Source organism: Ornithorhynchus anatinus, chromosome 12, assembly GCF_004115215.2.
Source record: "Ornithorhynchus anatinus isolate Pmale09 chromosome 12, mOrnAna1.pri.v4, whole genome shotgun sequence".
NCBI classification, from domain to species: domain Eukaryota; kingdom Metazoa; phylum Chordata; class Mammalia; order Monotremata; family Ornithorhynchidae; genus Ornithorhynchus; species Ornithorhynchus anatinus.
In genome coordinates this window covers 28,123,761-28,650,176 of record NC_041739.1, presented here as the reverse complement: position 1 = coordinate 28,650,176, position 526,416 = coordinate 28,123,761, and the positions used below count along the sequence as shown (strand labels likewise).

Genomic DNA, 526,416 nt, shown 5'->3' with positions numbered 1-526,416 from the left:
AAATTGGGGATTTAAAACTGTGAGCCCCACGTGGGACAACCTGATGACCCTGCATCTCCCCCAGCGCTTAGAACAGTGCTCTGCACCTAGTAAGCGCTTAACAAATCCCAACATAATTATTAATTTTAGCACAGTGCTCTGCACATAGTAAGCGCTTAACAAATACCAACATTATTATTATTATTAACAAATAACCATCATTGTTATTATGATTATTAGACTCCGCAGCAGGGGCGGGGCCAATAATAGTAATAATAGTAATGTTGGTATTTGTTGAGCACTTACTATGTGCCAAGCACTGTTCTAAGCGCTGGGGTAGACACAGGGGAATCAGGTTGTCCCACGTGGGGCTCACAGTCTTCATCCCCATTTGACAGATGAGGGAACTGAGGCCCCGAGAAGTGCAGTGACTCGCCCACAGTCACACAGCTGACAAGTGGCAGAGCTGGGATTCGAACTCATGAGCCCTGACTCCAAAGCCCGTGCTCTTTCCACCGAGCCACGCTGCTTCGTTAAGCGCTTCCTATGTGCCGAGCGCTGTCCTAAGCGCTGGGGGAGATACAAGGCAATCAGCTTGCCCCAGGTGGGGTTCACAGTCTTCATCCCCATTTTACAGATGAGGGAACTGAGGCACAGAGAAGTTAAGTGACTTGCCCAAAGTCATATAATAATGTAATAATAATGTTGGTATTTGTTAAGCGCTTACTATGTGCCGAGCACTGTCCTAAGCGCTGGGGGAGATACAAGGCAATCAGGTTGCCCCAGGTGGGGCTCACAGTCTTCATCCCCATTTTACAGATGAGGGAGCTGAGGCACAGAGAAGTTAACTGACTTGCCCAAAGTCATTTAATAATGTAATAATGTCGTTGGTATTTGTTAAGTGCTTACTATGTGCCAAGCACTGTCCTAAGCGCTGGGGTGGATACGGGTTGTCCCACGTGAGGCGCACAGTCTTAACCCCCATTTTACAGAAGAGGTGAATGAGGCGCGGAGGAGGGAAGTGACTTGCCCAAAGTCACACGGCTGATACGGGGCGGAGCGGAATTAGAACCCACAACCTCGGACTCCCAAGCCCGTGGTTTTTGCACTAATAATAATAATGACGTCGGTATTTGTTAAGCGCTTACTATGTGCCGAGCACTGTCCTAAGCGCTGGGGGAGATACAGGGTCGTCAGGTGGTCCCACGTGAGGCTCTCAGTTAATCCCCATTTTACAGAGGAGGTCCCCGAGGCCCAGAGAAGTGAAGCGACCTGCCCACAGTCACCCAGCTGACAAGTGGCAGAGCTGGGAGTCGAACCCACAACCTCGGACTCCCAAGGCCGTGGTTTTCGCACTAAGCCACGTTGCTTCTCTTGACCGTTGTTCCCCTCCCCACAGGCCGGAGCTGCTCCCCGGTCTTCACCCGCCAACACCAGATTGTCCTCCTTGGAGGGAGGCGGCCCCCCTCCAGCCTCCGGGCCCAGAGACGCTCCCGTTATCCGGCTCCAAAAGCCAGTTGGGAATAAGCAGTCACGATAACAGTGGTATTTGTTAAGCGCCTACTGTGTCCCAGCCACTGTACTGAGCGCTAGGGTGCACACAAGCGAAGCAGGTTGGACACAGGCCCTGTCTCACGTGGAGCTCCCAGTCTCCATCGCCATTGTACAGATGAGGTAACCGAGGCCCAGAGAAGTGAAGTGCTTTGGCCAAGGTCACAGAGCAGACAGGTGGCAGAGCCGGAATTAGAACCCAGGTCCCCGACCGGCGCTCTAGCCACTTTCCGCGCGGATTCCGATGAAATCCCCTCTTGGCCTCCTTTACCCCAATCGCTTTAGTCTTTTTTTTTTTTAAATAGTCGTTGGATCAGCGACTTTACCATGAAGCGGCGAAGTCGTCTGCTCCCCATCTCCCGTCGAACTGCTCAGGCCCCATAATTACGGTGCTGGGGATTACAGGTGGCATTCCGGGCAGCTGTAAATAGCTAGTTAAACGGGTGTAAATTTATACACTGTGCAGAGATAGTGTCTAGGAATTAGAGGCTGTCACTCTGGGCCCCTTCTAAGGCGCTCTTTGTTAGGGTGGGAGGAGTGAGCTGTTCCGTGTTTGAACGTCAGTAGATTTTGATTTAGAAAAACTCCAGGCACCCAAGTCACAACCCCGTCGACGGATACGGGAGGGTGGGTGACTCCGATCTCGGGGACTGAACCGCGGGGCCGGTCGGAAACGTTCACTTCCGTGATGCGAAAGGAAACGTGGTCTTGTGACTCCTCCATTTTATGCTTGTTGATCTGAGCGTCGTCCCCGTTATCCGAGCCCGAGAGTTCTACGCTTGCCCTGATAAAGTTCTCTTTCTCTTCCGAGTGCTTTCGTTCAATCAGATTTACTGAACACTTGCTGTGTGCAGAGCACTGTACGAAGCGCTTGGGAGAGCACAATATAACCCTAAACAGACCCATTCCCTTGCCTACAGTGAGTTTACAAGCTAGGGACTTTCTAAGGAAGGAAGCCCAACCCAGCCCTGCTTGATCTGTATGAAAACGCTGCTCAGGCAGTTCAGACACCCTTCTCGGAGGCCACGTAAGTGAATTCGGGAAACACTAGTTTAACAGTGTTCCTGGCAGAAAACTCACTGTGCCTCCTTATTACTTGTTAAGCCCTGAATAAAGAAAACATTGTTTACCGACGGCACCTCGCCTTGAGCTGGTTGCGAAAAAAATCAGTTGCCCGCAGACGATTCGGTAGCCCTTAGTTTTCATCTGCTTCCCTCTCCCACGGAGTCATAAATCTGGAAGGAATTTCCAGAGAACCAATTGGTTCAGTCTCTCCAGTAGGTAGACGATCCAGTATAGTTTCTTTTCAAAACTTTTCTCGTACACTGCTCTTCCGGACAGCCTGTTCCAGTGTCTTTTTGGGTTTTTTAATCAATAGGTGGAAAGTTTTTTCCTAGGACCCCTTGACCTTGCCCTCCTGCTAGCCCAGAATTCCCTCCACCTTCATATCTGGCAGACCACCACTCTCCCCACCTTCCAAGGCTTACTTAAATCACCTCTCTTCCAAGAGACTTTTCCTGGCTATGCCCTAATTTCTCCCATTCGCCCTCCCTTCTGGGTTGCCAAGCACTTGGATCCGTACCCCTTAAGCACTTGATTGGCACCCTCTACGACTCCACTGAGTTTCAAAGGTGACCCATTTTGACAAAGAGTTGGGCCGCGCTCTGCGAAAATCCGAGTTGGGTGTTCGTCTTTCTCATGAGCAGCATCTGTGGCCTATATTGGGACAAATGTGTGGGTTGTATGCTCGTGACTCTGACACTTGCCTGCCGGGTGACCTTAGGCAAGACACTTCACTTCTTTGGACCTCGGTTACCTTCGCTGTAAAATGAAAATTCATTCATTTATTTATTCGGTCGTATTTATTGGGTACTTACCGTGTGCAGAGCACTGTACTAAGCATTTGGGAAGTAAAATTCAGCAACAAAAGCAGACAATCCCTGCCCACAACGGGCTCACAGTCTAAGAGGGAGGAGACAGACATCAAAACAAGTAAACAGGCATCAGTAGCATCATTATAAATACATAGAATTATAGATACATACACATTAATAAAAATAATTATAAATTCACCCTGTTCTCTCTCCTGCTTAGACTGTGAGTCCCACGAGAGACAGTGTCTGGCCTGATTACCTCATATCTACTCCAGTTCTTGATACAGTGCTTGGCACACAGTAACCACTTAACAAACACCACAATTATTAGTATTATTTGAAGCTGCCAAACCTTTCTAGTTTGGTACCTTCTTAGTTGGAAGCAGTGTAGCCTGGTCAAAAGAGCACGGGACTAGGAGTCAGGAAACCTGGGTTCTCATCTCAGCCCTGCCACTTGCCTGCTCTAGGGCTTTGGGCAAATCACTTAACTTCTCCGTGCCTCATCTGTAAAATGGAGAAAAAAATACCTGTTCTCCCTCTCCCATAGACTGTGAGCCCCATCTGGGAGAAGGGCTGTTCCTATCTGATTTTCTTGTATCCATCCCAGCACTTGGCATATAGGAAGTGCTTAACGAGTGCCATCATTATTTTCATGTGATTTCCACTGCCCCCAACTATAATTTGTCTGGTTTTCCTCTTGAAGTTTTCCTTGTGGCTTCTTTTCCAGTTTGGTCCCCCATCCCTCCCCATCCATCTTGCTTTGACCCTCAACTTCGTTGCGGCGTCTTGGGAAATCAGCAGAATTCTGGATCACGAAAAAGGCCTGAGCTATCTTTTATGTCTCCTAAGCCAATCGAGCTTCATGTAACCAGATGGGGCACAACCAGCAAGAAAAATGAGAATCTGAGCCAACCGCATTCCGTTCAGCTAATGTAGGTCTTTCCTCCCGGACCCTGGCTGAGTCATTCCCATCGAGTTAAGTTAAGCCTTTTCTGCTTCAGCAGCCCCAGTAGCAACATGCACCATATATGTGCAGATCACCCTAGTAAACACGAAATAATGATGATAAAAGACCTCATCCCTGCCCTCAAGGAACCTCCATCCTAATGGGGAAGACAGGCGGGCCTAATATACAAAAATATAATAAAAATATGTAAAATCATTCAGAGGCATTTATTGAAAGCTTAGAGAGATAGCAGCTGGATAAAAAGGATAAAACCAAGAGTCGACAATGAAACAATCATAAACAGATGTGATAATGATGATAGCTATTAAGCGCAAACACTGTTTAAGGCTGGGGTGGATTCAAGATCATTAGAGAGGGGCTTACAGTCTAAGAGGGAGGGAAAATGAGTATTTTATCTCTATTTTACAGATGAGAATACTGAGGCACAGAGAAGTTAAGTGACTTGCCCAAGCTCACACGGCAGGCAGGTGGTGGAGTTGGGATGAGAACCCAGGAGTCCTGACTCCCAGTCCCATATCCTTTCCTCTAGGCCACACTGTCTCCCCAGATAGAAACCCGATGTTAAAGTGACTGATGAGATGACATGATTTCTTCTCATAGTCACTGGCATCATTCAGAGTAAGGCAAGAGGTAAAGAATGATGATTCTATTAATTTTACGCAGTTATGCAGTTGTAACTCCTGGAGGGGTTGGGAGGGAAGGGGAGAGGGTGCTGATCAATTTTTTTTTTGGCAGGGCTGGTGATGATGCTACTCAAAGGATGGGTTTGGGTTGGCTGTGTTATATCCTGGATTCAGGGGAAGGAGACTTCAGCTCCGTTTTTTTCAGTTAAGGAGCCAAGGATAGCAGGGAGGAAGCCACAAGGCTTAGCATTTGACCAGACTCTCAACTGCAAAATTGACTTGCTTGAATTTCTCCTCCTTTCATTTCCTTGGCTCTTCTCCCTAGACCGTCAGGGACTCTACACTGTTAGGGTCAGGGAGCGTATCTGCTAATTCTGTTGCACTATACTCTCCCTCTATACCACGCTACTATACTATACTCTGTGCTCTGCACACAGTAAGCGCTCAATAAATACAACTGAATGAATGAATGAATTGGAGATGAGAAGTGAAATTCCTGAAAGTCAGGGAGTAGGGAAGGAAGGAAAGGAGAGAAGGAAAATAGCCTGGGTAATTCACAGAGCCGCCCCAAGACTTTACTGGCTTGGATTGTGTCTCTCTAAGTCACTGCAGGGCTGGAACTCCAATGCCAGTTTTTCAATTAATGGAGACGCTACTGTATCTTCGGAGGGGAAAGAGACTTGTGTTTCTGGAGAACGAGATTCCACGGTGCCAACACTGGCACGCTGAATCTCTGATGATCCAGGTAACTCATTTCTGAATTGTCAGAAGGTGCAACCAGCAGAACCAGGGAAAAAAGAAATGGAGAAGACTGAGAGACAGGAGAGAGATCAAAAGAGATAATTAAAGGGCAATGAGTCTTGAGAGGAGCAAAGGAAGAACACAATGGGAACGGAATAAAGTATCAGAGGATCAGAAGAAAAAGATGGAGAAATCCATTCCCTGATAAATAGCCCTTCCTGTCGCTGGACTAGAGACATCATCTCAACGTGACCTGATTCAGACATCACAAAGTGCAGAAGGGAAAGGGCAGAATGACCCAACCCAAGGAAGTAAATTAAATCATAGAGAAGAAAAGAGGAAAAGATGCCACAGTTACCATGACATTAAGCTGCATTAAGCTTCCTTTTGCTTTCTGCTGAGATTTGATTCGTAAGCTACAAGTGCTGCGATGATAAAATACTGCAACTCAGACCCCATCCCCATGAGATGTGGTCACTCATCTGGTACTAATGGGACCTAACATAATCGCTAATCCTCCTCCAAGTTGACTGTCACCTGGCTTTTCTCCTTGGACAAGGTGTAACATAAGCCCCCTTCTCCATCTTGGGCCTGGGGAGACTGAGGCATATTGAAAAGACTTGGAAAAAACAATATAGTCTCTTAAGAGGAGGCAGCATAGCTTAGTAGAAAGAACATGGGATGGGGAATCGGAATACCTAGGTTCTACACCCAGCTGTGCAACTAACCTGCTGGGTGACCCTGGGCAAGTCACTTAACCTCTCTGGACTTCAGTTGCCTCACCTGTAAAATGGGAATGATACCCCTTCCTCTTATTTTGTGAGTCCCATGTGAGACAAGGGCTGCGTCTGACACGATTACCTAGCTTAGTAAGTACTTTTAATAAAAGAGTTTACGCATTTGAAGCTTCATTGTTTAACAAAAAATGTTAACAAAATTCCCATTTCTGGGTATCTAAAAGAAGCAAACTGCCCTTTGTCTCGGAGACCTATAAAGAAATAAATGTCACTGGGTTTCACCTTTACTACCTGAAGGCCCAGAAACTTAAAACAACTCAGTAACACCTGAATTAAACTGAAGCTGCCAGTTAAGAGTCCCGAGAGGGGAAGTATCAGGGAATCCTGAGGAGCAGGAGCGGGGAGATGGCTCCGCCATCTCTAGGAAATGTTGCTCAGGACCTCAAGAGAAGCAATGTGGCCTAGAAGAAAGAGCATGGGTCTGGAAGTCAGAGGACTCAGTACTTATGTACATACCTTTAAATTATATATTATAAAGTATTTGGTTAAAATGTTATTCATGTTAGCATCTGTCTCCCCCTCTAGACTGTAAGCTCATGATGGGTAGGGAATTGTCCGCTAATTCTGTTGTACTGTACTCTCCCACGTACTTAGTACTGTGCTGTGCACATAGTAAATGCTCAATAAATACCACTAATGGATTGATTCTAATTCAGACTCTGCCACATGCCTGCTGTGTGACCTTGAGCAAGTCACTTAACTTCTTTGTGCCTCAGTTTCCTTAACTATAAAATGAGGAATAAACACCTGTTCTCCTACCTGATTAAACTGTGGGTCCGGTGGGTCCGAGACGGGGATTGGGTCTATCATGTATCTACCCCAGTGCTTGGCACATAGTAAGTGCTTAATAGTCACCACAATTATTGAGTCTCTTTCCTCAGAGTCCAGGCCTAGACTGAATGCCCTCCTAGAGCCAGTCCAGTAGAGTGTAAGTTCCTTAAGGACAGGAAGGAGGTCTACTAATTTCTCCTGTACTCTCACAAGTGCTTTGTACAGTGTTCTGCACACATTAGACACTCAATAAATGTTATTGATTACCCATCTGCACTGGGCGGGGAGAAATAGATACTTGTGTGGTGCTCAGCCTATACAGTTAGCGGGCAGTCTCTCTCAGGACAGAGGTACTTCTTCCGGAGAACTGAATAGAATCAAGAGCAGACTCGGGGTAAAGTCTTGTAGTGTAGAAGCGAGAGGGGATTTGCTGTAATTTGGGGACCTCACTGGTAAGGCTGATTCTCCTCAAAACATCGATCCCTACTAGATGATAATAACGATAATGAAAATAATTTGTTAAAAAGTTTCTAAGTGCCAAGCACTATCTGGGGTAGATAGAAGGCAATTAGGTCAGAAACAGTCTCTGTTCCCCTTGGGGTTGACAGTCTAAGTTGGAGCGACAACATTTATAGATACCATCATTATTATTATTAACACCAGTAAACTTTTCTGAACCTCGTTTATGACATCTGACTGCGGAATTCACACACTGAGGGTTGGTCCTGGCTGGGGAGTGCTTCGTACGGTCTATCAGATGCGGCAGGAATCGTAATAATAATCATCATAATGATCGTATTTGTTAAGCGCTTACTATGTGGCAAGCACTGTTCTAAGTGCTGGGGTAGATACAAGGTAAGCAGGTTGTCCCACGTGGCGCTCAAAGATTTAATCCCCATTTTACAGGTGAGGGAACTGAGGCACAGAGAACCCAGGTGACTTGCCCAAAGTCACACAGCTGGCAAATGGAGGAGCCGGAATTAGAAGCCACGACCTCTAACTCCCAAGCCTGGGCTCTTGCCACTAGGCCATGCTGCTTCTCTCAGTCATCTTCAGAATCATCAGAACATGACATCTATACTTCGGGTCTTGGGCCACGTCACTGCCTGATTTGGCCACCAGCCAAGTTCCAAGCCACTGTCCTTTACCACGGGGTAGGTAGAGTGTTGGTTTATTCTTTGGCAGGGGGACATAGATTTTTAGAAAATCTCCACACACTGTGGCAGGATTGAAGGGAAGCAGGGCCCAAATCAAATCCCTGAGGTAGGGTCATCAGTCTGGGGGGAGGGGGATGGGACTTCAGGAGCCAAACTACTTGCCAATGCAATTCTTCCAACTTTAAATTGCTCCACTAAGGACAGAGTCCCTTTAGTCATTGTTTCCAGCTTGTTATGACCCTGGGCATGGGACTAAGTAATGGCCATGATCTGTCCTAACCTAGGGACCAAGCACACTGCAGGACAGGGAGAGGAAAAGGTCTGGGCTACGTTCCCAAAACAGTAGCAGCAGTGTTCAAACAAATTGCTTCCTGCCTGATTTTGGATTAGATGCCGGTTAGAGCATATCCAAAAAACCTGCTCTTATGTTCCTCTCGTCTCACGTCCTCACCCAAGGCCAATCTGAGAAAGTGCCTCCGGCTGGCAGCCTCCAGCTTGACAACCTGTCCTTCCCTTGACCCGCTGGGAGGCTCGGGGCCGGGACACTGCCGATGGCACTGAGCCCGCTGGGCCGCCGGTCTTTCCACGCTGCCATTCCGCTCTGCGCCCGTATTTTAGAGCCTTTGGATCCGAACCATCCACCCACAGCCTGCAACGTCCTCTCCGTCTTCCCCGCCAATCCTGAAAATCAATCTCAGTGAAACGATGCTCTTTCCAGTCTGTGGAGTTTGGTGAGCCTGGCCAGAGGCACTGTATTGTCTCTCAAACCCTCCTAAAGTTTGTTGTCTCTACCACAGTTCCACGCCATTTGGCACTGCTAGTGGAGTGAGCTCCTGTTGCTGGAGTCCCCTGCCAACCCAGGGTGACATGTGGGGGTCCCCATGGCCCAGTTTCTATGGGGTACCTTAGAACTTTGCCTAACCGGAGAGCAGGTGGGCTTCCTCTTGCGCTGTTCATAAGCAGCTACGTCGATGCTCAGCAGGCCCTCTATCTCTTCCTGGAAATGTAGCTCACAGTTGCTGAGGGGAGGCTTACTTCTGAGGAGCGGCCCCCTCCATCCCATTCATAGGAGGGTTCTTATTTTCTCTCAAGATTTAGGCAAAATTCAATCTGCTTTCTCAGAAACTGTATCTCTGGAATTGGTACAAGAGCACAGGGGCATTGCAAAGCACATGCTGGGTTATCTCATCATTGTTATTTCTCTTTCCCTCCATAGACGGCTCTTTTTTTTTAACAGACTTTTCCCTTTGATTATGTTTTTTAAAAGATCTGTATCTTGGTCCCTGAAAAAAACAATACACCAATGATGAATGTATTTCAGTGAAGATGTATTTCAGCAAAAATGACTTCTTGAGCATCCAAAAAAAAACCCCCAGCCTGCAAACTTTACAATACATACCGGTGCCTCTTTTTCTCCATCTTCTGGCTCGCTAAATCTAATTCTCTCTCCTTCTCCCTGCCTCTCTGTCTTTCTCATCTATTGGCCCTTCTCTCTGGAAGCCTATCTTCACTTCAAGGTCCTCAAACTAAGTCTGACTTCTTTGTGTTTAGGAAAATTCTGCATCTGGTAAAGCTAGAGCTGATTTAGCAACCAAGTGACAATGAGACACTCTCCAGTTCAAGGAAATGCCAGAGAGTCTCTCAAAACAGACTTGGTGCATTTGGTTGGGCTGTCTTAAAGGGGATAGATTTGATTTAAAAACAAATGGCATTTGTTAAGTGCTTACTATGTGCCAGACACTGTACTAAGCCCTGGAGCAGATACAGGATAATCAGGTTGGCCACAGTCCTTGTCCTGCCCCCAGCCTTAATCCTCATTTTGCAGATAAGGCAATGGAGGCACAGAGAAGTGCAGTGGCTTACCCACGGTCACACAGCAGACCAGTGGTAGAGTCAGGTTTAGAACCCAAGTTCACTGACTACCAGGCCTGAGCTCTTTCCACTAGGCCAAGCTGCTTCTCTAGCAGACTAAGAGTATTATCACTTACTGGGTGCTTCCTGGGTTTAGAGCCCTGTACTCGGTCCGGGAGAGAATACACATTTGGGAATTAGATCCAGTTCCCGTCCCTCGGCGAGGCAGGGCGGTGAGGCTCACAGTCTAACAAGGCAGCAAACCAGCTAACAATAGGTACTAAAGGCAGAAGCTGCAGGACCGTGTTTGCAGGTACTCCAGGTTCTCTGTGTGCGTGCAATTACTTACCAACCCGAGCCACTCTGTGCCTATCATCTAAAAGTCAGAGGCTCAGCAGGCTCAGCTTCACACTGGCAACTCGGGAGCCCAGAGTTCACCTCCTGATTCCTAACCTAATTTAACCCCGTTGATTTGGGCTTCTCGATGAAGTAGCTTCCTTTCTCTGAAATAGGGATTGGAACAGTGATCCCTCACCCAGGTTCGTAGGAATTATGCAGCAGGTTGTCCTTCAGTTTGAAGACGACCCTGCCAACTCGTGAGGCTGCATCCATGAGCGCTTCAGATAAAATGTGAAGCTTCTCTAGATTAAAAAAAAGGGTTCATAGAACAACGAAGCCTAGTGGGAAGAGCACCGGCCTGGAGTCAGGGGACCTGGGTTCTAATTCCACCTCTGCTGCTGGCTTGCGGGTGACCTTGGGCGAGTCATTTAACTTCTCTGTGCTTAAGTTTCCTTTTCAGTAAGTGGTAATTAAATATCTGTTCTCCCTCCCCCTTAGACTGTGAGCCCCATGTGGGATGGGAACTCTATCTGACCTAATTTTCTTGTATCTATCCCAGTGCTCAGTAGAGTGCTTGGTACACACTAGGTGCTTAATAAATACCACTACTATGATGATGATGATGGTGATGATGAGATGGAGACTATAAAAGTAGGGAGAAGCAGGGTGGTTTAGTGGAAAGAGCACAGGCCTGGGAGTCAAAGGTCATGGGCTCTAATTCTGATCCGCCACTTGTCAGCTTTGTGACTTTGGGCATGTCACTTAACTTCTCTGTGCCTCAGTTACTTCATCTGCAAAATGAGGATTAAGATTGTGAGCCCCATGTGGGACAACCTGATTACCTTGTATCTATCCCAGCACTTAGAACAGTGCTTGCCACATAGTAAACGCTTAACAACTACCATCATTATTATTATAATGTAACAGAGTTGGCACATACATAATCATTGTGTTCTCCCAGGGGTGGCTCAGCCAAGTCCCCAGTCCATGAAACAAGGGACTAATAATCCCGGGACTAATAGCTATGGATCTGAAATCCCCCACAAACATGCTCTCAACCCCAAGTTGGGCAGAATGAGTCAATATGAGTGTTTCTGAAGGGTTTTCAGAGCCTCCCTGGGCCTGCAGTCCCATGAGCCGACTCTCATAGAGTCACTGGAGACACATTTGTTTATGTTAACTGGGCCACATGAGGCTGGATTTTGTGCCAGGCAAACCGGAGTATCTGCAAGACACTTTCTAGATATTATCATGCTTCTCCTGTGTCCTATGTCTGTTCAGAAAATGTCTGTTGATATTAGGGGTATTGCTTCTTTCAGGTTGAAGGATTCCTGAAACCGACAGGGTGGGGAATTGTTCTTCAGTAACCTCTGTGCTTAGGCTTCACCTTTCTCCACAGACAAAATCCAATTAATACTCAGAAGATTGTTTTTTTTAACCAAAGGTATCTGCAGTAGAAATATAGGTACGATGAAAATAAGATTCTTTTTTTCATAGGCAAAGAAAGGAAATTTCAAAAAATAAAATACACCCAACTCCCCTACTCTCTTTCCCCTATCCCTAATCTATTTACATGTCTGTCTCGGCCTGTAGAATAGAAGATCCCTGTTGGCAGGGATCGCATTTGCCAACTCTGTTGTACTGTACTTTTCCAAGCACGTAGTGCTCTGCACACAGTAAATGCTCAATAAATACCTTTGATTGAGTCTCCTTTAATCCATCAGTGGCATTTAGTGAGCGCTTGCTATGTGCAGAGCACTATTCTAAGCAGTTGGTGAGTATAATACAACAGAATTAACAGACATTGTCCCTGCCCATAAAGAGCTTACAGTCTAGAATAGAAGGATTGTGTTCTTGCAGAATCTGGCATTGAGGGAACTCATTTTGAAGAACTGACGCTAGGCACCTGTGCACGAGCGGTTTTTTCCAATAACACCACAGACTGAGCGGAAACAGGCTCGCATTGCCGCGAGAACATTCCCTAATGTCCTACCAGCATTCTAGCCAAAACACGTAGTGAAAACCCAGGCTGTGGCAGAACTAAGGGTACTTGCTACTTATGTATTTCAAAAAGTATTTCTAAACTCGACCCAATATCCAAATGACTTTCTATTTAGTATATTTGCTCTGTCATCCTTCATATCCCTTCTAGATAAATTAAAATCGTAATATTTTTCCAACAGACTTAGTGGTTTCGTAGATCTCTTTGCTCCCCAGCACTTGACACATGGTAAGCGCTTAACAGATATCACAATTATCATTACTATTATTTTATTATTTACTCCATTCTTGATTAATTTGCATAATGCATCTATCTTATTAAGATTCTCAGCAGTCCTCCTGACCCCACCTTTAATGCTCATTTTCAGTCCTGCAAATATCAAATATTATTGTCTTCAGTTTTACTGTATCCATTTCTGTCCTACCAACTTCCTTCACCTCTTGGTCACCAAGCATTGATATTATGTGTGCTTTCCCAGGACAAGGCGAGGGTATTTTGCTAAAGGCATGTTTTATTTATCTCTTGAAACCATAAACTGTCTTTCTCAGTGTTCCTCTCTAGCCAGGAATATTACGTCTCTACACTCCCCTTCTCCCCTGCCATTTTGATTTATATTTTTTTAAATATCCCACTAATCTCTCTTCTTCATAAACCTCAAAATTTACTTTACATTCATTTTTTGTTCTTTAAAACTTCTTCACATTAATTTCTTTCTTTTTAAAAAATTCTAACCCTAAAGCGGCTTGCAGCGAATGATAGATGTCACTGGGTTTCCTACATGCAATCATAGTAAGCGCTCAATAAATACTATTGAATGAAAATCGTTTGTCCTCCTAGATATTTCTGATGCAATGAAAATATTCACGCAAAAAGAAGTGTACTGCTTTAGTGCTCTATGTATATGGTACATCTTGGGTTATGTAAAACTTCTAAAGAAGCACAGGGATGCCCAGCTATTACACTTTCCTTTCAGCACTCTCCCAATAGTCCTCTAAAATTCTAGTGCCTTCTCATTTTGTCATATCCTCCTAACCTCCAGCTCCACCCATCTCCTCCAAATGACCTTTCCCAACTAAGGCCTTTTTTCCTCGTCCTCCCTCTCCCTCCTGCATTGCCTGTGAACTTGGTTCTGTACCCTTTAAGCATTTGATATTCACCCCACCCTCAGCCACACAGCACACAGCTGTAATATATTTTAATGTCCGTCTCTCCCTCTATTCTCTAAGCTCCTTTTAAAAAAAGTGGTACTTGTTAAGTGCTTACTATGCGCCAAGCACTGTTCTAAGAACTGGGGTCGATACAAGTTAATCGGGTTGGACACAGTCCCTGTTCCACATGGGACTCACAGTCTAAGGAGGAGGAAGTAGGGTTTAAACCCCATTTTCCAGATAAAGTAACTGAGACACAGGGAAGTGAAGTGACTTGCCCGACGTCACACAGCAGACATGTGGCAGACACGTAAGTGCTCAACAAAAACTATTGATTGCCAGATGGATCCCAAAGGGCAGGAAAAGCCTATAACTCCCAGAGGCATCCGGAGAGAAGAGCTAAACAGAACTGGAAAACAAAGAAAGGGAGAGAAAGCTACAGGCTTGAGAGTTCAGGTAGGGTAGAGAGTATGTTATTTCGCAAGACAGTGTGAATACCTTGCCAGGCCCTAGCTGGATGGGGTTGATCTGCATTTCCAGGGTTGGAGATTGTCAAAAACATCAAAAACAATGGAAAGTCACCCATAAAAAAAAACTCCTGCCTATATAAAATTCTGGGGAAAAAAAAGTAGCATTCCGCCTCACAGTCCACTGGTGAAAAATGATATTAATTTGGTCTTCCTGTCTAGTCATGGTACTGGAGTAAGATATGAGATAGGCCTATTAAATCCCAGGCTACCCTCCAGCCAGGGCAGAAGACAATCGGTTTTAACCCAAGAGCCAAGAAAAAGCACTCAGGTCATTGAAATAATTTGGCATCGTCTGCTAATCTATGTCATGGGTTAGTGAAGTGAAATCTGTGTTTGACCTCCATGGGTCTTGGCAGCCTCAGACTCTGCCCTCTAAATCTCTGTGTGAGGCTTGAAGGAGGATGGAGACTCAAGGGAAAATCATCAGGAAGGATGGGGCAGCCAAGGACAGGGGCTAAGGAAAGGTTGCCTTTCCAGTACATGAAATTTAAAGTAGTTTTAGAAGGCTGATCTCCTATAGAACAGGTGCATAGTATAGGTTCCTGGGTGAATACGTCTGGAGTTGGTAGGATCTAGGAGAGACTGCACCACTCCGCTTCCATAACCCACTCTTCACACTCTTCACTTCCAGACGAGAAGTAGTGTGACCTCATGGAAAGGGCACAGGTCTTGTGGTCAGAGGACCTGGGTTTTAATTCTGGCTCCTCCACTTGCTTGCTGTGAGCCTTTGGGTGAATCATTTTACTTCTCTGTATCTCGTTTTCCTCATCTGTAAAATGGAGATCAAATGCCCGTTCTCTAATAATAATAATAATAAATAGTATTTTTTAAGTGCTTACTATGTGCCAAGCATTATACTAAACACCGGGATAGATACAAGATAGTCAGGTTGGTCACAGTCTCCATCTCACATGGGGTTTGCAGCTTAAATAAGAGTGAGAATGGGTATTAGCCCCTATTTTGGAGATGAAGAAACTGAGGCATAAAGAAGTTAATTTCTCCCTCCTAGTCAGTCAATTGTATTTATTGAGCACTTACTCTGAGTAGAGCACTGTACTAAGCATTTGGGAGAGTACAGTATAACAATATAACAGACACACTCTCTACTCATAATGAGCTTAGGGTCTAGAGGGGAAGCAGACATTGATAAAAATACATTGCAGATATATACATAAGTGTGGTGGGGCTGGAGGGGGGATGAATAAAGGGAGCAAGTCAAATGCAGAAGGGAGTGGAAGAAAAGGCAAAGAGGGCTTAGTCAGGGAAGGCTTTGAAGCGGGGGAGAGTAATTGTCTGCCACATATGAGGAGGGAGGGTGAGCCAGGCCGGAGGCTGGGTGTGAACAAGGGGTCGGCGGCACGGTAGACGAAGAACAGTGAAAAGGTTAGTATTAGAAGAGTGAAGTGTTTGGGCTGGGTTGTTGTATGAGAGTAGCGAGGTGTGATAGGAGGGGGCAAGGTGTTTGAGTGCTTTAAAACTGATGGTAAGGAGTTTCTGTTTGATGTGGAGGCGGATGGGCAACCCGTGGAGGTTCTTGAGGAGTGGGGAAACATGGCCTGAACATTTTTATAGAAAAATGATCTGGGCAGTAGAGTGAAGTATGGACTGAAGCGGAGACAGGAGGCAAGGAGGTTGATACAGTAATCAAGGTGGGATAGGATAAATGCTTGGATTAACAGTCTCAGTGTGGGACAGGGACTTTGTCATTAACTTGTATCTATCCCAGCTGCTTAATACAGTGTTTGGCACATAGTAAACACTTTCCAAATACCACGATTATACTTATCATTTTTTTCTCTCATCTGTTCCTCTTCTTGTGAGGCGGTCATCAGGGTGGGGGTGGGGAGAGCAAGAAGAGAAACAGTCCCGGCTTGCACTGGGGCCATAACATTGTCCTGCTAGTTACTATCCATGAGGTGATCCCCTTGTTATTCCTGGGATATATTCCGGCATCCCACAGGCATCACCGGTCATGCCCGATATACCACGAAGATACCATGAACATACCATGATACTGGAGGTTGGACCAGGCCGGTGGTCAGGTTGGGTTTACACTCCCACTCCTGGACTCGGCTTGGCTTGGATTAGGGCTCAGGCTTTTTGGCCAGTACAGGGTTCTATGGCAGTGTTTTCCTTTGATCAATCCATCAATCCATCGGTGGTATTTATTGAGTGCTTACTGTGTGCAGGGACTGTACTGAGTGCTTGGGATGAGTAACAGTAGAGTTGGTAGACACAATCACTGCCCACAAGGGGCTTACAGTCTAGATTTAGAGATGTTTCACAGTACACCCTGGTAGTTCTTGACTAAGCGTCTCAGTAAAACCACCTTCTGTGGATTTCCTCAGGAGGAGGCCCCGGTAGTCACCTGTTGCTTTAGCTCGTTACTGATCCGCTATGATATGAAAGGGTTGTTTGCTATTAAAGCTTGCTCTGTCCGAGGCATCAATTTAGTGGACAGCCCTGATCCATCCGCTGTTCTGAGGGTCTTTGAAGGAGCAGGTTGGGGGGCCTAGGTACTGTCACACACAAACACACACACACGTTAACAAGACCCACCGGTAGTAGCAGCGTGGCTCAGTGGAAAGAGCACGGGCTTGGGAGTCAGAGGTCATGGGTTCGAATCCAGGCTCTGACACGTCAGCTGTGTGACTGTGGGTAAGTCACTTAACTTCTCTGTGCCTCAGTTACCTCATCTGTAAAATGGGGATTAAGACTGTGAGCCTCATGTGGGGCGACTTGATTACCCTGTATCTACCCCAGCGCTTAGAACAGTGCTCTGCACATAGTAAGCATTTAACAAATACCAACATTATTATTATTATTATTATTATTATTATTATTATTAAATCCCAGAGAACAGATGAACTTGAACACCACTTGTGAAACAGTGTCACAGATAAAGAACCCTACTTCATTAACGTATGAGTGATTCAAGGTAACTTTATTTGAGCTGAACACTAGAGATTTATATGGTAGCAGCTGGAAGTTATATTTATGCTCCAATATATGATGAATAAATTGTGTAGGTGGGTGAATAGGCATTCGCCCACCTACACAGTTTATAAATATACACACATGTATGTATATGTGTAGATATATTCTCATACATAATAATTGTTTGTCTTTAAAATAGGTCATATATCTATATAGACATAAATTTTCTTCTTCTATTTTTCCTTTTCCTTCTTTTCTTCCTTCAGCCTTTTTTGTTTATTTTCTAATCACTATATTTTGGGGAGATAGAGAAGGAGGCAGCTCGCTGAGGGCAGGGAATGTATCTACCAACTCTGTTATTTTGTACTCTCCCGAGAGCTTAGTACAGTGCTCAGCACACAGTAAATGCTCAATAAATATGATTGATTGCCAGTAAACAAATCAGATGAGTCTGAAAGGGCCCTTTCCCTCCCCACTCCTATATCTGACTGCAGTTGGATTGTATGCAGGGATCTGGAAGCTTCCCCACTTTGAGAGAAGTCAGTGCACATCAGCATTAATTTAGAATAATGATTACTATGATTTTTATTCTGCTGAAAGGTTTTTTTCTAAAAGCAATAAAAAAGATCCCAGAGACCAAACCCCATTGTAGAATGGAAGGGATTTGTGGTGTTTGTGAGGTGGGATGTGTGTGTATGTGTGTGTGCGTGCGTGTGTGTGTGTGTGTTCCCTGCTCTTTTCTAGTTGTCTGGAAAAGCAGAGGGTTCTTTTTTTCTTTCATCCAAACTAATCTACCCATCCCTTCCAGGGGAAGACCAGCACCATTCTGAGTTGGTGGCATTGGTATTACTATTATTTTAATGGTATTTGTTAAGCGCTTACAATGAGCCAGGCATTGGACTAAACGCCGGGATGAGTTCAAGATAATCACCTCACTACTCTCTACAACCCAGCCTGCACACTTTGATCCTCTAATGTCAATCTTCTCACTGTACCTCGATCTCGTCTATCTCGCTGCCGACTTCTCGCCCACGTCCTGCCTCTAGCCTGGAATGCCCTTCCTCTTCATAATCCAACAGACTCTCCCCCCGCTTCAAAGCTTTACTGAAGGCACATCTCCTTCAAGATGCCTTCCCTGACTAAGCCCTCCTTTCCTCTTCTCCCATTCCCTTCTACATTGCCTTGATTTGCTCCTTTTATTGATCTTCCCTCTGAGTCCCACAGTCCTAATGCATATAATCTGTAACTTTATTTATTTATATTATTGTCTATCTCCCCCTCTAGACTGTAAGCTGGTTGTGGGCAGGGAACGTGTCTGTCATACTGTTATAGTCTACACTCCCAAGGGCTTAGAACAGTGCTCTGCACAAAATAAACACTCAATAAATATGATTGACGGATTGGCAGATTGGATACAGTCCATGTCTCATGACCGTGAGCCCTTTGTAGGACAGGGACTGTGTCCAATCTGATTGTCTCGTATCTATCCAAGTGCTTAGAAAGTTGCTTGGTGCACCGTTAAGTGCTTAACTAATACCACTATAAGCCCTACTGAGGGCAGTCCACTTAACGAAAGGCTTGGGGAAGTTCAGCAGACAGGTTTCTGCTAACAGAGGAATTTTACATCTCAAAGCGGGATTTAGAATTTAAGGGGGAGGTGTGCTGGCTCAGTGAGAGGTTCTCAGGGCTCCAGGTTAATGGAGCCCTAGTTACAATGAGCCAGGAATAAGAGCACCATTTGGAATGTCTCTGCACGGTCTCTTCACGGTCCGGAATGTCTCTTCCCAATCCCCTTCCCAATTCCCTTCCCGTATCACCTCCGAGGATGATGCTTTTCAAACCTGAGCTGGGGGTTGGGCAACAGTTTGAGGCCTGGCTAATGATTCTGGCTTTAAGAGAAAAATGAGCAAGCATTTCCTTTACCACTCATCAAAGGAGTGTAGGTGGTCAGAAGGGCAGATCTGTGATAAGTCACCAGTTTTCTGAAAAGGCAGCCATTTCCAAGAAATTAACCTTTACCGTGGTTTGATAGGCTAAAGGTGACCCATTTCAAAGAGACTGCTCATAGTTATTATTAATACTAACGATAATTATCACTAATTATTAATCATCACTACACATTTAACAAATACAACTATTATTATTAATTATTACTACTAATAATGATAATAACTGTGGTTTTGAGGTCTTTCTCCTTCCCTCTCTCTACCCTGTGCCTTGGGGATTTCAAAATTCCAAAGATCTCAGCAGTATTACCTGGAGTGTTTTAGCACCTGCTGTAGCACTAATGTACTTACCTTTAGATTCCATTACTTCCCCCTGTTCCTAATTTATTTTAGTCTCCGGTCTCTCCCTCTACACCGTAAGCTCCTTGAGGGCAGGTATCATGTCTACTGACATTCCCAAGTGTTGATTGATTTTTTAAATGGTATTATTAACTTTTAAGTTTTTAACTTTTAACTTACTATGTGCCAAACACTATACCAAGTTCAGGGTTAGATGCAGGCTAAGCAGGTTGGACACAACCCATTTCCCACCTGGGGCTCCCAGTCTTAGCCTCCCATTTTAGAGATGAGGTAACTGAGGCCCAGAGAAGTGAAGTGACTTGCCCAAGGTCACACAGCAGGTATGTGGTGGAACCGGGATTAGAAGCCGGGTCCCCTGACTCCCAGGACCATAATCTTTTAGGCCACGCTGCTTCTCCCTATTGATTGATAGGTGTGTCTACACCTCCATCCAGAAGAATTACTGAGTGCTGCCAGACAGAGGCATTCTGGAATCACCTGGCTGCCCTCTGGAAGAACACGTCTCCCAGGTTTGGATGACCATTTTTTTTAAAATGGTATCTACTCCAGGTCGATAGATGCTGGAGTGGAGACAAGTTTATCAGGTTGAACACAGAGGGGCTCACAGTCTTATTCCCCATTTTACAGATGAGGGAACCGAGGCACAGAGCAATTAAGTGACTTGCCCAAGGTCACACAGCAGCCAAGTGGCGGAAACCATTCTGGGAGGCAGAATCCAGTCTGTCAGAGGGAGATTTTGGTTATAAATCTCTCTACTTGGGTAAAAGGGCAGGGGGGTTTTTAAGGCTTGCCACCCCAAAAGTAGGCATGAGGCCCACCATCTGGAACCAATGAGAGGTTTACAAAGTGCTATGGTTTTCTTGGACAAAAAGGGCTTTCACAAATACCAGCAAATACCGGGTACACATTATTGCTATTAGTGCTACTATTCAACAAAGCACAAGGGAAAGGCATTACATCATCCAAGCAAGCTGTTATTGGCTGAGCATTCCCGGAGGGCAGAACCCTGCTTTTAATGACTTCACTTCGTTCACCGAAGGCAGGACAAAGGCACTCCCCTTAACCTCCAGTGTAGATCCCGGGTCTCTGATGTCACTCGGTTACAGTAAGGAACTGTGATAATGTTAGCGGGTGGGCCATGATGGTAAGGTTTAATAGACAGGAATGATTCACCTTAGAGAAAGGTAACTCTTAAGTAATATGGTTTTTTCTCCCTTTAGACTACAGTTTGGCTCATTGATTTATAATGCAATATGCATGAGGGCCCTGTGGATAATGAAACTGTGACACCAGCTTTTCTTGTTAGGATTTCACGAAACAGAATGCCAATGAATTGGTTCTGAATTCTCATTGCATATGAAGAAAAGTCTCAATTTACAGGTTTTGGAATGATTGCTATTCCTCAGCCTGAGAGCGCTCTTCTAATCTGAATCTCCATCACTTCTTCTTCATAACGTCTCACTTTTCAAAGGTAACTCAGTTATATAGAGTAAAAAAGTCTCCCTCCCCCAAAACCTGTGCTATGATGTTGCAGAAAAGGAACAAGTTATTTAAATTTCTTTTCTTCAAACTTGGGGGTTTGAATTTTTTTTGAACTGTTAAAGAACAGAGTGCACCAATTTGGGTTAACTAAAATGTAACACAATTTTAAAGGGATATTTCATCATACTTAGTCTTTCAAACAGTCTAGACCACTTAAGCAAAAAAAAAAAAATAAGAGAAGAATAAAATCCCAAAGGTATTTTATGAAAAATAGCTTCTAGGCATGTACAGTAATAAGATGATTTTAATGGCCATTTTATTTTTCATTTCTAACTTTATTTTAAGTGAAATTACTTGCTGGGGAACAGAAAGAGATTGACAGCCCAGGAGACTGAACCCCTCTGTTATGAAATAATAAAAAGCAATATCCTCTAGTGATAGCAAATCTTCCTTCCAGCTCTCTACAGACAATATCTCATTTCTTCAAAGTATTTCCAAGAGTCCAGGTTGTGGCAAGAATGATTATGTTATTTTCATTTGTTATCCTGGTTTATTCAAGTGGGAAACTGAGGCATAGAGAGACAAAGGAACTAAGTTTCTAAAGGGCTCCCTGCAACTGAAGAGGAAACAGGTTGACCTAACTGCCTAATTTATATCTTTGCTCATTTGGCTCAACTTGAAAGACAGAGGGAGAAAGACAAGGAGAGAGAGAGAAGAGAAACAGACAAAAAGAAAGAGAAACATACACAGTGAGAAGCAGATGAGGAGATAATAGGGGAAGACAGAGTCTAACTCGGAGGCTAGTTCTCCAGTTTGAGAGAAAGGCAAGGAGAGAAAGAGAGAGAGCGAGAGGAGAGAAACTGACAAGAAGACAGAGAAACATGAGAGCAAGAAACAGAAAAGGAGAGAGAGAAGGGAAAGACAAAGAAAGAGGCTAACTCCAAAGTTAGTTCTCAGCTGAGAAACTACGAATCACAAAATCCTTTAGCTCTTCAGAGAACAAGCTAATGTGGGCAGGAGAATTTAGAAGGGCAGTTTTGCTAGAGATGTTTTCATGATGAAAATACTTTTCAACATGGAAGTGGATTGAGACTAGATCATTGCTCACTTGGTTCAGTATTGTACTTATCTCGACTTGAGAGAAAAAAGCTGAGGGAGAAAGGCAAGTTGAGAGAGAGGAAGGAGAGAGAGAAGAAGAGAGCGGAAAGACAAGGAGAGAAACAGCCGGGAAGAGAAACCACCAAGGTGAGACAAGGAGAGAGAAAGGAAAGACTAAGTCTGAGGTTAGTTCTCTACTGAGAAGCTATGAGTCACCAAATCCTTCACCTTTCTGCAGAGAGCAAACTAGCGTGGGTGGGAAAATTTAGGAGGCCAGTTCTGCTAGGGATCTCATTTCCGTGATGAAAGCGCTCTCACCATAAAAAGGGATCGAGACAACCGCCTTACTTTCTGCTGGTTTACAATATTCACCTCATGATTTGGTTCTCATTCTGAAGTCTGAAGTATCCATACTAGGAATCAGGGACATTTACAGTTGAAGCAATTTGCTCTTTTAAAAATCATTTCAATGCATAGATATTTATAGACCACAGAAGCAATGTGAAAATACTTAAAACATAACTTCAACCATTCATGGGCATTTTCCAAACAAACTCAAAAGAAATGGAGTTTTTTTCCAGCCATCTTTTTACTTGAAGTTTGAAAATGGTCTCCCTGGAGTTCCTCTCTCACAATATGTCTGGAGTTTTACCTCAGGGATTGTTGCCCAGGGAAACTGCATGATTTAATGGTCTAAACAACGGTCTAGGTAGGACACAGGGAAGCAGAGCCTAGTTTGGACCCAGGCAATGAACTGATGGTATTTGTTGAGCATGTACCATGTGCAAAAAACTGTACTAAGTTCTTGGGAGAGTCCAATTGAGTTAACAGATATCACCCTGATGAGCTCATAATCCATATTGTTCATTGAGAGATTTAGTAATTACTCTCTCCTCCTTCAAAGCATATCTCCTCCAAGAGGCCTTCTCTGACTAAGCCCTCTTTTCCTCTTCTCCCTCCCCCTTGTGTCACCCTGACTTGCTCCCTTCATTCATCCCCCACTCCCAGCCCTACAGCATTTACACACATATCTGTGATTTATTTGTTTATATTAATGTCTGTCTCCCCTTCCAGACTGTAAGGTCGCTGTGGTCAGGGAGTGTCTGTATACTGTTATACTGTACTCTTCCAAGTGCTTAATGCTCTGCACACATTAAGCACTCAATTAGTATGATTGAAATGGACACTATCCCTACCCTCAAAGAGGTTACAATCAAGTGGACTCTGATCCTATGTAATGCCAGAAGCTTCCACATTTGTCAAAGGAAAAATAGCCACACTTCGCTGCCGTAGGGATTTGCTATTTAAAATGATTGCAAAACACTCTGCGGGAAGACTGTGGCACAGAAAGGGTTAACTCCTGATGATCGCGATGATGACAACAACCATACAGTACATGATGGATGCCCAGATTCGTCATCTTTCCTATATTTCAGGAGCAAAATTAGGAAGAGCTTCAAGCAGCTAGCTGACTCACAGGTTCAGGGAATTTCAGGACTCCTGACTTACAGCTGAAACCTAGTTTGAGAAGCTTAGTGGAAAGAGCAGGAGCCTGGGAGTCAGAGGATCAGGATTCTAATCCCAGCTCTCCCTCTTCTCTGCTGTGCGACCTTGGTCAGGTCGCTTCATTTCTCTGTGCCTCAGTTACCTCAGCTGAAAAATGGGGATTAAATCCTCCACCCTCTGACCTGGACTGTGAGCTCCACGTCGGGCAGGAATCGTGTCCAACCTGATTATCTCGTATCCACCCCAGTGCTTATAACAGTGCCCGGCACATAAAAAGTGACTTACAAGTACCACAGAACATGCACGCCAAAAACGTGAAGCCGCCTGTGATTAGCTCTCCACGCACAGAAGCAACCATCACGGGGCTCTAAGGGTGGACCCGAAACATCACACCACTTGTGAGTAGTGCTAAGAAAGAGGATGGGAAAAGGATGGACCAGGGTGGACAAAGAGGGCCAGAGGTGTCAGGGGGCACTTGCCCACTGGGACGTGGGCCCCAAAAATGGAGGTGGGAGGGGGTTGGGGCTGAAGGCCAAAATGGGAGGAGGGAGAGGTGTGGCCCCTGAACCTCTGGCCCTCTTTGCCCGTACTGGCCCACCCCTTCCCATTCCCTCTCTTAGCAGACTGCCTACTATCAGGCAAACAATGCTTCGTCACGCTTCTAAGAACAATGGCTGGTGACCTGTGTGGTGTCACCACTGTAAAATGAGCAGGCAGGCTAGGCGGCTCCTTGATTCCTATCACCAGAGGGCACCAGAGCTTAAATCGACTTGGAGATGTTAATCTCAAATAACAGAAAATAGTGAGTTGGACGGGAATTCGAAAGGTCATCAAATCACTCCCTCGTTTTCAACAGGGAACCTGAACCATCCCAGCCAGATGTGAATCTATCATATTATTTCAAAGCTTCCAGAGAAGGAGGATCCCACGGCCTTCCACCGTACTGTTTCTCGGTGCTTCAGTCGACGCCTCTGGGAAATTCTCAATCGTACTTATCCTTCTGTACTGTCCTTAGCCAAGATGCTGAACTGCTGTATAACAACCCTTCAAAAAAATGATTCATTACTCTACAGCCTTCTTTTTCATAGGTCGAATAATCCCAGTTTCTTTAGTCTTTCCTCCTAGGAGTGTGTTTTCCAACCCTCTAGTCATTTCATACTATTGCCACTAGACATGTAAGCTCCTAGAGGGCAGAGATCACGTCTACAAACTCTACTGTATCTTAATAGAATGCACCGCACACAGAAGGCCTTCAATAAATACTAGTGATTGGTTGCAATCATGAGTGGATTTGATAGAACTGAGGATTTGTTCTCGAGGAGAAATAGGCAAACACCGGAAACAGGTTATATTAATGAAAAAGAACGCCAGAACAGGAATTTTGAAGATGAACAGAAATCCAGCCACGAGTCCTGCCTTTCCTCCACCCAGGCCTTTGGTTCTGGGAATTTCACGTCACTGTTGCCTGTGAATGGACCGTAAGCCCGTCAGTGGGCAGGGACTGTATCTGTTGCCGATTTGTACATTCCAAGCGCTTAGTACAGTGCTCTGCACATAGTAAGCGCTCAATAAATACTATTGAATGGAGAGCTGCCTCGAGACATCTGGGCCTAACTGAGTGACCAAGCCCCATTAGCACTCCAAAATCCAGCGTAGTGCTTAATATAGTGCTCTGCATGCAGTAAGTGCTCGACTGATTGATTGACACCCCTCGGAGAGTCCGTGACAATCAGAATTGATACTTTTCCAGGCTGAAATCTGTCATTTTGAGCTCTGAAACCAGTAAGGTTCTGTTTTTTTCTGACAGTCCCCTAGGGGAGTCATGTTGGAGGATTCTCCCAAGGGGTTCTTCGGTCCAAAAAGCAGCTGTGGATGGCTACCAGTCAGCCCATCCTGCTCTGAGCTCAGGGGCCTCTGGATCCAAACAGCTCTGATGGTAGAATACTTCACTGAATTGATAAAAACTGGGGCTGGCAGTGGGGGAGGCTATTTTGGTGGTGGGGTATTTTGGTATATCTGTAATTTATTTAGTATACCTGTAATGCATTTATTATATCTATAATTTATTTATTTATTTATTTGTATTTTTGTCTGTCTCCCCCGCTAGACTTGAAGCTCACTGTGAGCAGGAAACATGTCCACTAAGTCTGTTGTAATGCAGTCTCCCAAGTGCTTAGTGCTCAGCACACAGTAAGCACTCAATAAATGTGATTGCTTGATAGATCGATTGGGCTAATTTGATGCTTCCCCTGCCACAATGAAGGAAGAAGAGGAGAGAGGTGAGAGAGCAGTTCTAGTTCCTTATGCTAGCCAAGGAAATATCTCTTAGCCTCTTCTTCCTGGCAACCCAAAATGGCCCCACAGCCTGGCAGCAAATTTAGTCCAGTGCATGGCACATAGTAAATGCTTAACAAATAACACAAGAATTATTATGTGTCATATGAACCAAATGAGTCACAAAAGCCCGTTGCCCTGCAGAGAGGCAGCTGTGAGCTACAATGCGTTATGGGTTTTTGGCTTTCAGCACATAGGGAGAAGCAAGGAAAGATCTGATACCTTTCTCAAGGTCACAACTAGCCCTGGTAGTATTCGGAGGAGAGCCGAAGTTTTTCCTTTTCCATTTCTAATCAACAGAGATTAGGATTGAGGCACTCGCTGTACTTCAATAAGGACTGAATTGTATATTTCATGTAGTTATCTTTTTCTAAATCACTGAATTTTGCAGTTTAAAAACAGCTCCATAAATTGGCTGCTAAGGGGGCTGTTTTAATTTAAGCATTAGAAATCAGAATACCAAGTCCGGTTTCTTGTATTTTTTTAAGTGGTGTTAAGCAGTTTCTGGACACTTGGTTCCTGTGCGTATAGATGTGACGTGACACGACACAAGCCTGGTTAGAAGATAATGGATCAAATATGTTTTTTTAAAATAAATGGTATTTAAACATTTACCATGTGGCAAGCATTGTACTAAACGCTAGAGTAGATACAAGATAATCAGGTTGGACACAATCTATGTCCCACACGGGGTTTACAGTCTTGATCCCTATTTTACAGATGAGGTAACTGAGGCAAAGGCAAGTTAAGTGACTTGCCCAACATCACACAGCAAATAAGTGGTAGAGCCTGAATTAGAACCTAGGTCCTCTCATTCCCAAGCCGTGTTTTTTCCCTCTAGGCTACACTGCTTCTCCAGGCCATACTTCTTCTGTAATACATTCTTTCAACATCTGCCCATTTTTTCCTCCTTGGATGTTTTATGTATTAATAAGGCAGAGCATCTGCCGAGAAGCAACTGAAGCAGAATATGTGCTGTAACTTTCAATTTTCTTGCTAATCTGTACATTGAAAGGGAAATTTTTGCTCTCGGACCAATTTACAATTACTGTAGATTGCATTTGTAATATACATCCTAAATGCATGTAGAATGTGTGTATGTGTATGTGTTCGGTTAGATCATGAAGCACATATCTCATAGGGAAGCAGCATGGTCTAGTGGGAAAAGCACAGGCCGGGTTATCAGAAGACCTGGTTTCTAATCCTGACTCTGCCATTTGCCTACTCTGTGACCATGAGCAAGTCACTTGTCTGTGCCTCAGTTTCCTCAACTGTAAAATGAGGATTCAGTACCCATTCTCCCTTCCACTTAGACTGTGAGCCTCATATGGGACAGGGATTGTGTCTGACCTGATTGATTTATACCTATCCCACCACTTAGAATAGTGCTTGACACCTAGTTAGGGCTTAACAAATACCATAAAAAAGTCATAAATCTGGTCACCTTTTCAAGATGAACAACTCAGAGAAGTGGAGAGGCTCTTAACTGTCTTACACAAGCAATTCTCCTTCAGCCCCTAGAAGCTATGAAGAGAAGCAGCAAGTGACTAAAGTAGGGAGATAGGTTAGAGGTGCAGCTTTTTCACCTTAGAAGGCTGGTGCCTTGAAAAAAAAATACTTCTAGCAATACTTCTGAGGAAGATTGAAGAGTTTCTGGAAAGAATCAAAAGTTAATCCCTAAAAATAATCCCCGTTTCTTCTCCTCTCTCCCAAGGCCGCCTCAGTGTTCAGTGTGCTGGAAGCGGTGTTTGGTTAGAGGAAAGAGGGATGAGAGAAAGCAGGATCTGGACAATGGCTTTCCTTACTTGCTGTAGACTAATTTGCCTATGGGCCAGGGATAATTACATAGGGCCATCTTGCTTAGCAGAAAGGACAGCAATCGTTCCGCTGCTTGACTAATAATAATAATGTTGGTATTTGTTAAGCGCTTACTATGTGCAGACCACTGTTCTAAGCGCTGGGGTAGATACAAGGTAATCAGGTTGTCCCACGTGAGGCTCACAGTTAATCCCCATTTTACAGATGAGGGAACTGAGGCACAGAGAAGTGAAGTGACTTGCCCACAGTCACACAGCTGACAAGTGGCAGATCCAGGATTTGAACCCATGACCTCTGACTCCCAAGCCTGGGCTCTTTCCACTGAGCCACGAAGTCAAAACCAAGTCATTTGAGGATTTGGATGAGTCATTTTAACCAAAACGAGGAATGAAATGAATCCTTCTGCATCTTTTTAATATTTGGTTTCATTTAATGCAGGGGCTCAAATCGAGTTATTCTTAAATCACTTAAGGGATGGATTTGATCATTGTTTATTGGATAGAAAGAGAATGCAAGAAATAGTCTTCATCTTGATCGAATGAAAAGTTTGGATGGGTAAACGGGATTCTCAGATCATGAGTTTCACTTAATTTAGCACACTTTCTGGAGAGCTGATTTAAGAAGGCAGAGTTTGGCATGTTACCGCTTTCCCCTTCTAGACTGTAAACTCACTGTGGGCAGGGCAATATCTGAAATATTACTCTCCCAAGCTCTTAGTACTGTCCTCTGCTGTGTGGGCTTGGGAAGTCACTTCTCTGTGCCTCAGTTACCTCATCTGGAAAATGGGGATTAAGACTGTGAGCCCAAGTGGGACAGGGACTGTGTCTAATCTGCCCATCTTTTATCTACCCCAGTGCTTAGTACAGTGTTTGGCACAGAGTAAACACTTAAATTCCATTATAAAAAACAAAAAACCCTCTCAATTCCCACTTACCAACTCAAGCTTCGATTAAGCTTAATCAATCAATGATATTTACTGAACACTTACCATGTGTGGAGCACTGTACTAAATGTTTGGGAGAGCATAATGCCATAGAGTTGGTAGACATGATCCTTACTCTTGAGGAACCTACAGTCTAGAGAAGCAGCGTGGCTCAGTGGAAAGAGCATGGGCTTGGGAATCAGATGATGTGGGTTCTAATTCTGGCTCCACCACTTGTCTGCTGTGTGACCTTGGGCAAGCCACTTTACTTCTCTGTGCCTCAGTGACCTCCTCCATAAAATGGGGATTAAGACTACAAGCCTCACGTGGGACAACCTGATTAATTTGTATATACCCCAACACAGTGCTTGGCAACTAGTAAGTGCTTAACGAATACCATTATTATTATTATTATTATTGTTAGAGGGGAAGCAGCAGACATTCAAATAAATTACAGAGAGGGGAAATGGGAGAGTATAAGGTCCAAGTGATCTGGGGCGGGGACGGAGTGAGTAGCAAGTGCGTAAGGGGTTCAGATCCAAGTGCACAGGCGACGCAGAAGGAAGAAGTGCAAACAGGAGAAATGAGGGCTTAGTCAGAGATGGCCTCTTGGAGAGGTGATTTAACTTAACTCCAGTTCTTGATTAACTCTAGTAGCAGTAGCATTTAAGCACTAACTGTGTGCGGAGCACCGCACTAAACGCTGGGAAAGACTATGCAGGTGGGAATTAGACATGGACTCTGTCCCTCAGGGAACTCTTCCTATTTCTCCCTAGGACCCAGCCTTCTTATCTGTCCTCTGCCAGCAGCTGTTGCCAAGGAAGACATCAGGAAACAAACAATCATGCCCCTGGGAGGGACAAAGTGATTTCCAGGAGGGAGGGTGGTGTGAGAGGGGAAGGGGGAAAGAAAAAGGACAAGGGGGAGAGATGGGAAAAGAAGGAGGGGTGTGTGGAGTGGAGAATTGAGAGGTAAGAAAAGTGAAGTCCAAACCACAGGTCTCTTTTGGAGAGAGAAGGAACTATGACTCTATCACTGTAAATGGCCACACCCTCCTTCTTGTCTCACAAGCCCATAACCTTGATGTGATCCCTGACTGCTCTTTCTCATTCAACCCACATATTCAACCCATCACTAAATCCTGTCAGTCCCATCTTCACACATCGCTAAAATCCGCCCTTTTCCATCCAAACTGCCACCACGCTAATACAGTCACTCATTCTATCCTGCCTGGATTATTACATCAGCCTCCTTGCTGACCTCCCAGCCTCCTGTCTCTCCCCACTCCAGTCCATACTTTATTGCCCAGATCATTTTTCTACAGAAACATTCAGGATATGTTTCCCCACTCCTCAAAAAACTCCAGTGGTTGCCCATCCACCTCCACATCAAACAAAAACTCACCTCTGGCTTTAAAGCATTCATCCACCTTGCCCCCTCCTTCCTCACCTCGTTACTTTTCTATTACAACCCAGCTCACACACTTTGCTCCTCTAATGCTAACCTTCTCACTGTGCCTCTGTCTCATCTATCTCACCGCTGACCCCTCGCCCACGTCCTGCCTCTGCTCTGCAATGCCCTCCCTCCTCAAATCTGACAATTACACTCCCTGCCTTCAAAGCCTTACTGAAGCCACATCTCCTCCAAGAGGCCTTCCCTAAGTACCCCTTTTCTCTTCTCCCACTCATTTTTGTGGCCAAATTGTACATTCCAAGCTCTTAGAACAGTGGTCTGCACATAGTAAGTACTCAATAAATACTACTGAATGAATGAATTTCTGCACTGCCCTGACTTGCTCCCTTTGTTCATCTCCCTTCCCAACCCCACAGCACTTATTCACATATCTGTAATTTATTTATATTAATGCCAGTCTCCCCATCTCTGGACTGTAAGCTTATTGTGGGTAAGGAACGTGTCTGTTTATTGTCTTATTGTACTCTCCCAAGAACTTAGTACAGTGCCCTAAACACAGTAAGTGCTCAATAAATGTGAATGAATAAATGAATCTCAGGGATTGAATTAGGGAATAGGGACTGGGGGAAAGGGAATGAAGTGGGAAGATGATAAGGGGGGTTATTTACAGTTATGTACTATCATGTCACAATAAAATAATGTGTAGCACCCTGTAGTTATACAACCAGTGCTTCAAGGAACAAACATTACTCCTTTAAACTGGAAAGGCAGGTGGAATACAGATTGGAGAAACTGCAGATGGCAAAGATGCTGCCTATATATAAAACCATCCAAGCTTTCCTGGATTCCAAAGTTTTAGATATTACTTTGTTGTTGTTTTCTATATCGGAGGGCCGGATTTGTTGCAGAACACTCAATGGACATTAGGATCGTTGAAAAGAAAAAGTCACTCACAAGTCACGGTGGGATTTTGAAGGGTGAATAATGGTGACTTGGATACTCCCTCTGCTGTGTGCTGCAGTTATCCTTTTGTATTAGGGCTCAAATCTAGAATGAGTGAGAGAAGTTTCTTGTTGAATTTGCATTGATAGCCTGTGTTTAGGAGTTACTAAATGTGATTTTGGTCGTGTCAGATGAACTACTGCATGCTACACTGTGCCAGTCTATGTTTTATGTTTACTGAGGCCATTCTACTTGAAGCTGAAATGTTGTAAAATTATATAGTGGGTTCAACAGCTACAATTAGTCTAACAGACAAGTCCATTTTTCCCAATTGAAAAGCTGCCAAGACTCGAACAATCAGATACAAGAAGGGTGCTGGAACACCATAAAATGCTGCTTCTTCAAAGACCTATCGAGAGGGTAATAGTTCCAGCTGATCGATACCCACCTTGACTGACCTTTTGCTGCTTATTACCATCCTCTGCATGGTTGAAAAAAGAACAGCTCTCCCAAGTGAATCAGTCTTGAAGCAGCATGGCCTAGCGGCTAGAATACGAGCCTGGGAGACAGAAGGGCCTGAGTTCTAATCCAAGCCTTACCAAATGCTTGCTGTATGACCTTGGGTGACTCACTTAACTTCTCTGTGCCTCAGTTCTCCTGTTCTCCCTCCTACTTAGACTGTGAGTCCATACAGGAAAGGGTCTGCGTCCAACCTAATTCACTGAGCACCCTGCAAGTTTTAGAGAACCAGCATGGTCTTGTGGCTAGAGCATGGACCTGGGAGTTAAAAAGACATGACTTTTATTCCTGGCTCTACCACTTGCCTGCTAAGTGACCTTGGGCAAATCACTTAACTTTTCTGTGCCTCAGTTACCTCATTTGTAAAATGGGGATTAAGGCTGGGAGCCCCACATGGGACAGGAACTGTGTCCAACCTGATTAGCTTAGCTTTGGAACACACTCTTTGAAGCCCTAATTTACTCCTAGGCATAGAATTAGGGACTATGGAAAATCTGACTCATTCGTGGATATTTGCAATTAAACTGACACCAGCTTCTTCCTAGTTCCTTCCCACAGCAAATGGAAGCTTCTATGCTTTACTAGGAATGGCAGTAATGTCAGTATTTATTGAGCACTTACTGAGTGCAATGCACTGAATGGTAGGAAAAGTACAAAAGAAGCCCAAGACAGGCTGCTGGCACGCAAGGAACTCACTATCAAATTGTCTCTAGACTGTAAGCTTGTTGTGGGCAGGGAATGTGTCTATTATGTTGTGCTCTCTCAAGCGCTTAGTACAGTGCTCTGCACACAGTAAGTGCTCAATAAATATGATTGAATGAATCAATCAACAAATGTAAAAATATTTTTAAAAAGTGAAAAGGGTAGAGAGAAGAAGGATCAGCTAGGGAATTGAACAAATATGAAGAAAAATCGGAAAAAAGGTGAAGGCACCGTTGAAAGTTCATACACTCACATACACACAATTTCTAAGGATAGTAGAAGAAATAATAATGACAGTAATTGTGGTATTTGTTAAGCACTTACTATGTGCCAAGGATTGTACTAAGCCCTGGGAGAGATAAAAGCTAATCAGGCTGGTTGCAGTCCCTGACCCACATGGACTTAATCCCCTTTTACAGATGAGGTAACTGAGGCACAGAGAAATAAAGTGACTTGCCCAAGGTCACACAGCAGAGAAGGGATAGAGTCCGGATTGGAACCTAGGACCTTCTGACTCTCAGGCCCATGCTCTATTCACTAGGCCATGCTGCTTCTCTTCTCTTATTTGCCAGGCTCCCAAGCCCAGCTGGCCTCCCAGCAAATCTGGTAGCCAGACCTCTTATCTCAGCCTTAGCCAGCTTCAGTCAGTCAGTCAGTCAGTCAATTTATTGAGCACTTACTGTGTGCAGGGCACTGTAGTAAGCACTAGGGAGACTGCAAAATAAGAAACAGACACATTCCCTGCCCACAACGAGCATACAGTCTAGAGGGGAAGACGGACATTAATATAAATAAATTACAGGTATTTACATAAGTGCTGTGGGGCTGGAATGGGGGGATGAGTAAAGGGAGAAGGCAGGGTGAAGCAGAAAGGAGTGGGAGAAGAGGAAAGGAGGACTTAGGGAAGGCCTCTTGGAGATGTGCCTCCACAATTCCTCAGTCAAGTGAACATTCAGAAACCTCACCTTGAATCAATCACTGGTATTTATTGAGCACTTACTATAGGCAAAGCGTTGTACCGGGCACTCGTGCGAGCACAACAGAATTAGCAAGCACATTCCTCCTCATTTTTCTCCTCAACCACCCCCTCTTTCAGAGACTGAGGTTGCAAAATGAATTATTTACCTAACCTGAGGAAGCTTTGTCTTGGAGCCAGGGGATCTGATCTTAGACATCTTTTGCTTCAGAAATCTCACAAAGAATCAAAGACAACACAAGACCTCTGAGGCAGAATCCTGCCTTCTTTGCAAGACTGGCCTTTCTCTGCTCGGGCCAGTGTTTCCATTTCAGATTTTGGGCCTGATTCTTCCCACTTTTACTAAAGGTTGATGTAAGAAACTGCCAAACCTCTGGACTCCAATCATCTGTTAGCATGAGTGTGTCATGGCTCCCCGTGACAGGAGAGAGGCCACACTCACACTTAGAGATTCACACACTCACTCTCTGCCTTACCCCCAAGTTGAGGTGCCTCCTAGTGAGATTTCTGTCTCCAAATAATGATGAGGAAGGCTTGACCACCCTCCCTACTCACTCCTGGGCACCAGTAGGGAAGATTCCTGTTGCGGGCAGGGAACGTGTCTACCAACTCTGTTTCATTGTACGCTCCCAAGCACTTAATACAGACCTCTGCGTGCAGTGAGCACTCAGTAAATATTCAGTAAATATGACCGATGGATTGATTGCTGAGCTCAGACCTGTGGAATGGGGAGAAGAGATGACCCTGGAGACTTCTCCCACAGTGGTCCTGCCCATCCCACCCCACTCTTAATCAGTGGCAGCTCTTTCAGAACACCACCAACGAGGCCAAAACCTGCCAAGCCCGGGACTGTAACTAAATACAGTTCAGTGAGTCAGATCTGGAGCGGGTGGGAATTCTCCAGGCACTTCTTGCCAAATTCTCTGGCAAAATGGGCTCAGCCAGAGCGGCCTCCTCCCAAGACTACTGTTGGAAAAAATGAACAATTTCAATACATTTACTTTTTTTAAATGGCTGATGTTGAGAGAAAAAAAATTGGTGTGGAATTTTAGGATTGTTTTGTTTTGGCGGTATAATACGAACAGGCCCAGAGATATTGGCATTAGACTACTGCTTTCCTCTCTTAATTCCACTCTCCACTCTTCTTCTTGCCCCTTTCTCCTCTCCTCTCCCAGGGTCCTTCAGAGGAGCCGCAGGATGGCTCTGGTGGTCTTGAGCCATTCCAGAAAAGCAGGCTCCTCTACCTAAAGGCTGGGTAGCCCATCCCATGGCCTAGTGGGAAGAGCACGTTCCCTGCCCATAGCGAGCTTACAGTCTAGAGGGCCTCCTGAGATTCTTTCCAGCTCTGGATTATGTGATGTGTTACTGCAGCCTTTCCCATCCCTTACAGCCAGCCTAATGAATTGACAGCCTTTTTCTCTCTCCTCTCTCCATTTTCCCCATCCAGACAGTCAGCCCCAAGAGTTCTATTCTTTTCCAACTTGCCTGGTCCTTTCTGCACTGCTCTTCCTTCCTTCATCTCCCACATCTCTTTCTGCTCACTCCTCTCCTTCCCCCTGTTCTCCTCTATCCAAATCCTATTGCCCCCCGGACAGTTCACAGCTCTATGGTTTTGAAGTCAAAATCCCACAGGCATACTCTCATCATTCCAGTGGGAGGGAAGAGGAGGTGGAGGAGAGGGTCGCTCCTCATGGCACACATTGTTGCCTAGCAACCAACATCTTTCCATCCTCACTGACAGGCCCCTGTCTCCAGGGCCGCTGGTGTGAAAACAAGAAAGGGAAAATGACACCCTGGGTCTACTTCTTGCAGGGGAAGAACTTCTTGTTCATAATCACTATTGTAGGAGCTCGCTGTGGTTCCCTTGTTGCTAGTTACTGGTTAAGCCCTATGTGCTGTTTCATTGTGGTGATGACTGGTTCTCACAACTGATACAAGCTTATCGCAATCCTGGGCCACTAGGCGTGTAATGGCATTTCTCATCTAATCTCTGATCATTTCCTACAGCCCTATCGCCTTTCTAACTGGAGGCACCAAAGGCTTTGCGTGCTAATCTCCAGCTTCTGTATGTGTTCAGCTCTAATGGAATTCAGACCTCTGTCTTACATTTCAATAGGCTTCTCCCTTTAAACAAAAATGAAGAGACAAAGGAATCCAGCAGATCAGGTCCTTTTCCCCTTCATGTTAGAAAGAGCTTCTTTAAGGTTGCCTTCTCTTCCTCTTTATAATAATAATAATAATAATAAAATGCTTACTATCTGCCAAAGGATTTTACTAAACCCTGGTGTAGATACAAGATAATCAAGTCAGATACCGTCCCTGTCCTCCAAGAAGTTCACAGTCTAAGTAGGAGGGAGTAGGGAGTAGGATTTTATCTCCTTGTTTGGTTGGAGTCCTTGCCTCCGCTCTGGACTCTAAGTCAGGGGAAGCCTGTGTTCCCTCTGCTTCTTCCTGGGACTCCTGGCAGAGCGACTCCTGGAGGATCAGATTCCTCAGCTTAGAGACGAGGCCGTTTCAGGTCATGCGAACAAAATCCACTGCAACACCAGTCTCTGAGAGAGAGGGAGGATGAGTCAGAAAGAAATTAGGGGAAATAGAGAGGAGGGAGAACGGTAGATGAATCCCACAGAAGAGCTGCCTCTGCCATTTATTCCTGCCAGGCAGTGGCCAAATAGAGTAATTCCAGGACAAGAGCCTGATTTCCTCTGGCTCCCTTTAGTTGCTGTTGGGCTTTTGTGTATATGCATCTTTGTGCTGGGGCAGGTAGCAGCGTGAAGGTGGTGTGTGTGTATGTGTATGTGTAATAATAATTGTGGTATTTGTTAAGCACTTACTCTGTGCCAAGCACTGCACTGCATGATGGGTAGATACAAGGTAATTGAGTTGGACAGAGTCCCTGTTCCACACAGGGCTAACGTTCTTAATCCCCATTTTACAGATGAGGTAACTAAGGAACAGAGAAGCGAAGTGACTTGCCCCGGTTCACTCAGCGGACAAGTGGAGCTGGGATTAGAACCCAGATCCTTCTGACTTCCAGACCCGTGCTGTATCCACTGGGGGGGAGGGGGGAGAGTGTGGGGTGCGGGGGGAATGTGTGAAGGCCCAGACCTCTTTTCTCTCTTCAGACTCGCTCCGAGCCACAGACACTCTGGGGTCCCTGAGCTGGTCTAGAAACCCTGGTCTGGAAGATGCCACTGCTTTTTTTTGTGAGGGTTTTTTTTTTTGGTACTTGTTAAGTGCTTACTCTGTGCCAGGCACTGTTCTAAGTGCTGGGGTAGATTCAAGATTATCAGATTAGACACAATACCTGTCCCATATGATAATAATAATAATGATGATGATGGCATTTGTTAAGCGCTTACTTTGTGCAGAGCAGTGTTCTAAGCGCTGGGGGGCAGGGATACAAAGTCATCAGGTTGTCCCACGTGGGGCTCACAGTTTTAATCCCCATTTTACAAATGAGATAAATGATGCACAGAGTAATGAAGTAATTTGCCCAAGGTCACACAGCAGACAAGTGAGAGATCTGGGACTAGAACCCAGGTCCTTCTGACTCCCAGGTTCATGCTCTAGCTATTAGACCACACCGCTTCTCCATCTTAGAATTTGGGGCCTACACTGAAAAGTCACCTTGGGTAACTGGGGGAGTCCTAGTGGAAGGGTGTTTTGTCTCATTTTCCCTGTAGAACAGGGCTTCCACAACTTTTTGCAGGGAGGGACACAGACCAATGGAGAGGGCTGGGGCAGATACTGTCTCCCTCCCTTCTTTCCCTTGCCAAAATCCCCTGGATTAGGAGAGGGACTCTGAGACCACCCTTCATATGTGGCAGAGTTGGTTTCAGTGAGCTGCCATCTTTGACAACTCTGTAGGAGAGGGTGCTCCAGCTCAGAGCTGTTGAAATAAAAGATGATGAGCTCCCAAATTCTCAGAGATCCCTGGGAGGACCCTACGGGACAGCATAGGGAAGAGTGCTGTGGGGTTGATGGAGAGTGAATATCAAGTGCTTAAAGGGTACAGATCCAAGTACATAAGAACACAGAAGGGAGAGGGAATAGAGGAAAAGAGGCCTTAATCGGGGAAGGCCTCTTGGAGGAGATGTGATTTTAATAAGGCTTTGAAGGTGGGGGCTTTGAAGCTGGGGAGAGTGGTGGTCTGTGGTGTACGAAGGAGTTGGCCAGAGGGAGGATGTGGGCGAGAGGTTGGCGACGAGTTAGATAAGAGTGAGGTACAGTGAGTAAGTTGGAGTTAGAGCAGTGAGGCAGGACCACTGGGTTGCATTAGGAAATCAGTGAGGTAAGGTAGGAGGGAGCGAGCTGATTGAGTGCTTTAAAGCCAATGGTAAGGTGTAAAAAGCCTTGTTCTACCCACCTGACGCTTTAGAAGGAGCAGAGCTAAGAACTGACCCAGTTCCCCCTTTCACCTAGTTCTTTTTGAGCCACCATTCTGTTTCACCTCTTTGGCCTCGGATCTGAGCTAGAGAGAGAAGGAGCCGTGTTTCTATTGAAGCTCTTAGAATTACACATAAAGGGTACTAGGGAGGCAGTCTTGAAGTGTTATAAGTACTTATTTTTATCCAATTTAATCAGAAGATGATACTAGCTAGGGAAGCAGACACAGTGACATTTTCGGCTGAAACGCGAACAATGAAGAGATCAGGAGAAATACCTTTACAATAAAAAAAGTTTTAAAAACGACTAAGCCAACATTTCGATGAGTCAGTATGATATGAGCAAGGTTACTAATCCTACCCAATTCCAAATAAATCATGGTTATCGCTCTCACCAAAATACTCAGAGGATAGCGCCCTTCTGAAACAGCACCAATAAAACCAAGGATTTCTGCTTCTCTGCTCGTGCTCTGTTCCTATTTTGAGTTTCCTGGTTTCAATTACCAGGATCAGGTAGGTACACGCATATTGGGCTGGATACAGTCCCTGCCCCACATGGGGCTCACATTTTTAATCGCCATTAGGTAACGAAGTGAAGTGACTTGCCCTAGGTCACATAGCTGACATGTGGCAGAGGCGGGATTAGAACCCAGGCCCTTCTGACTTCCAGACGTATAGTCTATCTGCTAGGCACACTGTTTCTCTGGATCAAAGGTGCTTTGTTTAGGAAGCAGTAGACCCTTTAGCCAAAGATACTGTGGCCTTTCTGAAGCCTCTTTGCTGTAAGTGAGCCCCATGTGGGACAGGGATTGTGCCTGCTCTGATTATTTTATATCTATCCAAGCACTTAGTACAGTGTTTGGCACACAAAAGCACCACAAATGGGATGTGCCCATCTGAATGGCCCACCTGCCCACTGGAATCAAAACCATTTTTTGTATGCGCGCGTGTGCCAAATTTAGGTGCGGCAAAACGTATATCGGAAAAGCTCATTTTCGCTACACAGGGACGACCTAAATGAAGTCGATTAACCATATTCTGCCAATGCGCTCATTCTCCAGCCAACTAATTATGGATGCTTGTAAACATTAGCATTGCAAAGTAGGTTTGAAAAATTGCCTTTGTTGAAACAAAAGCTCCTTCCAGAGGCTACCCTTGTCTTCCCACCCCTTGGCAGCAGCGATCTGTAGGAGATAAAAGCAGACACCCACGTGAGTCACTGCCTGATGAAAAGAACCCTTTGAGCTGAACCGTTTCACTAATGAATGCCGTTCTCCTCCTAAGGTTACAAATGAAAGGAATGGAAAGAAATTGTGAGTGATACACCTCTTTGAGTCTATTACATGCTTGCAAAGAGAGACGCAGGATTTACAAGCAGCACATAATTCTCCCCGTCTCTTGTCGAATCCTCCTTAATCCCGCGTATCCCAGGTTATCACAGCCAGGCGTGTCGGCTTCAGGATCTTGTGTTGGTTTCCGGATCTGTCTCCAATGGGTCGATAACAACGGGAAAGACTCTAAAGCTTCTTTTGATCCAGGCGTCAATCGGAAAGGATCCAAATCGCAAATGATGGACTTAGAGCTTTCTAAACCATGATATTTAAAACCAGGCAAGTCTACCGAGAGACGCTCAACTGATACAGGATTAGGAGGGAGCGCTCCCACCTCGGACACCTCTTGAGTTTTTATGACCAAAACAAAAGTGATGCTATGATAGGCTAGAGACACACGAGAAGGGTGTGTGAATTTTTTTTTGGGGGGGAGGGGGGTGATGAAGGGAGAGGAGTCCCCTTCTTCTCTCCTAATATGCTTTGTGACCTTCAACAGCCTGGATCTCCTATCATTTATGGTGGATCAGGAATTGAGGACGGAGTGGACACTGTCGGCACTCTAGAACACTGGACATTGAGCCGCACCTGCATTACTCTGGGCACGCAGTTTGATGCATCATATGCACCATTCTATGCAAATACACCAGGTTCGTCCAAACCAAGTGCTTCTCTGAGTGAACCCCCTAACCACTCCTTACTTGTTTCAAATCGCTGGGTTCCCTTCTCCATTCCGGGTGAACACGGGTGCCCCTTCTGGGCCTTGAAACTCAGCTGTAGGAACCCAGATGGAGGGAGACTTGAGTGTTGGAAATAAGAAGAGCAGACATAAAGGCATCTGGTGCTGCATCTGTATTGAACTGGGGAGAGAACTGCTGAAAATCAAGCTGTCTGGCGTAAAGCTGGGTGACCGGTCCCTTCATGAGAGCTATTGGAAGCAGCATCAAATGTTCCATGCCTTTGGATTGGCCCAACGGGCCTTGTGTGGCCAGAAAGTGGCCATTGCAACATTCATTCAATCACATTTCAATCGTACTTATCGAGAGCTTACTATGTGCAGAACATTGTACTAAATGCTTGGCAGAGTACAGTATAACAATAAATGACACATTCCTTGCCCACGACGAGCTCAAAGTCTAGGCTCATTCCTGCCCGGACATCAGACTGACCTCACTCCTTCTGGCCTGTCGCGGTCACTTCTGTCCAAATTCGTCTTTAATTTGCAAATCCTTCTGTTCCTTTTTACAACTTCTTTCCCCATCTTTGTTATTCCCACTCACTATAATCCCTCCACTCCCAGGTCACGAGTTTCACTTCTGTCCATTTTCGTGGTTTCTGGTGTCTCCAATTTCTTCCTAAGACTCGATGCCCTTTGAGGGAAGATCAGATGGACTGGGAAACTTGCACTCTGTTGACAGAGGAAGGAGCTGCCATTCTTTTAATAGCTGGACTAACCAAATCTAAGGAAAGAATAGAGAACAAAAAAGGAGCTAGGCTTCTAGGGAGAAGCGAGGCAGAATTTCAGCATCTCTGCCTTGAGTTTTTTGCTAAATTGGGACCAGGTATCTATCAGTCAGTCAGTTAATTTTATTCGTTGAGAACTTACTCTTTGCAGAGCACTTTACTAAGTGCTTGAGAGAGTACAATATTACAGAGTTGGTAGACACGTTCCCCGCCCACAACGAGCTTAAACTCTAGAGGGGGAGACAGACATTAATATATATAAATTACGGATATGGCTATAAGTGCTGTGAGGTCAGAAGACAGGATGAGGTGGACTTTCTTTTTGCCAAGGATGCCCAGCTCCCCTGTCTTCCCGGAATGAATCACCTCCTAGAGACTGCACACATCTCTGGCGATGGGGAAGGGAGGAAAAGAGGAACCTAGCAGCTTTATCTACGGGGGGAAGTTAGTCCACCGGGACAAGGGCAGAGAGAAGGTTTCTCATTCCTAAATAGAACTTTTGGATCCCGGACAAAGACAAAGGCAGAGTGAGGTTTCTCATCCCTAAATAAAATTCTGCTTTTGACCCCAGTGATGTCCCAGTTGTCCTCCACTTCGCAAGGAACCATGTGCGAAGAGGGAAAGGAGAGGGAAAACGGCCTCTGACAATGCCATCTCGTGGCATCCCGTGCAAAGTACAATCCTGCTCATTCAGGAAAAGCAGACGAGTCATAAACTCTTTAACAAGCCACTGCGTGGTTCACCCCTAAAACAGACTCAGGGTTGCTAGGGGTGAAGAAGCTAGGACCATACAATCCCCTTTAGTTGCAGGCTGATTGTGTGACTGAGACGCAGGAACTTTGGCCTTATCAACAAGAAGAGATTCAAGCAGTCGGGGTCACCCCAGTCTTTGGTCTTCGGTCAAATTTTCATCTGGGGGAGTGTTCTGCAGCCACTTCTCCCCCCAGGAAGGACTCTCGGGGCCACGGAGGAAGGCGACTAGGGGCGGAAGGAGAAGGAAGGTTTGGGAACCCCAAATTAAGTAGGAAAACCCTCACTCGCACTCCAGCCTGGGACCCTGTTCATTCACTCAGTTTTAATCGTATTTATTGAGTGCTTACTGTGGGCAGAACACTGTACCGAGAGCTTGGAAAAGTACAATACAATAATAGACACATTCCCTGCCCACAACGAGCTTACAGTTTAGGGATGTGGGGAGGAACAGGGACTCCTGCCACTTGATTGACTGCTGGGAAGAGGAAGGAAGGAAGGTCTGAGATGCCTGAAAGAGATAGGAATTTACGGCTTTGTCTTTACCCCTGTGAGCATAGCAAGTCTCCAGACTTCTAGGGGGGACAAGACTTTAGGTTTCCTCGTCCAGCTTGGCGATGCTGCGTTCATCGTGCCGGACACTTTGCCCTAAGCAGTTCCGAGGGTCTCCCCACTATGCATCAGTTCCATAATTCCCGTCCTCCGTTCAGTAGACCCAGCTCGTAAGGATACTTACACAGTGTCATTCAGGAGATACAATCCATGCAAGTGGGTCTGAGGAAGTAAAGTCTGGTGGAAATCTACGAGGAGTAGAAATTCAACTCCAACCCCTTCCCCTGGCTATGTCACCTAGACCTGACCGTCACTTAACCTTTCTCTTAGACTGTGAACCCCATAAGGGACAGGAACTGTGCCTAACCTGATTATCTCGTATTTACTCCGGGGTTTAGCATATAGTAACAGCTGAACGAGTCTTACTGTTATTATCGTTACCATCATAATCACTGCTATTGTAATTACTATCTCAGAGCTTGGTACAGTGCTTGCTTGGCACACGGTAAGCACACTACAAATACCACAGTCGTGATTACTGTTCTGGGCTCTCGCCCCGGGAAATGGGACTAGCTTGTCTCTGGGTATCTCACAAAGTTACTGGTGCTATTAAAGGAGGTAGGATTTCAGGCAGTCAGTAGTGTCTATGGAGTGCCTACCGTGTGCATAGCACTGAGCTAAGCACTTGGGAGAGTTCAATTAGTGGCCATTGAACGGTGAACGGAGGGTTCTTGCTCTGAAGGTCATTGCTGCCCCTTAGTGGCCAAACCGAAATAATAATCAAGAAAACTCCTGGGCCTCTGAATTCCGATTTTCTTCAGCTTGGCCAAAATGGGGCCCAGGGGAGAATCACCGGCCTACAGGATTGTCCTTCAGTCCAGCCAAAAAACAAGGCAGATAATCTAGAGATCCCCCTTCTTCCTGACATCTTTGATCCGCTCCTTTGCCCCCTCCCACCACCGGTTTTCCCAGGAGCGATAGCCAGGCTGGACTGGCCGGCACTGCGGTAACGATTGGCCGAGCCTGGGGACGGGACCAGATGCCCATCGAGCAAGTCGGAAATCGGTGCCAGTACAGACCCGTTCTAAAACTCGTTGTGGGGAGGGAATGTGTTTGATGTTAAACTGTACTCTCCCAAGCGCTTAGCACAGGGCTCTGCACCCAGTGAGCCTTCAAAAAATATGGTCAATAATGATAATATAAGCTCACTGTGGGCGGGGAACGTGTCTACCACCTCCGTTATATTGTACTCTCCCAAGCGCTTGGTACAGTGTTCTGCACACGGTAAGTACTCGATAAATATGATGTTGGTTGATTGATTGGCTGGAACACTTCCCCGTCGCACTGAGTTAATCGGTCAAATTTGGGCCCTGAGCAGCTCGCCGCTCCATGCTGTTTACTGACAAAGGCACATGATTTGGGAATGTTTATGTCATTTAGATGGCTCACATTTGGAGAGAAAAAAAGTGAGGAGGGATTTCTAAAACTTATTTGACTCGGCAATGCCTTATTTTGAGCCCAGAGACATCACCGCTGGAAAAAGTCACACTGAGACCACTGAGTAGACAAACTGGCAGAGGCTGCATGCTGAGATCAATCAATCACATTTACTGGGTGCTTATTATTTGCAGAGCACTGTACTAAGCACATGCGAAAGTGCAAGATCTCCGGAGAAGGGAGAGTCTGGTCCCATGAAAACACTTGTAGGAACAATGTTCCCTGTGGGCAGGGGTTACCACTGCAAGGGCTGATTGCTGACTCCAGAGGGTTCATGACGATTCTGCGAATCTAATAAACTACAAGTTTTGCATCTTGCCAAGCTTCCGGTTCTTCTTTGGCTTAAATTCTATCAGTTAAAAGTATTGCTCTCTGGGCCGTCCATTTCCTTCATGGGCCCACTGGAGGACAACTGCCATTAAAGAGGTTAGTGACCAGAACGTTCGGGCTGCCACCTCCTTTTTTATGGTATTTGTTAAGCTCTTACTCTGTGCCAGGCACCCTACTAAGTGCTGGGTTAGATACAAGCTAATCAGGCTGGACGCAGCCCCTGCCCCACATAGGGCTAACGATTTAATCCCCATTTTTACAGAAGAGGTAACGAAGGCACAGAGAAGTTATGCGATTCGTCCAAGATGACACAGCAGACGTATGGCAGAGCTGGGATTAGAGCCTAGGTCCTTCTGACTCCCAGGCCCTTCCTCCATCCACTAGGCCAAGCTACTTCTCAGAGAGAGCTTCTGCAGAGAGAACCTTCTTTCTTGGGACTGAGACTTGAGGGCGACTAATGAACTGTATGGGCTAGTAGCTAGAGAACGGCATGGTGCTCTGAGGTTCCCTGGGGGATTCCCAGGTCACCCTTTTTTTATAGTAAGACACTCTTTACCTCATGTAACGGAATCAGCTTCTCTGCTGAGGACTCGCCCTCTAGACTGCAAGCTCTTTATGGTCAGGAAACGTGGCTGCTTATTCCGTTGTATTGTAGTCTCCCAAGAGCTTAGTACAGTGCTCTGCACATAGTAAGTGCTCCATAAATACCATTGATCGATTGTTTATTGTTAGATTGTACCCTCCCGAGTACAGTGCTCTGTACACAGTAAGTGCTCAGTAAATACGACTGAATGAAAGAATGAATTGAGGGCTCACGGCACCTACAGGGTCCCAAGGTCCCTGGATGGCTCTTGAGTCAAGCATGCAAGAACTCTTAGGGAAGTGGACTGGTCCCTTCCTGCCAGAGAGGATCCATTTCTCTCCGCACAGGAGTCATTACTGTGGTATTTGTTAAGCTTTTACTCTGTGCCAGGCTCTGTACTAAGCACTGGGGTAAATACAAGCAAATGGGGTTGGACTCAGCCCCTGTCCCATGTGGGGCTCAAAGGCTCAATCCCCATTTTAAAGATGAGGTAACTGAGACCCAGAAAGGTGAAGCGACTTGCCCAAGGTCACACAGCAGACAAGTGGCGGAGCCGGAATTAGAACTCATGACCTTCTGACTCCCGGGCCCATGCTCTATCCACTATAACATGCCATAAATATAAGGCATTTTAATTTATAAAGGAAGATTAATCTTTCCACCGGCACTTTCATCATCACCAAACAACAACTGTGGAGATCCTTTTGGGTAGAGAGCACTGTATTAGACACTTGGGAGCATACAACAGAAGATACATGTTCCCTGCGCTCTGAGAACCTACCATCTAATGGAATCTATTTCCATAATCTCTTCAGGACAAGGTAATTTCTTCGGGGCAGCTGGGCCTTTCTTTTATTCTAGCGAGTTCTGGACAGAGACCAAGTGAAGCTTCTACGCTTTCTCTTTTTAAGTTGCCAAATCATCTACATCATCCTCAAGGGAATTTACCCACCACTTAGGTATTACCAGCCAAGGAACTAAAACAATAAAAGACAAAATAACAACAGATAAGCCTGAAAGACTGATTGAGTGATACTGATCAGTTTGACTCAGAGGAGTTGTTTTCTTTTTTTGGCGAGTGCAATCATGCTTACTGTATAATGTTGTAACAGTTCAATGCTCTAGGAGATACCAAGCCCCCCAAACCTCAAGTCAGAGGTGCCTAAGAAGCATTTGGTAACAGGAGAACTCAGTGACTCTTGAGAGTTTGGAATTGTTCTGAACTCCGGATCTTCACCTGATGCTTGATGCTTCAGAAATTTAAATAAAAATATCTTTCTATATCAAATCCAAATCAAATCCAGGGGAAGTTGGCTGAAACATCTTAAGCATCAAGAAGGGATTTTTTTTTTTAATATCTTTTCATTATTTTAGCCAATAGCCTCTTGGGAAATTTTTGTCACTATGGTAGTTGATTAACATTCTTTTAAAAAAATCCAAAATGCCAATGTTTTTTACCTTTCTTGAAGTGGATACTACCTGAGTTATCAGTCAAAATCCATTAAAGCAGATTACTTGAGCCAGTTTGATACTTTTCACTGGAAATATTTCATGTTCATTTGCATCTACCATATGACCTCTTGACACAGACCCTTGCCTACCTGAAGGAGATTCTAAGGAAGAGCAGTAGGCAGTTTGTAGATCTGGGAGGATGGCATAGGAGAAAGATGCTCCGAAAGGTTTCAGTTTGGAATAAAAGAAAATAACTTTGGGGAAATTATAATAATAATAATTTTTTGGATGGTATTTGTTAAGTGTATACTTTGTGCCAAGCACTGTTCTAAGTGTTGATTGTAAAGTGCTTACTATGTACTAAATGCTGGGGTAGATGCAAGATAATCAGGTCCCACATTGAGCTCATAGTCTAAGTACGAAGGAGAACAGGTGTTGAATTCCCATCTTTGCAAATGACCTGCAGAGAAGTTAAGTGACTTGCCCAAGTTACACAGCAGACTCGTGGCAAAGCTAGGGTTAGAACCCAGATCCTCTGGATTCCCAGGCTTGCACTCTTTCCACTAAGCCATGGTCCATGGGAAGATGTTCAACACTTCCTGATAGAGAGTAAATCATGATAAAAATAAACAATGATGCTGAACAAAATTTCTAAGGTCCGTCCCCTAAAACACTCTCCTCCCTGAATGCTGGAATGCTACTGGAGAGAAATGGGAGACAAAAAACCAGTAACCAGATCTCTCCTGGGACACACAAACTCTCTGTCTGCCTCTCTCTCCTCACTCCATTTCCACACTTCTCCAGTGACGAACTTGTATCCACATCTTTTTGCCTGTGACGGATTAACACTACTTGAATTAAGACCCTCTGGGGGACTCACAAAGGCACCAAGAAATAACCAAAATAATAAAAGAACAAAGAAAATGTCCAGGTTAAATAACAAATGGAACAAGGTTCAAATTATCTAAAGGGACCAATAGACCCAGAAGAGCTTGGTTTTAGCATGGGAATCAGGTACTTATGTTCCTGGGTCAGAGGGTGGTAGGAAAGTCACATCAATCGAAACACAGAGATAAGTGTGAATGATGGGGCTGTAAATCCCTCCACAGGAGAATTCTAGGAAGGAGAGGTAGAAGCCACTGAGATGGTTCTTCCCATCAGTCTGGCATGGTGCACTGAGGGAAAACAAAGATTCTGAGAGAAAGCTGAGAGAGAGCTTTTAAGAGCCTTACTGGTAGGAACCCATCTTTAGCTTCCTTTGAAATTTTTCACCTAGAGCTTGCTGCTTGGAAAAGTTACAAATATCTTGCCACAGAGAAATAATAATAATTGTGACATTTGTTAAGTGCTCACTACGTGCCAGGCACTGTGCTAAGCCCTGGGGTGGATACAAGCAAATCATGTTGGACACAGTCCCTGTCCCCTTTGGGGCTCACAGTCTCCATCCCCATTTTACAGATGAGGTAACTAAGGCACAGAGAAGTGAAGTGACTTGCCCAAGGCCACACAGCAGACAAGTGGCAGAAACAGGATTAGAACCCATGACCTTCTGACTCCCAGGCCCACTACACTATCCCCTACACCTTGGCCCCCAGAAATTCCACCTACTCCTTTGGGAGAATGTTGTTTTTCTATCTGCTTTCTATTTCTAGATCAATTCAGACCCACTTTGGGTCATTCTCACTGGTCTGGGGAGCTGATTATTGCTGCTGAACTTTCCCCACTTTTCAACCCATTCCTGTCCTGCTCATATGAACATCAGACCTGATCCTGGTTTGGAGAAGGAGAAGGTTGGCCCTTTTCTGGTCTTATGGAGCTATGGTTTCCTGCCGCCAGAGACGCCCCACCATCGGGAGCTGAAGAGAGCAAAGACAGAGAGCTGTGGTTACTGGAACTCCTTACTCATCAGGCCAGGACAGTCCGCTGTGTGACTTCGAGCAAGACTCTTCAGTGATTCTCAGTTAGCTCATCCGTAAAATAGAGATTAAGACTGTTAGTCCCACATGGGAGAGGGTCTGTGTCCAATCTGATTCGCTTGCATCTACCTCAGCGCGTAGTACAGTGCCTGATCTATAATAAGCATTTAACAAATACCACAGTCAAAGTGAAGTGACTTTCCCAAGCCACTCAACAGGCAAGTGGCAGAGCCAGGATTAGAATCCAAATCTCCTGATCTCAGTCCTGCACTCTTTCCACTAGACCATGTCGCTGGGGGCTGCAACGGAAGTCAATAACTGAAGGAAGCCAAGGAAGGCCAGGTTTCAGCTGCCATATATAAGCTGTTTTCTCAAGGGCAAGGGGTCACTTGCCACTTTCTGGGGCTATGTCCCCAGGGCCGGCTTTTTGCAAGCCTCTAGCGTTCCATTCTCCCCTTTCAGACCTGATTTCTGTTTCGTAACAATCTGACTACCTTGTCTTTTTTTTTTTTCACTTTGTTTTCCTTATAAGGAAGGCCAGTTTTGCAATGGCAAAATTGCTTTCTCTTCCTCCTCTCCACCCCTTGCCATAAGTAGCTCAGCAAGAAGGCACTGCTGGGGAAAGATGGCTGACGATTTGATCCTCCTTGCTGTGGTATCCGTCCTGTCCGCCTGCCAGCAAAGTAGGTGCTTTGGGGCGGTGAGCACAGACAGGCCTGCAGGGGGGATGGAAGTTGGAAGGGGAGGATGAAGTTGGGGGCGGCCACACAAAATTAATAATATCCTCTGAGTTTCACCATCAACTGTGGTGCTCTGTTGTACTGGGATCACAGGAGCCCCAGTCTGGGCTGTTAATGCTGTCATGTTCGCTCTCTTTGCTATTAATTAACTGGGATTCAGAACAGGGGAGCAGATTAGTTCTCACCGCTGGAGATTTGGTATGTTTCGTGCTGTCAGATCTCAGTGAGTTTTAGGCTGCAGCCCGCGATTAGAAATCAATTGCTGTCCATCATTCCTCTCTTTGGCTCTAGTTCAGATTAGAATTTTACCCAGTAAAATACAGTTCGTTCATTAGTAGTGTTCACTGAGCGCTTACTGTGTGCAGAGCACTGCATCATGCCCTTGGGTGAGTACAGTGCCACAGAGCTAGTAGACACTCTCCCTATCCACGAGGAGCTTACAGTCAGGAGGGGAGCACAGACATTAATATAAATAGATTACAGATATGAACCTAAATTGGGGCTAATGGTGGGGTGACTATCCAGTGCATAAAGGGCTCAGATCCAAGTGCCTAGGCAAGTTCATGTTTCTTGAATCCTAATTCTGTTAAGGCTCAATTCGGTAAATTTTCAATGTGCGTGTTCAAGCACGCTGCTTGATGATATTTATCATAAAGTCAAAAACCTCACCCAAATTCAAGCAGCAGGTTAAGGAACTGTCTTTATACTCTATAATTCCCAATACACAGATTCATTTGATTTAAGCAGGGAGATTTTTTTATCTTCACCCTGGTTCAATTAACCCACAAAGCTTTCCTGTCCCTTTGCCCCATGTATTATTGTTTTATGATGCCGTGGCCAGCTGATACTCTTAACAGGGCACTAGGGTTCCAAGCTCTGGAGCGGGCACATTGCCCAGACTGGAAAATAAACAACCAGAAAAACGACATAACTGAGGGCAGAAGTCAAAGCTCCAAGGTACTTAACCTCCTACAGCACCTGTTTTGTGCTCCTAAATGACTATATTTTCTGAAGCTCAAAGTGGGGCTAGGTTTGGAGCTCCTCAAAAGTGGGGCGGGGATGGGGGAGGGAGAAAGGCAAGGAAAGAAAGGCTAACAAATGCTGCTCCCTGACCAGCCTCTTGCCCTACACATACACACAGACACTCACACGCTTGCGCACATCCCTCCAGCCACATCCCCCACTCATCCACAGACACACATCTTTTCCCCCAGCCCACGCCCATCCCACACATCCCAAACAGAGAAGCAGCGTGGCCTAGTGGAAAGAGCACGGGCCTGGGAGTCAGAGGACGGGGGTTCTAATCATGGCTCTGCCACATGTCTGCTGTGTGACCTTGGGTAAATCACTTAACTTCTCTGTAACTCCATTACCTTATGTGTAAAGTGAGGATCAAGACTGTGAGTCCCAAGTGGGACAAGGACTGAGTCCAACATGATTACTTTATATCTACCCCAGCGCTTCGAACAAATAATCTCCCACCTATACCCCCATGTGTTCCCCAATTCTATACACTTATACACACATTATTCCCCCCAACACACTTCTCCCATCCACTTCCCCAACCCCCAACACTGCCATTATGCTTCCACATGCCCACCTACACACTCTTTCCTCCATACCCCAACCTTAATCCACTCATCCCTACACACCCGCTTCCTTCACACTTCCCACAATCTCCACCGCCTCATCCACATATAAGCATATTCCCCGACCAATACAGAGAAGAGACAGTTCTCGACTTAGATGAACCGTACTTACATTTCTAAATTTACACTGCTTCACTTTCATGAGGAGCAGCTCATCCTGGAAGTCAGAGGATCTGGGCTCTGATCCTGGCTCTGCCACTTATCTGCTGTGTGACCTTGAGCAGATCACTTCACTTCTTGGTGCTTCGGTTTCCACACCTATAAAATGGGGATTCAATACCTCTTCTTCCTACCCTATAGACTGATGAGCCCTCTGTGGGACAAGGACAGTGTCTGACCTGATTATCTATCCCAGTACTTAGAATAGTGCTTGATACAAAGTAAGGGTTTAACAAATACCACAGTAATAATGATGATAATGATACACATTTGGTTTTTTTTTAAAAAAAATGGCATTTGTTAAGCACTTACTGTGTGCCAAGCACTGTACTAAGCACTGGGGTAGTTACAAGCTAGTCAGGTTGGACACAGTCCCTGTCCCACATGGGGACTCATAATAGTAATAATAATATTGGTATTTCTTAAGCGCTTACTATGTGCAGAGCACCGTTCTAAGCGCCGGGATAGGTACAGGGTAATCAGGTTGTCCCATGTGAGGCTCACAGTTAATCCCCATTTTACAGATGAGGGAACTGAGGCACAGAGAAGTGAAGTGACTTGCCCACAGTCACACAGCTGCAGCGTGGCTCAGTGGAATGAGCCTGGGCTTCGGAGTCAGAGGTTATGGGTTCGACTCCCGGCTCTGCCACTTGTCAGCTGTGTGACTTTAGGCAAGTCACTTAACTTCTCTGTGCCTCAGTTACCTCATCTGTAAAATGGGGATTAACTGTGAGCCTCACGTGGGACAACCTGATTACCCTGTATCACCCCCAGCGCTTAGAACAGTGCTCTGCACATAGTAAGCGCTTAACAAATACCAACATTAACATTATTAAGTGGCAGAGCCGGGATTCGAACCCCTGACCTCTGACTCCCAAGCCCGGGCTCTTTCCACTGAGCCACACTGCTTCTCTAAATCTTAATCCTCATTTAAAAGATGAGGAAACTGAGGTACAGAGAAGTGAAATGACTTGCCCAAAGTCACCCAGCAGACAAGCGGTTGAGCCTAGAAAAAATCCAGGTCCTTCTGACTCCTAGACCTCCGCTCTATCCACTAGACCACACCGCTTTGTTCTGACTTGATAATATTTGACTCCTTTTTGGCAAGCTTCGGGGGCTTGGGAAGTTCTGGAGGCACATGGAAGGCACGGATTAGTGGGGAAACCACTTTCAAAGCTGTCATGGGGAGGGGAGAAAGGGAGGAAAAATGGAAGGAGGGGGTGGGGGATGGAGTGAGGGGGGTGGGGGTTCTCCTACTGTTTCTCCAGGTGAGTCTCCAGCAGGAGGCAGACAGGTCCAGTGTATCTCCAGGTGAGGAACCTCACTGACAATGTACAATCAATAAAGTCGCCATATTATTCACAGAGTCCTGCTGAAGTACATAATTTTGGTGAAAAGAGAGTATCTGATCAGGGCAGCAGAGCCATCCTTCACTTATAATAATGTTGGTATTTGTTAAGCACTTACTATGTGCAGAGCACTGTTCTAAGCGCTGGAGGAGATACAGGGTAATCAGGTTGTCCCACGTGAGGCTCACAGTCTTCATCCCCATTTTACAGATGAGGGAACTGAGGCACAGAGAAGCGAAGTGACTTGCCCACAGTCACACGGCTGCCAAGTGGCAGAGCCGGGATTCGAACCCCTGACCTCAGACTCCCAAGCCCGGGCTCTTTCCGCCGAGCCACTCTACGCTTATACCATTGTTCCTAAGAGAAAGTCCGTTCCTACTTAGAGTGGTTTAACTTGACACAGTTTTCAGAAAGAAGTGCGTCCTAAACCTAAGCACTGCCTGTCTTCTGTTCAGGTCAGCTAAGTGAGGTTACGCTTGCCCCGCTGTGGCTCTCCTGTGGCAGCCCTGCTCCTGGTCTTACTCCCCCTCCCTGCGAATTTCCAGCTCTGGGGCTGATCCGAACCAAAATAATAATAATGATGATGATGTTGGTATTTGTTAAGCGCTTACTACGTGCAGAGCACTGTTCTAAGCGCTGGGGGGAGATACAGGGGAATGAGGTTGTCCCACGTGAGGCTCACAGTCTTCATCCCCATTTTACAGATGAGGGAACTGAGGCTCAGAGAAGTGGAGTGACTTGCCCACGGTCACGCAGCTGACAAGGGGCAGAGTCTTCCATCCAGCAGATTGAAGAATAGGACGCCGGGGTGAAGCGAGGAAGCATCAGTGGAGTGTGCGTGTGTGTGTGTGTTTGTGTGTGTGTGACCTCCTCCTCTCGTCACTTCCCAGCCCACTGCTACCAAGGCCAGGGCAGCAGATGCCACCGTGACTGTTCCGATTGCAGGCGTGCTCGTTGCCTGCTGCTGCCATGCTCCCTGCCCGTCGGCTTCTGAAATCATTTCCGCCACGCTACAGGACTCCTCCTTGGAGGCCGCGAGGGAAGTCAGGGTAAACAGCGGGGAACACGACGAGGACAGCGGACCAGTGAGAAAGACCAAACGCACGAGAAGCAGAGTGGCCTTGTCGGTAGAGCAGGGGCTCGCGAGTCCAAAGCACCTGGGTTCTAAATCCGGCTCTGCCACTTGTCTGATGGACAACCTCGGGCGAGTCACTTGACTTCTCTGTGCCTCCGTTTCCTCATCTTCAAAGTGAGGATTAAGACTATGTGGCCAACTTGATTAGCTTGTACTACTTCAGTGCTTAGAACAGTGCCTTACATATAAATGCTTAACAAATACCATTTAAAATGAAAAAAACGCCGTCCCGTGGCTGCTGCCCCTATTCTATGCAAGGGAGGGAGGTGGGGTGAGATGGGACTCCATGTGGTCCCATTGGCTCTAGTTTAGTTGGCAAGATAGAACCAAAATTTGTAACCTTCCAGCCCAGATGGGCACATCTTATCACTTTAACTTAACACCATCCTCTAGACGGTAAACTCACTGTGGGCAGGGAATGTGTCTCCTTATTGTTATCCTGTACTCGCCCAAGCACTTGGTACACTGCTTTGCACATAGTAAGCACTCAATAAATACGACTGAATGAATGAATGAAAGGGGAAGCGCAAAATAGACACGATGTCTTTGCCGCTGTGATGTAAGATGGAGGATGTCATTCTCTAACCCCACATACCCATTCAAACTCAGTCAGTCGTATTTACTGAGCACTTGCCGTGTGCAGAGCACTGTACTAAGTACTTGAGAGAGTACAATACAACGTAACAGAATGAGTGAAGTCGGATGCTGCTCCCTTGACATAAGGTATCAGGAAATATGGAAGAAGTCAGGAGAGAGCTGATCTGGATGATGTCCTACATTTCCGCAGAGATAGTCTCCAACCAACTTGCCTCTCACTGGACCCACAGTCCCCTGGATTCTCTCTATTGAAGCCACTCAGAAAAACTGTGGTATCCGATTTAACCAGAAGCTTTCTTTAAGCCAATGGTGACCTCCCCCTACCTCAATTCACACCAAACAAATCCTCTCCTCACCCTCTCGGTCTTCATTAAATGTGACTGCCAGTCTAAGTCAGGAGGAACCAACCCAGGGCATTCACACTTCAACTGTTCGGCTTCAGCTTTTTAAGTACCGAACAACAGCTTGTTTGCAGCAGAGAGGATTAGGGGAAGAAGGAAGCCTGCTGTGAGAGCCTTTATACAATCTGTTTCAATATTTAATGTCTTCTTGCTGGAGAGATGACAATATCCTGCTCGAGGAGGAACTACATCATGGCTAACAGCACAATTAGTGATGAAACTGCCAAATTAATGCAACGATTAAAAAAAATGTGATTACAACTTCTATCCAGCTTTCTTCTCACTGTACTTCGACCTCATCTATCTCGCTGCCAAACTCTTGCCCACGCTTTGCCTCTGGCCCGAAACGACCTCCCTCCTCATTTCCGACCGACCATTACTCTCCCCACCTTCGAAGCCTTATTTTGGAGACGTGTCGTCTCCAAGAGGCTTTCCCTGACTAGACCCCCCTTTCCTCTTCTCCCTCTCCCTTCTGCCTCACCCTGACTTGCTCCCTTTATTCATCCCCCACAGCTCCACAACACTTATGTACATATCTGTAATTTATTTACATTAATGCCTGTCTTCCTTTTGAATCTCTAAGCTTGTTGTGGGCAGGGCATATGTCTGTTTGTTGTTATATTGTACTCTCCCAAGTGCTTAGTACAGTGCTCTGCACACAGTAAGTCATCAATAAATACAACTGACTGACATTTCTTATCTAATGCACTCTGAGAACTTATTTTATTTCAACCCTTCTCCTATCATCAATCAATGGTATTTACTGAACACTTATGGTGTCTGGGATGCGGCAAGGTGAATTTGAAGGTTTTTAGGTGAGTTGGCTGGATGTGTGTACCCCTGTGTCTTTGCACTGATATTGCAGATTTATGGTGCGTATTCCATGAGATACAACATTACTTTTAAGTGAAGGCATCTTAGAAATGGCACCTAGTCCATGCCTTCACTAGAATTGGGGATGGGCTTCATCGATGGTATGGACAGAAGATCCAATTTGGGGCTGGAGGACAGTGGAAGATGAAGTTAAGTGATTGTGGGAAGGGGCAAGGAAACTAGGTTAGAGCAGAGGTAAAGAGGGAAACTGGAAAAGACATCACTAAACTGGCAGAGTCTGGTGGGCCAATACAGGAGACAAGGAAATGCTTAGTTTGGTGTTTCGCACACAGTAAGCGTTCAATAATTGAATAAATTGAATGAATGAAGAAGGAGACAAGATGGGACAGGAGGGGAAATTTAGATGTCATGGAATTAAAAAATTTCAAAAAACATGGAAATAGAGAGATAAAAAGAAAGATTGGGGAACGCACTGTAGCTTAGTGGAAATAGTGTAGGCCTGGGAGTCTAACCCCAACTCCTTCACATACCTGCCGTGTGACCTTGGACAAGTCACTTCACTTCTCTGTGCCTCAGTTCCCTCATCAGCAAAATGGGGATTCAGTAGCTGGTCTCCCTCCTACTTAGACTATGAACCCCATGTAAGATACCTTGTATCTACCCCAGAACTTAGCACAATTCCTGGCACAAAATAAGAGTTTAATACCATTTTATTATTATTTTTATTCCACATTCAGGAAAGAAGAAATCAGTCTCCTCTCTATTTTACAAATGTTAATAGGATGAAGAGCAACAAGAAGGAAACTAAAGTCTTTCAGCTCAGGATTCTTTCAGACTGTGGCAGGAGTAGCAGGGGATAGGGATGGGGTCAAAAGGGGGCTGTCCCTAGGTCATATAGTCCTCATTCTAAATGATATATCCTTCCTTCATTACAGCCTACTTTGCTTGGCAAGTAGGAAAAGCAAGATTCAAGTACAAGATCATGCCCCCAGCGGTCTCGGGGTCTCCGGAGTTCGAGAGAATATATCGTGCCCAGTAAGTTCAAGCCATCAACATGAAGACACTCATTTCTTTAGCTGGTGTGTCTGTTGTGGGGTTTCAGGGTGGGCACTTACATATGGAGTTGTTATTTCCTGAGTGTTGTTGCATCTAGACCACCAGCCTCATTCAAGGTTTCCCCGCATCGCCCGTCTGGATCTGGGATTCCCAGTTCAGACAGGAATGGAGGAGGGAGCCAATCTGAAGCTCTCTGGTCAGGGTCAACTGAATCAAAGCACTGTCCACCACCCAGCAGGTGACCGGTCCTTGGCTCTGGTCATTTTTCAGTACCTTATCAGCCCACCCCCCGCTTCCAGCAAGTCGCCTTTCTTCGTCCCTGAACAATGTTGATCTGATTAAAGTCCGCGTTCCTCTATTAGCCGCTCCCCGGGTCGAGGATAGGCAGGATCGACTCGGCGGGTTCCTAGAAAGATTTCTGTGTGCCTCCCTCTTCTAGTTCAAAACACAATGTTCCTTCATGGGCCGCGTAATTTAAAAGTTCCGAAGATGCTTGGTATTTATGGCATCTTGCATCCAGGATGCTCAAAGACTTTATCTAAACTCCATTGGATTCTGTCTCCTGGTAGCTTCTGGAGGCAAGGTCAACAAGGCAGATATTGTCTCGCAGATGGGGAGTAAGGGGCACAGAGATCCCAGTTAAGTCAGTCATAGAGACTGAAATAGACTCCAGGGCTCTTCAACTCCAGTCCAGAGATCCATCTCCTAGACCCAGGACTACATTTTTAAACACAATTCTGACCCTTTCAGAGAGGGAAGGCTTCACATTACATTGATGCCATAATTATCATCATCATTAACAGTATTAATTAGCACTTATTGGGTGAAGACATATGATAGAAGTAAGAGTCACTCTCTGTCCCGGAAGAGTGTATAATCTAACGGAAGAGACAAGCAGAAACAAATTACCAAATGAGGAACAAAAAGAGCACAGATGTAAATGATATTAAACTAATTCAATCTATAAACAGATACAAAAAAAATCAAAAGATGTGTGCAAAATGACATGATGGGGGTGTCTCTAGGACAAGGTGGATTTTTTTTTTAGGGCTTTGAAGGTGGGGAGGGATGTGTTGTGGCAAATTTGAGAGAGGAAGGATTTTCTTTCAGGGGGAAAGCATCAGCAGTGGATTGGAGATAGGGCAGTCATGAGTGGATAGTCAACACAGCAGCTAAACTTAGCATCTTAGCATTTGTCTCAACGTACCTATCCTCAGCACTTCCAAGTATAGGGATAGTCGGTTCAATAGTCAATTATTTATTCAGTGATTTCATCCTGGCATACTCCTCCTCTTCTATCTGCCTCACCCAGACAGGCTCCTGAAGGCAAGAACCATGGTATACTTCCCCGGTGTTTAGTACAGTGCTCTCCATCCTGTAGACCCTTTTTTTTTTAAAAAAAAAAGGTATTTGTTAAGCTCTTATTATGTGGCAGGCACTGTACTAAGCACTGGGGTAGATACAGGTTAATCAGGTGGGACACAGTCCATGTCCCACATGGAGCTCACAGTCTTATCCCCATTTTACAAATCTTATTAATAATGATAATTATGGTATTTGTTAAGCGCTTACTATGTGCTCAGCACTGTTCTAAGATACAGGGTAATCAGATTGTCCCACGTGGGGCTCACATTTTTTGATCCCTATTTTTACAGATGAGGTAACGGAGGCACAGAGAACTTAAGTGACTTGCCCAAGGTCACACAACAGACAAGTGGTGGAGCCGGGATTAGAACCCACATCATCTGACTCCCAAGCCCATGCTCTTCCCACTGAGCCACGCTGCTTCTCTAATGAGGTAGCTGAGGCACAGAGAAGTGAAGTGACCTGCCCAAGATCAAACAGCGGACAAGTGGCAGAGAGTTATTAGAACCCAGGTCTTTCCGACTCCCAGGCTCGTGTTCGATCCACTAGGCTATGCTACTTCCCTACAAAATACCCTGGATAAATCCCCTTGATGATCGATCCTGGAAGGGGAATGGAAAATAGGAGACACCTAATTGCCCAGGGCTGGAGAAATCCCGCTTACTGAAATAGGGTTACTTAACTGGGCTTGCTGGCTTACTTTTGTCAAGTGCCCTAGAAATCAACAGTGCAGGGCTAACAGTCCCTCAGGTAAACCGGGAAGCCCGGAGCCAGCTGGAGATCAGATGAATTAGAAGCCTCACTTCCTCATCTAGCCATCTGGGCCCTTAACTTCTGAGGGAGATTGGCTAAGGTTAGATTCGTGCCAGACTGCTCTAAACCACAGCCTTCCTTTAAAGCCCCAGGAGGCGGCACTCCCGCCTTCAGTAACTCTTTGACGAAGGGCGGTTTAGATGACAATTTTGTCTAATTTAATGGCAGTTATATTGTTCCTTCTCTGCATCGCCTATGCCCTCCGATGGATACCCTTTAAGCACTTGATAGTCCTCCCACTCTTAGCCCTCTAGCACTTAGATACACATTCATTTATTCATTCATTCACTCAATCATATTTACTGAGCACTTACTGTGTGCAGAACACTGAATTAAGCACTTGGGAAAGTACAGTACAGCAAAAGAGAGAGACGATCCCTGCCCACAATGAGCTCACAGTCTGGGGGGCGGCGGGGGGGAGACAGGCATCAGTGCAAGTAAACAGGCATCAAGACATCAATACAAATAAAAAGGCATCAATATAGATAAAATTACAGGTATATACATAAGTGCTGGGGGCGGGGGAGAGCAAAGGGAGTGAGTCAGGGTGATGTGGAAGGGAGTGGGAGATGAAGAAAAGGATTTAGTCTGGGAAGGCATCTTGGAGGAGATGCACCTTCAGCAGGGCTTTGAAGTGGGGGAGAGTGATCGTCTGGCGGATTTGAGGTGGGAGGGCGTTCCAGGCCAGAAGTAGGGTGTAGGCCAGGGGTCGTCGACGAGACAGGTGAGATGGAGGCACAGTGAGAAGGTCAGCACCAGAGGAGCGTATTGCGAAGGTTGGGTTGTAGAAGGAAAGAAGGGAGGTGAGGTAGGAGGGGACAAGGTGATGGATAGCTTTAAAGCCAACAGTGAGGAGTTTGTTTGATACGGAGTGGTTAGGCAACCACTGGAGATTTTTGAGGAGGGGGTGACATGCCCTGAGCATTTCGGTAGGAAAGATATTTTGTTCAGCGGGGTGAAGTATGGACTGGAGAGGGGAAAGGCAGGAGGTTAGGAGCTAAGAAAAGAGGCTGATGCCCATCCTTCAACTCTGCTATTTCTCCTATCTATACTTTTTTAAAATGGTATTTGTTAAGTGCTTACTATGTGCCAGGCATAGTACTAAGCACTGGGATAGGTACAAGTTAATCAGGTTGGACACAGTCCTTGTCCCACATGGGGTTCGCAGTCTTAATCCCCATTTTTAATCTCCATCCCCATTGTGCAGGAACTGAGGCATAGAGAAGTGAAGTGACTTGCCCAAAGTCACACAACAGACAAGGGGCAGAACTGGAATTAGAACCCAAGTCCTTCTGACTACCAGACCCGTGCCCTATCCACCAGGGCATGAGTGTCTCCCATCTAGACTGTAAGCCCAGTGTGGGCAGGGATCACCTCTCTTTATTGCTAAATTGTACTTTCCAAGCACTTAGTATAGCGCCCTGCACTCAGTAAGTGCTCAATAAATACAGCTGAATAAATGAATCGTGTCTACCAACTCTGTTGCATTATACTTTCCCAAGAGCTTTGACCAGTGCTCTTTTAGCCAGTAAGCGCTCAACAAATACCACTGACATTGATTAAAAGCAGCTGACTGATCAGACCTCACAGGGTGAGGTGTCAGAACTCAGAGGACATGAGCTGGCAAGGTTCCTCTGGTTTGTGCGGGTTCTGGCCTAGCCCCAGGGATCCTGACTGGTGAGAATCCTTCACCTCAAATCTCAGACTGGGGAAAAGCAGCCAGAGAGAACTGGGCTTGAACTTTTATTCAGCAATTTTTTATTTTTTTTTTGCACAACAACTAAATGAGAGGATGCTACTCATTGAGACAAAAATTTAATTTTTCTGCGGCTGATTTTCTTTTCTCCTGGCAATCCAGTTACAATAAGATTCCAGGGGTGGTCAAAATAAAATCACTTTGAGGGATTGGAATTTTCCAAGACTAGAAACTTCTTTAAAAACATTAGCTTTTCCTAAACCTGCCAAAAGACATGCTGCCCTCCCCTGCCTGCCCTAGGCTGCCTCCAACCATGAGCCCACCTGGGCTGTGTTGGGGCAAAAAGGGGAGTTCTGGCAATGCCCTCTAGACTTTCTTTCTGGAAAGGAGGGAGTTGCGGCAGCTTCGGAAATTGTAGGGCTCAGTGGTCCTCTCCAGCCATCTCTGAGCCTTGATGAGGGAGCCATTTCAATGGGGAGATTTGGGTCTGAAGGGACCCAGAAAGCAGAATTCCTGTGAGGTTTCCATTCAACAGCACTGAGCATCTGAATGCCAAGAAAAAAAAACAAAAAACATCTGCAAAGCCCCACCATCAAGCTGTAGTACCTGAGTGCCTAACGTGTCTGGAGTACTGTACTGAGTGCTTGGGAGAGCCCACTAAAAGTAGTAGACATTCTCTGTCCTCAAGGAGCTTACAATCTAGAGTGAGGGAGATGGACACTAAAATAGGCTACAGGTCAGAGAAGTTAATAAAGTATAAAAATATATTGTAAGGGCTATGAGGGGGAGGAAGATGTGAGTACCCCAAGGGCTTAGGAAGTGCTGAAATAGCAGTTAAGGGGATGTAGGGTGTGAGATGAGAAATTAATTAAGGAAAGTCTCTTGGAGGGGATGAGATTTCAGATGGGCTACGACAGATAAAGTCCAGACTAGTGGGAATTTTGGGGGACGGGAAGGTCCTGAGTTATCACCGAGAGTGTGTATTGAGCATTTATTATTTGCAAAGCACCATTTAAGGCAATTAGGGGATTTTTAGAAGAAGCTTGAGACCCGATTTGGAAAACTGAGATGTATGAAAAATTAAGAATGCACAGACAGATGAAAATCGACCAACATGAGGGATTAAATACACAAATAACTGCATGCGTAAGGTACTAGATGAGATAGGGGAAGGAATAATCAGGAAAGAGTAAATGGAAGAGGTGGCTTCACAGAAGGAATATGATGAGGGGAGGGATGTGGTCTGTGAAACAGAGAGGAGGGGCAGGTTCAACTGTAATTTGGGAATTAAGTTACTTGGATAATTTAATAGTGGAGACCTTCCAGAAAGAATAGAGTCCATGAAAATATAGCAAGTTGCAATCTATTTGATGGTCTAGTGGAATAAACCCAGGTCGTCTAGGAGTCAGAACAACTGGTTTCTAGTCCCAACTCTGCCACTTATGTAAGTTTGTTGTGGGCAGGGAATGTGTCTCATACTGTTGTGTAGTACTCCTCCAAGTGCTTATCTTAAATAAAATAAATTGTGGTATTTGTTAAGCGCTTACTATGTGCAAAGCACTGTTCTAAGCAGTGGGGGATACAAGGTGATCAGGTTGTCCCACGTGGAGCTCACAGTTCTTTGTTGTTGTTTTTTTTTTAACCCCCATTTGAAAGATGAGGTAACTGAGGCACAGAGAAGTTAAGTGACTTGCCCAAGGTCACACAGCTGACTAGCGGCAGAGCAGGGATTAGAACCCGTGACCTCTGACTCCCAAGCCCGCACTCTTTCCCCTGAGCCCAGCTGCTTCTTGTGTACAATGCTGTATACACAGTAAGCACTCATTACGATTGACTGAATGTGTGACCACGGGCAAGTCACTTCACTTCTCCTTGCCTCAGCTTCCTCATCTGTAAAATGTGGATTCAATACTGGTTTTCCCTGCCTCCCTCTTAGACTGTGAATTCCAGGTGGTACAAGGACTGTGACTAACCAGATTATCTTGTACCTGCTACAGTGTTTAGCATAGTGCTCGGCACATAGTAAGCATTTAACAAATGCTACTGAATCACGATAGATCACGACTCTATCTTGTTTCCAAGCTTTCCAAACCATATCTGAGTTGCCACTTGTGTTTGAAATAGGCAGCTCGGAGTGAGAATGCTTTGAACATGGAAGGCTGGCTGGTGAGTAATTAAATGGGAAATGCAGAACTGGGAATCGTGCTGGGCTGAAGAAGTCCTCTGCCATACTAAGAAGGGCCCATCTGGGGAACACTTAAAAAGCCAATAAGAATTTTAGAAATTGGCCTGTTGATGCTCAAAATGTAATTAAACATATTTCCCAACACTATTGAAGGTCTATTGCTTTTCAGAAGTAAGACTATTAGGAAGTTATTCTTTTTTTTTTATAACTGATATTCAAAAAGTGCTCTCTTTAAACAGATTTAACTTAGTATATTTGTCTTCCATTTTGTAGCCTGGATGAAATTTAAGAGTAATAAAATGGACCATTTTGCATTTGCATGATTAAAAAAAATACATATTCAAGAATAAATTCTCCTCTTAATACAGAACTTTTTAAGGGTTTGCTTATCTAGATACATCTGATTGTGGATTCTGGTTACTTAATTAGGTTAGAAACCATAACTAGTAAAATTATAAAGAAATCATTAAGACCGTAGGAATTTTTTAATTTTGATTCAATGGACCTGGGATAGGAAAGATTTGAAATCACTTGGTTATTGTTAATATTTTGGGGAATACAAGTGATTTAAGTGAAAAGCTCTCTGACAGCTGCACTCCCCCAAATCCCCTTATGAGGGAAAAAAAATCATTAATTATTTTACAGTGTGTTGGCTAAGACACTTACTTTCAAATGTGGAAACACTGCTGGAAAACAAACACATTATACATTTGGAATGGAGAAAAGATGAGCTATAGTGCTAAGCGCTTAGTAGAGTGCTCCACACACACTAAATACCATAAATGCATTACAGATTCAAGAGGGGACTGAAGGAAACAGTCAGACACTGAAGTTTTCTATATTGGCTTCCCAGGACTGAAGGGACTAAGCGGAGGGGTGAAGTCTGCCCAGTTGCAGTGAAAGTTTCTTGTGGGCAAGGAATGTGTCATTTGGTTATTCTGTACTTCCCAAGCTCCTAATACAATATGCTGTACCTAGTAGGTGCTCAATAAATGCCAGTACTACTTATAAAGTGAGAAGACATGGTTTCAGTTTCCCATCCTCAGAACAGTTCATCACAAGTCCACCGACCTGGCGTCCACCTAAAGGATATTCCCTTAATGAGTGAGACTGTGAGCAGCATGGCTTAATGGGAAACAGCATGGCGTTAGTGGATAGCGCATGGGCCTGGGACTCAAAAGGACCTAGGTTCTAATCCCAGCTCCACCACGTCTGCTGTGTGACCTTAGGTAAGTCATTTAACTTCTCTGGGCCTCAGTACCTCATCTGTAAAATGAGGATCAAGAGCGTGAGCCCCATGTAGGACAGGGGCCGTGTCCAACCTGATTGCCTTGTACCTACCTTTCACTTAGGTACATGCTTGGCACATAGTAAGTGTTTAACAAGTACTATCATTATTATTATCGTTATTAAAGAGGCACCCTGCATTCTTTACGAACAGAGACACATTCCCATCCTTGCCCAGTTACACTCAGTTCTCTGATAATGGAAGGGGGTACTCTCTTGATCAATCTTATATTAAAGACTCTCTATATGCAGTTCAAAGTGTCATGCTTGTGTACAACCATTTCTCCGGACATTGCAAATCGTGTTCTATCCAGACAGGAATTCATTGTTAAAATTGAATGTTCCCTAATTCCCAGATGACCTTCTGTTCAAAGGCGTGGTGAAACACACATTACAAAAGAATTGAGTACCAAGTTTGGAGCTAAGGGTTAAGATGAAGGAAGAGATCATAAAGAAAAATTGGACAGAAACATGATGAAGAGCTTCACTGTGAGATAATGCATCTGGGGAAAAATAAACCAATCTAAAACTAGACTTGATTTTGTCACAATATGAGTACTTTAAAGAAGCGTTTTGACTATAATGCAACTGGTGAATGTTCTTTCAACAACTTGAACCTGTTTGGGCTGGGCATGTTGCATTATAGAATAATATACAGCATGGCTCAGTGGAAAGAGCCCGGGCTTGGGAGTCAGAGGTCATGGGTTCGAATCCCCGCTCTGCCACTTGTCAGCTGTGTGACTCTGGGCCAGTCACATCACCTCTCTGGGCCTCAGTTACCTCATCTGTAAAATGGGGATTAACTGTGAGCCTCACATGGGACAAGCTGATTACCCTGTATCTACCCTAGCACTTAGAACAGTGCTCTGCACATAGTAAGCGCTTAGTAAATACCAACATTATTATTATTATAAAGCAGGATGGCTTAGTGGATAAAGCACTTGCCTGGAAGCCAAAAAGGACCCCAAGCTCCACCACTTGCCTTCTATGTGACCTTGGGCAAATCACAACTTCCCTGGGTCTCAGTTTTCTCAGCTGCAAAATGGGGATGCAGTACATGTTCTCCCTCCTACTTAGACTGTGAGCCTCATGTGGGACAGAGACTGCCTCTGACCTAATTAACATATCTATCCAGTGCTCTGAACCGTGTTGATTACATAGTAAACATAATACAACAAAAAAACCCCAAAACTTCTTGTGTGCACATGTGGTGTTGGAATGGGTGAGTACTATGACTGGTTTTCCTTAATGTAAGTCTCATAAGTTTGCAATCCCTGTGCTATAAGAGAACTGTCTATGATGTAGGACTCTGAGCAATCAGTCAGGCTTCAGGAAAGAGATCTCGGATTTATTTTGTCTTGTTCCGTAAGAATGATTGGCCTACTGTGTGGCCGCAGTCGAAAAAATTACCAAAATTCTGGGCATGATCATCATCGTCATAATAATAACATTTTCTAAGTACTTACTCTAACCTAAACCATGCACTAAGTGCCAGGGTAAATTCAACATAATCAGTTCACACACAATCCCAGTTTCTTAGACGCCCCCCCAGTCTAAGAAAGAGGGAGAACAGGTATTTAATTGCCATTTTACAGATGGGGAAACTGAGATACCAAGAAGTTAAGTGACTTGTCCAAGGCCCCACAGCAGGAAGGTGGCAGAACTAGGTTTAGAACCCAGGTTCTCTGACTCCCGGGTCCATGCTCTTTCCACCAGGCATGCTGCTTTCTCAAAAAAGGAATAGGAAACCGAATAAAAGGGACAATTTTGTTCCTTTACCACCAAAACCATTGCACATCTGTTACTGAAATATTTCCTGTGGTTCTGGTTGCTGCATTTTGGGAAGGAAATAACTACAACTGGAAAAGTTTCTGAGAATGGCAGCTGAAATGATCAGGAGGATATGGAGGAGCCTCCATGGGAGAAGAGATTGAGCAGCTTCAGTTTGGAAACATGAAGAATCAATCAATGGTGTTAAATGAGCATGTACTAAGCATTTGGGAGAGTACAATACATCGGAGTTGGTAGGCAGTTTCCCTGCCCACAATGCGCAGGGAAAGGAAGTTCCTTCCTGCCTCTCTTCCATTAATCTTTTCTCTAACTCCAGTCTCTGAGCAAATCCCCATTCCACTGTTGATGGGATGTTTTTTACAACTTATAGTCCTCATCCCATCTGGGACTTAATCTGACTCGAGTATCTTACATCTATCTTAGCATTTAGTATGGTATTTGTTGCTAAACAAATAACCACTCTTATTATTGTATTTTTCAATAGGTCATTTCCATTGGTCCTGCATGCTTTCTTCACAAATAACACAGAGCTTTATTTTTTTCCTATATATAGCCAAAACTGTGTGGAGTGTTACCCAGTATTTCTGACTACGTTCTGGATAGCTGGATGGTACTTCAACCAAGGTAAATAGAATTACGTTAGTACTTTGACATGGTTTATGAGAGAGATCACGGGTCCGAGATTCAGGAGACCTGGATTCTAGACCTGGCTGTACCACTGGCCTTGTCACTTTGGGCAAATCACTTAACCTGTCTGTACCTCTGTTCCTTTTATCACCCTTGCACTTGACTTTGTACCCTTTATTCACCCCACCCTCAGTCCCACAGCAACTTATGTAAATTTGAGTCCTAAAATTTACTTAAATGTCTATCTCCCTCTCTAGGCTGTAAGGTTTTTTTCTTTTAAACTGGTATTTGTTCATCACTTACTGCCACCCACTGTACTGAGCACTAGGGTAGATACAAGATAATCTGCCACCCACTGTACTGAGCACTGGGGTAGAAACAAGATAATCAGGTAGGACACAGACCCCGTCCCACATAGGACTCACAGTCTTAATTTCCATTTTTTAGATGAGGTAATGGGCACAGAGAAGCGAATTGTCAAAGGTCACACAAAGTGGTGGATTAGAAGCCAGGTCTCTGACTCCCAGGACTCTGCTTTTTCTCCTAGACCATGCTGCTTCTTGCTCCTTGAGGGCAGGAACCTGTCTACTAACAATGTTATACGTACTCTCACAAGCGCTTAGTTTAGTGCTCTGCACACAGTAAGTGCCCAATAAATACCACTGATTGATTCCTTCCTATGTTCAATGGGGCTAAGATATCTGATCTCTCTTTCTCAGACTATGATCCCTATGTGGGACCGAGGAGCTCTCCAATCTGATCACCTTGTGCCTCTCCCAGGGCTTAGCACATAGTATGTGCTTAATAAATGCCATGATTAGAGAAGCAGCGTGGCTCAGTGGAAAGAGCACGGGCCCTGGAATCAGGACTCATGAGTTTGAATCCCAGATCTGCCACTTGTCGGCTGTGTGACTGTGGGCAAGTCACTTAACTTCTCGGTGCCTCAGTTCCCTCATCTGTAAAATGGGGATTAAGACTGTGAGCCCCACGTGGGACAACCTGATTCCCCTATGTCTACCCCAGCGCTTAGAACAGTGCTCGGCACATAGTAAGCGCTTAACAAATACCAACATTATTATTATTATTATTACACTGGTCTTAATGACAGTTATATTAACTCATGCAGTTTTTTTTGTTTTGTTTTAAAAATCAATCACTGGTTTGTTTTCTGCCCCAGAAAATTGCTAAAGTGGCCTCAGACAAAATTCTGCCAATAAGATGGGAATTCCTCACCTCCCTGTGCTACTGAACATGTCTGTGTTTGGGTGTGGCTCCGACCCAATTTGCTTTCCCTGCTAGCACAGCTGGCTGGGGCCCTGGACAGCAGTGCCATGATATCCCAAAAGCATATCGATCAGTTGTAATTTTTGAGAGCTTACTGTATGCAGAGCATTATATACCATTATAACAGACACATTCTCTGCTCACAATGAGCTTACAGTCTAGAGGGAGCTTGGAGAAAGGGTGAAATCTGACTCTCAGCTTTGGTCATCGCCACTGCTCCTGACCTGCTCCCTGCCTGAAGCTCCCTTAGATGGGCTCAGGAAGCTGGGAAATAGGGGAGGAAATCCTAACAGGGCCAGAGCCATAGGTGGGAGTGGCGTTAGTTGGGGATGGGCATGTCTCGGTCCAAGGCAGAATGGTCTGTGCCGGTGGAAGGGGTGACAGTTCTGCTCCGGGGCTGAGGATCCTCTGCCTCACTGTGGCCTCCTTATCTGGCCTGGAGCTGAACAGTTGTCCCCTTTCGCCTGCTTGCCCTGCAAGAGCCAAGCCTGGGTGTGCAGTGAAATGCAACAGTGTGGTCTAGTGGATAGAGCATGGGCCTGGAGTCAGAGGACCCGGGTTCTAATTCCCACTCCATCACTTGTCTGCTCTGTGACCTCGGGCAGGTCACTTCACTTCTCTGTGCCTCAGTTACCTCAACTGTAAAATGGGGATTAAGACCGGGAACCCCATGTGGGACATGAACTGTATCCAACTTGATTAGCTTGTATCTACCCCAGTGCTTAGTACAGTGCCTGGCACATAGTAAGCACTTAAATACCATATATATATATATATATATATATAAATATATACACATTTATATATACACACATGTGTACAAATATGTATAGCATATAAAAATTCCCTCAAAATTTCATTTAGAAAAAAGACAGGGTCCTCAGTACAAAGCAGAGACTGCTTCTTCCCCAAAATTCCCATCTCACCATTGGGTAGACAACCCAGCAAGAGAGATCAACTCTGCAGATCATCAGGTCCAGAGCCCAAATCATTAGCTGGGGTTCTGGGACCACAGCATCATCACCGATAGGGCAATAGGACAGCTTCAACTGTCTTGGGCAATCTATTAGTGGTATTTATTGAATGCTTTCTGTGTGTGCAGAGCACTGTACTAAGCACTTGGGAAAGTATAATGCAATACGGTTGGGAAACCACAATTCCTGTCCACAAATGACAGCAGTAACTTGCATCTTCAGATTCTGACCAGGTTTGCTTCCTCCTGAGGGAGCAATTTAAGGAAAAGAACTACTTGCTAGGACAGTAGTTCCACTCCTTAAGAGGTTTCCTTTATGACCTCTTATTTCTAGGGGTCCAACATCAGATTTTTCTCTGATTAGCAGCCCCAGATGGCCATCCATTTTTTCTGAAACAGGGTCTGGCCTCCTGGGGGTAGGAGGCCTAAGGGAGGGGGATAAAGGGAGGGAGCAGGGGCAGCTCATGGCCAAAAATTAATGCAACGGTCTCTTCCCTTACAACCCTTAGTCTCAGAACACCAGATTCTCTTAATATTCAATTGACTCATTTTTCCCCCTTTAGAATTAGTTGCCATCCTGGGATTGGGCTACATGTATGCCCGACATCAATACTTCTATGGCTATTCAGAAGCTGTTAAACGAAGGTAAGGGTGACTGAATGGAAAGTCCCAGGGTAAAAGTCTGAATTAGGAATCTGCTTACCTTCAACATTGCCAAATCCAATGACTTTTACTACATCCTAATCCTCCTCAACCTCTCAGCTGCCTTTGGCACAATGGAACACCCCCTTTCTATGGAATTTGTTAAGCACTTACTATGGCACTGTATTAAGTGCTGGGGTAGATACAAGCTTGTCTGGCTGGACACAGTCCGTGGCTCACAATCTTAATCCCCATTTTACAGATGAGATAACTCAAACCCAGAGAAGCTAAGTGACTTGCTCAAGGTCACACAGCAAATATATGGCAGAGCCAGGATTAGAACCTGTGACCTTTGACTCTAGGCCCATGCTCTTTCCACCAGGCTATGCTGCTTCCTTCTCCTGGAAATATTATCTAACCACAGCTTCAGTGACACTGTCCTCTCCTGGTTCTCCCCCTATCTCTTTGGCCACTCCTCCTGTCTCTTTCCCAGGCACCTCCTGTCTCCCACCCTTTAACCGTATGTAGGAGTCCCTCAAACCTTAGTTCTGGGTCTCTTTCTATTCTCCATGTACACCTATTCTCTCAGAGAACTCACTCGCCCCCACAACTTCAACTACCATTTCTACATGATCATTTCCCAAATCTACAATTTCCATGGATGTTCTGCTGACACCTCAAACTTAACATTTCCCAAACAGAACTCAATCTTCCCACCCAAACTCTGTACTCCCCCTATCTTTCCTATCACTGTAGGCAGCACCACCAACTAACCTATCTCACAAGTCTGTAACCTTATTCTCGACTCACCTCTCATTCAATCCACACAGTCAATCTGTCACCAAATCACATTGGTCATCCTACCTTCAAAACATCCATGAAATCTTCCCTTTCCTCTCCATCCAAACCGCTACTATGCCGATCCAAGCACATATTCTATCACACTGAACTAAACGCTCGGGAGAGTATAATATAACAATAAAGGGGCACATTCCTTGCCCACACTGAGCTTACAGTCTTTAGCTCTCCTGATTGGAGCCAGCCAATCACTCCTGTAGCCTACAACTGAATGAATGGCATCTTACCACCGCTGCCTCGACCCACAGCGTTTAGTTCAATGCTCTACACACAGTAATTGCTCAAAAAGTATGACTGAGTGAATGGACACACATTTTTGCTGGTCCAGGAGTTGCTCTCTCTACTTCAGATCTCTCACTATATTCTCATGCTTTGAAAACATTCAGCAATATACAGGTCACCCAAATGTGGATAAGATCATCTTGAATTTGAAAAGAACTTTGAATACCTAGATAAAAAAAAGCAGGTGTTGGGTAATCAGTGGTATTCATTGAGCACTTACTGCTTATAGAGCACAGTGCAATAGTTAGTAGACACGATCCCTGCCCATAAGGAACTGGTAACAATCTAGAGGGAAACAAATTCATCACTGCCTAACAGGAGTATCCAGGAAGTGATCTTAGATGACACCTAAGAAAAACTGCCCTTTTAAGTTGCTTTGAATGAGGCATTATCAACATTAAAACACCTCTCTCATGACTCAAAAGTGACCATTTAAACACAGGGATAAATCACCATTTCTAACTTCCACTGTCCACTTCTAACTTGTGAAAAGCCACCTCTTGGGCCAGTTAGTATTTATATCCACACAACCCCTTCTCAGGGAAATGCAGTGTTAGAATTCTTCCATTGTAGACTATTCTTACTATTCTCCTCTTAATCTTGCAAGGCTTACCATCATCACCGATCATGTTTCTTGAACACTTACTATGTGCAGAGCACTGAACTAAGCTGTAGGGAGAGCACAGTACATCAGATTTAGTACTATTTCCAGAGTTTAGTGAAACTCTTAAGAATTCCAGTCATATGGGGAGTAAGTTACTTGAGATAAGACTGCCCACTCCTGCAGTGTCCCCCACATGAAGAGTAAATTTAGACTAAGCCCGTCAATGGGCAGAGACTGTCTCTATCTGTTGCCAAATTGTACATTCCAAGCACTTAGTACAGTGCTCTGCACATAGTAAGCACTCAATAAATACTACTGAATGAATGAATAAATAAGTTTAGGAACTTACCTCCTGTTCTTCAGAGAACCTCTACCATTCCTTATAATGTCTCAGCTTTCCTTCACCTGCAGCTGAGAGTGACAGGCTTGGAGACTAATAGCCTCAGCCTCCCTGCAGGGTAGCACTGTCACTCACTTGAACATGATCTGCCTTTGATGAGCTGAGCATGAATACAATCCTGTGTTTGCAGGGTGAAGCCAGGTGCTCATCATCATCATCGATCAGTCATATTTATTGAGTGCTTATGACGTGCAGAGCACTGTATTAAGTCCTTGGGAGAGTTTGATGAAACAGAATTAGCAAACATGTTCCCTGCCCATAACGAGCTTACAGTATTGAGTGTTTATTATGAGCAGAGAACTGTAGGAAGAGCTTGGGAGAGAGTTTATAGTCAAGAGAGGTTTGTCCTTCACTGATCTTTGACATCTGCCCTTTAACCTCAGCAAAACACTCGGGCAGCTTCTGAAAGGGAACAAGAGGTGATGAGTATGATCCTTATCCCTGAATTTTCAAAATGTGGAAATTTGATGTGGGGCATAATTACCCCATGTATCTAAGCTTACACTTTCCTCAAAAGAATAGAAACATTAGATCAATCCTGCTTATGTCTTGCTAATCTTTACTGCTGAGAAGCATCATGGCCTAGTGGAATGAGCATGGGCCTGGGAGTTAGAAGGGCCTGCGTTCTAATCCCCGCTCCTCTGCTAGTAGGCCGTGTGACCTTGGGTAAGTCACTTAACTTCTCTGTGCCTCAGGTCCCACATCTGTAAAATGGGGATTAAGACTGTGAGCCCCATGTGGGACATGGACCTAATCGGCTTGTATCTACCCCAGCTCTTAGTAAAATACCTGGCACATGGTAAACACTTAAATACTATTTAAAAAACCCTCCTTCTATGGCCTAAACAATGAACTACCCTAAATTGGAATGGGCATCCTTGCCTCTGATTTGTTTGTGTTACCCTGAGACAGTGACAGAAGCCCAGGCGAGAATCAGGCTGGAAACCCTATTCAAACAGTGACTGAGCCATGTGTAATTTCTCTCTATTTCCTCCACATTTAGGATAAAGGGCTTCCGCTTGACTGTGGGGATTCTGACCTTGCTGGTGGTCCTGAGCGCAGTGGGCATTGCGAACCGCTTTCTGGATGAATATGTGGACTTCAGCCTATCTAAGAAAATACGCCGGTTATTCTAAAGATCTTTTTCCTTTTAATGAATACAGGCAGAATGAGATGCGTGACTGTTTTCTTACTGTGGTTACTGACACTTTCCTTTTATGACAATCTTTTCAGAAGCAAGCTTCAAAATTAAGCCTTTTGCTTAATTTTGCAGGATATAGCGTTTGTACTTTGCCAGGGACGTGGCCCAGTGATAAAAAATTCTCAGAAACATTCTCATGTTGAGTATTCATTTAGTAACACTTGCTGACGAGAACCAATAGTCTTTAATAACTTCGCTGTGCTCCTCTGGATAATCACCTTCACAGTTTCTCCTAGGTTCCTGGAACGGTCCGGAGAGGTAGTTCAGATGGTCACAAAGGAATGGAGCCCCTTTCATTAGCTGCAGGAAAGTGGTTGAGGTATAGGGGAGAATAAGCAAACACACCAGTGTAGGCAGAGCAGAAAGTCATCAACTAATAACACAAAACAAACATGGCTGAGGAGGAAGGAAGCGGAGAGGGTGGGAAGAAGCAGTTCTGCTCCGTAGAGCCTAGTAATACATGGAAAAGAAAGGGAAGTCAACACTTTCAGCAAGCTAGGAACTCAGCTATGCCTGGATAGTTATCAATCATCAATGGTATTTATTGATGGCTACTGTGTGCAGAGTACTCTGCTAAACACTTGGGAGAGTATACTACCTCAGAGTTGGTCGGCATGTTCCCCGTCCACAAGGAGTTTACAGTACAGAGGGGGAAACAGGAATGAAAATGAATGACAGTTATGAAAATAGCTAAACAGCTGAATGAAGGATACAAAGCAGTGTGGTCAGGTGGATAGAGCCCTGGCCCGGGAGTCAGAAGGACCTAGGTTCTAATCCCAGCTCCGCCACTTAATAATGTTGGTATTTGTTAAGCGCTTACTATGTGCCAAGCACTGTTCTAAGTGCTGGGGTAGACACAAGGGAATCAGGTTGTCCCACGTGGGGCTCACAGTCTTAATCCCCATTTTACAGATGAGGCAACTGAGGCACCGAGAAGTGAAGTGACTTGCCCACAGTCAGCTGACAAGTGGTGGAGCCGGGATTTGAACTCATGACCTCTGACTCCAAAGCCCGTGCTCTTTCCACTGAGCCACGCTGCTTCTCACTTGTCTGCTGTATGACCTTGGACAAGTCACTTCACTTCTCTGTGCCTCAGTTACCTCACCTGTAAAATGGGGATTAAGTCTGTGAGCCTCATGTGGGACATGGACTGCGTCCAACCTGATTAGCTTTTTTCTGCCCAGTGCTTAATAGAGTGTCTGCCACTTACATACCATAAAAAAATCCAAGTGCCAGAGTGATGCAGAAGGGAGAGGGAGTAGAGGAAATGACTCCTTCTCACCTATTCTCCCTGGCTGACACTTCCAGGAGTTTGAGGAACGTTCAGAAGAGGGGCTGTTTGAAAGCTCTTGGTGAGCCCCAGTTGAAGGATGCTCAAAGTTGGCCAGGCCCGAATGGAGTCCTTGTGAAATCTCCACTCCTAAATTTCCCACAAGCACTCGGAAACAACATGCCTCACCTGGCTCCCCGGTTTGACTTCCACCGCTGAGTTCAGGGGGTTCAGGCACCCTCCTGAGGGTGGAGGAGAAGCCAGATAAACGTGCTTTATCTTGGGAAAACTAAATAAACCGAACCGTTTAAACACCCAGTTACCCTTCCAGGTGGGCTGCAAGAGTGGTCTTGGTCAGCATTGTGTTTGCAGGGATCCTGGCAGAAGCATCGCACAGCCATTTAAAAGGGCCATGACCCACCGAAACAACAGACCCCCTGCAGGACAATATTTTCCTCCAAACCGTGGAGTTGGGCCGGGTGGAAGCTGAGACTTTCAATGCCAGTCAAGGTTTGGGCTGGGGAAGGCCTGATTATGAATAGGACTCCAAATTTTTGCCCCATGGGGAGCATTAACTTTTTTTATGGTATTTGCTAAGCACTTACTATGTGCCAGATGCTGGGGTAGACTGATGGTAATCAGGTTTGACAGTCCATATCCCACACGGGGCTCACAGATTAAGACTTAATATCCTTTTTTTCATAGATGAGGGAACTGAGGCACAAGGAAGTTAAGTGAGTGCCCAAGGTTACACAGCAGACAAGTGGCGGAGTCGGGAAGATAACCCAGATCCTTCTGACTCCCAGGCCCATGCTCTATCCACTACACCTTGCTGCTTAATTTTATCTGAGTGAAGCAGGTATAAACTTCCCCATGCAGTCTGCCCCGGAGGAAGTCAGAGACTTTCCTGAGGTTGAAACGGCTGCTCTGAAGCAATATTTGACTCCGCCTCTTCTTACAAATGGACGGTCAACTCCAGTAGGGCTCTGCCTCTTTTCTCTAGGGATAATTTCACCAACAACTGCGACTCTTGCATCTACAAATGAGATGATTCTACAGGACTGAATGCTTAAAGGATGTCCTGCTTGCTTGTGGCATCTTACGGACACTGGGTTAATTAAGGCCTTCCTTAACTTGCAGCTCTGGCTTTGTGATCCTGCCTCTTTGTCCCTTTTTACCAACAATCCCAGATTTAGTTTCTAACTAACATCATGGGAAAACAACATATGTGTGAGCAGAGGCTGGCCACTACAGGCTTACATTTGGTATCAGCGTGTCCTTCCAAGCTCTGAAGGTGTTCCTTAGCTCATTGTGAGCAGGGAATGTGTCTAACACTGTTGGATTGTACTCTTCTGAGCGCTTTGTACAGTGATCTGCACATAAATGCTCAATAAATACCATTGATTGGTAGATTGATTCCCTCAGCAGTAGAATAAGATTAGTTTGTCAGTTGCTGGGAAGCACAAATGAGGTGATTCTACAGGACCGAATGCTTAAAGGATTCATTCATTCAATCGAATTTATTGAGCACTTACTATGTGCAGGGCACTGTACTAAGCGCTTGGGATGTACAATTCGGCAACAGATAGAGACAATCCCTGTCCAACAACGGGCTCACGGTTTAAACGAGATGCCCTGCTTGCTTGTGGCATCTTAGGGACACTGGGATAATTAAGGTCTTAACTTACAGCTCTGGCTTTGTGATCCTGCCTCTCTGGCCCCTTTTACCAACAACCCCAAATTTAGTTTCTAACTAACATCATGGGAAAACAACATATGTATGAGCAGAAGCTGGCCACTACAATGTTCAGACTCCTATTGGAGGTTAGAATTGAGAGCAAGGAATTGAAGAGAACATAGGAACTTATTTTTATGGTACCTGCCGGGAACTACATTTCCCAGAACCATCAGAGTCAATTAGTAGGCTGGAGAGAACCTTTGAAATTCTTCCCCAGATCCCCAATATACCTTTTCCTCCTCCAGAGCCTTGATAATTTGGTTTTCTTGTCTCAGAACATAGTAAGTGCTTAATAAGTACCACAATTATATATAATTTTATGTATGAATCTAAAAAACCTTGCTTGTATATTTGTAATAGTGTGTATGTATATTTAAGCCTGTATATCTTGGCATGTGATAGCAATTGTACCTGACTTAGTTTCCCCCTTTTTCTAATAATAACAATAATAATTTTTAAACGTTATTGTGTGCCAAGCACTGGGGTAGCTACAAGATAATCACACTGGATCTAGTCCTTGACCCACATGGAGCTCACAACCTGGGAGTGGAACAACAAATATTTCACCCCCATTTTAGAGATAGTAATAATACCTGTGGTATGGGTTAAGTGCTTTCTATGTCAGGCACTGTATTAAGCACTGGGGTGGATATAAGCAAATTGGGTTGGGCACAGTCCCTGTCCCACGTGGGACTCACAATTTCAATCCCCATTTTACAAACGAGGTAACTGAGGCCCAGAGAAGTTAAGTGACTGCCAAGATCATATTAAGAACCGAGGCACCAATAAATTAAATAATGTGCCTAAAATCACCCAGAAGGAAAGTGGCAGGGTCTTTATTAGAACCCAGGCCCCCTGACTCTCAGATCCATGCTCTTTCTTCTATGTCATGCTGCTTCTCTTTTGGGTCAATCAATCAATTGTATTTAGTAAGTGCTTACTGTGTGCAGGGTACTGTACTAAGTGCTTGGGAAAATACAACACAGCAATCTAACAGATACGTTCCCTGCCCACATCGAGCTTAGTCTAGAGGGGGAAACAGGCATTAATATAAATAAATTATGGATATGTACATAAATGCTGTGGGGTTGTGGGGGAGGTGGTGAATAAAGGCAGCAAGTCAGGGCAAAGCAGAAGGGAGCGGGAAAAGTGGAAATGAAGGCTTAGTTAGGGAAGGCCTCTTGGAGGAGATGTACCTTCATTAAGGCTTTGAAGATGGGGAGAGTAGTAGTCTGTTGGATATGAAGGGAAAGGGAGTTGCATGACAGAGGGAGAATGTGGGCAAGGAGTTGGTGACAAGATAGACGAGATCGAGATACAGTGAACAGGTTGGCATTAGAGAAGCAAAGTGAGCATGCTAGGTTGTAGTAGGAGAGTAGCAACTTGAGGTAGGAGGGGGCAAGGTGATTGAGTGCTTTAAAGCCAATGGTGAGGAGTTTCTGTTTGATGCGGCGGTGGATGGGCAACCACTTGAGGTTCTTGAGGAGTGGGGAAACAGGGACTGAACAGTTTTGTATAAAAATGATCCAGCCAGCAGAGAGAAGTATGGACTGAAGTGGGGAGAGTTAGGAGGCAGGGAGGTCAGCAAGGAGGCTGATTCAGTAATTGAGACAGGATAGAATAAATGCTTGGTTTAACATGGTAGCCATTTGGGTGGAGAGGAAAGGACAAATTGTAGCAATGTTGTGAAGTTGAACCAACTTGATTTGGTGATAGCTTGAATATGTGGGTTGAATGAGACAGAGGTGTGAAGGATGACGCCACATTTATGGGCTTGTGAGACAGGAAGAATGGTGGTGCTGTCTACAGTGATGGGAAAGTCAGGGGAAGGGGAAAGGTTTAGGGAGGGAAGACAAGGAGTTTTGTTTTGAACCTGTGAAGTTTGAGGTGATGGCAGGACATCCGAGTAGAGATGTCTTTAAAGGCAGGAGGAAATGCATTCATTCATTCATTCAATAGTATTTATTGAACGCTTACTATGTGCAGAGCACTGTACTAAGCGCTTGGAATGAACAAGTCGGCAACAGATAGAGACAGTCCCTGCCGTTTGACGGGCTTACAGTCTAATCGACTGCAGAGAGGGAGAGAGAACAGGGATGGGCATGTAGACTTGGGCATCATCCGCACAGAGGTGATAGTTGAAGCCATGGGAGCAAATGGGTTCTCCAAGGGAGTGGGTGGTGTAGATGGAGAATAGAAGGGGACCCAGAACTGAACCTTGAGGGACACCCACAGTGAGGGGGTGGGAGGCAGAGGAGGAGTCTGCAAAAGACTGCTAAAGTGTTCTGATAAAGTGGTATGTCAACATCACTTCATTTCTAAATTCCATAGACTTTCTATACAGCTGAGAATGAGCTGCCAGAGAGATAGGAGGAGAACCAAGAGAGGACAGTGTCAGAGAAGCTAAGATTGGATGTTGTTTCCAGGCGAAGGGGGTGGTTGACGGTGTCGAAGGTATCTGAGAGGTTGAGGAGAATTAGAATGGATTAGAAGCCCTTGTATTTGGCAAGAAGGGGATCTTTTGTGACCTTTGAGACAGTGAAGGCAGATTGGAGGGGTTCAAGGAGAGAATTACAGGAGAGAACTTGAGAGAGCAGCTAAAGACAACTTGCTCAAGGAATTTGAAGAGTAATGGTAGGAATGGTAGGGTCTCTTCTGAGGGACCGACACCCATCAGTAGCTGACCTGGAGAGTCTAGACAGTCCTAGATCATTCCAGTCCTGAGATTCTGGAGAGACTGTTTCAATTCTAGAGCCTCTTCCCTTCTCCCCTTCATTCCAGTGCTCCCTTCTTCTGCCCAGCTTTCTTTAACCCCTTCCACATCCCTCTAGATCCCAGATCATGGTTCCATAGGTCCCAAACGTCACCTAGAAGACCCACATCCCTGACCTGAACCCCCAGGAGGGGAGGGATTTGGGGACTGACTGCCCTCTACAGCACAGTGGGCTTGGGACCAGCCTGGGCTGAACTGATGGGAGTAGGTATTTTTCTATGGCATTTGTCAAGTCCTTACTATGTGCCAGGCACTTTTATAAATGCTAGGGTAGATATGAGATAATCAGGTTGGACACAGTCCCTGTCCTGACAGTTTGGGTCAGAACTGATTATCCCAGAGAAGTGACTTGCCTAAGGTCATACAGCAGATAGGCGGCAGAGCTGGGATTAGAACCCAGGTCCTTCTGACTCCCAGGCCCAAGCTCTAGCCACTTGGCCATGCTGCTTCTCTGGGTTAATTGGTTCTGACCCACACTGTCACTGGGACAGAAAAGCTGGGAGCCATTTGGCTCACTATTTCCAGTCAGTCCTCTATCTGAAAATACCGTCCTCCCCAATTCCTTATCGTAATGTTTTCCAATACCAGGTGGTCTACTGCAGAGGATATGCAAATGTCTCTCCTTGAGAAGCACAAACCTCATTGGAACATTGGCAGACAAATGAGATGACATGTGCAACCACTTTGGAATTCTTAAAAGACACTCAACATATCCACGGTCTTGCTAATTGCATTATTTCACCAAAAATACGTCCACCTGGATAACAGGGCTCCCTAAAGTCAATAGTATTAGGAGCAAAGCAGACGAGAGCAGCATATTCATGTAAATCATCTGAGAAAGACTAAGGGCCTATTTCATCTAGGTTGACTGGGATATTACAAGGGAGAGATGCTAATTCAATAAGAAACACTGGGAAGATCTACATTCAGGAAGCAGAAGGGTTACCAGATGGAACTGCTTAGTAGTTCACTGGACTTGTACCATACCCAGTTTGATTTCCCACAGAATCAACTGAGAAGATTTAGGACATCCTGTTTCTCATGGGGAAACTCAATATTCCTAAACACTCCAGCCCTCAGTTTTGCGTTGTCAGCCATGTGTGCCCTGATGTTATTGTTCTTTCCATCCAGATTGCTGGTTTGTGCCTTGTCGCTCTCGCAGGCCAAAGACCATCTTCGATTTTATGTTTTTTATAGCTCCTGGCAGTTGCACAATAAATGCTAAAAATAATAAGGATACAGATGATGAGTTTAAAAGCACAAGCCTCTTCATTATTTTTGGTAATTCCTCAGCCAATCAAAAAAAAAAAAACCCTTACCCTTCATTAAACTAAGTCTCACTTTGAACAATAAAGATTAAGAGCCGAATAATTGGCTTTCCAGCTCTGGCTGGGGAAGCCCCAGAAATCAGACTTTGAATTGATTCAGGTAACAATGTTTTATTTGTTTTTTTTTTCTTTAAAAGTGGTATGTCAACATCACTTCATTTCTACATTTCATAGTTCTGTACAGTTCTTTAAAGGAAATAAGCAATGCTCAATGTACAAAGTAAAAAGAGAAAACTAGAAAAATCTGAATAAAATGGAGCAAGTTGCCATCAGGTAATACAGTACAAATTAGTAATTAGACATTGTCTGAAGTGCAATACCATTGCAGTGATGATGAGTTAAGGAATGAAATAAAAATACTCTATTTTAAACAACAGTATATATATATTTATATGTATATATTTTACAGGTAGTAGACCCAGTGATATCTGCAGTATTGTAAAAACATATTTACAAATAACTTTTTTTTTTAGACATTACATATACATCAGCACCGTAGTAAAAAAAACAAAACAACCCTATTAAAATCTATCTCCCTATTAGTTGGTCCCAGTACAGAGTATTTGGAGGAAGCTCTCCAGAGTCACTGGACTCTCCACTATCCACCTCTGGCTTCCTGTCATCATTTGCACATGTAGTTCCTGTACCTTTCAGATAGATGTGAATATGTAGTCTATTCTGTGTCCTTCCTTTTTTTTTTTTGGCTTTTTTTTTTTTAATGCTTGTTTCTCTGGTTGTATAGCTTTCTTAAACATACCTTTAGGGAAGCAGAGACCCAGTTCCCTCATCCCAGCCTGGACAGCCTCATTCTTGCCTCCCACCCCCCACTTAGAGAGAGTGAGGCAGTGGGATTCGGGAGGTGGTGGAGGGACGGCTATTTAAGAGCATGTCCCCTCCCCCTTACCCTCACTTTATCCCTCTTCCTCTGGGGAATGCCAAGTGATCCTTCAGGCAGGTTTGCTCCACTAAGGCGGTGGGGTACCTCTCCAGTTCTCCCGGACGCCTGTGGGTGCCATCCTCAACTTGGCCTTGATTATTAAGAGAGAATACACAGGAGTAAACCAGAAATGTCTGGGCATGGAGTCGATGGAAAAACAGGGTAGACCGTTTGCTTGACACCTTCTCTTTCTCTAACATACCCGACACCCATTCCCTTTCCCTGCCCTTCCAAATGAAGATATGGGCAGGAAATAAATGAGGACAAATCTATTGGTCATGGGTTCCTTTGGATACATTTTCAGCTATAGCAGATTTAAGGGGATCCCAGGCATAGGCTTAAATAGATTGAATGATTGTGTGGTTGCTTTTTCCTCTTTTTCAAAACAAGACATATCAGTTGACTTTGGCTCCCCAATCCTTCAGGCACCGGCTTCTATCTGCCAAGGGGATGGGTGTCACTAGCGGCTTGAGAGTCATGGTAGAGGATGATGCTTTATTGATGCTGACAAAGGAAATCACTTGTTCTCTCTAATTAGATTCCCTCTAATGAGCGAACACCATCCTTTCAGACTTCAGGGGTCCCTTAACAATTTTCACAGAGCAGACCAGGATCACCCCCATTTTAAATTCTTTTCTCTGTTCACTGATATAAGAATTACCCGCACGCATTGGCAAAATAGGAGTATGAGCCTCTCGTCCAGGTAAACGGTCCTCACTCAAATCTTATTTGTTTCAGAGAAGGGGAAATGGAGTCCCCGATCTAACCCTCAGCATCTCTTCTGGCTTCTGATGTAGTCTAGTGCTTTCATTCACCCTTTTTGGCTAAGCCGAAGCTTGGCTAAGGAAAGCAGTCTCATTTGGGAAAGTCTGTGAGGAAAAGCCGTGTGAATCAAGGGCAAGTTTCTGGCAGTGGACCGGGCCCCGAGCGACCTCCCCGGCGAAGCCGGTGGCTGCCCTATCGCCTCTCCTTCGGCCGTTACGCTGCCCAGATGAAGGAACTGCCTCGATGCTCAGCACTCAGCTGGGCCCAAAGGAAGCGTGAGAGGGTCTTGACTCCGACCCAGCTACCGAAACCGTGGCTGTCACCACTATCACCAGTGATAGACTTATCCTCAAATGGCCCTCTCTCTCTCAGCATCGCCTGATTTACGCTTCCCTGACTTGCCCGGCCATCCTGATCTGGCGGTGGGCAGGGCCGTCTCTACGGTTGCGATGGTGGGGGAGGGGATACCCGCTCCCTCCTCACTCCTCCCTCCCTTCCCTGCCCCCATCCTCCCCCCAACCCGTGAAGGCTCGGACCGACCCTCTTCCCCGTCCTTCAACTGTAGTAGGAGTACGTCTTCAAACCCGGCATTTGTTCCCACCCGGAGTTCAGCACGTTTCTGATCCACACTCCCGGCCTGTGCAAACACCAGCAGCTTCCGTAGGTTTCCTTCCCCAGCTTGAGCATCTGTCTTTGCGTTGGCCCCGAAAGCGGCGGCCGGCCGGTCTTGGGGCGGGAGGGCCCAGGGACCCCTCGCCGTTGGGCGGCAGCCCCCTTCTCACTTCACGGAGACCTCTGGCTCTCCCCGGAGGGAAGCGGGGGAGGGGGAGGGCTCACTTCCCCAGCCTGTCCCTCCGACTGTCTCTCTCATCCCTCACGGGTGTCTACCGCGGAATCAAGATGGCCACCCGGAAGTCTTGTGAACCACGGCCCACTGAGGTCGTCGGTGGCCACGGGGCTCTTTCACAATCGGCCGGCTGCCGTCCAGCTCAATTTGTGCGGGTTAAAAAAACAAAAAAAAAACAAGGATGGGGTAACATCCCGTTTTCTTTTTTTCTTTCACTTTCGCCCCTGGAGTTTCAGCTCTGAGGGTCACAACCGGCTTAGGGATTTCCAAACAACTCATCGAGCTCCTGCATCCAATCATCCCCTGGGCCACCCTTGATGATGGAGTCCACGAGGTCGGCCCCCTCCGCCAGGCTGGGGAAGGAGCCCCCGGCGCCCTCGCCGCCACCGTAACTGTAGGACATGTCCTGAGTGGGGGTCCGGTCATAGGTCTGGCCCTGGCCGCTCGCAGCAAAGGAGCCGCTCTGCATCTGTTGCTGGGTGGGAGCCTGGCTAAACCCAGGCAGGCCAGCCATCCCCTGGCTCATCCCGGGCATGACCATGGGCCGAGTCTGGCTGGGACCCGGCTGCCCGGGCAGCGACGGCATCATCTGCCGCCCCATGGCAGGATTGAGGGCTCGCACGGTGCCGGTGGTCGTGTCCACGACCGACTGACTAATCCCCTGCGCGAAGTGTTGTTTAGTCAGCCGAGGCTGGCCAGCCGACATGGGGTAAGTGGTGCCATTGTTGAACGGCCCCAGTTCCCCACTAGTCCTCCCGGGCATGCCCTGTAAGCCTCTCTGTGGCCAGCTTTGGGCTCCTTGGGGGACATTCCCCATCATGTTCTGAAGTCTTGGGGAGGCTTGGGGTCTGGGCAAAGCCTGAGCGACGGGCCCTTTCAGCTGCTGGTGCTGTTGGGGAATGGCAGGATTGACCATCATGCTCTGCCCAAAACCACTCACCAGTCCTACCCCCTGCCCGGAAGCAGGCTGCCTCGGGCCCTGGCCTTGATTGTGCGCCATACTCATGCCGCTTTGGTTTGGGTGCTGCAACATTTGGCTCATTCCTGGGCTCATATTGTACATTCCTGGTTGGCTGGTGGATGTGTTGCCGTAAGGGGGCATTCCCATCTCCGACTGAGCTGTGGCCGTTGAGGGCATCGTCCCCGGATTCTGGGAGGGTCCCAGGCCCATCATGCTTGCGTTCTGGGCCATCATTCGGGAGGTTCTCATGCTCTGCAGCGCCGCTTGGCTCCTCACTGCTGCTATGTCTTGAGGTGAACCTACAGGGAAAAGAATTAAACAGTCAATCCCACTCCATGGGCTAAGCAATGATAGTAATAATAATGATAATAATAATGATGGGTTATTAAGCATTTACTGTGTGCCAGCGCTGGGGTGGACACAAGCAAATCCAGTTGGATACAGGCCCTGTCCCATGTGGGGCTCACCATCTCAGTCCCCATTTTACAGATGAGGTTAACTGAGGCACAGAGAAATGAAGTGACTTGCCCCAGGTTATGTGGCATACAAGCGGCTAGCTGGGATTAGAACCCATGACCTTCACACCCAGGCCCGTGCTCTGTCCACTACACCACACTGCTTCTCGCCGCAGTGAAGCAGGTTGGAAAAAATAAAGCCACTTCTGTCCTTGAACGCCCCCTGTGCAGAGCAAACTCTTCAATTCTCCCAATTTTGGAGGGCCCATGCTTTCTTCCACACAAAGGATTGACACTCTAGTCCCTTCTTTATTCACTGGTCAGATGTAACGTGTTTTCCCTCAACTCTTCAGGGGGCGCCCATAACCCTCTCTTACCCCAGAGGGCAAAAAAATCCAGCTCCCAAGCTACTGCGCAAAGAAATTGCTGACCACATTTTATTTTCAATTTGTGGAGTGGAACATGGTTAAGTAGACAATAACATCGATAGAGACCATCAGACTGATTTCCCTTAAGATTTGTGCAGGACTTGCGAGGTTAAAGGGCATATTTTCACTAAGGAGCTATTCCGATCTGGGGGCCTTGGGGAGAAACACCCCACCAAGGTACACACAGGTGGTACTAAAAGATGGATGCTTGCGCCAACCCGAGCTATGCCTTTCTGGCAATAGGCTACACGGACAAATCAGGCTTCGTACAGTGTGTGGCACATAGTAAGCACTGAAATGCCACTAAAAAACAAAATGGGCACACATCATTGTTCAGAGGAACACAACTCTTTCATTAGCAGGGTGGTAAGGAGCAGGGATCTGCAACAAAGTTGAAGAAGAACTTTCACTCCCATGTCACTCCATTTAACCACCAGAGCATCAATTTGTATGTTCCAAAGAAGTTTCCACATAGGCTTAGGGAATGGAAATGTCAGTCTCAGAGGGTCAATCAATGTTTTCATAGACCAGGAGGTGCACACAAATGGATTTTCTATGTCCCTGTTCTTGATTAAGTCTAGGAGAAAAAGAAAAATACTTTTTCCTGGACATTTAAAGAAGATGCAGCATGTGAGTCAATCAATATTATAAGCAAATTTTAGCTCACCTTGTAATAGTGAAGAGAAACGAAATGAGAATAGCCTAACCTTGTAAAATTCAGGATCTTGGTGGATAACTAAAGAAGTTTTTTGTGTGTTTTTTTTTTTTGTCTCACTAATGTGGTTACTGATTTCTGAGCAGCAAATGTCTTATATTTACTATCTTTAAGAAAGAAAATTACAGTAATTTTGATTATGACTTAAGTTTATGTGGCTTTGGGTCAATAATACATCAAACAAATAAAAAAAAAATGATGACCACTCAGCCAGTCAGTCACTCTGCCTGAGTTCAGATACAAATGCTGAGACATATTTTCAAATTTAGGATCTTTGTGAAAAACGTAAAAAAAAGTTCTGGTTAAAACACTCGGCTGTTAACCTGTGAGGGCTTCTCTCTGAAATGTGGAACAAATTGTGTTTTTAAACATGCTTGTAACAGATCTCAGTGATGAAAGATGATTGCTCATGTTCAGTTATTTTAGAAAATTGTATGGAAAATACCAGTGTCTACTCGTAGAAGATGTGTAATTTATTTCTTAACATTAATGTCTGCCTTCCCCTCTAGACTGTAAGCTCATTCTGGATGGAGAATGTGTCTACCAGTTATGTTGTAGTGTATTCTCCTAAGCATTTAGTCAGTGCTCTGCACACAGAAAGTGCTCAAGGGTTACCACTGATTGACTGATTGGTTGATAAAGATAAACATGTTATTTTGGTCTGGTCATTAGCAACACCATGAACGACACTCACCTGGATTCTCTAGCACGTTAACTGCCATGATTGAAGTGCTACAAGAACGTTCTTCAGTGCACTACAAAATTCTAATAATTTGTTCCAAGATAGCAACGTTGCCATGGAGAAAAGACACTAAAGATGCAGGGTTACTCTTACTTGATTTTGTGTTTACTTATTTTATGTGATTAAAATCTACTTTTGCTGGAAGCACGATTGTTGTAACCGAATGTCTGCCTTACAGTCACCCTACCTCTAGTATCCAAATGCACTTGGTCTTCCATAGTTTGTGTTTTAACCCTGCATTTTGGCTAAAATGCTACTGGGGAATTAGGGAATGTTTTTCATGTGCCTACCTGGGTAGAATGCGACATGGCATTGGAAGAAAAGGATATGTGCATGCGTGAGTTGTCCATCAAGGTGGGTGAGCTGTATTGTTAGTTTTCCATTTGCCAGGAAAGTAACTCTTGCTTCACAGATGAACTTAGGGTACCCAGTGACACTTAGGGTATTTTATCTAGGCAAATTAGTTTCAGTTCTTTCAGGCAGCATTTATTACCAGAAGAAATAACTACTTTTAACATTAATTTAAATGTATTTTAAAATGCTCATTTCCAGTTGAAATGAATGAGAATTCTTCATTAACCAAGATCTACGCCTAGAGTCATTTGAAGTATTTGAAGGCGGCAATCTTCAGAAAGTCCCTCTAAAAAGTGAGCGTCATTCTGTGTCTGTGTCATACACTTAGCAACCGATCCCTTTTTAGACTAATGTTTAGGAAATACTGAGAATTATTGATGTAATATTATTATATTCTGGTTGATAATAATAGGTTTTGCATTAAAGCACAGGCCACAAGGTTTTCTTAAAGATCTGTGTGCTTCTTCACTCAGAGGGAACGCAGAAAGTATTTGTGAAACTAACCACTTCAGGCATAGAACAAAGCCCAAGGCAAGATGCTCATGGTCACTAGCTTTTTGGAAATGAAAAATATCCCATGGGTGGCACAGGAAGAGTCTCTAATTAATTTTTGTTAAGATATTGCTTAACGGACCACACTTCTAATTTTCGTTGTACTCTCCCAAGTTCTCAGTACAGTGCTTTGAACAAAGTAAGCACTCAAAAAATTACCAGTGATGGATTGAATTTGATGGTTTCAAAAGCATGCATTATTCAGATATGGCATTGGCTGAAAAATAGGAAAATTCTGGAGATATTAAATCATGAATCATACAATCCCAACTGAAGACGCTATGACTACCAGAAAATATTATACCCTAATATTTTGCCCTGTGTCTTGGTAAACTCGTAGCTCAACTTCAGGTGGCTGGGACCCCCTAGGTTGGAAAGGTCCTTTCAAACTTTGTGCCGTTTAAGGTATTTCTGCCTGGCACTGTAGTAAGCCCTGGGGTGATACAGCTAATCACATTGGACACAGTCCACGTACCTCATGAACTCACAGTTTTAAAGCCCATTTTTGCAGTTGAGAGAACTGAGGCACAGAGAAATTAAGTGGCTTGCCCAAGGTCATGCGGCAGACAAGAGGTGGAGCTAGGATTAGAACCCAAGTCCTCTGACTCCTGGGCCCATGCTCTATCATCTAATATGCTGCTTCTCTAGTATGTGAAAATGTATCATTTTCCGACTGAAAAATGGATGATCTTTGCTTCTGGGGATGGGGTGCAATCTAGTACTGAGGGGTGATAGGGGACGAGTGAGTTAAAACAAATGAAAGTCTGTTCAGCAGACTGGGCAGTTCTCGCCAGGGGTTTTCTATTTTATAAAGGATAAAAGAAGGAGGGAAACAAGTCTTAAATAAGAAGCACACAACAGTGATGTGCCCAGGAATGGCAAAATTTAAAAGTTATGCTTTCCCAAGGATCCTGGTCTGGATTTGGGCCTACTTCCTCACAGGCCACACTGATTGCATTCAGCCATCACAACTTTAATTTCCCAGGATCAGCTGATGGGACATTTCTATTAAAAAAGCCAGGAGGAAATAGGGCCAGGTGACTTTCTTCAGTAAGACACTTCATTTATTCAGAGGCCAAACAGAGAAAAGACATTAAATAAGTGAATGAGACTCTAGTGGCAACAATGTCCTACTTCCACCACCACGATAACCCCATCCCTCCAAGCAATGTGGTGAATATTTTTTGAATCTGCAGTGTTCAAAACTGGTTTCTCCACTGAGATGAGCAGCGGGTAGGTAAGGGAAGCCTATGGGGTCAGGGCCAGGGGCACATGGACTTATCTCTGTGGAGAGTCTTCCAGATTATGGAAGCAAAGGCACTAGAATTCCCCATACTTTCCCATTCTCTGAGCCCTTGGATACACAGCAGCCAACGTTGACAGTCCTAGGTAGGGGTCAGAGGGGTCCTGGGTCACCGTCTGTTGGTATGCTCACCCCAAGCTTTTGGGAGGAGCGGAGCTTATCCCCTGCTGAAACTTCCTAAAAATGCCCAGAGCTCCCAATGCATCTACTAAGGTTGCTAACGGGGCTCCAAACATTTTCAGGAGGGAACATATGGCCAATCCAGAAAGAATGATAATAATATTAATAATAATGACAATGTTGGTATTTGTTAAGTGCTTACTATGTGTGGAGCACTGTTCCAAGCACTGGGGTAGATACAGGGTAATCAGGTTGTTCCACATGAGGCTCACAGTTAATCCCCATTTTACAGATGAGGTAACTGAGGCACCGAGAAGTGAAGTGACTTGCCCACAGTCACACAGCTGACACGTGGCAGAGCCGGGATTCGAACCCATGACCTCTGACTCAAAGCCCGGGCTCTTTCCACTAAGCCATGCTGCTCCTCTAGGGAAGTCCTGCTTGTCCCCTAGATGTTGTAAGGTCTAGTACCTGTAATGTACATTGGTACTCTTCCTCCTGATATTTGCTCCACACCCCCAACTTCATCTCAAGGAGGCACAAAGAAGCTTCCAGGCCCAGAGGGTGCAACTACTTCTTTCATTCATTCACTCATTCAATCGTATTTATTGAGTGTTTACCATGTGCACAGCACAGTATTAAGCACTTGAGAGAGTACATTACAATGATAAACAGACACATTCTCTGCCCACAGTGAGCTTACAGTTGGGGGAGGGGGGAGGAGGAGTCACATCTCTGTGCCTCAGTTACCTCATCTGTCAAATGGAGACTAAGACTGTGAGTTTCTGGTTTGTTTGCCTGGCTATGTATCCCCTGGAGTGGACTCCTGGTAGTGGAGCAATGGCAGAATTTGTTCTCTTTCTTTTTTTATAACTGGAATTCATTATAACTTGGGCCAGGCACTGTACTAAGCGCTGGGGGAGATACAAGCTAAGTGGGTTGGTCACGGTAGGACGGGCCACGTGGGGCTCACATTCTTAACTCCCACTTCACAGATGAGGTAACTGAGGCACAGAGAAGTTAAGGGACTTGCCCAAAGTCACACAGGACACAAGTGACGGAGAAGGGATTAGAACCTAGGTCCTCTGACTCCCAGGCCCGTGTTCTTTCTAGTAGGACAAGCTGTTTCTCCTACTCAATGTGTTATGCTATGGGAAGGAAGTGGTGAAATGTGGTTTTTTATTATTCTCATTACTACTATTATTAATAAATAATTATCAATAAAAGCAACTAATAATTACTTCTAATAATAATGTTTTGAATTTGCATAGCACTTCATTTTTCCAGAGTTCTGTTCAAATTATTCATCTCAAACTGTCCTCACAACATCCTTATGAGGTCAGTGTACTTTTATCCCCATTTTATAGAAGAGGAAACTGAAAAACAGAGAGGGGAAGTGGCAGAATAATAATAATATTAATAATAATAATTATGCACTGTACGAAGCACTGTGGTAAATCCCACAGGGGGCTCACAGAATAAGTAGAAGGGAATACAGATACTAAATCTCCATTTTGCAGATTAGGGAACTGCGGCACAGAGAATTAGGCGACTTGCCCGAGATCACTTGCTGTGTGATTAGAACCCAGGCCCTCTGACTCCCCGGCCCATGCTCTTTTCACTCTTTCTACTCTGCTCCAAGTGGCATGGTCTAGTGGAAAGGGCACAAGCTGGGAAATCAGAGGATGTGGGTTCTAATCCTGGTCCCACCGGTTGCCAGCTTTGTGACCTTGGGCAAGTCACTTACCTTCTCCGTGCCTCAGTTTCTTCAACTGTAAACAGGGGATTCACTCATTCATTCAATCATATTTATTGAGCCCTTACTGTGTGCAGAGCACTGTACTGAGCGCTTGGAAAGTACAATTCAGAATTACTCGTCCTCCATTCCCCTTAGACTGTGAGTCCCACATGAGACAGGAACAGTATCTGACCTGGTTATCAGATATACATCCCAGTATTTAGAACTGTGCTTGGCACATAGTAAGTGCTTAACAAATACCGTTATTATTATTATTATCAGAGAAGTAGGGTGTCCTGGTGGATAGAGCATGGACCTGGGAGTCAGAAGGACTTGGGTTCTAAACCTGGCTCTGCCACACGTCTCCTGGTGACCTTGGCAAGTCACTTCCCTTCTCTGTGCCTCAGTTATCTCATCTGTAAAATGGAGATTAAGACTGTGAGCCCCATGTGGGACAGGCACTGTGTCCAACTTGACTAGCCTGTATTACCTGTAGTAAGTGATTGGTAAGTGTGTAACAAATACCATTATTATTCATATAATAACAATAATACTAAAAATAGTAAAATGATTGTTCTAGGTCACACACAGCAGGCCAGCGGCAGGGCTGGGACTGGAATCCAGGTCTCCCGATACTCACATTCTTTCCTAGTTCATGCTCCGCATGGGTTTACACACATTTCTGGTTGGGGAAAGAGTAAGAGAGTTGGCTACGTAGGCAAACATCCTGGATTTACCTTGAAACTGATTGACCTGCTGCACTGGGTAAGGGTTCCGCTGCTGTTGCTGCTGCTGCTGTTGTTGCTGCTGCTGCTGTTGCTGCTGGAGATGCTGCCGAGGTAAATGAGACTGTTGCAGCTGCTGGAATGGATGGTGGGTAACAGAAGGACGGGCAGGAAATAGATTGAGAGAGGGAAAAAGGGAAGGAGAGAGAGAAAAGGAGAACCAACAATGAAATATGTGAATGCTGGGTTTCTTCTCTCCCTAGCTTTGTGCAAGCAGGGTAGTGCTGGGGAGTCAGTCAGTCAGTCAATCAGATTTACTGAATGCTTGCTGTGTGCTGAGCACTGTACTAAGCACTTGGGAGAGTATAATATAACAATTAAAAGACACAGTCCCGGCCCACAACGAGCCTCCAGTCTAGAGGGACAGGCTTACAGTCTAGAGAGGAGGGCACAATCAGCAAGCAAGCCAAGTGTCCTGGATGAGCAATCTTGGGAAGTGCGGGCCCTGGGCAGTTAGAAGGATTGTGCAAACTGATCTCATCCCTTACTCAGCAACGCAGGTGGTTGCCTGGCTACTGACTCCCAGGCCTGCCACTTCCTGCTTCCCAGAACAGGATGGATTATCATTTCACCAAGTGACCTTATGAGGTTGCTCGCCCAGGTGGCAAGAAAGAGGGCACTCCACCTAAGCCCTGGGGACCTCTAAATGAGATAGGATAAATGCTAAAGACATACACCATGTCGGGCACCTGTTGCCTCTCGATTTCAGGTTCTCTCATGTGATTTCCAGGTCCACCAACTGTATCCTAAAAACCCGCTTGGCAACTCCTGGGATTTTCCTGACTTCCTCCGGGAGTCCTCCGGGAAATCCAATATATAAGGCACTCACTACCTAGCCAGCCAGCAAGACATGCTTTCCAACCCTGCTTGAGGTGGGCATCACACTTACAGCTCTGTTGAAACCTAGGACCAAGTTGTGCTCAATTTAGCAAGATAAAGAAAGCTCAATCTCCAGTGCATTTTTTGGTCCCCAACCCCACTCAGACTGTAAGCTCTTTGGAGGCAGGGATTGTGTCTATTTGTATCGTACTCTCCCAAGTGCTTAATACAATGCTCTGCACACAATAAGCACTCAATAAAAGCCACTGATTCATGGGGTCTGGAGTCCTTTCAGAGACACTGGTGATCTGATAATGTACCGCTCTTCTCACACATCACCTTTTCACCTGGCCCCAAATGGTAGCTGACACCACCACCATCATCATTAATAGTATTTATTGAGTACATACTGTGTGCAGAGCACTGTACTAAACACTTGGAAGAGTATAATACAACCGAGTTGGTAGACACGTTCCCTGCCCACAACGAACTTATAGTCTAGAGGGGGAGACAACAGCAATATGAATAAATACATAATTTACAATACATAATTTTAGATATTTACATAAATGCTGTGGGGTTGAGGGTAGGGTGAATATCAAATGCCCAGAGGTCACAGATCCATTCAGAAACTTTTCCATCTTTCTTCTCAGGAACAGGATCAAGATGGAGGGTTCACTTACTGGTTCAGATGAGCTATGGCTTTCTATGTAGATGGTGACAAGTCTCTTGGAGATGAGTTCTAAGAACTGAGCAAACGTTTCCCCCTCCTAACTCTCAAGGGAACCAAATTCTGTTTCTTATCTTTATGGAATTCTCTGAGGGCAGGGAGCGTGTCTACCAACTCTGTTACATTACACTCTTCCAACTGCTTAGTACAGTGATCTGCACATAGCAAGTGCTTAATAAATACCATTGACTGATTGGAACTTGAGAACCTGCCTTGTCCCCTGGTCAGATCTTCTACTCTCCTGGAATCATTTTAATCCATTTTCTCTCATTTTTCTCTCCTCCAGTGCTCAGCACGTGCCCTTTGGCTTCTGGTCTAAGGTAACTGATGGGATTTAGACCCTGCTTGTCAAATGTTACCTTAAGGGGCCTGAGTTGGCTCAACTAAACGTATCTTTTAGTTTCACTCTTGGACCCCTTTGTGCCTGGGTCACAGTATACATATCAAAAGCAATCATTCAGAACCACAGGAAAACCTGAAGTTCATTGAGATAGGCTAAGGAGAGGTTTTAAAAAGCTCAGCTTCCTCTCAGCAACATCATTTATCATCGTCTGAAAGACGTTAGCACGGTTCCCTGCCACACACAGTTACCAGGGAGTGAGAGGGGCAGAGTTCTGCCTTTTCTTCAGCTGCCAGGGGGTTGACTGAACTTACAAAAATGCACTGACTTCTCCATTCAGAAACAACCAAAAAGAAAGCGGAAAGCTAGCCATAGAACGTGATCGAAATTTGTGTCAGCCGATAAATATTCACTGCCCGCCCCCTCTGCCCCTTCCAGGGTGCCTAGCCTGTGTTAAGGGATTATGTTATTGTGGTATTGATATGGACTAAACAATGTAGGCTTTGGGGTTGAGCGGGGTGGGGTTCATGGTAATTTCAAATATAAACTCTTAGAGAGAAGGACTGGGGCCCTATGTTTGCTTCTCTCTGGTCCTAGAACATTACGGGTAGAAAATAAATATTAAATCACTTTGTGTTGTCAGGGAGGGAAAATTCAATAGGGAGGGAAAATTCAATCATGTAGGAAAGGACCCACTTTTTTAGCCCTTAAACCACCTTCTCCTGTTCATCCTAAACCTTCTTCCACAAAATGGCCTGTCCTGCGGGGGGGGGGGGGGGGGGTTCTGTTGGAACTAGCCTGATTTCTAGGGGCTCTGGCACTTGATGCCTGAATAAACACTGTAAGAGCTGTAATGGGGCAGCTATCTTTTAACCCCCAAGAGGATAGCAGAGGAAGCTAAAAGCTCTTGGGTGATCTAGGCTCTGGTTTAACACAAGACGTTATTGGTGGCTCTCAGGGCACCTGAAATTGCCTTAAGCTTGGGTCCTCCATGATATTCCCATGACCCGAGGTTCAGGTAGCAAGTGACTTTGCTTAGTGGACACTTCACTACGGTCTCTGGACTGGCCAATTTTACAGAAATCGCTATTTTCCTTACCTCTTCTTTTCCCACTCTCTCCCCTTCCCAGTCAACCCTTATGTCCTTTCCCCACAGAGAAAAAGAGTATTTTTGTTTTACCTTCAAAGTCCTTCCACAGGGGATAAAGCAAATAGGGCTCCACATGGGGACCGACATGTGCCTTTGCCTATTTCCTTAAAAAATATCCAATCACAAACTGAGTGGCGTTTCCCCTTTTCCCACTGTGTGAATGGGCCCAAGTTAGTGGAGTCAATGCGAGATGCGTCACCTGCTCAGCTAGGATCTGCTGCTGTTGCTGCTGCCTTTGCTCCCGGAGGAACTGCTGCTTCTGCTGCTCCATCGCGTGGAGCTGGACCCGCTGATCGATCAGCATCTGCTTCATGATGGCCGCCTGAGGCTGACTGGCCAGGAAACTGGGACCCCCAGGGCTGGCACCTGCGACGACACCGCCGGAGCCCGGAGGTACCGAGGCCTGCAGGGCACCCGCAGTCCGGGTGAGTCCTCCTGGGTGCTGCTCCTGAGGGAAGAGAGCGACAGAGGGAGAGGGGGACGGATGTGACTTTGGCACTGAGCAACCCTCCCATTCAGGAGGAAACAATGACACGAACTGGGGAACAAGGCGTAGCACCCCTGAGGCTCCAGAGAGCCTTTGGGGGCTAGGTCTTTAAGGGATACACTCACACAGTTAGACTTTAAAAAGCACCTCCTTCCCCAAGCCTTTCCAGAGTGTGAGTGTTTGTGTGTGTGTATGTGAGGGGATTGTGTGATTTTGTAAAACACACTACTTAAAAAGCCCACCACCTACTAAATTCATCCATACAAGTTGGAGTGAGTTGGAAAGCCTTAAGGTCTTTTCCAAAAAACCATTTCAGACTTTCCTCTTCCCTCACCCTCCTCTCTACCTTCCCCACCCATATACCTCTTGCTGAGGATGACAGTTTCTATTGAAGGGGTCTAAGGTATATCCTGAGGTTTGAACACAGGCTAAGTGACCTAAAGTGTCAGGACAATAGGCCATTAGCCAGTATCACACAACTCGATACCCCCTTTAACCCTTAATCCCCCTTGGCCTTTGGCCTAACTAAGTGGAGTTAACGAGAATCACTTTCCATAATTTTTCAAGATTTCAAGCCGCAGTGCTTATTGCTGGGTTGTGCATTTTGAGAAAATCAGGCTGAGCTCCTCACATGAAATGCAATGCCACGAGACCAGACGCTGCAGTATTTTTAGTTTAATTGTCGTCTCATTCTCTCCCACCTCCCCTCCTGACTTCCCTGCCTTCACGGAGGAATCTCATCACTCTCTCTCTCTTTCTCTCTACCCTGATCAGGAATCTGATTGGGCTAGGCACCCCACCTTAATCCTCACACTCCTCACCTCTCTCAGTCTCAGTAAGTTCAAGACAAAGATGCAAAGCCATCCCACAGAAACCAGGCAGATGTAGAGAGGGCTTCAGAGGTGTGTGTGTGTGTTTGCGTGTGCATGGGTGTGTTGTCTGTGCGTAGAAAGAACCCAGGATGAGACAGTTCGCATGTCTCCTAAAAACCAAAAAATCTCCGAGTACCAACAACTGTTTATTCACAAAGCTGAATGCAGTAGAGCCTTGATGCTCCGAAACGTTTTCGGGAACACGGATCGTGTTTGGGTGGAAAGGGGCTTGGGGGTTCAGGAGGGTCGGCTGGTGCCACGTGCCGGCTGGAGGGTAGTGAGAGGCAGCTGTGGAGTTGGCAAACATGGTGAGAGGGGAGTCCACGCAACCAGGGCGGTGGACGCTTTGGCTCATACGGATCTTCATGGTGGCTTTCTTGTCAGGAAGCCTAGTTTTCTTATCAGGGAAAAGCTGCTGTTCTTTCCCTGCCCCAGCAGATGGTGATGTCAGCCTGACTCTCTGCCATCCAGCTCAGCTCCTGCCACTGCTGTATCCCCCCAACGCCCCCACCCCAGCTCCCCCTTCACTCCCACCTCTGTCTCTGTCTGTCTCTCCCCCCCCCCGCTCCCCCCTCCCCAACCCTTGCAGATGGCTTAATCATGACTACCGTTCCTCCTCCTTCTCTCCCCCACCCCCTCTCTCCACACCCCCTCGGTACGTCTGGGATAATGCTGCTAACGTCGAGCTAGGCAGTCAAGTGTTACAGCGTAGAGCAGGTAGCCTGGCAACAGAGCATAATACTGAACAGATGGTGTTCGTACAGCATGATGGACATCACACACGACAGCCTGAGACAATCCAGGAATTCCCTGGTGATTTGAGGCCCTCTTTCCACAAAATGAGCTCTCTCTCCACGGCCGGGTATCTTAGGGCCTTTCTCCCCTTCAGGCCGATACTGAACCAGTACACTGGTTTCGGACTACAAACTTTCCCTCCCGGCCCTAAAGGTGGGTGATTTCGATTGTGGAGAGAAAGGAGGGCTAGGAAGAGAGGGAGGGAGGTTAGAGGGGAGACATGGCCGGCGGGGGCAGTGGAAGATGCTGCGGGGTTGCTTCTGTTCAGACAATGAGAACCGATACTGTACATGAAGAAGGGGGAGTGGGGCTGGCTGCACAAGGCCTTGTTTCATATCGTCTCTCCCTACGAAACGAAGCTTTCTTAGGTGGCTGAGCTTGCCTAGAGGGAGCCTGTGTGAGACCCAGGTTAACCTGCACCCTGTAACCTACACCCTGCTAACTCCAACCCACCACAATTTAGGAGCCCTCAATGTCTCATGGAGCCACCTAAATGCATTTTTAGGATTTTCTTCAAACCCCCCCTTCCCGGGGTCTAGTTTAGAATCTCTACTAAGCCTGCATCCTTAAGAGTCCTTCGGGGACTTCAATAAAGAAGTCGGGTATTGGGGGGCGTGTGTGGCCGAAAGTCCAAAAATCCCTCACCCCACCCGATCTCGTGAAACAAAGAAGCAAAGGGGCCTCTCTTCCGGAGAGAACTGCCTGCCGGCTAAGCTGCAGTGCCCTGGCTCCAGCTCCGAATTCAGCCTGGTGTTGCTGGCTGGCTGAGGGGGCTTCTCCTGACGTGCCTTCCACCACGGCACAGGCTGCTTGCTCTCTACTAATGAGCTCAGGAAACCGAGACAAGCCCGGCCTGTCAAATTTCCAAACACCCAACAACGTATAATATATGCCTGCGGTTGGGGAGGAAATGGGAGAGGAGAGAGACAAGGGGGAGTGAGGGGTTTATCTCCAGAAGGATTTTCGTGGCCAAAAGAAAAAAAAAAATCTCCTTCCCTCAAAATTTTGCCGTTGCCAGCCTCAACCATGGTTGTTAGCATGTTTATTGCAGGAAAACGGAAAACGATTGTGTGTCTGTCTCTCTTCCTCTTGCACATACTCTTACAGCATTAATGCCACCAATAGGGACCCAATTATTATTAATACTAATAATTTAAAAAAATTCTCAGAGTAAATGAGAGTACCTGACAACCCTCTAAACTAAGAAAATTATGAAGGTTGTCCGCTAAGTCCAACGAATGAAATCATATAACTACCTGCTTCATATTAACCTCATCAGTAAATTCAAGAGCAGCAAAATATAACACCTCAAATTCAACCCTCTCCTTCAGAGTGATATTCAACCACTCCTACAGGAAGAATCTACCTCAAAGTATATGTATATCCTTGGGGTGAAGGAGCATAAACACATGCAGAAGTATGAAGAGAAGGGAATGAGGCAAGAAGTTGGAGATGCCTAAATTTAACCCCAGTTCTCATACATGTACTAGCTTTCTAAATGTATCTAGGTAAGTCATCTGGCTGTTGGGCCTTAATCTCGCCACCGTAAAAAGAAAATCCTAGGACCTGGGTTCTAAGTGATGAATGAGTTAATATTTGTAAAGTGCTTTGAAGATGAAGAGCTCTAAGAAGACACTGAGTAGCTCTCTGGCTGCTCCCAAAGATGAGTGTGAAGGGCCAGCAAAATAAGCAGATCTGGCCTGTGAGCTCTGCTAGGTCACGCTTGCCAGGATCAAGGGCACAAGGAAGTATCTGAGGCCCTAGCTGCAGTCAGACGGCTGACTCTGCATTCTAGAAGCCATTTGCTGAGGGGTAAGGTTGCCAGGTTTTCTATTATTGTACCATTGGTTAGAAATTCTCAGAGTTCAGGTAAATTGGGCAAACCCTTTATTCCACCTATTTTGACAATATAGATCCAAGAATTCCCATTGAAAACAGAACTGTACAGAGCTCAAAGTGCTCAAAGTGGTAATGACTGTTCTCCCAGCAGCACTGCTTCGAGGAGGGCCTGAGGGGGTTTTTGCTAGTTTGGAAAAGGAAATGAATTCAGTACAGCTCTCCTCTACTAATCGGTCGTATTAATACAGGAAGACACTGATTGGTATCAGAAACTCCTGTCCAGGTATCAGGAGGTTTTGACTAAGCTCTGTAGACCATAAGCATGTTGTGGGCAGGGAATGGGTCGACCAACTCTGTTATATTGTACTGTCCCAAGCGCAAGGCACTTAACCTCTCTGTGCCTTGGTTACCTCATCTGTAAAATGGGGATTGAAACAATGAGCCTCATGTGGGACAGGAACTGTGTCCAACCCGATTTACTGGACTGTGAGCCCATCATTAGGCAGGATTGTATCTATCTGTTGCCAGATTGTACATTCCAAGCACTTAGGACAGTGCTCTGCACATAGTAAGTGCTCAATAAACATTATTGAATGAATGAATTAACTTGTATCCACCCCAGTGCTTAGTACAGTGCCTGGCACATAGTAACTCCTTTACAAACACCAGAGTAATAATAATTACTATTATTATTATTGTTACGGTGCTCTGCATACAGTAAGCACACAATAAATATGACTGAATGATAATCAACTTGCACTCCTGCACTCCTTAAGAAGTGGCAAGAAGAGAGAGAGCTTGGGGGGACGTGAAAGGAGGCAGGCGCCACTGGGAGAGCCTTGGTTAGGGAGTGAGGGGTGCAAGAGAGTGAGGGATGGGTCCCCAAAGATTCCCCAAGCTCAATTCACTACAACTCCTCCTCCCTCTTCCCCCACAACCTCTAGAATCATACCCATTATTCTGATTCTAAAACCAGGCAAATTTCTTAGGAGCAATCTGTGTGAGGAAAGTCAAAATCTCTCCTGGTTGGATAAGGCTGTAACAGTGATGAGAGAGAACTCTGACAGCAGTCCCTATCAGATGCTGACTACCTGGGAAGATACTAAAGAGAAATCTGGAATAAAAAGAGATTGGTGGTGGCTAGATATGCCTGGAATACTAAGGTAGAGAATGTATCTGAGATCAAAAGAAGTATCTGAAAGAGAACAAAAAGCACAATACTTTCTTATAAATTGTCTGATACCCTGAACACTGGAGGCTCCATGTTATCAAATTCAACATTTTAACAAAGGTCAAAGATTACACCATTCAACCATAGAAGGAAAGAAAAAACAAAAACCAAACCGACATTTCCCTTTCAAGTCTGATCAGGTGTCAGGGCAGAAGCTTGGTCTCAGGAAGGTGGCTTCCTGAGGGACTTTTCTTTTATTTTTCAAAACTAATTTAGACCTTGGTTGGTAAGAGCCACTGACAGTGAAATCCCAGCACCCAATTTCTTCCTTACCTAATAGTCTGAAGGAATAAAAGGCCATTTCAAATCAAGGCTTCTCTCTTCAAAAGTAGTTTACCCTTCTGGTCCATAAGACCACGTGTCTAATCCAGCAAACAGGCAGGTTAAGGAAAATGTAAGAAGGGGAGGAGGTGGATGAGGAGGTAGGGCAATGAACACCTGAAACCCCTTGGTGATTTGCAAGAACTCAAAATGTGATTCCTTATTTTGTCAGGTAACCTGACATAAGAAGCACTTTTAGAGTAGACGGCCTATCTGTCCCAATGCCCCAAGACAATTCATTCATAAAATGGCCACTTGCTATCACTTTGCCAAAGGCTAATCACACTTACATGTGACTGAAAGGGTCCAAGTCAGTCCTCATTGGGCTGCTTACTGATTTTTAAAAAAACGGTATTTGCTAAGTGCTTACTATGTGCCCCGTATGTACTAAAACACTGGGGTAGATACAGGCTAATCAGGTTGGACACAGTCCATATCCCACATGGGGCTCACAATCTTAATCCCCATTTTCCAGATGAATGATACTTTTCCCTCCCAAATCCTCCTTTGCCAAATAAGGAAAGGGTTAAAAGTGAGCCAGAAAGTGAGAACATCCTCTTAAGCTGTGCTCAGGTTTCCCAGTGCTCTTGTCAAAAAATAACAAGAAAATACCATTTGTTCTATGTTTGTCCTAGCTGTACTTTGAACCATCTCTGTTGGAAATAGGTCTCAGCATGATGTTCCCCACCCTTTGATGTAAATCACCTTTCTGTAACTGGCCCTTTGCTCTAGCTCCCCCAACCCACCCAACATAATGAAGAAACGCAGAGCAGTTAGAATGGGGTGGTTCTCTTAGATGAGATGGGGGGGTTGACCAACAGGGAAGTAGGGTCAGAGAGAGAAGGGAGGAGAGAAAGAGAATGGGGAGGAGGGAGTGGGAAAACGGGCGAGGGGAAACGAGAATGGGAAGTGAAGGGAAACAGAGGTAAGGTGGGAGATAGGGAGGAGGACATAACTTTCTAGCGCTGCCGTCCACTGCCATCCACCTCCACCTGAGGCGGGTCAGAGGGGAGCCCCGCTGTTGCCATCTGGCAGTGGAGACCCTGCCACCCTGGAGAGAGTACCATCCTCCTCTCCTCCCTCTCCCTGCTGCTGCTTTTGGATGGCAGCCACCCTGGCTGTTGGGCCTCCTCCCACCGCTCAGCCAAGGGAGACATCCTAATGGGTCCAGCTGGAGGCTTTTTGTGTGGCAGAACGGAGGCCTAAAATTCAAGGACATCGGTCACATTACGTGAGAAACGCAGTAAGAAGCAACTGTAGGAACTGCATGGAACAATACACAAAGCTGAAAGCAGGGTTTTGGACAGGGATTTCAGTGGAACTGCATCTGTGTCCAACCTGATAAACTTCTATTTACTCCAGTGCTTAGTACAGTGCTTGACACATAGTAAGCGCTTAACATATGCTGTAAAAAAACCCAAAAAATTTAGAGCAACATAGCCTAGTGGAAAGAACGCGGGCCTGGAAGTTAGAGGACCTGGGTTCTAATCCCAGCTCCTTGCCAGCTGTGTGACCTTGGGCAAGCTACAACTTCTTTTTGCCTCGGTTTCATGTTCTATAAAATAGGGATGAAATTTCCATTCTCCCTCCCTCTTGGACTATGAGACCCAAGTGGGACGAGGGCCTGTGTCTGACCTGACAATCTTGCATCAACCAGGTGCTTAGTATACAGTGCTTGCCTCATAGTAAGCGCTGAACAAATATCACAGTGGTTATTATTATTATTATTATTATTAGATTCAAATCTCTGAAGAAGCCTCAGAAGTGACCCAGACTCCTTGGTGCAGATATCCCATAATCAGTCCCGTCTCCCTGAATACAGCTAGAACCAGACTGGCCTCCAGAGACATGGGAAGAGAATCTGGGAGGGAAGGTTATGTCACCAGTATGCTGGGCAGACAGAAGAAACAAAGCCAGAGGGGCCAGAGGAGAACCGCTGTGTGATGGACATCTGCTAACTCCACGTCATTAAAATGTGGCACCTTAATGATCCATCATCTAGTCTATGACTCCTGACACGGGACTGCTTACTCTTTCTTTGATTTAAAAAGGAGTGGGAAAAAGTGTCAGCAGAATCTATTACAGCTGATTGGAAAAGGCTTTCTTCTTCAGGCCTTCTGCAGCCCCATCCCTGACAATACTTCCCTCATCCTACTATCCCCACCCCTCCTGATGAAGTCATCAAGCTCAAGATTGCATAACCGATACATAGGCCTATCTGTGTTATTCTGGGAGAGGGGCCAACCGGTTCCATTTATAGACAAATGCACTGCCAGGCTGCCAAAATGAGCCCTCTGCTGCAACAACTGACTACACTACAGGGCAAAAACCATCAGGAGCTTGAGGGCTTGCTGTGAAGTGACATCATCATGAGCTTCCTTCTCCAATTTCCAAGGCTCGAGGGGCCATGGGTGGGGTGGGGGGGGGGGGCGTATCCTGAGACCAAACTCAAGATGCTTGAAAAGAACTACCTCTGGATAGTTGCTTTCCTGCTTCCTTATTCAGGCAGTCTCACTTCCATGCTCTCACCCCCAACCCATTTTATCACAAAATATGTGGCTGGTTGTTTGTATTTCAGCAAGAATAAAGGACTGCATTAGGTATGTTTGAAATTCAAGCAAGATTCAAAATTAAAAAGCCAGAGCAAAAGGAGAAAAAAGGAAAATTTTATTTTTGGCATTTTCCTTTTTGGCTTCATCCAGTGCCCTGACTCATGTCCATTGGTTGAACAGCTTTCATGACCCTTTTACCTCCTCTCCAACACAACTGTGATAAAATGACCCAACAGTCACAGCAAAGGGAGTTCATTATAAAGGTGGCATTTGATAAAAGGGTTAACAATAATACCTTAAGCCAGTTGGACGGGTGCCCTCCCTTCAGGCGGTACATGAATGAGAAGTCACGGCAAATCTTGCTAAATCCTTATTTGCAATTGAAAATAAAAGACATTGCTTTGTCTTCACAATGTACAATTTGTACTGTGCTCTGACCATACACATTTTTAATATGAGCTAAAAGAAACCATATGATATAGGTAATGTAAAAGTTCCCAAATGACTTCATTGGAAAACTCCCCAAGATTTGAATCCCTGTTGTTGCCTTGGCTGTCCCAGGCATGAACATTCTTTACCCTGACATTCCAAAGACATTCAAATTGGGCAGCGCCGCCACGTAAAAGGCAAATTCCACCTTTAAAAGTCTTCCTGTCTCAATAGTACAACAAAGCAGAAGCAGATATGCTACTTTACAACCCACTGAAATCACCACCAGGCTCTGGAAAATGGATTGCTCACCTATTTGTTCTGTCTGCTAATCTCAGAGAGGGGTAACAAATCTCTCCCTGTCTGTCTCTCACTCTCGGGGCCCCTGGTTGCCATGGTCTTTCCTATAGTATCTGCAGGCACGAGATTCCACTGACGTTTGATACTGGACCTCTTCAGGCAGCCTATTTTGTTTCTTCCGTCTCATCTCCGGCCCCTCGAATATAGTACAGTCTATTCCGCCTGGGCAGCTTCCACACAAACTTCTCAAACTATTATCGTTATCACCATTATAACTGTTTTATCTTTTTTTCTAATAAGAGGAGAAGGATGGTTTTTCTTCTTTGACAGAGTCCTAGTTATAAGTTCCCTAAAGGAACTGGGGGATGGTCTAAGCCTGGGATGACAGTGTCAGGAGTTCATCTGAAGGAATGCAGGACCAAATGATTCCTAATTTTACCTAGCAGCCTTCAGTGCAAACATTCTACAACCTTCTCATACTATTTGTATTCTTTATCGACTTCTGTGTCAGCACACCGGGGGAGGCTGCTCGTGTTTTCAGAAAATGTGAGGTGGGGGAAGAGCCATCTTTAAATGATGCAAGGAAATAATGCATTTTTTTTATTGTTTTTCAGGAGGGCTGCAACCAAGGAATGCAGAAGGTTTAGAAACAGGGGGAAAATTACAATAACCCTGTTGTAACATGCTAGGATTAAAAACTACCACCACCTAAAGTTCATTTGTTATGTAGGCAGAAATGGAACTGTGAAGGCTGAACAACTTTTTTCTTTCTTATACTTGAGAAATTTTTCTTTAAAGGACCACAGTGTGATTTACAGAGCTTTTAGAATCAGACATCCTCCACAAATATATTTTTTCCATTGGAAGAAGTGATGGGGGGAAGGAAATGAGGAAGGGAGAAAATTCCAATTGCTTGGCTTTCATAACCTTTAGCCTCCCACACACGCTGTAATTATTGTTACATATTTTAGGTAATAACTACATAGTGTAGTGCACAGCACAAAGAGATATGGAATCTTTCAAACAGGGAGGGTGGGGGGAAGGGCAAAAAGAGGACAGCACACGTTTCACTGGCCTAACCCGTCTTCTTCCTCCTTCCATGGGGTCGTTATTAGTATGCCATCACCTACAGGCTACAATCACCTTCAATTTCCCAGGGGCTAGAGAATAGCAGCCAGTGGCTGAGGAGGAAGAGGAAGAGAAGGAGAAGCAGGAGGAGCAGGATGAGAAGGAGGAGGAGGAGAAGAAGAAGAATTTACTATGTGCCAAGCACTGTTCTCAGCACTGGTGTAGATATAAGTTAATCAGGTTGGATACAGGGGCTCACAGTCTAACTAAAAGGGACTGGAGTTAATCCCCACTAGGAACAGAAAAATTAAATAACTTGCCCAGAGTTTCACAGCAGACACATGACAAAGTCTGGATTAGAATCCAGGTCCTCTGACTCCCAGACCTGTGCTCTACATCTGGGAAGCCAGCTGTGGTGCAAGATACTTCCAGGAGAAGGCTTCTTAAGGCTAGGGGACAGCAGGAATTTTCAACCCTGAAGAAACCATCTCCTAAGGACTGTCAGCTCGTTGTGAGCAGGGAATGTGTCTGTTTATTGTTATATTGTACTCTCTCAAGTGCTTACTACAATGCTCTGCACACAGTAAGTGCTCAATAAATAGGATGGAATGAATGAATGGATTCTTAGTGTCTGTAAGCTCATTGTGGGCAGGGGATGTGTCTGCCAACTCTGTTGTTTGGCACTCTCCCAAGTGCTTAGTACAGTGCTCTGCACTTAGTAAGCAATCAACAAATACCATTTACAATGATATCGTTTCCAGCCACCAGGCCCCAGAGCAAAAGGCATGTTCCCCGCAAAATGGGAGGGAGGAATGGCAGTAATCAGCTGGGAATCAGGGAGGTGAGATGGGAAGGAACTTGACGTGACCTGGGGGAGTCACAAACTCCATTTTAAAAAAGGAAACAAGCAGAACCACGTGGAACCAAAAAGCGCTGGAAACATGAGCAACATGTAGCCAGAGGAAAAGACATAGTCTGGAAAGTGGGCACAGAAGGAGGTTGGCATTCAGCTTCCCTCAGCCTGAGTCCCATTGGCAGCGACAGGCTTGCAGTAACAGGAACTGCCATAACTGCACTGTGGCCTGTAATTGGTGCTGGCTTGCAGTAACTTTAGTAGTAACAGTAATAGCTGAAACCTCAGTGTTTAGAAGCATAAACATTTCTGGGGCCAGATACTCCTGGGGGCTAAAATGTTTTAATCTGCTCTCAGTCCAGAGGTGCCTATTTTTGGAAAGGAAGGATATTTTCATTTGGCTGCTTCTGAGTTCCTGGATTGGGGGAAAGGGGAAAAAAAAGTGCCTTTCACACCAAAGAGGCACTTTCAACCACTCCTTTTAAAGCCTGATAAATTCAAACTTGGTTTTTGTTCTTTTTTTTTGGAAAAGGGCCTTACTATGGTCTCCTTTTTTTTCTTAATGGTATTTGTTAAGTGCTTACTATGTGCCTGCCACTGCACTAAGTTCTGGGGTAGACACAAGCTAATCAGGTGGGATACAGTCCATGTCCCACATGGGGCTCAAGGTCTTTTTTAATTCATTCATTCAATAGTATTTATTGAGCGCTTACTATGTGCAGAGCACTGTACTAAGAGCTTGGAATGTACAAGTCGGCAACAGATAGAGACAGTCCCTGCCCTTTGACGGGCTTAATCCCCATTTTACGATGAGGTAACTGAGACCCAGGACGTTGAGTGACTTGACCAAGGCCACACAACACACAAGTGGTGGAGTCAGCACAAGAAACCAGGTCCTCTGACTCTCGGGCTCATGCTCTATCCACTAAGCCATGCTGCTTCTTTTGTTCAAGCCCAGGGCTTACTGTCATTAGCCAATGAAGTTTGGTGGATATTACTGGCTGCTTGTACGCTCAAGCTGGGGGAGAGGAAGAAAATGACATCTACCACTCTGACTGCAAAGATCCCCAATAAAGGGGTAGAATATACCAATCTGGAGTCCTAATTTCAGGAGAGGCCAACATTTTCAGCTTCCAGAAAAATTAGAGACTGCTCGAAGTTTCTCCCCAGATTCCTACTGGTTAAAAGTTATGCTATTAAAAATAGCCTAGGCATCCATATATGAGTAGATACGTGCCCTAGCTGTATGAAGTATTGGGAAAGTTAATGCTGACATAAAACTTTGCGTTTCATGGCTCTGGTGAGTTTAAATTTGCAACTGGACACTGCATTAATGTACGCCTTTTACATTTAGTATACATTATGGTAATGCTAAAAGCTCACCATGTACTCTGGGAAAAATACAAACATATACACCAGGGGACAAAGTTACAATTTTCAGCGTATTAACATAGATATTTGCATTTTCTTCAAGACTTCCCCTCATACACAGAGTAAAACTCATGAATGTCTTTTGTGGCAAAAAAGCCATTCCTAGGGGCAGCTCATGAGCCCCATCAAAGACACACTGAACTATTTCATGTATGGACTTAGCACAGGAGGTTGGGGGGGTGGGGGAGGGATGAGGAAAGAGGGGAAGGGAGAAGGGGGAGGGAATCTGCCCATCAGAGAAGCCCGAGAAGACATAAATCACAAAAGGGAAAGGACTTGATAAGGAAGGCACATTTTTGTTGCACAATTTGCATGAGCACTTCTGGACAAATTCTACTCTCACATGCAATTCCCAACCCGGCAGATGCGTTGCTATTTGGTGAAACTGACACTGAACTATGGCATCTACCATAGCCAACATGAACGGATATTAGAGTTTTGAGCAATGCAGTAAACATTTTACAGTTATTTTGCATTCACATCATTCTGCTATCTTCTTGGCTTTAAAAAGTTTCAATAGAAAATGCAACTCTCAAAAAAGGTACAATGAACACTATGAGAGTGTGCTTTTGGAAAATGAAATAGATGTAAAGAACAATGACTACTTTATTAATATGGAATGGAATAATGATGGTATTTGTTAAGTGCTTACTATGTGCCAAGGAATATCTATGTGCCCAAAAGTGAAGAGTGATTGATTGTGCCCTGAAGTGCCAATAGGATGCCAAACGGAAGTAACTCTGAATGGCAGAATACTCTAGACTAGATCTTAGAGAATGCCCATTCTTTAACTGGGATAGCTCTTTGCCTACAGTACGTTTAAATCCTGAGATTGGCTAGCAGGGTTAAAGTTAAACTATTTCTGCCCTTTTCTTGGTGACATTAAGAGCTTTAAAAATTTAACACTGGTAGGTCTCTTGTGTGCCACCCTTCATGCTCAATAAAAATTAATTTCTCCTGGGAAAATAAGAGGCCTTCCAGATTTCATTTGCTACTATTACGATGTAGGAAATTCAGGCAGCTTCCACCTCTCCACTTCATGAGGCTGGGTAGACTTTGAGAAAACAACCATTTGTGTTTGATTGGTATCACACTGATGCTTTAGACTTTAGGCCTCTACTATCCTGGGTTCCCACATCTACAAATCTGACTCATAACGGTAATAATAATAATAATGTTGGTATTTGTTAAGCGCTTACTATGTGCCGAGCACTGTTCTAAGCGCTGAGGTAGACACAGGGGAATCAGGTTGTCCCACGTGGGGCTCACTGTCCTATCCATTTTGTTTCACATGACAAAATTTGACATGATGGAATTCATCTTCTCCGTTTGTTTCATCAGTCCATCAATTAATAGTATTTACTGAGGACCTACTGTGTGTGAAGCTCTGTACAAAGTATTTGGAAGAATACAATAGAGTTGGTACATCCAATCCCTGCTCTCAGGGAGCTTACAATGAAGGGGAGGAGATACTCATGAAAACAAAGTACAGATAAGGGAAACGGCTGAAGGTATGTACATAAAGCACTAAGGGGACTGAGGCGAGGTGAGTGCCAAAATGCAGAGTGGGTATGGACTCAAGTGCAAAGTTGACACAGAAGAGAGGGAGAACAGGGCAGGGAGAACTAGTGTGGGAAGGCTTCCTGGAGAAGATATGACTTTAGTAGGGCTTTGAAGATGGGCAAAGGGGTGGTCTATCGGATATGGAGGAGAGAGTTCCAGGTAGCGGGGAGGGTGTGAGCATGGGGCCGTTGGAGAGTAAGCTTATAGTGGGTAGGGAATGTGTGTGTTTACTGTTGCACTGTACTCCCTCAAGCGTTTAGTACAGTTCTCTGCACACAGTAAGTGCTCAATAAATAGGATTGAATGAATGAATGAGAGACAAGATCGGGAGGCACAGTGAGTAGGTTGGTGCTAGAGGATTGAAGTAGGTTGGGTTGTGGGGGAAGAGGCTAGGTAGGAGCGAGAGCTGATCTGAAGTGTCTTAAAGCTGATAGTGAGGAATCTGTGCTTTTGGGAGGTCAGTGAGGAGCTGTAGTGGAGATGGGATATGGCAAGTGCTTGGCCCAGTGTGGTAGTAATTTGTATGGAGAGGAAGGGGTGGATTCTGGAGACGTTGTGAAGATAGAACAGACAGGATTTGGTGACTTGCTAAATTTGTGGATTGAAGGAGGGAGTTTTCTTTATGGTACTTGCTAAGTGCTTACTAGGTACCAAGCACTGTACTAAGTGCTGGGGTAGATGCAACCTATCAAGTTGGATATTGTCCATGTCCCACATGGGACTCACAATCTTAGTCCCTATTTTACAGATGAGGTAACTGAGGCACAGAGAAATTAAGTGACTTGCCCAAGTTACATAGCAGATAAGTGGTGGGACCGGAAGTAGAACCCAGATCTTTTTATTCCCAGGCCCGAACGCATCACAGATAATGCTAAGGTTATGGGCTTGGGAGACATTGGGGATAGTGTTGTCAATTGTGATGGTAAAACTGTAGAGAGAAGAGGGTTTGGGTGGGAAAATGAGGAGTTTCTACTTCTAGTTCTTTCCCAATCCCTGAGTTTCATCATTTTATTTCCCATTTCCTATTTTCATTTCCTTTCCTTTCTTTACAGTGGGTGTCAGGAGGAAGTGGGAGTAAGGGGAATGCTTGCTTGGGAATTCCCCAAGCAGCTCAAAGATTTCTCTCAGAGCCTCAAACTCAGAGAGTGAACCTGTGTTCCAGTTTGGGATCTGGATCTCCCATGCACTAGAACTTCACCAGTTCCTGCAGTAAATTCTCTCTGACGGTGGCCTACCCAGGTGGTAGCTTGGTTGGAAAACTCAAATTCTCTCTCATTGGAGTAGCTCCAGACACATAGTTGAGTGTCGCCATACACATCTCTACCCTTTTCTGGTAAAGTCAGTAAAAAAAACCCCATAGATGTTTATCAGACTAGTAAGCTAGATGCTGGTTACATATCTGCTACCATGTTGCTTACTCTGAGGATTTGTCAGCAGGTGACCTCAGAATTGAATGAATCAATCAATCAAACTCATTAAGTGCTTACTGTGTTCAGGGCACTCTACGAAGTGCTTGGGGTAGTACAACAGAACAATTTTAACAGTTACATTCCCTGCCCATAACAAGTTTACAGTCTAGAGGACAGGCTTTCCTCAGAAATTCTCAGAAATTCAAAATTTTTTGGTAATAATAACAATGATAATAATAAAGGTATTTATTAAGCGCTTACTATGTGCCAAGCACTGTTCTTGTTACTGTTATGGTACTACAGTTACCTCTAACATGTATTTGACTCTGCTTCCTCACCTGGGACATGTTAGGGATATAAATTCTGATCTCCTTCTCAGGGGATGAATTAAGACAGCTAATTGATGCATGTAAAATATGGTTTTGAAACTTTGGTCATCCAGACAAATAAGCACATCTTTGCCCTCCAAGGGAACTTAATTTCCTCCAGTACAGGATGACGGGGCCTCAAGAAGTTTGGCCCACCTCCTAGAGTGTTATCCTATTTTCACTAAACTAGAAAAGACGGGAAATTATTTTCTTAGCATTTACTCTCTAAGTCATAAATCATCCCTCCCTCTCCCTGATCTTTTGGAAAAGATCAGGGTCAGTCACGCACCTACCACCATACAGCAAAGAAGGAAAACTTACGTTACTGTCCTGGCCAGCCAATTAAACTACCTGATATTGGGGTGATCTTTGCCTCAAAGCTTTCGGCTGTAGAAACTGCCACTTGCAGAAAAGCAGAATTAGGTGGAAGGCACATTTGAGACAGGAGGCGATGACCTTGCCATTCAGGCCTCGCTGCTGGGTTGCTCTTTGAGTTAGTTAGCCTGACATTTGTAGGGCTCTTAGGACTATGTCTTCCTTCCTCCCAAGCCAACCTTCTATCAGTACTTCAATCTTGCTCTCTCTCACTTCCACACCTCGTTCATATTATTCCCCCAGCCTGGAACTCCCTCCCTCCCACCACAGGACATACCTCAGCTCTCCTGGCATTGTAAACCTTCCTAGAATCCCATCTCCTCCAACAAGTTTTTCCCAGATGATTTCCCATCACCCTGAGCTGTCCCCTCATCTGATTTTAGCACTTAGAAATTTTCTACTCCCTCCTTAGCAATGATGTGTTTATGTATACTCAATTATTTATTTTGACCTAAGTGGTAAATATTTTTATGTTTATATCTCCATTAGAGTAAGAGCCCCTTGTGGGAAGTAGGGAACATGCCGCTTCTTTCTTCTAAACTTCCCAAGTGCTTAGTGGAACTCAATCAATCAATCGTATTTATTGAGCACTGTACTAAGCAGTTGGGAGAGTACAATATAGCAGAGTTGGTAGACACGTTCTCTGCCCACAATGAGCTTACCATCTAGAGGGGAAACAGTGTTGCCTAGTGGACAGAGCACGGGCCTGGGAATCAGAGAACCTGGGTTCTAATCCTAGATCCACCACATGTCTGCTGTGTGACCTTGGTCAAGCTACTTGACTTCTCTGTGCCTCAGTTCTCTCAACTGCAAAAATGAGTGTGAGCCCCATGTGGGACATGGATTGTGCCCAACCTGATTAGACTGTGTGAACCCCAGCACTTAATACAGTCCCTGACATATAGTAAGCATTTAACAAGAAAACATTTAAAAAAATTAATACATAAATGCTACTACTCCCATCACTACTACTTGTACCTATATGAGGTATTACTGTAACATTTGCAAGAAATAGAATTTCTGCTGCAAAGTCTCTTAAAGGGGGTTATGTCCTTGGGCAAAACCAGTGTAGCTTTTAACTCAGTTTGGCTTTCTGCTAGTGAGGAAGAAGCTCTGCTTGACTTTCTTCCTATACCTTTTGCTCATTTCTGGGTATTTAATATCTCATAGCTTGCCATCTATGAGACACTTGTCACTTTAAATATTAACACACTCCATTCCGAAGAACAAATGTGGAGATACCTCCTTGGGGAAACAGTTCGGTTTTTCAATAGCTAGGGACTCTGGACCTCTTCCCTAAGGATTTTTTTTTTCCTCTTCAGAGACACACTCCACAGCAAAACAAGACCTGATATGAATTCACTCTGTTACTTTGGTCAGCAGGGTTCTCAATCAATCAATCATATTTACCGAGCTTACCGCATGCAGAACACTATCCTAAGTGCTTGGGAGAGTGTGATATGAGTTGATAGACACATTCCCTGCCCACAAGGAACTTCCAGCCTCGAGGCAGAGACAGACAATAAATAATGGGTATGCATATAAGTGCTGTGGGGCTGAGAGTGGGGTGAATCAAGGTACAAATCGAAGGGCAAAGACAACATATATGGGAGAAGGAAGTGAGGAAATGAAGGAGTGATGCCAATAATCAGATATAGGGCAAACCAGGTTTTCCTTTTACTTAGTCACACTAGAGCTACAGGGAGGAGTTGAGCTGGGGGAAAATTCCTGTACTTTTTTTGATTTTTTTTTTCCTCCTTCTGCTCGTCCACTGGCTTCCCTACCACTGGACAATTTATGTCTGGAGACTAACGCTTTTGAGTTGCCATAAGCAGAGGTATCCTGGCCAGCCACAGTCAAATGGTGGAGAACTCTGCCCTCCAAGGGGCTTAGGAGGGGGGAAGAAACACCCCAGTGCAAGTGCCTAACAAAACTAGAGCTTACTGAAGATGTGGCAGAGGAAGATTTGAGGCATGAAAAAATTTCACAGCAAGACAGTGCAGGAGAAAATTAGAGATCTTGATGTACTGTTCCTTGCAACTTTTCTTTCTCTCTCTCTTCCCAAGTTTCCTCTGCTAACGTTTTATTTTTTGAGATAACATCTCTACTCCCATGACCTCTGCGCAGTACATCTCACCTCTGCACTCTGTTGCTTTTTAGCTCATTTAGCCCTGCTACTATGAGTTCTTTCCCATCACTCCCCATGCCTGAAGCAATCTATCCTGCAACCTGGCCTCTCCTTTAGATCCCTTGATAAGGTTCGTTCCTTCCTCAAGCCACCTTGGACCACATTAGAATCTTTAGAAGATATCCTAGCTATCCTAGAACATATATTAAATCCTACTTCTCTTAACCCAATGTCAGTCACAGAATCTTAGAAAAATCTTAGAAAAGTCTCAGAAAACGCCACAAGTCTTTGTGTTTTTGTCTCACATGGTTGGGGAGGAAGTGATCCTGAGAGAATTGGAAGCTCCTTGTGGGCAGGGAACTTTTCTCTTCATTGGGTTGTACTGTGCCAAGTGTTTAGGGCAGTGTGCTGCATCTGGTGGGACTCAATAAATTCAATCTCTACTAATACTATTAATACTATAGGAGCTTCTAGTACTAACAGTCATGTCAGGGGAATGACTCATCATATGGAAAATCAGCCTAGACATACAAAGGCATGCACGTGATGCATGAACCTGGAAATCTGGTGATAGTACAGGAAGTCCTGTGATTTCCTCAATGAGACTGGAAATCCTGATCAAGTTATGGCCATCCCAGTTAAAATCCAAGGATCGTCTAGAGAGAACTCCCCAGACCAATGACACTCTACTGAAACACCGCTAGGGCAGGAGATCCTATTCCCTCTACAAATCACCTATTCCGATCTTGAGAGCTCTTTACTGTCAGGAAGTTCTAGCTCCTGCCTAAACTACAGCCCTCAATTTCTTTTTTGGATTTGGAGAAAAGCTGGCTTGACCTTCCTTACATTAACCTTTATGTCATTTGATATCACTGGTCACAGGGGAAATGACAGTGGGGAAAGGACAGTGCTTGACACATGGTAAGTATTTAATAAATACCATCATTATTATTATTATTGTTATTATTGTTGTAGGGGAAGAGGAGCGTGTAACAAGCAGCTTACTGCAGCTACTAGATCCCCACCACACACTTCAGTGACCCTGTCCCAAATTGTTACCCAAATCCAAATTCCAGAGAATGGAGGGGGCTATCCCTCTACATCCCCACTTGGCCCTTTCCTGCATCCCCACCTCCATCCCTTCCAGCATCCTGTTTCTCAGAGACCTTAGAGGCAAAACTAGTAATCTATCTATGTCCAGCAGCTGCTACCAGACAGACAGACAATAGCACACACTGTGGGTACAGGTTGTGAACTTCATAACTTCAGCTCTGGACTCATCTTGCCAAAGTTGAATAGAATTTTCTCGAGCATGAAAGTGCTCACTCAAGTGCTCCCCTCTTCCTGGAAGAACTCATACCCCTCTCCTGGGTGAATTTGGCTTTCTTCCCTTTAATAAGTTCAACACGAATGGGTTTCCTAATGATAAAACTACACTCGCATCCTATTCCCATCTCCACACCTTCACATGAAGGGCTGGAGGCAAGGTGGAAAATCAGTCACCGATCCGTGAGGTAGCGATGTTTGTTTGTGAGGTAATGGATCTCACAATGGGGTCTGTGGGACAAGGCCGGGGAGGTACAGTGGATGTCAAGTGTATATTCTGAAACTTCTGATCTTCCCTGGGACCTGGGACTAAAATACGTGTATCCTTCAGTGAAGAAAGCCGATTTTCCCTAGTTTCAATTGCCAAAATAAACCCAACAGCCTAATTTATCTAACTCCAAAACCTGTTTAACACTGGGAACAAAATTCATGTTGATGCTGCCCTTGTTTATTTGGCTTTGGGCTGGCCAGAGAGGATATATTTAGCTTCAGCGTGCTTGCAGGACTGCATCTTGCAGCTCAACAGGAAATATCTGGAGTCAAAGCTAAAGATATCCCGCATGTTCGGAAATTTACGAGCGGCTATAAAGGGGGAGCTTTGGTGGTCAGAGGGCTGGAACGGGTTCCCTTTCAAAATGAGAGAGGAGGATGAATTAAACACTTGAATGCACTGGGTCCATGGCAAGCAGGGTGCACCTGATGAACTAAAAATAGCAAAAGTGGAAGCTCTTCTATTGCTAAAATCACAACGAACTGATCGACTCCCCTTCCAAACACACACACACACACACACACACACACAAACACACGGGAGAGGCTGTGGGTATCAGGAGGGAGGGAAAGCTTGTGACTTGCTGAAGAAAACGTATGTCAGAGCCGACGGCGGGGGAAAGGAGTGATACCTCCCCCTCACCTCTGGCAGTCTCTTAAGGTAAAACAGCTCTCTAGGCTGTGTAAATGAAGACTGGGTTAGTCAATACTGGACTAAATAATGAGGACAGGGAAGAGGAGAGAGCCACAGTGAGGCTTCGGAGGTCTGTAGCATGAGCAGCGGCAACAGCAGAGAGCAGGCCTGGGAGAGGGGCAGGGAGAACGCAGGCTACTATATCAGGGAGCTGGTAGGAGGCTGTACTTGGCTCTGATGGGCCAGGGAAGGCTGAATCGACGCCTCCTACCCAACAGAAGGTGAGCCACAGAACCGGCTCGACCCTGGATGGAAAAAAAGTGCTCTGCCAAGAAGGCGAGCCTGCCGGTTCAGCTCGGAGCACTGCACAGTGCTCAGCTTCGTCTCCAAAGGCGGGGGAAAAACAGGGAGCCACTGGTGGCACCGAAGAATAATGAATCATGCTTTACCTGGGGAAATGGGGCAAGCCCCGGACTTGCTCCAGAGCTCCCCTGTCCATCTTCCAGGTCCCAGTAAACATGGGCTCCACTTCTGAGCCCCGGGTTTCAGCACAGGAATCCTGGCAGAGTGAGGCTGGACTTTCAGATGAAACACTCCGGACATAAAGGCACCTGGTGCCATACCAGTACCAGCCGGGGTACAGGTCGGCTGAAAACCAGACCGTTTGGACTCAAACCAGATAAATGACCACCCTAGGTAAGCAGAGGGGAAGGAGTTGGACTGATGGCCTGGCATAGGGTAGTAGATATGGGAAGCAGCACAGCACAGTAGAAGGAGTATGGGCCTGGGAGTCAGAAGGTCATGGGTTCTAATCCTTGCTCCACCACTTGTCTGCTGTGTGGCCTTAGGCAAGTCATTTCACTTCTCTGTGCCTCAGTTACCTCAGCTGTAAAATGGGGATTGAGACTGTGAGCCCCATGTGGGACAGGGTCTGTGTCTCACCCTATTTGCTTGTATCCACCCCAGCGCTTAGTACAGTGCCTGGTACATAGAAGTAAGCACTTAACAAATGCTCTAATACTATTACTATTGTTATTATTACAAATATCAAGGGCCCAGAGTAGCTCTGGGTCACTCTGCTGGTAACCACAACTCCTCCGCTCGAACCCCCATCAGCTCCTTCTCTGCCTGCCCCACGGGGCAGTGAGATCTCCTCACCGGATCTGTTCACTCCAACTGCCCGGGGGGACCGGTCCTGACTCTACCGGACAGATGGTCTCTACCGGACTGACTGGGCATCGAATCAAGGGAGCTGATTGCTGCTGGGTCCTTCTAAAAATTCCCACAGCGATGAGAAATCCGCTCCCAGGGCCTGGCTTAGCTCACAGTCTCGACCAGGACCACGGAGTCGGATTTAAATCTAGAAACCGGATCGAAACCGAATGAACCCAGATTGAACCCCAGGTGGATCTGGGGTGCTACCAACGATAAATACGATTGTTTGATTGATTGCTGCTGAGCTACCTGAAACTTGCCCTGAAAGGAAGGGATTCTGGGCGGCTTCCGAACCTGTTGCAAATTCAACTCTAACTGCCTGTGTGTGGGCCTGGCCTGACCCCAACCAAGCCTGCAGGCACCACAGGAGGTCTGACATACGCAAGACTCACCTCGACAGTTCTGATGCTGCCATAACCCTCCCGGGACTTTTAATAAGCAATCAATCATATTTATTGAGCGCTTACTGTGTGTAGTACTAAGCACCTGGGAGAGTACAATACAAAAGGTATTGTTCAGTCTTTGAGACCGTAAGCTCGTTGCGGGCAGGGAACATGTCTGTTTATTGTTGTATTGTACTCTCCCAAGAGCTTAGTACAGTTCTCTGCACATAATAAGTGCTCAATAAATATGACTGAATGAATGAATTGAATGAAAAGATTGGTAGACACGTTCCCTGCCCATTAGGAGCTTTACAAAATAGAGGGGGCACTGTAATAATGATCAGTCAATCAGTCAGTAATATTGAGCGCTTCCTGTATGCAGAGCACTGTACTAAGTGCTTGGGAGAGTACAATATAACATCATAATAGACACAATCGAGCTTCCAATCTAGATCTCCTGACTGACTCAACCCACCTCATCTAGAAGAAGAAATGGAGACACAGTTACTAGGCTTGACAAAGGATAAAGAAAGTAAAGAATAGGACCAAGAACAGACTCCAGATTTTCAAATCATTACCTTCCATAAATCCCTATCTCCACCACTTCCCACACTCGGATCAGGGAAAACTAATGAATGAATCAATCAGTCAATGGTATTTATTGAGTGCTTACTGAGTGAAGAGCACTGTGTTAAGTGCTCAGGAAAATACAACGGAGTTGGTAGATACGTTCCCTGCCCACAGCGAACTAAATAAGGAAATAAAAAATGATAGTTACAGTTACTATGACTAAGAATAATTATAAATTGTTTTTGATCACATTGATGTCTATGGATCACATATATGTTTCTGGGCCTGATGATCTTCTATATACCTACTCCAGCGCTTAGCACAGTGCTTTGGCACATAGCACTCACCAAAAATAATAATTACTAGCATCATTATTATTATTTTGATTATTACTAAGGCAACATAAAGTCAAAAAAGAACTATCTGAGCTTAGAGGATCAGAATTTCCAGCTCCTCCTGGCTCAGTGTCCACAGTCACATCCGGAGCCACCACATCCATTTATAAAAGTTCTGGAGCTGAGATTGTGCCCGATTTCGTCCTCCTCTCAGATCCGTAGCTACCTTCTGACTGGAAGGCAGTTTCAACTCGAAACAGAAATAACGCAAGTTCAGGAAGGAAATACACCATGTTCCTTCTAGCTTCCTCCTCCCTAGTACAGTACAGATTTGGAAAAATGGGACCGCCTGTTGAAGACAGCGAAGCCGAGGAAGTATTGGGCAAGAGTGCACCCTGTCCTGCTGAATTCTGACCCCAGCCTGTACCGACAGAGAGACCAGGCAGAGAAGCCGAGGACTAGCAGACTGAGGACTAGCCAAAACTGTGTAGGACTATCAATTAATCATTTATTGAGCACTTACTGTGTGCAGAGCACTGTACTAAGTGCTTTGGAGAGTTAAATACAACAAGAGTGGGTACACATGTTCCCTGCCCACAACAATCTTACAGTCTAGCGGTGTAATGTCTACAGACATTAATATAATTAAATAAATAACAATGATGTTACCCGTTAAGCACTTCATATGTGTCAAACACTGTTTTAAGCACTGGGGCAGATAAAAACTAATAAAGTTGGACACAGTCTGACCGACCGACTCACCCCACCCCATTGTTCCCCATTTTACAGATGAGGTAACCGAGGCACAGAGAAGTTGTCAGTCATCCGACTGACTCAACCCACCTCATCTAGAAGAAGAAATGGAGACACAGTTACTAGGCTTGACAAAGGATGAAGAAAGTAAAGGACCAAGAACAAACTCAAGATTTTCAAATCATTACCTTTCATAAATCCCTATCTCCACCACCTCCCACACTTGGATCAGGGAAAACTAATTAATCAATCAATCAATCAATGGCATTTACTGAGTGCTTACTGAGTGGAGTACTTCTGACTCCCAGACCTGTGCTCTATCCACTGGGCAATGATTTTTTTAATAAATAAATGAATGAATGAATAAATAACCCTGGAGAGACCCTGGAGAGAGGGTCATTCATAACCCCTGCTGTGCCCCCACTTGGTGCAAACAGAACCATCTCTCGGGAAACCAGGGAACCACTTCAGGAGACCTTCTTTCTATCCTTCCTTGATGCCAGCACCGGCAGCTGCAGAAGGGGCGGTGTGACAGGACGGAGGGGCTGGCTTGTGACGTCTGAACAAGGCTCATTTTCTGCTGAACTCACCACACGAATTCCAAGCCTCAGCACTAAAAGGAAGCCTTGCCAGAAGTGGATGGTGTTAGAAAGTACGGACAGTTTCCTTGGCGGGGAGAGGGGTGGGGTCAGGAGTCCTTCAGGATCGGGCCAGGAACCAGAAGCATGCTGCACCGACAGATGCAGTCAGAGATGGAGAAGCAGCTTGGAAACACAGAGCTCCAGAGCCCCACTTTCCCACTTGGTGGGGGCCCCGTGGCCCAGACGGGCATGGCACTGTTCTCTGATTCGTGACCTGACCGCTAGAATGTTTGCGGGGACTAAGACCAGGTTCTGCAGTACAACTCACTGGGCACTTAGAATGCAAAACTGCTGCTTCAGTTCACTAGTCTTCCCATTATGGGCTGTAATTTCAGTTACAAGCCTATGTTTAGTCTCAACATTTTAGAATATTACTGTCAGGAATGCTAAGGACACTGTCTGAACTAGGAGCATGAAAAGCAGAGAGGAAGAAAATGCACCAAAAACTTACCTCTCATCCTTATACTTGCTGGTGTCTAAAATGGGACATCTCTGAGCTGGAGCTATATAAAATTCTGGGGTGTGAAGAGGACTATTCCGACAGTGGGAGTGTTTCCAGTGGTGAAATGAAAAGACTAACACCTACATGAAAACCCCTCCCACCATGTGTATGTAAACGGTGTCTCCTGCTGTCCCCTGCTGTATGTTGTCTTTGATACCCGCATCACCTGGGGCCATTTTCAAATTTGCCAACTCATTTTTTTAAGGTATTTGTTAAGCGCTTATTATGTGTCAAACAGTGTTCTAAGCACTGGTGTAGGTAAAAGCTGATTAGGTTAAACACAGTCCCTGCCCCACATGGGTCCCCCAGTCTAAGTAGGAGGGAGAATAGGTGACCCTATTTTACTGTTGAGGAGTCAGGCACAGAAAAGTTAATGAGTTGACCTATGTCACAGAGCAAGCAATTGGCAGAGTGGGCATTAGAAACCAGGTCCTTCTGACTCCCAGGCCTGTGCTCTCTCCACTTGGCTACGCTGCTTCCTCACTTGGGCTTGAGATATTCTCGAATTCTCTGCTCTAAGACGGTCACCCCATTTCTAAGTGCAGCCTGGTCTCTCTTCTGCTACTCTACTCCAGCAGAGATGATGCAACACTTAAAACATTTCTTCAGTCCTTTTTTATGGTCCTCAGCGCTCCCTCTCTCTAGTTCACACTAGAACAGCCCTTTGGGTATTCTGTTCACAGGTCCCCTCACTCGTAAAGGTGAAGTGCAGTAAGCACTGTTTCTATGCTGTTGGACTGCGTGAATCCCTGGGACCTTATTATTTGTGATCTTGTTAGAGGGTTGAGTGTGGCCCATAGGTCTGATATAAAGTCTGTAGCAAGTTGAGATCCCAAAGTCACAGATGTCAATTCATAGAGTTCCAGCCTGCTTCCAAGTAGGAGTGGGTTTCTAGTGGTTTCCCATCCACTCATCTGGAAGTGTTCGAGATCAAGTAAGGTTGGACTCATCCAGGCCAGAGAGTTTGATGAATTCCATTTTCTCCCCCTCTAGACTCTAAGCGTCTTACGGGCAGGGATCATGTCTACCAACTTGACTGAAATGTACCCTCCTAGGCATTTAGTACAGTGGAGTACTCAATAAATACCATTCATTGGTTGATTGATAAATTGGATGGTCTATGGAAGTTTAGTTTGGTCTGAAGCTTGATTCTAAGTTGGCTAAACACTCTATCGGTCTCCCAAAGGACAGAGTGACTATCTTTTTTGACTTAATTTTCTATCACTTTGTAGAGCTGTGTATCATTACACAATATGCTGGCCTGTTAGGAAAATTCAATGACAGCATTCAAATCTGAATCTCCAGTGGAGGTCCATGAAGCCCCTCATGCCTGTAAGTTTGGCAGAACTGTAGTCAATCAATCCTATTTATTTTGTGCTTACTGTGTGCAGAGCACTGTACTAAGCGATTGGAAAGTACAATTCAGCAATAAAGAGAGACAATCCCTGCCCACACTGGACTTAAAGTCTAGAAGGAGGGAGATAGATATCAAAACAAACAGGCCTCAATATAAATAAATAGAATTATAGATATGTACATATATACAGAAGAGTTGTGGGGTGGGGAGAGGTGGGTAGGGCAAAGGGAGCAAGTCAGGGTGATGGGGAGGGAGCTGAGGAAAAGGGGGCTTAGTCTGGGAAGGCCTCTTGGAGGAGGTCAGCCTTCAGTAGGGCTTTAAACACTGCAGTAAGCACTTGGAAGAGTACAATAGGGCAAGAGCATGAGTTTAGGAGGATATGAGTTCTAATCCCGCCATTTGTCGGCTGTGTGACCTCGGGCAAGTCACTTCACTTCTCTGTGCCCCCGTTACCTCATCTGAAAAACGGGGATTAAGACCGTGAACCCCATGTGAGACACGGACTGTGTCCAACCTGATTAGCTTGTATCTATTCAAGCACTTAGAACAGTGCCTGGCACAGAGTGAGCCCTTAACAAATGCCATTATTACTATTATTATTATTATTAACAAGCTTACAGTCAAGAGGACTATAGTGAAAGTGACTCTGAGGGGGTTCCAATTACAGACCTTTCCCTCTATCAGTCACCAAAGGAGCAGATGAACTAACCTTAGTGGAGGAAAGTGGAGCTGTTGCTTCTACTCCCTTTCCCCCACACCCAACAAGGGCACTGCCACAGTTTCAGCCATCCCTCTACACTGTAAGTTCACTGTAGTAATAACGTACTCTCCCAAGCGCTTAGTACAGTGCTCTGCACACATAAGTGCTCAATAAATAAGATTGATTGATTGATATTCCCTCACTCAAATACACACCTACCCAGATGAACATTTTTGGTGCGGGGAGGAACAGCAGAGGTAAGAGATGGCACGTAAAATTACAGCTCGATGCAACCACCCCTGCTGTGGCCCCAGCTGCGGACTCCTTGGAATTCTCAGGGAAGCATCAGGACTCAGTGGAGGCATGAACTCTGGGTTGCTCATCAAAAGGGTCACTAAACTCTAGTTTCGCTCTTCTCCTGCTGCTGATTCTCCATTCTGCTTCACCCCAAGGATGAGTGTGTCAGTAACACACAGGACGTATGCATACGTTTGAGGGGTGTGGGTGCCCCAGCTTCTTTAAGTTTCACTCCTGTTTCTCAATCCCTCTGATTATCTCTGTTTCTTTCTGTGTTTCTTCTGACTGCTCCTTCAACGTAAGATTCTTTTCCTCTCTCATTCCCTAAGAATGAGTATTTCTACTAGTGTTTTGTATCATCATAAGTTTCACAATTAGAAATACGTACCTCCTCATGCCGCTTATCAAACATCAGCAAAATAATAGGGACGATTCAAGAGCCCTGAATGGCAACATCCCTTATTTTTTAAATCAGGAAAGGTTCATCCAAAGACAGCCTAGGAAACGACCCTATTAAATCCAGAAATGGACAAATTGATGAAGAGAAAGGCTAAGAAGGGGGTGTTTGTGGAAGTTCTATGGATAATGCTAGCTTGAAAGACCTTGATCTGACCTAGTTGAAAGTAGAATAAATTCCGACATGCATTCCTGGAAGCAAGGATGGAGTTGGGGGGAGGAGGTAATTAAACACCCTTGGTGAGTTTGTGTTTCTGTAAAAGGGTCTTTCTGCCTGGGCTGTCAGCGGTAGCCTTGGAACAGGAAGAAAGCTGGAAGATTTGTTGAGAGGATAAGAAGTGAAGTGGGGAGGAGGGAGGATGGATTAGAATATTGAACTCAGTGGAGAGGGCGGGTACAAAATGGGCAAATGGCCTTTTTCATTTCTAAAAATGAAACGTGGCGCCTTGCTTAGCAACTCTTTGGACACTTCACAGTAACCAAGTTAGTCAACTACTTTCCAGGACCAAGCAAAGATACCCATAAAGAAAATAAGACACAGAGTGAGGGGGGCAAGGGGTGAAGGTGGGTAAAGCAGGGCTTGAAAGGGCCTTCCAGACCAGCTGTGTTCCTTTCTGCTGCAAAGACTGTGTGGCAAGGAGAGGGAAGAGGTAAATAAGATTAGAGGCCGAATCAGGGAAGGAGAGATCAGGCAGGGAGGCCGCATCGGGGTGGAGGAATTCTAGGGCTCCTCCTCTAAGTGCCCTCCTGAGCTGGGAGCTGAAATGTGGCTCTGGTCCGGAGGTTTGGCCCACTCCCTGTTCCCCGGTTATTTGAATTTAAAGTGAGCCCCAAGAGTTCAGTGTCTGAGCAGCCACACAGGAGCACTATTCCCTTGGGTATCTGCTGAAAATGAGCCAGGAAGCAGGCGCTTCAGATGAATAAATGCATAAGAGGATGAACCGTCTCAGTAACAGAACAATTCCCCTGCCCCGAGAATATGAAAATGCCACTCTGGGCCACTTAGCTGTTTCTGGGCACAGATTTCCTCTCAGAACTTACCATCTGGGAAGGAAGTTCACAGAGGAAGCTGAAGACTGAATCCACCTTCCTTAGTGTAAGATCCGTTCGGGTTACTGATTCCCCTTCCCCAGGCCCACCTCCAGGAGGTAGGGCGATGTAGTTAATTTCTAGGGAGGAAAGAGAAGGAGTGGACCAGCTGCGAGGTGGCCAGGAAGGTCACACACAGAAACAGATAAGAAGAGAGCCTCCTGTGGCCTGATATTCTATGACCAAGTGGTCCTGGGCTTCAGCACTCTGGTGAATGACCTCCCCAGATAGTGACATAAATCAGAGAAGGGCTACCCATAGTTTAGAGGGCCCAGGGAGGGCACTGTGCCTGGATAAGGTGAGGAAAAGGGAAGGGAAGGCTGTTAGAGCAACAGTTTCACACGATAAAGCCAAACCGTTGCCCTCACTGACCATAACAACTCTGGCAAGCCAGACCCTGCTCTGACATCTACCAGTCAATCAATCAATGGTATTTACTGAGTGATTGCTGTGCATAGAGCACTGTCTTAAGCACTAGAGAGAGTACAATACAACAGAGTTGATAGAGATGATCCCTGTCTACAAGCTCTGGTGCTTGCTTGTCCTTGGGACGTCTCCGAATACCGAGTCCCATGTTCTACCCACTCAGGGGGTCTGCCTTTTAATCCTCCTCATAGCCTATGACAGGCATGCATGCACGAAGCAACCATCAAATAAAAACCTACTATGATTTCCATAAAATACTGTGGATCAAACGCTTCGGTCAAACCACAGGTTGCAAACTCACTGTGGGCAGGGAACGTATCTGTTTATTGTTATATCGTACTCTCCCAAGCACTTAGTACAGCACTCTGCACACAGTAAATAATAAATAAATATGATTGAATAATAACAATTATGGTACTTGTTAAACAGTGCCAGCACTGTTCTAAGCTCTGGGGTAGTACAAGTTAACCAGGTTTGACACAGTCCCTGTCCCACATAGAGCTCGCACTCTTAACCCCCATTTTTTACAGATGAGGTAACTGAGGCACAAAGAAGTGCAGTGACTTGTCCAAGGTCACACGGCAGACACGTGGCAGAGCTGGGATTAGAACCCATGACCTTCTGACTCCCAGGCACATGCTCTATCCTCTATGCCATGCTGCTTTGAAGAATGAATGAACGAATGCATGGATGAATTTGGTAGTGCTGGGTGTGTACACAGCATTAGAAAGGAAATGAACTTTTCCCTGTTTTCTGACTCTGTGTATCCCAGGTTCTTAGCTTTGGGTTAGAAATCAGGACTCGGGCTTCACCATTTTACCCTAACTAGACCATCGTGCAAGGGGAAGGGAACATGTTGCTCCCATCCCCCCCACGTCCAGCCTTATTAACTAGCTTGTACTGAACTATTACTTTTCAGGTTTCAAGAACTTTCCATTCTAAATGCATCTTTAAGAACCAGAAATCATTCAAGAGTTTACAAATGCTCACAGGTAATCACCCTCTTGTATTTGGGGTAAGGCTAGAGAGGTTAAGAATTATGCCCAGGGACCCAAAAGAGGCAGTGATGAAACTATGAATGGGATTCATTACAGGGAGGCAGCACGGCACAGTGGACAGAGCACGGGACTAGGAGTCATGGAACATGGGTTCTAATCCCAGCTCTGCTGCTTGTCTGCTGTGTGGCCTTGGGCAAATCGCTTCACTTCTCTGTGCCTCAGTTACCTCAGCGGTAAAATGGGGATTAAGACTGTGAGCCCCATGTGGGACAGGGTCTGTATCTACCTAATAACCCCAACACCTAGTACAGTTCCTGGCACCTAGTAAGTGCTTAACAAATATCACTATCATTATTATTATTATTATTCATCAGTTCTAATATCCAGTGGCATGTGCTTATTTCAAGGGCCAGTCCAAAGTTTTAAATAGAGGAAAGGTAAAGGGAGGAAGGGTTGCTGGGTAATGCAGGATAGGGGTGAGAGAAAATTCAAAATGGTGCCAAGGAAACCTTGAATTTGGCCTGCAGAACAGCACCTCTGCCTGACTTGCCCTGTTTAAACACCATTTTGAAACTCAGAATCAGGAGGAGGCTAAGGTGCAGTGTTCCAGTGAGGAAGAGAGAGGACTGAAGTTCTTTGGGACTCTCTTAATGATAAAGGGGACTGAATAACTCCACGGTGTCTTGGTGGAGCAGGGGTTGTGTCCGATCTGATCGTCTTGTACCGTCCCTGGCACATTGCGCAGTACTTGGTGAATAGAAAATGTTTTAAAAATATCGTTATCATCACAGGGGAGGATAACAGGAGGGAAAATCCTGTTTATCATGAACAAGATTTCCTGAGCACTTAGATGCAAAGCCCTGAACAAGGTTCTCAGGGATTTCACAAAGAATAAAGTAACAAGGCCCTCCTGCCCCGAGAAGCTTTTAGTCTGAGAATCAGGCGTGATGACACCAATTGTTTCCCCTTCAACGGTGCATTCTAATCCATAATCATCTAGTCTGAGCCCAGGGCACACGACTGGATTTGGACTGCTCAGAAGGTTACGGAAATCTATTGAACCTTTCCTGGAAGCTGGTGGAAAGTAAGTTCTGTTTGCAACTGTTTGACAGAAAAAAGCCAGAGGATGTTTGCAAAAGTTAATCAGTTTGATAGTGGTCTCAGGGGTTCAGAGAAACCCAGGGGTACATCTGGGGTACAAGTCATAATCTCATTCAGGACAGACTTGTGAAATCTCCCCAATTCCCAAATCTATAATGAGGCACTTCACAGGGTTGGGAACAAGAGGGAAAGCACCAGAAAGAGATTTTTCAAAGCTGTGTGGTCGCTGATTCTGTGGATTTTATATGGTTTCTTCTCCAACCCTCAATACTCTTAATCTTATTTTCATTGCCCTAGGTAAACTGGGAAATATTTTCTCTTCCCAGACTGCAGTTACTCACATAATAAACAGGTAATAAACATTTTACTGTCCTAAGCAACCTCCTGCCTGGCAGTTAGAACAGGAAAAGCTGAGAGGAGTACCACCCCTGTAGAACAGAACACTGGGGACTTAAGGGTGGCTGTATCCCAGTAAATTCCATTTATTGATTGATAGATTAGAGTTCCCCTTCTCCGGTCTAGAGAAAGGATAGAGGCTACAGTGGCAGTTGAGGTTAGAAAAGAAGGTTTGATTTCACCAGAAGGTGATTTGGTCCCCAGTGCAATGCTCTGCTTTACTGCAATGAGAATGAGGAATGAAGCTCAGAAGAAGCCACCAGCCCCTACCCTGGAAATTGGAGAAAGGGAGTTAAATACACGTGAGCCTCAAAGGCTGTGCTGTGAGGGCTCCATTTCCACATCAGTTAGGGGCTGGGTCACCTATGCATATTCCAATCCAGCTCGCTTTCAATCTTAACACTGGGTTTTTCCCAGGATGGTGTCTAAAGCCCAGCATGCTTACTTTTTCTCTCTTGCATCTTCTCATCTTCTAGCTCCTCCTTTTCTCCGCCTCTGGGGCTGGGGGTGCACTGTCAAAGTCCCCAGCACTGCTGTTCTGACAGCCTCTATCTATTTCAGCAATAACAGGGCCCCGGAACTGGGAGGAGCTCCCTGAGCTTTTCTCTTTTTTTAATGATATTTGTTAGGATTTTACTATGTGCCAGGCACTGTTCTAAGGGCTGGGGTAGAAACAAGCTAATCAGATTGGACATAGTCCCTGTTCCACTTGGGTCTCACAGTCTTGATTCCCACTTTACACATAAGGTAATGAGGCCCAGAGAAGTTTAGTGATTTGCCCAAGGTCAAACAGCAGACCTTGATGGAGTCAGGATAAGATCCCAGATCCTCTGACTCCCAGGCCTGTGTTCTTTCCAGTAGGCCATACTGCTGCTCGTACCTTTGCTTTCTCTGTGCACTTCTTGGGGTGGGTCAGTGTTTGTATGGTGAAATTAAAGATAGGGGTGGGGGTGGAGAGCGGGGAAATGGTGTGAGATAGGAAACTAAAGTACTGAGGGGTTATTTCTCAATTTCTCCCACTTCTAATATACAAACTGGAACTAATGAAATGCTCCCAGCCTTCTCCATTATTTACTCTCCGAAGTGCATGATAATAATAACAATAATAACAACAACAAGAATGATAATTGCTAAGCGCTTACTTTGTGCCAAGCACTGTTCTAAGTACTGGGGTATTTACAAGATAGGCAGGTCAGACACAGTCCCTGTCCCAGAGAGGACTCTCAATCCAAGTAGGAAGGTGAACAGTTATTGACTCCCCATTTTTCAGATTGTGAGCTCACTGTGGGCAGGGATCGTCACACTTTATTGTTGCATTGTACTTTCCCAAGTGCTGAGTACAGTGCTCTGAACATGGTAAGCGCTTAATAAATACGATTGAATGAAGATGAGAAAAATGAGGCACAGAGAAAATGACTTGCTCAAGGTCACACAGCAGGCAAGTGGCAGATCTGGGATTAGAACCCAGGTCCCCTGCCTCCCAGGCCTGTGTCCTTTCCACTAGGTCACACTACTTAACACAGTGCTCTGCACACAGTAAGCACTCATTACCTAACACCGATTAATCTCAGGATAACGGCTATAGTGCCAAATATAGCAGGTAAGATTCACCCTCGACCTTTCATACTAACTCATGTAGGAGAAGATTCTTCCTTCAATCAATAGAATTTATTGCGTGCCTACTATGTAGAGAGCACTGTACTGAGCACCTGAAAAAGTACAACCCAATAAGAGCCATGGAATGAGCAGCCTGAAATGTAGAAAACCAGAAAAGAACTCTGCCAGTAAAACCAAGACCAAGATTAGAATATCATTTCCTGGTAGACATCTTTCCAAGAACCATACCAGATCTTTTCCGTATTCACTCAGTACAAATGGCAAATCATTTCTCCCACACAATTTTCCACTTATTAACTGAAAAACACGAATTCACTGAACCAACCACAAGTGAGTCCCAATCAAAGTTAATTTAGGGCTTCTTATCCTAATTTTAGTTTTGTTGTTTTTATTTGGTAGAAGTGGGCAACAAAGGAGCACTCGAGGTAATTGGTTGGGTGGTCATGAATAGTAAAGGGAGGCTTTCTTCAACATTTTTACTTATCTGAAATCAGTCTCCCTGACTGAGGCACTGTCAAATGCACAGCCTTGGTCAAGCCATCCCAGACTCCGGCACCTTCTTTCCCCGACCAGTTAACTGGGTACAAGGAGAGAGCCGCCTGGTCCTACCTCACTGGGGTGCCGTGCAGATTAATAATAATAATAACAATAATTAATAATTAGGGTACTTACTGAGTGCTTACTATGTGCCTAGCACTGTTCTAAGCACTGGAGTAGATACGAGTTAATCAATTTGGACCCAATCCCTGCCCCACATGGGGCTCACACTCTTAATCTCCATTTGATAGACAAGGTAACTGAGGTGCGAAGAAGTGAAGTGACCTGCCCGAGGTCACACAGCAGACATGTGGCAGAGCTGGGATGAGAACCTAGGTCCATCTGACTCCCAGGCCTATGCTCTAACCACTAAGCCACAGCCTCAATCAGAAGAAGGAGAGGGGCTGCAGAAGGTGGACTAAGTCATTTTGGCAACCACTCAAGAAAACATACACATAATTCTTACTCTGAACAATCTCTGGACCACTTCTGACCTCTACTTCCCAAGGTGGCATCAGGACCACACAGCTGTTTTCACTTCTTCAATATGTCTCCAGAGCTGAACTGAAGGGTGAGGGGAGAGGGTGTTTCGGGAATAAGATGAGAGAGGCCTCTCTCTCTCCCCTGTAGAGAGAAAACTCTCAGAGAAAGGAGACCCTAAAGTGAGAACAGATTCCATTGCTCATCTGACTTTGGGTGGGTCACTTAAGCACTCACTCTGATCCCATCAGCACATATGAGTGTGCCCACATACTTGAAGAGAGAGGCAATCTAAGATACTCATCCTCTCTTAGGCTGCTCTGCTCCCTAATAATTTCTGCTCCAGAGCTCCTGCCAAGAAGCTGACACAGGGATTAGAAGAAAACATCTAAAATGAATGGTTGATATTAATTTTGGAAAAAAAATGACAAAATTGAAGTGTTTTGCTTATTAAATGTTAAAGTATGAAGGGATAATTAAAATATATTTGAGTAATAATTATATTCGTGGTATTTGTTAAGCACTTATGTGCTAAGCACTGGAGTAGATACAAGATAATCACACTGGACACAGTGCCTGTCCCACTTGCGGCTCACTTTTAGATTTACGTCTACAATTTTTTAGGGGGATCAGCAAGATGGCCCTAATGCTAAGGCCATGAGGAGTTCATCTGCTCTAAATTTTAATCAGCATTCTTAATCCAACTGGATATCCTAGCCTTAGTACCTTAGATATATGTGACAATGTGATATGGTGACAGACTGGGACACTTGTTTTATTCTTTATAAATCAATAATGGAGGGGGGAAAAATTGTTCGCTTTGGTGATTTCATTTTCAGCCACAGCCTGTCAGATTGCTTATTGGAAAATAAAAGTCATGGCAAATTGAGCTTGACAATAACCAGGCTTGACTGTGTATGCTCCTTCTCCCCCTCTGTAATTGGAAGGGGTGGGGGGAGGGGAGATGAAGAGAGACACACTTTTTATCCTTTTCTACCCCACACTGGCTTATTTTCCGGGGTAGGTGCCTACTCAATGCCCCACCCAACCACACTGCAAAGCCTACAGAGTCTGAATTGCTTTTAGTTCCTAGTGGCCGGTCTACTTTCATTTTCTAACTCCTATACACATTTTCTAACTCCTCCAGGGCAAGAGATCACATCTTATTAACTCTGTTGTACTGTACTTTCTCCAGCACTTAGTTCAGAGCTCTGCACATAGTAAGCACTTAATAAATACCACTGATTGAAATATCATTAACTGACTTCTTGAAAAGTCACTGTGTTTCCAAGCGATCTCTCTCTGGGCTCCCTGCTACTGTCCTAGGTGCCTTTTCTTGGGGCAGGAAAAGGCGAGCGAAGATGCACAGATTATGATTCAGAGGGCCAGGCTCGCCTCTTGGCCCTGTCTCAATGTCTCAGCTCTGTCACCCCTACCTGGAGGGAGATTAGCTCCCTACCAAAACAGAGTGGCCAACTGGTTAGAGAACGTGTCTGGGAGTCAGAAGGATCTGGGTTCTAACTCTGGCTCCTCCATTTGTCTGCTGTGTGACCTTGGGCAACTCATTTCACTTCTCTGGGCCTCAATTACCTCATCTGTAAAATTGGGATTAGGAATGTGAACTCCATGTGGGATATGGACTGTGTCAACCTGATTACCTTGTAACTACCCCAGCGCTTAGTACAGTGCCTGGCACATAGTAAGTGCTTAACAAAAACTATTTTTAAAAGGCTGAAAATGATAGGAGAACTTGATTTTGGACTACTACCTATTTCCCAGTTCAAGCCAAAGCTTTAAGAAATAGTACGTAAGTGTGGGACCATGGGGCTAGGGGGAATGGGGCAATAAACATTCAGCGCCTGTTCATAATTTGAAAGACGACTGAGAGAGAAGGTCATTCTCTTGTTTTTTGGCCTTTGCTCTTAGGTTTATTGCTGAAATCGTTATCATCCCACTAACCATTGTTCATATGTTCCTCAGCTCCCCTGTCCTCTCAACAGCTCATGTGGTCCAGCTACTTGCACAGAATGGTCAACTCTTGGTGATGATTAGTTTGTACTTTGTGAAGATTCTTTTTTTAAAATGGTAATTGTTATTCATTCATTCATTCATTCAATAGTATTTATTGAGCACTTACTATGTGCAGAGCACTGTACTAAGCGCTTGGAATGTACAAATCGGCAACAGATAGAGACAGTCCCTGCCCTTTGACGGGCTTACGGGCTAATCGGGGGAGACAGGCAGACAAGAACAATGGCAATAAATAGAGTCAAGGGGAAGAACATCTCATAAAAACAATGGCAACTAAATAGAATCAGGGTGATGTACATCTCATTAAACAAAATAAACAAAATAAATAGGGTGATGAAGATATATACAGTTGACAATTTCATGAACAACTGGTAATGAAAAGCAGCGTGGCCTAGTGGTTAGAGTACGGGTCTGAACGTCCTAAGGACCAGGGTACTAATCCCTGCTCCGCCACTTGTCTAAGCAAGTCATTTCACTTTTTTGTGCTTCTTTCTGTAAAACGGGGATTAAAACTCTGAGTAAGACTCATGTGGGACAGGGACTGTGTCCAACCTAAATAATTTGTATCTATCCCAGCACTTAGTACAGTACCTGACACATAGTAAGTGCTTCACGAAAACCAGAAAAAAAAGTGCTTTCAAAAAAAAAAAAAATCAGTCAATCGAGCAATGGTAATTCTTGAGCATTTACTGTGTGCAGAGCATTGTACTAGGTGCTTGGAAAGTACAATTCAGCAAATTGTGTTAGTTGCTGGCTGGGGCACAGAACACAGCGAATAAGTAGGTAGATCAGAGTGCAGCACACTGCACACAGTACATGGGAAGGGATCCGGCACATTGCCTAGTGTATGTGTAGTCGCTGCGGACGTTAGCCAGCTCCACTCAGAAGCGGGACAGGAATCCAGGTCTCTTGAATTCTCAGAGAGGTGCATCTTCCCCGGGACCAACAGTGGGATCAAAGTTATACAGCCAATCATTGGCGGAGCCAAGAAAACTCAAATTCCAGCCCAATGTTCAGACACGGCAGGGCACTGCTCTTGCCTGAACTCCAGCTCCTAATCAATGGGAGAGGGGAGAAGGGAGTCGGCCAGTTTTCTCCACTTAATCACTTTCCCTTCAGTCTCGAGGCCACTCGCAAAAGGTTTTCATCTCTATTCTACTTCAAGCCCCAACCCACATTCAATCAATCATATTTACTGAGCGCTTACTGTGTGCGGGGCACTGTACTAAGCGCTTGGAAGAGTACAACACGACGATATCACAAACACCTGCCCAAAGTGAGCTCACAGTCTGGACGCCTCCACTTCATCTCTACTTCAAGCATCAACCCACATTCACTCAATCATTTATTGAGTGCTTACTGTGTACACGACACTGTGCTAAACATTTGGAAGAGGACAACACAACAATAGAACAGACACATTCCCTGCTCACAATGAGCTTACAGTCTAAAGGACCACTCAGGTCTGCGCTGAAGAACCCGACCTGGATGTCACTGCTCCAGGTGGGCAGCTAGAGGGGAGGAGCTCACAAAACGGTCACGATTCCCATCACTGCCACCCGCTATTCCAGTCTCTTGGATATCAACTCTGTTGCTGCCTGGCACTCACCTGCCTGACGCTGGGGCTGTAGGTAAAGGCTGAGGCCTGAGCTGAGGTCAGAGACATGTACGGTGCGGGAAGAAAGAGGGAAGGGGAGTTGCCACACCTCAGCTGGAGAAGGAGGAGGCAGCGGAATTTAAACTTCTGATCATTTAGGTGGACAAGGTTTTCTCGGTCTGGCTGTCTCCCACTATGTCTGAGGGAGGCAGCATGTAGCATCTGGGGAGAGGGTCTTTTCACATTCCTTCTCCGGCATGGGCTTGTGGGAAAAGACAAACTGGCCGGAGGCACAAACGTAGCTCCCGGAGTTGAGCTGTGTGGGCTGAAAGCACTATCGGCTTTTCGCATGGTCGATCAAAAGCACTGCCAGCTTAGAACCTGGAGTCTCTGTGGGCCAAGCCTGTGCTTTCACAAGGAGGGCGGTGGCAGGCGATGCTGTTTTATGTACTTAAACGCAGCCCTGGGGCCGCTGGCAAACACCCAAGGCAGTCTTCAGCTGGGTTCAACTTGGGCATCTCCCCTTGATCCAACATATTTTCCTTCTCAGCCTTTCTACTGGGGATTTGGTGCGGGCAGGCGAGACGAGGCAGGGTGATTTTATTAGGCTGAGATCCTGTCCCCCATGTCCAGTTTTAGGGCATGTTCTAGTCAGCGTGGGGAATCCCAAGAAAGAAGGACCTGAGGACAACCTTCCGTTTCAATTTTGCCTCCTTCCCTAGGTCTTTGGGTCTTTGGGCTGCCATTCCCTCAAATGGGCCAAAAAAGAGCCCGTTGGAGCCGTTCTGAGTAATGGGTTCTTAAACAGAAGGGATCCCTGGAAGACTTTCTGTCCACGCAAATGGCTGGAGCAAAGGACAATGAAACTTGCAACGAGTTTCCCGTTGTTCACACATAAACGTTACCTTGAGGATATGGCCTCAACCAGGCAGATGGCTAATTTCTCTACTCTAACCTCATTTCTCCAGTGCTTCGTCGTTAGTGTGATGCCCTGCCCCTGGAGTCAGGACCTAATCGCTGTGAAATGTCCAGAGGCAAAAGTGGGGGGTCTATACATCATTCAGGCCAAGGTTGCTACCTGACCAGCAGGCAACGGCGGAGGCCACCCAACCCCACTGTGAGAACACCCGGGTGGTTGTCTAAGCTGGATTGTTCAAACCTGGCTTTTAGGTTTTCACGTGCTCAGCTTGACAATTCATTCCAGACCGCCTCCACGCCTCTTCTGCCCCAGCGTATTTATGCTTCGGACTTTCCGTCCAAGTACATTATACGTTCCCTCTTAGGTCCAGACCGGGCCCTCGAACGCAAGCCAGACAGTAAGGCTCCTGGCACAGCCGAGGAAGCCTGTTCCATTTGACTCGTTTGCATATTTGGGGGCCGGTTAACTTCTAGCCCCCCGGAAGCCCAGCTGCCACTGAACCGGCAGGTAATACTAGCTGCCAGGATGCTGCCAGTCAGCTCCTGGCCGTCTGATTGGATGCACATTTATCTTCAAATTATGTTGTGTGACAGCGCGGGCTGCTGAACACCGTTTTAACATGCAGATTGACTCCTCGGGAGGCTCTTCATTATGCATTTAGCGGTCTGTTTTCAGACTAACCAGCATGTCAGGGAGCCCAATGACGCTGCTTATCCCTTTTCCACCTGGGCAGAGGGAACAAGCTCACAATCTCTTCAGGGGATTCAGACACATTAAAATGCAAACGTTGACTCTCCGACCACACACGCATTACTGAACTCAACCCGCTTTCCCAGCATTTAAGCTCCCATTTTCAAGAAAAAACCCCAAAAAGATATTCAAAGCAAAATCACCGATTTATTGAAACAAGCAAGCTCGATTCGGTATGTTTAGGAGCCACCCCCACCCCTCAATGAGCAGGTACACATGTGTGTAAACCCCCTGCCCCCAACACACGTGTGTATTCTTCTTCTATACACACCGACTGCTTTCCATACACTCGCAGAGCTGACTGAGCATTTTAAGCAGCACACTTTGAATTTCCTGTTTCTAAAACTGACACTGAAGACATTTCTTTTGCCTCTCCAACACCATTCCAATCAACCCTGGAGAGTCAAGATGAACGGACTCAGAATTAGCATCGTATGTCTCCTCAGACCTCCTTTTCCTCCCCCTCTTCCCCTCCCCTGTCTGATTTACTTCCACTTGTTAGGAATACTTAGTCTCTGCCCTTTAACAAATTCCACTGGTGAGCTGAGTTGACGACTTCCTGTGTGCAGACTCACTCCCCAAATGCTTATTCCAAGGAATGGAACCAATCAGTATTCCTTTCCTGACCACCCATCATCTTCACCTTGCCCTGCCCAAAGGTCCGTCCGTACCAAAACAGAGGTGAACATGAACAGCTTTGATTTCCTGGTCCTCACCTTTGAACTTTGGCTACCTCAGGAGAAGCGGCAGCCCCAGCTGCACCATTTAAAGGCTTCTCATTTCAGGATGGAGGATAAAGGCAGGCAGCTCTACACTTGCACGCTATTAGACTGGAGGGCTTCTACTGTAGCAGAACAACTTGAACTTGAAAGATTTTGATTCAAGTGCACACGTCTGAACCTTGGGCTTCCGGCTACCAGAGCCTCGAGCAATCAATCAATGGTATTTATTGAGTGCTTACTATGTGCAGAACACTGGACTACGTGCTTGGGCGAGTACGCTATGACAGAGTGAGTAGACACTTTCCCTATCCACAAGGAGCTCATAATCTAGAGCGGGAGGCAGACACTAAAATAAACTATGGATATGTACATAAGTGCTGGAGAACAGAGAGCGGGGTGAATATCAAGTGCTTAGAGGGTACAGACCCAAGTGCGTAAGTGATGCCGAAGGGAGAGGGAGTAGGGGAAATGGGAGCTTAGTTGGGGAAGGGCTCTTGAAGGAGATGTGATTTTAGTAAGACTTTGAAGGTGGGGAGATTGGTGGTCTTTCATATACAAAGGGGGAGAAAAGTCCAAACCAGAGAGAGGACATGGGCAAAGGAAATAGTATTAAAGCTCAGTGAGTAGGTTGGCAGCAGAGAAGCAGAGTGTGCGCGCTGGGCTGTAGTAGGAAATCAGTGAAGACAGGGAGAGCTGATTGTTTTAAAGCCAATGGTAAGGTGTTTCTGTTTGATGCGGAGGTGGATGGGTAACCACTGGAAGATTTTTAAGAGTGGGGAGAGGTGGACGGAGCATTTGCTTAGAAAAATGATCAGGGCGGCAGAATGAAATATGGGCTGGAGTGGAGAGACACAGGGTGCAAGGAGGACGGTAAGGAGGCTGATGCAGTAGTCAATGCGGAATATCGTAAGTGCTTGTATCAGTGGAATAGTAGTTTGGATGGAGAGAAGAGGGTAGATTTTAGTGATGCTGAGAAGGTGGATTGGACAGGATTTGCTGACAGATTGAATATGTGGGTTGAATGAGAGATGAAATGAGGACTGTAAGTTCATTATGGGCAGGGATCGTGTCTGCCAATTATGCTGCATTGTACTCTCCCGAACGTGTAGTACCTAGTAAGTGCTCAATCAATATAATAGTAATGATAACAATTGTAGTATTTGTTAAGCAGTTACTGTGTGCCTGGCACTGTACTAAGCAGTGTGGTGGATAAAAGCAAGTTGGGTTGGACACAGTCCCTGTCCTGCATAGGGCTCACAGACTTAACCTCCATTTTACAGATGAGGTAACTGAGGCGCAGAGAAGTTAAGTGATTTGCTCAAGACCACACAGGAGACGAGTGGCGGAGCTGGGATCAGAATCCATGAACTTCTGATTCCAAGCCCGTGCTCTATCACACCATGCTGCTTTCCAGTAAATATGACTGATTGATTGATTGATATGGGAAAATGCCAAGGTTATGGGCTTGGGAGACAGAGAAGATAGTGGTGTTGTCAATTAGTGATGGAAAGTCAGTGAGAGGACAGGGTTTGGGTGGGAAGATGAGGAATTCTATTTAGTCCATGCTAAATTTAAGATGTTGGTGGGACATCCAAGTAGATATGTTCTGAAGGCGGGAGAAAATGCAAGACCGCTGAGTTGGAGAGAGGTCAGGGCTGGAGATGGTAGTTGAAGCCATGGGAGCAAATGAGTTCTCAAAGTTGAGCAGCTGGCAACATCACACAGCAAGAAGAATGTACCTCCCTCAGGGCAGGGGTTGGCAGGATTGCCTTCTCATTAAGAAGCAGGCCCATTTACCTCCATTAGAAATATCTACTCCACATTACATCTACATTAAAAATATGAGGATGATGATGGTATTTGTTAAGTGCTCACTATGTGCCAAGCACTGTTCTAAGCACTGGGGGGATACAAGGTGAAAAGGTTGTCCCACATGGGGCTCACAGTCTTAATCCCCATTTTACAGATGAGGAAACTGAGGCACAGAGAAATAAAGTGACTTGCCCAAAGTCACACAGCTGACAAGCGGCAGAGCCGGGATTAGAACCCATGACCTCTGACTCCCAAGCCCATTATCGTTCCACTGAGCCACGCTGCTTCTCCTACTCCCAGCTCCACCACTGACTCTCACTGAGGCCTCAGCAAAATCTCAACCTTCTAACACTTGTTCTGAGAGATGGAGCGTTGGCCTAGTGGAAAGAGCTCAGGCCTGGAAATCTGGAGACCTGGGTTCTAATCCTGGCTCTGTCACCTGCCTGCTGTGTGATCTAAGGAAAGCCACTTAACTTTTCTGGGCTTCAGTTTCCTCATTTGGAAAATAGAGATTAAATACCTATTATCCCTCCTTCTTGGACTGGGAGCCTCATATGGGACAAAGACTGTTTCTAATCTGATTGTACTGTGTCAGCCCCAGTGCTGAGCACAGTACTTGGTTCCCAATATGCAAAATGAAAAAAATACCAAAATTATGATTATAATTATTAAAAGCACTCACCTCCCTCAAAGGATTGATGGAAGGAGTAAAATCACAAATCAAAGGCAGTCTGTGACTCTCACATACTAAGCAAGAATATCGCTAAGAATGATGGAGACAAGTCTCATTCTGAGAGGTTTTTAATGCATTGTTAACACTCCCTGGCACTACATCTTGTTCTCTTGACCGAACTTGCAAAAACCAACCCGCCCTGCTTATAATGCAAAACTGACAGCTTGAGTGGCAAAGATGCTGAGAAGAGCTTAGATACTCCTTCAGAGAAATCTCCAGATTGGTATCTGAGCCCGGCTCCTCGGCTCTCCATGGGTCAGCTGGTAATGCACCCGGCTGCCAATACCGCAAGGACTCTAGTCACCAGGACAGGTGGTAGTCACAGCTGGAAGCGCAGCTCAGCAGTTGCTTCTATTTGGAAAAAGGATGAACCTGCATTATGGTTTCTGTGGATTTGGTGTTAAAGTGAGATCAAGGGCCAGGTCAATGAATAGGACTCTTTCCCCAGCTCAAAGCCTATTGATTGATGGCACATCTCCTCCAAGAGGCCTTCCCTAAGTCCTGTCTCCTTTTCTCCCACTCCCTTCTGCATCACCCTGACTTGCGCCATTTATTCAACCCCCCTCCCAGCCCCACAGCACTGATCTACATATATGTCATTTATTTATTTATAGTAATGTCTGTCTATATTAATGTCTGTCCCCCTCTAGGCTGTAACCTCGTCGTGGGCAGGAAATGCGCCTGTCTGTTGTTATACTGTACTCTCCCAAGCGTTTAGTACAGTGCTCTGCACAGAATAAGTGCTCAGTAGATATGGCTGACTGAGTGACCAGCTTCTATCAGAGGATGTGAGCACACTGCACTGACATCAGGGCAACCTAGTGACTTTTCAGCACCTTTGTCTGACTCGGCTTTTCAACTCTCGCAAGCGCTCAGTACACTGCTCTGCATAGAGTAAGTGCACAATAAATACCACTGATTGATTCAACCAGCCGATGGATGATCTGGTCCTGGGGCCCAAGGCCCAAGGATATGGCTGCTCCATATCAGGCACCATTCCTGCCGCTGGTTCCCATAGGAAATAGCTGATTTATTGCAATTGCTCTTGTCTGTCCGTCTCCCTCGATTAGACTGTAAGCCGTCAAAGGGCAGGGACTGTCTCTGTTACCGATCTGTACATTCCAAGCGCTTAGTACAGTGCTCTGCACATAGTAAGCGCTCAATAAATACTATTGAATGAAAGTAGGAAGCACCAGTTAGAGAGCAACAATTTCTTTATGTAGCGGGAATACAGAAATGGCCCTAATGAATTGGGTAATGATTCCTCTCTGGCTGTGAATGGCACTCAGCTGACCCCGAACACACTTCAGATGCAGCAGAATTTTGCCTGAAGACAAGCAGACATTCCTCCCTGAGTCCCATGGGAAGTTTTCCAAACTAGGGACCCTCCAGATTGAGAGTTCCTTGTGGGCAGGGATGTGACTACCAACTCTGTTATACAGTGCTTTAGTACAGTAAGTATTCAATGAATACCATGGATTGATCGAACAGATATATGTGCCGATATAATTCTGATGTCCTTTATCATCTACAACTCTGTCTTAAAACAGGGATATCCACAACACTGGTATATTGGTTTAAGACAAGTCTTATCCCTTCATTTTAAAAATTGCTCGCATCAGATTCACTAAGCATCTCCTTATAATATGGGCTTTGGGAATATAGAAGGCATATTATTTCTAAATTATTTGTTGTACTACATTATTATTCCCTTTGCCCCTCATCAAATCTTGCCATTTGGGCAAAATGTCATGCAAAACCCACCTTCCACCCTCTTCTTTTTAAGTAAGTTGTTGCAGTCCCTTTGTGATTTTTTCTAAAGTCTTGTATTCCTCCACAGGAGAAGCAACCAGAACTGGAACCAGGCCTTCACCAGTGTTTTATGTCCCCCTGCCTTTCTGAATGATCACCTTTCATTCTTCTAAATTTCTCCCAAGCATCCTATTGGCTTTTAAATTGCTATTCTAAACTGGACAAGTTATCCCGAAGTTATCAGCCATGACTTCTAAATCCATTTGCACAGAGGATCTATGAGTTCGGAGCCTCTCAGAGATTATGAGAAGTTTAGATTATTTTTCCCAGAGTGCATGACTTTATACTTAACTAAATTAAATTTCATCTGCTTTTGTGCTGCCCTATCCCCTAGCTTGTTTAGCTCTGCCTGAAATGGCTCTCAGCAATCCTTAATTTTTTATTAACTGTGCCAGTTCTTTAAATTCTTTTGTAACTTCTTCCTTCAGTGGCTCTGCCCTCCGCAAACTCCTTAACATACGGAATCACAGCGTGTGGAACAAATCCCCGTTTGGTTAAGTTTTCTTTAAGCAAATCTTGGGTAAACAGTGCCAGCAATTTTATGTCACTAACACGAATCTAAAGGCTGGTGGAGGAATGCCTGAAAAGAAAAAAAGTCAAGGAAAAAGAATACTCTTGTAAATATAGTATGGGCTATGTTTAACCTAAGGAGAAGCTTAATATTTGAAACAGAAGTGAGGGATCAGAGGCAAATTTGATCTTAAGAAGTATCTGGGTCACCGTAAAAGCAAATTTTCAAAATCTGATTCATGCTTTGTAGTTATGCTACTTGTGGACTCTCTAACAGTATTAACAATAATGGTAATGGTTGTATATGTTAAGTGCTCACTATGTGCCAAGCACTGGGTTTGAGACAAGACAATCAGGTTGGACACAGCCACTGTCCCACATAGGACTCACAGTCTGAGTAGAAGGGAGAACAGATATTGAATCCCCCATTTTACAGATGAGGAAACTGAGGCACTAAATAGTTAAGTAACTTACTCAAGGCCACCTAGCAGGCTAGAGGAGGATCTGGGATTAGAACCCAAGTCCTCTGACTTCCAGGCCCATGATCTTTCCACTAGGCCAGGCTGCTACTCAACTAGTTTCAAGTGGCCTACTGTGAGGACTCAGAAAAGTCTCCCTCCCCACGTTTTACCCATCCTCCCTGCCTCTCCTCTGCCACTTTTTCCTGCATCTTTAACCCTAAATTCCATATTGGGCCCTGAGCTATGGGCAGGAGCCAAAGCCCAAATGTTTTTGGCAACACATAGCGAAACCTGGATCCAAGGAAGTACAGAGTGAATCTTTCCGGAGCCATGGCAGCAGCTTCACTCTGAGGCGGCCGGAGGAACGTCACCAAGTTGGGGACAAGGGCATGAGCGAGTAGGTCTGGTGCTCTTTTATAAAGTGCTTTTTGCTGCCATTCAGAGAGTAAATTAGCTGCTCCTGGCTCTATTCTCAACTCTCCCAAGGACTTTCTAGATGCTTTCTCTCTCAGGTTCCCACAAGAGTTGTCAGGAGAACTTTTTGGAAGAGTAGAGCTCCTTAGCCATGAACGTTATATGGGAGGGGGATTGTGTCCGACTGATTAATTTGTGTCTATTTCAGCACTTAGTACAGTGCCTCGCACATAGTAAGCACTTAACAAATACCACAGTTATATTTCTATTATTACTATTAATTAATTCAGTTGTATTTATTGAGTGCTTATGTTGTTCAAAACACCATACAAAGTATTTTGGAGAGTGCACTATAACAATAAACAGTCACATTCCCTGTCCACAGTGAGCTTATTATTATTATTATCATCATCATCATCATTAAGCCCTCCAAAACCCAGCCTGGGTCCTAAACTAATATTACCTATTCCTCTTCACCTACAGTCACTCCCTTCGAGTGTCCTTTCACCAATTCAAGTTCCTGGGTAAAAAATGCAAAGACTCTCATCACTGTTATTGTGGAATGGTATCCCCACGGTCCCCACATAAGGTAGCTACTGTCGCTATTTCTAGAGGGTAGAGTGCACAACCAAATCTCTCACTGCTGCAGCTTTCTGAAGTTCTTTGGTCATTTGCTTGGCTTGCCTCAGGTCACGGGTTCTCAGCTCCTTGAAGGCAGGCATTATCTTATGGCATTTTTCTATTACTCAAGGGGCTGGCAAAACGTTCTGCATGTGCCTGGAACCAAATTGCATACTACCGCACGCTTTAGTGGATGAAGATGGTGACGGACAGGGCGCTTCATTACTGCTCTTGAGGAGCCCAGCAGCAACGTGGCTGAGCGCACGAGGCACTAAGTGTTGCCATAATCGGGTCAGATTGGTGGTTCAACCTGCCCAGTATCTTGTCTTCACCAGTGGCAACAGAATTCTGGGAGGAATAATAATAAAATAATAATAATAACAATGATGGTATTTGCTACGCACTTACAGTGCCCAGCACTGTACTAAGCGCTGAGGTAGATACAAGATAAGTGGACTGGACACAGTCCCTGTCCCATATAGGGCTGACAGTCTTAATTCCCACTTTTACAGATGAGGTAACCGAGGCACAGAGAAGTTAAATGACTTATCCAAGGTCACACAGCAGACAAGTGGCAGAGCCAGGATTAGAACCCAGGTCCTTCTGACTCCCAGGTCCATGCTCTATCTATTACCCCACATTGCTTCTCAAACTGAGTGATTGTTTGATGGCTGCCCTTCTGGTCAGAGATCCTACAATTTAGGGAAGAGGATGGAAGAGGTGGGAATCTGGGCTGGTGAACACAAAGGGCAAATACAAGATGTGGGATTCTGGACTTGTCCTTCAATTACCCCTTCTTCGCTATTTCTAGCACAGCTCCAGGAGCAACGAGACCGCTCTACGGTAATTGGAACAGATACCATTTTGAATATTATTGCAGTTTGGGCTGCAACGCTAAATGGGCTACATGGAAATGAGAAGACCCGTAAATCCTGTAGGAATGGAAAGGGATAGCAAAATACGACCTGCTTAATCATTTCTTCACCCCTAACTCTGCCTACTGGTAATACAGTTCCTTTGACTCTAAACTCCCAACAGGAACTCTGCCCCATCATCTGAAAATCTTTCTTGGTTCTTCCTCAACCCTCAGCTTTCAACATATCTTGCTGAGTAGGATATATCTCTACTACTACTCATTCATTCGATCATATTTATTCGTCTTTCGATCGTATTGAGTGCTTACTATGTGCAAAGCACTGTGTTATGCCCTTGGGAAAGTACAATACAACAATAGACATATTCTCTGTCTACAGTGAGCTTACAGTCTAGAGGGGGAGACAGACATTGATACAAATAAATAAATAAATAAATAAATTACAGATTACTACTACTAATGAAATTTGTTAAGCACTTACTATGTACTGAGTGGTGTTCTCTCCCCAACTCTACTGGGGTTGATACAAGACGATTAGGTTGGACAAGGTCTCTATCCTACATGGGTCTCATAGTCTACAAGGAAAAAGAACAGGCACTGAATGCCCAGTTCACAGATGACAAAACTGAGGCCCAGAGAAGTTGTGACTTGCCCAAGATCACACAGCAGACAAATGGCAGAGGCAGGATAAGAACCCAGTTCCACTGGCTCCCAGGCCTATGCTCTTTCCACTAGGCCACGCTGCTTCTCAGTAGACGGATCCATGGGAAAAGTGGTTCTGTGTAAGAACACATCTGTGGTCCACATTTGAAGACACATATTTGCTATTGGCACCTCCAACAGGGTGGGTTCTGAGGGGCCTGGCCAAAGTTATTTCAGCCATCACCCTGTTTCAGAGATACTGTTTAGGTACCTAAAGATTCCCTACTTCGGCACTTCCTTTACTAAAGGCAAGTGATGAAGGACTGAAGGTGCAAACACCCGAAACAGAGTGGGTGGGGAGAAAGACAAGCGCGTGAGCTTTAAGAAAACAATGCGTTACACACCACTGGCACAGTAGGCTCTGCTCAGTAACTACCATGAGGCTAAAATGATATTGCTTCTTCCCCTGGGTCCCCGGAAGGACAATCACTCAAAGTCAAGGCTGAGAGCACTTTTGGAGCAGTGGAGGCATTTGCATCATGCCCTGTCAGGCATGTCAATAACTCTACCTTAAATCCAGAAGAGCAGCAGATTCCAGCATCTTCCCAGACTTATTTCTAACTCGCAATTTGTGGATTTAAAAACAACAACTCAAATGTAACTCTGCACCCACAGAACACATTATGGAAGGAGAAGAGAAACAAGCCATTTTGGAAGCACGTTAAAAGTGCTTTTTTAAACAAAGGTTTCGACTACTTTGAATTCAATTTAAAGGTTGGCAGGTGCTATGTTGGCTCCATATTTGTGATATGTGTTTACATGTTTATGATGGGGGTGAAAGAGAAATGTTAAAAGTCAGAGGCAATTTCCTTAACTTCGAAAGCTGTTCCAGTTAGTGTAGCTTCTGGGGAGTTAAGATGCTACAGTCGCACGTTCATTTTACAGGAAATAAAACAAACGGTGGATAAAATGCTCAAGTCCTCTTTATCCAAAAAGGGGACGAGTATGCCATGCCTTTTTCCTCTCCAAGCATTTGGGTGTCTGGGTACTAAACGTGTCTGTCAGGGAAAACAAATCAACTCAACTTCTGAAGGCTTATCGCCTTCTAGCTCACTTCCCTCATCTTCTAGCTCACTTCCCTGGTCTGAAAGTCCTCTTTTTCCACCTTCACCTAGTTCTTATTTTATTGTAACATCACTATTAAATAAACTAAGTGAAAAGGACCTTCTTGCTGACTCTTAATTTGCTCCCAACAGAATGTAATCTACCCCAGAATAAGAACTTCCTTTTTTGTCAGTCATGGTGAGTTCACATCATCCACTGCTCTTTCTCAGGCAAGCAAGCAGCAGGGTAGGAGAGTCTGATGGGCTCAGTTACACTCACTGACAAACCATTCTGGGCTGGATGGGGAAGGTTAGAAATTCTGACGGGAATTAATTCCATAAGGACTAGGTATTCTGGGTATTCTGGTGAATTTTGCCAAACCCTGAAATTTAGGAATTTACTTTTGGTTTTATAGTGGAGTTTTTAGAAATGTATTTTTGATTTTATAATGGAGTTTTTACTAGGTTTTTCAGGGTCTTTTCTGAAGACAAAAGAAAAAAAAATCTTTCCCCGACACTGAATCAGACTCGTTATGCACTCGTAATCCTTGGATTACAGACATAATACACTATTCTGAGGCCTCAAGGGCCACTGCTCCCTATTTGGGCTTTAGAAAGGGGGAAAAAAAAAAACTTTTTTAAAAATATTTTTTTATGCTTCATGTGTCTGACAAGGGTGTGTGGGTCCAATTTACAGCAGGGGCTTAATATGTTTTTGATGAAAATTGCTGCAATGTGGCACACAGATTAAAGGGAAATAGCGATTTTGTAATGACAGCAGTAGATTCTGAAATGAAGCCCGGTTGGTCCAAAGATCCTGCCTGGATTTCAGGAAATACTACTCCATGTCCAGGCTTTAAATCAGCCTTCTTAAGGGCCCCTGAGCTGGCTGACATTCTTCTATGCTGCCTAAGGACGTAAACACCCCGGCCCCTCAGTCCTTGTGAAATCAGATGAAGAGTTAATAAACAGAGCTGATTTATTTGTATTTGAAATGCTATTGTGTTGAAGAAATTCTGGTTTTGTTATGGCAACTCAAAGGGAAAGAGAACACTGTCTAGCGATTACACCCAGACAACTTCTTTTCCTGTCTTCGTCATCAACCAATTGGATCTAGGCCTCAGGTGATTCTGGAATACCAGAGAAAATACAAACTGCTTCCTGAACTCTGCCAGGAGATGAAATGGCTTGTATTTACAAAAATGTGAGATATGATCATTTGTAAAGAGGCTGACAACAACCTTTTATTTGATATAACTTTATTCAATTACTGAAGTTCAGTTTGCCCAAGCCCTGATTTGAGCAAGACTGTGGGACAGGGACTGTGTCCAACCCGATTAGCTTGTATCTACCCCAGTACTTAGTACAGTGCCCGGCACATAGTAAGCGCTTAACGATTGCCATTTCAAAAAGGGCAGGTTCAGCAACTGTCTGAACACCGGGCATGTTAGCCTTGTTAAAATACTTGGAGGCCACCCGATGTATTCTGGGACATGAGTCACTCAAGCTGGAAGACACTAGACATCGCACATAGCTGGGGAGTTCCACAACCGTAATAGTACCAATTTTGAGGCAGCTTGACAGCACTCCCCAGGGCCTGGTGGAAACCACAGTGCTATTGTGTGGCCACTTCTCTCTTGACATCGCCTCTGACTGACAGAGCAGAATGACAATGAGGAAAGCAAAACTGGTATGCTGGACTCTCAGGGATATGTCCTACTTTGCCTCTGCCACTAAAAAAAATCTGCTCTGTTCTGCCACTTGGCTTTTGGTGGTGGCACCCCCAAACCCACGAGGGTCTGTCCCAGGGAGGGTGCAGTTCCTGACCCCCGCCAAAGCTCCTGCCCCGGTTATTTCTTCACCATCTGTCCTCCCCAATACTCCTCCCCTGCCCCTGGCTACTACCAGGAACGTCTCCTTGTTGTTCGGGTAAAAGGCCGTTTTTCCAATTCTGCGACTCTTACTATGTTATTTCCTGGGTTTGCAGCTCTTCTAGTCATGAGGCTTGGTCAACCCTTAAATACCATACCTACTCACATAATCACCCCGCTTTTTGCGATTTTTGCAACCCCCCCCAAAAAAATGAATCCCTCCTCTAGACTGTAAGCTCGTTGTGGACAGGGAACATGTCTATCAACTCTGTTATATTGTACTCTCCCAAGCGCTTAGTACAGTGCTCTGTACACACAAAAAAGAGGAAAAGCAGTAAAAATGAGGAGGGGAGGGGAGAAAGAAGAGAAAGATACAAGGACACTTGAGACTGTATCCTACTTCAATTGCACTGTCCCCAGACTGCACTCTTCCAAGTGTGTAAACTAGGCTCTAATGAATTATCGTAATCCTCCTTCCTTCTTATCCTCCTACCCTGGAGTTGGCATGTCTCAATGAAGAAACTCCCTAGTGCGAGTCTGAATCTGCAGCATTAGCGCTTTCTGACCTTCCGCTTTTTCCTACCCCAGCATGGGCTGCTATCGCTGCTTAAAAAAACAAAAAAACAGTCCTCTTATTTCCTTCTCAAAAATCAGAGGGGTCAGGCGGGAGAAATTTTGCAGTGGAGGCAGTTATGAGCATAAATACGGTACAGCATAACTCTTTACTCTCCACAAATGTTCAATGCCCTGATGTTTTGCAGCTGACACCTAACTGAGCTTGGTGAAGACCTCACCCATTGTAGAAACAATGCATGTTTTCCCCCTGTTGCCCACAGACCTCAAAAATGTTTTAATCACGTCTAGGGCCAACCCTATGAATACCGCTCGACACAGTAGAAAAACATTTCTGAGATTGAGCCAGCTTTTATATTTACTCACATCCTCCCCTCTCGGAACCCCTCAGTATTAAACAAAAGAAGAGCCTTTTCTGATTCTTTCTAGTAGCAGCATTGTCCATTTCCATAGGGATGACAATGCAAAACACCCCCCCTCAACGTTGGGCCTCTGCTCAACTTCAGATGGCTGAAAGCCACCAAAAGGGCCCAGGTTAAGTCTACCTCCCTGTTTAAGTGGGGAACAAAGGCTTCTGGGACCCGCAAGGGGCAGCAGTAGCCATTGATTCATGCTGCAATGGTAGACTAGAATAGCTGGGAACTGGGAGAGTATGGTGCCTGTCCAAGCAATGTTAAGAAGTGGCAGAGCTGAATCTGTGACTCTTGAGGCCTGAGTTGCCGGTAGTCACCAAACTTGCCACTTCCTGGCTGGTTCTCATCTTAAAATTCGAATCCCAAATCTTCTCTGTTCAAAGAGACCAGAATCAAGTTCTACTACAAACAGGTTGATGGTGGTGGTACCTGGGAATTTAAGACCAATACCATTCCCTCATATGCCCGGGACGGTGAACCCAAGTATATTTCATCAACTCCTTCAACTCTTCCCCGAATCACAGTTACACTCAGTACTGCTATAAAATATGTTTTCACACCATGCTTTGGACAGATCGTGATGGCACAATTAGGAGATGTCCTTCCAGCAATTTGCGTCTGCCTGGCTGTCAGCGTCAGTAAGTACTAAAATGAAAATTTTTCTTAGGGTGTGGTTCTGAAATAACATAATCCCCACGTTGTAGTAGAACTGGCGGTCCTTCTCTTTGGCTAGATGACTGTCATCTACTTTATTGTCCAGACCCTTCAAGAGTTCCCAAGAAGCATCTCCTCTATGCCCAGGCAGTGCTCCGGTGAGGTGGGACGACTGAAGGGGGCTGGGGGGCTCTGAGTGGATCAGGAGGAAAGTGTTATACTCTTGGGCAGGCAGGAATCAATCAAACCCCACTCTAAAATGTCTCATGACTCCCCAAGACTGTACCCCCTACCTGTCCAGGTTAAGAAACATAGGCCTCGAATTACCTATAATCAATCAATCAACTGTATTTACTGAGCACTTACTGGGTGCAGAGCACTGTACTAAATGCTTGGGAAAGTACAATACAACAATAAACAGTGATATTCCCTGCCCACAACAAGCTCACAGTCTAGAAGGGGGGAGACTGCAGAGCCCTTGATTTTAGCTAGCCTGGTTTTCAATGTAAGCAGTCAAGGGTATTTAATGAGGGCTTACCGTGTGCAGAACATTACTAAGTCTGCGAGAAAGTACAATACAACACAGTTGGTAGACTCGATCCCTGCCCAGAAAGAGCTTACGCTCCCCTGGGAAGAGCTTACAATCTACAGGAATCTATACAGGTTCAGTGTTCAGTTTGAGCACTCATTATATGCAAAGCACCGTTCTAAGCACTTGGGAGAGTCCGATATAACAGAGTTGGTAGACACAGTCCCTACCTACAAGAAGCTTACAGTCTAAAGGACTCTAGAGAGAGATGCTGAAAGTGGAATTCTGTGACCGAAGGTTTTACAAACCAAAATTATGGTCAGACTGTGGTGCGGATGGAGGGGTGGGAGAAGGACGGAGGAAAGGGGGGCTGTCTCCACTCTATACCTCCCAGAGCTATGATTTAAGCCATTCAAAAACAGTTTCAGAGAAACTAGAAAATGCACTACTGAGTCAACTTGATGCACTTGATTGCTGAGTGAATTAGGAGGACAGATCCATCAGGATTCAGGTGTACTATCATGTTTTACCCTTTATTTTTCTGGTGGGGTGGAGAGGGAGCTCATTTTTAAGTTCTGCAGCTCATATTAAACATTAGCAAGCACACTTCAATATTTACTCTCCCAAGAGTTAGGAGGAGAACAAAGAGATGCAAGGGAGAAAAGGAGAATAAATGAAAGTGAGATCAAATATTTATATTCACAGGAAAAGATGGTAATTCTTTGCTCAAAATGGAACTTCAAGAAATGATTAGAGTTGGTTATTTTAAAAAAGAAAGTATTTGTAACAATGTTCATTTCATAAATAAATGTAATCTGGGTAAAAAATGAGAGCACTAATGTTATTTCTCTAAAACTGATAACTTGTTCCTCCAAGTTTACTACATTGCACCTTCATCCCATAGGCATATACTACCTGTGTGTCAATAATGGTCATCGTAGTGATACTTTAGGACTCTAGGCTGAAATCACCTGGATCATCTATCAGAGCCTTATATCAATCAATCAAAAGTATTTATTGAGCACCTACTCTAAGCAGAGCCTTGTGCTAAAAGCTTGGGAGAACGCACTATGGTTAGAAGACAAAATCCCTTCTCCCAACAAGTTTACACTAAAATGGGGGAAGCACAGTACAATACATTACAGGTAGGATGAAGCAAAAAGTGTAAAAATATGTACATAAATGCAACAGAAGGGGAAAAGGGAGAGGGGCACTCCAAATACGCAAAATTGAAGTGCTGAAATGACCGCTGGGTATATACAGTGGGAAGATTAGAATCAATCAGGCTCCTCACGATGATGTGATTTCAGAAGAGCTTTGAAGTTGGAGAGAGCAGTGGTCTGTTGGCTCTGAAGGGAGGGAGAGTTCCAGGCAGAAGCTAAGGTGTGAGCAAGAGGCCACTGGCGGGAGAGATGAGAATGAGACACTGAATAGGTTTGCTTGAGAGGAATCAAGTGTACATGCTGAGGTAGAGTGAGAAGAGAGAGAGGATAAGTAAGTGGTGAGAGAACTCTTGCCTTAGGCGTTTCTGCTTGAGTGGATGGGTCCACTGGAGATTGGTGGGGAATGGAGATGTTTGCAGAACGATGTTTTAGAAAAATGACCCAGGCAGCAGAGTGAAGACGCACTGGAGAAAGGAGAGACTGAAGCCATGGAGACTGGCGAGGAGCCTGATGCAGTGGTCAAGTCAGGATATAATAATAATAATAGTAATAATGTTGGTATTTGTTAAGCACTTACTATGTGCCAAGCGCTGTTCTAAGCGCTGGGGTAGATACAAGGTAATCAGGTTGTCCCACGTAGAGCTCACAGCCTTCATCCCCATTTTACAGATGAGGTAACTGAGGCACAGAGAAGTTAAGTGATTTGACCAAGGTCACAGAGCTGTCAAGTGGCAGACATGTGTCTGGACCAGTGGCACTTATTTGGTTGGAGAGAAGGGATGGATATTGGAAATGCGGAGGAAGAACGGACAGGATTTGACTACATCCTGAATATGAGAGTTGAAAGAGGGGAAGAAGTCATGGATAATGCCAAGGTTACGGCCTTAAGAGATGGGGAGGACAATGGTGATGTGAGCTGTGATGGGAAAGTCTGGTGAAAGAAAGGATTTGGGAGTCATCTGTTTAGAGGTGATTGCAGCTGTAGGATAGGATGAGCTTCCTAAGGGAGTGAGTGTAAAGAAGAGAGGAGGACCCAAAACGGAGCCTTGAGGGACCCCTCCCCACCCCGCCCATCAGCAGAGGAGGGACTAGCAAAAAAAGATTGTGTCAGCCAGAGAGGTGAGAGGAGAACCAGGAGAGAACTGTGTCAGAAAAAACAAGGTTAGATATGTTTCCAGACAGGTGTGGTCCCCAATATTGAAGTCACGTGAGGGGTCACAGAGGATGAGGGTGAAGTAGAGTCCATTAGATTGGACCAGAAAGAAGTCACTGGTGATTTGGAAAGAGTGGCCTCAGTGGGTAAAGGGGGTGCAAACCGGATTGTATAGGCTCAGGCCAGGAGTTTGTAGGGAGGAAGTGGGAGTAATTTTTTTTATGGTACGTGCCAGGCATTGTACTAAGCACGTGGCGCAGTGGAAAGAGCACGGGCTTCGGAGTCAGGGCTCATGAGTTCGAATCCCAGCTCTGCCACTTGTCAGCTGTGTGACTGTGGGCAAGTCACTTAACTTCTCTGTGCCTCAGTTCCCTCATCTGTAAAATGGGGATTAAGACTGTGAGCCCCAGGTGGGACAACCTGATTCCCCTGTGTTTACCCCAGCGCTTAGAACAGTGCTCTGCACATAGTAAGGGCTTAACAAATACCAACATTATTGAGAAGCAGCGTGGCTCAGTGGAAAGAGCCTGGGCTTTGGAGTCAGAGCTCATGAGTTCGAATCCCAGCTCTGCCACCTGTCAGCTGTGTGACTGTGGGCAAGTCACTTAACTTCTCTGTGCCTCAATTACCGCATCTGTAAAATGAGGATGAAGACTGTGAGCCCCACGTGGGACAACCTGATTCCCCTGTGTCTACCCCAGCGCTTAGAACAGTGCTCTGCACATACTAAGCGCTTAACAAATACCAACATTATTATTATTATTACAAGTTAAGCAGGTTGGACAACTGGGGCTCATAATCTTAATCCCCATTTTACAGATGAGGTAATGGAGCCAAAGAAAACTGCAGTGACTTGCCCAAGGTCAAACAGCAAAGAAGCAGCAAAGCCAGGATGAGAACTCAGGTCCTTCTGACTCAGGTGGTTTATTCAACCTGCTCAAAGAGTTACACTCACTGCCTCCACAAAGTGGGTTTTCACTTTTTGTTTGGGTAGAAAGCTATTATGGAATTAGGGCTCATTTTTCTGAGCCCACTTAGATAAAATGTGATACAGTGCCAGAGGAAATGGTTTTGTGCATGCCCAAAGTTTTGGTTAAGGACAGTGTTCTATAATAGAAGTTTTCATTACTGGAGAGGTTTGTTGAGAATGTAGCCTTCACATTTATCTGTGAATTGAGTGCATTTGTTTTTATTTTTTAAGTGGGAGGTAAAGGTGCTTCCATGGGAGCATGAGTGTACATATCTGCCCCTACAGAATCATTCTAAGGTGCAAGTTAGGAGACAAGAAGAGAAAAACTGATTTTATAAAAATTTCATAGATGCAAGGTTGGGGGGGGAGGGGGGAGAAAAGAGACTGGGGGATACCATGGATGGGAAGAACCTCTGAGGGGAATGAGATTAGATTCCCCCACACCCCCTACCCAGGGAAATAAACTCAGCAGCCCATCTCCATGCTGGCTGCTGAAAGGAAATGAAATCATTCTCGCCCACATCGAACATGAGGAGTACTGAACGTTACAAGGTTCAAATATGGTGCAAGGCCCAAGGCTATCTACTGAACGGGGTTCTGAGGAGAAGGGCTGAAAACAAGTGATTAAAGCTTCCGGTGCCCGAGAAATACCTTCGTAATGCAGATTATTCATTTTATCCAGTCATTTTTCTATTACAGGTTATTTAACCACCAACTAATGACTCACAGCTTGTCAGCTTCTGCTGGGTTTGTTCACAGTTGGAGCTCAGGCCAGCCAACCCAGACCCCCTCTTTGGCAGGAATTCTAGTCACAGTAATAATTTAGGTGTTTAAATTCTTCGTCTCTGAAGTGAAATCTGCAGCTTCCACAAACAGATAATAAGAGGCTTTCGGGCTTAGGGGGCTCCTGTTTGGACAATTTCGCTGGGGACCACTCAGAGGCATCCCTTTTCATCTTTTTTCTAGGCACGGAGAAGTTGTAGAAGGTGGGAAGGGATGGAATGTTGGGCTGAGGATTGCAATTTTGGATTCTCTAACTTGAGCTGTTTTTATGTTCCTCACCTGAGTGCCTCCAATAACCTATTATAAATAATTCAAGCAAAAGAGACAAAAATACTTGTGTTCCTTTCAGAAGCCTCAATCTCACCTGTTGTCTCCCTCAACCTAAACCACCTGGCAGCAAAAATGTTAATTATTTCCCATTCCTGAGTTTTGGTTTTTCCATTTCCCCAGCTCATAACATACATATAAATAAATAAAATTAAATTTCGTCTTTGCCGGCCTTCTTTACTAGACTGGGACATGGACTGCATCCAAACATATTAGCTTGTATCTACTCCAGCGCTTAGGGCATTGCCTAGCAAATAGTAAGAGCTTAGGAAATACAATTTAAAAAAAAAAACAAAGCAGAGAAACCTGCAGAGACACCTTTTCGAAACCTCTTAGTCTCACAATGTTGAACTCCCTACCTGGAGACACCAATATTGGAGCAAAGTCAAGGGTTAGGAGAGGTATGGGATGTTATCTCAATTTCTGAGGAAGCCGTCAGTTTTCTTTTCTATCGACTCTACTGTAGACTTTGTAAGTTCCTCCTGTAGACTGTAAGCTCCCTGCACTCCATAAGTGCTCAATAAATGCCACCGCTTGATTGTCCACCAATTCATATTATTTTTCCTCCCACTACCCCACACCACCAGTGATGCCCCATTCCGACATCTCGGCCCAGTCTTCCCAAGCTCTGCAGGCATCATGCCCTGTCTGAGCCTTATCATTTGATGATCGCCGTCCATGAGAAGGGATATTGCAGGTCTGCGAGATTCCTGTGAATGGCAGTACTCAGTGCATCACTGTGGCCGAACAGCAGCAGATCCTGGACCACAGCATGGTCCATGGTCCTAACTGCCCTCCGAAAGAATTAACATTGACCCAATTACAAAGGGAAAGAAATGTGAGACTGATAATTTATTATAGGGTGGGCCCTGCTCTTGGTTCCTAAAGCCCAACGCTGAACTAGCATCCCCCACCCTCCTAGCCCTGAAGCAGAGAATAAAGCTTCCTGTTGAGTAGCTACCTAAGGTGGCACACGGTCAGAAGGGGTGGGGTGGGGGTGGAGAGGTTTGGGAAGGGTTTGTGCGTGTGTGAGTATGCACGTGCGCTTTCCCCTTCCCCTCTAGAGCCTGAGAGGCACTCCTCTCTCAGAGCAATTACTGAGAATGATTTATGTGGCCAGTCAAGAGGGCCTGCCAGGGTTCTTATTTCATCTCCAGAAAAAGGAACTCTGCTGGAATTTTATCAGGGAGCTTGGGATTAAATTGACAGCTGCCTTTTGTTTTCTCCCCAAAAAGATGTTTCCCGTTGGAGTTCTGCATTCTGTTTCCACATGGAAGACCAAACTACAAAATAAGCAAAAAAGCAATTAAAAATGACCCCAAAGAGAAGGGAAAAAATGAAAATATAAATAAATGAAGTGTTATTACCCTTCTAAATAATTTTAAATGGATAACTTTTAGCATTTGACAGTCAGGACAATCCTGGCACAGGACACCCGGAAATGTTTTTTGGTTGTTTTTTTTATGGCATTTGTTAAGCGCTTCTAAGCCCCAGCACTGTACTAAGCGGTGGAATAGACACAAGCTAATAGGGTTGGACACAACCCATGTCCCACATGGAGCTCACAGTCTTAATCCTTTTACAGCTGAGGTAACGGACGCACAGAGAAATTGAGTGATTTGCCCAAGGTCACACAGCAGACTAGCGGCAGAGCTGGGATTAGAACCCAGATCCTTCTGACTCCCAGGTCTATGCTCTATCCACTAGGCCACACTTAATTACACTCCCAGAAGCCATCAAGGCAATCAGTCAGAACAACCCTCCCCAGTGCCCATTTGTGGAGGAAACGCAACTCAAAACCCTTGTTGTCGCTTAAGTGAAGAATGTACGAGTGTAAAGATCCTATTTTTAAAAGCTTCTCCACTCACTGTCTGCTGAACTGGGCACCGTGCCCGCCTCTCATGTGTTAAGTCAGAAACACTGACACTGGCAGGGAGATGCACGGAGACACGCAAAGGCACATCAAATGTAGAGAAGCAGATTCGTATATGTGCACACACCTTCAGCTACATGGTACATTCCATACCAGATACAGGTTTACTAAAACCTCAGCTGTTTAATGTCATTTCTCAGTGGAATCTGAAGCCTTCAATCAGGTTGGCATGGAGGCAAGGAGACAGTCATCACAGACTGGCCCAGAAGCCTGCTCAGTACCCATCACCTAGGAAACATCTACAGCAAAAGGATGCTATTCGCCCCTTGGGGATCGGGAGAGGTTGGAGAAGAACCTGATGAGCAAATAGTTAGAACTATAAAGTGAAATCGCAATAAAAAAATCTCATCTGAAGGGAATTCGTCTTTGTACCATATCTACCATTTCTCCTTTATTCTACACTGAAAATAGGAAGAGCGAGATGAAGAGAAGGACTTAAACTTTTCACAGCAGTTCCCTCCCTTGTTTCAACTGTGTCTTCTCTTTGGCTCAACAACATAACTTCTCTCCCCTCATCGACTCTCATGCCCACTACCCACACCAACTAGTCCAGATCTCTAACTTTCTCAAAGTTGACAGTGACCCTACCTCCCCATCTCTTGCCCTGATTAATTTGCCAATTACTTTGTCGATGAAATTGAAACCATCAGGTGTGAGTTTCCCATTCTTCACACCTCCCCTCCACCTCTACATTTATTCTCTAATCCTTCTCACAAGAGAACTCCACTCCACTCCTCCACACCTCCACTCCACACCTCCTCCACTTTCACCTGATCCCTTCTCACCCTGTAAAAAACACTGGCTTCCACTCTTCTTCCCTCTCTGACCTCCATCGTCATCCCTTTCCCTCTGCCTTTAAACATGGCCATCTCTTCCCTTGACTAAAAAAACAACAACCTCTCTATGGATCCTTCTGTACTCTTCATCTCTCCACATGCATGCCCTCTCATATCCCTGTTCAACTTCCTATCCAAATTCCTCAGATGGGTTATACACCTCTGCCCCCACTTCTCTTCCAACTCCCTTCACCTTCACTTCACTTCCCTTAGACGGTAAGCTCGTTTTGGGCAGAGAATGTGACTGTTACATTCTTTTACTGTACTCTCCCAGGCTCTTAGTACAGCATTCTGCACACAGTAAGTACTCAAGAAATACAACTGACTGAGACCACATTCATTAGGGTCACTGATGACCTCCTCCTTACCAAAGTCAATGGACTCTCTCATACCCTAACCTAATTTTTCTTGATTATCAACTTATCAACTTAGATATTTATTTACTCATCCACAGACCCATCTTTCCAGTCCTCTCTTCCTCCTATCTGTACTTATTCCGTACCTCTCTCCCCTGATTGTAAACAGTAGGAATTGTGCCTTCTAACTCAATGGTACCCCCTCAAACACACTCAGTAAAATAGTTTATTCACTCATTCAATCGTATATATTGAGTACTTACTATGTGCAGAGTACTTTACTAAGCGCTTGGAATGTATAATTCGGCAAGAGACAATGCCTGCCCTCAGTAAAATAGGTCTTTGCAGACAGTAGGTACTCAACAAATATCACTGATTGATTGCTTTGGTGTAGAGGGCCAAGATCACAGGTGAGACCCAGCTGCAAACACTACTTTATTGAAATCCACAACGGAAGTTACTTAATGCAGATCAGTAGATTAACTTTCATACTTTCATGTGAACAGTAAAGACAGAGCTTGTGTTATATCAATCAATCAGCCAATAGTACTTATTGAATGCCTACTATGGGCAGAGTATTAAGCACTAGAGAAAATACAATGCTACACTTAAATCCTCTTAGCTCCCTGTGGACTAAGTTCTCCTTTACATACCTTGGTTCTCTTTGACCAGGAGGCTGTAGAATCTGTGGTTTCCTGCCTGCCTGAGGGAGGAAGCCTGCATTATATTTTAGGAATGGCTCTCACAGAAGAGGACACTGCATGCTCCAGGCCATGAAAAAATGGGCCTGCCATGAACCTGTGCTTCTTCTGGCCAGGGGAAGGGGTGGAGGGAAAACCTCCTTACAAGTCCCATGGTTGTGGGGATGCCCCATGTGGTAAACACATTTATGCTCATCCTTTTGTCTTCCAGGACTTCAAGGTCCATATTGTGAAATAGTGTGGTCTAGTGTAAAGAACACTGGTCTAGGAGTCAGGAGACCTTTTTGAAATCCAGCTCCTCCACAACCTGTCTGCTGTGTGACCTTGACTTTGTGTGACCACTTCTCTGGGCCTCAGTTTCCTCATCTGTAAATGGAGATTCAATATCCATTCTCCCTCCTACTTAGACTGTGAGCTTCATGTGGGACAGGGACCGTCCCCAACCTGATTATCTTACACCTACAGCAGTGCTTAGGACAGTGATTTGCACATAGTAACTAATATTATCACTTTATATTATCATCCTCATTATTATCATCATCTGGTTCAACCTTTGGGGGTTCAGTATCCCAAGTGCACATGTGGAATCTCATCTGTCAGTGTTCCCATTCTCTTGGTGAGAGTCTGAAGTGATTGTTTGGTAACCTCCTGGGGCTGACATGGACCAGAGCAAGTGTCTGGACCAATACCTGTGGTTAGTTGGAAGCTTCAGAGCTGCCTGGGGTTGGGGGGGGGGGGGGGACTGTGTATGTTTGTGTATGTGAGAGAGAGAGAGAGAGAGAGAGAGATAAATTGACTTTTAGGGCACCATAATCTGGAGAAGGTACAGATGTGAGTTCTTTGAAGAAAAAATTTCTTCCCCACAACTTGGCTTCCAAAATGGTTGAACACTCCTTTCCTCTGGTCTTCAGAGAGAGATGTTGAGAGCAATAGTGAGATTACATATTTGTGAGGCTTTGGAAGGCTATGAACACCCAAGCAATCATTTTTACTGCAACAGAGAAACCACAATGCCCAACATGCAGAAGTCAAGGCAGAAACAAACACTTAGATCCACTTTCTCATTTGCAACTTGTGGATACTGTATTAAAAAGGCATCACACTCTATTTGATTTTGGGTGAATGACATGGCAGCTTTGGGGATCTGGGCTCCCGGTGGGGAGCCAATGAGATTTTCAGTTGGGAGAATGTAGATGTCTCTGTCCGATAATGAAATTTTCTCCCCATAAGAGGCTCAGGACTGCATTTGCTCATTTCCCCACAATTCATCTCAGTCCTCAGGAAACAGGTGAGCAGCCGCAGTAACTCTAAGGATGATGATCATCAAAATATATGTTTTCAAAATCTTAGATCCTGGTGCCGCTGGAAAAAAATACCCCTTGGAGCAAATGGCGAGACATGTGTTTTCCCCTCTGAATAATTTTCACAAGGCTTCTGTGGCCTGTAATGGTGAGTCAGGCAGAAGAAAAACAAGTGGGGAGGGAAGGATAGGATGGGGGGAGCCAAAGATATAAATAGCGACATGTTGATTGCATTGTACTACTTCAATTAGGCTTAAAATGCACCAGTCTGATGAGTCAACAGCAATGACAAGAGGGCACAGAAAATAAGGAGGCTCTAATGCACAACCAGCCGGCCCGACAGAGTGAGGGGTGGCCAGACTCCAAATCAGCGCCATTATAGCTGTTGTGGGTTGAAAAGAAGGCCCCAGGGGTAAAATGGGATCGTATCAAAGAGGGTCAGTGTGTCAGACAATCCTATAAGAAACAGAGATTTGGAAAGAATCCTCTAATGATGGGGAAGGGGCCTACAGACTTTGGTGTTAGACACTGACTTAGCTCCCACGAAGCCACTGTTTTCTATTGAGAAGAAGGCAACTTGATTCATTCATTCAATCGTATTTAGTGAGCACTTACTAGGTACAATGGGATCAATCAATGGTATTTGTTGAGGACCTCCTGTGTGCAGAACACTGTAAGCTTGTTGTGGGGAGGGAACGTATCTGCTAATTCTTTGGTACTGAACTCTCCCAGGAACTTAGTACAGAGCTCTGCACATAGTAATCGCTCAATAATTATGATTGATTGATTGATTACTAAGTGTTTGGGAGAGGACAATAAAACAGAGTTGGTAGACACATGAGCTTACATTGTGATGATTCCTGACGTGACGTCATGGACACCAGAGGGTTGCGGGAAGAGGACGGAGGACAGGAGGAAAAATAGGTCCTATTTCGCATTTAAGAGATCCCTTCCTTCCTCCTAGCTCTCTCCCAGGGAATCCCCTCATCCATTCATAGCCGTGTTTCCCTTCCCCACAGCATAGAAAACTCAAATGCAGTGGGGATGAACTCTAAAACGTATTTACGAGGCATACTGCCTGTCCTCTAAGTACTTCTACTCTAACACACACAGGACTGGTGGTAACATATACAACAACGGCAAACGGACATGTGCACAACTATCAATAAGGAGCTCCAAGTGTTAATTTCATTCTAAGTTTCTAACTCCATTCTGCAGAGTGCCCAGCTTTTCTCAACTGCTTTTAGGGAATGACAGTTTAGAACTGATTGGGGAAAGAGCAGGGGTAGAGGGTGGGAAGGATGTTTACATGGCAATACAACTCAAACATTCATTACTCCCAGAAACTGGGATTCTGGACTTTTCTTCAAGCAGGTGGCTCATCAGCCATTTAATTGGAGAAAAAGCAGGAGGGGGCCCTAATCCTGGTATTTCTGTTATTTATTTATTTACTTATTTATTTACATTAATATCTGTCTCTCCCTCTAGACTATAGGCTTACTGTGGGCAGGGAATGTGTCAGTTTATTGTTATATTGTAATAATGATAATAACGTCATTTGTTAAGCGCTACGTGCCAGCAAGTGCTTAGTACAGTGCTTCTTCGCACATAAGTGCTCAATAAATACGATTGAATGGATGAATGAATGAATTTCAGTATCTACCCTGAATCCTTCAGTGGTTGGTGGTAAAAAAAATGACAACCAACCCTCAATCTGTTCTTGCTTTTGTGCGAAACATTTTATGTCACCGCCTGAAGGGCCCTTAGGGGAAGGCACAGTTACTTTATTTCTCAGAACTTCTCCACCCTTAAATATTGGAAAATCAGACAACCATCACTAAAGAGAGTCAGAAAAAGGCATGTTTGTCTGGAAAGAGTGATTTGCTTTTCTCAGAGGCATTATGAGTTTCCTCTGCTGTCTAAGCAATGGGACAGGGATTGTGACCCACCTGACTGTCCTGTATCTACCCCAGCATTTAGTGTACTGCTTGGCACATAGTAAGTATATAACAAATACCTCAAATAGTACCAGCGGAATTCCAGAACTCTACAAGGGCCCGGTACAATAATTAGAGAAATATTCACATTTGCAAATGAATAACTCGATGGGGTTATATAAACACCTCTTCCAAACAGGCGACCTCAGGAATGATCTGTGACCAGCCCAGACACAGCTCAAAATGGAATAAGGATTTACCATAGACCTCTCCCCTAGGCGGGATGAGGATGAAATTGCTGGCTTCTATTGCCATACCAAGTACCCTCTGTATGTGAATGATCTCAGGATCCAGAAGCCAAGAAGTCACCCCCACACCCTTCATCCAGAGGTGGTTAATTGTGGATGGGAAACAGATAGGAGACTCAGGGGACCAGACTTAGAAGAGAAGGTAGTGTTCATGGGGAGAGGGAACCCTACCAGCTTCGGGGAGGGGGTTAAAAGTAGTGTCAGAGCCCAGGGCCACAGAAAAAAGATTAATTATCAATTAATCAATCAATGGAATTTATTGAGTGCTTACTGTGCACAGAACACTGTATTAAGCGCTTGGGAGAGCATGGTACGACAGCGTTGGCCAGCATGTTTCCTACCCACAAGAGCCTACAGTCTAGATGGGGAGACAGACATTGATTTCAATGAATAAATTACAGATATGTGTATGATATGATATGAGTGCTGTGGGGCTGAGAGTGGGATGAATTTCAAGTGCTCAAAACGTACAGATCCAAATGTACAAGTGACGTGGAAGGGAGAGGGAGTGGGGGAAAAATGGCCTTGGGGAAGGCCTCTTGGAGATGTGACTTTATTAAGGCTTTGAAGGTGTGGAGGGGCTGGTGTATATGGAGGGGAAGGGAGTTCCAAGCCTAGAGGGAGGACGTGACAAGTTTTAGGTGAATGTGGGCCCCCTGTTAGCCTTGCTCTGCTCCTTTGACAGCAGGAGTCTGCATTAGATCTAATGCTTCCTGATTTCTGGCAACTCACTCTTGGCCTTGGGCATACGATCACTACATTTCTGCTGGGGATGCATACTTTTCACACTTAAATGCAGCATTGGTTCCCCCTTAAAAAGAGGTCCCTTCGATCAAGATTAAAGGAAAGAAACAAGTAGTAGAAATGCCTTTGGATACCAAGGCTTCATCAGGAAGGCTGCCTGGCTGGGCAGTGTGGGATTACTCCCAGCGTTGAAACTTCTGCTTGGCATCTTGAAATACCAGCTGGCAGTCTCTGTTGAGGAGGGCAAGGAAGAAAGAAACATGCTGGTGTTTGTTTGCTTGCTTTGCAACCTAAAAATACCTCCAACTGTTTGGGATGAATTGGAAGTTTGTGAAACATGGCAGAGTAGCCAACCTAGTTCCAGGAGTGTCATAAAGATACCCTGTATCCATCTAGCTTAGAAAGTAAATGGCATGCCAACAATACACGTGGATCCACACAAGTACCCCGGGAGTACAGCAGGAGTTTGGGTTAATTTTCCGAAGTCTTAGAGTGGGGGAAACAGCCCGAAGATGGGAATTATCTTGCCAAGGGTCCTGCGATGAGTGAATGGGAAGAAAATGTTAATTTTCCCAAGTCCTAGAGAGGAAAATAGCCCACAGATGGGAATTATCTTGCCGGGGATCATGCAACCAGTCAATGAAAAGAATTCTGTGAGAAGCAGTATGGCCCACGGGCCTAGGTATCAGAGGACCTGGGTTTTAATCCTGGCCTCACCATTTTTCTGCTATGTGAGCTTGGGCAAGTGACTAAACTTTTCTGTGCCTCACTTACCTCCTCTTAAAATGGGGATTAAGACTGGGAGTCCCCTTTAGGACATGGGCTGTGTCCAAACTGATTATCTTGTATCTACCCCAGTGCTTAGTTTAGTGCCCAACTCAAACTAAGTGCTAAACACATACCAATTAAAAAAAGGGGGCAAAGCTAGGATTGGTAATCAAACCTTCATAGCCCTGGTCCAGATCTAGTCTTGCTTCATCTAAAATGAGCAAAACCCGACTTGCAAATCAGGAATGGTTTACTAGTACCATTTAGCTGCCCTTCTGTAGCTACCCTGCCGCACTTGGCCTCTTCCCAACTCATGTTGATTTCAAGGTGATTAGGACAGAAGAGTCACTGGGTTTTTTTCAAAATGATGAAGGGAATCCCCTGGGAATCATCCAGTCAAACAATGATGGCAGAGAATCCTGAAGGGAATTCCCCCATCTCAAGCTCCAAAGCTGGGAAGGAATGATGGTAGCATGTGGACTTAATAATGTTGGTATTTGTTAAGCGCTTACTATGTGCCGAGCACTGTTCTAAGCGCTGGGGTAGACATAGGGGAATCAGGTTGTCCCACGTGGGGCTCACAGTCTTAATCCCCATTTTACAGATGAGGGAACTGAGGCACAGAGAAGTTAAGTGACTTGCCCATAGTCACACAGCCGACAAGTGGCAGAGCTGGGATTCGAACTCATGAGCCCTGACTCCAAAGCCCATGCTCTTTCCACTTAGCCACGCTGCTTCTCCATGGGACTTGTGGGTTCTCCACATGTGAGTGTGTTCATCTCTGTCTGCTTCTGTCTGCCTATGCCAGGTGTGCTTATATTACTCCCTCGTGTGTGTGTGGGGGGGGTATTCCACAACCTCCTGGTAGCCCGTTCCTGGGTTATCACCCTGCCAGTAAGAAGTTCTCCTTCATGTCCAACTAAAATATCTTCTGCTTTATTTTAAGTCATTTTCTTCAGGGGGCATAAAGACTATCTTCTCCATGAAAACCTGTCGTGTTTGAAGACATATATTAAGTCACTGCTTAGCCTTCTCTTTCTAGGCTAAACAGCCTTATTCCTCTATCTTTCTTCATATGACCAATTTCCCCTCCCTTTAATCGTTTTTGTTGTTCTTCCTTGGATCCTCTCCAGTTTCTCTACATCCTTTCCAGGGTCGCCAACCACCCATAAACCCACGCAGCTGTGTCCGCCTCACCTGCGACCAAAAGTACAGGAGCAATGGCATGAAGGATTGCCAAAGGTCGGTAAACTGATGGACATTCCATGTAGATGAGCTAAAATTGGAGATGTCCACAAAACCGGTAACAATTATTCGATATCCTTAAATAGTGTGGGACTGCGGGGCTTTGGTGTGCCACCTCTCCAAGTGTTTTTTCGGTGGCAGTTTGGGTGGGAAACAGCTATGTGAACGGACAGATGGTTGGCAGCTCTGATTCTTGATGAAGTGGGTGGACCAAAATGGGTCCTGACTCTAATCCGTGCCTTACCAGGCCAGAGATCAGGGAGGAATTCTTTGTTGACTTGTGCATGCCATTTCCCTGTTGATATATACCAGGATTATCATTATTATTTTAAACTATAATGTTAATTATTATTATTAATTATCATTATTATTTTTTGAACAATGTGACTCAACCTGTTGACTCACACTCAGTTCAGAGAAGCACCGTGGGCCTCGCAGTCAGAGGATCTGGGTTCTAATTCTGGCTCTGCCATTTAATAATAATAACAATAACAACATTTGTGGTATTTGTTTACTAAGCGCTGGGGTAGAAATGAGCAAATCAGGTTGGACACAGTCCCAGTCCCATATTGGGCTCACAATCTTAATCCCCATTTTACCGATGAGGTAACTGAGGCGTGGAGAAGCTATTTGCCTGCTGTGTGTGTGACCTTAGGCAAGTCACTTAACTTCTCTGGGCCTCAGTTACCTCATCGGTAAAATGGGGATTAAGACTGTGAGCCCCATGAGGAACAGTCCTGTGTCCAACCTGATTTACTTGTACCTACCCTAATGCTTAGCAAAGTGCCTGGCACATAGGTAAGTGCTTAATAAATACCATTAAAATAAAACAACAAAAAAACCCTCAGCTTGTGGTTGACCATGACACTCCCTGATCTTTTTCTGCTGGGTTTAGGCCAGCCAGTCCTTCCTTATTCTCTGCCTGTGTTTGTTTCTCATCCCCAGGAGCCCTTATCTCTCCTGAATCTCATCCTGTTTTGCAGGATCATTTTTCCACTTTGTCTAGGTCACTTTGAATTTTAGTCCTGTCTTCCAAAGTGGGGGCGCTCCTGCCCGAACCAGGTTCATCTAGTGGATGAATATGTTTTTGATTCCTACATCCAGTACATCGGTAATGACAACGAAAAGAGAGCGGGCCCCTGGAGCAAACCCTGTGTGGACAGGTTTGGAAATTTTGATCGACCATGAGCTATTACTTCTCTCCAAGCCACGTCTTCCCCTTCTAGACTCTGGTGTGCCTGAGTGTGTCACCCCTCCTTCCAGTCTGGCCACATCTTTGTGCCTTGAAGCAGTCAGTCACTCTGACAACAAGCATTTACCGAGCACCCACAGGAAGCGCGGAATACATGTTAAAGACCCATAATAGACCCTGCCCTTAAAAACCTTATCTTCTCATCGCAGAGATGACAGACAAATCTCAAATTCACAAACCTGTATACAGATAGCTACCAGTTCTGATTGACAGTCAGGCAGAAGTCTTAGATTTGCCAGAGTCACCAGGTCCAGCCCAGTATGGTGTTAGGGGAGGCGCTGGATGGGAGAATAATAACGTTGGTATTTGCTAAGGGCTTACTATGTGCCGAGCACTGTTCTAAGCGCTGGGGTAAATACAGGGTAATCAGGTTGGCCCACATGAGGCTCACAGTTAATCCCCATTTTACAGATGAGGTAACTGAGGCACAGAGAAGTTAAGTGACTTGCCCACAGTCACACAGCTGACAAGTGGCAGAGCCGGGATTCGAACTCATGACCTCTGACTCCCAAGCCCGTGCTCTTTCCCAGAGTTCCAGAAGATCTCACAAGCTGAATGATGCCAAATCAATGAATCAGACAATGGTACTGATTGAGCGCTTACTGTATGCAGATCACTGTACACTTGGGAGAGAAGCAGCGTGGTTTAGTGGACACAGGACAGGCCTGGGAGGCAGAAGGACCTGGGTTCTAACATCAGCTCTACCACTTGTCTGCTGTGTGACCTTCGGCAATTCACTTCACTTCTCTGGGCCTCAGCTACCTCATTTGTAAAACGGGGATTGAGACTATGAGCCCTGTAGTTCAGGGACTATGTCCAACACAATTATACCCCAGTGCTCCATATAGTGCCTGACATATTATTAATTATATAATACTAACAACATATTTGATAGACAAGATGCCCGTCCTCAAGGAGCTTATAGTCCAACAGTCCAAGCTCACATTAGGAAGGAAGGGCGACTAGCCCTACATGGACTGGAACATGACATAGCTCATTATGGGAAGGGAGCACATCTGTTAATTCTGTTGTATTGAACCCTTTCAAGCACTTACCAAAGTATTCTGCACATTGTAAGTGCTCAGTAAATACCACTGATTGATGGATGACCCAGGAATTTTAAAAATGGCAAACTGAATATTGTTGGAATCAACTAAAGAGCAGAAGAGACAAGCAGGAGAGAGAAGATAGCATGACTGCAAACAAAAGCTCAGTTGAGACACTGGTGGGATGGAGTGTGTGTGTGTGTGTGTCAGGGGGCAGGGAGAGAGAAGGGGCACCTGCCCTTCCGATTCCCAAGAGGCACAATCAGCTTCTGGAAGTAGCAGAAGTGGAAAGGGATTGGTGAAGAATTAGAGTTTGGTAGCCAAAGTTTGAAAGCCCAAGTGTTCACTCATATATGGGCCTGGACCCAAGGTCTAGGACTTTCTGGTAGCTATTCATCAAAACATTTACATTGCCAATTTGGACTAATTTCATTAAAATCTATGTTTAGTTTGCAAGTATCAGACAAGACTGTTCAAATAAATGACCTACCCTATTAATCTCTTTTCCTACTGTTACCTCCTGACTTTTTAGGAAGACAAAATGCCAGATAGCCTGCTAAAGAAAACCCAGGGGTGGGACTAAACCTATATATTCATCCCAATCCATGCCTGCTAACAACTCCCCCTCTTCTACCTAACCCCAACCTTGCTCTCTTCAATCTCAGAAGCACGACCAGAGTGAGCGAAAAAGACCCCCCAGTTTTCCTGGGGGACCAGTCAGTCAGAAAAGGTATGTCTTCAACATCATTAGCAGTTCATCTTCTTAAACCTCAGGGCAGGCCCTAGGCGGAACCCTTCTGCAATCCCCTCCACCCCCACCTCCCTCTTCTCACCCCCTCCTCATTTGGTGTCTGCTTATCAAACTAATGAAGCATAGCTAGTCGGAAGGAATTTGGGAGTAAAAGACAGCAGCTTGAGAATTGTTCCACACAATCTTCTCTCTTCCTTCCTCAAAGAAGACAATAAAAACAAAGAACTCTCCTTCATTTAAAATGGGGAAAAAAGGTAAAGAATTGGGGGTTCAAGGAGGGAGGGAGGGAGACAGAGACTGCCTTATAATTCCCTACAGGAAATGTCTATTTACTTTCTTTGACTGAGCATTTGCATATTAAAATGGTTCAGCTCCTTGCCGACAGGATTTATCAGGGTCCCATTTTCTACTTGTCAGAGCAGAGCACAGGGTAAGTGCTCCAGGTAGAGGTGAGAGCATCTTCCTCTCTCCTGCTTTTTTATTCGGAAGGTCCCTGCATCATATGGAATTTCAGGGAGGTTGGGGGGAGATTATCAAGGATCTGATGGGGTTTTGTGCATGTGAGAAGGGGCCAGAGTGGCAATCCTGGCTCTGATTCTATGAACTACCGGCAACAGGGCAGCGGCAGCTACAGCATCGGCGGGTTGCAACGGGAAGGGGGCACCAGATGACTCCATTAGTTTTTCCAAATCACCCATATTGGGAGAGGCAATTTACAGCTTTAGGTTAAAAAAAAATCCAAACAAAAAAAACCCCACCTATCACTGTCTCTCCTCGCCGCATGACCCTAAATATAGACAGTGACTTCAAGGAGGAGATTGGGGGCGGGGAGGACGGGGGCAGAAAACTTGCTCACTCCTTAGACCTGCAAAAAGCTGCAGAACTCATCAAACAGGCTACAGGGATGAGGAGCGATGGAAAACCGGTCAGCTCTGAAGGCAAGAGAAAGAAGACACAGAGAGAGGTGGGGGGAAGGGAGAGAGAAAAAGAGAGAGAGATGGGTTTCCCAGAATGATTGCCCTGATAAGACCATTACGGTTTCTCAGCCTAACATCAGTCCTCATTGGTCATTGTGTCAGGCAGGTGGGGCAGGTCGTCACCTTGCTATGTGGCTTCGATGTAGATTTCCTGGCTCCAGCAGCCTTTAGTCCAGAGTGTCCTTCCAGCTACACTGCTTGTCATATTGTACTCTCCCAAGTGCTCAGTACAGTATTCTGCACACAGTAAGCGCTCAATAAATTTGATTGAATGAATGAATAAATGCTTCCCTGCAACAGCAATCCCGCTGGGTGTGCCCGGATGCCTGAATCAGGACCCTCTTTGCAGCACAATATGTTTCCATATTCGGAAGAGTTGAGGCACCACTGTGCGTCAAGACTACATTGCTTTGAGCCCCAAAGTACAGTACAGCTGCAAGTTACAGTACTAGTAACTTGGTAGTTACTAGCAGTGTGGCCTAAAGGATGGATCAGGGGCCTGGGAGCCAGAAGCACTTGGGTTCTAATCCTAGCTCTGCTGTGACCTTTGGCAAGTCACTTCACTTCTCTGTGCCTCAGTTACCTCATCTGTAAAATGGAGATTAAGACTGGGAACCCTATGTGGGACATGACCTACGTGCGACCTGAGTAACTTGTATCTACCCCAATGCTTCGTTCAGTGTCTGGCATGTAGTGAGCGCTTAACAAATACCATTGAAACAAACAAAAAAAACTAGTGCCAACTCAGTGAATGCTCACCCACTCTAGTTGCATCACCTGGGCTGAGGTGAACTCTCTCTTGTCAGTGGTATTTATTGAGTGCTTAATGTGTGCAGAGCAATGTACTAAGCACTGGGAGTACACTCTAACAGAGCACGTTCCCTGCCCACAATGAGTTTATAGTCCTAGTCTAGGGGTGCCTCACCCCTGTGTGTACACTCTTTATACTGCCTATTCCCAGTGTAGAAATATCTTCATCAAAGTGGCTGATGCTTCACTGGTTTAACTATCCCCTTTGAGACAGGCTTCTCCCTTGAGCCCGCTGTTGGGTAGGGATTGTCTCTATTGCCGAATTGTACTTTCCCAGTGCTTAGTACAGTGCTCTACACACAGTAAGTGCTCAATAAAAACGATTGAAAATGGGAATGACTGAATGCTTGAGAGAGGAGGTGGGGGAAAGTTTCTTTCCCATTTCAATAGGACCCTGCGGAGGGTCCTATTTACAGTTAGTGTGGTCTAGAATCCAAGAGAGGGCCACCAGGGAGAGGCAGTGGCATTGCGGATTGGTTAATCATTGGTTGGGAAGCCTTATTAAAACCATACCATCCTCACTTTTGTCTAATGCACTCCACCGAATACTTCGTAAAATGCTCTGCCCTCAGTAAGTGCTCAGTAAATGAATATGAATGATTCATAAAACAATGATCTGCACACAAACAAACAAGCTGTACAAGTTACCTGAGTGAGACTAGTAGGGACTAGTCAATCCCTCTGACATAAAGCTGTCCTAAAACTCTTTCACCTGGGAGACTCCTGAAATTCACACTCCTTTGCGTAAGCAGGATTCTCCCAAATGCAACCATAATAACAGTAATAATAACTGTGGTATTTGTTAGGTTCTCACTCTCTGTCAAGCACTGTACTAAGCACTAGGGTAGATACAAGATAATGCGTTCCTATGTTGGGCTTATAGTTTCAGTAAGAGGGAGAACAGGTATTGAAACCCCATTTTGCAGAATAAGGGAAATAAGGCACAGAAGTCTAGTGGCTCACTCAAGGACACACAAAACAAGGACGTGGAGGAGCGGGATTAGAACCCAAGTCCTCTGACTCCCAGGCCCGTGCTCTTTCCATTAGGCCACCCTGCTTTCCATCAATCCGTCTTTCTGAGAAATTTATGAGCAATGTTTGGCAAAGCCTAGCGTCCTGTCTGGCAGCAAGCACCTGTCGGCCGGTTTTGCTCACTGGGGCTTCACAAAAAGTAGTCCCACCCCTTCAAAGGAAGGAGCAGACGGAAAACTGGATATTCACGACAAACAATAGCCAATGACATGTGCCCCTCAAAACAGAACACAGGCAAGGTGAGGGCTCCATTACAAGTCAAATAAAAATCAATGAAAGAGTTCCAACAGGTGCGAAGGATAAACAAATGGAAAACAAAAGCTCTAACTACACATCCAGGAAAGCTTTGGACCGAACGGCAGCTGTCACAGCTGCAAGAAAAAGGTTGGAGCCGCCTTTTTGGATGAACCAGTCTGAGTGTGACCACCAGGCACGGTCCCAGGCACAGAGAGCATCGGCTCCGCTGGCACGGCAATCAGTCAAATCAATCAGTGGTATTTATTGAGCACTTACTATGTGCAGAGCACTGTACCTTGCGCTTGGAAGAGAACAAGAGAATTAGCAGACACGTTCCCTGCCCATAATGAGCTTATAGTCTAGAGAGGGAGGCAGTCTTTAATAGGAATAAATAATTTATAATATATAATTTACACCACTGCCTTTCACCACTGCCCTTCTGAATAGGCAGTTAGATTGGGACCCAGATGTAGGCAGTGTGAATTCCTAGAGACACGGCTTTCTAAGTGGTGATTACAAAGAGAATCTTGGAGAAGCCTGAGGTTCCACTGAGACCGAGTGGGACCTAGATTTTGAATACCATTGAGTTCACAGATCCCAGCTAGGATGTAAACTTGGGTAGCCTGATTGATCAGATCACGAGTCTGTCTGATCACCGGCGGGCTGCGGCCTCACATCAAAGAAGCAAAGAGAGGAAACGGCCAAGGTCGCTGCAGGGTAGACAATGTGGTGCCCTTTTGTAAAGCAAGAGTTTACCGTGCAAGCGTCATATCAGCGGCTCCCAAAATGAGCCCTTAGGAATTTGTTCCATTAAAGACTACAACTAAAAGATACAGCAGTCTAAATATTAGGAGAAAATGATGTCCAACGAGATATGTATCTGTGGTAATTTTCTTCCAGCTTATCCTCTCTTTTATCACATCATTTACCAACGGGAAATGAAATTAATATTTCCTGCCTGTGATTAGTATGCAGTAGCAACCTAACGCTTCTCTAATACTAACTCGTTTAATCACGCGGTACCCTGAAGTAGCAGAAGAATAGTATTTCTGCTCTGCAGATGAAATCAGCGGACTTACTCAAGCCACTAAGAAACTCACTTTGGGAGTTGGGCTTAAGACAGAGGAGCTCTAAGTATTCATATTGATAGGTTTACCAGATGCTAGAGATAGACAGAATTGCCCCTTATTTCATTGCCTTGTCCAATATTCCCATAAGAGTCTGTTGGCAGAGAATGAATAATTGTCCTGTATTTGTGTGACACAAGCTCTGCTTCTTCACAGGAACAGAGGAGAGGCAAAGCAGGCTAGAGCATCCTGTATTTTCAAAAATGAAATCAGACATCTGACAGCAACAACGATGACAATAATTGTAATCGCAGTGACGACACTGATTATTGAGTACCCCAGAAGAATCAGGCACCCTTCGGCCAGGATTCCGGGCTCATACACGGCCTATTAACACCATTGGAAGCTTCTCCTCCTCCAAATCTGCCCCACTGACACCACCACTACCTGAATCCCAGAGAACCTGGGGGAGGTTTCAGCCTGGGGGAGGTTTCGGCTTTCACAAGATAGTGAGGTCATGATGGGATGGTATCACATTACCGCATGCTATATAAGCTCAGGTGTCAAATTCCACCTCTCATATTTCACCTGGCAACACTCGGTAGTCATGGTATGGGGTGGTGGTAGGGGAATGGGGGACAGGATGTAAAAAATGAAGAAAATCTCAGCTCTGAATATTGAAAAAAGGTACCAAATGGAAACCTTTGGTTCTACCGTGGGTCATTCTTAAAAAATTAGAATTCTTACCTAAACTGTCTGGGATTCCTAGACAACAGTAAGCTCACTGTGGGCAGGAAATGTGTGGGCAGGGAACTCTCCCAAGCACTTAGTACAGTGCTCTGCACACAGTAAGTGCTCAATAAATACAGTTGAATAAATGAACAATTGTTGTCAAACCTTTGTCAGAGCTAACCCTGAAACTCAATGGGGAAATAGGTCTTTGCTGCCCTAGGACCCAACCAACTGCTGCGAGACTTGGGAACTTTGCTCACATCAGCATATTGATGCACAGAAGCCTTACTTGGGAGCTGAGGTTGTAGCCCCGAGTCTCAGGAGAGTGTATGAAACCAGCTCATGAACACGTGGGAGGAGGAGAACAGAAAGTATCAAACCAAACCCAATCTCCTCAGGAACAAAGGCCACCATCATAACCAGACTGCCAGCTCTCCTTGCCTTCATTAAGAATGCTTTCCTCACATCATGTGGGAGGAACTGGGAAGGAGACAAATATTTTTGCTGCCTCACACCTCTTACTGGTTGGGTTGTTTTTTTTTGGGTTTTTTTTTTTAAAGGTGCAGAAGCTAAAGAATTTGAGAACTCAGCAACTTTCTTAAATGGCTTATAACAGAAAAAGCTTCATTTTATTCCACTGGATCATATGATTTCCCCCTTTGCTCCAATAGTATTTCTTCTCCCTGCATCAGAGGAGAGCTCAACAAACCCTGTACCTGCTACCTCAAAACAGGATCAAAACCAAAATCTAATAAACCACGGGAGTCAAGAAAGGGTACTTGAATGTTGTTTGGTTATAGGTGTAAATGCCGGAAAATTTCTATTTGGATAGTTATTCTCACACACAAACACACACACACACACACACACACCATTCATTCATTCGATCGTATTTATTGAGCACTTACTGTGTGAAAAGCATTGTACTAAGTGCAGGCCTATAGATGTATACATGCAAATACATATGTGTGCATATGTATAGACAGAGCTAGAAGTGAATATCTATCTACTGGTATATAGATCTTGGTTTAATATTCTTCCTAACAGTTAAAATTTAAATACTAATCTTAGAAGTTACTAATCTTAGAAGTAGAGATCCACAGCTCTTTCATTTCCAGTAAGGAAAATGACAACAGTCCAAGAAGCATAACAGTAATTTATGATTTTTCTGGTGTATTCTCACTCAGTAATAAGTGCAACTTGAAACTGCCAATTATCTCATAAGAGGGGTATCACCTTTTCTATCCTGACCGACTACATCGATAAATGCAGGTTCAGCTCGCACACACGCTCAGTCACGTAACCAGTGGCCTTAGAGCAGGCGAAAAGAACAAGGGACACAGAGGAAAAACAAAAACAGCCCACATGCTAACACTTTCATGGAATCAGTAGGAGACTAAGGGAGAGAGAGGGAGGGAAAGGGAGAGAGAGGGAGGGAGAGAGAAAAGTGATATGGAATAGCCTGGAGCAGTCTGCAGGTCACACACACAGAGTGTGCAGCAGCAAACTCAGTTTACAAAGAGACATCTGTTCCATTACTCCAATGCATTGTGGCTAATTACATCCTGGCCCGTCTGTGAAATGACAGCCACTTATTCTCCAGTGAACCGTAAAATCTGTACATGTTCGATTTGGGGAGCGGGAGAAGATTGGGAGCTAGAGTTCGGGCGGTGTGGGGGGGGGGGGGCGGCTGGGGGAAAGGAAAAGAAAAAGGGAAGTGCCAAGATAAAATAAATGTTTGGGGGAAGACGATTAGGGCCCCACCGATAGGAAGAGAGAGAGAAACCCAGAGCGGGGTAAACCCGAGTTTAGGAAAATAGAGTTTGAGGCAAACGGGTTGTCTCGTCCAGATGTTGCTCGCCTTTCTAGCTAGTAACGCGGAAGGCTTCCCACCATCAGTGGAGTTCATGCTTGAATTATCTACAGAGCTAATGGCTTGGTTCACACACCATCCACATTTTTTTTTTGCCTTTGTTGCACTGGTCTAGCAGCCTACTAAGAGAGGCAGGTGGCTGGGCTCAAAGTGCACCGGATGTCCACTGACGGCAACAGCTCTCTGAGTCTTCGATAATGGTGCACAGCTGGGACCTCCCCTTGCTTCCTGTGGTGCTGAGTGAGGCACTTCCATGCATCTTCGCAAATATGGGATTAGCAGTCAATCGTATTCAATCATACAGCACTGTACTAAACGTTTGAGAGAGTTCAATATAACAATAAGCAGATATAGGACACTGGTCGTTGGGAGAAACCCAGGTCCAAGGGAAAGGCTGAGGGTGGAGAGTCTGAGACAGGAGTCTAAGACACAGGCTCCTCCCTGTTTGCGTTGGGAACGGTCAAACACTTGATCCAAAAATCGGGGCGGTTTGGTGTGAGACACAAGAAGAAAGCAGAGAGAAACACACAGGATTACCATTTTGGGATTAGACGTGAAACAAGATGTGATTTGATTGGAAACATCTTCATTCCTGCACCTTTCCCCTCTTCCTGACCCCTCCAAAACACCTCCAAACCCATAAGTAACAAGACATATGGTTTCAGTGCTGTTTGGCTTTCACCTCTCTGCTTCCCACCACTGCACACTGCAGAGCTCCTGCCTCGATGGGGGAGAAGCCCTCCTGAAATCACATCTCCTCCAGGAGGCCTTTTCTATTTTACTTTCCTCATCTCAATCAATGGTATTTACCGAGCACTTACTGTGTGCAGAACATTATACTAAGCACTTGGGAGAGTACAATACAACAGAATTAGCAGGCTCGTTCCCTACCCACAAGGAGCTTACAGTCTAGAAGGGGGGAAATATATTAATATAAATATATTATGGTTATGTACAGAAGTGGAGTGGGCTGAGGGTGAGGTGAATATCAAGTGGTTAAAGGGTACAGATCCAAGTGCAGAGGTGACGCAGAAGGGAGAGGAAGTAGGGGAAAAGGTGGCTTAGTCGGGGAAGGCCTCTTGGAGGAGATGTGATTTTAATAAAGCTTTGAAGGTGGAGAGAGCTGGTCATTTCAGCTCATCTTCCCACCTGATATCCCTCCAAGAGCCATTTCAGAATGTCTGCATTTCCTAAGCACTTGGATATTCACACACACACACACACACACACACACACACAAACACACACACAATCCTGTAGAACTAATGTATGTATCTTTAAACTTCAGTAATTCCTCCTATCAGGAACTTATTTTAGAATATGTCTCCTCCACCTCGTTGCAAATTTCCCAAAGGCAGGGATCACATCTACTAATCCTGTTGTACTCTCTCAAGCGTTTAGTATAGTGCTGGACACAGAGTAGGCACTCAAGAAATACATCGGACTGACTGCTTATCTTTGAAGGTGATGGGGTCTTGGGGAGAAAACCTGGTCCAGGTTTTGGTGAAGTCCCTCACTCTAATTCCAAGTTGTAGCTACCTGGTTTAGGGCCATTCTAGCCCAAAACACTTAAAGGAGGGAAACTATGAAGAGTTTCATGAGACAAAGCAGCAGCAGGATTGGCAGGTGTGAAAACCTCTGTACACACAGCCAGCCATGTTCTCTTTAGGGCTGAGATAGCAACGAGGAGTGTCAAGTACAGCCATTTTGATTTTCACCCCCCACAACCCCGCCACCCCCCAAACCCACATCAGATTCTGTCCATAAACCTCATCACCCAGCTAGGGGAATTGAAAGGAAGATGTTAAAAGGATCCCAGAAAGCAGCTATGGTTTTCAGCCAATCAATCAGCTTGACTGTTTCACTATCGTTTTATCTGCAAATTCCCAAGAAGAGGAAAGAAGCCAGAAAGGAGAGTTGAGAGCTGAGAAAATAATATACATGCATTTGGCAACCGAACCTCCTGAATCGTTTTGTGTTATTACGCAGGCAAAAGTAAGCCTGGCACAGAAAGTCCCTAAAGGGGATTGTTGAGAGAGCTGGGTCGGGTAACGCAAAAGCCTCGATGGTAGTGCCCGCGTGCAGTAGTTAGAAATGCTGTTTTTTGAACTCAAGCAAGCAGGACTTGCGAGCCCAATGAGGTGCCATGAATTAGGGCCTTCCTGGCTCCGTGACACCCAAATGATCCTAAAAGGGCAACCGGTGGGTGAAATTCATGGCATTACATCTGGAAAATCATTAATCCCCACTGTATATGACAATATTAGTGAGTGGCCCCAATCAACTAATGGAGGAAGGGAGTTGTGGCTGGAGGAACCTCCAGAGAAGGCAGAGAAGGTTGGACAGCAACCCAATCTGCCCATTTTGCTTCTCTAATGCCAACCTACTCACTGGGCCTTGTCCTCTTTTCTCTCACCCTTGATCTCTTGCTCATGCTTTCCCTCCTTCCTGGAACTTCCCCCACTCTTGGCCCCCCTCCACTTAGCTCATAGCCAACAGACCAGCATTCTCCCCTTTCTCAAAGCCCTTCTAAAATCACCTCTCATCTAGGAAGCCTTCCTTGACTAACCTCTCATTTCCCCCACCATTCCTACCTTTCCCCATCCTCTCCCCACACTGTCACTTCCAACACTTTCAAATCACTTATGCACTTGAGTAGTGACTCCTACACATTTGGGTGCTCAGCTCCACCAGCTTCCCCCAACAGCACTTTGGTACATATTTTTTAAAAAAATCTGTTGCTTCCCCCTACCTGTAATTTATGTTAGTGTTTATCTTCCCAACTAGACTGTAAGCTCCTTGAGGACAGGGATTGTGTCCACTACCCCTATTATACTTTCCTGAAGGCTCAGTACAATGCTCAGAGTAGGCACCCAACAAATACTACCGACTGATTCAACAGCGAAGACTGGATGGAGATCGAGACTGTAAACTCTTGATGGGCAAGGAATATAACTGTTAATTCTGTTGTACTCTCCTAAACTCTTAGTAAAGTGCACTGCATATAGTAAGCTTTCAATAAATATCATGGATCGAGTGATTGATGGAAGTGGAGAGGAGCCCAAATGGCAGTGGAGGGAGTGATGGCGAATTGTTCCCTGTGGGTGAAAAAAACGGTAGGGTCAGAGGCAACTAGAGAAGGCAGGTAGACTCAGGGATGGAGCAGGAGTAGAAGAATCAGGGGCAATAGCTGGGTCAGAGAGATCTGGCCCAAAAGGTTTGGAGGGAAGAGGCAGGAGGGCGGCAGGCTAGTGAGAGATGGCTCTGCTGACATCTTCCTGAATCTCCCCACCCTTCCTCCAAAGTTCCCCCGGGGTCAGCTTTTGCCCTGGCCCTGAATGGCAAGGTGTTAATTAGTCCGTCAGAAACTCTGACACATGAACAGGAATGTCTGATACCTAACCAACAGTCTTACTGCACCAAGAGAGGTGATACTTAGAGAGTTGACCTTTGAATCTGAAAATAGCATCACAGGTTAGTGAATCCTCATCTAAGTGGACAAAATGGGTCTGTAATTTGAATGTCTTTTACCTAGAAATCCCAAAGGTTTTCCTAAACATAATCTCTTTTTTTCCCCTCCCGGTTTCCATGTGAAGTAAGAATGTGGTTATAGTCTCATTCTGTATGTGAAACCAGAAAGGTGAAATGGTATTTGTAAATAATAATTATGGTATTTATCAAGAGCTTTCTATGCGTTAAGCTCCGGGTAGGTACAAGGCTACGAGAGAGGACCCAGTTTTTTATATAATAATGATGGAATTGGTTAAGCACATATAGTGTACTAAGCACTATTCTAAGCACCGGGGTAGATACAAGGTAATCAGATTGTCCCACGTGGGGCTCACAGTCTTAACCCCCATTTTACAGATGAGGTAACTGAGGCACAGAGAAGTTAAGCGACTTGCCCAAGGTAACACAGCTGACAAATGGCGGAGATGGGATTAGAACCCACGACGTCTGACTCCCAAACCTGTGCTCTTTCCACTGAACCACTCCCAGTGGCTAAAAGGAAGAAGGCTAAAAGGTAGATATCAGTTGCTTACATGACTGTATCTTCAACCACTGGATCCCACTTCCCACTAGAACATAAATGCTTCTTTCTCTACCTCTTAGCGCTGTGGTCCCTACCTTGTCTCCTCTGTCTTCTGAGTTTGTGATACCTGCTTGAGAGACCCAGCCTGCAGATTACAGTCTGGGAGTCAGAAGACTTAGGTTCTAATCCTGGCTCCACCACTTGGGCAAAGTTACTCCACTGGGCCTTGGTTTTCTCACCTGAAAACTGGAGAGTCAATACCTGTTCTCCCTCCGCTTAGACTGCGAGCACCTCGGGAGACAGAGACTATGTCCAATTAGATTATCGTGAATATCCCAGCGCTTAACACAGTACTTGGCACACAGTAAGTGCTTACCAAATGCCACAATTATGATGATTTTTTATTATCCACAGGATGGTTAGGATTATGGAGTATTCTCATGACTTCAGAATTTTCCATGTTCATGTTCCTGTATCTTTCCAAATATGAACGTTCATTTAAAAAATAGGCACAGGCCTGCTCTTTTTCCCCTGCAGATGCCCATTAAACAAGCACCCCACTTCCTTCCCCAAAACCCCCAGTACCACCTAGCAAGTACTCTGAGTGGGATTCTTGTTAACCCCTCATTCCTAAGGACTGCTGCATGGGTTCCTTCATATACACATAGAGAGATACCCTCAGCATGTGTTCTGTTGTTCCCACACTACATTATTTGTTGAAATAAATATGGAAATAAGGCTGTGCAAGACAGCCAAGCCAGCCAGACTGAAATAAATTCATCACTCATGGGCTCTCAAGGGAAGGAAACCGTGCATTTTTTTCTAAATGATTATTTCTGAAGCACTGAAGGAATGGCTATATCACTAATGAGGCCAGGGCTCCATGACTGCTGATTATAAATGACCTAAAAAGAGACAAGGAGATAGTGTATGTGGAGGGGCTGGTGGGGTAGGGCAGGGGGAGGGGGGCGAGGAGATGTTGGTGCTGGTAAGAAGAAGAGATGAGATGCTTTTCTTGAGACCCCAGGATCATTTCTCCTTGATTTTCTAACCCATGAGCACATTATGTGGCTTCCCTCTGGAACGGAGGAGTCTGCGTGGTTTGTCCTGCTTGTGGGCAAGCACTAGGGGGTTTGGCCCTTTAGGGTGGAAACCTGCTATGGGAAGAACAACTCTTCTTTCCTAAAGTGAGCCAGGTCTCACCTCAACCATCACACTGTCACCCTTCAAGCCTTGAAATCAATCAGTCCACGGTATTTATTGAGAGCTTACTGTGTGCAAAGCAATGTAGTAAGCACTTAGGAAAGTACAATATAACAGACATATTCCCTGCCCACAGTGACCTTACAGACTGGGAGTCCTCAAAGAGAGTTCAGTGCATGGAGGAAGAGGTGACCCCTGGAAGAATCGGGGACCATTTGGCAGCCTGGAGACAGAAGCTGAACAGATCAGTCACTTGTGACGTCAGAGATGCCACTCCCAGGGGTATTGGTGAAGTGCTCACTATGTGTCAAACCTGTTCTGACTGTCGGCGTAGATCCAAGTTAATCAGGTCAGACATGGAGCTCACCAAGTAATCAGTGGGACATAGCATAATTTGGGGAACAGTTGAAATGGGGAACCCAGCTGACTGAGAATTTCATGAGTCAGAGAGGGGGCTGGGAGTAGGGGAGAGAGCAGACTGAATACGACGGGGTGTGAGCAGATGGAGCAGAGGTGAACCCGGCTCCTAGGGTGAGATTTGCAGAGAAATCAATCCTCTCTATTGAGTGCTTACTGAGGGAAGAGCACTGTACTAAGCGCTTGGAAGATACCATATAACAGAGTTGGTAGACACATTCCCTGCCCACAAGAGGCTTAGAATCTAGAGGAAGGCCCATTTCATTCCTCATTCCCAGGTGGGGGCTCAGGGGAGAGGAAGGGCTGCATTTAAGAGATAGGTGAGATCGGGCAAGCAAAAAGTGATCTTGATAGAACCCTTGAGCTTGGAGAGTCTCAGCAGTCCTATTTACATCATGCGCTTTACCACGATATTGCATTATCCGGTTGTTTCGTCCAACGAGACTCACTCAGACAGCGGAATGCAACTACACAAGGTTAACGACAGCAGTGGAGAGAAAAGGCTCGGGCTGTTTGCTCCAAATGAAACGATCCATCCCCTAGCGTAAGGACCTAACGATGAGGTAGTTGCATTTTTCAATGGGTGTCTTATTCCTACGGGCTAAATACGCTAACTCTCTCCTTAAGGAAGAGAGGGAGTGGAAAACGAGCTTCTGCAGAAGCTCAAACAAAGGAGCCGTGACAGGTTATGAGATGAATTATAGTCATGCACCAGTGCCAGAGGTTCTGTGACTTATTGAAGACAGCCACCCTCTCTGCCCTGCTGCAGCCAGTCATGTCCTCTCCAAACATCCTGATCGGGCTCCAGAGGCCGTCCGCCTCTGTCAGATGCATTCTACCGCACCCTGATTTATGAATTCAAAATGATACATTCACAGAGTGGATCTAGTTCCTAATGCAATTTGCGCTCTCTCCGGTCCAGGTTATGGGCTCAGCTGCACTAGTCGCCGTGATTGCAATCTCAGCCGAGGGTCTGGGGTGATTACTCCCGAACTAAACGTAAAAAGACATTCTGAACGGATACGTCCGTGATGTCACGTATGTTGCGCCGGTTATGCAGCGTGGAGTGATGATGTCATAAATTGGTCTGGATTAATGCTAGGGCCAAAAAAAAAAAAATTAAGAAAGAAGAGGCTCAGGAAGTCAAGGCTGGGTGTTGCAGGTTCTAGCTGGCTTCCCAATCATTGAGGAGAGAAGTACCTAGGAAGGGGTCCCTATCCCTATTCTGCAGCTTGATGGGGTGTGTGTGTGAGAGAGAGAGAAAGGAAGAGAGAGAGAGAGAGGAAGAGATAGAGAGAGAGCAGCCTCAATGTCCACTTTCAATGAAGTCAGAGCTGCAGCCTGGGTCCCCCTCAGGCCTGAATCTGGTTGCACAGACAGTAGGCACCAAGTGCTTGCCCAGAAGGTCTCCAGGTTGCTTCCTCCTCCTCCTCCCCTCCCCGCTGTCCCCCACCACCACAGGTTGCCCTGTTCCGAATTGGGTCCCCCAGAAGCAGCAGTGGGAAAGGGGAGGGAGAGTGGAGGGAGCGAGCAGACAGACTGCTGTTGCCTCTTTTGTTCCAGAAATGGCAAAAATGCCGGGCATGGGTCAGGGTGGGGCGGGCGGCGGGGAGAAGGAAAGGGCTGGGGACCTGAGTGGCTGAGCAGGCCGTGGTGGTGACGGACAGGAGGTCTGTGCACAACACCCACAGCACAGATTATGGCACCATTCTGCACTCCTCAGACAATATTAAGCCCCCAGAGTCCAGCCCACCTCCCCAGTCCTCCCTGCCGTGCCCTGCCTGAGCCCTTTCGGCCGGCTGTGGGAGAGGAGGCTCCACGGTGGCCCTTCGCCTGCCTGAAGCTGTGGGCCCGGGGCCGTGGTGGGGGAACAGTCTGCTCGCTCCAAAATCACAGCCCTGAGCACGCCGGGCTTCACACGGGGACAGCCACTCCGGCACCTAGCATCTTACCGGACCGTCCCACTTTCCTTCTGCCCCTCCTACCTTGCCGCCCCTCAGTGACCCATAACCTTCCCTCTTAACTGCTCCCCTCCAAAAAAGAGGCCAAGGCCTGAGGCCAGCAGGGGGAGAAGGGGCAGAGCTGGCCCACAAAGAACGATAAAGCAACGTTCATATAACAGACAGGTGGAAAGGGTGAAGGAAGGACAGAATATAAAGTTCAGTTAGGTTTACTTTCCCCTTCGAGCAATGTTTGCTGAAGCTGGAAAGGTGAATGTGTTTAACCTCTTTAGAGCTGCCCACAACTGAGCGATGCTGAACAGAGTGGCCCATCCCCAGCATCAAATGGAGTATCGAGGCCCAGGGGAAGCCTTGTTCTGCCCCACTGAGAAGGAGCATTGCCTAGTGGAAAGAGCCTGGTCAGAGGATCTGGGTTCTCTTTCCAGCTCTGCCACTTGTCTGCCGTGTGATCTTGGGCAAGTCACTGTTCCTCAGTTCCCTTACCTGTACAACGGGGATTAAGACCGTGAACCCCAGGTGGGACACAGACTGTGCCCAACCTGATTACCTTGTATCTACCCCAGTGCTTAGTTCCTGACACACAGTAAATTTTTAACAAATACCACTACAAAAATTTTTTTTTTTAAATACGGGGGTTAATGTCCAGGCTGCGTTTCAGTCTTTAGATTAAAATATGTGTGTGGTGGGGGGCAGGGGAGTGCTCCCAACTGCCCAACTATTCCTTTGCTTTTCATTCCAGCCATACGCTCCAAAACCAAACAAGCCACAAATAGGATCATCATAAAAGGGACAGATTCAAAGCTGCCCGGTCCAGGATGCCAGCCCTTCTCCCCTCTGTTTCCAACAGAGGAGCACAGAGAATCAGACCAGATGCTGCCCCAGTATCATTTCTGAAGCACTCTAATGAATCTGGCCCCAGGCTGTAGCTTTAAAAGGGTGCAGTGGCGTGTCAATGTAAACAACTAAACCTGGTGTCATGTCAAGTGGTAACAAGGCCACTGCCGCTTTTTACAAGCACTGTGCACTTAGCAGATAAAAATGAGCATCCTATCGCTGGTTGCCACAAGTCACACTTATCAACGGTGAAAAGAAACAATGCCCTGCTTGAGAGGTGTTGCTTGGTGCCCCCTGATAGGAAGTCAAATTTTTTACTGCTCATCCATTAGCATGATGAACAGGCTAATAACAGCTGCATATGTTTTTTTAAAAAAATCTTTTCTGTGTGTAAGCGTGTCCACTGGCAAAATGTCCCGAGCTTTCCGGCTTTCTTTTCAATAAAGAGGACTAATGACCCTATACATTGCCACCCAGGCTTGCAGATAACTGATGTCAGGGAGGGGTTGGACAAACAAGTCTATTTGCCCGGGACCAGATCCAGGAGCGGCCCATCTATTCTTCCCGGGAGCAAAGCGGTGCTGGATGCACAGGAGATCAATAAAGAGCACAGGGTTCACGGCAGGCGGACAAGGCATCCCGGGGAGGGCAGGGGCCACCAAAGAAACACAGAAGCAATTCACCATGGCCATTGGGCAGCTCCGCTGCGTGCTCTGCCTTAACACATGGCCGGAATTCTTGTTTAAAGAAAGGGGAGTGGTTGTGAGGGGGATGGGGTGGAGAAGACCCACAGGGATGGAAAAAAAGAGGAGGAAATGTCCAGGCTTTAACAATACTATGTGTCGATAAACTCTTCCACAGAGCCAAAAAGGCACACAATCAACATGCATTTGTTGATCTTCACAGCCTCCCTCTAGGCCAGCTGCTGTGAATAAACAATTTTATAAAAAAGGCTTTTGGGGGCAGAGCAGTTAAAAGACGTGCCCCAAATCTCACTGCTGGGCAGCGACTCTGAGGTCCATTTTCTCAAGCTTGCTATGTGTCTTTGGGTTCACTTGGGCATCTACTGGGCTACTGACCTTTAGGGAGCAGCAAAGCAAACCTGTTATTTATCTTGTCACAAGATGATTCTACTCTATATGAAAATCCAATTCTTTCTCCCTGCAAACACGTACACAGGGGTTTAACAGGTACAAAAGAGAACTGCATCCTCACATGGCAAATGCAAGAATCCTTCTTAGTTCCTTCTCCTCACATTCTCCAAAACAAAGGACCAGGCATTTTTGAGATCCTTTTGGATTCTAGCCTTTGTGAACCTCTGGACTGTAAGCTTGTTGTGGACGGGGAATGTGTCGCATATTGTTACATTATACTCTCCCAAGCACTTAGTACAGTGCTCTGCACCCAGTAAGCGCTCAATAAATACAACTGAATGACCTTTGCTCTTACTTGGAGCCCCCCGATGAACACCTAAAAGCCGAGTGCACACCCATCAGGTAAAGGAGTTCAGAAAGGATCCTCTTTTTTCTCATCCAACTCTCAAGCCACCATGTAAAACCTGGCTCAGAGAAGAATCAGTCAGAGGCCCTTATGTGGTTCACCCTGAGATGATAAAATTTACTCCTCTTTGGAGGGATTAGAGGTGCCGACATTTACTGAAAAAAGGACTCGGTTTTAGGCTTACCCACAAGTAGCAGTAGTGGCATTTATTGAGCACCTCCTGAAGGCAATGCACTATACTAAGTGCTTGGGAAAGAAAAACAGAAAGAGAGGGCATATCCCTTGCCCACTATCAATCAGCAAACCGCATTTATTGAACACTTACTCTGTACAAAGCACTGTACTAAGCACTAAAGAAGTAACATGGCTTAATGGAAAGATCACAGTCTTGGGAGCCAGAGGTCGAGGGTTCTAATCCTGCTTCTGCCACTTGTCAGCTGTGTGACTTTGGACAAGTCACTTCACTTCTCTGTGCCTCAGTTACCTCATCTGTAAAATGGGGATTAAGACTGTGAGCCCCACGTGGGATAACCTGATTACCTTATATCTACCCCAGCGCTTAGAACAGTGCTTGGTACATAGTAAATACCACCATCATCATCATCAACACTTGGCACAGTTGACTGTCCACAATGGGCTTACAATCTAGGAAATACTGAATCAGCATTTTCCTCTGTTTTCATTTCTGTGGCTTAATTTGCCCATGCCATTATAATCCATAATGGAAGTAATAGCAATGATGATATTTGTTAAGTGCTCACTTGGTGCAGAGCTCTGTACTAAATGCTAGGAAAGAGAATACAGGTGGGAATTAGACACAAGGGCCTTACACATGGAGACCACCCCTGAAGTGAAGACTTCTTTTCCTGCTCTGACTTCAGATGAGTGGACAGAGTGCAGAGAAGCTATCAGGATGACAGCATGTACTGCACACGTGTCCTTCGTGTTTGAAGATGACTTCACTGACTCACCCGCTATGAATCACTATCTAAGTGTGTGGGTGTGGTTGACCAATGATCACTCTGAATCTGCATTTGGGTAAAACCTGCCCGGTATCTTTTGTTGGTTTTGATTCCACCTCCTTGACCTGAGGTCTGTCTGGTCAACATCTTCACTTGATTCCCATCCTATTCCTGTCAGCAACGTAGTTCCATGAACCCACCTCAGTGAGGGGCCAGCTTCCTCAGTGCCTCACTAACAAGTAAAGGCCACCCTTGAGTATCAATCAATCAATCGATCAATCATATTTATTGAGTCCTTACTGTGTGGTGAGCTATGTACTGACTGCTTGGGAGAGACAGTATAAAAGATTTGGTAGACTTTTTCCTGCAAGGAGTTTATAGTCTAGAGGGAGACAGAGACATTAAAATATATTAGGTATATGCACTTAAGTGCCGTGGGGCAGAGTGTGGGGCGAATAAAGGGTACAAATCCAAGTGCAAGGGTGCCACAGAAGGAAGAGGGAGGAGGGGAAATGAAAGCTCAATCAGGGAAGGCCACTTGGAGAAAATGTGATTTTAAAAAGGCTTTGAAGGTGGAAGGAGTGGGGGTCTGTCGGATGTTAAGGGGCAGGGAGTTCCAGGCCGGCAGGAAAAAGTGGGCAAAGGGTGAGCAGCGAGATAGTTGAGAAAGAAGTACTGTGAGTAGGTTGGCATTAGAGTAGTGAAGTGAGTGTGCTGGGGATGTAGGAAATCATCAAGGAAGATAGGGAGGGGCAAGGTGATTGAGTGCTTTAAAGTCAGTGGTAAGAAGTTTCTGTTCGATGCGGAGGTGGATGGGCAACCACTGGAGGATCTTTAGCAGTGAGGAAACGTGGACTGAATATTTTTTTTTTTTTTAGAAAATGATCCAGGCAGCAGCATGAAGTGTGGACAGGAGAGGGGAAAGCAGGCCACTGATGCGGTAGTCAAAGTAGGATAGGATAAGCGCTCGGATCAACAAGGTAGCAGTTTGGATGGAGCGGAAAGGACAGATTTTAGCAACGCTGTAAAGGTAGAATCGACAGGATTTAGGGGCAGATTGAATATGTGGGTTGAATGAGAGATGAGTCAAGAATAATGGCAATGCTATGAGCTTGTGCGACAGGCAGGATGGTGGTATAGCCTACAGTGTTGGGAAAGTAATGGAGAGGCCAGGGTTTGGGTGGGAAGATGAGGAATTTTGTTTTGGACACGTTAAATTTGGGGTGTGAGTGGGACATCCAAGTAGAGGTGTTCTGAAGGCAAGACAAACGACGAGACTGCAGAGAAGGAGAAAGATCAGGGCTGGAGATGAAGATTTGGTAATCATCCGCCTAGTGATGGTAGTTAGCATCCAGAGTAATAGGGGATGGGACTAAAACAGGGAACTGAAATTCACAGCTTGTTTGTTCACTGATTCATTCACTGACTCATTGATTCATTCATTCAATAAATAACATTTATTGAATTCCTACTGTGAGCAGAACACTGAACTAAGCGTACAATAAAAGTTGGAGAAATGGTCACTGTCCTTAAGGAGATTACAAGAATTCAAAAATCTCACAAGAGTCATCTGTTTCCATCCCTTCTGCCACCCAGCTTTTAAAACAGAAGTTCCAAAGACACTAGCAAAGGAAGCATGCCATCTGGTCATCAGCAGGTGGGAAGGAGTATAATACTAGCAAAGCAGTGATAGTAATAGAGTACACTTAGTGGAGTCCAGCACACTGTGCTAAATCCTTGGGGAGTACATTCTAAACAAGTGGCACACTCCCTGCCCAAGAGGAGCTTACATGTTAATGTGAGACATAAAAAGAGGTACAACTAACATAGTCAAGATAAATAACCGAATAAACACATATAATCCCTCTAGACGGTAAGCTACTTGTGGGCAGGGATTGGGTCTACCAACTCTATTGTATTGCACTCTCTCCCAACCACTTAAGACAGTGCTCTGCATCCAGTAAGTGCTCAATAAATGCAACTGATGTATATATATTTATTTATCTACATACATATATATACGTATACATATATATGCACATACATGAGTGTTGATGATGGGATTAAAGAAATTCACAAGGGATAGAGTTGGCTGAGTGAACTCTGATTACTGGGATGCCTTAATTACTGTATCAGTCTCCTTGCTGATCTCCCAGCCACCTGTCTCTCCCCACTCCAGTCCATACTTCACTCAGCTGCCCAGATCATTTTTCTATAAAAACATTCAGTTCATGTTTTCTCTCTTTTCAGGAACCTCCAGTGGTTGCCCACCTACCTCTGTATCAAATAAAACACCTTACCATCAGCTTTAAAGCACTCAATCACCCTGCCCCCTCCTGCCTCATTGTGCTACTCTCCTTTTACAACCCAACCTGCACACTTCACTCCTCTAATTCCAACCTACTTGCTGTACCTCGATCTCGTCTTCCTCACCACCGACTTTTTGCCCATGACCTACTTCTGGCCTGGAACACCCTCCCTCTTTATACCTGACAAATACTCTCCCTCTCTTCAAAGCCTTATTGCAGGCACATATCCCGTGTCCTGGAGATGTCCCAGAGGAAGGAGGAGACTGGGGCTTCTCAGATAGAAGTCAAAACTAGAGAGACAGCTTTGGAGTCATCTGCAGGGAGGGGAAAACTGAAACACTGTAACACCAATGTCTGGTGGGGTGAGAAAAGAGAGAAGATAGAAAGGAGGACATCAGAGTTTACAGGGTGGGGTAAACTAGAACTTTTTTCTAATCTTAATTCTATGTCCCAGAAGATGTCATTTTGAGATCAGTGCACCTCCAAAGCTGTTTGCCACTGTGCTGAACCAGAGTAGTAAATACTGAAGCTAAAATGCCAACCTTGAGACTTGAAATTTGTAAGAATTAATACCTGGTCAAAGGGGCAGCAGTTCTCTTACTCATGGTGGATGAAGTCCATGCTGGGCTCTCAGAGAATCAATCAGTGGTATTTACTGAGTGCTGACTATGTGCAGAGCACTATTCTAAGCACTTGGGAGAGTACAATACAACAGAATTAGCAAATACATTCCCCGCCCATAATAAGCTTATAGTCGAGAGGGGAAGACAGAGAGTTTCTTAAAATCTGAAAACTCACAAAAGGAATATTCTATTCTCCTGAGCACTCAGGACACAGTAAGCGCTCAATAAATGTGACTGACTTAATGACTCCTCTACCGCCACTGTGAGCAATTTAAAAGGCCCCAGTGTTTCTGACTCCTCTCAGGGTCGCACCTGGAGAGTTCCCAGTACTCTACCAGTCTCGACTTTGGGAGGATGAGTCAAGCAGAGGCATACCCACTCCATTCCTAGCTTGGGCAGTGGCTAGCAAATGGAAGGCAATCTGCTTCAAGTCAAAATTCCCCTGTGCCGGGCAGCAGTGGCATGGGAGAAAGTCAAGGGTAGAGACTCAAGTCTACTGCCTGGAAGAAGGCAATGGTAAACCATTTCCGTATTTTTACCGAGAAAACTCTAGGGCTATGTTACCAGAATGATCTGGGAGAGATGTGTCCATGGCATCACTGACAAGTGTTTCTGAACCATCAAAGACAATACCATGTGGCCTGGATCCGGCGTATTTTTTTGGAGAGAATTTTCCAGTAGAACCCAACAATAAAGCTCTAACCTAATGTTCGAGGGAACTGCCCTGTGCATGAAGGGCCTATGGTTTTGGAGCTGCACACCTCTAGTCCTGCCTCTGAACTCTCCTCAGAAAATCAGCAAGTCCTTCAGACCTCCGAGAGGAATTTCTGGCTCTTGTCAGTCCTTTTCTTTTACCCCCTTGCCGTCTGGCAGGACTTAGGAGAGGACTGACAATGGGGAAGGGAAGTCAGGAGATCCAGAGGTGCCAGAACCCCCGAATGTTAACTGCCAGGGCTGGAGCTGACTCCTGGGCCAATCGGGGGCAACAGCAACAAGACAATCTCTCATGAAAAAACACCCAGGTTATATGACTGCAACATGCTTTTGGGGTCTTCCAAACCGAACTTCCACAAAAATATACTTGAATCCAACTTCTGTAGCATGAACTGGGCTAACTGGAAGGGCAGCTTTAACACCAGTAAATGTATGCAAATTCCATGCACTTTTTTCAAGCTTCCAAGATCTGCTCCCTGAAGAAATGGCCAGTGCGTCCACTGCCCAAGTAGCTGTCAGGCAGATTTTTTTAGCTAATGAGGGAACTCTCAGACTTTTCCAGGACTTCCTTTGCCAACTTTTATACCTGATTTCATTTAACATTAACTTAGAGCCCCCAGCCTGACAGGGACAGGGCCCATTGCACTCCCAGGCAGCTGTATTTTCATCAAAGATGGCCAACAACACATAGAGAAGCAGTGTGGCCTGGGAGCCAGAGGACCTGGGTTCTAATCCTGGATCAGCTACATGTCTGCTGTGCCCTTGGGCAAGTAACAACTTCTCTGTGCCTCAGTTACCTCATCTGTAAAATGGGGATTAAGACTGTGAAGCCCATGCAGGACAGAGGCTTTGTCCAACCTGATTAATTTGCATTTGCTATACTGTACTCTCCCAAGTGCTTATTACAGTGCTTTGCACCCAGTAGATGCTCACTAAATAAGATTGAATGAAATATGATTGAATGAATCTACCCCAGCACTTGGACCAGAGCTTGGCATGTTGTAAACACCTAATACCATAATTGTTAATTAGTATTGTTATGATGGCACATCCTCAAAAGGTCATATGTGAATAGCTTCAGTGGTTTGGGAGTGGGAGAAAGAGGAAGGGTCCAGGACTGCCATGGACCCAATGAAACTCAAGTCCAGGGACCATGGTGGAAACGACGAGTATGAGGGAGGCAGGAAGGAGAACGAAACAAGTGTTCTGGGGGGGGGAGGGGGAAGCAGCGAAAAATGCTCATGGGAAGGAGACTAAGATCAGTGGAGGGGAAGTGGAGACGCTGGATATAACTTCCCTGGGTAGGGATTTGTGTAATCTGCCTTTTTAAATGTCTCTAAATCCTTTCTGAACGGATAGACCGCTAGGATCTATTGTGCCAGTTTCCCTATTCCTTGCGTTTTTCCGGAGTCCAAGAGAAAGAGAAATAAAAATAAAGAAAATCGCATAATTCTTTAGTTGCTAACTCCCATCCTCTGCTCCAGTGATCCATTCATTCATTGTATTTATTAAGCACTTACTGTGTGCAGACCACTGTACTAAGCACTTGGAAGAGTACAATACAATAATAAACAGACACATTCCCTGCCCATAATGAGCTTACAGTCTGGGGGTGAGGGGTGGAGCGGCAGAGATAGACATCAATACAAATAAATAAAATTACAGATATGTACATAAGTGCTGTGGGGCTGGGAGGGGGAAGAGCAAAGGGAGCAAGTCAGGACGATGCAGAAGGGAGTGGGAAATGAGGAAAAGGGAGACTTGGGCTGGGAAGGCCTCTTGGAGGAGATGTGCCTTCAATAAGGCTTTGAAGGGGAGGAGAGTAATTGTCTCTCAGATTTGAGGAGGGAGGGCATTCCAGGTCACAGGCAGGATGTGGGCTAGGTGTCGGGGGTGAGATTGAGGCATAGTGAGAAGGTTAGCACTAGAGGAATGAGGAGTGCAGGATGGGTTGTAGAAGAAGAGAAGCAAGATGAGGTAGGAGGGGGCAAGGTGGTGGAGTGCTATAAAGCCAATGGTGAGGAGTTTTTCTTTGATGTGGAGGTGGGTGGGCAACCTCATAAGGGTCTGAGTATGATAGTAGCAACTGTTCCTGCTTGATCTGTGGTTTGAATAAAGTTTGTAGGGGCCAATCCTGCCCTCATCTGATTCATCTGTGGCCTCTTCAGTCATTGCTCTTCCAATGTTTGAAGCCCAGATTCCTAACATGGGAGAGGCTTTTCCGGTGTCGAGCTGCAAACACAGGATTTGTTCTCTACAACTGGCTGAGTCAATTCTCTCTGACCCTCTGGGGGAAGGAGGTTATTCAGCCCTTAAGTGGTTAAAAACTTCCCTCTCTCTGCAGTCTTCCTCCATTCCAGCTCACGTTCCAGAGGGCTGAGCCCAACCTGGGATCTCTCTTGACTCTGGCCCCACAGCTCCTCCAAACACACTCCAGGAGGAAAAACTGGTTGGCCCACAGGACTCTGGGGAGGTGCCATTTTTCTCCTCACCCGCGTGGCTCTGACATTTTTAAATTCTAATGACTTTATATCCCAAATGTGCTCAGAGAACATTTCAAGTCAGCCAATTAATATATCAATTGTTTTCCATGCCAGCATTTATCAAATTCCCAATGAATATGCAAGGTGGAGCTAGAAGGCATCACTCACTTTCCCTTTAATTTTTTTAAATAGTACTTGTTAAGTGCTTGCTATGCGCCTGGCACTGTATTAAGCATTGGGGCAGATACAAGCTAATCATGTTGGACACAGTCCATATCCCATGTGGGGCTCACAGTCTTAATCCTCATTTTACAAATGAGGTAACTGAAGCACAGAGAAGTGAGTGTAAGAAGAAAGTAAGAAATGAGTAAATAAACCCAAGGTCACACATCAGACAAATAGAAGAACCGCGATTAGAACCCATGGCCTTCTTATTCCTAGGCTCGTGCTCTCTCCAATACGTCACGCTGTAGAAGCGCAACAGACAGAAGTAGATGAACTTCCACTCTGCAAACCCTGACCGCCCACCTCCAGCATTCAAGCGTTCATGCTGGGATTTCCCAGTAATGACCTCTGAGCCAGTCTGGCCCAGGCCTGACTTGATTTCTGGGGAATGAAGGGGTAGCGGGGCCCCTGATGTGCGCAGGTGGGTTTTCCCAGTCGTCACTGTGGCTGTGGAACTGGTCACTTCGGTAGATACACCGTCATCACAGAGCCACAGCTGCTGCATTCGACGGTGGTCATAATCCTCTTCAGGACTAAACAGGGGTTTCCCAGGAGTAGTTCCGGCCCACACAGGCAGCACGACTCTTAGGAATGGCTGAAATGGGCAACTGCTCAGGGCACTGAAGGAAAGCGAGGAGGGGGAGAACAAATGACATTGTAATAATAATAATAATGATGATGATAATAATTGTGGTTTTTGTTAAATGTTTACTGTGTTCCAGGCACTGTACTAAGCGCTGGGACAGACACAAGGTAATCGGGTTGGACACAGTTCCTGTCCCACACTGGGCTCAGAGAAGTTAAGTGGCTTGTCCAAGGTCACACGGGGACAAGTGGTGGAGCCAGGATTAGAACCCAGGTCCTTCTGAATCCCAGGTCTACGCTCTATCCATCAGGCCACGCTGCATCCTCCTTCACCTCCTTGGAAATGACCTGCACACAGAACATACCCACAGGCCCTCAGTGTTGGGTTGGGCTTCTGGTGAGCCCAGGTGCCCAGAACACTTGGGGCAGACAAGTCCCCTCCTCGCTCCAATGCCTGACTTGCTCTTTGGTGAATCAGATGGAAGGGTGGGGCGGTGTGTGCTAATAGCTGCTTTTTGTCTAGCTGTCACTGTTAGTGATTCAGTCTCCCCACCAAGGTCTGCACGACCACCCTGCCTTTGCATACAAAACGCCCCCCCTGCCCCGTGCTGAGAGGGTTGATTCCCATCAGTCATTCCCCAGCTGTGCCCCACGGCAGGAGATCATCCTTTGTAGATCCATACAGTGTTTCTGTCCACTCTTGTGGTGGTCTTCCCTCTTCGGTTTTCCACAGAATAGCTGCTGAGACCTCTGATTCTCAATCATTTTCTACAGATATCCTTATCGGCACAATAATGTTGGTACCAGCCCCCACCTGACAAGCTTACACAGCAATCAATGATTCTGAGGTGAGTTTCTGCTGCCTGGGAGGCAGTGTGACCAAGTGGAAAGAGCACGGGCCTGGGAATCTCTGCTCTGCCATTTGTCTGCTCTACGACCTTGGACATGTCACTTAATTTTTCTGTGCCTCAGTTATCTGTAAAATGGGGTTTAAGACTTTGAGCCCCATATGGCACATGGACTGTGTCCAACCTGACATCTTTTATCTACCTTAGCACTTAGTATAGTGCCTGGCATATAAAAAAAATCATAAAAAGTTGACTCTGCCATTTGTCTGCAGTGTGACCATGGACACACTTAACTTCCCTGTGTCTCACTTTCCTGTTCTGAAAAATGAGGATTAAATACCCATTCTCCCTCCCATTTAGACTGGGAGCCCCATGTGGGCCAGGGACTGTTTAACTTTATTATTTTGTATCTGCTCCAGCTCTTAGTACAGTGCTTGGCACATAATAAGAACCTAACAAGTACCACATTATTATTGTTACTATTATTGTTATTATTATTGGAGCTTAATGCATCACTATGTTCAACTGAGGTAAAAGGTAACAGTATCAAGTTTTCTCATAGTGTGCAGGAAATCTGTCTATTATGTTGTTACATTGTACTCTCCCAAGCTCTTAGAATAGTGTTCTGCAAACAGTAAGAGCTCAATAAATAGAACTGACTGACTGAAATGGTACTGGGGTCAGTAAGTGGAAAATAGATTCCATGACAAATTTTCCCTGGTTCCAGTGCAGTTGTTGGGGCATTGGACATGAAAGGCATTTTAAGCCAGGAAAGGAACTGGTAAGCCATCAGAAGAACTAAAGGAAGGAGTGAAATAATATCATACTAGAAAGTGAGAGAATCTTATGATATTGAGGAAATGTTTAAAAAAAAGAAGTCAGTTCTGAACTTGGAAAACTTAGGAAACTTTCCCTCATGGCATTTTATTTATATATCACCCAGCATATCTGGGGATACCTGTCTGGAGACCAAGGCTAAGCAGGTACCTACTGTGCACTAAATTTTGTATCTTTAACTCCTTGTTCTCTTGGATTTGAAACAGATATTTATCTTAAAGCAAAGTTCCCATATAACATGATTTCTGAAATTTCCACTGGTGGTAAACCTCATAAAAACCTCTACGGGTGGTGTTGCTAACTAGTTTAATTGGCACTAATATTTCCTTCTGCCCCATACATGCTGAGCAAATACATAAGTAAAGACATTTTCAAAATGCTTCTTCACTCAAGAGATTGATTTAGTAAAGCAATAAAATTAGAGTTGACGCAGTAAAATCTTTTGGAGGAGGAAGGTCCAACTGACAATCAGACTGTCCAGGATTGAAACAGACAAAAGGCCACCCTAACTCCCCTTATCATTGTATTCTGGCTCCTACTTAAGGGGCCTCAGGGTGGCACAGATCCCTTTGACTGCTGTCAGGTTCTCCCCAACTTCCCCCTTCCGTTCCACCCTCAAACAAGGGGGCCTAAAATATATTACTTTTTCCCTGAAGGAACCTGCAAACCAGTCTTGCCCAGTTTCCGTGCGATGGTGGGAGCCCCAAAGGTGTGTGTGGGGTGGGTGGGAGAAGCGATATTAGCTCTCAAGGGATTTGCACTCTATGAACTGCTGCTTTTTTCCTAAATCAAGCTTCCATCAGAAATGTTCGGCCGGAACAAGGTTTGTTGATCTAGATGGAGAATAAAGATGAAGGCGTCAAGGGAAGGAATTATTTTATGCTGGCTAGACGGCTGAAATTAGGTTTTGTTTCTAGGGGGCTGACTATTACTAGATGTTAAGAGGAATATCCATCAGTTAATATGGCTGTTGCAAGTGGGAGGAGATTAAGTCTCCAAGGTGGCAGATTAGCAAACCTTCTAATCATAATCTTTGAGATTTATTCCATTTAATAATATGGAAACTGATCTTTTACTATTTTCTCAGAAATGCCCAATGGGTTGGGTCATTAATATATCTTGGGATTTCGAAAATAAAGATGATTAAGATGGACGCTTTTGAGAAAATAGGTAAGGCGTGTTTTCAGCATTAAGCTATTGACCTAAGTTGTGGCACCTATTTTAATAGTGTAAGGCTTCAGGGAAGGCCATAAAAGACTTGGATGGATCTCCTAATTTTGACACCAATGGTAGCATTCAACAGGATTTTCACTTCCACATTTAATAGGATTTCCTTTCCTCGATATGAATTCTTACTGAAACTATGAAAGTTGGAAGAAGGAGTGGGGAGGGAAAGCTTGAGACTTGAAAATAAGCACCCCAATTTGACTCACCCCATTTCCCAAGGAGCAGAAAAAAGGAAATCTCTATTTTTCACTCTTGGCCCCACAATAAACCATTACTGATTCCAGGCCAGTGGCTATCCTCAAGGCTGTTGTGGAATATGTTAGGAGCAACCCATTGAAAATGGTCCCTATCAAGCTCCACAGAAAGAAATGGGACTTATTTAAGCAGATCATCACACATAAGAGATCCTATATTTATCTCCCTGGTACTTTTGGCTGTGTAGCCCAGGCAAACTTAGCTGAAGGCAGAACACCTTCTTTAGATCTGAGTACAAAACCTTTTAATGTGATTTATGGCTTAGGTATCTGTTTGGGAAATGACGCTGCATCCACAAATAGGAAGTTCAGGGTCTTGTGAACCAACCAGTCAAAAGAGCTGGGAGAGACTTCTTTGATCCCCTTCAGTGGCCTCTTCTAGTTTTTGGTCCTCACCAAACCAAAGACGGCAGAAAAACGCATGGTGAATGTGATTACCGTCCTCGAGGAATACGTTGCTGCTTCATTGCGGCCAAAGGTCGAGCAACTATTGAAAATGGCTCTGGCAAAGGAACACAGTTTCTGGGCTGCTAAATTGAGGCTACAATTCACAAACAGCTGAGCCTTTTTTAAATGGAGACCTCTTTCCATTTAAGGGATAGGTAGCAAGAATAGCACTTAGTGGCTCATTCTGGGAGTTCGCTTCAACTAAGGGAAAGTTTCTGACAGCCCCAACCATATCTTTTTAATCTGTTTTTCTCTAAGTATGCGTGCTTAGTAAATTCCATATTGTACCCAATCCTGGGTTGTTCAATCCCTTCTCTTTTAAAACACTTTTACATTCTGACCAGGAGCTTCAGATGCCTGAAGAGCACTCCCCTCCCCCCTACCCAGTTTCCAAGTTTTTAAAACCATTAGTAGCTGATCAGTGGCAACAAATATGCTGCCACTGTTGCTGATCTTCTTAATGATTGAATTTTAAATATTCATGATGGATAGATGTCTGTGTGTATAGAAACGCCAGCTTCCACTGCTGCGGCTCCCCAGGATACCATCAGAGACGAGACAGGAGCAGCAAACGCCAGTTATTTCCTGGTTAAATATTCTAATCATTCAAAAGATTATTCCATCCTATAAACCTAGTTGATACAGGTAGAGACACAGCGATCTAAAACGATGTTGTGCACAAATTCAGTCATTAGGAAGCCGCATTTTCTTTGGAAATATATGAAATAAAGCAGTTGTCCATAAGCCCCAACCATTTTCCTGACCAACGGCCAGATAAAATTTATTTTTCAAAATATACCTTATTGTAATACACACTAAGACAAAGAGATATAATCAGGAAAGTTATTTTGGGTTCTTTTTGCAATGATTTAGAGAAAATGGAATTGGACATTTGGGGAAAATTTAGGAGATGAGGAGAATGTATGAGGAGAATGTCTATTTTGTTTATGCAAAACCAAATTTTTTTTGTGTTTATTATTTATGTTTGAGGTTACAAACCTATGGGATTGTGGGGGAAGGATGTTTCTAACAGAAACACAAACCCCCATCTTCACAAGGCTCATATGGATCCCAATCTCTGTCTCGTTTGTTCCCCTGCTATTACCAAGCTAAGCAATACCCATGCTGCCTCATTCCGGTAATGTTATTCTGGTCACATATATTTAGATACTATTAATTTTTATTGTTCTTTGAGCAGATAATGCAGGGTGCATTCAGACCTTTCTTGTCTCTAATGATCACAATTTTAATAGGAAAGGTTAGATCTATCCAATTTCGGTTGAAGAGCAGGGGAAAACAGAAAGGAGGAGTCTAAGACAAAGCAAAACTGGAGACTTATAATACAACATATTGGAGAGAGGGGCGGGGGGAGATGGAGAGAGGGATGGTGTGAGAGAGATGGAGAGAAGAGAGGGGGAGAGAGAGAGAGAGAGAGAGAGCATCTATACATACATTGGGAACACTAAAGCTCTTTAGGTTAGGAAGGAATTATGTCAATTCACCAAAACCAACGTCATTTTGGGCAAAAGAAACCCAAACTAGCCACTGAAGCTCCTTAAATGCCAAAAGAAGAATCTTTGAGTGGGAAGCTAAATTGGCCCGCTAAGCGGCTGGTGGTTCTGACTCTGATGAAACAGGTAAAAGATGGTGACTGTGGGCTGACCATATCCAAATCCCAGATCAATATCTGGAAGATGGCATCAGGCCCAGAGGAACGGAAGAATGGGGAGAAGAGGCAGGAGATGGTGGGAAGAGAGGAAGATCCTAAGTCAATTTTCACCAACCCCCTCTGATACTAAGCTGGGTCATAATAAAAATAATAGTGAACAGGGCGAGTCAGAAATCTAAATAGGTTCAGTCCTGGTATTGTGTTCATTTATTCTTCATTTTGATTTTAGTGAAGCAGCATGGCCTAATGGAAAAAGCACAGGCTTGGGAGCCAGAGGACTTGGGTTTTAACCCGAGCTCTGCCACTTGCTTGCCCTGTGATCTTGGATGAGTCACTTCAGTTCTCTGGGCTGCATTTACCCCATCTGTAAAATGGGAATTCAATACCTGTTATCCCTCCTACTCAGACTGTGAGTTTCATGTGGGAGAGGGACTATATTTAAACTGATGTTCTCATTTCCACTCCAGCACTTAGTATAGTGTTTGGCACATAGCACTTAACAAATACCACCATTCTTCATTTTCTTTTTTTAATGATATTTGTTAAGTGCCGACTATGTATCAAGTAATTTTCTAAGCACTGGGGTAGATACAAGTTTATCAGCTTGGATCCAGTTCTGTCCTATGTGGAGCTCACAGCCTAAGTTGGAGGGAGGATGATTTAACCCCCATTTTACAGATGAGGTAACTGATGTACGGAGAAGTTAGGTGACTCTGTCCAAGGTCAAAGAGCAAGGAATTAGCAGAGCTGGGATTAGAACCCATGTTCTCTAACTCCCAGACCCTCGTGCTTTCCACTACACCATGCGTCTTCTTTTTCTTATGAAAGTGTTTAGTCAATGGGGGAACCCTGGTTGGGTCAGATTCCTGGGGTCATCCTTGTATGCGCTGAGCCCCAGCTTCACACTGGGGAGGGGCACACAACTGTGAAATTTGTTAAGCGCTTACTACTTTATTCTAAGCACCGCAGTAGCCGCTGGGGAAGATACAAGATAATCAAGCCCCACTTGGGGCTCACGGTCTAAGCAGGAGGGAGAACAGGTTCTGAATCCCCAGTTTTGCAGATGAGGGAAGTTAGGCCTTGAGAGGTTAAGTGGGTTTGCCCAAGATCACACAGAAGGCAAGTGGCGGAGTCGAGATTAGAACCCAGGTCCTCCGACTACCGGGCTTAAGCTGTTTCCACTACGCCACGCCACTTCTCGTCCCAGGGTAGAGCTCCCCCGCCTCCATAGGAACAAAATTCATGGTGAGCAGTGGCACCCACCTCTTGGGTCTAGAACGAGGACCCATCTGTGTTACTGAGCCTGGACTCAGATCAACCCTGACTCACCAAGGCCCTAGTTGCCGAAGCCTCTTATAACTGCAACCTCTAAAGCTCCCTCTCAAATCTTTTTCTTTCCTTGGAATTTTTATGGAATTTGCTAAGCGCTTATTATATGTTTAGCACTATTCTAAATGCTGGCATTGATGCAAGTTAATCAGGGTAGACACAGTCCCTGGGTCTCACGGTCTAAATTGGGGGGAGAGGATTTAATCCCCATTTTACTGATGAGATAACTGAGAGAAGTGAAATGACTTGTCCAAGGTCACACAGCAGACAAGTGGTGGAGCTGGGGATAGAACCGAGGTTCTATCCTGCAAAGGACTTGCAGGCTGTACTCTTTCCACTGTGTCTGTTTATTGTTATCTTGTACTCTCCCAAGCGCTCAGTACAGTGCTCTGCTTACAGTAAGTGCTCAGTAAATATGATTGACTGACAAGGCCACACAGCTTCTCCCTTGACTCCCTTGTTCTGCTTGCTGCCCACAGCAATATCTTTTTTTATTAATGGTATTTGTTACGCGCTTACTTCATGCCAAGCACTGTACTAAGCGCTGGGGTAGATACAAGTTAATCCATCTTGGTAATGTTTGGGCATAAACATATGTTGAGAGTCCAGAATAGGGGATCCAAGGGAGAAGGGAGTGAAAAACCAGGTGAGACGAACAATGCCAGTATTTTACTAATAGCGGGAAAAGTCCTTCCAACAACAAAAAGCAACGGTGGTCTTTGGAAAGTCGAGGAGCCATGAGGCTTTCTAGCATAGCTGCTCTGGGCGGCTTTCGGTAGCAATCACCTCTCAGGACCTCTCCCCTAGCTCAGGATTTCAAAAAACCTAAAACCTTGCTGCTACCCCCACTGTGATTTCTCCACTTAGGGAATTGAATTATGGAGGTCCAGAAAGCCTCCCATACTAATTCCAAGCTAGCTTAATGCACATGCTCTGATTTCATAGCCCCATGATATGATCTAGTGGCCCTTCTGGATTATCACTGGCTCTCTATGCCCATTTCTACAGCAGGGTCAGTATCGTGTAACATGCCACCAGGATTCCTTTTCTTTCCTTCCTATGAATTATTTTTTAAATTTGCAATCTTCACTTAGAGAAGTTTGGATTCCCTTGACTTTTGAAATCCGCTTTGCATTGTTATGTTCAAAACTGAAGGTAGAGATGCGAGAGAAAGACACCCAGGCACGCAAACGCACACACACACAATATGTTAACATATAGACTGTCTCCAGGTTGCCTAGGTCCCTATTACTAACCAAAACTGCAACATTTACTTTACTTTTCCCAGTACTCAAATAGAGGGGACAAGTTCAACAGTGCAGGGGTTCAGGACTACCATAAAGTGGGACCTGATCAATCAATCAATCAATAAATGGTATTTATTGAGAACTTATTACGTGCAGGATGCTTCACGCGACCCTGGAGTCCAGGCCGACGAGAGCCGGATGAGGACGGCGGAGCTCCAGACCTCCTGATGGTGGCTACCAATGGAGTGGGCTCACTGCCCACCCAGGAGGAGAGCAGGAGCATGCCATCGCGTGGCTGAAAATCCACATCTGCCCGGAGAAACAGCATGGCGCAGTGGATACAGCACGGGCCTGGGAGTCTGAAGATCATGGGTTCTAATCCCAGCTCTGTCACTTGTCTGCTGGGTGACCTAGGGCAAGTCATTTCATTTCTCTGGGTCTCAGTTACCTTTTCTGTAAAATGGGGATTGAGACTGTGAGCCCCATGTGGGACAGCGACTGTGTCCAACCCGATTTGCTTGAATCCACCCCAGCGCTTAGAACAGTACCGGCACGCAGCAAGCGCTTAGGAAATACCACAATTATTATTACTAATATTATTATTGGCTGGGCCTCAGTACCCCTCCTCTGAAAACTGGGGATTAAGACTATTGGACATGGACTGTGTCCAACCTGACTAGCTTCTATCTTCCCCCTGTGCCTGCACATAGAAAGCACTTAACAAATACCATTAAAAAAAAGAATCACACAGGTACTTTCTGTCACACCTGGTTGTAAACTGGTTGCAAATCTCCCTTTTGCTTCCCATAAACATGGGTTAGTTCCAGACAGGCTCTGTCTCTGTATTGAGCTGCAGAGATCAGAACCACTACCTACCCAGGGGACTGGTCCCCTCCTCAATGGGAGAAAGGAACACAGTGAGCATAGTGGAGCATCCGGCCAATATGGCAGCTGATGATGAGGCTGCAGGGACAGGGATTAGTGTTCAACCTGATTAGCTTGGATCCACCCCAGCGTTTACTACAGAGCCTGGCACATAGTAAGCGCTTAACAAATAACACAAATACCGCTGGCCTACCCAGAGGAAGGGGTGGCACCCCTGAAAAAAAAGGTCTGGGGACCCTGCAGGTCACCTGGGTCTGGCCGGACTCTTCGAAGTGACTAAAGGGGTCTTGCTGTTCCACATCCACCAGCACCACTTGATTCTCTACTGCCATCTTGGCTCTCGGCCACTCTCCTCATCTGTTAGGGTGCTGCACAGGCCCAAGTTCTAGGACTGAACAAACCTGCTGAACCGGACTGGATGTGGGGCCCGATCCTGCCTCGGCCTGGCCTGGGGCATATGAGAGGGAAAGAGGAGTCACGTAAGTGCACTCGGTGCCTCATGCCCGATGGTCTGTGTGCTGTTGGAAGCTGTAATCCCAGCGGGTGTGCAGACTTCTACAACTGCGAGAGGCATCATGAACGCATGATTGCAGGGTGGAGCCTCAGGTTCTGCAGCGCTGAGATCAGACACCATGCTAAGGCTAGGCCAACCATGCAAAGGGATCTGGAGTCAGACGTCCACAACCTGAAGGGAGACAGGCTAGGATGAGTGAAACGTTTTAATAAAAACTCACACAAGGGTCCCAGCTGTGCACTTACATTATCCCTTTGCAGTTACCGCATGTCTGCTGTGTGACTAGGGCAAGTCACTTAATTTCTCTGGGCCTCAGTTACCTCTTCTGTAAAGTGGGAATTAAGGCTCTGAGCCCCATATGGGACAGGGATTGTCTCCATCCTGATTAACTTGTATCTACCCCAATGCTTAGAACAGTTCTCGGCACCTGGTAAGTGCTTAACAAGTACCAGAGTTATTATTTGCCACCTTTAAGTGGGGCAGAGCAAGTGAAAACTTTAGCCCTTCTAAAATATGCTTGGGCCTAAAGGCTTCCCAGATGGGCAAGGTTGGTCTGTGCCCTGGGCATGATCATATGGCACTACAAAGCATTCATGCCACTCTTGTTTCTGAATCCTTTGAAAGGTAGCTGGGTTTTGTTCCTGGGGCCGAAAATGTAGTGGCTGGAGCCCACGGGAACTATGACGATGCGCTGTTCGGTGACACACAGGAGTCATCATTTCCCTGGCATTTTACATGTACAAACTATGTTCTCCAACCGTTTTCATTAGCGATTCTGCACCTCATTCCGGCCGACGAGTCACTCTTATTTTCCCTGCCTTACGGAAGAGGAAATCGAGACGTAAGGATTAAGTAGTTCCCCTCAGGCCACACAGAATTTGGGTCAGACCAAGGAACCGAAGAGTCTCAGGACATTCCTCCGCCAACTGAGACAGGCCTCCTCCTACACATGGGAAAGCTAAGAATAGGTCGCAATATGCTTTCTTTCCAAGCCCCAACCTACATTCTAGTGTCACTATCAAACAACTGATCTTCTTGCAGTACACATCACATAATGAAAGAGAAGGGAATAGCATTCGCTACCACAGAATTGCGGAAAACTGCTGGCACGACCAAATGCCTTCCCATTCTTTCGGTCCTACGCAGGAACAGGGTCAGGGTTAGAGTGGGGCAGAGCTGAGAAGCAGTGTGGCCTAGTGGAAAGGGCATGGGCCTGGGACTCAAAAGACCTGGGTTCTAATCCCAGTCTTAATAATAATAATAATAATAATAATAATGGTATTTGTAAAGCGCTTACTACATGCCAAGCACTGTTCTAAGTGCTAGAGTAGATACAAGGAAATCAGGTTGTTCCAAATGGGGCTCACAGTCTCAATCCCCATTTTACAGATGAGGTAACTAAGGCACAGAGAAGTTAAGTGGCTTGCCCAAACTCATCCAGCAGACAAGTGGCAGAGCCAGGATTAGAACCCACATCCTCTGACTCCCAAGCCTGTGCTCTTTCCACTAAGTCACGCTGCTTCTGTGGGACTTGCCACTTCAGTACCTTGAGCCTCAGTTTCCTCATTTGGAAAATGGGGATTCAATGCCTGTCTTCTCTTCTCCTTAGACTGTGAGCCTTATGTGGGACAGGGACTGTGCCCATCCTGACTCTCTTGTATCTACCCCGTGTGCCAAGTACTTAACAAATACTACTGTTGTTATTATTCTTCCTATTAATGCTAGTAATAATAATGAGTGGCAAAAGTGGGCAGGACTAGGTAGGGAAAGGGCTGGGAAAACAATTGGGGGTGATGAGGAAAGAGATCTGCCACCTGATCTTTCGCCAGCTTCTCCAGAACTCTGGCGGCTGCTCTATTGGTTCAGCCCCAGAGGTGTTCGGGAGAGACAGAAGGTAAAGAATCAGCATGGCCTACTGGATAAAGCACCAATTATGAGAAGCAGCATGACTTGGTGGATAGAGCATGGGCCTGAGAGTCAAAAAGACCTGGGTTCTAATCCCTATTCTGCCACTTGTCTGTCGTGTGACCTTGGACAAGTCACTCAACTACTCTTGCCTCAGTGACCTCATTGGTAAAATAGGGATTAAGTCCGAGAGCCCCACGTGGGACAGGGACTATGTCCAACCGGATTATATTATATCTACCCGAGTACTTAGTACAATGGGTGGAACACAGTAAGTGCTTAACAAATACCATTTTTAAAAAAAGAAGAGGAAGGAACGAAGGCTGCTCAAGATGAAGAGAAGACGGCAGAAGAGAAGAGGGCAGAAGAGCAGGAAGAAAGTGGAAGACACACGTATCCAGGTTTTTGGGGGTTTAATGTCTTTCTCTCCCACCTAGTTTGTAAACTTCTTGTGGGTAAACTCTTCCAAATGCTTAGTAAAGTGCTCTGTATGCAGTTTGCTCTCAATAAACACCATTAATGGATTCATTAACTCAAATTTTAAAAATATTAATCCTGGAGGGGGGTAGAAACTGATGGAACCACTGAAATCTACATTATATATGTACATGTAACCATTGTGAAGTGCTGCTGCTGCTGCTGCCAATGGAGTGAACAATCATAAATAACAGACAGGCTTCCGTCCAGTCACGAAGACATTGGGCGCAATAACATGTGTGGAGGTATTGATTATCGTGCTAGTGTTTTGCGCAATGCCACTCATCCTCTCTCTTCTCTACTAATCACATTCCAGCTAGGGCAGTAGATGCAACAATCAATAATAATAATGATGGTATTTGTTAAGTGCTTACTAGGTGCCAGGGACCATTCTAAGCGCTGGGGCAGAAACAAGATAATCAGGCTATCCCATGTGGGACTCACAGTCTTAATCCCCATTTTACAGATGCGGTAACTGAGGCACAGAGAAGTTAAGCGACTTGCCCAAGGTCACCCAGCAGACAAATGGCAGAATCAGGATTAGAACCCACAACCTCTGACTCCCAAGCCCGTGATCTTTCCACTAAGCCGAGCTACTTCTCACAAGCAGGCAGTCAGCCGTGTAACATCCTGCGAAGTGACTACTATGTACCAAATCCACATCTGGCCAAAGAGTCGGCAGCATGGATTACTATTACTATTATTATGATGGAATTTGTTAAGCGCTTACCATGTGCCAGGCACAGTACTAAATGCTGTAGTGGATATAAGCTAATCGGGTTGCACGCAGTTCATATCCCACATGGGGTTCACAGTATCAATTCCCATTCTGTAGATGAGGGAACTGAGACCCAGAGAAGTTAAGTGACTTGCCCAAGATCACATGGCAGACAAGCGGCAGAATTGGAATTAAAACTCAGCTCCTTCTCACTATCAGGCCTGTATTCTATCCTCTACAGCTGCTTCTCATAATGCCACTACAATACTGTTGAAGCCAAGATCAGCAGGCCATTGCCAGGGTAGCTGCTGTGGTCTTCACCCCTCAACACTGCCTACTATTTTCACGGTTCCCACCTAGCTCGTCCACCATACGAGACACCCAAGGTAGTTCTTGGGTTGGAAATCTTCACGCCAGTTGCACCTCCCTAGCAGGCATTTCCCTAACCTATTCTGGCATTTCCCCTCTCACCCCCCTGCTCTGAGAAGGACCCCTTCTCTTGGGGATTTTATACCCCACCCACCATTCTGAAGGCACTTTGCACAATCTCACCTAATACCTCAGGGTTAGGAGACCCAGTGACCAGCTGCAACCCGAATTTGCTGGGAGACTGACTGACTGATCGACGGATATCTTGGATGACTCGTTTCAACTCCCCGTGCTTTAGTTCCCCCCTTTCGAAAGGGAGAGAATGAAACTCACTGCCCGCCTACCTGACGGTTGTGTTGCGAGACATAATCATTCATTAAAAAGAAAGAATCTCAGTAACACCGTCACTTCTCATCCCACTGAAGCGATAAGAGAAGTCTTTATTTATCCTTGATTACGAAAGAGGGTTTTGAGTCTCAGATGTAAAATACATCTGCAGCAGCAGACACAGTATTTATCGAGAGCCTATTTAGTGGGAAATGCCGAGGAGAATTATACAAAAAAAGAGCAGGATGTGGTTCCTCTCTGGATGCTAATCCCTCCCTGCCCCCATTCTACCTGAAAATGAACTTCATCTCATCAGCTGCCCATCCGGCGGATAATACATCATCGGCGTTGCCAATTCTCAGAGGTTTAGGAGAATAGAGAAGCTGCAGCAAGATAAAAAGCACGGCGTTGCAACCCAAAGTGACGAAGCACAGATGGGGGAAATGGCTCTCAGCATACCTCCAATTTATTGATTAAAAAAAACAAGGAGCCTATCCAAACAAAATGGCCTTATAGAAACCTTACAGCCATGTGTGACAAATAAATTTTCAAACCGACACATCTCTCTTCTTCCTTTATGACAGCCCTATTGATCATCACAATGGCATATCCACATGTATTACATAGAGCTCTGTGCATGGCTTTTCCAAATCGTCTCAAGTCTGCAGGCCTAAAATTGCTGGAGAACGGAAAAACAACAAAAAACTCATCCAAGAAAATAAAAAAAAGACTGTCAACAAAGTCAGTTTGTTTTGGGGTGAATCAATGGTGCCACTGCTTTTCAATGGATTTGATCTAATTTTGCAGGAGTGGGGACAAAATTCGAGGAAATGCAGAAATGACAGTGAACCTTGGTCCAAATTTTGGTTATCATGTGCTTGTGAGTGAATTTTATCTGAAAAAAACCAACAACAACAAACTTGTGTTTTGAAATAAGCAGCAAACTATAAAGTAGTCTCATCTCTCCTTTATTTAGGGGTCGACTAGTTGCAATGTTGAAAAATCACATTTGCGTTTTGCCCCCATTAGGGATTGGCTCATTCCGAACCACATTTCTGAAAGCCACCCAGTTCACCGAAACCTCAGCGAGAAGCAGCGTGGCCTAGTGGAAACAGCACAGGCCTGGGAGTCAGAAGGACCTGGGTTCTAATCCCGAGTCCGTTACTTGCCTGCTTGTATGGCCTTGAGCAAGTCTCTCAACTTCTCTGTGCTTCAGCTACCTCATCTGTAAAGTGGGGATTAAGACTGTGAGGCCCATGTGGGACAGAGATTGTGTCCAACCTGATTAGCTTGTATCAACTCCAGAGTTTAGTACAGTGCCTGGCACATAATAAGTGCTTAACAAATATCACAACTAGTAAGTGCTTAAGAAATTACCCCCCACAAAGAAACCCAAAAAACCAAAACCTCACAGGAAGGTTGCAAGAGAACTTCTGTTGGCTGTCTCGTTGTGGGCAGAGAATGTCACTGTTTATTGTTGTATTGTACTTTCCCAAGCGCTTAATACAATGGTCAGCACACAGTAAGCACTCAATAAATACGACTGAATGAATGTTAACACTGGAGGACGCTGGGCTGTTAGTTAGGAGCTGGTAGCCAGCTGAGAGATCTAATAATAATAATGATGATAATGTTGGTATTTGTTAAGCGCTTACTATGTGCAGAGCACTCTAAGCGCTGGGGTAGATACAGAGTAATCAGGTTGTCCCACATGAGGCTCACAGTCTTCATCCTCATTTTACAGATGAGGTAACTGAGGCACAGAAAAGTTAAGTGACTTGTCCACAGTCACACAGCTGGCAAGTGGCAGAGCCGGGATTCGAACCCATGACCTCTGACTCCCAAGTCCGGGCTTTTTCCACTGAGCCATGCTGCTTTCATCTAGTCCAGTCTGCTGATATCTTGGGGAAGCTTTAGAAGGCAGAAGGAAGGGAGGTAGTTTCAACCAGAGCTCCTGTGACCTTCTTGAGCCCATCAAAACTTTAAAACAGCTGGCTCATCCTTGGGGCAGTTCTGTGAGGCCCACGAGTGATATCTGGGCCTCGGGTTAGGAAGTGGTGCCAAGGTCCCCGGACAATACAAATAACGATGACTGTGGTATTTGCTAAGCATTTACCTTGCAACAAGCACTGCACTCAGCGCTGGGGTAGACACAAGATAATCATGTTGGACACATTCCCTGCCCCACATGGGGCTCATTCTCTAAGTAGGAGGGAGAACGGGTATTGAACCCCCATTTTGCAAATGAGGAAACTGAGATAGAGAGGTTAAATGACTTGTTCAAGGTCACCTAGGAGACAAGTGGCAAAGCGACAGGATTTGGCCACAGGTCTTCTGACTCCCAGGCCCGTGCTCTTTCCACTAGGCCACGTTGCCTCTCGTGTTGGCTGACAGAAGGGAGGAGAGAAGGGAGAGGGCATTTATACTAGACTCCAGGAAGTAACGAATGACATCCTTCTTTTGGGAAAACATAAGAAAGGACCCTTGAATTACTGAGACATTCAATACAGCAAGACATTCTGGTGGAGAAAACACAGGAGGGGAATCAAAAGACTCTAGTCCTTGCAATACTCAGATTGTATTTTAAGTTCATTGTGACCAAGGGGCATTTCTATCTTGTACTCTCCCAAGTGCTCAGTACAGTGTTCTGCACACAATAAGTGCTCAATAAATATGATTGATTGATTGACTCGTGCAATCTTCAGCAAGCCACTTTACCGCTTCTGCCTTGGGTTTTTCTGATCATTAAATGACAAGAATAGCAGCAATATCTCTACCTCATGGGGATGGTGGTAATGAATAAGACTATATATGAACTACTGAACCCTCGACTTCTCAGGAAAAAAAAGACCTTTGATAATTAAAGGTGTTATCATTCTTTTCAGCAGTTGCAATCTGGCACAATTGGTTGACCGGTCTGGAATTTTCCAAAATTATTTTCGATAACTATACATCAGAGGATGAGAGCTGCTATAATAAAAATTACCAAATAAAACTTAAAAATAGGAAAATACAGTCAGAGAAATTTCAGATTTAAAATGCACAATAACGAAATCCAAAAGAAAGAAAAAAGCTAGGGAAAGCATACACCCCAGGAAAAGGACTTATTTATTACAGCAGGAGTAATGAAGTCTTGTCATTTAAGACAAGAAAAAGAAGCCAAAGCAAACAGGTAACACAAATATCAGTGACATTAAGCGCCAAAGAAAGAGGTAGGTGGCGTTAGCTTAACCCACAAACCTGCTCTAATGGTGGCTGTGGAGGAGAAGGGAGTTTGAGCGACTCTCTAATGACAGGATTATGAAAAACAAACAATAAGAGGTCTGTGTTCACCTTCTTTTTATTGAACTACACCCATCCATTTGGAGCGAGAAGGGCTCTGGTAGAACAAACGAGTACATACACATCAGCATGGACGGTAGAGAATACATACACACACAGACACACACAGAGACACACACCGCCATCACCGATTATAAAGGACTGAGAGTGGAGGGTGGAGGGTGGGGGAAAGGGGATGTAAGGCTGAAGGACTAAATCTCCTCTACTTATAATAATATGTATTTGTTAAGCGCTTATTATGTGCCAGGCACTGAACTAAGCGCTGGGGTGGATACAAGCAAATTGGGTTGGACACAGTCCCTGTCCCACATGGGGCTCACAGTCTCGATCCCCATTTTACGAGGTGACTGAGTCACAGAGAAGCGAAGTGACTTGCTCAACGTCATACAGCAGACTAATGGCGGAGACTGGATTAGAACCCATGACCTTCTGACTCTCAGACCTGTGGTCTGTCCACTGCTTCCGTTTTGTCTCTCCTGACTGGTTTCAAGCAGCTCTCTGCTCACTCCAGTCAATTAGGGGAGTCATTTGGACTCAGACTCAATCCAGACCATCCCACTCGGGCATGGGTACACCAGGACACTGGTGCTCTTCTGGGTTGCAACCTCTGAGGGTGGTCATCTGTTGAACTCATCCCTCGTCGAAGCCCTGCACAAACACCTACACCCTCCCACTGAAAAAAGAAGCAGGAATGCTCTCCTCCTCTCTTGCTCCCCACATCTCTTTCTCTTACTTTAATTCCTCTTCCTTTCTCCCCCTCTCTTTTCCAAGGCTAATGACAACCTTTCCAGTGTCAAGTGTTTTTTCTCCTTCTCAGGGAACCCAGAATGTTGGTCTTCTTGAAGAGAACATGAGAAGTGACAAAAACATTCCCAAGGTCTGGTCTTTCCCCGTTAATAATTAATTCATTCAGTCACATTTATTGAGCACTTAGTGTGCAAAGTATCAATCAATCTTGGCATTTATTGAGCACTTACTGTGTGCAGAGCACTCTACTAAGTGCTTGGGAGGATCCAATACAAGAGAGTTGGGACACACGTTTCCTGCACATAAGGAGCTTACAAAGTCTAAAGGGGCAGACAGACATTAATATAAATAGATAATTTTTAATGGCTTTTGTTATGTTCTTATTATGCCCCACATATTGTTACAAGCACTGGGGAAGATACAAGTTAATCAAGTTGGATGCAGCCCCCGTCCAACAGAAGGCTCACAGTTGCAGTAGGAGGGAGAACATATATTAGATTCCCATTTTACAGATGAAGAAACTGAAGCATAGGGAAGTTAAATGACTTGCGCAGAGTCACAAAGCAGACAAGTGGCAGAGCCAGGATTAGAACCCAGGTTCACTGTCTCAGGCTCACGCTCTTTCCACTAAGCCATGATGCTCCTTGTTAGCCATAATGAGCCATTCCTCTTTAACCATAAAATCCTATTCACCCAAAGCAGTCACCAAGTCTACTCTTCCTAGCTCTGTTTACCCATTTAAACTGCATCGAGTCCAGGCGATTTGTCCCCTCTTTTGAAATGACACCTTTAATTTGTTGCTGTGATTGCATTAAAAGAAAAAAATATCACTCTTTGGAAATGGGAAGGGCTCCATAGAAAGGAGGAGGGTGGAATGGGTATGATACCCCCAAGACTGCGAGTGAAACGAAATATGCACCCAGGTTTTTATCACAGCCATAATCTTAACCAAAAGAAATCGAATCTACCCTCCCCTGTCTTGCCAGGAACATGCTGTTCCATCCTTGAACTCCTTTACACTGCCAAATAAAAGCAGTCCTAGTCAAAGGTTCTGTGCCAAAATCTGGTCGGCTAGCAGAAGCGGCAGACTTTCCCTCTTCTGAGTGTACAAGAAGAAAATAGGAAGGGAAATCTGATTGAGCTGAGACCACATCATCCATACAGAAAACTGGGCCTGCTGAGCTTGGAAGGGTGATGGCGGAGGAGGGGTGGTCCTGGCATGAAAAATCTCTTTAAAGATCATGGGCATGAGCTTCTAAGGCCACTTTTGGTGCCAGTGACTGCGAGGGAGGGGTGGGAAGAGGGGCAATTCCCACAGCTGTTGTGGAACTCCTGGTTCACACTTCCGGGCATATGCATTCAACTAACGTACCCTCTGCAACCAGATGGGGGAAGCCTGGGTATTTCCAGGCCACAGACGTTTTTGAACGATAAATGGGAGCCCGGATCCGCAGAGCAAGGGGTCTGGCACAAGTTTTATGTGGTTTTATGTGTATATGTGTCGATGGGTGTCAGTGTATAGATAGAAAGATCTACACATCTACATGTATATCTGAGTGCATGTGAGACAGAGACAAATTCACGGGGCACTCAAGAGTCCCAGGCATTTGTATTTATTTTCAAAAACTGTCCGGGGCACTGGACAGTTTGCAGAGGTCCAGGCCCACTCTGTTTAATTTGCTGAATGTTTAGCCCGCCCGGCTGCTGGCCCAGATTGCACAAGAACTACGTAGAGAAGCCGAGAATTTGAGTGTTCTGCCTCCCAGACGGGCTCAGCCTTGTCTTTTTCATTCTTCTCTATTTCCAGCTCAACTTCTTCATCTCTCTTCATTTCCTCATCCATCCAGCCTCTTTTCCTGCGCTGCTCAACCGACAACTGCGAGACACACACTTCCTCTATTTCCCGTCACATGTCAGAAATGCCGGGGTTGAACTGACTTGCTCGCTTAGGCCACCGTCTTCTCTAGATGCCTCCCGGGGTCAGCCTCGGGGACTTAGTCAATGAAGCTTCATCTCCAGGGGGAAGCCACGGCAGGGAGAGGGGGACAGCGGCCAAGCCATGCTCCCCTTTCAGACTGTTAGCTCCTTGCGGCCAGGGAACGTGTCTGTTACACTGTACTCTCCCAAGCGCGTAGTATAGTGCTCAGCACAGAGTAAGCGCTCTATAAATATGACTGACTGTACCAAGTGCTGGGGTAGATACGGGATAATTTCTTTCGTCTATCCTGTCGCCGGCCCCTTGCCCACATCCTCCCTCTGGCCTGGAACTCCCACCCCCTTCATATCTGACAGACCACTCTTCCCACCTTCGAAGCCTTCCTAAAAGCACATCTCTTCCAAAAGACTTTCCCTGCCTAAGTCTTCATTTCCTCTACCCGCTACCCCTTCTGCAATCAGACATCTACCATCACCCCTGACATGCTCAGGTCCATGACATGTAACGAGTCCTTACACTCTGCCATTTCCCCGTCTGTAATTTGTTTCAATATCTGTCTCCTCCTCTAGACTGCAAGTTCATTTTGGGCAGGGATTATTAATAATAATAATGATATATGTAAAGTACTTACTATGTGCCAAGCACTATTCTAAACGCTGGGGTAGATACAAGGTAATGAGGTTGTCTCACGTGGGGTTCACAGTCTTAATTCCCATTTTACAGATGAGGAAAGAGACACAGAGAAGTTAAGCGACTTTCCCAAAGTCACACAGCTGATAAGTGGCAGAGCTGGGATTAGAACCCATGACTTCTGACCCCCAAGGCCATGCTCTTTCCACTAAACCACGCTGCTTCTCATTTGTTAAGCACTTACTATGTGCCAGGCACTGTACTAAGCCCTGGGGTTGAGACAAATAAATTGGATTGGACACGGTTCCTTGTCCCATGTGGGACTCACAGTCTCAATCTCCATTTTACGGATGAGGTAACTGAGGCACAGAGAAGTGTAGTGACTTGCCCTAGGTCACAGAGCGGATGAGCGGCAGAGCCAGGATTAGAACCCATGGCCTTCTGACTTTCAGGCGTGTGCCCTATCCACTATGCCATGCTGCTTGTATTGGACTTTCCCAAGGGTTTAGTACAGCACTCTGCCCACAGTAAGTGCTCAGTAAATCCCACAGAGAGAGTGATTATCAGGTCCCACATGGGGTTGCCAGTGGAAGGGAGAGGGAGAACAGGTATTGAGTCCCCATTTTACAGATGAGGAAGATGAGGCACAGAGAGAGTAAGTGATTTGCCTAAGATCACACAGCAGGAAAGTAGTGGAGCCAGGATTAGAACTCAGGTCCCCCGACTCCCAGACCAAGGCTTGGGTTGTGATTATATGAAAGCGAAATACAGTTCATGAAACTTTCTTCTGCCCCCGAACATTGAGGGATGTTTTGGCCTTCGCCCTTTTCATTTCATTTCTCCCTCAGGTTGAGGGAAACAACTCTGGGTTTAAGTTTAGACCTTGCTCCCAAACTCAGTGATGAAGTGGAAATTGAAGGGGGACATCAAATCCTTGGCTCTCCAGAGAAAGTAGGTCAAGCTACAGTACACATCAATCCCTCCGCTTTGGTATGCTGAACATTTCTGTTTATTTAATCTCTGGGCTTCTACATTCTGTGCTAAAAAGACAGAACATACTTTTCTACGCTCAGCCCATCGTTCTGCTTGCACAGAGAGATGAAGGCAAAGTTGGATCCTGGGTAGACACCCTTATTCCTGGCTCCCTTTTCCTGTGGGTAATCTAGGAAGAAAAGATATGGAGAAATACACTTCAGAGATTACCTACAGATCAAAAATAATGTCTCATTTCTTGCCCTAAAACATGTAGAGTGTTCCGTAAACACAGAGACATGAAAATGGTAGACTTATTTGGAAAAGTTCACTTTTGCAGTCATTCAATCAATCAGTAGTATTTATTGAGCCCTTACTGTGAGCAGAGCACTGTACTAAGCACTTGGGAGAGTACAATACAAAAGAGTTGGTAATAATAAATGGTAATAAATGGCATTGTTCAGCGCTTAAGCAGATGTAAGGTAATCAGGTTGTCCCAAGTGGGGCTCACAGCCTCAATCCCCATTTTTCAGATGAGGTAACTGAGGCGCAGAGAAGGTAAGTGACTTGCCCAAAGTCACACAGCCGACAAGTGGCCGAGCCGGGATTAGAACCCACGACTTCCAACTCCCAAACCCGTGCCCTTTCCACTAAGCCACGCTGCTTCTCCAATGTTCCCTGACCACCAACAAATTTACAGCCTACAGGGGGAGACAGACAGTAATATAAAAAAAATATAAAATGTGAATAGTTTCCTCTGTTCGGTAATTAGCATTCCTATGAATGCCGATCTACTGATGACAGGTGCTCCCTCTGCTCTCTGGGGCTGGGGGTGTCACTAAGGCTGGTTTTTCCTGAACTCTAAGCCTTACGTTGCAAAGAGCAAGAAACTTCCCTCCCTCCCCAAAGAGAAAAATGAAACATATTTGTTCTTGGGGTACATGAAAATATCACTTTAACCTGGAAGGGAGGCAAGAGGCTTCACACTCATCAAAAGATGCCCTGAAAGGAAAATGCAAAAAGAGGAAGCAAGTAAAGCAGAGAGATGGCGAGGGGTTGTTCAGGAATAAACTCCCACTCCCTTGTGACAATCCTAGCCATGATTTCTGTTGTTTCCCATCCTGACTTCACTCCCAATTCCCTATTAACCAAAGGCTGCTAGTTAAGACTTTTACCACCTATCCTCGCCCCTCCCCCAGTGGGTCATCTATTCAAGGATCCAACTGCCATAAATCCAACAGTGGCCGGCTCTTGCAGCCACCTCCCTCCCCTCCAAACACCCCTCCTCTCTTGTTTGGCTCGTCCCAACCCACACTCTCCTTCTGCACTCAACAAAAAAGGAACTGTGTTAACTTAATGGCTGCTTGCTTCCTCTTTTCCCCTGTACTTTGGCCTGGCGCTTCTTTTCCTGTGCTAAATTTACAGGCCAGCTTGGCTGTGAATGTTTACCAAAGGGCAGGCCTGAAAAGGCACTAGGTTCTGTCTTGGGTCTCTTCCCCCTCCCCTAGCTTCCCCCTCGCCTGTGAGTTTAGCCCTAGTCAGAATATCCACCAATTAGTATGTAAACAGGAAAGAGGAGCTGTTGTGTGGTCCAACAAAGAGGGATTTCATGGAGCATGGGGTGCAGGTCCTCGCTTCGACACATGGACGCCTTTCAGAGCAGTAGACTGGGGCTCACTCGGGTGACCTCGGGTTACCTTGCCACATTTAGCTTTCTTTCCTCACATAGTACTCCTTTTCCTTTTGTTTTCTCTGTGAGTGTGTGTGTGTGTGTGTGTGTGTGTGTGTGTGTGTGTGTGTGTGTGTGAGAGAGACACAGAGAGAGAGAGAGAGAGAGAGAGAGAGAGAGAGAGATGGGCTGCCAAGAAAAAAGGAAAACAAGGGAAAGAAGAAAAAGCCCGATATTTCATGCCGTGATACTAACTACTTCTGCACTATCAATCAATCAAGAGTATATATTGAGCACTTAGTGCGTGCAGAGCACTGCACTAATAATAATGATGTTGGTATTTATTAAGTGCTTACTATGTGCAGAGCACTCTTCTGGGTGCTGGGGTAGACACAGGGTAATCAGGTTGTCCCACGTGAGGCTCACAGTCTTCATCCCCATTTTACAGATGAGGTAACTGAGGCACAGAGAAGTTAAGTGGCTTGCCCACAGTCACACAGCTAGCAGAAGCAGCGTAGCTTAGTAGAAAGAGCACGGGCTTGGGAGTCAGAGGTCGGGGGTTCTAATCCCAGCTTGGCCAATTTGTCAGCTGTGTGACTTTGGGCAAGTCACTTAAATTCTCTGGGCCTCAGTTACCTCATCTGTACCATGGGGATTAAGACTCTGAGCCCCATATGGGACAATCTGATTCCCCTGTATCTATCCCAGCTCTTAGAACAGTGCTTGGCATATAGTAAGTGCTTAACAAACACCATCATTACTATTATTAGTACAATACAACAGAATTGGTAGATGTGTTCCTTGTCCTTAAGGTCAAAGAATTGTGTAAGCGTGTGTGTGTGTGTGTGTGTGTGTGTGTGTGTACACACACATGCTCCAAGGTTTTCTCAGATTCTGTTGTTTTGGAAGGAAAGACCTTGGGTGAGTAAGACAGGGCACAGTCAAGTTTTCTGTTTCCAGGCCTGCCAGGGTTCTGATTTCATGGGATCTGTCCTGGCACCTTCTGCCAAGGACTCTGCCACGGTCATATCTGGCCTGCTGGCCTTGCCCTAGTCTAGGACAAAGAAAAATGTGTCAGATCCAGCATTATGGCCTCCATGTACCGATGGAGATGGAGGTGCAAAGGATCCTGGTAAAGGAATGTAAGATACATACAAAAGTGCTAATCAGATTGGACACAGTTCATGCCCCACATGGAGCCCCCAGGCTTAATCCCCATTTTACTGATGAGGGAGGAAGTGAGGTACAGAGAAATAAAGTGACTTGCCCAAGGTCACAGCGGACAAGTGGCAGCGCTGGGATTAGAACCAGAACCTTCTGATTCCCAGGCCCGTGCTCTACCCATTAGCTCACGCTGCTTCTCATAGAGGTTGTGCATACTCTAAGTGCTTAGGTGGTCCAGACATGCCAAACAGGCAGTAGGTGGGGAATAAGCAGGGAAGCTCAGAAATTCATCAAGGAAGACTTCCCGGAGGAGATATGAGGTCAAGAGGGCTTTGAAGATGGGGAAAGCTGTGGTCCGCTGGGTACGAAGGGGAAGTGAGTTCCACGCAGGGGTAAGGGCATGAGCAAGAGTTTGGCAGCAGAAGAGATCAGAACAGGGCTCAATGAGCAGGCTAACTTGAGAGGAAGGAAGAATGCCTTGTCATCCAAATCCTTCTGCATGCTACAAATATGCTGGAAGGCGGCATCATTTCAATGCCAATCAATCATATTTATGGAGTGCTTACTATGTGCAGGGTGCAGTACTAAGCACTTGGGAGAGCACAATACAACAGAATTACCAGACACTCCTTGCCCACAATGAGCTACAGTCTAATAGTGCTCTGCACATAGTAAGCGCTCAATAAATACGATTGAATGAATGAATGAATGAATAGGGGGAATCTTCAAGTAGTCTTCCCTGATTAAGCTCTCATTTCCTCTTCTCCCACTCCCTTCTGCGTCACCCTTGCACTGGCGCTCTGCATTGCCCCTCCCTCAGCCCCACAGCACTTATGTACATATCTGTAATTTATTTATTTATATTAATGTCTGTCTCACCCTCTAGATTGTAAGCTCAATGTGGGCAGAGAATGTGTCTATCAACTCTGCTACCATTATTGGCAGGAAACGTGACTGCTAATTCCGTGGTATTGCACTCTCCCTACTGCTTAGTATAGCGCTCTGCACATACTATCTGCTCAATAAATACTTTGATCGATTGCGGGTAGGGGAAATATGATGACAGAGTAAGAATTCTTGAGTGTGAAAAGATGGTGATCTTCACCATTCTCTAACCATTAGACCATGTTGCTCTCCTCCTGACAACCTTCAGACGGCCCGGGATGAATCCCCTCTGCCTTCATGCTACCCCCATTGTCCCTGAACAGTGGTGTGGGGGGGGGGTAAAGAGCTGCCCAGAGTGCTCGGCAGGAGAACCATCTGCTTGACAATGGGGCCTGGTGGATAGTGCCAGGCCCCGAAGTCAGAAGGACCTGGGCTCTATTCCTGGCTCCACCACTTGTCTGCTGTGTGACCTTGGGCAAGCCACTTCACGTCTCTGTGCCTCAGTTACCTCATCTGTAAAATTCTGATTAAGAATGTGAGCCCCTTGTGGGACATGGACTACGTCCAAACTTGTATCTATCCCCATGCTTAGTACAGTGTCTGGCACATGGTAAGGAGGGAGACAGTAGCATTAGCCTCCTTCCTCACCCTGCCTCTCCACCTGTGGCCTTGGGTTCTAAGAAAACTCAGCCTTTCAAGGAGCACGTCTCTGCATCCCTGCCTTGGGACGAATTGGCAGGCAGCAGGGTGAGGAGCAAGGGCACACCATGGAATTAGATGCAGCTGTGCTATGGTGCCCAACCTCTTGCTCCACCCGGGCAGTGGCAGAGGTCCAGGAGGGCCGGGGCCAAGGGTCGTTGTGGCTACTGTCCCTGCCCTAGGGATGGATGGCCCCGAGAGGGCTAGAGGCAGGCCATGAGCATTCAGAGCTACGGTGAAATGTACGAGGATAATCAGGGAGGGTAAACCAGTAAATAAGGTTCAATCAAACCCAGAAATTAAGGCACTGGGGGGAGGAGACGGGGGACGAGAAAAATTGAAAGGGGGAAGGAAAGAAAAAGGGGAAGGAAATGTAGGTCAACACTGCAGAATCAGTTGGGAAAAGAGAACCATTTAATCATCTAAATCAAGTGGGGGGAGGGGGGTATTACTTTGACCACGGGTCATTTGGAGACTTTTAACACATGCCATTGGGAGGGGGAGGAGGAGAGAGAGAAGGGGTTTCAACAACTTAAGTGTGTCCATTTCCACCCATGATGCCTCCTTCCTGATTCTGAGCCAGATGTGGATCGTCAGAAACCCCCTACACTGCTATTCTTAGGATTGCAGGGTGTTGGGAAGTTGCTACCTGAAGATGCCACTAACTCGCAATCAAGAAGGAGGAGGCCTATGGACCAGATTAAATCACATTTCTTCTCCTTCTGTGTTCATGTGACAGCATAAGTGGCTGGGCTGTTCAGATAAACAGCCATAGGACCCTTACAAATTAGTTGGGGGCATTAAGTTGGGAGCATTAATAATGATGGTATTAGTTAAGCGCTTACCATGTGCCAAGCACTGTTCTAAGCGCTGGGGTAGATACAGGGTAATCAGGTTATCCCACGTGGAGCTCACAGTCTTAATCTCCATTTTACAGATGAGATAACTGAGGCCCAGAGAAGTGAAGTGACTCGTCACACAGCTGACAAGTGGCAGAGCCGGGATTTAGAACCCACGACCTCTGACTCTCAAGCCCGTGCTCTTTCCACTAAACCATGCTGCTTCTCTGGGGGACAATAATCTGGGGGCATTAAGCTACCCCCAGTGATCACCTTGGAGAAGAAAAAGGGCACTTGAGACAGGCGAGCTCTTGGGTTCCCATCCTTCTCAATAACATCTCAGGAAGTAACAACAAAATAAAAGACAGGGCAAATATCAATATCAAATAACTATAATGTGGCTCACAGCAGGAAGCAGGTAGAACAAGGTGAGGCCAGGAATTAATGGCACCTGGTGGTGGAAAAGATAAGAGGTTGAGATCTTTGACAGCAGAAAAGATGTAGACATTAATGTCAGGTTCATATTAGGTGATAAACTATAATTCGACTCTCAACCCAGAAGTTCCTCTTTCCCCCGAACTACTGAAAGGTGATGAAAGGAGGAAAATGTCAGAGAAGCAGCAGAGTGGAGGGGATGGGAGCTGCAGGGTTAGAGAGGCAAAGAGGAAGAGGGGTGGGAAGGTGAAAGCAGAGAAATCCAACATAGGGGAGCTTGGGGAAAAAAGCAAGAGGGAGATGTGGTTCCCTTTGTCTGGGCCTTGTTGGAGAGCAGAGGAGAGAGCCTGCCGGTGGAATCTTTAGGAAGAATATCAAAAAGGTCAGAAAGAAAGAAAACTGCTCTTGGGTGTCTCTCTCTTCCTCTGGTTTCTTCTCCAGCAGCCTCTTTCTTCAGACCGTCTGCTGATGGATGCTAACTGGCCCCAAACACTTGATGCATGCATAGGTGTTTCCAATAATTGACTAACATCTATTCTTTATTCCGATAGCAGGTTAGGTATTTGCCACTTCCAATGTCTGATCAGGACTGAGAAAGCGGTGAAATAATTAATGGCTCCTGAATGGCCCCTGAAAGCTAGCAGGGCAACTCCAAATCTTCTCTTGGCACTCTGGCCCTACCCTTGCCCTTGTCCTTGCCCCTGCCTGCTCAACCTTTCCAGAACTGGCTGTCTCTGTGCCAATGTAGCCTGAACAATTCTTTGAGACGTCAGAGCTGTTCAGGGTTAGTCCCACTCTACAGCTGTTCTAAATTTCACAAGAGAAAATTTGGAAGTTTTTCCTAATGCCCGTATTAAGTTAAATAAACAAATAAACCCATTTGAAAAAACACACAAAAAATGGGATCAGAAAATAAAAACAGCTTTCATCATCCGGGGGTGTGCAGGGAGAGGGCAGAAGAGAAATATGTTTATTGTTTCAAACATTTATATGGTTAAATTTTTGTAATGTTCAGTGGAAACAAATTCATTCTCTCCACACCCCCTTCTCCCACGCCCTTTAATCTCTTTTCCCTGTCTCCCAACCCAGCCTCCTTCTCGCTCCAATTACTGAGGATAATATACATGTATTTCTGATTTTAAGTGAAAAATATCAAATGAATCTCAGAGGACCCTTGTGTTTGTTGCTGTTGTTTCACTTTACTACACACCTGTAATTTCAAATGTGAGCATTGGATTTCCAGGAGACGAGCTAACGGAAGCCCTCACAGCATTCTCAGAGTTTCATGGGGGTAAAAAACTATATTTCTCACACCCACAAAGAATTCTACTTTTCTGCTTGCCTTGCTTTGCCTTCCATTGCTCCACTATCTCATACTTTGGACTGCTCCTCCTGTTCGACAGGTTTGATTTTCTTAGTCAGACAAGATCTATTCTACTAAGTAGATTTTCCTTCTATAATTACACAGTGATGCTTAAGACTTTAAACTGCTTTCCTATTCTTTCTGCCAAGAAAAGGTAAATTTACAATTGTGCAGCACAAGTCTGACATAATTAACTCAATAAAACGGTTAGTAACTCACTTTCCAAAATGACTCAGGAAACACATTGGTACCAGGATGGCCTGCTTCCCACAGTGAGCAAGCGTTACACAGCGATGGCAGCCCATTACAAAGATGGTGGCCAGCCACCCATCTCACAGATGGCAGCCTCCCAGCCCCTCTCAAAGATGGCAGTGCTGCGGCCTTTCACCAAGATGGCAGCAGGGCAGAAGCGATCCGTTGGAGCTGGCAAGTACAATTTGGGGATTCAGAGCTGCGCTGCTTGGGGTCCTTGGCTGGGGGGGAGTAAGAAGAGAAGAGATACAGTGGCAGGGGAGAAACTCTCTTCTGCAAAATAGTGTGCATAGGGAACTGAAGCAGAGAGCTGTTTGTTCCTGTCTTGGGGTGGCCAAATTAGTCAAAAGGGCTGACAGCAACTTCGGGGGTCATCCTCACTGGACAATACAGACTAACGTTTTCAAAAGCAGCAAATTTGACTGAATATGAGGGGCTGGCCCGTTTTAATCAACTTGTCTATCCTCTCCTGCCATCATCAGGTAAACTCGTTACGGGCAGGGAACGTGTCTGCTAATTCTGTTGTATTGTATTCGTCCAAGCGCTTAGTACAATCCTCTGCACATAGTAAGCCCTCAATAAATACCACTGACTGACTGAGAAATTAACGGATAACACAAGTCCTTCTACCTCCTTCGCCTTTCCTTTTTCCCATTTAATCAATCAATCAATCGTATGCAGAGCACTTTACTAAGTGCTTGGGAGAGTACAATTCAACAATATTATAGAGACATTCCCTGCCCACAGAGACCTTACAGTCTAAAGGGGGAGACAGACATTAATATAATTAAATTACAGATATGAATTTAGGGCCTGGGGGGGTGGGGAAGTGGTGAATAAAGAAAGCAAGTCAGGATGATACAGAAGGGAGTGGAAGAAAAGAAAAGAGAGCTTAGTCAGGGAAGGCCTCTTAGAGGAGATGTGCCCTCCATAAGGCTATGAAAGTGGGGGGGGGGATAAGTGCCTGTTGGCTATGAAGAGGGAGGGTGTTCCAGGCCAGAGGGAGGACATGGGAGAGGACATTGATGAGATAGATAAGATCAAAGTACAGTAAGTAGTTTGGTATTAGAGGGGGTGGCCTGTAGGAGAGCAGTGAGGTGAAGTAGGAGGGGGCAAGGTGATTGAGTGCTTTAAAGCCGACGGAGGGAGTTTCTGTTTGATGCGGAGGTGGATGGGCAACCACGGGGCGGGGGGGGTTTCTTGAGTGGGGAAACATGGACTGAATGTTTTCTATGGAAAAATGATCCAGAAAGCACAGTTAAGTGCGGAGAGGCAAGAGGCAGGGAAGTCAGCAAGGAGGTTGATACAGTAACCAAGGCAGCATAGGATAAGTGCTTCTAAACTGTAAGCCCGGTGAGGGCAGGGATTGTCTCTATTGCTGAACTGTACTTTCCAAGTACTTAGTACAGTGATCTGCACACAGTAAGCACTCAGTAAATATGACTGAATAAGCGAATGCTTGGCTTAAAGTGGTAACAGTTTGGATGGAGAGGTAAGGATGGATTTTACTGATGCTGAAGAGGTTGAATGGACAGGATTTAGTGATAGACTGAATATGTAGGTTGAATGGAAGAGAGGAGTCACAGATAAGGCCAAGGTTATGGGTTTGTGAGACAGGAAGAATGGCGGTGCTGTCTACAGTGATAAAGTCAGAGGAAGGCCAGGGTTTGGTTGGGAAGATAGGGAGTTCTGTTTTGGGCATGTTAAGTTTGAGGGGAGTCCAGGACATTCAAGTAGAGATATCTTGAAGGCAGGAGGAAATGCAGGACTGCAGAGTGGGAGAGAGATCAGGGCTGGAGATGGAGATTTGGGAACCAATCGTATAAAGGTGGTAGTTGAAGCCATATGAGTGAATAATATCTCCAAGGGAGTTGGTGTAGATGGAAAAAAGAAGGGAATCCAGAACTAAACCTTGAGGGACACCCACAGTTAGGGGGTGGGAGGCAGAGGAAGTGCCATGACAGAAACAGAATAAGGGCCCAGTGAGAAAGGAGGAGATCCAGGCTCCTCACAACCTTTCTTAAAAATAAATCCCATCCTGTGATCCCTTTGTTTATTCAGCATTCCAAATGATGGTGCAAATCAAGGGAGGGGTCAGAAAAGAAAAGGATTAAATTCAATAAACGAAAGTGTAGGTTATGAAATTTATGAAAAAAACCCATCACAAATGCAGGATGGAAAATGCCTCAGATTGGTAGTAAAATATCTAGGGGGAAATTCACAGTAGATCAGCTAAACAAGGGTCAGCAGTGAAATATTGTTCTTTAAAAAGAGAGCGTGATCCTGGGAAATGTAGATACATGATCTGTAGGAACGGGGAGGTAACTTACCCACTTACTTTGCAGTTTCCTGAAATACAATGTCTGGTCTGGAGCGGACAGCTTACATGAGAACAAGGAATGACTGAAACTGCTAGGCCCTTCTGGGAAAACATGCTACAGCAATTAAGTAGGGGCATCTGGTAATACTTCCATAAGTGGCAACCTCTGCAAATGGTGGCTTCTAAGTAGGGCAGTGCTGGAATCGGAATTTTTAAGATACCTTGGATCATGGTTCCAAGCCACGGGAGAGCCATTACTATCCATGTGATATTTAGTGAGAACTGGTCTGTCTGGGTTATTGGATGTGGGAGGACCTCAGAATATGTCCAGCACCACTAGACATTTCCCAGTTTTCAGGAATATTGTCCAAAGCACAGGAGAGAAGAGGGAGAAGACATGATCCCTGTCCTTAAAGAGATCATAATCCCCAAAAGCCTACATACCCCTTAGGAGAGAGGCTCTGACATACATACCCAGAAGCTATTAGGTTTCTTGGATGCAAAAGCTCTGAGCATGTACACTCTTGAGAAGCCAATGTGACAGAACATTCAGCTCAGTTATCATTGGGGTTCAGGCAGGGAGAGCCAGACAGGGTTCTTTCACCTGAATTTAAAGGTTCCACCCGGCTTGCTGGTTGCCTCTCAATCCCACCTAATTCTGGGAAATGCAGGCCTCTGATTTGGGGGAAACCAAATCAGTTTCCTAATTCTCTTCTCCACCTCCGGCGTAACAGCTTGGTTCTACCCATAGGCGGTGACCCATTTTGAGTGACATTTCAAGGAGAGGATTCTAAGATGTTTCACTACAGGAGGAAGTAGTTAGAAACTGGAAGAAGGGAACCTTAAAATTCAGGGGTTAGTTGGTCCAGGACCGAGTGAGGACTAGTGGTGGAGGAAAGGAGAAGGATGGGTGAATTTCGGACAGTCCACGCTATAAGAAAACATGGTCTCGTACTACAGTTAAGTGGAATTCAGAGTACCATATTCATGATCAGGCTAGTTAGGGAAAGAGCTGAATAAATTTTTCAGAGTAGTTGGCCAGGTGTCTGGAGTTGTTTAGGGCAGTGGTTTAGACAGTAGAAATGACAGTCAAGTTCCAAGTTCAAACTCTGTTTTGTCCTTTGGAAAACCTCACAAAAGTTACAGGTTACACTGAAGTGGACTGAGAAGATTCTACCATTTTGGTTTTCTCTATAATGTTCCTCAAATTTGAAGGACTCTACAAATACACTACCTTCTCCTCAGTAATGAATGAAAAATGAGAGTTGAGGGGACTTCCACTTTAATACTAAGGGTAAACGCTGCCACTGGAATGGGAAAGATAAGGAGAACTCAAACAAGCTCAACAAACAAATGGATACACCAAAGGCAGAGAGTGGCCAAGAGCTTCCAACACAGAGTAACTGTATTTGATTAACAAATTGAGGCATCATTCACTTAACTCTGGACAATTAAAGGAAAACAACATTAAAGGATGTGGAATGATAGGGAGCCCTTGGAAGACGGCAAGCAGCACACAGACCAGCCATTAAAAATGGTGGCTCCGATGAAGCAGCAGCAACTTTGGGAAGACTGTGATACTAAGAGGAAGAATGGCAAATAGTGCCTGGCACTGGAAACAGCACATGCAAAAGTGAGGTAAAGGGCAATCTTTATGTGTGTTTGGTGCATAAGAGATGACATTATGCATTGGCCTATTCAGGCACATCCACAGAACCACCTTCGAACTAGAAGACAGAAGCACACACATAAAGATGGGGAACTTGAGGGGGAGGGAGCAGGTGTTTTTGCAAGTTGGTAACTGGAGAAGTAAGAAGACCAGTGGGAAAGGCAGCTACAAAGGGCTCTGCTCTCCCTAATCCTCCCGCTGCTTTTCTGGCAAGTGACTCTGAGCTGGTTCTAGACTGTAAGCTCATTGTGGGCAGGAAATGTGTCTGTTTATTGCTATATTGTACACTCCCAAGTGCTTAGTACAGTGCTTTGCACACAGTAAGCCCTCAATAAATGCGACTGATTGAATGAATGAAGGAATGGCTCCCTGGATCTTTCCAGGATGGAGGCTGATTTGGATGCTACTTAGAGTGAAATTCCTTTTGCATGTGCAAGAATATCTGGGAACCAACCAACATTCTTGTGATTCAACAGTAGGTAAATATAGGAGATATGTAGTGGACAGTTTGAAATTCAGAATTCCGGAGCCATTTATTAAACAGAAAATTCACTTGGGCAAAATAATGGATTTTCTATTTATTCCAGGTTAATCCTGCCAATTCTTCCACCTAATCGTTTCTGGGTCCTCCTCTTCCTCTCCACAGAAACAGCCACACCCTGCTTTAGGCACTTGGCAAAGTATGGTTAGATTACTATATCAGCCTCCTTACTGGTCTCCCTGCTTCCAGCCTCTCCCGTCCCCTGCCTTAAAGCATCTTCCTTAAAACATCGATCAACACAAATCCCTGTATGATACAAAAATCTCTCATCTGCCCATCTCCTTCTGTATCAAACAAGAATTCCACCCAGTTGGCTTCAAGATGCTTTGCTAGAGCCTTGAAGCCATCCTACATAGAGGCTCTTTTCATCTGCTACTCTCTAGCTGACAAGCTTCGCTTCTCCCAAGCCCAATTTCTAACTATTTCCTGGTCTGGACTCACCCACCTCTGACACTGGGCTCAAGCTGACTCCCCAGTTTGGAATCGTCCCCTTCTCCCTCAGTAAATCTGCTGCACTTTAGCCATCTTCATTTTCAAAGCCCTCTCCATTTTCAGATTCCTCCTGAAATCCCATTGCCTCCAGTACATCTTCTCTGATTGACTCCTAGAACCTGAATCATGTCAGCTCAACAGCCACCTCTCACTTGGCTACATGTGTATATTTAATTGTACATTCAATATTCTGATATTTCATCTTGGCATATTTGTTCTACTTCTTATCTGACCTTTTTTTTTTCCATACTCCCACTATTTGCAAATATTTGGTATGCCTGTCCTCACTAGATTGTACACACCTCATGGGCTGAGAACGTGTCTTTTGCTCACATTCTCACTCCCTTCTGCGTCACTCTGATTTGCACCCATTATTCACCCCTCCCTCAGCCCCACAGCACTTAGGTACATATCCATACTCTACTTTTTATATTAATGTCTGTCTCTGCCTCTAAACTGTGAGCTCATTGTGGGCAGGGAATGTGGCTACCAACTCTGTTGTACTCTCCTGAGTGCTTAGTTCAGTGCTCTGCACACAGTAAGTGCTCAATAAATATGACCGATTGATTTTGTTTTGACTGTACTATCTCAAGCATAATAACAACAATAGTAATGTTGGTATTTGTTAAGCGCTTACTATGTGCAGAACACTGTTCTAAGCGCTGGGGGAGATACAGGGTAATCAGGTTGTCCCACGTGAGGCTCACAGTTAATCCCCATTTTACAGATGAGGTAACTGAGGCACAGAGAAGTTAAGTGACTTGCCCACAGTCACACAGCTGACAAGTGGCAGAGCCGGGAGTCGAACTCATGACCTCTGACTCCGAAGCCCAGGCTCTTTCCACTGAGCCACGCTGCTTCCCCAATTTAATATGACGTGTGGCACTCAGTAGATGCTCAATAATTACTGCTACTATGACCTGATTTTAAACTCCAATCTTTCTACTGGCACACTTGGCTCTAATCACTTATTGAGTTCCTACACTGTGCAGAACACTGCACTAGGAGAGTACAACAGAATTTGATGTACACAATCCCTTCACTCATGAGAATCTAGAAGGATAGATGGACACTTAAATTACAGACAGGAGGAAGTAATAGAGTATATAATAATATGTACAGAAGTGCTGTCAGCTGTGTGACTTTGGGTAGGTCACTTCACTTCTCTGTGCCTCAGTTACCTCATCTGTAAAATAGGGATTAAAACTGTGAGCCCCTCATGGGACAACCTGATCACCTTGTATCCCCCCAGCGTTTAGAACAGTGCTTTGCACATAGTAAGCGCTTAACAAATACCACCATTATTATTATTATAAGTACTTAAATGGTTAACTGGAAACAGTATGGCCTAGTAGATGACTCATGGGCCTGCGAGTCAGAAGGACCTGGGTTTAATCCTGACTCCACCACATGTCTACTGTGCAACCCTGGGCAAGTCACTTCACTTATTTGTGCCTCAGTTACCTCATCTGTAAAATGAGGATTAAGACTGTGAGAACCTTGTAGGACGGGGACTGTGTGATTAGGTTTTATCTACCCCAGCACTTACTACAGTGCTTGACACATAGTAAGCGCTTAAAAAAAACACTGAAAAATGCTTACACTGCATGAAAGGACTGCAGTGGCATTTGGGGGATGCAAGGTGGGAAGGTTAGGGATTTCTTGGGGAAGGCCTCCTGGAAGAGAAGAGATTTCAGAGGGCGGTTTGAAGATGAGGAGAGTGGTGCTACGAGATAATAGAAGGGGAGAAAGTTCCAGGCAGGGGAAGGACTTGAGCAAGAGATCAGTGATAGGCGAGACAAGAATGAGGCACAGTAAGTTACCTTGAAAAGAGTAAAGAGTGTGAGCTGGAGTGTAGTGGGAGAAACCGCGCTGTTGGTATAGTGGTGAGCATAGCTGCCTTCCAAGCAGTTGACCCGGGTTCGTTTCCCGGCCAACGCAACGGCCCGGAAGCAGCGTGACTCAGTGCAAAGAGCCCGGGCTTGGGAGTCAGAGGTCATGGGTTCAAATCCCAGCTCTGCCACTTGTCAGCTGTGTGACCGTGGGCAAGTCACTTAACTTCTCTGTGCCTCAGTTACCTCATCTCTAAAATGGAGGTGAAGACTGTGAGCCTCACGTGGGACAACCTGATGACCCTGTATCTCCCTCAGTGCTTAGAACAGTGCTCTGCACAAAGTAAGCGCTTAACAAATACCAACATTATTAAAAGAGTTGATTAATAAAAAGGAAAGAGCCGACTGAGTGCTTTAAGGCCAAAGGCAAGGAGTTTATGCTTTTTGTGGTGAAGAATGGGAAAACTTTGGAGGTTTTTAAGGAGTGGAGAGACGAGCAGAATGACATTTCAGAAAAATGACCTGGTCAGCAGAGTGAAGAATGATCTGCTGAAGACAGACTCTGGAGGCAGGGAAATCAGTGAAGAGGCTGATGCAGTGGTCACGACAGGATATTACAAATGCCTGGAAAGTGTGGCGCCCCTTTAGGTGGAGAGGAAGGGGTGGATCCTTGAAATATTGTGGACGAAGAGCTGAAAGGATCTTAGGTTGAAAGAGAGGGAGAAATAAAAGATAATCTGTCTAAAACAGAACTTCTCATCTTCCCATCCAATCCCTATCCTTCCTCTGACTTTCCCTTCACTGCAAACGACATCACCATCCTCCCTGTCTCACAAGCCCATAACCTTGACATTATCCTTGACTCACATCTCTCTCTTTCAACCCACATATTTAATCTGTCACCAAATCCTGTTGATTCAATCTCCACAAAATCACTAAAATCTGCCCTTTCCTCTCCATCCAAACTGCTACTGTGTTAACCCAAGCACTTATTCTATTCTGCCTTGATTACTGCATCAGCCTCCTCGCTGACCTCCCTGCCTCCTGTTTCTCCCCACCCCCAGTCCATACTTCACTCTGCTGTCGGGATCATTTTTCTGCAAAATCACTCAGTCCATGTTTCCCCACTCCTCAAGAACCTCCAGGGGTTACCCATTCATCTCCATACCAAACAGAAACTTCTTATCGTTGGCTTTAAAGCACTTAATCACCTTGCCACCCCACAGTCTTATCTCGTTGATTTCCTACTACAACCTAGCATGCTCACTTTGCTCCTTTAATGCCAACCTACTCACTGTACTTCGATCTTGTCTATCTCGTCGCCAGCTTCTTGCCCACATCCTGCCTCTGGTATGGAACTTCTTCACCCTTCATATCCAACAGACTCACCTTCTCTTCAAAGCTTTATTGAAGGCACATCTCCTCCAAGAGGTCTTCCCCAACTCAGCTCTCATTTCCTCTACTCCTTCTCACTTCTGCATCACCCTTGCACTCTTGGATTTGCATTCTTTAATCACTCTACCCTCAGCCTCCCAGCACTTATATACACATTCATAATTTATTTATATTAAGGAATGTCTCCCCTCCTAGACTGAAAGTTCCTCGTGTGCAGGTAACGTGTCTACCATCTCCATTATACTGTACTCTCCCAAGTGCTTAGAACAGGGCTTTGCACGCAGTAAGCGTTCAGAAAATATGATTGATTGATAATGTCAAGATTATGGTCTTGAGAGATAGAGAGGATGGTGAAGTTGTTGATTATAATGGGGCAAATGTGGTGGAGAAGATTTTGGAGGGAAGATGAGGAGTTCAGTTTTGGATATGTTGAGCTTGCAGTGCATGGCAGGGAATGTGACTGTTTTTTTGTTACATTGTACTCTCCTGAGTGCTCTGCACACAGTAAGCGCTCAATAAATATGACTGAATTTATGAATGACAGATAACTTGGAAGCAGGAAGATATGTTAGAGTGCAGAGGAGAGAGGTCTCAATTAGCTGTACCAATGCCATTTATCCCTGAAAGTGTTTGTATAGAAAAAAACCTCACTTTGTGTGATAATGATGCCGATGGATGATGGAGTCTCTTCTAGAAAACAACTGGCGGGTCTCAGCCCAATCCCAAAGATTTGGGGACTGAGAACTGCAAGACAAAATTGATTACATATATAATGCATGTATTATATCTGTAATTTATTTATATTGATGTCTGTCTCCCCCCAAGACTGTAACCTCACTGTAGGCAAGGGTTTATCTATTTATTGTTATACTGTACTCCCCTAAGTGCTCAGTACACTGCTCTACACACAGTAAGAGCTCAATAAACATGATCGACTGACCAACTGACTGATTATAGCACTGGTGGTTTGCACACTAACATTTTTGATCTCTCAATTCTGTCACATTCCCACTGGGGCAGTGACTGCAACAAGGAAGTGGGCAGGTAGGGGTGCAGCACACTGTGAAACATCCATACCGATTTTAAACCCCAAATCCATTTAAGGCCAACATAATAATAATAATAATTATGGTACTTATTAAGCACTTAGTATATGCCAAGCACCGTCCGAAGCACTGAGGTAGATACAAGGTAATCAGGTTGGACACAGTCAAACACAACCATGGCACAATGTTGATTTTGTGCCATAGCACCATAGACCAGTAGGCAGTTTCCAGGGTAGTCGTCTTGGGAAACATCGTGATCTTCATCATCTGTGTTAGCTGCTTTTTTCAGGATTCCTGCTGAGCCTATTCAGTCCCGGCAGAAACCCTCACTATTGGTGGCAAAGCCCCCTAGTAGGCATTCCCCTGCTTCTGCCTTCTTACCAACGGCCCCCTTGCCAAACACACACCTCATTCAAATTCAAGTATTCAGGAATTTTCTCCTGTGCCTGGAAACACCAGCGCAATTCTAAAGACCTTTTTGAATCACATATTGCCTAAGCATGCCGCAGAATGCCTGAATTTTGTATTATATCTGAATCAAACATACACGCAAATACACATATGGATCTATCCTCCTCTCTTTGGCACAAATTTCCCAAAAGGCAGAAACACCTTCACTTTTCTTCAGTTAAGTCCACAAAGAGATATGCTTGATATTGGAGACAAAAATCAAGAGTTTTATCTACTGGATTTTATGGTTTTCTCATGGCTTTTCTCTGCTACAGGAAGGCCAGCTAAAGACCCAGGGCTCCTTATCCACCAGCTAAACCTGAAATTATACTTAATCCAGCCCTACACAACTCTCAAATGAGGGAAAGCCAGAGATGATGAGGGTCCTTTTGAAAACGCTTAGGGAAGTGTGTCTGTTTTGTGCTGTGCAGGAATAATGTTTATACACGAGTTTCTCTCACTAGACCACCAATTTAACACTCTGCCAACTGTCCAATTATTCATGTTCCTGTTGAGCTAAATGGGTTCCTCTCCAGCTGCACACCTTTCCTCCTAAACATAATTAATGAGGCTCATCAAAACCTTAGAAAACAAGCCCAGAGCACCAGCCACTCTCATTGACATGTTAATAGGCGGGTCAGAAGCTCCTGACCCCACCACAGGATGTTTCTAGAGTCCTAAGGCTGCTCACAGAATAGATGTATACATAAAGTACAGCATGCTGGTGCACACGTAGAGTCTACTAATAACGAACAGCATTGCTTACACTCAATCACATTATTGAGCGCTTACTGTGTGCAGAGCACTGTACTAAGCACTTGGGAGAGTTCAACACTAAACAGACACATTCCCTGCTCACAACGAACTTACAGTCTGTGTAAATGGTAATAATGATAATGATACTGCCACAGGGAAGCAGCATGGTCAAGTGGATAGATCATGGGCCTACAAGTCAGAAGGACATGGGTTCTAATCCCAAATCAGCCACTTGTCTTTTGTGTGACCTTTGGCAAATCACTTACCTTCTCTGGGCCTCAGTTACCTCATCTGCAAAACGGTGACTAAGACTGTAAGCCCCAGGTGGGTCAGGGGCTGTGTCTAACCTGATAAACTTGTATCTACCCCAGTGCTTAGAACCATGCTGGACACATAGTAAGCACTTAAATATTATTATTATTATTATCATCATCATCATCATTATATGTTGGTGGGCATTTAGGGTAGAACTGACTGTGCCTTTTCAGAGTTACAGTTCTGCCTCATAGCCTCCTGGTGACGTGGGTGGAGGACAAGTACTAGATCTTTCACAGATAAGGAAGCTGAGGTACAGAGAGGTTAAGGTCGAGGCCACCAACTAGGTCTCTGGAAAGTCCAAAATCGCAATCTAAAATCTCCTGAATAACCCTCTAGGGCATTGTGAAGTAGGCCCTCAAAGCCTGTCTCCTATGACTAGTGTGAGAACCTAGTTAGCACTGACTCTCCTGACTTCTTGAGGGAGAGTTCCCTGTGAGAGCTGGTGAAGGGATAGAGAAATCGCTCAGTAAAGGCAAATGTTGTAATGAAAAAATGTTAAAACTCCTGATAATCAGCATTTCATACTTTGACTTGTAAATTGTATGTGAACTTGAAACACCGGAACATTTATCACTAGCTCTTTCCATAAGAAACTACACGGCCACCAGAATTTGACCTAAATCTCTAGAGAACGGGTTGTGCTACAATTGCTGACGGAAGTTCTTCCTGTAACTTTTTCGAGTTTGTCCAAAAAAGCCATAAGATTCCCCTTTTTCCCTCTGCTCTCCTCCCCACTCAAAGCAATATATTCCTCGGTCCACTTATCTCTCCAGATGTAATACTGCATTCAATTTCATAATTTCCTCCACCACATAATTCCCACCCCATCCCCCTGGATTTTTGGAAAAGAAATAAAAGATAATTTTTCTAATCAGTGATAATGGGGTGGGCTGGGATAGAAAGAAGAGCAAGGTTAGAATGAGCTAAAGTTGTGGATACAGTCTTGCCGACATGAGTGAGCAAGCACAGGGGTAGGAAGCTAGAAAGAGGCGAAGAAAGGGGAGGGGTTAATATAATTCACTGAGTGACTACGCACTATCAATTGCCCTCTGACTTTTCTCTTTCTTCACCCCTCTTTTCCTTTTCCTTTTCTTCTCTTTCTTCTCCTGTTCCTCATATTCCTAGGCTGAATTCCCCCATAACATCCCCCCCACCATTTTTAGTTTGCAAAAATTATATGCAATATGGGGCACTTATGTGAATAAATATGGAATTTCTGAATATGGAACAGTTTCTTTGGAATAATCTCTAATGGTGGGTCCTAACCTTTTTTTATTTTTTTGGCCAGAGCACACCTATGCATGTTCTACAATACCCTAATTTAAAGCTCTCTTACTTTTCACCCCCCAAAATTTGGGAGTAAATTGCATTTCTTGGCCTCTGTACAAGAGATGTAGATTAAAAAACCGAGCTATTATCAGTTCTGTAGGTCAAAAGAGGTTGATTTACCCTATTAGTAAAATAAGCTGAATAATGACTCCATAGAGACCTTTCAGCATGTCAGGGAATCTTGTGTTGGGGAAGCCAAAATATAAGAAATGCAATATCAGTGTCTGAGAATTTGCTCTAAAGATATTTCTCCGTGCTGGCTTTGCTCTAATTCAGTCTGTTGGAAAAAAAAAGTCCAAAGGTCAAGCAGGACCCCTTCCCATGAACAGTAGGGGGAGAGGCCTCAGCTTGGCCCCAAGAAAAGGGGTGGAAGGTTTCTTCCAGGTAGGTGGGACAAGGGGAAAACAGATGAGGATTAATCAACAGGCAACCAAGGGGCAAGATGTCACAAGGATGAAGAGTTGCATAAAACAATAATAATAACTGTGGTATTTGCTGAGAATTTACTATGTGCCAGGCACTGCACTAAGTGCTGGAGTAGATACAAGGTATTTGGGTTGGACACAGTCCCTATCCCACGCAGGGTTCACAGTCTTAATTCCTATTTTAGAGATGAGGTAACTGAGGCACAGAGAAGTTAAGTGACTTGCCCAAGGTCACACATCAGACAAGTGGCACAGCCGGGATTAGACCCCAAGACCTTCTGACTCCCAGGCCCAGGCTCTATCCGCTATGCCATGCTGCTTCCAATATGGCCATAACGGGGACACAGGGAGAGGCCTCCCTCTGCTCCAGCTCCGCGCCCCGATCCCCACTGGAAATTGACCCTGGTCATTCGTGGTTTAATCCACGGTGCTCTGGGATGTCTGCCAGGGTGGGTCAGCGGGGCTCCTGGGGGCTGAGCCGGCCAGGCTGCCTCCAGCAGTGCTTACCAGACATCGTGCAGCCTCTGTAACTACTCTCTAATAAAGTGTACCTGGGATGCCTTTCAGTCCAACCTTCACAATATCGTTATAATCCACCCTTTCATCTCCATCCAAATTGCCACCACGTTGATCCAAACACTTATCCTATCCTACCTTGATTACTGTACCTGTCTCCTTGCTGACCTCCCTGCTTCCGGTCTTTCCCCCGCTCCAATTAATACTTCACTCTGCTGCCTTGTTCGATTTTCTTCAAAAACATTCAGTCCATGTTTCCCCTCTCCTCAAGAACCTCCAGTGGTTGTCCATCCACCTCATCATACAGAAGTTTCTTACCATCAGCTTTAAAGCCTGCCCTCTCCTACCTCGCCTCACTACTCCACTACTACAACCCAACCCATACACTTCACTCCACAATGCCAACTTATTCTCAAATTTAAAAATCTCACCTCGGACCTCTCATCCTGGCCCTCCCTCTTCACATCTGACAGGCACTTACTCTACCTTCAAAACCTTATTGAAGGCACATCTCCTCAAAGAGGCCTTTCCTAAGCCCTCATTTCCTTTTCTCCCCCTCCCCTTTGTACACCCTCATTACGCTCTCCCTTCAGCCCTACAACACTTATATACATATCCGTAATTTATTTATTTGTATTAATGTCTGTCTCCCCTTCTAGCGTGTAAGGTTGTTGTGGGCAGGGAATGTGTGTCTGTTATATTGTTATACTGCACTCCTCCAAGCATTTAGTACAGTGCTCTACACACAGTAAGTGCTCAAAAAATACAATAATCAATGATCCCCATTTCTTCCTCCTCTTTTCTCACTAATAATATTATCAGCAGGATTTATTGAGCTCCCTCTGTATTCTACCAGGCATTTGAGAGCCTACCATGGAAGGGGACGATATCATCCCCACCAAAGGTGTTCACTACGGAGGGAGATGGCACCCTCAGCTGTATGAGTAGACCTCCTAGATTTGCAGCGAGTTTCCAATTGGGGCTGAAAAAAAATGGTGGTTTTCTGGCTTATTAGCTCTTAGTACCTATCCCCTTCCAGTCCTCATCCCCCATGCTCAAAATGAAAAATTGGCACCTCTCATCCTACCTTGAAGAGCTTAATGGTGGAGACGAGTTAATAGAAATGGCAAATATATAGTAGTGAATACACGGGGGGAGACACGGACATAGGCACAAACGATAAAATGAAAGTGGGCGAGGTTTGTCAGATTTTTGCGGGGAGAGGAAAGAGGTTGGTCCACACAGGAGGAAAGGTGCATGCAACAGATGGGCACGGGAGAATAACAGTTGCGGGGATCCAGATCAGGGGATGAGGGCCTCCAGGGTTTCTGTAGCACAGTTGACCCCAAAATAACAGACCCATTTGGGTGATCAGCAAGCTCCAGGCCAGATTCACTTGGGCCTCTTTGCAAAATAGTGTGACTCTGTATTTGCTCCACTGTAATGTGGAAAAGGTATTATCCCTGCTCTCCCAAAACCTAAAGCCAGTATTAAAACCAAAAATTACCACATAATCAATCTATGGTATTTATTGAGCACCTGCTGTGCACCGGCACTGAACCAGGTTCTTGGGGGAGCACAATACAGCAGAGTTGATATTTACTTATACCATATTTAAAACCATTTAATCACTAACTGGCATAAATTGAAAGCTCCTAGTTATGAGAAGCAGCCCCAGATGCAAAAATCTTTTTCCCTGAAATACCTGAGGCACAATCAAAAGCTTTGTGTCCAAATGACCATTATTGAAACAGACTGCTTATTCAAACTGCAATTAGCTTGGACAACTGAAATAATCTCGGGAAAACTGAACGGAATTGGTACTCCAAAGGAAACAAACTTAGCTATTTTTGGTTATCTGAAATCTTGATTATTGGGACTAGCCTCTGATTCAATCTGCCTAATTGGCTTTTTACTATTGTTCCCGTCTCTCCCGGATTGTAAAATAGAAGGCTAAAAAAAAGTTATTACTCTATTCCTTTCTGAAACTGTTCTCACCCAACAGTTTACTGTCACTTTCGCCTCTGTGTTTCTAGGACTCTGGCAGGGCATCACTCAGGATTTTAAAAATATGCTGGGCTATATATGGATATGATTCATTCCATCCATCAGGGGGAACATTTCATTTATTATCTGGATTTTTACAGCCCCAGTGCCCACTAGTCTCTCTGCCTGGCCCTCGAGTCATCAGGCATGAGTGTTCTGCCAATATTTGTATCCTGCCTCTGAGTAACCAAAGGCAATTGGTAAAAGCATGAAACCTAAAGTCATCCTTCCCCACGCCCTTGAATATTTCCAATATCTGGTTGTTTATAAGCACACAATCACACAATTCTCGGATCAAAACACTAGGGTTTACTGTGATCCTGCAGCTCATTTTAAGGAAGACCTGAATGTTTGAGTGTGTGTTTTACCTTTGGGATGCTTAGAAGCTCTCTCAGGCTTCCTAAATGGCCAGAAAAGAAGGGCAGAAAATGTTGGACAGATGAACGGAAGATGATGGGCAAATGATTATAAAAATAAAATTTTATGCACTTCTAGGAGCACAAGGTGCTATAGCTGACAATATTCCCAGTAGAACTGTATTTAAACTGAATAAGAGGGCTCAAGACTTTGAAAATTAAAGAAAATTGCTCCTTTATAGTTTTTCAAGAGGGCTGCCAATGCTGGGGTTTGGACCTGAGTGGATTTTATGACTTCAAAAAATGAAAAACCGACTCCTCAGCAAAGGATAGCTGACACATTTTGATGTGGGAAATTGTAAAAATAGTATATATGTAAGAGAAGGTAGGAAAAATGATTTAACATGTCCTGCTACCTGTGTGGCAGAAGTACTCTCCGAAGGGCAAAAATATTTGGGTTTGGTTCTTTGCTTTTTATATGATCACGGATTCTGATTCCTTTCTTGATTGTTTTTCAGAGTTGATATCAAACACATTTCTAGTCCAAACTTTTTAAAATAATATGTACTGAACATGTTATTGACAAGATATTCTTAGAAATTAGCCAACTAGAAAAACACTGTTTCTGTCCTCTGAGGAACTTGTGTTATAAAACTACAGCAATCTGGATTCCAACCCAACATTCAGTAACAGGATTGTGTAGCAACATGGACACACCCACGCAAAATAAAGGCTTCCTGCAATTTGGATATTTTGCTTTGCCTAGGGAACTCGGGGAACACCAAATAGGAAAATGGGGGGTGTGGAGCATGAGAGGGGTCACATAGAGCGGGAAAAGGAGGAGGCAATGTAGGGAGAAGACTATAAAGTTCTCCCCACCAATACAATGGTTTGCAACTACAACAGGGAAATCAATCAATCAATGGTATTTATCGAGGACTTCCTCTGGGCACAGCACTGTACTAAGCCCGTAGGCGAGTACAATATAACAGAGCTGGTAGTGATGTTCCCTGCCCACAGTGAGCTTACAGTCTAGAAGGAAAGCCAACGGATGACAACAGTGCTAGACCAACAACGTCAAATGAGGTTTTTAATGGCAAAATATAAAGTGACTTCTTTAAAGGCAGGAAGAGCTCTCTTATTTTTCCTGGTACTTGGAATCTGTTTTAGTTGAATCATCCAGGAAGTGGTAGAGTTCTAAATACGCTCCCTACAACACCTTAACCAAATTCTCAACTTGGTGAGCACCCAAGTCCTGCAATCACCTAAGTGCCTTGTTGCCGTTTTCTTTTACTGCTTTATAGGTCATCCCTTAAAAAAAAGAATCTGTCACGGAACACTTGCCTAACCAATGACACCAGCAATTTTTCATTAACAATGAGAGAAAACGTACTTGAATGCATCCATGTATAACCACGGCTTATACATGGTTTATAATTGTTTTGCAGTAATACTAACTACTTGCATGTCATGTAATTGTACATTCAGTGAACACTTTATTTTCCATGTATGTGGGCCCAGTATTTCAGATTCAGGAAAAAAAAACCCAAAAACAAAATGAAAAGGAGAACACGCTTGCAGATAAACACCAACATTTTTGAGGTTGGGGGAGATGCTGAATTTTTTTCCAAACAGAAGTGAGTTAACAGCATATGCAAATATGCTAGAAGTCAAGAGGTCTTTACCGCTCTTTATTCCTGATAAATAATTCTTTTATTACTAGTTCACCATACCAGTTTTCCAGGTTTTGGTTGAAGAATAACATCAGAGAAACTCAGAAAAGGAGGGAGGAGAAAGGTGTGCATATAATCCCCCAATTAATTTCTTCTCTCTTCTCCACATTAGTATTTCCAAGACTGTGGCAGAGAAGATATGTGTTCGCATATATGCTCATCTGCACACCATCACTCATGTCAGTGGGTAGGCAGAAAACTATGTTCTAGTTGAACAACAAAGCAGCAAATTTAGAGGACCCCTACCTCTCCCTATTGGCAAATTTAAAACAGATTTGGGGGTAACAAGAACACACAGGCCATCATCCTCACGTGTCTGCTGAACACGTGAGCTGGAATTAATTATCTCCAGCCTGGCTCAAGAGGTACTTTGGGCTGGTGGTGAGGAATCAGCGAATACAGTAAGAACAGTCTGATTTCAGACTAATAAAAGTCTGGTCAGGCAGCCTACCGTTCTATCACAACTCCTGACACATTTTGCTGATCGAAACTTGCCCATGTATTACCTTCATTCTTTGTCGGCGCCGGAATCGAATGACTATCAACTTATTTAAAAAATTGAGCCTTTTTGTGGGTGTGGCCAAAATATAAATGAAAAAACTTCACACTTTCTGTGGCACTATGCTACATGCCACTGAACCTGCAAGCAATCCTAGTGACAATCATGCCGATAGAAATTGATGTGGGCCCACTCGCTGCACTCTGAACCCCCGGCGGAAAGAACCTGGGAAGTTTAGAGTTTGAAGGCAATAGGAGGCCTTCACAAGCCATTAACTTTGGGCCTGTCTCTGGGCCAACGTAAACATCAGATCCTCCTTCAAGCTTTCAGAGGACCAACCACACAGCGCATCAACAGTGCCGCCTCTCTCACTTCTTCTAGCAAACACAGCAAAGCACATGGAAGCCCACACTGCAGGGTCAGCTGGAGCCTGTTTTTGACTTCGATGCCTCCGAGGGAAAGTAGCTTGGCTAAAATTCATTCATTCAATCGTATTTATTGAGCACTTACTGTATGCAAAGCACTGTACTAAGTGCTTGGACAGTACAATCATTCCCGCAAACCTCAGCAACCGTATGTCAATAGAACAGAATGGTGAAATGATCCAAATCATTGACGCTACCAAGTCACAGGGAGGCTAAGAACAACTCTGAGAAGAACAGGGGTGGTCGAGACCATCCTAATCCAGAATAGGACAACTCCACAAACCTACCCTACTGCTCTTCAGTCACATAATCAGGAGCCTCCTGTTGGCAAGCACACCTCACACTGAATGCTGCCCCTTCCGGGAACCCCTTTTCCCAAAGTAAAGAGACCCCTCTCACAACCAGAAAAACGACCCCCCCAAAAAAAGGAAAGGTAGACACAAACGAGGAGAGAACACCGTGAAGCTCGGCAGCAAGCCTCTGAACAGCTGACAAAGATCCATTCTTAATGACTGTGAGAAAGTCTCACTTTCCCCCTTACCTGGCCATGGGATGGAAGGGCTGCATAGGCCATCGACGGATTCATCACTCCTTTCTGCTTCATGATGAGCATGCGTTTCTGCTCCTCGCTCAGGTGGGCCATCTGAGCTTGGAGCTGGGACGGCTGCGGCGGCTGAGGCTGCTGCTGCTGCTGGATGTACGGCATCATGGGGTTCTTATTGGGGTTGGCCATTGGGGGGGTCATCCTCTGACTTAACTCGGCATTAAAATGGGTCAGAGGTTTAGTGTTGCCGTAACTGAGTAGGTTGTGCTGCTTGCTCAAAGAGTTTGTACCCAAGTTATTTGGCTGCTGATTTATCATATTCATGTGGTTTGGAGGGAGGTAGTTGTTCATTGTGGTCTTCTGCAGGTTGTTTGCCATAGAAGGCACTATAGGGTTTTGGTTGTTAAAGGGCTGGGGGTACATCATTGGGCTATTTGGTTTGTCTGCACCGAAAGCTCCTCCGTAAGGACTGGATGGAGGTCCCACAGGTGACCAGCTTGATGTTTGATTTGGATGTTGCTGCTGCTGTTGCTGCTGCTGCTGCTGTTGCTGCTGCTGCTGCTGCTGCTGTTTCTGCTGCATGAGTTTAGCTCTCTGTTGCTGCTGAGCAGCCATCTGTTTGAGCTGTTCAGCTGGAGACAGGTCGGCGCTGGGAACGGCCCCCGGACCGGGCCCCGAACTCGCCCCCGTTACAGCCGCGGCCGCCGGATTGATGAGATAGCCATTTCCCGATCGAGTTGGGGCTTGGCCGGGAGTGTGGGCTTGATTAGGGGTCTGAGGAGACTGGACAGCACAGTTTGCTGGTGATCCGGCGGGGATCGGAGCTGCTGGCGTGCTGGAAACCGAGGGGACGCTAGAAGCCGTGGACACGTTAGAAAACGGGGGACCGGAAGAAGACGGCCTCACTTGGGGGGATCCCATAGGTACGTGAGCAAAGGGAGAGTGAGAGGGATCGCTCTTAACGCTCGCGCTCTCTTGGGAGAGAGGGGCTTCGGTGGTCGGCCTGGAGAACTCCGGTTCCTTCTTCTCTTCGAAGTCTTCGTTGAACAGGTCCTGGATATCGTCTTCGGGGACAGTGTTGGCCAGTTCATCTATCAACTCTTGCCATTCCTGATCATTCAGGTTAATGTCCGAGAACAACTTGTTCTGATTTGACAGGGAGGTTTCCGAGGGGTCTATGCAGTTGGGGTCGTCCAGAGGTTCCTGCTTAAGCTCCTTGCTTTGCAAGATGGTGAAGCCATCCTCAAGCTCGCCGCAACCATTCACGGGAAGCTTGATCTCCGGAAGTCTGCCATTCTTCCCCATATCTTCCACGAGCCCCGGGGTGTGGGAGCCGCTGTTCTGCGAGGGTAAAGGGGGCTTCATGTCAAGTTGGTGAAGAGGAGAAGCAGAAGGCAGTGGCATGTTATTGGGCAAGTTACCGATCGCGTCCAGCCCAGCAGGAATGTCCTTTCGGATCCGTTTGCTAGTAGGAGAAAAGCTCCCATCGCAGGCACCGTTCTGCTGTTCTCCATTAAGGGGTGACCGGGCACCTTCCAACTTCCTCTTCACCGTTTCTTGTAGCTAAAAAGGAAATAAAAAAGAGAAAGGGAATAAATCTCGGATACAAACCTCATGCTTGCCAGAAATCTGATGAGCGCTGCTATACACTTGTAGGTTCCAGAATCCCCCAATGGCACTCAGTAACTCAGGGTTTAGAAGCTGTTTTTCTGCCAGCCTGGGCAGAAAACCCAGATCTAAGGAAAAAGGCTGAACCGTACTGAGAACTCCACACTATATCTCAGCTCAACTTTCATGGGTAAGGGAACAAGAAGCAAAGAAAAAAGAAAAGGCACTGTGGGGGGGAGGGAAGGGGGAGAGGAGGAGTGGGGGGTGAAAGACCAGTGTGGGGCTGGCCACAACAATAACTCATCTCTTGTTTTTGTTTTAAAATCAATGCTAGTCATTCGACTGGAGATGGATTAGGATTAATTGCCCTGCAGGAAAAGCCTCAGTTATGTCCTTGATTATTTTCACATCCTAACTAACAAGAATACCAACAACATTTTACAAAATGAAACAGATTTTTCTGGATCTCAGGATTTTTTGAGAACTCGACAACGATGGAAATGACATGCTAGATATTAACATTTACGTTTCTCAATGATTTTTTTTTCCCTACTGATTCATCTTGAGTGTGTTTTTTCGATCTGGAACCTCACTATCCATTTCCTATTTAAAACGGGGTTCCCTTTACAGTGATTCTGTCTTTCTCAGAATTTATTATCCCTAAAGGGGAGGGCTAATCTCATTTTCAGAGGGAAGAGAGGGAGTTATGAATGTCCAATATGTGCACTTGTCCAAGGGCCTAACTAGGTCTGCTGGGTGCCATGGACTTTTGGGTTTAGTCAGGGCCAGGCTCTGGCTAGTACCCGCAGAAGCACAGTAGTCTTTGCATGTGTGGGAATATCTTCACTATGGCAAAGGTTCTGGAAGAACTGAGGGTCAGAGCCTTGGGATGGAGCAACATGACCCAATGGAAAGAGAATGCGACTGGGAGTCAGGGGACCTGGGTTCTAATCCCAGCTCTGCCCCTTGCCTGCTGTGTGACCTTGGGCAAGCCACTTAACTTCTCTTTGCTTTAGTTTCCTCATCTGTAAAAAGAGGATTAAATACCTGTTCTCCCTTCCCTTTAAACTGTGAGACTATATCAGATCTGACTGCACTGTATCTACCCCTAAGCCCTGGGGCAGATACAGTACAATCAGATCTGATATAGTCCTTGGCACACAATAAGTGCTTAACAAACACCATAATTATTAATTATTATTCTCATTCCCTTTCCTACCCCCTTATCCCATTTCCCAAGCATAGAACTATAATGACTTCGAAAGGAGATTCATGCTCAGGAATGGTAATTAATAAGTATATGACACCTACTGCTCTCCTATTCTCTAGCCGGTAGATAAATTCATTGGAAAAGTAAAATAATTAGAACCTGGTAAGCCACCTCAAGAGGACACATATCACATTTTCCTGTTCCAGGTAAGAATGTCTATAACTCTCTCTCAAAAAGGTAATTTTTCTAGAACCAAGATTTCATTTTTGAATAAACACTAAGATACTATGAAATTGTACCTTGTTTCCTGTTTGACCTGGGGTATGTCATTTAACTTCTCTGTGCCTCAGTTACCTCATCTGTAAAATGGGGATTAAGACCATGAATCCCATGTGGGACACGGATTGTGTCCAACCTGATTAGCCTGTACTAACGCTTAGTACAGTAACGGGCACATGGTAAGCACTTAACAAATACCGCCTCTCCACCCCCCTCCAAAAAAAAAAAACTGCTGAGGTCCAAGAAACTAGACTCTTTGAACTATGCCAGTATCAGACAGTAATCATCATTCTCCCTTAAACCAAACCTGCAATGGAATTCTGGATTCAAAAAAACAACATTAGCTGGACCTAGCTTTTCAATCGGTCTAGCAAAGGAAAATACTTATCCAGGAATGACAGGAAGCTGTGGCTTGGGCAGGGTTATGATCATGTAGGCTACATCCGTTTGAGCCTGGTTTTGAATGCAACTCAATCAATAAATCAATCAATGACATTTACTGCGTGCAAGGCACTGTACTAAGTACTTGGGAAAGTACAATAAAATAAAATTTGTAGACAAGATCCCTGACAACCAAGAGCTCACAATGTCAATAGGCCTAACAGGCAGAGGGTTCTGAGAGCCACTTGGGTTGTCACAGTGCTTCATTAATAAAATGATACACTAAGCTGGAGAAGCAGCGTGGCTTAGTGGCAAGAGCCCGGGCTTGGGAGTCAGAGGTCATGGGTTCCAATCCTGGCTCCGCCACTTGTAAGCTGTGTGACTTTGGGTAAGTCACTTCACTTCTCTGTGCCTCAGTTACCTCATCTGTAAAACGGGAATTAAGACTGCAAGCCCCAAGGAGGCTAACCTGATTACCTTGTATATACCCCAGTGCTTAGAAAAGTGCTTGGCACATAGTAAGCGCTTAACAAATACCATTATTATTATTATTATAAGCTTATTGCCACAGAAACGCTGCTTACAGTGTTGTTGGCTTTCTCAACAGAAATGATGTCTGGTTTTTTAGTTTTTAGATGGATGACTCATTTTAGAAAAGAGCACACAACCCAAAACAAAACAACTTTTCTTGCTTCCCCAAGCCGATACTGGCAAATATTTGAGACAGGACAGAGAAATGGTGAGAAAGCCCTCTCCTACCTCCTATGTACAAGAATCAAGAGATCATTTATTTACTGACTTCCACCCCTTCATAAGGTACACCTACGCAGTATAACTGTATATCCATTTCATTAATTGCCACAGACTCATTATTTTCCAAACATGTGGAATAAGTTTTTTGAATTTGAACAGTAGCAAAATTTACAGCTCTAATCTACAGCAGCAGTGTCAAACTTTAGTTGGTTAAAAGTCATCCCCTTGTTCAAACAACATGCTATGTGTGTCTTATGGGGGGCAGAGGGAAGTAGGAAGGTAGGAATGGAGTGGACCCTCACTGTTTTCACTGTATACTGTGTCACTGAGAGCAGGGGTGGATCAACACAGAACTCCTTATCTTCCCACCCAAACCCTGTCCTCCCCCTGACTTTCCCATTACTGTATACGGCACCACCATCCTTCCTGTCTCACAAGCTCGTAACCTTGACTCCTCTCTCTCATTCAAACCATACATTCAATCCATCACTAAATCCAGTCAGTCCCACCTAAACATGCTAAAATCTGCTCTTTCCTCTCTATCCAAACTGCTCCCACGGTAATACAATCACTCATCCTATCCCACCTGGAGAGGATCAGCCTCCTTGCTGACCTCCCAGCCTCCTGTCTCTCCCCACTCCAATCCATACTTCACTCTGCTACCCGGATCATTTTTCTACAAAAGCACTCAGGACATGTTTCCCCATTCCTTGAGAAACTCCAGTAGTTACCCATCCACCTCCGCATCAAACAAAAACTTCTCACCATTGGCTTTAAAGCACTCAGTCACATTGCCCCCTCCTACCTCACCTCACTTTTCTCTTATTACAACCCAGCCCGCACATTTTGCTCCTCTAATGCTAAGTTTCTCACTGTGCCTCAGTCTCATCTATCTCGCCCCTGACCCCTCGCCCATGTCCTGCTTCTGGCTTGGAATGCCCTCCCTCCTCAAATCCAACAGACAATTACTCTCCCCGACTTTGAAGCTTTTTTGAGGGCAAATCTCCTCTTATCCCGCTCCCTTCTGGATCGATCTGACTTCATCCCTTTGTTCATCCCCCTTCCCAGCCCCACAGCACTTAGATACATATCTGTAATTTAATTTTTTATACTGATGTCTCTCTCCCCACCCTCCAGACTGTAATCTCATTGTGGGCAGGAGACGTGTCTGTTTACTGTTGCATTATATTCTCCCAAGCGCTTAGAACAATGCTCTGCATATAGTAAGCACTCAATAAATATGACTGAATGAATGAATCAACACTGGCTGGGGTCCAGGATTAATTAATTTTGCAAAGTCCCCATGTGGTATGTATTGTCATCACTTTACGGGGTGTATGATAAAAAGAGAAAGAGAGAGAGAGACTGAGAGAGACAGAGAGAAGGCTCCCCTGGAATCTCTGGGACTTCTTCCACTAACGCCCCCCACCCTCCAACCAAACAAGAGATTCACAGAGAATCAGGATGGGGAAATATACCTGATCCCGGAGGACAATTAGGGTTCACTAATAGCATACTCAGCCCACCACCTCGCCCCACAACCCCCGACAGCTTTTTTCTCTATCTCTCCAAGCCTTGTTCTCTTAGAGAGTGAATCCACTGGCAGGTAGACCAAGTGAGGGGCTGGCCAGGGGCCTCTGAATAGGACAAATCACAGCAAGTCGACCGGCAAGTTGGTGGGGAGGGTAGGGATCCATTTTCTAGCCCGGCAGGTAGAAGAGGAGGATCAGAAAACCAGCTCTTGGCCCCTTAACCGGGCCCCGCCCTTTCAGCCACTGGCAGTGGCTGCATCCCAAAAAACATGTCCAAATTCCAGATTCAGGGAAAACACAACTTTTTTTCCCCCTCCAGCTCACTTGTTTTCACTTTTTTCCTCCAATTTAAGAGATTGGAAAGGCTCCCTGAGAAACAGTAGCTGCTTGAGGCTACCATGCCCCCAAAGCCAGACAGAACAGAAGCAGGTGCCTCAAGTGGGCAGGGAGTCCCTGTCCAGGCACAGTCTTAGGTGGCACCAGTGTCCCCAGGGGTATCACTGGTTCCCCGGGTGAGATGGGAGCAGCCACCTTGTGGGCTCCAATGTCTTGTTCCCCAAAAATGCCATCCCTTTCTCTTACCATGGCTTTTACATGCCAGCTCCCTGGGAGCCTCACTTTCCCATTGTCTTGTTCCGCCCCTCCCTGCCCACACCCTCCGACCCAAGATAAGACCACATTTTTTGCCAAGCATATGCATGCTCCATCCATATGTGCTTGAGGGTGGCTCCCAAGCGCTTTGTACAGTGCTCTGCACAAAGTAAGTGCTCAATAAATACAATTGACTGACTTTTTGGAGGAGGTGGGGGTTGCACCGATTGGAGCAGCTCATGTGATAGGGGATGGAACTGTATGAGTTTGGAGGTGAGGGGGACTGTGGGTTCAACCCCATGAATCCCAGTGATACTGGACTACTTGAGAGTAAAACAGTAGTCACTCAGATTAAAATCAAGCTGTACTTTGAGAATGCCTTTTTCCGTGTTCTTGACCTCTGGCTTCCAATAACTCAAATTCAGCCATGCATTTCTCCCTCGACCTATATCTCACAATGCCACTCTGCCAGAGGACCCCCCAGAAAATGAGATTATTTTTTCAGGAATTCTTTGGCTCTAGGCCAGCAGACCTCCAATTCAGCCATCCCCTTTGTAAGAAGTAAAATACAATCTAGTAGTGAAGGAGGTGAATTCAGGGGCAGCTAGGACAGATAAATGAAGGGACACTTCTGATTCCAATGAGTATGGGATTATGGGTGTTCATAAGAGACAACTCTTGTAAGAGAGAGGGAAAGAGTAACTTCCCCACTCTGCTAAACTTGTTTTACAGAAACCTCAAATTGGGTGTCTCACAAGGACAGTGAACAACAGTCCCATCTCACAAGTGGGAATTCAGAAGGAAATCCACTCTCCAGGTAACATGACAGTTTCTCTTCACTTCCTACCCTTCAGCTTTCCCTCTCTCCTGCTATGATTCTGAACACTTTTTTGGTGGGGGGGTAAGGGGGGATATTTTTATTCTGCATAACTTTACTTGATGGTTGGTTTCAGGAAGAAGAGATTTTGGGGAATTCTCCTGGCTCAAATTCAAAGCCCAGAACATTTACAAAGCCCAGTACATAACATTTACGAGTGATCATAACAGTTTCATATGCTTTGTTGCTAATTTCAGTTCACTATCCTTCCTTCTCTTTTCCCTTTCTCCCTCCTTCCCCACACAGAAGCACAGAATCTGAACTAAGTGACAAGGAGAAGCAACCACTAAGAAAATGAGTCAACCAAGTAAGTTCCTTGAGTTTTGCTCAGGTGTGGAAGACCACTGTCATGCCCCAAGAACACTAAAACTGTGACTTTTAACTTTAGTTCCATAGGTAGTAACCAGATGGATAACTTGATCACTAAGCATCCCAAGATCCATTTTTGTTGACCCATGCTCCGATCAAACAAGTCCAAATTTTTCTTAGAAAATTATGCGAGGTATTTAATCATCAGAGATGTGATTATCTGGAGAGGATTTATTCACATCTTTAAATCAGATCTGCCTTACTCACAGAAAATCTTTATGCTACACTACCGGGAAAGCAGTTCTTGAATTTAGCACGTGCTGAGAACAAATGATAGCTGCATCCCTGAAAAATCAGGAGTTAGGTTATCACTGTGGCAACTCTTTACCCCAAACTGCTTCTTACAAAAAAAAGCTCACCTGAATCTTCAGTTACCATAAATTCCTACAATATTAAGTCTCATCTACTTCTCCCATTGCACATGGGGAAAAAGAAGACATTTTATTTCTGAGTACCCACAACCCTTTTTATACCACTTACTCTTTTAAAAAACTTTTCAACGTCACCTAAGTATTGTTTTATACAAATATATACTCATACAGCTTCATCCCATGAAGGATCTGGAATGGCTTCTGTCTACTAATTGTCTTGTATTCTCCCAAGCGCTAAGTCCAGTTGCTCTGCACAGAGTAAGGGCTCAGTAAATACTTTCCTAGCTTAGTTTGTTTTGGAGGACTGTGGAATTGTTACTAAAGGGAGGGATTAATAGAAGGTGAAGGGGGAAGAGATAGAGGTGAAAAGAAAGGTGGCAGTCAGGGAGTTGGAAGACTGCAGGTGAAAAGACTAGACACGGAATACCCTGGTCACAGCTGGAAACTTTCACCACCACCAAAGACTTAAATAGCAGGCATGTTAGAACGAAACATCAAGTCTGGTTTCCATTTGTTTGGTGGAGGGGGAAGACACAGGCAAATGGAAGGATGAGAAGAAAAAAATTAAATTTTAGTCCCTAGGGGAATCAGAGTACTTTCCTCTCCCTTGGATATCCTGGAAGACTATTCTGATGCAAACCACTTGATCAAGTTTGATCATTTCAATACGAAAAGTTCATTTTCATTTTCAGACCCTAGAACAGTGACCAGCCCTACAGTCCGGCACTGGCCCCAAGGACGCAAACTGCTTGGAGCACCGGGACCTTGGCACTACTTTTGAATAATATCCCAGCATGCTCTCTTCTCCTTTGGAAAACAAAAATATTGAAATAAGATATCTAGTCTATAAAGAGCCTCCCATTTCCCTCCAAGAGGCCATCACGGCTCTTCCGTGGGATCTGCAGTTTGCATAATGCAGTGACTTGCAGGCTGCTTAGAGCTTTCCGCTTCCTGGAATAAAATTTTTGGTGCATAAAAATTAAATAAAAAGTGCCAGTACCCTAGCAGGACATTATTCTTATTTGCAGACAACGTCTGCCTCCCAGAGCTCCGTTCAACAGTGGGCTCTTACCCCAAAGCAAAAAAGCAGCAACCAGGGCTGGCTTTTATTTATGTACCTAGAGAGGAACTTTGCGGATGAAACAGGAAAAAGTTGAACTTTAAGGGTTTTTCTTTCAAGAATAAATCACAAGTGAGTGAGGGGGCTCATAACTACACACCCAGGCCGGCAGACGCAAACAAACCAAGAGGAGCAAACACCACGCATGCGCACGCACACAGACACACAGACACACACACACACACACGGAGGTAAAAGTCAGCCCAGCCTTGTAAATTGCTAAAAGGTAGCGGTGGCATGCACCGTACAATGCATGTGATGCATCAACAACAGAGCACTTGAGGCTGCCGCTGAGCTTTCATCTGCTGGGAGACGCTGCTCTGCTCCATCCCACCAGCAGCAATTCATTTTTCAAAAGAAATTAGACCAAGGTGCTGTTGTTATAGCAACAGTCAGAGCCACTTACACAGCCCGATCCCCACAATCCCCCTCTGACTTCAGTGGGCAGCTATTTCAATTATGTCTAGGGAGTGACCAGGACTGAAGCCCGTTTAGCCCCTTCATTAGTTTTAAAGAAGAAGAAGAAGAAGAAGAAGAAGAAGAAGAAGAAGAAGAAGAAGAAGAAAAAAAAAAGAAGCCAAAGCTAGCCAGGGTGAAATTCGCTTTCTATTACTGAACTGGTGGTGAAGATGAACAGACTCGGATGCGTTCAACCGAGTTTTCCCCTGGACTCTGCAGTCGGATGATCAGGATGCACACAGGGTCGGAGGTTTCATTTACAACTACATATCTTTACTCTTCTGGGTCTAGGGGGGGAGCCTTCTGGGACTAGCTTCTCTTGTGGCTCTCCTGATACTGCTCAATTCTACCTAGGTACCACAGGTGAGAAGGAATGTGGTCTAGTGGATAGAGCATGGTCCTGGGAGTCAGGAGGACCTGGGTTCCAATCTTGGCTCTGCCACGTGTGTGCTGTGTTACCTTGGGCAAATCACTTCACTTCTCTGTGCCTCAGTTACTTCATCTGTAAAATGGGGATCAAGACCGTGAGCCCCGTGTGGGACGGAGACTGTATCCAAGCTGATTGGCTTGAATCTACCCCAGCGCTTAATACAGTGTCTGGCACATAGTGAGCACTTAACAAGCCTCATAACAAAGAAAGTGGGGACAGTGACAGAGCTACTGATTGCAAAAACCCTGAAGTTCTTTGGAGAATTTCCCTTATTCTTTTTTGGTACGTAAAACTCCCTAGCTGCATTGTTTGTAGGGGAGGCAGCATGGTATAGTGGTGATCACCGGTCTGGAGACCAGAGGACCGGGTTTGAGTCCGAGCTCTGTCCCAGGCCCGCTGTGTGACCATGACGAGTCACTTGATCTCTCTGAACACCAGTTTCCTCATCTGCAAAATGTAGATATTAATACCTGCCTTTCTACCTACCTCACAGGGGGGTTGTAAAGGCAAAAGTGAGATAAGTAACGTGAGAGGACTTTGGGAATAAAAACACTTTACAAAACTAAAGTATTATTATTACCGACCAACTGTGGATTTGAACTTCTCAAACCAACATCCTCATCAGCATTCCTGAAAATAAAAATAATCTCTCAAGCAGGTTTTTTTTTTCTTCCGTGCAGAAATAAAACATGGGTCAAATTCTATTGCAGCACATAAGACAACTTTGCAACGATTCAAAAACATTTTCCGGCCTACCTTCTCCTCGGGAGGCAAATGGTAGCAGTAATAGTAGTAAACAGGATTTAAGTGCTTAATTTATGCAGGGCACAGTACTACGGGCTGGAAGAGAATACACTGGTGGGAATTAGACATGGTCCCTGTCTCTCAGAGGGCTCACAATCTAAGAAGGACTAAAAAAGAACCAGCATTTTTTTCCATACTAGATTAATTTTTAAAAAGGGCACTCAGTTATCCTTAAGTATTCAAAGAGCACTAAGACCCATGGTCCAAACAATAGCACCTCATTAATCATATCACTTTTAGGGAGCAGGATCCAATGACTTATATGAATGGAGGAAGGCCATAAATTCCAGACTGCTACACTCCAATACTCTTACTAGTGATACAGCCAACGCATCGAAGAGTGATATCTAAATTATACAGACAAGAAAGACAATCCTTTGAGTGCTCCATGGCATTTCTCACGGATGATGGTAGTGTGGACTATAAGCTCCTTGTGGGCAGGGAACATGTCTACCAAATCTATCATATTGTACTCTCCCAAGTGCTTCATACAGTGCTCTGCACACAGGAATCATTCAATAGATACGTCTGATCTATTGACTGTGGCCAACTCCAATGTGTGTCTCAACAGATATTCAGTTCCAAATCCATTGTTTTAGATCTGCTTGACAATTCTAAAGGCCTGTAGTCTTCTACCTCACTTTTCTTTTGGTTCTAACCACCTTCCTTCGATGTCCCTATTACTGTGGAAGCAGTAGCTTTTTGAGATCTACCTGAGAGTTACAACAGTCAAGTCGGTCAATCATATTTACTGAGCGCTTACTATATGCAGAGCACTGTACTAAGCACTTGGGAGAGTACAATTTAACAATATAACTCACACATTTCCTGTCTATAACGAGTTTAGAGTCTAGAGGGGTCCCCAACCCAGGTAGAGTGCCTAACTTCCAGGCAGCTTTCAAGTTCACTCCTTAAATGTTGGTCGATTGGTCCTGTGTTTAAATAGTTTGACCTGTGAATACCACAGACCTCCCAAGCTCCGAAGGCTGGTCCACAGTGGTCAGTGCACCTTTCAAAGAACACGTCGTGCAATTGCAGAACAGTTGAAAAAGAATTCAACCGCAAATGGGCAGAGATGGTGAGGTATCCTACTCTTAACTATTAGGTATTAACTATCCTATTCTTGAGAGAAGCAGCATGGCCTAGTACAGAGAACACAGGCCTGGGAGCCACAAGTCCCTGCGTTCTAATCCCAGCTCTGCCACTTGTTTGCTGTATGACCTTGAGCAAGTCACTTCACTTCTCTGTGCCTCAGTTACCTCATCTGTCAAATGGAGATTAAGACTGTGAGCCCTCTGTGGGACAGGGACTGTGATCAACCCGATTTGGTTGTATTGATTCCAGTGCTTAGTACAGTGTCTGGCACATAATAAGCACCTAAGGCAGGGAATGTCTCTGTTACCGATTTGTACATTCCAAGCGCTTAGTACAGTGCTCTGCACATAGTAAGCACTCAATAAATACTATAGAATGAATGAATGAAATGCTACTATTATTATCATTATTATTGTTAACCACCACCAGTGCAGGTGAGACCATCATCACCAATGGTATTTACTGAGTGCTTCCTGTGTTCAGAGCACTGTACTAAGCACTTGAAAGAGTACAATACGATAGAGTTCAGAGACACGTTCCTTGCCCACTACAAGCTTACAGTTAAAGTCTTGGGGGGAGAGAGCAGCTGTGGTCACTGGCCCTAGCCAGGTCTCCCCAAGCACAGCAGCCATGAGCCTCGGGAGCTGCCTCTATCACATGCCTCCCCTCCGTTTCCCAGAGATGATAAAACCATCCTGGCGGCAGTGATGGAGAGCCTGCAGCGCAAATCCAAGCACCTCATGCGAGCTCCGCCCAGCGCTGAGTGGGAGATGCCCCCAGCGGCACTGAGGGACCGCCACTCCTTAGAGTTGGGGACAGACACCAATGGGGGTGCAATGACTGGGGCTCTGAGGTTGGTCTCTCTCTTCTTCTGCCTGCTCCATGAATTCTCTCTGTTAGCTGTTCAGTTTCAATCAGTGGCAATTATTGAGTACTTTCCAGTGTGTAGAGCACTGTACTAACTACTTGGGAGAATACAATAGAGTTGGTAGACACAATCCCTGCCCTCAAGGAGCATACAGTCTCTCTGATATCTGTTCAGTACCAACCTTCCCAGATTTCCCTTTTGTCTTACTTAAATATGTCAAGTTGAGCTCTGAAACAAAGAAGCAAGAATAAAAGCCTTCAATTTCAGAAGTAAGGAGGTTGTGCAGTGAGACTACAATACCACAGGTGGGTATATGCTGGGCCTTTCTGCATCTCTGGAGAATCACTGAAACACTCCTAAACTATGGGGTGCAGTAATTACACTATTGTACCACACTGTAAAATGCATATTTCAGTGGTTCTTATCCACCTACACACCCACACATTATTTAGACACACTTTCCATTTGGATTCTATCGTTGAATTTGCAAAGAAGTACCTTTACCTTTCACAAGTTTATGACTTTCTCAAAACCCCTCTGAGTTGAATCTTTCCATTGTTGGTCTCAATCCTGAGATAGTTTTTGGAACAAATTAAGAAGATGCCTTTAGGTTTTTTTTTTAGTTGTGAGAATATGAAAAATGTTTACCCATTGTAATGAATATCTTGTTACCTTTTGTCCCCTCCTATACTACAAATCAAGAACAGCCAAGCATAGAAGCTTCATGTTTAGCACGTACTAGTCTTCCCAGAGGACTGCCCATATGGCCTGTTTTTTTTTTTTGGCCTGGTTAGTGAAAACAATGCTAAGCTCTACAGATATCAAATATGACAACACAATAAGGGACAGCCTTCTTGAATGCACAATGTAGTCTGGACTATGGCCTACAGACAAAAATACACTCATAGGTTTTCTCCGTCAGTGGTATCTTCTTCAAAAATGACAGACAACTATATTCTGTATTTACTCACAGAATTCCCCAACCTCGATTTTAGGAGAAAAAATATTATTTTTGTACTATATGACTGTAAGAAGTGACAGCTGTGCAACAGAGAAGAGCAGAAAGGTGAGAATGGGACAAAGGCGGGGGCGGGGAGGAGGGGAAGGCCAGGGGGAGTAGCTAATTCATTAAGACTGACACTAGGCCAAGATGGGAGGAGGAGCTAATTTACCAAGTGTATTTTGCATGTAGCACTTGGAAGATGCAATAAAACTAAGAGAGGCATTTTCAAAAGTGCACCCTTGCCTTCCACTTCTTCCCCCCCTTTCTTCCTACCCCTTTTTTCTTAACCTTCTCTTCTCATTAGACTTTATAACAATAATAATAATAATTAGGATATTTGTTAAGTGCTTACTTTGTGCCAGGCACCATACAATGCACTTGGGTGGATACAAGCAAATCGGGTTGGACACAGTCCCTGACCGACATAGGGCTCACAGTCTCGATCCCCATTTTACAGATGATGTAACTGAGGCACAAAGAAGTGAAGTGATTTGCCCAAGGTCACACAGCAGACAAGTGGCAGAGCTAGGATTAGAACCCATGACCCGCTGTCTCCCAGGCCCATGCTCTATCCAGAATGACACATTGCTTCTTTATTCCCCAGGTAATAGACCTTTCCCTTTGGGTTGCAAAATTATGCAAAAAATGAGAGTTATGTGATGAAATATACGAGGAAAAACCTGCCTTTAAGTTTTTGAAACTTGCAGGTAAGCAGTGTGCTGATATTTAAAAGTATTTTGAGGACTTATATATCCAAGAAAAAGGCTCATGAACTTGAGAAGTTCACATAAACACCAGAGCCTTAAATTTTAAACTGAACTATAGCAAATGAATGGGTTAGTCCATATTTTCAATTACTTAATCAATGACATTTATTGAGGACCTTCAGAGTGCAAAGCACTGTACTGTTTAAAGGAGCAAAAAGTAAAGAAAAAGCTCATCCTCTAGACTGTAATGGTAATGGTAATCCTCTAGACTGTACGTTTGGTGTGGGCAGGGAATGTGTCCATTTACTGTTATATTGAACTCTCCCAAGTACTTAGTACAGTGCTCTGCACACAGTAAGCACTCAATAAATACAAGTGAATGAATGAAGGACATCGTCCTGGTCCTCAGGGAACACACGACCCCTCTTCAAATACTTGAAGTTTTGAAATGATCTGGTAAATAGTCCATGATAAAGACTACCCAGCTTTTGTAAAGTTCAAAAACATGTTTGAAATGGAATTATACTGTTTTAAGCATAGGTGATTGATCAATTATACAAGGTACCAAACTGTAGTGATTAGCACCATAAGAGCAAGCTTCTTAGTATTAAACTGACCAGAAGGCACTTTGAACAGCTGTGAGGGGGTCTGTCTGAGGAAGGCAGGGGGAAGAGGGAGGGAAGACACAGTAACTATTCCGTGTCCAGCATCCAGGACATCACCTTAGAAACATAGGCCCTCTCCACAGAAAATGGGAAGCAGTGTGGCTCAGTGGAAAGAGCCTGGACTTCGGAGTCATAGGTCATGGGTTCGACTCCCGGCTCTGCCACTTGTCAGCTGTGTGACTGTGGGCAAGTCACTTAACTTCTCTATGCCTCAGTTACCTCATCTGTAAAATGTGGATTAACTGTGAGCCTCACGTGGGACAACCTGATTACCCTGGATCTACCCCAGCGCTTAAAACAGCGCTCTGCACATAGTAAGCACTTAACAAATACCAACATTATTATTATTATTAAAATGCCCCTTGGGCATTATGCCTTGTCTTGTGAGCAAAGGTAATCCCAAACTTACAATTCTGTTTGTCCATCTTAATGAGGATAAATGGAACTTGAAGAAGGGAGAGGAGAACTTTAAGATGATTAACAAATTTGAAAACAGAGCTCATAAAGAAGTATGGAAGGAAAAGCTGAAGAAAGATTTGATAATGCTTTCAAGTACTGAAAGGGTTATTAAACAGAGGATGGGGACCGGCTGTTTTCCACCTCCTCTGAGAATAGAACAAGAGGAAATGGATTGAAGCTCCAGTTTCTGGGTTAAAGATAAGGAAGAATTCCCTGGCAGGGCGGGTAGCTTGACGCCGGAATGGGTTTCATGGATAGTTTGTTGAATCACCTTCTCTGGAGATCTTTAAAATAAGATCGATCCAGTTCTCTACCCTTTTCTCATCTGTCTAGGATGGTTTAGGTATGATACTTGCTGAAGGAAAGGGCATTGGAAGACGGATATGTTAAGATCCTCTCTAGCTCTGAGATCCAAAAAGTTCAGCTAACCCTCAGGGACCAAAATGTATATTGAGTCTGTGGTTACTTCTGATTCTGTTTTCCTTAAAGCCTATTAAAAAACTGACCCAGGGCCAGCCCTCCAACCAAAAAGTTAGACTTGCAATGAAAGACTGAAAAATGTGCTTGGGAAGCACATGTCCCAGGAACCACAGCAGGGTCCTTGTCCTCAATGAGAACTGACTATTTCTGCTTCCCAGAAGCCATCTGTGAAGACAAGAATTTGCAGAGGGTGCTATTATTGAGGGGAAAGACTGACAGTTCATTTTGCAGGTGACAGGAACAATTTACCAACTACCACCACCAGAGACTTGAAGATAAAATACTAAAATCATTCATTCATTCATTCATTCATTCAATAGTATTTATTGAGCGCTTACTATGTGCAGAGCACTGTACTAAGCGCTTGGGATGAACAAGTCGGCAACAGATAGAGACAGTCCCTGCCGTTTGATGGGCTTATGGTCTAATCGGGGGAGACGGACAGACAAGAACAATGGCAATAAACAGAGTCAAGGGGAAGAACATCTCGTAAAAACAATGGCAACTAAATAGAATCGAGGCGATGTACAATTCATTAACAAAATGAATAGGGTAATGAAAATATATACAGTTGAGCAGACGAGTACAGTGCTGTGGGGATAGGAAGGGAGAGGTGGAGGAGCAGAGGGAAAAGGGGAAAATGAGGGTTTAGCTGCGGAGAGGTAAAGGGGGGATGGCAGAGGGAGTAGAGGGAGAAGAGGAGCTCAGTCTGGGAACGCCTCTTGGAGGAGGTGAGTTTTAAGTAGGGTTTTGAAGAGGGAAAGAGAATCAGTTTGGCGGAGGTGAGGAGGGAGGGCGTTCCAGGACCGCGGGAGGACGTGACCCAGGGGTCGACGGCGGGATGGGCGAGACCGAGGGATGGTGAGGAGGTGGGCGGCGGAGGAGCGGAGCGTGCGGGGTGGGCGGTAGAAAGAGAGAAGGGAGGAGAGGTAGGAAGGGGCAAGGTGATGGAGAGCCTTGAAGCCTAGATCAGTTGCACAGCATCATTTTTACTAGCCAGGAACATCTTCATCAAACTGTAGTTACCACTACAGTAATGAACTCAATCAATCAATGATATCTACTGAGCACTCACTCTGTTCAGAATCCTGTGCTAAGCACTTGGGAAAGATTAATACAGTAGTGTTGGTAGGCACGATGGCTTCCGTGAGGAGTTTTCTGTCTAGTGGGGGAGACAGACGGGTGGGTAAGTATTAATAACTGCTGGATAAATATTAATGATTTAAATATGCACAGCACTGACCCTGGGAGTTTTAGTCAATTTTTACAACTTGCATTTGCTTGCAGAGTAATTTCTTTCAGGCTCCGGGCCTGGGTTCCTGACACAATCTGCTTGGCTTGTCCTATAGTTCATCTAAAGGAAGGAAATATGGAAGAGCTGGTAATAGTGAATGAATGAAAAGATTTGAATTTCTGAGGGAAGATTTCAGATTTTCCTTACAGTTTGAAAAAAAAATTGTAAGCTCACAAATTTCAAAGAAAAAAATACCAAATCCCAATTCTTTTTTGCTTCCAAAGTGGTATATATTTAGCTCTTAACCAGTCTACCACACAGAATTCATCACGAGCCGTGAGAGAATTAGTTTTCTTAGGAGTACAGATTATGAAGTTCAAATGTAAACTGTCAGGTCACAGAAAATATAGCTCTTTAGGAAAATAAAATACAATTTGCATTAAATGGTGATCAATTTTGTGTGGTGTTTGAAGGTAAACATATAAGACGTGACATTCTTCCACAGGGGAAAGGGTCCCATTTTTGTGCATACGTTAAACAGCATTTAGAACATTCTGAACACTCAATAAACGTTAACATTCAACAACATCAACAAGACAGTCCAGAAATCACAAAGAGAGTGTTTTGGAAAACCCAAACCTGACAATAAAAACCAGATTTTCAGGTCAGAAAGAATGCTTTCTTATATTGATCAATTTCATTGCCAAAGGAAAAAAATGCTTCTGAATGGTATTTAATCCAGCTTTCCCTGTGATCCAAAGGCAATGGATATTACTGATATTCTTTTACATGTGCAATTTACCCCAAATGTGTCCTTTAATATTGTAGCCATGATACTGCCTCATTACATACATATATATATATAAATGATCGTAAAAATGCTTTCTGCAAAATACCATTTATATCACATTTAGCAAATTTCTTTACTAGAAGGTCAGAGAGACTGGGACTACTATATCAGAATTCAAGCCAGAAAAGCTCTTTGCATGTCCAGGACCTTAATGGGAAAGAGACATAGCAGTCGCTGATGTCCTGCACCACCCTTCATCGCCTTTCCAAACTCTTAGTCTGCTGCTCTGCAAGGCAGGGGAAGTTGGGCTTCAAACCAAGCCCAGACTACTAGCCAGGAAGGGGGGCTAAATAGGGACCCCAAGGCCTCCCCTCCCAATCCCTCTCAGTATCATCTGCCACATGACATCAAACCCTGTAGAAGAAACTTGGTCTAGTGGATAGTGCACAAGCCTGGGAGTCAGAAGGACCTGGGTTCATTCATTCAATCATATTTATTGAGCGCTTACTGTGTGCAGAGCACTGTATTAAGTGCTTGGAAAGTACAATTAGGAAACAAACAGAGACAATCCCTGTAATCCTGACTCCACCAATTGTCTGCTGTGTGACCTTGGTTAAATCACTTCACTTCTGTGAACCTCAGTTACCTCATCTGTAAAATGGGGATTAAGACTGTGAGCTTCATGAGAGACCTGGACTGTCCCCAACATGATTACCTTTTATCTACTACAGTGCTCGGTATAGTGCTGGGCACATAGTGACCACTTAACAAATAGAAAAATAAAATAAATAACACCTCCTCCCCCAAAGCTCAAGCTGGATTGTGGGGCTGCAAGAGACAGGGACCATGTCTAATTTCCACCTACATACTCTCTTCTATCACTTAGTACAGTGCTCTGCAATAAGCACATAAAAAATACTATTGCTACTAGTAATATAAATCATATTTACTACTATTTAATTGCACTATTGTGGCCCAAGCTTGTGCCATCCTGTTCAGGCTGCATGGGGCTCTGAGATCCCCCTTCTACCAGCTCCCATCACATGCATAATTCACCTTCACAGGCAAGAAGCAGAGAGCAGGGCAAGGCGATTCCCTTATTCCTTCTTAAGAAAGCTTAGTCAATTATTGTTTCCTGCACTGAAGGAGAGGAGCTTGGTAGGGAGAGGGTTCACCTTGCTGCTGGGGGCGGTCTTCTGAGGCAGCAGTGGTTTGCCATACTTACTCACATAACTGTCCCACCCCAATTTTTCAGGAGGAAATAGAAAAATTGTTTTATTTTAGTACCACATAATTGTCAGCAGTGATAGCCCCAACCCTGGAAGAGGAGCAGAGGGTTTAGAGTATGACAGAAGAGATGGAGGGGGTTGCATTCAGTAAGTACCTTAATCTAGGCAATACTTGAGAGCCTGCAATAGAGGTAAGAGTCATAGCCTTAAGTGCCTTGAGTACCTTCCTCTTCCTTCTCCCCTCTCTTTCTTCTTCTCCTCCTTCCCTTCTACTGGACTTAACTCTATGAACTATCTAACAGCCCTACCCCTTTTAAATTTACAAAAATTATGCACAAGTGGGACAATTGTGCAAGGAAGTACTCTTTTGTCACCACTGTTCATGGTGTTCATGGCCAATTGCTCGTATTTGTGTCTTCCCTTTTAGTTGATGAGTTCTTCATGGGCAGGGACTGTCTAATTATTTTTCTTTGTTTACTCTTCAAACATCTTGCTCAAATGCCCTATGTGACCAACCAATGAATTCGATGATGACGATAATGATGATGACCTTACTCAAGGAATTTATGAGGAATAATTGGATAATGCCTTAAAGTGCTCTGCATTTTGGAGGAAGGTATTACAAAAATTACACTGTATACTGTAGTGATGACATCTCTTACAGTGGGTAAAGGAATCCAGAGCACGTGGACTTTCATTAACATTTGGAATGCCTACTTGAGTAAGCCCTTTGAGGGCAGGGATCTTGTTTTTCAACTCTTTTGAACTGTAGGAGGCACCCAGGCACTTAGTGAGGGGCCCTGCACACAGTAAGTGCTCAATAAATTCCACTAGTTGTTTGAATGATTACACTTCATTTCATATGTACATCTCAAAATGCTCTAAAGAGTCAGTCAGCAGTTACTGTTTTAGGGACCAAGAAATTGATGGTAACGTTCAAATGCCAATGAGTGAGTCTGAGATACAGAGACTTCCACTGACCGATTTCCAATGACCAACTCACTACACAACTCACCATAAATGCACTCCTGAAAATTGTGCTAATATTTGCAACATCATTTTTCAGTATAATTTGGGGCTCTGTTGAAATAGGTAATTTTGCTAGCTATTGTTTGAATAACAACAACGTTAGACAATGAATCAATCTATCGCATTTATTGAGTGCTTACTTTGTGTACACCACTGTACTAACCATTTGGGAGTTGGTAGACACATCCCCTGCCGACAATAAGCTTACAGTCTAGATGGAGAGACAGACATTAATATAAATAAATTATGGATACATACATAAGGGCTGTGGGGTTGAAGGAGGGTTGAATAAAATCCAAGTACAAGGGTGATGTAGAGAGGAGTAAGAGGAGAGAAAATAAGGACCTAGTCAGGGAAGGCCTCTTGGAGGAAATGGGCCTTCAATAAGGCTTTGAAGGTGGGGAGAGTAATAGTCAGATACAATGAGGGAGGGCATTCTGGGCCAGAGGCAGGACATGGGTGAGAGGTTGGCGGTGAGACAGACAAGATAAAGGTACAGTAAGTAGGTTGGCATCAGAGGAGCGAAGTGAGTGGGCTGGGTTGTAACAGGAAATCAGGGAGGTAAGATAGAAGGAGGCAAGGTGATTGAGTGCTTTAAAGTCAATGGTAAAAAATTTCTGTTTGATGCAGAGGTGGATGGGCAACTACTAGGGGTTCTTGAGGACACCAACAGAGTTAATGAATTACAGATAAGGGGATTCACATGACATTAAGTGTTTTACTATGTACCAAGCATAAAATAAGGATGTCCAAGATGTCTTTTTGTGAAAGTAAACCTGAGTTTGGCCAAACCTAAAACATTTCTCCATGAGTGGGGAGTCATTTTTCAGAGTCACTGCATTTCCCTCCAAGGCCTCTATGAACTCTATTGCCACATCGAAGACACCAAAGAAGGAAGTGCCAAGTTAGAGGAAGGCTCAGCACTTGAAAATATAAAAACAGACATAAAAGTTTCTGTTTCAATGCCAGTACTGGACAGGAGAACAGACTCCTTGGCACAGAACCAAACGAATGCCCACCCCTAATAACACGCCTGCTAAAAAGATTACCTTTCTCCCCCAGGCAAAAAACGAGCACATGTCTGAACCTCTAAATTGTAGGCTTCTGAGATTCTGAGGCAAAAATCCCTTCCTAGGGGAGAATCCAAGGAGTGGGTTTGGGGAAGGTAGGGCTAGAAATGTTCTCAGTAGTAATGGTACCTGTGGATTCTTTTAGGCTTTGTTTCACGGCTTCATCCGGTTCTTAGCTGTGAAGTTTGTTCTTTCAGTGTAATAACATAAAGACGCCCTGTTTAATTGCCTAGAATTGTTAACTTCTGTTTTCCTTTTCACCTGCTTCACCAAACTGAACCTACAATTACGCTTCGATGTTGCGAAAAATTCATTTCCACGGTTCCGTGTGCAACTAGTGGGTCATGACATCTCCGTGAGATGCTGGAACCCTCCGGAATTTTCCTGAGGACTCTGGAATGAGGCCAGAGTGGATATCACTACCCACGCAGAGGGGGTCCTTTCGAGGGGAGCTGCCCTCCTGGGTGCATGACTGGGAGCTCCTGAGTGGGGCTTTGGAGGGCTGGAGCCCCCTAAGACCACTTGGCCAGAGTTGAGTGTGCCAAAAGCAAAAATGAAAAAAGGTGGGGGACCACAAACTAAAATTTTGTACGCAATCTGGCTTTTCCTGCCACCTGGAAAAGACTCTTCCAAACACTGTGTTCCAAAGACAAAAGGAGGAGAGTTCCAGTAGGTCTTAGCCCTGCCCCTGACTCTTCGAAATTATGTTCCCCAAATCCTTTGTGGGATTGTGACAAAACGAACCTGTCAGGGCACTTTGGGAAGGTAGGCTCAACTGCAGCAAATATGGGGTCTCTGGGGATTTTTCCAGTTAACTTCTCGGGAACTTGCCAAGGTGGAGTACAAGTTAAATAAATAAAAGTAGTCTTCCCATTTTCCCTAATTGTTCCTTTTCACCAGTGAGAAAACTGCTTCAAGAACAGCCTAGGACTCCTTTAACTTTCAGTGCCATGAAAGAATGAGAGGAAATAAAGGCCAAGGAACTTAATAAATTGTTCAGTAAACAAAAATCCTTTGGATTGTGAAATTTCAGTTCCTCTTTTAAAGGAAAAGTGTCTAGACAATGAACGCCAACTAAATATATATCTATGCATTCAGACTTGGGATTTTCATGACGACTGTGGGGTCACCAAATTGACTGGCATTCTAATGTAATTTAGAATAATGAATTTAACTGTACCTCACACTCTACTCTCCTGCTCCCAGTCAACCGAACACATGCTTTCCTCATCATAGAACACTCTTTGCTCCGAAATTTGCCAAACCAGCTCCCACCATATGTCCAAGATCTCCTTAAATCACCTCCTCCTCCGGGAGGAATTCTCTAACTAATACTCAACCCCTCTATCAAGTCATTATTATTTGCCACTTTCAGAATTTATGGGACTATTGATTGGTTTATTCTACTTATTCATGTTTAGTGCCTTCTATTTAGTGTTGTTTTTACCAGCTGATTTATCAGCCTGTAGACCCCATTTGATTTTAAGCTTCTCAGGGCTAAGGAATATGTCTTCTACTTTTACTGGAATGCAGTGTGGTTTAGTGGAAAGAGCAGAGGCCTGGGAGTCAGAGGATGTATTGTTTTTTTATGGTATTTGTTAAGTGCTTACTGTGTACCAGGCACTGTCCTGATACTGGTACAGGTACAAGCTAATCAGGTTGGATACTGTCCATGTCCCATACTGTGCTCACAGTCAATACCCACTTTACAGAAGAGGTAACTGAGGCACAGAAAGGTTAAATGACTTGTCCAAGGTCACAAAAGAGACAAGCGGCAAAACCAAAATTAGAACAGGTCCTCTGGCTCCCTGGCCCATGTTGCATCCAATAGGCCTTGCTATTTCCCACAGCAGTGGACCTGGGTTCTAATCCCATCTCTGTCCCTTTACCTCATGGGTGACCTTGGACAAGTCACTTAACTCTGTGTCTCAGTTTCCTCATCTGTAAAATGGGGATTCAATACAAGTCTTCCCTCCTACTTAGACTGTGAACCCCATGTGGGACAGGGAGTGTGTCCAAGCTGATTATCTTGCATCTAACCCAGCATTATTACAGCACTTGGCACAGACGAAGTACTTAACAAATTCCTCAGTTATTATTATTAACAATACAGTACCATTTTATGGAAGTCAGTCCGAGGACACCCGAACCTACAGCGTTTCTTCACGGGGATCGCTGACCCCCTCCACAGCCTTTGCACCGTCTCCCCAGGCCCTGTGAATGCAGGGGCCATTTCCGAGCTGCGGAACTCGATGGCAGAAGCTGGGACGAAGGGAGGCTGGGCACGTAAAATAAAAGCATTGGACATAAAGGTTTCCGGGGCAGAATCCAGTTGGGGGACAGGCCACCTGAAACCTCGACTGTCCAGTATGAGACTCGATGAATGGCCACCATAAATGTACCCGTCCCTACCATCATTTGTAAAACTAGGGAAGTAGCCCCTAGGTTCAAAACAGGTTAGTATCAAAGGACATTCAATTAGCTAGGCTCAATTGAGACATAGCCAAGTTGCAGGAGATGATTTTCATTCCCTCTCTCCTGAGAGGCCATGTGGCTTAGTAGATAGAGCCTGGGTCTGGGCGTCAGAAAGACCTGGGTTCAAATCCAGACTCTGCCACTTGACTGCTTTAAAGTGCTCACGTTGTCTTTAAAGTTCTCCATCACCTTGCCCCCTCTCCATCGAACCACTACCACATTAGTACAATCACTTATCCTATCCTGACTGGATTACTGCATCAGCCTCCTTTCTGACCTCCCGACCTCCTTCAGTCCATACTTCACTATGCTGCCCCGATTGTCTTTCTATAGAAACGTTCTGGGCATGTCACCCCCCTCCTCAAAAATCTCCAGTGGTTGTCTATCAACCTCCTTATCAAGCAAAAACTCCTCACTACTGGCTTCAAAGCTCTCCATCACCTTGCCCCCTTTTACCTCACCTCCCTTCTCTCCTTCTACATCTCAGCCCACACACTCCGCTCCTCCAGTGCTAACCTCCTCACTGTGCTTTGTTCTTGCCTGTCCTGTCGTCAGTCGACCCCTGGGCCAAGACCTACCTCTGGCCTGGAACGCCCTCCCTTCTCAAATCCACCAATCACTCTTTCCCCCTTCAAAGACCTACTGAAGGTGCAACTCCTCCAAAAGGCCTTCCCAGACCCCACTTCCCTCAGCTCCCCCTCCCTTCCGCGTCTCCACGACTCGCTCCCTTTGCACTTCCCCCCTCTCCCCACCCCACAGCACTTATGTACATATGTGTATATCTATAATTCTATTTATTTACACTGATGCCTCTTCACTCATAATGATGTCTCTCTTCCCCGCTCTAGACTGTAAGTCTGCTGTAGGCAGTGAGCCCGTTGTGGGGGCAGGGACCGTCTCTCTTTATTGCTGTATTGTACTTTCCAAACGCTTAATACAATGTTCTGCACAAAGGAAGCACTCAATAAATATGATTGAATGAATGACGGTTCTGTGACCCTGGACAAGTCACTTAACTTCTCTGTACCCAGTTACCTCACCTGTAAAAAATGGGGATTAAGACTGTGAGCTCCAAATGGTATATGGACTGTGTCCAACCTGATTAGTTTTATCTACCCTAGAGCTTAGTACAGTACCTGGCACATAGTAGGTGCTTAACAAATTCCATAAAAAAAATCCCCCAAACAAAAAGATGGCCAATGAGCGTGAGAGACTTGTCAACTTTTCTATATAATTCATTATGTACTTCTCAGTGAGCTGAAGCTTGAAAGGGCTTGAAGTTCATGAGCAGGAAAGCCTGAGACTCTTGTTAGTCAGAACGATATTTAAATTCCACTTCTTTAGTAAACACCCATGAGGTTATGTGATCAATGAACTGAACGGTAAACAGGAATGAATGTATTTTCTTGAGCCACCTACTCGCTGTGAGGGTGGGTGAGTTAATTTACTTCAGTTAACTGCCTCAGTTTCATTATTTGTAAAACGGGATAATCAAAAAAGTCTGGTCAAATCCAAGTGACTCCCACAACTCCCCCAGACTAATGAATTTAGCCTCATACCTGCAGGCGAGGATAGCTTTCTAATGGCCATCCTAAATGACCTAGGAGAGTGCATATACCCTGCTGACCTCTAAACTTTCTATGATCACCTCTGATTAATGAGTATCCCTCCTCAATCAGCTGTATTTATTGAGTGCTCATTGTGTGCAGAGCACTGTACTGAGGGCTTGGTCTCAACAATATGCTCACAAGCTGACATACGGGACTGCTGCCTATTAAATTCACCTAAGTTTCATTTCAGCGACTGTGTGTACTAGGCATCAGTAGTGGCTAATCCAAATTAAATTTGGATTTCAATTACTTTAGCCATCACATACACACCCATATATCAAAACACATGTGAGAAGATCTATTTTAGGTAAATAAGACATGAGAGTCCCAGAGAGCACCACAGCTCTTTACTAAAGTCTTTGAAGGCAAAGAGTACAACACACTCCACTATAGCTTACTGTTAGCAAAATTTGTGGAAATAAAGGCCTCCCTCATTCACTAATAACCTTCTAATCACCTTCTTTTCTTTTTATTGAGGGTCACTTGCTCCTTCTGCTTTTGAAGTGGGTGTAATCACACAACCATGACAGGCCTTAACTCTTCTCTTCTCATTTTTTTAAATGGCATTTGTTAAGTGCTTACTATGTGGCAGACACTCTACTAAGTGTTGGACAGATACAAACGAATCAAGGTGGACACAGTCAATGACCCACAAGGGGTTCACAGTCTTAATCCCCATTTTATACACTGAGGCCTAGTACACACAGTCGCTGAAATGAAATTTAGGTGAATTTAATAGGTAGCAGTCCTGCATGTCAGCTTGAGAGGATATTATTAATAATAATGATAATAATGTTGGCATTTGTTAAGCGCTTATTATGTGCAGAGCACTGTTCTAAGCGTTGGGGTAGACACAGGGGAATCAGGTTGTCCTACGTGGGGCTCACAGTCTTTAATCCCCATTTTACAGATGAGGTAACTGAGGCGCAGAGAAGTTAAGTGACTTGTCCACAGTCACACAGCTGACAAGTGGATTATTGAAACTCTATGTGCAACTGAGGCACAGAGAAGTTAAGTGACTTGCCCACAGTCACACAGCTGACAAGTGGATTATTGAAACTCTCTGTGCAACTGAGGCACAGAGAAGTTAAGTGACTTGCCCCAAGTCTCACAGCAGACAAGCTGCAGAGCTGGGGTGAGAACCCAGCTCCTCTGACTCCCAGGGTTATGCTCCTTCTACTAGGCCATGAGGCTTCTCAGTTGAAGAAGTCTAGCGTGCAGTATGTTCCCTGTATTCTGAAAGCCAGACTTCCACTCCTCCTCAAACCAGAAAAGGGAAAACCTTTACAAAAACTAGTTTTTCTTATCCCATAAATTCGGCTTCTAGTTAAATATGTGGAGCTTTGATTAGATTGACTCACACCACACACACAAAAACCTTTACATTTATAATACATTTTAAAAAGTGTACATATGCAAAATAAAGGGCAAGTTTCAAAATACGAAATGTTCATATTAACAAAATCTAGGATCTTTGAAGCATATTAAAATGAGACTACTACAGTGATTTTCTTCCACTCACTTTCTCCAATTTGTTAAATCCCAGATTAAATTTTAATTCCATGCCTACAGGTCTACAGTGGATGACTCGCAAAATCTCAACCATGAGATTTTTACTCCTGAAGCTGAGAAAGGCGGTCAATTTCTGGAGAAATGTCTTAAATGGAATGAAACTTCAACGGAAAGTTTCACATTTACTGTTTCCACTCACAAATTCATTAAAAGCCTCAGTTCGCTTCAGATAAGTGATACCATCCTAAAGAAAACTTTCTAAAAACTCAGCCTCCCCCAGTGTACATACGCATGAAAGCAAGCAAACATGACAGAACAATGTTAGACCTCTGGCGCTGTGTGTCATCACCCCAGCCCATATTCCCCATGAAGGTAAAGCTTTGGGAATGCTTCACAATTAGTAATTAAGGAGTAGCAAAAGGCTAATCTACTTAAGCTTCCTTTAAAACCCATCTCTGGCAAATTGTCAATTGGAGAACCAAAGAACTCGGGTGGGTGGGGGGAGGGCAGACAGGCAGCAAGTTTCTACAGTTTGCTTCTAAATTTAAGTTGATATTTAGGGATTCTCCACTGGAGCCAACGCCCCTAGGGAAAATCCCTGAGGAGTAATCGGCTCCATCTGAGAAATCCTCAAAAACTAACTTTAAATTCAGAAACAAACAGTGGGGAAACCACATCCCTCCTTCCATCTCCACCCCCAGCCCCGCTAGTCACCACACCCTGAAAAATGATTCACTGCAGCCCCCTTTAAAAGTCAAACATCAGAAAAACAGAACTACTTTCTGCTAGGAAAAACAGCTTTGCCCCTAAGCACCAACACTGATTCTAAATCTCTACCGAGAGAGGCACCTAAGAAGATCACCTTCCTAAAATGCAATAAAATTAATAATAGTGTTATTTGTAGGTGCTACCTATGTGCCAAATACTGTACTAAACGCTAGGGTAGACACAACATAATCAGTGGGACACAGTCCCTGTCCCACCCAGAGATCCCTGGCGAAGGGTAAGGTAGAACTGCACTAAATCCTCACTTTACTGTTGGGGATACTGAGCCACATAAAAATTAAGTGACTTGCCCAAGGTCATACAGCAAGCAAGTGGCAGAGGCAGGGGTTGGAACCCAGGTACCCTGACTCCCAGGTCTGTATTATTTCCACTAGGTCACCTAGAACATATCACTTCCTTCCTCAAAGACCTGAGAAGGCTACCTATTTCTCTTCACATTAAACAATTCTGGCCACTGATTTCAGGACTTTCTACTATGTTATCTCTTTTAATCTGTATACTGTAAGCTCCTTTTTTTTAAAATGGTATTTGTTAAGCACTTACTATGTGCCAGACACTGTACTAAGTGCTGGGGTAGATACAAGCTAGTCAGGTTGGACACACTCCCTGACCCATGAGGGGCTCATAATCTTAATGCCCACTTTACAGAAGGTGTAACTGAGGCCCAGAGAAGTTAGGTGACTTGCCCAAATTCACAGAGCAGACAATGGTGGAGTAGAATTAAAGCCCAGGTCCTCTGACTCCCAGGCCCATACTCTTTTCACTGGGCCATGCTGTTTCTCCCTGTAGGTAGGGATTGTGTCTACCAATGTTATTGCACTGTACTTCCTCTAGTTGACTAGTATAGTACTCTGTTGACAGTAGGTGCTCAATAAATATTATTAATTGATTGGTTGGTTCAACCCATTTTCCTCCTACAGTTACCTTTTTCTCATACTTGCTATTTCCCAACTCCTTCTCTTCACTCCTCCAAAAGTAACCTACTTTCGACTCTCCGGTCTCTGAACCAGCACTACTTATGGCCTTTTGGCCCTCCATAGAACTCTCTCCCCCTTGAAATCGTGTCCCTCACAGCCTTGAAAGCCTCCCTGCCAAGCCATCTCCCCAGGAAACATTCCCTGACAATTAGGTCATTCCCTCAGCTACTCTAGGACTTATAAAAGTGTGGGTTGGTTAATTTATTTATTGCTTTTGTTGCTACCAGTTTTCTTCATGTTTTCCCCTCTTGTTCCCATTCTAAGTTCACTGTCCCTGTCTCCTGTCTCCCCCTATTAGAATGTAAGCACTTGGGGGGCAGGTTTTGTGTCTTTTTACTCTGACTGAAGGCTCCCAAGTGTCCAATGTAGGCCCTGATCAAATACTGATGATGAAATGAAGCCTAAATTTTGAAGTACTAGATCTCATTCTCTGGCACAACATAGAGAAAATTTGCAGTGAGAGCTGTTGAACAAAGAAGGGCTTACTACGGAAAGGAGCAGAAGTTTCCTGGAGGGATTTAAAAATAGAATCTTCTGCCACAAATGATTTTCCCGGAAATGAGATGGAGTAAAATGGTGTTTCCTAATCTACTTGGTCAGGGAACGTTTCTACCAACCGTTTTACTGCACTCTCTCACAAGTGCTTAGTACAGTGCTCTGCACACAATAAGTGCTCAATAAATACCACCGACTGTTTGATCAGGAAGTCCAAAGGACACATAGGCTATGACTGGAAGAGGATAAGCTCCACCCTCCTCAGTAAAATGAATCACACGGCAGGACCTGAAGGGGGTGTAGTGTGTACACTTTCTTGCCCTATGTCGTTTACCTTTAAAGCTCCCAGGCCTATTCATTTCCTACAGAAAGAAACCTTGGAAACAGGCAATATTCAGAAATGGCACAGGACATTCTGAGAGAGATTCTAAAACAATGAGGAAGAACCAGAGGGGACTGGGCATGCACTGGGCATAACCAATGCTCGCTTCCGAACACAGCCTGGGGCCCAGACAACTGTGGATGGCGCAAATATAGCTTGCTCTGCTTTCACTCCAGCAGAAGGGGCTGGAAACCAGACCTGCTGTCATATAATTTGGGGTCAGTTCTGGCTTGGGTTTGAATCATCGGTTCTTCCAGTATGCATGTGGGCTTTCTGACCATGTGTTCTCTGGCAGACCTGCTGATTCTGCACAGAAGATTACCTGATGGACACAAGATTTTTCTTCCAGTCCTTCCTCCCTCTCTAGGAAGGGACTTGTAGCAAAACTGTGTATGTCGCTGTTGTTGTCTGGACATTCAAAATGTTACCCATTTGTTGCAATGAATGTGCAGAGGCCTCATTTCTTAAAAGAGAATTTGGAGGGTTGCAAACAAATCTAAACTTAAGACTTGTCAGCCTCATGTGGGACAGGGACTGTGTCCAACCTGATTAACTCGTAACTTCTCCAGCACTTAAAACTGTGCTTGACACATAGTAAGTTTTTAACGAGTACAATAATAATAATAATGAATGTGAACTCTTTCTATCCTTAATAGTAATAATAATGATGATTATATTTAAGCACTATGTGCCAAGCACTGTTTTAAGCACTGGGGTTAGCAGGTTGTCCCAGGTGGGGCTCACAGTCTTAATTCTCATTTTACAGATGAGGTAAATGAGGCACAGAGAAGATATGTAAATTGTCCCAAGTCACAGAGCTGACAAGTGCCGGAGTCAGGATTAGAATCCATGTCCTCTGACTCCCCAGCCTGTGCTCCTTCCACTAAGCCACGCTGCTTCTATCCTAGTAAATGAGCGGTTAATCTTCAACACTAATTATGTTCTCCAAAAAATTAAACTTACCTGATAAAACATGATTTTTTTTCCATTATCTAAATGGCAGGCATTGTAGAAAGTGCTGGGGTAAATGTAAGCTAATCAAGTTGGACACAGTCCATGTTCTCCATGGGGCTCACTCACAATCTTAATCCCCATTCTACAGATGAGGTAAGTGAGGCACAGAAAAGTTAAGTGACTTGCCCAAAGTCACACAGCAGACAAGCGGAGCAGATGGGCTGAGAAAACAGGTCCTTCTGACTTTCAGACCCATGCTCTATCCACTACGCCATACTGCTCCTCTAATGACTGCTTGGGTTCATAACTCCCCTTCTATTGATGTTTAACCCAGTCTCATTCTCTCTTTTCCTTCCTACTCCTTTTTCTCCCGTGCCACAGCAATAAAAAGGGGAAAATCTCAGATCCAAAAGCCTCTAAGTCAGCAGTACTGTGCACAAATGTCACTGGGAGGTGGGTTCTGAGTTATTTTCAGGCTGTCAATCAAGCAGGGGTGTTGACAGCAAGGTGTCTAGGAAGTAGGAGTGGTGGTTCTGGAAACATTCATCCAGCCTGCGTGGAGCTCACGTCACTTATGTTGGATTGGCTCTGAACAATATGCCTAGTGAACACTCAGGACACCAAGGGAATTTTCCTCCAGAAAAATTCAGGAGATGAGGCAGAAATCCAACTGGAGAAAATGGTGGGGGGAATGATGCCTATGTCCAGAGGAAATGGTCGAAAAGAATGACATCCCTGAAAACTGGAGAAGAGATAAGAGAATAAAGAGACTTGGAGGAAAGGCAAAGAAGGGAAGGAGACCCCATTCAAACTAATCCAGGAGATGTCCAAGGGAAGTCGAAATGTGAATCAAAAACAATTGAAGAGATGACACTTCATTTTGAAACAATCAGAAATACTGATGCTGAGGTGTGACTTTTAGGCCCTTGGTGCTGCGTTAAGGGGAGGGTCTTGGCCTGAACCTGTCTGGTTTGGAGGGCTTCCGGGCCAAAGAATGGGGCTCCTTTCCAGCCAGAAGGAGCACTTCTTTGCTGCTTTTATTCCCAGACAATTTAGGGGTGTTTGGGAGCAGCATGAGAGTGGGTCTCTAATCCCCAGAAAGGGAGCCCAAATCACGAGACTCACTGTGAACAACAGATGTGCTTACGAGCCCAGATAAAGAGGGCAGAACTTCCCTTACAGATGAGGTAACTGAAGCCCAGAGAAGTGAAGTGACTTGTCCAAGATCACACAGCAGACAAGAGGAGAAGGCTGGATTAGAACCCGGGGTCCTTCTGACTCCCAGGCCTGGGCTCTTAGAAACAGCTTAGATCAGGCCAGTGGTGGGACTATGTATCAAAGCCAAGGATGCTAGCTCCCAGGAGTCTGCGCCCCATTCCCTTTCAGTTCAGACCTGGTTCTGGGGAGGAGAGGCTCTTGAAGAACCCACCGACTTTCTTTTTCCCAGCAGCTGGAGTGAGGCCAAGACTTCCTGGAAGAACCCAAGAGAGCCGCATACCAGTCTCTGGACTGAGAGAGCATGGGGGCTATTTTCTGAGGATGTCTTAGCACATCTGACCACGAATTGATGGGAAGTATTGTTTTTTTCCTCCCACTGTTCTTGGGACTCCTTCATCCTTTGAAGAGGTTGCACATTCAAAGAATAATAGATTTTAATTCCCATAATAACAATGGGTTTGACTATGCGTGAGAATGGAAGCGGGGCTGGAGAGTGCTGGTGATTTTTTTTTTCTTCTCAGCGGTGTTTGCATGGTGTAACTGTTTTTCTAACCTGAATAAACTTAGTGCTAATTATCAAATACATTCATCGTAAACCCCAGTGGATATTACAAAATGATGCCTACGTGATTACAGTAAAAGAGAGAACCACAGGAACCAAACCGCCTAAAACTACAACTTTTATTGCACTCTTGTAACAAAAGATGAACCATTTTAGTTTTACTTAATTATTTTGTGTGTGTATACATGTCAGCCTAGTTAAGGAGGAGGGGAACACTGATGCCAAGATGATATCTTCAATGACAAAGTTCATGGGGAGTCTAACCCCCCGATTAGACTGTAAACCCATCAACGGGCAGGGATTGTCTCTATCTGTTGCCGAATTGTACATTCCAAGCGCTTAGTACAGTGCTCTGCACATAGTAAGCGCTCAATAAATACTATTGAATGAATGAATTTTGAGAGGCATTTAAACCTCCTGGAAAACCAAGGAGCCTTACGGAAATCCTCAGAGACCCCTCCTCTCTAGTTACCTGCACCAGTTACCACCCAGTTACCACCCTCTAGGCCGTAAGCTCCCCGTGGGCAGGGAATGTCTCTACCCGCACTGTTGGACTGTACCTGCCCAACCGTTTAATAAATACCATTGATTGATCGACTGATGAAGCAACCCCACAGACCATTTGTTTTGGCTCGGCATAGGACCTCCAGCGATGGTTTACAAAATTTCTGGCTTCTCCTACACGTTTTTCAGTACGGTTCCTTTTGGGCTCTGCAACACCCACACCAACTCCACCCTCCCCCTCCTCCACGCACAAGGCAGCAGGAACTTACAGCAAACAGCCCCACTGCTCTTTGCCAGCCCTTCCTCCGGTGCTGCGAACGTTAATGCCGATCTGCTGGGAGATTGCAATTCTAACATAATGAGATATTAATGAGCTCTGCACATGTTCCTACCCTCAAAGAGTTCTCCCCCCGCCCCCCGACCACCTTTCCTCTTCACCACAAAATGTAAAGCCAGCCTACATCTCCTTGACACCACAGTCCCTCTTCCTCCCTCCCTTCCTTCTTCCCTCCCACACTGCTGCACTGCTCCCCTTAAGCTGCCAACGCTAAAGAGCACCAAATGGGCCAGCACTGCCTTGTTTCCCGGCCTAATGGATGCTTGTTTAAACACTGGAGCTGTTTGCATTGCTGCGGCTCACTGCATGTTAAACACAGTCTTCTGAAACCCTACGCCAATCCAATAAAGGTATCAGCAGTTCAGTGTGGGGAGGCAATTACTATACAGTCCCAAGTGTCCCTTCTAAGCTCTAGGAAGGAAAATTTGATCGAACAACTAAAAGGAAAATCTGATTCGGCTCAGCATCACGTGGAGGACACAAGGCTTAACTGCAGCCAGGTCTACGGAGGGCAGGAGGAAATCAATGGAGGAGCTAGTGAGACCAACTGCACATTGTTAAGAGGGCTTTAAGCCAGCCAGTTAGTGTACTGTTTCCTGCATTTACTAAGCTGTCGGCCTTCTTTCCCCAGCCCCGGCGGCTCCCGTTTGCTTACTTGCTTCTTTTCCTTCTATTTTGAGGAGGACTACGTTTTGTTCCTAAATGACATAGAGTCACACTCCCCTGCACCTGACCTCTCTCATCAACCCTTTTAACACTCCTTTTTCCTATAAAACCACAATCATTACCATATCAAAAGTGATGATGGGGAGAGATAGGGCCCGCAGTGGTGGTGGGAGGTGAGGGGAGAAAGGAGAGCTGCCCACCTCAAAGTAATGATCACCAGTCAATACTGCAATGGATTGGCTTCCCGCTGCCTGGTCTGAGGCCGAAAAACCATGAGCCAGATGTCAGATTTACATTTATCTCTTATCCGGAGGTGCAAAATGTTCTCGAGTACATCTAGTGTCCCGTACTTTCAAAGGCAGATATGACAGAGGTGGGAAGCAGCAGGTTTTGGAGTGTTAATAAAAGCAATAACAATAATAATTGTGGGTTTTACGGTATTTGTTAAACGCTATATGTCAAGCACTGCTTAAGCATTGGGATAGATACGAGATCATCAGATTGGACACAGTTCCTGTCCCTCATGGAACTCACAGCCTAAGCGAGAGGGAGAGCTCCAAGTCTAAGCGAGAGGGAGAACAGGCACTGAATCCTCATTTTAAAGATGAGGAAAGCGAGGCACAGAGTAGCTAAGTGACTTGCCCAACATCACACATCAGGCAACTGGAAGAGCTGGGATCAGAAACCAAGTCCTCTAACTCCCAGGCCCATGCTCATTCCACTAGGCCACGCTGTATCCGGTAGGCACTTTCAGAGTGTCACGTACTGAAACAAGTGCTGGGATAGATACAAGATAATCAGGTTGGACACAGCCCCTGTCCCACATAGGACTCATAGTCTAAGTAAGCAGTCCCCTGCCTGCAGCACCTTTCAAAACAGTGTGGCCTAGTGAAGAGAACACGGGCCTGGGAGTGGGAGGACCTGGGTTCTAATCCCAACTCCGCCACTTGCCTGCTGTGTGACCTTGAGCAAGTCACTTAACTACTCTGGGCCTCAGTTTCCTCATCTGTAACATGGGGATCAAATCCTACCACCTTCTACTTAGATTGTGAACCCCTTGCGGTACAGGGACTGTGTCCAACCTGGTTATCTTGTATCTTTCCCAGTGCTTAGTAGAGTGCTTGGCACATAGTAAGTGCTTAATAAATGCCAGTAAGTGGCTTCACATGACCACGCTAGGCTAACAACATGGCCAACCATCACCCCCAGAGGGTGAGGATGAAATCCACTAGATTGTAAGCTCCTTATGGGCAGGGAATAAGTCTACCAACTCTGTTACACTGTACTATCTTAAGCTCTTAGCACAGTGCTTTGCACACAGTAAGTGGTCAATACACACGATGGATTGACCGGTTGGTTGACTGATTGAAATATCCAGGGAGAAGGAGTCCAAGGAGCTCAGGGTGGTGGTGGGAAGTCGAATCGGGGTCTTCTCCCATGTATCTTTTACCCTTCCTCTTACGCAAGCCTCAAGAACACCAGGTACCCACAAAATGTGCAACATTCAAATCTGGGGTTTTTTTTCCTGCATACAACACTATGATTTCCTGTGAACCTCAACACAACAATAACAGCAGCAACAACAACAATAATAAAAATAATAATAAAGATCATAATAGCACTGATTAAACAGTCACTACATGCCCAGCACTGTGCTAAATACTGGGATAGATACAAGATAGATAGGACACAGTCCTTGTCCCACCCAGAGCTCACAGTCTAAGAGGGAAGGAGAAAAATGAATTATCCCTACACTGCAGATGAGGAAACTGGAGCACAGAGAGGTTTCGTTCCTTGCCCAAAGTCACACAGGAGGCAAGTGGCAGATCCTGGGCTAGAATGCAGGTCCTCAGACTGCCAGTCCTGTGGTCTTTCCACAAGGCCACGCTGCCACATCTCCTTGGTTACTCGAGGCAGAAACCTCAGTTTCTCAGCACCGGGAATAAGAATAAGTAGCCACTGGCCCATGGCCAGACCCTCCATGCTGGAAAAGTTCTGGAGAAAAGGCACTTTCCACTAAAAAGGGCATCTGAGAGTCTCAGAGCCAGCAGACACCAACATAGAGGAAAATGACTTCATTTGTGGCACCCGCGGTATGGGTGGCCGGTATCAGGTGACTAACGCAATCTTTCCATCTGGCCAGTTGTTATGTAACATTACACTCCTTTAGTAAAGAAGGGAAAATGACTCTCATCTTCCCAGAAATCAGCTCCTGGATGCCACAGCCCATTAGGAATCAACCAATTTCCATAAAAGTGAGGGACGGGGGCGAGACACCCAAGGCAAGACCACTTTGCAATCTCGATAAAAGAAAAGCAATGCCTTCACCGGTCAGCCATATAGTCATGCTCACAGACTCGGTATCAGCACGAGGGAGAAAAGATTAGGCTGGCATTCGGATTTGGAAGAACAGACGAGACAAAGGAATAGCAAATGCTCTAGAAGAGAACAGTCTAAAGGCATTCAAAATCCTGACCTGGAAGAGGAATGGAGACCCTTTGAACTTCCTTATATACATTTTCCTCTGCCTGGAGGGCTATTTCCCAGAGGACTTCTTCTAGCCAAATAACCCCAACACCAATTTCCAATCCCCATTACCCAGCCAGGGATGCCAGTCTGGGAAAATGGACCACCACTCTTGGGAAAAACCTTAGAAACTATCCACTCACTTAGGCACCCTGGGCAGAGTCATGACAAGGGAGAAGGAAGTAATGCTGCAGCCATCACACTACCGGACTGTAAATCATCATCACCGTCATTGCCAGCAGTTACGGAGCGCCCACGGTGTACAGATAATCCTACTAGGCTCTAGGGAGTGTAAATCCAATCGAAAAACATGATCCCTGCCCCTGAGGAGCGTATAATCGAATGGAGGCGAAATAGCCGAATATACAATTGGGAATCAGAGCATAATGACCCCATGGGGGAAGGATAAGCATGTAAAGAAAAGTGTAGGGTGCTAAATCTGGGGTTTAGACTTTGAAAGCTGCCTTAGTATTAGCAGGAATACTGAACAATCAAGCTTCTGGTTGTTTTTTGAAGGTGAGCGATGCTCACCCCTATTTACAGTCAGTGGGTAAAGAACACCTCCTTTTGATTTTCCGGAGCAAGTGAACATTTCTCAGTTACAGACATGGTACCATGGAAAACATGAAGAGCTAAAGATGATACTAATTAGATATTTTTCCACCCCCCACCTACCTTATAATTTCTGGGCATCGCTACTTTTAAAAGATCAACCCTATCCTGAAAAGAAGCAACTTCCGGATTAGGGTGAGTTTGCAGGAAGTCCGGACTTCTGTGCCTCTGGGATTTGGAAGGAAAGCGAGAGCATATTTTATCTGATCACAGCCAGGGACAGCTAGAGACAGATAGATGATTCTGTTCTGTTGATTGCTTCTTACTTTAAAAACTAAATGATGGTCTTTAACATTAAGGCATTTTTTTTGCTGATGTCTTTGTCCTTAGCCTCCTTTTTAGTTCCTTCATTTTAAACATCATTTTCTGCTCTGTTTCCCTTTGACCTCAGGCCCGTCAACTGAAACTGGTGTGTCCCCTCTCACCTCTTAAGAACACCTACTTCCATCTCCTCTCCTCCCTTCCTTTACCACCATTTCCAGTCCCTTATTTCCCGATGGCATCTTATCCTGTACTTCCAAACTTACCCAAATTTCCCTGCACTGTGCTAAGAGCTGTACTAGGTGCTTGGGGGAATACGGTACACCAGAGTTAATAAGCAGCATGGATTAGCGGATACAGCATGGGCCTGGGGGTCAGAAGGGCCTGGGGGTCAGAAGGACCTGGGTTCCAATCCCAGCTCCACCACTTGTCTGCTGTGTGACCCTGGGCAAGTCACTTCACTGCTCTGTAACTCAGTTACTTCATCTGTAAAATGGAGATTAAAATTGGGGGCCCCAGTGTGGGACAAGGACTGGGCTCAACCAGATTAGCTTGTATCTATTCCAGTGTCGGGTACATAGTAAGAGTTTAACAAATACCATATAAAAAAAATTACAATCAGATTTTCACCCCTTAATGGCTCCCTCAAAGCCAAACTCTACTCTTTCTTAATCCTCCTTGACTTCTCCCTTTCTTCAACACTGTTGCCCACTCCCTCTCCCTTGAAACTCTATCAGATCTTCGTATCATGAACTTGGTTCTTATCTTGTTTTCCTCCTATCTCTATTTCCCTGTCTCATTCACTGACTCCTCTCCCACCTCTCATGCCCTAAACTTTAGATGTCCTGGATGGCTCTGGGTCCTTTTTTTTTCTTGCTCTACACTCACTCTCTCAGGAGGCTCATCCACTCACATGGCACCAGCTATTATCCTTATGCAGTTGATTTCAAAATCCACTCTGTCAGCCCAAAACTCTCCCTAGCCATATAATCTCACATTTCTGCTTGCCTTCATGACCTTTCCATTTGGATGCCCACACTTCCAACTCGACATCATAAGCAGGTTGGAATAATGATTCTATTTTCGACTGTGAACAGTTGGATAAGACAGTAAGATACAAAACAATTGAGAATCTTCGGTTACCATACTGGCTTGCATAATTGCTTCTACCACATAGTTTTCCCCCACCCCTCCAGTTTTTGAGGAGGAAATAAAACAAAATTTTTGAAAGCAATAACAGCAGTGTGTGCCAAGGTAAGAAGAGGAGGAGGGCCAGACCATGTCAATGCCCAAAGTACAGGCTCGTGTTGGGGAAGAGTTTTTTCACTGAGGCTTGAGAACTACCGGAAGAAGACGGGGATGGCAGTTCACGTATCAGGTGCCTATTACGTGCAGCACTTAGGAAAATGCAATAAAAGTGAGAGTCTCAAGAGCTCACTTATCTTTCTCTTCCTCCTTCCCTCCTTCTTCCCCTTCTCCCGTTCCCCTTATTGCTAGACTTAATTCCCCATATAATAGCCCCTTCCTGGTTTGGGGGTTGCAAAAACAGTGCACAAAAGGTGGAGCGATTGTGCGAGTAAATACCGTATTGTATTTCTGTTACATTAGTAGAGAAGATAAATTAAACATCTCCTTAGTTGACGCACAAACAACACTGAGGAAACTGATGTAGGTTTTGACATCACACTTCCCCTCACTTCTCCCACCTGTCACTTCCTCCGAGAAGCACTTCTGCCACTTTTACTACCATCCAAGCTGGGGGCTATCATTTCTCCGTCAAACCACTTGCTTCTGAAATCTGAACTGCAGAGTTAAAGTCCAAACTGAAGAGTCAGTCACTAATTCATCTCTGGTGATTGGAAATCTCAAACTGGTTACTAGATCAAGTCCTTTTCCGTGCGTACCTTAACCTCCCATTTCTGCAACTCAGTGGCCTGGTAAATGGACTGTGGGGCAGGGGTCACAAACCACATTTGGAGTTGAAATCATGGCCTTAGGTGAGAAGGAAAAAAGCTGCTCAACCTCCTCAATAAAGATTGATTGACTTTATCAATCAATCAATCAATGATCATTATCTGACCAACCTGATTATCGTGTATCTACCCCAGTGCATAGAACAGTGCTCGTCACGTAACAAGTGCTTAACGGGTACCATAATAATGATGATTACTACTATTAATCATTACTACTACTACTATTAATAGTAAAATAACTTCAAAGTTCCCTTCAGTCATCTCCAGGATATATGATTCCAAATTTTTAGGAAGAATTTCCATAACTTCGTTCTGTGTAAAGCTTGCAATTGATCCCAGAGCCCGGCAGAAACCAGACAGAACACTGGGAAAAGAGTTACAATCCGCTTTATCAATCAAAGCAGAAAATACATTTGTTATCAGAAAGCCATGTGCATATGTCACTGGTTTCCAGCCGATCAATATCCACCTGGATGCTCCCTCCAGGAGGGGAAGTAAGATCAAGGAGACAGCTGGCCATGGGAGAGGAGTAGCCGGAGGGCACTTGGGAAGCTGGGGAAAAGACCAGAAAAAGTAGGCTCCTGTCAGCCTCTCTCTCTTCATTTTACCTGCTTCTCCATCCCCAAACTCCATAGGCCCATTTTCTCTAGCCTCCTCTTCCTACCACCCTGAAGTGGCTTCTACGGACCAGAGCCCGGCTCTCCCTCCTCCTGCCCCTCGTTGCCCCCTCTCATTCAATAAGCCCATCACACTAAATTGATTTTTTTAATTTCCAAAAAGGAGGGAACAAAGTGCCACTAGTGGGTCTTTCCTGATCTGCTCCCTGCTGAAGAGGCTTCACTCCATGAAGCTTGAATTTGGTTACGGTGAAAAAGCGATAGTCTTCTAAGGGATTGTTCGCCCTCTACTAGACTGTGAGCTCTTTAAGGAAAGAAGCTGGCATGATTTTTCTTTTCTCTGTCGAAACTTTCCTACCACTTAACACAGTCCTTAATAATTCACAATGATGATGATAGAGAGGAGATGGGTTTCAATTATAGTTGGAAGGTTTTAGATTAGATAATAATGAAGACCTTTCTGACAGTGAGGGTTGTTAAACTCTGGAAGAATGGAGATTGGGGAGTCTTCTTGCCTGAAGACCTTCATCTGTCTGGGTCATCCTGGGAGTAAGGGACACTCTTTGGAGCTCAAAGGTGGTAGGGTTGAAAAAAAAGGAAACACTTCTTCACAAAACCAGTGGTAGCGATAGAGAATTCATTGTCACTGGAAGTTGCACAGGGAGAAGCTATCTACAGCTTCAAAGGGATTTTGAAAAGCAGTGTTTCCTAGTGGGAAGAGCACAGACTTGGGAGTCAGAAGACCTGGACTTCTAATCCTGGTTCTGCTGCTAATCTGCTGTGTGACCTAGGGCAAGTTACTTAACTTCTCAGTGCCTCCATTACCTCATCTGCAAAATGGGGATTAAGACTGTGAGCCCCATGTGGGACATGTCCTATGTCCCACCTGATTACCTTGTACCTACCCCAACACTTAGTTCAGTGCCTGGGATATGGTAAGCACTTAGCAAAGACCTTAAAAAAAAATTCAAGATGAGAGATCTGTAGAGGAAAAGAAATAGGGAATCAGAAGACTTGAGAAAAGATTAGATTCATCAATAGGTCATGATGTCTCATTGCAGGAAAAAGGTAAGGATGCTAGATAGTTCATCCTACCCCCCACTATGAGGATGGATGATAACGAGAGCAATCAATTAATGGTATTTATTGAGCACTTACTGTATGTAGAGCACAGTACTAAGCAGCTAGCACGCTGCTTTTTTTTCTTTTTAAAGTATTTGTTAAGCACTTACAATATGTCAAACACTGCTCTAAGTGCTAATTAGGTTGGACACAGTCCCTGTCCCTCATGGGGCTGACAGTTTCAAGTTGGTACTGCTGTCGGAGACAAAATGCTGGGTTGCAAGAACCACTGGTCTGACTCAACAGGCCATGTCTTATATTCTTACACTTGTCCTTGAGGCTGGGGAATAGATCCACTAAGTGATCTCTCGCACATATAATTCTTCCATTTCACCTCATGATATAGGGAATCAATAAATTACATACAGGATTGTTCCTGATTCTCCCAAGCACTTAGTACAGTGCTCTGCACACAGAAAGTGCTCAATTCCATTGATTGACTTTTGTTTTAAACAAAAAGTGCATATCATTCTTCAGAGTGAACAACATTAAAGACTCCCCTTCCCACTTCATTTGTAAAGGCAGACAAATAGAGATTAATGAGCATTTATTATATATTTTAGAGTGGCACTAATTTTAATTTACCTTACCTTCATTTTGCTATTTCTTCTCCTTTTGGGGAGAGCACAAAAAGATGCAGAAGAAAAAATTCCAGCACCAAAGGGGCCCTTCCAAAAGCAGAAGAAATATAAAAATGAAGGTAAGGTAAATCAAAATTGGTGCCAATCTAAATTATGTAATAAATGTTACTGCTACCCTTCTCGCATCAGTATTGACTGTATTTATGAGGACCTACTGTACTAGACATTTGGGGGACATCCAGACGAAGTAGTAGCTGCAATCTCTGCTCTTAAACAGCAACGGTGTAATGAGGGAGGCAAGCTCATGAAAGGTGACTGTAGAATAATTAAAAAACATGAGAATTGCTATAGATAATAAATTAAAGTGGACAAATAAATAGCAAATAAGCAGACAAGTACATAAGATGGTTGAAGTGGCAAAAGGGATGACAGGAGACTGATGAGGGAATTTCTCCTGAGGAAGGTGGCTCTCGAAAGGGCCTTTCACAGTGAGGAGGAAAAAGGTGTGGTAAAGCTGATGGGAGAAAGAACTCTGGGAGGACAGGGAACAAATACCCTGGGCCTTGCATCAGAGATGGAAGAATCAAGGGTGAAGGACGGATGGTCGGGAGATTTGCATAGGAAGAGTGAAGAGTGGGCAGAGAGGGGTAAGCATCTTGGCCTAGTGGAAAGACCACGGGCCTGGGAGTCAGGGGACCTGAGTTCTAATCCCAGCTCTGCTACTTGCCTGCAATGTGACCTTGGGCAAGTCACTCTCTGAGGCTCAGTTTCCTCAACTGTAAAATGGGGAATCAATACCTGTTCTCTCTCCACCTTACTCTGTGACAGGGACTGTTACGGATCTGGTTTATCTTGCATAAAGAAGTTGAGTGACTAGCTCGAGGTCACAGAGAAGACAAATGTAGAGCCAGGATTAGGTATATCTGACTCCCAGGCCCTTACCTTATCTACTAGGCTATGTACTTCTCTATCTTCTCTTGGAGGAGATGTGACTTCAATAAGGCTTTGAAGGTGGGGTGAGTAATCGTCTGTTGGATATGAAAAGGGAAGGCATTCCAGGCCAGAGGCAGGACTTGGGCAAGAGGATGGCAGTGAGACAGACGAGATTGAGGTACAGTGAGTAGGTTGGCATTAGACGAGCAAAGTGTGAATGTTGGATTGTAGTAGGAGACTAGTGAGGTGAGGTAAGAGAGGGCAAGGTGACTGAGTGCTTGAAAGCTGATGGTGAGGAGTTTCTGCTTGATGTGGAGGTGGATGGGCAACCACTGGAGGTTCTTGAGGAGTGGGGAAACATGGACTGAACATTCCTGTAGAAAAATGATCCAGAGAGCAGAGTGAAGTAGGGAGTGGAGAGAGGCGGGAGGCTCGGAGGTCAGCAAGGAGGCTGATCCAGTAATCAAGGTGGAATACGATAAATGCTAGGATTAACATGGTAGCAGTCTGGATGGAGAGGAAAGGGCAGATTTTAGCAATGTTGTGAAGGTTGAACTGACAAGATTTAGGGATAGATTGAATTTGTGGGTGGAATGAAGGAGAGGAGTCAAGGATAACGCCGAGGTTACGAGCTCGTGAAACAGGAAGAACGGTGATGCTTTGTACAGTAATGGGAAAGTCAGAGAGGACAGGGTTTGGGTGGGCAGATAAGGAGTTCTATTTTGGGCATGTTAAGTTTGAGGTGACAGCAGCACATCCAAGTAGAGCTGTCTTGAAGGCAGGAGGAATGTGAGACTGCAAAGAAGGAGAGAGCTTAGGGCTGGAGATGTAGATTTGGAAATCATCCACTTAGAGGTGATAGTTGAAGCCATAGGAAAATATGTCATGGCAAAACCAGGCTCAGCGTGGGAACAGGCCCCAAACTTGGGAGGATTTGGGCTGGGGCACCCAAATTCTAGCCCTTGCTAAGGCTGTGAAACACAGAGGAAAAGCCAGGCTAGTAGATCCTGCAAAGACACCCTACACTTGTGAATGCTAAGGTCTATTGTTTGCAGAGGCTGGGCCTAATGCCAACTGTTAGTGGTTGAGCCTGTCATATATCCTTTGATGCTCACAGTCAGGACAGCCCAGGCCTGCTAAATATTTATCTAATCCAATTTGGCCAATCAAACTTCAGGACTAATAAATGATTACAGTAATTGACAGCTCTTAACCCACAGTACCCCACTACTTCCTCAGGTCAGCTTCGGGCTTTGTTCGGAAACAAGGACCTTTGACAGCATGGAGGAAAAAAATAGCAGGGAAAAGGAAGAAATGGATGAAAGGAGAAGAGGGAAAAACAAGAGGGAGACGTGTGTGTGTGTGTGTTTGTGCGTGCTGGCCAGTGTATGTTGAAATTCTCTTTTCACAGTGCTTTACAACACAAATTCCCCCTGGAAATAACAGAATAATGTGTCAAATAAATCAACTTTTCAGCATTTGTAATAGGGTGATGTCAACCTCCATGAAATAGAAAGCTTTCCCAGTTCCCTTCCTTCACCCCTTCTGACTTCTCACCCTTCCAGAGAGGATGAGGAGGAGAAGAGCAGCTCTTCAGCTTCTCCTCCTACCCGCGCTGCTCTCGAGTTGTTGATTTTTCAGAACTGTGAGCCACCGATCAGCAAATATGACTCTCTACTCGCAAACTGGATAAGGTTGCCTCTAATGCTGGAGGAGGTGGGGGGAGATATGGCAACTGGGGGATGTTGATTCATTTATTTATTCATTCATTCATTCAATCGTATTTACTGAGCACTTACTGTGTGCAGAACACTGTACTAAGTGCTTGGAATGTACAATTTGGCAATAGAGACAATCCCTGCCCAACAACTGGCTCACAGTCTAAAAGGGGGAGACAGGAAACAAAACAAAACAAGTAGTCAGGCATCAATACCATCAAGATAAATAGAATCATAGATATATACACATCATTAATAAAATAAAGTAAAAAATAATATATACAAATATACATAAGTGCTGTGAAGAGGGGAAGGGGGTAGAGTAGAGGGAGGGAGTAGGGGGAATGGGGAGGGGAGGAGGAGGGGAAGGAAAGGGAGGGCTCAGCCTGGGAAGGCCTCCTGGAGATCTATACTCTGAGCATGTTGCTGTTGTAGATGGTTTGGGGATATACAACGAAGCTTGTTGTGAGCAGGGAATATGTCTAGTATATTTAAGTGTTGTACTTTCCTATGCGCTTAGTACAGTGCCCTGCATGAACTAAGTGCTCATTGAACTAATGATTGATTGACTGAATGAAGACATCAACTGAAGACAGTCCTAGCCCACAAGAGACTTACAACCTAGGGGCAGGGACAGGAAAAGGGAGAGAGGAGCGACATACCCAGAAGTCACATACACGCTAACATCAAAGATAACACGATAAAGTTGCAACTGTCTAAACAATCAATCAATTGATGGGATTTAGTGAGCACTTATAATGTGCAGAGCACAGTACTAAGCGCTTGGGAGAGTACAATATGACAGAATTAACAGACACGTTCCTTGCCATAATGAGCTTACAGTTTAGAAGGGGAGACAGGCACTGCAATGAATAAATAATTTAAAATATATAGTTTAAAGTTATGTAACTAAGGGCTGTGGGCCTGGGGTGGGGCGTATACCAACTGTCCAGAGGACTCAGCTCCAAGGACAAAGATGACGCAGAAGGGAGAGTGAGCCGGGGAAAGACGACTTAAGTGGGGAAGGCCTCTTAGAGGAGATGTGACAATAACAATAATAATAGTATTTGTTTAGCACTTTCTATGTGTCAAGCACTGTTCTAAGCTCTGGGGAAGATACAAGCTAATCAGGTTGGACACAGTCTCTGTCCCACATGGGGCTCACAGTCTCAATCCAAAATTTACAGATGGGGTAACTGAAGTCCAGAGAAATTAAGTGATTTACACCACATAGCAGACAAGTGGAGGAGCTGGGATTAGAACCGAGGTCCTCCTGACTCCCAGGCCTGTTCTCTATCCACTAGGCCAGACTGCTTCTCGTTGCAGGTGGAGAGAGTGGTGGTCTGGAGTTTACAGGGCAGGGGGTAGCTCCAAGCAAGTGGGAGAATGTGGGAAAGGAGTCAGAGGGGAGATAAACGAGATGGGGCACAGTGAGTAAACTGGCACTAGAGGAGTGGAGTGTGCAGGCTGGGTCATAGTAGGAGATCACTGAGGTAAGATAGGATGGGGAGAACTGATTGAGGGTTTTAAAGCCAATGGTAAGGAGCTTCTGTTTGATGGGGAGCTGGATGGGCGACCATTGGATGGCCTTGAGTAGTGGGAGACACGGACTGAATGTTTCTGTTGAAAATTTATATGTGCAGCAGAGTGAAATATGGACCGGAGTGGGAATTGTTAGGAGGCTGGGAGGAGGGTCAGTGAGGAGGCAGATGCAGTAGTCAAAGCAGAATAGAATAAAGTGTTTGGATCAGCAGTTTGGAGCAAGAGGAAAGGGTGGATTTTAGCAATTTTGTGAAGGTAGAACCGACAGGATTTGGTGACAGATTGAATATGTGGAAGGAATGAGAGAGATGAGTCGAGGACAACACCAAGGTTACAGGCTTGTGACACAGGGAGGATGGCGATGTTGTCTATGGTGATGGGAAAGATAGGGGGAGGACAGGGTTTGGGTGAGAACATAAAGAATTTGTCCCTTCTCCTTCCTCCTCCTCCGCTGTCCTGCCTCCTACTCTAAGTCCAATTCCTGAACATTTGAAATACTCACCAAGGCTGCACTTCTTTTTTCACCTGCCCTTGATAGGAACAGGGGCATCCTTTCAAAATTAACCTCACCCTTTCACAATATGTCCTTTACCATATGAGAAGCAAAGCAGTTAGCTGATGGGAATGGGTTTTGTTTCAGAAATCTTTGCAATATTATCACAGTGACAATCAAGGGATAAATAACCCAGGATTGTTTAGCTGCAGATGAGCAAATACACTCACCTACAGGTAGCAATTTTTAGCTTGTTGATTCTTGTACCCAGTTTGTCTCAACCTAGCCAAATCTCCTCAGGACCAAAGGACCCAATCAATAGAGCAGGAGCTTTCATGCAACAGAAACAGTGTTTAGCAATGTATCTCTTTGCTTTGCCAGTGACTTAATGTTCTAGGCAACGTATAAGAGCCAACATCCGTTCGATTAGAATATATTAATCATCCATTTTACTAGATCCCTCCCCTTTCTTCGGCAGACACAGAACAAAGCAGTTCCCTCAGCCAGCAAGCTTAAGCAGACACCATCACATGGCATCTATAAAAATACCTCTTTTTCTCCCCTCTAGTCCAATAGTCTATTAATCCTTACACATTTATTAGTTCTGACTCATAACAATCCAGCACCTATAACTACAATAAATGATGCTCAGAAATTAATACTCACATTTTGGTGCAGGAGGGTTTTTTTTACATATGAAATTATCTTTAAAGTCATAAATAAATAACATTTCAGGAAAGATATTCAAGCTATAAGCATATATCCAATCAGCAACACTGTGGTGATACCACTTTGTTAATACCTCCTCCTCTTTTGGCCCTTCTCTTCCCTTTTCCCTTCAAATCCATAAATCCATCGTATCAAATTTGGGCCATTTCCTTTTCTATGATAAATAATGTTTTATCAAACTCCCACTCATTACCCTCCAGTGTAAGGTTGGATGGTCCAGAGGCTACAAGCACAATTCTGAAAGAGGCAGAGGTTTTAGCCTGCACATAATCCTTATTCCTTCTAACTCAAATGCCACTCGCCTGGCCTTTTACAGCTCAGCCTGCTTTAAAACATGTCTCTCTGGAAAACCAGATCTGGACCAATGTTAATGTGAGCAATCTGAACTCTCCGCAGCCAGGAGATGGGCATTTTAGAGACCTGTGAATTTATTTTGCTGATGTACGAAAGGTTAAGGGCTGGGGAGGGGCCGGTTTCCACCAGGTGTCAAGCTACTGTGCTGTATCATCATCTATCATTAAATCAGAAAACATCTGGCCTTTTTTTTTTTTAACAAGAAACAGCATTAAAAAAAGAAACATGCAAAACCCACATGACTGTTTGCAAAATTAAAATGTTATTTTTTGCTGGATGGATTTTAGTTTAAATATTCCAGGTTCAGACAAGAGACCTTTTATAGAAAACCTTTGCTACCCATATTGAATAGACATGATTTTTTTCATCAACTATAACCTATTACGAGGGTGGGAAAAAATAAACTCTGTGGTCACACTGATACTATTATAGTGACATACTTTAATTCTTTTTTTTCTTAGATTGGAGTTCATTCTTAGGTTTAATTGGAACAACAACAAAACACCCTTTCTAGATTTCATGTCAGTGGTTGCATTTAAAGTGAATTTTTGAGTTACCGCCAGATTAATTCCTGCTCATATGTTACTAGAGGGTAATTTCGACAACTAGAAAAATATTTCCTTTGTAACTTCAAAGCCAAAAATCCCCCAGAAATCTCTGAAATATCCATCTCTTTTTCTCCACTTTTTCTGCTTTCCTCCATCAAGGCTTGGTGTCTTCATAGGATTCTGCTTCTAGAAATATTTCATCCTTCTTACCGTCTCTCAATTTCTCCAGAATTCAGAATTTCGCAAACCAGACAGATAAAGATGCCTAGACTTCAACTCAGTGTCCCTACTGGATTCAAAGACCAGATAGCCACTAAATCAGCATTTGTCTGTCTGCTGGGTGAAAGCAATTATTTGATACGCACAGAGCTAAAACCTTCTCTCCGCTCCCCCTCCCCCACCATCTGTTAGGGTATCATAGATGTGTGTCATCGGCTGTGTCTGCACAGGACAGACATATGTTTTGAAATGAATTTTCCAATAAAAAATTCCTATTTTGCCCTGAATCTGCCCAGAGCAAGACTAATTTTGGCTTGTGCTGCTCCACGTAGACAAGACCGAAGGCTTTGGGTGCAAATTCCACCTGTCTCACCTCCTGGCTTGTTCAGAGAGCTCTGAGAGCTGTCTCTCCAACAGATTAATTGATTTTATCCCAGGCTTTGCAGGGCCTAGGAGCCTATAGTAATGATTATACTAATCATACTACTAATAATACTTGTTTATTGCTTACTTTGTGTTGAGCACTGGGGTAGATAGAAGATAAATCAGTTTGGACACCGTCCCTGTCCCAGATGGGGCTCGCAGTCTAAGGGAGAGAGAGAACAGGCATTGAATCTCCATTCTGCAGGAGATTTGCCCAAGGTCACCCAGCAGGCAAGTGGCAAAGCCGGGATTAGAATCCAGGTCCTCTGACTCCCAGGTCCATGCTTAATAGTTGCTGTGACATAGGTCCACCAGCAACCTAGGCAGTAACAGTACCCACATTTTGCAGATGAAGGGCACAGAGAGGTTATGCGTCTTGCCCAAGGCCACACAGCAAGCCAGGGACAGATCTGAGACTGAAACCCACATCTTCCGACTCCCAGATACCATATCTTCTCATAGGGCTACCAGGCCAATCACAAGAGACTCCCCCAAACAATACACCTTACAGAGGGAAAAAATTCCTGGCTGAATGAATGGCTGAATGAACTCAACTCCAGCCCTTCCACGTTCAATCAAAGGACTTAATGAACACCTACTGTGTACAGAGAACTATACTAAGCACTTGGGAGTACAATACATTATCCCTCGAGCAGCAATCCCTCCAAAATTAGCCATCTAAGCCATCAGCTATCACAAAACCTTCAAGCTAGAAATGGATTCTCTCGAATATTTCCACCTGAAATTGGTTGGCTCCACTCTGAGGGGGGCATTGTCCTTTTGAATCAAATATACTGCTACTGAAGTGAAGAATTCCACAAACGCAGCTGTGTTCCAAGAGACTCATATGGGATTTGTGGCCCCTTTCACAATATAATGTATTTAGGACAGAATCTGTCCTCTCCAAGATGGTGTAGAAAAAGGGGGAGACTTTCCCCTCTACAGTGTAAGCCTGTCGTGGTCAGGGTACCTACCAACTCTTTTATAATTGTAATCTCCCAAAAACTAACTCTGCACACAATAAGGGTTCAATAAACACCACTTTTTGTAATGGCATGTGGTATGCGCTTACTGTGTGCCAGACACTATACTAAGCACCAGGGTAAATACAAGCTATTTAGTCCATGTTCCATGTGGGGCTCACAGTCTCAATACCCATTTTACAGATGAGGTAACTGAGGCACACAGAAGTGACTTGCCCAAGGTCAAACAGCAGACAAATGGCAAAACCGGGATTAGAAGCCAGAGCCTCTGATGCCCAGGCCCATGTTCTTTCCAATAGGCCATGCTGCTTCTCAGTCAATCAACTGCTCCAGGCAGGGTCCTGTCTCCTACTTCTTCCAAGCCATTCTCCTCCTGTTTTCCTCAGGGGCCCTTGAGATCAACCCTCCTCCTCTCCTTCCTTCCCTATCCTGGAAGGCTGGATGAGAATAGCAACAAAATGCTACTTGGATGCTTATTCCCAGTACCAGCAGCAATGGTGTGGACGGAGCACCTGCCATGGCAAAGTCACTCAGTGCTTGGGGATCATTCGGAATCTTGTCCTCAACAATTCGTTAAGCAAATGGTGGACTGGGGGCATCTCAGAGTGCTCTAATATGTACTGTGCCTCTTAGAAATACCATCTGCCCTACCACTGCCATGAGGCAGAGGTGATCTTTTTTATTCTATTTGTTAAATACGTATTATGCGCTAGGCACTTCACTAAGCACTGGGGTAGATACAAACTAATCAGATTGGACACAGTCCATGTCCCACATGGGGCTCAAAATCTTAATCCCCATTTTACAGGTGAAGTAATTGAGGTATGGAGGAGGGAAGTGACTTGCCCAAGGTCACACAGCAGATGGGTCCTTCCGATGCCCAGGCCCATGCTCTCTCAATCTCGGGGGCTGGACACCTTTGCAGTTTAGCCACACCACCACTGAGTTGAGAATCAGAAAAAACTGCGACAGATACAGGGGTAGGTTGCTGTAGGTGGAATCAGGTCGTCACTTCTTCCTTGTAGCTAATTTCCAACCTGTTCTATCTATAAGCACATCCAGAGAGTAGTCAAGGGGCGATCGTACCAACAACTTAATTACTAATTCTGGATGAAATCCAAAGAGCGGTTACAGATTTTTTTTTAGCAGTTTTGATAAACTTCCAGCTAACATTTCTCCCAGAAGCACACTTAATACAGTGACGATCAAGTCGGATACATTATAAATAGCCCTGTGGACATAGTCGGTTCGAAAGAAATCCTTCTCAAACTGCACTAAATCCATTTCAGCTCCTTGCTTCAGATCCAACAGCAAAACCAAAATAGTCGTCAAACTTCACTAGCCGAAGCAAGCTGCACAGAAAAATATGCTTTACGAAAGCAAACTTTGCAACATGCTATAATTAAGCTCACATCCTGACAGAGGGAGCATGGAGTTTTGTTCTAAATATAGAGAAAGACTTCATTGTGCAAACCCCAAGGATATTTTTTTCATGAAATTTATAAAATTAGTTCCTGATATATCAGTGCCCTCCTTTCCATGGAAAACTGCTCACTTTGAAACACAGATACACACACACACACACAGACACACACACACGGAAATTCACTGCTTTGGTACAATTCTAAATGGGAAGGATGGATTGTTTCTCTTGTTTTCCTCTATACCCCTTCCGTATCCCCTTACTCTTTTTAATATCGCCTTTCTCCAGGTGTTAACAGCTGTTTCAAATAACATTTTGCTTTTAGCTGGCTCCCTGCTAGATAGACTTGCGAAATAGTCTATGGCTCACTTAGCAGGCCATAATGTTATACTGGAGCTGCCTCTTGGCTTTTCTCCAGAGACCCGAACAGATCCATGGAAAAGAATCCCACCCCCAGAAGTCAGTAATCAGGGATCAGGTTGAAGTAGATTTTGATACATTAGCAGGACTTTTATTTACCCTTCATGCTTCATCCAGAAAACTCAGGGTTGTATTCACAGACAGGACTACTTGTCTGTACGGTCTACGTATGTATATAAGTATTTCTATATGCCCCTATACTATCCTTCGTATTCAAAAATGATGTCGCTGGCAAGATGATGGTAGTGGCTGGAAAGATCGATATGGGACTGATAATCCATTCCACACAGTTTGTCCCTTAACACGTCATAGGCTCACCGTTGCAGCTAGCATTGTTTGGAATCTGCCTCTTAGTCTCACCGCCTCATCAAGCAGCATGGTCTATTGGAAAGAGCTCAGGCCTGGGAATCAGAAGACCTGAGTTCTAATCCCTGCTCTTTTAGGTACCTGCTGTGAGACCTTGGGCAAGTCACTTAAATTCTCTGTGCCTCAGTTTCTTCAACTCTAAAATGGGGACTCAAACCCAGCTCTCCCTCCGACTTAGGTCATGAGGCCATGAGGGAAAGGGACTTTTTTTGACCTGATTAACTTTTATCTACCCCAGTGTGAAGAATAGTGCTTGACACACAGACATGAAAGAAGTGGCACAGCGTATGGGCCTGGGACTAAGGAAGACCTGAGTTCTAATCTCAGCTGTGCCACTTGTCTGCTTTGGGCAAGTCACCTAACTTGCCTGAGCCTCAGTCACCTCATCTGTACAATGGAAATTAAGACCCTGAGCCCCATTTGGGACATGGACCTGATTATCCTGTATCTACCCCAGCGCTTAATATAGTTGCCTGGCCCATACTAAACTCATAACAAATACTGTAAAAACAAAAATAACAACAATAAAAAAGGCAGGCACTTAACAAATATCATTAAAAAAATAATAAAAACCAAAGCATCTTCTCAAAGCCTCAAGGAGAGTAGTCTGTTTTCTCCTGGCGCATACAAGTCTGGTTTGCTGATGACACCCAATACTTTAGTGCTCCACCACACTGCTCGAGTCCATGTTTGACTACCTTCATCAGAACATTTGTTCTGCCTTCTCCATCTGCACAGGCTCCATTTAAGCATCCTGCTCTCATTATTCCCCACACAGGCACAAGCACAATGAGCACAGAGCAGTTTCTGAATGACTGCCTCAAAGACAACCCATGTGTTTGGCCAACTGAGTTGGTAGGGCATCTGGACACCAGCTCTTGGTCTCCCTGTCGCATCCCCAAGCAGAGCGACAAAGAATAGGTTGAGCAGGTCCAACAGATGCCAATTCTAAGAGGTCTATTTGGGCATATGCTCTCCCAACCGCACTCATCCCACATCTCCTACAGGACCTGAGAGTTTCCACATAGGCCTGAAAAGACCAGAATGGAGGTCTTCTGGGTCTCTTTAAATCCTGCCATCTCAGTTGCCAACTTCTACCTGTCCCTGTCCTTTTTTTGCCCCTGAACTCACAATGAAAAACTGGCACTTGAGAGCAGAACTGGTTCTAAATCCTAACTCTGTTTCACTCCAAGGGTGATAGGGAAAGGGCCAGGCAAGAACTCTTCACCTTTCGTGAAACCAGACATACCACCGCATCCTTGTCGTTCTTGTCCAGTCAACCACGCTTGCTTAGTAATTGCCAGGTCCCAAATCTGATGATGGTGTGAAATGTATCTGTTCAGTTTAGAAGTGTATTATGTAGATACTGGTGTCGCTCCCTGTGCTTCTTCCTTATCCACCATGTTGTAAAGATCAGGCCTAGGATGTTGCAATTTGGTCTGCATCGTCTTGCAATTCAAGGAGCGTATGGTTAGAGGCTGTTTCCAAAGGGTTGTGGCTAACACCTTGCTGGCAATGGAGAACGCTAAGATACCTGAAGAGTTTCTGTAATCAGTTGTCTCCTCTTCTCCTTGAAGATGGTGTCTGTGGTGGAGTCTTTCAAACCTTGACATTTCCTTAAGGATTGGAATGCGCAGGAATAGCGTACGCAGACATCTGTGCGGGAAGACTTCCTTCCTTGTCAATGTCTGTGGGAATGTCGTTAATTCTAGAGCTATGCCAGTTACTACAGTGTTAGTGACTTCCTCAAAAGTGGAGGCAAAAGGTATGTTTTTACCCCTCGGCTGGATCTGTAAGCTTTGTGGGGTCTCATCCGTAATAGAGGAAAGTGTGTTCAAAAGATCATTGAAATGTAGTAGCCATTTCTGCAGGATTCCTTTCTTATGGTGAGTTATAAAGCCATATAGTTTTTTCAGTGATGAGTAAAATCTTTGCTTTGGTGGTGACCAGTGTAACTCTAGATCTCTTCCTCAGTGAGTCTGCCAGTACACATGCCTGATTTTCATGACATATTGCTGCCTTCTACAAACCTCCCTTTAATCCAGATCCCGAAGAGCTCTCAGGTATTAAAAATACATTTCTTGTGTTATCAGAAGTAGTTTTTCAATCTCTGAGTCATTTTCATCACATTGAAAGCTGCTATTGGATCGTATTTGTATTGACTTAACTGTTTCCCTCCAGGAACTTAACTCTCTTTCCAAAATATAACCCTTTAAGATTTCTATAATATTATTTTGGGGCTGGTTCTTAAAGTCCAGTTTGAAGATGAGAAAATCCCAGGTCTGAAGGGAGGAAGAACGTTGACTCAAGTCAACGTCTATGATAGCACACCCATGCCCAGTTGCTATGTCAGTGCCTCGAGCAGAAATGTCCAGGGAAGCTTGTTCACAGGGATTCTATCCCCATCTTGTCCACTCTTCCCCCATCCACTATAGCTAAGCTATAGGATTCAGCTATGACTCTCCTGTTCTACAAACTTCCCCTGCCAGGAAAGTTTGCCTGATCGATTCAAAAGTCCCGAAGACGGTCAACATGGGGACGCGACGGCAGCGACCTCTCCCTGCTGTTGGCAAAATTTCCATTTTCAGGTGCTTCCAGGGGATGAGTTTCCGATTTCCCTTCTGTTGCAGTTCTCATTAGGTCACTTCCAAAGAAAGGCAAACACGGTAACAACAAATTCTCCATCCCCTAAAGAAGAAAATTCAAGAGGCCAAATGTTCCCTGCGTTCTCTCCTTCCCCATCCCACCCCACCCGGCCCTTAAATCCTAAAGACTTACGTTGTGCAAGAGGCCTATGTTGGGAGCTGGGAACAGGTCGCTCTGAGAAAAGCCACCATTTACCCAAGGCTGTTTCCCCTGTGGTTTCTTCAGCAGCAGGCATGCATGCCTTTGGTGTTTACCGTCAGCAATTTTCAATATGCTGACATGGCGAAAAGTGACCACAAAGCCCATGCAAGCGAGTAAGGGGGAGGGGTGGGGGAAACAGACACAGAAATGCCAGGAGGGCCTTCAGCCTCAGACAAGGAGAGTTCTTCAGCCCACCGGTGTGTCAGCCGAGGCTTTGGCAACTGGGAGCTGAAGGCCCCCTCACCTTTCTCCTGCTTTTTTCACTGCCATCTGAGGGCGGTACCTGGTTTTTCTATTTTAGTGGCTGATGTATGCAGAGCAGTGGAGGAGGAGGAAGAAGAGGAAGACGAGGAGGAGAGAGCCATTCCCTCTAAAATGTTCTCTCTCTTCCTGTTGTTGGCTCATATGGAAGCAAAGAAGGAGGCAGGGAGAGAGGAAAGGAAGGTGTGTGTGTGTGTTTGGGGGGGGTGTTTAGACTGCTGCTTTTCCAAGGCCATTGTGAACTTTTCTTTCCCTCTTTTTTCCCACCAAGGTTTGTTATGTGGCTATTTGCTGGGGTTTTTTTCCCCAACGGTAAAGGAAACCTGTGTATACGCAACAGTACCTGAAAAGAGTTGTCCTGTATATATCCAATTAAAAAGGGGGGATAATCAAACTAAGGAGAAATAATGTTCGCTAAAAATCATCACAATCTCGGGGCTGAAATTTTGAAAACTTGGACTCTATTCCTAAATCACCAGACTGCTTGTGTGATTAAATCGTGAGTCCCATGTGGGACAAGGACTATATCTAATCTGATTATCTTGTATCTACCCTACTGATTAGCACAATGTTGCACTTAAATACCACAATTATTTTTATTAGTAGTAATAATAATAATGGTATTTGTTAAGCGCTTACTATATGCCAGGCACTGTACTAAGCACTGGGGTGTTTATAAGCACATCCAGTTGGACACAGTGCCTGTCCCATGTGAGTCTCACAGTCTCAATCCCCATTTTACTGATGAGGTAACTGAGGCACAGAGAATAAAGTGACTTGCCCAAGGTCACACACAGCAGACAAGTGGTCTGAGCAAATTACTTAGTCCAAGGCAGTTGGTGGGAATAGCAGGCAGGAACGGAGTTTGCCAAAGTCTTCTTCTGTAAGACGAGACAGTAAAAGGTGTGTACGAAGGGGAGAAGGAAAAAAGAAGGGAGGGCGAGAAACTCAACATTCCAGTCTGTTTCAAGAAGCAGAGAAAGTGATGTTCAAGATCCCTTGCAGAGGGCAGTGAATTTTGGCTCCTATGTAGTTTCTGTCAGAGAAAATGGATTTCCTTCCACAGGAAAGAAGAAACGAAGCAGGTGACCTTACACACTGTAAAGTTATGAAAGCAGGACAAGGGATTATGCCACTGGGTGTCCCTGACAAAGACAAAGAACTAAGAGCAAACTGCTTCTAATACCAGAGCAGGGCTCCGTGACCCCACTCCAGAAGCCCAAGTCTGTCCCAGATAAACTGGAGCCCAGACTGACTTGCCAGCTAACCAAGTTTGACCATGACAGCTTAGGTTTTGGTTTGTGGGAAACCCTGAAGAGGGAAAGAGCATGGGAGGAAGGGGGAGAGCGGATTTAGGGGAACATGCTGGGAAGTGACATAAGGCAGGGGAAGGGCTCAAGAGAAGGGGCTGAGAAGTATCAGAGTGGGCGAAGAGGAGGAAGAAGAGATGGGACACAGTCAAAGATTACCATTGATGTTTGGGTCCAGAGAAATCTGGCAATTCTAAAGAAGGGTCAACTCCTGATCTAATCTTCTCAAAGGCTGATATGACTTTCTTGATCCAGGATCATTTTTGCTCCTTAGGTAGAATTGTCTAGGAGAGGCAATCCACCATTTTATATAGACTGCTTAAACCTTGGGGATTCTGCATATGCAAAGAAATTGTAACCACACACGGCAGGCTAATATGTTGTTGGTTTTAATGGCATTTGTTAAGTTCTAGCTCATTATGGGCAGGGAATGCGTCTATTTGCTGTTGTGTTGTACTATCCCAAGAGCTTAGTACAGTACTTTGCACACAGTAAGAGCTCAATAAATGAATGAATGAATGTGCCAGGCACTGTACTAAGTGCTGGGGCAGATGCAAGCATTAAGTTGGATACAGTCCAAGTCTCACGTGGGGCTCACAGTTTTAATTCCCATTTTACGTATGAGGAAACAGGCAGAGAAGTGAAGTGACTTGCCCGAGGTCATACAGCAGAAAAGTGGTGGAGCTGGGATTAGAAGCCAGGTCCTCTGTCTCCCAGGGCTGTGTTCTTTCCACTAGGCCATGTTGCTTCTCAGACTAATAAAGTAGTCCCAGAGTAGCCCAGTGATTTTCTTCCCTCCTTTCTTGACAATCTTCTCTTCTCTAACTAAACTGTTATGATCATACAGCTCCTCATGTTTTAAACTTATGAATCATTGAATAATTGTTAGTTGTTTTGTTGTTGTTGTTGTTGTTGTTTTACATCATTTGCTAATCCACAGCTAAAATGTTCCCCCAAACTTTAGCTAGACAGGAGCAAAGCAATTATGACACAGTTGCAAAAGATGGTCATTTGCATATCCGTGACTGACACAGAAGATCATTAATTAGGCATTCTGAGTTTAAGTATATATGTATAAATTAGCATCTATTCACCATTTAAACTGTAATAGATTTTTTCATATCTGAATATTAACTATGTAGGAAAATTACTAAGTTGCCTGGGCGAGGACATGAAACAATGCCCTCGGCAGCAAAAAACAAAGGAGACGAGAATGCGAAGCCGAGGACCGGACATGACAGAGAATGAGTAGCCTAAGACTGGACGTGGCAGAATACGTCCCTCGGTGCCGCCCTCAGAGACTGTGTACGTTTATTGTTATACTGTACTCCGCCAAGTGCTTAGTACAGTATTCTGCACACAATAAGCGCTCAATGAATATGATTGACTGGCTATTTGTTATTTGAAATTGAATGTCTTTCCAGCAAGTCCCTCCAGCTTACAGGTCTCATTTCCATTAAGCCTCACATGTCTATCAGTGGCATCTTGAACTTTCCGTGCCTTTCCAGACCATGCTGTTTCCAGGTCAGCAGCAGCATTTACAGTACAGACCACCGTACAGGATTCTTGGAAACACACAATAGAAATGAAAGACATGGTCCCTGACCTCAAATAACTTATAGTGGAATGAGAGTGCATCTTTTTGTGCTAAGCTGGCCGGTGAACATTAAGGCCTAAGATGCCTGAATCTAGAATAAGGCTTTTTATACTTCTACAGTGCTCTCTCAACCACTTGGAACGGTGCTCTGCTCACAGAAGGTGCTCAACAGATATCATTGATGGATTAATTATGCTGTCCACTTGGAGAATCAGACGGTTTTTTGTTTTGTTTCGTTTTGATTATTTTTAATGCTATTTGTTAAGTGTTTGCTATGTGTCAGGCACTGTACTGAGCGCTGGGGTAGATAAAAGCTAATTACATATGGCTCACAGTCTTAATCCCCATTTTCTAGATAAGAGAACTGAGGCACAGAGAAGTTAAGCGACTTGCCAAGGGTCACACATCAGAAAAGTGGCAGAGATGGAATTAAAACCCAAAACCTTCTGTCTCCCAAGCACATGCTCTATCCGCTAGGCCACACTGCTTCTCGTGCTTCCCAAAGTGGACACTGGATCGACCCAATACTAGACCCATAATGACACTTTGTGCTTCTACACCAGCCCTGCCACATCAGAACACCTACTTCTAGTAAAAAAAAAAGTATTATTATTTTTACCTGACTTGGAGGAGAAAAAATAATGAAGGCTGAGAGATTTCAATGACTCCATCCAAGGTCACCTGGTTGGTCGAAATTGTTCAAGTTGTGAATAACAATCTGCAGTTGTTCAATTTTATACTCCCTGATCAGTGCAACCATGGGGGAGCCTGGTTTTTTGTTGTTTTTTTGTTTTTTTATGGTATTTAATAATGTTGGTATTTGTTAAGCGCTTACTATGTGCCGAGCACTGTTCTAAGCGCTGGGGTAGACACAAGGGAATCAGGTTGTCCCACGTGGGGCTCACAGTTTTAATCCCCATTTTACAGATGAGGCAACTGAGGCACCGAGAAGTTAAGTGACTTGCCCAAAGTCACACAGCCGACAAGTGGCCGAGCCGGGACTCGAACCCATGACCTCTGACTCCAAAGCCCGTGCTCTTTCCACTGAGCCACGCTGCTTCTCTAAACGCGTTAAATGCTTTATATGTGGCAAGCAATGTTTTAAACACCGGGGTAGCTACAAGTGAATTAAGTTGGAGACAGTCCCCGTCCCACAGAGGGCTCAGCATCTAAGTTGAGCAGCTTCTCCTGAAAGATCCAACATCTCCGACTTCCTGCAGCCAAGGCCAGGCCGTTCCCGGCGGGAGACCGTGTCTCTGGCAACCCCTGTTCCTCGTGGACTGAAAAGACCAAGTCACCTCCCCTGGATGACCTATTCCAGGGTGGCAGGAGTTGGACACTCAATCCTTTCACTAGTATTGACTTCACAGTTCAATATGTAAATGGCTCAAGTTTGCCCCAGTGGGCACAAGATACACACTGAAAATGCCAACGGCAGTTCCGCCGCTGCATGCCTGAGGAACGTCAATGAAACATTTAGGTACCTGAAAGGAACACAGTAAAAGTTAACCTGAAAGTGCTAACCATAGCAGAAGCCTACACAGTGCCAAACAAGTGTTCCCTGCGGGGGCAGGGGGCCGAGGGGAAAGACACAAAAAAAACCAACCCTAAATTTTGAACCCCTGTGTTTCTTCACCTCGCAATTGGAGGAAGGCATCTCATTTGCAATTCAACACAAAAGGAATTGGCAACTAGTTCTTTTGTCTTCACGTAGTTTCCTTGAGCTCCTGCAGACACAGGTTCTGGATTATGTAATTGCTGCCCATTTTGGCCTCATTGTCCTTGGAGTCATCGAAATTGACAGCTGCTTCCTGGGAGTCCTGCCAGCTCCTGGCTGTTCCTGTCACCCCGCTGCCAGCCTTCTTGGGCTCTGGGGAGGGGCTGAGAGCTCTACGGAGTGGTCGTGGGGCGGGAAGACCTCATGGGAGCTGAAATGTGTGAAATGCTGTCAATCAGGTGGGGCTTCGGACATCAAGATTCCTGGGGCGGGATCAGGAGCAGGACTGGTAGTGCTAGGTTTCATTAACGCTACCCTTGTGTACATGATGTGGTGTTTGAAAAGGCTAATTTCCTCCCAGAGATTAAACTGGAGCTTTCCAAAGGAAAAATCTGTTAAAAAAATATGCTCCTCCTAGGCACGTTCTGCCTCAGGACACCTCGTGCATCAATCAGCCAATCAATGGTATTCTTTGAACACTTATTGGGTACAGAGTACTGAACTAAATGCTTGTGAAAGTACAATACCAGAGAGTTGGTAGACAGGATCCCTGCCAGCAAGGAGCTTACAGTCTACAGTCTTGCCTGGGGGAAGAAATATCTCTGTTGTCTGGGTGTAAATAATTTATTTATCTGTCTCTCCCGCTATAGAGTGACTTGAAGGTATGAATGGTGTCTTTTATGTTTTTGAATTTTCCCAAGCTATTAGTACATGGTCTGCACATTGCACATTGTAGGTGTGCAATAAATGCTACTGATGGTGATGCATGGGGCAGAGAAGACCCTGTAGGTTGCCGGCAGACGAACACAACTCGATGACCATAGGACACGTATGCAAGATGGCGATGGAAGTCCCGCTAGGCATGAGTGAACAGTTTCAACCCGGTGATCACCTCTTGTTAAAAGAGATACATTAAACTGCGGGTAAGGATTGATGCCCCCCTCAGGGTCACACCTGGAGAGTTCCCAGTACTCTACCAGTCTTGACTACAGGAGGGAGAGTCACGCAGAGTCATAGCCATTCCATTCCCAGCTTGGGCAATGGCTAGCGAGTGGAAGGCAAACTGCTACAAGTCGAAACTCACCTGTGCTGGGCAACAGCAGCACGGGAGAGAATCAAGGGCAAAGACTCAAGCTTGCCGTGCGTAAGGAGGCAAGGGTAAACGACTTTTGTATTTTTACCAAGAAAACCCCATGAATACAACACCGGAACGACTGCAGATGGAGGTGGGGCATTCTGGGAGAGATGCCTCCACGACGTCACTATGGATCCGAGAGGACTCGACAGCTTAAGACAAGAAGGATTGAGGGAGTCATAAGAGGGCACATGTGCACTCAGCAGAAGCATCCTTGAAAGTCATGGAAACTGAAGGAATTATGAGTGTGAAGATGTTCTGCCCCAGAAATAACACACACAGTTTAACAATATGGAAACTAGGTTAGGAGAATTGAGAAGAGCAGAGAAGCAGTGTGGTCTAATGGATAGAGCACAGGCCTGGGATTTAGAAGAACCTGGGCTCTAAATCCAGCTGTGTCACTGTCAACTGTGTGACTATGGGCAAGTAGCTTGACTTCTCTGTGCCTTAGTTATCTCACCTGTAAAAGGAGATTAGGACTGTGAACCCTATGTGAGACATGGACTGTGTCCAACCTGATTACCTTGCATCTACCCCAATGCTTAACAGAGTGCCTGGGACATAGTAAGCGCTTAGCAAGTGCCATTAAAAAAAAGAAAGAAGAAAAAACAAAGATAATTAGACCTGAGTTATATCTGTGCTCCGAGGCATCCAAACGGGGGGAAAATAGGCTAGCTTTCCGTGCTCTTTCTTACAGTGATTCCTACCTACAGCTCCAGGAGCCCCTCAAAGTCTCCGGACACACAACTGAGCCCCAAACATGCCAGCCTTATGTCAGACACAATCGATTTCCTGGATTTCACCACTGAAGCTCCTCTTCTGTTTAAGAGAAGCCCGGGGAGCAAAGGAAGAACAGATGACCTGAATACAACCTCCTCCGACACATTCCGATCTGGGCTGCGGAACTAAAATTACAGGGCAGCAAGAAGTGCAAGTTTAAAATTAGGACAAGCTTCCTTTTGAACCACTTGCCCTTCAAAGGATTAGCAGACGAAACAGAAAATTGAAAAGCATAGTGGGAGGAGACTCTCGGTGCCCCAAGAACTGCCTGACTTTACCCCTTCTCTATCTTCCCTTGTGGTCACCCCTTTCTCCGTCTTATTCCTTGCACATAAGACAACAGCCATACATACATGCCCTGCGAGCAGATGCTTTTTTCTTGAAGGCCTCCATCTCTGAGATCCAAAATAGAAAGGGAGGAGAGGAAGGGCAGCCTAGCCTGAAGGCTAACAATCATGAGCTTTCTAAGTGCTGCTTCTACTGAGAGTTAGTCGCCTGTAGATTTTGCTCAAGAGCCATCTAGAAACCTGACTCAGGCATGAGATGAAGGAAGTGAATCAGGCCGCTTTTTCCCTCCCTAGAGACCTCTAGGTTTTGACTACTTCCATGACAGCAGGCCTGGGGAGTTGGGAGGGCCTAAGAAGGGGAGGGAGGGAGGAGAGAGGAGGAAATGGATCTGGGGAGAGAGGGCCACTTCTGGATGACTCTAGTCTGGAGAAACCCAGGAATCAGCATGGAGCCCCTGGAGCGCACCTAAGCATCCCACAGCATGGCCTAGTGGATAGAGTATGGACCTGGGAGTCAGAGGACCTGGGTTCTAATTCTAAGCCACTTCTCTGCTGTGTTACCTTGAGCGAGTTACTTAACTTCTCTCTGTGTCTGTTACTTCATCTGTAAAATGGGGATCAAGACTTGATCAAGACAAAGTGGACATGGACTGCGTCCACTCCTATTAGCTTGTATCTAACCCACTGCTTAGTATGGTGTCTGGCACATAGTAAGCACTTAACAAAGAATATAAAAAAAAATAAAAGCAGACTGATTTCCTGGAGCTAAAACGGAAAGAGCCCCAGGGGAGGAGTGGGAGACACTGCATCCTTGTTTTCTCATTCCCCTATGTCAGCTCAAGAGTCACTGCCCCTCTTCGTGTGGAATTGATCTAGACTTTGTCAACAGTGCTGGCAACTGGGGGGGAAAAGAAACTGGAGTTCTCCCTTTGTCCTTGCCACAAGGCTCTATGAGTGTGTTTTGCCTCTGGGGCCCATCTTCCCCATCTAAAAGGAGGGATGAGATGATTTGCTGTTCAACTTCTTCAGAGGGAAATTCATGAGCTTTATGCTACGTTTTTTAAATGCTCTTGGTTCCTAGTAAGAAATATATAGTATTTCTTTGTAGAGAAACTCAGGATGTTCCCGTACTTTGCAATCCTCACAGCATCCCTCAGAGGTAGGGAAGCCCAGACATCAATCACCTGATTTTACAGATGGATAAACCGAGGCAAAAAACAGGTAGTTTGCCCCAGAAGACAAAGTTGCGAAGTGACAAAAACAGAACGAAAACCCAGGCCACTGGCCTCATGCCTTCCACCATGCTGCCTCCCTGCTTCTAGATGTTCCTCGCACTACACTCTGTGGGCCTGTGAATACAAGAAAGACCACAGGAAGGGCTGCATTATGTGGTCTGCATGAAGCAAAAATGTAAACAAGCCCTGCATAGGCCACCTGGCAATATCTTTAAACACCGGCAAAGAATCAGGTATCCAAGGTAGGGACCTTGACCGCGGGCAGGTCACTTTAATTTCTCTGCACCTCCGTCTCCTCATCTGTAAAACGGGAATTAAGTTTTCATCCTCCTTCTCTCTTAGATGGTGTGTCATATGTGGAACAGGGACTGTTCCTGACTTGATTATCTTGTACCTATCTCAGAATTTAGTATAGTACTTGGCATAAAATGCTTAACAAACACCACAATTATTAAAGCATAACTCCAGAGTCCATTGGCAAGGTCCCACACTTTAAGAATCTGGGGGAAGGAGTAGTCCTTTACCTTATCTCAACCCAGATCTTGGCTTGGAGCACAGTGTAAGACCCCTTAACTTCCAATTCCAAATGTCCAGAAGCAGGGGATAAGGCGTCTTGAAATGGAGTTTCTATTGCTATTTGTTTCCAACTCTCCCATTCCCTCCAATGGCCAATACCCTTATGTAATGGAAGAGTTCAGCACAAAGAAGAAATGTCGTACATTATTGGTCTAATCTCCATCCCTATTAATGAGGATGCTAATAAGGAAGGAGTGTTCTATCTGTCACCTTAGGTGGCTCTGAAAAGTAACAAACCATCGGTCAACAAGTGGTCCTCGCAGGTTACAAAACCGACTTCACCAGAACTGTTTTAGTCGGAGTTCCGGAGAACTAGTTACACGACTTGATCTTAATTGAAATATTTGGTGCCTGCTGATATGTTCAAACAAATTCACCAGATCTTGATTATTCACTGGCAATTAAAGCCATTAAGTCAGTAGATAGGCAGCGGGTTATTTCATTGCTATTTGACAAAGCCAGCTTTCTTTTTTTCCCCTTTTATGTGACAGCACTGTAATTAGCCGTAATCAAATACTATTTGTGTTAGATGCTGTAAGTTTGCTTCCCTAGCCAGGAAACTCTCCCTGCCAATCCAAGAAAAGTGGAAATGCAATTCTAGTAGACAGGGGAAAGAGAGGAAAGAGAAGAGAGTTGAAAGGGGAGAAGAAAGGAGAGGGAAGAAAAGTGGAGAATGGGGGGGAAGGGAACATGGGGCAGGAAAAGGGGAATATGGGGCAAGAAAGCAGGAGAGAGCAAGATATCATATAGGCCATCACTCCTTAATAATAATAATGATGGTTTTTATTAAGTGTTTAATATGTGCCAAGCAACTGGATAAGCACTGAGTGGACAGAAGATCATCGAACTGGATACAAATTTAGCTATTTGTTAGGAAAACCAAGGATCTGAAAGGGACATTTGTGAGGGCCAATACCCAGGAGACAAAATAGTGCCACCATCTGCTGTTCTGTCCTGTATATTACTTCACCACCGTTTAAAATGGGGACAACTAGGAGATCAAGGCTTCTTTGTCTTTGTAGAGGTGGAGGGTTCCTAGAGATGGACAGAGTAAGGGAAGAGAGTTGAGAAGATTTCACCCTCCCTTGCTAGTTAACCATTCATCTCATCAGCCCACTCCACTCCTTGAAAGTTTACAGCCAAGACCATCAAGGTGGATGAGGATAAGGACATTTGATTTGGAGGCAAAGAGGAGCCTGAGGGCAGGAGTAGGGTCAGGGGCCGGTGATAAGAGTTGAGCCTGAAGCAGAGCTAGGATCGGGTGCAATTTGGTCCCAAGAATTGGAAGGCAGGCCAAAAGATGAGAAGAATGGGGTTGGGAAAGAGGCTGGGGGGTGACAGAGGAGCTGGCCAGGAAGGTGCTGGGGAGCAGGTCACTGATGTGGTGTGGGGTGTTTTGGCTGCAGTAATAACTGTGGCATCTATTACGGGCTTACTTTGTGCCAGGCACAGTACTAAGTGCTGGGGCAGATATGAGAAATTGGGTTGGACGCAGTCCCTGTCCCTCATAGGACTCACAGTCTTAATCCTCATTTTACAGGTGAGGAAACTAAGGCACAGAGAAGTTAAGTGACTTGCCCACAGTCACAAAGCAGACAAGTAACACAGCCGGGATTAGAATGCAGGTCCTCTGACTCCCAAGCCCATGCTCTTACCACTGAGCCATGCTCAGAGTATAAACAAAATGTCCCAAATTCTTTCCTGGGTTATAGTCATTTGATTGTATTTACTGAGCGCTTATTGCATGCAGAGAACTGTAGTAAGTACTTGGGAGAATACAAATGCAACAATAAACAGTGGCATTCCCTGGCCACAATGAGCTTCTGTTCACACACCCACTGTCTGAGAGCCAATTTTATCCTATTAGCAGTCATTTGTTTAGTCAAGAAACTTACTTTCAGTAAAAAAATGGTTTACAAGACAACAATCCAGAACCACTGCATCAGAAGATAATAGAAACTGTTCTAAATCTGGATGTATTTTAGGAAAAACATATGTACCAAGCCTCCAAGAATAAATAGCCTGTATAGTGGATGGTATTTTCCTTGTTGGTCTTAGGAACATTTTATTGTGGTGAAAAACATGTAATAACAAGACAGATATGAGGTTTCTGATAGGTTCATAATGAAAAAATTGTAGAAAGCCAGTTGGTAAATTCAGGATGAATTAGGCTCAACTTAACCCAATTCCCAAAACCCAAAGTCTTACTCTTAATTTCCAGTAAAGTAAAATTGAAAGCAAGTTCAGAGACTTGGGAAATTGGTGGGGGTAGGGATGGGATAGAGGATAAGAGGACCAACACTGTGACTCACACAACATGCTAGGGTTACTGAATATATGAACTGTCCTTACAAACCTAATTTAATCTGCTACAAGCACTCCATGCAACAGTGACTGCCCATATCCATACAAAGCTCTAAACTCACATTTCTAACGGAACAGGGTTTGAAAGAGTCAGTAATTTGGACTTTTCCCTCCATATGTCTTTTTTCGCCAAGATGGAATTTTACAAGCCCTTCAAGGCCAGGTTTAGAGAGTAACTTTTCTTCTCATTCAGGGAGCAGTGCTTTCCAAGTAAAAATTGTGGGTGAAAAATGACTGGCTCAAAGAGGCAATGAACATGCATTCTATCTGCTGTACTTCCCCAAGTGCTTAGTAGAGTGCATTACCACCCACTGGGAACTCACTACTACTACCAATGCGACAACTGTTTCTACAACAAGCCACCAACTGAGCTTAAATGCATCATAGATACACATGTCCAATAAAACTCTCCTCCAGTCTGGCCTGGATGGTTATACTTTTTTAAATGATATTTATTAAGTGCTTATTATGTGTCAGGCACCGTTCTTAGAGCTGGGGTCGCTACAAGATAATCAGGTCGGACATAGCCCACATCCCACAGGGGACTCACAGTCGAAGCAGGAGGGAGGATAAGTACTGAATCCCCATTTTTCAGTTGAGGAAACCGAGAAACAGATTAGTTAAGTGATTTACCCAAGTTCACAGAGCAAGCAAGTAGCGGAGCTGGCATTAGAACCCAGTTCCTTTAACTCCAAGGCCCGTGCTCTTTCCACTAGGAAACACTGCTTCCCGCTATTCTTCAGCTGGGCATCCTCTTCAACAGAGTTATTTTTTAAATAATTCCTGCAACATCTAAAGCCAAAGCCAAACACCCTTGCAGAAGGGTCAAAACATTCTATTCCGGCCTAAACTAGCTGTGGCTATAGTCAGAGTTAATATTGTCAGGAGAAAAGGCATAGGACTTCCCAGCTCCTTGATTTTGATCTTGATAGAACAGAGGTCCTGTGGAGTGGGAGGGAGTGGACCACTTGAAATACCAGGACAGACCTCGGTTCTGCCTCTGTCCTGGGTGATGTTGTCAGGGGGTTCCTTGGGGCTCCATTTTCATTTCTGAGAAATAAGATTTGTAACTCCCACTCCTCCTCTTCCTCCTGCCTCACTGAGACTATAGTGAGGATAAAAGAGATCGTGGACTGGCCAATCTCTGATATCATCAGAGAATAGATTACACTAAACATTAGAACACACATATGAAGCAAATAATGTTTCCTAAATTTCTTGGCGTCATCGCATGCTTGGATTTTTCAACTGTACGAAGAGTGCTTACTACGTGCCAGGCATTATTCTAGACTGTAAGCTCAATGTGGACGGGGAATGTGTCAGTTATAGGGTTATACTGTACTCTTCAAAGTGCTTAGTATAGTGCTCTGAACACAGTAAGTGCTCAATAAAAACCAATGACCGACTGACTGAAAGCTGGCTCATCCGGTAGAGGCCATCACGGATTCAGGCCGGGGGATAGATTTTACCCATTCCTCACCATACTCTTTACACCCAAGTAAGATAGGATTAGTTTTACTGTTTAAGAGGTGATACCAGTAGTTGCCTTTTCTGAAATCCATAACTTCCCTTGTACCTTTCACATATATTTTTTATATTCCTGTGAAAATTTGGGAAGAAAGGGACATACGATCCTGTTTTATATTCCCTTTATTACCTTCTCCTCTTGGCAAAACACTCCAAAGTCTGCTGTGACACTCGGATGGGTCAATGTTTATATTGCCTCAAACTCTATCACAAATATGTATTCTCTGCTTTCTGCGACTGTTTTGTTCTCCCAAGCTTTTCACCCTGTGGATGTGATTTTTGACTACTACATGTTGCATTCAATAGGCCTCGTTTGTGATTTCCCCCATTTCGCTAATTATGTCCTCCACCGAACCTTTCTGGGAGATCTTTTTCCTTTCTAGGAGAACAAGACCCAGGAGACACAGTGACATTGTTATGGTGATTTTATTATAAAATGTCCCAAAGTAAGGGGGAGGGGGATGTGTTGTAATTTTAAAACTTTTAGTTTTAAGCTGCCTTTTCTTTACAGTTCCCCCATTTTGTAACCTAAGAACAGAAGCTCAGGAATGTCTCCTTTTCCAGCAAACCCAAAAGAAACCCCTGCTGCTTTTCTAAATCATAGCCCCAATGGCCTGTATAATTACAAGAGAGCTCTATAAACTAAGCCACTCGGACTTTCAATGACACAAGCATGTTGAAAGGTCAGAATTCCTCTGACATAAAATTGGGAGTAGAATAAAACACTGCTGTTCATTCTTTTCTCATTACAGCCCTCTCCCCAAACCAACCTCTTTCTTTTATAAATTGACATCCCAACCTTTCTACTCCCACCATGAAGAGAAAATATAATTACACGAGCCTTCCTACGACAACAAGAGCATTAGTGACTAGAAAACCATTTTTATACTACAAAAATATTATTTATAGAAAATAAAATTTTTCCACGCCCATAACTGTATATTCAAAAAGTTTTAAACTTACATAAATTCTCTATTCACATATTTCAGTTGCCCAACACATGACAGACTTCATAACCCTGAGTTGTTTTTCCTCTTTTAATCTGGGATATCTTTATTAAGCTTCGTTAGCAGATTTCTACCCACAAGCACACCTGCTTATTAGAGTTCTGTGAAGAGTGACTTAACAGCAAAGAAAACTACCAGCTCAAAAGATGGGGGAAGGGAGCAAGATGGATGGAAAATGTCTGGCCAAGTAATGTGATTAAGTTGAAGGATAACATTTGCATCACGACAGCATTCATGTCTTTTTTCCAGTCCTGCAAGCCAAAAGCCAGCAGACAAAGCAACCAATTCTTTGACCATCTCAGCACACAAATGATGTGAAAATAATAGTTACCGTGAACACATTGATTACTAGAAAAAAGCCCACCTTCAAATCAAGGCTTCTGATACTGAATTTTTGATCAAGCACTCTGCTACATTTTGCGTAGCGCACAAAAAACACTGAACCCCCTACAACTCTACAGATGTTTGAGGCTGGAACATGCAAGTATTTTTCATGTCGCACAAAGGGAAAAAAAGTCATCTTATCAAAGGTTAAAACAGGGAGAATATGCCCCTGTCTGTGTCTTTCCTGGGATGAATTTAAATTCACTAGGTTCATCCTTAGTTTGACAGGATTATTAATGAGATGAGCTCAGTGTTCATGTGGGTGAATTTGTCAACTGGTAAAGCCTGCTCATATGCTGGATTTTCTTTATCAAGCGTTTTTTGAGAGCGCAATATTGGGAAACTGCTTCATCTGAATGAGTACACCTCTGTATACACCGAAAAGATGAAAATCTCCACAAAACTGGCTCTCCGTAAACGAGTGTAAAAGGGACCCCTTGACTTCCCACCAATCAAGCTTAGTAAAATCAGCCTCAGGCTGGCTCCACTGGCCCAAAGGCACTTAGAATCTGAGTTGAAACTGATCAGACTGGAGAAAGAAAAAGATAGGAGTAATAAAGAAAAATAAAAGCCTACTGTAGGGACTTCCAGATCTAGGCAATAGAATGATGTTTCATCTGGTCTTTCCTGAGCTACAATACCTAAAGCTAAGCAGCATGTTATAGTGGATACAACATGGGCCTGGGTGTCAGAAGTGACATTGGGCAAGTCATTTCACTTCTCTGTACCTCAGTAACCTCAGCTGTAGAATGGGGATTGAGACTCTGAGCCCCACCTGCGATAGGGATTTTGTCCAACCCGATTTACTTCTATCCACCCCAGGGGCTTAGAAAAGTGACTGGCACCAAGTAAGCGCCGAACAAATACCATGATTATTAAATAAAAAATGAACCACTAAAAAAAATTATCTATTCCATTTCCACTGGAAGAGATCAAATGATCACAAAGGGGCAATACGAAAGAGCATCTCAGACCCCAAATCAAGGGGGCCCTCCTCCATCGCAGAATGCCAAGTGTAAATCGACTGAGTCAGGTGGGGAAGAGACAGTGGGGAGTGATACATGGGAGGGGAGTGATACATGGGACGGGAGTGATACATGGGACACACCTGTCCCCTTCAATCAATGGTATTTATTGAGCCCTTAATGTTTGCAAAGCACTGTACTAAGTGCTTGGGAGAGTACAATACACCAGAGTTGGTAGTCACATTCCCTGCCCACAACAAGCTTATAATCTAGAGGGTGAGGCAGATATTAATATGTGCCATTGTTCTTGTCTGTCTGTCTCCCCCGATTAGACTGTAAGCCTGTCAAAGGGCAGGGACTGTCTCTATCTGTTGCCGATTTGTACATTCCAAGTGCTAAGTACAGTGCTCTGCACACAGTAAGCGCTCAATAAATACTATTGAATGAATGAATGAATGAATAATATAACTTACACTATATAGTTTTAGAAATACACGTAAGTGCTGTGGGATTGAGGGTGAGGTGAATACCAAAAGCCCAAAGGTCACAGATCCAAGGAGACAGATGACAAAGGGAGAGGGAGCCAAGGAAAAGAGGAATTAATTGGAGGAAGTTCTCTTAGAGGATATGCGATCTTAACAGATTTCTCTCTGAACTTCACCTTATCAATCCAATGCCAATCTGACTCCCATAGGTTAATGGCATTTTTGACAAAAGAATTCAGAGGAAGATGATTTGCCTAACCTATCCACATCCAAAGACCCCCTCATCCTCCACTGCCTTCAGCCCAGGACACAGTCCTTAAAAGCTGCCATAGAAAACAACAGGTTGATGAGAAAGAATAATTTTTTTAAAAATCCCTTCCTTTCATGGCCTTCCGAACTTTCCCAAACCAGAAGCTGCCATTATGATTGCGCATGTAGAAGATCATTTCTGCTTTACCAGGACTGAAGAGTTCTTTTGGAAATAATAGTAATAAAAATATATAATAATGATTATGGTATTTGTTAAGCACTTACTATGTGCCAAGCACTTTACTAAATGCTGGGGTAGTAACAAGATAATCAGGTCCCACACAGAGCTCACAGTCTAAATATGGGGGAGTACAGTTATTGAATCTCCATTTTACATATGAGGTAACTGAGGCACAGAGAAGTGAATAGACTTTCCCAAGGTCACACAACAGACAAGTGGCAGAGCTGGCACCAGAACCCAGGTACTTCCCACTCCAAAGCCTGTGCTCTTTTCACTAAGCCACGCTTCCTGTCTCTGCCCTCTGAGCTCTCCCAAACAAGAGGCTACCATTACGATTAGGCATGTAAAGATGATGTTCCTCTCTACCAGCAATGAAGAGTTCTTGTGGGCAAAGCCCAGATGTTGCAAATTGGAAATATATAAGTTCTGCAGTACTGCCTACCAGCGGGGCAGAGGTTTTCAGTTCAAAAAATACCTGACTCCGAAGCAAAAAGGATTCTGCTGGCATACTCCAAGCTACCACATCACACAACTCAGATTTGCTTTCTTCCATCCAAAGCCCTCTCTGCCTTCTCCCCGTTCCACTCTCCATCCTCCCTTATTCGCTGTATGAAATTACACTGCAGTCAAGGGTCCAACACATCAAAGAATATAGCGGGGTGAGAATATTCATCTGAGGAGAAGGCTGCCTTACGGGTGTCTCTCTACTATTTCAGGTGACACCCAAGCCCTTCATTTAGCCCCTGATTTACCTCTCTGCCCTTTGGTCTTCCCGTGGGCCAAGGTGGTTGGGGAGAAAACTCTTGGGGAGGCATTCAGATGAAAGGATCTACCTGAGTACCAAATCTTGCTCCTATTAGCTCCAATCGATGGATTTCAAGTTCTCTTAAGCAGGAAGACCTGCCACACATATGGACCCCAAGAGGCCATTTTTGGGGGAGCTGGGAATCCAAAAGGAAAAAGACAAGCGTAGGTATCCATGAGCAGAGGCCTATATTAACCCTACTGTCCCTCCCAGCCTATTTTCCCTGCTTCAGTTCAGTACTTGTGACACCAAGGGTTCTGTTTCTTGTCATCTGGGTCTTGGAATCTGACATGAATCCTCCCCAACCCCTCCAACACAGACAAGAAGAGGCGCAGTGGGGTAGGGGAAGGAGATGGAAGTGTATCTGAGGAAAACCTAAAGGCAGAGCTGGGGATGGAGGCTGAAAGAGGCGGATGGAAGTTGATGGAGGCGGTGGTGGCGGCCGTGGGAGCTGAGTCAGCCACAGACAGCAACTCTGAGCTCTTTAGCTGAGTAAATGAGAAGCTGAGGGAGAGATCTCTGAGGGTCCCCGCAGTGATTGATTCCACTAATGACAGGGCTTTGTGACTTTTCACTAGCCAGTAATAGCCGGCTGAATGGGCAGAGGAAGGAGCTTGCTGCGTGAATAAATGACTAATGATTTGCGAACCCCCATCTCCCCTCCCCCATCCCACGCAGGCAGATTTCAGCGGCCCTCTCTTCTCAGCCGAGTTTTACACATCCAAGCTACCAAGGAGAAGCTAAAATGCGATGTTTAAGAGATTTCTGTGCAATCCCCACTTTCACTTCTGCTCCCATTCAGAACCCAGCCGAAAGGGAATAGGTCCGGCTAGTTTAACTAGTCCTTTATTTGACCAACATGTGAATCTCCCCTCAGCACCAGGAAAATCATTTACAGAATGGGTTTTGGACGATGAAAGGTGGTCCGGACTGTCATTCTGTCTCCGCTTCCCCACAGTTTTGCCCCAGGGCCTCCGGCCAGTGGGACAGGCAAGAGAAACCTCAGAGGAGGCTGGAAGGGGCCTACTAGACCATGGAGAAAACACACGTGCGTACATGCATGTTTATGTGTGTGCCAGCTGCTAGCTTGGTGAAGATCTCACTCTCAAAGTGGCAAATAACCCCTTTCTCCCTGCTAAGGGTCAGAGGCCTATCAATCAATCCCTTGGTATTTACTGCACGCTTACTGTGTGCAGTGTGAACACTCTACTAAGTACTTGGGAGAGTACAATATTACCAAGTTGGTAGACTTGATCCCTGACCACAATCTAGTGATAGTCCTAGCTGCACTTTCTCCCAAGAAAGCCCAAGGTTTACTTACCTCTCATCTCCAACTCTGTGTACTGTATTCTCCCAAGCACTCGGAATAGTGCTCTGCACAGAGTAAGCACTTGATAGACACCACTGATTAACTGACCTCCCCACCCTATCCTCCATCCTTTTTGCATCACTTAAGTCCATACCTCCTAAACATTCTGAAACTCACCCACACCCCATCTCCATATCACTTATGTAAATGTTCTTATACTCAGTTACTTCTTCTACTTGTAATTTATTTTCATGCTTGTCTCCCCTGCTAGATTGCAAGCTTCTTCAGGTCAGGGATTGTATCTACCAACTCTTTTGAACTGTATTCTTCCAAGGGCTTAGTACAGAGCTCTGCATACAGTCAGCACTCAAATAACACTGACTGATACACAGAAAACTGACTGGAAACTTCAGAATTCCTTTCATTTCATATTTTTAAGCAGACTTTTAACATGCAATAATATTTTTTTTCGGTATTTCATCAGATCCAACAGACTTACCATTGGATTTTAAAAATATAAGCCCTGAAAAACTCAGTAACAACATTCCCGTCCAAAGGTCACGCTGAGTGAAAGAGGATACAATTTATCTATTTTAATTTACATTTCCGCTTGCACTAGTCTTTAACTCTTTTTGAAATAGTTCCCAAAGCCTCCCCAAATATAGTGGGAAGGGAAGAGGGAAGAGACTTCGTAAGTATTTATCCATCCAGAATACATCCATTCGGCTTCAGCTGGCCAGTCAGGAAGGGAAGTCGAAGGCATACTTTGACACTATCACTGACTCACAAGTGTGGGTTTACATGGCTAGGTTAATAGTCATACACAATGTAATTATGGTACTTGTTAAGCACTTCCTATGTGTCACATACTGTTCTAAGCACTGGGGTAGATAAAAGATAATAATCAGGTTGGATACAGTTCCTGTCCCACGTTGGGCTCACAGTCTCAGGAGGAAGGAGTGGGATTGAATCCTCATTTTACAGATGAGAAAACTGCGAGCCAGAAGTTAAGTCACTTGCTCAAGGTCACATAGCAGAGCAGTAGCAGAGCTGGGATGAGAACTCAGGTCCTCTGACTCCCAGGCCAGTGATCTCTCCAGTAAGCTACACTGCGTCTCTTAAACTATGCATGTCATGATATACTTACCCCTGCATCGTGATATGTATAAATGCCCTCTTTTATAGTGGAGAAGTTGGGGCTCAGGGACTAAGCGAGAAGCTCTTTGTGGGCAGAGAATATGTTTACCTACTCTGTTGATTGTACTAACTCACTGTGGGAGGGGAATGTGTCTGTAAATTGTTATATTGTACTCTCCCAGGGCTCTACGCACAGTAAGTGTTCAATAAATATGACTGAATGAATGAGTACTCTCCCAAACACTGAGTACGGTATTCTGCACACAGTAAACACTTGACCCATTCCATTGAGTGACTGCCACAAACATCTTAGGAGCCACAAGTGGGGACAAGAGAAGTAGCCCAAGGTCCACATTCCAGATTTTTTGTTATTAACCGATCAGTCTCAACTTTCATCCACGATGGTTTTTGGGAATTAGTTAAATTTTGTGGGAACGGCATTACCCTCTCTTACGCTCAATCCTTTCATACTGTCTGGCAAAACCTCATGCACTTTTTAAAAATTGTATTTATTAAGCACTCACTATGTGGCAGGCACTGTACTGAGCACTGGGGTAGATACAAGATAATCGGGTTGGACACCGTCCCTGTCCCACATAGGGCTTGTAGTCTTAATCCCCATTTTATCTTGTATCTAGCCCAGTGCTTAGAACAGGGCTTGACACATAGTAAGCGCTTAGCAAATGCCATCATTATCATCATCTCTATTTTACAGATGAGGGAACTGAGGCATAAAAAAGTTGAGTGACTTGCCCAAGGTTACACAGCAGGAAAGTGGCAGAGTCAGAATTAGAGGGCTTAGAACCCAGGTCCTCTGACTCCCAGGCCTGTATTCTTTCTACTAGGCCACACCGCTTCTCTGCAGGGTAAAACGCTGCCCACCCCAAAAATCTTTGGTCCAGTTCAACTCATCCCTTGTTCTAACCTCAGCCTGGACAATCAAGCTGAGCTGTGGTGACCAGTTCTGACCCAAATTAATTCAGAACTGGAAGGAAACCTGGGCCACTTTTGGGGGGTTGCCTTCCCCAATTAAGCCCTCTTATCCCTGGCTCCTTCTCCCTTTGCAAATCATCTATGCACTTGGATCTGTGTATGACCTTTGGGCAGTTGATATTCACCCCCCCTCAATCCCAAAGTATTTACGTTCATATCTTTAAATTATATGTAAAAATTATTTATTTATATTACTGTTTTTCTCCTTTAGACTGTAAGCTAACTGTGGGCAGGGAACACATCTGCCAATTCTTGTTGTACTGTACTTTCGCTTAGTACAGTTGTCTACACATAGTAAGCAACTCCAAAAATATCATTGATTGATTGATTACTGCCAAGCCTATAGGATGCAATCGAGCATGTGGGATTGTCCTTGAAGGCATTTGAAATACAGCAGCCCTGGGAACCAATGGGATGTGTATACATGCATCATGCCTGTTTCAGTATGCGTTCCTTTTTACCCTCCTCATCCTCCCCCACAGCAGACTGTAAATGGCAGAGGTAAGGAGGTCAAAGGGGGATGGAATCAGCATGAACTCAACCGCAAATTGTTGGAGCCCGATCCAACTTAACCTGTAGGCTACTGGGGTTCAGGACCAGAAAAGGGGCTCACCTTGGGCAGGGAATGTGTCCGCTAATTCTGTTGTACTCTCTCAAGCATTAAATACAGTGCTCTGCACATAATAAACGCTCAATAAATACCACTGATTGGTGGATCTTCAAAGGAGTACCTAAATTAAAGGAATGCTCCTGAAAACATTCTGAGAAGCTGCCGTTTTGAGGGATCCTGAAAGTATTTCTGAGAATTCACTGTTTTGGGGGTTCCTGAAAACATTTCTGAGAAGCCACCATTTTGGTTGAACTCCACAACAGGGACTAAAACTGATCCCCTTTCAAAGGAGCAACTCATAAGAAGACAATGTGTCATAAATATGTACCTGCTCTGGACAAAGACTTTGTTCCATCCTGAAATGTCCATTATTTGCCATGCTAACCGCCCCCCCCCCCAAAAAAACAGATAGCTTAGAGTCAATTAATGCTAGCCCACTACTGTATTTTCAAACAAAATCTAACAAAGAGCCAAACTCTACAATCTAAAAATCCACACATATATTTAAACCAACATTTTTGATATTACGCAAAGAAAAAAATCTAGCCTAATCATTTTGAAAAAAAAATTCATATATCTCTTTTGGTCTGATTATCTGTGTTTCAGGGTGTGATTGGTAAATGGAGTAAGGAGAGTTGAGGTGTCACTTTCAAAAATTACATTTGGACAATTTAAGAGAGGCTTTCATCCTGTTTTTATCATTGTAAAGCGGGGGGGGACCCAAAGAATGAGCCATGAAAGAGATAGCAAATAAAAAATGAAGGGTTACACAGTCTTGTAAACCATTATCCAATTGCCCCATAAAACTTCCAGTTTTAAACTTAACTTGCTTCTAGACATATTGATTGCAATTTTCTTCCTGATTACATTTCTGAGAATGCTGAAAGGAAACTCAAAGAGGAAGAGGCGGAAAATGTACTGCATACCCTGTTTTCCTTTTAAGGCAACTTCAATCTAAATGGCAGAGAAAAGCTTCACACATTTTATGCCTTTTTCAAGATCAGTTTTGAGGACCACAAAATTAAGTCTCGGAAATGCCCATCCTTTAGTTCTGGGTATTTTTTTCTCTCATAACCATGTTTTTCCCCCCAAATATTTGCAAAATGCAACAACAATAAATTTGTCAAATGGCAACCTCTATGTAATTAATTGAATTGAAAATGGAAAGGGAAAATTTTTCTAATGCAATTATTAGTACTCTATGCAGATGGCTTGAGTTGGCTAGAGCTTCGGGAGGAAAAATGCTAATTGAATATACAAGTGTGGGGTTAATATCCTATTCATGAATTTCTTAAGTTATTAATACATAGGATATTAACATTCAGTAATCGAATATTATTTAGAATTAGAAATGGCATCTCCTTAAGAACTAATCAAAGAAAACTCAAATACAGAAGAAGCTATTAGTGTATAGTGGGATGGATGGTGTCGTGAAACCCTGATGTTGAAATTTTAACCATGTTTGCAGGTGTGTCTGAAAAGCCGGTGTGCGACTGAAGCATTCCCCACACTGAACACCGATAACCAACTATCCTTTGCTGGAAGGTTCCATTTGTCCAGGAATCTTTCTAACAATCATAATAATCAGGTATTGATTAAGTGCTTACTATGTGTCATGCAGTGTACTAAGCACTTGGGGTAGATACAAAATCATCAGGTCCCACATGGGGCTCGCAGTTTAAGTAAGCAGGAGGAACAGGTATTGAGTCCCCATTTGCAGTTGAGGAAACTGAGTCACTGAGAAGTTAAGTGCCTTGCCCAAGGTCACCCAGAAGACAAGTACTGCAGCTGGGATCAGAACCCAGGTCCTCTGGCTTCCAGGCCCGTGCTTCATCCACTAGGCCAAGCTGATTCTCTTTCATAAGCACCATGGCACTGTGGATATAGCCAGGACTGGCAGTCAGACGGTCGTGGGTTCTAATCCCAGCTCTGCCACGTGTCTATGTGACCTTGGGCAAGTCACTTTACTTCCCTGTGCCGCAGTTCCCTCATCTGTAAAATAGGGATGGAGACTGTGAGCCCCACGTGGGACAGGGACTACGTCCAACTCGATCTGCTTGTATCCACCCCAGCGCTTAGTACAGTGCCTGGCACGTAGTTACCGCTTAACAAAAACCACGATGACTATTATTATTACCTCTTGTTATGGGGTTATTCTTGCTTGAAAAGAAACTTCCCCATTATCACACACTGGATGGCCGGTCACCCGGAGCTAACAGCTAGCAATACACTGCTAGGCCATATCATTGGAGGTTTGTGTCTTTAAAACAATTTTTCACCATTCCTTTGTTAGTTCACCAGCAATCAATCAGTGATATTTATTGAGTGCTTACTGTATACAGGGCTCTGTACTAAGTGCTTGGGCGAGAACAATACAACACAGTTGGTAGATGCATTCCCTATCCACACGCTTTCAGTCTAGACGGGGCAGACAGCCATTAATATAAATATTTAAATTATGGATATGTCCACACGTGCTGTAGGGCTGAAGGAGGGCTGAGTAACAAGCTCATGTATCCTGCTTGCTGTTGTCCATTCTCTCCATTTCTTCTACCCAGTGAAACTCTATAGTGATGAGCACTGTTCCAGGGTGAGAATTAATAATAATAATAATAATGTTGGTATTTGTTAAGCGTTTACTATGTGCAGAGCACTGTTCTAAGCGCTGGGGTAGATACAGGATAATCAGGATGTCCCACGTGGGGCTCACAGTCTTAATCCCCATTTTACAGATGAGGTAACTGAGGCACAGAGAAGTGAAGTGACTTGCCCACAGTCAGCTGACAAGTGGTGGAGTCGGAATTCGAACCCATGATCTCTGACTCCCAAGCCCCTGCTCTTTCCACTGAGCCACGCTGCTATAATAATAACAGAAATGCTAATAATAATAATGGTATTTGTTAAGCACTTACTATGTGCCAGGCACTGTATTAGGTGCTGGAGTAGGTACAAGTTAATCGGATTGGACAAGGACCCTGTCCCATGTGGGGCTCACAGTCTTAACCCCCATTTTACAGATGAGGGAACTGAAGCACAGAGAAATGAAGTGACTTGTCCAAGGTCACACAGCAGGCAAGTGGCAGAGCCGGAATGAGAACCCAGGTCCTTCTGACTCCCCGGCCCGTGTTCTAATCACTAAACCACACGGCTTCTCTGACTGTAGACTGGTGGCATTCATAATACCTCATGGTTTACTATTGTTTCTTGCCACTTGATACTGACAATGACTCAAGGGTGATGCTAAAGAAACGGAGCAAGTCTAATGGGCTCTCCGTGGTAATTGTAGGACTGAGGGCCAGAGGGAAAGGGTAGACACATAATGGAAGCACATAGACTTTCAGCTGATATGTCCTTTCATTCCAGGTTGGAGACACACTCTGTCAGTCTCCTAAAGTACGTGACCTTTATTCATTTATTTTTCTATTTTTTTAGGCCATTCTGGGAAGCAGCATGGTCTACTGGAAGAAGCCCGGGCCTGGGAGTCAGAGGACCTGGGTTCTAATCCTTGCTCTGCCACATGTCTGCTGTGTGACCTTGGGCAGTTCACTTCACTTCTCTGTGCCTTGGTTTCCTCATCTGTAAAATGGGGATTAAATCCTACTCCTTTGAACTGAGACTGTAAACCCCATGTGGGACAGGTACTGTGTCCAGCCTGATTATCTTGTATCTACCCCAGCACTTACTACAAGTGTCAGGCACACGGTAAACACTTAACAAATACCATCATCGTTATTCATGCATTTGCTACCAAGATATTATATCAATGATAATCAATAAAATGTGGTATTTGCTAATTGCTTACTGAATGTCAAGCATTGTTCTAAGCGCTGGAGTATATATGAGATCATCCGATCAGACAGTCCCTGTACTAAATGATGCTCACTGTGTAAGTGGGTGGGAGAATACATACTGAATCCCTACTCACCACTTTAGAGATGAGGCCCTGAGACACAGAGAAGTTAAGTGACTTGTTCACAGTCACACGGCACGCAAGTGGCGGAGACAGAATTAGAATCTAGGACCTCTGACTCCCAAGCCTGTGATCTTTCTCCTAGGCAGTATATAACTATCTCAGTTTTCCTTTGGTTCATTGTTAGTCCACAACATTGTAGTAATTAAACAAAGCAATTCATCGTCTTGTATGAGTGCTTCAGAGCACAATCATCAATGTAAAACAGCTCCTATAAGACCGATTCAAGGATTTTTGATGAATCTATTCTCTTGACACTGCTGTGCCCTTCATATTGAATTCCCAGATGGTCAACACGAGATTCTTGGCTGTAGTCAGCTGCTTTGTGTTGAAGTTCAGGATAACTGAACAGAACTAGTGTAAAAACTGGAACCGAAGCACGTCAGAAAAAGTTTCTACGGCCCAAGTCTCCTCTATGAATTAAAGTCTTTAGACAGGCTCGCTAATCCACTCCCTGTATGATGAGCTACACTTAAGAAACTGAGCAGCAGTACTCAAATACAACTGTAGCTTCAGAGGAAGCTTTTACCAGAAGACAGAGTAACTTCAAAAAGGGCTGTTTAGGCAAGCAGAGAACCTAATTTCTGCTCCAGTTATGGATAGGTAAAGGCATTACAAGCCACTTCTGTATGAAGGAAAAGTCTTTGGGTAAATGGAAACCCGAGTTGCATAGAGCAGACCACGTTTCCTCCTCCTCCTTTGGAGAGGGGGTAGTCACCTCCTTTGCCACATCCTCCAGATGCTTCCCCTGATCCCCACACAGCGATGCCATCTTAAAAGAATCGTGATTGCAGCAGGGGAGTCAGAGAGTCACTCCCACTAGGCCAGATGAGGACACTTGCAGCTGTTCTGTGTAACAAGTAGTTCCCAACAGCCCCAGGCATGGGGCTCTCTAACCTCAGGCTATCGCTTCCACAAAACTACAACTTAGAAGAATGGTCTCGAGTAGCAGTGTGGCCTAGTAGAAAGAGCACGGGCCTATGGGTCAGAGGACTTGGGGTCTAATCCTGGCTCTGCCGCTTCTCCGCTCTGTGACCTAGGGCAAGTCAGTTAACTTCTCTGGACCTCAATGTCCTGATCCATAAAATGTGGAATAAATCCTACTCCCTCCTACCTACACTGTGAGCCCCATGTGGGACGGGGACTGTGTCCACCCTGATCACCTTGTATCTTCCCTAGTACTTAGTACAGTGCTTAGCAAGTACTTATTATTATTACTATTGTTAAATCAGGGGGTCAACAATCCACTTTGCCCACACCAGAGGAGGTCCATCCAGCTGCTGACTGTCCTGGAGAAGGTATAGCCCATTTCCAGGACTCTTGACCCTTCTGAGCCTGGGACACTGCTTCCAGTTTGGAGCGGTCACTCCTGGTCTGCCTCACTAACGTGGGCACCTCCCACTTGTTTCTCTCCTTTCCAGGTGGCAAGACTAAAGACGAGGAAACAGATGTGACATTGAAAGCCACGACTTTAAGCTCGTTGTGGACAAGGAATGTTTCTGTTGTTACATTGTACTTGCCCAAGTGCTTAGTACAGTGCTCTGCACACAATGAGCACTCAATAAATATGACTGATTGGATTGTGACCATAACACCCTCTGACATTTTGGCAGGTGTCATGACAGTGGCCGCCAGAAGCCCCTACTCCAATTTTAGGTTGTTGATCTCTGGGCTAGATCAATATTTTCCAAGGATAATTGATCACGATAATTCAGTGCCTGCAATCGCCTAATAAGGGAAAATCATTTAAAATTGGTGGCATCCTTCCTACCTAAACTTATGTGATGTGATATGCAAAATGTAGGCCGATTATTTCATTTCCAATTTGTGTTGGGTGGCGAGAGTGACGATTGGAACAAATTTAACAGCATATTTTCATTTTAAGATAACACACGATCTTTGCAAAATGGCAGGAATGTATTCAGATTTTAAAGGCTTACGTACATTAGATACTTTATGAGCCTTATGCTTTAAGGAAAGAGATAGCAAAGCAATGTTTCAGCCAGACGCTACTCAGTGAAATAAAGAATAATTTGATCATTATGAGTAGAAAATTCCTAAGATGCTAGAAAAAATATAAAGTACACTTTACCAATATGAATGTGTGTCTGTTTTTGTATCTGAGTGCATGAGTGAACACCTACAGCAATATATACGAGTACTTGCATTTGTGTTATGTGCATGGTGTCTGAGTATGTGGAATTACATACATTTATGCGGCCGTAGCTTAGTGAAGGAGAAAGTGGTTGGCTTAGAGGATAGAGCCTGGGCCTGGGAGTCCGAAGGACCTTGGTTCTAATTCCAGCTCTGCCATTTGTCTGCCACGTGACTTTTGGCAAGTCACTTGACTTCTCTGTGCCTCAGTTTACCTTATCTGTAAAATGGGATTAAGAGAGTGAGCCCCACTGTGTCCAACCTGATTAGCCTGCATCTACTTCAGCACTTAGTACGTGACTGGTACACATTAAGCATTCATTCATTCAATCGTACATATTGAGCGCTTACCATGTGCAAAGCTCTGTATTAAGCGCTTGGAATTTATAATTCGGCAACAGATTGAGACAATCCCTGCCCAATAATGGGTTCACAGTCTAAACACTAGCAGATAGCATTTAAAGCAGCATGGCTCCGAGGCTCAGTGGAAAGAGCACAGGCTCTGGAGTCAGAGATCATGGGTTCAAATCCCGGCTCTGCCACTTGTCAGCTGTGTGACTTTGGACAATTCACTTAACTTCTCTGTGCCTCAGTTACCGCATCTGTAAAATGGGGATTAAGACTGTGAGCCCCACGTGGGACAACCTGATTCCCTTGTGTCTACCCCAGCGCTTAGAACAGTGCTCTGCACATAGTAAGCGCTTAACAAATACCAACATTATTATTTAAAGAAAATGGCAAAACTAGGAGACACTAGGTTCAAAGCAAGCAGGCAAGCGGGCAGGCAGAGCTGGTGAGTGCAGGGAACGTGTCGGTGAGATCTGGAGACCGGCCTCTCTACCTCAGTGATCCCGGCCCCACCACCGCACACAGTAGCTGAACCGATAGCCTGAGTAGCTTGGCAACTTCTGGAGAGAGTGGCAGCCCCCGTCTCAAGCCTGACAATTCAGAGTCCGGAAGCCCTGTCGCGGGAAGCCTACTCTAGGCTGGCAGAAGGGTTGAGTCGGGATGCCAAGTGGACATGAAGGGGGTGAGTTAGATTAGCGGGCAGCCTGGAACAGTTGGGAGCCGTCAGTTCCTGGGTGAAAAGCTAAGGGAAGAGTCTGATATTTAGGGCTTTGTGACTGGCAGGTAGGTTGCCAGGTCCTCCAGATTTTTGTTTTGTTGTGATGGTATCTGTAAAGTGCTCACTAAGCACTGGGGCAGATTCAAAGTAATCAGGTTGGATGTGCTCCCTGTACCTCATGGGACTCACCGTCTTAACACCCATTTTACAGATAAAGGTAACAGACGCACACAGAAGTTAGGTGATTTGCCCATGGTCACTGTGGACAAATGGCGGAGCCAGGATTGGAACCTAGGTCCTTCTGACTCTCAAGCCCATGCTCTATTCACTAGACCACACTGCTTCTCATTTTAAATATGCCTCGTTACCCAGTTCAGGGCAATTCACTTTGCAATCCATCAGAACAGACAGGGAGGGCCACACAGAACTAGGTCATCGTGTGACTGCTCTATGGAATCCCTGTTACGGTATATGAATCCCACACCCTATTCCGGGAGTCTTGTGGGAGTAACACCTGAACAATGCCATCATATTGGGTTCTTCTATTTTGCCGCAGTGAACTGCTCATTCGGTTTGTGAAAAACATCCGAATAACCACCAGAGGGTTACAAAAATCCAGGTTGTTGGGGCCTCCAAATGCCATTGATGAACGCCGTTCCATTGATAATCCTTCCAGAATCCTCTAACTCACTTCATACTTGAGTTTGTTTCGCTAATAATGGTGCTATTTGTTAAATGCTTACTGCGCGGCAAGCACTATGCTAAACACTGGCAAGGAAACAAGACAATCAGGTCACTGCCTTGTCTTCCTCTGCTGAAATCCATGAAAAGGAGGTACCCAGATGCCTCCTTACCACCTCTGCTGCTCCCTGGCTATTAACCTAAGAAACCACTGGTCAGCCCAATGATCTATTTATGCTGGAACTCTGACTCCCACAGAAACTAGGTGTTGGGGAAAGCATGCAACTTCTAACATCCCTCGCTTTTCCCTCTAATAAACCACCACGGATCTTAATCTCTAAATCTACTTACGTTTTCTTAGATGTTCACTGCCCTGGGTCTGTGCAGGGTCAGCTGTAAACAGGCTAGATGGCCAGCTTCGACTTTCCATACTCTGCAGCCTTGCCCATCCTCAATGCAAGGGTTTACCAAGCAATGCTCACCGCTTTCTCCTCTGTCCTCCAACGGGTGGTGCCTCCATGATGCCACTTACCCCTCACCTCCCATTGGTTTTCTCCGCCCCTACTGATTAGATTCATCTCCATCAGTACACTTTCTCCACTTCTCATTTCCTGGAGGATACCGGGACCTGGGTATGCAGTGGAATGGTGGACCTGCCAACATGTAAGCAGCTCTGGGAAGCAACAAAGAAAACGATCCCGTGTAGTCAAGTGATAGATTCTCTTCTTCCCAATCGTCCCATTTGGATTTTTGAAAACTGATTAGTTTGGGTTGCTATTCATTAATTATTCTCCCTCTTCAAATCTCTTCAAATCAGCATTCCAAACAACTCTCCGGAATCTTCTCCCAATCAACCATCTAACCATTAGTAGTCCTAAAACAAACTGCCACGCTCTAGTGGCTCCATTAGGATTTAAAAACACGCAATAACATTTTTTAAATCCGAATCTACAATAAAAAGAGAAATCAGGGGCTGGACACAGTGATCACGATGAAAAGCAGACCCCCTGCAGCCGCTCCAGAAGATGGAAAAGAATATCCTCAGAGCAAATCCGCCGTAAACTTTATCCCCAAAGCAGCCCTGGGTGATGTGGCTGGTGAGGTCGGGACACCATGTGGCTGATAGATCTCAGGAGACCAGGGGCACACAGGCACAGTGGATTAAATGATTACTGTTGGCTGTGTGCTTGCCCTGAATACTTCACCACAGACAGTAATCAATTACCAGAGGCTGGCAATGATACTGACCAATGCACTTAGCACTTCTGCTCTACCAGCTTGGGGCAGCAAGGAGCCTTGACAGTTTGCAAAGGCTCAGGCCTGCATACGACGGAACAGGTGGGTTGGTCAGCCACTGAGGGGTCTGCAGACCTGGAATAATAATAACAACGATAATAGTAATATTTGTTAAGCGCTTCCTATGTGCCAGGCACTGTACTAAGTGCCGGATGAAGAGCTCTGCCTTCCCTCTCATTAAATACCAAATAGATCCTTGTGCACCCTCCCCACATACACAGTCCCCCAACCCCTCATCAAGGCTTACTATTTTCTTCTCAAAGGGAAACCCATCAGGAGCTATTCTGGCATAAGGTGAAGTACCTCATCAGCAATGCTAAAACAAATGACTGTACGGAGGCTGCGGTCAGGACAGAAACCAGCTTCACGTCTGCTCCGAATTCCTCCAGCCACAGCAGGAGCCCAGTTCTTCTGATGTCACTTCCCAACCTTTTGTTCTTGTCTTTTGAAGGGAAACATTGCACCTCATTCTCGGGATTCTTACAAAGGCTCACAGAACACAGTCTGTTTCTATGCACGTAATGGAGGATGCAAAGCTTTAAACTTTGGTTTCTCGCTACTTTAGGCATTCTGAAAGGAAAAAAAAATCTTCCCTGCCTTTCACCTTATAAACTCTGGATCAGTCATTTGCTCCCAAATTTGCCTTCTTCCTCTAGCCTCCACCTGTTCCTCTTTTCTGGAGACCATTCCTTCTGCAAAATGGCAGTCTCACAGTTACACTTGGGATCTGCCTGTGTGGCATATGGGAAATAATTTCACAAATTCTATCTAGGACTTTAGTGACACTTACCTATCTACTCATTAGCAGCTACATTAGCAAGATTTAATTCTAGTATTTTCCGTTGTAATTCAACGTTACTCAGGGCAGAGTTAGGAGAAACTGAGCGGGAGTTTAGCCAAAACATTGCTTCTTCACGCATGACCCTTAATTGTCCAGGCAGCCTGCTCTATTGAAAGCTACTGTCCGGGTGCTAGCATTTCTGCAACATGTTGATCTGGCAGATGGGCTGACATCAGGGTTCCGTGGGTGGGCTTTGAGGTGGTTCTAGCGGTATGTGGTTCTTAAATTTTGTCTGCCTGGTGTAATCCCTGCTAACTACCAGTTGGGTCAACACATTAATTGTGCCCCGGGCAGATTTGGGCCAAAATACTTATTTCTACCCCAACTCCTGTTCCAGAATTATACTTGTATTATTCAGGCACAGCTTCTGACTGACCCCTGGGCTGTGCTAATCATGAGAATGCGTTGGAAAAGTGGAATAGCCTCAGACCAGTGAGTCATAATTACACAAACTTTCAAAATGAAGCTACTTCCAGGGAATTTACAATACAACATTTTCTGCCAAGTACACAGGCCCATTTCCCTGATCTAGAACAGCGATTCTCAAATGTCAGAACTCCACACAACCGTTTGATGGTGATGGTAATGCAGTTCAAAAGCACAATATCTCCCCCACCCCTTCAAACCATCACTACTGTTATGCTATTTTCCTAGACACCATGTCTACACTCCTCCAGCCCTGCCCTCTCATGATCTCATTCCTTGTTTTTATCAGTTTCATCTCATTTGCCTCTCTTATCTGGGGCAATTCAAGGTAACATGTTTCTCTCTCTTCCCACCTAACAGCACTGACAGCAACAGTTTGCTTTAGGGAGAGAAGGGGCAGAAGGTGCTCTCCCTATCTTCAAAGCCCTTTTGAAATTTCACCTCCTACAAGGGGCCTTCCCTGATTACAGTTCCAGTGTCCCAGGTAACATACATCCAACAGCACTTGTCTATACACTTTTCCTAGCAAGAGTTGATGGAAAGAGCAAGGCCCCAGGAGTCAGGGGACTCCTCAGTCGGTCAGTCAGTCAATCATATTTATTGAGCACTTATGAGCAGATCACTGTATCAGCACTTGAGAGAGTACAATGTAACAATAAACATGCACAGTCCCTGCTCACAAGGAGCCTATAGTCTAGAGTGGGTACTAATCCTGGCTCCATAATTTACCTGTTGTATGGCCTTGGTCAAGTCACTTAACTTCTCTGAGCTTCAGTTCCCTCAACTGCAAAATGGGGAGTCACTATCTGTTCTCCCTCCTACTCATGGGGCAGTTTAAAATTAAGTGTCTTAAAGTAATCCCAACTTCAGTTATCTGTTCAGCCCTAGGGCTCTCCTTCAGCCATGCACACCAAGAACCTCTTTTTGCTTTTGTTATACCAATAGGAACTTGTGTCTAGAGCCTGGACTATTTCCTTCAGGCACTACTAGGTAGTATTTTTCTTCTTTACACTGTTAGAAGACAAAGCCAACGCCACCTAAATAGTTTCCTCCTCTGCCCAATCCCACCCAATGGCAAAATTCAAAGGCCACCTACTAGTCCATCTCTGCTTCTCTCGGAATAGAGCCATGCTGAGGAATGGAATGTTTTCACTACAGACAACTATCAAAGCCTCTGGCCTCAAATGAGCATTCTGCATGAACTCACTCTCATTTCACATTTTCAAGCAAGTAGCTGATAATATGGACCTCCTATCTCTCCCACAGGGGCTCTGAGAGGATTAATGAGGCAAGTCCATCACTAAAGCCCTTTAAATACATTGGATGGAGGGGCCACACAGACATAAAGCATTAGCGCCGTCGCATTTAAAAGAAAAAGTACTATTGGTGGCCACCTCACTCCCCGCTCTTCCTTGCCCTCTCTCAAAGCCCTCCCTAAAAACACCCCCTAACATTCAAATTTGCTTCCACGCATTCCTGACTTCTTGACCAGAGTCACAGGATTCCAAGCGGTTTTGGATGTCATTTCTACTGGGAGCCATAGGGCTCTTTGTGAGCCTGGAAATGTTGCCAGTTTTGCATATTTAATCATTATTAATTTACCCAGCCCTCGCCAAGAGACTTTGGTGAGCCTCATTGTGCTGATGAGGATAAATGTTCTCTCTGTCTGCACTACAGGTGCTGACGGGCAGCCTGGTTCTCTGGATGTCGGTGGTCGTGGTCTGCAGGATTTAGCGAATTGTAATTCACATTGTCTGAGGCACCTGAAAATTACAACTGAGAGATCTGCTCCTTCCACTGAGACCACCCCCCGACCCCGAAGGGGACTCTCCAAATTCTCCCCCAGATCCCCAGATAATGCTGTGGATTTACCAGATTCAGGAACAACTAAAAAGAATCGACAAAGATGAAGTGGCATCTTTATTAGGGAGAAGGTAAAGGGGAGCAAGAGTGTGGAGGGGCAAAGGTTAGATAGGAGGTAGCGAGAGAGTTATGGGGACAGAACCTGAAGGGTCTAGGAATTTGTTAATTTTGTTCTTTCATTAGGAAACTCTCCCAAGGATGTCTTTTCACTTCAATCTTTACATGCTCCCAAGTGTTAATATGTTCAGCTTTTCCGGGGAAACATTCTTCTTTCAATCCTTCCCTCTGAATCCCAGCAAAGATTAGGGGCTTCTAATTGTTAGTTGATTTTGTCTGAACTCAAATTATCCCTGGGAGAAGAAAATGCCATTTGAAAACTGAGCCCTTTGCTCATGACTCTAAACCTTCAGGAATGTGCGAGGGAGAAAAGAAACCAGAACAGAACCCATTAAAAAAAGGAAAAGCGGTGAGAAGCGCCCTGCTCCAAAGCTGATTTTAGTAAACATACATTTGCAAATCAGATCTCCAGTCAGATACTACTACTATGAGAAAGAAATATTTGTACCTTCCCTTGGGAATTTGGACCTTAGATTACTGTTTTACTGCTTCATCCAGTAGGATCTAAAAAAAAATTTATCTAGTCAAGGGCAATGCAGAGAAGCAGTGTAGCCCAATGATAAAAGAGCGGGCCTGGGAGTTTAGAGGACTTGGGTTCTAATCTTAACTCTGTCAACTGCCTGCTGTATGAACTTGAACAAGTCACTTAACTTCTCTGGTCATGTTGCTTTCTCAGCCTTTTTTTACATCTGTTTCTGTAAGTAATTACACCAAATTACCCAGAAAGGACATATATAGAGAAGCAATGTGGCCTGAAGGATAGAGCACAGGCTTGGGAGTCAGAGGACTTGGGTTCTAATTCCAGCTCCACCAATTGTCTGCTGTGTGACCTTGGGCAATTCACTTCACTTCTCTGTGCCTCAGTTACCTCATCTGTAAAATGGGGATTAAGACCATGAGCCCCATGTGGGAAACCGACTGTGTCCAACCCTATTATCACGTACCTATCCCAGCTCTAAATACAGTACCTGGCACATAATAAATGCTTAATAAATACCATTTTATTTTTATTTATTTAAGGAGTATTTTTCACTGTTCCCTCTAGAACAGCTAAGATGACCGCAACTAACAGTAATCAAAGGTACTTATCGAATGCTTACTGTGTGCAGAGCACTGTACTAAGTGGTTGGGAAAGTACAATACCCCGATGCTTATATATTTTTGTTTGTTCACTCTTGATTGTACCTCAATGAGTTCAGTGAATGGAACATAGTCAGATCATTGCGTGCACTGTGGCTATGTTAATAGTAACACAGATGGCTTTGATTGGCATGGTTCGACTTCACCGGGGACTCCATTCACTTGGAATGAGAAGGAGCCATTTTCAGCTATTGATCCAGAACGAGTTTGATGGAAAGAATTGAAATTACAACTGGAAAAGTATAAAGTGAAAACAGAAAATCAAATATCAAGAAACTCCATGGAAAAAAATCAATGTATCTATGACTTCCATCTCCAGTCCACAAAGATGCCAATCAGTTCAATAACAAAACTCCACCAGAAAGAAATGTCTCACAATATGCTGGCAAAGTTTGAATTTTTATTTCTGTTTCTCCAACCTGATTATCTTGCATCTATCTACACCAGCACTGAGTACAGTGCTTGGCCCATAGTAAGTGCTTAATAAATACCATAATTATTTTACTGAGTCAGAAGCCAAGGCCCTAAAGGTCTCCCAGGAAGCTGTTGTTGAAAAGAGGAAGAGAGGTCGGGATTCCTGATTCATAATCTCACACTACATCCTCCTGCTGCTTAACCCAAAATATGTAGATGACCAAACCACATGGACGGGGGTTCTTGTTTTTCACACAGAAAAACCCTCTTTCCTTGCCTCCTCCACTATTGGGGATTTCCGCCCACCACAGAAGAAGAGAAAAGATGAGATGTACAGGGGATGGGAAGACATTTGCTAAAATGAGACCATTAAGTCTGGCCCCCTAATGTTCTCGTATACAGCAGAAGAACAAGGATGATAATAGCCCAAGGAGAAACTTACCTGCCAGAACCTTCCTACCTCAAACAGGGAAAGAAGCAAGAAGCTGATGATAATAAACAAATTAAACGTGTGCTACTATGTTAGAGGCAGCATGGTTTAGTGGTCAGAGCATGGGCCCAGGAGTCAAAAGCTCATGGTTTCTAATCCCAGCTCTGCCACTTGTCTGTTGTGTGACCTTGGGCAAATCACTCTACTTCTCTGGGCCTGAGTTACCTCGTCTGTAAAATGGGGATTAAGAGTGTGGTACAGGGACTGTGACCAACCCAACTACCTTGTATCTACCCCAGTGCTTAGAACAGTGCTTGGTACATAGTAAGTGCTTAACAAGTACCATAACTATTATTATTATTATTATTGTTATTGTTATGTACCAAACACTGGAGTAGATGCAAGATAATCAGATCACACACAGACCGTCACACTCAGGGGTCACAGTCTAAACAGGAGGAACAACAGGGATTTTATCTCCATAATAAGTGAGGGAAGGAAGGGAGTGAGATACAGAAAAGATAAGGGATTTGCCCAGGGTCACACAACAGGCAAATGGCAAAGCCAAAACTAGAACCTGGGACTCCTGACTCTTTAGGCCATGCTGCCTCTCAAACCCAGAAGTTCATGGTAGAAAGTCCTTTAAAAGATGTAGGCCTCCTTGCCCAACAAACAGGACCATGGAGGAACTGAATCAGTCTCTGAAGTCAGTTCTCTGTCAGTCCCAATGGTCATTCTAGCTGCTATTTAATTGTCTCCACTTCCCTCATTTCATCTTTCTCCCCAGCCCCCACCTCCAATCCCTTCCCCCCACCCACCTCCATCGTGGGTGTCAGTTCATCCATCTACTGGGAGAGTACAGATCAAGCCTCTCTGAGTTTTATAAGGAATCTGCAAAATGGAGATTTGATATCTGTTCTCCATCCCACCTAGACTATGAGCCCCACGTGGGACCTGATTATCTTGCACCTACTCCATGTGCTTGGCACATAGTAAACACTGAATACCACAATTATTATGTACTCAGATGAACAAAGTGATTTTACTTTTAGTGCTTTATAGATTACCTTCCAGAATAATTTAAGACTTCAGAAAATGCAATTGAGATCAAAATTCTACTTCCCCAAGAGGCTTCACAACACCACTGTACCCTCTGCTATCTCAGTCATGTCCAGATACCCGAAGATGGTACCCAACGAGGGCACGACCCTGCGATTGGTCTAGTGAGAGAGAGTCCAGCTCTGGTAACCAGGAGATCGGACCTGGGTTCTAGTCTCAGGGGTCAAGCAGGGGAAGATCTGCTGAGGCTATGCCATTGGTGACGAAGGATTCTTACCCAAAGCACCATCCCGACATGGCAAGGCCAGCAAGAGTATCTTTTTTTCCCTCTAAATGGTATTTGTTAAGCGCTTACTATGTGCCAGGCACTGCACTAAGCACTACGGCAGATATAACCTAATCAGGTTGGACACAGTCCCTGTCTCTCATGGGGTTCACAGTCTTAATCCCCATTTTGCAGATGAGGTAACGAGGCACAGAGAAGTGACTTGCCCAGGGTCACACAAATGGTGGAGGCGGGATTAGAACTCAGGTCCTCTTACTCCCAAGACCGGGCTCTTTCCCCCAGGCCATGCTGCTTCTCAAAAAATAGCTGGCAAACCTAGACTGTGAGCTCCTGGTGGTTAGGGAATATGTCAATTTATTGTTATACTGTATTCTCCCAATGCTTAGGATAGAGCTTTGCACACAATAAGCACTCAATAAATAGGATTTGAATGAGTGAATAATCTCCCCCTCTAGGCTGTAAACTCAGTGCTGGTAGCAAATGTGTTTACCAACTCTGTTGTACTGAATTCTCCCAAGAGGTTAGTACACTGCCTCTTTTCACAGTAAGCTTTCAACAAAAACCACTGATTGATTGATCTGTGCAGCGAAGATTACCTTGGCTCCCGAGGCAAATGCCTACCGTTATGGTGCCCCAGCACAGCGCTGGTACTATGCTGCAGTTATTTCAGCCATTAGTGGGTCTTGTGCATAAAAAAACCCTTTGTGTCTGAATATTGCCACGAGCTCACCTCCTCACCCGCTGCACCCTGCATTCTAGGGGGAACACGGCTGGAGGGACTGAATGAATAAGAGTAGTGCTGAGCAAAGCCCTAACACTATAATCAATTCCTCTGCACAGGTTCTCAATCCTGAAGTCTTAGGTCTGAGGTTGCTCCTCCGTTCTTCTTCCACCACTCAAAGAAGGCAAAATTTGCAGAGTAAATCGACATTCCTTCTTACACAGTCTCCTTCTCCAAGAACGGGAGGTTGGGGTGAAGAAGTGGAACCAGAGAAGCAGCGTGGCTTAGTGGAAACGGCACGGGCTTGGGAGTCAGAGGATGTGGGTTCTAATCACAGCTCAGCCACTTGTCTGCTGTGTGACCTTGAGCAAGTCACTTAACTTCTCTGTGCTTCAGTTACAACATCAGTAAAATGGGGATTAAGACTGTGAGTCCCACGTGGAACAACCTATCTTGTAAGTACCCCAGTGCTTGGCACATAGTAAGCGCTTAACAAATACCATCATCATTATTATTATTATTATTAAAAACCACTAATAGGTGCAGTAATTCCTCTCCTTAACCATTTTCTCTGCAGAGCGAGACTACGAGCCTCTACAAGGGCAATTTAGTCCCCAACTAGCAGATTCTTTGGACCCGGCAGCTGTTATTGAAAAGGGATGAGGAGGATGCCCGGGGGGTGGGGGGGGAGTGCAAGGAGAAAGGGGGGGGCACAAGGAGGAAGCAGGGGACCCAATACCCTGTGAATGACCCAGGAGACAGAGGACTAGGTTGGCAGAGGGAGGTTGCAAAACTATTGGTCAAAGTACATGCATTCCAACGCTTCCCTATCACAAGTTTGGATGTGGATCAGAATGTGCCTTTCAATTGCTTTTCTGGAGAATTTACAATTAACAAGGTTGTTATTATATTTCTTCCCTGATTAACAAAGGCATGGGAGGCCAGGGCACTTGTCAGTTCTCTAGATACCCCAGCATGCTTGAGGAGGTTGGAGAGCACATCAGGCAAAAACATAGGCACGCCCCTCCGTGCAGAAACAAGTATTTTAATTAGAAAAGAATCCATAAAAATGTGATATGTCTACATACATGTATATATATATATATATAAAACACTAAAACTCCATGTAAAAAACATTCTAATTATGTCTTTAATATTATTAGAAGACCTACCTTTTGAACAATCACTTCCCAAATAAGCTCACAAATTCTTTGAATCACAAAACCAACAGAGAAAGGTTGGTCGGGGGGAGGGGGGAGGAGAGCAAGAGAGAGAGAGAGAGAGAGAGAAAGAAAATGAGATGAACAAGAGGCTGGCTGAAACTACAGGGCGGGTGGCATAAGCTACTCTGAGCAGACAAAGAACACCCGGAGATTCGTAAGGAGACAATGAAGGCTCAGAGAAAATCACTGAGAACTGGGGACTGACAGAGAAGCTAATGTTCAATCCCACACTAGAATTACATTTTCTCTTTGCAAGTTGAAATGCTTACAGTTATTATTATTAGACAGATGCAGAGTATCATTTTCCAGTTAGGATAAATCTGTCCATTTTAATTACTCAGTAAAAAGGTTCAGAAAGTGGAGATTTTTAAACACCGGTGACCAATTCCATCACCAGCCCCATTTCCAACAATGACCAGCTAAGACATTCCCTCTGACAGTTAATTCTTCAACTACCACACCCACAAATTCAGGGGCTTGTAGCCTCTTTTTGAGTTTGGCAAAGTAGCTCAAGCCTCTTGTCAACCTGACAAGAGAGGGAGAATAGGAAGAAATGAGGGTGCTTGTCAGCATCACAACAGAATTGGTGTGTGCATGACAATGGCGCCCATCTTGCTGAGCTTCTTGGCAAGGTCGCAAATGTCTTTGTGGAATAATTCCCCAAAATATAGTTTAGCCTCTCTCAGCTTGCATTAAAATATTTTTCCCTGTCCCCTAGCCGCATCCCAAGCTGGTATTTCTTGGAGCAGGATGCAGGATGGTCAGCACTGGTCAATACTCTCCCTTCTCCTTAGACCATGAGCCCCGCGTGGGACAGGGATTGTATCAGACCAGATTATCTTGTATTGACCCCAGTGCTTATAAACTGCCTGGCACAAAGTAAGTGTTTAACAAATACCACAATCACTACTAGTGGTCCATTGTCTCCTAGACAGGTGAGCTGCTGGGAGATTTGAAAAGACAAAGCACCCATATCTTCTCCTTCCAAAAGAAGTGATCATTGGGTAGGAGTGGTTCAGGAGATTTGTGCTCACTGAAACCCAAGGGCAGCAGATGAACAACTGTTTATTTTGGTGTTGAACGCACAATTATATTTGTGTCTTTCTAAACCACCTAGCTGTTGAAAAACAAATAATAATCTGCCTTCAAATGCAGCAGGTAATAATAGATCATTAAGACTGTAAACTCCTTGTGGGCAGGGAACATGTCTTGTCTTTCTGTTGTACTTTCCCAAGCACTTTGCTTGGGGCACTGCACTCAGTATACACTCAATAAATGTCATTATGATGGGAGGAAAGAGACAAATCCAGGAGGGAAAACCCAGGTTTTTTTGCCTTTAAAAAAATAAGAAAATGTGAAAGGAGGAAGATAATTATACTAGATGAGTTTTGAGAATGAGGTATTTAAAAAAGCAGGTACATATTTATCATCTGCTTAGTTATTCTAATTAGTAGTAATAATAATAGTATTTGTTAAACACTTACTATTTGCCAAGCACTCTACTAAGTGCCGGGATCAGAAAAGATGATCAAGTCCCTCAGGGTCTCACAAGTCAAAACAGGTAGTGAATCCCCATTTTGCAGATGAGGGAACTGAGGCACAGAGAAATTAAGTGACTTGTCCAAGGTCCCACAGCAGGCAACAGGGAGAACTGGGGTTAGAACTCAGGTCTTCTGACTCCCAGGCACTGGCTCTTTCCACTAGGCCATGCTCTATCAAGCCTTTAAAAAAAACTGCAATATGTAATCACATGTTAAAAGAAATGCTTGGCTTCGAAGAGATGATTCAGCATTAATATTACTATTTATCTTTTCCAGAGCCAAGGACTTCACGGCCATCATATCTAGATCAAATGAAAAATATCCAGTGTGCACTGCAAGAGAGATGCCTTCAACTTACTCAGTGGAATCTGACTACTCCTATAACACTGTCACTGAGCACATGCAAAGTACCTTTCACTGGAGACTGTTCAAGCTCTTTTACCAACATGACTGAATTAGTTTTCAAGACATCCTATCAGTCCCACAAAGACTTAGCATCATCAGGTGGGTGAACTGAGGCCATTCTCTAAGCTTAAATCTGAGTGTGATATTTTCTTCTTTTCCAGGAAATGGGCTTGACTGGCATTCTGAACCACTGTGACTAAAGCAAGGCAGTGTGTTCAACTAAAATGGGGGAAACAAAGGATACTTCGGCAACTCGGCCCTCCTTCCCCCTCAACCCAGAAGCTCTTCCTTTTGGAGCAAAAAATGAATAAGTCCACAGGTCCCTGGAGTGCTCTTTCACCTTGATTCAACAAGCTCTGAGGCTGTATAGGATGAAGATGAAACTCAGCACCTGGCAGGATTTTTTCTTCCTCTAAGAGCATGGGGAAGTGGAATTCTGCCACCTCTGCTGATGGGGCGGTTGAAAAGATTTGTGTCAATAAATGTCAACAGTCAACAGCAGGAAAGCAAACACCTAGGTTAAGAAACCTGGAGGGAGGGAGGGAGGGAGGAGATATTTGAAATGAGCAGCTCTGCTTCTTCTACCACTAAACATCTGTTTGGAGACCTGTCCCCTTGCCCCCCCCACCCCCACCCCGCAAAGCTCCAGCCTCAGGAACTCATGTTATTAAATAACAGTAAAGGTTATTAGGCACTTATTTTCTGCCATGCATTGTACTAAGCACTGGGAGCGGATACACAGTTGGGAATTGGATAAGGTCCCCAGGGTGGAGGGTTCACAATAAATCTTGAGGGTGGCGGGGAGTCTTTGACACCCTCCAGCTCCCTCACTACCCCAGTCTTAGAGCCGGGCTCAGACCCAGAAGTCAACACTGCTGGCCCAATTTTATGTAGAAAAGAAGCCCGGAAGTTCACTCATTGTGCTGGAACCTGCAGGCGTGGTTGACCACATACTGGCATTGAAGATGAGGGCAGCTACAATCTGCCCAGCCATAAGCAAATTAGCTGCAGCCCTGAGGCCCCCGTCAAGCTGTCAGCACAGCCCGCATCTGGGCAAAGTTTCAAGGCCCCTGGACTCGGCGGCAGAGGAAAAGAGCTGGTTGCTGAGTGGAATTGAGGCTTTCGAGTCCACTGGAGAGCTCCCCTGACCTCGTCCAGCTGATTACAAGCAGGATGACCCAGGAATGAACTCGGCTCTGGACAAGGATCAATTGGGGCCCGAATTCCCTATTCCTTTAAAACAAAGAGAAATGTACAAACCAAACACTTTGGGCCTTTTTATGATGAACAAACAAAAATGGTCCATGTAGTTTGGGTGACAGCTCCTTCAGAAAGAGAGGAACGAGACTTCTAACTTCTGAGATGCAGTTCTATAAGGATTCCAGAGAAATATGATACCAGAATATAGGGCTCCCCTCTTCAGGACTTTGTTTAAATAGCCTTCATCGTCTTCTCCTACCCTAGGGGGACCACATTCCAGCAGGGAGATTGCTACAGCTCCACAGGGAGGTTAGGGAATGATTTAGGGGATTAGTAAATGGGAGGAGTGGTGAGGGATGATATGCTAGGTTAAGAGAAACAGCAGCTGCTAAAATCTCCTGATTTACAGAGAGCACATTTATGGGAGAGTAATACGGTCCTCCCCTCCGCAAAACAAGTGCAAAGATTAACATTCCCCCACCCTGCTAAGCATTTCCTGTCTGAGACTCCAGGTCGTGCAGTTTCCTTAACAAGGTGGAATCTTTTTTTTCATTGTCAAAGCCTGTCTCCATGTGTGAAATGGGAGAAGCTGAGCCATTTGTGTGCCTCCCCCCATTTCTGGGGAGGGAACGAGAAACCCTACCAGGGAAATCAAAACAATGAAGAGTGAAATGGAAGCTACTGCTGCCCAGGCTGCCCTCTGCTTATCAACCACATTAGGAGCACAACATATGGAACGGGCAGACTGGGGGCCAATCGGTTGTGTTCAGAAGCGAGCCAGAGAAGGGGAGGACAGGTTGGCGAGCAGCAACCCTCCCGAACTCCCTAATTGGCCAAAGGAGATTAGTGCTCCAGCACAGACGCCTGTGGGAGGGAGGCACACCAGGCCACGCTACAGGGTGGCCACGCTATGGGGTAAGCTAGCTCCTGGCCTTGGCTCAGCCACTACTTCTGGTTTTCAAGGTCAACTCCAACTGCCGTTTCCTCTCCCATCTCCTCCTGCTGCTTCTTTTTTTAAAAAATATGGTATTTGTTAAGCGCTTGCTATGTGCCAGGCATTGTACTAAGCACTGGGGTAATTACAAGCTACTCAGGTTGGACACGGTCCCTGTCCCACATAGGGCTCAAAGTCTTAATCCATTTTACAGATGAGGTAACTGAGGCACAGAGGAAGTGAAGTGACTTGCCACGGTTACACAGCAGTCGTTTGGCAGAGCTGGTATTTAAAATCCAGGTCCTTCTGACTTCCAGGCCTGGGCTCTATCCACTAGGCCATGCTCTTCTCAGTTTTTTGCCCAGCTCACAATCCTTCGATCAACAAGCAAACTGAGAGCCTGGGATGGGGACATGAGTGGTGGCAGGAAGAAATCCTTGGAAGTGACAATAGCAGTTAGAGCACAGACCCCTGCCCAGGGCTGACTTCTGATATTTGGCTGTCCTGAGGTGGGAGAAAATTTCTGGGCCTTCCTTAAGGGCTGCCCCATCTCTAAATCATTGAAGTTAGTCACCCAGATGTGGGAGATGCCACATGGATTACGCCAAGCAAGCAGGCTAAGCTAATGATGTCTTGCAGAAATCCGTCAAGTCCACCCAAAAGTAAAGCATGCCTTGCTGACCACCCACCTTTCCTTGTTCCAATCAATCAATCACCATCAGTGATATTTATTGAGCATTTAGTGTGTGTAAAACATACATATTAAGCTCTTGGGAGAGTATAATACAAAAGAGTTGGTAGCCATGGTCCCTGCCTATAATGGGTTTACAGACTAGAGAGGGAGATAGATATTAAATTACATATAGGGAAAAATTACAGACTTTGTGTTCTCCTCTCAGGTCTCTGTTGATGTGGGCAATGCTCCCAAGTCTCCAGACCCCGTAAACCCAGGTGGAGGTGAGAACACTCCAGTACCACTCTGCTTTTCATGGTGTCTCTGAGATGGCTTCCTCTCTTGCTGACCATCTAAAGCCAACCCTACCCCTGCCCATGTCACTATAACACTGACCTGGCCAGGTTCGAATGGATGGCTTTTCTGGAGAGGACTTTTCAGTTGGTGCCCCAATAGGCTAAGAACACAAAGCACTGGCTTTCCACACAAGGACTCAAGGAGAGCCCAGCACTGATCCCTAAAACTCAGGAAGAGAGCAAGGGCTGGAAGGGGTGAGAATGTAAACGATAAACCCCCACTTTTTTCTTATCGCCTTCAACATCCAAACCTTCAGTTCAAATTGATTCTTTGAAACAAGGGAGAAAGGGCAGTCCATCTTCCAAATAATCACAGTGTGACTTTCCCCTAATAAACAAATGGAATTAATGGGAATTGAAAAAAGATAAATCCATATCTCCAAAGGCACATATATGTACACAAATATCTGCAGATAGATATATCTATATACCTTACAAGCCAAGCTGATGCTGGAGAGGGACTGGGCAGATGTTGATAAATGACACTTCCTTTGCCGCACAGCTTAAGCGTTGAGATCTCCTGATTACCCAAGAGAGCTTTTTCAAATTTCTACAGCCTTGTGAACTGTCATTGGATGTGCCAGGAGCTGTAAGCAAAGCTCCTGTGTGTTCTTGTGTGCTCGCCCGGCTCAACACACACCTTGTGCCTCAAACAAAAAAGTCAAGCCCTTGGTCAAGAGCTAGCCTTTACTCCCTCCTCAGAAGTCTCTTCTCATGTCCCTTCTCTCCTTCCCTTCTCTCCCTCTACTTCCCAGCCCGCACACTCCGCTCCTCTGGTGCTAACCTTCTCACAGTCCCTAATTCTCACCTGTCTCACCGTCGACCCCGGCCCACATCCTACCTCTGGCCTGGGACGCCCTCCTTTCTCAAAACCGCCAACCACCCTTCCCCTCTTCAACGCCCTACTGAAGGCTCACCTCCTCCAAAAGGCCTTCCCAAACTAAGCCCCCCTTTTCCTCAGCTCCCTCTCCCTTCTGTGTCACCCTGACTTGCTCTCTTTACTCTTCCCCTCTCCCCACCCCACAGCACTTACGTATATATGTATATATCTGTAATCCTATTTATTTATATTGAAGCCTGTTTACTTGTTTTGATGTCTGTCTCCCCCCCTTCCAGACTATAAGCCTGGTGTGAGCAGGGATTGTCTCTCATTATTGCTGAATTGTACTTTCCAACTTAGTGCAGTGCTCTGCACACAGTAAGAGCTCAATAAATATGATTGAATGAATGAATGAAGTCTTCACTCTCACCATCGGCTTAACTTTCTGAGATGTGGAACCTTAAGGGAGTCTGCAATTTGAAGAGCACGCACTCACACACAAATGTGTGTGTGTGTGTGTGTCTGTGAGACCACCTCTGGCCCACTATGATGATAGGGTGTCATCATCATCACTAATGGTATTTATTGAGTGCCTACTGTGTGCAGAGGACTGTACTGAGCACCTGGAAGTATAATACAAGAGGGTTGGTAGGCAAGTTCTCTGCCCACAAAGAGCTCACCAGGTTAAGATGTAAGAGAAAGTGAATCCTTTCAAACTGGGTCTCCTTGAACTACAGAGTGCTTTAGTAGGATAGGGCCCATTACAATGGCTGGGTTGCTCTCTGTCCATATAATCTGGAAATCCAGGAAACTGTTTTTAACCTTTCAGTATATGACAGGAACAACTACTTTTGCTGATGCAACTACATTCTCGGGTTTTCTGAGGATTCCCTGAAACACCATAGGCCTTGCCACAGACTTCATGTCCAACAAAAATTCCCTGAAACACCAGAGGCCTCACCACAGCCTTCCAGTGCCCAAAGAGGTAGCAAAGCTGAGGCAGAGGTGTGAAAGAACTGGAGGATACCTCTCTCCCAGGGCTTCCCATTCCATGTTCCACCCTCACAAAGACTCCCTGGGTGGCCTACATAAAGGCAGCAATCCTGCTAGGCAGCCTGTCTCCCCTCTGGAAAAACAAGCTTTAATAATCTTTAGAAAAGATCTCGGCAAAAGTATCTGTTATAAAATGAGTTTGGAAATTTGTGTCCTGATGAATGAGGTATCTGTGGGCATTTTGGATCCACCCTGAACAAATACTTTGAAAATAATCAATGTATGTAGGCAGTGGGACAGAAGGGAGCGATGGCCGAAGTAATATAGATCCATTAAAACGCCCCAGCTTGCTTTTACATTCACCTGCTGCTCGCCCCTTCTTTAATCAGTCAAAAGACTTCCTGCTGGATAGGGGCAGTAAAATAGCAGGCTTTTGGGAACAAACCAAAACCATTTGGTTATGGAGATAATGACGCAGTAAGGAGAGCATGAAAAAGAAAGAAGTGCCAGAATTCAACAGAGCAGTAAATTTGGCATCAGGACTCCTGTTCTCTCTGTCATAGCATTACTTAAGAGGTAGTTTTTGACCTAGGGCAAATTACGAACTCTGAACCTCCTTTTCTCAGTCGTCGAAGAGAGGACCTGATATTATTTAACCTTCCTCCCTGATGTCTCAGGCAACTAGTGCTATTACATTAGGTGTAGATATTGTGGGCAATTATAAATATTTTACAAAAAAACCCCAGTAAGATCAAAAGATCCAACAGCAGAGGCAAAAAGCTATTTACAATACTAAAGATCTTTTCCGACAAAATGCACAAACAAGTAAAGGACAGAAATCATGTAGTAAGATACAATATGTTGAAAAATCTCATCTCGAGCAAACTGATGCAGAGACACATATTTCTAAATGAAACCTTTTCCCATAGCTTTCCCTGAAATCTTGCTCTCCATCAATCAATTAATCAATTAATGGTATTTATTGAGCATTTACTATGCTCTCTCTTAAAAAAGCCCAAACCTGGGGGATACAAAATACTTCTGGAGAACAGTTTACAAAATGTATGCCACATGAATCTTTCCCTCTTTTATTCACTGTGACGATCTAATTAGAGTAAGAATGTTAAAACTGTGAGCCAAACGTGGGACAACCTGATGACCCTGTATCTACCCTAGCGCTTATAACAGTGCTCTGCACATAGTAAGCACTTAACAAATACCACCATTATTATTATAACGGGGAAGGGAGTATTTGAGAAATCATATCAGGGGCTACCAGCATTAATGGGAGCCCCTGACTTTAACTGTAGCTCCTCAGCCAATCAATCAATGGTATTTATTGAGTGCTTACTCTTTGCAGGGCCTGTACTAAGCACTTAGAAAAGTACAATATAACAGGATTAGTTGACGTGTTCCCTGCCCAAAACAAGTTTACAATGCAGTGACTCCGGATCTGACACTATGGACGCCAAAGTGTCAAGGGGAGAGGGCAAGGGAGAAAAGGATCAGATGAGGTATCATCAAGGTCCCATTTCACATTTCAGGGATTCCTTCTCTCCTCCTAGCTCTCTCCCAGAAATCCCCTCATCTATTCTTAGCTGTGTTTCCCTTCTCCACAAAAAGGAAAACATGAATTAAGTACTAAAATTCAGTGGGGGAGAACTCTAAAAGCTTACAGTCTAGATGGGGAGACAAGCTTTACTATACATAAATGAGTCTGGGATAAGTATGTAAGCTGTGGGGCTGAGGGCGGGTGAATAAAGAGTGAAAATCCAAGGGCAAGGGTGACGTAGAAGGGAAAAGGAATAGAGGAAATGAAGGGCTTAGTCGGTTAAGGCTTTTTGTAGTTCCTGAGCACAGGGGAATGGATTCCGCTACAAGTGAATGCCTTTCACCCTATCGCCCTTAGACCTGGGTCATTTTTACTTTCCAAATTCTTCCAGGTCTCTCTTCTATGACTGCTCCTACCCCTGCCCCTACCCCAGCAGCCCACTGCCAATAGCAGTGCAGTGACATGTGCGTAACTGTTCTTCTGTATCTCTGGCTTCTTCTCAGTCTCTTTAGCAGGCTCCTCCTCTGCCTCCCACCCTCTAATTGTGGGGAATCGCTCAAGGCTCAGTTTGGGTTCTCTTCTATTTTCCATCTTCACCCACTCCCTAGAAGAACTCATTCACTCCCATGGTCTCAGCTACCATCTCTACATAGATGATTCCCAAATTTGCATCCCCACTCCTGAACTCTCTCCTCTTCTGTCTTGCATTTTCTCTTGCTTCCAGGACACCTCTATTTGTGTGACACATAGACACCTCAAACTTAACATGTCCAAAACAGAACTCCTCATCTTCCCACTCAAACCCTGTCCTCCTTCGATCTTCCTATCACTGTAGACACCACTACTTATCTGCCTCTTTTACAATCTATTAATCAAAATTAATTTAGGTGCTTACTGTGTGCACAGCAGTTACTAAACCCTTGGGAGAGTACACTACAACAAAGTTGGCAGACATGTTTCTCAAGTCATCTCGTCTTCAACCCACATATTAAGTCTGTCACAAGATCCTATCATTTCTACCTTCACATCTCTAGAATCCATCTTTTCCTTTCCATCAGTACTGCTATCATGCTGATCCAAGTACCCATAATTTTCTGCCTTGATCACTGCATTGGCCTCCTCATTGACCTCTCTGAATCCTGCCTCCCTTCTTTTCAGTCCATTCTTCGCTCCGCTTCCAGATAATTTTTCTGAAAAACGATTTGTTCCATATTTCTCAAAGACTTGCAACAATTGCCCATACACTTCTTTATTAAACAGAAGCTCCTCAATATCAGCTTTAAGGCACTCAATCACCTCCCTCCTAATTAAGCTCAATGATATCCTACTACAATCCAACCTGCACATTTTGCTCCTTGAACACCAACCTTCTCCCTGTACCTCAATCTCTTCTATCTCACCACTGACCCCATTGCCCAAGTTCTCCCTCGCCCTTCACAGTCCACCACTCTCCTCATCTTCAAAACCCTCCTCAAATCACATCTTCTCCAAGAAGTCTTCCCAGACTAAGCCCCTTTATCTCCCCTACCCAGGGTCTTGTATTTCTTAAGCACTTGGATACATACTCCAGCCCCCAGCACTTGCATGTACATATTTTTATACTCTACTATTTCCCCTACCTATAATCTATTTTAATGTCTGTCACTCCCTGTAGATTGTGGCAGCGATAGTGTCTACCAACTCTGTTATACTGTACTACCCCGAGTGTTTACTACAGTGCTCTGCACACAATAAGTTTTCAATAAATTCCATTGATTAATTGATTGAATAGTCAGCCAACCACCAAACATATAGAAGCCTCCTGCAGAACATACAAATGTCTCTGTGACTGCTCTACATAAAACCCCCCCACAGAAAAACCCAGGAGAGGAAAGCTGACTCTTCAAAATACTTGGTAATCAAAAGTTGAGGGGATGTTAAGTTGTTTTTCTATACCTCCCTTTAAAAAATGGTAAATGATCAGCTCCCCTTTACTGTAGGAGAACTCTTAACTTGGGCCTTTCCACTCATTAATTTGCAAATATCCAAAGTAGCTTCAAAAATAAGTTGCTGTACATCAAAAAAAGTGGTACTAACAGTGTTTGAGCAGCATGCAGAAGCGGATATCTTGGAGCAGGGTGACTTACACTGCAACACAAAATAGGTTTGGTTTCCTCATTTGTTAATTGAATGATAAATGAAAATACAAATGGAATTATTTAGATCATACATTTTTTAATTTAAACAATAGTGCAGCTAAAGTTTGGATGAGAACAACAGAGATACAAAATGAGGTTAAGAATATTTTTGGGGCATTTTCTCATACACCTTTTAGAAAATGTCCATTCCCCCCACCCCATTGGAGGAACAAGCAATTCAAATTCCTAAAAAAGGAATAAAGGGGATGTTCATTAAGGTTTGATCAGGGTAAGAAGTGGTTCTTGGAATGAATGATCCTTGTTTGAAAGCACCCCATTATCTCCACCAAGGCATGGAGGGCTGCACAGAGGAATCCAGCATTCTGAGCTAGCGGGAGGCCAGAGTTCTAACTTGGGGGCTCTCCCCGGAGAGCATCAGGAGCTCCACTCCTAAAAGTCAGGACATTTGAGAGCTACTTTGTGGTCAGAGAATCTCCAAAATGCTCAGATTTCTCCAAGTAGAAGCCTGTTGTGGGCAGGGCTTGTCTCTCTTTATTGCTGTATTGTACTTTCCAAGTACTTAGTATAGTGCTCTGCACACAGTAAGCGCTCAATAAATGAATGAATATCCTGGAGCATCTGGAGTGTAAAGTCCTCTCTAGACTGCAGGCTCCTCGTGGGCAGGGAACAAGTCAATGAAATCTGCTGTATTAAACTTTCCCAAGCTCAGTAAGATTGACTGCTTGATAGACTGACTATCCCAGTGGCACCCTGGGATAAATTGACTTTAGAGTCCCAAATCCAGTGGCCCAGTCTCAAATCCAAATCCTGCTCCTCAGTTCCTCACTACCTACTAACAACGGAAAGGCCCAAGAGGGCCAACGCCTCCTTAATACTTCTCCCATGGGAGAGGCAAGTAAGGGGACATATGTAGAACTCAGGTGGGTTTCTGGGCTCAGAAGGAAGAAGCTGAGCTGTTGCTTGTGGCAGGGGAGTGTGAGAATACGCAGTGAATTCAACTAAGAGGCAGTGCGCCAGAGAACAAGAAGTAGGTTGCGGAGAAGTCAAAGAAGCAGCTTTATAGGAATTGGAGGAGGGAGAAAGTAATGAGAGACAGCAACAGACTGAGGGGAGGAAGTTGAGGAAAAAGGCTATCTCATGACTGTATCCCTTGTCTGGTCCTGCCCTACCTTGACGGTATCAGTCTTTCTCTCCAGTCTCTGTTCTCTCCCTGACTCCTCTGAAATGGCCTCAGTCCTGGGAGGCTCCCTCCCTCCATTTTATTTATTTAACCCTAAGATACTCAGTAATAATAATACTAATGGTAATAATTATGTTGATGATAACAATGATAATGCTAATAACGGCTGTAATTGTTAAGCACTTAGACACTGTGGTAAGCACTGGGTAGAGGATAGATTGGACATAGATTCTGTCTCACATGGGGCTCACGGCCAACGGGGGAGAGAGAAGAGGCATTTAATCCCCATTTTACAGATGAGCAAAAGGAGGCACGGAGGCACAGAGAAGTTATATGATTCTCCCAAGGTCACGGAGCAGGCAAGTGGTAGAAGCCAGGTCTTCAGACCCTAGTCCCATGTTCTATCCATTAAACCACACTGCTGGGCCCTTTGATCCCTGAAGTCCTGGGATGATGGCCCTCCCGTGCTCCTGTCCAGCATCTCCCTCCACTGCCTCCCCACCAGCGCCACACAATGCTAAGCTGGCCTGCTATGGCACTCCACAAACCCAGCCCCTGAGATACATGTAGTGTACCAAGCATTAATAAAAATTGTGGTATTTGTTAGTGCTTACTATGTGCCAAGCTCTGTACTAAGCCCGGGGGTGAATACAAGCAAATTGGGTTAGACACGGTCCCTCTCCCTCGTGGGGCTCACAAGTATCAATCCCCATTTTACAGATGAGGTAACTGAGGCACAGAGAAGTGAAGGGACTTGCCCAAGGTCAACAGCAGACACGTACTGGAGCTAGGATTAGAACCCATGACCTTCTGATTCCCAGGCCCATGCTCTATACACTGTGCCATGCATAATGCTACCGAGTAGCACAGTGTGATGATAACACATGAATGTCATTTTGTGGAAACCTGCCCGTTCCACAGGAATCATCATAGAGGGAGGCTGGGGGCTGAAATATAAATATTGGACATAGAGGCTTTGGGTGCCAAATCTATCGTAACCAGGGGGCATATGAGCTGCTCACCGGACAACTGGCCAGGGATGTGATATAAGCAAGGTCAATGGGCAGGGAGGGTCTGATCCCCTTGGAAAAGGGCCTTTTATGCCAGTAGGTGGCCATATTCAGTATTAGACACAAGCCAACGTGTTCGAGCACCGAAAAGATGAAATCAGTCTCTTCATATTGCTGCAAGGATAAATCATACCTCATTTTACACTTTAACAATAAATTCGTAGTGGGATCAAGGGAAGCTAAAAGCAGGAGGGTGTTTGAAAAATAATGTTTTCTGGAAGATTTTGATTCAGCTAAAACCCAGGATAATGAACATACTAGCCCACAACAGTGCTTTGAATTGGGCAGAGGAAAAAAAAAATCACAGAAAAACGGTTTCCCAACAAGGCTCCTTTCTTAAACCTCCGCAAAGCACACATCTAATTTTTCTAAAATAACCTGAGTGAGTCCCAGTGGTCTTTCAACTGAAACCAGGAGGCCGCCCCAACATACCACTCCAACGCAAGGCAATCCTGGTACTGCACCAGGATCTAAGATTTTCAATGAGATTGGAAGGGGTCACTGGTAAAACCCTGTTGTATTTTCTTACAGAATCCTGGCTTTACTAGACTCATTCCAATGAACACATTCATGTTTCTTGTCTGCTGTAAAAAGGCAACAGAAAAAGAGAGCTACAAAAGAAATCGCAGACCGGAACAGAGAGCCAAAGGAAATGAAATATGAAATCCATTGCTAAGACAGCACTAAGGGAGAAAGCCAATCTTTTTTGCTTGCCCTGCCCTACTTATGGCCTAAGAGCTCACTAGGGAGGCTATATGTCAAGCGATAATTTCCCAATTACAACAATAGTGATTACAATACACTCTGAAATATCTAAGGTCCTTTCCTCCCGTGTTCTTCTTTTAGGAACTGGAGTTAAACTGACAGTTCTGATGTACAGGCTGTTCCACCCATGACAGACTTTCTGCTGGGGTGAATTTGAGAGCTATTCATTCGATTAAGTGGCAAAAATCTCAATTTGAAAACCTACCCCTGTCCTAATCTGAACATCTATTCTCTTTTCTGCAATAGCACATCTAACATCTTTCTGCTGAATGAGAAGTGTGGCCATCTCTGCTAGTGAACAAATTTACCTGAAAACTTTATACCATTCTTTATGAGTTTCTGATTATGATTTTGTGTGTCTGTTATATTATTGTGCTGTATTCTTAGTGTGAAGTGTTTAGTATAGTGCCATGCACACAGTAAGCACTCAATAAATTATGACTGGTTGAAAAAAAATGGTAAAAAAAATCACACTGAGGCACAGTGTTGCATTCCTAATTTATAGTAGTATCACATCTAAATTATGTAGCAAAGTTCTCAGGCCAGAAGGGAAAATTAATTTTTCCTATCATAATCATTCACTGATTATAAAATGCTATGAAGAATGAAAAAGGCTGAAGTCAATTTCCTAATCACGCTATATGCCAACATTCAGGACTGTTTTGTCAATTGTGTGCTGCATCTTGACTCCAACAACCCCTATTTGAATAATGAAGTCCAAAGTCCAGCAGACCACAGTGAATGAGTTTACCACATATGTTATGGACTTGTACTTCTCCCGGTCACTTTACACTTTGCTTTTAAGGCACAAACACCAAAACCATAGGATCATTCCAAGATATTTCGGATCTGGGCCCAGGAGTAGACTCAACAAAAGAGGAAACCAAAATAAAGGAATCAGCCTTGAATCATATTCATTTAAACCACTATCTGGTTGCCCCATCCCTATTCATGCAATGGAAGCTGGATTTCCAGCTCTTCAGAGGAATGGTTAAAACTCTGTTCACTGATTTTTCATTCATTTGTTAAGAAAATATTTCTGAATAGTGTTTGAAGCATTTGAGAAAAATTCAACTAAATTAAAATTCAGGTATGTGTAAACTATCCGTGGCTTCACCCACATATACAATATGTGCATAGGGAAAGAGGGAGAGAGTGTGAAAGTTAATTCTTCATCCTGTTTAAAGGAGATGCTGTTGATGGTTTGCCTGAAAACTCTAATGTTTGGTACACAGTCCTTTCCACACAGCATACGTATAGAAATTGTCCTTCACTGTTTATTATTTGCCTCTAGTCTCCTCTTCCTCCGGATTTTAACTGAATAGTCTGGGTAAATCTTTTAGAAATTGTGCCCACGTTAGCCAGAATAATGTGTCACTCATCAATCGACGGTACTTACTGAGTGCTTACTGTGTGTACAGCACTGTACTAAGAGCTTGGGACAGAACAATACAGCAGAATTGGCAGATACACTCACTGCCTACAGTGAGCTTACTCTATGTGGGGGGAGCCTTATTTAAAACTTATCTAGATGGTATCTGAAATTCGTCATTGACTATTCCTTGATATTACACTGAATAATAATAATAATAATAAAATAGCACAACACTCACTGCCCAAGAGATTAAAGCAATTTATAAATCAAGTTTCTAGGTCAATGCGGTAATACGTATCTCCTTAGAGGCTCAGCAGTCACATCAGTAAGCTCCTTCAATAAATGGTATTTACTGAGCACTTACTGTTGCAGAGCACTGTACTAAGCATTTGGGAAAGTACAACAGAACAGAGTTGGTAGACATGTTCCCTTCCCCGAACAGCCAGATCCAACAGTAACTGCTCCATGCATTTGTCTAGCACTTACTATGCACTGCACTAATTGCTGGGGTAGATAATCAGGTCAGACACAGTTGCTAGTCACTATATAAGGAGGTTAACAGACATTTAGTCTCCATTTTACAGATGAGTAGCTTGAGACAAAGAGAATCTTTGCCCAAGATCATGCAGCAGGCAGATGGTGGAGCTGAACTAGAACCCAGATCCTCTGATTTCCAGTCCTGTGTTCTTTCCACTAGGCTTTCCAACTGCTTCCTCAAGGAAGCACCATTCACATGTAAGCATTAGCACCCTTGACCCTCTCCTCACCCCGAAGGTGCTTCTGCCCAAAGCCAAACCCAAGCTGGACTAAGACCCAAAATCAAACCAATGTGCTCCAGGCTACTAATCAAAGAAGAAGTCCTGAACTGGAGCACTGAAAAGGGCAGTAAGTTATCATCAGATGCATAAACAAATTCATCATCATTATAGGCCGGGTAGTAAAACTGCTATGAAAAACATGTTGGGTCTGCTGGAACTGCAGCTGAAACAAGAGACAGGGATTGAAAAATAATAATAATAATAATAATAATGATAGTTGAGTGTTTACTATATGCCAAGTACTGTTTTAAGTCCTGGGGTAGATACAGGTAATCAGAATGGATACAGTCCCTGTCCCACATGGTGCTCACGGTCTGTGCCTCAGTTCCCTCATCTGTAAAATGGGGATTAACTGTGAGCCTCACGTGGGACAACCTGATTACCCTGTATCTACCCCAGAGCTTAGAACAGTGCTCTGCACATAGTAAGCGCTTAACAAATACCACCATTATTATTAATCCCCATTTACAGATGAGGTTACTGAGGCACAGAGAAGTGAAGTGACTTGTCCAAAGTCACACGGCTGACTAGTGGCAGAGCTGGGATTAGATCCCAGATCCTTCGGACTACCAGGGCCCTGCTCTATGCACTAGGCCACACTGCTTCTCGAGACCCCCGGTGCCCACCAAGTCCCCCGTGGGGTGGCCACCGCTTCCACAAGGCTGGCAGTTGGGTACCCTCTGCTCTCGACTTGCTCAATCCATCGGGCAGTTGGTTCCCAGCTGGCTCTCCAACAGCCCAGCGGGTTCCCTGGGAGGAGACACTTGGGAGGAAGTTTTGCACCCCCTCCCCCTTTTCCCATGTCTTTTATTTCAGAAGGCTTTCCCTCCCTAGACAGCCGGGGAACTGTTTTTTCATCTGACCTTTGTCAGCAGTGTTGCCGAACTGCATTTGGAGGTAAGTAATAACAATGGATATGACCTGCCTTGTTTATTCAGTGTTAAGTATTAACAAGGCCTGTGCTATCTCAGCTGCTGCCATATTTCACCGGGCATGAACTGCCTACAGGAAAGTCCCAATGTAAACAGTGGTGGATCCTCGGGGAAAAAACTACCTTTTCATCGGAGAGGGCATTTAAAGGGATTTCCTAAAGGCTCCTGAAATCATTCCATCACAACCGTCACCCCAAGGTGTGTGTGTTGGGGGGGTGGGGAGCGGCAAGCATGCACATGCCTGTGTGTGGAGTGAAAGAAAATAAACTGGACTTGGCCTTTCCAAATGTGGGAAGCTACTTCCAGGTTTAAAATGAATTCACTTGAACCACGGGTATAGCCATGGAAGACTGGGGCATGAAAGCAAGGGACAGTACAGTGTTTTGTACACAGTAAGCACTCAAAAAATGCCATCGATTGACAGGCGACAGACCATCATGGGAATCACGAAAGGGACGGCTCTTTGAAAGCAGAGACTTCAGGGCAAATGATACCAAAAAGCAGAACAGAACACGGCGCCAGCACAGAAACCAGAAATTACAACAGTGCAGTCATATCTGTGCCCAGCAGAGCAGGGACTGTCCAATTTACTTGTCATTTCAGCTCCACCCACCTTGCAGGAGGGGCACACACCTTCTAGCAGGGGTAGCACTTCTCTCTCTTCCCCTTCACCTCCCCCTTCCCACCCATTCAGAATTTATACACCATATCACACAAGATCTTCGCTTGGATCTATAACCTTGGGCACTTGGAATCCATGCCACCCTCAGCCCCACAGCACTTATGTACATATTCATAACTGATTTATTTTCAATCAATCGTATTTATTGAGAGTTTACTGTGTGCAGAGCAGTGTACTAAGCACTCGGGAGAGTACAATATACCAATAAAACAGACATATTCCCTGCCCACAATGAGGTTACAAACTAGAGTCTATTTTCGTTAATGTCTTTCTCCCCATCTAAACTGTGAGTTCATTTTGGGCAGGGAAACACATCTACCAACTCTGTTGTATTGTACTCTCCCAAGCGATTAAAACACTGCTCTGCACACGGTAAACGCTCAGTGAGAAGCAACGTGGCCTGGTGGATAAAGCATTGGCCTGGGAGGCAAAAGGACCTGGGTTCTAAGCCAGGTTCCACCATTTGTCTGCTGTGTGACCCTGGACAAGTCACTTCACTTCTCTGTGCCTCCGTTTCCTCATCTGTAAAATGGGGATTAAGATCATGAGCCCCATGTGGGAAATGGACTGTGTCCAACCTGATTTACTTGTATCTACCTCAGGGCTTAGTACAGAGCCTGGCATACAGTAAGCACTTAACAAATGCCATAAAAATTAATAAATAAATATTATTAATTGATTGATTACAGGATATCAGTGGGTGGACACAACTCTCACTGGTGATATGCAAAGAATATGAATAGCTGATATGCAAAGAATATGAATAGCTTTTCAGGATTTGAAGGGTGTCTTTTCTATATTTGCATTTTTGTTTTCTTGCGTGGACTGGAAATGCTGCAGTTGGGGCAGGAGAGGGCTTTGAGAGTTATTGGAGCACATTCTCAGGGTTTCCAGCATTTCACACATACCCAGCGATGTGCTTTATTTAAACTGCTGATGAGCAGTGTCTGCTGGGCAGTGAAATTGCCAGACATGCAAATAGGGAAGTACAACTTCATGCTGAATAGATCAATAGGTCTAAATAAAAGTCTTGGCTGGGAAAAATTTTCCACTGAAGTCAGTTCAGTAGATTTGCACCAATTCCCATGAATTCAACTAGGAGCTTATACTTGGATAGGGTAACAACACTGAAATTCCATTCTCAGATAAGCACATGTAACTTCAGTGGGAATTCTGGAGGTACCCGGGGGAAAATGTGACCTACACAATGTTGGGGTGCTTTTGAACCCACAGCATAGGTGATGTTTAAATAAATAAATATGTTGACCATGCTTGGCCTGTGTTTGTCTCTTCGGAAGACCCATAAATAGTCATTCAGTAATTATCAGAACATGCACAAAGTGCTTTATCATAATTTACAAATCCATCTTCCCTCTCAAATCCCCTCCTCTACCTAACTTCTGCATTAAAGTTGACAACACACTGTCCCCCCCACCCCACCCCCTTCAAGCCGGTAATCTTGGCATTTTCCTTGACTCCTCCCTCTCTCTCAGCTCCCATATTCAATCTGTCAGCAAATCCTGTTGGTTCTTTTTCCACAACATTTATAGAATACACCTCATCCTCTCCCTTCAAATGGCCACCAAAGCGGTCCAGGCATTTGCCACATCCCACTTGACCATTGCATTAAGCCTCCTCGTTGACCTTCCTGCCTCCAGTCTCTACCCTCTCCAGTCCAGATAGTTTTTCTAAAACATCATGTGAAACTCATCACCCAACTCTTCAAAAACCTTGAAGAGTGTCTCATTCCTCTCAGCATCAAGCAGAAATTACTGATCATTGGCTTTAAGGCTATCATTCAACTCTTTCCCTCCTACTTATCTACTATCTTCACCCATTACAGCCCAGCTTGCACTCTTGGATCATCTCAAGTCAATGTTTTCTCACTGCGCTTCAATTCTATTTCTCCCTCTACCAGCCTCCTCATGCCCTCCCTCCTGCTCAGAACTCTCATCTTCTTCATATATGATAGACCACTGCCCCTCCCCATCAGTCAGTCAATCAATCATATTTATTGAGTGCTTACTATGTGCAGAGCACTTTACTAAGTGCTCGGGAGACACTGTGGCTTCCCGGCCCTTAACAAGCTTACAGTCTAGAGGGGGAGACAGACATTAATCTCGACCTCCAGGATGTCTTTCCATTGAAATTTCTCACTTCCCTACTCTATAACCGCCACCCCACCCCCAGCCCCGCAACTTTCCCTTCTACACTTTTCTGCCACCTCAACACCTGGGTACACCTCCCTCAGGCCCCACCATGCCCTGCAGTTACTACAGGACTAGGTATCAGGAGAATTGGGTTCAAATCCTGGTTTCACCACCTGCCTACTGTATGACCTTGGACAAGTCACTTAACATCTCAGTGTCCTGGTTTCCTCATCTGTAAAATAGGGATTAAAATTCTGTTCTCCCTCCCCCTTAGACTGGGAGTATATTTTGTATCTCCCACAGCTCCTAGCATGCTGCTTGGTACATAGTAAGTGCTTAACAAACACCACAATTATTGTGATTATCACCATTAGTCATATGCATTTATCATTATACAGGCAAATCCCACGTAAACAGCCGCCCCATTGTAATAATTATGGTGCAACTCTGCCATTGTGATAGTGATACTTGATCGCAGAATGCTGTCACCCCATGATACATATAACCCGAGGTTACAGCACTTAGCGATTGACACCTCGGCCACCAAGGTGTCATTCAATGTGAGATATGAAACAGATGAAGAAGTCCATCCAACATCAGTTACAATTTTGGGATCAAGATTAAACAAATTTTGTGATTAAAAGGATATTATACTATTGTATAAAATTATATGTAACACTAGAATTACATAAACATTATACATTAACACGATGTTATAAGTGCTCAATGAATACAACTGAATGAATGAATATTATAAACATGGAAAAATATCAATGAATAATATATACATTGTAAAAAAATATAAATTAACTCTACAATTACATGAATCACTATGAAATTTTATTATAAGAGGATGGAGAAACTGTAGCTGAGGGAATATAATGACTTGCTCAGGGCCATTTAAGAAAGGCAATATCAAAGCTCAGCATTTCTGATGCCCTCAGTCATTGTCAATATTGTAATCATTATCATCATTATTATCATCATCAGTATTTATTGAGCATCTACCGTGTGTCAAGTTAAGCACTGGGTCACTTAGCCCAAGAGCCAGGCAGTTCCTTCTAAGTAAGCAAAACAAGCAAGGAAGCAAGTAGGCAGACAAATGTGAAACTTGAAAGAAAGCTGAGGGACAGATTTTAGCCCTCCATAAGAGCATAGGATGGAAGAGATGTGTTTACCTGTTAGAAGTGCGCCAGCATTATTTCTCCCATTTGGGGCAAGGGTTGGGAAGGAATTAATATTGCATTTGACTTAGATAAAATCCCTGGCAAATCAAACCGCATGCTGATAACACATCCCAACTTTCTGAGCACTCTAAAAATAAATGTAAATGGCTCATTAGAGTTAATCTGGCAGCCAAAAAGCTAATATTAATAACACGAGAGATCAATATGATGTCTAGCAAAGAACAATGAATTAACTGGCTTAGGGAAATAGCAATATTCAGAAATAATGCTTTCCCCAAGATCTAGGGAGCTGAATATAGATGCTAAAATATGGCAGGTCCTTTTGGGCTCTGTCAAAATGTTAAATCAATTTTTATCATTTCCTCTATGTTTATATCTGATACAGGTAACTCAAGAATACAAAACACGCTACTAGTGCAAATGCAGGTCAGGTGTCTAATAGAAATATTATTAGCCTTTTATACCGTTCTTCTCTGTCCTTTTTAAGTTCTTTTTCTGGGTGTATTTCACCTCTCCATAAACAGAAATCTACTAACGCATGACATACAGGTTATTAAACAAGCAGCCAAGGACTGCTATCTAGGCCTCCAATGAAACTACATTGTAGCTTGTAACTAGCTGCCCAAGAACAGATTTCCCGTCTACTCAGTTACATCTGCCTTCCTTCCTTGCTACCTCATCCACTGGGTTTTACAGGCTCTAAATCTCCTAGGACTTGGGAAAGAGGGGACATACCAGGAAAACAGTGAGAAAAAAACCTGCTCGTTCTTTGAAGTGACATTTGCCAAGGTCACTATTTATATAGAAAGCTCCCTTCTCCTGGAACCTGGCGATAATCTCTGGCAGTAAGTTAGACTTGGGAAGAAGTGTCAGGTCTTTCAGAGCAATGGAGGGACACAACTGTCCCCAAGAGGTCTGAAGGAGTTAATACTATCCCTAAACTACCCATGTTGCTTCCAAGGTTACAGCTTCATGGCATTGAGTGAGAAAGAGGTGCTGTGTTTCTGAAATAACACTCTGGCTACCTGTTGTGCAAATATGTGATTGAATAAACCTTATTCACGAAGGAGGAGAGGAAGGGATGTCTGAGGGCTTGTAGGCTAGAGCTGAAGCCCACATTCCTTAGGAATGCTCTTCTCTTGAGTATTTTGACTCGTTCTGCTTTACAGTTCAGGAGCAGATGCTTTTCTATTTCTCAGAAATAGTCCTCCCCTGGCTCTATCCTTAGCATTTCCCTCTTTTCTGTGTGCTCACCTTTCAAACTTCTCAGAAAAGGCTGAGGGGGAGAGAGTGGCATGAGCTGCTTTCAAGGGCACTGGTCAGTTTTCCACCTCCATTAGTAAAGCAAGAGGAAATGGGCATAAATTACAGTCAGGCAGTTCTCAAGGACTGGAATAGGTTTTCAACGGAGATATGGGATCTGCTGCTCCAGAGACCTTTATGGCGGGGCAGACAACCATTTGTCTGGAGTGCGGTGAAAAAGTCGGCCTCAAAGCCCAGAGATGGATGAGGTGAGCAATAGGGGTTCCTTCCTGCCCTACACACCTGCAATCACATGATTCCTCCACCTCCCTCCCCTACATCATGATGTACTGACTTCTCTATTTTAGGACCTCTCGAATTCTCTTCCCTTGGGCAGAGGGTTTCTAAGTGGGAAGGGCATAGAATTTTGGCCAAATGGGATGTGTAAATTCCAGGACACCATGCCCCTGATTTGCAAATCCCATGTCGATTTTATGAATGCAATTATGCAATTGTAGTAGAAGGGTGATAACATATGGGAAGGCAGGAAAGACATCTGACACTTTGGGGATAAGGCACTGCCATCTTCTTAGGTCAGGACAAACTTTCTCCTGAGCAATCTGGCCTCCGGCTTTATAACTGTTTGGGTTCCACTACCCACCTGAGAAGAGAACCAAGAAAGCCAAAATAAAGAACATGTAAACATGAACAGTCATTTCGGCTGTAATGTAATCATTGTGCTCTTGAACAACCTGGTGTTGTACGGAAATTGTGTTATAGCAACACTTGCCCGCTGTGTGAGCTTGGGCAAGTCACTTAACATCTCTGTACTTTATCTTTCTTATCTGTAAAATGGGGATTGAATGCCTTCTCCCTCTCCTCTAGCCTATAAGCCCAGTGTTGAACAGGGACTGTGTCCCATCTAATTGTGCTGTATATGCCTCAGCGCTTAGTACAGTGCTTGAGAGAGAGTAAGCATTTAACAAACACCACAATGATTATTACTGTTATTATTACTGCCTCAATAGGAATTCAGAGACAATATCATGACTGATATTTTTCAATACCAATTTAAATATGTCCACCAGTAGCAGAATGCTTTACACCCTAGCCTCAAATCGTCAAATTTCTGTATTAAATGGTATAACCTTACAAAGATACAAATGAACAGAAAGCTCTTACAGTACAGTACAGGATGTTTGAGGAGGCTGAGAAATGCAGCAGCATCAGACCTTCAATGATGCCATCCAAATGTCCAAAACTGTTTCTTCCTAATCTGAATCTACTGGGAACAACTTGCTTGAAAAGCAGCATGCCCTAGTGGAAAGAGTACAGGGCTGGGAGTCAGAAGACTTGGGTTCCATAACTGTGTGACCGTGAGCAGATCACTTATTTTCTCTGTGCCCTAAGTTTCCTCATGTGTACAATGGGGATTCACTGCCTGTTCTCCCTCATATTTAGAATGGGAACACCGATTGGGACAGGGACTGTGTCTGACCTCAGTACCTTGTATCTACCCCAGGGCTTAGTACAGTGCTTGACACCCAGTCAGCACTTAACAAATACCACTACTATCATCACAATTATTATTATAAACTTGTGAACTCTGTTATACTCATACCAGACTCTTCTAGTGGGAAGAACATTACGTAATACTTCCATCATGGAAGACCACCTCTAAAGTCCTCTAGACTGTAAGCTCATTGCGGGCAGAAAATGCATCTACCAACTCTGTTATACTGTACTCTCCCATGGGCTTAGCTCTGTACAAAGTAAATGTTCAATAAATATGTCTGATTGATTGACCTGAAAATTAAACTCTGATTTTTGCTTATAATCTAACCTGAATCACTAACAACATTTTGGCTTTCCAAATTTTCTTCTCAATCCCTACCTTGACTATACGCTCTACAGCAATAATAATAATGGCATTTGTTAAGTGCTTACTATGTGCCAAGCACTGCACTATGCACTGTGGTAGATACAAGTTAATCAGTCAGACACCGTCCCTGTCCCACAAGGGGCTGACAGTCTATAAGTAGGAGGTAGAACAGAAGGTTCTTTGTGATATATTAGTTTATACCAGGCCTCCTGATTTCCATTTAGTTATTTCCCTTCAATATTTCTGGCCCTTTAAGTCTCTTTGACATTGTTTTTCTATCTTGCCTGGTGTTTAAAACACCTCTTCATTTAGCGTCATCCACAGATTTAATTAATGGGCTGTTTACAGCCGTTTCCGGATAATTAATGAAGATGTTAAATAAGACCACAGAGAACACCAATTCCCTCCCCCCTCCAAACTCGATACACCATGATTTATCATTACACTTTTGGTCCTTCAGGCAGTTTTCAATCAATGTGACATATTCAAGTCAATTTGAATTAATTTTCCAAGTGAAATTCCAGGGGACATTGTATCAAATGTTTTAGTTAATGTCTAGCTATATTAGAAATAATACATCCATTGCATCCTTTTTGCCCACTTGTTTTCTAATGTGGAAAAAAAAATCAATTAAATTGGTCTAACATGATTAGCTTTATGAATCTATGCTGTTGTTGCTCATGGCTCCATTATGTTCCAGACAGCCACACATTTTTCCTTTTAAAAATGGATCCATTCTCTTGCTAGAGGCTAGGGAGTTGTTTCCAGGAATATTGTTTTTCCAGCCAATCCAGTGGGTGGATTACCCAGGCCCCTGGTTTCCCTTCCATCTCCCTCCAGCTGCTCACCTTTCATTCATTTCACCACTTGTTCGCTCCTCCGCCGGAAGAGCAGGGAGAGAAGGGAAATCTCAAATCAGTTTTCTCTTTTCTAGCAGCCCTAATAAAAAGCTCTTGGTAGGAAAAGGGTTTGACACTATAAGATAAAATAAAATTTTAGATTACTGATGAATTTAATTTATCCAGGATATCACCATTTCCCAATTATCTTGGATGATCAAGTCACCTGTTCTGCATTTTCCTTGTTCCTATCCTTCTGGATACACCATCGGGTTTTTTTTATGATTTCCAAAAATAAATTTTCAGAGTGTGGTGAAGCCAGTAAGTTTGTTTTTTTTAAAAAAAAAAGCACATCAATCGAGCCTACTGATACATGTCTATTCATTTGCTTTTTTTCTCCCCCTCCTCCCCACCCCTTAAATGGTCTTCATTACTCTCTTATTTTCCTTATTTATCTTTTAAAGGGATGGTTTTAAAAAGTGATTTGGGAGATCAAACACAGACCCTTAAGCATCATCATTCCTTTTGACTCCCTCTTGATTTAGCACAAAGCCTCCTTTTTCTCTCATTTCCCTTCCTTTCCCCGATATCTTCAGATTATTAACCTTAGCACCACCAAGTAGCACAAAATGTTTTTCTATGCAACCCTAAAATCTCTTAGATGATTCATGACATCTCACTCTCCTGTAGCATTCCTGTATTCAGGTAGCATTTGCTCTCAGCTTTCTCTTTGGTTTCTACCCTTAACATCCTTTGGCCATTATATGTTTTACACCCTCAAGCAAGGAGATTTTAAAGCCATTCATATTCATAAACTGTCAAGGTGAATGCTTCTGATCTAGATGCTACACTTCCCCTTCTTGTAGGGGGAAATCTATATTATTTGCTCAAGTTACTCAAAGAGAAAGCAGAAAAACTACCAGCTGTCCATATTACTTTCTGGAATTATTCAAAGAGAGAGCATTAATGCTAGAGTCAGTCCATCCTTCAACCTCCTTCACTAGTGGGACACTTTCCCGTTAGGAAAAATGACCCCTTCACAACCATACTATTCTGCAGAGGTCTACACAACCAGAAAAATCTGCACCGTTGTCTAGTCTTATAAATTTCTCCACTTTAGAGTAGAGGAAGGGAGGGAGAGAAGACATCAAACTCGAACAAAAAACAGAAACTACGGTTTAACGCATCTGGTGAGTGGTCATTTTACTTGGCGGATGAGCTAAACCAACTTTAGTTGAGACCTGTCCATTACCATGGTGAAAATCGTCCCTCAAAATGGCACACTCAGTTGGGAGGTCAAAATGCAGTTCAAATACAGGCAGGGAATGGCCTGCATTTTGATACTGGGTCCAATCCAGTCTCCCCTTCTTCTACTCCTTCTTCCTTCTGTATTTGTGTGCCTGTCCCATTGTATGGGAGCACCAGTGCAAAGGTAATTTCTCTGTCTTAATATAGGGTTGGGAGCCCAAAGGGTTATTTTACTATTCTCATCTGAACAGTTTTAAGGATAAGATTCTTATAACTGTGCAAAAACTAGAAAAAAGTAAAGTCAAAACCTTCAAAAAGAGACCTATCTCATTATTAAATTACTAATACTATTTATAAAAACAACATCTATCAATCACCTCAATTACATGTTTCTGAAAGAGACTGATATAAGATACCCATAATTATTACTGAAATGCCATTTTGACATTAGCCCAGCAATTGTGTGCCATTTTCTTCCCCAAATGCAATAATGAAGTTGCCAATTTATTACATTCTGTAAATTATAGACAGATAAATCAATCTAAATAGTCCTTCTGTCATAGGCCTGCAGTTTTAACCAAAGATTTTTTTGTTGCCGTTGGCTTCCTGCAGATAAAATAAAATGACACAGGTGTTTAATTGAATTTGGCCTCCCCTGGCTGAGAGTTTCTCCCATTCTCTTGCTCTTTTCACAGAAGTGAGCATTTAACATTTCGGCAAGGGGTGGAAAATTGAATGAAAAAACCGAGCTCTTACAGCTCTCTTTGCAGTACCCTCGCAGATATCTTTGATTCAATCTCTGCATTCTTCCTTTACCCAGAAGGGGCAGGGGTCCCTGCCTCACCCCCATTTAAGAAGGCCTGGGGCAGCAAGAAAGAGCCGCTCCCTTAGACTTGGGTAGCTAGGTTCTCTCCCCCACAACCTCCCACCAACCTTTTAGAAGCCCCATCCCCGATGCACCTATGTAATTATCAAATCATTTACAACCGTTTATTCAAACAAACGATAACTAAGCCCTGAATGATGGCATGATGAGAGGAGGGCCTGGCCCAGTCAACATCCAATCTAAAAAACACCTGACGTAAGGAAGCGTAGCATAGGGATAGAAAAACTGCCACCAAAGGAGGTAGGTAGCTCCTATCAGGCAAGAGAGGGCACGGTTTTAAATCAGTGTCAACAGGAAGGAGCTGGAAGAAATCCAGTGCAGCTTCCATCTTAGGAAAGCAACGTCATCAGACGGGCCCAAGGTTTATCTGGCACAACATTAACATCTTTTTGGAATCCTCTCCTTTTTCTCCTACCTGCTCCTTATTTCACTGCCTTTCTGCCTTCTGCTCTTTCTTCTTTGAGACCTGAAATTGTACCTGAACCCCTTATCCTCAATAACTGTTTTCCAGTCCCTCTCCCATCAGCACTCTCTCTGCCTAGCTATTCACAGCGCTACTCCGGTTTCTAAGCCGGGCCCGCTATATGGTAGCACTGCTGTCACCCCAACTCCACGGATCCTTTGGGTTTTGCTCATTTTGAAACGACATCCCAGATGAGACCATTCCCAACTCCATGACTCAATCATTTCTGCCACAGAGGCGTTGTAAAATCACTGTGACCATTATCCTAACTCTTAGATCTATGCTCCTAGCCAAAGATCCAGGCAGGCATTAGCATCCGATGAAGGGAAAATTGAGTGAGAAATTCAGAAATTACACAGCATTTTCTAAAGTACATACGACCCACGACTTTTGTTGTTATTGTTGGGAACTTTTAGGTAGTCAGCCCAGAAAAGACATCCATTAATAGCCATCTAGTTGTCTGACTATAAAAGATACCTGAGATAAGAGACTGAAATCGGGGCACTGTAGATGCTCTAGTTTACTTGTAAATAAAATTACCACTGATTATTCCTTTCAGAATTCCTTCAGCACTGCCAGAACACATTTTTATTTGCTCTAGTGGTATTAGGAAATGGATGAGGTATGAAAATACATATATGTTCAAATGTATTAGCAAAAAAAAGAAAACTTTTCATCTTCCCCAACCCTATTCCAATGTGAAAAAGAAAACCTCACTTATTTTTCAACTTAAATATTTATTCCTTGAATGCAGCAGGCCATATCCATAAGAAATCTCCAGCACACTGGCCACCTGCCTCTCTGATACTGGTCATTCTGTAATGACTTTGTACAGACAGATCACTTTATTATATTTAAAAATCAGTACTTCAGGGATGAACTAAGTAATTTTTTAAATTACAGCAGGAAAGGGAGTGAAATGTTTCAAACTGCTGAAAAGTTCTGAAGGATAATGTATGTGATGACATTACAAAGCACTTTCATCAAAGAAACTCAAACAATTCAAGAGGTAGGGATGGGGCAAGGAATATCTTATTCTCATTTAACTGTCCAAGAAACTGAAGCACTAAACAGGTCAAAGGTTACTGAGGGAATCTAAGGCAGAATTAAGGAGCAAGAAGGCATGGGAGCCAAAATGTCAGGAAACTGAGAATGCTAATTCTAGAACTCTGCTACCAGTTGGCTTCTGTTCTCTCTGGCTTCATAGAGAGTTTGAACTCCATTTCTTCTACATTGAATTGGGATTATGAAATAGATTTACACCAGTAAGGTTCGGAGGATTTATGATGGCGGTGAAACAGAGAATAAAATAATAAATATCTACAGCGCACCAACATAGCAGTGGAAGCATATATTTCAGATTATGTAAAGAAAGGGTCATAGATAGTCTTTAGAGTAGATACAGACCAAAAAGTCTTTGTAGGCAGGGAACAAATCTACCAGCCCTATTGTATTGTACCCTCCCAAGTGCTTATTACAGTGTTCTGCCCACAGTAAGTATTAAATAAATACCAGTGATTGATTAGTAGTCTGATTTGCTCTTAACATAGCAATAGGTCATTTTGATCTCATCCAGATTTCTTGTTTCTGCAGGGTCAGAAATGTAGCCACTATGTACGTGATTGTTATGAGGTTAGATATTTTAGATCAGCCCATTTCCTTACTGACTGCTCCCTGAATCTTCAAAGGTATCTGAAACTTCCTCCAACGACGGAAGCGTTACGAAATGGCTTTCCGTGGAGTATTCCAAAATTGATGTTTCCCCTTCCTCCCCCAGTCTGCACCTTTCTTCGCAGCAACTTCATCACGTCAAAAAATAATTTTATGAGGACTGCCCAGCAAAGAATCCAATTTAATAAAGAGTTCCAAGTTTAATTTTCCAAGTCCTCTGTCCATGGAGTATTGTCAGTGTCCAGCTGGGATACTTCTTGTGTTCTCCCAAAAAGTTCCTATTTGGACCCCAATTTCATTCCTGTTTTCTATAGTAGAATGGGGTCTAGTGGATCTGTGGGCACGGGAAATTAGTTGTCCATAGATGGGAGGAAAATAGAGGCTTGGAATCCAGTTTCCTGAAGTATGTACGGCTTCAAGGAGGAGCCTGGGAGCAGGGATGGAGGAACCTCTGGATAAAGCTACCACTTCATCCACATTTACCCTGTGAAATTTTGGGAAGCTAGAGTTTATACCCCCCTGGATTTCTTCAGGGGACCTAGGTAACTGTTCTGTAGCGTGCTGAAAGCAGTATAGCCTAGTGATTAAAGCACAGGCTTGGGAGTCAGAGGACCTGGGTTCTAATTCCAGCTCCGTCACTTGTCTGCTGTGTGACTTTGGGCAACTTGCTTCATTCCTCTGTGCCTCAGTTACCTCATCTGTGAAATGGGGATTCACAATGTGAGCTTAATTCAATTATTCAATCGTATTTATTGAGCGCTCATGGATTATGGTCAACCTGATTATCTTGTATCTACCCCAGGGCTTAGTACAGTGCCTAGCATATAAGAAGCGTTTAAGAAATACCATTAAAAAATTCTGGAGACTAAATATCTTTGGGGGGAAAAACCTCCCTAGTGCAAGAGCAGAGCAGTATTTCATTATTTAAATATTGGGCCCCACCCACAGCATTTCCTTTTAAACAGTGACAAAGAAAATTTAATAGCTCTGGTAAGAGGACCCTGAACCAAGCGGGAGAGGACAGGCAGACTGTGTCTATTCACCACCCAGGAAAATAACTGCCAAGCCTCAATCAGAAAACCAGTCAACAACCCTCCTACAGTCTCACTGTCATTAGAACAGCTTGAGCCCATGGGACTCGGGGGTTAAATGGGTAAAGATAGAGCATTCTGTTCCTCTTATTAAATGTGCGAAACCAAGACACAATCCTTCTCTGGCCTGATATTTCAGCTTTGGACGTCAGGTTTTCTGCTCCCGTTTTTTCCAGGAGTGTAATTACAGGATCCTGGAATCGTCGCTTAATAAAATATAGCTTTTAAGAGACAGACCATGTCTTTACCTCGAGGGAACACATGGAAAGTCTTTTCATTAAAATGCTAATAGAACAATAAAGTTTAACACCAAATTTCTCCATCTGAGGTTGAGGAGGGAAGCTTTGGTCTAATTCCTTTCAGAACACTGTCTACTTTCTTCGTTAAAGTTTTATCCTGGTGTATTTATTATTGAGGAGCCCATGAAGAACAGCATTCTATTTGAGAATGAACTGAAATGAACTCAAACAAGAAACAAAGCACGTCTATGTAAGGAAATGAACTGCATAGGAAATTAGGGGTGAAGCTTATTGCTTTTCTAAATGGCTTGTCACTGTGCTAGAGGAGCATTTTGTTGGTCTCAGAGTTCCTGCTGTCAACTGAATTTACCCCTTTGGGCCAGCTTTTCCTTTAGTGTAGACAGGAAAGAATGGAGCGTGGGATTTTACAACAGTTCTAAGGCTCTAGACCCATTCAGACACAGTATGTGCTAATGTGACAAGATATATTTTGCAGCAGGGGAAAAGGGAAAAAAAACAAAAACCTATCACCCAATGTCTGGCAGCAGCAGACATTCTCCCGCAGCAGGAGAATGTTAGCAGGGGGAGGACGTAGAGACCTTGATCACCCAACTCACAGAGGCACAGGCATTTACAGCCTCCATCATTCTTGCCGCTGAAAGACATACAAGGAGGATGAAAGTGCTGCGATGCCTTGAAAATCTGTCCTTCTTAAAAACAGCTGTGTGGCTGCTGCAGGACACACAACGATCCTCTCAGCTCCCATGTTGAAAAGGACCTGCACCTCTGTTTCAGTCTCTTTGACAGCTGTAATCTGAGCCATCCCACTGACTACAGCCAAGCAAAAAATACCGTGGGACTCTACCACAGTGGCAGCATGGAGGAGAGGGAAAAGGAGAGCTTCCCATTTTTTTGGTCTGCAAAGGAATCTGCATCCTCCAGTGTCACTTGCCTGCATGGAATAAATCTCTTCCCTTTCGATTCTCATTTTTTAATGATCCAAGAAGAGCTTATTTAAAAGTTATTCACCTTTTTTTCTCCTTTTAAAAAGTGCTCTGCTGGAGGTGATTTTTCTGGTCAGATCTCAAGGTGGGTACTTCAGAAAACACCAGGAGGATGATACTTACAGATACTGTAATTATGGCATTACTTTTCTCTCCAGTCCCGCGTGCCAGGACTGATTATGATTAGAAAAAGTTGTGATAACCCCAAACTCCAGCTATGGATTGACTCATGGAAGGCTCTCTTGGTTAATGTGAAGAGCAAGAAGACAAGCACTGTACTATAGGATGTTAGCTTATATGTGACACACCGTACCACTGGTTTGGAAACGCAGATCAATCCACTCCCTGACAGGTCGAGCACCATCCAGCCTGAATTTCCATGATCTCTCAGAAACCAAAGGCAGAAGCAAATGTTCAAACTAAAAACCTCATAAGCTGCCTTTGATTCTGCTTTTAGATAAATGATCAGTAGGGAAGTTACCCAAAAGGTATTGAAATTAAATTTTAAAGGAAATCCCAACATCTTTCCCTTCTTAAACTGGCATTTACATTTCAAACAAAGATCTCCAGAAATTAATACATTAGCTTAGAAGAAATGGCCCTCCATTGAAATAACTACATGAGCAGCCTGAATAATATTCAATCTCAATGTTCGAGAAACATGAAGGGAAAATCATCACAGGAAGAATCTCAGTAAATGCCCTCTGTCTCCCAGTTTTAGTCTAAATGGTGCGTGTCTCAATGTGTTGGGAATCACAGGACTGATTTTTAGTTTTAGGCTGAGCACCCCATGTGAGACAGGGACTGTGCCCAATCTGATAAACTCCTCTCTACTTCAGCACTTAGAACAGTGCTTGACACATAGTAAGCACTTAGCAATTACCATATTAATTCAGGTTCAGACCTCAAGAGATGGAATCTTCCAGACAGAAGATTTTCATCCAGCCCAAAGTTAACAGTGACCATTTCTAATTTGAAAGACAAAAGATTGACACAAACATTCGCAATGTGACACATCCTTCTCACTGATGAGTAACAGCTTCCAGAGTGGCCTGAGTTACATGCATTTCAAGACATATCAAATTTCACTTTTCAGAAAATCATTTAGTTTAACAAACTCTCAGCTGGCGCTATGGCTAGACATAATCTATAAGGATCTTTTGTCTCTGACTGCACTTCTCTGGAATATAGCACTCGTTGCAGTGATAATTGGTTTGGCTGTCCATTCCACCCATCAGGTGATAGAAAACTATCAATCAGGCTAAATGCAATGTGAGAGAAGTCTCTTTAGCCAATTAGTCAGTAATGAGAACATTAGCCACAATATCTTCTACAGAGGGCACCTTAGCCATTCCACTGGAGTCCGAGAAGATGACAGTTCTATCTGTGTGATTAATACAGACCACGAGACACTACTGGAATTCTATACAGGTGAGGAAAAATCTGGGAGAAATACCCACTTGACGGTATTAGGTATGATGGGTGCTATTTTGGAGTGTTCTAATGTTAAGGGGCCAGAGTCTTTTCCTCAGATGCTCTTGTACACTCTAGAAGTATCCTGCCTCTCAAACTGGCCTGGTGTGTCTCTGGGGTGCCTCTTCGTAAATATTTGGGGCAATAAAAATAACAAATTTGAGAGATATTATTGCAAGTTGAACGACATGGCTTCAATTCCCTGGACCAGCTCAGATTGTACATAAGGAATGCCAGTAATCTGTGCTAAATTCACCAGCAATCTTATAATGGAAGTCCCTTCCCTTAGACATGGCTTGTAGGACAATCTAGTGGAGATGGTATCATGAATTCCATAAGGAGTCATGTAAGCAAAGTGGGAGAAATGTTTTCCTTCACTTCAGCTGAGCAGCGAAAGCAGGAATATAGAGCTCTGCATGGATGGAATCTCTTAGTCTGGCCTTGCAAGAGTTCTTGTCTGGGCCCAGGCTGGTGCCAGGCCCTTCCAAGTTAGCCAAACCCAAGCGAGGGCCGGCCATGACCCAGAGGGCTGGGCCTCTGTCCCTCCCACATGGCCACCTCACTTGGCCTCAGACCGCCTCAACTGAGGACTGGTTCACTTCTAATTCAGTGACCTCCGCTGTCTGAAACTGAGGGCTTTGTCTAAGCTTCAGACAGGTAGGAAATTTCAAAGCCTGGCCCAATTTGGACTAAATCTGGCAGTTTTCGTATAATTCAAGGTCACAATTTTTAGAATTTATCAAACGATTACGAGGAAAGTATTGGGGAACTTGTGGTGATTCTCCTTCCCACCTTTCCCACACATACTGCTCCATGGAATTCCAGTAGGGCTAGCTGGGATCACCTGATCCCTTTTCAGTGGTTTACAGTCCCCACAGCAAAAACAGTGGTACGTCCCCTCACATGACAGATATGCTCCAAGTCTCATTTTTTCCAGGAGCCCAACCTGGAGAGAGAAGCAAAAAAAAGGACTTACAAAGTTCAGCAGAGTCAGTCTTAATAATAATAATAATGTTGGTATTTGTTAAGTGCTTACTATGTGCAGAGCACTGTTCTAAGCGCTGGGGTAGACACAGGGGAATCAGGTTGTCCCACATGGGGCTCAAAGTCTTAATCCCCATTTTACAGATGAGGTAACTGAGGCACAGAGAAGTTAAGTGACTTGCCCACAGTCACACAGCTGGCAAGTGGCAGAGCTGGGATCTGAACTCATGACCTCTGACTCCAAAGCCCGTGCTCTTTCCACTGATCCACGCTGCTTCTCTTCAATCGTACTAAGTCGGAAAAAGTGTTCTAACAAAAGAACGTCATCGTTATTATTTGTGCCTAAGGTAAATGTTAAAGTACATGCCGGGTAATTGCCGTAGCTAGGTTTTCAACCCACCTGATCCTTCCATTTGTATATGAGGCTTGCAGATTTCAAAAGGATTAAAATATACATAATGTACCGAAGAGGGTTCCTTTAAAAAACTGTGAATTCATAAACGGAAAATAGTATACTCCTTAGACTCACCAGGTAGGATGATACACACAATCTAATACACTTGATATCACTAAAGTGTCCAAGAGAATGGGACCACATTAACCGTTCATAATCTGTTTGGAATGCGGGAACTGTTGGAAACAGGGAAGAGCAGAAAGAGTGCAGGGCAAGGGAGGGTGAGGTGGAAGAGGGATGGAATTACTCAGGGATGGTGTGGTTTATGGACACTGGGACAAATCATCACCATCACTGGTATTTATTGAGTACTTACTGAGTGCAGAGTACGGTACTGAGTGCTTGGGAGAGTATAACACAACAGAGTTGGTAGACATGTTTCCTGTTCACAGCAGCATGGCCTAGTGGATTCAGCATGGGCCTGGGAGTCAGAAGGACCTGGGTTCTAATCGCGGCTCCACCACTTGTCTGCTGTGTGACCTTAAGCAAGTCACTTAACTTCTCCATACCTCAGTTACCTCATCTGTAAAATGGGGATTAAGACTGTGAGCACTGTGTGGAACAGGGACTGTGTCCTACCTGAGTAGCTTGTATGTACCCCAGTGCTTAATACACTGCCTGGCATCCAGTTAAGCACTTAACAAATATCCTTAAAAAAAACCTAGCTTAATCAACAAATAATGTGGGATGTGTCTCCTGGTTGCGCGTGGCTGTGATCCTGAATACACCCATATCACTGTGACATGGAGGTGTTTTAGATTTGATGTCCTTGTTTTATTTTATTCTTGGGATTTAAAAGTGTAATTTTTGTTCCTTTATAATACTAAATGCTTTGTTTAAATGTTTCCTAATTCATATGTGTTTCTGTGTTGCTTCCCATTTTTTAACAGATAAATTAGAACTACTCAGGGATAGTTGTGTTTGCATATCTGTGAAGGAAAAAGGATGGCGGTGGACTGGGAAACTCCATGGGAAGCAGCAGCTTATAGAGACAAAGAGTGGGCTGAAGGCCCAAGAAGGGACAAATAGTTCAGTGAACTTCAAAAAGGAGACCTTTATAGCAGTCCTTTTCACAAAGGGGACTGGGCATTTCTGGGACCTGGTATAGGTGGTATTCAGATGAAATCCCCAAAATGTTCACTTTACTAAGGAGGAGGAGGGTAATCTGTTTGTTTACTAGATGCTTATGCAACTGCTGGGCCTCCATTAGTAAAGAAATTGTTTATGATGCCCCTATGTGTTATTTTGGTTCAACGTTCTGAGTCCACTAGCCCTTTCTCCCCTCATGGAGGCCTTGTGTGGTACAAGTGCATTTCCCCTGGTCCAAAAATGGAGAAATTCTGCTCTAAAGGAGGACTGTCAATCATCCATAAAGTCACAGACAGGCCATAAAACTGAGCTAAAGTTGGTCACTTCTGTAAAGCCCATAATAGAGGAAAGTGGCCACAATGGCATGGCGGCAGGAAGAATTCCAAGACCACGGGAACACCTGCTCTCCGGAGGTGTCAGTGGAAAAGTTTAAAAAATCTGTTTGTAAAAATCAATCTCCGCAGTTGGCAACCCTGCTCTAAAGGCCCAGAGATGCTGGTAATTCAATAGGGATCAGCCATTCTTCTGAATCCATATTGAATGACTGGGCTAAAATGAACTAACACTTTCTATGCCCTCTGGGATTAGCTGTAGTGGTAGCTGGCCCCATTGATAAATTTGTCACTCCATCATCCCATTTTACAGGGGAAGAAACTGAGCTCTAAACAGATAAGAGCTGACTGGCCTAAAACTACAATGAGTGATGGCAAAATCCAGCTACCTTCCCAATTTCTTGCAGGGGGCTCTTGCAGAAAAAGAAACAGACTCCCTCTCATGGATCCTGTGGTGCTTTTATCACCAAGATAAATGTCGATCCTGTGCGCTGGCCCAATTCCATCTCGGACAATTTACAAACTGCTTACTGACTTACTCTCTGCACCTGCAGTTAACGATGGCCCTATTTCCTATTCTAATATTTCTCTGTTTTACAACCCGAAGCGGCACTACAGGGGTGAATCAAATTGCCTTTTTGTATCTCTACTGTTGTCCACAGAGTGAGTGAGAAGATATTGTAATGTGAGACAAATTTACCCCACAAAAGTTGGTTCTAATTTACAATTAGCTCTCTTTTATGAATAGAGAATAGAAAGCACTTATTTCTTTGAAAAAAAATAAAACCCATTCATCTTAGATTTCTCCTTAACTTTCTGCCACTTGAGAGGCATTTGCATCTCCGTTTATTCAAAGCCTTAAAATTCAGTAGGCTTTTCAGAACTGGAATTTAAGGCAACCCAAGAATACACAGCAAGAGTCTTCCCAGCAGTTGCCTGGTGGTCAGTAGTGCCTAAATCAAGATTTTTGAGAGTACTGCTGCCCTATTCCACCCTTCTCTGACTCGTGTTTCTCCACTCTCTGAGGTACATTTACACTTTGAGGGATGTGGACAAATGATAATTGGTGGGAAGTAATAAAGAAGAGAAAAATTAAGTAAGAAATTACAATCCTTTGGATACCAATAACAATTGCCTGAGAGTATGGGGGTAATCTATGTATGCAAACACACTAGGAGAAAAAGCAAAGAGAAATATTCTGAGGGCCCTCCCTAATCTCACATATGCATTGCCATAAGCCATGATCTCTCTTCGGAAGGGTAGCAAGTACGCAAAAACAGAACCTCTTCTTCACTTCTCGACTCAATCACCTTGCCCTCATCTATCTTACCTTACCGATTTCCTACTACAACCCAGCATGCTCATTTTGTTCCTCTAACACCGATCTACTCACTTTACTTCGATCTCAGCCACCGAGCCCTCGCCTGGGTCCCGCCTCTGACCCAGAACTCCTTCTCCATTCATATATGACAGACCATCACTCTTCCCACCTTCAAAGCCTTATTAAAATCACATCTCCAACAGGCATTTCTCACCTAAGCCCTCATTCCTTCTATTCCCCAACCAACTGTACTGCTCTTGTACTTGGATTTACACCCCTTCTTCACCCCACCTCAGCACCACAGCACTTAGGTAATTATCCATAATTTATTTTAATGTCTGTCTTCCCCTCTAGACTGTAAACTCCTTGGGGGCAGGGAACATGTTTACCCAATATGTTATCTTGCACTCTCCCAAGCACTTAATACAGTGTTCAGTCCACAGTAAGTGTTCAATAAATATGACTGACTGACCTGCCTTTACCCATCTCCATAGGAAAGACAGGAGCACAGAATGTGTGTGTTTAGGTTTCCCAATCCTAATCCCAATAGTCAGGCTACCTCTCTGGTAACCCAATCCGCTCCCATCCCACCTCATCATTCCAGGCCCTCCTTTCCAGCCTGTCTTGCTCCACCCTAGCAGGAGGGACAGAAACTGCAACAGGCCGTGGCCACAGAATGCAGAATGCTAGGAAGGCCGCAGTTATGGTGGTTTCCAAGACTCTGTGACTGTTAGATTCTGAGCCACGAGAAGCCCAAAACTCTGCTCTTCTGGCTACAGTAACCCACAGCTTTGATTTTATTTTGTATTGATCCCTGCCCTTACCTTTGTTGTTGATTTTGTGTTTTTATGTTTCATTTGCTCCTCATAGATCCATCGCCCATCCCCCTTCCTACCTGATTCTTGGACTGAGAGCACCTTGAGGGCCAATGATCCTGTCTAAGTGTCAACGGTGTATTCCAAAGTGCTTAATGCATGCTATTACCATCATTTCAAGAGTCCATGTTCCTTACACAAACAACTACTGACTTCATCCTATTGACACGCAGGCACCATATTCCATCGGGTTGTAAAGTTTAGTGAATGGTATAGAAGCATTGTGAATGGAGTGAATGGAGAAGCAGTGTGGCTTAGTGGAAAGAGCACGGGCTTGGGAGTCTGAGGACGTGGGTTCTAATTCCAGCTCCGCCACTTGTCTGCTCTGTGACCTCGGACAAGCCACTTAACTTCTCTGTGCCTCAGTTATTTCATCTGTAAAATGAGGATTAAGACTGTGAGCCTCATGTGGGACAACCTGATTACCCTATATCTACCCCAGCACTTAGAACAGTGCTTGGCACATAGTAAGTGCTTAACAAATACCATCATCATCAAATGAGGTAAATTTCTTCTTCAAAATTCAAAATTCTTAAATAGTACTCTCCCAAGTGCTTAGTACAATGCTCTGCACACAATAAGTGCTCAATAAATTGACCAACTGATGGATTGACTGGCCACTAACTGGACACCAGTGAGGGTAATAACACTTGCTCCCACTTCACAGAGAACATCTAAGGGTGAGATAAACATACAAGAAGGCCTCCAAACTTTTCAGGAGGAAAATACTCTATAAATCCAAACTAAAAACATTTAAACGGAGCTTCTCTTCAGAACCGAGAAAAACTATGCCCCAGAACAAGAAAACTGTTAACCCTTAAGGTATTGTCAAACTGTATTTTCCCTTAATTACCAAAAGACGAATGGGAGGAAATGCCATCAAAGCAGGTTAATATGAACTGAATGATACTACAAAGGGAGTTCTCCAACACTGGAAATGAAAATTGTTCTGTATTACTGGGGATTGACAATATGACAATCGCTCACAGAAAAACCATGACAGCTGTAGCATTAGAGAGCACTGCACATCACAATATAAAGGAACATTACAAGTTTCGCAGAGTTTGGCCCTATATAACAACAATTTATCCAATCCCGGAAGTGAGCATACTGCTGATTCTTCAGGGTTTCAGTTAATTTACTGTGTATTTACAAATGGACATACTTCTGGCAGCCTTGCAGCAGCTGTGAAACATCAAGGTAGAATGACTTGAACATTCCACATGCTGCTTGAACTGGAATTTTTTTTAAATGGCATTTGTTAACGACTTACTATGTGCCAGACACTGTACTAAGCACTTGGGTAGAGACAAGCTAATCAGGTTGCAGACAGTCCATGTCCCACATGGGCCACACAGTCTTAATCCCCATTTTACAGTTGAGGTAAACTGAGGCACAGAGAAATGAGGTGACTTGCCTAAGGTCATACAGCAGAGAAGTGGTGGAGCCAGGATTGGAACCCAGATCCTTTAGACTCCCAGGCCCATGCTCTACCCACTAGACAATGCTGCTCCTCTTCTCTATTTTTGACTCTCTGTACACCTATCAAACTCCCTAGATGTTCACCCCTTGTACAGCCATCAGAATTCTGAATCCAACTTTCTTTTCATCTTACTGGTCAACGTGTGGAAGTCCTTGAAGTACCACCAAGGTAAGGAAGCTCCTGTGGCAAAATACCATTTAAAAAAAAAAAATTCACTGATGTTTTTACCTAGTAAAACTCAAGACCTAAAATACACTCAATTAGCTATTCAGCTATTTAATCCTCATATATTTACACTATTTCCTGTCATATTCTTTCTCTTCCACCTGTTTTCACTATTTGTAAATAATTGTTAGGTTGCCCCCACTCAACTGTAAGCTCTTTGAGGGCAGGAAACATCTTACTACTCTTGTACTTCACATTCCTTAGCATCCAGGTCCTTCTGACTCCCAGGCCCACGCTCTTTCCATTAGGCCACACTGCTTCTCTTTTGTTATTAACACTAATGCCTGTCTCCCGCTCTAGACTATAAGCTCATTACGGGCACAGAATGTCTGCTAATTCTCTCCCAAGTGCTTAGTAGAATGCTCTGCACATAGTAAACACTCAATAAATACAATTGATGGATTACATGATCTAGGAGGCACTCGATAAGTACCACAAGTGAACAGCAGCCTGGAAAACAAAATTGAACTGAATCAGTCTCATGCACCCCATGATTCCTTCAGACTTCAGAGTTCCTCTTAAAAGCATATCTGCTCCAAGAAGCCTTCCCTGGCTAAGCTCTTTAACCCACCATATTCACCCTCCCTTTTGCACTGCCTATGTACTTGGATCTGGTCCTTCTTAAGCACTTTGATACTCACCCCACCCCCAGCTCCACAGCACTTATGTACATATCCTTAAACTCTTCCATTTCTCCATCTGTATTTTTAATGTCTGCTCCCCCCACTACACTGTAAGCTCCTTGAGGGCAGGGATCATGTCTGCCAACTCCACTTTATTGTACTCTCCAAGCATTCAGTACAGTGCTCAGTTCAGTAAGTGCTCAATAAACACTACTGATTGATCGATCGATTAATGTGTGGACACTTGGCGAGTCCCACTAATAAGCTACATTTGAGGATGCCTTTTGAGTGACGCTCGTCAAGTCAGTGTCATCTCTTTGAATCCATTTCTTAACTAAAAACCGATGTGAGGTGTCTCCTTGCCACCCCAAAGTGGTAATGACTTCCGTGGCCCAGAAAGCGGGAAGCTTAGCCCCTGCCAGTCCAGGTCTGCCTGTACACAGGCTGCTAACTCATCCTAGAACTGGCCCCGGGCATGGCTAAGGGGCCACCAGGCCAGAACTGAGGCTAGTCAAACAAGAAGCTGCCAGTAACTCATTTCCGGGAGCTCTGTAATCTGTTCAAAGGTGATCCTAAGCCCAACAGAGCCTTTCAGTATAACTTCAGATGTGCCCAACCCCATGCCTTAATGCACAGGCCTGGGAGTCAGAAGGACCAGGGTTCTACCACTTGTCTACTGTGGGACCTTGTCACGGCTCCCCCACTTGTCTGCTGTGTTACCTTGGGCAAGTCACTTAGCTTCCCTGTGTCTCAGTTCCCTCATCCGTAAATTGGGGAATAAGACTGTGAGCCCCATGTGGGACATAGACTGTGTGCAACCTGATTAGCTTGTATAGTGTTTAATACACTGCTTGGCACACCCCCAAAAAACCCCACCGCCCCCCCCAACAAAAAAATAAGCAAACTAAAAAAAAAAAAGCCCCTCTACAATAGCAGGCCATTTTCTGGTGTGGTTGACTCCCTTCCTGTTTGTCATTATCACTGTGACCCTGCTTCCCCACTCCACTGTGAAGCCTGTATCTATCTCCAACCCACTGCCCACGTCTTTCCCCCTGCACAGAGTTCTCTCCCCTCCCAAACCTGCCAAGCCATGTCCCTTCCATATCTTCATGGCCCTCCTAAAAAAAAAAAACCCACCTCCTCCAGGAGTCATTACTTTACGTGATCCCTTCTTAGTCCCTGCGTAAAACTGATGATGAGGATGATCTCAGCCCCTAGTCTACTCAGATAATAAATTGGGCAGTGTGGTGTAGTGGAAAGAAAATGGGAGTGGGAGTCATCAGACTCGAGTTCTAATCCCAGCTCTGCCATTAGTCTGCTGGGGGTGACTTTGAGCAAGTTGCTTATCCTCTGGGTGCCTCAGTTTCCTCACCTGCAAAATGGGGATAACACACTTGCTTTCCCATCCTATTAGATTGTGAGTCTGTGGGACAAAGACCATGTCTAATCTATCTTGCGTCTACCCCAACGCTTAACATCAGATTTGGCACATAACAAGGGCTTAATAACATCGCATAACTAATACTGCCTAAATTATCCAGGTAATTGTGAGAAAAGCATTGTTTGCCCAGAACTCTGTGGCTAGACTGGCCGTTACTGAGTGAGAATAGGGATAACCCTCCATGTCACAGGACTGTGTACATTTAGCGCAGGGCACACTGTTGTGAAATGCTGAATGGTGGAGTACTAGAATAAATTCAATGTTTCGTCTCTCCTTCCTCTCCCCCTTCCATTCTCCACCCCTCCCTGAGCTTAGATTTTGTCAACTCCTCACAGGAGTATTATAAAACACAGCATTACCCATTATGATATGTCTAGATCCCAGCGGAATTCCTTTCTGGGATTAGGGATAAAATGAGACGCAAGGGAGGGAGGAAAATGAGTGTCAAAATCTGCTTGACTGTGGCTACTAAAAGATTCATAGCTACCCAGAGCAGAGCATGGTAGATACCCAGTTTCAGCGGACTTCTTAACCAGGGCTTGAGCTTTCACAACCCAAGTGGGTTGGAGGCAAGACGACACACATCTGCTGCTTCGTCAGTGCCTAGGGGCTGCATATATTCCTTCTTCTTCACAAAGAAAAACAGCATTTATCTCAAGCACACCACCAAAGCAGGCTAGCATTCACCTCCCCCACTCTTCCTTCCCTGTTCCTCCTACCATCCCCCTCTCCTCCTCCCCTTCCCGCAGGAAAAGAAAAAGGGGGGTAAGGGGGAGCGCCTCACTACAGACAGCACTGTTGGATTCTCTTTCTTCAGCTTTTACCAGCCTTTGGAGGTCAGGATGCTATTGGTTCAGCTTTATGTGTGATACGGTGCCGCTCACTTAGCAACAGCAAGCAGGAGAAGCAGAGAGCAACGCCACCTGGCTCAGTGAGGATGTGGATGGTTTAAAATGAGCCACTCCGCTCGTGCTGCACAGAAAGCAGGCGAGTAGGGCGACAGTGAGAGAGACTAAGGGAGGGGGGGAAAGAGAGGGAGAGAGAATGAGACGGTCTGTGCAGCTTAAGTCCCAAATATCATACAGCAATGAGTGGGACTTAACCAGAGAACTAACAGTAACCCAGAATGTGTTGTGGAGGAGAGTTCTAAAGCATATCAATGAATAAGTCACTATAAATTTAATAGTGTTGCATTCTCTAAGTACAAAATCAAGTTGTTTGCACTCGGTGCTGCATAAATAGAAAGGAGAATCAGGGTTATCCAGGTAAGAAGTGAGTGAAATTAGAACCAAGAGCGACACGAAACTAAAACGAGAGTGCAGGGGATCCTGGTTGGTTTTCAGGTTACTGTTTTGTTGCTAGAAAAGGATAAAATTGGAGAGGTAAGAAAGAGTGATTAGCCAGAACAACCCCTTAGCCTTTTGAAGGAAATTAGCCAAGACAGTAGCTAGTTCTAAAAGCTAAAACCCATTTTTAACCTTAGCAAGCCAATTGTCTTGCGTGGAAAGACAGAAGCCAAAGGAAAGGGCAAACCTATGCCAAGAAGACATTCTCTTGCCTTTCTGTTGAGAACAGGAGAGACTTCTGAGAAATGACCAGGTGATTGGGGGAAAAGGGAGGGGCCTTCTTCCCTCTTGGCATCTAGGAAGATGGGGAAGGTTGTGTGGAGGGGTCTTGATGGTCCAGTTTGGAAAGTGACCTGGATATGTCCCTAGTTGTCTCTCATCATTGAATTTTTGATCAGATTCATCTATCAACCCCATTTGGTATAGAATATGACAATTTTTTTTTCCTTCCCAAGCATCTCTTGAGCTCATGCAGCTTAAAAGCCAGTTCCTACCCTAAAACATGGATGTGAAAATCTTCTTTGCTTCCCCTCCAGAACCCAGTGGTGCCTTGAGGATTAGACTTGGGGCTGTGACTAAAGTTAAAAGATGCCCGATTGCCAAACTCATACATATTTGAGGGCAGAAGTGAACCCTGATTTGTTCTTTTAAGAAGGACCACATTAACCCCTGAAATCCTGACTGGCAAATGCCACTGACTACAGTGACACCTACTGATCAGGGTACAGCTGGACAACTTTAAAATTCCTACTGCTTTCTTTTTGTGACCCAAAAGCTTCTGTCACTGGGCTGGGGGAAATCGTTCTTCATGTTTCAAAGCTCTAGACTAATAATCGAATTGGGAGATGACCTAGGCACTTGAAAAATCTCAACCAACACTGAGAAAAGCCTTTCTTCATTTTTATCAGTTCTCCCCCACTATGCCAATGCCCTCCCCCCCTCCCCCGCCATATTTGATAAGCAAGGTAAAACAAATACATTTGATGGGGTGACTAAGATCTCTGTTTCTCTCTGGTTCAGCCACTACGGCCTGTGACTTGATCCACAGCTTTATTTACTGGCTCACTACCCTATGCACCAGAAACTCTGAGGGCAGAGAAAAACCTATTCCCTCACATCAAAAAAGTTCATTCAGTCATTAAAATCATCACGGCATTTTTGAAGGTATAACCATCAAGCTACTGGCAGGTCTGTGACTTGTTCTCATTGTGAATAAGATATGACCTCACTAACTATATCACTGACTTCTCCTGAACCAGAAGGCATCAAGGCTGAAGCTCAACAGGAGAGCCAGAAGCCAAATATAACCAAATAAATGGAGGTAGTTTTTTTTTGTACTGTCCATAAACTCTTACTCCAGGGAAGCATAACTGAACACTAATTATGCTCAACATTTACTCCAAAGATGAGCAAATATGTTATTAATGTGTTCCCATGCATCCTCACAACACCATTTGAGAGACAAGCGGGTAGATGGATTCTTTTTCCCTCCTGCCTGCTGAGGAACAGGAAGTTTAAACGTTATACTGCAGGTCCCCCAGGAAGCCCATGTTATTTCTGAGATGAGAGACATGAAGCCCCTGGCTTTGGGTCTACATCTTTATTGACTGTTCACTGCCCTTCACTGCTTCTCTCCATGAGGTGAGAGAATTCCATATGTTAAGCTCAACCCTGAACCTATGGAATAAAAAAAAGTGGCTGCTCTTGGACTGGCTGTTGTTTTTTGGGGCTGGTGCTCTGAGATCAGTAATATCCAAGCTTACAGAGAATACAGGACCAAAACGAGGCAAATTAAAATATATTCCTAGGAGAAGGACCATGGAGCAGCATTCACTAGCCACTACTAATGCGAATCCACAAGGTGGAGCTCCCATGGACAGACTTGGGAGTCTAATTAACAGACAGGATAAGGAAACTTCCACCTTTTTCAAGCAGCTCCACACTTGTTAGAGGAGCAAAGCTGAGAAGAAGCGGTATTATTCTGTCCCTAGTCCTCAATGCTCCATGGACTGGCTCTCTGGGCCCTAGGGAAAATGAAAGATACTATTAAAATAAAATTTGCTTTTCTGTGGTGTTGGGTAAAATGTATGCACATTTCCATGTTCCCCAGTGGTCTCACACTCCCCGTATGGACTAGGATTCCTGTGCTCAGCCACATGAGTCTCTTTCTGATGGGGAAGGTATCAGTCCATCAATCAGTATTTACTGAGCACTAACTCTGTGCATAACATTGTACTAAAGGCTTGGGAAAGTAAAGTAGACTGAGTAGAAATGGGATCCTTGCTCTCATGGTGCTTACAATCCAGAGAGGGAGACAGACACTAAAATAAATTACAGATAGAGGGGGCAGCCAAGTATGAAGCCATGTACCCAGTCCTGTAGGGAGAGAGAGTAAAGAGAATACCTAAATGCTTGAGGGATATGGACTTGAGTGTACAGGTGATGCACAAGGGAGGGTGAATAGAGTGGGGAGATAAGGGATTAGTCAGAGAAGACTTCCTGGAAGAGATGTGATTTTAGTAGGGTTTTTAAATTTAAATCAAAATTACCCTTAATTCATTCTTTCCCAGATACAACATATATTACACTACAAATATTACATAATATATACTATATTAAAAGAATGAAAAAACCAAAGCTGGTTTGAGAGCACTCATCCTTACTATCTTGTGCTTGCATTATTTTCTTCCCCTTCAGAATTTAGGTGAATTAAGGGATGCTTTTTCCTGGTTAAGTTTAATTTCCCCTCTTCTTCCACAGGATTTTAAAAATTTAGGAGTCAGTGTTCCTTTGGGTATGGTTTTCATGAGGATCACAGTTGAGTGATGATGGAGTCTACCACCAAAATCAATGGACAAACCTTGGGTCTATGACTTCTGGATTTATTATCTAGTTCTGAATCTGTGGAAGATTATTCTGCTTTGTCTTCTGAGGATGTGTTTGATTCGATTTGTGTGACTAATTATACTACAGTTTTACTACAGTTAAACCAGTGCCAAACAATGAAGTAAGCATTGGGGGAGATACAAGATAATTAGGTAGGACACAGTCCCCATTCCTCAGAATTCACCACCTAAGTAAATCAACAAGGTCTACTGGAAAAAGTACGACTCTGGGAGTCAGGTTCTAATCCTGGTTTTGCCACTTGCCTGCTGTGTGACCTTCTCTGTGCCTCAATTTCCTCATTTGTAAATGGGGACTAAATATCTGTCTTTCTTCCTACTTAGACTAAACCCCTTATGGGACAGGGACTGTGTCTAATCTGATTATCTTGCATCTACCCCAGTACTTAGTAGAGTGCTTGGCACATAGTAAGTGCATAACAAATACCACAAATATTACTATTTTCAAAAGGCCAATAATTAAGTAGAAAAATCAAAGGATTATAATCATTCATCACTTCCATTTTAACCTTTTACTCTACTTCTAAAAGAACGTGACTTTATTGAGCAGCACTTCAGAACACCAGGGTGCTCAGTTCCTAAGAAACCCACCCCAAGCAATAACTGGAAAGCAGAGAAATCCCGGACCCTCATGGCCTGGCTTCAGGGCAACAATTAAAAGAAGAGACCCTTCCCCACTCTCTGTCAGATTTTTCCATTTTACTTATTTAAAAAGAAGAGAACAAGATCTTGGTCTAAAGAAAAGAGAATTCCACAGGGCTGAAGTGTGATGAGACAAAAGCTTTTGGGCAAACAAAGAGAGGTCTGGGCTCAGGACTCAGGGGTCCCTGAATCTGGTTCATGATCCAGACAAAGACTAAACAAAGCTCCTTAAACCACCCCAAGGGGCTGCTTCTCCTCCATCAAGGAGGAGACTCCAGAGAAACCATACCTGTTCTTCCAAGGTCTTGGGTGGGAGCTGAGCTGTGTGTTTCTGAGTTTGCCTAGAGTGAAAGGTCAGGAATGACAAAAAGAAAACCACTGTGCTTTCAAGAAGCCAGAGAGATCTCCATTCCCACTACAGAAGAAGAGAGGACTGTAACCCAGTTTTCCTCTTTGAATCCTACAAGTAGCATATGAGGCATTGCACAGTGAAGGTACTCAGTAAACACTACTGATTAATTAATGTGGGAAGAGAGTAGTGCAGGGATAGGAAAAACATAGATAAAATAAATAACATGTGGAAAATAATTCTGGAGGTATCCCTGCAACGTTTGCCAGGAGGGAGACCCCCAGAACATCAGCTGTACCACAATTCAAGAGAACTAATGCTTCTGCCTGAGTCACTACCTCGTTGTGGGCAGGGAATGTGTCTTTTTATTGTTATATTGTACTCTCCCAAGTGCTTAGTACAGTATTTTGCACACAGTAAGCGCTCAATAAATATGACTGATTGAATGAATCACCTGGGGCTCAGCAATGAAATGGCAGGAAGTTGATGATAAGGATGAAAATTATTGTGATATTTGTTAAGCACATACTATTTGCTCAGCACTGTACTGTACTATGCACTGGGGCAGATAACAAGGTAATAGTTAAGGCATCCACTGCACAGGAGTGAAATGGGTTACCAGGCTCGTGCAAAATTGGGGTTCATTTTACTCAATCTGGACCGATTCTCAACAGTCTTACAGTCTCCACCGGCTACATCTTCCACTGCTGAAACAGGAAAATAGCCCAAGTAAATTTTGAGAAATGTTCTGAGGATTCTATTCAGCATCCTTGAAGAAGATTCCCCTATGTCTACCCCAGCGCTTAGAACAGTGCTCGGCACATAGTAAGCGCTTAACAAATACCAACATTATTGTTATTATTATTAAGAAATGGTCACCGCAAATGATTAGCATCTACTGGATCTCCATGGCGATCCACTTCAAATCTCTGGGCTATCTAAAAGGAAGATTTTAAATTTTGAATTTAAGATTTTTAAGTGTTGGGCATATTCTCTAGGATTACCCTCATAAAGTTACATAGGCTGTGAGTCGGTCCCCTGTGATACTCCCGGAATCAAAGCAGGACTGGTTCCCTTTAGAGTACGCCTTTTAACAAATGGGGCTTCCCTTTAGATTGTAAGCTCCTTGTGGGCAGGGATCACGTCTAACTATTTTCTATGATATTTGTTAAGTGCTTATTGTGTGCCGGCCACTGAACTAAGCGCTGGTGTAGACAGGAGCTAATCAGGTTGGACACAGTCCATGTTCCACATGAGGCTCACAATATTAATCCCCATTTTAAAGATAAGGTAACTGAGGTACAGAGAAGTTAAGTGACTTGCCCAAAATCATCCAGCAGATGAGTGGCAGAGCCGGGATTGGAACCTAGGTCCTTGTGACTCCCAGGCCCATGCTCTATCCACTCAGCCATGTTGCTTCTCAACTCTATTGTGTACTTTTCTAAGCGCTCAGTACAGAGCTCTGCACACATAGTAAGGACTCAATAAATACCATTAACTGATTGACTGATTTCTTAGGTGTTCTGGATTGGCTTATTTCACACTGGATCAAAATCACAGTGTTTGTGTGTAAATTAAAGGTTTGTTCCATCCCCAATTACCATACTAGTATAATTATCTGAACGGAGCAAATCTGCATGGAAATTTCAGATAAAAGCTTCCTTGGCAAGTTGTCCTGAAAGTCTACAGTGTCACAAACTCAGTAAGTCCAAAAGACACATGTAAGGAGAAGCATCATATATCACCACAGCAGCATTTTTATACAATCCTGTATATGAAGAGCTGTTCTGCACCCTTCGTAACAAGCAACAGAAGAAAAAGACCTAGCATTCTCAGGCCCACAGACAATGTCCCAACTCCTCAGGGAATCTCTGAAAAGGGCAACTCAACCAGAGTCGGCACTTAGATGTGTCCTTCACACTTAGATGTGTCCCACAGAAAACAGTGAGCACTCAAACCAGCCATGACCTTCATCAACTGGGCCTCTGTCTTCAAATACCCATTCTGTTCAATACCACTCTCTGTACTTAATATATCTCAGTATTCTCCACCATAGGCCTGGTAGTGGTAATATTAGTAGTAATAATATTAGGAGTCAGTCACATTTATTGAGCGCTTACTGTGAGCAGAGCCCTATACTAAGCACTGAGGAGAGTACGATATAACAATAAACAGACACATTCCCTGCCCACAATGAGCTTACAGTCTAGAGGGAAAAAATTACCCCACCAAGGATGGGACTAGAGCCTACAACTCCAGAGAAGACTGCAACCTGAAAGCGGTGAATTAGAATGCTTGATCATTAGTAATATAAAATCCTTTAGACTGTAGGTCCATTATGGGCAGGGTACCTGTCTGCTAATTCTTTTGTATTATATTCTCCTAGGTGCTTAGTACAGTGCTCTGAACATAGTAAGCACTCAATAAATACCATTGACTGATATTTGAGCACCCACTGGGTACAATGCACTATACTACATGGACAGAAAGACTAGACCCATTCCCTGCCCACAGACAACCTACACTCTAACAGAGACAAGGATAAAAGTATTTACAAATAGAGTAATCAGAAAGTGATTGAACATAGGACTGAAGTGGGTAGCAGGGAAGGGTTTAATTCAATCCAACAATCAATTGGTCATATTTACTGAGTGCTCACTGAACTTCATCACTTGGGAGAGTACATTAAAATAGAGTTGGTAATCATGTTCCCTGCCCATAAGGAATTTAATGCCTAGAGAAGGAGCTTAATCCACCAGTAAAAGCACAGAGAATGGACACTGCCCTGCACCTCCCCATTTTTGATCACTGTTCACCCAGCGACTGTCCAAGAAGCAGGAACAGCGTCTCTGTTATCTCTCAGGAGGAGCAAACGACTTTCTTCAGTAGCCTATTCATGATTTCTCTGCTGCTATCTAAGTCCAAGCCTATTGATTTGCATTTTTCAGGAAGTTGATTAAAAAACCCAGCAATTTGACAAAGCGAACAGAGCAGCATTGGAAATATGGTGCCTATGTATGCGGCTGCCTAGCCTCCTAGTGTTTTGACATTGTTACTGAAACAAACCCATCTATTTATAAGAACTTGTTGAATCCAACAGTTGGTGTGGCAGAGAAACATCTGTCTCACAAGTATTTCTTGTGTCTAAGAGTCACTGAGAAAAGAGCTCGGGAAATCCACACAAGGAAAATTAAGAAGTATATAGAGACTTGTCAAGAGAGAGTTACAGATATAAAAGTCACCCTTATCAAAAGGTTAAAAATAAGAAATCTGGCCCACAGTAACAAATCCATATAACAGCTTAAAATTCAGTCACTTCTACGTAACATCAATCTTTACATTACAATCACTGGTTTGCCTGCCTACAGAAGCAATCTAAGTGTGACATGAGATTAAAAAATATATATATTAAAGGAACCCACCAGAAATTCTGAAAATAGGGATTGGGGTTGACAAGTAGTCAAAATTAAAATGGGATTAACTATGCCCTATACCCATGTGAAGCAGATAGAATGACTGTTAGTGAAAACTAAGTGGTACATTATAGAACCAAAAGAAACAAATTATGACAATGAAGCCATTGGACCCAGAGAGTCAAGATTTACAAATATCCTAGAGGACCAGGCAGAAAATACCCTCCTAATCATCAGTCACAATTCCATTCCCAGCTGATCAACCTGCTGGATTAACAAGAACCTCTGAGTACCCTGCCAATACTGCCCATGCCAGCTGCACTTTAGAAGTTGGGTTATGAGATTTTTGACACCCTAGGAAAGGTGTGCATATGCCATTTTCAACAGCTCTTCCCTTTTCTACTCCTTCACTTCCCTGTAACTATACTTTTAAAATGACAAATAAAATGGTTTTTTTTTCCTTATTTGAACATACTATGGGATCAAGATCTAGGCGCTGGAATTGATCTTCTTCATTCTCAATTCCCCAAACTGCTATCCTGGCAAAACATCCTGATTTTTAGTCTCAAGTATTTCAAAGGGCATATAAATTCAAATCTCTGAAACTGGATAGGGGAAAGATGTTCTTAATAAACGCAAATCATGACCATTTTCTAGCTGATGAAACCTTTGCCCCTTTAAGTTCAATGAACTTGAACTTATAAAGCCCTTCCCAAGATGGGAGAATTGAGCTCATTATTAAACACTGACGCCATCTGATCCCTCACCATATATTATGATCAATATAATGGAGCATTGAGAATTTGTTCTAGCTGAAGCCTCTGCCTGAGTGTATATCTCCTGTAATTGTAGGTGTTCTCTAAATGTAGAGGCAGTTTGTAGGTAAGCAAATAGAAAAGTCACATCAGGTGGGAGGAGAGGGAAGTGAAGCTGAAATGTTTCTTCTCCATCCTAAGACTGACACAGAAAACACCTTGGACTAGAAGCTAGAAGTTTCTGCTTGCCTATTCGTTCTTAACCCATCCTCTGGCAACCTATTTCTTAAGGTGGTGCTTCTAATCTTTAACTCAACAAGAGAATAGAACTGAGTTGTTGTTTTTAAATGGTACTCTTTAAGCACTTACTTTGTGCCATGCAATGTACTAAGCACTGGGGAAGATTCAAGATAATCAGGCTGCACACAGACCCTGTCCCATAAGAGATTCACAACCTAAGTAGGAAGGAAACAAGTATTGAATTTAACCGCAACCTATATATTCAATCAACCCAGACTTGATCTTTATGAGTGGGCTTTGCTGTGCAAATCAAAACTGAAGCTGAGCACCCTATTAGGATACTTAAGGGAAGATTGGGGGTGGAGGGAGCATTCTGAGAAATTAACCGTTGTTACAGACAAACTGTTCAAAGATACTTCCAAGACCACAAGTTAGAGCTACTCCATACTGTGAGTCTGTCAAGGGACAGGGACCGTGTCTAATTCTACCTTGTGTATTCTCTTCCAGGGTTTAATACAGTGCTCCGTGTACAGTATACACTTAATATACTCTTAGTATACTCTTGTGCTTGAACACTGCACACCCTGAAAGTGTTGGAGGCCTCCATTTTGCACACACACATTCATTTAGCTGGTTCCTCCGGGAAGAGGTCCACGATCCAGAAAGCACGAGAGCACATCGACTCGGAGTAAAGCTTCAGCATCAACTTGACACCAAACTGCAACCAATATTTCATGTGCACATGTGCCCTGATCAATGCAAACAGGCTGTAGGGGCCACCTCCCTTCTTCATCCCACAGAGCAAAAAGCACTCGTGCCTCCTGTCCCATTAGCCTGCGCACTCATCATGTTACCCAAAGCAACGCCACAGCAGCTGAACGCTAAAATTAAAGAGGGCTTTTCATTCCTGCAGACAGCAGCAACAAAACAGGCCTGAATCTTCAGCTGGCTAGAAAGCTCACAAATGGTTCCAGATATCCTTAGCTTGATACTGAAAAGTCCGGTGGAACAGAAACTAACAAGAAAAGGAACTTTTTATTCAAAAACAGCTGTTGGGGTTGGAGAAATCATCACCTCAGGCTAGGCGCAGATCAAAGTTCTTTCAATCAATCATATTTATTGAGTGCTTACTGTGTGCAGAGCACTGTATTAAGTTGGGAGAGTAGAATGCAACACCACCAACTCTGGTGGACATGCTCCCTACCCACAATCAACTCTCACTGAAATTAGTGTATACTGAAGGCATGCAACAAAACCCAAAATAGCTTAAAGAGGAGTCAGCAGGAAAGAGTGGAGTTAGCAGAAAAATCTGGGGTTTGGGTGTGGGCAGAACCTATCTGTACTCTCCCAAGTGCTTAGTACAGTGCTCTACACATATTAAGCACTCAATAAATACTATTGATTCATTGAAGAGGCTATCCCTAACCCCTCATCCTCTCCCCGCCCCCCCCCCCCACACAAACACCCCATTCACCCTTCCTTGGGTGTCACCTCTGTAATTGCAGGTCATTTTGCTACTCATCCAACCTCCAGTCCCACAGCATTTACATATAAATCCTTATGCTCTGCCCCTATCTGTAATGTATTTTAACATCTGTCTCCCCCCTCTACACTGTAAACTCTTTGTGCTCAGGGATTGCATCTACCCAATCTATTGTATTTTGCTCTCCCTAGCCTTTAGTACTGTGATCTGCACTCGGAAAGTACTTAATAAATACCATTGATTGATTGATTGAAAAGAAAGATGAGAGATGAGCCCTTTCTAAGAAGTCACCTTAGTCAACTCTGATTGATCTTCCCTCATTCCATCCGGTATCTAAGCTGTTTATTTGTTATTAATTATGACTTTTGTCTATCAATGGTCACACCACTCTTAACTAAAGAATAACCGTCAATGTTTAGCTACTGTCACTCCCATTAGATCACAAGTTTTTACTTCTTCCTCTTGTTCCCCTAGCATTTACTATAGTGTTCTGCGTATAGTAAATACATATTTACTATATGGAAAGAGCACGGGCTTTGGAGTCAGAGGTCATGGGTTCAAACCCCGGCTCTGCCACTTGCCAGCTGTGTGACTTTGGGCAAGTCACTTAACCTCTCGGTGCCTCAGTTCCCTCATCTGTAAAATGGGGATTAAGACTGTGAGCCCCACGTGGGACAACCTGATTCCCCTGTGTCTACCCCAGCGCTTAGAACAGTGCTCGGCACATAGTAAGCGCTTAACAAATACCAACATTATTATTATTTACTATATATATATTTACTAAGTTTACATATATATAATATGTATATTTACATATTACACTCAGCAAATACATTTATTCTGACTCTTGATACAAGTGAAAAGACTTGTCTGCAGTCTCTGTGTCCCCAACTTCCTGAGGGCAAAGGGGACCCAGAAAGTCCCAGGGGACACTTTTTACAATCCATGTGTGTGAATGTGTGGGGATATGGTTTCTTACTAAGTACTCAACGTTTTTGTGTTTCACATATTCTCTTAAAAGGTTTGGTACTCAAGGGAAATGACTGTTTCCTTCTTCTTGCTCCTTTTTGAAGCACCCCTAACAATGCTGTGCCCTTGAAGACACTTACTAAGTGTCTTCCCCTTTCTAGACTGTGAGCCGTTGTGGGCGGGGATTGTCTCTATTTGTTGCTGAATTGTACTTTCCAAGCTCTTAGTACAGTGCTCTGCACACAGAAAGCACTCAATAAATATGATTGATTGAATGAATGAAAGCGATGGGAAGAGGAAGATGACAATTGCTCAGATGAAGCTAAGCCGAACATGTTATTTGTTATGCACTAGGGCTTATATTGTCTGCCTGTCAGGTGTAGCATAAACCTCTATCCAACAGAGCTTGTAACCATTTGCTTCCCTGTCTTTCTGCTTCACAGTCATCATGATCATGTGGCTTAAACTGAATCCTGCACTCACTCTCTCTTACTCTCGCTAGATCCCTCTTTCCCTGTCTGATCTCCTCCTCAGCCTTCCGGCTTTAGATGGAAACTGCTGCAAAGACTGGTGCCTTGAATTATCAGAGTCACCACATTGAAACATCTGGCAACAGCCCTTCATGGGTCCCCTTTGGATCCACCCGGGAAGCTCACTCTACTCTCCCAAGTGTTTAATACAGTGCTCTGTACAGAATAGGCAGCATAGCCTATTGGATAGCGCACGAGCCTGGGATTCAGAAGGACCTGGGTTCTAATCCCAGCTCCATCACTTGGCTGCCATGAGACCTTGAGCAAGTCACTTAACTTCTCTGTGCCTCAGTTACTTCATCTGTAAAATGAGGATTAAAACTGAGTCCCATGTGGGACTTGGACCGCAGCCAACCTGATTAGCTTGTATCTACCCCAGAGTTTGGTATAATGCCTGGCACATCGCATTTAACAAACACCATTAAAATAAAAGGTAAGCACTCGATAAATGTGATTGATTGATTGCCTGACTGATTCAGGAATTTCACTCCATTCAGGCCCACACGATTAGCCACCCCCACACACATGATATAAACCCCGGCACACCTTTGCTTTGGTGTACAAGGATGTTCAAATCAGTTTCTAGATATAGGAAGGATACTTAATCTTACCAAAAAAAAATTTTATTTAAAAAAAGGGTTACGGATCTCCCTAATCACTGGGAAACTAATTCTGGATAACACAGCAACGGCTTTAGGAAACACCATGCTGCTGTAAAGAATCAAAAGAAAATTCAGTCACAGCAGAAATGGACATTTCATAGTATGTGATTTAGCGTGCTCTTTGGAGCATGAAAATAGACTCCATAAAAGAACTTTGCCCTTATTGCTTAATTTGGAAAATGCACACATACACACATACACATAAAATGAAGATTGAGATAAATGTATTTACTGCTGGAAAAATCAGTCACCTGAAGGCTCAGTGCCTCAAAGTTTGATCACTCAGTGTAAAAGAGGAGAATGCTCATCAACAAGACATGCGGTCCTCAGAAACATCAAGACACAGTCTCCCTAGGGCCTCAAATACACCGGGCTGTATTGAAACAGCATCAAGTGTGATAGGACTGAGGGCAGGGCTGTTTCTGAAGTGCAAGAAGCTTTTGGAGAGAATTACCAACTCTGCAGTAGTCAGTATTTCATTTCCCCTCACTGCCTCTTCCTCTAGCACTTTGAAAAAGTGCTTTTCAGGAAACCCTGGTGGAGGTTGGAGGGATGTACTCTAAATTTCATTCCAATCAAGTGTCAATTCACACAAATGTGGGTTACCAACCACAGTTTGTCACCATTCTCCCTCTAGTCAGGCCAGGGATATTTTAGAGGAAATGACCATCGACTCTGGGGAGACAGTATCAAGACAGCCTCCTAGTCCTGCTTCCCAAGGTTGAGGATTGGAGCAGTCCCACCTTTGGGCTCCAATCAGCATGGCAAGCACAGAAACGGAGAAATCTTGCAAGAAATGATCCAAAAGTGGCAGGGGGACCTAAGTTCCTCCCTCTGCCAGCTCCAAGAGCCTTGAACGGCCTCAACACTGGATAGCTTGGGTGGGGGGGGGGGGGGGGGCAAATTTCACAGTTATTTTAACCTACCATCTCCTGCTGTTGCTCAGTTCTACCCCAGCTTGGTTTTTATTTAATTTTTCAAATGGTATTTATTCAGCACTTACTACGTGCCAAGCACTATACTAAGTACTGGGGTAGATATAAGCTAACCAAGGTGAACACAACCCCTATCCCACATGGGGCTCATAGTCTTAAACCCCATTTTACAGACGAGGTAAGTGAGGCAACAGAGAAATTGAGTGACTTGCCCAGAAAAGAGGAGGAGTTGGGAATTAGAACCCATGTCCTTCTGATTCCCAGGCCCATGCTCTATCCACTAGACCAAGCTGCTTTTCGGTGTTTAGGCAGTCCTTCTGTGGGTAGGATTTAATTATGATGATCATTTACTTAATTTATTTATTTATTTATTTATTTATGATTCTATGTCTCTCAAGGTGGTTTACGTGCATGTGTTGACTGGCACATCCTTTTGGAAGCTAACAACCAATGTGAGGTTGACGCTGCAGATCAAGAAAAAAGTATACTAGGACTGCCTATCCAACTCCAAGTCTGGGCAACCTGGACCCCCATCCAAATGCCACTTGACTCCTTGAGCAGTTCCATCACGGACACTTGTGGAATGGAGAACTCAAATTCAAATAGCGAGAGAGGATCACAATGACAATTTCAAACCAACTCAGTCTTCTGGCATTAAAGCTATGCTCACCTTAACATGGCTATGCTGAGTGGGACACATGAGAAGAAGTGAATGACAGAAGGAAACCCAAACAAATGCTGTATGATGGTATTTATGTCATTTGTTTATTCATGGTATTTGTTGTATGATGAGCTGAAACTGGGAAACTTAAAGCACAGAGGACACAGAAAATGTTTTAAGGACAGTAAAAACAAAGATTCGAGGCAATGTTGCATTCCACCATAAAACTGCAATCAAGGAATGAAGCAGCCTTTTTTGAGAGGAAGCTTCATAAGGACAGAGATCGGGGGCAAAAGCAAACATAGTGACAGGCAGTGTGAATATTATACAAAACAACACAACCTGTTTGTTGTTGTACTGTACTCGCCCAAGCACTTAGTACAGTGCCCTGTACACAGTAAACTCTCAATAAATACAAATGAATGAACAACCTGGTACAACATTTCTGTGTGCACAGTGCAACTGAGACTGTGTTCCCGCTGTGGACTTTTCATTCATTCATTCATTCATTCATTCATTCATTCATTCATTCGTATTTATTGAATGCTTACTATGTGCAGAGCACTGTTCTAAGCGCTTGGAATGTACTTTTCAGTCACACATGCACTCACAGGAAAATAGGGAGGTGAGAGGAAGGGAGGAATGTCAGAACAAGGGGCAAATGGGTGTTTGGGGAAGGGGAGGAAGGAGGAAATAAGTGTGGGGTAGAACTGAGCAACAGCAGGAGATGGTAGCTGAAAACAACTGTCAAATGTGGCCTCTTCCTGCTCAAGGCTACCCAATATAGAGGCTGTCAAGGCTCTTGAGACTGGCTGAGGGAGGAACTTGGGTCCTCTAATGCCAACCCACTCACTATACTAGTCTATCTCCCCACCAACCTCTCACCTACCTCCTGCCTCTGGCCTGAGATACTCTCCCTCATCATATCTGACAATTACTCCCCTTACCTTCAAAGCCATTTCCTTTTCTCCCACTCCCTTCCACATCGGCCTGACTTGCTCCCTTTATTCACCCCAAGCCCTGCCAGCCCCACAGCACTCGTGTACATATTCGTAATCTATTTGTTTATACTAATGTCTGCTTCCCTCTTTAGACTATAAGCTCACTGTGATCAGGGAATGTGTCTGCTTTACTGTTATATTATACTCTTTCAAGTGCTTAGTACAGTGTCCTGCACACCGCAGGCACTCAATATATATGCTTGATTGATTGACAGAGCATAGAGAGAACAGAAAGTGAGAGAGCAGGGGGAGAGCAGAGAGAACAGAGAGAAAGCACAGAGAGACAACAGAGAGAGTGACAGAGAAAAGGGAGAGCAGAGAACAGAGAAAGAGAGAAGGGAGAGAGAGAGGAGGGACAGCAAAGAAAGCATGCAGAAAGAGAAGAGGAAGAGCAGAGAAAAAAGAGCAGAGAGAGAACAGAGAGAGATGAAGGAAAGCAGAGAGCAGTGAGAGAAAAGAGATCTGAGAGACTAAGCAGCAGTGCAAAATTTACCTTTTGGACACGGGGTAAAAGGAGATGATTTGAGACGGGCAAGTTACGACTGAGAAGGGATAAAGTTCAAGGAGTTAATATGTCCACAAGTCACCATTTTTGAACTTCTTAGACCTGCCTGGAAACTCATAGGACTTTTCAGAGCCCTGGGATGAGAAAGCCTGGGAGCCCAGCTCAGAAGTCCAGGGTGACCAACCCCCACGACTTTGATGTCAGTTTCCTTCTAGATTGTAAGCTCCAAGCGGGCAAAAATCCTGCCTACTTGCTCTACTGCACTCTGTCAGGGGCTTAGTACAGGACTCCACACAGAAAGCCTTTACTTTTAGGTCTTTAAAAGGATACCTCTACAATTCACATTTTCACTAATTTTTATTTTTCAATGGTATTTGGGGTTTTTTTAAAGTATTTGTTAAGCACTTACTATGTGCCAGGCACTGTACTAAGCGCTGAGGTAGTTCCAAGATAATCAGGCAGGACGCAGTCCCTGTTTCACATGGGACTCCCAGTCTTAATCTATTAATTCAGTTGGTTGGGTCTTTGGTCCAATTTGGAAAGGTTTTTCTGTATTTCAATTCTCATTTACCTTAATAGGTTCCTCCTTCCAGCCAATCCTAAAATATCTTTTGGAAAGAATGAGAAATTTTTTTTTCCTATTCACTATTGGAAAATGGAAGTGATTTGGATTTTCTAGCAGGCTGGCTGCTTTAAAATCAGACATTTTTCTGCTGGACAACAAAGGAAATAAGACACATTTATCTACACAGATTGGAGATAAGCAACCCAAAACAATAGGAGCACATACCTGAATTCTCAAATTACAGGGTTTTCTCAGGGTTTCTCCAACGTAAAACAAATGGGGGCTATAGAACATGTCCACTAAATAAAGCTTGGCTCAATAAATAAATGCTTGTGAAAACATTCTCAGCCCAATTCTGGATGGAGAAGAGAGGGATTCAACAGACCAGTGTTTTGGAGGGGGTGGGAGGGGGAGGGGGTGACCAAATTCATTTTGGGGAGGGGGGAACTAAGCCAGAGATCCCGAGGCTCTTGAAACACTTTTCCTGTTGCAAATGCAGAGGTTTCCCAGCTCCACGCTACAGTGCCCAATGACCTGGGATCCCACTACTGCATTGTTCACTCCCTTCTGCGTCACCCTCACACCTGGAGGTGCTCTTTTTATTCACCCCTCCCTCAGCCCCACAGCTTATATACTTACGTACATACCCGGAATTTATTTATATTATTATCTGTCTCCCCCTCTAGACTGTAAGCTAGTTGTGGAAAGGGAACGTATTTACTAGCTCTGTTATAGTGTCATATTGTACTCTCTCTAGCGCTTAATAAAGTGCTCTGCACACAGTAAGTTCAATAAATACAACTGATTGATTGATTGACCTGGGACCCCAACTGCCTCTAGAGCATATTAGAATCATGTAGAATTAAGGGGTTTGAACCACAGCTGCTTAATGGAAAAAACTGTAGCTATACTGGAGCTAGAATGTAGGCTCTTTGTGGGCAGGGAACATGCCTACCAACTCTGTTGTATTGTACCAAGAGTTTGGTACAGTGCTCTGCACATAGTAAGGACTCAATAAATACCACTGATCGACTGAAGGTGGTGATATGGTCTGTTCTCATTTTAATGAACACCACAAAAACAAATTTATCGACTTGGAGTATGTTTTTAAAAGGGGGCTATCTGCAAGCATTTCTAAAGTAAATTGATATGCGTTTAAAAAATTTTCAGATTAATGGAGGCGTGAAAATGAAAGTTTACTGAAATGGGAAAATGGGATTTTTAAATTGACCGGGCATAAGTGGTCTTCACATTATTCTATCTCTTACAATAAAATTAGGACGTCTAACTTTTCTGGGTCTCCACTATCTCAGAAAACTCAAAATTCTGCTCCCTGCATTAACCTGAGCTGTGAGAATTTCTGTCAGATTTTGCTAACAATTCTATTTCTGGGGTTTGGGGAATGTGTCTGCTAATCCTATTGTATTTTACTCTCCCAAATGCTTAGTACAGTGCTCAGCACAGAGTAAGCTCCCAGTAAATACAACTGATTGATTGAAAAGCTAATTCTTCGAAGGCAATTTAGCTCAGTGATAAACAGCCATCTTGGGACACAAATCTGCAGATGTTTGGGTATATGTGTGAGTGTGTATGGCCTTCTGAATTGATTGATTGATGGGAAGAAATGAAGGAGAGGAGCTGCATGGCCTAGTGGAAAGAGCATGGGCCTGGGAGTTGGAGGTTCTAATCCCAGCTCTGCCAATTGCTTGGTGTGTGACCCTAAGCAAGCCACTTTACTTCTCTCTGCCTAGGTTCTGTTCTCATTCCTACTTGAGAAAGTGTCTATTATATTGTTGCTGTACTTAATAAAGTGCTCTGCATATAATAAGCGCTCAATACATGTGATTGATTGACTACTTAGACTGTGAGCCTATGCTGGACAGGGATTGCATCCAACCCAGCACTTAGAATAGTGTTGGTCTCATAGTAAGCCCTTAACAAATACCATTTTTAAAAAAGGGAGCAGAAGTGAGGGAAGAGAGGCAAGCGACAGGAAAGAGGGGCAAAGCATGCCAGGCAACAAAATGCCATGCTACTGTTTCCTTACTGCTTCTGTTACTATCAGATTTCGATGAAAACCAAATATCAATCAATAGTATTTACTAAGTGCCTATTGTGTGCGGAGCACTGTACTGCTTGGAAGAACAGATAGAAAACAGGATATAAAATAAAATAATTAAAAATAAGAAGAGCTCTGTTAAGATGATGCATACAAAAGCATAATGGCAAGTAGTGAGTACTCGAGTGCTTACGTGGGTGTAAAAATGCAGGGGTGATAATAAGTGACCTATAGAAAAGAAAGATGAATTGGGGAAAGCCTCCTGGAGGAAGAGAGATTTCAGAAGGGTTTTGAAGATTGGAAAAGCTGTGGTCCAGTGGATTTTAAGGGATAGGGAGTTCCAGGCAGGAGGAAAAATGTGAGACAAAAGCCAGAAGTGGGAGAATTGAGAAGGAGAAAGAGTGTGAGCATGACAGGAATGGAGCAGGAGAAGAGAAACCCACTTCTTTGATATCATGCCACGTTTAGACACTCACAGGCCCCTAGGAATATTAACTGACCTCCCCAGAAAGACCCCTATTTAGTGCAGGTTAAAGAGAAATCATCGGGGATGCATTGTGGCCTACTGGAAAGATCACGGGGTTTAGGAGTCAGAGGAACTGGCTTCTAATTTCCAGCTCTCCCATTTGCCAGTTATGTGACCTAGGATAAGTCACCTAACTTCTCTATGCCTCAGTTTCCTCATCTGTGCAACAGGGATTAAATATGTAATCTCTCTCCTACTTAAACTGTGAGCCTGATGAGTGGCAGGGACTGTGTCTGACCAGATCGTCTTGTACCTACCCCAGTTCTTAATACAGAGCTTAACATTCAGTAAGCGCTTAACAAATACTACAGTTATCGTTACAAGAAAAACAATATCCTCCTGTCCCCAGAATTTTGCTCAGCTGTCCTGTGATACAAAGAAAGTTCTTTTAAGTTCTCCCTCCAAGTAACCTACCCAACTTAGTTAACCAGTAACTTTAAGACAAACTGTGTGTGGCCCTGATATTACCCTAAAGTAGACAACAGAATGCACTGTATTTTCTCTTGAGAAATGTGTCTAAAACAGGGAGGGAGGACTCTAGGGGAGAAATCAGGGAATGGGAGCAGCCCACTGCATAGGGAAACCTTTGGCTTTGGAAAGAAGGGTCGGGGAAATGAAGAATAAATAAAATTGTAATTTTGGAGACAGGACACCATCTTCTTCCTAGTAAAAGAAGCCACATAATTTCTAATTTACACCTTTTGGCTTCACTGTCTGTAGGTAAACAACCCTGCTTACCTTATAACTTTTTTTTTCAGTTTTGTTTTTTTTTTTACAGGAGTTTCCTCTGGAAACTCACACTTACTTTTCAAGGCAAAAAAGACCCCCAGAACCCGGTAGAGCAAAGAGTAGCACATAAAGAGCCACTTAAGACCCAAAGGCAGAATCCACCACAAGAACTGAAGTGCATCGCTCCGTGACTCTGGAATTTCCCTGACAGAGCTCCATCCAGAACCAAAATGGAATTGGCCTTTGATAGCAAAGCTTAATTTAGAATCATGAAAAACAAATTGTCTTTACCCTACCCAAGGGAAGGAAAAACATACCTAAACGATTATGCAAAACTTTGAAGTCCCCCTCTTCCTATTGAGCAAATATCTTCACGTGAAGAATGTTGAATGAAAGCTGCCTAAAAGCAACTGTTTACATGGTTTAAATTATTAAAATGGCTTAATTCAAACCAAAGCCTTTCGCACACACACAAATGAGCCCTGCTGCTACATTAAAGTTCCTCCAGCAGTTATTAGTGAGTGGAAGTCCTGCTTCCCCTCTCCAAATGGGAATTCATCAGCTCTTGGAACTACAAAGGGGCGGCCCTAGCTTCATGCCCCAATCTGATCTCGGCTCTGTCCTGGTGTCTTTATGACCACGGCCAAACTTCTGGCAACAGATGACAGTGTTCTATCAAAGCAGGAATGAGGCATCTTTTCCATGGATCTGTTAAGGAAACCAAACTCCAGTTTTCATGTTTGTTTCTTTAGGTCTCTCCTCCCTCTGTCCCCCTCACACCCTGCCAATCAGTCGGTTCCTGCAGATTCACCCCTTGCCTCAAAGAGCTAAAAGGGAGCGGCAGTCCTGCAACATATGTTTAAATGCCTAGCTGCAAAGCTCATGCGTGAGTGGGGTTGCGTGCACTCATGCACACACACACACACACACACACACACTTTCTCTCATCTCTTCCCCCTCCACAAATGGCGTCAGAGCAAGCTGCAACTCTGCCCTGAACTTGTTCTATCCAGTTTACTCAGCCAGTCTTTTCCTAGAGATACATTCCTGTGGCTGGCTGAAACTGTGCAAGAGAAAACCCTTCTTCGGCTTTCTAATTTTACAGCTTCTGCACTGAGGTCAGACCACCTCTCTGAACATTCCTCTAGTCTCTGTCCCTCCTGAAACAGCTACCTCCATTTGCCACCCTTTCTGCACCCTCCCCCTCTCCTAAATTTAAAGGGGGAAGGGGGGAGAGGAGGGCAAATTTACTAAATGAAAACCTTGGGATAATTGTAAAAACAAAAAACTTAGCCTGAGATTTTCAACTTTCTTTGCTTTACCTTGCCCTTTCGAGGCCTTCCTAGTGACCAGAAGCATAACTACAGCCAAGCAACAACAAAATTACTTAATGCACCCACAAACCTATTCTGTCAGACTCACTGACATTTTTCTTAAGATTCCAACTTTTATGGAGTCTAAGTTAAGAAAGAACATCTGCCTTAAGTACTCGGTTACCAGCTGGACAGATGGCCAGGAATATCATTAGTTAAGAAAAGCACCCATTCATTAAAGGCAAATCCCCAGGGACAGGGCATTGGGGGAAGGGGGAGATGATGCCACCAAATAAATTATTTACAGAACTTCTTCAGGTCTGTGCTGAGAGCCAGTGGGGGAGGGTTGTCGGTGAGGTGGGGAGGAAAGATCGAGGGCTTTGTAATATTAGCTGTGACTCTAAATTCAGGTGATATATATATATGCATGCATGTATTTATATGTGTATATTTTTGTCAACAAAACAACTGATCCTTCCAAATCATTTATGAAGAAATCACAGTGCAGAAAAGTGTTTATACAATGATTCCCTCTGGCCTTAATGAAACCAACAGAGTTTAACCAAAGGAAAATAGAACTGGAAAAAAATTTCCTGGGTTAAGTGGTTACTCTCCACAGCCCCTTCCTAACATTCCTTCTGGGCCCAGAGATTCCAGTGAGTTTGAAAGGAGTGAGGTAAGATTGAGAGGAAGGGCCAATATTTTTCCCAGAGACCATCCCTCTCTAGAACTTAGGGCAGTGGTCTCGCCTCCCAAGTGTGAAGAACTAGAACTCCCAAGACAGCGATACCATGAAGTAGGAATGGGGTGACAATGCCTTTTTCCTAGGCGTCAAAGGAAGATGAAACTAGAGTTGAAACACTGGTCTTCTGTTCTAGATCCAGATTTTCCCCACGTGACATTCCTGTGGGCCTCAATGAGAGCTTGTGCTGGCAGAGGAACTACTGAGCGTGGGCTATCTAGCCTCACCCGGAGGGGATTCAGGGCCCCACACTCTGGGTGAAATGAGTGTGCCAGTTCCCATCAATCAACATGGGCTCAGCCTTTTGACTGGCAGAGGATGATTTCCCTTGTAAAGTATTTGTTATTTTAAACAGAAGAATAATTCATACATTTTTTTTTTCTGTAAGCAGCCCACTAACCTCTTTGACCAGGGAGGCTTCAAAAGAAAAAAGGCAACTAAAAGCAAGAAAATGTAGGTCTTCCAGGAGAGACCCAGGGCTCCTACAGTAAGGAAGGGGGTGGGTCTTGGAGGTCATATGCCCTTGAATTCTAAAAAGGAGGGCAAGGTGCTTGGTGGAAGAGTTAACCACTTATGGTCTTGTTCATTCATCCAAACCCTTTGCTGCTCTCAAGTGGATGGCCACATCACTGAGGGAACCTTAAATGTGTCTGCTTGGCCCGCTGTCCATCTTGGTTAAACGAGGGAGGAGAGCAGGGTCAAGCAATTTGGTCCAAAAGCACTGCTTTGCAGGTCCAGGAATTAAATCCTTCAGGATGACTAAAAATTCCCCAAAGAGGTTGATCCTCAGCCACCCAGGCTAAGAACAGAAATGAGCTCCGGCCACTTCTGCTCCCAAATAAAGGAGTCAGATGGATGGTTTGGGGATTAGTGAGCTAGCCCACTAGCGTTCCCTTGATATCTGCCTTCCGGTCCCCAATTTGGTTTGGGGGAGGGAAATGGTGAGAAAGTTGCTAAACGGGACATTACTAATTTTATTCACCTGTTTGCCACCTCAGGATGCTTCTAGGGAAAGGTACAGGAGCTATAGGCCATTAGAGTGGCACCTGCCATGGTTTGGTGAAGTCATTCCCCCAGCTAAGCATGCTACTTTGAGCATCCATGGTGTTCAGACACTTTGACTTGCCCAAGCTGGAGGGGGGAAGGGGAAGGCAGAAAGGGGAGGTGGGGGAGAATGATAGAGGAAGAGGAAACGAGGGTTGGAAGGAACCAAATCAGAAGGGGTGGCTCACTCCAATCACGAAACTTGAAAGGACATGCTGAAACAACATTTTTGTCTTACAGGAGGATTTAATTAAAAGGCTGGAAAAATAAAGGGAAGAGGAGGGGACTAGGGTAGGCAGGAATGGGGGAAGAGTGTAAAGACAATTATCTAAGTCAAATAGATGGAACTAAGAAGGAGGGGTCAGGCTCAATCCCTCCCTCCCAGGCTGAAAGGGCTGGGAGAACACTAACCTCCATACACAGAGAAGTCCCTTAAGCGTCCCTATTGGAAGCTCAAATATACCCCCTGGGTCCCTCCCACCTGGATCTACAGGATGGAAAGAGATGGGGACCAGTGGCTTGAAATGAGGTGCTAAAGATCACAGTGCACAAAGTAGAGGAGAACTAAAGAGAAACCCATTCAGGAAGGAGAGGGGCAGAGAGGGAGAGGGGCAGAGAGAGGGAAAGGAAGAGGGAGAAAAAGAGAGAGGGAGTTAGAGAGAGCAAAAGAGAAGGCGGGAGAGAGAGAGAGGGAGAAGGGTGCCCACAGGCCTAAGACCACAGTTATGTGCAGTTGGGAATCTGGGGGCTGGGTAGACCAGATTACCAAACTAAGTAAATAGAGATCCCACAGGAACACTGGGGCTCTGTTTCCCCAGACCCCAGGGCAATTCCAGTACAAAGGGGAGGCTTCTCTTTTAAACTCCACATTAAGAGTTGCAGAGAAGGAGTTAGGTTAGGCCAGGGAATGGGGCACCTGAGCTCTAAATCCAGCCCGCACCTCAGATGCCCCCAACTGTGCACCAGCGTGTAAGGTAAAATTCCAAAAAGACCACACATCTCTCCCCACGAAGGAAAGCAAACTCTCATTCTTTTAAATATTCCCATATTCTCTTTTGCAGATAATTAAGGGGGGGAAAAAGTTCTCCAGTCTGAATCTCTTCTGGAAGATAAGAGAACTGAGCCATATGTTAAGGTGGTGGCTTCCAGCTGATGGTGGCTGACAGCAACTTCTGGGTAATTGATCTTTGATCCTGTAGCCTCTTACGCATTCCCGCCTATAAGCATTCAACACTCAGAGAGGTAAATCAATCCACCGCAGTAATCCTAATTGGTGTTTGCCTCAGATTGACCTGGAAAATAAATCCTCTGCCTCAAAATATTGTGCTTTACAAAATGCAGATCTGGGCAAGGATTATTTAGAAATGAATTTTCTAATGGTAACAATACCATTTTCAATAAACAGAATCACAGAATGGGTTTTGAAAATAAATAGGTGGTAACGCTGGCCGTTTCATCGTAATGGTTAATCTGCTGGGAAAGAAAAGTGAACACACATGTAATTAACCCAAATGTAATCAATATACTGAGCGGAAGGCAGACACAAATGAGGGAGCTTCAGGGAGGCTAGTGGTAATGGTCTATGCAAGCTTAAAGAAATGAAGAGATTCTTCATTTTCTCTCTTCCCTACCTCAGCCATCCAATTCCCACTTTTTTCAGGTCTCTGGGGCATACACTTGGACCCGCACAGACATGAGCCCTGCAAAGATTCTATTCCAGAAACCCGCCCTACTAGTTAATTCCAAAACTGCACAGGCGATCAAGGGCAGGCTTCACTCCCTGAAGACAAGCAACTACCATATATGACCTAGCAAACTAAAAGATTGTAGTTTCTTTCTTTTATTTACCTTCACCCAGTACTTAGCATGGGATGATTTTTTAATGGTATTTGTTAAGCACTTACTATGTGCCAGGTTGAGGTAGACCCATGCTAATCAGGTTGAACACAGTCCACGTCCCACATGGGGCTCACAGCCTTAATCTCTATTCGTGGGGCTCACAGTCTTAATCTCCATTTTACAGATGAGGAAACTGGGGTATAGGGAAGTTAAGTCACTTGCTCACGGTCACAGAGCAGACAAGGAGATGGAATTGGAACCCAGGTCCTTCTGACTCCCACTGTCACTGTCCACTAGACCAGGCTGATTTGTACAGAGGCTTGAAACCTGATCAAGGGGGTGGGTTTCTCTAACTCTGAAAGTACCAGAAAAGCCTTCCATCAAATGAATTTACAATAGTTTGTTATTCTGCCTGAGACCCACATCATATATGTCTTGTGTATTTTTAAAAAATCAGAAATGGAATTCTTGCCCTGAGTGGCTTTTAATGAGGGGAAGGCGGGGGTAAGGGCCCAACAAAAAGGCAAAATACTATCAACCCTAGAGTACACCTATACACTTGTTTCCCATCAAAAGTGACTCAGGTGATAGCCTGATTGATCTGTGATGTTCCTAATAATGGGAGAATATTAAAAGACACAAACATCCACCAGGTTCCCTCACTTTAATAGCTAGGTGAAGACAGTAACATTTTATTTTCCAAGTACATATGAAGGCTTCACTTTCCTGACATTTTCCCTTGCACTCTTGCTTATGATGGGGTGTGCTGTATAAGAAGAATGGAACATGCTATTACAAGATAAAGATCCAGATAAACCCTCAGTACCCGTGTACATGTGCGTGTGTAATGCGCACGCTCACACACACACGTGCCTGCCCACAAACTCCCTCCTGAAGTCTTCCAGGGACAAGCCCTCTGACTCACTCTCGGCTCAACCAGTTGGAGCTGTGTCTACACAGGGACTGCAGGAGAGAGACCTCAGCAATACTATGGACAGTGAAAGAGCCCTTTTCAGCTACACTGGCTAGATGAAGCAAGCTCTCTTGGAATCTGCAACATTTCTTAGCCAATTCTGCCAGACCAGAAAGTGAAGGGGTGGAGAAAAGACCCAAGAGTGGAAGACTGCAGGAGGAAGGGGGGGAAATAAGTCAATAATGACTATTTGAGAAATCCTATAAGTAAACACCAAACTCTTGCTGGCTTGATCTCTTCATGGCTTCAATAAATAACTACTCTATTTCATCTCACCAGGAAGCTAAGGAACAGACACCATATTCTATAATACTAGAAAGACATGTGCAATCCTAAGCCTGCTCTGATCTTAATAAACCGGGTCTTTTCTCACCAAAAACCCTATCTGACTGGAGGTGGAGTTGTTTATGTTACCTTCTTTTCTCTTGAGTTTACATTCCCCACACTAAAATTTGCCAACTTTACAGCCCCAGAGACCAGTCTTCAAAACGGGACCTCCTGCTTTGAAGTATCTTTGTAAAAAATGTCCAGGGATAGTAAACTTAAGCCAGGATCCATTGCACCAGTGACAAAAAAAAAAAGGGGGAGGTGGCGGGAGGGGGAAGGAGGATGAGGGGGTGGCACTAAACAAAACCTGGTGTTTCTATAAAGGAGAAAAAAGAAATAGATAGGTACAAAGCAACTGGCCAATAAGATCTGATGAATGAATTTAAGTGGCAGGCGAGAAAGCTGCTGAAAAGAAAGCGCTCCTGCCGGGCTCTCCCCTGGTGCCTCTTTTACAGTCTAAAGTGTTCAATGAAACAATGTTTTATTTCACTAGCTGCTCCCATCTAGCTATGTGGGTCAAATCTGCTTAAGAGCACTAGAAAAATGTGTTCACTCCTCTCAACTTTCTACAAGGAATCCTCCTCTTCCCCTCCTTACCCCCTGTACCAGACTCTTCCCCCCAACACACACACTTTTAGAAGAGCCAAAACAAAGCAAAATGGGCTACTTGGCATTACTCGGTGGCTCAAGTGTGCCCAGGACAGTAAGTAATCTGTCTACAGCAGGAGCTCGATAAATGTAATTCGATGTCGATGACGATGACGATAGCACCGGGAGCCAACGTGAAACTGAATGCTTGTTAAGCTCAGGGTTAACACCTGACCCTCCTCCTCTGGAGGTCACCTGGCACCGGGCTGGCCGCAAAGTGCAAATGGTTCCCTGGCTTGTCCTGTAGCCCTCCAGGACTTCCTACTCAGTAGACCCAGTAGTTGGTTTTGAGTAGCCACAAAACCAACCAACAATGTTGAGTTCTTCATCCTGGGGATTACCTGGAATCAGACTAGGTCTCATGGGGTAACTCCAATGCTGGCTGTAAACTCGTTATGGGCAGAAAACGTGCAATTTGTTACACTGCCCTCCCCCGAATGCTTAGAACAGTGTTCCACACATAATAAGCGCTCAATAAATACCACTGATTGATTGACTCCTAAAATTCATCCTATTTTGGAACTGGGCAGGACAACAAAAACCAGCTTTTGGAGGTGGAAGGGCATATGAAAATCATCAGTCAATATTCACTGCATTATTAGATCCCAAAGGCCCAATCCAAGAGGTAATCACTGGCAGTGGCTAAAGTTAATCCTGTTTTGATCCAAATTGGACCTGGCATTCAGAAGAGACACACAGCAAGGACAATAAGACCGTTAGTTGTTCACTCTGAGGATACAACTATCTCCGATCACACGGTTTTGTCTATGAAGATTTTACTATAACCCAACTGTCACCCGCTCACTTCTCAAATAATATAGGACCTTCCTCGCTTGGCCCTGTCTTTGACATCTAGTAATCCTGTCAGAAATCCAGAAAAGGGGAAGAAAAGTGTTTTTTCAGCAAAGCTGGTTTCCCACCCTATACTGTACAGACCCCGTTGACCCTATTTTTGGTCAGAAAGTACTGTTTAGTGCAATACTGTGCAGGGAGCATCAATTAGAAGTCATAGGTGAACTGGATTATTGTTGGTGAACCTGGAATGCAGGAACTAGAATTCTGGCTTGGAGTTGAAATATCTTTATGTTGTAATATGGTAGTGTACTGCCTTGAATAAAATGGACCAGAGCCCGCTATCCACTTCTTCACTGAATATAACAAACTCTGAACAAGTTTCAGGTATTAGGGATATTCATATTCACATTTTTATACATTAGAAATGATAGCGTGTCTTATTTTTATGTTGTTTTAAATAAAGGACAGATGATAATCTACAGGGCCAAAAACCAGAAGGCAAGACCTGAAAGGATTCATTCATTATTCATTCATTCACTCATTCAATCGTATTTATTGAGCACTTAATGTGTACAAAGCACCTAAGTACTTAAGGATAACAGTAGAACCTAAAGCGTTTGACTTTTTCAAATAATTTTGCCATCAATTATCTCATTCTATTCTCTCATTGTACCTCATTTGTGATAGGGAGAGGGGTTGGAATTATCCCAACTTTACAAGAGAGGAAACTGAGGCTCAGAGAGGTTAAGTAGCACACTGAGGTCAAGCTGGGACTAGAACCAAGGTCTCCCGGCCACCCCCAGAACCATGCTTTCCACTAGACCACACTGCTTACGATACAGAGGAGGCCAAGAATGAGAATGAAAGAAGACGACAGAGAGGGCATAAAACTTCCAAAGCACCCTAAACTGAAGATTTCTCCAAAATGTCTGGAATGAAGCCTGAGTTAATTTCCCCTGAGAGAGTGCACTGAATGAATTCAACGACAGGACCATCTTCCGTGCGTCACCCTGGGCTTAATTTTTGCTGGGGCCTGCCTGTCCCAGGCAGCCAGCTCATCTAGGGCCCAGTTTTCCCAGCTTTCCACGGGTCCCCAGGATCCTTCCGCAGCTCCAGTAGCTCAGATGATGTCCTGTTTATAGCAGCTGTGTTCCTTGTTCCTGGTTTACCATCCCCCACTCTGGTGGCTGGTAGGCTGCTGACCCAGATTTTTGCCGCCCCCACACACTAAAGACTCTCCCACAAACTTCAAAGGGGTGCCCCATGGAAAGATTAAACCCATGAAGGAACAGGCCAGAATTTCAAAAAGAATCACTCTTGGGCACCTCAAGTCCTAAGAGTAGAGCCCGAAACACTCTGCCATTAGCATCCACACAGACGGAAATGGCGTTTTCACCCACCCGTTGCTGTTTATCCTTTAAGGAGCTTTTCATCTCTGACATGACTTTAACTCTCACCTTACGGCAAGTAATGGTTCCTTAACATCCACTTGTGGGAGATTTTATCAAAAGAACATAAGAACAAAAGAAATGCTATTACTGGGTCAGAACAATGGTCTTTTCAGCCTGGAAGTCAGTCTCCTATAATGGCAACAGGACACTTGGAGAAACTGTGTAAGTTGCCCTCCTTGACATCCATCCTGATGTTTAGGGATGGACCATCTAACATCTTTAGCAATTCCCCTTCTCATCCCCAACTTTTCTCTAGTAACCTTTAGGGGACCTTACGTCCACAAAGGTAACCAGACCTCTCTTGAACCTGCTGACGTTTTCTGCCTTCACAACTTCTTGCAATTAAAAAAATCCATTAGGTTACCATCCACTGGGTGATGAAATGTTCCTTCTGTTTTACACCTCCCTCCTTCACCCCATGCTTCAGTGGGTATCCCACTGAATTTCTAGGGATAGAATTTGGTGAACAAAAATTCCACATTTGTCCTGCCCTCTTTGAATTTTAAATATGGGATATATACCTATTCCCTGATTCCAACTCATTTATGCCACCCTTTGAAGGGCAATCCAATATTGTACAGTTATATGGATTTGATGGTTAAAGTAATTTCTACCCATAATGAGTGTTTCAACCATTTTTCATGGTGTAACCTGTTCCATGGAATACTTTCAGGTAGGGTAGGCTGAAAGCTCTATCATTCTGTGGATTGTGCTTTTCAAAGACAATGTAAACATTGGTTCTCCTTCCTTCAAATTAAGTACATTGTCTAGCTGATAGCTCAGCTATTTTAGCCCTTAGTTCTTCCCAAACTCTTGAAAGAAAATCTTCTGAGCTGGGGGATTTAGTGTCTTGGGTTTTTCCATTACCTTTTTTTCCTCCCCTCCTTGTCTTATTTCTAGCAGTTTCTCCCCACAACTTTCTGTTAAAAAAAATCCCAAAGATACTATTTTCATTCCTGACTTCCAGGCAGGTAAAAACCTATTTAGAGAAAGCATGTATGTGGTTTCCAGACATTTGTATTCGGGGTTTCTGACACAAAACAAAATTTGGTTCCTGCATGTGTGAGTGGGGAGGTGAGTGGGGAGAAAGACACAGAAGGGGGGGGGGGAGGGGTGTGTGTGCGTGTGTGCGTGTGTGTGTGTGTGTGTGTCGGACTGTAGGACAGAAATAAATGGGCCAGAAGGCATGATATTCAATAGACTTTTGTATACGGAACAATGGCTGAAGCCACACTGCATAGAGGGGAAGTATCTGCAACAAAATGTAGTCCCAGTTTTAACACCTCTTAGTCGGCTCTGAGGGGTGGGTAGGGGCAATAATCTGGAGAACCCCCTTAAAGAGTCATACACTTACTCCCCATCCACAACCCAGAATCCCTGGCATTATTTTTAATAAACAAGGCAGTTGTTAGGAGACTGACAACAACACATAGAGCCTTTGACCAACACAAGCAGGGAAGTGGAAAAAAAAGATTTAGACAGCTGCTGTCTAACCTGTTTTGTGTTTTCTTAGTCATATTTTTTCCCCACCAGTAATAACAAACAGGTAATGGGGGAGTTCAAACATTTGGGGCCAGTTACTCATCGTACTTTGCATGTCACAGAGCTGTCCAAGTGGTGCTTTCACTAACTTCAAAGGGAACTAACTCCCCAGCTGCAGGATCAGATCTCTGAAGCATGGGGCCTGCTTAATGTGGGGTGGGAGGGGTAGAGGAGGAGGAGGAGAAAGAGAAGGAGGAGGAGGAATCACCTGGTTTACCTGCAGCTGGCAAATAATAGTACTCAATCGATGTTACTATTCAACGGTCAAGAGCTGAAGGACCCTCACTCTGCTCTTGTCTTATCACTGTTTGCGTGTGACTTGGGAAAAGGAGAGAAAGCTTGCCTGGCCCCAAGAAACCCTTTTTTCCCCTAACTCCTTCTCTGCCCACTGAGGGCTGTTAAAAGTCATTTCAGATATGCCACACTGTGGCTCCCCTCTTCTAAAGAGCAGGCATAAGAGCAAAAACAAACTACCCAGTTTACACACTTCCAAAAGATAAAATACCTTTCAATTAGTTGAGAGAGATCTACACCTGCCTAATGCAGATGTGAACTGACTTCCTTAAAGCTCCTGCTTCTACTGTCCCAAGAACGTCAGTTTCTTTCAATTTTTGTACCTACGGCTATTTGTCCTTCAATTATTTTGTAGCCTTCTTACTTTCAAACGTTTCACCTGCTCAAGTTAGTGTTCCACGTAGGCCAAATTTCCTTTAATAAAGGAACTCCATCTGTCTGGACTATGCTCCCTCTACTGTCCCGTCGACCCTCCCTCTCCCCACTCCCCTCAGTCCCAGCCCAGGCTGTCCACCTGATCATTAAGGTCATTTAAAGCCAGTTGCATTCTTCAGTGTCAATTAGAGTTGGAGCCTAATTTCAGTGTAACTCACCCCATCAATCAATGGTATTGGAGCCTTTTCTCTATGCAGAGCACCATATTAAACGCCTGGGAGATTTGGGAAACAGTTCTTTGCCCACAATAAGCTTACAATCTAGAAGGTGAGACAGATATTAAAATAAATTACAGATATCTACATAAGTGCTGTCGGGCTGAGGGAGGGGTGAATATCATAAAGGGTACATATCCAGACGCTCCAGGTCTTCGTCAAGGAAGACCCCTTGGAGGAGATGTGATTTTAATAAGGTCTTTAAGAAAGAGAGTGGTGGTGTGAAGTATATGACAAGGGAGGGAATTACAGGCCAGAGGAAGAACATGGACAAAAGGTTGGCAGTGGGATAGCCAAGAAAAAAGTACAGTGAGTACGTTGGTGTTAGAGGAGTGATGAGTGCAGGCTGGATTCCAATCAGCAAGGTAAGATAGGAAGGGGTGAGCCGTGAGTACTGTAAGCCCGTCAGAGGGCAGGGATTGTCTCTATCTGTTGCCGACTTGTACATTCCAAGCACTTAGTACAGTGTTCTGCACATAGTAAGCGCTCAATAAATACTATTGAATGAATGAATGAATTAAAGTTAGTGTTAAGGACTTTCTGTTTGATGCACAGGTGGATGGGCAATCACTGGAAGTAATTCTTTCTCTCTCCAAATTTTCTGATCATCTGTGATAGGGACATTTGTTTTTCTTCTCACATTTTAAAAGCTTTTTAATTAATCAATGGTATTGACTGAGCACTTTCGTCTTGGTCTCCCAGTAGAGTAGGTAGGCATGTTCCTTGCCCTCAAGGACCTTACAATCTAATGAATGGTAAGTTTAACTGCTAATGGAAATAAATATACCTACCTACCCTTATCAATTAGGTTTTATTGTATTGTGTCTCCCAAATCACACCAATAATATCAGTAATGCATCCCCATCTGTAACTCATTTTACGTATTTTGTAAGCTCCCTGAGGGAAGGAATCATGTCTACCTATTCTGATGAATTGTACTTTTCCAGGTGCTTAGAACGGTGCTCTCCACACATTAAGTGCTTAATAAATACCATGGATGGAAGGATGGATAGAAAATAATGGTACCATCACCAAAGAGCTCAATGCGCTTTCACCCAGATCATCTCTTTCAGCCTCAAAATTATGGTGAAGTAGATTGCGCCTAAAATGATTATTCCCATTATACTGAAGGGGAAACTGAAGGACAGAGGGGCAAAGTGGCATGCTTAGACAGTGACAGAGCTAAGACAAGAAGCTGGGGAGTATGTTTATTCCCAAGCTCTCTTCACCAGACTGCAAAGAGTGTCATAAAAAACACAATTCAGGAGTCACCCTTGTGGTGGAATAAAATGGACGGGACAAAACTAGATTGTAGTCTCGTGGTTTAAATCAGAAAACGGAGCCTCCTTTATCCAGTGGAAACTTCAGGGCAAAGACTTAAGCAGAATACAACATAACATAAAATGAAATGGTGCCAACACCTTATGATAAACACATCTCCACTTCTGAAGAAGGCCCAAAGGGTTTCAATGACTAACTCTGGTCAGAGAAGGGGAGGGGACTACACGCAGACTGGGGTGTTAAAAGTTCAGAGCTCCAAATTTGGTCCTACTGGTGATCAGGTGAAAACGAGCAAGCCGTTCCAATTCTCTGGGCTTTAGATTGAAACGGGGATGACGATTTTCATAATGTGCCTGGAAGTGGCTACCTAACTGACATTATTGTCAGCAAAAATAAATCAACCAGTGGGACTTCAGCTTTGCATCAACTCTAACAAATGACTTCCCCTGCCGCCCCCACCCTCCCAAAACAAAAATGCTGGTATCCAAGGGACAGAAAGGCTCCATAAGGGCTCAGAAAGAAAACAGGGACCCTAGCAGAATAATCTACACTTCTTCCTTAACCCCATGAATTTTACAGGGCTTCTTCCACCCACCCAAGAGCTTTACACAGCTCTGCCTTTGCTTAGTGGATCAGATGGTGACAAAAGACGTGAAAGCTAAAATCCTTTGTAGGGATGTTGCATTCCCCCTAGAAGGACCACAGGTTCTGCCCAAATGCTACGTTACAGAGAACTAAGGCAAGATAGGCTCTCTATCTCATATATGCTAGAATGACCAATTCCAAGGAACAATATTTATGGCATTGAGAAACATATTTTTCCAGACGACGTCCTGCTGTGACATTCAAAAGATTACAGGCGGATTGTTGTGGAAATGTATCATTGCCCTTGTAGTAGATTTTGTTGGCTCTTATCTCTCTCAGGCTTCTGTAGTCTCTATCACCAGTTTGATCCGGGGGCTGATAGCATGCTCCCGCCATTACGATTTTAAGTGTTCTCTGGTCTACAATTTGTAACCAGACACTTGGCCACGTGGTTGTCTCTGAACAGTACATCTCTGGGAATACCACTGCAGCATCCCACTTCCTTATTTCTATATGGCAGTGAAGAACACAAATGAATTCAACCATCAAGATTGCTGGTTTCTATTCCTGGAAAAGAACTGCTTCTTTGCAAGGCCCTGTTGAGATGACTTTCAAGAGCAAAATCAGACTGGCAATTCTTACCACCTAACACATCCAACTTCACACTAACATGCTTAGAGGTCTTTAGAAGAAAAGCATTTGTTGTTTATGGAAATGTTTCCAGAAGCCCAATGATTCCTCTTCTTCCATTTGTCTCCATCGTTCCTTTTCGGTTTCAAATGTTGGAATCATGCCCAATGATGACGTGTAGAAATCTGCACAGTCTTCACAGAGCCAGGTCTCTTGAATGTGAAGGCTTAAAATGCACCTTCAAGTCAAAGAGAAACGCCAAATACACAACACCACATGGAGTTGCGGATTTATCTTTCAGCCAATAAATTTCCGCCAACACATTCAGTCGATATAGGGCCCACAGCCAATTCACTGTAATCCTTCAGCTCTTGTACCTGCAAAATCCAGCTATGCCTGCATTACCACTGGACCCATCTTTTCCAAGAAACTTCCATGGACAATCTACAGGAGATGTTGAATTCATCCTGGACATAATTTGAAATTACAAAAATGACATTCAGTAAACCCTTACTTTGTGCCAAGAACTTGAATAAGGGACGTACAAGATAACCAGATAGGACACAGTCCCTGAGCCACAAGGACTCACACTCTAAGAGTCAGGGGAAGCATGTATTTTATCCCAAATTTACACGGGTGGAAACTGTGGTTAAGTAGCTTGCCTACAGTCCCACTGGAGGCCAGTGGCAGAGCAGGAACTAGGACGCACGCTTCCTGACTCCCGGATCTGGACTCTCTCCACTAGGCCGTGCTGCTCTCTCAATTCAATGTAATCATCGAGCTCTTCCGCTGCAACATATTATTTCCAGTGCTTGTGACCTACAGTACATAACCACTTGAATGACAAGTCGGTTGTCTATTCTTTATTTACTAGAAAATAAGCTCCCTGAGAAGGGAGGCCATATCCCTGTAGGAACTGCCATCCCACAATATCCAAGTTTGAAGGGGAAAGGGAGAGTAGGGAAGGGAGGAAGAGAAGGAAGGGAAAGGGAGGCAAGGAAGGTAGAGAAGGAAGGGAGAGAAGCAGCATGGCCTGGTGGAAAGATCACGGCGGACCTGGAAGTCAGAGGACCTCGGTTCTACTCCCGGCTCTGCCACACGTCTGCTGTGTGACCTTGGGTAAATCACTTAACTTCTCTGTACCTGTTACTTTAACTTTAAATGGGGATTAAGACCATGAGCCCCAGCGTCCACCCTATCACATATCTACCCCACTGCTTAATAGAGTGCCTAGCACATAATAGCATATAACAAATACCTTTTAAAATAAAGGGAGAGAAGGGAGGGAGAAAAGAGAGGGAGAGGAGGGAGTGGAAGAGGACCTGGCTTGTAATCCTGGCTCCATCATTTATCTGCTGTGTGACCTTGGGCAAGTCACTTAACTTTCCTGTGTCTCATGTGTCTCAATCAACCGTACTGATTGAGTGATGTGTGCAGAGCACTGTACTAAGTTCTTCAGAGAGTACAATATAACAATATAACACACTCCCCGTCCACAAAAAAAAGGGAGATTAAGACTGTGAGCCCCACGTGGGATACAGACCGTGTCCAACCTGATTAGTTTGTATCTAACCCAACACTTAGTTCAGTGCCTATCACCTTAACAAATACCATTTATGTGAAGCAATATGGCCTAGTGGAAAGAGCACAGGCCTGGAAGTCAGAAGACCTGGATTCTAATCCCGGATCCCTGACTTGTCTGATGTGACCCTGGGCAAGTCATTTAACTTCTCTGTGCCTCAGTCAACTCATCTGTAAAATGTGGATTATGACTGTAAGTCCCATGTGTCCAACCTGATTAGCTTCTATCTTCATTCATTCATTAAATCGTATTTACTGAGCACTTATGGTGTTCAGAGCACTGTACTAAGCGCTTGGGAAAGTACAATACAACAATAACCAGACAGATTCCCTGTCCAAAAAGAGCTTATAGTCTAGAGGGGGAGACCGACATCAATACAAATAAATGGAAGGCCTCTTGGAGGAGATGTGCCTCCGCTTAGTACAATGCCTGGCACATAGTAAGTGCTGAACAAATACCATTTTTAAAAAAAGAAGAGAAAAAGGGGAAGAGGAAAGAAAGGAGGAAGGGAGGGAGAGATGGGGGGTGTGAAACTGCTGAGGAGATTCCTTCACTCTTACTAAGCATCTCTATCACAGCCTCTCTGCCACTAGCATCCCCAGGAGGGAATTGGCCTCCTCTGGGGCTGAGAGAAGCGGGCAGCAGAAATCAAAGTCGCTTCCTGGGCCAGGGAGGTTAATGGGGCAGACGCCAGGCTCATTCTGCCCATGCCAGAGAGTGCACAACAGGTTATGTAATTCAGGCCCCGTACTTAGTGACACCTGTCCAAACCCCTACTACTTTAATCCAAGCACTTATCTTTTCCGGGCTTGATTACTGGATCAGCCTCCTTGCTGACCTCCCAACCTCCTGTCTCTCCCCACTCCAGTCCATACATCACTCTGCTGCCCTGATCATTTTTCTACAAAAACATTCAGGCCATGTTTCCCCACTCATCAAGAATCTCCAGTGGCTGCCCATCTACCTCTGAATCAATCAGAAACTCCTTACCATCGGCTTTAAAGCACTCAATCACCTTGTCCCCTCTTACCTCACCTCTCTATTCTCCCATTACAACCCAGCCGGCATATTTTGTTCCTCTAATGCCAACCTAATCACTGTACCTCTATCTCATCTATCTCGCTGCCGAACTCTCACCCATGTCCTGCCTCTGTCCTGGAACACCTCTTCATATCCGAGAATTACTCTCCCCACCTTCAAAGTCTTACTGAAGGTACACCTCTTCCAAGAGGCTTCCCTAAGTCCTCCTTTCCTCTTCTCCCACTCCCTTCTGGGTCACCTTGACCTGTTTCCTTTATTCATCACTGCCCCCCTCAGCTTCTGTGTACAAATCTGTAATTTATTTATTTCTATTAATGTCTGTTCTCCCCCCCATTGCCCCGCCAAAACCAGACTGTAAACTCTCTGTGGCCCAGGAATGTGCCTGTTATATTGTACTCTCCCAAGCATGTAGTACAGTGATCTGCACACAGTAAGTGCACACTAAATACAATCTTATTAAGCTTCATCTGGTTCTACCCAGCACAGTGCTTGGTGCCTTTTGGGCGCTCAACAAAAGCAAATTAAATTAACTGACTGGGAGGTCGTGCTGCCTGGGTTGGAAGGACGGTGCAGTCTCCACGAGTGAATATTCAGGCCCTTCTCGGTTTATTCATTCAATCATATTTATTGAGCGCTTCCTGTGTGCAGAGCACTGCACTAAGCAGTTGGAAAGTACAATTCAGCAACAAATAGAGACAATCCCTATGCGCTCACAGTCTAGAGGTTACCTGCCCCATTCGAAAATGTCATTGTAAGACATGGATTACATTTACACACTCCCAGTTTGGGGGTGGGGGGAGCCTTGAATTTGAACTCAATATCTATCTAAAGAGAGCCCGAGCTGATGATGATGATGTTGGTATTTGTTAAGCGCTTACTAGGTGCAGAGCACTGTTCTAAGTGCTGGGGTAGATACAGGGTAATCAGGTTGTCCCACGTGAGGCTCACAGTTAATCCCCATTTTACAGATGAGGGAACTGAGCCCCAGAGAAGTTAAGTGACTTGTCCACGGTCACACAGCTGACAAGTGGCAGAGCTGGGATTCGAACCCATGACCTCTGACTCCCAAGCCCGGGCTCTTTCCACTGAGCCACGCTGCTTCTTGGAAGTCAAAGATGGTGGGTTCAAATCCCAGCCCTGCCACTTGTCAGCTGTGTGACTCTGGGCAAGTCACTTAACTTCTCTGTGCCTCAGTCACCTCATCTGCAAAATGGGGACTAAGACTGTGATGCCCGACGTGGGACAACCTGATTAGTTGTATTCATTCATTCAATCGTATTTACCGAGCGCTTACTATGCGCAGAGCACTGGACTAAGCGCTTGGAATGTACAATTGGGCAACAGATATCTGTTGTATCCACCCCAGCGCTTGGCACATAATAAGCACTTAACCAATACCATTATTTTTAATAAAGGAAAAGGCTGTTCAACGGCCACATTTTCCTTACTACTTAGGAGGGAAGGTTAAAAAACAGAAAACCCAGCAAGTCAACAAAGCAAGGCCCTGCCCTGGCCCTCCAGGATCGGGAGAGAAACTGAGTTGGCCACGTTACCCGAGGAGCTCTCCCATTAATGGGTTACAGCTCCTTTAAAAGCGAGAACAAACGGAGCGGCTGCTCAGGATACAGGAGGATGCAGAGCAGTAATTGTCACTTAGCCACTTAACTCCCCGCTGCACCGCTCCTGCGCTCATTGTGGTTTATCTCTCAGCCAATTACTGCTGTCATTTGCATTTCAATGGGTGCCATCAGGAGCCAGGGCAGAGTCAACAGCGGAACAGGAAATACAAGTACATGTAGCAACTGGTTACTTGAAGCTGGTTTAGCCCACCTTTTTGATCTTGGGGGATTGCCCGTGCAATTTTATTTATTTTTTCCTTCCCTCCTCCCCCCCGGCTTGGGGCAAGTTCCCTCAAACACCCAACACCAGTCCCCCAGACCACTCACGAGGCTTCTCTCCAGTGCCTGGGGCATTGCTCAAGACGATTCGACTTTCTGTTATTATTTTTAACCTTTCGGATGGGTCGTTAAAAGGGAGCCACTTCACCCCACTAAAATGTGGGATTATGGCATTTGATGGAGCGGGGGCTCAAAACGCTACTTAACACCGACTCTAATTCAGTCACAGATGATGATGATGATGATGCTTGTGCAATTTGTTACGGCTTACTATGTGCCAGGCATCGTGCTGAGCACTGAAGGAAGATTCCAGGTAATAAGGTTAGACGCAGCCCCAATCCCATACGGAATTTATAGTCTAAATAGGAAGGGGGAAAGTTATTGTATCCCCGTTTTACAGATGAACAAACTGAGCTAGAGGGAAATTACGTGATTTTCCCAAGCCCTCTTAGCAGGAAAGTGGAGGGATTAGGATTAGAACCCAGGTCCTCTGATTTCCAGGCCTGGGGATGAGGTTAGAACCCAGGTCCTCTGACTCCCAGGCCCCTGCTCTTTCCAGTAAGCCACACTGTCACCCATGGAAGTAAAACGAATTGCACGGTATCTGCCCACATCTTCCCTAAAATTCTGTACATAAAAATGTCTTACTCTTTTCAGGTTCTAAAATGTTAGGTTCTAAAATGTCAATCAGTGGGTGATTGACACTAAACAAACTGCAGCTACGTACTGAACGAAAACCTGAAGTTTAGTTCAAAGGAGGGTGTCTAGGCAGACAATTGAACAAGTAATTGGATGATATATTACCTGGACTGCTGTAGATAAAATAATCACTCAGCACAATCCACAAATAGGCACAAAAACATTGTTGCAGTTATACCTCAACAATTAGCCCCAAGATCTACATATGAACCCAGTGTGAAGGAAAACATCTAAGTTATATGAAGGCAGGGACCTTACCACAGACCAAGAATCCTGGCCAGTAAGTCAGATATGTGCTCTTGATAAATTTTTAAAAAGTAGTTTACTGATTTTGCTATTTTCCTAAGATGATAAATTCAAAGAACACATGCAGAGAAGATAAATATGAACCAAGGTCTCGTAGAAATGCTGAAATAATATGGCAACTGAAGTACACAAAATCAAGCCAATTATCTCAGCAATTGGAGTAGCTCCACATATGTTAGTTAACTCTTTTAAGAACGTGGGAATTCTTCTGATTATCCTAGAGCTGAATACCTGGCACGTAGCTAGGGCAAATTAATCACAATTGGTTTTGAAAATGTATTTGGCCAACACCCACACTGTCATAATATAAAAAAGCAGATTCAACTGAAAATAAAACTGAAAAACAATGACAATAAACTAGAAAATCTATTTAAAACAGAAGAGAAAAGCAAGCAAGGGAGATGAGATGGAACAATTTTACAGCCAAATAACAACACTACAGAGTAAGTCAAGTCACTTTTATCTATGACTAGAATACAGGCACCTTAACTTAGGAGTCATCCTTTGTGTCTGAACAGTTCTACACACCCGAACTGACTGTTGACTGATTGACTGATTGTTTCCCCTGACCCATACTTCCTTTCTGAGAGCCAAGACATCCATCAGACCCTAGCGACCAAGGAGGATTCCACCTCCTTAGCACCCAAGGAGAATTCCACCTTCTTAAATGTTTAGCTGTTTCATCTTAAAACCATGCTTCCACAAGGTACATTAAGAATAAGAAAGCCTTTATCAGTAAGTAAATCTATCTGCAAGATTTCCATGATACATCCCTTCCTCTCCATCCAAAGGGCCACTGGGTTGGTTCGGGGTTGATTACTACATCAGCCTCACTAGTCTCCCTACCTCTCGTCCCTCCCTTCTCCAGTGCATTCTTCATTCTGCTGCCTTGATCAATTTTCTAAAACATCGGTAAGTATGTATCTCCCCAATCCTCAAAAACCTCAAATGGTTACCTATTCCCCTTGGTATCAAGCAGAAACTCCTAACCACTGGCTTTACTACAATTAGCTCTCCCCTTCCTACCTATCCACTCTCTTTCCACATTACACCCCAGCTTGCACTCCTTGTTCCTCTCAAGCTATCCTATTCACTCTTCTTGTACTTCCCACTTCTGACCTCTCACTCACATCCTCGCTCCTTCCTGGAACTCCCTTCTTCGTTACATCAGGCAGACCATTGCTCTGGCCTTCTTCAAAACCCTCCTGAAACCACATTTCTTCCAGGAGGCCTGTCCCAATTAATTTCCAATCCCTTCCCACTTTATATCCCCTAAACTCCCTCTCCAACACTTCTGGGCCACTTAAGCATTTAGGTACCCACAATCTTCCATGCACTTTTGTACATATCTTGCACACTCTACTATTTAAGCACTACCTTGTATATACCAACAAATTAATCAATAGTATTTACTGAGTACTTATTGAGTGCAGAGCACTGTACAGAGAGTTTGGGCAAAATGCAATACAACAAAGATGGTAAACACGGGCCTGCCCCACAAAGATTTTTTGAATGGTGCTTACTCTGTGAGAGGCACTGTACTAAACACCTGGAGTAGGCACAGAAAAGTTATCATGACTACTAATTCTATTGTACTCTCCCAAGCGCTTAGTACAATCATTCAATTTTATTTATTGAGCACTTACTGTGTGCAGAGCACTGTACTAAGTGCTTGGAAAGTACAAAGCAGCGTGGCTCAGTGGAAAGAGCACGGGCTTTGGAGTCAGAGGTCATGGGTTCGAATCCCAGCTCTTATCAGCTGTGTGTCTGTAGGCAAGTCACTTAACTTCTCTGTGCCTCAGTTACCTCATCTGTAAAATGGGGATTAAGACTGTGAGCCCCACGTGGGACAACCTGAATCCCTTGTGTCTACCCCAGCGCTTAGAACAGTGCTCTGCACATAGTAAGCGCTTAACAAATACCAACATTATTATTATTATTATTACAATACAGCAAGTACTCTACAGTACAGTGCTCCGCTCAAAGGAGGTGCTCAATAAATACTAATGCTTGCTTGACAGATTGTAACTCAGGGTCGACCATGAAAGTTCCTGCCCAAGTCCTTTCTTCAAAGTATCCAATTCACGGCACCCTAAGGATGGAGAAAACTTGTGATTTTCATTAATTTTTTATTGTCCTAGGGACAGGACTGTGGGTGGGGCACGTGGGGTAGCACACAGTCATGCCTTTTGCAAAGTTCTTACAAAAAGAGCTTACCCTCTAAAAGGCACAGAGGAGGGAACAAGAGTGGGAGCATGACATAAGATAGCTGGGTGGCACCCAGGTGCTAAATTGTCAGCCTCCAATTCTTCCCAGTTGAATGGCAGTCAAGATTACTCCGCTCAGCCTGCATTTAGCAGCATACTCCCTCCCGACATTCCATCCTCCTGTGGCTCCCAGCAACTGGGATGGGAGGTGGAACAACTCCGAGAAGGCCTGGTGAGCTGGATCTAACACCGTGTGGTCTCTGGAATGAGACTAAGAGCCCAGCTTTCCCCCGCCATTGGACTGAGAGGAGTCGGATGACGATTGGGCCCTATCAATTCTGTTGGCTGACAAGATACATTTGCCCAAGTGAGACGGAACAGTGAGAAAGAAAAAACAAAACAAAACAAAAAATCAGTGGGGGAACCCGACTGTCCACCCACTGTGTTGGAAAGAGCCGCTAAAGGGGCTGGACTCATTTTACCCCTCATCTCAAACCGGGGGAGGTAAACTGGCTTAGCTCTAGCTAATTGCAACCCTCGGGCTATACGCTGGCCATACGGTATCAGAAAGGGGAGTCGCAAAAGAAAAATCACGACTGAAAACACCACAGGAAAACAGCAGCAAAAGCAGCCGCTAGTGAGGCCCTCTACCCACTCGCCAGTGCCCAGATAGCAGCCTCATACTGACTATGGCTCCTAATTAAGCCAACCTCATACATGCACTCGATTTGTTCATTTCACCATGACACATCTCGGATGAAGAGAGTACTTCAAAAAGATGTACTGCAGCTCCTAAAATAGCAAGTAGCCAGAGTATGAACCTCGGTTAATTAAAGACCAACACAGAAGTAACTTACTCTTCCTTTTGTCTCCTTTTGAGTGTTTTTTAAACGCTGTTTCTGGCTGACCAAATGATTTGAAACTCTCTTCCTCTCTCTATATTAATAAGATGATCAGTTACTGGCTCCTGGGCTGTTGATCTGGGCCAACAAGCTGCTCTTTTTCTATTGTCTCAGAGCCAAAAGAAACTTTATGGAAGGACAAGTCCCTCCACCCCCACCCCCTCTCCTTCCAGTGAGTCACAGCACAATCGTGATTTGAAGCCAGGCACGGATCGCCAGGACAAAAGGCCCAACCAATCAGCAAAGCCCGAAAGGGAGCTCTAGCTTGGTGGGGAACTAGAGGATTCCTGCCTCACAATCGGCACAGCTACGGCATGGCTACGGCATGGCTACGGCACGCCTACAGCACGGCTACAGCACGGTTAGGCCCGACTACGGCCTGTCTAGGCAATCTAGGAAAGGCACTTGGTGTCGGACAACATTAAGCCTGAAGTAGCGTGGACGGGTATCTACCCCAGCACTTTGTACAATGCTTGGCCTATAGTAAGCGTTTTACAAGTATACTGCAACTACTGTTGTTATAACAGCTTTACATGTTAACAGGCAGGTTACGGGGCCTCTGTGGAACAGGCCTCAAAGGCTCTGTCTGTCTGGGGGCAGGACATATTCTGAAGAAAAAGTTTAGGCCCCAACCTGCAGGAGAGAAGCCCAACATTAAGCCCCAATCAAAGATCACTTGGCTTTATGCCCGATAGACTGAATTCGGAGCCTTGTATCAATCAGTGGTATTTATTGAGTGTTTACTATGTGCAGAGCACTGTACTAAGCACTTGGGAGAATACAATACAACAGAATTAGCAGACATGTTCCCTGCCCATAATGAGTTGGGAACACAAACTTCCCAGGATCCTGAATGCTTCCTGGAGGTGTCCATTGCCCTGTCTCCTGTTGAGAGCAGGAATTTTCCCTGCTGGTGGTGTTTGGGAAGGGAGCATTGGAGAAAGAGAGAGAAGCGGTGTGGTTTAGTGGATAGAGCACACACTTGAGAGTCAGAAGGACCAGTGTTCTGATCCCGGCTCTGCCATTTGTCTGCTGTGTGACCTTGGATAAATCACTCCACTCCTCTGTGCCTCAATTATCCCTTGAGCCCCTGCTGCAGGGTGATCAAATGTCCCCAAATAGGTGGGAAAGGCAAGCTTGCAGGGATTGCCCCCAGTCAGCTGACAGGCCTTTGGCAGGTCTCGCTTCAGCTCAGGGTGGTGCCTGAGGAAAGCACCCCTGCCACCAGTGCTGTCACTGCAGGCTGCACTGCAGTACTGCAGATACTACATTGCACCTTCCCGGCCGATGATTTGGGATTGGGGTGGGGGGGTTTCCCCGATAGAAACTCAAAATTCAGCAATGCAGAAACTTCTTTCAACAGTCAATGAGGGTCAGTTTGGAGTGCCCAGCTTGGGTGTGGCAGTGCTGGTGGGCAGTGATTCCGGCCCTACCCTCTGGCGGGAACAGAAATGCCAAGGTGGGGTGGGGAGGACGGAGGAGGAGGAGGAAGAGGAAATGGAGGAGGCAAGTTGCCCCAATCCTTAGTTGCCCCAATCCCTGCTCTTGGCCCATCAGGGGCTTGCAATCTAAATGGGGAGGGATGGCACAAAGTTCAATGAGAATGTAATCAGAACAAGGAAAATGAACTAGTCAAAAAATGACAACATAAAATTACTACTACTGAACGATTGAAAATGATGTATAGGTTAATCGGAGGGTGGCCTCTGGCCTCTTCAGCTCTTCATGGTCCAGAGGGAGAAAGAACCACAAGCTCCCCAGGACCCTGAATGCTTCCTGGAGGCATCCACTGCCCTGTCTTTTGCTGAGAGCATGGATTCTCCGTCTGGTGGTGTTAGGGTGGTGTTTGGGAAGGAGGAGAGGGAGAGAAGCAGTGTGGTCTAGTGGATAGAGCACAGGCCTGAGTCAGAAGGACCTGCGCTTTGATCCCGGCTCTGCCATTTCCTGTGTGACCTTGGGCAAGTCACTGCATTTCTCTGTGTCTCAGTTACCTCATCTGTAAAATGAGGATCGAGACTGTGAGCCCTATGTGGGACATGGACTGTGCCCAACCTGATTAGCTTGCCCAGTGCCTAGAACAGTGACTGGCACATAGTAGGCGTTTAACAAATACCATTAAAAAAGGACGGAGATGTGGGCCTTAATCTTCAGGCGGTTCCCTGAGGGCCTCTAATGATAAAGGAGCTCCAGCCATAAGGATTTTCAGCCTCCCACTCTTCCCCTCTCTTCTCTAACTTCCCTAGCCTTATCACCCCTATAGGCCTTGCCCCGGAGCCACTAATCATGACCAGAAATTCCACTTTAGTTCCCTGATATCAGCATGTTGGCCTGCTAGAGAGATGCCATTTCAGCTCGCCACCCTCCCACTCAATTCTGCCTGAATGAAGGAAGCCTAAACCATTCTCACTTCTCACCCTTGTGTGACTTCTGTGGATGAGCAAATAGACTGCTGGAGATTAAACTGGTGAGGAGGGGACAATCTGCAAGGGCCAATCAATGGTACCTATTGAGTATTTCCTATGAACAGAGCAAGTACAATAGAGTTGGTAGACATGATCCCTGCCCTCAGAGAGCTTACAGTCTAGTCGGGAGACAGACATTAAACTAAAATCCTAAGTGTACAATGGCTACCAGTACCTTTCTCTTGTAAAGAGGACTAATACATAGTGAATTTTGTCAAAAAGCAGGTGGGGATTTCTGGTTGTTTGCCTGGGATCTCCTGTGTACCTCTCTACTGGACTGTGATCTACCCACTTGACCACTAATGCCCAATGACATTACTCTGTCCAACTCAACCTGCCTCCAGGCCACATTCATCACAGGGCAGGGACCACCCCACTGCCCAAGTCCAAGCTGGGGTTCAATCTGGGGCTCAGGCCCAAGAGAGATAATCACCTGGACTTTTCTCAGGCCTACCCTAGCAGCAGGAACCTACAGAGGATTGTGGATTTGTTGTTCTGAGCCCGGTGGCATGTGAGGTGTGCATTTTGCAATGGCCATCTTATGCCCAGATGCCCAAATTTCCCAGCTGCAAGCCCCTTGTGTCTGGTAGTTTGACCAGACTCTCAACAAACTACTAGACACAGGGCACTGCAAGACCAGAGTGTTCTTATCCAGTAGGCATGGAGTAACTTAAAAGACCCGCCGTCATACAATCCTCAGGCCTGGTGAGTCAGACCCTGAAGTTTCTGGTGCCCATCGAGCTGGAGCCAGGTCAGAAAATGTGGGCCTTGCAAAGCTCTGTCCCAGGATATATAACTCTGCAGCTGCACGGGGTGACAGGTAGGAGCACTGGAAACACCTAAAATGCTCTAGGGGCCCAGGTGGTACCCATGACCTTTGAGCTGGGAAAAGGTGATCCCACCTGACACAGCACTTCCCCAGTTCACTGCTACATGTGCCCTTTCCAGATTTGGGTCTCAAAATAATACTAATAATTGTGGTATTTGTTAAGAGCTTACTATGTATCACACACTGTACTAAGCACTGGGATGGATACAAGCAAATTGGGTTGGACGCAGTCGCTGTCCCATGCGGGGCTCACAGTCTCAAGAAACAGCGTGGCTTAGTGGAAAGAGCACGGGCTTGGGAGTCAGAGGTCATGGGTTCTAATCCTGCCTCTGCCACTTGTCAGCTGTGTGACTTTGGGCAAGTCACTTAACTTCTCTGTGCCTCAGCTGCCCCATCTGTAAAATGGGGATTAAGACTGTAAGCCCCAGTTGGGACAACCTGATTATCTTGTATTACCACAGCACTTAGTGCTTGGCACATAGTAAGTGCTTAAACAAATGCCATCATTATTATTATCACATTATTATTTTACAGATGAAGTAACTGAGGCCCAGAGAAACGAAGCGACTTGACCAAGTTCGCACAGCACACAAGTGGCGGAACTGGGATTAGAACCCATGAACTTCTGACTTCCAAGAAGAACTAAGCCCTAGAAAATGTGCTTTTAAAGATTGCTCCAGGCACCAGAAATGATGGCTTGAAGTTGGTTGAGAAGCTGCTGTTTACCAAATGGTATCACCTGGATAAGAGCTTTTGAAAAACAGGGACCAGGCACATGTCTTTAACCCTGGGGTGGGCAAACTCTGGCCCGGGGACTAAATCCGGCCCACCATCCTGCCTGGCTCCCAGCCAGCCGCTTCTGCTCGTGGTGGCTCCTGTCTGGCTCCCAGCCCGCTAGAGGCACAGGTAGCAACCCCCCCAGTCCACCCTCATCCCCCCATTCCTAGCACACTGCAACTCCCAGATTGGCGTACACGACTGGCTGGAGCCACAGAGGAGCCGCAGGCGGAAGTGGCTCTGTAGCCTAAACCCTTCTGTCCATTTTTCTCCTCTTTTTTCCTCCCCATCACAGCCACAAGGAAGGGTTTGGCTTGTGGCCCTCCACATTCCTCAGTAGCCTTAGAGCTGCCCTTTGGTCAAAACACTGGACCACCCACCAGCTGAACCTGTTCCTACAGAATCTACTACAGACCCTTGCCCAGGTGCTTCTCAATAAGAAACATTTGATGATCAATCAATCAATCAATCAATCAATCGTATTTATTGTGTGCAGAGCACTGTACTAAGCACTTGGAAGAGTACAAGAAAAGGAGGTAGAAGAGGACAAATAGAGGGAGGAGCTTACCTATTATCCCTCTAATCTCCTCTATCCCTCCACTCCAAACTGAGATATTCAGTAAACAAAACTATTTGGTGGTAGAGTTTGGGGCAGGGGCTCTTTTTGAAAACAGATTTCCTTATCTACATTGAAGCAGCAGCCTTCACCTGTAGAATATCCAACAAGCACCTCACCTTGCCTGTTCAGCAGAAAACAGTGGCAGAAAATTTGGTTAAGGCTGAAGCTAATAAAGGTCAAGAAAACATGGGATGAAACTGCCTCTTAGCTGGCCCCCTCCTTACAGTCTACTATTCTTTCAGTCAATCAGTCAATGAATGGTATTTATGGAGTGTTTATCGTGTGCAGAGCATTGAAGTAAGCTCTTGGAAGAGTACAAGTGTTGGTACACCTGACTCCTGCCTTAAAGGAGCTTAGAGTCTCGAGCATTCCTCCAGTCTAACTGCCCTCAAAAAGACCCTATGTCGACCCCCCTAATTTTAGAGAGAGAAAATGGTAGCTAGAATGCTTAGGTATTAGTTTAGGGTCATCTAATTTCTAGAATTTTGGTGTCACTTTTATCAAAGTTCAGGTTCCACGCTAGAAAATTCAATCCAGAGGAGGCAAAGATTTCATAAAAAATAATACATTTGGAAAGGGTTTTGAAAGAGGACTATTTTATGGTATTTGGCAAATGTTTACAATGTGCCAGGCACTGTACATGAGCTGGGGTGGGTACAAGATAAACAGTTTGGACATAGTCCATGTCCCACATGACGCTTATAGTCTTAATCCCCATTTCACAGATGGGAGAACTGACTTGGCCAAGGTCAGACAGCAGACAAGTGGTGGAGCCAGAACTAGAATCCAGGTCCTTCTGTCTCCCAGGTCCATGCTCTATCAACTGGGCTACAGAGCTTCTCAATTCTCTTTGGGTCTGAAAGTTACTCCTCCGGAACCAATACTTTCTTTTTGTCCCACTGTAAAACAGAAGTGAGGGAAAATGCAAAGCAGGAAGAAGAGCAGAGAAGGCAAACAGCAGTTAGTCAAGCTGGAGGAACCTCAGAAAGTCAAGTGAACAATCCTGCCAAAGTAGGAATTCCATGACCGCTTCTCCTAGCACATACATAGCTACTCCCTTCCTGGCAGGAAGCAGGAAGTGCAGGGACAAGGAAAAAAATGTAACTCCAGGTGAAATTCCACTGCAACAAACTTGGCCCCACCCTTCTAGTCCTGAAAACATGGTAGATGGAAAAACTGTTCTTCCAACGAGATGTTTCATCTCATGGCACCAAAACCTACCAAGTACAAGGCAGCAATATTGGGTGGGTTTAGAAAAGTTGAGTGGAAAGTGTCTTTCGCTGAAAAGAGATTTCACTTCAAATTGGGAAAAGGTTATTGTGAACTTTCTTCCTTTTGGAGACTACACCCTTCTATTTCTCAAAATGTGCCCCTCCACCCCCATTTCTGTCTAACTGTACACCATGGGCTATCAGGAAAAAGTCCTGTGGACTAGAATTAGTGAATAACTGTCCTAGTGGCCAGAGGAAGGGTTTCAGACACAGGATGCCAACTCCCATGGTCAAGCTGCTATTTCCTCTCTGGTACAGGGTGTTTCCCACCTGGGGACAATCTCAATTGTGTCTATACCACACTCTCACATTTTTGAAATTCCAATTTCCTTTCAAATTAGTTACACTCTCACTAAGTCTAATGAAAGGTAAAGTCCCTCACCAAGTTGCAAATCCACATTATTCAGAGTTAGAAATGTTTGTGACAGAGTACAAAAGTGCCGCCCGCCCCATCCCTCAGGACTACTTAGAAATGGTTGGGTGGTTTGTTTGTTTGTTTATTTATTTATTTACTTATTCATTTTTTAAGGGAAAGAGAAGCAGTGTGGCTTAGTGGATAGAGCACAGTCCTGGGAGTCAGAGGACAATGGCTCTAATTCTGGCTCTGCCACTTGTCTTCCGTATGACCTTGGGTAAGTCACTTGACTGGGCCTCAGTTCCCTCATCTGTAACATGGTGATTAAGAATGTGAGCCTCATGTGGGTCAAGGACTGTGCCCAACCTGATTAACTTGTATCTAACCTGGTGCTTAAAACAGTGCTTGGCACATAGTAAGTGCTTAATAATATCATTATTATTATTATTAGGAATATTTCTGTAGGCATCACATGATTAAAACAATTCTTCAATTCCAAAATGAAATTTCCTCCGATCATATAAGCCAGTCCTGTCTGTGTGTCCCTGGGCACAGCATAACCTCCCCAGCCAGTCTTTAACTATACGGGGTCAGCTGAGGCCAGTGTCCCAGAGCTTGTGGTTTTGGAGGAGACCAGTGGAGCAGCCCGCTGACTTGCTCTGAGCCAGCTTGGCCATCTGCCCCAGCAGGGCAGGGAGGAGGGAAGAGGAGCACAGATCATCCCAGGGAGCGGAGAAAAGGCCCAAAGCCTCTACTGTCACACACAGAAGGTGCAGCTATTACAGGTTAAAGTGGGGAAAACTGGGCTAGACCTGGTGTTTCCTGGATCAGAGCATAACTACAGTCCAGCTTCACCCTAAATTAAAAGTAGAGACTGCAGTACCCGGAAAATGGAGGAGCCTGCCCAGGGACAGTAATAATAATAATAATATTTGTTATCTCTCATTGATTATTTTGGTACTTAGGCGCTTACTATGTGCCAAGCACGATTCTAAGCACTGGGGTAGCTACAAGTGGAATAAGTTGGACAAAAGAGCCTGTTATTCATTCAGTCATATTCATTGAGTACTTAGTGTAGTGCAGAACACTGTACTAAGCACTTGGGAGAGTTGAGCAGAAAAATAAACAGACACATTCCCTGCCCACAATGTGGGGCTCACAGTCTTAATCCCCATTTTACAAATGAGGTAACTGAAGAACAGAGAAGTGAAATGACTTGCCAAGGTCATACAACAGACATGTGGCAGAGCTGGGTTTAGAACCCACATTCTGACTCCCAGGCCCATGCTCTTTCACTAGACCAATGCTGCTTCCAAAGGGTTAAGTCATTTGCACAAAACTCCTCTTTTTGGGGGGTATTTGTTAAGTGCTAACTATGTGTCAAGCACTGTACTAAACACTGGGATAGATACAAGTTTATCAGGTCAGACACAGTCCCTGTCCCACATGAGGTTCACAGTCTAAGTAGGATGGAAAACAGGTATTCAATCCACATTTTGCAGTTGAGAAAACTGAGCCATGAAGAAGTTAAGACCTTGCCTAAGGTCACAGAGCAGGCAAGTAATGGAGTGGGGATTAGAACCCAGGTCTTCTGGCTCCCAGGCCCATGCTTTGTCCACTAGGCCACACTACTTCCCTTCCTCCATCTCCCTCTGCCACTGACATCTTGACTTTCCTCGCTGTGGTGGTGACTATGGTGAAAGAGAAAGGGGACCAAATCCATCTATAAATCAGTCACATGTACTGAGCACTTAACTCTGTGCCACAGCAATTTGCTAAGCACTTGGGGGAGTTTAAGAGAGGTAGTAGACGTGATCCCTCACCTCAGGCAGCAATCAAAACTCCATTTCTCAATTTGAAAAGTACAGAGAGCATTTCACTGAGTAAAAGACTTGGAAAGATCGTTGCAAACTGGGGATTTAATAGTGACCATTAAGTACAGGATCCTTCTCCCTCAGGCAGTTCAGGGACTGTTCCCCCACTTTCCTTACCCCCACCAAGATATCCTACCCTCTCTGACCTCCACTTTGAGCCCAGGTGTCAAAACATATGAGTAAAAGTACTTATGGTCAGTAACCATCTCAGATACTTTCCTACTATCAGTCCATAAAATATTCCTATAATTTCATACCAATCAGCCCAGGTTTGCAAAATAAATATTCATCCAATACCAACTCTCAGTAAATTACAAAGTCTTGCTACTGGAGAACCTTCACCGCCTCAAGGGGAGAAGGGATCCCAAAATAAGGCTGAGCCTGTGAAAAGGAGTGAGGAGATGGGGGTGAGGGCCAAAATGGACAAGGAAGACAAATCGTGTAGCAGGCCTACCCCTGAACTTTCTGGGTTTAGATTTCAATGTCAAGGATCAGTGAGTACCATTTTCTACTAAACTGCTTCTCTTATTGAGAGAGGAAACATAGCCGCAAAAGAAAAACAGTGTTTGTTGTTTCAAAATCTGCCCAGTTCTCACTTATGTACGACTTTCTGTTCTACCGGCAAGCAGGGTTTAACTGACCCACAGCAAGCATCTAGACCATGGAAAGGTCAACCGATCCAGGCCCGAAACCCCTGATTCCAGAGTTTGGAATTTAGCACACAGTCCTTGGAAAATGCTGTAAAGCACAGCCACAAATGATGTGCCTTCAAGGTGAACTCAGGGGGAGGCCAACTGTGCCCAAAGGACCTGCTTGCAGGGCAGTGCTTGGGGAAAGGGGTGCTTCTATTACAGCAGAGGATTCCAGAAGATCGAAACAGCAGAAAGGAAGAATCGAAAACAGCTCTAAAACTTCAACCTAATACATACCAGCTACAAACCATAGAGAGACCCTGTAGACTGAAATCCCTCTGGGACAAGGTTTGTATCTACCAAGCCTGCTGGTAGTACTTAGCATAGTGCTCTGCAATCAATCGTTTTTACTGAGCACTTACTGTTTTGTAGAACAATGCACTTAAGCCCTTTGGAGAGTACAACACTACACATTTGGTAGACCTGTTCCCTGCCCACAGAGAGCTTACAGTCTACAGTCTAGTCTTCACACAGTAAGCGCGAAACAAGTACCCTTGATGGATTGATACTTTCGGTGTAGGCCATATTGGGGCTCCTGGTGGAACTGCTTAGGTCTACTCTTTAAGGAGATTTATTAAATGAAAAAGTAATAGTCCTGAAGGTGCCCAGTGCAACCAGGATAATCCACTGACCAAAGCAGCTCAATCAATCAATCAATCAAGGGGGTAGTACAATACAATAGAGTTGTCAGACACATTCCCTGCCAAAAGGAGCTCAAAGATGAGACTGAATGATTGATGAGCAACTCATACATGATCCTTACTGAAAACATGAAGTTCCTACACTTGAGGGCAGTAACCAGAAAAGCTAAACGGAAAGAACCCAAGTGGTTGGTACAAAGAGAGCCATAAAATTTAGGTTCCCAGGCGACCCATGATGGCGCAATGTGATGATGTCCCTGACTCAACATGCTGCTTCATAGCTACAGCTGTTGATGCCAGTGGGGAAGGAATGGGGAAAGGAAAGGGGGAGGGGAAGAGAAAAAGATAGAGAAGAGAAGAGGAATGGAGGGGCAGAGGAGGCTGCCACAGCTTTCTCCTCCAAACCAGTCATTGCGCTCTTCTGGGAGAACGCGGCTATAACGCCTTTTGCAGCCCGAGGCCGCGGGAGAGGGAGCCAAGGGGAAGCTTTGCCCTCAAAAACGCTGAGGTGCCACCACCCCTCTCCCTGACTACTATGGCCCACCAGAAAGGGTGGATATCATAGAGTCGGCTCTCCCGCCCACCAGCTGCTCCCTGGGATTGGGCCTCGCCGAGAACCGTGCCCTTTTCAACCAATCTTTCAATCACTGGTATTTACTGTACACTTACTATGTACAGAGCACTGTCCTAAGCACTTGGGAGAATACAATAAATGGAATTGGCAGACATGTTTTCTGACCACAAGAAGCTGAAAGACTATAGAGGGAGAACCTCAGCCTTGCTCTAGATTTTCAGGGCACGTTACCTGGATCCCAAAATTAATTAATTCATTTATTCGATCGTATTTATTGAGAAATTACTGTGTGAAGAGCACTATGCTGAGCGCTTGGGAGAGTACAATATAACAACAGACAGACACAATCCCTGCCCACAATGTGCTTAGAGTCTACAGCAACGAGTTTACAGTCCCCCTCTCTTCTCACGCAGGGACTGTATTCTTGCAAACTCCTCCCGCATTAAGGGAATCTCACTCCACAGTTCTCTGCTGCCACGTGTGTGTATACACACACACATACCCACATGGGCACACACACATCACACACATACCCCCAACCTCTTCCAGCACCATGGCAGCACGCTGCATCCAAAGAGCCTCATGCTAGAAGGAAGCATTTCTTCCGATTCCCTAGGCAGGTCTCAGCTGAAACGCACAGTGAAAACACGCATAATGGCAGAACAGTTTCTACACAGAACGACCTCTTCCTTTGGGGTCTCCATTTCCATCCCTAGCATCTTCCCTGACCACTACGTTCACTGGGGCCTGGGTGTTAAAGACCAGGTGTACCCGAAGAGTGGCATGGGATCCAGAGGTAGGTCACAGTTACGGTCACTCTTCAGAAGGGAATCGTTAATGGATGTGAATTTTTTTTTTTTGGCTGAGGGCATTTTGCATTAATGAGCCAGACATTTGAGGCTCTCAAAAATTTTAAATTCCAATAACTTTGAAGAAGCAGTTCACACACTCTTTAGCAAAGGCTATTTCCTTATATTGAGAGCTTTTAACAGGTTATCAGGCCCTCTCCTCCTTTGGGCAAGACTGTTTTACCAAGCGGAGGCAGGTGGGAATTAAGCTAATTTTTAATGACCTCAAGAGACGGCGATCTCACAATGTCCCCTGCCAGGTAACTCTTCATGATGTCCAACCCACTGGTCTCAGGCTTCCTCTTGATCTGCGCTCAATGGAATTGGGAAACAGATGGTCAATCATCCGCTAGAAAATTACCTCATGAACTCAAAGAGAGTTAGCAAGCTCCCCTTGGTCTTATCTTCGCCAGGTAAAACAATTTACCTTAACATTTCCTCAAAGGTCCTTCCTACTTTTATACCCTTTTATTATCTTCGTGGTTTTCCCAGACTCTCCGCATCCTCCTTAAATTACGGACCCAATTCCCTAATGTGGGCCTAACTCTTGCTGAGTATAATGAGAGGATCCAGGGTCCAGGATTATGGTTTCTTTCTTAGCAGTAACTTCGCTCGCCCCATACGCAGGCCCCCAGCACTTATGTCCACATCCATCTGTAATTTATTTTAACGTCTGTCTCCCCCTCTTGCCCGTAAACTCCTTGTGGGCTGGGATTATCTATACCTACTCTATTTTATTGTACTCTCCCAAGAGCTTACACAGTTCTCTGCATATAGCAAGCACGCAATAAATATCATTGATTGATTCACTGTTGACACCCATTCTGCTTGTGGTCCACCATGACCGCCAGATCTTTTTTTTCCCCAGACACTGGCACATGGCCAAGCATTCACACCTTGTATTTGTACTTTTTGATTTTCCACCTAGGAGCTAAAAAATGAAATTTATAATAGCATTGTTATCTCAGACACTTTGTAATGAAACTGGTTGTCAACCACTGTAAAATAAATATCTTAGCTTAACTAAAATAAGGCCAAATATTTGCTATGGCAGAAAAGAGTAAAACCACTTGAGAATGAGGGAATCTAATCACACACATGGAAGTATCTAAAAGACAAAAAGAGAAATATTCGTCACAGAGCTCCCAACAGTGGAAAACGACAGTGTTTGGAAAGACGTGAGCTGAGCATTACTCCGAACTGAAGTTCATGGAGGAAGATGGTTGATTATGATGTTCAATCTGTAGGTAAGAGAGAAAGTGCCAGGGAGACAGGGCACATATCACGCACCAGACTGATTCATGTGGGCATTTTCAAGCTAAAAAGTAAGACAACTATCCCAACAATTAGATGGCATAATTTTTTTTAACATTTTAAAACAAGTTCCATCTCTGGAGTAAATGTTTCAAGTCCTGAAGGCAAAGGTGAACTGAGGTTCTGAAGACCACCAGAACATTCTTTTTCATTACTAAATAGCCTCCCCAGTTCAGAGGTTCTCACCTCTGTTCAGCACTGGGGTGGAAGGAGAACTTGGTATGGGGTGGTCTTCTGGGAAGGTAGACCCCCTGCAGTTCGTTCAATCAATGGTATTTACTGAGCACTTAATGTTCAGAGCACTGTGCTCGGCACTTGGGAGAATACAGGAGTTGGCTGACTAATTCCCTGCCCACAGGGGCTTACAGCCATCTAGAGGGGGGAGACAGACATTAAAATTAATAGTAACAGTTAAGAGTACTGAGTCTCTTTGACAACTAGGAAGGCAGAAGTGTCTATTGTGGAAGCAATTACCTGATCCTGAAAGTGGCCTACTCACTGCTTTACAAGATTAAGGGCTGCTGGACCCAAGTGGAAAGAGCACAGGTCTGGGAGTCCTGCCTCCTCCACTTGTCTCCTGTGTGACCTTATTATCATTAACGATTCTTATTATTAATGATAATAATTATAGTGTTTGTTAAGCATTTTCTACGTGTATGGCACCGTACTAAGCACTGGGGTAGATACACGATAACCAGGTTGGACACAGTCTCTTGTCCCACTTGAGGCTCACAGGGAATGTGTCTGTTTACTGTTGCACTGTACTCTCCCAAGCGCTTAGTACAGTGCTCTGCACACAGTAAGCATTCAATAAATATGATTGAATGAATGAACAAATTAAGAAGGACTGGAATTTACTCTCCATTTTACAGATAAACAAACAGAGCCACAGAGAAGTTAAATGACTTCCTCAAGGTCACACAGCACACAAATAGAGGACCCAGGATGAGAACCCAAGTCCTCTGCTCCCAGGTCTGGGATCTTTCCATTAGACCACACTGCTTCTTAAATCACTTTTCCTCCTACATTTTGGAAAGGTGATTTGGGCCACTACTAGTCTCAGAGGGAGGTGTGGTTGGAGGAGTTGGGCCCTCTAGTACAGGGTAGCGGCATGGCCAATGGGAAGGGCACCGGCCGGCGAGACAGAGGATCTGGGCTCTAATCCCCGTTCCGTCACAAACCTGCGGTTTGACCTTCGATGAGTCACTTAACTTTCTGTCCCTAAATTCCCTCATCTGCAGAATGGAGATTCAACAGAGGCACAAAGGAATCAAGAGCTTCACTTGGAGCGATGTAAAGGAAAAATTGAAAGAAGCAATTTTCTATTGGAAACAGCACAGATCTTGGGCAGGTCACTTCACCTCTCCGGGCTTCAGTTTCCTCATTTGTACAATAGGGATTAATTGTTTTTCCTCCTACTTAGTCCGTGAACCCATGCAGAAAAGGGGCTGGGTCTGACTTGAGTAACTTGGATCTACCCCAGTGCTTAGTAGAGTGTTGGCACAGAATGAACACTTCACGAAAGCCACAATTAGTATTGTCACTGTGTGTGACAGCCTGAATGCATTTCACAGTATATATGTAAATTTCTCATCTTTTCCCATATATCTACTGTTTCAGTTCAGGGATGTAATCGATGTACGTGGACTTAGGGATCCCGGTGCTAGAAAGAGCAACTGTGGCATGTGCCTTATTTCTGAATCTGATGCTGAACAGCTGAAGAAACCTCTGACATGCCCTCCAGGCACAATGTGGTGTGTCACCCACCAGCTCCCACAAATGGAGTAAAGAGCAACTGGGTTATTTCATCACATTCAGCAGGGGCAGCCACCAATCTTATCCCTGAGACTCTGCAGAACCAAGCAACGAGTGCATGCTGACAGTCTCTGGAGACACCCAGTACACACCTCCAATACAAAACCAACACTGGCTTCCTCTACTCCCCCAGTGCCTGCAAAGCTACATATGTTCTGTCAATTATTTAGCACTTATAATGTGTGTTTCCACAATGTATTTAGGCTAAACAATGTCAAAGGGTCAAGAAACGCATGTCCATTTAAGCAAGGTAATTTGGACATAGTGCCACCGGGTAAGAAGCAGTGGCGTGCACACAAGCTTGTGACGATGGAATGGTTGAGCACCACAATGTCAGTCAGTCAGACAGTCAAGTGTATTTATAGAGCGCTTACTGTGTGTAGAGCACTGTACTAAGTACTGGAGCGGGTACAATATAACAATAAACAGACAAATTCCCTGCCCACAACAAGTTTATGGTCTAGGAACACTTACGAGCTTACAGTTAAGGAAAGCCCCATGTTTTGCAAGGACGCAATCATCACATCGGACTGTAGACTGTAAGCTCGTTTCGGGCAGGGAACGTTACTGTTATATTGTTATACTGTACTACTTGCACACAGTAAGCGCTCAATAAATACGACTGACATTATAGGAGAATTGGGGACACGGAGTACCTAAGGCGACCTATTCTTAGGGAACAGCATGCCTTTGCAGCAAGACTTAATTACATAAAGTCATACTAAAACGTCAATTTGAGAACAAGACCGAGGAGGGGAAGGATCTTACGTGGCAGAAAAGAGCAGCTTGCAAGGTCCACAATAGCTAAGCGGAACAGGAAGTGCAGCTGACACCTAAACACAGAGACTCCTTCATGGCAGTCAAGCACACTGATGAGAGTTGGGTTTTCTGTAACAACAGGAAATTCCCTCACCCTTCTCCTAGGCCAACCTCCATCTCGATTAGGAGCCACTGGCTACGACAGCACTGCCCACTGAGGAGGCTTCTCAGAAATCCCTCCACTTTCATCTGCAAAGCCATTTTTGAAATTCCAGCCAAAAAATTTCCAAGGCTCCCCTGGAGTTCAACATTGGTCTGCAACGCAACTAACATGTTCATTTTCTTTTTAAGCCTTAAAGTGATGCTTAATTACCCACCAAAAGGATGTTGTGGACTCCTCTCTTTAAAGTATCGCAAACCATTTGAGGGCATCCACCCTATTACTTCAAAATCTGGACTTTTTTCTACTGGGATTAATTTTAAATTGGATGTTTGCAGAGAATCACTGCTCTTGTCCCTTAGCTACTTTCAGTACATAAACCTCAAAAGGATCTTCCGTTTTTGGTTCTATTTAAGGCCGAGACACTCATGTGAGTTGGAAGTCTGTCTCATCCTTCAGAGAAAATTAGGTATTTCAAGGGATGGTTCATAAAGAATTCTAGAGCGTGGATGCTGGAAAACTATCTTACATTATTTTGGTAGTCCTCTTGGCCAAGTGTCTAAGGGAGAACTCGCAAAACTGGAGGTATGTGGGTTTCTAAAACGAATGGCAAAAACAGGCAGAAACCATCCTCACGAAAAACTAGGAATTAGCATAGTCTGTCCCCTTACCCTCCTCTGCTCTGTATGAGCAGAGCTGGTCAAACTTTTACAACTCACCCTGAGCCATGGAAAATGAGGCGATAACTCTGCTTAGCCTCCAGTCTTGGTGGTTACTACCACACTAGCATCACAACTGCATTATCAACTTCACCACACCAGGAAAAAAAAATATCAGTTTGCCAGCCAGGCCATCCTGTCGGTCAGGAAATGATTCTAACAGCACCAATTCGGCACTATTTTTTCACCCTTCAAGTTACGTTATGTACAGTTGCTTGCAAACCTATGAAGTAAGCCACCTCCACTTTCTAGCTGTGAACAAGAGACTATTCTTGAATACTAATGCCAAAACTATTACAAATGCTAATTTGGTACCAACAACCTATGATTAAAAAAACAATAAAGCACCTCAAGCACAAGAATTAAGACATCATTGTAAAACTCTTTTTTCTTAACCAAAAGGACATTTTAAAAAAATGTTCTTTTTTTACCTGAAGGTTTTAACACTATGTTAAGAGGTGCCATCCTTCAGCTGAGACATTAATCCAAGGTCTTTTTTACTTTTCTGCTCTTCCCAGACAATCTTCTGGGCAGAGATGAAGTCCTTATAGTTCTGGGCAAGGAATGGAGAAGATGCTGACCCTTCTACTGGAAATGGCTCCTAGTGGCCGGGGTTCCAGCCACATGATGTTTCATTGTTTCCCCACCTGTGCTCCTGAACAGTTGTTACTCAGCATTTACATTTTCCCATTGTGGGACAAATTGTGCTGGCGGTTAAACACTGAAATAAGAGAGGAACTCTGAAAACTCTGCTGTTGCCTGGCTTGGGTCCCCATTTAGGGCTTTCCATTCCCTCAGATAATGAATCGGCCAGAAAAAGTCCTTCCGCCCCCAATACTGATTCCACATCACACACTTTTTGTTTTACTACTTTAACAAAGCCGGGGCAACTTCCCGGCCCACATCCCGGCTATTTCTATTCCCCAAATCCTACCTTGGGGGTTATGACTAATAGATGGAGAAGCTAGGAGAACTACAGACTTGCTTGGTGGTCCATGTGGATGAATCATAGAAACGAGAGCTGGAAAAGACCCACTGGACCTTCTGAAGCTCACCCTGCTAATTTCGGATGGAGTTACAGGACTTTCACGTTAGAGCCCTTTCATTTTCTTCTTTGAAAAGCCCATTTGCAGTACAGTATACAGAGTACTGAGACAGTATAACAGTATAACAAAGTACGGCCAAGAGAAAGAGTTTCATTAACGGTTTCCTAAGTAAGTATTTGAATAGTGAGCATTTGGTTGGGGGGTTGGGGAAGAGGTGCCGTGAGAAAAGGAGGAGGAGTCAGTAAAAACGTCTTTGTCCACCTGGATCTGCACTGGAGAAGCAGCATGGTGTACGGGCCTAGGACTCAGAGGGTCACAGGTTCCAATCTCAGCTCTGTCATTTGTCTGCCGTGTGACCTCGGGCAAGTCACCTACAACTCTGTGTCTCAGTTATCTCATCTGCAAAATGAGGATTGAGACTTTGAGCCCCAAGTAGGACAGGGACTGTGTCCAACCCAATTTGCTTGTATCCACCCCAGCACTTAGTACAGTGGCTGGTACATAGTAAGCACTTAATAAATATCACTATTATTATTATTATTACCCATCATATGTGTGAGTGTTCAGCCCCTGGACTCAGGGTGGGGAATCACTCAGCCAGGCAACTAAAATCCACTCTGTCCCTGGAAAACCTACGTGCATATGACCTGGCCACAGGGCTGCAAGAAACGGTAATGGATTTTAATTGCTTGCCCGGGTGTTTCTGGCCCAAGGTCCAGAGGCTTGGCATTTGAGGTCTCTTTCTCAGACTCCTGATTGATGTGCTATAGTCCTGCCTGGGCCCAACTTCTCATTTTTAATCAACTGCGCTCTCTGTCCTCACCATGGGCAACGCTGCAAAGGAACAGAAGAGCTTCAATTCAGGGCAGCACCTGCCCCCTTAGAGACTTTCCCAAAGGATTCCAGGTTGTTTGTTTTGTTTTTATGGCTGGTCCAGTCGAGGTTATATCCTCAGGATTAGACTGCTCTTTCTGAAGCTCTCTGTGTGACCAGGCAATTCTTATTAAGAGGCAAATGGACTGACTGATCTGTACATGGGCTGAAAACTGTCTGCACTCCTCTTGTCCCAACTTGGTGATACAGAAACGTTCCTTTCTCTCACCTTATTCTTGAAACGGGTTTGACTAGACTCTAGTCTAGTAAAAGCCTAACATGTCCTTAGGGGTAAATTACTCCTCATGGCATGCATGGTAACTCCTTCAGGGAAGGCCCTATCATCCCATGTGCAAGCAGACTAGGAGTTTCAAACAGAAACGCCTCACCATCCCTCCTACTTCACCTCACTACTCTCCTACTACAACCCAGCCTGTACGCTTGGTTCCTCTAATGCTAACTTTCTCATTGTACCTCACTCGTCTATCTCGCCGCCAACCTCTCGCCCACATCCCGCCTTTGGACTGGAATGCCCTCCCTCCTGATATCCAACAGACAATTACTCTCCCGGCCTTCAAAGCCTTATTGAGGCCTTCAAAGCCTCATTGAAGGCAAAGCTCCTCAAAGAGGCCTTCCCTGACTCTTCTCCCACTCCCTTGGCTGACTTGCTCCCTTTAGTCCCAGCCCCACAGAACTTATGTACATATCTGTAATTTATGTATTTATATTGATGTCTGTGTCCCCCACTAAAATGCAAACTCGTTGTGGGCAGGATATGTGTTTGTTCTATTGATACATTGTGCTCTTCCAAGTGCTTAAGTACAGGTTCTACAAACAGTAAGCGTTCAATAAATATGACTGACTGACTGACTCTTGGGTTTCCTCTGTACTCTCAAGTCCCTGAGCAAGGCCTGAAATGACCCTAATCTCTTCAATGAGGGTGAGAAGACCCAGTCTTCAGTGTCTTGAAAATTCATCCTGGGCCCCATCACTGCCCTACTCTTCACCTAGGCTTTGGGCCAGGGCTAAATCTCCTGTCCCTGGTTAGTGCTGGCCCAGGGGTCAAAGTTAAGCTGATCTCCGCTTGTCTCTGTGACTGTAGAGAGAGGACAAATGCCACCCAGAACCTCCTAGGCAGAGTGCTCAGCTGACATTGCCACTTTCAAGTCACCTCCATTTTATGGCTGCTGCTTCTCTGTAGGTCCCCTGCTTTTGGCGGTGGTTTTTTATAATGCTCAAGAAGACCAAAGGAAAAGCTTCAGTTCAGTCCTCAAATCCCCCAGTGGAGCAGATGAACCCCTCTACGGATCATACCTGGAGAGTTTCCAGTATTCTACCAGTCTGGGCTACAGGAGGGAAGAGTCAGGCATTCCATTCCTAATCTGGGCAGTGGCTAGCGAGTGGAAGGCAATCTACTACAAGTCAAAACTCACCTGTGCTGGGTAGCAGCGGCATGGGAGCGAGTCAAGGGTGGAGACAAGTTTACTGCGTGGAAGAAGGCAATGCTAAACCGCTTCTGTATTTTTACCAAGAACACTCTTAGGATACGCTATCAAAATGACTGCAAATGGAGGTGGCGCATTCTGGGAGAGATGTGTCCATGGTATCGCTATGTGTCGGAGATGACTCGACAGCACAAGACAGGAAGGCGACCAGACGAAGGAATAGGAACAGGCTCAAGATGTGGGTGGTGGCGGTGGCAGTGATCCCTCTCACCCTAGCCTCCTCCCTAAGCCCAGGCCTTGGCAGCGGAGGGTCGGTGAGAGCTAGAGCAGTGGTAACTACTGGCTCACCAGTCCTCAATTCTCCCGGCTGCACTCCCTGCTGTGCCACCTACACTCCTGAATCTGTACCCCTTAAGCACTTGATATTCACCCGACCCCTAGCTCCGCAGCACTTAAGGGGGAGAGTATCTTTAGGATTTGAGGAGGGAGGGCGTTCCAGGCCAGAGGCAGGACGTGGATGAAGGGTCGGAGGCAAGATAGGTGAGACGGAGGCACAGCGAGAAGGACAGCACTATGAGCGAAGTGTGTGGGCTGGGTTGTAGTAGGAGAGTAGTGAGGTGAGGTGGGAGGGGGCAGGGTGATCATGTCCTTTAAAGCCAGTGGTGAGGCTTACATCTACAGGGGCAACCATGGGGCTTACTCTGGGAGGGATGCCAATCCCCGGGATTGGCACCGGGCCTTGAGGGAACCAGAGAATAAGTAGCACCAGAAATCCAGGAGATCAGGGCAGGTAGGAGAAGGTTGGGTGCGCGGGAGGGCAGACCAGAGACTGGGGATGGGAACTGGTTTGGCTCTAAGCTGCTTGCGGGGAGGGGGAGGAGGGAGAGCATGGGATCCTTCAGAATAACTACAAAACTCCCTTTTTTGTTTGACACAGTTTGTTCCCTGAAAGTTTAAAGAGACATCAATCCTCGAGGCAGATCTATATTTTGCATTTATTTGAAAGTCCTGTCCCCAAAAATCTCCACCCACTTTCTGCCTCTCCCTGAAAAACTGGCATTGCACTGTGCAACGGTGTGAAGAAAATTTCCCTCAAATGTGGAAAAAAGAAGGAAAATTACTATGAAGGCAACTCTGTCCTTTTCCACTGATCTTTCCACAGCATGAAAAAAGTGCCATGACCCGAAATCCAAAATGAACCTAACATAGCTTCCAATCCAATCCAAGGCAAGGATTACAATATTGTTCACCCTTTCCATTGAACTTTTTTTTAGCCATTGTTGTGCAATCATCAAGACTATTGGAAAAGGTCTGCAACCAAACAAAACAGGAAGGCAATTCAGTCTCTTGTCTAAAGGAGGCAGTGCTTAGCAAACTCCTCCTGGAATCAAACTGGCTAATCGAGGGAAGCACTTTAAAAAGCTGGAGAAGGAAAAAGTGAGAATGGTGAGCAAAAAACACATTATTACACAAACGTCTTTCAGAGACAAAAATAATAATTTTGCTTTTTCTTTTTTAATGGCATTTGTTAAGCGCCTATTATGTGCCAGGCACTGTACTAAGAGCTGGGATAAATATAAGATAGTCGTGTTGGACAGGATCCCTGCTCCACATGGGGCTTACAGTTTTAATTGCCCATTTTATAGATAAGGTAACTGAGGCACAGAAGTTAAGTGACTTGCCCAGCGTCACACAGCAGACAAGTAGCGGAGCTGGGAATAGAACCCAATTCTGCTGAATCCTAGGCCCATGCTCTTTCCACTAGGCCACTCTGCTTCTCTTAGATTGGGACTAGTGAATCTCCTATCTCTGCTCCTAGAGGGGGAGACAGACATTATAATAAATAAATAAATTATGGATAGGTACATAAGTGTTGTGGAGCTCAGAGGTGAATAAAGGGTGCAAAGGGTGATGCAGAAGGGAGTGGGAGAAGAGGAAATGAGGGTTTAGTCAGGAAAGGCCTCTGGATGGGCTGTCCCATCCCCACCCCCTGGACCGTAAATGGAATGGGGGAGATGAAGAGAATCCGGAGCGACACGGGGAATCGGGTTGGTTTTGTCAAGAGAGGTCCTTGACAGAAAAAGTTGGGAAATCAATCTGTAATGAACTGCCTCCCACTGGGCACAACCCTGTCCTGGGATTGGAGTTCCTGGGTTCCTTAGCTCCCCCAAGTCATTCAACCTTCCTATATCAGTCTCCCACCTCTGGATCCCACCGGGACAGTAGGATGCCTTCTCAACTTTTAGAACATTGTGAAGGCCACCGGGATCGGCCCTAGCTGCAACTTCTCTGACTTGGTGGGAGCCACGAGGAGCCTGGAATTCTGCTGTTCTTGCTCTACTTGCCATCATCCTAGTCTTTTATATTTCTTTTTCATCTTTCCTTGTGTATGTTGCCAACACTGACCCCCTGCAAAGACTGTGAGTTCTTGGGGGTCAGAGATTGTGTCCATTATCTCATCTGTGTACTTATTTCCCACAACTTAATACACTGCTTGGCATATAAAAAGCACTTTTACTACCATGACACGGGGCTAGAAGCATAAAAAGAAGAAGAAAATAAAGAACTGTGATATCTGCCAGGCACTCACTATGTTCCAAACCCTAGTATGTGCTGGAGATGATACCGTTAGGCGCTACAGTACACACAAGATAATTAGGTCTAACACAGATGCTGTCTTACATGAGACTCACAATTTAAATAGGAGGGAGCAAAGGTATTTAATCCCCATTTATCAGATGAGCAAATTGAGGCACAGCAAAGTTAAGTGATTTGTCCAAGGTCCCACAGCAAGTAAGTGGCAGAGCCGAGATTAGAACCCAGGTCTCCTGATTCCCAGGTCCATGCTTTTCCAAGCTTCTCACATTGTTCCTTTCTCTATTTCACATCGCTACATTAGATGATGGCTGGTTCATGTTTTTTCTTCCAAGGTAAAGAGTATATCACACAAATGAGATATTACTTCTATAATCCTCTGACATGGGTAGTTTCTGTATAAGAGGAGGAGGGTTTGCAAAATGAGCTCAGTAAATAGAAGCCACCCTGTTAACATCAGATTTTCCTCCAATTTTTATCAAATATAGATTGATGATCAGGAATGGTGTTTCCACTTTATGCTCTTATGAACCTGGCACTTTGCCCCAAAAGGGTTAAACAGGAATGATAATCATAAAAGGCTTTCTACTAGTGAAAACATATCGACATGGTATTGTCCTTTGGGAAAAAGAAAAAGTCAAAAGGATTCCCCCTCCCATTTCCAGTAGGGACACTGCTTCCAAAAAAGAATGCAGCCAATGGTCTAAGCTAAATACCCCTTTTCACCTCTCCCAAGAGTCTCATCACCTTAATTCTGGAAGAAATGAGAAAGGAATGGTGTTAATTACACACACACACACACACACACACACACACACACACACAAAACCCAGCTGCCTCCAAAATTGTCTTTTTTAAAAAAAAATTGCTATTGTGCATAAAAAGTCAAAAGTCCAACTCCTTCCAAGTCAGCTAAAGCTTTTAACAGAAACCCTCTCTTAAAGCAGACTAGCTTTTCTCCACCTGATCTTATAAACACTGCTGGCAATTTTTTTTCTCCCAATGCCTCTAACATATTTTCACTTAGCACCAGTTTGATGTATAAGATCTGACAGCCAGGCAGTTATAGGCCACCTGCATCACTGTCGCCATGACAACAGTGAAAGACAATCCATGATCCCATGCCCTGGTCACACGTTTCAATACAGCTTATCTGTCCAAAGCCACTGAGTCTAATGGAAGAGAGTAATTACAATCTTCCACTCATTGTCAAAATTCTCACCATATAATGCTCTTCAAAATTATTTTATTCCTCTCACATGGCTGCTTTGCAAAAACTACAAGAAACCTTAAGTGGAAAAAGGGAGGAGGGTTAGTGGTGTATGGGGAGGGGGAAGAAAGGGGAGGCTGTGACTGGTATAAAAATGTAGCAGAGAGTGAGTGAACTGTCCCTTTGCAGTGTTAAAGGACTAATCAGAAGCTGAGGAACGTACCAAGCAGTAAGAGGGATAAATGAAAATCTCTCTCACTCATTCATCACCACTCGAGATCCTTCTGATTTAGTGAGGGGAGAGGAAGCAGCAATCCGATCTGTATCCCTTACTCAACCCCCTTCTACTCAAACTATCCCCTCTGTGAACTGCTGCCTTCCAAGGCAACACCTTGCTATGAAAACCAAACCATCCCAATACCACAGTGTGCAGCAGGCTCACCTGCTTCAAGCAGCCCTGCAGTTCCAACCAAACGACATGACCGCACAAGGAGTACAGGGATTGAATCTGTCAACAGGAAAATATCTTCCCAGTCATTGAGCTCCTCATTAATATTATTAATAATAATGATAACAGTATTTGTTAAGCACTTACTGTGTGTCAAGCCACGCTCTAAATCCTGGGAGAGATAGAGCATCAGATTGGACCCAATCCCTGTTTCATAAGGGGCTCACAATCTAAGTGGGCAGGAGAACAGGGACTGAAGCAGTGTGGCCTAGTGGAAAGAGCAAGAGCCTGGGAATCAGAGGACATGGGTTCTAATCCCGGCTCTGCCACATGTCTGCCGTGTGACCTTGGGCAAGTCACTTCACTTCTCTGTGCCTCAGTTACCTCATCTGTAAAATGGGAATGAAGACTATGAGCTCCATGTGGGACAGGGACTGTGTCCAACCTGATTAGCGGGTATCTACCGCAGCACAAAGAACAGTACTGGGCACACGGTAAACGCTTAACAAATACCACAGTTATTATTATTACTATGGAAACTGAGATACAAGGAAGTTAAGTAACTTGCCCAAGATCACACAGCAGGTGTGTGACTCCCAGGCCTGGTCTTCCGCTAGGATAAACTGCTTCCTCATGGGCAGGGACTGTGTCTACCAACTCTCTTGTACTCTCCCAAGCATTTAATACAGTCCTGTCCATACAATATGTGCTCTATTAAAGATTAAGACAGACTTTTGGGCATTCCTTCCTAGTTACTGCACACGATTTTATCTTCCTAACTTTTGGCCATACACTTGTAGAAGGCAACTTGGATGAGAAAAGTCTTTTATGAAAAACTTCATGCGAAAAAATGCTTTTCAAAATATTTCAAACTTGAAGGCATGTTGATTTCAAAGGGAAACCAGCAGCAAAGAATAGGAATCCCAAGCACTTACTACATGAAGATAAACTGAGAGGTGTGTAGATTGCTTTACTATTGATGCTATGACTTCTCCTCCCCTTAACATCATTTGTCTCCTGAAAAGACACCAGGGCTCAAGGGCCTCTTATTCACTGCCAAACTAGCTTAGGTTACAAGACAAAATTCCAGGCTTTGAGTGAACAAGATGAAATGGTCCTAATGAGAAAATGAAATATTTTGATATGATTAAAGAAGAATTTAGCAAAAAATGGACCATCAGGAAGTTTGTTCTTCACTCTCACTTGGTCATAAATATTGTAAAAAATCAAACAATAGCATCTTTAACTGCTGTGTAGACTTCCATCACCCTGAAAGGGCCCACATGAAGATGGCTGGCTTGTGCTTTTCACTACTAAGGGCCTAGATCGCACAAATAGTTTACCCACCATCGTAAACACTTACAGAGCTGAGACATCAAACCAGGGTCAGTGAAGTCGTAATAATAATAATAATGTTGGTATTTGTTAAGCGCTTACTATGTGCCGAGCACTGTTCTAAGCGCTGGGGTAGACATAGGGGAATCAGGTTGTCCCACGTGGGGCTCACAGTCTTAATCCCCATTTTACAGATGAGGGAACTGAGGCACAGAGAAGTTAAGTGACTTGCCCACAGTCACACAGCCGACAAGTGGCAGAGCTGGGATTCGAACTCATGAGCCCTGACTCCAAAGCCCGTGCTCTTTCCACTGAGCCACGAAAACCCGACTGCCATTACCTCCCCAAACAGGGTCCAAAGACCAGTTGATTCAAGAACCTCCCAGTATTGCTCATCCATCAATCAATCAACAGTATTTATTGAGCACTTACCACTGTAGAGCACTGTACTAAGGGCTTGGGAGAGTACAATAAAACAGAAATAGCAGCCCAGCTTAGAAGACTACATCAAAGAGAAACTCCGAACCGTCTGCTTTAAAGCACTCAATCAGCCCCCTCCTATTTTACTTCACTGATCTCCTAGCAGGCACACTTCTTCACTCCTCTAACGCCAGCTTCGCACTGTGCCCTGATTTCATCTATCTAGCCACCAATGCTTTTCCCCTTCCTCCCTCTGGCCTGTACCTCCCTCCCCCTCCAAACAAGCCAGACCAGCCCTCCTTGAACCTTCAAAGCCTTACTAAGGGTCACATCTCCTCCAAGAGGTCTTCCCCTCATTAAGCCCTCATTTTTCCTGCTTTCCATCTCCCTTCTGGGTTGTCTATGTGTTTGGATCTGTGACCTATGGGCATTTGGTATTAGTTCCACCCTTAGCCCCCAGCACTTATGTGCATATCTATAAATTATATGCTATTATTTCTATTAATGTCTGTCTCTCCCTCTAGACGCATGTAAGCTTGCTGTTGTTTTGCCCTTTCCTAAGTACTTAGTCCAGGGCTCTGCACACAGTAAGCACTCAGTAAATACCACTGATTGGTTAGTTTATCAGTTCTTGAATCTTCACAATACAAGTATGCAGTTTGAGAATTCTCTAGGCCCTTTATTCTCTTCCTGGCAGCACATCTTTTGGAAATTCAATTATTCATAAACATTGAACATGCCAATGGGGAAGGAAAAAAATGACTGGTCCAAATCAATGTCTGGTGTGGTATATATCAATCAATAGCATTTACTGAGTACTGTGTGCAGAACACTGTACTAAGCATTTGGGAGAGAACTCTACAACATAGTTGTTAGACACATTTCCTGCCCATAAGGAGCTTACAGTCTAGAGGGAAGTGTTTACAGTCTAGATTTCCCTGGCTTCCATTTCTTCTATACCTCATGGAAAAAATACATACATTTTACATCTACTCAGCACCACTTGTCCAAAGGTTCTGGAGAATAGAAGCAGAAAACCATTACCTGGTTGCTGTTAGCAAAAGCGTTTCTTGCCTTAGCACAGAAGACCTATTCATTATTGTACGCTGTCCTGACGAAAGATGGATTTTTATATCAATGGTACTTGTTAAGCATTGACTAGGTGCCAGGCACCGTACTAGCACTGGGGAAGACACAAGAAAATCAGGTTGGACATAGTCCCTGTCCCCCATAGGGCCCACTGTCTTAATCCCCAAATTCCAGTTGAGGTAACTGAGGCACCGAGAAATGAACTGACTTGCCCAAGGTCATACAGCAGAAAAATAGTTGAGCTGGGATTAGAACAGGGTGCATGAATATCTGTGTCTACTTGTGTTTGGGAAAGCAGACTTCCCTTTGTCCAAGTCCCTGAATGTCAAAAGGTTTCATTTTAAAACTATGTACCCAGGCCAGCCATTGACAACACCAGGAAAACTGAGAGTGCCTGAAGTCATGTTGACAAAGAGAGTGCCTGGAGCCATGAGGAGGAGAATTCGGTGGGTGTGGAGCCCTATCAGGGAGCTGATGGCCTAGCCATTCCCTGGATATGCTTCCAGAAGGACCGCCCATCAAGCCCCAGCCGTCAGGAGAAAGGCCAGGGATGTCTGGCCCTGGGGAAAACAATAGCAGCTGAATGGAGAGTGCTGGGTGCTCTTCACAGACTATTCAGCTGGCAGGGAGTCTCCCTCGATCCAAGGGGGCCCTCCTTGGGACCCTGAGCTTGCCAATGGGGAGACTGGGGAGAAAGTCCTGGGTGCATGTGTATGGGGGTGAGGGGTAGGGTTTGCACTGAATGGGGGCCCTATGGGTGTGTGCGTGTGTGTTTGGGGCTGCATGGAACAGGAGCTCTTGATTACTTCCTGCCTCCAGTTTGCTCCTCTAATGCTAACCTTCTCACTGTTCCTCAGATCTCATCTATCTCACTGCGTCCTGCTTCTGCCCTGGAATGCCCTCCCTCCTCATATCTGACAGGCAATTACTCTCTCCCCCTTCAAAGTCTTATTGAAGGAACTCTATTCTAAGAGGCCTTCCCTGACTAAGCCCTCCTTTCCTCTTCTCCCACTCCCTTCTGCATCGCCCTGACTTGCTCTCTTTATTCATCCCCCCCTCCAAGCCTCTCCATCACTTATGTACATATCAGTAATTTATCTTCTTCCCCTCTAGATGGAAAGCTCATTGTGGGGAAGGAATGTGTCTATTATATGGTTGCATTATACCCTCCCTAGTGCTTAGTAGAGTAATAATAAAGATAATAATGATGGTATTTGTGAAGAGCTTACTATGTACCAAGCACTGGTCTATGCGCTGCACCCTCCCAAGGGCTCAGTACAGTACTCAGTAAATGCTCAATAAATACAACCGATAGATTGTCTGATAGAGCCAATACCTTAGATAAGGCTCCACTGAGCCCTCTCTTCCTTATTCCATCTTCCCCCTTCTCACCCCTTGCCCTCAGGGGATGGTCTAGCTCCTCTGCATGCCCTCGAGGAATGTAGGAAGAAGATCCAGACGGGAGATGAAAACTATTTTCTAGTTCTTGTGTGGGGTGGGAGGTCGGGGGGGGGGGGGGGGGGGGGGGGGGGGGGGAACACCAGCAACATGGACTCCCAGGCCAGAACTGCACATGTGGCTTAGTGGATAGACCATGGGCATGGGAGTCAGAAGGACCTGGATTCTAATCTCAGCCCTGCCACTTGTCTGTTGTGTGATCTTGGGCAAGTCATTTCACTCACTTCTCTGTGCCTCGGTTACCTCATCTGTAAAATGGGGATTGAAACTGTGAACCCCATGTGGGACAGGGACTGCGTCCAACCTTATTTGCTTGTATCTACCCTAGTGTTTCAAACAGTGCTTGGCACAGAGTCAGTGCTTAGCAAGTATCATAATTAGTATCATTATTACCACTCTCTTCTCTTTCACTTTCCTCTCTAGACTTGAGGTGGCCGGCAGCTTAAATAGGGCAGTGGCTCAATCCAATGCGCTCTAAAGCCAGTGGTAAGACTGGAAATAGAACACAGGAGCCCCAGTCTGCAGGATCATGGGTAAAATCTGGGCGTATTAAGACTGTTAAAGGAAAGAATTTTTGCATTTGCTCTGCTCTCTGTGTCAATTTCGGGTCATTCCAGAAGCAGCAAACTTTCCTTCTTTGGCTTCTGATGGAGTGGGAGCTTAATTTAATTAAGGAGGTACTACATTATTACGTTTCCATTGAATAAGTACGGTTTTGAATGAAGAGTTACTTTGCTGGATGACTATCAAGCTCAACAGAGAGTGCAGAATATCGCCCTTATAATCCCCTACTGTGAACTCTTCCAAATTAACCTGAACGTTCTACCGCCTGGTTTCCTTGCTTCTTTTTAATGGAGAGGAAAAAAGGAAAAGCCCTCAAAGTTGCCTAATAGAATTTTCGCAAGTGCATTACTCAGGCTAAACAAACATCCCAACCCAGTTACTATAGAGATGTCAAACTCCAGAGTAGTTTTATATCTGAAAACCCAGCTGAAAATTTAAAGCACACACCTGTCCTATAGAAATGTCTAAAATCATTTTTGGTTTTCTTTCATTAATTTTTTTTGACTCTCAAAGATTTTGCTAGACATGTGAAGATTATAGAGTTGTGGGAGTTTTTTTCACATTTTTCATCACCAAAAATAATCCAAAGTTTCATTTAAAAAATAAGTGTTGCTTCTGCTTCCTTGTCGGCACAAATGCTCCATCACAGATATGCACTTTTAATTACAAATGTACAGGCCAATTTTCTGCCCCAAGGAACAATTATCCAGAAAGTCACAAATGAAATAAGAAAAATGGGACATTATTGGCTATTTCTCATGATTTTAATGCTTGCAAGCATTGTGGGGCACTATATATTTTCTTCTTATTTTATTCTTTCTGTCCTTTGTGTTCAAAGATGATGCTGTTGACGGTGAGAATTTTAGATATTTCTTTTTAAATCTATGTGTGCAAAAGTAGCGAAAAAGCCCAATGCACAGCAGAGCCCCAATAAAAAGAGATACTGGATTGAAGCATTTGGTCTTCGCAGGGCCTGGGGCTGTTTCCAATTCTTCTCTAGTTCCCAAACCTCCAAACGCTTCTGCTCTAATAGCCTTGTCAATGACTGAACAATGCCCAGTAGGTTGGGCTATTGTTATTATTATTACCACTATTATTTATATTATTGTTGCTGTTGTATTTATTAAGCACACGCCCAAGTACTGTGATAATATCAAAATACACGATAATCACATCAAAGAGGAAGAGGGGTGCCTAGTGGAGAGAGCAGGGGCCTGGGAGCCAGAGAATCTGAGTTCAAAACTTGGCTCCACCACTTGCCTGCTGTGTGACCTTGGACAAGTCACTTAACTTCTCTGTGCTCAGTTTCCTCATCTGTCAACTGGGGATTAAATTCTACTCCTTCCTACCCAGCGCTTAGTACAATGCCTGACTTATAGTAAGTGCTTAATAAGGGGTAGGGAGAGCAGGTACATTAACCCCATTTCAGTGATGCGGAAACGAGCACAGAGAGGTTATGTGACTTGTCCAAGGTCACAATCAGGGCAGTGGCAGAGCTGGTACAGAGCTTGGGTCCTTTGATCCCAGTCCCATGCTTTTCTCACTAGTCCATCAGTCATATTTAATGATCATTTACTGTGTGCAGAACACTGTTCTAAGCATTTGGGAGAGTACAATATAACAGTAAACAGACACATTCCCTGCTCACAACAGCTACCTCCCTGTGCATGGCTGAGTGTCCTTTCTATGCATAAAAAGGGATCTTGACTGGTCTCTGCATATGCTTTTTGCAAAGTCTGGTACTGTTTCCAATTCTACCAACTACTCCCAATCTCCCCTCCCCTGCCGTATCCACCATAAGAGAGAACTGATAAATGAAACCTTCCTTTTCCCTCTTCTTACGCAGTCAAGTTTACCCTAGTACAGGATCACTCTAAGGTACAGTGCCTCCATTGTACGCACAACCAGGAGCTATAGTCATTGGTGTTTGATACCTTTCTTTCATTAGAGTTTGATATAAGGCTGCTGTTTTATGACATCCTGATAATCCAGTATTAACACAAATGAAGCTGAGAAGCAGTGTGGCCTTGTGGATAGAGCATGGGCCTGGGAGTCAGAAGGATCTGGGTTCTAATCCCAGGTCTGCTACTTGTCTGCTGTGTGACCTTGGCAAGTCACTTTTTTTACTTCTCTGTGCCTCAGTTACCTCAACTAACAAGTAGAGATTAAGACTGTGAGCCCCATGTGGGACAGGGACTGTGTCTAAGCTTATTAGCTTGTAACTATGCCAACACTTAGTACAGTGCCTGCCATATAATAAGGGTTTGACAAATACCACCGAGGAAAAAAATAAAAGTAGCTTACAGGACTTCCCCAGACAGCGCAGTGACACACAGCTACCTCTGGACTGGTGCACCATACACTTCCCAGATCAGGAAGTGATTCGTATTCTATGAATCTGAAAGCATCACATTAATTTGGGGAAAACTGAACCCAATTAACCAAATGGAATTAGAACCTCTCCTCCTCAAAGAAGTGTCATGAGATCCTTAACGATGACAAATGGTTTGAACTTTTAATTTATATCTCCTCTCGCAGATGGGGCTGCTAAGAGCACAGTGGTCCCCATCAATGTAGAGTTGTTTGGTATACACTTGACTATTTATTATTTGGCTATCAATAAATCCCAGAATACTTGAGCTCTGCTTAGATGCCTCTCATCCTCACCTTGAGACATCTAGAAAGCTCACAGTCCAACATGTGAGATTTGCTGGCTTTGATTTTGCCTCTTTCTTTCTTTGCAGGGACAATGCTACATTCTCAGGAATATCTAGAAACACATTTCTCCATCCTTCCCTTTTCATTTTAGTATAAGTGATTTCATGTGACTACAATATAAACAAATAGGAAAGACCATTGCCTTATACCTTTCTATTATACACAATAAAAATACAGGATCGCAGTCTTTTTAAGTTCAGAAATTCACTGAAGCTTTAGATCTCTTTCCTGTAGCAGCCTAACAACTCTCTCTCCCAAAGCCAAGAAAACCATTTAAAAGTTAGTTCTTTAATACAAAGGCAAACTTTCCTAAATGTGCAGATTTCCTTGGATAGGCTGTCCACATAAGAATTTGACCTACAAAATTAATTTAAATATGATCCCAGTTCACTATCTTTTAATCTTTCGGTAAACAGTCACCAGAATGAGTAACTCAAAAAATCTTTTGAGTTGTTTTTTGTTGTTTTTTTTAAAAGAAAGAATTCTAACTTGACCCATCACTGTTTAATTCAAGGTATTTAGGCCAGAAACCTCTCATTAAATGGAAAAGAGCACAGTGAAAAATCCCGAGGAAGAAAACAAAGAAGCTAGGCTGAATCTGCAGAGACCTTTCCAGCCTTCATGGCGTGGCCCATAAATGAAAAGGTTCTAATTTGCGGTCTTTCACTTTGGAAAGTTAAAAGAAGACCCGGACTCTCACATGCACAGAACAGTCTCTCCAAGCCCTTCCCATCACTTCTCTAGGACCAGCAGTGTGCAGAGCAGACTGGAGAGGAAAATGCTATTTAAAATTTCTAATTTGGGCAGGGGCAGCGTGTATGATTTTCTTTCTGTAAGGCTTGAGGAGACCCACAAATGCTAACGCACACAAGAAAAAAACAAACAAAATGCCCTCTGATGACAAGGAAAGAACAGACCAGTTTCATCAAAAACTTCCTAAAACGAATATCATGAAGTACACAGCAGGCATTTCTTCAGAGCCCACAGCCAGACAATCACCACAAAAGATTTTCTCTCTAGCATCAACTGCTCTAGTCAAGCCAAAATATTTGAGATTTTTTCCTACTGTGTTCAGCTTTTAAAGAAAGAACATGTAACTTGTGCTAATACACAAAGGCTTTTACTACATAGGAGGGAAAGGATATGCTGCTACTTAAAAAAAAAAAACACGCAAAAACTGCTACCAGCACCACAACCTTCACTACAGCTGCGGCATCTTTAGCCCATAGTTCTAATCTATACTATAATCTACTTGCATTAAACCAGTTTTAGAGGCACGGATGGAAAAGGAAAAGAAAGCTGATGTTCCACTTGCAGGAACACCACAGATAGCAAAGAAGTGTGACCTAGCTGATAGAGCACAGGTCTGGGAATCAGAAGACCTGGGTTCTAATCCTGGCTCCACTACATGCTTGCTCTGTGACCTTGGACAAGTCACTTAAATAACTTCTCCAAATTTCATCTGTAAATGGAGATAAAATCCTACTCCCAAACTGCAAGCCCTATGTGGGACAGGGACTGTCTCCAACCTAACTTGTATCTACCCTAGCACTTAGAACAGTGTTTGGCATTCATTCATTCATTCAATCATATTTATTAAGCGCTTACATGTGCAAAGCACACATTCCCTGTCCAGAGTGAGCTCACAGTCTGGGTGGGCGGGGGTGACAGACATCATTACAAATATATAAAATTACGGATATATAGATAAGTGCTGTGGGGCTGAGATGGGGGGAAGAGCAAAGCAAGCAAGTCAGGATGACGCTGAAGGGAGTGGGAGATGAGAGAAAGGGGGACTTAGTCTAGGAAGGCTTCTTGGAGATGTGCCGTCAATAAGGCTTTGAAGGGGGCCGGGGGAGGAGAGTAATTGTCAGATTTGAGGAGGGAAGGAGGGTGTTTCAGGCCAGAGGCAGGACATGGGCCAGGGGCCGCGAAGAAGGTGAGATCCAGGTACAGTGAAAAGGTTAGCACTAGAGGAGCCAAGTATGCAGGTTGGGTTGTAGAATGGGAGAAGTGAGGTGCTTAACGAGTATGAATTTTATGACTGTTATTATTATTGAACTAGCAGAAATACAAACTTCTGATGCCAGGATTGAGAAATACTCTTCCCCCTATACTTGCAATAAATGCAGTGTTTTTCATGTTAGGGTTCCCTCAAGAGCATCCAGCAAAAGTGGAAGCTATCTAGATGCACCTGATTTTGGTTGTGACCCTTCTGGGTGAATTTACCTCATTATAGCGATGTACAGTATAGAAGACAATAGAAAAATGCAAACTTCTAAATGCACATCACTACTATAAAATTCCAAACTCACTTTTATGAATGTGCTAGCAAACTCATTTTAAAGTGGACATTCTCATGCCAGTTCAGCTGGCATAAGGGCAGAATCGACAAGACTGGAATTGGGACCAATAGGCAACTAAAAGTTGAAGGAGTTATCCTACAACATGGAGATTGGGGTCCTTGCTTTAGGTAACTGGTGTTATGGTGAATGAATGAGCTAAGGGATAAACGGTTTGAGGATACCCTTATGATATTTTTCAATACATATTTCTATATTATTGTTGCCCAGCACTAGCAGAATGCTTCACCCTGTTGTCGTCCACTGCTCTTTTACTGCAATAAATACTGGAAATTTGCAAGAGTGTCCGAGGCAGGAGCTGGGAAATGCTGTACCATCACTCCAAGACCAACGTCATGTGCCCAACTGTTCCTTTCTACACTAAATCTACTTGCACCAAATTATGGATTGAATTGTTCCAGAAGAGACTCATACCAGAACTGTTCCTTATTTCATCCATTATGTTGTACGTTATATCCCCATCGTATAATGGAAACATGCACTAAAGCAAGACCTACGTGCATTCCTACACTAAATGGATGAGATGTGATTCCACAAACACCAAACTAAAATCATTCTCATGATTACTGATTCTCCTATTCTTTACTGGCCATAAATTCTCCTCTTTTCACCACCCAAAAGAAAGATCTGTCCAGTGTCCCTTTACATTATGCTTTCTGGGGAGCCATGGGACACATCTTTTTTTAAATGGCATTTGTTAAGAGCTTACTATAGGCCAGGCTCTGTACTGAGCACTGGGATAGCTATGAAATAATTAGGTTGGACATAGTCCATAGTCCATATGGGGCTCACAGACTTAACTCCCATTTTGCAAATGAGATAACTGAGGCACAGAGAAATTAAATGACTTGTCCAAAGTCACAGAGCAGACAAGTTGTAGAGCTGAGAGAATGGCATGGGCCTGGGAGTCAGAACATCCTGGGTTCTAATCCCAGCTCCGCTACTCATCTGCTGTGTGACTTTGGACAAAAGTCACTTCACTTTTCTGGGCCTCAATTACCTCATCTGTAAAATGGGGATTGAGGCTGTATGCCCCATGTGGGCCGGGATCTGTGTCCAACCTGATTTGCTTGTATCCGTCCCAACATTTAGTACAGTGCCAGAAACATAGTAAGCACTTAACAAATACCATAATTATTATTATTATTAGGTCTCCTGACTCCCAGGCTTGTGCTCTTTCCACTAGGCCACACCACTTCTCAAGTGTTGTAATATCATCATCCGAAACCATATGCCATTCTCAGGGATGTGGCACATATCCCTTTGTGATGAACAGTACAGCAGAACCATAACCTAACTACAAAGGAGAAACCTTTTTGAATGCAAAGATTGAATCGGGAGGGCTCTTTGAACTCCAACCCCCAAATGCCTGAATCGAGGAGACCATAAAAATCAATGTTCCGTCTTCCCTGCGGAGATCAGCCAACTACATTCTACTTCACCAAAGGGTAACAACTTCTTCCTTCCCTCCTTTGTCCCACCTTTTTTCTTCTTCATCTACCTCACTCCCCTTAGTTGGCATCAACATATTCCTTGATACCTGAGACCAAAAACTGTATCCTAGTAATAACAAAGTGAGGAATAGATGGGATAAAAGCAACTTTTAAACAATACCAACCTAAAGGGATATTTTCTGACCTCTCAGATTCACACATTTGAAGACCGGAACTATTTTATGATCCGAATTTCCTCAACAGTGATTCTTTTCCAACTGGTCACCTACCATTAGCTGTTTTAGAGAAGCAAATTAATAATTACTATTACTTGGAAAGAGAGTCACAAATCATGATCAAATTTATCTCCTGAAGCTAAAAGCTAACTAAAGTGAGACGCCTACACTGCGGAACTAGGGGCCTTTCCTAATGAGTAATGAACGGTATTAAATTACAGGCTGCTACTGATACTTCATACCAAATAAAAAAAACACACAAAAAACCCTCCATCTATGCAAGATGAAGTTTTATAGAAGTAGTTATTACCCAAAGATAAATCAACCAAACCTTCGATTGAAATGATATCATCTCTGTGTTTGTGTTCCCTTGTTGGTATAAGAACCCTAGCCTAGAGGATAGAGCACAGGTCTTGGCGTCGGAGGGACTTGGGTTCTAATCCCGGCTCCACCGCTTGTCTGCCACGTCACCTTGGGTGAGTCACTTCTCTGGGCCTCAGTTACCTCATCTGCAAAATGGGGATTGAGACTCTGAGCCCCATTTAAGACAGGGACTGTGTCCAACCTGATTAACTTGTATCTACTTTATCGCTTAGAACAGTGCTTGGCAAATATTATTATCATTATTAATTGTGACAGTGACTTTACATGAAGCTTGCTTTTGTTCTTCCAGCAAAGAGTATTCTCAGGAAAAGGCTTGTGGTTATCTCCTGTGACTCTTGGAAGTAATTTTGTGAACATTCAAAACAGTCTGCAACTTTGGTGTCAGCCCCAAATATTCACCATCTTCCAACTGTATGACTTTGGAGAAGCAGTATTGCCTAGTGGAAAGAGAACAGGCCTAGAAGTCAGAGGACCTGGGTTCTAATTCCAACTCTGTCAAATTCTTGCTGGGTGACCCTGGCCTAGTCACTTAACTTATCTACGCCTCAGTTCTCCTGTTCTTCCTCCTACTTAGACTGTGAGCCCCATGCGGGACAGGTAGTGTCCAACTTAATTCACTTGTATCTACTCCAGTCCTTTGAACAGTGCTTAGAACATATAGTAAATGCTTAAGAAATACCACTTCTCTGTGCCTCAGTTACCTCATCTGTAAAATGGGGTTTAAGGCTGAGCTCCATGTGGAGCATGACTGTCCAAACTCATTAGCTTGTATCTACCCCAGAGCTTTGTAGAGTGCCTGGCATATAGTAAGTGCTTAAAATATACCATTAAAAAACACTCACAGTCTGTCAGTTTTTCCCTGTGTATCTCTTAGAACTGCCCCATCTTCTCCACCCAAGTCTCACCTTCACCAGACAGTTACATTAAGCTTCCTCACTGGTCTCCCTGCCACCAGTCTCTCCCCACTTTGATCTATACTACAAGTTGCTGCTTAGATCATCTTCCTGAAGCATAGCTTGGCCCACATCTCTCCCCTCCCAACACTGTGCACAAGCTCCCTGCCTCTGCAGCAAACAAAAACTTCTCATATTTATTTGCCTTCAAGGCTCTGCACCATCTGGCCCCTCCTCACCTATCTGCTCTCTTCACCTGCTAGTCTCCAACCCCACCATCGTCCATCCTCCCAAGCCAACTTTCTAGCCATACCTCATTCTCAACTCTCCCCCCTCGGTCCTTGTGCTCACCCTGTTCTCCTGCTTGGAACTCCCTGCCCCCACAATTTCAGGCAGACCACAACTCTCCCCACATTCAAATCACTACTAAAACTGCTCCTCCTCCAACAAGTTTTTCTGATTACTTTCTCAGGACCTTGAGCTGTATCACCCCTTCAGCCAACTCCATTACTTATGAACTTACACTCATGTTAGTAAGCACTCATGTACATATGACTGCTCAACTGGATGGTGATGTCAATCTTTTTATGTTTGTCTCCTTAGTTACAGTGAAAGCTCCTTGTGGGCGGGAAACATTTTACTTTGTTATTCTATACTTCGCAAACACCTAGTACACCAAACTGGATAAGTGGGTACTCAATAAATGCTACAATTACTATTTCTACTATTCCTATTCCTACTCTGCTTCAAGTACTACTAAATATTTTCCAGCATTGTGTTTTGTAAATTACTTCTACTTCCCCAAACTTTTGGGTGTTTTATTAGCTCCACTACTTGCCTGCTGTGTGACCTTGGGAAAGTTTCTTAACTTCTCTGTGCCTCGGTAAAATGGGGATTAAGACTGTGAGCCCTATGTGGGATGGGGACTGTGTCCGACCTGATTAACTTGTATCTAGACCAGCTCTTAGGACAGTGCCTGGCACACGGTGAGTGCTTTAACAAATACCATAAGAAAGAACTGCAACTATAGCATGACTAAGTACCATATTTACTTGCATAACTGCCCCACTGTTTTGCAAATTTTTCTGCAACACAAAAACAGGGTGGGGCTATTACATGAGGTCATAAGAATTAAATCTAGCAGTAAGGGGAGCAGGAGAAATAAGAAGGGGGAAAAGTGGTGAAAAGGAAAGGAGAAAAAGGAGAAAGGTAAGAGGGCATTTTAGATTGTGACTCTTCTACTGTCCTCTCCACAATACTGTATTCAATAGGCAGCCAATGAATTAGCCCCAGTTCCCATCTCCTACCTACCCTAGGGCTTGCCTAATTCGAAGAGGAAGCTCCCTCCCCCAGTACAAGCCTTAATTTGTTGCATTATTGTGTTCTGAGCTTCTCCTCTTCCTACCTCGGAGCACACTCATTTTGAAGATGAAATCCCCATTCCTCAGAGTGAGCTGGCCACTGCAGTGCTACAGCATTCTGACTTTTCCTCCTTCCTTCCCCGGTGGGTGCCACTATCACTGCTTACAATTATGTGGCACAAGAAATAGTCATCTATTTCTACCTCACAACTTTGGATGTGGGAATTATGTGGTAGAGACAAAAAGGCGAGTAAATATAATAACTGAACAAATAATTGACTATAACAAGTGGCATTTGTTAATAATAATAACAACAATGATGTTTGTTAATAATAATGATAATTGTGGTATTTCTTAGGTACTTGAAATGTGCCATGTGCTGGGGTAGATGCAAGTTAATCGAGTTGGACACAGTCCCTGTCCCATACAGGGAATCACAGTCTAAGAGCCACGGAGATTAGGTAATGAATCGCCATTTTACAAATGAGGAAACTAAAGGCCAGAGAAGTTAAGTGACTTACCCACGGCTTCAACTACCATCTCTAAGCTGATGATACCAAATCGACCTCTCGGGCCCTGCCCTCTCCTTCTTTGCAGTCTCACATGTCCTTGTCTTCAGGAAAACTGTACTTGGCTGTTCTGCTGACACCTTAAACTTAATATGTCCAAAACCAAACTCCTCATCTTCCTGCCCAAACCCTGTCCTCCCCCATCTTTCACATCACTGTAGACAACACCTCTATTCTTCCTATCTCACAAGCCAATAACCTCCGCATTATAATAATAATAATGTTGGTATTTGTTAAGCGCTTACTATGTGCAGAGCACTGTTCTAAGCGCTGGGGTAAACATTATCTTCGACTCATCTCTTTCCGTCAACCCACGTATTCAATGTGCCACCAAATTTTGTCGGTTCTACCTTTACATCACTAAAATCCACCCTTACCTCTGCATCCAAACTGCTACTAAACTAATTTAGGTAGTTATCTTATCCCGCCTTGACTACTAGATCAGTCTCCTGGCTGACCTCCCTGCCTCCTGTCTCTTCCCACTCCAGGCCATACTTCACTCTGCTACCTGGATCATTTTTCTAAAAAATAATTCTGTCCACATCTCCCTACTCCTCAAGAATCTCCAGTGGCTGCCCCGCCATCTCTGCAACAACCAGAAACTCCTTACCATAGACTTTACAGCACTCAATCACCTTATCACTCTTCCTACCTTATCTCGCTGATTTCCTACTACAACCAAGTGATCAGGCTCCATTCCTCTAACACCAACCTACTCTCTGTACCTCATTCTCATCTATTCCACCAGGTCCTCTCTCTGGTCTGGAACTCCCTCCCCCTTCATATCTGACAGACCACCAATCTCCCCACCTTCAAAGCCTTCCTAAAATCACAATTCATCCAAAAGCTCTTTCCTAAGACCTTATTTCCCCTATACACCCACTCCTCTGTGTTGCCTCTGCACTTGGATCTGTCCCCCTCAAGAACTTAATATTCACCCCATCCTCAACCCCACAACACTTATGTACATAGTTTTACACTCTGACATTTCCCCTATCTGCAATTTAATATGTGTCTCCCTCTCTAAACTGTAAGCTCTTTGTCAGCATGGATCGTGTTTACCAACTATTGTACTGTACTTTCAAGAGCTTAGTACAGTGGTCTGCACACCAAAAGTACTCAACAAATATCACTGACTGACTGAATTCCCAAGGTCACATAGCAGCAAGGGGTAGAGCCAGAATTAGAACCCAGGTCTTCTGACTCTTAGCCCCGTGATCTTCCCATGAGACTATGCTGCTTATTTAAATAAAATATCAGTAAAAATGAAACATATATTCCCAAATGCTAAGACTAAGAATGAAATGCATAAAGTTAAGGGGTGGCTGGGAGTTGAAGCAATAAGGATGCTGTGAATTATTGGGGGATTTTAGGATGGCTTTGAAGACGGGATGAGGTGAGGTCTGGTAGATTTGGAGAAGGGAGCTCCAGGCCAGGGAAACAGTGTAAGCAATAGGTCAGAAGCAGGAAAGTTAAGAGATAATGAGGATTTCAGTTTCAATTTTCCCTTTAAAATGATTCACTGCTTTTCTTCCAAATTCATCCTGTTTTCTACCTCTAAATTCTGTAAGTTGAAGCAACATATAAAAGTATTAAGTTTCTGAAAATGCGCTGATCTGCACAATCAGAAAAGCAAACCATGAGTAGAAGAGGAGCTTCTGGTTCGAATTAAATAGCAAGTACATTTTATAGGTGTTTCTTTAATATCATGATGCACTGATGTTGATCCCCTTCAGGGGCAAACTTTCTTTCTTTCTTCTTCAACAGCCACCTCTCTAAGGCACATTTCAGAGCCAGTATAAGGGCCAAATCAAACTGCTCCAAACAAATGATCCAGGTACAGATGCATTTCATTCATTCATTCAATAGTATTTATTGAGCGCTTACTATGCGCAGAGCAATATACTAAGCGCTTGGAATGTACAAATCGGTAACAGATCGATACAGTCCCTGCCCTTTGACGGGCTTACAATCTAATCAGGGGAGACAGACAAGAACAATAGCAATAAATAGAATCAAGACTTTTTTTCATCATACGCATGTGATTTAAGCATCATGCTACTACTTTAACCTGTGGTATTTTAGAACTCGACTCCTCGACAGCATAAGACAACAACAACTTTATAACACTCAACTTTTTCCCCCACCGTCCCAATTTAGAAAACATTTATAATCAACCAGGATCTGATCTTCCTCCATGTTCAAGAGGGAAGAGAGTGGTAAAAGATAAAATGTACAAATTTCTTCCTGTTTGTGTAGTCCATAGGGAAGTGATCTTTATTCCAGAATCCCTTTCTACAGCTTTCTAAAGATAAGACACCTCAGTCAATCTAACAGTTTCCAACTAGGTGCTCTCTGATGTAATGTGAATGTCATCATTCTTAAGAAAAGTGGTGGAATTTTAAAAAACTTTAAAACTGGGTCCTGGCTACAATGGTTTTAGGAGCCATCATCCCCAGATCAAAAGTAAATCTTGCATATAAGAAGAAGTCTAAACTGATTACTAACTTGGTTAGTACACTTCAATTTTTGAACTGATGGCATAGTAAACAACATTTCCCTAAATTGAATGTCATTCCACTAGCACAAATGACACCTGTATCCCTTGTCTCTTTGAACTGCACAATGTCCACACACATTTTGCATTTTTGCTTGGTCACATGACAGCAGAAGAATGCAGACCCAATTCTTGGACATCGTGGTTGGTTCCACTATTGGGTGGTCTCAAAAACAAGACATACAGCAGTCACCAATCACGGCAAAAACTCACATTTGTTCCAGTGGGAACCATGTAGTTCTGTCAAAGTACAGCCAAAATGAAAAACTTTTAAGATTTCTCTATTTCATCACCTGGGATTGAGCCTCTGGGACCATTTCCAAGTTGTCTAGCATTAGACAAGCAGCCTCTTTGGGGCAGACCGACCGTGCCCTTTCACCTGATTAAAGAGTGCTGCATTTCCACTACCCTTTTAAAACTGTGACCATCAGTCACATTCTCTAACTGGTGTGGCCAAGGTGAAGCCACCCTTTCAAAGAAAGAAATCGTCAGGAACTAAGACTTTCTAAACAGCTTCAGCTTGGTGGGGCTGGAGTGAGGGAGATGATGGAAAGATTTTTGTTTCTATAGGGAATCTAGAACGGAAGACAATTTTGTCTTTTCTCCTCCTCTCCTTCTGTCAAATCCAAGAGAGACAACACAGTCCCCCAGTATCCGGAATTGCTCTATTAAAAGATTCTGGAAGTTCGCAAAACTCCAGACTCCTAACAGAAATCTGGGTCATTCGTTGTGCGGGAAACTAACTCTAACTCACTCTCTCTCTCCCCCCCTTCCTTCCCGCAACCCAACCCCTCACTTATGCATACAGTTTTGCTCTACCGCAATAAAGAAAGCTTTCCTGAAACTCTTCAGCCTACCCAAACAAAGACAGAAGTCTGCTCGTTCAATTGAGATTTCAAACAGAACATCTTCCCAGAAAAGCTGCTCTTCTAGCTGCTTTTTTTTTTTTTTGGAGCAAACTATGGGGAAGGATACCTGTAAGTTGAAAACATTCACTTTTCTTTTATCATACACTGTCCAGCAAGAGGAACTCATTCAGTGAGAGAAACGTCTCCCAAAACATACCCTTGCATGGCAAAGTGCAGTTTTTTGAGATACTCAACACACAACACAGAATTCAATGTTGAATTGTTGGTCCCAGAGTCCTCTCCTCCCCAGCATCAGTGTGAGGGTGCAACCCAACCTGTCAGGGAATTATGTGTGAAGCACGTTATTACTCCCTGTCATTTAGTTCTGAATGAAATGAGGCATTTAAAGCAAAATTTTTTAAAATTCAACTTTGTGTAAGGCAACAGCTTAATGAGACGGTTGGCTTTCCTTTTTGTGTGGGCATGCTCTGTACTGGCATTTTGAATGATAAGAAATTAGAGAAACGCCCTCAACTAATTAGAAAAGGGGTAGGGGTGGGGGGAATAGGAAACACTAAAGCCTCTTAATGAAGCCTCAAAGCCAAACCAAGTCATGTTTCATTATGTACCTTGAAAAGTCACAAGGGTACAAGGAAGGTTTAGCATTGCCAAGGAAAAAAAGGTTTCTTATTGCTTGGCACATAGTAAGCACTTAAATACCATTAATGTTGTTAATGATGAGATTTAGCTGAACTTTTCCAATCTGTTAGGAAATAATACAATCATAACTTTGGGAATTTGGTTTTTAATATTTTCCATAACTTAAGCAACCTTAAAAGACACTTAACTACTTGGCATTCTGGGAAATTAGAATGGTGGGTCCAAGTAGGATGAAAAGCAGGAGCAAAAAGACTTTCAAACTGATCTTTGATTCTTGCTTGCTGTGGTATTTCTAAAAAGACAGACTAAACTATTCGTTCAAATCAAAAAGAGCCAAATGAGCCCACACCTTGCCACTCTGACAAGCAGCTATCACTGGGACAGACCCAGTAATGTCATAAACAAGTAGCTTAAATTTAGTCCAGTAAGTAGAGAATACTCCGCGACTCAATTCAAACTAAGAGGGGCATTTAGGAAGCCAGAGTGAAAATTGCAGGAACAGAACTTGTTCATCTCATCCTTTCTTTGGGGAATAAAGATAAAAATCTCTGAGGCAGGGATATCATCACTTACCACATCTCTCAGAAGTGACGGTGCCTGTCCATTCAAATAAAAGGCAAGAGAAACAAATGTCCTCACACAAATACATTCTAAGCAAAACCATTTCCTTGGCACGCTAGAGATTATTAAAGAGAAGAGGTAAATTTAATTTTTTGTTTTTAGTTCTGCTTCCTTTGCTGTATTAGGAATCTGGAAAACAGATCAGCATTTCAGCAGCAGTATGAAGAGGAAATGGGACCAAATTTTCAGTTTTCCAGTAGACACCCTCCAGGTGGCAAGTGGGATGGTTGAGGAAGAAGTCCTGGGTTCTATTCCTGATTTCGTTCCTGAGTGATCTGAGTGCAAGTCCCATATCTATGCTTCAATTTCTCCATCACCAACCACCACAGAGGATAGTTCCAAGGAAAGCTGTGAACACTAACTAAATTTAGTAGAATGATATGGTAAAAACTGTACGTTTTGATTTCCTTGGAGAGAAATGTTAAATGAAGAGAAGGTAAGGTACTATGAGAAAGGGGTATGAAATCAGACCAAGGCCTTAGTAAGCTCTCGTCTGACATTACTGAACCATCCCACCCAGCATAGAATCGTTCCTTTGTGCAGCTCCTTTCAAAGCATAACAGGAATGTAAAAGGTAGAGTCTTAGTAGCAAATTTAGGATAAATACTTTTATCATACACTCTCAATAAACTCAGAACTAGTGCCAGGCGGAGTTCAATTCACAAGTCCATTTACCTTTGGCTAAAATGTTTTCTTTTGGGCTATGTTTTCTCTGGTAAACAAATTCCATTTATAAAGCCTATATATGATGTTTAAAAATAAGTTTATTTCCCAAATTGTGGATGAAAAACATTCTTCTTGCACATGTATTTTGAAATTCCCAAAAGCTATTTAGAGAATCATATGGCTGGAAGGACTTCAAGAGGCCATCTGGTTCAGTCTCCTGTCTCAAGTCACCTGGATGACTAACCAATCTAGATAGATGGCTATTCATTCTTTATAATCTTCCTGGGAAGCCTATTACAGTGCTTTCTAACCCTAATCATCAAGAAGCTCTTCCTCATGTCCAACTGAAATTTCTCCTGCTTTAATTTAAGGCCATTCCTTTTAATCTTTTCCCACAGAACCTATTTCCCAACACTTTAATCATTTTTGTTACTCTTCTTTGGAACCGCACCAGTTTCTCCTGATGCTTTTATAAAATGTGATACCCAAAAATGGTTACAACACTCCAATAAGGGTCTGATCAGCGCAGAGTATAGTGAGAATACATCCTGACTCTTGCACATCCTACTCCCATAGATATATCCCAGGATCATGTTGACTTTTTAAATCATGGTACCGCATTTATAACAATTTTAATAATTGTGGTATTTATTAAGCACTTACTATGTGCCAGACACTATTCTAAGTGCTGGGGTAGATACCAGATAATCGGGTGGGACACAGTCCCTGTCCCACATAGGGCTCACAGTCATAACCTCATTTTACAGATGAGGGAACTGAAGCACAGAGAAGTTAAGTGACTTGCCCAAAGTCACACTTTAGACAACTGAGAAAGCTGGGATTAGAACCCATGACCTTCTGATTGCCAGGCCTGTGCTCTAACCAGTAGGCCATGCTGCTTCTTCTGCATTGCTGACTCATATTGAGCCTCTAATCAATTATTACCTTGGATCTTTTTCTGTTATATTTGTTCCTTTACTTTAATGGTAGTCTATAAGCACTTACTTTTTGCCTGGCATGATACTAAGCTCTGGGGTAGATATACGATAAGCAGGTTGGTCTATTTAGGGCCTTTTTCTTCACTCGTTATTCAGGTTACTTATTTTTCATCCCACACTTTACATAGGTCACTATTGAATTCCATTCTGTTCTTCCAGAACCAATTCACCAATTCGTCTAAGTTGCTTTGCATTCCATTACTGTCTACCAAAATGCCAGCAGTCCCAGCCAATTTAATATTATCTACAGTTCTGCTGACTGTGCTTGTGATTCTTTCGTTCTGGCTATCAATAAAGATATTTAATAGCACCAGTTCCAGGATAAGTCTCTATGGAACATCACACAAAGTAACTTTGCCAGTTTGACACTGAGATATTGATGATCAGGCCAGCTGTGTATCCAACTAACCTGGTCAAGACTACACTTTCCTAGGATTTCATTAAGAATAGAATCAAAAGTCTTACTAAAGTCTACACAGATTACAACGAGTAGAGTATTATTAAGCACTTATTGTGTGCAGAGCACTGTTATTTCACAGGAAAAACAATTGTCAGTCGTGTGGTCTGCCACTGACAGAAAGAGAACCAATTTATCTGACAATCTGTTCTTCAATCAACTTGGTTACTGGCTAGTGTCTTTTATTCTTCATGAAGTCACGTGGCCTAATGGCAAGAGCCTGGGAACTGGGTGTCAGAGGACTTGGGTCCTAAACCCAGCTCTGCCACCACTCTGCTGTGTGACCTTGGGCAAGTCACTTCACTTATCTGTGGTTCAGTTTTCTCACCTGTAAAATGGAGATTCAATATCTGTTCTCCCTCCTACCTGAACTATATGCGACCTGATTATCTTGTATCCACCCAACGCTTAGTACAGGGTTTGGCACATGTAAAATGCTTGACAAATACTATTATCATCATCATCATCATCATCATCATCATCATCATCATCATCATCATTCTACATGGCTGTACATTTATTGATGATTTGCTATACAATCTTCCAAGATGCCTTGAGTTGACTCTTCTGAAATAACTAGTCTGCCCTTTCCCCCACTTCAGTTAAGGACACATTTGCCCTATTCTAATCCTCAAAGACTCTCCCATCTTCTCAGAGTTCTCAGTAGTTAGTGGCTTCACAATAACATCCAGGAAGCAATGTGACCTAGTCGAAAATGCAAGGGGCTGGAAGTCAAGAGACCTGGATTCTAGCCCTGGCTCTGCAGTTTGCCCACTGTGTGACCTTAGGCATGTTACTTAAATAATGATGGTATTTATTAAGTGCTTACTATATGCCAAGTACTGTTCTAAGCACTGGGGTGGGTACAAGATAATCAGGTTGTCCCACGTGGGGCTCACAGTCTTAATCCCCATTTTAAAGATGAGGTAACTGAGGCACAAAGAAGTTAAGTGATTTACCCAAAGTCACAGCAGACAAATGGCAAAGCCAGCTTTAGAATCCACGACCTCTGACTCCCAAGCCTGGGTTTTTTCCACTAAACCACGCTGCACTTAATTTCCCTGTTCCTTGTCTTCCCACCTGTAAAATGGGGATAAAATACCTATTGTCCATCCCTAGTGAGCCTAGTGAGGAAAAGTGACTGTCCAAACTGAGGATAAAATACCTATTGTACCTCCCTCTTAGACAGTGAGCCTAGTAAGGGAGAATGACCCTGTCCAAATTGATCATCTTACATCTGTCCCAGCGCTTGGAACATCGTCAGCAATTAATAAAGTTCATCATCGTTATTAATTGCTAATCCTCTAGACTGTAAAGTCATCTCTTAGGCTGTAAACTCCTTGTGGGCAAGAAATGTGTTTACCAACTCTGTTGTAATGTACTCTCCCAAGTTCTTAATACAGTACTCTGTACACAGTAAGCACTCAATCTATACCACTGATTGACTGATTAAAGTATACTAGAAAAAATATTAATTATCTCCATCTTTACCCAGTCATTCATTGTTGACTTTCTCTTCCTTCTTCCAGGAGGGTGACATTTTCCCTGATATAATTGTTACCTTTAATATCTCATGTTAGTTACATGTCCTTTCCAGTTTCAGCTTTTCTCATCTTGTTCTTTCATAATCGGGTTCGGTCTTTATACGCTTCTTTCATGATATGCCCTAAATTCCTCTTTTGGTGGCTTTCTCATTTGCCCTTCAGGTCGCTCAGGAGTTCTTGGTTTAGCTAACTTGGCATCTTATTACCTTCTTGTTCTTCCTCTACCCTGCTAAAGCTCTTTCCTGAGCCTGCAGAGCTGGGCTTTGAAGAAAAGCCAGCTTTCTTGGACTCCTTTGCCTCTTGGACTGTTCTTCCTCGTATGGCCCAAATCTGTAAAAAATTTACGTTCTCACGGTTAATTTCCTTATCTTAATGGATTTTTGTTTCCTGGCCTTAGGTTCTTGAATATGTTCATTTTAAGGCCAGTCCCAACAGGGGTATACTCCCAGTTCTTAACCTCCAAAGAACATAAAATGTGGAGCTACATTGTGCACCTACTGGCTGACGTGGTCCAGGACCTGAAAGCCCTATCTGACAATAGTCCAATCAGTGCGCGGAATTCAATTCTCTCAGGTCACCTCCTCCCATCCTGCCCTCACACCATTCACTCACTTCTGGCTCTGGCATGTTCTGAGTAGTTTTCCTCCCCCTCCAGATTCCTTACTCAGTCCCTTCCTCGATCCCCTCATTTAAAAAAAAGTGATAAGTTGGGGTCTTATTTGTGAAGAAGAAACTGATCAATTCCTCTCTCCCTCTGCCTGCGGGGCTGTAAGGGGATGTGGTTAATCCCCACAGTCTGGGAGATAGATGGTGGGGGTGGGAAGGCAACAACTCACTCATTCATTCAATCATTCGATTGTATTTACTGAGCGCTTACGGTGTGCAGAGCAGTATACTAAGCGCTTGGGAGAGTACAGTACTGCGTGGCTTAGTTGGAAGAGCACAGGCTTGGGAGTCAGAGGATGTGGGTTTTAACCCTGGCTCCTCCACTTGTCTGCTGTGTGACCTTGGGCAAGCCACTTAACTTCTCTGTGCCTCAGTTACCTCATTAATAAAATGGGGATTAAGACTGTGAGCCCCATGTGGGACAACCTGCTTACCTTGTATCTACCCCAGCCCTAAGAAGAGTGCTTAGCTCATAGTAAGCGCTTAAAACTACTATTATTATCATTATTATTAACAATAAGTACAATACAAAAAGGATGTCAGAGGCTGCAGGAGGGGAGTTGAGCTCTTGGGGGACCCAAGAAAACAATTGCCAAGGCGTAGGCCTGATGCTTGGAGAATACAGCATGGAACCAGACAAAGGACGGAGAAGCAGCTGAGACAAACAGAGATTGGGGCTGAGATCCAATGGTCCAATCGCTGGGAGAGAAAACCCAGTAATATGATGAGAGGAGCTGGGGCAACAGGAGTGGGGAAAACAGGGAACAAAACTGGGGTACGTGGAGTCTGAAAAGTCCGTAGGAATAATGGAGGGGGAAGGGGGAAGGGAAGAGGGGAGGCAAGAGGAATCTATAGTTTATTTTGAAACTACCTGTGGGGCTCAGTCATCACATCAATCATCATGTCAGGAACAGAAAAGTAACAAATTATATTTATGTCTACTGGAAAACATCTCTCACTATACATTAGTTCACAATACACCCACAGTCTTTAAGCAACATTTGAAATATGAATCCTGGGGAACACCTGTAAGGTACCTTTCTCCCTTAACTAATTCTTCCCTCTTTCTAAGAATTAATTTAAAAAAAGGCATTTGCCCTTCTTGAGTTGTTTCTGTACCAGAAGGTTATTTCCAGAAAAATCCCAGAACACTTGTGATGTCTAGTAGTCTGCTGAATTCCTTTCCAGTAGTTATCTGGGGAATTTCCCCTCTCCCATCAGAACCTGATCCTAAACCACTTTGATGAAAGAGATCAACTGTGAGTTAACCCAAGAAGCCCTTTAAAAAAAAAGGGATTTGTTACGCACTTACTACATGTCATTCATTCGTATTTATTGAACACTTAATCTGTGCAGAGCACTGTACTAAGCACTTGGAAAGTACAATTCAACAACAAAGAGAGACATTCCCTGCTCACAACAGGCTCACAGTCTAGAAGTAGGAGAGATAGACACCAAAACAAGTCACCAGGCATCAATATATAAATAGAATTATAGATATACATACACATCAAAACAAGTTAACAGGCATTAATATATATAGAATTATAGATATGTACATATATTCACAAGTGCTGGGGGGGGTAGAGCAAAGGGACAGAGTCAGGGCAATGGAGAGGGGGAGCTGAGGAAAAGGGGGGCTTACTTTGGGAAGGTCAAGCACTGCTCTAAGCTCTGGGAGAGATTCAGATTTATCAGGTTGGACACAGTCCCTGTCCCACACAGGGCTCGCAATCTATATAAGAGGGAGGCCAGTAATGGACTTATTATTTTCACTTAAGCCCAGATATTTTATCTGCTAGCCTCCAATTGTTTGCTGAACCTCTGGGCAGGTGTAGCTATCCTTCTCAAGGCAAACACTTCCTCTCTTTTCCCCTATCTTCTTGAACAACACCCTTCTAAACAAGAATGGGGTGTTTGCTATGTGACCGCGGGCAAGTCACTTAACTTCTCTGCGCCTCAGCTACCTCCTCTGCAAAATGAGGGATGAGACTTGTGAGCCCCACGTGGGACAAGGGACGGTGTCCAACTCTATTTGCCTGTATCCTCGGCACTTAGTACAGTACCCGGCACTATGTACCGGGCACATAGGAAGCGCTTAATAAACACCATTATTAAGAATGCCACATGCAAGTTCTGCCCCTCTAATATCTCATTATATCAGAATTGTGGCTCTGAGCTAAGACCTACATTTCCTCTTGATTATTTCCCCTCCTCCTTGTATTGCTTAGAAATATTTCATGTGCAAAAGCACTTGAAACCATACTTTAGTCTATAGGCATGTGTGAAAATTTAGTCTTGCAAGCATCAACCCAGGAAAAATGAGAAACCACAAAATGATGAGTCTTAGCATATTCGGAAAGAACTGCAGTCCATGTAAAAGGAAGTGGGCATTTCACGATTAACCAACTGCATCATTCTGACCCTAGGAAATGGGCAGTACAACTTAACTGAATTTTGGGTTTGCTGGCCTCCATGTCACAATGCTAGCCTCCTATATTTTCACCAACTCGATTCTGAACTAAGCAGGTCACCTCTTGAAACACTTAAACTATTTGGACTGTGAGTTTTCTCAAACGACAGGGAAGCTGTGTGGTCAAGTGGATAGGGCACAAGCCTGGGAGTCAGAATGCCAGCTCTGCCACTTGACTGCCGTGTTACCTCGGGCAAGTCATTTAACTTCTTTGTGCCTCAGTTATCTCACCTGTAAATGGGATTAAGGCTGTGAGCACCATGTGGGACATGGACCAGGTCCAACCTGATCATCTACAACAGTGCCTAATACAAGCAAATACCACAGGGGGAAAATACTGGATCCTGAGGTTACAGAATATCATTTTATAATTTGCCTTTTACACACTCTAATGTAGCCTCCAAAGCTCTCTCAGGTTAATCCCCACTATTCCTATTCCCAGCACCTCAAATTGGGAGTGGCTAAGTAGATAAGATGGATTTTAATTTCCTACTTTAAATGTACTGGTCATAGATCATAAGAGCCATAAGAGTCTGTGTTAAGTTGCCACTGACAATAATTAAAGGAGAGTGACCTAATGAAAACAGCATGGGTCTGGGAATCAGAGGACCTGAGTTCTAATCCAGACTCTGCCACTTACCTGATGTGTGACCTTGGGCAAGTCACTTTACTTCTCTGAGCCTGTTTCCTCATCTGCAAAATGGGGAACCACTACCTGTTCTCTCTCCTTCCTTACTTAAGACCGTGTTCACAGTCTACAGAGGAGGGAGAACAGGTTCTGAATCCCCATTTTAGAGATGAGGGAACTAAGGCACAGAGAAGTGACTTGCATAATGTCACATAGCAGGCAAGTGGCAGAGCCAGAATAATAATAATAAAATAATTATAATGATGATAACAATAATCTTGGTATTTGTTAAGTACTTACTCTGTGCCAAATACTGTACTAAGCACTAGAGCATATACAAGATAATCAGGTTGGACATAGTCTCTGCCCGCATGGGGTTCACAGGCTAAGAAGGAGGGAGAATAGGTGTTGATTTCCATTTCACAGATGAGGCACAGAGAAGCCGAGTGACTTGCCCAAGATCCCAAAGCAGGCAAATGGTGGAGCCGGGATTAGAACCCACATATTCTGACTCCTAGGTCTGCGCTCTTTCCACTAGACCACACTGCTATCCAACTGCCAAACTGCCATCTAAATGGATCAAGGGTTCACCAAAATGTGAAAGAACTGTATATGTTAACAAATCCCTGAACCCTTCTCTCCCCACCAGTAAAGCTGCTTTCAGTACATAAAAAAGTAGGAGTTAATGACTTTAATCCGAAAATAGCCAGAGCCTGTAGAGTATGTTGCTTCTGAGCTTTCCATGTGATCCCCGCACTTTAAGCAAATTCAACATCTGTGTTCCTATCACACCAGGCCCAAGTAGATTATATTACTTCCTTTCAGCAGAGGAACATAAAAAAGAAGTTAGGGTTAGTCTACTAAGTTTCACCATGTCTCCCTGAATCATTACTGATTGTCAAGCTACAAGAGTAATATTGGGTCTATTCTTGGTCAACAGAAAGGTAACTTGAAAAAACAAGGAAGAACTTGAGGCATTTAAGACAGTATGATTCAAATCTTGGCTTGAATACAACAAAATGGAAAGTGGTGTACAGCTTTAAAGACCATTAATTTTAGGTTGACACTGGGCTTCAACTTTGTCCTAGATAGCACCACAGCTAAAGTAAAACTTTCCACTGGAAAATTCGGATGGGACTATCCCTTTCTAGCATAAGCAGGACCCAAGTTTCTCCGTGCAGTATTTGGACAGGAAAACAGTTCTAGGTTTTGAAAGCATCAGCTTTCACTCCCTCCATAAAAGCTTTCAGGTAGAGAGTCATTCTGGTCTTAAGCAGTAACTTTCAAACTAAGTAAAAGAACTTCCCTTAATTACCATTATAATGATACAGTTTGGTAAAAGATTACAAATAGAGGAATTGTTATACTTTGCCCCAACATAATTACAGCGAACTACCAGTGAAATCCTCATTCCAAAAACTTCTAAATACAAACATAATTCTAAACAACGTCATAATGTCACTTAATGATACTTGACCTCTAATTGGCATAAAAAATCCTAGCTGTACTTAGGTAAGGCAACCTGTAAAACTTTAGAACCTTTCATCCTTTTATGACCATATTTCTAACTTTCTGCATGCTCATCAAAAGCATGAGAGCCCTAAGGAGAAAATACAAGAAAATCTGAATCAGTTACATCGATGTGTAAGTGTGGGTAGGTATTTATGTATATGCGTGAGCTGGATAATGTACTAAGTCTAGAAAAGTCTTTTTCTCTGTCATTTAATGTGATTCTGTGGAAGGAATTCCTCAAGATATTTCTGAATCAATGAAATGGCATCTTTATTTAAAGAAAGATTATGAAACCTTTGTATTAAACATCACATTATAAAAAAATCTATTCGGTCTCTAGTCCAATGTAGTTCATGAATTTCCTCCCCACTTATCCTTTAGACTTTATCCTCAGGGTGAAAGAGAAGAAAAAGTAAGACCCAAGGTCTATATGGGAGGCAGAACCAGAGGTGTCCACCTTAACTAAATCAAACCACACTGCTCCCCTCCATCCAAAGGAGGCATTCCTGGACCAATCCCTCCACTTTCCCAAACACACCAATCCTTAGCCACCTGAAGATGCCTATGCATTGTTTCTGTACTTATCCACAGCTGAGAAAAGTGATGTGAATGATGGAAAACAGCGTGGCTTAGTGGAAAGAGCAGCACAGGCCAGTGAGTCAGAGGACCTGGGTTCTAATCTCAACTCTGCCATATATCTGCTGTATGACCCTGGGTCAGTCATGTAACTTCTTTCTGCCTCAGTTCCCTCACCTACAAAATGGGGATTCAATATCTGTTCTCCTTCTTACTTAGACTCTGTGTCCTTTGTAGGATCTGATTATCTTTTATCTACCCCAGTAGTGCTTGGGACATAGTAAATACTTAACAAATACCACCATTACCATCATCATTACTATTATTATTTAAATGATGGGAAAAACCAGTTCAGATGATTCAGTTTACTAGGGTCTTGCAAGAACCCTGGTGTAGATTTAGGCATCGGAGCTGTTAGAGAAGAGGGCTGAATTCCCTCCACAGCTCCATTCCTGATTTAACTCCCTTATTTCAGAAATGCTATTGCCCCATTTCTTGATTTTGAAAATTTGGGGCTGCAAAGTTGGGCCTTCTTCAGCCAAAGGCTAATAGATTCTTTTGTTACCTTTGAGTCCTTTGGTTTTCTTCAGGAGGATCTGGTCTTCACACCACAGTACCCAGATCAGTCTTGCATTCTTACCCAAACATGAAAGTGGGATATAATGAATAGTTTAAAAAAAATTGTAGTATTTAAGAAGCATTTACTGTGTGCCAAGGACTGTACTAAGTGCTGGGGTAAACACAAGATAATTGGATCTCACAAGGAGCTCACTGTCTCAGTAGGAGGCATTGGATTTAATTCCCATTTTATAGATGAGGAAATTGAGGCACAGAGAAGTTAAATGAATTCTCCCAGGTCTCACAGGAGACATGTGGCAAACCGGGTTTGGAACCCAAGTCCTGACTCCTAGGCCTGTGTCCTTTCCACTCCTGCAAGGACCTACGCATGGAACAAGAACCTCATCTTTAAAATCAAAGAGAACGTAACTCAAGTTACTACTTTATCGATTCTCGTATAAAACAAGCTAATCCAACAACACAACATTTTAAATACATCACTTCTTATGACAAAAGGGAGAAAAGGTATTACAGAAAACTCTATTTACTGGTTTTTAATAGAACGAGGCAAAAAAAAGGGGAAAACTATTCTAAAATTTCCTGTAGCATTGACCTAAAACTCTGGACTTTGGGGAGGCAACAGAAAAAGTTTAATAGAGACTAGATAATGATATACTGTGGGAGTTCTGTCAGTTGTATTTTCACCACTCAGAAGCAATTGCTATTGAGAGGCTTTGCCACCACTTAGGAGAATTATATGGAAGAAGGTAGCCTGCAACTAGCTAAATAATATAGTGATACTCTGAGAAGGATAATCTACAGAACTCTTATTTAGCACAACCCTCTCAAAATATCTGTTCTTTAATTTGCAGATTCCTGGATTCACAAATCTGGTAATCTTTTCCCCTATTCAGCATATTTCCTGTTTTTTAAACTATTTTACTCAGACAACCCCTTGTCTTGTATGTCCCTCCCTTTCCTCTTTTTCATGCTTTATTACTAGTGATTTCTTTCCTCTTAGGCCCCTTTCATTTACCCAGTCCGCATCTCCAACTCAGTATTTTAACTATTCTTGAATTCTATCATTGAACAGCAGAAAGTGCGTACTATTAAGTGAGGAATAAGCTAGTGACCCTGTCTTACTTCCCCAACATAAACTAGAACAGTCTCCCATTACAGAATTTCTAGGAGTACCAGAAGCATCCTGTGCTATAAATTACAGGGTTACGAACTTCTAGGCAATAAAGCGATCTGATTGGTTCAATATCCCTTTGTGCTTTATAATGATAACTGTATAGTGTATAATTACATAGTCCCCAGAAGATACTTCTAATTGAATTACAGGGCATCTTGTGACTGTTTGGGACAGTGATTAGAGGACCACGGAGTGGAGGTGAGTAGGTTCTCTCACCAGCCAGAACATAAATGAAGCACCCTAACAGCCAATTATAAGAATCCTTTGGGTATCAAACAATTACTGCATAAATCACTTCACTTTTAAAAAGTAAGCTGTCCCCATAACCCTTGGAGCTGATATTTCTTAAGGCTTTTCAAAACAACATGCAGCTGTTAAGTTCTCAGACACATCCTCAGCCAACAAAGGCTGTCTGTACCAGAGATGGGAAATCCTGAAACTCATCGTGCCTCTGGTACCCAATGAGTGACCCCAGAGTAAACCACCTGGTTTATGCCTTAAGGTCCTTCCGGGTAAAACACTAATCTTAATTCCCAGGGTAGCTGTGAGAAAGACTTAACAGAGATGCTAGTAAGTTCCTTTTTTATTTTGCAAATAATCAGTATTAGTGTTTCATCTACACTTATGGAAATGTTAGGGTTGCCATGGTGATTACAGCAGGCCTGGTAGTGGATTGGCTAGGACAGCGAGTGCCTTGGCTGCTAGTTGGTGGACAAAGTTGGGGTCACTGCCCCTCCTCCCTATTCCTCTTCCCCTGGAAAAGGAATCATCTTTTGGGGTTCTGGTTATGAAGGTGATCACTGGCTCTAACTCTGTTATGCTGTCCCCTCTCTCAATCAATTGTACTTATTGAGCACTTATTGTGTAATATTGTGCAATATAACAATATAATAGAGCTGGTAGACATGTTTCCTGCCCACGATGAGCTTACAGTCCACTCAAACGCTTAGTACAGTGCTCTGCACATAGTAAGTGCTCAATAAATAAGACTGATTGACTGAACACTGGCTGTACTGTACTAAGGACAACAAGGACAAAAAAGTAGTTAGGTAAAGGAGAGGTAGAGACAGACCAATAGATGAACTGAGCAGTAGAGGGAGAGAAAGTGACATTGAGAAAACTGGGTAAAAATAGGAAAGGACAAGGACAGAGAGAGAAGGGAAAAGGAAGAATATAACTGTGGTATTTGTTAACAATAATGACGGTATTTGTTAAGCACTTACTATGTGCCAAGCACTGTTCTAAGCACTGATATAGATACAAGTTAATCTGATCGGACACAGACTGAGGCTCACAGTCTACGTAGGAGGCAAAACACATACTGAATTCCCATTTTACAGATGAGGAAACTGTGGCATAGGATTTAAATGGCTTAACCAAGGTCACACAGCAGGTAAAAAGCAGAGCTGGCATGAGAACCCAGGTCCCCTGTCTCCCACAAACAAGCTCTTTGATTAGGCACACTGCTTCTCAAGAAGAAGAAACCTCTCCTCTAGCTGAAGACTGAATATTTCTGAACGTTAACAATGAGCAAGTGTCAGATCTTTGCTTACCAGTGATGATAACTGGTTAGTCACCTAAAAGTAACCCAAAATGAGGCAAAAGTCTCACTATTGTCCTCTCCACAGCAATAATTAACTGACCAAAAGTAAATTCACCCCCATCTCCCAGTCCCAATATCCACAGATGCTTTGTAGTGAAAGCCATTTCAAATATATTAAAATTATGACATCTAAGGAAACTTGAAACCAAAATATAAGGGGTTAGGATGACAATACATACAAGAAGAGTGGTAAGACTTTGTGGCTTAATACACTGTGACCCTCACATGGGACAACCTGATTAGCCTGTATCTACCCCAGTGCTTAGAAAAGTGCTCAGCACATAGTAAGTGCTTTACAAATACCAATATTATCAAGTGCTTAGTACAGTGCTCTGCACATAGTAAGTGCTCAATAAATACTATTGAATGAATGGAGCAGATTTTCAAGCTTCTCACAGTTCAGTCCAATAGCCCCAGAAGTGAGATTGGCAAAAGTTGTAAAAGTTGAGAAGGCCTCATGTCAGTTGGAGTCCTTCCAGGTTGGTGCAGAGGTTGATGGGAGTCCACATGGCATGAGGTGGGAGGGGTTAGCATTCTTCCATTCCCAACAGCAATCCTAGCCCTGCCATAGAGCTCACTTAACAATTTTAGCCATTTGTTATTTACAAGTTTGGAAGTATGGTGCAGAGATGGTCTAAATAGGATAAGAGCAAACTAATCATTCTTTTCTTTTCGAGGACTGGCGTTCACTGATTTAACTAATTTTAAGTATGTTTATAGGCATTCAGATAGCTGCTTTTTGAGATGGCTGGGGAAGAGATCATAATTCACAGAGCTCAACAAATACACTCATCTACTCATCAGTGACTAAAAAAAAATCAAGGTTGATGAATGAACTGCCCCTCTTAAAGCCTGTATGTAATTAGCAAACCCCAAAGCAAAAAAGCAGAGAGGTTTTAGAGAGGCCATCAAACAAAAGCAAACAAACAGATAAAGTAGAGGCAGAGAGTCTCTGAGAGTAGTAATTTTATTTGATGCCCAACCTCCGCAGTTGTTGACTCCTGATAATTTCCATTGCCAAAACCTAAATCCGACTGGACACCAAAATTGGTGGGAGTAAATAATCCCAGACAAAATACCTTTTCCGGGATCTGTATTGAGGAAAGCATCTCTGGAAACTTCTCTGCTTGAACAATGAATCCATGTTTCGGTCACCCTTCGGTAGTGCTGGCACCATGCCAGGGCTCTCAACTGGCAGAGACCAAGGATGAAAGAGTAATGAACATCTTAACACTGGCAGGGCCACGCTAAACCAAAATGGGCTACCCTAGTTCTAAAACAATATGGATATCTATTCAGCTCTTACTATGTGCCAAGCACTGTATTGGGTTGCTGGGGTATATACAAGATAATCAAATCCCCCGTAGGGTTTACAGATGAAAGAACTGAGACACAGAGAATTTAAGGGGCTTACTTCAGTCCCGCAGCAGGAGAATTAGGATTAGAACCCAGGTCCTCTGACTCCCAGGCCCGTGATCTTTCCAAAAGGCCATGCTACTTTTAGCAACTGGGTTCCTGCCACATGTTCCACGATATTGAAGTGCACCAATCCCAGTCCCCACATTCAGAACGACTTTACTGCCAATGCCCAAACTGGAGCTGTTTTATCATTATTTTTGCTGTTCTAGGATCTTGTTGGGAATCCAAATCAGTTTAATAGCTTATGACATAGGATGAAAAATGGAGTCCTTCCTCTCCCCCGCCCCTCTTCCAACCAAATTAATTACTTTTATTCATATCAAGTGATAATGAAACCACAACTGCACAGTATCCACAGAACAAAAGGCACAAGAAAGGAATGAGTTGGGAAGGGGTGCTGTGAGGGAGGGGAGGGAGGAAGCAGTTTGAGTCTTCAAGAGAGGCAGGTTGATCACTTAAAGGAGATTCTCACTCCAGTCATTGAGATGTCTGGATTCCAGAGATTCACTCAAAATCGTATTGGAAATCCAATCCCTCAACACCTTAGCCTTCATTCTTGTTCTCTCCAGTTTTTAGAGAATCTGCTGCTGAAAGCTGACAGTTATAAAGTGTAATTCATTCCACACAGTTGTCTCTGAACTATCTAAACATTTTCTCTCCGAGGTAAATCTTCCCAGAAAGCCAGGGTATTTCTAGGCAAAGAACGGCCTTTTTGGTTAGGTCATCAGAGTACGGACTTAAAGTTAAAAGGGAGAAAGAGACACATAAAGGGGCCATAGACATCACTTAGAAGATCAGGAGGAATCCCGGTAGTCTAGAACAACAGGTATCCTCAATTCTATTCCCTTCCCTTCTCCCTCTCATAGACTAACCCAGAACCAAAGGCAAAAAGTGAATTCTTGGAGCAGGTGGGATTGCATTTCAGCTGGACTGGGATCTAGTTGATTATAGTTCATTCAGACCACCTAGAGTCCCTGAACCATAGCCAAAGCTCTGAGAAAGAGCAAGTAGAAGTGCTCCATTCTCCCCAAATCCACGGAATTGGACATGAGGAAGAGGTGCCTCTCTGGATCCCTCCCCATTCCAAAGAGTCCTGCCTGTGCTATTGTCAAACCCCAGCCAAACAAGACCAACTCTGGGACTGTAGCAAGCGGATTAGCCATTTGATTCACCTCCTTTTGTTCTTGAGGTGATGATGATGATGTTGATTACAATTATCACTATATTATATTTGCTAAGTTTTTACTTTGTGGCAAGCACTGTTCTAAGCCCTGGGGCAGGTAAAAGCTAATCAGGTTGGACACAGTCCATGTCCCACATGAGGCTCACTCATATTCTTAATCCCTATTTCACAGAAGAGGTAACAGAGTCACAGAGAAGTTAGGTGATGTGTCCCAGGTCAAATAGCAGACAAGTGACAGAGCTGGCCCAAGTCCTTCTGACTCCCAGGTCCATGTTCTATCCACTACTCCACGCTTCTTTATTCCTGAGATCCCATCTCAAAGAAAAAAAAATCTTGTATGAGAAGTAACTTTTTTTTAATGGTATTTGTTAAGTGAGTGATTTCACTATTCCAGACACTCAGACTGTGTCCCATATAGGACTTAGTCTTAACCCCCACTTTACAGATAAGGTAACTGAGGCCCAGAGAAGTTAGGTTTGCCTAAGGTCACACAGCAGACAGTGGCAGTGCTGGGATTAGAACCCAGGTCCTCTGACTCCCAGGCCCATGCTCTTTCCACTAGATCATGCTGCTTCTTTTGCAATGTTCCACCCTATGACCAGTAACTGAGATGTCTCTCTGGCCACGTCTGAGAAGATCATCAAACTCCAGGTAGAGGAATGGGTGAGAGGGAATTGATACAGAGTCAAGCTAGTTGTGAATGAGGAAATTTTTCCGAGGAGATCAATGCTCTCCAACTATCCATCAATCAATCTAATTTAATGAGAGCCTCTTGTGGGCAAGGGACTGCATTAGGTACATGGGGAAGCACAACAGACTTAACAGACATGCTCTCACCCAAAGAGCTTTCAACCTCATAATTTAGTGGGAGAAACAAGACACAAAAATATTACAGAAAGGAAGAAGTAACAGAGAATAAAAATAATAAATGCTAGAGCAGGCTGTGCTACCCAAGTGTTTAGGTGGCACACAAGTGCTGAAGTGGCAGTAGGGGGGGATAAAAGGTGAGAAGATTAGAACTTAATCAGGGAAGGGCCCCTGGAGGAGATGTAACTTCATAAGGGCTTTGAAAATGGGGAGAGCTGTGATCTATCAGAATGAAAGGGGAGGGAATTCCAAGTAGGAGGGAGGATATGAGCAATAGGTCAGGGGCAGAATAGACGACAGCAGGATACAGTGAGGCGTTTAGCTTGAGAGAAATAAAGTGTGAGCTGGGGTATACTGGGTGATGAAAGTGGATAGATAGGAGAGAGCTGAATGAGTGCCTTAAAGCCAAAAGTCAGGAATTTTTACTCGTTCTGGAGAGGAAGGAACAACCATTGGAATTTTCTGAGAGATGGAGAGATGTGCGCACAGAACAGTGTTTAAGAAAAGTGATTTTGGCAGCAGAGAAGTGTGGAATGGAGAAGGGAGAGAATGGAGGCAGGGAGGTCAGACAGGAGGCTAATGTACAGAACTGAAATATATGCTTCAAAATAAATCTGTAAATTCCATCTCCTGTAGGAAATTTGATTTTAACAAGCAGCTGCTACCTTCAATGATTTAAAGCAAGACTTTCTGATGCTTTTCTTTCAGAATAGGGGTTCAAGGATATGTGGTTGAATGGAATAATTTTATTTAAATTTTTATGAAATGTGAAATTTGACACTTACTGTTGGCATTTATCCTTGAAAGAAAATCCATTTGTAAAAAAATATAAGCAATACAGATCAGAGATTATGAAAAATATTCCACTCATCCACTTGTTCCTATAACCTGTTACACCCACGAGATGTTTATTAAAAATTCCTCACCTGGGATATTTTTGCCTAAGGGACTAGTCCAATCCTTTCCTTAAACAGTCCGCTTTCTCCCACTGCCTCTTATAGCTTCATTTCTGAAGGTATGTCAAAGCTAATTTTCTCTCCTCTCAAATTGATTATTCTTCGGCGCATCATAAGCACATGCATTAGGAACAGTTGAGGACAACAAATGAAATAAGCATTACAGTGTGAGAAAAGAAAGACATTAATATTAATGATTGTTGCAAATAATATGTCATGTCATCTCCGTTAATCGAGCAATGAAAATGATGGTAGAGAAACCAGGCCAGAACTCCACCGCAACACATATAGTCCTGTTCCTGGGTCAGATCCCAGCTCCATCCAGCCCCAATATTGTGTCTCTGGCAGAGGCAACCTGAAGCTTGGAAGAACTATGGAATAACTGCTCTTCTCAACAACCATTCTAATGTTTAGGATAGATCATCTAAAATGCCCAACTTTTTTATGGCATTTGTTAAGCACCAAACACACAGTAAGCGCTTAACAAGTATCATAATTATTATGTGTCAAGCACTGTTCTAAGCGCTGGCATCGGTTCAAGCTAATTAGGTCAGACAGAGTCCCTGTCCTGCATGGGGTTCACAGTCTAAGTAGAAGGGAGAACAGGTATCCCCATTTGTACAAGTTTATTAGGTTGGACAAAATCCCTGTCCTGCGTGGGACTCACGGACTAAGTAGGAGGGAGAATGGGCATCCCTATTTTAGAGTTGAGGAAACTGAGGCACACAGAAGTTAAGTAACTTGCCCAAGGTCACACAGCAAACAAGTGGCAGAACCAGAATTAGAAACCTGGTCCTTCTGACTCTCAGACCTGTGCCCTCTCCAGTAGGCCATGCTGTTCTCTACCTCCCTAATATCCCTTGAACCTATTTGATATTTTCTGCCTCCCAACTTCCTGCGGTAATGAATTCCATATGCTTACCATCTGTGTTGAGTGTTTTCTCTTGTTTGTTCTGAACCAACTACCCTTAAATATCAATGGGTGGCCCTGCCTCCCGGTGTGGTATTTGGTTAACAAGAGTTTCAGAGTCAGCTCCCTCATTTCTCCTTTATAAGCGGCCCAGCAAAGGTGCAAAGCCTTGAGTCCCCTTAAGACAATATCAGAAACTCCTACCCCATTCTTTCAAGTTAAAAGAGGGGAACTACAAGCAACCCTGAGATAGTCCCAAATACAGATACACTGTCTACGAAGTCGGGAACGCATACAATTCCGACTGCAACTGCAGAGATCAAAGACGCAATTCCAACAGCTACACACTACCATTGTCCTTCAAACATATTTCCCAACTTAACACGACTAGACTGAGTCCAGCAACTTCAATTCAGCAGATGATCCCCGGGTTCATTCTGAACCTTCTTAATTCAAGAAGGGCCATTTGGACTACCAGAAGACATCAGGCAATTAAAATCCCTACAATCAGGCAGTCAGAAATCACTGATCCAAGAGTGCAAGTGAGTAGTAACCTGTTGCTTTCAAAGTTACCATGACCTGTTTCGCTGTGGGATAAAAATATATATTGTAGTTAACAGGCCCTAGACAAAAGTAACTTCATAAACATAAAGATCTGCAAAACCGTAAACTCGTTGTGGACAGGGAACATATCTACCAACAACTCTGTTGTATTCTCCCAAACAGTAATAATAATAATAATAATAATTGTGGTATTTCTTTAGCACTTACTTTGTGCCAAGCACTGTTCTAAGCGCTGGGGCAGATACAAGGTAATCAGGTTGTCAAACATGGGGCTCACAGTCTTAATCCCCATTTTACAGATGAGGTAACTGAGGCCCAGAGAAGTTAAGTGACTTGCCCAAAGTCACACAGCTGACAGCGCTGTGGACACAGTAAGCTGCTCAATAAGTATCACTGATTGACTGCTTGACTGAACAGTGCTCTGCACAGTAAGCATTCAATTAATAGCACTGACTGACATGACTATTCAATATTTCACACTCCATTTTTTCAAATATACTCTTCTCCACTGGCTATAGGTACTGAATGGGACCAAATCAAATTTCTGAACTGCCGCTTTCTTGTTCCCCACAAGAAAGTCAACTTTTCATAACCAACAGCAGCTACAAAACATTCAAGAATTCCCGGTTAAACTGTAAAATACATTTTCAGTCATCTAGCCACAACAACTTCCAGCTGAGAAAGTTACTTTCTTACACTGCAACTCTTGTTTACCAAACATCAGAAGATCTTGTGAGCTAAAATCCCACTGCAGGAACCTGGAACAGAGAGAGAGTGATACAATCCATCTCCTAGTGTTAAGCAGTGATCTAGACACACTTCTGTGAGGAAATTCTTTGGGTGATTAAAGATAAATAACACCTACAATGTTTTCTGAGGCAAGTCCACTCCTCTAATCACCTCTCTCCTTTCTTTAGATTATACATTGAGAGAATCCGCTAAAATACCTGTGCACAAAAGGTGGGAGTATCTGAAATGGACCTATGTTGGCTCCTTGCTGGTATTCTCCACTTACCTTTGACTTCATCATTTCAATATTCACGTCATTTTAAATATATAAAAAAGCAAAGAATACCTGGGTGAAAGGCTAATGAATTTTTTCAGCTGTTCCTTTATTTAGTACCAGAAAGAAAAAACTGTTATAATGTTTCTGAAAGATGCTCTCTGTCTGTGGGAAAATTAATGCTACCTTTTGATTTTTTTATGGTATTTGTTAAGCACTTACTACTAATAATAATAATAATGATGGTATTTGTTAAGCACTTATCATGTGCCAAGAACTGTTCTAAGCACTAGGGTAGATACAAGAGAATCAGGTTGTCCCTCGTGGGGCTCACAGTCTTTGTGACTTGTGCAAAGTCATACAGGTGACAAGTGGTGGAGTCAGGATTAGAACTCATGACCTCTGACTCCTAAACCCGTGCTCTTTCCATTAAGCCACACTGCTTCTGGTGCTTACTACATGCCAGGCACTGTGCTAAGTGTTGGGATCCATACAAGGTTGTCAGATTGGACACAGTCGCTGACCTGCATGGAGCTCACAGTCTTAATCCCTGTTTTACAGATGACTCACAGTCTTAATTCCCATTTTATAGATGAGGTAACTGAGACACAGGAGTTAAGTGACTGCACCAAAGTCACATAGCAGACAAGTGGCCAAGTCGGGATTAGAATCCAGGTCTTTCTGATTCCCAGGCCCACGTTCTTCCCAGAAGGCCCCAACTGTTAATCGCCAAAGGACTCTGGGTCCCCTGAACACCGCCCAAGCAAACCCTGGTCTGGCCTCTGTAGGAGCCATCACCCAATTTACAGCTCTCCACAAAAGGGCAAGCGTCTCACGTTCACTGAAGGGAAAACACACCTATTTAGAAATCTGGTCTCTTCAGACACCCTTTTCTAAAAACAACACTTCATCTGATGACATGTAAGATTTATTTATATTAGAGAGCTCGAATGACAAAAAGAAAATCAAACTATCTAGAGAAAACACTGATAATAATAGACCATCTTCAGATCACTCAAATTTGACGATGTAATGAAACACGGACTAACTTCTCACTATCTCATCGGCTGGCGTTTTCGGGCGGTCGCTCGAGCAGGTCCATTTTGCTGTATTTTGTTCTGTTGGCCGGGTCAGCCGGGGGTCATTACCATGTTTCAAAGATGGCCGGATGACTCAGAGTGATTTCACTTGGAGTATGTGGCAACTCTTGAGACTGAGGTTTTTATGTCCCCCCCAGACCTGTAACTGTCTGCATCTCTTTGAATCACAAGCCCTAAGTCAGTTTACAAACCAACAATTACAACATGCCCCTGGAACAGAAAATAGAGGAAGGTAAACTAAAACACAAACTTACCCAGGAATAAATTTCCTCCTTTCAAGTCCCATAGAATAGCAATGAGGCTAAATTATTTGGGCCTTTCGTCACGAACTTCCTTTGCCATACAGCCAGTTTTGTCAGAACACATGTTTTCACTACGCATTTTGGACAAAGCGCGACAGCAGAATTAGGGAACATTATCTGGACAATGTCTGTCTGTCTGAATAGAACACAGTGCAGTGTCAGAAGAAACAGTTGTGCATATGTTTTGGTGTCCACACAAGTTTGCACAAACACAACAAATCATCTTACATTTCTCCCTCTAACTACAATGTTTTCAAAAGGTTTATGCCCAAAATGATCTGTGCCATGTCTTGGTGTCTAAAAGCTTTACTCTTTAAATAGTTTATACTAGAACCTAATTCCCAAAGATGGCAAAGTTGCTTTCTGTTCAATCTCTTTGGCACCTCCCTAAAGGTCATTTTATAGAATTCCCTATAGGAAGCTATTAAAACATCACAAATATCATTTCATACAGCTTATGAAAGGCCTGAAGCAGATTAAAGTTTTTATTAAAAGCAGTGCTTTTGGACCTGGAAAAGCACATATGCATGAATATCTTGTGGAATAAGCTCAGAATGTGGTCCCCTGGATCTGGGCAAGAAGCCATAAAGGAAAATGTAAAGGTGATTTGGAATTACATACATCTTTGAGCCAAAAGGGAACATGGAAAAATCTAAGAATTGCATCAGGGATGTCAAGTTACAAATAGAACATATACACCTTGGAACACAGCAGGGAAGAAAAAAATGATGAAATCGTAATGGGAAAAATATTGTTAAAAGTTACGTTTCACTTTCCTTGAAAGTTTCACCAGTTTTAGAATAATAGGCTGCTGCTAATTCAATTTTAGTACATCTGATCTGGGCCTAATCATCTCACATATCCACCACTACAGCATCTTTCAGGAGCTCTTCCTTTCTCACCAGGGTACAACGGAGCGAGCCGGGAGAAACCCTCAAGTATCAACTGGTTTGACCCACCACACCCTGGCAGAGAATCACTGGTCAGCTTCTCTTTCTAAAACTCATCATATACTGTAAAACTAGATACGATGAGGGGCTGACCAATGCAAAGATTTCTTTCAGGCTTTTGCCTGTCATATTCCTCTTAATCCATTCCGGTAATATTTCGGCTTTATAAGTAATGGCATGACACGGCTGACTCATATTCAGCTTGTGGTCAACTGCGGCCTCTAGGTCGTCTTCTGTAGGCCCAGCCCACCCCTCCCCACCCTGTATGTGTGGGTGGATTTGTCCTAGCACTGCTTTACTCTAGCTCCTATTGAAATTCATCCTGTTTTCGGGAGACCAATTTTTTGATTTATCAGGGTCACTGTACTTGATTCCTACCTTCCCTGTCCAATTTAGCATCGTCTACAGATCTGATGAGTATGCTCTCAATGTCTTCAACCAAGTCATCAATCCCAGACATTCAAGACACTGCTGCCAAATCATCTTCCTCTTTGCAATCCCTGGCCCCATCATTCATCTCTCTAACGTCTCTCACAAGGCTCCACTTTCATTCAAACTTCTCCCTTCCCCAGTGAAGTCCTGAAATCACTCTCAGTGCTCACAATCAAATGGAAATGCTAACTGCAGTAAGACCTCAGAGTTCTTGTCCACATTTTGGCTTTTAGGAGAGTGAAACCTTTTTGACCGGAGCTATAGTTCTGTGGTTACAACACTACAGTCCTGGCAGTTAAAGACATACTTTTTCAAGACAAGTGAAAAAGTCGTTTTCCACTTAAGTTTGGGAGGGCAGAGGGCAGGCTCTGTTCTGAGTCCCCTTCTATTCTCCATCTATACCCACTCCCTCAAAGAACTCATTTGCTCCCACAAATTCAACTATATCTCTACACAGATGATTCCCACATCTACCTCTCCAGTCCCAACATCTCTCCTTCTCTGCAGTGTCACATTTCCTCCAGGTCACGTTTCCTCCAGCCCTGAAGAAGTCCTGCCAACACCTCAAAATTAACACATCTAAAACAGAACTCCTCACTTTCCCACCCAAACCTTGTCTTTCCTGTCTTTCCCATCATCACAGACACCACCACCATCCGCCCTGTCTCTCAAGCCTGTAACCTGGGCATTATCCTTGACTCATCGCTCTCATCCAATCCACACATTCAGTGTCACCAAATCCGGGTCGGTTCTATCTTTATCACATCACTGAAATCCACCATTTCCTTTCCATCCAAACGACCATGCTTATTGAAGCATTTATCACATCCTGCCTTGACTACTGCATCGGTCTCCTTGCTGACCTCCCTGCCTCCCATCTCCTCTCCCGACTACAGTCCTTACTTCACTCTGTTGCAGGGATCATTTTACTACAAAAATGTTCAGTCTGTGTTTCCTCCCTCCTCAAAAACCTCCAGGGGTTGCCCATCCACGGCTACATTAAACAAAAACTCCTTACTATCAGCTTTAAAGCACTCAGTCAGCTTGCCTTGCTGATCTCCTACAAGCCCCCATGCTTCACTCCTCTGCCAATTTACTCACTGTACCTCGATCTCATCTATCTCGCCACCAAATCCTTGCCTATCTCTGGACTGGAACCCTGTCGCACTTCCCATATAACAGACCAACACATTCTCTACCTTCAGAGCCTTATTCAGATCACAGCTCCTCCAAGTGGCCTTCCCCATCTAAGCCCTCATTTCCCCTCATTTCCTTTCTGTGTCATCTATGCCCTTGTATAAGTATTCTTTAAGCAGTTGATATTCACCCCACCCCTAGCCCCATGGCACTCTGTACAGTACATAATTTATTTTGTCTGTCTCCCTCTCTAGACTCTGAGTTCTTTGTGGGCAGGGATTGCATCTACCAACTCTATTATACCATATTTAATAATGATGGTATTAAGTGCTTACTATGTGCCAAGCACTGTTATAAGCACTGGGGTAGATACAAGGTAATCGGGATGTCCCATGTGAGGCTCACAGTCTTAATCCCTTGAGTAAATCACTTAAGATCAGAGAAGCAGCGTGGCTCACTGGAAAGAGCACGGGCTTTGGAGTCAGAGGTCATGGGTTCAAATCCCAGCTCGGCCACTTGCCAGCTGTGTGACTTTGGGCAAGTCACTTAACTTCTCGGTGCCTCAGTTCCCTCATCTGTAAAATGGGGATTAAGACTGTGAGCCCCACGTGGGACAACCTGATTCCCCTGTGTCTACCCCAGCGCTTAGAACAGTGTTCGGCACATAGTAAGCGCTTAACAAATGCCAACATTACATTATTAATCCCCATTTTACAGATGAGGTAACTGAGGCACAGAGAAGTTAAGTGACATGCCCAAAGTCACAAAGCTGACAAGTGGTGGATCAGAATTAGAGCCCATGACCTTTGACTCCCAGGCCTGTGCTCTTTCCACTAAGCCACGCTGCTTCCCATATTTGTATTGTACTGCACATTCCCAAGTGCTTAGTACAGAGCTCTGCTCGCAGTAAGTACTCAGTAATGACTCGTTGATCATACAAGCCTGAAACCTTGGTATTATCCTCAACTCATTTCTCTCACTCAACTCGTACATTATTCTTCATAGGAATGTATGTCACAGTTTCTTGCATATTCAAAGAAGACACCAGTGATGGTGAAATTCATCCCTAAGTGTATTTGTGACTGAAAATGCCAATGTGGGACCCACTGTCCCAGCCACACTACCTATGTAAAACATTCACTGCATGCTCCTCTCTAGACTGTAGGCTCATTATGGGCAGGGAACATTTCTGCTAATTCTGCTATACTGTACTCTCCCAAGCGCTTAGTACAGTGCTCTGAGCATAGTAAGCACTCATAAATACCACTGATCAATTGACGTACATATCTGTGTATACAATTATGTTCATACCCAAAATTTATTTTAATGTCAGTCTCCCCTTTTAGACCGTAAACTTCTGGTTGTTAGAGAACAGTCTACCAACTCTATTGATTTGTACTCTCACAAGACTTAGTAGAGTGCTCTGGGCCTCCTCACGTTTGAAATAGGCCAGTGCTGTTTCCTACCAGTGCACCAATCTTAATGACCATGTAAAACCATCTACCTTGTACTTTAAATTCTAGAAGCAAACCAAAACGTTGCCAAATGAATAGATTTATGGAGCGGTATCAGCTCTTGTTCAAATCATGACTAGTGCTACTGTTTCCAGAAGTTCACCCAAGCTGTGACATACAAGAGTATGTCAAGGGTAAATCAAGGGTATTTAACCGGGTTTGTACTTTCCGAGCGCACAGTGCTCTGCACACAGTAAGTGCTCAATAAATATGACTGAATGAATGATCAATCAATGTTATTTGGGAGTATATGATGCAACATGCATGAGTGGACATACTCCTTTACCCATAGTGAGCTTACAGTCTAGATAGGGAGGCAGACATTAATATCAATAACATATAAAACATAATCTATAAATATGTACATAAGTGCTGAGGGGCTCAGGGTGGGGCAAATACCAAATGCCCAAAGGTCACAGATCCAAGTGCATAGAGGATGGGGGGGAGGGAGGGGAACAGGGCTTAATCAGGGGAGGCCTCTTGGTCATACATACCTTAGAGGAATGAAATTTTATGCGGCACTAGGTTCTGTGATTTGTTGGAAGTTTCCATGCAAATTTTAGCTTGGATAGCTAAGACTCTTCAATGACATTTTGATTCAACCTCTGCTGAAACTACTTTTAGCTGTCTAACCTGCAGAAAACAAGAGCACTAGTGGCCAAGAGCTACATTTCCTCCATCCCACTAAGGCCTTGAAGAAGCGGCCTGGGCAGTCCCTATTTTAACTTATAGTAGGACAAAAAACAGCACTGAACCTTTCTTTTACTCAAATGGGAAGGAAAGAGTTGGCATGGGTAAATGAAACCCCAGATAATTAAAAAAACCCCTCATTCTAGACATTAGTTGAAGCTCCTTTCATACCAAAAGGAGTGAAATTGACTTGTCTGATTCCTTCTCCTCCTATCTCTGCCCATTCTCTAGTGAAGGTCCAAGCGAGCAATGAAATAGTCAAAACGTGCGGCAAGAAAAGGAAGGAGAGAGCAGGAGGCCTGCATAATCCACATCCTGGATAATCAACCCCCTGAATAATTGATATTTGACTGCAAAAGCAACAATTCCTCTGGGACTAGAAAGGCAACTCTATAAAAGGAGCCTTGAGACTGTGAAGGAAAAAGAAAAAAAAGGCTCCATTTTTCTTAAAAAAGGAGAAACACATCCTCAGAACTCTGGAAAGAGGGAAGGGACTGGGGGAAGACCAAAGTTGCTTCTTTGGCTAGACAGCCTAACTATTCTGTCCTGAAGGCAGCTCATGGTGCCAACTGAGTAATACCTAAAAGTAAAGGTTGTTTTGGCTGTCAGCTTATTGTATTATAAGGCCATGGATGGAGCCTGGCAACAGGAGCTTCTCTGGGGCAGGTATCATGTCTGAGTATACTTTCTTTTTCTGTGTATTTGTTAAACACTATGTGCCATTCATTCATTCAATAGTATTTATTGAGCGCTTACTATGTGCAGAGCACTGTACTAAGCGCTTGGAATGTACAAATCAGCAACAGATAGAGACAGTCCCTTCCCACTGACGGGCTTACAGTCTAATCGGGGGAGAGGCACTATACTAAGCGCCGGGGTAGATACAAGCTGATCAGGTTGGACACAATCCACATCCCTCATGGGGCTCACAGTCTTAATCCCCATTTCACAGATGAGGTAACTAAAGCACAGAAAAGTTAAGGGACTTGCCTAGGGTCACCCAACAGACAAGTGGTAGAGCTGGATTTAGAACCCATATCCTTCTGACTCCCAGGCTCGTAGTCTATCCACTGTACTCTATCCACTAAGGCACGCTGCTTCTCTTTTGTTCTTCAAAGCACTTAGCATAGTGCTCTGCAAAGATCAGTGCTCAATGAATACGACTGATTCATTGATTGCTTGATCAATGCTCAGGGAAGCAGCGTGGCTCAGTGGAAAAGAGCCTGGGCTTCAGAGTCAGAGGTCATGAGTTCGACTCCCAGATCTGCCACTTGTCAGCTGTGTGACTGCGTGGGCAAGTCACTTGACTTCTCTGTGCCTCAGTTACCTCATCTGTAAAATGGGGATTAACTGTGAGCCTCACGTGGGACCACCCGATTACCCTGTATCTCCCCAGCGCTTAGAACAGTGCTCTGCACATAGTAAGCACTTAAGAAATGCCAACATTATTATTATTGATTTACTGAACAACCGGTGAGCCACAGTCTTAGAGAACCTGTGCGGAGGAGGACCTGATTATATAACTAGAGGTTTGCAAAGCGCCGCTCACCCTCTTTCTGCCTTGCCAGGCTTGTTCTGACTGGGACACAGAAGGTCACAAGTGAGGAGATGGGAGATGACGCAACATATTGCCAAGTTAATGCGAAAGTGTTTTTACATGCAGAACCCATTAAGGCATTTAGTACAGCGTTCTGTACCCAATAAGTGCTCAGTTGATTGACTAAGGCCAAAGCAACCAAGGCCTAGAGTCCATGCTGTGCTGCAGTTACAGGTCCCAAAAAGCAATTGCCTTGGTAATTGCTTGACATCTCTGCCACCTATGAGAGTAGTGTAAGGGACATCAAAAAACTCACCTTAAGTAAAACCTAAGTTTAAATGTTGCACGGACCTTCACCATGTAATAGGTCAGAAACAGATTTGTTTATAGGACCAGAGTCGACATCTGGCAGGACGTACAACCATCTCTGTACTGGCACAGTCCATTAGCAAAGTTACCTCGCATGATAAAGGATAAGGTTCCGATTTTCTAACTTCACTTCCAGCAAGAGGGAAGTAAGCTCCCAAAAAGTCCTCCTCTTTAGCCATGTTTGACTTCAAGTCTCACAGCAGCCCGCAAAATACACCCAGGGTTTGACTTTTCATATTCCCATTCTGCTCTTACAACTGCCAGCGAGTGTAGACTGCTCATTTCCTCTCCACCACATGGAAAGGGGCCAGAAGGAATCCTAACTCCTGCTCTTGTCATTTTAATGGGAGGGCAGTAGACATTATCTGAATAACCCCGAATGACTGACTTGGGGTGGGGAGAAGGGGTGCCTGAAGACACTGTTGAAAAATTCAGGGTTTGTTAATAACCCTTTCTGGCTGGAGCATCGTCTGAGTAGCATTTTATAGATTGCGATAATGATTAATTGCACTTTTCTTACTGTGATTGTTGTTAAAATCAAGTGTAGCATGTTTGAACAGAAAAGGAGTATATTCAAAAATGGTTCATTTTAACAGAATTAAGCACTACGTGCAAAAGTTTTTAAAAGGTGCCTCTTTGGGGCTTTCAAAAGAACGAAGAGCAAATTAGCATTAGCGTGTGTCCCAGGGAAAAGATGAGATTTCCCCAAGGTCCTTATCAAAGTAGAGCTATGTTTGAGTTACAGAAAGCATTTCCAGACACTACTGTGCTAGTCTCCTCATTCAAGGCTAGCAGTCGAACAGGATAAATCCAAGAGGAGGTTTAACTGAACAGGGCAGAGATTTCTGAATGGTTGGTAATTCTCATCCACGTGTGCTGACTAACCTGGAGGTTGAAGCAGAAGACTGGGGTGCTCAACACAGTGGGAAATGAGAAGCCAGATTACCTTGAAGAACCAAAGGACTGGAATAATGTAATGATGTTTCCTGGAACTGTCCCAAAGGAGGAACAGCGAAGTCCTAGATTGAGCACAATTTTCCTCAGTCCTTTTCCCAAACATCAAACTAGTTTAGTATCTGAGGAATTTAGATGGTAAACTCTTTGGGGCAGGGACCAGACAGCTTTATGTGTTTGGTATGTCATGGAGACATACCCCCGCCACACTCTGTGAATATAAATAACTGATAACCATCCAGTGAAGAGCTGGGGCAAATAATTTTGGGTTTTAGCAAATTGAAGATCTAAGCCCTCTAGGAAATCTCCTGAGGACTTTTCATGTTCATTTTTCACTACAGTTTTGCATATTTGCATGAACACACCCTTTGCAAATCTCATAAGGTGCCAGTTCAATCTTTCCAAATCTCATCATTTGCGGGTTCAAACCCTCCCTTTTATTTGATAATCCTTCCAAAGGAGGTACAGGTCAAAGAAATTGTCAACAAAGATTGTGGGCCCAAACCAAACAAACAATATTCTCTATGGGACACAACTCATAAATATACAATGTAAATTTTAGGAAAATCTGTCTTCTGACCCAAAACCAGCCCTCTAAAGAAAGAAAGTGCCAAATTTTTACAGTCTCTTTAGGGGACGGAAGTAGTGAAAAATCATTTTTCTCATTTATTATACGTCCAATGATGTCCCTTGGATTCCAGGAATCAAATAAGATTGTCGTTCAGCTTTAAATAGTAATAATCCCCTTAAAACCTTGGTCTTTGCTGCCCAGCTTGCTGAAGGGAGGATCAGTCCTTATGTCAGCATCGCCTAGTGGGAGGGCATGCAAGTGGGGACAGAAGGGGACAGTTCCTTCCCTGCAGCCTGGAGCCAAAAGAGATCTTTCTTTCACTTCTCCTTCTCCTGTCTCTTGAAAAAACTGAAAAAAAGAACATTCTGACAAAATATGAGGTCTTCTTAGACTGTCTTGTTAGCTCACTGCTAAGAAGAGAGGAACAGTAGGAAAAAAACCTCCCAAACAAACATTTTAAGGCATGGGCTGCAGAAACATAAACAAAAGAGGCAAGATAAGGGAAAGAATTCCTACTCATTTTTTTTTTTGGTTCATTATTATTTGGCCGATGTAGATTATTGTTTTCCTTTAGTGTTTTGCAAACAGACATCTAAAACATAATTGCTCTGCAAAAGCAAAGCACACCAGCCAGTTCACAAAACTGAAAAAAATCAGTACTTTCTCCATAACCCTCCCAATTTTAAGGATTTGTAAAAAGCCAAGTTCTTTTGGGGCTTTGATCTCAAAAGGGAATGGTTCTTCTAAAATATAAGTTGTGTTATCTTAAAATCAAATATCCGAAAAAGTTTACTAGTTATAAATGCTAACTGGCAAAAAGCTAAAATTGGCTAAAATAAATTTTAAAGGGAAAACATTAATTCTGGAGTAACTCTGAACCTGCGGAAAAAACACTGAGCTTACATAAAGATTTCTAAGTGTTTAGTAAGTAGGGAAACTAGAGGCCAGGTTCTACTCATGATCAGTACCCACACTGGTACTAGGGAGGGTTCATACATGAAATAATTGATGAAATGTGAGCGAACTGCAGTATATTGTAAAAGGTTTTCAGTCACCACTGGCCTTTAATCTAGGGGAGAAAACTGATCTCTTTTTCAAGCAAATGAATATTTCACATTTCACAAGGTGGAGAGTAAAGGGAAAGACATGTATATGACCTGAATCAACTTGTAACTACCTCAGGGCTTAGAACAGTACTTGACCTACAATGAGTGCTTAACGAATACCGTAATTATGAAAGTATTCATTTATCTATTAAGACACATAAATGAATATATATATATATATTTATATACTACATGGACTGGCCTCTGCTCTCCAAATCATCAAAACTTTTACCTTCTCAAGGTGAGGCTAGCCAATTTAACTCTGGATTTCTGGCTCCGGTTGGTTACCAGTCTTGAATTACTTAAGTTTCATTTACTTATACAGTCACTCGTTCCGTATATATGTTCTTTTCGTCCACCGCACATAAAGATGCCCACAAGGGAGGCACATAACAGAACCCGGAAAATTTCTTCCGAACAGACTTCCTGTTCTTCTCTTCCACATTGAATTCTGTAACAGTTGGCTTAGGGGGTTGCTTTTTGGTTGTTGTCGCAGGCCTGGTTCGCTTTAGGGTGAGCATCATTAACAGTTCCCAGTCCGGAGCGGTTCCAAGAAAGTACCACAGCACCTGGGATAGGAATTCTGAGCCATCAGGAACATCGCCATCGTTTCTACAATCGGCGATTACTGATAGTCCTGTTCTTCCAGTTCCTCACTTGGCTTCTCGGTAGTAAGTTAGGCACATTAGGAGCAGCTTTCACACTTTCACACCAGCAGGGGCAGTTTAGAAAAGTTTGTGACAGCGTATGCGCAGTGTACGCACACCAGTAGCCCCTCAATGTTCCTCTACTCGTCTGAAAAGAGTTAAGCCTCTTCCTAGAAGTGCCACTATTACCAGGGACCGACTCTAAGCCCTGGAAAAATTGGACTCTCTCGCTTTTATTTGATCTTTACATACATTTTAGCAAGTCAACCGAGCTCAACAATATTTGATCTTTACATACATTTTAGCAAATCAAATCAAGCACACTCGAATCCCCCATCGTCTAAATGAACTAAAATAATACAGATTAACCACCTGGTACAACATTGGGGGGGAACGGGACTCTCTGAGAGGGCTAAGGAGATAAGATTGAAACCACTTTTCAAATTCCATTATGCCCTGGAGATGGTCGGAAAACCAGTGAGCTTTATTTGGAGGCTAAGATAAGAAAATAAAAACAATGACGTGGGCTCTGTCTTATGCTGGAAGACGGTCAAAGGGGTGAGAGCAAAGGGATCTTGTGTGTGTGCGTCTCCTAGTTCAATCTGAAAAGGCACAGCCTGTCAGTGAGGTTTTTAGCTTCCTGTTTGGAAAGCAAGGACTCTGTCTTTCTCCTTCCCACCCTGTCTCCCCTTCCCCTCCCCCGCCCGCTTTCAAAATACAAAGTCCTCCTCTTGTTCCTGATCCGTGCATGAGAATACCCAGCTTGAATGCAACGGGGAAGGGAGTCTTTGCCTCCCGGAGGCCGGACAGGAGGGGGCGTGGAGAAGGAAGGAGGATTTTCCTTTTTTTTCCCTCCCCTTTCCTCCCCCCTCCTTCGGCGATTAGGTGGCTGTTCGTGTCAGCCAAATTGCCTTCCCACCTCCTAGTTTTCTGCTATTTTGCAATCGAGCGGTTCGTGCCGTGGACAAAGCAGCTTCTCCCCCTCCCAAACCTCGGCCTTTCCCTCCTCCTCCCACCTCTCCTTCCAAAAAAGGGAGGCGGGAATGGGAGGGGGAAAAGGAAAGGGAGAAGGAAAGAAGGGGAGAAGGTGCTGCCTGCGGGACTGCAATGGATCACTCCGAGGGGGGAAGGAGGAGCTCAGCCGCATCAGAGAAAAAGGGGAGGGGAAGGTTGCTCACAGCCCAAGATAAACAAATTGTTCCTCTTCACGTGTGGGGCGAGGGAGGGAGGAAAGGGGTGGGGGGGGGGGGGAAAGCTACAAACCCGGCCCTCCCGTCCCCTCCCCTCCGGCTCTTTGTCACGGAAATGCCCAAACGAAGCGTCCACTAAGCAGCCCCCGCAGCCCAGACCCTCCCAGACAAGGAGGGGGAGACGTGTCCGCTTTCTGAAGCACAGGCCCAGGGGGAGGTGTGCAGGATTCATTCATTCCATAGTATTTAGGGAGCGCCTGCTACGTGCGGAGCACTGTACTAAGCGCTGGGAAGGCAACAGACATTCCCCACCGGGTGTCCCCCACCAGGCCCGGACCCCCGAGGTATTCTGCACATCCCTCTCTCGGGGAGAAGAAGTAGAGGAAGAGGGGAAGGGGAGGGACGGGGGTGGCGAGGAGGGGAAGAAAAGAGCAAAGAGCAGGAAGGGAGCCCGGGGAGGTGGAATTGGAGGGGCGAGGCCCGCCAGAAACACACCCCTTCGTGGGGCTGGTCAGCGGGCTGGTCCTCCCCTCCTTCTCCTCCTCTTCCTCCTCCCCCTCCGGGTCCGAGAGCGGGGATGCTACTTCCTACTTGGCAACTTGTGCAATTGGCAGACCCAGCCCATTTAGCCTCCGCCTCCTTATCGGGGGGGCCTCTTTAAACACCCCCGGGGACGGAGGCCGGGCAATGGAGAACTCCCAAAAAAAGGAAAATCCCTTCTCCCTCGGTGCAGCCAGGTGAACGGCGGCCTTCTAAGTTTCCCCTCCGCGGCAATCAACCCGATCTTCACCTGCCAACCCGGGCTTTCCAGGGGCCCCCGTCGCCGCTCATTCATCCCGTCGCATTTAGTGAGCGCTTACTCTGTGCAGGGCACTGCACTGAGCGCTCGGAAGGCCCAATGGGGCAACAGATCGGTCTATCACCCACTCCGAAGTTCATTCACAAAACTCTCCGGGACTTCTCCATTCAACACGTCCCCCTCCCCTTCTTCGCACGTCCAAAAGAAGGGGGTCTGCCCCCTGCCCCAACCCCAGCATCGCCCCCGACCGACAAGATCCCGGGGGAGGGAAGGACCGGCTGGGATCCGGAGGAGGGGAGAGGCGGGAAGGGAACTCGGGATCCATCCCCCCCCTCCCCTTTTTTTTTCCCCAAACCGGCATCCCAAGGAAAACTTTTTTTTTTTTGCAGCTCCCATCTGACGCGCCCGGGAGGTCCCTCCGCCAAGCCACGGTTGCCTCTCGCCGCCTCCACGCAGCCCTCCCGGCTCCTCCTAGCAGGGAACTGCGCGCCCCCTCCCCTTTTTTTTTCTTTTTTTCGGTTTTTTTTTTTTTCTCCCCCCGCTCCCCAATCGGGCCCTCACTCACCATGATGAGAGTGTGGTTCCTCTGCTCCGCCGTGGCAGACTCGGCATCCTGCTGCTGCTGCTGCTGCTGCTGCTTGGTCGGGGGGTGTTGCTGGTGCTGCTGCTTGGGGCCGCCGCCCGATTTCTTGGCCCTCTGCTCCAGGGTCCTCTGATAGAGGCTCACGGTGTCCCGACGCTCCAGCTCCAGCTGCTCCGCCTGGGCTTGCTGGTACCTGTTCTCGCAGTTGACATGGTGCCTCCTGCAGCCTTCGATGCGCTGCCTGAGCCGCTCCACCACCGTGCTGTGCTTGGGGACGCCGCCCGGAGCGTGATGATTGTTACCGGGAGCCCCGGGAGTACTACTGGGACTATTATTCACCCCGATCCCGGCCCCTCCGAGGCTACTGTTCAGGTTACTATTGATGCAGAGGCTGCCGCCGTTGGCGGCGGCAGAGGGGGCTGAAAAATCCCCCATCCCGCTCCCCGGGCACACTATTTTGGAAGAACTTTTTTTATCCACCCCCCCCACCCCCCACCCCTATCGACCTCCTCCTTGGGTCCGGGATTAAAATAGTTTAAGTGGAACGCGGGGGAGAAAACAAGCACATGGATGGAAACAGCGACCCCGGAGGAAAAAAAAAAAAGGGGGGGGAGATTTTTTTGTTGTTATTTGTTCCCTTTTTTCTGCAACTGTAAAGCTCCCCCCCCTCCAAAAAAAAGGGAAAAGCGAAGTACTGTCGGAATAATATCAGACACCTATCCACAAAAAGAATCACAACAAACTGAGCGGCGGTAAATCGAGTTACAACTCAGAAGATCCGTTCCTTCCCTCCTTTCTTGTTATAATCCATTATTTTCTAATAAATTCCGGGAGGTTTCCGGTGGTTGGCCAGCATTTTCTCCCTATGTATAGAGCAACGTACACACGCACACACACATCCCACAGACACCCACACACATGCATATGCATCCGATGCAGACATAAAATATACACACACTCCCTCCACACTCACAGCATCAAACGGCCGCAAGCTCTCTCATTGCCTTTTCCTTCCACCAGAAAAGTTTTGGTGTTTATGCCGCCCCGTGTTCTCAAAGTACTTTTGCTGCTCAGTTGCATTTCACAGGAACCTAGATCGCCAATCCTCGGGCTGGGGGAAGTAAACACATGAACAATCCGGGGCGATTGCAAAAGTAGATCGGTGGGAGTCCTTTGCAAAACGCCGAGCCGACGGAGCTCTTAAGGCTCAGCTCCTCCGCCGCCGCTGCTGCTGCTGCTGCTGCTGCTCCTGCCACCATCACAATGATCAAGTGCTCTCCTCCTCCTCCTCCTCTCTCTCCTCCACCTCCTCGTCCATGCCAGCGGAGTGATATCAGGACAAGAGAGCTCAGTAAACACAGCAGCAGCAGCAGCAGCAGCAGCACAAGAAGCAGCAGAAGAAGCAGCAGCAGAAGCAGCAGCAACAGCAGCAGCAGCAACTCGAGGCCGGGAGGCAGACCCGAGGACAAGGTGCAAAACCCGGCCCGGACTCCCGCCCTCCGGGAGCGGACCTGGCAAAATCCAACCTCCCTCCCCTTTCTCCCTCCTCCTGCTCACCCCCCCCTTACTACAGCCCTGAATGGGAAGCAGGAGCCGCCAAGGAGGAAAAAAAAAAAAAGAGAAAGATCCTGGGAGATCTCGGGAATGAATCAACTTTTGACCTGTGTGTGTGTGTGTGATCGCCTTATTCAGTGCGGCCAGCCCAAGTTGTTGTTATACATTTATGCATTATATTGCAGAACTGTGCATGACCAGGCAGAAACACTGAAGCTTCCCAGCGGTTGTCTGTCATCCCTAGCCATGTGGAAAGAAAGGGGTAAACGAGGCGGATTATTTGTAAAGCTCCAGCTAATGAAGTCTCCCCGCTTTTAATAATTAGCGTGCGGACACTTGCTGAAACTCCAGCCTTCCGAAGCAGATGCCGGACCCTAGGCAGATGTGGGAAAGAATCAAGGAAACCGGAAGATTTATTTGATTTACAGTACGTAATAACAGTTGTTGTTGTAATTAAAGCGATTATTTTTTCTTGCCCTTGGAAATTTTTTTGAAAGCAAAACGTGCAGAGACTCGGAGGTGAGACTAACAGTACATTTTAACAGAATGTTTTGAACACTAGGTGCTAATGACAGCAGTAATTAAGGGTCCTTCGTAAACCAGGTGGAAAGATTGCAGATTTCGTGGGCTAGAACTGTAGGGAAAGCACAATATTTTAGTTTGTCGCGGTCCAAACAAAAACAAGTGGAGGACAAACAAAAATTCCCTGTCTGGCTATGTTTCTTTTAGGGGTGAGTGGCCGGATACTAAGTATATGTGCAAGGAGATGCTGACCCTCGGATACGATCGCAGCAGTCTCTTGTAAAGTCAAGGAAAAGAACGTGAAAAGGTAGCAGAAATCTCTTCCCGAGCCCACCCTGACTGTATGTACGGAGAGCCCTGGGACGAAGGATCCAAAATAACATCCCAGGACCTGACATCATTAACCCATATCACACATCTCCATTTATGAACTATTTCACAGAATACTACTCTTTCCTGGATCAGCTGGCAGCCCACCGCCGGGCTTTAAATGGGGACATTAAGGTAGTTCACGGTTTGACAAACCTTACTAACTTATTTTTTTAGGGTAAAAATACACCCCAGTTTTCTAAAATAGCCAAGAAATGAAAGAACTTTGGATCTCATGCATTAGTCATGAGATCTGATTTAAACCATCTTCATTTCTTGGCATTGCAGATTAGCATAGGATGCTATTTCTAACCTCATAATGTCAGCGATAAGAAGCTGCCTTCTTTTCGCCATTAATCAGGTACATAATGTAAAATATGCCTCTAACATACACTGGGTTGTGTAGTTCTTTGAGACAATATTGATTGGGGTGAAAATATTCCCAAGGAGTTCAACAGATTCAAAATGCCACGGACAGCTTCTACGGAAGTTTCCGTATTATTTTGCAAGGTGAGGAAACTGGAAGTTTAGGTGAAATCGTCTTTCATATTTTCCCTCTCGGGTATCAATATGAAAATCAAACCGAAACGAGATGTCTTAGTCTCTTTGGGGAGCGGGTCCCATCGCACACGCTGCAGGCACAGAGAAGTTAGGTGCAATCAGGCACGATTCGTATTCTCCTTTAATAAATCAACCGAAAGATTAACACCTTTTTTTTCCGCCACATTTCAAACTCAGCAACTAACTCGGAGTTAGTAACTCGGGAGACAAATGGCCCAACCAGACATGACTTCACGTACGCCAAGCTCTGGCTTTATTAAGCTGTACTGGTTACTCCTCCCCTGGAACCAAACAACGCCAGAAGTCGGCGTAGTTTGTAGCGGCGGTGAGTTTGTCTGCCTGCAGCACTCGACTTGGCATCCAAGACACCAACCAGTTTTGCCCCATGACTCAGACTGAACTCAGAGCTTCGGTTTCTTCCTCCATAAATTGAAGATAATAATAGCTGCCATCTGCTTCCATTAAGGGATGCTACCTGCCTGGCTCATTACAATGGGCAGGGCCAAAAGTGTATAGTAATTTGCTTCCTTCCTTTCAGGAAGTTCAGGTTAGGCCATGACAGGAGGGTCAGCTGCCGGCAGGTGGGAGCCCTCTTATGGCTGACTGTGCCTCTGGAGATCACTGGCTTGTGCACAGCCAGGAAGATTGTGCTCTTGCTGTTAGTGCCAGAGAGAGAGGGAAGGCAGGGGGGGGCGACACAGTTCTTTTTCCTTCTCTCTTGGCAGCAGCAGTGCAGAGCTAGGAGTGCCTAAATGAGGCCTGGACGGGCTTGGGCAGGCCAGGTTCTGAGTGCGAGGGCTGGGTCGAGCTGGGTTCAGTCACGATAGCTCCGACTGGGGAGCGGGATCACGGTGGGGTGAGACTTAATGAAAATAACAATGGCAATGCTCATATTTGTTAAGCGCTTACTCTGTGCCAGGCACTGTACTAAGCACTGGGGTAGGTATAAGGTAATTGGGTTGGTCACAGTCTCTGTCCGACGTGGGGCTCGCCGTCTTAATCCCCCTTTTTCAGATGAGGTAAATGAAGCACAGAGAAGTGAAGTGACTTGCCCAAGGTCACCCAGCAGACAAGGGATGGAGTCGGGATTGGAACCCAAATCCTTCTGACTCCCAGGCCAGTGCTCTATCCACTAGGGATTTCTGCGCACGCGTGGTGCAGCCCATGGAACCAAGCACATATGAGACCATGCACTACAGGTATATGCCAATACCTCCTCTGAGGTGAGATCCTGACTCCTTTCTGATCTCAACCGCTTGCCCTGGGCTCCGTACCCCACATTCCCAGGGACTCTGCTCCGGTCAGACCTAGCTGGGTTGGGTCAGCCTTCCAGCCCACCTCACAGGAAAGGGGTGAGGGAGGCATTAAGCTTCAGCTATCCCTAGGGCAGGGGTCATCTACCTCTTTGCAAGTTGCATCGGTGTTTCGGACGGGCTGAAACAAATGGCGAACGTTGGAGGACTACTCCCTTTTCCACCGGTCAGTCCTGAACATCCTCACAAGAGGAGGGCAATGGAAATCAATCCATTGTATTTATTGAGTGCCTACTGTGTGCCGGGCACGGTACTAAGCGCTGTGTGACTTCAAAGCCCAATTCACCCACGATGGAACCAGCCAGCAGGATGGGGCAGCAGGTCCATGAGACCCTGACACCCCACGTGGCTCTCAGAAGGCCTTGGAGAGCTGCAGCTGCAAACGCTTGAACACAAGTGTCCCCCTCCTTTCTCATTTCCAGACACTGTATAAACCACCGTCTCTTCAGACTTTCATTTCCAGTTTGTCCAGGCCAAGTCTGAGAAGATGCCTACCCTAGTACCTGGCACATAGTAAGCGCTTAACAAATACTGTCATTATGCTATGCTGCCTGTCAGTCCATCTACTGGCCAGGGCGGCTAAGATTCAGGGAACTCCTCTGCTTCTTTCCCCCTTGCCTCACTACTTACTGAATTTTAAGCTCTGACCTCCTAGATGTTCAAAATCAAGTGAATCCTCAAGACTCTAAGCTCCTTGTGGTCTGGGATCGATTCTATCTACTCTACTGCAGTGCACTCTCCCAAGCACTAAGTACAGTGCTCAATAGAGAAGCCGAGTGGCCTAGTGGATAGAGCACGGGCCTGGGAGGCAGATGGACCTGGGTTCTAATCCCAGCTCTGCCACTTGCCGGCTAAGTGACCCTGGGCAAGTCATTCAACTTCTCTGTGCCTCAGTTTCCTCATCTGTGAAATGGGGATTAAGACGGTGAGCTCCACGTGGACATGAACTGTGTCCAAGCTGATTAGCTTATATCTATTCCAGTGCTTAGTACAGTGCCTGGCACATAGTAAATGCTTAACTAATACTTTTCTTTTTTTAAAAGTACCACTGATTGATTGATTCAACCTTTCTGGATACCAAAGAGACTAAAGGGACCATGACCTGGAACGTGGAGGCGACCTGCCCCTTCATAATATGGACGACTTAAGCTTATTTTTCGTTACTACAGCCACTTTTTCATTAGCGAATAGTTCACTACCAGCAACATAAAGATGCTCAATAAATTATATTGAAAATGATCAATCGATCATTAAGTGCTTACTGTGTGCAGAGCACTTAACTAAGCTCTTGGGAAAATACAATATAATGGAGTTAGTAGATGCAACCCCTGCCCGCAAAGAGTTTACATTCTAGAAGGGGAATCGGATATTTCCCCCTAGACTGTAAGCTCATCGTGTGCAGGGAAACTTTGGACATTTGCTACTCGTCCAACTTAAGTACATATCTTTAAATTACAAATTGCTTATTTATTCATGTTAATGTCTGTCTTTCCATCTTGACTGTAAACTCCTTATGGTCAGAGAACGTGTCTGCTAATTCTATTGTGTTGTACTCTACCATGCGCTCAGTACAATGTTCTGCAAATAATAATGCCGTTGACTAATTGAATGAACACATCAAATGCTCAATAAATATGATTAATTGATGGATTCAAATAAATCAGAAATAGAATTATAGATGATTATTTGGGGACAGATTGTTCACTCTATGGGTTATCCATGGTTTTGTCTCCCCTGCCACCTTGTTTGCTTCGAGTAAATACCATTACTTACTATTGATTGTGGTGTTTGTTAAGTGCTTACTATGCGCCAAGCACTATACTGAGCGCTGGGGTAGTTACAAGATAATCAGGTCCCACATGGGGTTCACAGTCCAAGGAGGAGGGAGAAAAGGTATTGAATCCCCATTTTGCAGATGAAAGAATTGAGGCACCGAGAAGCTGCACTGCCTAATGGATAGAGCATGGGCCTGGGAGTCAAGGGACCTGGGTTTTAATCCTGGCTCTGCCACTTGTCTGATGTGTGACCTTAAGCAAGTCACCTAACTTCTCTGTGCCTCAGTTTCCTCAACTGTAAAATGGGGATTAAATACCTGATCTCCCTCCAACTTAGACCGCGAGCCCTATGCTGGACAGCGATCGTGTCTGACCTATTTAGCTTGTACCTACCCCAGCGCTTAGAAGGGTGTTCACCACATAGTAAGTGCTTAACAAATAGAAGAAGAAAAGTTAAGTGAGTTGCCCAAGGTTACGCAGCAGATTTGTGGCAGAGCTGAGATTAGTACCCAAGTCTGACTTCCAGTCTTATGCTCTTTCCACTAGGCTACGGTGCTTTACTATATACAGTGGATTGTCTGATTGATTGACTGACTGACTTCTACAGAAGAAAGTGTAGGAGCAAGGAAAGAGGATTAGCATCTTGCGAAAGGTAGATTTTGTATCATCTGGGGCCACTGGGAGTTTTAAGCCTCGGTAACCTAGGCCATTCCCTGGATCTCTGTGCGATCAAGGCCCCCATACTCTGTTATATCAGTATAGTGTACTTTCCCAAGCACTTAGTAGTGTGCTCTGCAGAATAAGAGCTCAATAAATATGATCGACCTATCGACTGACTGACCGACCAGTGCAGAATGCAGAGACCAGTGGCCATTCCCTTGAATTGGCTCAAATGCACTGACTGACTGACTGACTGACTGACCGAATGGATCCCTCTCACTAAATGATAGTGAGATGGCATACACAAAATGTAATGCAGCAGGAAGCTGCTGTGGAAGGGAGCAAAATAACTGATGGGTCAGATTGGGAGAATTTAGATTTACTGGGGGATCCATTTAGGATCCCTGGTGGGTCAACCAAACTGTTTGCTCTTAATAAGACCTCAGCTCTTTAATTTCTAAACGTAAAAAGAAATGGGGTCACCAGTCTCCTGGGTCCACCCTGGTGTACAGAGTTCTCTGCAGGTGCTCACTCCCGTGATGAGTATGGAGTTAGTAGCAGCAGCACTTTTTATTCTTAGCTGCTCCTGCCTCGGATTTGCACCCTTTGTTTACCCCTCCCTCACAGCACTTATGTACATATCCATAATGTATTTATTTTAATAAATAAGAAGTAGCGTGGCTCAACGGATAGAGCGTGCACCCGGGAGTCAGAAGGACCTGGGTTCTAATGCCAGCTCTGCCACTTGTCTGCCGCGTAGCCTTGGGCAAGTCACTTACCTTCTCTCTGCCTCAGTTATCTCATCTGTAAAATGGGGGTGAAGACTGTGAGCCCCATGTCGGACAAGACCTGCGCCCAAACTAATTAGCTTCATTAAAAAAAAAGTCTTTTCAAGTCTCTAGACTGTAAGTTCTTTGTGGGCCGGAAATATGTTTCCCAACTCTGCTATATTGTACTCTCCCAAGTGCTTAATACAGTGTTTTGTACATGGTAAGAACTTAATAAATATGATTTATTTGATGGAGGAATAAATAGAAGTAGTGGCCTGGCTACACCTCCAACCCCACCCACCTCCACCTCCAGCTTTCCCAGACCCTGCAGCAGTGGTGGCTGAGATGCTGACAGGGTCAACAGAGGCAATTAAGTCTACAAACTAGGAAAATTACACACACACTATTTGCTAGGACCTACAAGAAATCAGGCAGAGCCTAAGGGAAAGCAGGCAGTTGAGCTAAAAGAAATACGATTCCCTTTACTTCTTCCCTCTGATATTTTTGTAAGGTTTCTTTAGAAATCTATGTTTCTGAGGGAACTCAAGCCACTAGCTAATGTTTGTTCAGCCTAGTGATATATGGAAAATGATGGAGTCGTGCTGACAGAAGAGTCTCTATGGACAAGACAATCCTCCCTAGAAAGAGTCTAGGAGGGGATGAGATCACGCCACAGAATGTAGGCAAGAACAATGCAAATTTTCTGGATAATGAAGATTGTAGCGAGTCTGGTCATTTTTGTGAAACTTCCTCTTATCTCCACTCTATTCCTGAAAGACTGCTAGCAATATAGTCCGACCAAACTGAAGATCTACAGAGCAGTCTCGGTTTCACTTTCTACGTTACTCTGAGGGCTGGACTACATCAGATAAAATTTCTGATTCCTTGTGCAATCCCACCAACATCATGTGTGTGCCATTATAGTATATGTGCCATCGACCCTAAATGGTGAGACAGAATCTTCAACAACAAGGTCCTAGCTAATCAGACTAGCAACTATGAAGCTAGTGCTGGGGGAAGTCTGTGAGGAGATTGGAAGGCAGTTGGGGATTTATGTGGGGGACTGAGTAATAATAATAATTATCCTATTTGTTCATTCATTCACTCAGGTGTATTTATTGAGTGCTTACTGTGTGCAGAGCACTGTACTAAGCGCTTGGAAGAGTACAATACAACAATAGACAGATTCCCTGCCCACAACAAGTTTTGTGTCTCGGGGGGTGAACGGACAATAATGCAAATAAATAAATTACAGATATGCACATAAGTGCTGTGGGGCTGGGAAGGGGGAAGAACAAACGGAGAAAGGGCGATGCAGAAGGGAGTGAGAGAAGAGGAAAGTTGGGGTTTTAGTCAGGGAAGGCCTCTTGGAGGAGATGTGCCTTCAATAAGGCTTTGTAGACAGGAAGAGTAATTGTCTGTCGAATTTGAGGAGGGAGGGCGTTCCAGGTTAGAGGCAGGAAGTGGGCTAGGGGTCAGTGGTGAGATAGGTGAGATCAAGGCCCAGTGAGTGAGAAGGTTAGCAGTAGCGGAGCGAAGTGTGAGGGCTAGGTTGTAGAAGAAGAGTAGCGAATTGAGGTGGGGGGGGGGGGGTAAGGTGGTGGAATGCTTCAAAGCCAATGGTGAAGAGTTCATGTTTGATATAGAGGTGGATGGGCAACCACTGGAGTTTTTTAAGGAGTGGGGCAGTCTAGAGGGGGAGACAGACATTTATTTAATGGCATTTTTTAAGTGCTTACTCTGTACCAGGCACACTTCTAAGTGCTTAAGTGGATACAGGCAGATCGGATTGGGCAGAGTCCATGTCCCACGTGGGCCTCACAACCTTAATCCCCACTTTACAGCTGTGGTAACTGAGGCCCAGAGAAGTTAAGTGACTTGCCCAAGGTCACACTAGGCCTTGCTGCTAATAGGGTTAGGCTCTTTTTTTCATCATATTTGTTAAGCGCTTACTATGGGTCGAGCTCTGTTCTAAGTGCTGAGGTAGGCTGGATGATACAGTCCCCAACCGACATAGGGCTCACAGTCTAAGTAGAAAGGAGAATAGGTATTGAAACCCCATTTTTCAGTTGAGGAAACTTAGGCACAGAGAAGTTAAGTGACTTACCCAAGGTCACAGAGCAGTCAAGTGTCTGAGGCAGGATTAGAACCTAATTCCTCTTGCTCTCAGGCCCGTGCTTTATCCACTAGGCTAGAATGTTTTCACTGACCTCAGTAGGGATGTGCTTACTGGAAGGCCCCCAGAAACACAGATCCTTGGTTAGGCTGAATGGTTTTTTACCAAGAACTATAAGAAACTGGGAAGTGACTTTAAGGAAACTCCAGGAACTGTATGATTTCCCCCATTGTCCCTTCTAGACTGTAAACTCGTCGTGAGCAGGGAATATGACTGTTTATTGTTATATTGTACTTTCCCAAGGGCTTAGTGCAATGCTCTGCACACAGTAAGCGCTCTGTAAATATGATTGATTGAATGAATTAATGCAATTGTCCCATCACCACAGAGGTAGCGTGGATGGAGTGAGAGACTGCTGAGGAGAACCCGGGTCTGTGGCATGACTTTCCAGATCCTGAGGGTTTCTGTGCATTAATCAATCATTCAGTGGTATTTACTGAGCGCTTACTCTGTGCAGAGCATTATTCTAGCGCTTGGGAGAGCACAACAGAATTAGCAGACACGTTCACTAACCTTAACGAGCTTTCAATATAGAGGGGAAGATGGGCATTGATACAAATACCATGATTATTAAATAAATAACGAATTTATCCCGCATCAGAAGCCAGCCTGGTGACCAGTGCCCTGGGTGGGGCCTGCCTGGGCTGAGACCTGGAATATGAACGGTCTGCAGTCTGACGGGCAAAGGTAAATCAATCAATAGCATTTATTGAGCGCTTACTGTGATCAGAGCACTCTATCACACACCTGGGAGAGTAAAGAGCGGCAGAGTTGGTAGACAAGTTCCCTTTCATTCATTCAATTCAATAGTATTTATTGAGCGCTTACTATGTGCAGAGCACTGTACTAAGCGCTTGGGATGAACAAGTCGGCAACAGATAGAGACAGTCCCTGCCGTTTGACGGGCTTACAGTCTAATCGGGGGAGACGGACAGACGAGAACGATGGCACTAAACAGCGTCAAGGGGAAGAACATCTCGTAAAAACAATGGCAACTAAATAGAATCAAGGCGATGTACAATTCATTAACAAAATAAATAGGGTAACGAAAATATATACAGTTGAGCGGACGAGTACAGTGCTGTGGGGATGGGAAGGGAGAGGTGGAGGAGCAGAGGGAAAAGGGGAAAATGAGGCTTTAGCTGCGGAGAGGTAAAGGGGGGATGGCAGAGGGAGTAGAGGGGGAAGAGGAGCTCAGTCTGGGAAGGCCTCTTGGAGGAGGTGATTTTTAAGTAAGGTTTTGAAGAGGAAAAGAGAATCAGTTTGGCGGAGGTGAGGAGGGAGGGCGTTCCAGGACCGCGGGAGGACGTGACCCGGGGGTCGACGGCGGGATAGGCGAGACCGAGGGACGGCGAGGAGGTGGGCGGCGGAGGAGCGGAGCGTGCGGGGTGGGCGGTAGAAAGAGAGAAGGGAGGAGAGGTAGGAAGGGGCAAGGGGATGGAGAGCCTTGAAGCCTAGAGTGAGGAGTTTTTGTTTGGAGCGGAGGTCGATAGGCAACCACTGGAGTTGTTTAAGAAGGGGAGTGACATGCCCAGATCGTTTCTGCAGGAAGATGAGCCGGGCAGCGGAGTGAAGAATAGACCGGAGCGGGGCGAGAGAGGAGGAAGGGAGGTCAGAGAGAAGGCTGACACAGTAGTCAAGCCGGGATATAACGAGAGCCCATAATAGTAAGGTAGCCCGTAAAAGTAAGTTCCCTGTCCACAATGATTTAAATTAATGTCTGCCTCCCCTTCTAGACCGTAAGCTCACTGTGGGCTAGGAATGCATCTACCGACTCTGTTATATTGTTATATTTTAATGTCCCGAGTGCTTAGTATGGGGTTCTGAATGCAGTAAATGCTCAATAAATACCACTGATCTAGTAAATGCTCAATAAATACCACTGATCTGTGGATTAATTGATTGATTGAAGGAGCTTGCAGTCTAGGGGTCCAGGCCAGCTGGAGGCCAAGAGAACTCATTAAAGAGCCAGAGGCCAGGGTAGATGGTACTGAAATGGCGGAAGTCCACTTGTCAGCTGTGTGACTGTGGGCAAGTCACTTCACTTCTCTGTGCCTCAGTTCCCTCATCTGTAAAAGGGGGATTAAGACTGTGAGCCCCACGTGGGACAACCTGATTCCCCTGTGTCTCCCCCAGCGCTTAGAACAGTGCTCTGCACATAGTAAGCGCTTAACAAATCCCAACAAATCCCAACATAAATCAAGATTTACCTGAAACCAACAGGAACACCGGGAGAGATGGGGGGGAACAGGTAGCCAGAGCTCCCTCAGTGCCATTTCCAGTTACCTCTGCTCTCTAGTAACACGTGGAAACCCAGGGAGTCTTGGTCTCATCAATACTGTCCCCTGGTTCAGGCTGCTTGAGGGGGCAGGACACAACTGAAAGCCAGCAGATAATCCCAGCATTCCTCCCTCCCATCATGTAAGCCCAGAAATGGTAGAGGACGGGGAGGTGTCTGCACCAGCAATGGTGTCATGGACCTAGTTCATCCAGATGATCACGTTTCTTCCTTGAATTCAGTTTCCTACTCCCCCGGAGAAATTAGAGGTGTGGGCTCAGTGGTGGGGAGGGAAAAGAGGTGTGTTAGAGTTCGGGGTAATAAAGACGGAAACTTCATGTTTTCAATGGGGTCTGCAAATGGGGCTTCCTGGTTGAACTGTTTTGGGTGGTTACATTCAGGTTGCATTAGGCAAGGGAAGCAGCATGGCCTAGTGGAAAGAGCACAGGCCTGAGAATCAGAGGACCTGGATTCTAATCCTGGCTCCGCCATTTGCCTGTTGTGTGTCCTTGAACAGGTAACTTCAATTCTCTGTGCCTCATCTGCAAAATGGGGATTCAATACCTATTTTCCCTCCTACTTAGACTGTGAGTCATGTGGGACCTGATTATCTTGTATCTACCCCAGTGCCCAGTAGAGTGCTTGGCACTTAACACTTAAGCACTTAACAAATACCGTAATTATTATTATTATTATTGTTATTTCAAGGTGGTTCTCTGTTGAGTACTGCTCCCCGATACTGCTAGCTTGTGGCTAGAGTTCCCAGGTGAGGTGTTCCCTCTAGCTCATCCACCATAGGGATTCACATCCGAGGTGTAGCGTGAAGTGTGAGTCTTGCACAGTGGATCCATCGGAAGTGTACAGGGTGATATTGGGACTTAGTTTGACAATCCAGGAGAGATATATTAATATCCTAATCTAGGTTAGGTAGGGTTTCTGGACGTGTTTCTTTCGTTCAGCTTGGTGGTCACTTCAGTTTTGATAGCTACCTTCTTTTTCCTGCCTCTCCGTTGGTTCGTAGGTATGTGCCTGGGTTCTTTCTAAAATGGCACCATATCTTGTTTCCTGAATATATTGCACCAGGACTGGTGCTGACGTCCTGGTTTCCTTTTCTGATGCGTTCCGGCCATCAGAAAGCTATCTCTAGCCCATCTGGCCCACATATGCTCTGGCACAAACCACAAGTTATTTCACAGATCCTTCAGACTTCTACGGAGGTGATATCTTTCACCAGGACCTTCCCATGGTTTGAGATTTGCTGTTTATGGCCTTATTAAGTTAGAAAAAACACTCAGGCCTAGACCCACCTCAATAGTTGAGCGTTCCTGGCTTCAGCGATGAGCACTGGTTAGTCTCAATGTTAAGGCAGTGAGTGTACTATTAAGTACGCCGGTCACTGAGCAGATTTGGGTTGGTGAGATTTAAAGTTCAAAGATTCCCTGTTTAGGGTTCGTTTACTTGACTTCAGCAGAGGGTTGTGGTGCCCAAGCATGCCAGGTGTACAGTGCCAGCTTGTGTCGGGTGGGTGGAGGAATTGGTGATTGGCCACTGAGAAGTATGGGTATGAGGAACTTGGATAACTCTCAAAATTTTGGAGTCTGTGAGGATTTCTCCAATGACATCGTATGCCTCTGTTTTTCTGTAATATTAGAATTACTATTGTATTTGTTAAGCACGTACTGTGTGCCAAGCACTGTTCTGAATTCTGGGGTAAATACAACATAATCAGACTGGACACATGGGGTGCTTCTGCAGAGTTGTTCCCCAGTTCTTTTAAAGGGGCATATTCTTTTAAGCTCAGGTTCCTATTACGAGGTTTGAGATTTCTGAAGATTCTGATTTAGTGTTGCCAAATCAGTTCTCTTTCCAGTCCTAATAGCACTCGCCAGATATTACAAACCACATACAGGCACACTGCACGCACGATATAGCCATGAAGTGTTCCTCAAAATTGTGGATGTATTGTAAATGGCCGTAACGTGGGAGATATTTCCCCATAGACTTACAGGCTATTTCTTAGGTTCCGCTCTAAGTCCAGCCCTGTTAAGTTTGCCTGGACCTTACAGACGAGTTAAAAAGTCACACTCTAAATCCCTTCCCATCTCACACCCCCCCCTTTAATTTCCTCCCCCGTACCTAGAGGCTTTCCTAACCTCTGGACCCCAAACTAGGCCCCCGTCTTCCCACCACCCCCAACCCACTTTCCAGTATGTTTTGTTTGAACTTTGTTCTTAGCAACAGCCGTTGTTGCCATTGCGGCCAGATCAGTTGCGTCATCCCACCCTTCCCTAACTCCCGGCCCCAGGCTCAGCCAGCCAGGAAGAGGGACAGGGGAGGGGGTGCAGGGGAGGCGGCATGATGACTCCGCCAGTCGCGTCCACGGCAACTGCTGTTACTCCCTCGCCCCCCGATCCTGCCCCAGGTTGACCATGCCTCCGTTCCCTTATTCGGTGCTGAGGTGACGAGGAGCCGCTACAATAGTTATAATAATTATGGTACTTGTTAAACACTTACTATGTACCAAGCACTGTTTTAAGCACCGGGGTAGATACAAGTTAATCAGGTTGGACACAGTCCCTGTGCCACACGGGGCTCACACTCTTAATCCCCATTTGACAGGTGAGATAATCGAGGCCCAAAGAAGTAAAATGACTTGGCGAAGGTCACCTGGAAGATAGGTGGCAGAGCCGGGATTAGAACCCAGGTCCTTTTGACTCCCAGGCCCTGCTCTCTCCACTAAGCCGGTGGTGCTGGGCGGCATGCACCACGACGGCATAAGCCAGAAGCAGGATATTCTGGGAGTCAGAAAGACCCTAGTTCTAATCCCGGCTCCTCTACTTGCCTTCTGTGTGACCTTGGGCACGTCAATTCACTTCTCTATGAGTCAGTTGCCTCATTATAAAATGGGGATTAAGAATGTGGTGGACCTGGGACTAGACACCCAGTACCATGCTCTTTGCCTTGCTGCTTCTTGAGTCATCCCCTGCTGGACTGTAAACTCTTTGAGAACAAGTATCATATGTCTTCTTTCTCTCCCGGGCATTCAGTCCAGTGCTCTGCCCACAGAAGGCACTCACTAAATGACAGCAGTCGATTGGAAGTACCTTCCCTTTCAAACCCACCAGATCACAGCTCTCCCCATCTTCGCCGTCCTCCTGAAATCCCACCCCATCCAGGAGCCTTTCCCCAGTAAATTTTCTTCTTCCCAGGTCTTGCTCTTCCCACTGCCACCTCAGCACTGATCCCCCAGAGCACTTTTATACAGATTGATTTACACACTCTACCATTTAAGCACTTAAGTATTTACTTTTCTCCAAACTCTTATTCTTCCTATCAATCAATCAATCGGTCATATTGACTGAGCAGCACACTGTGCCCTGCACTTAGGAGGGCACAGTAGGGGTAAAAGACACGATCCTTGTGCTATAGGAGCCAACAATCTACTGAGGGAACAGCATAAAATAATTAACAGATTGTAACCTCGTTATAGGCAGGGAACGTTGTCTGCTAGTTTTCTTGTACTCTTCTGTTGTACTGTAAGTGGTCTGCACATAGTAAGAGCTCAATAAATATGATTAAATGAATGAATGAATTGAATGAGTGTAACTGCTCGCTTCCTGAATGTCTCCAGTGACCGATATGGTGACTATTTCTGAGACTTTCCCTGTACCAAGAGGGGCAAAGGGTGACATACGCAAGGCCAGATCCTGTGTCCTCTTCCCCTGGTTTTCGTACTTTGCTGGCTGCAACGGGGTCGATACAGCCCATCTAAGTAGTGGGGTAAACAGCAAAGACAATCTCCTGGAAAATATGAACAGGCACACAATTCAATCAATCAATCAGTGGTATTTATTGAGCACTTACTTTCAATCATTTGATCAATCTATCATATTTACTGAATGCTTACTATATGCAGAGCACTGTACTAAGCTCTTGGGAGAATACTACAGAATTACTCTCTGCAGAAGTTGCACTGAGTGCCTCGGAGAGTTCAGTATAGTTGGTAGGCATGGGGGAGATGGACCTTAAAATAAATTACAGGTAAGGGAAACGATTGAGTCAATGAATCAAACCTATTTATTGTTTGTACTAAGCACTTGAGAGAGTGCAGCCTAACAGAGTATATAGATATAAGGGCTTAGGTATATATGGCGCACTTCTTCCTAGAGCCCTTCCCAGCCTAAGCCCTCTTCCTCAGCTCCCGCTCCCTTCCGTGTCACCTCGACTCGCTCCCTTTACTCTCCCCCCCGCCCCGGCCCAACAGCACTTATGTACATATGTATATATCTATAATTCTATTTATTTATATTGATGCCTGTTTACTTGTTCTGATGCTTGTCTCTCCCCCTCTAGACTGTAAGCTCATTGTGGGCAGGGATTGTCTCTATTGCTGTATTGTACTTCCAAGCACTTAGTAGAGTGCTCTGCACACAGTAAGCGCTCAATAAATATAATTGAATGAATGAATTAATGTGTTCATAAATGCTGTGGGGTGGGGATGGGGTGAGTACCTAAATGCTTAGAGCGTAGGTCTTAGTGCAAAGGGAAAATAGGGTAGGAGGGAGATGCAGTAGGGAGGGAAAATAGGATACGGGTGGGAGATGAGAGCTTAGTCAGGGAAGGCTTCCCAGAGATATGATTTCAGTAGGGATTTGAAGATGGATCTGTTGTATTTCAGTCAGGAAGGAAGACATGAATAAGAAGTGGATAGCAGATGAGGCAAGAGCCAGGGACAGTGAGGAGATTATTATTATTAGCATTATTATTATTATTATTGTTATGGCATCTGCTAAGCACTTATTATGTACCAGGCAGTGTTATAAGCACTGGGGTGGATACAAGCAAAATGTGTTGGACACAGTCCCTGTTCCACCTGGGGCTCACAATCTTAATCACCATTTTACAACAGAGGCAACTGAGACACAGAAAAGTAAAGTGACTTGCCCAAGGTCACACAGTAGACATGTGGCAGAGCTGGGATCAGAACCCAGGTCCTTCTGACTCTCAGGCTTGTGCTCTAGGTTGCTATTAGGGGAGTCAGGTTTGTGGGCTGGGTAGTAGTAATAGGAGAGGAGCAAGAATAAGTAAGGAAGAGAGAGCTCATTGAAGGCCTTGAATCTTCTGGTGAGGAGTTTCTGCATGATGTGGCAATGGACGGGCAAGCATTAGAACCCCACAGGTTTCCTGACAAGATCACAATTCACTAAAATCTCTCTTTCTTTGCAGCTGAAGAATAGCATGCACACAACCACATGGTACCACAGTACCAGATTTTTGATTGAAATTTTCATTCTTTCAATTTATCAGTCAGAACATGATTTTTTCCCTTAAACTGGTCAAGAGTGAATCCTCCTTAGTATTTCTGGGAGTTTTTTGCTGTTAAAAAAGTAAAGTATTCAGGTGTGAAATTTGTAATATAGAGGTTGGTTTTGTGAAAGAACTATAATATAAACATCCAGACACCTCTCTATGTATCTAGCTAAGAACGCATCATTCTAAGGTTCCCACTGTGGAGGGGTCTCTGCCTTTGCTGCTTCCTGGGTCCACAGACACATGTACTATTTCCCATGGATGTGCCCTCTCTTGGACCAGGGCAGCCAGGATGGAGCCGGTCACCCCAGTTGGCAGGCAGGCAGGACAGAGGTGAGTCTGGAAAGCTTCCAAGGCTTTGGGAAAGAGAAAGAAGTAGAGGAGGAGGAGATGGCAGAAGAAAGGGAGGGGGAGAAGTAGAGTCTGAGAAGATAGAGGTTAATGATGACCTCAAGGAGGCCAGCACTCTTCCAGATGATACAGGGTGGAGGATGGGTACTCAAAGTCCCCTGAGGGGGATCTTCTACCAAGCACTTAGTCTGGTGCTTTGCCTACTCTCCCTCACAGTCTCTGGAAATGGATCTAAATGTGTGCACATGCCTGTGTGCAAAGAGCATGTTTGGCTACATATGCACATATGTGCATTCATGTCTGGGTGTGTGCAAACTCATGGACATGTCAGTGGGTTTCTGTCCCACACTGACTGGCAGAGCCATATGGGGTATATGGGGTACGGGTCAGGGCAGGGGGCTACAAATTTATACCCTCCACCTCCCCAGCCCTTTTGCCTGGCCTAGTGGATACAGCACGGGCCTGGGAATCAGTTGGACCTGGGTTTTAATCCCGACTCCTCCGCTCGACTGCTGTGTGACCTTGGGCAAGTCACTTCACTTCTCTGTGCCTCAGTTACCTCATCTGTTAAATGGGGATTAAGACTGGGACAGGGACTGTCCTGAACCTAATTAACTTGTATCTACGCCAAGGCTTAGAAGTGTGTCTGGCACATAATAATCGCTTACTAAATACCATTAAAATAAAGAAATGCTCCATAATGTTCTCAGAAGGTCAAAGCAAGGGATGGGGATTGTGCAAATCCAAAGAAAGAAAAAGCAACTGGAAGCAGAACCCCGATTTTCCTGCCTCTGTAGCCCGTTTATAGATTGTGATATGGCAGATGTTCCATTGTTTTAGATGCTCAGTCCAGGATTGGCTTGTGACCACGGCCCTTTAACGTGAATTGCTCAAGGGAAGGGTTAGTCCATAGTAAGAGAGAGGAAGTTGGGGTAAACAGGGACACAAAACTATCAACGTGCCACAGGATTATTATGCTGTTTCTAATATATTCTTATCCATTTGAGGCAACATGTCTAATGTGTAACAAACATTCCTAGTAATATAGTATTTTTCCATCCTTTAATAATATGATGGTGTCTGCAACTCTCATTTGGACTTATGAAATGTTGCTTTATATAATGAAAAAAAGATAAATTGTGCCTGATTTGTACTTAGTCATTTTTCTGAATTTTGTACCAGACATTTATTTAAGCTTTTGCAGATAATTTCTTCTTTAATTTGCAGAATGAGAACGGTTAAATATCTCTAAGGGATGCCTTTGTGTTTATTCCTAGTATATTTATTTTTTTGAACTGTAAATATGCACACGGTCAGGAACCCCTTCTGTCAGACAAAGCATGTGTTGCACTCTTGAGGGATAATAATTTGACCTACTTGTGATCCCCTCTCACTTTTTGGCCGGCAGGGAGGACACCCTGTGGGCTGGTCCATTCAGGAGAGCCATTGTGGACGCTACTTGGATTGGCAAGCGTAGCTCTGCAGGGGCGGCAATCAGTGTGTGAAACCTATGAGCCAAGCTTACAAATGGGTGGCCACTCAGATCAGATTTTGGGGCCAGAAGAGGTTAAACTTGGACAGGGGATATTTAGGCCCTTATTCCTTAAAGAAAATTACTATTTTCCCCACTGATTTTCCAAGCACCTAACAGCTGGTACACTGAAAGCTGTTATTTTTTTCCTTCATTATATTCATTTCTTTAAAACTCTAATATTAGAGTCCGTTGAATCCAGATTTCTTTTGAAAAGCAGTAAAGCTGCTGTTCACGTAGCATTAAACCATTCTGACGTTTCAGTCTCTCTAGACTGATACTCTTTCAATAAGACTCTGGTTTAGAATGGCCTTTCCTCAGAATTAGACTTCATTTGTTTGTTTTGCTTATTTTTAATCTAAGCATATTTATAAAAATGATCACTACTCTTTTATGAGCAATCAGAGCATAAAAAAAATTGGAGAGGTGCTTGAAGCAGTATGTTTGTACTGACTTCTGTCATTAAAACAGATGTTCTCCATAACCTTGACCAAACAACTGCATTCTGTAATCAAAAAGGATCACAGACCTGTTCATGGATTTATGATAGATGTGTGTGCCAGAGCTAGGAACACTGTCTCTAATCATGGACTTCTCCACATTCATATTTTTCATGTTTTAATTTGGTTGTTAATCCTTATACTAATTTGCTTCATTCAGTTTCATCCAAACAAGATCATATTTATTTAAAAAAAAACTTTTTAGTACAGTAATTGGATATTCGTAAAGAATATTTCACAATTATGAGTAGCTACAGCTTTAAATATATGACGGACTTGCTGATGTCAGCAGCTGAAAACTAATGCCTGCTGATATCAGCTGACAGGACACTAATTACTAGTTATGTGAGGCTGTTGCCTACGAAAGGAGCTATTCAGTGAGTTATGATTTGGAAAACTCTAAAGTGCAAGCCTGATTTGTGAAGAGAGATGTGGTATGAAAATACCACGTAGGTTCTCAAGCTGATCCTCATGACAGAGATCTGTCTAATTAGAAAGAATCTATTTTAATTCCGGGCTCCAAAAGAGCCCAGCTGGGAGAGGGGAATTGAGAGGAAGACACGGAACCCTGACTTGGTAAGGTTGATAGCAAGTGCAGGCTAAGCATGTTCTTCGGGACGTAATCAATAGTGGCTGTGGAACAATTACTTCCTTACAGATAATCTATCTGGTCATATCAGCGGCAAAGGAACTTTATATCCGATATGGAAAACCCATTGCCTGAGAACTCCATGGTGGCGCAGTGCCTCTTCGAAGCTCAGACCTGACACGGAGCTGGTCAATACCATTATGTATTGCCTCTCTCTGGACGGTACTTGGAGGGTCACCACTTCGAACATGGCTGCTCATCACGTGGTAGTGGGTACTGCTGTGGTCAGTGACTTTCAACTCAGTCCTAGCAACAGATTTACCTCCAGAAGACATCTTTGACTCTGTTGTCTCCTGAGAACGAGGCAGTTCAGGGTCTCAAACACACAGCACACTTTGATTCTAGGGTAGCGTGACCTAGTGGGAAGAGCACGGCCTGGGAGTCAGAGGACCTGGGTTCTAATCCCGGCTCTGACATTTGCCTGCTGGATGACCTTGGGCAAGTCACTTAACTTCTCTGTGCCCCAGGTTCCTCAACTGTAAAATGGGGATTAAATACCTTGTGTTCCCATTCACTTAGACTATGAACACCACTGGGGCCAGGAACTGTGTCCCACCTGAGTATCTGGAATCTACCCCAGCTCTTAGTACAATGGTTGGCACATAGTAAGGCATTTAACAAGTACCACAGTTAGTATTAGTTTTTATTATATTGTTATTAGCAAAATTATTATTAGGAGGCAGCGTGGCTCAGTGGCAAGAGCATGGGCTTGGGAGTCAGAGGATGTGGTTTCTAATCCCGGGTCTGACGTTTGTCGGCTGTGTGACCTTAGGCAAGTCACTTAACATCTCTCTGCCTTAGTTACCTCATCTGTAAAATGGGATTAAAACTGTGAGCTCCACGTGGGACAATCTGATTACCTTGTATCTACCCCCAGCACTTAGAACAGTACTTGGTACATAGTGAGCACTTAACAAATGTCATTATTATCATTATTAGTAGTTCTGCCCAAGATCTGGGCTGGTGGTTCAGGTGGTTCTCCAAAGAGTCATTCTCCAGAGAATCACTGGGAGTGGGAGGAGCCCTAACTTTTCGAAGCAGAGAAACATTACAAAGGGCTTCTTCCAGAAACATTACCTGACCTGTGCCGGCTTGACCAAACCAATCAGAGAATCTGTCAGATGAACTCCAGAAAATGGCAGAATGTTTCAATACCTAGAGACCGAAGCACAAATATCCCCTGAGAAGAGGTGGAATTTCATAAATGTGGGAGAACGTCACATAGTAGAACTAACTACTGCAACCTAAAATGACTGACTTAATGGATTCTTGATTTCTGACCTGCAAATGCAAATATATCAAAATTTTCTCATATGTGAGTGCATGGTCTCACACACGCACACACATGAACACACATGAACACACACCTACATCTCTACTACTAAAGACATCCAGTTCTTACTTATAATAATAATGTTGGTATTTGTTAAGCGCTTACTATGTGCAGACCACTGTTGTAAGCCCTGGGGTAGACAGGGGAATCAGGTTGTCCCACGTGGGGCTCACAGTCTTAATCCCCATTTTACCGATGAGGTAACTGAGGCACAGAGAAGTGAAGTGACTTGCCCACGGTCACACAGCTGACAAGTGGCAGAGCCGGGATTCGAACCCATGACCTCTGACTCCAAAGCCCGTGCTCTCTCAACTGAGCCACGCAGTCTACACTACAGACTTGTGCGGATAATACAAAACTCACATAATACCAAATATGAGAGTTATCTCTGGCCCTGCCTAAACTGAGAGGCAGCCCCAGACCTGTCTAGGAAATGGGAGCAGGTGACAGGCAGACAATCAAGGTTTAGAACATAAGACCATAAAACAATGCCCTTCTAGGTCAGACTAATGGTTCATCCAGTCTAATATTGGGCTTCCTGCAATGGCACCAAAAGATATCTGGAGAAGTAATTTTATGATTGTCTTTGTTGGCATTCCTTTTTTCCTCATTTCTTCTTCTCCCACTCCCTTCTGCATCACCTTGATTTGCTCCCTTTATTCACCACCCCCAACCTCAGCCCCACAGCACTTACGTATATATCCGTAATTTACTTATTTATATAAATGTCTGTCTCCCCTCTAAATAGTAAACTTGTTGTGGGCAGGGAATGTGTCTAACAACTCTGTTATATCGTTATATTGTACTCTCCGAAGTTTTTAGTACAGTGCTCTGCACACAGTAAGTGCTTAATAAATACCACTGATTGATTCATCCACAGGACTGTTGAGCATCTACCAAATGCTTGGCATTGTTCTAAACACTTAGGAGAAAACAAATGTTCAGAGACATATAACCCCTGTCATCAAGGAGCTCAGAAAAAAATTACAGAGTGATAGCCAGATGAAGCACAGTTAGAAAGCAGGAAGTAGTACAAATACATCGGGATGAAACAGCTGAACAAGTAATTAAATGAGCAGATAAATATATGAATATGTAAATGAATTAAAATATGCATGAGCACATGAGTCTGAGGATAGGATTAAAGTATACGGGTGCTGTGATGATGATCTAATGGAGTTGGGATGTTGTGAATTAAACATGGTAGGCTTCCAGGAAAGGTGGTCTTTTGGAGAGTTTTAAAGTGCTGACCCAGTGGTTTGAAAGAGGAAGGGATGTACTTTCTAATATTTCCAAGTTTTCCCTCCAGCAACTGAAATGAATCTATCACATATGCATCTATCTAAATCTTTCTTGAACCTCCTAAGAACTTATTTTAATATCCTAAATTTTTTCTTCAGAATTCCACTACAGACCAATTGAGTACAAATTTAATCCAAATTTCTAGAATCTATTAATCACTTTATGCCTACCCGATTTCCTTTAATCATGAAGTGCTTCCTTTTGTCTGCCTTGCGCCTGGCATCTTCAAGATTCAATGGTAACACTTTCATTCATTCATTCAATCATATTTATTGAGTGCTTCCTATGTGAAGAGCACTGTGCTAAGTGCTTTGGAGAGTACAATAAAACAATAAACAGAGACACCGTCCCTGCCCACAATGAGTTTACAGTCTATTTCTGGTTGTGAGGAAATTCCAAATCCATGGTCACCTTGTCCAAGGCCTTCATGATTTTGTTGGCATTGACCATGCCTCCTTTCAGTTTTTGAAGTTCTAAGTTCAAGTAATATTCTTTCCAAATTCTGTCCAAGATAAAGCTGCTCCAGACCCCGAGTCTTGCAAAATAGGGGGGGACCCAGAGGTGTCTGGTGTCGATGAGGTTTCGGACTAAGCTCCCCCGACTAGATTGTAAACTCCTCCTACTAGGTTATAAAGTTCTCGAGGGCAGGGCTTGTGCTCAGCTGAACTCTCTGAACTCAACTGAATTCTCCCAAGTGCTTACAGTGCTGTGCATACAGCAAGTACTCAATCAGTACCTTGGATTGACTGACTGTTAGAAATATTCTGCACCATGGCCAGAGATTGCACCCATTCTTCCTACCAGGAGTCTCACAATGGTTGCTGTTGTGCTCAGGGGTACCAGCTGAGAGAGTGTGGATGGCTCACTGCAAACCATCAGCACTAGTGTACAAATAATCCACACACGTGTCCTGCTGGTGGTAAACGCTATCGTACTACAGTGTCTGAGCACTGGTCACCTAAATGGCAAAGGCCCAGGAAAAGTCCATTAGTGTATTTTCATAAACAAAGAGTACAAATGTGCAAGAGAATCTTGGTCTGTGACACCACACTCACGGATACATTCCTCATTCCCTTTTTCCTCCTTCCTGCCTTGTGCCCTCCCACTTCTCCTTCTGCTGGTTTCTGATATTGCCATAGTGGAAGGCTATTTGTTATTGAAACTTGGCCATTCTTAGTTCAACACTTAGAACTCTTTGGAGGGAAGGTGCTCTAGATGGTGAGCCACTTGTTTGAGGGTCAGAGACCATGTCTAATTCCTACCTGTATATTCTTTCCCGGAGCTTAGACAGTGCTTTACACTCAGTAAGCACTTAATAAATACTATTACCACTTACTGTCAATCAATCAATCATATTTATTGAGCACTTACTGTGTGTGGAGCACTGTACCGAGCACTTGGAAGAGTACAATATAATAGAGTTGGTAGACATTTTTCCTGCCCATAATGAGTTTGCGGCCTAGAGGGGGAGACAGATATTAATATAAATGCATAAATTACAGATATGTACATAAGTGTTGTGGGGCTGAGGGAGGGGTGAATAAAGGGGTGAATAAATCCAACTGCAAGGAATCCAAGTATTTCTTAGAAGGAGTCCAAATTTACACACATAAAAAGTTAACTCCCAGCCCCCTGGGGGAATAAGGGAGATGGGAGAAAGGCAGCCTTGGATTTGTATTTCATGTCATATCATTCTGTGAGGGAGCAAACAGGATCCACAGTTCAAATATTTACTGGGGGATTGAGTAACATCTGCTCCAGTGTGGAAAAATAATTTTGATGAGAAGGTGATGTGTGGCCTCCCGTATGCTGAGTGTACAATAGCAAACTATCTGAATAATTCTGACTCTAAAGCCATCATCATCCTCATCATCATCATCATCAATGATCATTGAGCATTTACAATGTGCTGAACAGTGAACTAAATGCTTGGGAGAATACAACAAAACAGAGTTAGCAAACAGTTTCCCTGTCCACCACGAACGTACAGTCTAGAGAGGGAGACAGTAATATAAAGAAATATATAATTTAAAGATTTGTACATAATTGCTGTGAGGTTGAGAGGCAAATATCAAATGCTCAGAGGTCACAGGTCCAAGTGCGTACACACTTGAAGTCAGCAAATGAAGCCAGAATGTACTTTCATGAAGGCAAAATGTACTTTTCATGCTAAGTTATTTGCTGGTGTAGAATTAACCTTGTAGCTCACAGATTGAATTGCACAGCCAATCTCCCAAAATGTGATCAAGAACTGGACCTTCAACTTCCTGTAGCTGAAAGCTGATTATGTGAATGCCTATAACTGAAATAACTGGTCCTTAATGCAATAATGATCTGAATTATTTTTTAAACTCAGCTAACTAAACACTGGTCCATGTTTGCTAAACCTCACTTAGGTTAATAATCTGGACTAGCTATAGTTTGCATTTGTAATACTAATGGTAACTGTGGTATTTGTTAAGCATTCACTATGTGCCCAACATTGTACTAAGCACTGGGGTAGATACAAAATAATCAGATTGGACATAGTCCCTATCCTACACAGGCCCCCAGCTCTATATAGGAGGGAAAATAGGTATTTAATCCCCATTTTACAGATGAAGAAACTGAAGCACACAGAAGTTAAATGACTTTGCCCAAGGTCACAAAGCAGAAAAGTGGCAGAGCCAGGATTAGAACCCAGGTCCTCTGACTCCCAGGCTTGGCTGTTCTTACTAGGCTACACACTTCATCCTGCAACCACAAAGTTGCAGACCCTTTCAGAGAGTTTGGCCAGTTTGGAATATATGTTCTTCACCTTTCCCCAGCCCACACACTTTGCTGCTTTAATGCCAACCTACTAACTGTACCTTGATCTCGGGTGTCACTACCAATCTCTTGCCCACATCCTGCTTCTGGCCTGGAATGCCCTCTCTCTTCATGTCCAAAATATGATCACTCATCCCACCTTCAAAGCCTTATTGAAGGTACATCTCCTCCAAGAGACCTTCCCAGAATTAAGACCTCATTTCCTATTCTCCCACTCCCTTCTGCATCACCCTTGCACTTGGATTTGCAGCCTTTATTTTTCCCTCCTTCAGCCCTATAGCACTTATGTACATATCAGTAATTTATTTATTTTTTTACGTTAATTTTTAACAACCCTCTAGACTGTAAACTCCTTGTCAGCAGGGAATGTGTCTACCAACTGGGTAATATTGTACTCTCCCAAATGCTTAGTAAAGTGTTCTACCCCCAGTAAGCACTCAATACATTTGATTAATTGATTGATTTTGATTTCCTCAAAGATTTGTCTAACTACAAGCTTGGATAAGATTAATTGGTAATGGTCTAGAAATGGATCTTGTCCAAATCTTTAACCCCCACAACTGCTCAGGAAAGCATGAAAGTGTAAAAAGGTGTAAAATGGAGGTGTAAAAGGTATAATACACACCTCTGCTGTTAATCTGTATTTACTTGTGTTGGGAAGTGTGTGTTAGAACAAATGGGACACAGCACAATGCTGTCATGAATGCACTCAATACATCCCCTTTACATTCTTCACATGTCTCTTCTTCTTCTTTCTTTATCTTATTTCTTCTTCTACTTCTTTTCTTCAAAAACCTCCCCACACCTCCAAAATCCCCAGTGGTTATCTATTCTTTTCCACCTCAAGAAGAAAATCCTTACTATCGCCTTTAAGGCAGTCAGCTCCCTCACGCCTATCAATCAATAAATGGTATTTATTGAGTGCTTACTGTGTGCAGAGTACTGTACTAAGTGCTTGGGAAAGTACAATACAACAAGAGTTGGTAGGCATGTTCCCTACCCACCAGGAGCTTTCAGTCTAGAGGGGGAGACAGGTATTACTATAAATAAATAAGGGATATGTACCTAAATGCTGTGGGGCTAAGTGTGGGATGAATATTTATCAATTTTCTTCTCCTGCTACACCCCAGATCACAATCTTTGCTCCTTTCAAGCTAAGCTACTCTGTATTTCATTCTAATCTCTTCTGCCACCAACTTTTTCTCGTACCCTTCCTGTTGCCAGTTGCCCTCCCTTCAGGTTTGACATACTGGAAATCTTCCCATTTTCAGAGCGCTTCTAAAATCCCACCACCTCCAAGAGGCCTTTCCTGATTAATTTCTAATCCACTGTTACTGCCTGTTCAGCAGTTCTGCACCACTTACATGCTTAATTACTCATAACCTCTTGTGACATTTTAGTACATATCTCAAATATCCTATTACTTTAGCACTAACTTAGGTACATAGCCTACATATCCCCAGTTGCTTCTCCCTTCTAAGTGTCAATTATTTTCCTGTCTGTTTTCCCTGCTAGAATGTTTCTTAAGAGCAGGGATCATGTATAATAAAACAACAACAACAACAAAATAATAACTACTGTTATTGTCATATCAATAACAATAATAATGATAATGGTACTTTTATGCTTTCACGACATCTCTACTTGGATGTCCTCCCGTCACCTCAAGCTTAACATGTCCAAAACAGAACTCCTTATCTTCTCGCCCAAACCCTGCCCACCCCCGATTTTCTCATCACTGTAGACGGCATCACCATCCTTCCTGCCTCACAAGCCCATAACCTTAGCGTTTTCCTTGACTCATCTCTCTCATTCAACCCACACATTCATTCTATCACTAAATCATGTCGGTTCAACCTTCACATAACTAAAATCCATCCTCTCCTCTCCATCCAAACTGGTACCATGTTAATCCAATCGCTTATCCTATCCTACCTTGATTACTGCATCAAGCCTCCTTGCTGACCTCCCAGCCTCCTGTCTCTCCCCACTCCAGTCCATACCTCACTCTGCGGCCCAGATCATTTTTCTCCCAAAACATTCAGGATGTGTTTCCCCATTCCTCAGAAAACTCCAGCGGTTGCCCATTCACCTCCACATCAAACAAAAACTACTTACCATTGACTTTAAAGCACTCACTCACCTTGCCCTCTCCTACCTCATCTTGCTACTCTTCCCCCACAACCCAGCCCCCACATTTCACTCCTCTAATGCTAACCTTCTCACTGTGTCTCGATCTCGTCTTTCTCTCCCCCAGCCCCTCACCCACATCCTACCTCTGGCCTGGAACTCCCTCCCTCCTCATATTTGACAGACAATTACTCTCCCCAGCCTTCAAAGCCTTATTGAAGGCACATCTCCAAGAAGCCCTCCCAGACTTAAGCTCTCATTTCCTCTCCTCCCACTCCCTTCTGCATCACCCTTGTACTTGAATTTGCACCCTTTATTCTTCCTTCCCTTGGCCCCATGGCACTTATGTGCATATCAGTAATTTATTTTTTTATATCAATGTCTGTCTCCCCTCTTCCAGACAGTAGGCTCTTTGTGGGCAGGGAATGTGAATGTGTCTGTTTATTGTTTTATTATACTCTCCCAAGTGCTTAGTACAGTGCTCTGCACCCAATAAGCGCTCAATAAATACTATTGAATGAATGAGTGAATGAATACTTGTTAAATGCTTACTGTGTGTCAAACACCGTACTAAAACAGGGGTACAATATAATACAAGATAATCAGGTCCCATTTGGGACTCACAGTCTAAGAAGGAGGGAGAATATCAAATCCCCATTTTTCAAATAAGGGAACTGAGTCACAGGGAAGTTAAGTGACTTTGCCCAAGGTCACACAGCGGAAAAGTGGTGGAGCTGGAATTAGTACCCAGGTCCTCAGACTCCCATCCCTGTGCTTTTTCTATGGGTCATGATGCTTCTAATCTACTGTACTCCCCTAAGGGTTTAGTACAGTGCTCCGCACACAGTAGGCATTCAATAAATATGATATCATCTTAAACTGTGAGCCCCCACCTCCACGAGGGACAAGAACCATATCTAATTCCCAACAGTGTATTCTTTCCCAGTGTTTAGTACAGTGTTTTGGACAAAGTACACACTTAATAAATACTATCAACACTTTTCTGCTGGGTGTCCTTAGGCCTGTCACTTTACTTCTCTGTGCCTCAGTTTGCTCATCTGTAAAATGGGGATTGGGACTGTGAGCCCCACGTGGGACAGGACTGTGTCCATCCCAATTTGCTTGTATCTACCCCAGCACTCAGTACAGGGCTTGGCACAGAAAAAGTGCTTAACAAATACTATTATTATTATTAATAATAATAATTGCATGCTGGGCCATTGCTGGCCAGGGTCTCCTATTATTAACTTTCTCATCTTTTAAAAAATACCCCCAGACCATACAGTCAATATAAACCTTAAAGGGTAAGGGTTGAATAACCTTCTTTTCCTCTGTGGCAATTAGAGCATAATGTCATGCATGTACAATAGCTTTAAAGAATGAACACAATCCTTTTGGAATTTCCAAAGCCAGGGAAGTGCCTTCACTTGTTTTAAACTATGTGACATACTGCCGAGCAGGAAGAACTAATGGTTGAGCTCGGATTTCTGGTACGTGCCATCTACTTCAACCTCTCGGGTGGGAATTTATCGGAGGAGGAGACCTCTTAAACACGAGCAGTTTGGAACCAAAGAACTTGCCCTACTTCTGGTACCGATTCCCAGACCAAAGTCTCACCCACAGCACGGCACTTATATACATATCCGGAATTTATAACGTATTTATTTGTATTAATGTCTGTTTCCCCCTCTAGACTGTAAGCTCACTGTGGGCAGGAAACGGGCCCACCATTCTTTTTTATTGTTCTCTTCCAAGTGCTTAGTACAGTGCTCTGCACACAGTAAGCGCTCAATAAATACGACTGATTGATTGATCCATCGACTTCAACCAGGGAGATCTTCGTGGCATGGGCAAACTCTTTCAGCTCCATCACCGTCATCACCAGAACGGTTTCCTGAACTTATACACTGTGCTCATTCTGGATGCCTGGGGATAGGTAGGGGAAAATTAACCAGAGGCACAGTCCCGGCCCTCAAGGAGCTCACGGTTCAAGGGAAACATCCAAGATAGAAGGAAGTAACAGTTTAAGATAAAAATCCAAATGGAAATCATTGAGCAAACCTAAGAAATGAATGCTGTCTGGGCCAGACCCTCAAGGCAGCAAAGCTTTCAACCCAGTCTGGAAAATGGCTCGTTTACCTCATGCCCTCGGATTTCTTAAGAAACTCTTCACCCTCCCTTTGCCCCACCGAGGCAGGGTTTAGATGGCATGATGGTGGGTGATGCTCCAGCAAGGGGAGCCGGGGGGCAAGGGTCTGGAGTGCCCATTGATGGAGAGCTCAGACCACCCCCTGGGACTCAGAGCAAGCAGTATTCAACTGCCTCAACTCTGGGCTTTCTTAATCAAACCATGGCTCCCTGGTGCTTAAATAAAGAACAAAACAAAGGCCAAACATTTTTAGAGGATTTCTTCATTTCAGCGGTATTTGGGGGTGCGGAGCAATGGCTGCTAGGGGAGGGCAGGGAAGTGGAGAATCCCGTAATAGAGACAAATAGGCCTCACACAATCCCATCCTTTCCAAGGCTTTCCCAGGACTCTGACCTCCTTTAAGTTACTTTAACCCACTGAGCCGAAGGGAGTTTGGAACTACTTCGTGTGGGTGAGGTTCTAAGGGCCAATAGAGAGAGGGATGTTTTCCCAGTGGTCTATCTTTGGGGAAGAGGTAGTCTCTGATCTGAGGAAGACCAATAAGGAAGAGAGATCTCTCCCTGTAAGTGACCTGAAGGCAGCCTCATAGTCTACAGGTAGTACTTTATCTAGGGAAGAAACATGGCCTAGTGGAATGGGCACGGGCTTGGGAGTCAGAGGACCGGGGGTTCTGATCCCGGCTCTGCCACTTGCCTGTTGTGGGACCTTGGCCAGTCGCTTCACTTCTCCGTGCTTCAGTTTCCTCATCTGTAAAATTGGGATTAAATACCCATTCTCCCTCCTACTTAGATTGTAAACCTCATATAGCACAGGGTCTTTGTCCAACTTCATTTCCCTGTATCTGTTCCAGCACTAAGTTCAGTGCTTGGCACAGTATAAGTATTTAATCTTGCCTATGCCTACTGAGCTACTGCTGTACGACTAATAATAATAATAATGTTGGTATTTGTTAAGCACTTACTATGTGCCGAGCACTGTTCTAAGCACTGGGGTAGACATAGGGGAATCAGGTTGTCCCACGTGGGGCTCACAGTCTTAATCCCCATTTTACAGATGAGGGAACTGAGGCACAGAGAAGTTAAGTGACTTGCCCACAGTCACACAGCTGACAAGTGGCAGAGCTGGGATTCGCACTCATGAACCAGGCTTGCTTGGGGTCCTGGCAATAGAATCAGGAGAGTGTCCTTAAGGAAGTCTTGGCTTCAGCCAAGCCATGTTCCAACTTTCCCACAAGAATGACCATGAGCGCATTTTAAAGACACCAGTCAACCAAAGAAAGCCTCAGAGAGAACTAGCTAAAAGCTATTTTTTTCTCTTTCATCTTTCCATGGATTTTTCTCATGTCCAACACTTTCTCAAAAGCAAGGCCCAAAGGAGTAGCCTGTAGAAAATTTACATCTCCCTGGGCATCAGTTGGCAGAAATAACTAAGAAAATGGCCAGCTGTACCCTCTGCAGGATTTTGAGTGTTTAAAGGTTACCCTCAGGGAAGGGAGGAGCTATGCGATGGGCAGAAAAAAAAAAAGAGCAAACCACATTGCTGCATTCTCCGGATTGCCCCATATCAGGGAGACTGTCACGTGATCTCAGGTTTAAAATCTCCAGTGAGTGAGCTCAGGATAGGTGGAGAAATGTGATCTCACTTGGCATTAGGACTAGTCTGGAGGGAAGGCAGGGTGAAATTTAGGATCGTTTCTCATTTTTTCTTTTAGCTACTCAAGCCTTTAGCGATCTCAAGAAACACATTCCTTAGTCATTGAACAAGTTAAAACTTCTTCCAGAAGGCCTAACCTGCGAAATGAACTCCAGAGCTGCTAAACACATTATTAACATGCATCATAATTGATCTTTCCCCTGCAGGAGTACCCTCTGTCCCTCTCTCCGTCACGGAGAAGCTCGATTTTGGGACAGTGGTTAGGAAATGTGACTCGCTTGAAGAGGTCTAGAGCTCACTGCCGCTAATCGGCCAGAGTGCAGGGGGAAGAGAAGAACAGGAGAGATAAGTTGGGGGCTGCCGGGGGGGGGAGGGGAGGAGGAGATCTGAAGGCAGCAGAGAGCAAGACTGAGAGTAAGGTCAGGCATGGACTTCTGGTGGCAGCAGGAGGGAAGAGAAGGTCTGAAGCGCTTACGTTCCAGCAAATGTCAGAACAGGGAGAGAATGTGTCTACCAACTCCGTTGGACTCTCCCAAGTGCTTAGTACAGTGCTCTGCACACAGTAAGCGCTCAATAAATACCATTAATTGATTGACTGATCGATAACTTCATCCAGGCGTCCTCATCGGTAGTTAAAGGCACTTCTTCTCTTGGCTGCCTTAAAAAAACAGAAGTCATCCTCCTGGAGGTTCTTTTCACCTTTACCTAAGCCTGAAGTGCTTTACACTTGAAACCAAGTGCTTTGTTATTTTTAGTAGCTCTTCAAGCCACGTATAAGCCATTGACAAATTGGTCCTGCCTAGTGCACGTTGGGATTGTTAAATGCTGAGCCAAATTCTCCCTGGGCACAAATGACTCCCTGGGAGAAAAGTTAAGCTAAGCCCTCTGGGATGCTGCATTAACCGTTGCAGGCCATTAGGGTGCCATTTAGTAAATTATCGCTCCAGTGTCCTGAATGGTACCCTTGTGGTCTGGAAGAGTTAGCGTAGCTTCTCCGGGACTTGAATCGACTCCCCGGGACTCACTTAAACCCTGGGAGAATCTGGATGATTTTCTTTCAAGGAAACAGGCCTTGCTCATTGTTGGGGCAGTTTCTTGCAATTAGAAGGCTAACGAGCCTCCGTGGCAGTTCGCCGGGCAAAACGTAGATTATTATTTTTCACTCCACATCTCATTTGTGAATGTATAATTAATGCCGCATTGTATTTTTCCCTCTATGTGATACTATTGTAACCCGTCATTACCTTTTTGCGTGGAGCTGGGGGGGAGCCTAAACTTCGTTTTCCATTTTGTAACTCTGTGGGGCAACCTTTTTGACGAAGGTGATCCCACCAGCTTGAGAGATGGTGGGTAGATCTGTCATCGGGGAGAACATTAGCATTGATTTATGAACACATCTGGTCCTGTGTGTTTCTGGGTGAGATAAAGAGAAAGCTGAGAAGGATGTGTGGGAGCCGCAGCTCTGCATAACTAAAACCCTGAATGTAAACAGTGTCTCCTGGCTGGCCCTCCTCCTTGTTAATAAATGAATCTGTTACAGGTAAAGATGTCTTTATCTTTTCACAACCTATACGTGTCTCTTGTGATCAGGGTGAAAAGAGGCCCAAACCTGGATGGGTAGTTGCTCCCAAGTCAGTCTTCCTGTCCCATTCTCTTCAATGAGTGTGCTGGAGAGAACGTGGAAAATGATGTGGAAATCATCGAGGCAGGGACAACTGCAACTTTCAGACTTCCCATGTTGCCTGAATGGGAGTGGATAGGTGCCTCTAGTTTGCTGCCTCCTTTTAATCCAGGGATGCGTTGCAGTTTCCGTCCAGAGCGGTAGTTAGTCGTGAGCAGAGAGCTCTGATGAGGTTGAGGAGAGCTTACTAGCGAGCAGAACAGTGCAAGTGGTAGCCCTACCCAGCGATTTGAAAATGAATCAGTCTTTATCCTCTGGAGAGTAGTAGGGCATCGTTAGAGGAGGCAGGGTGACTTAGAGGAAAGAGCATCGGATTGGAATCAGGAGGCCTGACTTCTAATCCCTGTTCTGCCACTGGCCTGATGTGTGACCTTGGGCCAGTCACAACTTCTGTGTCTCAGTTTCCTCATCTATGAGAAGGAAATACTGTTCTCTCTCTTCCTTAAACGGTGAGTCTCGTGTGGGGCGGGGACTTAGCACAGTTCTTGGCACACAATAAGCTCTGAATAAATTCTATTATTATGAATAATAAGCACCCAGTGATTCTGAACTCTCTTCTGAAGGGTGGAGAGGCAGAAGTTGGGGGGCTGAGCTGTATATGACTGTGATTTCCTTCCCGGAGAGAGGAGGGGGGAGGAAAGAGTCCTGTGGGCAAAGATTCCCAGGACCTCAGCCAAACCCTCGCTGTCTTGAACCTGAGGACACTCGGGGAATCTGGGTCAGATCTGGCCCGGTCCACTCAGGAGGTCCACCTTGAGATGTCCTGTGAACAGTTCATGGGAGACACCACATTAAATGGGATCCCAGGGGCCAATTGTATCCGGACCCCATGTGGATTCCCAGGGTCCACTGCCCAGTGATCTAGAAGCAGCAAGGTCTAGTAGAAAGAGCACAGGCCAGGAAGTCAGAGACTCTGGGTTCTAATCCCAACTCTGCACTGGGGCAAGCCGTTTCACTTCTCTGTGCCTCTGAGCATCTGTAAAATGGGGACTAAGACTGTGAGTTCCATGTGGGCAGGCACTGTGTCCGATCTGATTACCTCATATCTACCCCAGTGCTTAGAACAGTGTTTGGCACATAGCACTTAACAAATGCCACAGTTATTAACAAATACCACATTTATTATTATTAGGGGCGCTCTGGAATCTTCCAGGTCCCATCTGAGCCAAAGAGACCCACTTACCCGAGACATCACAGGGTAGGAGTCAGCAAGCTGACTGCAGCTCCCCAGTGCTGTCTCCTTTTAAAGCTGGTATGCAGCTTGATTAACTGCAACCATTCAGGATTTGTATCGGAAGAGGTGCCGAAAACAGTGCCTTTCTCATTGCCGGTCAGGCTACTTCTGGCTTCATGCTTAATAGCAGGGACTGGGTGTTGCGAGAATCTCAACAGGCTGCACCTAAGGAACTCTAAAAGGGCCAGCAGTTTTAGAAATGATAATAATCGTGTGCTTTATGAAGCACTTACTATGTTCCCAGCACTTTACTAAGCCCTGGAGTAGAAGCAACAAAAGTAGATCAGACATAGTCCCCATCCCAAGAAGGGGCTCGCAGGGTAAAGGGGAGGGAGGACAGGTTTTGAATCCCCATTCTACAAATGAGGAAACTGAGGTACGGAGAAGTCAAGTGCTTTGCCCAAGGACACGGAGCAGGCAAGTTCTGTTGTCCTCCTCCTCCTTCCCCTCCTCCCCCTCACTCCCCCTCAACTTCCCTCAACTCAAACCCATTCAGCAATGCTCACAAAGCATGGGTCCCCAGAGCTGCCAGACATAGTTGGGGAGTTGGAGCAAATCTATTAGCATCTGGATCTGGCTCCCGGATCCTTATTATGTCACACTAATACGATCCAGCCGGGGAATTTCAGAACACAGAGATCTGCCTTTCTCAAGCCTCCAATCTAATCGATGAGGTAGACCGACAATCCGATCTGGACAAAAGAGTCCAAGAAATAGCTAAGAAAACATACAGCTGCCTGATATGTCTAAAAATGACACTATCGGTGAGATCCTAGCCAAGCGGACAGCTGTGACTAGAAAGAATGGTACGTGACCATCCGTCTATATACTCCGAAGATAATCCTTCACTACGCCGATGTGTTCACCATTTACCATGCGATCCTGCATTTCAACCTCCCTCTTGATATCACCATCTTCCCGAAGCCTCGGCCCGAGCGGAGTGATCCGCCTGCTGATTAGCGCACGCCAGTCTGCTGCTAGGCTGCATTGTTTAGGGCTGTGTTTCACGATGTCTTTAAAATGTTTATTTTGCTTTCACTGCTGGTGTATATCCCATTTCAGTTCCCCATGCAGCAGCTGTTTGAGCATCTCACTGTCATTCTCTCTCCTCACGGCAAAGCTGTATTTTGATGGGCATCGCATCAATCTTGGCGGATTGAGTGTGTTCCAAGGCCTCGTTATTGGAGATCCTATTCTGTCCTTTGACGTGGAGTACGGCTTGTGTGGGTTGCCAGTGAAACTGTTCAAGAAGCTCTATGTTTCCGCCGTGGTGGGTCCAGGTTTCATGATTATATAAAAGATTGGGCACTACTACAACTTTGTAGATCTTTCAGTTTGAATTGAAGCTTAATGCCACATCGTGACCACATTTTTTTTCAACTTCCTAAAGGATTTACTGGTCCTTGTGTTTGGATTTTCCACTTCCTTGTCTAACTGTGCCTTTGAGGCAGAATCTTTGTGGTGCGAATTCTTTCAGGTTTATTGTCAGCCGATAGGACGGGGCTGACTCTGGGAAGTGGTTCCTAATCGTCTCTGTCTTCTTGTGAATGTGCCTTCAGAGCAAAGTCATCAACGCATTCCAAGCAGGACAAAGATGGGCCAACTTGAGAACCAGGTCCCTGTGACAGATGTTTATTCCCCCCAGCTTTCTGTGGCATAAACCTGTAGGTCCTCTAAGGAGGAGAATCTGGGTAACGGCTGGAGGGGGAAGTGAAGGACACCACGGCACCGTGGCACATCCTCAAGGTACAAAGAACAGAACTGGAAGTTTTACTGTGGGGTGGCTCAAGCTTGTGGCCGGCAAAAATGGTGACCAATCCTCCCTTCCTCCAGCCTAGAATGGGAAATGGGCCACTAGCCCTTGGTTGAAGCAGTGTGGCCACATGGCAAATGCTTGGTCCTGGGAATCAGAAGACCGGAGTTCTAACCCCAGCTCTGCCACCTGCCTGCTGGGCAGATCACTTGACTTCCCAGTACCTCGATTTCCTCTTTGGTAAAATGAAGATTGAGAACCCCCGGCTAGACTACTGTGTCAGCCTTCTCTCTGACCTCCCTTCCTCCTCTCTCGCCCCGCTCCGGTCTATTCTTCACTCCGCTGCCCGGCTCATCTTCCCGCAGAAACGATCTGGGCATGTCACTCCCCTTCTTAAACAACTCCAGTGGTTGCCTATCGACCTCTGCTCCAAACAAAAACTCCTCACTCTAGGCTTCAAGGCCTTGCCCCTTCCTACCTCTCCTCCCTTCTCTCTTTCTACCGCCCACCCCGCACGCTCCGCTCCTCCGCCGCCCACCTCCTCACCGTCCCTCGGTCTCGCCTATCCCGCCGTCGACCCCTGGGTCATGTCCTCCTGCGGTCCTGGAACGCCCTCCCTCCTCACCTCCGCCAAACTGATTCTCTTTCCCTCTTCAAAACCCTACTTAAAAATCACCTCCTCCAAGAGGCGTTCCCAGACTGAGCTCCTCTTCCCCCTCTACTCCCTCTGCCATCCTCCCTTTACCTCTCTGCAGCTAAAGCCTCATTTTCCCCTTTTCCCTCTGCTCCTCCACCTCTCCCTTCCCATCCCCACAGCACTGTACTCGTCCGCTCAACTGTATATATTTTCGTTACCCTATTTATTTTGTTAATGAATTGTACATCGCCTCGATTCTATTTAGTTGCCATTGTTTTTACGAGATGTTCTTCCCCTTGACGCTGTTTATTGCCATCGTTCTCGTCTGTCCGTCTCCCCCGATTAGACTGTAAGCCCGTCAAACGGCAGGGACTGTCTCTATCTGTTGCCGACTTGTTCATCCCAAGCGCTTAGTACAGTGCTCTGCACATAGTAAGCGCTCAATAAATACTATTGAATGAATGAATTAATGAATGAACCCGATTTCCCTTAGACTGTGAGCCTCACCTCGGACTGGGACTGTGTCCGAATTTCCGATTTGATTATCTTGTATCTACTCCAGTGCTTAGGACTGTGCTTAGCACATAGTAAGCTCTTAACAAATACCACATTTATTATTATTATCCAGACTATGCCACCCTCTGGGGAAGGAAGGAAGGGAAGCATAGTGAGCATGGTCAAGATGCAACATGAATGCGGACAATTTGCCATGTAAAAATATGTATT

At 44.5% G+C, this 526,416-nt stretch overlaps 2 protein-coding genes, 1 long non-coding RNA gene and 2 other non-coding genes across 6 annotated transcripts; 4 read left to right on the top strand and 1 right to left on the bottom strand.

Annotated features, from left to right (window-relative positions):
- The first annotated feature begins 48,112 nt into the window (after positions 1-48,112).
- MGST2 (microsomal glutathione S-transferase 2) lies at positions 48,113-71,607 on the top strand. Its single transcript, XM_001512446.5, has 5 exons — positions 48,113-48,228; positions 55,345-55,444; positions 65,156-65,226; positions 68,050-68,131; positions 71,276-71,607. The coding sequence occupies exons 1-5, from the start codon at positions 48,171-48,173 to the stop codon at positions 71,406-71,408; spliced, it is 444 nt and encodes a 147-aa protein (XP_001512496.2). The 5' UTR covers positions 48,113-48,170; the 3' UTR covers positions 71,409-71,607.
- A 7,066-nt stretch (positions 71,608-78,673) lies between these two features.
- Positions 78,674-489,954, bottom strand: MAML3 (mastermind like transcriptional coactivator 3). 2 transcript variants are annotated; one of them, XM_029076595.1, is made up of 5 exons: positions 488,674-489,954; positions 234,295-235,860; positions 92,523-92,771; positions 89,237-89,360; positions 78,674-82,391 (listed from the first exon to the last, which is right to left on the bottom strand). In XM_029076595.1, exons 1-5 carry the CDS (start codon positions 489,124-489,126, stop codon positions 81,388-81,390), a joined length of 3,396 nt encoding a protein of 1,131 aa, XP_028932428.1. In that variant the 5' UTR covers positions 489,127-489,954; the 3' UTR covers positions 78,674-81,387. The 2 variants fall into 2 exon arrangements, with proteins under 2 accessions (XP_028932428.1, XP_028932429.1); XM_029076596.1 differs by having other exon boundaries at positions 89,237-89,357.
- LOC114815700 lies at positions 183,907-184,044 on the top strand. The gene has a single exon (XR_003763502.1). It is a non-coding gene; the product is annotated as a small nucleolar RNA SNORA7 (small nucleolar RNA).
- Positions 294,700-294,837, top strand: LOC114815754. The gene has a single exon (XR_003763556.1). It is a non-coding gene; the product is annotated as a small nucleolar RNA SNORA7 (small nucleolar RNA).
- Positions 489,888-490,719, top strand: LOC114815491. Its single transcript, XR_003763269.2, has 2 exons — positions 489,888-490,161; positions 490,431-490,719. It is a non-coding gene; the product is annotated as an uncharacterized LOC114815491 (long non-coding RNA).
- Positions 490,720-526,416: the final 35,697 nt, after the last annotated feature.

Coding starts and splice junctions, on each gene's coding strand:
- MAML3 (XM_029076595.1), bottom strand. CDS start 489,126: ATGGGGGATTTTTCAGCCCCCTCTGCCGCCGCCAACGGCGGCAGCCTC. Junction 235,861..488,673: donor GGAACCACACTCTCATCATG/GTGAGTGAGGGC, acceptor TTTCCTTTTTAG/CTACAAGAAACGGTGAAGAG. Junction 82,392..89,236: donor GCAGGTCAATCAGTTTCAAG/GTAAATCCAGGA, acceptor TTTTCCCTGTAG/GTTCACCTCAAGACATAGCA.
- MGST2 (XM_001512446.5), top strand. CDS start 48,171: ATGGCTGACGATTTGATCCTCCTTGCTGTGGTATCCGTCCTGTCCGCC. Junction 48,229..55,344: donor CCTGTCCGCCTGCCAGCAAA/GTAGGTGCTTTG, acceptor CCTTCATTACAG/CCTACTTTGCTTGGCAAGTA. Junction 55,445..65,155: donor GAGAGAATATATCGTGCCCA/GTAAGTTCAAGC, acceptor TCCTATATATAG/CCAAAACTGTGTGGAGTGTT.